Consider the following 576,716-nt stretch of genomic DNA (forward strand, 5'->3'; position numbering starts at 1 on the left):
TCTATGCCGTCAATATGGAAGCATTCATTGTTAAAATTAAACGCAATAAAAAGATATCAAAATTTCAGATGCATTAAAAAGCAAACTATCATGGACCAGCTAGAAAATAAGCATGGGAAATATCAGTGAAGAGCATTTATACATTTCAATATCATGACCTTCTCTTAGAAAATTACCATTTTCCCAGGACAGAAGTTTTCAAAGGAAAATTCTAACATTCATTACCCTTTAATTCAGTGCCCTCATTCCAGTAAGGAATTTCTGCTTTACTATCAAAACCAAGTTGGCCACAGGAGCCGCTTTTCTATAAAAGAAAGGTTACCTCCTGGTAAGAGCCTTGGTCAGGAAAGCTCACAAGTACACTCCTTACTATTCTCACCAGAAACAGAATTGAAACATTTTACCTCATGAGACAACACATCTTCTGATAGGAACAGATACAGTTGCAAACTTAGAGACAAAGACAAAAAATAGCCTGTCAGGAAGTACAAATCAAACCACATTCACTGCATTCTTCTATTAAAAAATTAGCATTTAAAAGGAATTTTTGTGTAAAAATATACTTTTTAAAATCTTTTCTACAGGCATCCCCCCAAAAATTGGTAAACATCAGTAATTATAGTCTGGAAAACAAGTAATATGGCCTATTTATCAAATTAATTATTTTTCAGAATCAAAGTGAAACATGATTAATAATATTTTAAGTTAAAGTTTCTAGAGCATTAAGAAGATCATAGCTAAAGATGTCAGCCAAGTTGTCGTCAGTTGTTGTGGTGTATTTTTGGGTTTTACCAGTTTCTGTATGCATCTGTTCTTTGGTTTTCAAATGGTTTGTCCTATACCCCCATGTTAAACCATTCTTGGTTTCTCCCAAGTGGTTGTCAGGTGTCAATCACAATTATGGGTCCTGTCCATCACTTTACAGCCTAGCCCCGATGTCTAGAAGATTCTAGTGAGGATGTTGAGTGATTGCCAGGTTTCCTGATTCTCCTCTCCCTTGACTGATTGGTTCCATTGACTGTCATTTATGTTCTGAGCCACTTCTCTCATCTTTTGGATTGGTTCCAAACTGTCCCCTTCCCATTTCCCCACCCCCATACTCAAGGTGCTGTACAGAGAGGAAACCCAACTTTGGCGGGCTGACTCTCTGCTGTGAAAAGGTCCCACGTGGACTTAATAAAAACCAGCTGAAGTCCCCTACCAAAGTCCTTCCTTTTCTTCCTTCACCATTATTCATGCTTCTGCCAAAGGCAAGAACCCACAGGATCGGGGACGTATCTTGTCATACAGAACCGTACCTTTCACTGTGGCTCTGGTGCCTGGCTGGCCAGGCAATGTGGACAGGGGTCCTGAGACACACCAGGCCACCACAGTCAGTGATTTCATCTCCAGGGCACAGTCCAGAACACCAGAGTCAAAAGAAGTTCAGTCTGGAACAAATTAGACTCCCTCTTGTTATCCAGTGCTTCAAATTCTGTTCCTCAGGCACTCTTTCATCATTGAGGGGAAGGGCAGAGAGGAGTCAAGGAAAAGATTTCCAAGTTATTCCTTTACATTTTCCCAGAAAAGCAGCCATTGTTTATGTCAAAACAGTCTCTGATCTCTGCAGAATGGTGAATACTGTATATGGGTCAAGGGATGTCATATGCAAGTTCTTCACGCACATATCAGTGAAATCCCATTGACTTTAGCCAAGGTGCTGCATTTGAAGCAGAAGGATGTTTCAAGTCATTCAATAGGCACACAGCATATGTTGGTATTTCTGATCACCTCCAGGAGGAATATTTTCCTTTTTTAGTGTAGCTGCACAGCACGAAATAAGCCTTGTCTGCACTGCTCTGCAGAGGTGCAGCACTTCCAGCTTACATAAACCAGGACTTCTTGTACTCTTGACTGTTGTGCTCTAACAGCCTTTCATGTCTAAGGTTGAAGTACTGAAAGAGCAAGGTAGGTATGGTTGTTTGAAAATGAGAGGATGTTCAGTTATTTAAAAATTACAGACCGTGTACTTATGTTACAAAATAATTAATTACTTCATTTAATGAGTTTTACAGCACTTCTGTTTGCAGTGTAGGTCAAAGTCTTTACTTTTTTTCCCCCAAACCACCCCATATTTTTCCTCGTTCTTCTATTCTCAAATGCACATGAAAGAATCTTTTCTTTTTCTCTTCTTCCATTGAAAAACAAAAGTGTGAGAGGATGAAAGACAAAGAACACTGCACCAACTATTTTGTTTCTACAGTCATAAAAGTGATCTTTTTTTGAGAATTTGGCTTAGAAGTTTTCACCCTAAAATTGCTACCCATTCTGGTTGCTACCCAGAAGTTATGCGACACAATTTTTAAAGTGACACTGGAATGTCCTCACAGATGAAAACTTCACCTTGCCATTTCACTATTTATAAAAGATTACAGTCCAGCCTATTATATAATTATTTGATAAATAACTGAACTATCTGGACATTTTTGGACACTTGAAGATAAAGTGGGTTTATCCACATCCAATTTATGATGCCTGTGTGTAACAGCTACCACCTTTTCACAAGATTCTGTAAGTTACAAACATTTACAGAATATCCAGTTCACTTAAGAAAATCAGTTGGGCAAATAATTATTCCCTTCTGTTCTCACTAGCCTTTTTGGTGTTACATTAAAAAAAAAAATTAATTAACACAAAAGCTAAGCTTTCATACTTAAAGTGTTAGGTATTATTAGTCAATAATCTAAGAATCTCTGATGATTATAGCAGTGGTATTATGACACCAAATAAAGTATAACTACTAATTCAATCCCTATCATATTCACAAAATTATACAGCCCTCAACATGAAGGATTTACAAAGGTGTATTAAACTATGTATAAATCTGTCCACATTCAGAAACATTCCTACCCTTCTGTAAAGTACTGGTCCATATTCTTTGCTTATTTTAAGTTTAACAAGTCTATCAGAGGGTACAGATATTGCTCCTTTGTGTCTTTTTCACTATGTCTTTCTATCAGGAATAAAAATAGAAAAGAAGAAGAAAGCACACCAAAAAACAATCAAACAAAAGGCTTGTACATTCCAGGAATAAGCAAAACCACTAGATAACACTATCTTTTATACAAAAGGATTCCTTGAGGGTTTGTAACATCAAGAAAACATCAGCTACTCTTCTAGTCAAATGACTGAATGTTCATCCTGGTAACAATCACATTCTATTACAAAGTGAGCAGCATATGGTAAATATTTATACAAAATATTCGGCCAGATGTGCACCAACATTCACAAATAAAAGCTAAATTAACACAGCATCTGCTGAGAATTTTTCCCAGCATGCCAGGATTTTCCAGGCAGAATCTGAGGTGGTACTGTAGAATCTGAGCTAATCTACCATCTACTCACCAATGCATCGTTCCCAGATTTCAAAACAGTACTAAGCTGAAACTGCAAATACAACCAAGGATCAGAGAGCAGCTGAAAAGCTCCCAAGGTCTGTTATCACAGACAAAAACATATTTAAGGTGCAAATTTGCACTAGCAAAGCAGCTAGAACCAGGGCATGGCCTAGCTCATTGTAAAAGTTATTTTCCTCCTACAGGGAAAATGTTAGTAATTGTGCTTGACTAAGTATTTCAAAATTTCTATCACGAAAACCTATGCAAAAAATTCAAAAATGTTAAAAGAAGTTTGATAAGCATTTTTTTAAATGAAAGACAGGAACAATGCACTTTAAATACCAACAGCCTCAGAAAAAAATCACTTAATTAAAGACAGTAAACATAGTGCTTTGGCCTATAGTGATATTTTTACCAACAGTTTTGTGTAAAATATCTAAACCATAAATTATTTCTTTACTTCATAAATATGTCCTACAACATCATCTCTGCTACAGAGATGAGTGCATCCATCTTTCTGGTTTTTATATTCAGGACTTGTACAAACTTGTATGCACTATTTAAATTTATGACTTAAACCTTTCTCTGTTGCTCTGCTATTCACTTGTTCTCTTCCGACTTCAAGGAAAACCATACAATCACAAGATATCACAGATTGGAAGGAACCACAAGAAGTCTGTAGCTCAACAACTTACTCAAGGCAGGGACAGCTATGGGATTGAATTAGGATGCTCAGGACCTTATCTAGTCTGTTCTTGAAAATCTCCAGGAATGGAGGTGGCACAAACTCTCTGGGTACTTGATTCACTAAGGGAAGATCCTAACTCCATCTTCTTGATAACCTCTCCATGTGTATCTCCTCTCTGAGCAGAGGGTCCCCATCTCTCAGCCTCTTTTCACTGGGCAGATGTTCATATCCTCATCTATTCCAGTAGCCCCTTGCTGAAATAGCTCCCATTTCACATCTCTTATACTGTAGAGCCCCAAACTGGCTGCAGTATGTTCTAAGGAGCAGCACCAAAAGGGAGTTATCCCTTCCCTTTGCATGCTTGCCATGCCCCTTCTTATGCAACCCAGGAGGTTTCTGGCTTTCTCTGAGGCCAGAGCAGGTGCAGGCTCACATTCAGTCCCTGCACACAAGGACCACAGTGTTTCTGCAAGCAGCACCTCCCCAGCATGGCAGTTCTCAACCTGTACCACTGCAAAGGGCTTTTCTTTAACAGACATTGGACTTTTGCATCTGCCCTTGTTGAATTTCATCAGGTTACTGTTGGGCTGTCCTAGGTCCTTCTGGATGATAGCATTGCCCATGGTTATATCAACTACCAGCCCCTGTTCACTGCTATCTGCAGATTTCATGTGTGCACAACAATACTTCCTTCATTCATTAATAGAGATGTTAAATCGATCATATAATACTAAAAACCCATTCAGTATTCATCTCCAGAGAGTGCAACTTGTTTATCACCACACTGTGAGTCCAGTCATCCAGAATTTTATCCCCCTGACTGACTATACATCATTCACCTATAAAGACCATAACTTCCTAACATATGTACAAGAATATTGCAGAAGACAGTATCAAAAACCTTGGTGAAGATGAGGTAAATGATATTCAATGGTTTCCCTTCATTTATGAAGCCAGCCATTTTAACCTATAGGTCAACAAGACTGGTCAGGCATTGTGTACCCTTAGTTTTCATAGCATCAATTCTTATACCCCTATATAGACAAGGTTTGTAAATTCCTCCTCTGTAGCATCTACCTACCTCCTTTGTACTGCTGTTTAGTCGCAAAGATATCCTGATAAATCCAACTTGTTTGCTTCAGTATCAGGATGGAATTGTTCTTGAGCCTGAAGAAAACTGCCTTGAGAGGTCCCCGATATTTTTCTAAATTCTTTGCTTTTCAGAAATGACTTCCATGGGATACCACCTATTAGGTCCTTGATTAAAGTCTGTTTCTCCCAAAAGCTGGGGCAAGTACTTTGCTACCCTCCTACATCATTCCCCTCAGGATCTTTTACTCCACTATTTCATGGTCAATACAGCCAAGGCTATCATTGATTAGCACACCCCCAACAGGTTCTTCCTTATTAGTGAATACAACCTCAAGATATGCATCAGCTCGGATTGGTGCAGGGGGTGGCAAGAGCAGAGATGCCCCAGCAGCATCCCTTGGTCCCCTGTGTGTTCCCCACCCTGTAGACCAGTCTGTGAATTGCCAAATACCTTCTTGCAGGGCATACTCATACATCTTTAGGTTCTGGCAGCTGTTTGCCCAGGCAAAGAGCAAACAGAAGCCACACATAGGTTTAATTCCTTCTTGAAAGCCTACAGTCCCGTCAGAGTTCTTTCCAAGAATGAGTGACTTAGCTCAGGGACATAGTCTACTTCCCATTCACAACAAGACCGCTTCACTGAAATACAGGAGGAGTCTGTGCCACCACTTTCGGGAGAAAGGCTTTGAAGATTGCAAGACCATTCTTAGTAGATGTCACAGTTGACTTCCCAGAAGCACCAGTCTGGATTTTCTACACATAGATTAGCTTGACATTGTAAAAACTGCATCCTTGTAAAATCAAATCTAAAAGAACAGAAGTATATGTACCATTCTATTTCTTGTGTTTGGGCAGTGCAGATCACTTTTTGAGAAGGGGTCAAGAGAAATCAAGTAAATGGCCAGTACCTATCTAGTTATCTGTCCAAGGTTATAACAATGGGTACAGCTTCCAGCTCTTTGCCAAATTCAGTTGAGTAATAAAAATAAGTGATTTAAGACTGTTACCACAATCTTGAATATCTTGTAGTCTGAAGATATCTTGCTGTCCCACTGCTGACTCTATTTCTTTAGGGAGGTACCTTCATGGGCTGTGCTTTTGAGGAGATATATGAGTTTTGTTTCCATTAACTAGCTCCTACATTTCCCAAAACACACACTTTCCTCTTCCAAATGTTCCTTGTTTTCCTGAGTATTAATCCTCTGTGGCTTCACTCAAAGAAAGTAGTCACAAACTTACCACCACATCTAACTAAAGTCCCAGTTTGCATGCTAATTTTGCAGATAGACACCACAGAGCTCTGTTCTACACACATTTAAAATTTTTTTGAGGTTTCCAAGTATCTGCATTCCTGTTCACCAAATAAATAAAAAAGATATATAATTTTCAGAATCTTCAAGGATTAGAAAAAGAATGATAATATTTTTTCCCCAGGGAAGGAGAAAATACTCAGTTTTAAAAGAGGAATAATGTGAAAAATGTAATAGATGTTTTGTTTTAAGAAATTACATAGGGGTAAGATAAAGTGATTGAAGAATGAAAGACTTGAAATTTGAATTTCAATTGCTAACTTCTATTGTATACATTATAATTTTAGTTAAAAAAAGAAGGCATATGAAGCCATGAGAAATTTGAGCAGACATGACTGAAGTCTCATTTCTTACTATAGAAGTTAAACTCTGTACAGCGTATTCGAAATTCAGCCATTTTACAGCAGTGGTAAATGGCAGATCAAAGCCATGCTGATAAATTCAGTGCTTTGGGATATGATCTAATTTACAGCAAATTGGTTGATTCAATAGAAATTGCAATAGATATTCAGGTAAAAGAAACAATAATTATGAAGTATCACAGCAACCTATGTTATAAAGTTTGGATTCTGCTATGGATAAAAATACACAAAACTGTACTTGGATCACAAACAGAAAGGCAGAACAGTCCCATTTAATTCACTAACAGAAATAATAAATTGAGAAAAACTCCAAAAACCTGCAAGTAACTCTCTATTGAGTTATCCCCAAAGCAGCAAAAAAATCCATTATTGACGATGCTTTCTGGGAATAATGTCTCTTGGCTCTACAAAATGCCTGAGAAATTCTTTGCCAGGAAGGACACAGGGTTCCGTAATCTCTCTGGGTTCTGCTGCTGGAGAAACAGTACCTTAATATGGAGCTTTCTGTCTGAAAAAGAACGGTTTTTTATAAAATTCTGTAGGAAAAGATTTGGGTCATTCCTGAGAAACTTGTTGTCTGGGGAAAGCAAGCGAACTATCTAAGTCTTGTCTGGTAAGAAAAAGAAAAATTTATTTCATGAAGACTCCATCTCTCTCAACTAAATAAATACCTTGTACTACTAAGTGCTGTACTACTCTTTCCTGTTCAAAAATAAAAGAAGATATAATCATGTTCTGAACAACATCTGTTGGGGTTTTTTTATATTAAACTTTCAATTATTGTAATCTCATGAACAGTTTTTAGAAATTTTCTGGTTAGCATTACATTTTTCTATTCTCAATGTAAACTACTTATTGCCGTACTTGCCTACACTGTACATTTTTTATTTTGGTGAAAAATGAATAATTAAAGAACTTATCTGAATGTTTTTAAAGCACTTACTGAAATTTTCTCTTTATATTACCAAAGAGAAAGTGAATCAGTCTGATGGAATTAATGCAGTAACTAAAGATACAGATCAACTATAATTTCCACTTTTATGCCCTTTACCATTCAAATTACTATAGAAAAAATATGGTATTTTTTTACAATGGCTATTATCACATCAGAAGAGCCAAGACCTTTACAAAAATTTATATGGAATAAAAATAGATGTAGAAAAATAAACAGCTTCTGACTCCAGTATCCTTCAAAATTATTTCTATGTAACAATCTACTCACTGGAAGTCTCTGAGTTGACAAGAAACAGTGAAACACATCCAATACATGCCTGTGACTCCCTTCAGGGTGAGGATAGTCAGAGAACAGAAAACTAATCAAGCTGGTTGGTTGATGCTGAATGGAAACAGATGAAAACCTGCACACACAGTTTAGTCATGCAGGACTCTTCTCCCAGCATTTTCAACCCTTTCTCTATTAATAATCTGTCCAATGTTTCACTCTTTTTCCAGCATAGGATTGAGAACTGAAGTTCAATATCCTACTTTCACATATAAAGAGGTAATTTAATTTCTTGTGGTCATTTATATAAGACTGATACGAAGTAAGAAAAAATGCAATCTGAATGTTGAAGAAGCTCAGTTCCAAAAATCATGGCTTCCTACTTCCAGAAGCCTTTTTTCTTTCATCTTGTTCAAGATCAAAAATAAAGCAAGGTTCTCACCTCACAATAAAATTAATACAAAAATATACTGTACTGGGTCTGGGTCAGATGGAGATAATTTTCCAGTGTGGTTCTGTGGTTTGGGATTGTGACTAGAGAGTGTTGGTAACACTCGGGCATTTTGACCGCTGCTGAGCAGGTCTTGTGCCCATGATACATTCAAAAAAAATCCTCAGACACTGACAGAAGCCTTTAGGCTCATGACCCAAAACATCCTGTGATATCTCAAGACAACTAGTATGCTTTTATAAAATACAGTGATATCTGTAACAAATATTCTCCTTTAGACACATCCTGAAATCATTCAGACAGAATGCTGGTTGCATTACCAGTTCATTCCTCAGATGACAAAATGATACTGTCTTCATATATTAAAGCAGAAGCAAGGGAAAAGAAAACCTGAACAGATTGCATATTAATTCAGGATTTCTCTTTCAATCAAGTAGTAAAGATTAATCAGCTTATTCTTTGTGCATTTGTATTCTCATGAATAATTATTAAGTATTTGATATTGTGAATCACACATTAAAAAAGGATGTAGAAATTACTGGAATATTTTTATATTTGAAAATTTATCAAGTAATTATATGTCTTTCCCAAAACTATGCTTTATCAGAAAGTTTTTTTCAAGTTTGTTGAAAGGTTTTCTTCAGGTTTTCAACTTCTTTGAAACATCATAGCTTTAAAGAAACAAGAGATTTAGTTCTCTCCTTTTAAAATAACTTCATTAAGGAAATTATTTGTGAGGAGGTCAGTATTATCTGACCTAATGAAATCACAAACTTGACTAACACAATAAATTACACAGAAGGAAGGACTTCAGATGCTATAAAAAATTTCAACTCCCACAAGAAAATGTTCTCTTTGAATTTACCTAGAACTCTTATCCCTTTTTCTCCTACCTAATTCAAATAATTATGTACTTTGCAGTGCATTATCTAACAGCTGTTTTCAGAATTTTTGCTGATTTTACTGTCTAACCCATACAATTTATCATACTGTGCATTTGGAGTATCGATTTTCTGCACTGTTTGAGACATGAAACAGAATAGAAGATGCAACTTGTATCAGCTGAAATACAAATACCAAAGTAGTTCTCTTGTCAGTTACTTTAAGAAAATTATCAAGAAAAAAATAGAGGGTGTAGAATAGTTATCTCTGTCACAATTACTGACTTAACTATTACAAGTTAGTCTTGATAAAATTAAATATTCCTTTCTGTGCCTAAGCACTTTGGAAATATCTGAGGGGAAAAAGAGTAAAGAGCAAGAATGGGTATCAAAATACATCACTTTTATATCTGTATTTCTCATTTCTCATGTACCCTGCTTAACAAGTACTTAACCTACAAATCCATGGCTTTAGAGGACTTTACTATCAGGTTACTTATTTTCCATTTTCACGATTTGTATGGAAAACAACAGTTAGATGCAATGGAGTCTTTCTTTTTCTGCAGTATATTCTTGTGGTTGCATTGCAGCAATCAGAGAGGAGAGAACATGACATGAGAAGAAGGTGGCACAACCAACACTGTCTCATCCTGAAGACAATAAAATTAACTACAAGATATTTTTTACACTTCAATATATCACATATCAAAGGATGCAAAAAAAATAAAACATTCCTCTATTAACCACACCTAAAGCAATGATTTTGGCAGTTTTGCTACAATTACATTGGCCAACAAATCTAATGTTTAGGTCTTTTGGTGAAGTTTAACTTAGTTTTAGGGAAACATTTTGCAGCATTGCTTAAGTTAAACTTGTCTTAGTTCACTGATCTGCCCTATATGCTCATTTAACTTTCTCGTAATCTTCACAACACAATCTTCAGGGATTTCTTTCCTCAAAAGAGATAACAGCACCTTTTTATTCTTGACTTTGAACCAGCTAGAAATTTGCTTGATATGTCAGTTCTAAAAAGTAAATAAATATATCTTAACTGCAAACTGTACAGGAGCTGCTGAAATGGTGCACTATTTTTTATATAGATAGATAGATGAAAACTAAATTATGCAATTTTAATGACAGCCCAGGGAGCTTCTTTACTTGCCTGAACATCCAGACGTCTGCTAACTGTTGCTATCAAGACTCTGGATGGCTCTAAGAAAGGTGTTAGTGGATGAAATTTTATTACTCTTGTTCTAAAGAAGGTTAGAATCAGAGAATCAGGAAGGTCAGTTCCTAATTTAAACATTTATGAAGACAGAAAAAATTCTTTCATTTCATGCACTTTTATGTGCCTCTGCTGACCAGAGATTGGATACAAAAGGATAAGGATATCTCTGTTCTGTCAGTAGAGCAGATAAGTCATTCTTATGCACCAATAATATCCTTTAAATTGGCCTAATGATAAGCAGATAAGACCTTAATGCAAAACCAAAAAAGTAGTCACATACAAACAAAATCCTCGTCTCTTCGTGTTTTTTTTCCTCCTAGAGCATAATAAAAAGACCACGATACAGACCTTTGGGCCAAAATACACATAATACAGCAGTTTCATGAAATGTGTAAAACTTTAAACAAGGGTGGGGCAGAGTGGTGTCTATGAAATATTAAAATAATTTTCTTAGGAGACTGGTCTACAGAGGATGATTCTACAGAACATAGGCTTCTAAGTTTATCTAAAAATTTAGCTGAAAAGTGCTAAAGTACCTTTTCTTGTTAGGTAACAGCTATGTCTCCGACAAATTTTTATTTTTAAAATGCAAATCAAAACATGAGATAAAAGACACAAAACATGAGATCAGTTACTTTTATATTTCAATTAATCCCATTCAACACAATCTTCTGTTACAAAGCAGAATGTGTAGTGTTCACTTAACTAATTTGCCTACAAATCAGCTTTTATTCAAAGGAAAGGATGGAGTAGAGAATGGAGGTGATAGTAAAGATATAAGTGTAGTTAAGTGCAAGATTCAAAAAGCCATGTAATTAGATGATGTCTCCGGCCTTCTATAAAAAACTTGGTTCCTTTTAAAAAAAACATGATAATCTAATAAATGATCTAATGGACGATCTTATCAATTATTAGGAGCAGTAAAATTTCTTAGGAAGCCTTCTCTTTTCATGACATTTTCATACTTTCAGAGCCATCAGAGTAATTCAGTGTTTTCCACTCAAATACATCCAGGAGTAATTAATTCAAATCCAGCCATAACAATGATTTACTTTATCAGCTAATCCAATATGATTGTTTGTATCTAAGTATTGTCTTTTCTTCAGAGAAAATACTGAACTACATTAATTTACTTTTATGGAGTAGAGGAATTCCAACCATCACATTTGAATTACTTTCTGAATAAGAGTCCTAAGTCTTCATTCCTGTTTTGATCTAATGATAGTGTTTCCAAAGTTAGCAAAGATAAACATGAATAACAGTGAATAAAATAATGAAGCCATTTAATTAAATATTTAAACAGTACCAAACCAGTGAGGATAATTAAAAGTTCTTTTGATATTTTTAAGTGGTTATTGGACTCTTAAATAAATACCAGACTTGGTGTGAGGTGGCTCTGTGAACCTGAAAGACGACTGCTGTTATAAAGCAACAAATTTTAATGTTTTTATTTTTGAATTTTTTCAAGGCAAAATTTTTTGAGACACAATACTTTAGCATGCAAATCTGAGTGCTCTTGATTTCTGCCTCAGCTAAAACCCAGACTCTGCAAGCAGAAAATGCATAGTTATATAAAGGAAGACATTGATTATGAGTTTTTAATTCTAAAATACTTTTATGCTTCACATAACTTTTGCTTCCAATCATCACCATACAACAGGAGCTTAATACGATAAAACTAAAATTACATCACAACACAGAAATATATAGATTGCCTCACTGTTGTGGTGTGCATTTGAGTTTTCTGAAGTTCTGTATGCTTTTTGTTGTGTTTTGTTATCTGTTTAAAATTGTTTATTCCTAACACCCCCTTTCCCAAACCCCCAGATGGTCTCTTCCCTGTGGGACCCTGTCAATCACTTGTTAGATCTGGAATCTTCTGGGAAGAAAGCCCTGGGATTCAGTCTGGGTGAGGGGGCAACACCTTTTTCCTTTGTTCTGTTAAGTTCCCCTGTTCTGGGTCACCCCCTCTCTCCCCTGCTGTTGGTTTTGGGTTCTCCCCTCCTGGGGGACACTCTTCGAGTTCTTAACGGGAACCCAAAGCCCGGAGCCTTGGACTTGCCCGTGGGCAGGTCCCGGGACAGGAATAAAGCCTGGTGAATCCCAAGCAAGTGTCCACTCTTTCTTCCACTGCTGGAGCCAATCACGCTCCATCCTGGGGTCCAGACCTGCCAAAACCTCCTTCATATCGTGGCCAGGGCGAGGCAGCCGGTGGACGGCTCTGAAGTTGTGATACCTCACCACAGGCAAACTCCTCAAATTATTATGCATACATCCTAGAAGTATCTCTTGGCAATGAAGTTGAATGAAAATAGATTTTGTCACCAAAAAAAGTTCAGCTGATAAACGTGTCCACTTACAAAATCATATTATGACCTATTGAGATATAATACAAAAAGAAGTACAAAGGGACAATGTAGGACTTATAATGAGTTTAACTGCCAGCTAAGTTGTTGAGCTGCAAAGCACAGAAATAGAAAATTTGGGAGGTTTGTGTCTGTGGTCTTCCAATAAAAAATGTTAAAATCTTTTCATTTGGATATAGTTTCACATATAATTAATGTTAGCTACCAGTGTAGCAAAAGAGATGCCCGCATTTATTTTACAAATAGAAAAACTAAACAAAATACAAGGAAAGAAAGTAGAAGACACAACCATGACTGGCCTAAAGTTCAGAACTTACAGGGCATCTGAATTAACTCAACAGCACTCAGATTAACTGGATTAGCTCAGGATAAATGTCTATTTTTACTAAAATTACAAAAGAACTAAGTGAATGATGGGTAAGGGAAGATGCCTGAGTTTGTTCACCAAACTTAAGCTATCCAAAAGTTTTGGTTTACATAAAGCTAATATAGTTGCTAGGATTCCCTCTGCTGCCATTCCCTCTGCTGCCAGGCAACCCCAAAGTCAAATTCACCTCATCTTGTCCAGTTGTTACAAAAATCTGTAAAGGTATGAACACATCTGTTTGTTTTTAAAGTAACTTAAGATAAATGTCATCTTATGAGGTAGCAGTAGAAAATTTTGGAATATTGGTTAAAAAGTAATAAATTTTTGCTTGCATAATTCAATTTCTTGCTATAAGCACCTGCTATAGACAGATAGAGAACCAAAGCAAAATAAATTATACAAAGCCAGAACAATAAGCAGTCATTCATTCAGTATGACACATTTCAAGAATGGCCAGTATGTCTTGAACTTGGCTTCACATAATCCTATGTTGTACTTCAAAGCAGGGTTCTAAAGCACTAAGATTACTCGTCTGAATTGTGATAGGGTGTGATGTTGAGTAAAAAAAATCTATGTCTGTGTCATATTTATAGAGAAAAATAAGTAAGTTTCCATCTCTTTGTTGTGGTAACATGGGATTTGTTAGGCATTTCAACAAGAAAAAATGTTTATCTCTAGGGTTCAGAAAAAGAAATTAGAACTAGAATAATTTACCTTTTTTTTTTGTCCTCCTTAACTAGAAGGCAAGTTGTTGACTCAAGTCCCGGAGGCTAGGAGCAACTTCAAACATTACTTAATTAAAGAAAGTCTGATGCAAAGACATTTGAAAAATATAAAGGAATATAAAAATGCACTTTATAAAGTGTTTTGACTACTGAGCAATAATATATTACAAAGGTAATGAGTTGACTTACTGAGCATTTGTTGGTGTTCCATTACTATACCAAAACTATGATGAGACACAAACATATTGCAATTGGAAATTGAAATGCAATGTCCAGGGCACTTCATTTACAGCGATGATGTTGCTTTTTCCTTTGAAATCTGTCTGGTCACATCATTCACCCCATTAATCACTTAGACTATTTTCAAGAATGGTTTTTCACATTTGTTAACTTTTCTTGCTGTGACATTAATGTTAAAATTGATCAAATGACAAGACTATTTTCCCAAAACATTTACTTTAAAGGAAATTGTAGGCAGTTGTGAAAAATACAACAAAATTTTCATATGCAAAGTAATCAGATTTGAGAATAATTCACTGTCAGTGGTCATTTAAACTAATAAGATATTTTGTCTTTGAAAAGTCATGAAGATCAGGGAGACATCCCAAAAGACTGGAAGAAGGCTAGTATCACGCCTATCCACAAGTAAAAGGCAACAAAAATTAAAAAAGTACTGGGAAGCCTGCCCATGTGGGGAAAGGATGAGAGAACTGTGTTTGTCCAGCTTGGAGAAAAGAGGCTTAAAGGACACCTTATCATGTTCCAGCATGTAAAGGGTGTCTACAAAGAAGATGGAAACTTGTTTTTTCAAGAAGTCATATGGAAAAGGCAACGGGTTATAGGTACAAGTTCCTCCTGAGGAGATTTTGTTTGAACGTAAAGAAAATTTTCACAGCAAGAGCAGTCATTTGAATAATCTTTCCATTGAGGAATGTGGATTCCCCAAAGTTGGCCACTTTTTAGATTCAGCTGGACAGGGTGCTGGGTTGTCTTGCCAATACTGTGGTTTGCCAGCAAAGGTTGGGCCAGATGTTAAATGAGGTCCCTTCAGCCTAGGGATTCTATGATAGTATAATTCCATGATTCATTGAAACCAATTAAAAATACTGTTTGAGTCTTTTGTGTGTAGGGGCAAAAATGATCACTACTTCATACTTTGGACTGCAACTGACAATTATATAGGTAAAGCAACAAGAAAACATCTATTGCCACATAGAAACACATTTATGTGGAGTCTTCCACATTGTTCCCCAAACTTTATTCTATAGTTGAAGAAATTAATTTACAAATTTACTGGCTTGCTGAGTTTTACAAAATGTTTTCAGTGTATGAAACACAAGTAAGCTTAAAAACTAATATGGGATGATATTTGCAACAGAAAGATAACTCTAGGTTCTTTTGTCCCATGTAGGTTTAACAAGTCTACACACTGAAAAAATGAGCTGAGTGAGAAAGATTTGACATCTGTGATCCCCAGCAATGCTGCCTAGCCTATGTCTCACTGGTCTTTGAAAACTCCATATTTACCACTTTTGTTATGATCCTCCTGTCAGTTTTCTGCTAAATATAATCCATTTTTTCTTCTCCATTGGCTTTTTTATGATCAGTTTGTAAAACTGAAGATGACACAGACTGTTTTGATGGACCTTCTCTTGAGTTGACAAAATTCAAATAATAAGGCTTGAGATGAAGAGGAAGTCATTCATGAGGGAACAGGTACCTGATATAAATATGAAAAGAAGCTATATCCCACCCTAACAAGGTATTTGATTTGAAAGCATCATATTGGCATAGTCCTCGCATCCTGGGAGTGAGAATTTCCATCTGTGATGGTAGTGGGCTTACGAAAAATACAAGACCCTGTTCAAGCAGAAAATAACAACTCTTTACAGGCATCATAAAATCTAGACAATCTAAAAGGAGTCTGATACATGACTTAGTCTGCTGGGAGAAGAGAGAAGAAAAGAGAAAAGGAGGTAGAAATAAACCATTGGCTGTTTCTAGCCGTGGCACCAAGGGAGAGTGGAAATATCTGTTTCCAATCTTGCCTGACTTGCCTCACTCCTTCCTGAAGGACATGGATGAAAACACAAGACTTAATTTCCCACATCCCACTCTTTCATGTATTTCTGGCATTTCTCATTCCCTGCCCATTTGGATGGCCCTCCTCCTTCAAGCATTTTCTTGCATGAAGCCAGGTTTTCTTTCTCCCCAAGGTCATCTCATCTCCTCTCATCTAGTCTCAGCTGCTCTAGGACCATGAGTTGGTTTTCTGCTTCTAACAGAAGCAAAATTTTTTACAGTCCCCACCTGTGACATATTTTTTCCAGCCTGTCCCAGACTTCCCTTTACTGCTGTTCCTAACTCTAGTCGGGAATTTTTTTGTGTTAGTATCTCCCTGCACCTCCATGCACATGGCTATTGCACCTCCTTCTTCCCTACACAGGCAACCCTAGACCATGGGAGTGATTTGTCCTGGTTTTTTCCACGTTTATTACCGACAAATTTTGTGCCTATTTCTGTTCCAAAGAACTTCACAGCAGTGTAGCTTTGGTCTTCTCTGACCTACAGTCAGGCAGTTTCTTTCTGCCTTCTCTGTGCCTGTTTTCTCTCCTGATGTTCCAGTGCAGCACAGCCCTTGGATTGAAGCATGTTCAGTCTCTCTTCAAAGCTGGCCCATGTCTGATGTTCAAGAGGCATCCAGGATAGTGATGAACTAGTGCAGACACTGAGGAATGGCTCTTCAGAGATACCAGCTACTAAACCCACTGCAGATTGTATACAAACCATGGTAATTTGAAAGCAAATTTTGTAAATGATTGCACAGGAAGAGGTAAATGCCTTTCCCCAACACAAAAGACTGTGTGAAAAAATTCAATCCATGTACTTGAAGTCTGACAGAATTAAAAGCTTGTTAAACAGGGCCATAAAATGGGAAATTTCAGATTTACGAGGTAGGACAGGGGAGAAAGGGGGAAAGGAAAAAGCAGCATCAGCCCTGTCTGTGGTATCTAGAGCTTGAACTTCAGTGTCTATTAACTGTGAACCTACAAGGAAATATCATTGTATAAAATACAATAAGCCTGTGAAGCAGTCAAGAGGTTTCAGGTTTCCCTACTGCTTTAAACTAGGCTTACTCTGACTCTCCTCTGAGCCCAGAGAAGTCTTTGTAGTGTGTGTCTGCTTCAGCAGGGAAGGCAGTAAGTTATTCTGGTTGCTCCAGTTTCAAATAACATCAGATGTTCTGCAGAGAAGGACAGTGGTTTAAGTTTCCTCAGGTGGAGAAAGCAGAGCAGAGACCTCCCACATTTTGGAGGAATGTGCCTTTACAGAAAAGCATGCCTGCATGCTGCTCCTTTGGACACTCTCTGAAAAACATTAATTTTCTCTGAAGAAAGAGATCTGGTTACACTGTGCCAGACACCAAACCCTGCAAACATGAGCCAACCATATCAATTCTCTAAACAACTCTTTCACCTTCAAATTCCCCACCAGCTTAGTCCAGGTGGCTCCTCTACTGTGCCAATCATTCTGGTAGGCAACAATAAGTTTTAGGTTTCATTCTTCTAAGAGGAAGATAAAATACCAGATATTGCAAATGTTCTTAAGTCTCACTGAATACCATATGCAGCAGTGAAGATAGAACTGAAATAGATTTGCTTAGTGATTGCCTGAAGATCGTATTCATCTAACCTACATTACACAGGCATGCCTGTGCCAAGGGACAGGCTGCAAGCATCAGACAGATTTATCCATTGAGCAAAACTGGGCTAAAAGATTTAGCAGGAATGATATGAACATGATTTTCAGTACTTTTGGTCAAAAAGAACATTGTATAATTATCATACTATAATCATCATTCTTATTAAAAAAATCTAACAAAAAGCAGGTATTTTAAAGATCTGCTGTAACTAATTTCTATAAAATCTAACTCCTTTTTATACAACATATATTTTTCTGTTGCTTGAAAACTATTCCACCTTTGCCCTGATTATGTGCCCTTTGAAAATGAAAAAGTATCTTTTATCTGACCCAGTAGATCAGTTAAACTTTCTATCTATTTATTTGACCTTATTTTCTTAGACTAGCCTTGAATTTACATTTTCCTTTTTTGCAATACTAATATATAGAGAATATCAAGTCATCTAACATGCCATTAATGTATTTCAATGCTATACCAATACACTCCCTTTGGATTAATTAAGAAAGAAACAGGAATTTTCCATTGTATAGAAACTATCCAAAACCTTGTCTTTTAGATGAAGACAGATAAAATTGTTGATCCAATAATTTTTGCAATTCTTTGATAAAGTTAAATATAACTGAGCAAGGTGGCATTGTTTTCCTACAAAATTTATATTAAGGTGTCAGGCTGCAAGGACTTAATAAAATAAACACCAGGGACTTTGCCAGACTGAATCCCACTAGTCAATTAAGGTTAAGAAAGAAAAAGATAAAGGCTTCATCTAAAATCAAATGTAATTTGATTAGAAGCAGGCAAATTACAGCATAGCCATATCTGAATACTGAAGAGTTTAATGAATACTAATTCAAGTCTTTGTTCTTCTCTTCCATGGCACAGTATTCATCTTTTTGAATAGTCCATACAGAATCACAGAATATTCTGAGCTGGAAGGGATCCACAAGTATCATTGGGTCTAACTCCTGGCCCTGCACAGCACTATTCCCAAAAGTCACACCATATGCCCAAGAATGTTGTTCAAATTCTTCTTGAGCTCTGTCAGGTTTGGTGCCATGACCACCTCACTGAGGAACCTGTCCAGTGCCCAGACACCCTCTGGGTGAAAAACGTTTTTCTAATATCCATCCTAAACATCCCCTGACACAACTTCAGGCCATTCCCTTGGGTCCTGTCACTGGTCACCACAGAAACCAGTGGCTCCCCCTCCTCTTCCCCTCATGAGGAAGTTGAGACCACACTGAGGTCTCCCCTCAGTCTCCTCCAGGATTAACAGACCAAGTGACCTCAGTTGCTCCTCATACAGCTTCCCCTCAAGGCTCTTCATTATCCTCACGGCCCTCCTTTGGACACTCTCTAGTAGATAAATGTCTTTTCTATATTGCTATGACCAAAACTTCCTCCAGCACTGGAGGTGAGGCCGCCCCAGCTCAGAGCAGAGGGGACAATCCCTCCCTTGCCCGGCTGGTGATACTGTGCCTGGTGCACCCCAGGACACGGTTGGCCCTCCCTGGCTGCCAGGGCACTGCTGACTCATGTTCAGCATGTCACTCTCCAGGACCCCCAGGTCCCATTTCACAGTGCTGCTCTCTAGCATTTCATTCCCCAGTCTGTCTGTACATCCAGGGTTGCCCCATCCCAGGTGCAGAATCCAGCACTTTGCCTTGTTAACCTTTGTTTGGCTGGTGATTACCCAATCCTCTAATTTACCAAGGTGTCCCTCCCTTTGAGGAAGTCAACAGGTCCTTCCAGTCTTGTATCATCTGAACTTGCACTGTGTCCCTTCCAGTCCTGTGTCCAAGTCATCAATGAAGGTGGATCCTTGAGAAGCCCCACTAGTGACAGATCTCCTTTTTGATGTCACCACATTCACTGTAACCCTTTGTGCATGACCTGTGAGCCAGTTCCTCACACACTGCATGATGTGTTTATCCAGATGTGTGCTGGACACTGTCCAGAAAAATCCTGTGAGAGACAGTATTGAAAGCTTTACTGAAATCCAAAAGGATTGCATCAGCTGGCTTCCCTTGATCAGCTGGTGGGTTACCTTGCCATAAAAGAACTGGCCATCTTCAATGACCAGTTTTGACAGATCTCTAGTCTTAATATCTTTCCCCTATTACATTGTTCCACTAAAAAAAATACTATACTATTGATTATAATCAAAGAACAAAATAAAGAACATCTAAATACAATTGTTAGGGGTTTCTTTTATAAAAGGATCAAAGCATAAAAAATCTTGCCTTTTCAATTTAAGAAATACTTTATAGAGGATTTGAAAGAAAGCAGAACTAATTGTTCTATAGTGTACCCACTACTTGCAGTGGGTAGCACAACTTGCATGGTAAATATGCAGGGGCTGAATACAAGAAAATCAACAACATACAGATAATTTCAAATTCCAGTATAGGACCCTGGATATTATCTTATAGTTAAGTTCATTTCTAATCTGTACCTAGATTTTTACTTAAAGCACAAATTAAAAGTTAGATACATATTCTTCAGTTTGTTTTCAACAAAAAAAAATATTCTTGACCTGCTGCACTCATCTCAGAAATAATTTGTTATTAAATTGAACAGAGTTCCAAAAGATACTTGGCTGCACTGCTCATATTTTGCCCCCTTAACAATATTACTCTATGCAGTAAAAGATTGAATCTTACTGCATATGTATAATCAGATTGAAATACAGTTCATATGCCAAGTCAGGTCTTGGTTTTCTTGATCTTACTGCTTATGAGTACAATCTTAGCATCATGTTAATACTACAGTCACATAAAAACTGTAGTATTACACATAAACATAAAAAATTCTAAAATTGCAAAGTCAGAGATTAAAATCCTAGGAAAAGACAGAGAGAGCTATGCAAATTAAAAAATACATTATGGAATTGTGCCACACTATTTAAAAAAAATATTAAATTTTTAAAATCAATTAAATGAAAGGAAATTAAATTAAAATGAAAGGGAAAAAGGAAGTTAGAAAATGCCCATACAAGGAAGTTAAGAGTACACTGACATTTCCATTTTGTCACCTGGACATGCTGATGACTATGACTGAGTGAATTTGCATTAAAATATAAAAGCCATAGATCAAATCAAGGGCACACATTCTAATTAACTACAGTACATCAGGGAGATGAAATTAAGAGTTACATTGTGCCCAGCTGTTATAAGGAATGCATGAAGTTCAAAATGGGCTTCTGCCATTCATACAATTATCGAGAACTACCACAGCCTCCTTTGCCCAGGGGAATGCAGGAACTACTTGATTCGATTATTCACTTTCCTGAAGAGCAGAAGCACAGAAAGTATTACAGCCTCTGATGCTGATACGAGAGCTCAGTGACCTGGGAAACTGAGGTACAAGGATGTAACACAGGAACATACTGAAAAGAACATTGTCTGCTAAGCTTCAAATTAGTTCCAGGGAGAACCTAGCTGCTCTTGCAAAAGAATGGTATTTAAATGTATGGATCTGTGTCAGGAATTTATTAGCTAATAAGACAAGGTCTTTTGAGGGAAAGGGGATGGAGTCATAGAAAAAGGAAAACAAGAGAAAAATTATTTGGTGGCAGAGGAATATGTGAAAATGTGAAAGAAACTTGGAGGAAGGCTGCAGAGGAGAAAAGATTTTTCAGAGGGAAGAACTCTAACACCCAGCTTGGTATCACCTCTTGAGTCCAAAAGATTTCTGCCTGAATTGCCTCAGGTCCTGAGTGGCTCAGCTATGAAAGAAGAGAATGCTCACCTGTCTTGTCTTTTTGGAAACCCACCACTTTTGTAGGATTCCCACAAGTTTCTGCAGCCCTATACAGGGTGGAAAGTTCCCAGGAAGTTTTAAGGTTATGATTTCAGCACAGAGATCCTGTAATGTTTTTTCAATGAAAGCATATTAAAGCCACTCAGAAAAGTTTAGAACATGACACTTGCATAAATCTGTTCATCCAGAGGAAAGACATAACATGCAGATAATGTTAAGTTAGAAGACCAAGCAAACCAAAATTCAGATATTGGATTCATCTTCTTGTCATACGTGACTAGATATGGATACTATAGAAATTCATTAATCAAGTTACCAGGATGTAGGACAAGGATTAAAGACAAAACAACATAGAAGTCCAGTTAAAACCACTTTTAAAAAAACTTTAAAATATGCTAAAGTATTTTTTGTCCAGTATTTCACTAGTTTTTAGCTAAAAACTCTGTGAAGAGAAAGAAAGGCAGAAGAGAGATGGAATTTGAACATTCACAAGGAAAGACCTCAGTTTCCTCCACATCTTCAACATCAGCCTGTCCAGGAAACCTGCCTATCAGTGCTGACTTGAGCATGAAGACACATTTTGACAGAACAGCTAAATTGATGCTGCCTTCAATATCAGGTTCTAGCCTTTTTCTGACAGTTCCCTTTCCCAAAGCAGAGACAGCAGAAAGAGTAAGGTATCTGCTTTTGAACTGCCACAGCCAAGATCCAAACATATGAATATAATCTGAAATCAGTCATCCAACCAGTTTCAGCTTGGCTATAGAAACTAACAAGATTAAGCAGAATTCAATCCTCTGATAATAGACCATCAGTGCTCAGATTCCAATTATCTGGTATGTCTGCCTGTACTGCCCCCCATAAACCAGTCCATGATATAGTCCTTCCGTTGTTTGAAAACAAATATGAGCATACAATATCCCAGATTTCTAGACAAGTTTTCTTTTTCTGAAACCCTCTTGCAGACTGAATCTCGCTCTTTAATTTTTCATCTAGCCCAGGTCAAAGGCAGCTGCACATGAAAATCTTGTAGTCACAGCTGCATGGCTGGACATTGCCTTGGAGCCTGTGACAGTGAGTGATGAAATCCTTACTGAAGCCTTTCTCAGAGCACACTTTGACCCAGCTTTCCTTCCCACATAAAATTGGCCATGGAAGATCACTGGTGTGTCACAGTGATCTTCATCCCAGCATAGGATTAGGAAGTAACCGAGGCATACACTCAGGTTCTGGGTCCTCCCATATTTCTGACATATCCTTAAGCATCCTGTTTGCTCTTTAAGTGAAACATAAAAATATTAAGCTGCTTTAAAAGTTATAGAAGAATGCAAAATTTGACTCAAGTGTGGGAATAAAAAAATATTTTTTTCTTCCTGATACATCACCAGAGCTTCCACTGGATGTCGATTAGGAGTAAAAAATAAGTCATATTTAATTTTGTTTTGTTGAATTGCTAGCAAATATTTAAAAACATATACTGAAAATATTAAATATTTTTGACTGTTAGAAAAAGAAATTAAATAATCAAGCTTATTTTAATTGAAATAAATGTTGATTTTCCTTATCTTGTACATTATTGCTAAGATAATAAAGTTCAATCTTTTTAGTTTAATGAGTTTTATTTGTCATGCTAGCAAGCACTAGTTAACCAAGAAATTGATTTTCTATGGTATAATTAGGTCATAGCCAAACACTCTCAGTGTATTTAATTTTCTGCCCCTATTGAAACTGAGCTGTGAAGCTTTCAAAAATACATACACTGTGTTTGTACCCTCTGCAAGCAAGACAGGTGCAATAATTATTGCCCTTTCCTAATTTGCTCTGTGTAACAAAAAGGTGAAGACTTTTTTGCTCTGTTTTTATGAGGTGAACCTGCTATGTTCTCTATGGCCTTAGAAACTAGCTCTTCCCTACATTGTTCTAAATAAAGGCCATGTAAGTGGGTGACCAGAACTATAAAAAGTAGTCTAGTGTTGTTCTACTCCTTGTCATGTTTAACTCCAGCTGGCAACTTAGTCCCACACATCTGCTCACTTATCCTACCCTCATTCTGTTATGATAGAGAGAAAAATCAGGGAAAAAAAAAAAAAGAACAAACACAACAACCTTATCTCTGGATTGAGAGAAGAATAATTTAATAATAGAAAAATATAAATCATAATAAAATAATAATATTTTGCTATCATAATAATAATTAAATCAAATGAGAGACAACAAAGAGAGAGAGGAATGAAACCCAAAAAAAAGAAGTTATTCGTGGTACAAATGCTTCCCTCTCACTGACCAACACCCAGCCAATTCTGAGCCACCACTGGCATCTCCCATCCAACTCCCCCTAGTTTATGTCCTGAGCATGACATTCCATGGTATGGAATATCCCTTTGGCCAGTTCAGGTCAGCTCTCCTGGCCATTCTCCCTCACAGCTTTTTGTGCACTTCCTCACTGGCAGAGCCTGGGACACTGAAAAATCCTTGACCTGGGGTAAGAATTGCTTGGCAACAACCAAACGTTGGTGTGTTATCAACATCATTCTCATATTGAATCCAAACCACAGCCCCACACCAGCTACCAGGGAACAAATTAACTACATCCCAGCTGAAACCAGGACACTGCTATCACAAACACACTGACAATTGTCATTACAGCTGAATTACACAAACATGAAAAATAGAAAGCCTAAATATTTTACTTGACCATCAGAAGTATGGGGTATTTGAAAGTGTGGCTAATAAAAAACTAAATTACTAAATCTAAATAATTATATTTATTGTGTGTCTAGCCCATAAAAGGACTGATAAAAGTCTGGCAGACAAAACTGACTCAAAATGCTATTTAAATCCATGCTTACAAATTTATGTGTTATAGAAAAAGTCTTAAAGTACTCTAACTACAAAGCACACATGTTTTATTCATTTATAAACTAATAAAAGGCATGAACTTCTGCGTCTGAAAATGAAGTTAAATACCATTGTTCCAAGCCCGATTTGAATTATTTATTCAAAAGGAAATTTATATTTGTATTCCACTAAGTCCCTGTGTGAATCATTTGTGGTAATGAAGAAGCTTCAGAAATTTGTTTGATGCTAAACGTCAATGACCAGTTCTGTAAAGTGCAAGAATTGTAAAAGACAAAATTTCTGTCAGAAATTCCCTCTCTTGTGTCTTTTCTTCCCTCTCAAACACTGACAACAGCAAGACTCTGAAGAGAAGCTTAATCCTTGGAGCAAAAAGAAGTGCTTCCCATCACTTCCATGACTACACAGGTTTGTGTACATGCACACAGACTCAAATGGAAAAGATGAAGTGTAACTCTCAAAACTAAAACCTGAAATTAATTGTAACATTTTTACCATTGAAAAATTATTAATAATGTGTCAGAAAATTACATTATTCACTCTGAGGTTTTATCACTCCTTCAGAAACTATTTTTTAAAAGACCAATTACAGAAATGAGCCAATATTGGTTATAATATTGATTATGATGTTCAGACAAAAGTTCTCCAACTGCCATTTGTTTTATTGAACCAGCAATGTAATGTTTTATCTTTTGACTTTTTATGCAGGGGTTTTGGATTATATGAATAGCTGAGAGGTGATAAGTATAAAATGATTCATAAGGAGAATTATTAATGCTGGTAAATTGGATAGCACTCCATAGGATATGACAAAGCAATTACTTTCTCAAGCACTCCCTGCTCTTCTCAATATGCACTGAGAGTATGGTCTGTACATTTATTTATGAAGTTTAGGCTATAATGTATAGATGCTTCAGATTTTTCAAATAAAGGTACCATCCTGTATAAACGTCCCATTTTCCTTCCTATGTAGAAATGTATTTTTCCTACTTCACTGACTTCAAAGATCTATAAATAAATAAGAAGATGAAACAACATTTACAAATGAGTGTGGAGATCTCTCCTCTGTGTGTCAATAAACATGAGATCAGGCATCTCACAGTGGAAGCAGTGGATGGTTTGGCAGTTGGCTGCCAAGGATGAAAATGGTGCAGATCTGAGGTAGGTCATAGATGCACAGGCTGTAAACACTGCTGGCTTATCTGTTGCATACTTTTTGTTTACCTCTCTTCCTTTATTACTCATTATTATCTTAAATTGTATTGTCTTTCTAATTCTTATTTTCCTTGAGACCTGATTCTCCCATTAACTATCTGTAGAGTATGCTTAGATGTTCAACAAGCTATATGTTCTGTGGTTCATGTTTTACTGACAAAAAATACATCTCATAATGCCAGAATTTCCTAGGTGCTATTGGAAAATACAATGCATAATATATTATAATTCTGAAAAAACCTGCAGGTAAAAAAGAACTTCAATTTTGTGGAAAAAAAAGTATTTTTTTCAGCTTTATTTTTCTAATTTCCTTCTTCCACGTTGGACATAGCTTACATTACAAGGAATACTAAGGCTAACTGAAAAATTCTGCAAAAATATATTTGATTGTTAACATTTTTGAAGGTAGATTAGACGCACAGAAGCAATGAAATGGAATTAAAGTGAGAAAAATTTCCTGATTTTGAAGTCTGAACATGCTCAAGGTCTTAATGTATACAAGGTGTTTCAAACCTCAAACAGCAACAAGAAGAAATTAACTTAAAAATCAGTGCAAGAGTCACTAGAGTCCATGCATTCCAGAGATTAATTGTTTATTGTGAGAGATAAGAACTCACAGCTAAGAAAATTATAGAAGTTTAGAATATTGAGTTTAGAATATTTTCTGGGCATATTGGATACAAATGGAAAGAGTAGCTCCTTTGCTCAGATTTTGCATATAGAGGAACTGAGACAAAGGGGGGAAAGAAGTTTCTGTCTTAGCTGATCTATCATTTCAGCAGAAAATAAAGAATCTGTAATTTGAGAGCTCTGAGGTTTAATGCAGACACAAGAGAGACTCTGCTCTAGGTACATACAGTGTGCTATCATTAAAGAAGTGCATTTTGAATTTAGAGTTTAAGACTACTGGTTTAGGGACCAAACAGGTCTCCAATGCTTTCAGATATGCTGATAAAAAAGTAAAGTGAAATTGTATTTAAAAAAAAAATAGATATGGCAATATTCATAGGCTAACCTATAGTTCAACTAAAAATGTTAATTGGGCCCTAAAGGAAGCACATGTGCCCTCAGAAGAGAAGAAATACCCACACATAAATATCAAAAGATAAACAGCAAATCAAGTTTTACAGAAAATACAAAAGGCAAAACTAAAATATATCCAAACAGACATAAATAAGATGCACCAGCGCAGCTGCTTGTGTGAGGACCAATTCTGGCTGTTTGGTAAAAGCACCAGACAATAAGGAACAAAAAAATTAAATAACAGGTGCTGGCATTTAATGCATCACCTCATAAATGTTTTAACTTCCAAATCTAAGAGAATGTCTATAACATTTAAGAAAAAGCAAACCCCATAACAAAATATTCTCAAATATTCTAAACCTGACATACAAAAAACACACAGTGCTATACGCAAAAGTTGCAAAGTGGTCTGAGCAGGGCAAAGAGCCCTTTGATACTTCAAGCATAGGTGAAACTGAAATCTTAATATGTAGGCAAACTGCCAGCCAGAGATGACTAGGAATAACTACTGAGATACAAAGAAAAACAGCAGGAGAAGAGGTAGGAACAGAGGTAATTTGGATGGAAAGTGCTGGGTCTTGGCAAGAGATAATTCCTCCAGTAACGCAACAATGGCTCAGTATGGCAAAAAAAGACTATTTAGAATTTAATTTAAAATTAATTAAATTTTAAACATTTGCAAGGGGAAGCTTTTCGCTGATTTTTTTTTTCTTTTTTTTCTCCTCAGATGGTGTTTCAGTAGAAAATAAGGGGGATTTTTCCATTTTTAAGATTTTCTCTCTCATCAGCATTTTCCATAGTCTCCCTTCATCCAAGACACACTCTTTGGGTAAAAAACTAGGGGACAGGTAAAGAAAAAAGGAAAGGAGAAAAAAAATCAGAATTATTGACAACATAAAGAGAAATTAAAAAAAAAAAAAAAAAAGTGGCATATTTTTACTTTTTAAAGATATGCTTATTTCATAATAAAACAGAGAAAAATCAACCCTTCTAAAACCAAAATACAATCTGTGAAAGTTGTTCAGTTCTTAACCTAAAACTTTGCTTAAAAAACTGAATCTTAAGGCAAGCAGAGGAGCCCGTTAGATAAGTAGTAAGGAGTGGGCAGGATACTGCTGGTATTAGCTACGTTTTTTACATAATTCCAGATTATAGTTTCTTAATTAACTTAAAAAATACAATGAACAAAAAGCATCGTAGGGTAAATTCGCAGCTGAACAAAAATAATTTGGAGGACCAATTAAACGTAATTTATTGTCAGAGTGGATTAAGTTTTTCAAAAGGAGTCCTAAGTTCTACCCTGGTTTGACTCCACTCAATTTTTTTTTTAGAGGTTTGAATGATGGAACAGCAGAAGGCTTGCAAATTATTTGTCACAGATTTCAAGACAATAAGGAAGGATATATGACAGCAGCAAATCAAACTCCAGCAATTGTTGTAGAAAGGGCTAAAGATTGCAGTATTTTAGCCAGACCAAGTCAATTCTGTTTCAAAACATTGCTACAGCATTTTTAAAAGAGAAGTTATCGGACTGTTCCAATATTGACTTGAAGTCAAGTCCTGAACAACAAAACAACCAAGCCATCCTAAATGAAAAATGACTGTAGAAGCTGCTGTTAATAGGTTTCAGAAGATCATGAGAACTGCAGCTTCAGCATGGGAGGATAACTACTCCCACCTGTCCCTTGCAGGGACTAGCTCAAACCTGAAGCCCTGGCTGCCACACACACTGGCCTCAGCATGAAGCTGCTGAACACTGAAAAACTCTGGATATTGCCCACGGAGCAGGACAAAAGGCTGTCCTTTTAAGAAAAGCAGGTCAGAGGGGTCTTTGACCCAGTCAGGTTGTTACTTTATTTAATAATACAGAATGAAACCCTGGCATTTAAGAGGACAAGTTGAAGTTGGAAACGATGCATTGTCCCAGCCCGTGTTGCACTATGTGACTGACACACCAGTTCCTGACTCACACACACACAGACTCACAGAAGCAAACAGCAGACTCAGGGACTCACAGCTGAGGGAAGTACCACCAACACTTCATGACTTCCATCTTATGTAAGAAAAATACCTCTACCATTCCAATACAGAAACTGAAAAGGGCAAGAGGGTCTGCACCATACAAATGGACCATACAAAGATTATAAGGGCAGAATTTAAAAGAGGTCATAACAGCACACAGCTGTATTATTTGCACTGCTTCTCTAATCCAATGCTATTTTGGAACAAGAAAGGCCAGCCTTGCTACAAAGTCTGCAGAAGGTCACTGAGATCAACAAGGACACACTTAGCTGAATTCTGCTGATGTTTAAGCCCCTCAGGTAAAGCCTCCAAAGATTTTCCTCTTTGAAGTCCCCCCTTGCATTAGTCTAGGAGCCATAGGTAGCAACAAAAACACATTCTGGCAGAGAGTCTTCAAGCATACATAATTCACTAGATACACTTTACAGGTTCTAACAGCTTTTTGCAGGACTTTTCCCTGAGCCAGTCAGGCTCATCAGCTAGCTCTGCAGAGGGGGACTGGGTTAATTAAAGCAATTACAGAATGCATTCTACTTATACTCTCATAATGGCTATTTTTGTCATTAAAACTTAAATCCAAAGCTCACAGAGATTAATGATGAGTTCATTTCCATTTCAATAGAGTTATCATGACTGTAGCTGTTGACAATTTGTAGTGTTACTTTCTTCACAGAAAACAAAGTCCTATTGAAAATGTCCTGTCCTTCCACTTACTTGCAAGAAAAACTTTCTCTTTCTTTCAGTCTTAAAAAAAAACAACCCTAAGTTGATGTTTTTAAGTAATACCTGGTTAGACCCCAGTTCCCAAAAACTAGATAAATATGCATTGTTCCAGCAACATTTGTATTATTTCAGTGCTGTGAATGAAGCCTTGTACATACATTGTAATCAGTAAAACACTTGAAAGTCAAATTCTCAGGAACAATCTTTTGCACCAAGTATAGTTCTCACTCCCTCTCCTCACAGCTGCTACAGTCAATAGCCCTCCCAGCAGAATGAACAAAATTTTTCTGTAACTCGGTGTTGCTCTTGTTGAACAGGAGCTTCTGCAAGACACCAGGCTGAAGACACATGATCCTTGAGTGCACGTGCTCGGCGTGTGGATGGAAATAACCCACCCCACTTACACAAGAGAAAGCAAAGGCAGGGGTGCATACAGAACAAAAATGGAATAAACAAGAGTCAGAGAGAAGTCAAAGAAAAGAAAGAAGCAAGTTCCTCATTATAACAACCCCTTGAGTATAAGCTACTTAAGACACTTACTTTGAACCAGGAGACCTGTGATCCCACATTTCTCCATATCCAAATAAAAAACTGTAACTTGAGTCTAAAGCATACACTTGTGTATGTCAGAAGGAATGCATAGGTCTGGAACAAACCGAACCAAACCAAAAACAAAGAAGCAAACAAACAGACAAAAAACAAACTACACAAAAAAAAAAAAAAAAAAATTAAAAAAAAAAAAAATTCAAGGAGAAACCCAAAGAGAAGAAAAATATACAATCTCCAATGCACCTCAAAAGACCTTAAGCAGACAGTGCTGGCTGCTGAGATAAATTCTTCAGATGTCCTGGCAACAAGGGAGCAGAAGGAGGCGGTAAGTCTCATTCACTGCCATGTGAGTTCATGTTGCTGGCATTGCAGGTGGAAAATTCGCTAAGAAACATCTGTAGCTTTGTGAAACCATGTTAGGCTTTGAAAGGAGCAGCATGTGTAGGAGGAAGAGCAGGCAAGTCTTCTCTATAATAGTTCAGAAAAAATCTGTGCAGACAGTTCTACTCTGCAGCAGCACCCCACAGGCCACTAAATATAGGACTCTACTTTGGAAAAGAAAAACATTTCTTGACAATTTGAGCAGAATTATATCACTAATATTTACAGAAATTCCCTAAATACAGGATATTCTATACCCATAAGAGGTCAGAAAGCAGCTTAATGTCCTTGAGAATACAGAGTGCAAGCTTCTACAGTGGCCAATACATCTCAAGTGGCCAAGCAGAGCAATTTCAATTTAATCCCTTTTCCAAAATTTATAAGGGAACTCCACTGATGATACTTTCTCCATCTCTCTGCATTTCCTATATTCCAATCATCCCTAGTCCTCAGTGTCCATAACTTTGCACATTCCCTAAGAGCAATATGATTGAGAAATGTGAAATAATGAACAGTATGAAGGAGGTGAATGGGGAAAAACTTTAATATTTCTTACAATGTGAGAACTGGAAATAATCAGATGAAATCTGTATTTCTGCATACAGAAATAGATGGACCTTGGTGCTACAGGATGCTGTGAGGGCTAAAAGAATTTTTAAAAAGGCTCAAAAAACCCACACCAAAGCCAACGTTTAGAGGAAAATAAATCCTCTAAGAACAAAACACGCTTGTGGATACAGCCTCACAATCATGACCCTCACAGATGGTCAGAGGATGGATAACGTTCAAGGGACGAAGTGCTGTAATCTTGTCCAAAGGACCCGTTACTACACACACATCTACATGCAGAGCAAAGACAAGCTACCTGGCTAAACTGATCAGTGTTTTCATGTAATACAATAATCCTTTATATGCCACTGTCTCCTCCCTTCTCCCATTTACCAACACACTTTCCTTCAGCTCTGGCTGTACCAGCCAGGTCTAACTCTGTGGAGGGACACATTCCCAGGTGGGAGCCAGTGATAGGAATGCTACAGCATGAAGATGGCCAGTGTGGTATTTGAAAGCATCAATTCTTCAAAGCCCATTCCAAACAACCTTGCAACAAATGCACAGCCCTGCTAAACTCTGTAGAAAGCAGATGATAATAATATAAATCTGCACTACCTGAACTTATTCACCACTATTTCTGCCAGGTCAGGATGTTTATTAACTCATCATTTCAGAATAAAATGGAGGAGAGAGAAATAGTTTCATCTACGAAATTAGAAAAATAAAATCTAGTAATTCCCAAGAAGTCCAGTATGCAGCACTGTAGCGCTCCTGTGTCTGACAAGTAACATTAGATTAGCTCTGACACCAAGCTTCACTTTGTTGTCACAGCTGTACACGTCTGCACAGAGCACTCTGAGGCTAAAAGACAGGTTTGTGGCTGTCTTCAGTAGTTGAAGGAACAGAACTTTTCCTTCTCTCACTGTTTCCAAAATGTCCCTATAAATTAATCATTCTTTAGAAACCAAGCAACAAGAAGCAGCAACTTAAGCTGTAAAGAAGAAGTGGGATCTTCCTGAAAAGTGACTATAAATGAGCAACATCTGAAAGCTGTTACTGAGAAGGCTGTTTATATTTTTATTTCTTGTTTACTGGGAATACACAAATGGTAATGGTAATTGGTAAATTACAATTGGTAAATGGTAATTTGTGTTTGCTGGGAATACACAAATACAAAATGGTAAAACTTACAGCTTTGCATTTCGTAACTGCTAATAGAAGGGCATACATAACATATTATCTATTTAGTTCCAGAGTATAGTAGACATTAAATTAGTGTTATTAAATTCCTCTTTTTGTCTTAGGTCATGCAGTAAAGTAATTTCTGCACAGAAACACATCTATGCATGATCTAAGCAATGTTCATGCTTCTATAAATTCAGAAGTGGATTACTGATAATCAAATGTATCAGATTAAACTATATCCAGACTAGTTTTCATTGAAAACAGATTGCAGTAAAAATGTTTGGTTTGATGGAAATCTACAGATTGGCAAGTGCAAATGTCATCCTATCCTTAAGCAACCTTGTACAAGAATAGTATTTCTAATGATAAAATACACTCCCTGCTGTCCAAATCAGCACAGAATATATCGCTTTCCTTTCATAATACAAAACTTAGGGAAAGCTGCCCTCATTGCGGTTGCCTAACTCCATCTAGTGACCAGGAGAGGGACATAAACTAACTCTATAACAATAATTAATTGTTTGCCACAGATGAATAAAACTTATACATCCCAAAAGTCTGTTACCATTAATTTTCAAGTGGTGAAGGAAGTTTACGGATTCAAAAAAAAACCCCAGAACAGATTGCCTCTAGCACACTGGAAGATATGTTAGTGCATTTGAGCAAGGCTGGTAGGAGGTGCATCTCATACAGAAACCTGGACAGGCTGGAAGGGTGGGATGCCAAGAACAGAATGAAGTTTAACAAGAAGTGCAAGGTCCTGCACCTGGCACAAAATAATCAAAGAGCCCAGTATAGGCTAAGATCTGTGGGCTGAGGTGCAGCTTTGTTGAAAAGGACCCAGAGATCCTGGTGGAACATGAGTCAAGTGAGCACCACTACAGCAATGAAGGCAAATCAGATCCGGGACTGCAGCCACAGGGGGATTACTATCAGTGGGAGAGGCATGATCATTCTGCTCTCTCCAGACTGCACCTGGAGCACTGTTTCCTGTTCTGGTCCCTACAGTTCAAATAAGACAGAGAGGGTCTACAGAAGGGCTATGAAAATTACCAAAAGTCTGGAGAACTTGCACGGTAAGAACAGACTGAAGGAGTAAGGCCTTTCTGGAGAAAAGAAGACTCAAGGAGGATCTCATCACAATGTTCCATTACTAAGTGGGTGGCTACAAGAAGAACAGAGCCACAAAAAGAGGCCAAGGGACAAAGGGTGCAAACTGCATCATAAACAAATTTATCTTGATATGTGAATTTTTTTTTCTTTTTACAATAAGATCACTGGAACAACCTCTCCAGGAACATATTGGAGTCCCCACCACTGAAGGTTTTCAAGACATGACTGGAGACAGAATGCTAGGTGATATCATCTAGGCTCTCTTTTTTGGTAATGGTTGGACCAGATTCCTTTCTGTGGAAACCAGTGACACTCTGCCAAGAAGGCACTGGCAGAATTCAGTATTCTGCAGCTCTGCAGTCAGCAAAAAGGATATGTAGGAGAGTGAGGAAAAAAAAAAAAAAAAAAAAAAAGCATATGAACTAAATTAATAACATGAGTACTATTTCAAAGGAAAGAAGAAAAAAAAAAAAAAAAACCACAAAAAAAAAAAAAAAAAAAAAAAAAAAAAAAAAAAAAAAAAAAAACACCTGCTCCTTAGGAGCCAAGTATAGCATTCTAAAAATAGGCAATCATTTCAGAACCCAAAATGTTACAGGAAACTTCTTGGTTTACACAGACTGTAAATGATTGTCACAAATGTCATCAGTGGTCAGCAATAAGCCTTCCTGAAAAGGAATACTCTTCTCTTGTTGGGGACATGGACCATGAATATTCAATATTCAGAGCAGCATCTATGATATAGCCTTTACCCACAGCAAAACAAAAGCACAAATACTACTCAAGACTCAAAGCCTTTAACAGAGTAGGATTTTATGCGTATTTCTCCTAAATATTTTTTCTATGTATAACCAATAACACTAGAAGACTTTTGATCCACAGCTCAAACATGACAGGCTCAGAAATCTATCTACTAACTCTTCTACAATAAAATTTTATTTCAATGGTAGTTTGAATTTAATTTTCTTTGGATAATATTTAGAGATTCTGCATAAGTTATAATTTACTCACATCTTTCCTTTTTACTCCCTTCTGCATCTAGAAATACTGTTAAGTTTCTTTAGCATCCATTCATCTCTTTAGCAGAGCTACAGAAAGACCATTAAGGCACAGAAAAATGTTTGAGAAGTGTTTCCTTGGGGAAAAAAGGAAAAGGAAGAGGAAGAGGAAAAGATAACAAGTAAGAGAAGGAAAAGAAAGGAAAACAGAAAGGATGTGAAGAAAGAAAGATATCATCAGCTCTTACTTTGTTTGTATCCATAAGCCAAAATCACCCTTTAAACATTCTGTCTGAGTGGGCATGCAGGCAGTCTTTCAGAGAGAAAAATTTGCTCCATTTGCACAGCATGGATTGGCAACAGACCCATTTCACTACTGCTACAGCATCTGAGGGGTTAGAGTAGCTCCCTGTTAGCTCCCTGTGCTAGTTATCAAAGCAAAAAGACATCCCCCTACAAACTATGTCCCAAAGCTTGTGTAGCACACATCATGCAAGAAAAGGCCCAAGGCTAATAACAGTGTTCTATATTTATCCCTGTGGTCTTATGCTTTGCTCTGTCACCCTAAGAAAACCATGTAAAGCCCTGTGACTCAGATATAGCTGGCTGATAAAGCTCCTTGTTGTTATCTCTCACTTCTAGAAGCATACTGTTTATTTGGTTATAGTAGTCCTGGCTACACAAGGCAGACTTCCATGAACAGAACAAAATCTACAGGCTTCTACCCTTCTCCATCATTTGCCATGGCACTCACAATCTGCTTTCAGAGCAGCATCTCTGCAATAAAGAGAAGTGAGTAATTAAATCCAGCTAAAATGTTCATTTGGAAATTATTGCCTCTGGTGCCCATGAACGGTCACATAAATCTACTTTCAGACCAGGCCCTTGGGTAAAATCTGTGCCTGGAGATCCTGACTGATCCCCTAACAAGAAGGTATGGTTTGTTACTGGATTAAGTTTTTTTTTTAAATGACAAGGAATTTAAAAAGGTACTTTATTTTCCCTACAGGAACTCAGATAAATGTCCCTCTCCATAAATTTCATTCCTTTAAGAAAACAATATGTGTGACACACATGCATCAGTCACTGTCTTGCATGTAATACAAAGTTTTTATAGAAAGCCATGGCAATCAGACAGTTCTGCAAGTTTTAGCACCAAGGTGAATTCCTGGCCTGCTTCAGGTAGAGTATAAATCCTTACCAGCCTCACTTAAGCAAAGGTAATACCAGATCAAGGAAAGAGAGTGAATATTTTTCTTAAACCCTTTAATGTTCTCTGTAACACCTCAAAACATGATTGAATGGGCAGACAGACAACAAATACCAGAACCACATATCTTAGCAGCAAGGACCTCTTTAATAGTGTCCATTCAGCACGTCTGCTGATCAAACCTACCCACAATACAAAAAAAAGGACATCAACAAGCACCTAAACTCTGTTAGTTACAGCAACAGCTTTTCCTTTTTCTTTAGAACAACTAGATATTTGTCTCAAGGTACATGCTTTTTTTTGTCATGTAAAAGTTCTTTTTAATCAACATTCTCAACAAAATTCTCAGTACCTTACTGCTCACTTATGCAACAAAAGCCACTTAATCATTTAATTCCACAATGAGCTGGTCCTTCTGCATGTTGGCCGGATTATTCCTGTGAGACGAGTTTCTGTTTACACACACTTCCCCATGCAATTTTTCCTAAGTTCAGGTCACTGCTGACCTCCTCCATGATGATTGCCCAGTGCCAAAATCCTTACAACCAAGCTGCAGCTTTGGGCATCATGCACTGATGGTCTCCTTATCTCACACCTCATCACCATTTTCACAGGTAATTTTGGAGTAGTAACTGTGTTTATGGCACCTTAGCTCACTGAACTCAGGAGTTTCTAGAAGTCTGGCACCTTTTTTCAGAAGTATGAGATTTCAGATCTAGATGTTGATCTCTGAAATTTCACACTACAGATTTTATGTTAAGATAAATGAAGATAAGAATGAAGTTGTATATTGGCACTGCATATCAAGGTTCTAAAAAATAGGAACTGGTAAAGGCGAGACTGAACAGGCCAAATACCAGGTATCTCTGGTGTCTAAGGTTCAGCTTTGAAGTGCCTGTGTTACCTTAGGTCTGTTGTGGCCCAGGGCTAGTGGTAATGCTCATTAGGAGAGGTGCAGCAGAATGCCTTCAATAGAATGAGTGCTGTAAACAAAAACACTGGTTTTAAAACAAATTTTATGGGCACTAATTTATACACTTAAAGAGTATGACACTAGTTGAAGCACTGCAATCTTGGGTTAAATTTTACTATCTGATACAAAAAATGACAATTTCTTGAAGCTGCTGCATTTTCCATAAATTTCAAATTAACATATGATTAATGTCAATGAATCCTAGCACTTAAACTTTTACTATTTATAATGTCTTAAGTGAATTAATCACAGTTATATTGATCTACCCAATCACTGAATTATGCCAGTAAGTATAATCTTTATTTGAATAGTCTCTGTTACTGGAACAGGTTTGTGTTTCAATCACATATGACTCTCATGGAGGGAGCCTTTAACAATAGATTTAAAATTTTTCACCTTACTTACATTATTTTTCTTCAAAATTTGTTGTGTGTAATTAATTTTCCTCCTATTTCTGCCAGTTTATTTGTTGTGATATTAAAAATAGAGAATTTTAAAAGCAATTAGAACTACGTATTTTCGTCCTCTTCTTCTAATCAAGTGATCTTTTAAATTCATAATTTAAAAAACAAAACCAAAACAAAACAAATAACCCACAACAGGCAACACAGACAATTTCTGGTGGAAAAATACAAGATTTAAACTATTTTACTATTAATTAAAATCAGCTTATTCTGCTCTTGCCTATACTGCACATTATTTCTCAGATTCCCCTTAAAATCTATGATATAGATGTCTTAATTGAATTCAATGTTAACAACAAGATCATAATCCACCCACATGGAAATTAATCCACCCGCATGGATATTTTAAAAGTTAATGGAGAATTATCTTCCAAAATGGAAAAAAAATTCAAGTGATTAGTAGTCTTAACTGCTGAAAAACACATCCTTTAGTATTCTGAATTGCTATGTACCTGTAGGTCCCCTTTGATGGAAAAAGAAACCCTAAAACAATTCAGACTACATTGGTAACCAAATTTCTGTTAGAGTGACCACAAGGTTGGTCATACTCATAAAGACTTGCAGACGTCCCAAAAAGGACAAACTGTAGAGTGGCAGGATTCTTAAGACCCTACATTTTAGCCACAAAACACAAAATTATGTTTGAGATCTGCCGAACAGGTCAGACGTTGCAAAACCCACGGAGATCAATATCTGGAGGCCCATGATTAACACAGCTAAAGTCTTAATCCTCCAAACCAACAAGTCATGTTGAGCTCTTTCCATCAAGGTGCTAAGGTATTTCATCAAGCAGTCACAAATGTCACTCATTAAACTTGCATGTCAAATTACTTCCAAATAATCAATCTCAACTTAGATTTCACTACCATCTGCATTTACAATGGCCATGTCCTGCCCCAGACAGGTTGCTACATTTCCTTTCCTTCTCCATAGCTTGCCAGGGCCTTGCATTTCAGCTGCTATTTCTAGCTACAAGTTCTCTCTTCTCCTTAAGGAAGCTGCAAGTTCTTCGATAGTTAATGAAAATCAATCAGACAATCAGACTGTTACCTCTTTCATGTACATAGAAAGCAGTTCTTCAGCTAAAAAAGTAAAAAAAAAAAAAGGGGGGGGGAAAAACAATCTGTCAGCTCTCAAAACACATTTCCTAGAAAAATCAAATTCTAATTATAATTTAACCTCCTTCCAAAGTATAAAAGTAGCTGCTTCAAAGCACCAACCCCTTAGTAAAGAGTTTCTACAAAAAATACAGTACACACACTGAAATTTGTTCTTGCTCCTAATTTCAAATTTAAAGCAGGATTAGGCTGTGGTATATTACTGGGGCTGATTATGGCAGGTTTTGACATCGCTTCATCATAAGATGAACATAGGAAATTTGTATATTTTCCTATTCCTTCTTCAAGATTTTGGACTTGAGGCATTCCTCTTCCTAAGGTTTGTTTGCCCTCCAAGGAATAACTGATTCAGGACCTCACAGTTCAAAAATACTAAACAGCTAGAGAAAGGACTTAGAAGAAAAATCCCAAAGTTAGTTAGCCACAAACACAAACACAATGTATTAGTGCCTGATGACTGCCTCATTCCATGTGTCTGTCTCACTCTCATCTAGACACTGAAATGACTGAGCATGATAATGCATTAAAAGCAGAAGACACAATTGAGTTAGCCAAATAAAGTTTAGTGTATTTCTTCACACTACTTATTTCTCTGGAATTTTCTATATGGCAGCATTACCTATGAGGACAGAGCCTCTCAAGTTTTCTGGCCATTTTCTGCCTAGTGCTGCATATTAAGAAAGGGGAAAGAGGCAAGGGGATGTGTGATTAAAATCAAAATACTTTTATTCACCTCAGAAATATTGCCATTTCTTTCTTTTGATGCCTCAGTTTAAAGGAAGGAAAAAGACAAGTGGGTGCCTGCTGTTGCACTGCTTTTGTTATCACCACAGTAGCTGCCATAATTGCACTTTCAACGTCTGTGTCTGTCTCCACCGCTGAGACTGTTACTAAAATAATTATAGCAGCATTGACTTTTCTAGCCTTTTTCTAAGCCTTGCCTGTGACATGCATTTAAAGTGTTTTACTCTACCTGCTTTCAGGCAAGACCAGGCACTTTCCTTGCAGGGGAGTAACAGGCCCAAGAGAGCTCTTGATTCCTACGCAACATTTCCAGCTTGAGTGAGGAGCAAGGCAGGGCACAGCCATTACCTATGCACTTGTCTTCTTCACTGCTTGCAAACTGGGCAGGGCACGGCTGAGTCAACACATTCAGTCCCCAGTCACTGCTGGTGGCATCAGAGAAACCCCTCTGAGCAAGGGAGAGCTAAGAGATTAGTCTTGGGTACATCATTAGGTATGTGATGAATTGCTGGGTGGAACTCCATGCTATCTCTTGCCACTCAGGTTACGTAATGCAAAAGGTCTGTTTGGGCCCTGAATGTGCAGAAATGCTAATTTCTGTAGTTAATGATAAAGTGGGAAATTAAAACACTGGAAACATCTCCAGCTTTCTCTGGTTCCTCAACACATGAATGATTTTATCTGTGTACCAGACTGCAGTAGCCTTGGGTATATGTCCTAAGAAAAGTTTGAAATTGCATTTAACTCTGCAATAAGAAATCCCTAATCATCTGTTAGGAACTTTCATTAAACAAAGATGCAAAACTCCCATTTAGAATAGAAGTTATATTTGCTCTTCCAAAATTCACATGCCTTAGACTTCTACTTTTTCCAGCATGTGTAGATGTGGAACTTTAAGTACTTGGTTTAGTGGTGGACTTGCCTTGAATCAATGATCTTAATGGCCTTTTCCAACCTAAGTGATGCTATGTTTCTATGGTCCTCTGAATGAATTAACAAGAGAGAGTTAACTGTCAAAAAGTGATAATTTTCTGTTTTGCCTTAATTAAATAATCCATGAAAGAGAACAGCTTTTTTGATATTATCCCATAAAGGGATAATCATAATTTTGTGCCATTTTATTGTCCAGAGGTAACAGCCGATGAATTGAGAAAATCAAAGAAATTGACGGTTTGATCTGAAAATAAATGAAAAAGCCTACTAATTTGTTAATGTTCTGATGCTTGCTTAGAATGAAAATAGAATTACACAAGTAATTTTGGAAACTAAAGCTTTTTCACTTGGTATTTGAAAGAGTAATGGATCGATAACATGAATATACTTCAATATTTCTATATGTCAGTTTTTAACTCAGACCACAAAACTAGTCATGTAATTCTGAGATTGGGACACTAGTTTGACTCTTGTAATGAAGAGACCACAGGGTTTGCCTGGTTGGCTGGTTTTTGGCAAATCAGGTTAAGCAGAGCATTTTCTTTTCCCTAGAAAATGGAAATAAAGAGCATGCCATGAAATGGATTACATGTCAACGGCACACAAAAAATCTACCTACTGAGAGAGCCATACATCTGTAGAGGTCATCATATACAGTTGATATATGCTAAGAAGCAATAATCTTTGTAAGTGATGTTACTTTGGAGACTATTTATTCTCTTTTACATAAGAACAGCTAGTAATAAGGACATGTAACCAGTTTGCTGCTCCAACTCTTCAGGCACAAGCTCTTTTACAAACCTGCTCCAATAGGGAGTGAATAATTGTTCAGATTGAGGGATTCACAAGTCATGGTACATTTGGGTTTAGGGGTTCCTAGCATAATATTTGAATATATGGATATTTATAGAAAAGAACATAAAGTACAGTGGGAAATGACATCTTATTCCAAACTTCTTTGTACATTTTACTTCCTTTTCTTTTTTGCCCAGGAATTACAAGTACCTATTAAGAATTTGATATACCTCCTTTCTTTTAGAGCTACCCAGGATTTTTAAAAGACACCTCATTACTCATCGATTGCTGGAACATGAACACTCACTTGATCAATGTCAAATAATAAAGGTTGCCATAGTTCTGTCTTAGCTGACATGAAAATAACTAATGATTTCATTAACAAAATAGATTAAAAGCAGTGATAATCAGTGACAGCTTATTCTGTAGTGGCATCTGTATTGATGCATCTGTGGCACCTGAACCACTATACAATTTTGTTTTATTAAATGGAGTTTAAAGAGATTGACATTATCCTGTTTCCTTTAGACACCTTCCAGGGAGCTCCTTCTAACACTGTTAGTAGCATGTCAAGCCCAATACTGTTCTCATAATGAAATGTTATTAACACTATGCATTTCAGTGGTAGATTATCATGAGGTGTCTGAAGGGCTGTTTCTTTTAGATTCAATTTCATTTTCCATTTATAATATTAATATGAAACATATCTGGAAGCTTTTCTTTATCTTGAAACTGATTACATCATTTGCACCTGTTAAGTATGAAATCATACATTTTCACTTCTGAGAGAAGCACAGCTGTGTGTCAGGTGCAGAGCTTTGGGATGTGACTAAGAGTCACACATATACTGGGACCTACGTGAAAATGAAATTAATCTGTGGAAATTAGTTCAAATGGTGCCTAGACATTTGGAATGTCTAAGGTTAAGAGTAGCAAATGCACAGGTTAAGATCCCAGCATTGAATGAGAAACTCACATAGATCACAATATTCTGATTCTAATATATTGCAGCCTTGGATCTGACCTGCTTCAGCCATCATGAGCATGAGTCAGTGGATTGCCTGGGCACAGGCTAGGACTTCTGCCATACAGCACTGCAATATTAAACAGATTTCTCTTGGCTGCTCTTCAGAAATAAATGAAAATTTGAGATGTAATATAACTTGGAAAAAAGAGTCAATTTAATAATGATAAGGACTGTTCCCTTCTGTTAACTGAGTGTCAGACTAAAAAAAGAGAGCAAGTCATCTTGCAATCAGTTTTTAGATATTTTTTGCTATTTTAAAGACTATGACATCCAGAACAACACTTACAGAGGCATATATACATATAATGCACTACATAATACAATAATAGAATCCAATCCCCTGCAATTTTACTAATTCAGGGTCATCTATTTAGGTATGGATGGTGACACACATTATTATAGTGATATCCACTGGACCCAAAACATTTTAAATTGTCATAAGTTCTCAGGTACAATAGTCTTTGACAGAAGTCCAGTACTTGATGTTTAATATTCAGTATAGCAGAAATAGTCCAATGTATCTAGCAATGTATCTAAATTGTGGCTAGTTATAGCACACTTTGGTAGATATACGTTTGTTAATTGTTGGCAACAATCGGCTAAATGCAATTTTAAAAAATATGAGTCTTTGAACATTTGTCTTTTAACTTACTACAAGTCAGTCAAGACACATGCACTTAATTTTCATACGTGCCTGCTGTTATCAATGCAGCAGAATGATGCAGCAGAGGAAAGGCTAGCAGAGAGGCTATGGGCAACCTAAAACAGCTGAGAACATTTTCCAGTTTCTGATCAGAGCAGAAAGTGAGGAGCAGCCCCAGGTCTGCATCAGAACCATGTACTCTGCAAACCTTATCTTTGACATTAGCAGGAGAAAGCACCCAGCACACTGTGACTCAGTCTGAGCTGGCTGAGGCTTGTTTTAACAGCTGTACAGGGGTCAGTGGCCACTGCCCAACCTGTTTTAGTTTGACTAATGGAAACAGTATGTGTTTAAGACCTGAGAGCCCCTGGAGATCAGTGTGCAATGAACAACAGTCATCTGGGGCAAGATAGCTGGAAGAGGCCGGGGGCAACTTTCAAACATCAGCCAGAAAGCAACAAGAAAAAAGCAAACTGTCTTAAGAAAATGTATAAAAATAACTCCTCTTGGACCATAAAACCAGGAGAAAGATGGTCCATGCCGATGGTCATCATAGGCCCAGAGAAGGCCCTGAAATGTCCTTGTTTTACTGAAAGAAAATCTAGGTGTGATTCAGATGCAACTGTTTTCTCCCCAGAGATATCAGATGAAATAAGGGAGAGCCATTCAGAGCATCAGGATTACAGGATGCAGCACTGCAGGATATGCACATCAAGAGATAAACCTAAAAACAACCAGACTGGCTGAAAGAAAGAATTCACTCCACATAGAGCGATACCTGCCCTTATTAGATAACTTTTTTGAAAAAAAGCTCCCTTTAATTAAATTGAAAGAGGTATTCAGATAGGTCTCTCTTTCTCTACTATGCAACAGCATAAACAGTTTGTTCAAGGTCACATAGAAAGGATGAATTGAACCCACCTCTTTCAAGCTCTATATAACCACATATCATTTGATGAACTTACCAGTCATGACACCACTATTCATCTTGCACTGATGCTACAGCTGCAGTACAGAGGTGCTAGTTATCACCTTTTTAAAATTTCCCACATCGTTTCCCTCCTTTAGTTGAATACCACTCTGGCAGTAAAACTCATCTAGGCATGTAGTAACAGGATGAGGGAGAATGGCTTCAAACTGAGAATAAATTCAGATTATATATCAATAAGAAATTACTTACTGTGAGGGTGATGTGGCACTGGCACAGGTTGCCCAGAGAGGTTGTGGATACTCCATGTCTAGAAGTGTTCAAGGCCAGGTTGGAGGGGGCTCTCAGCAACTTGGTCTAGTGGAGGGTGTCCCTGATCATGGAAAAGGGGGGAAGAATGAGATAAGTTTTAAGGTCCTTTCCAACCCAAGCCATTCTATGATGCTTTGACAGGTTGGACCTACAGGATTTAATCGAGACTGTTATCTCTTCATATAACTAAAATAAACTTAGTTTTACTTAAGGGTTATATTGGAAATCTCTGATGCATATGGAAGAACCATGATCATTTCAAAAAGTGACAGAAGACACAGCATGAAGGATACTGAGGACAGGAAACCCCTCAAAATTTGCATTGCTCTAGCTTGTTATCGCTGTTCCTTGTCAATCACTTTACAATACAGGAAGACCCGAGAGTAACCTTGTAATGGATCCTGCCCCTGGTGTTATGCAGCTATATTGTATCACTTGCTTTTCTAAAAATGAGATATTCAATCCAGCATCCTGAGAGATGCTCTTTGGCGTGAGAAAAAGGTTTCTGAGTAGTTTAAACTTTAACACATCTCTAAGAGACAGCTGACTTTACCTCATCTTGTGAAGTCTGCACAGGTAATGGGTCCTCTTCTACAGTATAACTCATTATTAGCTTTTGTGAGCCAGGATGGGCTATAAGGTCTTCCAAACAATTTGGGCTGAGATTATTTATCAAAATACCCTTTGCTCACATTTCTGGCAATGGCAGTTCCTGAAACAAGAGAACTTTTAAGCAAAAGTCACTGAGCAATGTGAGCTTTTGAAGTGTTCTGCAAAGGCCAGAAACAAATTTCCGCCTCTTTTCAGGAGTGGATGTACTCGAACTCACGGTAGCATTGGCATGTTCCTGACTCCTGAGTCTGCCCCTTCTAAGGTGAAAATTCCCCCACTCACCAAAGCTGTAGTGAATTGTACACATCAAGAACACATGGCATGCAAACTGAGGTCAGGGGAGAGAGATGAATAAAGACTGAAGTTTGATTGTTGGCATTAATGTATAAATATAGGTCATAGAGTGAGAAAGTGTCAGTATATCACAAACTGTCTTTTATTTCCCTGGCTATTAGAGCCACAGTCACAAGAAATCATAGTAATCATAAACCAAATATAGGGGGAGAAGCTGACAACTTTCTATGATGTTTTAGAGACAAAATGCTTCTCTGTATGAAACAAAGATTCAAGAAAAAATGCAAATCATTGAGAATATTAACACTGAATTAAAATCTGTATGAAAAGTTTTTTCAGATGGGTATGCATCATCACATGGGGATTCTGGATGTAGTCAGGACTTTTAAGTCACGTACAGTCTTTTTCTAGTAAAGTAAAAATTGGATGTAGCTACATAAATACTTTTCACACCTACCCAGATAACAAGTTTCACATATTGTCTCTACCACACATATAACCCCACTCAGCATCAAGAATGAAAATAGAGTGAAGAGAATTAAATGAGAACATTGTGTCAAAAGGGGACTGCAGTAAAAGTTAGTAATTTCCTTTGGAATTCACACCTACTTGAATGTGTAATTTTACACAGATGGAAATTCACTGAAGTTTTATAAAGAACAGCTCCATAGCAGTGATCTCATGAGGAACAAAAGAAACACAGTGTGATTTACATGTACAGAAATTAAATCACTAAAATACTGAGCAATAAAAATTTGCATAAGCATTGGGGTAGTATAGATATTTTGCCATTCCTTAGTCTTTTTCATGCTATTTGCAATTCTCTAATGTTTCTCATTTAAACAGGACATGCACCAATGAGAAGAAGTGCACTGTAGAGCAGAGGACTTGGTTGTCTTTGTCCTTAGTTCATGAAGTGACAGTCCTGTATTCTTAAGTTCATACCTGATTCATTCTGATCAGCATTTAATAATGCATTTAGCTTTAAGCATATGCTTGAGTAATACCGAATTTTTAAAATTTAATTTCCATGGTCCTAAACAGAGATGATTTCCCAGATCTAGTCCCCGGTCTCTAAAGTAAGAAACAGCTCACAGAAGTCTGTCCATGCCTAAGCCATGCAATGCTCATACCACAAAGCTCAAATGCACAGTATTGTAGAAATACAAGTTCATATTCCGTATGGAGCAATTAATTTTTTACTTGCCATTTTATCACTAGTACCTAAAACTGACTGAACTTACCTAAGGCTTTGTAAAGTCAACCTTCTACAGACTATCCCCCTCTCATGTTCTCTTTCAACATCCTCATACTGCAGTTTGATTACTAGAAACAAGAAACCATAGATAAAATTGCCCAAAGTGTGTCTTGGATACTATGTTTCAATTATTCTTCCATACTGTTTTTTCAGAAAGCATTTGGGAAATTTCACCTTTAGATGATGTGCTTTCATCCTAAAAAGAAGAGAGGCAAGCAATGAATGACAAAAAAATAATTGTATTTTAAATATGCAATTCCAACTATGAAATCAATATAGAGGACATTAACATAACGAAAAAAAAAAAATCTATTCTTCCTGAAGTAGTTCCTGAAGGTACGATATTCAGTTCTTGTTGCACAAAAAATGTCATTCCTTCAGACCTGATTCCCTCCACTTACTTATATATTTGTTTTAGATTCTTCCAAGCCCTGCATGTTCATGTATGTTGCTATGCTACCAGTGTAATACATATGGTTACCAAGGCAACAGGTAATAGCCCTGTGTTTATGTGTACCATGTCAATAATATCAATACTCTGAGGATAGTATTAATATATAAACTATTTGCTTACCTGAAAAAATTCTAGCTTTAGACTACCATTCAGTTTTTCAAGTGTCAAATACTTCATGTTCAGATATTTTGGTAATCCCTTGACAATGAATTATTTAATTCCACAACTTTGCCATTGAAAATTGTCTGTGCCATTTTTGGGCTATAACTAGATATGTTTCAGTAAGTTCTGGTCTCAGTACTAGAAAACCAAGACAACAGTTTACAGTGCAAAGTATTCATGGAAGTGCTGAGTAAGGAGCAGTTTATGTATTAACCAGTTATTTATGGCATCCCTTGAAGGATTCTTAATCTCTGTAATCCACATTTTGGAGAGAAGAAAGCAAGTTATTAGTTTCATTATTATCTCTCGGAGCCATTACAGTGTTCTGAACAAACCTCTTCTAAAAGAAATTTCAAAGAGACCTGTCAGGTACCCATCAAAGCCACTCGATCAGACGCCTCCTCAACTGGACAAGGGAGAGAAAATACAACAAAAGGTTCATGGGTTGGTATAAGGGCAGGGAGGGATCACCCATTGATTATGGTTTTGGGCAAAATAGGCTTCATTACCAATCAAATTAGAGTAGAATAATGATAAACAAGCCCAAATCTTAACAACCTGTCTCCCTACCTCTTCCTTCTTCCCAGGCAAAATATCTACCCCTCTCTGTCAGTGGCACAGGGGTTAGGGAAATTACTACAGTGCCCTTTTGACATAATCTTGTCATCTTGATCATCTAGTCCAACCTCACTAAACATATTTTTCCAGATATATAAAAACATGTCATGCACAGCAACAACCAGCTCTTGTACAATTTTGGTTTGCATTCCTGGAATGAACAGCTCAAAATAATAGCAAAGTTCTGAGCCTTGAAAAAGTAGAAGTATAGGAGTGACATAACACTGTGAACATGTGATTCTGTGCATGCATCTTTATCTCCTGTGGAATAATGAACTTCTTTTCCATGGTTAAGAAAGAAAGGTCAACTGTCAACTTTGTACAACTACAAAATGACTGCCTGAGTCTCCAGGGAGATTCAGCAAATATGGGACAATCAGGAGTGAGAGAACAGTGTGAAAACACCTTCGTTCTCAAGGCAAACACACAAGGAGAGGCTTGTGAGGGTCATCAATTTGGCAGGCTCTCACTACAAGAAGTTTTAATGACCAGGGAATTATTGGCAGATTTTTCAGAACTGCAGAATGAAACAGGAACGGAGAAAGAATTTGTTGACAATATGGAAAAACCAAATCTATACATGTTCTAAACCAGATGTTCATTCATTTGCAGAAGGGGCACCCTTCCCACTCCCTCAATGAAAGCTTATTTATTACCAGTCTATTTAGTGGTATTTTTGAAAAGAGGAAAGGTATCTGACTAGATCATAAGTGTCTCCAAGAAGTGACTTTTATTTGTCACTGCTGATTTGAGTTATTTACACATTTCATTACATACTGAAGATAAAGAATACACTACCAGGACAGAATTGTGGTGAAAATGGCTGTTTGGAAAAACAGCAATTCCAGGGAGAATTATAAATACTCAGGATATCTCTGAATGATGAACTACGTGTTCAATTCTTAATTATACTGAAAAATGTTTGAAAACTCATCTCACTTGTATCTATAAATTTCATGATTGCCTTCAAAAATTTTTCCCAGGCTCCAAAATATTCCCTTTGACAAAGGCATTAAATAAATCACCATCTAGAATTTGGTTCTTGATCCATCTGCTCTAGGAACACAGCCTGAGACAGCTGCAAATTCTGCTCATAGATGATCTTGTTTCTGGGACTGGTTTCCACATACCTGAGAAACATGCAGATGTCTAATGGATAGCAAAAGTAGCAGATCAACAGAAAAAGGCTGTTGTCAGCTCCATCTGACAGAAATTACTCCAAATTTGGAAGATTTGAGACTCTGTCTGGCAGAAGCGTAAGTGAATAATTCACTCATTAGCACTACATTCATTAAGTAATTTAAATGCCACAGGTGGGCTCAGTGTTTTCAATGCATACATGAAAAATCAGTAAGTCTCCACAGAAACAAGCAAGCATTAGACCAAGCAATTTTGCCCTCCAGATCAATTTCTGGATGTTTTATATAAATAGAAGGAAAGGAAGCTCTTTACAATGGTGAAGTAAAGCGATTATTATAATCAACATATCCAGTAGATGTGACATTAGCAAGAAGAATATCTTAGAGAGTTTGTTTATAATTTAAGCAAATCCAGTGTTGCTTTAAATTAACCAGGTGGCAATCTTCAAGCTGTGCTGCAGACACCATAGAATTCACAACAAAAACAAGGATGTGTTTCAGATACAATTCCCAGCTTTGGATCCCATTTCAGTTCAGCAAGAAGAGAATGATTTCAGAATGAATTAGTAGTGCCTGCACGCATTCTTCAGTTAAAAAAAGGAAATTACCAGGAGGACAGGGTTTTAACAGCTTTATGCAGGTTGACAGTCACCACTGAATTTCTGGAGCAAATTGCTGCAATTTCCATTTAGTTCTGTTGATTTGCTATTCCATGGGCTTCTAACTTTTACAGACTTTCTCTGCTAAAAGGATACAGGTAGTGAAGCCCAAAATGCTCCATCTTATGAAAGAGATCATTAGCTTTTGAGCAGTGAGTGAACACACACATAACTGTAATTAATTTTAACTGTAAAGTTAAAAATTCAACTAAGCTGTAGGTTGAACTAGGTGAAAATATGTTAAGCCTTCCACCGTTTAATTAATTCTAAAGTAACTGAAGGAAAAGACGGAGAACCAAAAAGCCTATTTTTGCATTAACAAAAGTGCATCAAGTTTTAAATTCCCCTTTGCATTGCCTTACTCCCCCTGCCTTTAAACTCCTCTTGAAGGTTCAGAAACCCCTCTTGAAACAATAGATGTGCTTCCAGCTCTTCTAAGGTAGTATTTTTCTATTCTCTCCACCAAGGCATAAAATATGAAAATAATTTTATTTCAATTTACCTAGAAGCTGTCCTGCTGGGTTGTTTGTTGTTTTTTTTCCAAAAGCCATGCTGTCCTTCACAATACAGAGGACATAAGCAGGAACAATTAAATACTATTTTTTATTGTTTATACCAGTAGCTCAGACACAAAGTTACACTGACACCACTATCTTTGTAATAGTATATTAAACAGCATCAAGACATTTGGCCACAATTACCCACATCATTTAATTATTAACATACTCTTTGGCATAATTTTGGCCCATGACAATGTTTTGGCAGGGTTCAAGGAAAAGCAGTCTGGTGGTTCTTACCAATACCCAATTTGACTCAGCTATCCTATTTTGAAGAAGGGAGAAAAAATAGTGGTAATTACCTGCAGAGCTAAGGAACAGTCTCTCCTCAAAATTAGTTACTAAACTTACATGCCTTGATATAAAAATCCAGTCTTCACTACAGCACAAGTCTCAGTTGACTGAGACTGTCTCTCAGGAGACAATCAAGACAAGGAAAAGAACTGCAAAATTTACGACATCTTATAGCAGCCTCCAATTCGTTAAAAAAATTATATAAAATCAAATCCCTATCACCTAGTGACTGGAAAGACAACTTGGGGGGCTCTTTGTGTCCTGCAAGAGCAGCCAGGAGATCCTGGAGCCCTGGGAGGTAAAAAGACCAATGAGTAAAAAGGAACATCTGCCCTTGGACAGGATCTCTGATTCCCCTCAAACCTCCTCTTAGGAAAATAAGCAAATCCCTACAAATTATTCAAGTAAAGGAGGTTTTTCTTTAAGGCCATACTACCACAAAAAGAATACCAAAAGGTCATTGGGAAAAGAAATGTGAGTCTAACACAGAATTCCAGTTTTCGGGGCATTTGGCTGGGAGAAAGCAATCCCAAAATCGAGGCTCTGCTGCCTGGACAGCTGATCAGTTACATTCAAAGGAAGCAGTCCCTGTGCAAGGCAATTTTCTGTCACTACCACTCAGGTGAAACTTGAGAAGTCCCCTGACTGCCTCAATCTGGATGACTCCGACACACAAGTTCCTTTCTTCCTCCTGTTCTTTTGACCAGAAACATTAAAATACCATTTCAGAAAAGTGAAAGAGACATCACTTCTGTCAAGCAAAGGGGGAATTAGGCACGAGGGTACTGTCTCCAAAAGCACCAACACACCCGCCTTGGTGGCAGTTTCCAAGAGCACAAAGCTGACCCTCACAAGAGTTCTCCAGGCTGCACACACAGCCTTTCCTTCTCTACCCTAACAGCCTAAGAGGGTAGGGAAGAGAGGCATAAGAGAGGCACAACTGAGCAAAGTGGTACAGCTGTTTATCTGCCTCATGGGGCTGCCCACCACCAAGAGATGGCTCCCAAGTGGCTCCATGAGCAAAATCCAGATTTGTTTCAAACTCATCCCTTTCATTCCTTCCTTTACTCTTCTGCTCTTCAGGGATTTGCAAGCTGTTCACATGATCAATCCATTTCATGGCTTTTGTTTGCCTTCAGGAACAGTGCAACTGTCTTGCCTTGCACCCCTCTCAGCACATCTCTGTTCTTCATCCCTCATTTTAGGCAGTCTCCCAAAGTTGTAGGAAATCAAAGTATTCCCATGAGGAAGTGGGGTGGGATGGGATGGGATGGCAGGTGCCCTGGACCACAGCATGTTGGGTTCGATTACCTAGGGTGGTGAAACATGGACAAAGCCTGTTGGTGCAGTGAGGACCCAAGCTGTGCCTTCAAATCCCTAAAACTCTGATGCCTAGGTCTCCCTCCTCCATTTCATGGTCTTGCATAGGAGCACCATCAGCAATAAGTAGTATCTGACCTTGCTGGCAGCGCAAACAACAAACAGAGCAGATGAAACAGTTCCATATTTTCACCTCTTGAATGGTTTGTTAAGGTAGTGACAAAAGCTCCCTGGAGGATGAAGAAGAACCACTTCAGTGAAAAACTGTATTTTCAAGGTCAGTGATGAAGTTCCAGAATATTATATTATGAAAACAAAGTGAAAAAGATGTAGCAATATGCACAGTTCACCCTGTGTCAACAAGGACGAAACTCTATTGAAATCTGTAACAAGAGCGTTAATAAGCTCTACAAAATGCTACATACTTTTCAGCTAAATGCACCATTTGGAAGCTTCAGGGTGAAATATCTTCCTGGAAGATGTTCCTGAAAAATTCCCCAAAGCAAGGAAAAAAATACTCTCTATCACTTATTTGTTGCTTGGCTTGAACTGCCGCAACCATCATGTTTTCTTAAGCATTGCCCAGCCAAGCACTGCGCAAGTCTGTGTGCTAGTCGTTGTAGTTCTACATGGCACTTGGGCTCAACCTTATTTTGGATCCAGAGATCCAGAGAAAAAAAAAATCAGTAAGTCACTTCTATGGTGCTATAGATAAGCTTTGATTAGTTTGTCTGTAGGCAACCACCACAAATTGCATAATACAAGCATGACAGTGGTGAACCAGACAAACCATACGTGTTTACATCATGGTGCCAAACTTTCATTTTTGTAGAGCATTTCAAAACATCCTAAGTATGATGCTTAAGAATACACCATTTTTTTCTTAGTGACTTTTTATAGTTGTTCAAAATACAATAATCAGAGAACATTCAGAGATGTTTGAGAACTGCTCCCACCTTCTGAGCCAGAACTATGTAATTTGCTTTTCAACGTACTCTGATCGGATTTCTGAGTTCAGTTCATGGGAAACAATAACAGCAAAGCAAATACTGTAGCTATTTGCTTTTCTGAAAGGGGTTTAAGGTTGCACTGGAGATTGTAAGAAACACAATGAAGAAGAGAAAGAAAATAGTCTGTGTTTTAAAATAAACCAAGAATGGTCACAGAGCAATAAATGGCACAAAAAGCAATATGTCAAAAAGGGGACTGAAAAAAATGCCAACAGAACCACACTTACACTAAATGTCCCCTTAGCACAAAGATAAAAAGCAAAGGCTGAACTTGACAAGGATGAAAATAAGTTTGACAGCCTTAGACAAGGAATGTTAGATGACCTTGGCTACACTGATTTGAGTAAGCAGACGTAAACAGATGGCCAAAAGAAAAATATCTGAGTACTTTCAAGTATGAAATATTCCTGGGACTGTAGAGACAATCTTGCTGTTTATAAATGGGGTCTGAAGAGTCAAACTAGATGTCACAATGGAAAAAATGCCAAACATTATATTCAGGAACAATCTAAAATATCACAGTGTAAAACAAAAAATATCTGGCACTGGGTAGAACATATCAAACCATAATAACAGCAATTCAGATAAAACAAGAAGTAATAAAACTCTTGCTCCTTGGCTTTCCTTGGTACAATAGTAAAGAGGATATATTTGGATGGCAGTGGAAATTTTCTCGTGTATCTCTTTCTGCTATTGAATTAATGCAGAAAAATCACTTAATATCATCGAAAATCATTATATATTAAATTTTAGGAAAAAAAATGTTTCAGAATAAAGTAGATTAATTGCTAGAAATTTACAGAGAAGGGAAAGGGTGTGACTCTTGGATCTCTGTTCTAGGCATCCTCAGCTACAAGGTACATGAACTGTTTTGTCAAATCTCTCCATAAAATTTACCTAGGCCTCACCTTGCAATGATTTCACTCAATGGTTTTCCTAAGCAACACTGTAAGCTAAGCTGTGGTGTTTTTTTTTTTTTGAAACTGCAGGTGCACTCAAGTGTTTCCTCTGTGTATGATTCCCTGCTATACCAGTAACACACTCATCACCAAGTCTGTTTGGGTGTCAAACACCTTCAGCGGCAGAGCTTTCATGTACCCCAGGTTTTCTGCAGTTAGATCAGCTTCAAGATAGATGGAGGTACAAACATTATCACACTGCCCAGAGGTGTGCAGACTTCAAATAAATTTGAAATCATGACTTCTGTTTTTCTTCTGTCTGCCAAGAACTGCAGAGGGCTTTTTGTGCTGAAGAAATATTTCACTTATGGCTTTCAATTATTAATTAGAAATCTGCAAAAATGGAAGGATAAGTTTTGATATTTTGGTTTGCAGAACTTCCCTCTACAGTAGTGAGCCTGTACAATTGATCATTCATTATACTCTGCTCATTCAGAGTCTGTGGATGATGTGCCATTATAGTTAAGGTTTTTTTCCTCAAGAGTGACTTGCATTGCTAAAAATATGCAGGAGGGAAAAAAATAAATTGATATTTCATCCTGTATGTTATGTTTGTTCATTTGGAAAAAAAAATAATGACTGCAGAAGTTGCATAGTGTGCAAGTATTTTAAACTTAATAAAAGCCCAACTGCATCTCAAAAATAATTTTGTTTTTTCTGTCTTAAAAACATCTGAGAATTAGTTTCAGGTTCCCCAAAAAAATCAAACTACTTTTCAGCAGAAAATCATAACTGACTTTTAGGTCAAGCTTCCTATGATCTACATCCAAGGCGACTTTGCATCATTCATATGTATCAAATATATTATCAGCCCACTGTTTTATCTCTACAGTTCTGAATTAAAACTTCTTTCAATATGTTTTCCATTAAAAAAGCTAATTTTTGTGGTCTAAGTAACCCTTCAAATGTACTTTGCATTATATATAATTCTAGAACTATACATTAATCATTGTTGAAATTATTATGGCCAACTACAGTTTTCTAATTGTAAGTGCTGTTCATAACCTGCATAAGACTAAAAGAAAATAATGTCTTCAAATGCCAAACTGATGAAGGGTTCTTGCCAACATCCTTCACAACCCTACCAGATGGTATGTTTTAATTTCTATCACAGAAAGATGCCATTAAGAACTTTAAAGCACCTGGGTAAGGATTGCTAGGATGTAGTAATGGTAACATGGTAAATGACCCTTGCTTTTCCCATAGCTTTTAAGACTGTGGAAAATTAACTGGGGTACAAATGCACGCCTGCACCAGCAAACGGTGAGGGTGAGGGCTAATGGTAGTTAGAACATTAACAGAGATAGACAAACACCAGCCACAGAGCCTATTCCAAAAAATAATGAAGTTAAAAGAGAAAATTCTGTCGTTTGCTGCAGGTTTGTCATCTAATTCTGGTGACAAGATACATGATGATACCATATAAATATTCTGACTGAAATATCACAAACCTGAGTTTCTGCTCTATTTTTCTTTTCAGGGGAATGAGGAGAAGAAGCAATGGAGAATGGGAGAAAACAGCTACAATTTCAGCTCCATATCTGGAACACCAAAACATAAAAAATAGTCTATACTGATCTGAACATAATATTTGCAGACTAAGAGGAACAGTAGCAACAATAGAAGTCAAAAACAATGCCACACACCTGTAAGTCACATTGAATATTACTGCTGTTAATTATGAATATATCTCTTGTATGTATGTTGAAAACTAAAAATAAAAATCAAATTTCAGTGTTCTGGCAAACTGTCAAGCTTCCTAGAGCAAAGACTGTGAGGATTGGAAGCAGTCTGTTTCTTGATTCTCAACAGAGAATAAGGAGTTCTGCTTCTTAGGTCCAAAAGCTCTCCCCAAAACTCTTGGTTTTTATATATTTTACATTTATATGTTGATGAAAATGTGTGTATTTTAAAAAATCTTGTCATAATTTTGCTATTTCTTTTTATTTGTTTCATCCACAACCAGGACTTGCAAATAAATATACTCGTGCTTTGCATTCATAGGTTAGAACCTTGGTACTGCTCATTTTGAATCTCTGTTGCTAGTACATTTGAAATAGCTTCTACTTTAGAGAGGAGCCCTTTCTATAGATCAAAAACCTGAGGAAATTTGCAAGTTATTTCAGATGCAACAATCTCCTACCCAGCTGCCATTCTCACTCTTCTGCATTTTTGTTAGCAAACCAAGTTCAAAATACATCCAATATTATCAATTTCTCAAAACACATAGCTGTTTCTTGAAGGCATCTGAACATAAAAATTGAATGCTGTAATGAATGGCACAGGGTGAATGATACTACAGTGAAACTCCCAACCTGTCTGTGACTTATATTTCTAATGATTGGGCCAATTTCTCTCTGACAAGAAGTATGAATGATCACTGTCTGTTACACATTTTTCATCTAAGAGGAAAAAAATAACTTCCTTGCATCTCATAAAATAGATTTTCAAAGCATAAAAGTTATTTTGGTCATGCTTTGTTTTAAGGTCAGACTTCGATATGGTGAATGGTTTTGTCTGGCACGAAAATCACAAAAAAAAAAATTACCTGTTAAAACCAATTATTGTTATCTAATACAAAACATCACTCTTCAGGGCATGAGTCAACCAAGTCACTTTAAATAGCAATAAATGATCACTATCATATTTCTGTTTTCTTCAGCTAAAAATCCAGATCATACTCTTTGCTCAAGAGAGTGTATCCAATGGAGACATCATGTGTAAACACCTGTCTCTTAGGCAAATGTGTGGTTGGTTTGTCAAAATTCATGTGCTTACTTTGGATTAGCTGCTTTCTAGCATAATTGAGGCAATAAAATCTGGACAGGAATTAACTTGTGTATTTATATGTATTTAATCGTCACTTCTTTACTGAATTGATGTTGCATTTTTTAATGAGAATGAGACTAAGGTCACCTGAAATATCTCCTTTATAGAACTCATACTTTTGTAACAATCCAGATCTAAATTAGAAAAGCACAGCTATGTTAAATTTTACTGTTACATCAACAAAACAATTGAAAATTTATGCTTTGCTGACCACATTAATTCTGTGCTCCATGATACTGCATGAAAGCAATAAATAGTGCTCTTCATGTCTTTGTAGGTCCTGCGGGGCCACTTTTACCTAAGTGGATCCTCTTTTGATCTGCTTGAGGGGAGAAATGGGACACTCCATGTAGATAATTATATATAGAACTTCTGGATAAAATAACAAAAATATTACATAAACATATACATTTAAAATAATGACCACGTGTATTTATTTACATACATCTTGATGCAGGCATGCCTCAAAATATATTGTATATATATATATAGGTACTTAGAAAGCAGTAAGAATTTGCTTGTTGAAAGTCAATTAAATTTTTTAACAATTATTAAAATTGTTACACCTCTAGCAGGATTAAAAATCACAGTAAGTAAGTAAATGGTGTATACTTACACTGAGAAAACTGAGCTGTTGAAAAAATTAATTTTGTAGTGAATATTTACAACTTAAAATAGGGGCAGGGAGAGTTTTCTTAAGAATTGGACTGACCCCATTTGCACCATCAGAGGCTTTACAATCAATCTCCTGTTTCTTAAGGTTTTCTTTTCATTTTGCAAACCTCTGAACAGACCAGGGTGTAACATTTATTTGAAACACCTAAGTGACTCTTCAATGACTCATTCTGCAAATTACTTTTTCCTTCAGCCCTCTAGGATACAGAGCCCTAAGTTCCAGAAGTGAAATACGAGGGAATAATCATCTGCATTTTCCACCATTATGATGCTGACCTTCACTGCACTTTCAAAGAAAGGTCTGATTCAGGGATTCCAGATCTGTTTTACTGAGCATTCACCCAGTGCAATATGCTAAAATGTATTTCCTCTCACAGGAAATTATTCCATTTTTCTTGTTTTCCATTCCAAAGTTATATAGTATTCATTTGCTTGTTTTAGCACTTAACACTAGAACAAAGAGAAAATGAACCTTACAGTGCTACCGAGGACCAAAGTATCTCCTTCCACTCAGGAGGTGCAGTAGATGTACTCTATTCTCATCCTTTGCCTTATAGGACATATCCTCACTTATTCATTCACCAGAATTAAGGCCTATTAATACTTATTTTTTTCTTTTTATCTTCTGTATCTTACTAGATAAAAAGTATTGTTTTGAACACAGAATAAATTTTCCTCTCTGTGGACAGAACCATGCAAGTCTGTATACTCAATATCTAAATTCTTAGTCATGCTCATTTTAATTCTCCAGAAAAGAAGATAAACATCTGTAATATTAATATCTGTTATTCACCTTTAAAACAAAAAATTATCATTGATTATATCCATAGAAACACAGACTGTAAAAGAAGATTCATTTTAAAAAAAAGTTTACAGAAACAGTATTTTCTAGTGAATTCTTTTCTAATACAAAAGATTTTCTATTTCCCCAATAAGCACCTACAAAACCCACCCCAACTTTCTTCTCATTTTTATATTTATCTGTTCATCTTCCTAGCCTTTTCTCTTTGTCTTCTACTCTTTTGGGATAAATTTTACTGATCAGATTCTGCTTTGATTTAAACTTTGAGTGGCCTTGCCACATTTTAATCAGGATAGAGAGAACATGAGAACATGATCGTCACTATTCCAAAAATTCTGCTGGGAACAGTCTGCAGTGCAAAGTGACTTGCCCTGAATAAATTCCAGCTGCTGGAGAAGTGAAAGGTTGCAAAAATCACCTTCTTTATTTTTTCTTCACACAGCAATAGTAGATTTTACACTGAAAATCAGCAGCAAATATCTCATGTCCTTTGGACTGGATGCAGCAATCATTCAGACATCTGCTTAACCTTAAGCACACGGTTATTCATCAGAGCACTTTACCTAAATTGATTCCTCCCTGTCCTACTCTTGCATAAATATTCTTAGCTACTTGAGATGAATTCCAAGTGCATGTACCAGTACCGCCTGTGATTCCATGTACTTAACTTTTTGGGAGCCCTCATTACTTACCTCACTCTAATAGCAAAATTACAAAATGGAACAACTTGCCATTTTATATTGCCACCTATGAATTAATACACTTTAATTGTTGTTGCTTTAGGGCTTTTAATCATTCAAGTCAGCATGTACAGTCTTAATTGTTACACACATTTTGCATATTTCATTTATTGATGGTTAAATTTAGTACTAAGATAAAGCCTTCTTCAGTACTTTATGAATTTCAGAGTATTCATAGCAGACATGACCTAAAGTGCTAAATGTGTCATTGTCAAATCCTTTGTGCCTTCATGCATTGTGTCTATAACTGATAAAACAGCATGAAGCTTCTTTATGGAGGAGGTTTCAGTCAATTCTCATGCAGGAAAAAGAGGCAGCACCATAACACTTTCCATTCTTTTTCTCTCTGATGTGGGGACAGAAAAAGTCCTGGCTAGAAAGTAATGGGTTCTGCCAGTTTTTGTCAGCATTGGATTACATGCTGAAAATACTTTTATCTTCACAGCAAAATATCACCTTTGGTTTCCTCCCTAATATCCAGCAAGAAGCACTCTGGCCACATATTGATCAAATCAAGAAGCGTCTTTTTCCAGAAAGTCAACTAAAGGTGGTCTTAGACCATGCAAAGCTTAAAAATAGTCAGATAAAACAAGAATTTAAAAATGTCAAGCCTAATGTTTCTCTTGATCCTGGCCTTATATCAGCTTTGTCAGCTAGACCCTGTACCTTTTGTTGCAAATCCTTCCATTTCTTTTGATCCTCACCTCTCTCTATCCAGCTGGAAATCAGAGATTCATTTTGACCTGGTGTTACAGTGAACAAGTCAACAAAAAGAACTCTGTTTCCCCAGATAAAGTCCTGAGTCAAAATCCCTTCTCTGGTAGAAGGTAGGATTACACCTCCAGCATGATTATCTTTCCCTTGTCACAGAAGAAATCCTGTAAACTGTGGTTCCACATCTTCAAGTACTTCCTAATACTTCAAACTATGTACAAGCATACTTCTATTATTACCTTTTGCGTAACATTATTTCCAGTAAGTGACCAGCAATCCAGATGTACTCAATATGCAATTTTGCATTATTTAACATAAATTTTACTAACAGAGAATAGTAGCACAATGATGTCCTCAAAGGTTAAGGCTCTCTCCTCTCTATTTCAAAGTTGAGAGTGTAGTAGCAAGGAATAAAATAGAGCAGAAAGCTTCTGAATCCAAAGTCTTAGAGAGTAGGTGAGAGCAAGTATCTGATGCAACAAGGAAAAGGTCAGAGACCTTTGGGCTTTGAGCTGTGCAGTTCCCAAAGTCTAAGCTGCACTCACTTTGAAACTGAACTGTGTGGTCAGTCCTGAAAGCAACTGGACTAAAAAGTGTGAGGGTAGTCTAGACAATTTTAGATTTGCTAGGCTGAGTGGCTAAGAGTCCTAACATCCATTTTTCCTAAAACCTCCAGCTTATGGCTTCTCTAGACTTCTAAAGTAAAAGCTGTGAGATTCTCTTTTTCCTCTGTTTTGCTATGCCATGAGAAAATTAAATATGCAACGAGAATCCGATACTCCAGCTAAAATCCAATAAAAGAGATAATGAATGTTTTAACATTCCCCTTTCCTGTCCAAAAAAGCTTTACTGTAAAACTAGTATTATAAGCCCCTCTCAAAAATAGAGCAGTTCTTTATCCACACTACTGCATTTACTTAAGAAAATTTCTTATTTACACAGTCCCAACACAGGCAGCTCAAGTAGCAGCCACTTTGCATCCCTGGTGTAGCAGCTGAGACAGGCTGAGTCCAAATGAGTAAGATGGTAGTTCCTCTGCTCTTAACACTTCAGTTGTGCCTGTGAGGTATGAAATAAATCTGAAGCCTTTTCAGCAGACTAAGAACAGAATCAGGATTTTGTGAATTACCACAAGATTGTTTTTTTTTCCAACAGACCAAATGAAAATTTCTTTTTAAAAATTAAATGCTTTCTTTCTGTTCAAATATTAAGTAAAGATTTCACATATTAAAAACCTTGCTATTATACTGAGTGCATGATTCCCATGGAATTTAAACAGATCATAAAAGAGATCTGAAGAAGACGACACAGTTTAAGGTGAATGCATTCATAAAACTTGCAAAAAATAGAACCATATTTCCTTCACTTCAGGAAAATACTGAAAAATAATAATTTGAGACTGTTAGAACAAGGTTCTCTCAATTTCATTAGAACTTATAAATTCTACAGATTTATGTGTTTAAATGCCTGTAGAAATGATTGTAAGTTTATTAATACTGAACTTGAAAGCAAGCAGGAATACCATAAGCCATATACACCATAAGATAAAAAAAATCTTACCATAAATTCCTCCCGTTTATTGTCAATACCTCTCTAAGCTTAATTCACTAGAATAGGACACTTGCACAAAAGCCAGTGGGGGATGACGTAACAAAATATCTGAGTGCCCTGTTGTTATCGATTCAAGCTCAGCGACAAGAACATAAAATGCATAGAAGGTCAGGCCACAAGCGAGAGCCTTAATCAAGTTTTCCAGCTCTTCTCTGTAATATGCTTTTTTTAGGTAGCATATGCTTGAGGTGACAGAGGCAGCCCTACTCAGATAATTGTCTAATGATATGGGAGCACTTCCAAGAAGACCAGATCTCTGCTCCTCTTTGCTCTGTGAAAGGTCAGCAGCTTTTCTCAGCAACTTATCTTTTTGGCTCCCTTATTTAGTGAAAAATGGACAACATGAAAATGAAACATATTTGATTCACCAAATAGACTTGCTTTAAAGTTTGACCTGAATAATCTTGCAAGTTTGGTTCATCTGCCAAGGGATAAAACAATTATTCATACAGCTTCACTTTTGTCACCCTAATGCATGACTAACTTTCCAAAAATAAAAAATCAAGTATTTTTCCCTCAGTTCTGAAGACCTGACATAACCTCCACATTTCATGAGAAGCATGCATGTCTTTGGATCCTGAAGAGTTCCCAGGATAATAAGTTACATCTGTTTTACACAGTGACTAAGCCTTATAAATAACAGAGTTTCAGCCCAGTGAAGCAACCAAAGTGTCAGTTACCAGAACAGTCTTCTGACAATAGTCACCACTAATGATAAAAGCTCTTGTGCTGAGAAAAACAGCCTATAACCACTGAGGAACGTAGAAAGACACCAGGTGAAGTTCCTGCTTACTTATGCAGGTAGTAGAGAATGTTCTGCTTTGTAGGCATCTGAGCAGGATAATTTAGCACCATGAATAAGTACCCCAATGCCAAACAAGAACAAAAAACAAAAAGAGCAAGAACACTTTTGCACCAGGACTATGCTGAATCCAGGCTAATTAGCCTTGCTATGAGCAGAGCTAATTTGCTCTGGAAGAACACTAAATTGCTTCTGGAGCCCACTGGAGCTTTTGCAGCACTCTTGGCAGCACACGGCACCACCAGGACATGCCAGTTCATACAGATCCTGGTGCAGGGATCACTTACAGGAACACAGCTCTCAGTCCTCTCCTGTGATACAGCAGAGCTTTTATAAGTCATTCTGTTAACACCACTTTATGGCCCTGAAGGTAGACTAGAGGAAACACAGGATGATATCCTGCAGAGAAAAGCTCTGGCCTCACGAAAGGGAGAGGTGAACACTCTCCAACTTGAATAGGGCCAGCATTTCCCTTTCCTTGGTGTGAGTCCTGAGCTGTTCTACTAAGCATCAGCTACTTTTATAATCATAAGACTTTACCTCTGAGTTCACTCCAGATGGAATTTTTTGCTTAATGTGTATGGATCATCTCATCTATGTCTGAAGTGCTCTGACCCTCGGGGTTAAGAGTCCATGACATCCATTTCATTTTTGCAACATAGCAAGGCTGGTTTTGAGACATGAAAGAAAAGAATAATTCTTCAAAGAAACTGCAAGTCAAAGGTAGATGAGGAGAATGTAAATGTTGCCCTGGCTGAAATATAGCTGGGACAATTTGATCTGGAATCTTTTTCAAAAAAGTGCCGGAATAAACACAAACAGTGTAATCTTTACTGTGCCTCCTTCAGACTTAGAACATTCATCAGGAAACTATCATTTGTAATGCTACTCTTTAATTTTCTTTCTGTATTCTATATTAATATATATTACCTTATAGTGCTGATGGACAGAATGGCCCTTTTAATTTCCTCTATTTTTTATGGTTGTGTGTTTTTTTATGGTTTTGTGTTTATGGAATGAAGTCCAAAAGCTAAGAATACTTAATTTTCTCCTCTTGCTTGCTTTATTATATATTTGCATGCTTCAACTGTCAAAGTATATTTACCTCTCCCAGCCTATATCTATTTTTTTCTCATAAGTATTTTTTTTTATAAGGTCTTTCATCAATCTTCCCCTGAGTCATAAACTTTAGTCTTTTTCTATGGTTTAAAATTGCTAGGGAAGGTCCAGCCTTTGTACTTGTACTACTTAACACCAGCACATACTCCAGTTTCTTCTAACTCCTTCTCTGATGCCAGAAGACTCCTGACCTCCCATTTTATCTTCAAATGACAATTATTCCAGCAGATAATTAATCATCTTACACAAAGATTTTTGCTAGGATGTTTGCTTTCATTGTAGATTTACACTGTAGGAGGAAAGCAATTTAGCCCTTCTGATATAAAGAACATTTTTGAAATCACAAAAAATGGTCTTTGAGTTGAGGGTGCTGGTGTCAGGAGAAGTACTGATAAATAAAGTAGGCAAAATCAAAAGGTTATTTAATGTCGTCATTTAGTCTTGTATTTTTAAATACGCACACAATATATAGTGAAGGGAATTCATCAGAGAACACAATGGCTTAAGAATCCTATTTACCAAATAAAAAATTGAGACCTGATGGACACACTTAGAACCTGACTTTCCACATACATTATGCAAGTGTGGTGTGAAGATTTTTCCTTTTTGTACAAGTCAGCTGCCAATAGCATCACCACGTGCACCTTGGCTGAGAGCTGTTCTCATGGGCTGTGGGATAACCAGCAAGCTTAACCCCTCATTGGCTAGCTGCTTCAAGGTGTGGCCTCCAGAATTTATTGGCATTTAAATCAGATATGTTGTGATTGAAAATTCAGGATTTCTTGTTACTGCTTAGAAGTCTCATGTGTCTGCCAGATGTGCTCACCTGAGCTTGCTGGGAGAATGACTTTTTACGTGGGCAGAACAGTGAGAGCACAAGGAGAAACAGTTCTAAACTTATAGACGAGAGATGTATACTAGATATTAGGAAGAAATTCTTTACAAAGAGAGCAGTGAAGCACGGGTTGCCCAGAAAAGTTGTGGATGCCCCATCCCTGGAAGTGTTCAAGCCCAGGCTGGATCGCGTTTGAGCAATGTGAGCTGGGGGAAGGTGCCCGGGCACATTGCACTGGGATCGGACAAGATGATCTTTAAGGTTCCTTCCAAAAAAACCCATTCTATAGTTTTATGATTACAGATGCAAACAGAGAAATGAACATTCGAGTGATCCTGGAAACTTGCCAATGTGGATTTGGAGCAAGATCTGGATGGCATTTTCAAAATGTCAAGTGTTTCCTACATTAGAAGGTACAAAAACAAGTGGTCTAGAAAATTCAGTCAGGGGTTCCTTTCTTTTAACTTAGAGTCTTTGTACAAGTGCAATTGCGTTTAATCATGATGAATTAATAAATGCCATCAAAATTTTCAAAAACATTTAATTTGTTAATTTGTTAAAAAATATCATAACGATTTTTTAATGGTTTGATTTGCTCAGGGGCCTAAAAAAATAAAACTGAGCTGAAATGTTAGGAAAACTAACTTCATGCTATACCTAATGAAAACATTATAAACTTCATGAGAAACGTTTTCAGTCTAAAAATAAAGAACATCTGAAAATCCACTTTGTTTTATGTTCTTTTGCTTTCTTTCTTGCTGGCCTAATTGCAGAACACAGTAGCAAAAGCTCTTTAATACAATGTCTGGAAGAGATACCAGGTACCCTAATGTGACTAAAATATCTCTGGATAGTCCTGGAGATTTTTTTTCTTTGAATTCCTCATGTGCTTATAAATTTAATAAGTAGCCTCCCAACAAAACAAATTTATCTGTAGCTGTTAAAGTGTCTAAGATAAGAGTCCCTTCTGCAGACTGCCATAAACCCTTATGCTGTCTCTACCACACTTAAAAAAAACTTCCTGGAGAACTTCTCATGCAATGAACATTAATGAAAGGGAAAATGGAATTATCCAAACCAATCAAACATTTTCTTTTGACAGAACATTAGAAAGAAGATGCATAAGCAACTCTAAACAAAACAGTAGATCTATTACTTACAGAAATTATAATATCTGAAACACAGATTTCAGCAAAGTGACAACAACTGATTTTAGTATTGATAGCTTATTGTGCATGCTTATCATATATTTTTCTTCTGTTTCCTAAAAATAAAAAAGACTAGTTATTTCATTTTCTGAAAAGGAAACCAATAGATGTGTGCACATGAATAACCTGTTCATTTATGAACTATATTCATCTGTCACTTCCATCTCATCTACATACAAATAATTCATTTTAGCATAGAATTGCCCAGGTACCATTGTCTAGAAACTTGTGTTGTTTTTCCCTGCAATCTTCCTTAAGGAAACGTAATTGCATCTCTATGTAAACTGTAATTTTTATCTCATGAAAAGCATTTCTCCCCATCCAGCTGGCCTTAAAATATTTTGCTATGCTGTAACTAGAGATGAATGAAACAAGAATCAAGGTGGTAAGAATAGTGAAGTGACCTCAACTCATGGAGACCCCAAGTCAGACATAAATTACTTTAGATATGAAGGAGTGTCTCTGATACGAGCTCAAGTCAAACAGATTAGCTGAGTCCATTTATAATGAGTAATTATCCTGTAGCACTTAATGCTACTAGAGAATTTTTGTTCTTAGCAACATACTTGTTCAATCCTTCCCATTAAATTCATAGGAAACAATCTAGAATTTTACTTGAAAAAATGAAACATCATGTGTTAGATGTTTTGCAGATAAACCTTTTGCACTGCATCAAAACCTACACCCAGAAATAGGCTGCTTTGATGCCACATACACCTGTGAGTAATAAGGTACTGAAAGCAATTCATTGAAAATTAGGTGTCTCACTATCAGGCAGACTTGAGTCATTCTGCTCTGGGTATTCCTTGCATTCAAACAATGCATTTAGAAAACATGGGTTATCTCTCTATAACCTTGTCTGCCCCAAAATATTGTAGGTGATCATCACAGCATCGTAAGTGCACCCATCAAACACTGCAGCTGGGAGTCTCCCCATAAATCCAAGCACAGGTATAGCAGCTAAAAATATTGCTGTCATGGTTTAAGCCTCACTGGAAATTAAGCCCCATGCAGCCTCTACCCTTCCCCCAGTCCCCTCCAGTGAGAAAGACAAAAGGCAGAGATTACAGGTTAAGACAACAATTTACTGGAAAAGCAATAAGATAATGAACAGTAACATCAAAAATACTAATTACAAAAGTATACCAAAAGGGGGTGATTTCCATGCAAAAAATGCTCACCAAGTTCACTGTAATGTGACCTTAGCCAGTGCCTCCTCACTATTCCCTCCACCACATTTTTTTCCCAAGCCTGAGAAAATGAAAAGCAATGATGAGAAAGCCATGTGGTTGGGACCAGTGCCAGCCCACTTGCCACTTGCTACCCTGGAAAAGGACAAAAAGGACCCCCTCTGCTGTGGGGGGTCTGCATGTCCCCTTTCTTTCCACCTGAAGCTTCCTTCCTTCTCAGGAATCATAATCCCTTACTTCCACACACACCAGTGATTGGCAGTATAGAAGAAAAACCTACACTAGAATAACAAATATGGCTCCAGGCTCCACACCCTCATGGCTACCTCTAGAAAACTAACTCTGGACTGGCCAAAACGAGGACAATTTCCTAATGATGAAACAATTGTAGCAGCAGTAATAGTACTATTTACTTCAAAAATTTCCACAGGTCATGCCAAAGTATGGAAGTGCAGAGAGGGATCATACCTGATAATTTTGAAAAGACAATAGTAAGTGACGGGCTCCAAATAAACAGCTCTATCAAATCCCAGTTTCAACTACAAGATTACCCTACCTATCTCATTTCCAAATGTGCTTCTCCCAGGACAGTTTTATCTATATCTGTAGATCTGGGTAATGTTGATATAGACCTCACTTCTGGAATGGAAAAGTAGCACCAAGTTTTGGCTGTCAGGTTTGGAGTGTGTCAGCATTGTCCATTGACCTTCAAGGAACCAATGACAACAATCCAAATATCTTTTAAAAGTCTGTACTATAGATAAAAGGAAATGCAAGAAGTTCAGTTCAGATTTTCTGTATTGAAGTTCTAGCAGAACATTTGCCCTACATTTTTAGTTCAGGAGATTTACCTTTCATCCTGTCTGGAGGTTTACATGGTATCGCCAGACCACACATGTGACAGCTGTGAGTCAGATTTTCGAAAATAATGAAAAAACTTTAATATCAGGAGGATTTTTGTTCAGAAAAACTGCTTACAAATACTAATGGGATCTTGTAAGCCTCTAGAATGGCCACAGGTTATGTTTTTCAGCTTTTTTCCCCTGCTACCACATGAGACAGAAATTTATTTTCTATGATAAATGTGATCTTCCCACAGTCCTATGAACCTCATTGCTGTAGCTTTAAAGGAATATCAAATAGAGAACACTGTAGAAATTAAAAAATAATCACTACTGAGTACAAAGTCTTTATATGTCAGTATCGCCTGTATTTATGAGGACACTATAAGTTATTTATTTTACCAGTGTTTTCTCATTAGGTAGTGCCTGGAGGCTAACCAAGATGAGCTTCTGTTGTATTATGCAGAGTAATACAAGAGTTCAGAAGCAACAGAAAGAGTTGGAAAAGGAGTGGTTTTCTTGTTTTCCACTCAACAGATGACAATACTTCCAACTGAAGTTCTGCTACTGCCTTAAGAGGGTTTTCTACTCTTCCCTTGAATGCCTCCATAGCCTGAAGTAAATCCCTGTTTACTTTATGTTCCACCGAAAAAGCCTTCATTTGGGCAAAAGGCAATGCACCACACATGGAGGTCCAAAATATATTGCCAGTCCAGCTAATGGTTTAATAGCTTAATTATCCATATTGTCCAGTTAACACAGAAAACCTCCATTAATAATATAGGGAAAAAATTCTTTAGAAGAAAATAGCCCTTCCAACTACATATCCTTTTTCTCTAGTGCATGCTTGGCCTTCTTATGCTCCCTTGCATCCAGAGGCTGATGTTTTCAGGCTTCTCTGTGAGGTTTCTGCTGGATGGAGGGATATTGTACATACAGCAACTATCACATCCTCAATCCTTCACTGAGAGAAGTATGATGTTGTTACTGGGTACCCCAAAGATCCTCTTGAAATTATCTTTTTATGCGTTTTATCATGGTGTATTTCCCCTTGCTTCTGAGTCAAGTTAGAAGCCCTGATACCCCAGCATGCTGCTTGTTTCACTGTGGTTCTCCTCGGCCTTTACTATACACAGGTTCTCATCACTCCAGCCAAAACCAGGTCAGGCAGCAGTCACTGACCACTACAGAGGGTTAAACCAAGCCCCAACAGCTCAGGCTAGTGCTGGGTCCCTGCACAACCTGGTCAGCACAAAGCCTGGTGTTTTCTCATGCTAATGGCAAAATCACATTGAACAGTACAGCACAATTAACTCATATCTTTATATTAGTAATGTTTAGGCCTATTTTATCTTTTCATTTGCCTTCATTCCTTTCCCTTTATTATGATTTTATATGGACTTGAATCTTCTAAACAAAAACAGCTTCTCTTGAAGCAGGGAAGAAAACTAAGTCCATAATAAAAATTCTGGGTTTTTGCAGAAGAATGAAAGGACTGAACCAGTTTAAGAATGGGCATGCAAAATAAATAGACAAATATTCAAAAATACACATGTATTATAGAAAAAAAGCCAAACCCCATGATTTTATAATGCTGTTCATGGTCATGGGCAGCAGCTGGAAGGTCCAGTCTACCACATGTGGAAAGCAGGGCCGGTTACACCATGGTGTAACCCAGCCCTAAGTACTTCCAGTGATGGAAGTTCCCCAACATCCTCCACTGCCCCCTACCCACTGCTTCCTTCTCTTTACTCCAAACAGGATTTTTCAGCATCCTTTTTGGTGCAAGTTGAAGTCACATGTTCTTTAATCCACAATAATAACAATAAATCTAAATCTTTGGCTTGCTCACTGATGCACAGAAAGAACATCTCTTTCCTCCTGCCTGAGTGGTCTAAGTTTTACTAATATCAACAGCCACTTTCAAATGATAGTGCTGTAGTAGAAGAGCAAGATATTATTTATTCTTCTGCACGAGGACCTGTAGTACCTGGGACACTGTTCCGCATGGTTCCCTCTGGTTGTGTTCAGAGGTGATGCTGGAGACTAATAATTCAGATTACCATCTCTTCCCAATACTGAGCAGTTCATCCATTTCAGACAATCTCGCCAAAGGTTTTTTAAGATATGAAAATCTGGAATTTTCATATCTGGAAAAAGGAATTTTTAACAGATGGGTATGACTTTGGCAGTAAGAACAATTCATATATTATTAAAGAACAGACTAAATTTGTTTTAAGCTTATAAGGCACAGTAGTGAGGGCTAGGCTCACACATAGCTCCCCGAGCCAGTTCCCCCAACTCTGTCTCCCAGGCTCCCTGATTCAGGGACAGACAAACGCACAGTGCCCCAGCTGCCCTCAAGCCAAGCCCCCCAGAGAGAGCAGAAGTGCTCAGAACCCCGGCTGTGTCTTTCAGTGGTTTTATGCCTGTTTGTTAACATGTGAAATACTGTGGGCTTCCACAAGCAGGGAGCTTTGGGCAAATGGCTTTTGTTGAACTTGATTTGGTCAGCTTTCATGTCCTACAGACTTTTAATCTTCCTGTGCCATGAAGAAATGTGGAGCTAAACATACCTGCTGCCTTTACTTTCCACAGGTTCTACAAATGAAGATGGAAGTTTATTTTTTTATTGTTACTTATGAGCGATAGAAATAAAAATATCCTTTTAGATGTTCATTTTCTCGTCATAGCCATCGAACGCGGGACAAATTAAAGCTAAAGTGCCACCTAGTGACAAGCTATTGAAAGTTATTTTAGGATACATAAAAAAGCGTCTTTTTTTCCCTAAAATTTTAATTAAAGCTAAAGAAATCAGAGGTTTACTGAGAGCCATAAAAACCTTTTTGGTAATAAGCACAATATATTTACTGTAAATAAATATGAAACCACTTTATTCCATTTCTTTTCCATATTACAGTAATTCTACTGCTCACACCAGTCCATTCTGCCAATCTTTAAAGTTTTAGACTCTTTGAAGTCCAAAGTTTTGGATTGTGTGGACTCATTCAATATTAATCCTATAAGTAATTTTTTATTAAATGTTCAGCCCAGTTCTTCCAACAAATAGAGCTCAGAAAATTAATTGCATTCAGACAGTATTACAGCATCAAGTCATCTGCCAAAACAGCCAAATCCCAGGAAGCCCAGAAGAGAGGAGCAGCTCCTTTGTCCTTCTCCTTCTACACTTTCAGTCTGTCCCCAGTGGGATGATACTGCTCCTCCCTTCTTCCCCAGTGACACTGAGTGACATGTGGAGTATGACTTGTTCTTTACTCAACATGTTGGGCATAAGGTCAAAACCAAAATGCTCATGCCTAAAGGTCTTCCATAGTGAACCATGAACAAAAAAATGGAATCACAGCACTGAAACATAGAAGCTTCAGACATGTTATGGAGGTGTTTCCTTAAAAAGCACCTTTCCCTTAGCAGCACTCAACTGACAGGAATCATTCAAAAAATTATGCTGTACTAGGGATGAGCAACACGGTAAACTTCAGGAGGGCTTCATCACCCAATAACACCCCAGAACAGATATTTATTTAGATCTCTTGTGATGATTAAAACCGTGCCGTTCTCCAAATCCCTGTACATTACTTCAGGGACAACAACAGGTAAAGAGTTTATTGGGAGACAAAATCTACCAGATGGTTCAGTCCGTGGAAGTACAGATATGAGCCTGACAATTGTATCTGGTACCTCAATGCAGAGCAGCAAATCACAGCAGAGTTGTGTGAAAATAAGCTCAGGTCAGAGCACAGCACGGTCATGTTAGGGCAATGCTGCACTTCAGATGATTCCACGACTTCCTAGCACAGAAAGACTTCCTATATCATACACGGAAATATGTTAATTTTCCAGTCCTGGGGTACAGTTTTGTGGACCTGGAAAGGATGTCTAGGTGTTCCAACATATTTTCAGTTCCATGTGCCCAGATGCATATCTATTGTTTAGGCTGGTCTTTCTTCAAGTTGCACGGATTTTTGGGTTTTTGTTCCTACTCACTTTAACTTTGCTTTAGTTCCTACCAACTTCCCTCAAACTCTTGCATGCCCTGAACGTGCAGTCCTGTTCCCTCGGTATTATTGTTCCTCCACAAATAAACCAGCAAACAAAAATACAGGAACCAACTCAGTATTTGCTAACATCACAGTGTGATGGGGAAAGAATATCAGAAATTTAAAGAGTAACTGCAGAAAATTAATGAAAAACAAACAAACCCCACCAAAACCACAAAACCACCCAACAGACCAAGCAAAAACAAAACAAAACCAAAATCCATCACAATACCAAGGAAACTCAAAACTCCACTGCATAAGACATGAAAAAAAAATCTTTTGTAACATGAAACAATCCACAGTAATTCTAACACATCTATACATATCTGTAATGTGATTTACAACACAAAGACCACAGGAAAAACAATCAATTTACTACTCCAGGAAATCCTTCACTATAAATAGATAGTATTTCATATCTGCTATAATTGCTCAGAGGCAAAGTAATATTGCCTCCTTTTTGAAGTAGAAATCCAATTTGAATGTATTTTAATGCAGATATTTCACTTTAAAAAAAAGCACCTAGCAGTATTTTTTTAAAGAATCCTCCATACCTACAGGAAATTAGGCAGAGAATTAGAATTCACAGTTCTCCTTTTATGAGGAATGCCATTGTGAATTATTTTAATTCCATACAGTTTGCTATTTTTCAGCATCAGAGATTCATTTTTCATTACAGCAGAATAATAATTTTTCACAGAAAAAATTAAACTTACACTAAGAGCTTATACCAAACTGTTCCACTCCCCTCTGCTGGGAAAGCAGAGGAAATGGATTTACTAGGTGATCTCTCTAGAACTTCACTGCAAGGATTTTGAGTTCTCTGAGCAAGAAGAAATGAGATGCCTTCTTGTTCACAGCTCAGGTCACTTTCAAGAAGTCATACTTCAAACTCAAACATGAGGCAAAGCACCAGCAATGGTAGGAAACACTGGTTTAATACTAGTTTAATGGGAAACTGGTTTTTTTTTTCTTTCAATTCTATTAAAATTATTACAGAGAAAGCTATTACAAATTAAAATTTAAGTCCACTAGAGCAGCAAAAGAATATGCCTTTACTTTATGATCAACTAATTGTTCTCCAGACTTTCACAGAACATATGAACTGTTTCATCTGTACCTGAACAAACCTGAAAATTTCTGGGATCAGGGATCTTGTATATTGAAAGAAATTAGGCCAGACTAATGCAGCTATTCAATACATCAACAATGGCACTTGCCCCTATCAAAATTTCTACATCTCTAAGTAAGATTATCAGATCCATTGATGTTCAGGACAACCAGAGACACTTGCCATTAATCAAAATAACAACTAAAGCACTGATGTTTATCCTCTGTTCCGACATGAACAGAGAAAGATTTAAACTATAAGACCAGACTTTTCTTTAATAAGATTGAGATAGGATTTTTTGGTTGCTAGCTTTTTAAAAATTACTTGTCCCCAGGGTCGTAGATTAGAAGGGAGAATAAAGGTATAAAGGTCATAAACTGCCTCTCATTCAGTGCAAGTCACCTATTGATACCAGAAAGCCCAAGCAACACAACACTGAATAACACCAATGTACTTCCATCTATGAGTCTAAAGGTCTGAATGAATTACATATCACACTGATGTATAAACCCACAAAAAGATCAGACATTCCCTCATGTAGCTCATCTTAAACAACGTCAAAAGGACTTCATATAGTCACCATGAACTCCAGCATTCTCCACACACCTATTCCTGACCCACACTTTAAGCCATCGGGAATTTATTAGAGGAACCAACAATTAATGCAAAATATCATTAAAGGACATCTGCTCTAGATGAAAATACATTGCAATATGGTATTTTATCTGTTCAACAGCCACTCATGAAGGATGTCTGCAGTCGTTGAGATCACTTATCCTTTCCACCCGAACAGCTGAATTTCCTTTGGCATATTGCCATCACCTGGAATACCTCTGAGAGGAAAAACATGGAGCTCCATAGGGTTACAGAGCACTGTTGACTGCCATTCCTCCTTGTTACTGCAATACTTACAACCTGAAAAGTTGTAGCAGAAAAACAAACAACCAAACAAAAGAGAAGGAAGGAAAAAAAGAAAATAAAAAACCCAGAACACATATTTTGTGCATTTGAAAAAGCTGATGGCAGCATTATTATGTGGAAGTATTAAAGGTTTTCAGATTGACATTGCATATACTCTTTAGCCTACAGAGTTTGAATATCAGCAGACAAGTGTTTTGGATGGTCTCCTGATGATTCTTACTTAGAGAGTTTCAACCTCTGTTTTTCTACTGAAGCAATTCCCTTTTTTCCTCCAGCAACTCTTTTCCAGCTGTCTTCATTCCTTCCCCATGAGGACAGAACCACACTTGAATGCCAAGAATCTTTCTTCTTTTTTTTTTTCACCCTCTGTTTTCTATTTTTTCTTTCTCAGTCCCTTATTTAAGTCTCTAGCTTTTTGACAGCATGTCTGAGGTTTGCTGTTATTTTAAACCAGCTGAGGATTAAACAGAGCATGAAAAGACATCAGCCCCCACCCCTATCTCCTGTTCTGCTTCTGCAGTGTTGGCAAAAATCCCAGCACAGTGATGTGCCTTCCCTCTCACCCTTGATCCAATTCCCCCAGCGCACCCCAGACTTTTCCTGTTGGCTCTCTGAACAGCCCTGCAGTCAGGGCTCCCAGTGCATGAAACCTTCAGCACTGTGCACCCCCAGTGACTCAAGCCCCTGTCACCCGGAGCCCACTATGGGGCAGAGGAAAGGCAGCACTTCTCTTTCCCCAGATGCATCTGCAACTGCAGCATTACCTCTCCTCTCCTGTTCAGTTTGGATTGTTTTCATCCCTTCTCTGAATTCCAATTCTTTAAAAATAAACAAACAAACTAAATCAACTCCCCAACCTTTGAGTACAGCTTTGGGACTTCAGATTTGTTGACTGCAGTCAGCTTAGCACTGCACACACAGACTCCAGACACAGATAGGAGTTTAAGCCTGTAGTGTGGAATCACATTTTTTACCCCCAGTATTATTTACAAATAAAACACAAAATTATTAAAGACAAAAGTAATTTTCAGCAGCTTGATTATTTTCTCCCATAAATTTGATGTTTAATTCTTAAGTTTCATGACCTCATTTAGTTGCAGAGCCGCTCCTGCTGTTTACCTCCCAGCGTGGTGGAGGGCAATTATGAGTAGCACTCTGGAACATATTTTCAGCAATTATGGTAATGTAGATGATTAGGAAACAAGCTCATAAAGTTTGGCAAAGACAGTGATGGTACTCTGCTCTCCTTTTTGATGCAGTGTGAAATCCTGATTCTTACTATGGGAAAGTAATTAATTTTTGGCTCCTGCTTCTCACACTAGTATTAATTTTAGCCACGAGATACGTTTGCTACCTGACACAATGTAACAAGAAATGATGAAAGGAAATAAGGAGAAATAGGAACAAGATAAAGTTGTTTCTTTAATTACAGTGAGTTAGGTATTTGGGAAATAAAAATATATACTGGGAGGGGATCCTTTCATTGATTTTCTGGATATTCTTCCTCAAGAGAAGTAGACACTCATTATTCTTCTCATCACAAAATTATCCACAGAAATTAGAATAATGTAAGTGACAGCTCCTTGGGAGCAATGGGTTAAAAATGGAAGACTGGTGGGGACTGTAAACACATTCAAGTGACCTTGCAACTGGGAACGCAAAAAGTCTGGAGAGTAGCAATGTATAAAAATATGTATTTTGTATTTTATGCCTTCCGCTGTTTGCCATTCTGGGTGCCTTGAGAACATCTGTGTATAGATCACATAGGTGTTTGGAAACCCTAAGGGACAGGCTTGAGTCCTTGGTCCTGAGAAGATCAAAGCCCAGTGAAGATCACAGCACAATGGTAAACCACAGTTGTGCAAACCCTTGGCGGAACAGCAGGGAACAGCAGGATGGGATTTTCCAGCATGAACTGGGCTTGGTGGTGTCTGCATCCAGATGTGTCCCTCTGCCAAGACTTTTGGGTTTGTTTTCTTGGTTAGTACTGACAGTTTTTTTGGTTAATTCCCAACTTATTCAACTGTGTAGGCATCTCCATGCCTCAGCTTCCCTTCCCCCAGCCTTTTAGTAAGCTTGAAAGTGGTTTGCCCATTTTAACGACATTCAGACAAGGGAGGGAAATTTCTTTTTGCTGTATCACAACCTCCTAAGACAGAAGTAGTTCCCAGCTCCAAGGTCCATACATGTCCTGCAACCTCATCCATTCCTGCTTTATGCTAGCAAGGACAGAATAAGTCCATGGCTCAACCATATTTTTTATGCCAAATCAGTGATCACAGAGTATATTGTTATTACTGTTTTTTATTTAGTAATAGGAAAATTCATTCATTCATTCATTCATTCATTCATTCATTCATTCATTCATTCATTCCTGCTCTTCTGTATTTTAAAACAAGTATATTGCACTCCAGGCTAAGATTAAAACACCATTGAAAAAGCACCAATACACTTTATCCCATTGCTCTGAGGGTTGTTATTCCACAGCAACACTTTGAATGAGTCAGTAATGCTCATACTATGTAGTAGTTTTTTCCAGAATCCAGTCTGAATAGTCGGCAACTTTGGTATAGACTCCCGGCTGCCTGGGGCGGGCGCACCCTTCGCCCCAGCTGGTGATGCCCACCAGGTACCACACCTCCTCGTGCCTGCAGGACAGGGGCCCTCCTGAATCTCCCTGTGCCACAGGAGAAAAAGAGAGAGCATGCAAGGAAGAGGCCTCATCAATATTCCTATCACAAAGAAAGCCTTCAATAAAATGAGCATCATTCAATGTTACCACCAGCACAGCAGCCTAAATTTCAATCACTTCCACTTACAACTAATTAAGAGTTTAGTAAATTGGTTTCTAAATAGTCATTGGGAACAATTTCTTCTTCCCGTGAAGGTTCAAAACTACTGGGTTTTATTATTTTCTTTTTATTATTTTTATTAACTTATCTACATACAGTTATTTAAAACTCAATGAAAAAGCTATATATGCAAGTAAGAAAAACAGCCAATTTGGCAGTATTTTTTCTTATGACCATATTTTTTAGTATCTCAGTTCTCTACATGCCTTATCTTGTTTGAGTGACTCCACCCCACTCAGGATAAAACACCTTTGTGTTTTCTTTTCCTATTCCTTTCTGAGCATAAGGTTCCTTAGAGAAGCTGTTATTCGTTGTTAGGACAACAGCAAGGGTGTTATTTTTTAAAAGAATATCTCCATGTATCAGACACTGTATCAGTTAAAGAAAGCTTAATTGGCATAGAGGAAAAATTACTTCCCAGCTCCAAGTATTTTTATTTCTAACTAATCATAGCAATAGTAACATTTCACCATAGAATTATTAAGTGTTAAATGTTTGCAGTGGAAACTGTATTTGGTAGAGAATTTAATATTAATAAGCAGACTATTTTGTTCTTGCAGAAATTAACTCAGAATATTTAAAGTGGCAAAAGTGCGTGAGTTTACTCTTGAGCAGAGAATTTGGCTTGCAGAACTCATGCTATTATGACATTTTCAACTCTAATTATGAACAGAGCAATTTTGACAGTTTGTTTTTAGCCTTCTATTCTCCATGCATTTTAATAGCATTGCTAGCATCCTCCCTTCTGGTTTAACACAGTGAATACTTTAAAACAAGATTTTATGTACTGTATTTCCTACCAATAAATTAAAAATAAATAATAAAAAAACCTAGGAAATCTGTTCTTATTGGAGAAATGCTTGAAGGTACTATACTTGTGCGCTCTGGATTTCTGATAGTCTGAAGGAACACCATTTTATGCCCCAGATGGATATCTAGATATCTACACTCAGAGTTTTCTATCTATGGAATCAATCTCTAAAGATTCTAATGTTGTACAGGAAGTATTTTCCATATACCTTGGTTTTCAGTGCTTTTGACAACCAAAAGTGACAAGTTAATCAAGAGCTCTATTGGTAATCATACTTTTCTAATAACAAAAATAATTGTAGTATTCATTTATATATTCAAACATATGGGGAGAATATAGAACTACCCACTACCATTTGTCATTACCTTACAAGCATCCCTTCCTCCTTCATCATAGCCAGCACAGATCACTTTGTCACCTATTCTGCGCCTGCGGTACCTTGCCTGGCATTCCTCTTTTGACATGAATGGAACAGGAGCCTTTTGAAGAATATCTTGTACCCGACCTATATGGAAGGAAACGTGAGCAGAGAAATGTTTGGTTCTAGCAAAATGAAGGGTAAAATTCAACTCTAGAAATCCCCATATACTGATATTACAAAGTGGGAGGTCACTGCTTCTAGAATGTAAATAGATGTTCATGACACTCATTTTCCTTTCTTTGTGTTAGCAAACAATTTGAATTGTCTTCTAATTTAAATGCTTTTATGATACCATCTTCTTTCTCATGACTGGAAAAGTTTCAAAATTCCTTTGTGTTGTGCAACGAATCCTCACATGTGAATGGCTCTCAGGACATTGGGCCTTGGAGCATTGCTGTTAGCATTGCTTTGTAAACTATTAGCAACCATTATTTCTTAGTAAAGTTTTGCAATAAGTTTGGAATCTCCCAGTTGCCAAATCTATGCTACTTCCTCTCCTAGTAGTTTTTAAGATGGAAAAATTTGCCCGGAGATTAAACAAGACTATTTAAAAGCAGTCTTTTCTCTAGTAATTAACAGAAGAAATTTTTCTATATAGTAACTGCCTAAATTTGTTAGATTTCACAGTGAACTATAACTTTCAGATAGGCACATGTATAAAGGAAAAGGTACATTTGAACAGGCGTATATACATCTATAGAAACAAATAATAATTACTCATAAAAATATAAATAAATAAATAGATGTAAAACCACAGCTTGATAATGAAGAGCTTTTAGGCCCACCTCCATATAAAATTAGAGGAGTTCAAATCTCATCTACTATCAAAACACAAGTCATTGGCACGGTCTATAATCAATCTTCAGAATAAGAAAAGCAACATACTTCAATCTCCAATTTCTAAAGTCATATGAATACAATCACATTAAAAAAAAATGTGGGTTATGTGCAGACTGTACTTCAAAATAGTTCAGTGGTAAATTGATTGCCTTTTCTTTCAGCTAGGAAAAAACAGAAAAGAGTGTGCAAAGCCCAGGTATGTACTGGGGTTTAGCAGTAGATTAAGCTAGAATCTAAGGAAGGGCATATGAGTGTTGTAGATTCATTTAAGACTGAATTCTCAGATATTTTAAACTATTGAACCAATTTATAAAATGAACTACTGTATCAGAACATGGAGCTATTTAATGATAATTTCCTACATCTTTCATTTATGTTTTATGGTGTCTTAATAGAAATCAATTCTGATAAAAAATTATATTAAAGTACTGTCTAGAAGGAGTAGTGGCAGCTAAGAACAGATCAGAATTCTCCTTTTTTTACAGAAGGGGAGATTTTTTGGTCAAACACATTAATTTTAAAAATTCAAAAATTCACCGTTTAAAGTATTTCTCTGTACCTTTTTCTTTTCTGTAACCCCATCCAGTTACCCAACAGTCAGTATAAAAGACATCAGTGTCTTCTTTTGATGGCAAGCAGATAGGTAGTTGAAGATCTAAAGTACAAGAGAAAACACTAGTTTATCCAGCAGAGACAACTGCAATAGTAAGGTTTGTTGGGTACCTACATGCCCCTTAAAAACAGCTTCCATGGTATGCTTTGTCCTTTTTTTTTTTTTTTTTTTTTTTAAGCCAACAAAATAGATTCTCCTCAAACCCCAGTAACTGCATACTGCATATTGAAGGAAGCCAGCCCAGGTGTCATGCACTGCCATAGCAATGCCAGTCCTGCGTCTTCCTGCACTTTTTCACAATTTCTATGCAATACACTACATACCAGTAAAATTCATAGGCTTAGCAAGTTTCATTAGAGCAATGTCATATCCGATATGTGCGTGTTTATACTGAGAGTGAACAATAATCTCTTCCACTTTGAAGAAGGGTGTATCTTCATTTATTTCCGATTGTCTTAAAATACCAGCATAAATACGCCAAATGTTGGGATTCTCTAGACTGAGGGAAAAAGACAAACAGTCAGTCTGTGACTAAATAGCCTAATGCAGTATTACAATAAGAAAAAACTCATATCTCATGAGAATGTCTAGGGTTCTGTCAGTATTTGTTGTCTGCTTTAGAATTTCTCCTTCTAGATTCATTAAAATAATTTAGCATCAGCAGTACAACACCATGATTGAAAGGAACAAAGCATGGAGTTCCTGTTACATTAAGAAATGGAATATCTACCTGAAAACGTCACCTTTTGGTTACATTAAAGCAGTTCATCTATTTCTAGTTCTCATCGCTATTATCCTGACAGGTAGATGTCAATTTATCTTTCATGCTGGGTTAATCTTTGGGGCTAATTTGTGCATGTACATTTTGGCCTCACCTTGTGACACAGTGAGCAGCTGTGAGAATCCACTGGTTGCTGATGATGGAGCCCCCACACAGGTGTCTCTGGCGAGACAACTTGGCATGCAAGCTCACCTGCCACGGCCACTCCCCAGGGGAAGAGTCTGTCCCACCAACAATCCTAATTGTTCTTGCAGAATGCTGCATACACACTACAGAAATAATTTAAAAGTGAACTTAAAGACAACTTGCATTCACCAATGAAAAATGAAAATGAGACTACTGCTGATCACTGAATAGGCACCACCTATTGCGAAGAAGGTGATATCTGACACATTTTTCATGGTTTATAGTCATAAAGTCTATTAAAACCAAATTCACAGCACTGTTCTGGTGTTTACTATGTGAAGATCTGACTGACTTCACTTTTCCAGAACACTCTACAAGATAACCCAGTGGGACACTGGGTTTTACAGTGCAACCACTTTAAAAAATATGGTTCGACCTCCTACGCTGAAATCAGGGAAGCACTGTCTATTTTTCATAAAAGAAGCTTTACTTACCAGTACTGGCTTTTTTTTTGCATAATCTTAGTGAGTATCCCGAGATACTTCCTGGTCCATGTACTATTTTCACTGGAGATCCATTTGAGGACATTCTTAGGTGACATTTGCACTTTCTGCCAATGAATTAATGCAAACATTTAGTTTGTATGTTTTTCACTGAACAACACATACATCATTCCCTCGCCACATCTCTGGAATGATTATTTCAGCAATCTTTGAACATTTAAAAAATATATATCTCACCCTTCTTCACTGCATGAATCTTGGAGGAGAGAATAGGAAAAAAATTGGCAGCGGATCATATCTGTGCAAACCTGCTGACAGGCTCTGTGTCCTTTAGTATAAGTGACATTAAGTTCATCTCCCAAAAAATCCATATGCACGTAAGTGCGAGAATTGCAGGCTGTAAGAATGATTGCATCAGAAAAGTTATTAATTCAAAGCATCAAAAAGTTATTAATTTGATTAATTCAAATTTTGTATATTTGTTTAATTTATTGCTTACCAGGCAAAGATCTTCTGCAATTTAGGAGGCCAAAACCTGATACAGCGTTTTCTTGTGCTATGAGTGCCTCTGGAATTCCACTCAATGATGTCTTCAGAAGGCAAAGATTTCTAAAATGAAATATTTTTTCACAATAGCTAAATGTATTCTCACATCCTAAAAATAATTGTTTAGGTACTGGTAAAAGAAGGTTATTTCCTAAATACATTCTTTTGTCCCAAGTCTCAATCTGTAGAAGTATTTCATATGAAAATGTATTCACTAAGTTCACTAGTTCACACTAAATTGAGGCAATCTTTGTAGTGCTGTGAAATGCCTTACAACTATGCTACTAAAAGTGGTACAGTATTTATACATCCATAGAAGAGGTGACTTTAGATGATGCATGCCATCTCAGCTTTGCTTCTCCCTGAAAATCCTTTGAAGCTTTATTTTTTTGATTTGTGTGGAATGTTGCTTTTTAACTATTCTCACTACTAAGTATGAAAGAGAAAGCCAAATTTAAATATTTTTAAAGCCCTTAACTTAAATTGAAAAATCTTTTCAAGTAAATAAGTTTGCCCTGCCAGGACACCAGACGGCTCTTTTGATAATGTCATAAAATTCAGCTTTAAGTCTTTAAAACAGTCTGGAGGGTCACTGTATTTTTGACATGTACAATTCTTTTCAGATTAAGACCAGACACACAACCACAATACAAAAACCCCAATCACATTGAAGAACAGTTGGAATGTCCCTAGGAAATTATGAATTTATTAACAAAACCCATAAAAAGCTGTTTTTTCCTGAAAATAGCCTTTCCACATACATTTACATACATATAAGAAATTAGTGTTTTAAAAAAGACTGTGTGTTTTTAAAAAATAAATTTTAAATAATCCACATAGATAATATCATTTAACTGTCATATTCACCTTTGAGATTCTATTTGCCTGTTCCTGGTAAAAAATGTAAAGAACAAGCACATTGGAAAATATGAACAAGTAGTTTGGCAGACAGAAATATCAGGAGTGAAAAAACTTGTAATATTAATTCCTGAAAATTCTTGATCTTCAAAAATGTCCATTTGACAATCTGTATAAAACAAGAACAAAATATCAAAATTCTGAAAACTTTTGTATTTCATCAGAATATTGAGATTTACAGATTATTCCTTTCTATCTTTATTCCCATTTTCCTTCTGTGATTGATAAGCTCAAAAGGTAACACAACATTTTTAACCAAAAACTATTTCTGAAGAATATTTTGGATATGTAAAGTCATGGAGAGGACTACAAGGATAAGGTTCATGTAGAGGAAAAGAGATTACATGTTACAATAGAGATTTGCTAATCTAATAATCTTTAAATAAAGATTTAAATTAATTTTAAATGAGTGTATCAGGTTTATGAGAAGACTAGAAAAAAAAAAAGGCGATGATCTTCTTAACTCTTCTTTTACTATTTGAAAAGTACGTAGAGTAAGTAGGAGTGCTGCCCTCTGACTTGGCCAAAATAACACAACAGAGACTTGGCAGGATAGTTCACACAGCCAGACCATGGATATGGATGTCATGGGAAATACTAGCATGTTTAAAAAGAGATTAATGAGTATCCTTCTCCAAAGGTATACTTGAAGTCTCAGCTAGAATCCTAGTGCAAGAGTTTAAAGAGAAAAAATGGAAACATCAGCACAGAGGATGTTTCTTGAACCTATCAAGCTGCAGAGTTAATAAAAATAGTGAAATGATCCAGAAGACAGGATTTGGTGGCAGCAGAGAACTTGAGCTGTTGAGGAAGTACAGCAGTCAAGTCAATACTGCTGAATGCTTTATAGAAACATATTGGGAACATTTTACTACAGAAAGGGAAACTAAAAAGAGGCAGAGCTTACTGTGAATGCTGTTAATTTGGTGAGGTTTTCAAAAAACGTAGGCAAGAAAGGACAACAATACTGGGCAGTAATTGAAAAATAAGAACAGTAAAACAATATAATCAGAAATGTGGAAAATTAGTCAATTAACTCTCGCAATTAGTAGGTAAGATCTGATGTTAGGAGGGAATAGCATTCAGAAGGATAGATAGTTTCAAAAGTAACTATATTTAAAGCAAAAATGTGGATCTGAAACTTCAGGGAAGCTAACTCATTATCTCAAGCATCACATTCAGTGATCATTTGCTCAATATTCAGTGATCTCCAAGAAGACACTTTGCAAAGGGCAGAAAACAGACAAATTGCTATGCATGTGTAATAACATGCATTATGTGCATGAGGGTGCTTATTCTTATAAGGTCAGAGAGGTAAAGGCACAAAATGAAAGGCCACATAAAAAGGAATAAACTAAATGAAGTCAGAAAAAATCCTCGAAACAAATATTAAAATAAACCCATTTCAGATATTGACAAAACAACATTTAAAATGACATTATCAAGGTTTTATGACTACATTCTAAAAAATCTCTGTCTGGGCAGAGATTATAGATGATCTGTCTGAGATTAGGACATATGACCTCCTTTAGATGACCTTTCGATCCACTACGGCTGTCCAGGCTTCTATGATCACACAATTTATTTCTTCTCTCTGTTGCCTGCTCTTGCCTCTCTCACAAGACACAGAAAGTAGGGAAAGACAGGCAGGAACAAGACTGATTTTCATAGGATGTCATGGTTTTACCCCAGCTAACACCCAAGCCCCATTCAGCCACTCACTCCCTCATCAGTAAGATCAGGGAGAGAATTAGAAGGGTAAAAGCAAGAGAATTTGTGGTTTCAGGTAAAGAATACTTTATAGGAAAAGTCCTAATTGGGCACCAGAAAGGACTTTGGTGGGTTGACCGTGGCTGGATGCCAGGTGCCCAGAAACTGTCTATCATTCCCCTTTCCCAGCTGGACAGGTGAGGGAAAACGAGATGGAAAATGACTCACAGGTTGAAATAAGGCAGTTTACTAAAGAAAAAGTTTGCACACACACAAGCAAAGACGAAAAACCCAATAATTTTATTTTCTACTTCCCATCAGCAAGTGATATCCAACCACTTCCAGGGAAGCAGGGCCTCAGCACACATAGTGGTTGCTCCAGAAGGCAAACACTGTAAATTATAAATGCCTGCCCTTCCTCCTCCTTTCCTTAGATTTTAAAGTTGAGCTGACATCATATTATATGGAATGTCCCTGTGGGTAATTTGGATCAGTTGACCTAGATATATTCCCTCACAGGATCTTGCCCACCCCCAGACTATTGATGGAAGGAATTTTGGGGAGAGGGTTCTGATGCTGTGCCAGTGCTACCCAACAGTACACCAAGCACTGATTTTAGAAATAAATATATTGAAACAGTCTCTGCAAAATGCGATTATACAGGAAAACTAGATTATCTGTGAGATAAAATAAGGCTATTTTTAAGAAGGGAAAGTATCACATAGTAAGACAAAGTGGAGATAGAATTAAAAAGAAAAAGAAAAAAATAGAAAAAAGTGAAAGATGTTTCAATTGAGAATAAGAAGGTTTGATACACACTGTTTTATTTTAGACTCTTGAGAATTTTGTCTGAGTAATGATTGCAGGAACAAGCACAGACTTTTTGCTTTCATCACAAATCACCAACAAAACACATAATATATTCTCTCCTATTAGCCAGCTGTATTAGAGAGCTGCAGATCTTCATTTAAATTTTTCAAATGCATACACATTATACAAACAGAATGTAGAAAGCTTTGTATTTTCCCCTGATCTTTGAATCTGATGGAGTTTTATTTTTCCTTTTTGTATCCATGATATAAAGATAACATACAATTTCATCAAAGTGATTTTATGAAAGAATTCTTTAGATCTTTAAAGAAGGGAACTGTTTCTGTAAGATAAATGATAACATGAAAAAATTAAAGAGATTTATCCTCCCTTGTCTCTGAGTGTACTAACTGTATTTTAAGAATAAGATTATATTAGAATTATTCTGTGTAATGAGACATTTCTACATGTCAGTGATAGATTGCATTTCAGAATACATGACCCTTAAAACTAAACAGAATCAGAGACATTTCAATAGTTACCTAATTCAGAAAGCTGGCATGGCTTTAGAGAGAATCCAGACACAACCTCATCAAGCACCTTTATGTTGGTTGGAGTTCCTACACTGGTATGTTTCAAGAAGCATTTTTTACTGAATGACAAAGATTAAAGAAAATTATAAGAAAACAGGTCTTCTTCCATGAACTAAACCATCCTCCTGGACCCACAATTCCTACCATTGTGCATGGTCTGCCCATGGCCCAGAACAATCTCCAACCTCCAGAAAAGACTTCAAATTATGAGCAGAGCTAGCTGAACAATGTTTAACTTGAAAAATTCAGCAGACTAAGAGCTCAAAAATAGGTCTCATTAAAATGAAATAATTGCTACGGATGCTGTGATGATGCTATTTCCAGAACAATAAGCAGAGCAAGATTGAACAGAGCACAACGCAGCACAGCTATCAACCAAATTTTCATTTCAGTATTTTCAGAGGATTTTACGTTTTTTTCAGGGCTGTAATAATCAAAGAAAGCTTGCCTTTCTCACCAATGGACAAAAGAAAGCCAATTCACTATTGATATTTTCCTACTTGTAAGTGTGAACAAACATTGCAAGAAGGAATAAATTGAATACTCTTGAGTAAATTCTTTCACCTTAGAGTGCTCTGAGATTTAATCTACTTAGGCACAGGGCTGTCCAGGGGAATGAATCCAACCTGTATTTACCAAAAGCTTGCATTGTGAAATGTTTCAGAGGCATATGTAAAAAAATGACAACGGTTGTCATTGGTACATTGTTTTTGACACTCTCGATAGCTGTCAGCTGTAGTAGTATCAAAAATATTTCCTTCCATATCCAATCCTACATGGACATCTGGGCTGCAAGCTGTGAAGAAAGAGAGACCAAGTTCTGAAAATGTACTTCTATTATTTTCCCCACCTCGTGCCCCAGATTGCCCAAAAGATAGCAGTTTGTACGACACAGCCCTCATATTCCAGATGCCACATCCTACGCTCACTTCAGTTACATCATACTTCATACATAGATCTAGCACTAAAGCAAAAATGTAGGTTTAGTGTAATATCTCATGGCAAGGGGAAAAACTGGCAGACTTTGACAGTGCCTCTGCCTACGTGAGAGAGGGGCTTTAACCACTGTGGCTGACTGAGACCAAGATGACATTCACCAAAGCAAGAACTCAGAATCAATATTAAAATATATTTTCCCAGTTCCAAATTCATACAGCAGTTTAAATGGCAAATTCTGTCCTCATAAGCAACAGACATTTCCCACTTGAGTCAGAATATTATATTTACAGTCCACAGAGGGAAGATTGCAGCCTGTGGGGTTTCAGATGGTCAGTCCACAGAACAAGAGTCAGCCAATGATTGGAGGCATTTTTAAACATGTATGGATATATTTTCATTTTATTCTGATTCTAGAGTAATTCCAGTGATATTAATTAGTCTAAATAGCATAAAGAATAACATCCCACTGAAATCTCTTTTTCTAGTCCGAGATACTCAGAAATACAAACATGAAGGGTTATTGGCAGGAAAGAGCTTTTAAGAGGCCTGACTGCTCTGAAGTGGCAATCAAGAGCAAGCACAACTTATTGATAATAGCTACAGTGGAGAACTTGTATAAAACCCCACTTAGTCCTGCCATATTGAGATGCTATATCAATGCAACTAAAGAACTGGCCTGACATCTGTAAACACTATTTATCCTCAAAGGCAGGAAGTGAATAACTATATTCTTCCTCATTCTGTTTTTCTAAAGTAACATGCTATGCTTAATCTCCTTTTAATGATATCATTATGACGGTGCAAATTTAAAACATACATAAAATAACACATTTAATAGGCTTTTAATATGCCTGGTGATAACTTGCAGGTATGGCATGCTGACATTAAGTCTTCATGTGAAGCACATATAACCTAAAAGATGCAGCTGCTAAAAATTATTACACAGGATCACAAAAGTACTAGCACCACTTTGTGATGGTGCACTTTTGCTTTGCTGAGCATATAAAGCAGGGTCACACACACCATATGAGCCACTTTCTGGAGTGGAATTGTAGTAGTAAATTAATCTTTAGAACTGTAATCAGCAGTTAAAGCATAGGCTGCTATCTGCTTCTAGCAAATGAAACAGTGACTGCAGGAGAATGATTTCCCTGTTACCTCATATGGGGAGCCTGGGTGGTGGATAGGTGGGCCTGAAGAGTAAAACTAGTGTTTTTTGTCATTTGTGTTTGAAAGTGGTCTGGCAAATATCACACAAATCACTACTTGGCTGCTTCCCTGATTCTACTCCTCTTCCCAAAATGCTAATTTTTTTACAGCTGCTATGCAATGCAGAGCATAAAATACATGCATATCTTACCACTAATTTGGTTACATTGTTTTAAGGAATGTCCAGAGATAGCTCCTTCCATATCCACTTTTGGCAGAATTTCTGTATCGCTGTCTTTTAAATAGCAGGAGAACCTGTGTTTTAAAATGCAGCAATTCACAGCTTTTACAGTACAACACAGACTTTCATAACTGTTTCTCAGGTGAAATGCAGTCTGTCCAATGTCCCTCAACATGAAAATTTTGACAAGTGCAATTGGAAGAAAAATAGGGTCAAGCCTTACACACTTTGTTGGCACTGGTGGCAAATGAGAATATTTTGTATTTGCGGGGACTCCAAGAGGTCTGAATAAAATGAGAAGCAGAGCTCAGGGTTTGGAGAACATTAATGCACCAGGCATGGAGAGAAGACAACCTCATTCTCTCAGGCTACTGAAATTCTTAATTGTGAGAAAAAGATGCTAAATAGAAAGGATGGGGAACAGCACAGGGGATCATTGGAGATGTGAAATCATTCACATTGTCCCTCAACAATGGCCTAGAGGAGGGAGTGCAGAGTCAGTTCTCTTTCCTTGAAAGGGCTGGTGTGCGACTGTGAAAAATTGGGCATTGTCAAATTTAACCTTTTGAATTCTAGCAATTACTCTTAGATCACCGGTTTTAGAGATACATGACATAATTTTCCATGGCAACCCTGCACCTTTCCCTGCATGCCTCTGTTCTGTCAAAATGTTACCAGGTTTCTAAACTATCACAGGAGACCAGCAAAAAACATAAGCACATGAAAATTCTACCTTTTTGCAGGATCTTTAGTCCATGTGGCTGGCAAGTAGGTGAAGAGCAGACAGGTAGGATGGTAAGTACACACTATTTGGCAGTAATTGGCAGTTGGTGTAAAAACTGTAGTGAGGTCTCCTCCGTGGAAGACTGTATTTTCGTAGGTCTGAGTCACACATTCTAACACAGAATAACAAAAAGTGTCAATTATTAGAGATGGGAACACCCAGTTCATCAGGAGAGGGTGAAGCCACTACTCCTCTTTGTCATCAATCTTGCTGTTATAACAGGCTTTTGTCAAGAGAAGTGGGTAAAGGGGGGTGAGTAGTACAGTTCCTCTGAGAGTCTCATCTTTTCACTGCAGCAGAAATAATACTGTCTAGGGTGTCTCCCTCTCTTCCCTGCCTCATACCCAATGCTGGAGCAGGGCAGCTTGAGCCCAGGTAGAAACCCAAGAAACTGGATGGCAGATGGTGTATATACCTTCTCACGGCAAATCTCGAAAATAGCAGAAGCCTCTCCTGAGACCAATGCAGAACATCATTATGAGGAAAAGCAGGAAGAGGAAGTGCAGAGACAAAAAGGAGTTAGCAAGTTTTATGTAAAGACAATCCTACTTTTTAGAGATCCTCTGAGGTCAGAGTCACAGGTGGTGCCACTGTGTGCAGCCTCAATGGCTCCCAGCATTTCATGGACTTTCAGCTCTCTTACACTCCACCCTGAACCCCCCAAACTTTCTTCACAGTGAAGAAAATACTGTTACAGGAATAATGTCTCAGGAACAGTCTAGAATAAAAATGAGCTGTACTACTGTCTTGCATCTGCAGGACTTATTAACTCTGAATGCCATACTGAACTCTGTAATGGCACCCACTCATGCCGCAGAGCACCGCAGCAAAGGTACCTAAGCAGCAACCTGCTCCCATTTTTCAAAATGAAGGCACTTGTAAGACCACAGAATCACAGAGTATACTGAGTTGGAAGGGATCATTGAGACCCTCTCCTGTCCCTACACACGACCAGGAGTTACACCACATGCCCAAGAATGTTTTTCAAACATTTTTTGAACTCTGCGAAGTTTGGTGCTGTGACCTCTTCCCTGGGGAGCTGTTCCAGTGTCCAAACACCCTCTGGGTGAAGACCCTTTTCCTGATATCCAACCTCAACCTCCCCTGACACAGCATCAGGCCATTCCCTCTGGTCCTGTCAGTCTCAAGACTCTTGGGGGTCTTGAATGTCCACTCTAGTGGAGAAGCAGAGTGGTTTGTCCAAGGGGTCGAAGAACACACAAGAGAGCTGTCTTTGCACAAGAAACCACTCTCTTTTTGAATTTGCCCTCCAAAAGGAATAGCAAACCAATAAAATGGTGATTTTTATTCCCTCATCTACTTAAGAGCTTTTTCTTAGATAAAAGATAAAGAGAAAATAGTGTGTTTTTACAAACCAGGGGGAAACCTAACTGAAAACGTTTTATCTAGTGGCTTAATCTGTTACTATAGAGTAATCATATTGTGTCAGGTGATATTTAAAATTAAAACAAAAGGTAATATCATATCAGATATGGCAGTTTTAAATGACTATGAGTGGATTTTATTTGTTAATGTGATTATAAACTATACTTTGGCAATTCACTGTTTCCTGCACTCAGGTATAATGCATATTTTTAAAAAAAAGGAATAAATAAGGATTATTATTAGACATATGTGCTAGATGTGCTAATAAGGTTAAATCTTTATAAGAAAGAAATTAGACTTTTTAAACATCCAAGTTCTCTGGTGTCTATATATGCTTTCAAGCTCTTTCTATAAAAAATAGTATTTATAATTCTCAGCAGCATTTCTTTATCTAACTTTGTCACTAACAGAAAAACATTTTCAATTCTTGGAATACACCAAGTGAATTCTAAAGCTAAAAGAAAAAAACATTGCAATTATTTACTGTATCAGATATTTTGGATTCTATTTATCTTCTTCTAGCATAAATTAACACAAAAAATTATTTATTCTGAAAACTATGCTACATGTAAAACTGTGCCAGTTCTGAACACTTTAATTTAATTAAAATGTTTTCTAGGTCTCAGAAATTTTCCAAGATTTTAGTTTTGCTGAGACTTAAAGCCAGGTAAAATAGTTTCTTAAATAATACTTCATTTATCTATTAGATTTTGCTAAAGAGCTGCTACCTACTTGCTGTGTGAGAAAACAGTTAATACATTACTGAACTTATACCCATGTTAAGCTTTAGTTATAATTTATCAGGAAAGGGAATTTCAGAGAAGTGCAATGCTGTTTTTGTAGTTTAACTTTTGCTAATGGAACAAAGTAAATCATTAACACAGAATGAAAGATGCTTCCTACACCTCCAAAGGGCCTCCTTCCCCAGCTGCTGCTTAGGCTGCTAACCTTGCCTTTGGGCACAGAACATGGAGCATCACACCAATTTCAATTACAGTGTGGCTCCAGTCTCAGTCCTTTATACAAAACTTCCTGTGGCATGGTCCCATGTGTGCTGGGGGAGGTGACAGCATAGGAGTTGGCAAGACAGTGCCATTAAAGCTCTATTAGAAAGTTCTGTGTCAGAAAATAGGCTGACAAATGTCAGTTACAGAAACTTAACTAAGATCAATCCAGCAGAATAAACAGCTCTCTCAAGAGCAGACTGCAGTTACTAATCTTTTCCCCTTCCACAAGAGTCACTTTACTCTGTGTACAAATTTCAGTAATTATGTATTAACTTACCACTGTAAACGGAAGCAAGTAAGAAAATGAAATAAAAAGTCCGATAAATCCAATTCATCCTAAAAACCACAAAATCATTCTTTAGGGTATGTTCAGTAAAGGGTGTATAATTAGTTTTATAAAGCAGTGCTAAGCCTAACACTGATTTACACTTGCATTGTCTCACCATTAATTCAAAATTACATTGAAAATTACAATTGCAGCTGTGACATGCTGTTTTGGCAGACCTTTTAACAGTAGAATATTCATTCTGGCTTAGACTGGGAACAGTATTCCACTGAAATGACATTACTAATGCAGACTCACCAGACAGTTTAGTAAATACCATTATCAAGGTAGCAAACAAATGACTCACACTGCTGCATATGCTATAAGAATTCTAAACTTTTTTTCACATGCAACAACTTTAGCTATGAAATAAATTAACCCAAAAACACAAGCCATAAATACTCCCAGCTTACACTGTCTTCTTGCTATGAAAACCTTTCACTGAACACCATTTGCAATGATGATTACATACCTGAACACATAGTAAGTCTGGATGCATGGATCAGGTTTGCACTCTACTGAAAAAAAAAAAAAAAAAAAAAAGTCAACACTTTGTGTTAAATATTACTACCTGCAATGCTAACTTTGAACTGGAACTCTTTTTGTCAATATTGTTACTGACCTTGGGACGTATTTTCAGAACATCTATCTTCCACATAGCACTGGAATTGATCCTGTAAAACCACATGTATGCAACAGTTTTTCTTTTCTCCCCTATAAAATGATAACATTTTAAACCCCTGGAAAAATTCTCTCTATATCAAATTATTGAATTTTCATTGTCCCTGGAAGCAATCACAAAATCTATCTGTATTTGAATATTTACAGACAAAGTAAGCTGAACTTGCCATTTTTTTGTATTGCTCAACAGATATTAGTATTCAAATAATTATTTTGCCTTTGTGTGTGTGTGTTCATTTCAATTGGCGGCGCAGATTGGAAACAGATTGGAACTTTTATCCAAAAACTTAGTTTCTTCACTTCTCATTTCTTGTCTGGACTTTCCATTTCATATACTGGGCAGTCATTCCAGTTTGTTACTGTTTTAATAAAAACACAAGCAAAAAAAAACAAAACAAAAGAAAACCTCCAAAAATCTCCAATCATACACTTTTGGAAAAATAAGGTAAACCATTCAAAAAAGCAGAAAAACAGAGCAGATTGAGCATAAATTTTATCGAGACCATGTGTGTCATTCATGCAACATGTTGTCATACACACATTCATCAGAAGTTTCTGTAAGATTTCATTTCTATAATCCATTGTCTATATTTTAGAATTTTGTCTGAGGAAGGGGCATCTTTTGGTGATGGCTGTTTGTTTCAGAAGCAAACTACTAAGGAAAAAAAAAAAAGAATAATAAAAAAAATATTTCCTTAAAGTAGCAGTTCTCAAATTTAGGTATCACTCTTTCTAAAACCAAACATCATTTTAATTACATGTGAAAGGGCATCAGTTGGATTTGATGGTGAAGCTCAAAAATAAGGCAGAAATGCTATTCAAAGAAAATCATAATGAGCATGCCCACTTTGGAAAATAAATGCATTTTTTTTCACTGGGCCTGCTACTCATATGACATGTTCCCATTAACAGTGCTGTGCTGTTGCTCAAGCCAACAAAGTTATACTTCTGTACAGAGAAAAAATGTATTATGGACTCTATATTGATGAGTGAGTTATTGTTTATTGTAGGGCATATTTATTATAAGACAAATTACAAAATATGCTGAGACAAATTCTCAGGTGGTATAAGTTTCCTGAGCCTTTCTGAAATCCAGAGATTATATGATTTAAATTAGGAGAAGAGTTAGAAATTTAAAGTGCATAGAATGCCAAAACCTCTAATATTCCTTAGGCTCATAAGGGCTTGATATATAAATTTACTGTTGGTCTTAATTCCCTCATTGTATCAATTTAGCTATCAATATTCTAAATATTAGCTACATCAGGATGTTGCATTTACGGTTCAGTAATTCAGATAGCAGAAATAAAAGAAGAGCTCAGCAAAAGATTTTATAAATGGAAACATTTTTGATGATCCAAGCTAAAAATTTATTTGAATAATCTAAAATACAATGAAGAGTTTTCTTCTGTTTGACTCTGTTTCATGTTGACTTGGTAGTTAAAAAAACCAAAACCTGCTTCAGCCTAAGCATGTTCTTTAAGATGACATCTCCCTGGCAATGCAATTGACTACTCACTTAATACTGCTTTCTGCTGATTTCCAGTGTGATCCATGCACAAATCACATTCACCTGCAAAGGTGGCAGGAATTAGGGAACTGTTTCACCTCAGGAAATAAATTACTGGATTCTAGGCTGATTTAGCTCTAATTCTGTCTGGCAGAACCAAATCCCACATTTCTTATGGCAGTCCTGTTCAAAAAACAGCTTCAACATGGAAGGGGATGTACTCTCTGTGATGAGACAACACCGACTGGTTGTGATGTGGAGCAAGAGGAGAAGTTTCTCAGAGGAAATGAGGGAAGGAAAGCACCAGTATGGTGGGAACAACCTACCATAAATAAAATATCATATGCTGCTAAAACAAACTCCAAATCGAAATCTTGATCTTTTCTTGCAATCAACAGTCTAGAACTTTTTCATGTGAGTCAGGATGCCATTATCTGAGTGAAAACTCCACTGTCTCACTAAGGCAGAATCTTCTGGTTTACTTGATACAGCCTAAAATGCCTGCAAAAAGATGGATAGAATAATTACTGATTTGTGAATAGTGAAGAGCTGTGTATTGTATCAAAATAAAAGCAGTTTAGTAGTTCCGTATCCTGAAACTACATGTCAACAATAGTCTTCCAGGAAATAGAGCCTAGAAAAAGCTGCAAATCAGATATCGAATAAAAAATCAATGCAAACAAAATTCAGGATCATATTATAGAAGAGAGTTGCAAATATTAAACCACAAATAGCATCTGGGTTTGTTATTTCAGAGGTTTTTTTGGATTTTTTTTCTTATAATCAGATTTACCATCTTTTCTATAAATGGAAAATCACATTACTGTCTGAGGCCTTACTTTTTGGAGCTAAAACATCTGATGCTGGTTATTGTTAGATATTAGAGAAGGCAGAATGTTTCAACATACACTGAAGGGTCCCAGTATCTTGATCAAGGCCTGTAAACTGTCAAACAGTAACTCTTCAGGAAGTTCTATGTGCCCCTCAATTACTAGCCTGGGACAAGGTCATTTGGGCATAGGCCAAATGCTGAGTCTTTTGCTAACTGATAACTTTTGCCTTTCCTTGATCAAAATATTTTACAATTTCAAGGAACACCTAATATCTCCACAAGTTACACTTCAAGCATCAAATAGAAAAGTCCATTTGTTGAAAAAAAAGGTAAGTTAGAGTTATAGCAAAGTGTAACTAAGAGACTCTCATTTTCAGAAGAATCCCAGATTTTTTTTTTATTTAGAAAGTGAGTTAATTTAGTTTTTAATCTTTTAATCCATGCAGACCATGAAGGTCATCTTCTAAATATGACCTGACTATAAACTGAGGTACTTTGATACTGGGAGTTTTGCCAGGGCATGGCACCAATACTCTTTTAGGAAGAAACCTGGGGTAGGATTCTCCAAAGGCTATGACTCTTTTAGCTGCTGGAAGAGGAGATGACATGTGAGATCAAACACAGCAAAATGATTTGTTTGTAGCAGTGTAGTAACATTTATATATGAGGTTTTATCTTTTACAGCATGAAGATTAAATTCAGGAAGGCAGGTGGGTATCCAGTATGCACCACTATTCCACCTCCTGCATGTGTCCAAAACAGGCAGCTTTCAGAGGCCAAAAAGCAGTTTGTGTCAAGGTGGCTGGAAACTTCTACTGCCTCTGAGGTACCTGCAGGTGCTCTCAAGCAAAACCTCCCAAAAGAGGGAGGTCACACATCGTATGTTGTTGGAGTTCCTTGTAACAGCTGTACACACACGCCATGTCTGTCATCCCGGTAAGAAAGCTGTGTCCTTTCTGACACCACACAGAAGGGATCTTATAGAAGGTGTAATATTTTGGTTTAGAGATAACTGCTGCCTTAAAAACAGAGCAGATACCTGGAACTCTGGAAAAAGACTACAAACAGCTACTATGCACATGCAGTTTTTATAACACAGTATTTTATTGCCCCATTATTTTTTTAGGAAACCTGGCAATGCTATGCTGCATTCTGCAATCCTACAGTAAACAAACAATCCCACACACAATAAACCCCAAACAAACAAACAAAATCCCACACAAAACTAACAAACCCCCCCACCTAGAGGGTTACTGCTGACCATTACCAACAATCACACATCCCATGATTTAACCTAATCAAGGCACACAACACAATGCAAGGTATTTAACATCTACCCAGCAGACATGAAGTTACCTGTATGTTCAGTACTGTTTTCCTCAATATTTATCTCTTTAACAGCATCAGATTGCTTCAGAATCAATTTTCACAACAGAAAATAAGAGATCACTGCCATTTCAGAAGAGCTCAGAACACAAAGATTATAGGATTACATCAGTGCTTATCTTGGCAAAGACACTTTGTGCATCACTAAATGATGCACATTTTTCACATTGGCATCCTCATGCCAGCATTTGAATCCATGCAATTTTCATAATGAGTGTCTTATAACTTTATCCAGTTTTTGTCTCAATTATTTTCTTGTCCATTTTGGAGAGTATAAGGAAATTATATGAGATATACACACATTATATGAGAAGAGCATGGTAGAAAAGCAAAGGGCAAGAAAGAAATATTTGTCAGTGTAGACAGAAGTGAATATCTTATGGAAAAAATGGTTATAATTTGGTCTATCTTACAAATTGTTTACATGAAACAGATCCCACAGACGAAAAGGAAGTTTATTAGTTATTGAAATACTAGTTTTCATTTGTCTTGCATGTCCTCAACTTAAGCACATAGCTTAGGATATGAGGTACCTCTCCAGGTTTCAACTACATGCCAAATCTCCTGAGAAAACATACTCTGGATGCTAATCTTATCTACCTTGAAAGTTCACACTGTCAAGTACCCAAAAGCATGAAATAATTCCTTAATTTAGTCTCTTTAGAAAACATGTGTCATGTGTATTATATGCATTAACATATGAAGGTAGTCTCAAACATTATCTCATTATAAAAAAGACAATGTTTAGATTCAGCCCTGGAAACTGAAATTCTTGTTATTATATAGCAATGAACTTCATTTGAAAAAGAAGGCTAAGGATGCAAGTATAACTATTGTTAAAGACTTTTTTGTCTTAATGGTAAATAAAAGGTAGTGATTATAGACTATTTGTCAAGATCTGTGATTTTATTTATGTAAACTAATCATTAAACACTTTCTTTTTAGAAGATCCTCAGAAAATGGTAAAAACAAGGTTTATCAGATTATAAAGAATTTAGCAGGTTCAAGGAAACCTCTAATTAATTTGGAACAAATATAAATTATTTTGTCTCTATTATGATATTCTGCAAAGTACAGCAGTATGCCAGGTATTAAATGACTAAGTGTTGTTAAAAGGACACATGGAAACAAACGAGAAAAAGTCTGTAAATGTCAACAAAATGAGTAAGAACAGATTACTCCTTTCTTATTTTGTAGCACAATAATCATTAGAGTGGACCAGTCCATATTAGTCCATACAGCCCAAGGGCAAACTAAAGGCAACAATACACCAAAAGCCCTCCCTGACAAGTGGCAGGAATAACCAAAGAGTGTGATTGTTGTTGGACACCCCTCTTTGTACAGCATCAGGCATGGTGCTGGGGCAACACACGCCAGCCAAAAGAAACCCCAAAGCACAGGGCACAAGTAAAGCCAAACCAGCTATAGGATCTCAGCTTGCTTTAGCATCAGCTTTTTCTTCAGAGCTTACAAAAATCATGGAGAGTCCATTCTCCAGCTGTATGGCCTCCTGTAGCAGATTTTGACTCATCCTGAAGGTACAATCAGAAACTTTCACAGGCACTTCATTCCATCACTGTAATTCCTCTTCAACATCAATTAGTAAAAACTCTGTATGCTCCCTTCAGGGCACTAGAAGGTAAGAGCACACTGGCTCATTGTTTCAGCTTTGACTAGCACAATAAAATCTAGTTGATTGATCACCCTAGAGAAACTGATGCTAAGAAATTATTATTCATCAGCAATTTACCTGCACATAGGCATGCAATTTCAACAGATACAATTTCAGTCCACATTGAGGCATAGTAGAAGTTTATTTTCAAAGTTTGAAATAATACATTGTTTCTGTCATTATGTGTGTAATTTGCATACTGTCTAGTTCCTGCTATGGTTATACAGATCAATGGTTTTGACACAGTTTGTTAAAAATAATTCAGAGCATTCCCTTCTTAGAAACTACTGTAAATGCTTACCAAGGATGAGTGAAGCTATCAGAGATTTTTGCTTAGTCTTTACAGAGGCAGTCATAACCAAAAAAAAAAAGTAAAATTTGGCCAAGAAGGTATATCACTTGTATTTTTCAGAATCCAAGAAACCTGAAAACCTTACAAATACTTGAGACTTCCAGTTACTTGGAAAATGCCATGGCATGTAAGCTGATTACTCCATCAGAGGCATTGCTGTTGTTATTACCATAGTTAAAATTTTTGTGGCACTGTGGCAAGAGAACAGTTTCATCTGAGCAGATAAGGCACTAAAATTTAAGGTTTAAAGACTTGCATTTGAAAGATCAACATCAGTTTACAACCACTATAAATGTAGAGCAACTAGGGCTTACTACATCTTTTTTAATAAAACAGTAACAACTAGTTTTAACAAATTGCTGAACTGACATCAAAATACTTGTTTTTAAAATATGTCTCAGCCTAAATAGATTGAAAACTTTTGGAATTAAACTCTTGAAATTCCTTTCATTCTGATCCAGCATTTGGTCTCCTCTTCAGTTTAATCCAGATGCCTTTATTTGGACGAAGAATCAATTCTCCACACAAACCAAGCTCTTCTGGCTTGTGACATGATTCCACCCAAAAGCGTCGCAGAATGAGGGCTAGAAGAGTTTTCTCCTCCATTTGTGCAAATCGCTGACCTATGAGTTACAGGGCAGAGAAAAAAATAGTTATTGTCAGGTTGCATCAACAGCTGCTGCACCTGCATGCTCACAGGACTTAAGAACTAGCTTTAGGCCAAAATCAAGTTCATATGGCTACAACCAACACCAGCAATTTTCTCTACATGAAAACTCTGGCCTTCTCGGGATAATCCACAGTATGTTCTCCTTCCCATAATACATAGAACAAAAACAGCAACACAGAAACAGTCAACCCTTTATATGGAGCTACTACAAAACGCAGCCTTGTCTTGGATGAACAAGGCAGGGGGGATGGATAGCAGACCAGAATAGAAGATGCAGCACAGGGACTGTGGGGAGAGAAAAACCTCATGGTTCCGTAAGTGTGGAGAGGGGCAAAGGAGATGCAACTGCAATGGAATGTCATACAGACCTTCCTTCAGTGACCATTAAGCCTCATATATACTGATGATTTGGTAGCACAGAGGGAAAAGTTCAATTTACAATTCAGAGACAGGTGAAGGAGGAAACATGAGAACAGAGAAATGTGAGGGAAACCAAATCAACTGCCACAATCCAGGCAGTTCACAAAAACTAAAAAATGGAGACAGGACACAAAATACAGTGCTGAGAACTTCTTATGTTCTCCCCTCTGTATTATATACAAATAGAAGTCTGTACATACGTACTCACAATGCACTTCTGCAATGATACTAATGAACCACCTCTCCTTCACATGTTCCTGCTCAGGAACTAGCTAAACACATTGTAATAAATTAGATTTCTCTTTGGAACAAGGAAAGACCTGGTTTACTGCTCTTAGGGAAAAGGGCATCTACTACCAATGAGACAAATCAAAACAAATCAATAGCAACCCCCAAAAACAGAAACCAAAAAAAAAACAAGCAAAACTGAAAAAACCCAAAGAAGTAATATTTCTCATTAACACAAATGGCATGAGAACTGTTAGGTGTTCCCCATCTGCACTTAAAATCAGTGCGGGGAACAGTCTTTTCACATGTTTACAATATAAACAACACTGCCTCTACTTGAAGCACATATCAAGTGTCTCAGTGGCATCTCAAAGTCCAGGGATGACAGAGAAAGCACCCAACCAACTACAGTGTCAGAAATAGGGAAAGAATACATTGGATGCAGATTGCATGCTTTGGACATTCAGCTCAGAACCTGAGACATATGAGGTGTTTCCACAGCAAAACAGGTGCAGGACATGTGTCCTCTCTCATTCTGTGTTGCTGACACTGAGGATCAGAAATTTGGAAACAATCATGTCATAACACAGGAGCCCAATAACATGCTGCCAGGCTGCACAGCAGTGAGGAAGAAACATCAGCATTATAGACACTGATCCCTAGAAAGAAAGGAAATCCCTCGGAAGATACAAATGGGGCAGCTCAAATACTAAGCTTGCAGGGAACACAGTGCCCAGAATTCAGGGGTGAAGAGTGAGAAGAACACTATACAAACAGTACTCGTTGCTGTCTCAGCTACCACATTCAAAAGCAGAAAAAGTTACATTACATGGGCTTCCTCTTCATATACATACCAATGCAGTTCCTGGGACCAGCTGAGAAAGGCACATAAGCGTATGGGTGCCTTCCCTTAGAATTTTCAGGCAAGAATCGCTCAGGCCTGAACTCCTCTGGGTCAGGGAAGACCTCAGGGTCTCTATGCAGGGCATAAGTTAAAACAAGTATATTTGCACCTCTTGGTATCTGATATCCCTCTAAAGAGAAGAGAGAAAGGGAGAAGAAGAGTCAAAACAACAGCAAACAAGTGATTTCCTACACACGACAGAACAGTAAAAATGAAACAATGCTGCCCTTTAATTGGGAAATGTCTCCACTGCAGAAATGCTAACATAAGGGAAAGTGGCAAGCACAGAACACCACTTACTAATACAACAATCCTCTCTCAAGGTACGGGCAAACATGGGAACTGAAGGGTAGAGACGAAGAGCTTCTTTCACAACACATTCAAGGTACCGAAGATTCTTCAAATCATCCGTCGTAACAGAACGTTCTGTGTTGTCTGTCCAAAAACAAATAGAGGGATGACCAAGACCAAAACTCCCCATCTTTGGCTAAACAAACTCATCCTGGATCTCCCCAGAAACTCTCATCATGCACCAAGACTACATACAAGAATGTGTTACAAATATATTGAACATGCATATCTTGCCTCAAAGACATGAGGTTGGTTGTGCACCCCTACAGACCTTCCTGCACCCATCCCAACCACCTCTAGTTGCTGAAAGCTCCAGAAGGGCCACAAGGCATGCTCTAAAGTCCCCTTCTACTTCTAGGCCTTTAACATATTTCCACTCATAAATGCAGCAAAACCCCAACAAAGGGGAAATGGAAACTCACCAAACACCTCATCCAATTCCCTGTGAACCTTCTTCTGAACTTCTGGATTTCGTCCAAGCAAGTACAAGACCCAGTTTATGGCAGCTGCTGTTGTATCATGGCCCTACAGGTCCAGATTTACAAAGGCATTTACTTCAACTCTATTCCCATGCACCACTGGGCTTTGTAAATACTTAGGTGTGCAGTTAGTATGAAAAGTGAGACTTATTAGTCCCATGACCACAATAAAAACAAGAACCAAGAGCAAATAACTGTTTACAACATACTATCAAGATACTTAGTGAGGTAACCCATGAAAGGTAATCCACAATTGTGCTGACAAAAGAGGAAAGTACTGAAATAACCCAAGCAAAATCCCTCTCTTCTGATTCTCGGGAGCTGTGTGAACTATCCATATCTACACAATATCAGATGTATATTCATCTTTTTGGTTACTGTCCAGTCAGCATCTGGGGAGGGGGGGGACAACGACAGTGACTATCACAGGAGAGATGCAATGGACATAACTTGTAACCTTTACAAAACTATCTAAAAATGGTCTAATGAGACACAGTACAGTAGCCATAGGGGAAAACACTTGGTTTTCTATGAGAAGCGAATCAACTACTAGTTCCTAGCACTGTGGGAAGGAGAGGAAAGGAAAGAAGAGACAAAAAGTTGAACCAATGAAAGGAAAAAAAAAAAAAAAAAAACCAACAAAAAACCAAAACATTAAGAAAGGGAGAAACATAAAAGGGAAAAGTTGACCCAAAAAGGATTTTGATACTAAAAAGCACATTTGTGGTGAAGTTCAGGATGCTGCTGTAGTACAGAAATGGCAAGATAAGAGTTTTTCTAGGTTACAAGAGTATTAATATGATTCTATGAATTAAGCTCTTCTGAGAGAATTCAGGTCCATCTAATGGAAGTGTGGGGAAAACTCATGAAAATCTTCTTCAGATCCTCCCTTAGGGAATCAGCAAGAAGAAGGGCCTCAAACATGATCAGAGGGATGGGATACCTCTCCTATGAAGACAGGCTGAGAGAGTTGGGGTTGTTCAGCCTGGAGAAGAGAAGGCTCTGGGAAGACCTGATTGTGGCCTTTCATTACTTAGAGAGGACTCATTAAAAAAAAAAAAGAGAGTGTGACATTTTACCTGAGCAGATAGTTATAGGACAAGAGGGAACGATTTTCAATGAAAAGAGAAGAGATTGAGATTAGATGTTAGGAAGAATTTTTTTACTCAGACAGTAGTGAGGAACGTGTTACCTAGAGAAGTTTTGAATGTCCTGTCTCTCAAGGTGTCCAGGGCCAAGTGGGATGGGGCCCTGGCAACCTAATCTAGTTGATGACATCCCTGCCCACAGCAGGAGGGTTGTAACTAATAATGTTAAATAATGAATCTTTAAGACAATCCTTTCCAACCCAAGCCATTCCATGACAAGTTTCTACAAGAAGATGATGCACTGATGCACAGTGGACAACAGGACCAGAAGATTGTAGCCAATGTAGCTAGGGAAAAATGTGAGGAGACATGACAAAATGCAAGTCAAAACAGAGAAATTATTTAGAGCTCTCTTCAGTGTTAATGAAGTTTGCAACAAAAGGTAAAAACCCATGGTCCATGTCAGCCACTAGGCTTTCATTTCTCACCTGCTTTCATGAGTAGACTCTGCTCACACAAGCAGGGCCCACCACACATGGATTATTCAAAATTTTTCCAGGGCATACCAATGCTTCTATCCTACCTCTGTAGGACAGAAACATTGAGATTTTCTCTTAGGCTTCCAGGGCTTCTATAACACCATGCTAAAAGCAACCTCCTGAACCAAGACAAGAGTCATCACCTGCTAATTCTGAATCTTGGGTTTGGAGATAAAAACAAACAAACAAACAAACAAAAAACTCCAGCACACAAACCCATCCAAAACAACAAAAAAATTAATAATATACCAATGAGTTCTTTGGTTACCTCAAACATAAAAGTATCCACTTCCTCACGAATGTCCCTATAGCTCAATTTTTTCCCTTCATCATCTGTTGCATTCAGTAGCATGTCCAGGAATGCTTTTCTCTTTTTGGAACCATTTTCTTCACAGTTGCCATCATTATCATGTTTCTTTTGCTTGGTGCTTTTAAGTTCTTCAGCTTTTTCTGCAATGACCTGAGATTAGAACCATTACATCAGATATGATGAATTCAGAACAAGTGCACTGTCTACCTCATACAGTTTTGTCTTAACTTATGAAAACAACAACATCATCTGTAGCAGTCTACATGAGCTAGTTGGCACAGTTGTTAGGATTAGGTCATGAAATTTAACTGACTTTTTGTATTAGTGGTGAATTATGACCAACCCCACTTGCCCCAAGCAAGAGAATAAACCTTGAACAGCCTTTGTGTGGTTAAGAAAATAGATAGCTAAACTACATAAACAACTTGGGGGTCATCAAGTAGTGTACGCATACCCAGAATATCTGGAACATGTCAATCATGAATGCCAACAAAGGCAACAGCACATTCACTGCAGTGTGAACATGTTAATCACCAATAAGATCTTCTCTATTCCATCTGAGAACTAAGGAAAGATCTCACTTCCAGCTCCAAAAAACTCAGGAAACTGAAGAGAAGCCAGGGCACCCCAGAACCCTGTGTCAAGGTACATGCATCACTGAACCCGCCACACTAAAGCTTCCCAAATTTTCTCTAGTATGAGAGCAATGGCTTTCAATGGAATTTCCCTTTTTTAGGTCAAAGCTCAGACCTAGTAACGCATAAATTTCTTACTGTTGCTACTGTTGTTACAAAGCCAAAACAGAACCCTTCAATAAAATGGCACTGCTCTTAAAAACAACAAATTAATTTAAAAGGGTGTAGAGTATGCAATTCTGTTTGGAGGAATCACTGAATGGAAGAAAAAAATACAGTTCCATACACACACATTGTTTTCCTCACTGAACATGCACACGTGTCACATATTGACCCATCCTTCACCTCAGTGTTTGCTGTCAGCACCTACACCTGGTGCAATTATTATTTACAGTCCTTTGTCATCTTCCAAGATTTGGCTTCTTATTCAGTGCACCAGTCCAGCATAGGAAGAGTGCAAATGTTACCTTAGGTCCTCTTAAGAGCCTCTTTCATGACTCACTGCTACAACTTCAAATAAAAGGAACTATAAAAAAATCCACTGAGTCAATGTGGCTCATTATATGTAGCCAAAGTTCAAAGATTATTTCCTTTGTCATAGACATTGATACAAAGACATCGTGGGGCACATGCATAGGGATAGCAGACTCTCTATAACATCCGAATAGTAGATAGGGGAGGGCAAACTTTGCAAGAATAACATAGGAGTTATTTGGTGAGAGAAAGGGCTTCCACAGTCTAACAAGGTGAGAGTTCACTTTATTTTATGCCGAATGAGTGATGCATGCCTAATGATTTCTGCATCAAAGTTCCTTACTACTGATGCAGGGACCTGCATATGTTTGTGCCTCTCAGCAGCTCTGTTCTGAATAGGGGAAAATGAATACAGGCTTCAGTTTCTGAGGGTTGAACCCAGTGGCACTACCATGCAGAGCCCTATGTTTACTGCTCCAAACTTGGCAGTGAGCTGTTGGAGATGATCCACATGTGCAGCTTATGGGGCAGAACAAGATTTCAATGAATTTCTGTTGTTTGTTTCAGTTGTCAAGGACCTGCAAGTTCTGGCATCCCCTTGGAGTAGTCTACTTCCTCATTTAAATTCAACAAAGATCCTGAAGGAAAGTCAGCTCTTGTTTTCTTTTCAGGGCATTCCTCAATATCCCAATAGAGCGACAGCATAGCAAGGAGGCTGAACCTCATCCCCATTTGGAAGATCTGAGTGCAAAACTTTGAACCAACAATGAAAATTATCATTATAAATAATATTTTTTTAAAGACTCTATACTGTATCTGTAAAATTGTGAAGGATGTTGAGGCTCCTCTTGTGCTCTCTTCCTTGTTTGAAGAATATATACAAAAAGTCAGGCCAAAGCCAAGGGCTCAACTGTCGCCGTTGGATTAGATCACTCATCCTAGGGACAAAACAATTATACCATGTAACATTACTTGACAAAAACACCAAATTATAGCACATTTCAAGAACAACAATAGGAAAAAAAAAAACCTTCTATGTACCCTAACAAAGTAGAACTTAACATATTGTAAAGGTTTAAACCCATTATTTGAAAGGAAGGACACATTTGTGTCTTGATTTTGCACCATCTCAAAATTTCTGTTACTTATCCCACCATCACCATGTTTTATATCTTTAAGTATTGATCTCTGAGATGGACAGCATATTCTCATTTAGTTGGAATCCTCTTGAAACAGTCCTGTTAAGTCTTCCAGTCCAGCCACACTCCACTTTAGCAAAGCACTGACAGTGTTTTAAAGACTACTCATGACAGGCTCCCAAAATCTGCCCCAAGAACTCAGTCTCTGAAAACATTGCATTCTTTTGAATGTTCAGATACCAGACCACAGGTAAAAGTACTTAAAAATGCATTTAAAATGAACAATATGAGACTTCAAGCATGCTCAAACAGAACTGGAGTACATTTGGAAGGGCTGATTGTCATTGCTATTCAGCTCCTGCACATGCTTCAGCTGCAGGAGTAATGATTACCAACTTCAACGATACTTGTGGTACAATTTGAAAAAGGCCAAGGAACTGATGATAATCAAACTCTTCAGATCTACTCTTGTTTTTGTATCATACCTGTCTCAACAAGCTCCATCAAAAGTTAGGAGTGAGATCATAGAATCACAGATGCATTTAGGTTGGAAAAGACCTTTTAGATCATTGAGTCCAACTGTTAACCTAGTGTTAACCCAGCCCATTGCCACATCATGACTCTAAGTGCCATAGGAACATGTCTTTCAAACACCTCCAGGGTATTTAGTGACTCAGGGTTAGTCTGTTCCAATGCTTTACATCCCTCCCTCTCTAATTCCCAGGCCTTCCTTCCTGACACCAGCAGCATTAATTCCAGCTCAACTACAAAAGTAACTAAGGAAAATGTGCATTTACCTGTAGATAGCAGAAACATAGTCAGAATCCTTATTCTTCTGAGCACCCACATTCTTGCCCATTGCTGTTTCTAGGAGGAAAACATCAACATTTCACAAGTGCAAAGTGAAATGCAGTGTACACAGTAAGTTACTACTGCTCCCAGCTTCTGACTATCATCACACCATCCCTTCAACAAGTGAATAAACATATCCCTCCGCAGGAAATGAGCTTTCTTTGTATTTCCATGCCCAGGAATCCTGCTCCTCAAGACAACCTCACTTCAGACTGCTACCTCTGTCCTGCCAGTCCCACAAACTCAGCTGCTCAGATGCATGTAGTAAACCCTGGGAAAAAGCTTGGGAAGAATGGAAATGTATTTAGAAAATATGCAGGGACATTCCTCTTCAATCATCTTACATAAACTGGCACAGCTAAGCTCATGATCTTCTGCATCATTCACAGTTCTACCACAATAACTGAACAGGACTTACCACAAATTATATCAAGGGCACACAGAGTGATATCCATAAAGACATCAAATGGCTCCTTGTCAACATGTTTCTCAAGTTTCTTGACCAAAATATTTCCTTGTTCATTCATGACCTCTAGAAAGTCATTCAAGATTGCGAAGTGGAATGTGGGAGTTATCATCTTCCTCCGTGACCGCCACTTGTCTCCAGTACTGTAAAATTAATAGGGAGAAGGAAGGCTAAAAAACTCATAGTCAAAAATAATATCCTCACCATTACAGAAGTACACAGTGAATACTGCAGCCTGCAAGAGGTGGACACACTGTAGATGTTTCTTTGAGTTGTTTATAGCACTCCACAGAAGCAGCAAATGGAAATATTTCTTGCTCCAGGTCTCTTGGAAGCAGAAGCCATCATTTCTCCAGCTGATCTCAACAAACAGAAATGCTAAAAAGCCTCCAGACAATACATCCTTGTTAGTCAGTGCACAGGTTCAGAGGGACCAAGCAGAAGCCAGCCAGAGCCAAACCAGCTATTCAGCATCAAGGCCTCAACTCATCCCACCATCTCTCTGAATCAGTAGTTGTGCTTGCCTTCATCCACTGATCATGAAATGAGGCCTGCAGAGAACTAGGACCTAGGGACATTCTGAAAATGACTGCCTCAAGGCCTGGCTACAGTCTACTTCCTTGGAGACAGCTAACCACTTCCCACTTCTAAATGACAAGCATGGAGCCACAGTGAGTGTCACCAGCTTCCTGGGGGTCCTTGTTCCCTTTTTCTAAATCACACGCCCTACAGGCACACAGCTGGCACTTCAGCTTACAGGGTAAAACTATCACACCACTGCCTCTGTTAACTTGCTATTGGGGCAATCCACAGGCCAGCATATCTGCTTGCTGTCTGCCTCTGCTGCCCCTAATCAGCAGAAACTGGAACATTCTCTTCTTCCACATTTTTGCAAGCACAAGGAAGTCAAAATACCTCTGTATGTCTCTGGAAGACAAAACAACCAGTAAGGAAGAACAGTGAGGATACACCATGCCTGATGCCCATGGACCTCACCTCTGCACATTGCTATTGATTACTTACTGCCTTCCTAAAGGCCATGAACAAAACTCGGGATAAAATGCATGCCTCATCCTCTCACATGAACTTGCACTCCCCACACCACATAAGCACAGCTGGCTTTTTCAATACCATGGTCCCATCATAAAGCATGAGGAGTCCACCTCTGAGGGCTTCAAACAAGCAACAAAGTTAACCATTTACATGGGGACTTTGACCTTTCCTCAAAAACTCAGAAGAGGCTCAAAGATACCAAAGCCACTCTATACTTACCTTGCTCTGACTCTTGAATATCTGCATCATCCAGACCAATCCTTCCTTTGCCCTACCATGACTGGAGGACACCAAACCGTTATACCTCTATTCCTCCCTCTCTCCCCTCCTGATTTATGCTCCTACCCTGGCTTACTTCTTATGACCCACTAATTTACGAATGAAATGAAGAAAAGCATGCAGATAGTCCCCAATCCCTAAAGCATGAGCAATCTCAGGCCTATCCTACTGTTCTGCAGTATGACCAGCTGAGATAAGCAATGCACACAATCTTTGTTCAGAAATACACACAGTGTCCCTGCCACCAAGATCTCTTCTTATCATATACCCTGCAAACTGCAAAAAGACAGCAGTGCACCTGCATTTCACTATACATTATACCTTGTCAGAAGTCCAGTGCCCAGCCATGGATGCAGGAATTTATACAGGTATGATTTTTCTATATGTTTTGAACTATTCAGAATAACCTGTCAGAAAAATGAATGGAGAGGAAAAAAATACTATATGTCAGATGGAGAGAGATTTCTTCACTATTTCTTCAATAAACACTCCAACAGAGAAAGGTCAAGGACAATTACTATTGGACATAAAATGACTACATTTTATGGCATCAAAACAGACCCACCAAGTCTTAATGCAGAAGTCTGTCCAAGAGACACAAGCATTGCAACCTGAATTTTATAATGTTCCATCCTTATTTAAATAGCCCCGTCTTCCCCACTATCTGCTTCTTTGTTCTGATCTTGGGACCAGAAGCTTTCACATATGTGAAAACAAAGCTAAAGGAGATGCTTCTTTGGTGCTTCCATTTGCTGGTCACCTTCACTGTTGCCCCCAATCCCCTTCGACTAGGTCTTTCTATATTCCTTCACTTCACACCTCTGTTTAGCACTAAATCAGAGGACTATACCAAAGCAAATCAGTCCAAGCTCTTTTTAACAAAAATTTCATTGAGATAATAGACACTAACAGGCTGGACACTGCTCTGCATGACAGTAGAATAGACAGGAGACCAGCACACTCACCTCCACACTGTCAGGGTGATACAAAACCATGACAGGCACTGGTCCTATCCAAAGTTTGAACAGAGGCCAACTTCTGAATTCTTCAGTATAAAACTGTAACTGTTTAAAAAAATCTGGAAGAGAAAATTAGAGTAGAGCCTTAACAAGGGGGATTTACAAAATAAGTAAGACTTCTGTAATGAACTCTTTTGTACCACACGCCCTGCAATTTTGATTTTGTTTTAGTTTTAACCTATGTGTGACTAAGCAGCATATTTTGCACACGTGGATTTTTGCAATTCAGGTATCCTAATCTCTTCGTGTACAGACTCACAACATCATTTATGCCACAGATCAACCTGAGGAATACCACTGCTGTCCAGCTGCCAGCTGGACTTCACACCAGTGAGCTCAGTAACCCAGCGAATTTACCTCACACATTATTATGCAATTATCCCGTCCATATCTTGTCAATTCAGCTATACAGAAAGCGTGGGAGACAGCTGAATCTGTTGGCATGGGAAAAGATGTTTGGTTTGACTCAAAAAGATCTTTGACACTACCTCATCACAGAGGACAATCAGGTTCATTCAGTAGTACTACAGGTGGAGGCCCCAGTGTTCAAGGATTAAACACTTATTTGTTAGTTTCCTAACAGATGCCCAAATACAGCTTTCCCTAGTCTTACAAAATGTTCTAATGATACCTCATCTAACACGATTCAGAGTGTTGAACTATTTTGCTATTTTAAAAATATTTTTCCTAATATTGCCGTGATTAAAATAACACATTTTCAAGCAATTGTCTAGTCATACCAATTAAAACATCCTCATCATATGAAAAGTTATATTCCTTTCTGCTATAGAACTTTACCCTTTTAAAAGGTTTTTTTTGTCATATTTTTAATGAAAAAGATTGTAAACCACAAACTTCACACATTTTTGCATAAATAAACAAGAACAAAAATGGCTGAACATGAGAGCTATGTGATTCCTGCTCACAAATGAGATTAGGGACTACATAGAACACTAGAGTTCACATCAAATTGCTTTCTGGAGATAGAAGTAATGTTCTAGCTTGGTTTGGTCTAAGAAGATTTTTTTAAAAGAGGATAAGAAAAAAAAAAAAAAAAATTATCTCTCAGTCCAGCTCATATAAAGATTCTATGATCCTCCTACTGCTCGCCCAAAGTCAGCTGTGGAAATTGGCCTGCCTTCACATCCACCACAGATCCCTCATATTTGTGCTTAGATACAAGACTGGATCCAGAGGAAAGACATGACAGTGTGCCTTGTGAACAGAAGGACCATGTCTCAGCATGAGTCAGCACTGGGCAATTCGTGTTCCAATGCTGTACTCACACTTGACTTCACCATGCTCCCACAACCCATTAGTCTCTCTTTGGCAGCATCCACAGCTGCACAGCCAGCAATACATGTGCACAGGGCAGAACTGGCATACACAGACATCACAAACTCACAAAGAGGAGTGTGGGCCACTGGCAGCAGATTCAGCAGTGCTTTCATACCACAAATGCCTTAAGAAATATGTTCCTGTTAAAAAATTAATACCAAATGGAGAAGGGAACATCTAGCACATTAGTGCTCTCTCATGCACCTGGCAAAAAGAAGGTCCCATCAATCAGTACAAGAACAAAAAGATTTGCTTTTGAGGAATGTATTATAAATGCTCAGCAAGTTCTTTTGCATCTTTCACATAAATTCAAGTCACAGATGATTCTGGAACTAAGCCCAGATGAAAGCAATTTGGCATGCTAAAGTCCCTTGCACATGCTCGCTTGGGGAAAGTAACTGTTTCAAGTTTTGTTTGGATCACAGCAAAAAGTCATGACAACATAGTGTTCAACTTTGTGAAACAGTACTTCCTGCAAATGTCTCCCTCTCACCAAAACACATTCCACAGCATTCACGGCATTCAGCCCTACCAACAACTTAATGGTCTAAGCCCAGCAGCAGCAGCTGTCAGATTTAACCTCTAGTTAGCCTTTGAGACCAATAATTATGCCACATTTATGCAGTTCCTCTCCTTTCCTCTTCACTACCCAGTCCTCACACTGTTCCCCTCTGCAGATTGCCCAGAGAGACGTAAAGGCAGCAGCACATCCTCTGATTCCCCACTCCCCTTCCCCTGCCAGCCACAGCTCAGCCACACAAGCACCACACCACCACTGGCTCCTCCAGCAAACCCCAGGCAGTGCAGGGAAGTCACTGTTAGGCTACGGTGTGAGCTGTCATTACCTTCTCCTTTCCGCTCTAAGAGCAGGGCATTTCCCAGCACAGGATAGCAGGGGCTGACACCCGGGACTGAGTTCAGCATCCACCATCGCCTCCAGTATTCCATCAGGGAGGGCAGGGAGCACACAGTCACAACTGTCAAAAGCAGAGCGATGACCCCAGCTCCCCAGGGCAGCTGCTGGAGTTTCCCCGAGAATTCTTCCACGACCTCCATTATCACCTCTCAGCCTCCTGCTCTGAGCCTGGATCCCTGCTGTGAAACTGCCACTGCCTGTACCCGGCACTGCAGTTGTAGTGAGCCAAATGAGCGGAAAAGTTGGCTGAAGGAGCAGGAGGAGGAGCCACAACACAAGCCAAGGGCGTAGCTTCTTGCCAGGAAAATAAACAGTTTAAAAACACTCATATGGAGAGGCTGCTAGCTGAATGCCTGCTAGCATTTCCTGGTGGCAGGCAAGACAGAGGGAACAGTTCCCTGCCCTCCCTTGGCTCAAGACAAGCGAGGAGTGAGAACCTTCTTTTCAGGCTCATGCGATACCTCAGAAGGAAAAAACAAACCATCACCAAGAGAAAAAACACCTTTTTGCTGATTTGGGATAGATGAGTTGTCTTAATATCATCTTTCTTAATCTGTTCTCAGGTGCTCAACACCATTTTGCCATAGAGAACTGCTCCAGTGCTGTCCAACACGATGACTAAAGGGCCAAATCGAGAATACCTTTCTTCAGCTGGATTGATGGCTTCAAGGGGTTACAAAAACCAAAGCCCATAGAGACCAGTGATCAACAGCAGCACTGCAAAGCACACTGATGCTTGTCAGCTCAAATGGCCTTTACTGATCTCACTGTTGAATGCTCAGGTACAGGCTAAAACGTGCCAATAAAACAACTGGCAGCACCAGAACCTGTGCCCAACTTGCAAAGTGCCTGGGTAGACACAGTACCAAACCCACCATATACACTGCCACCCCTCCTGCCACAGGAAAATCCAGGATCTCTTCTCACTGCTGCAGGGCTACTGAGCATCTGCTTCTCAAAGCAGGTGCTAAGAAATCTTTTGGTCAAAAAGAATGTTTTGGTAGAGGCAGTATGGTTCATAGCCAATTCACAAAACTTTGCCCCTCCCAAAAAGCACAAATGGTATTTATGGCCATAGTCACATTTATCCTCTTTGCTTTCTACCAAAAATGACTGCAGTGATTGCATAAGCATTTTTAGCAAATCAACAAACAGCATAAACAAAACAACTAAAATGAAAAACACAAACAGAAAGCTCAGAAAATCAGAAGTTAAGTAAGGTTTTTGTGACTCTTGGCATCAGAGGGGAGGTTAATTTTGGCACTTTGTTCTTGCAATCTCCTAGCAGAGACTTTATCATAAATGCTGACCATTATATCTTTCTGCACAGTAAACAGCTGGAAATGAACTTTGCTACTCTTGCTGTTGTTTGCAATGGCTCGTGACAGAAAGCAGCAGATACATACCCAGTCCTGAAAACACATAGGCAAGTTACACAATCATCAGTCCCCTCTTTTGTTCAGATGACATCCTAGAAAGGAAGCAAGCACACAGGATGAAGAGACTCACCTTTCGTCTGTTTGACATGGAAATCAGCTGAATAATTATACTCCTACATTTACAAAAAGTGTTGCAGTTTGTTGCCTTCATTGAACCAATAATTAGATGAAGTGACTATTTGTGATTCTGAGTCAAAAATCTGTACTTCTAACTGCTGATTACTCCTCCAGGAAAAAAATAAAACACACAACAACAACAACAGCAACAAAAAACAACAAGAACAACAAAAACCACCCAAAGCTGTGAAACAGCAAGGAGAAGGTGGAAAGGCGTTGGGAAAGCAGTAGGGAACACTGCAAAACAAACATTGCAACACCCTGCCAGCAGCTAACAATGATGTTAATGGTGATGATGTTAATAAAAGGAAGAAACGCTGGGATGAGACATAAAATATATATACCCAAGAAACAAGAAATGAGAGGTCCAGCATCTTGGAGGCCTAATTAGATCACCAAGACTTGGATTCATAACAAAACTTGGAGGATGTTACATACGAAATTAGTTTTCTACCAGATTGTGATCAGCATTTCCTTTTTAGTGAGAGACTTATTTGTTCAGTATTGGATTTCTGTGAGCACCCCATGGTTAGCAAATCTTTGCTCTTATTAATGCTTGTAACAGTGCAAACCTGCTCTTATTCAGCCTCTTGCCTAAGTGGAAGCCTGTCTACCTGTGCTGACAGACGACAAGCAACCTGCTAAGCAGCTGAGTCAGCCAAGAGACACAGTGACAGCACAGGCTTCTGCTGTTCCCTAGAATGCAGTCTGGATTCTTCAATAAGAAAAAATAATAAAATCATCATTAACAGCATGAAAACAAAATAAAAACATAGCAAAGCAAATCTAAAGCAGATCTGATACATCAGAGGGACAATAGAGAAGTACACAATTCATTCTGAAAAACTGGGGTTTTTTTAAGAAAGGCTTTCTTAGCAAGAGCTTCTCTCTTTCTAAACATACACCATCGCAATATGATTAACCTTTATACAGAAAGCTACCCTGAAGTAAACAGGCTATTTGTAGTCCACAACAGCCATCACCCAGACAAAGAAAATATAACACAATATGTCTCCATTTCAAACTATGTCATCAGCTGGACAGCTGGAGAGCTCAGAGATCTCCCCACTCCTCAGAGAGGAATTTTAGGGCTTGATACTAAATTTCATGCCCACACTAGCCTACTACAGCTTCATACCCAAAATCTAGGCTTCCAAGAACAAATCCTGAGGAAGAATCCAGCTTCAAATCCTTCTGTGGACCCTTTCTCACACAGGTAAAAGAGATTAACAGCATTTGTGAGACAGAGACCATAGCTATTTTTAAGAGACAGACCAATTGCTTTGATGCCATCTCCATCAGGCATACCTTGCTTGGTTTCTTCAGCCTAGTGCTCACTGTACAGCAGTAACTGCTTTGTTCCATAGCCATCACTTGAGATGCTTCACTACAAGGCATTTTGCATGAATGAATTATCCCACCAGAATATAAAAGCCTGCCTCCTAAGAAACCATAATCTTCCCTACCAGGATAACAACATGATTTACAATAATGGAGACCACCAGTCACACCCCAGATCACAGACTACTGTTGTAAAGCAGTTCTGATAAAGTGTCAGTGATGTTGGCATAACTAACAGACAATTAATACACAGTAGCTACCGAAGCACCACACCTATATATATTCATCAATGAGTCAGAGAAAGTGCACACCCCCAAGCTGGATGATCACAACTCATCCAAGGTCACAAGTGAATATTCCACCCACATTTCTGTGATTTGGCTAGATTGTACAGAGCCTCCTCCTTGCTAAACTCCAGCAAGTTTAAAGAAAGCATTTAGCAGCATGCAACACAATACATGAAGTGAGCCAGAGGTCATGATGGATGAACAAACAGGGCAGTTTAAGACCAGGAAAAGCTTGTGGGTGACAGAAGCACAGCTCCGCAAATCTGCTACTTGCATTCTTGCAGCATGGAAGATTTGATATTGGTAATTTTTGATAAGATTTGCTCTAGGAAGTTCTTTGTCCACATTTGATGTGCCTGCAGATAACACAGTCATAGCTGTACAGCCTCTTAGAAGCTGTGGTGGGTTAGCCTTGGCCAGCAGTCAGACCATTCACTCCCCTCCCTCAACAGGATGCAAAAGCTTATGGGCCAAAATAGACTGGAAGATTACTTATTGGTTAGCATCATGGGCAAAACAGACCTAACTTCAGAAATTGTATTTAATTTATAGACAATTAGAAACAGATAACGAGGAAGTTAGAAACAAAGACATAAGTCCCTCTCTGCTGCTTCCTGCTTACTCTTTTCCCCTGCTCCATCATGGTTTCTCCACATGCCATGAAGGAATCTCTGCTCTGGAGCCTGGAGCACTGCCTCCTTCTTCAATGACTTTGGTGTTTGCACTGCTGTTTCCCTCTCTTTTCCCTCCCCATACTCCTCTGTTTAGCATTTTTTGTACATTTATAAGTACTCTTTCACAGAGGTGCCACTGGCTTGGCTGCTGAGTTCAGCTATGTCCTGCAGTGGCTCTAGAGTGGAGCCAGTAGGAATTGTGTTCTCTTCTCTAGCCTTTTTTCAGAGAGGCCACCCCAGTAGCAGCCCTGCTACTGATACCATGACACCTACACTGAGCTGAAAAGCCTGCCATGAAACGGAAAAGGAATAGCTGAAAAGCCTGCTGTAAGACTGAAAGGGAAAATAGGGGTGAAATCCCCCTAGTGAGACCAGAAATGTCCATTACAAAGTGACGGACACACATGAACTATCAACATTAAATATTTGGAAACCATACAGGTGTTTTTCCTTACAATCTTCAGAGAAGACTTGCTCAGCACTAAACTCCTCCAGATCAGGGAAAATCTCAGTAGGGCACAAATTATAACAAGAGTATTTGTGCCATTCAACACCTGACATCCTCCAGAGGAGAAAAGTAAAAGATCAAAACAACAACAAACAGGTGGGTATCTATAACTGTTTTACCATCAAAAAAGAAAAAAGAGAAAACCTCTACTATTTACTTGGGAAACCTCAGTACTGTCTCTTGCAAATATTCTAGCACCCATCCCAGCCACCTCTAACTACTTAAAATCCTAGAATGGCCTCATGGGGCACTCCTATCTCAGTTTCTTCAATCTTGATAAAGGAGGAATGGGAAACTTACCAAACACCTTTTCCAGTTCTCTGTGAACCTTCTTCTGGGCTTCAGGATTATGTCCAAGTAACCACGAGGGCATTGTGTGGGTGTGCAGAGATGCAGTTAGAAAAGCAAAACCTCAGCTCAAAAGGAAATTTGTCAGAGATGTCAAAAACTACAAGAATTCTTCAGGTACTATCATGGCTTAAACCACGACTAAGTACCATGCAAACACCTCACCCAAGTGGAAGAAACAGTATCAGAACAAAGATAAAACCCATGCATTGAGATAAGAAAAGTTTAATGATTGAAATATATTAAAATAAAATGAAGAAAAAAAAAAAGAAGAGAGAGAAACACAAGCAATTACACAAAACAATTCACTGATCACCCCCATGCAGCAATAGCTCCCTCCCAGCTGCCCACCTTCCAGTTCATGTACTGAGCAGGGCCTTCTGTGGTATGGCATATCTCTTTGACCAGTTGGGATCAGTTGCCCTGGCCATGCTCCCTTACAGCTTCTTGTGCACTTTCTCAATGGCAGAGTATCAGATACTGAAAAGTCTTTGATGTAGGGCAAACACAGCTTAACAAGAACTAAAACATTAGGGTGTAACCAATATTATCTTCATACCAATTAAAAGACAGCACTGTCCCAGCTACTAGGATGAAAATAAATTCTATGCCAGCTGAAACCAGGACAGGTATGTAAACAAGAGACAGAAGCATTTGCGTGCTGTTTAACAAGAAAGATTAATTAATCACTGACAAGGCTGAAAAGGCAGAGCTACTCAACACTTTCTTCACGCATGTCCTTTCACCAGCACCAGGCCTTGGGAAAGAAAAAAAAAAACTGAGCTGATGCACACAGACCCACTGTCTCTGAAGGAAGGCTGGGTATGTGAACTATTACAGGAGCTTGACCTCTACACACTGATGCACTCTGACACGGAAAGCTGGCCAATACAGGTGCAAGGCCACTCTCCATAATCTTCGAGTTGTGGAACTTGGGGGACATAGGAGAAGACTAAAAGAAGGCTAATGCCACTCCTATCTACAAGAAGAATTTCAGAGAGGATCCAGAAAAATACAGGCCCATCTGTATTACTTCAGTCCCTGGGAAACCTATAGAACAAATTTTTGTGGAGGCTGTTACAAGTCAAATGAAGCCCATGATTAGCAAAAGCCAGCACAGATTGACCAAGGACAAATAGGCTTGACAAACTTGATTGCCTCTTACAACAAATGAACCTGTTTGGTTGATGTGGGGCCAGCAGTGAACGTTGTCTACCTGGATGTCTCCAAGGCTTTTGATATGGTTTCCCACGGCCTCCTCCTACAGAAATGTGGATGAGATGGTGTGGATGTGTGATCCATGTGGGGGGTGGGAAATTGGCTGACCAGCCACACCCACAGGGTGCTGGTAAATTGCTCCATTTCACATTGGCAATCTGCACAAATGGAGTCCGCCAAGGAATGATACCTGCCCCAGCACTGTTTTGTATCTTCATCAGTTGTTTAGATTATGGGATCAAGTGTACCTGGATGAAGTTTGTCAGTGATACCAAACTGTGTGAGGCAGTGGACACTTTGGAAGGGAGAGCCACCCTGCAGGAACACTTGGACAGGCTGAAAAATTAGGCTAACAAGAACCTTATGAATAAGGACAATATAAGGTCCAATAAGGACAAATATAAGGTCCTGCACATGGAAAAATATAATCCAGGAGAGCAGCACAGGCTGGGGATCTGCATGTCTAGGGAACAGCTCTATGGAAAGGGACCTGGGGGTCCTGGTGGACAAGCAGCTCACTGTGAATGAACAGTTTCTCTCGCTGCAGCAAAGAAAGCCAATACAAGACCTGGCTGCATCAACACCAGGAGAGATGAAGTAACTACCCTACTCAGTTCTGGTCAGGCCACACCTGGAATATTGTCTTCAGTTTTGGTCCCTGCTATACATGAAAGATGTGGGCAGGATGGAGAAGGTACAGTTAAAGGGCAACAATGACCAAATTACTGGGTAGCCTGTTACATGAGGAAAGGCTGAGAAAACTTCATCACTGTGTTCCTGTATTTAAAGAGTGGCTACTAAGATGGAGATTCCCTTTTCACAAGGAGTCTTATGGAAAAGTGAGGAGTGATGCGTGCAAATTATGCCTGGGAAGATTCCAACTGGACACAGGAGGAAAACTTTTCACAATGAGAATAATTAGCCATTGGAGTAATCTCTCCATTATGCGGGAAGCGGTGGATTCCCCAACACTGAACACTACGATTCAGCTCGCCAGGGTGATGCGCCATCTCATCCAGACTGTGCTTTTGCCAGCAAACATTGGACCAGAGGATCCTTGAGGTCCCTTCCAACCTGGAATGAGTCTATAATGATTATCAGGATGTAAGATGACCAGTGATTGGCAGCTGCCCAAAAACTGACAAAAAGAGAGAAGCGTTAAAATACTTCTGGTAGACAGCAAAAATCCCTCTTTCTCTCTCTTGCCACCTGAGAGCAATTAATTGTTGCTCTAGTCATTAATAAATCTTTCTTTTTAAGCTGCAGAAGCAGGTGCTTGTTGTTCTGCTCTTCTCTTCATTTGTACAAGAAATCTCAAAAAGTGGGAATGGTCTTATAGATCTGCCAGTATGTGGTTCAATTGCTCAACATCTATAAACATGTTTGGCTTGGCAGGGAAAACATTACTTGCTGTAAACAAAGTTTATCCCAGCAGTTCTCATAGTTACTGATGATTAGAACAGCAATAAATGAGATTTCAAAAGGAAGAAGAAAAGGTTGGTACAGATAATATTTGTAAGAGATCAAATATTATAATAATATAAAAACAAGCAGACAGATTGAAAAATGAAGAAATGTTAAAATAGTAGTTAAAGAGGAAGTACTGCAGATTCCTGTTTAAAAGTACAAATTTTACATATGACTAATATTTATATAGACTAGAACATCTTTAAGAAAACAAAAAGTGGGAACAGCACTTTATGTTCTAAATGTATCTTGTTTGATAGGTAGAAAAGCAAATCCCTAGGAAAGGTATAAAAAGGAGGAGTGCCTGAGAAGAAAGTGCAACCAAAGTCTCTTGATAAAGGCAACCAGAGCAGACACCTCAACCATTTATTTCATTTTGCTCTAATTTTTAATCTAACCCCTGGTCAAATAATTTTAAAAGAAGGTAATGCAGCCATCCTGAAGATGGCTCAGCACACACCAGCATATGCACACCTTCTTTGTTATACAAGATACTAAGTGGCAAATTTAGTGCTTCAGTCTTTCATTCAGTGCAGAGGGTTTCTGTTTCTTCCTAAAACAGGTTAAGAGGCAATCTGAAATCTTTTCCTTGAGGTTGGAGGATTTCTCTGAAAGGATCTGGAGTAATTCTGTGAACCTGGAAAATATAAAACCTTGTTAACTGTAGTTTCCAAAATACACTCCAAGATTATATATGAGTTACTTCCACCAATGTGCTCAGATCAATATTGGCTAATCTGGCCTTATTCTTACATCACCTGTTATATAAACTCAAGGAAATTCAAGGAGCTTCCAAACAAGTAAAGGTTACTTATAAGGACTCAAATACACCAGAAACTAGCTAGTCAATTTTATTGTAAAAATGGAACAAACTGAGCCACATAGGGTTGCTCTCTTTTTTGTGGTTGTAAATTCAAGACAGAGCTGCAAATCAGTATTTTTTTTTTAATGAGAGCTTTATATTTTTGTTAAAAATACACATTTTAAAATCTACTTTTTCTTCATACAAAAAGTTCATTTATTTCAGACCTAAAATAAAACTTGGCATGAGCAGTTCACAAGCATGCAACAGTGTTACTGCTCTAGCGGCTCTAAAAATACGTAGCCTGTATACTACATACTCTTGCTATAGTTGTAAGTATGTCGAAATACAAAAAATAAAAATAAAAAAAAAAAAAAAAGAAAAAAAATAAATAAAAGAAAAAAAATAAAAAACACCACCAAAAAAGATGAGATTGAGATGAGATGAGATGAGATGAGATGAGATGAGATGAGATGAGATGAGATGAGATGAGATGGAATCCTTTCCCCCCATGTCGTAACAAGAAAAAGAAGCTTCACAGACTTTTTACCCATAAGAGTTAGGAATACCTCAGAACAAGTGAGAAGAAACTTCAAAACCAAACTCTAAAGATCCTGCCAAGAAAACCTGTTATTTTATGCTGAGATGGCTCTCCCTAAGCACTACACTTTCTTGACAGTATGGATGGGTCAATAAGTTTTGTTGGCCTTTTACGTTCCAAGTCATTCTTATTTGCCTACCTGTTATCAAAAATCCTTGACCAGTCCTTCTGTGGTTACCAAAATCCACGGGAGTCAGTGACTTCTTCTGAGGTGTGTCTCTCTGTAAAAAAGAAAGATATACTCTTAGTTAGTGTGATCCACTTATCTACAGGAAGGGTTTGATTATGGCTTTTATGATCTAGTCCAGCAGACTGGATCCTACCAAAGTGCAAAGCTCTTGCTTGCACAGCACTAAAACTGCACACTTCTACACACACCCTTAAAACCTGAAAAAAAATTCTTCCTCATACAACAGTCCCACACCCACCCCCCCCACCCCCCCCCAAGACTTTTAGCATCCTCCTCTCTACAGGTAGCAGGAATCCCTGTACATCAGACGTCAGGGGAGACCTAGAAATGAGACCTTCTGTAAACCCACAGTGGGCATGAAAGAAAACCTAGAAAACCTCTTCCCTTTTCCCATGTCTCCACCTACACTGTAACATACCCTGAATGTATGAGTTGTGTTGGGTCTTGAAAACTGATTAACAGTAACAGTTCTTTCTCTGAGTGGCTGTTGCTCTGTCCTGCCAGCTACTGCACTTGACACTCTGCTATGAGCATATCGTCCTTGATGCTGAGAGAACGAAAAAAGGCATTAAGAGAATGCAGTAATTGAGTAAGTTAAAGTAGAAGTTAAAGTTTGTATGTCAACTTTCTGTTGACATAGAAAAGTTCACAAGAAGAAAAATATCTTTTCAATAACCAAAAGCACCAATTTAAGTGTTTGCCTGTTTTTTAAACAGATGCAAGACTATTTCTATGTTGGCACGTTGATATTTCAACATGGTAATTTACTTTCATTCTGGTGATTTATTCCAACTTTCAAAAATAGGCTAATATAAGATCTGGTTTTTTTCAGTTGTTATCCTTTTCTACTTTAGTCAGCATAATTTTCTAGTTCTTATAACCTAACATTAGTGAATAAAACACTGAAAAGAGTTATTTAAATTCAGATGCATAGAAGAGCAAGGTTACTATCTTCTTATTATGCTGGTTGGTTCTTTTTAGCTTTTTTTTTTTAAACCAGGTTTTTCTGTTGTCAGAGGAGTCTTTCCACTATGATCTACCTGTGACCTAAGGTTTTAAAAACTGCCTTCTCTTGCATTATAATTGCACCACAATGTAACACACATTAGCATGTTAAAACTATGAACTAAATACAAACCAACACAAGCTGTAAAATTACTCATTTCAACCAGAGACATAGCATAGTTTATTTCTAAATAGCTTGAAGTTCTTCACCAGTAAAAAAATGAAGACAACTTACAGAGCTCTGCTGCACTCGAGGTACTGAAACATGTTGTTCAGCAGCCTCAGAGTTTATTGGTGGTAACTTGTTCCAGGTTGCAGATGCATGAGCAGAAGATAAACGATCCCCGCTGCCAACCCTACAGAATTTTAAGAGTTTCCCTTTTAGGACCATTCACAGGACAGACTTCTTCTTTGTGATAAAATGAAATTATTAAGCAGTACATTTCTTTATAAAGCTCAGCTACAGAAAGTAATTGCTCCTAATACAGCAATAAAGAAGTAAAACAAATTCCTCAAAAAATCACGGCTCTGCTTGCTTTCTTCTTCCCTCTGAATTCTACAGTTAATAATAAATTACAAGTTAGTCCTCAAGTATTTTGCAAAATCCCTCATTGGTGAAATTTCAGTAAAGTTCTGGGAAAAGAATAAAATGAAAAACTCACAATTTCTTCCCTTTACGGATTTCATTATTGTGCGAATTAGGAACTTCTGAGTAGGGTCGGTCAGAAGTGAGAGAAGGTAACCTTGGTAGTTTCCTAGAAGATGCCAGCAGAGCTGGAGATGATGAGAGAACACTGTTATCAGAAATTCTCCCCAACCTAGCATGTGCTGAATTTGGAGTGCTGGAGGTAATGCTACGCTGTTTGTCTTCTTGCTCATTCCTACGGAAAGAGAAAGAAATAAGGAAACAAGGATCAAGAAAAACAAGGATTTAACAGTGCATCATTTCCATCTCTGCAAATTGCTATCATATCAGTGATATGATAGTAAATATCACTGCCGTTTAATAGTTTTTTTATTATTTATTTAATGGCAAGACATTTTTTTATATATTGTGAATTATGTCATATTTTTAAAATGCCAATGTCACCTACTGTATTTTTTCTGCTGTGGCAGTATGCCTCTGTTGCAGTGGTTTTGCTTGGATTGTCATCACACCATTCAGATCGTTATAGAACTTGCTGGAGAAACGGTGAATCTATTAAAAGCAGGAACTATGTGTTAACCTTCACTTTTCTATCCCAAAAAGCACATAGTTAAGAGGTATTTTACTTGTTTCTTACAAAAGTTCCTTTTAAGATTTTTCAGTAGAATTCTCAGGAGTAGATGGGGCAGCTATGTTTTTTTTCTTTTACTTACCTTAAAACAGATTTTTATAAACACAACTTGTGTAATTTAGTTACTGAATTGTAACTCAATTTAGAATATAAATTTCAGTCGAAGCCAGAGTCTGATTTTTCAAATTTCCCATTTTCCCTCAGCTCAGTGCATGATTTATCAAAGCATTTACTTCTCCTGGCTGCTGGGGCCACTACAGAATAATGTACACCTATGAGGAGAATCAAGATTGCTGTGCTGTCTTTCCTGTGTTCCTTATCTCACTGTTTAGCAAGCATGGAAAAAGAGCTGATGCAAGAAAATGAAGTCACTCAAACTCAACAGAGAGAGACAGAAGAGAAAAAACCAAATAAAAGCAGTGGCTGAAAAAAGAAACAAAAGTGTAAAACATGAATCAGGAGATGGAGGAGGATAGGACAAAATATAACATTTTAATCAATATAAGCATGAGCTTCCATAAAGACAGTAAGGCCTAGTGCCACCATGCTGGTGGATGTACTTTAGAATCGCCTTCCACAAGAAGCAAAGAAAAAGAGAAGGAATGGGAGAGTCTGAAACCCGCAGTGTTGTGAGAAAAGTACTTCAAGTTCCAACTTTACATGCCAGTTTGTCTTCTTAATTCTACCATGGAGAAATTAATGTATCGCAATAAAAGCGGAATTAGTTTTTAAGGACAGAATAGAATTTAACATCTCTTGCAAATCAATGACAGCAATATCTTAGTGGTAAATTGTACCTTTATGGACCAGCAAAAAAAACCAAGCGACAATAAACAAAAAATGAATATTGAATTAAACTTCATTTCTAATTAGATTACTTTAAGTACACCTAATCGGTATAAAGAAAAAAAAAAAGAGGAAATAAAGAAAAAGAGCTTTTTCAAGTTTCTATCAAGACTGTCCAAGTTTTGAAGAACAAAATAATATCTGACAGAAATATCTGATTTATTTTTACCTGTGATGAAACAGAATGAGCCCCAAAAGATACATTTCGTGCTTCAGAGCCCCTGGAAAGAGGAATGGTCCCAGCATCTGCTGTAACATGAACAACTGGAAAATGTGGCAGTTTTGCTGTAACAGTTTTCAGTTTTTCTATTTGTTGGTCACACTCTGCACAACAGCAAAAAAAGTGGAGGGAGTAAGAAGTATTTTCTATGTTTACCAGCCATTATTTCTTGTGGTTCAAACAATATTACACTACATAGTAAATAAAGACTTTCACATAGCTTTACGTTTCCTTGCTATTTAAAAATCTAACATAAATTACGGGGTTTTGAAATCATTTCCATTTGTCTATGCTTTCTCTGACACTGACATGCAAGCTGGCCTATACAGGTAGATTTGGAGGTGGTTGTTTAAAAAAATACATCTAAGACCACTGAAAGGCTGTCTAAAAATCCCCAGAGCTTTTCCTTATTAAGTAGTGAAAAAGAAAATTGAATATATATTAAATAAAAAGTCTATTGATACTAGCCTTGACTGACAGCTATACACTGTTCATTTTGGGTATATGCTACCATCTTATTTCTATTATAAACCCAAATTCTTTTCCTTCCTAGTTGAAATACTAGCTATTTGCTAGTATTAGCAATACTAGCATAATCAGTTTATGACCTCCAAAAATATATAAGGGCAAATCTATCATGATCCTCCTAAATGATCCTCCCTAAACTATAATACTGAGAGCTAAACAATCCACATGTAGTGACAAAAGAACTTTTAAATATACAGAAAAATCTGGAATGTTAATTTCTGATGCTGCAAACATTCAGAGAAATTTTGCCATTTCTTACTTTGTTGTATTCTTATATTTGAGGTTGAGTGTACCTTACATTAGAGGCAACTTCCAAGACCCACACAGGTATTCTTCCGTTACTTCTGTCCTTTCAAAATACATTGAAAGAACTGAAAATTCCCTCAGCTTCCAAAGACAACATTTGCACACTAAATAGATTTTCACTTTTACTTAATTTTCCTAGCTTTTCATTTTCCTCACTACAGTCTGTTAGAATATGGAAACATAAAATAAAATTACAGGTGTCGCCTTTTCTTCATCTGTGGTGCTATAGTGGGCTCATAAACTGCACATCAGCAAGCCTGTCTATCTTGCTTAAACATTCTGACTACCCAAGGGTTCCTTTTATTAATAAAGCTTAAACAATGAGGACTAGGAGACTCTGATTCCTAGATTCCAGATCCAGATCACATTGTCAGTGATTCCCTGATTAATAATGACTAACAGCATCAATTTGCATCTTCAAGCCAATGATTAATATTTTTATATTTTTTAAACACGTTCTCTTACAATGAAGCTATTTCAGTCAGTATTTTTCTTTTTACACCTCTCATCCAAAACTCCCTGAAAATTAGGAAGGAAGTTTTATTTTAGGTGTATGTGTGTGCACACATTTTCACGGCAAGGCATTACATGTTACAGTTTTACAGCACTGGTTATCTTAACTAAAGCTTAGAAAAATTGCTTAATTTAAGAGGATAGGGAAGGATAGATAGATTGCTGAAATAGTTTCAACAAATACCATATTTTCAAATGAAAATATCAAATACCTGGGATACTAGTTTCCCAATTTTTTTTAATCAGTTCCTCCAATATTCCAATGACATTGCTCCAGATATCATCAAATACTTCAGAGGCCACAGCATCTCTGATACAGGCATTGGGAGAAACAGGGGGAATGCCACGCTTACACCTCTTCTCAGAAAGACGCTTTTTCTTTTGTTCCCAAATCTCATCCTCACTAATAAAGGAAACAAATTCAAAAGAATTCCCATGGGAATTGACTTCCCCTCCACTTCCTTCAATAGAGAAACATACATATGGAAGAAAAGGCAGTCAGGTGAAGATAACAAAAAAATTCAAACTCAAATTCACCTAAGGGAAGAGATCCTATCAAATACATATAGTGATTTCTCTTTCATTTGCTTTCTATTAAAAATTTAAAAATCCCACTAGGGCATTACAACAGAAAGATCTACAAATCTAGGAGAAAGTTTTATATGTGGCACATAGTCATTTGAGACTAAATCCTATGATTTTTACAGTAACATAGACAACAATATCTGTTGTATTTGTCAAGAGGACTCTCACACAGAAAATTTCTTTTCAGCATGACCTGTGTAACTGCACACATCTGCAATTTTCCACCTCTGTTCATAGATGAAACAACTTTAAAGGATTTCTGCAATATGACAAGAACAGTAGAGCTCATAGCCTTACATATACCTTCTTCCTCTACACTACAGTAAGGACAGTTACGCTTTTTAATTTATTTTCTGTTTCCTCTCTATCTAGGGAAGCATATTTTAGCAACATTTCCTAACTCGGTCTTCTAATACACGCTGTCAGGAAGGGAATGTTTTTGGGGATTTTTTTGAGATCAAAAAGATGATTCCAAATTCCTCAAATTCCTACTGGTTCTTACTACCTCCCTTCCTCTTCTCTGTCACTTCTTCACTTCTTCCTCAAACCTCACTGTGTAATTCTTAACTGCACATGAGATGTGGCTCAGTGATCCAACTCACAAAAGTGACCAAGCTGTTCTCTCATCAGGCTCTTTAACACCTACTATTTTAGTTATGGAGAACAAGGTATTTCAGAATTGAAGGAAACAAGAAGAATATGCAGGAGAAAAAAGACTGAAACATACCTTCAGACAAGTCTCTCTCCCAAATTACATTTGCTTACTTAGTAAAACAAAGAGAGAAGACTACTGAGAGTATTCTTAAACCTAAACACTTCCTAAAAAGGCAGCAGCCTTCTCTTTCAAAAAAAGCACTGAAAGGGTCTCTGTCTAGTTCCTCAAGTTTTCAGAACAACCATGCCTTTGTTCTGAGTGTGCATAAAGCCTCAGCACAAAAAGCTGTGCTTTGTGCACAATGAGTCCTACCAAAGTTTTCCCCTTTTAGAGGCCTTTTAGAAAACAGCACATGATGATCTTTCATCCACCCAGCAGCCTAGCTGCTGGAACATTCAACTGGCTCTCAGGAAATCTAGGCTGCACTGTCAAGAAGGTGACTGCATGACTTGTCACTCACAAGAGTGCTCTAAATGCAGGCTGTAACCTGCAGCTCTCCTCACAAACCTGTTCTACTCTGCACAGAAAGAATTTAAGAGTCATTAGGACAGACAATAACAGCACAAACAATGTAATGACACTAAACAACCTGATGCTCAAGGCATTTACCTGGGGAGAAGAGATCTCTTCATTCTACTCCATCTCAAAGTTAAATAGTCATTTTATTGAATCTCTATGCATCAAAACAACTAGTGGTTAAGACTCATTCCTCTGAAATGGGAGATGTGACCTTCAAACTACTAGGAGGACAACATACCTAATATTTGACATGCCCAGTGAGTTCTGACCACTGTGTTACTGAACATAGGAAGGAACTGTATCTTACAGAAGAGAAACACAGTTTATGAACCCTGACTCAGTTCAATGATAACTTTTCACTACAGTCTTCAAAAATACATATATCTGTTATTTACAGTTCCTTGTTGTCAAAGGCAAGATATTCCTCTATTTTTCCATCCTCATCATAAATTTCTTCTTCCAGGAAGGAATACATGGCTGAATCTGAAGCAGAAATCCTAGTGGAACTTGAATCCAGTGATGTATGCATTGGAGATGCTGCAGGGATCAGTTTAGAGCCTGAGATGCAAAGCCTGAAAAAAAATCAAGAAAATGAGAATTAAACATTCAAAGAAAGGAGAAAATGCATTTTTAATTATATTGACATGTTCCAGTAATACAAAAGTAATATTTGTACATGCTTCTGAAAGGAGACAGCCAAAACAAAAACTTTAAAAAAGTAACATACTCTTTTGTATGACCAGTACATTCAAGGAGGCCAGGCACAAATTTAGTATCTACATGGGCATCATTTCTGCTCTGAAAATGCTGAAAGCCTTCATCCTTTGGCAGTAGGAGCTGCTTTCCTAGAACCCTGAATAAAAAGGAGAGAACAAGCAGTATAATAGATGGAAACCTTAGCCATATTCAAATATCCAGAATACAAACATCTGCAACAGTAAGCAATGCAAAAGCACAACTTACATCTGCTTTGAGGGGGCAGAGCCCTGTGTATCACTTTAATACTGCCTAGCATTTAAGTCATTAAAGTTAAGCTGAATTACACAAGATGAGATTTTAGTTTTCTAAGACTAGATAAGATTAATTTTTTTAAGATAAATTTTAAGATCAAAGAGTAAAATTCATTAGGTTGTTCTAAAGGCAGACAAAAGTAAATATACTTCCTTTCTTATCAAAAAATCTCTGTAAGATACATTTAAAAATGGATGCAGAAGACAAAAAACATCTCATCTGTTGTGACTTCATATATCCAACTCCATTATCCATCACTGTGAGTAAAAGTGCTAATCAAAATGTTTACATCTAAAGTTAAAGCTACAGTAAAGTTCAGAAAACATGCAAACTCCAACATGCATAATATAGAGAGGAATAGAGAAAAAGGTGAAAGTAACTCTAATAAATATACACTAAATTATACGATAAAATAATTTCTGAACAACTTTGCCTGTAATCATTTTATTAATCAAAATAAAGGGTATCAGTTGCTAAACCACTACTGCCCAGATTTACTGAGCAACTATGGCACAGCTCAGTCCCAGAGATACAGATTTGAATGCACTAGTGTTGCTGATGCCCAAACCATAAGAGGGTACCTCCCCAAAAATTCAAATGAGAACGATAACTGATTAAAACTACTGCTAGCAAGAATTTCCTTACCTTATATGAGGAAATTGTTCAACCCAATCTGCACACTCTGCCTGCAGGTTCTCTGTTTGGGAGGTCACTTTTCCTTCAAACAGCATTTCATCAATCTCCCAAAATAACTGATGCACTCTCTCTGTGTTGGCTTTATCAAATTCCTATATATTATAAAGTTAATAGTTGTTAGCAAATATGCATGTATACTAAAATTTCCATGATATTTAAGAACAGAACAACATGAATCAACTTGGCTGAGCATGTCAGAATGCATGTTCAGATTTATATTTTGGACACAATTTTTATACTACAATAAAAAAAAAAAATACCACCAACAAAAAATCACATACAGCTGGCCTGAAGAACTACAACACTGCATTTCTTTGCTATCAATGCATAACATACAGTTGCCTAGAATTAGCCTACATTAAAAAATACAACCCCACCCCCAGTTATAAGTTGTTTGGACTCCCAGCTTGTTCCCTGTGCCAACGTGAAGCACACACACTGCATCTCTGGCACCCAGGGCACCAACACTCCCTGCTCCTTCAAGTGCTCTTCTTCTTCTTCCTTTCTAAGCACAGCAGCTAAGACGGCAAAGAGGGGGCACCTTACACCTGTGTAACCTATCTAGTGCTTAGGAAACAGCTGTCAGTGTGAGAAATGCCCTTCCATACTTCTTCACTGAACTTATAACTCAGTGCAACTAGAGACTAGGTTAACACAGAGGCAAATGAAAACAGTAGACAAGTGCCTGATTTTATCCAGTGATGTGGAGACAAGCACTTGGCTCAGGGCTCCTCAGCTGGGGCACTGTTTGTGATGACATTTGCCACTTACATTAGATACTTTGATACAATAAAAACACTGCTAATATTCAAGGCCTAAATCATGCTTGGTCTCTTCCAGCTGAATGCCTCAAAGCATTTCAGACTACAGAAGGGATCACACTGAAAAGAAATGAGAAAATAACTCTCACACAGGTTACTGTAATACCCAGAGTCAGGCTTTCTCCTGAAGGGCTGGCAGTGACAGATGGGGTCAGTATCCTAAAGGTTTGGGCATTAGGCAAAACGAATGGCAAGAACTAGAAGTTACAGAAGGCTTTCTGAAATGAAAGTGGCAGCAAGTGCAATGCTTTTGGATTTATTGAACACTGCCAGCACGCACCAGGTATGCCCCAGAGGTCAGCCTTTGTAACAGACACAACCTCTCTCTGCGTCATCTACATAAAATAACTGAGTTTATGTCAGAGCTAAATACCTACCAAGACTGGGAAATTCATATGCATGTTCATGAATGTGCTTTACAACTAAAAACATTGAGAACAGCTGAATTTAGACATTGCCTGCACTATACAGTGTTTGAAACAACGTGTTCTATCATTCACTTGGACTCAGAAACCTAAGCCTACCTTCTTCAGTAAAACGGCTTTGTTTTCCCCAAACTTCATAATTTATCATTTTATTATATCTTCCTTTGTTACACATTAGCTGCAACAATACCAACTTGCAACCAAAATTATTTCTTAAAATATTCAATTAATACACTTATTCATTAGGCTATTATGGACGAGGTGCTGCATGTCCAACATCAGTAAAAACAAGTATTTTCTACAATATTTAGAAAAAAGGTACTGTATAAGTTTCTGTGACATACATCATCCCTCCAGGAGTAAATGGAACTTCTTTCAGTAGACAAACTAGTAGTGTAGCTGTTTATTCCAGACCAAGAATTACTCAACGCCACGGGTGTTGTACAACCACTAGATGAGAGTGATGAAAGTGTCTCACTGAAAAGAAGACAAATTAAAGTGAAGAATACAGAAATTATTATCTGTATAAACATCTTTTAAATAAAGCAACTAATCAAGTAAATGGTGCAAGGGGATATTTTAAAGTAGAATGAATACATGCTCCTGTTAGTCTCATTTACTGCCTTAAAGGCAATTCCTCCTACGCTATTATGTTTTTGCATATATATACATCATTGCAACTCTCTGGCACTCTAACACATGCATATGTAAGTATTTGAATATAATTATATGCATGTATCTATATTTCCAGCTCAAACAATTATTTTGATTTATCGACATGAGCTAGTGATCATATGAAAAACACACGAAAGATAACATAAGCTTTCTTTAACTTTCACATTCATAGTGACCACAAGAAAACTTTTGCAAAACTAAGCCCAGTATCTCTACAAATGTTTCAAATAGCACTGAGTTACATGTCTCTATGCAGTGTTTCTTATGTTGCTAAATCTGGTGCACTTTAAAATTTGAGTGGCAGCAAGTCAAGCCCTCAAAGTTCTAGCTGGTTCCTGCCAGCTACCGCCCACCCCAGGATGTGAGGAAAGCAGTAGCAATTGGATGTGCAGGCTAGGCAAATCCTAACCAGTGTCATCTGGAATTAAACTTCTTGAAAGTTTTTAACTAACCTGCAACATTGGTGAGCACAATTTCAACTTAACCATGAATTCGGACTTCCCTTCCAGACCTAATCAGTAGCCTCTACTACAGAGGGTAAAATACCCAAATCCATATCACAAACCAGGAATAAAGTTCAAACCCTTTAAACAGCAGATTAGGTCAATTTGAATCCTGCATTATATTGTGCAATAGTTATTATGCATGAGAATGACTGGAAGAATGATTATAAAAATTAATTCCAATCTGGAAATGTCTAAGTCAAAGTTGACTTAATTAAGTATTATTTCAGAAGTACATGCATACCAGGTATAACCGTCAATGGCTTCTTGCACATTTCTTGCAAAAACTGATGGAAGAGACACTCCAGTATTTCCAGAGAGACAACGATTTGGGGAACCCCTGGACAGTCCTTTCCTATAAACACAGAAATATAATATTCTATAGTTTTAAATAAAGTTAATTCACATCTCCACTGGAAGGGGCGGGGGGGGGGGGGGGTGAGAAGGGGAGAGGAAAGGAGGAGAGGAGGAAGACAACTACTCTGTTGAATTTTTCAATTGTTCAATCCTATCCATCAAGACAAACATTTGCTTGAAACAAACTACCTTGTTTTAAAATAGGTTTTATTTGTCTTACTTACAAAGGTATGTTTCAAAAAAAAAGTACTTTTACTTTGAGACTTGTTTCACTCCACTGGCATCCTCCTGGGATTTTGCAGTTCAAACTTTGCAAGAAGCACACACATTATTGCAACAGCAGAGCAAATTCACAAACCAGTAATTGCCCATATAGCAATTTAATGAAGGAATGTTTTTTTCCTTTGCTTGGGGGGGGGTGGGGCTTCTTATTGGGGTGGTTCTTGTTTGGGTTTTTTTTGATGGAAACTGTTTATAATTACATAGTTGTTCACAATTACATATTACATTCGATGCACGAAGTTGGGTCATTAATATGCTAAACCCACCTCTTCAGAACATACATGCAGTGAAAGTGTTAGTTGGAAACACAACAACAGATTGCTTCACCTGTTTTCATGCCATAAAACCCTCACAGCAGCATGATTGCATCTAAGTACATTCGTGAATGAGTAACTACAAGAAAACAGCCCACATCTCAAGAATTTTCTTTATTTCATTAGACAAGAACTGTGGATTGGCCCTGCAACTGTTTACTCCGTCATCTTTCTATCCCTTGTGATATTCACCTTGCCATTACATATTACACATATAACAAATATGTTAAAATCTAACTGCCCACTCAACTACGTAACACACCCTACTGCTAAGTCTCAGTTAAGCAAACACCAAAACCCTACCATAAGTTTGAACTTCTCATCTGACCTTAAATTTTAAATTCTTGGAGGCTGGTACAACAGCAGTGGAAGGCATTTCCATGTGTTTGCACTTCATATTCTGTCTCTTCCCTGGGTATCTGCTTTTCACCAGTAAGCACCAGGAGGCTCTATAAATATTCATAAAGTCCAGTCCCATGACTTGAGTCTCATTCTGTCCTAACAGTAAGATCTATCTCCCAGGAAGTAACTCACAGTCCATCTTCTACATGGAATGCTGCTTCCTTCTGTTCCTGTACGTCCCTCTCTGCCTAACATTTGCCATGTTATTGCTCAGGCAGCCTTATAAGGTTTATCAATTCTTTTCATAGCTGACCCTTGTTCTTAGTATTTTTCCACAACTTAATACCATCACCAAGGTTTCACACTTCATTGCTCTTTACCTGCTCACACTGCCCGGGTCAGATTCCCATGAAACACCACTGGAGGAGGGAACCATTTACTGTTACCTTCTGTTTACCAATATCCAAGCTAAACCTCCCCTGGCACAACTTCAGGCTGTGTCCTCTTGTCTTGATGCGAGCTGGAGCAAAGTAGTGTTCCTGCCACATTTTTTCCCTGCATGTTGTAGTACTACATCTCCCGGCTCCTTGGACCACATGCCATTAGACGTGACAGGAAATTATCGCAATAAAATCAAACGAAAGGAAAAACTCCTCCCAGCACATATAGAGCATCACTCCCCCTGCGCTGGCAAGCAAACACCAGAAGCTGGAGCAGCTCACCGAAAGCTCCGCAGCGACGGGCATTAAATGGAGACAACAACACCGGTGTCTGCCCACATCGCGGCAGCGCTCCCGCCGCCCCGGCAGGACCGCAGCCGGGCTGGGGACACCGCCCCGCCCCGGACCGCAGCCCCCGGCCCCGCCGCCACACTCAACTCACCCCGGACCGGCAGCCACAGTCACTCACCCCAGGACGAGCAGCCCCCGCCCGCAGTGGCCCGGCGGGCCGGCACGCCGCGCCCTGCGCATGGGGGCGCCCCTGGCACGGCCCCGGCGGCGGCAGCGCGGCGATCCCGCACCGCCCGCACCGCCCCGGGCTCCCCGCACCGCCCGCACCGCCCCGGGCTCCCCGCACCGCCCGCACCGCCCCGGGCTCCCCGCACCGCCCTGGGCTCCCCGCACCGCCCGCACCGCCCCGGGCTCCCCGCGCCCCGCCCCGCCCCGCGGCAAGGGCCTCGCACCCCCCCGGGCCTCCTCAGAAAAAGCTAAAGCCGTGCGATCTCCCCATCTCTCGCCTCGCAACACGCAGCCAAGGTGGTCTCTCTGACCAGAGAAGGTTTCCCCCGCCTTAGCAGATGAACAGTGGTGATGCGACGCTGGCCGACTACATAAGGATTTTTCCTTGTTAGTTGTGTTCTCCTCCGAACTACCCCTGTGCATGTCACCGATCTTCCTCCTCCCCAGCACGGGGGCCAGGGCAGAGCACAGGCTGTCAGCTGCAGATTTATACCAGCGCCAGTAACCCACTAGCCCCAGCACATAAAAACTCTGGCGTCCACATACTGTGCAGAAAGCCTCTCTTAAAGGAGGAAGCAGATCTGTTCATAAGCAAGAAGAAAATACAAGAAAGAGAAAATAAAAGAGAAAGGCAACATTAAATACGCTGAAAATTAGGAGTGAAAAAGCAAGGAATATGAAGCCTCGGCTTACAGGACAACAAACATCAGCATTTAAATGACATTTAAAGTTTCATAACCAAACAAAATATTACTCACTAAGAAAGGTGTATAGAAAATGCCTAGCATTTGTTCTCTGATTATATATATTTCATTTTTTAACCTGTTTGTTAAGAAAAGTTCCGCATTCTTCAAAGCCCCATTCTTCTGTGTCACTAAATCATTAAGAAACTGCATGTGTAGTAACAACTTTCCTTGTCCTTAACACTCTTCTATAGGAGCAGGTTTGTCCAACATCTCAGACATACACACAGACACAGACACACAGACACACACACACAGAGTAATAGTCCTTTGTCAAGAAAAACTTATCCAAGCAGATGAAATCTAGAATAGCAAAGTATGTCCTGGTTAAAAAAAATAGAATTTTAACCTTCCACTTTGTCCTACATCGCCTCAGTGCAGAGACTAAGAGCAAAAGTTAAATTCTGTGCAACCCTTTTGGAAGGCTTTTTTGTCATTGCAACAAGATTCAGCCATTGGTCACCCCCATACCTTACCACCATAAAACCCCACAATATCATCTGCATTTTTGTAAACCAAGGCCTTTCTTCCTTTCCAACCAACAACGATAATTAGATAGATAAATAAAATTGTGAAGGAGTATATTATTAGTATTAATATTATTTCCGTCATTCTAATTTGGAACTGGAGAGAACTATCAAAGGACATGCCAAAAGGCATTCAACCAGAGGACTTTTCTAAAGTCAATTAACAAAGAAAAATGCTAACTTTATTATGTCATACATGCCAGGAGACCTCTTTAACAGATGATCCAAAGTCTATTTTGTAGCCACAGCCCCTGATAGAAAATATTCATTATACATTGCTCCCATGCCAACAATGTATAATATCCTATTGTCTGGAATAAAGTGGCTGCCTTGTCTAAAATAATTAGTTTTCTCAAATGTTCCATCTTTACATGTTCTTTACTATTTTGGAAGCATTATTTGTTACAAACATAAACATACTAACCACACCATGCTCTCATGACAAGATATGTTTTCTCTTTTAAACTACCATTTACAGCTGAGGCCGTTAAACTTGGAGAAAAAGAAGCCTAAGGAGGGACTTTATCACTCTCTGCAACTACCTGAAAGGAGTTTGTAGCCAGGTAGGTGATGTTCTCTCCTCCCAAGTAGTGAGTGGCAGGATGAGCAGAAATAGCCAAGTTGTGACAGAGGAGGTTTAGATTGGATATTAGGAAAAAAAATCTTCACTTAAAGGGTGGCCAAGCATTGCAATAGGCTGCCTAGGAAAGTGATGCAATCACTAACCCTGGAAGTCTAAGCATGGCACTTGGGGACACGGTTTAATGGTGAACACATCAGTGCTTGATTAATGCTTGGATATCATGATTTAGAGGTCTTTTCCAACTTTAATGATTCTCTTTATTCATTTCAGTCATATTCTCACTTTCTGCTTGTTTGTCTATCCCACACTTGGTTTGTAAAACCAAGAGATTATTATTTGTATCCCAGATTTCTATAAGACTTCGACATGAGAGTACAAAAAAAATCAAACTATAATCTCTCTCTAAAATAAATGTGGAAATATATCTGTGGGGAAAAAACAGATTTTGAAATAACTCCAACCTTTCTTAAACTGCTGTAGGACAATTACCATGGAAGTCTATTTCCTGTTCTTCTTCGAAGTGACACAGTGAACAGAAGCTGCAACTCCACAAAGCCAGCCTGCTCAAATACTCCTCTGTAAAGGGTCACTCTCAACACAGCACCCACCTGTCGCAGGCATTTTCTTGGAAGTGAATAGACACTTCTGGTCAGTATCTGGTTCACTGAGCAGAATGTACAAACTTTGTTGCAAACAACACTGAGAAACTCACTGCACAAAACTGTCCTTCCACAAGTTCACCAGCTAATGCTGCGTCATCTTTGGAGCAAGCAAGAAACAGACATGACATGACTACTTTCCACATCAATAATATACAACATTCCAGGCATGCATCTTAGTATTGTAGCTGAATATTTATATCACAGAAAATACTAAATTAGTAAGAAATACACACATTCTTTCCCATCTAGGTCAGGTAGTCATCTGTCCAACTTGGTTGCAGTTAGCCATGGTAAGCTCTCTCTATTGCTTGACAAAACACATCTTTTTCAAGACTGAGAGGATGTTTAGGAAGAGCACTTTCACTCTCATAACAACTTCAGTGACCACAAACTGCCAGGTGTAACAGACAGTACTGAACACCATAGGCAGATTCCAGAGGAGGTTATACTATCTGAAGGCTGCTGTAACAACTGTGCCAGGGCTGAGCATTCTTACACTTGGTTAATACAGCAGCACCAAATTGTTCCTTCAGGAGTCTGGACCTTTTATCAGACATATCCAGTGACTTTCATAGCCCATGAAAGCAGTCAGTTTGGCTCAGCATTTAATCACTTATTGCAGCAATACAGAGAAAATCCAGGTAGATGACAACAATGCCTGTCCCTGCTTACAAACCCTATGCCTCAGCTTTCTCACAGTCAGGCTTATTGTGATAGATCTTGACAAAGCATCCCTGGAAGAGTTTAGCTGAGGTAACTTCAGAAGGTGCATGTAAATGAAATAGAATCATGAGAAATTTAATAGAACATTCATCAAGCTTTCTGCGGAAATTTTAAGGCAACTATGTTTGGCTTGTTTGTTTAGAAATGACATGGCTTATTAAGTAGAAGGAAAAGGAAACTTGCCTTGAAAGGTAATATAGTAAATGTTGACCTTCTTAGCTTCCAGCAACACATCTTTTGCCATTACTGTTACTGAACATGCCAGAAGCTTGACAGCTAGCAAAAATACACTGCAAAAATTACAGCACATCTCCATTGGTGTCATTCCAGGCTTGGAGATAATTTTCATTTTGCTCTCATCTCTATTAATGAGCACTGCCAGAAATGTTTCAGTGCTTTCAGTCATCTGGTTGTTAGTCAATGAATGAAGTACTGACTATATCTGAAGTATGAAAATACAAATCTTTATCAGAGTTTTTCCACTGATAATGTTTAATCATATAACCTGATTGTCCCTTTCCTTTTACAGAAATGTCACTCACTGTCTTTGAAGCTATGTGTGGGTTACTGATGCTTTAATGATCAAACTACCCTGGGAGCATTCATACAGTTGAACTCTGGGTGACTATTTTTTTGATCTGACCAAATTACCGTAATTTGCCACAATGCCAATTTTCTTCATATGTTGCTAAATTCTATTAATAAATAAACATACAAGCTTTACTTGGTTCAAAAAGTAGGTAGCATTGGAATGAAGGCATGAAGGTTTCTCTGTGCTTGCCTGCATCACCAACTACAGTTTGCCAGTCCTCTGTGGCAGCTTCCTGCACAGAGCACTCACTAGGTGTACTCAAAATCCCCTCTTCTACCCAAGATCTGCCTCCCTTAGGTCACTTGTTATTGCATCTGGAAAGAAGAAAAATAATAAAGAAGTGAATGCAATTATTTTCTTGAATCACTAACACTAAAAGCAGGGCATCATTTTTAATACAATCTCAATCTGTGTGCATACAACACAGTATCTCAGGCAGCTATATGTAGTACAAAAACTTAAGTGAAATGTCTCCTATTAGACATTTTCATATTAAATCCTGAGACAGATTTAAGGCTTTTCCAACCATGTTCTGTGTTGAGTTCTGTTCCTATCTTTATAAAACAAAGTAAGAATAAACTGCTCCAATTTTAAAGACAGACTTATTTGGATATAGTAATTTTATTCTTCTGCAAACTTTAGAGACTTTCTAATTTTGAAATGCATTCAAGATGGCATAAGCTTGCAAAGTATTATATATATAATTTTAAATCCATTTGTAATTTTGATTCACTGTAAAAATGTAACTGCAAGTATAATTCTTGGTTATAGAAAATATAAACAATTTCTGAGTGCAAGATACTATAGAAGAAAAACTGACTTTTTAATATAGATTATGAATCAACATTGAGAAAAATTCTATCATCTTAATTAACTGCAATAATAAAGAATGCTAATTAGTGTCTTAGAGAAGGTGTTTTATTTCTTTGGATCTGATAGGAGGCATTTACTGCTGCAGGATCAAGTGTCTGAACAGAAACAGAGGGAGTAGCATCCTAACAAAACACTTGGAAGTGATCCACAAGACTTTCCCTGTGTATTCTTTTTATGTAAATTTGGAAACCCAGTAATTTATTTTTTTAAATCAGACTTCTTTCAGCAGCTTAACATCATAGAGATTGGAACACATTGTCCCTTCTGTTCATTGATCTCTGAAGAAAATTGCACATATAATGAATCATTGAGAACAGGTGCAGAACTTTATCCTCTCAGATTAAATAAAATAAAAAAAAGTCTGAAATATTGCGTGGCGACAGTTCTACAGCACAGAGTGAAGCAATGCAACTGTGGGGAGACCTTAGTCTGCATATGCTCAGGCTTACTAAATACTTTTCTCCTTCCTCTATAACCCTAAACACCCCTGGCTTGAGATGTCAAGATATGTCATATTGCTAAAATATGATATAGCCAAAGAGATTTGAGGACCTGAAAGTTTTTCTCTACTCTTGCTGTACTGTGACTTCCACGGTAGTATACTGGAAGAAAGGTGCTACTAAAAACAAAGTAACGACCCTTTATTTATCCCACAACCACAACTCCTCCCTAAAAACCAGAGAGAGAGAAAAACGGAGAGAGATAAAATACAAATAAAAACCAAGCCATTGAAGCTCACCACCTGTGTGGAATATCCCTTTGGCCAGTTCAGGTCAGCTCTCCTGGCCGTGCTCCCTCACAGTGTTTTATGCATTCCTCCCTGGCAGAGGCTGGGACACTGAAAAGTCCTTGACTTGGGGTAACAGTGCTTGGCAACAACCAAATATCAGTGTGTTATCAACATCATTCTCACACTGAATTAAAAACACAGCATCTACTCAGGAAACAGAAGCAGATTAAGGATGTAAAAACTATCACGTGCCAACTTCTGAACATTATGAACATAATGAACATATGTTTTCAAGTGAAGGACTCAAATCAGCACAGAAATCCCCACACTTGTTGTCCATATAGTGTACATACATGCACTAGTACACATTCACATCACATCGAAACTTTCCCAACAAGACTGTAGCAACAGTCAGAAAAGACTGATTGATTCAGTCCCAAGCATTTTGTCAGACAAGAAATCTCTAATTCCTTTAGCATTTGACAAAACTGACAGGAATGTTCTCACCACTGAAAAGACCACAATTTTTCACCAAACTACTGCAGTATTCAACAATCTTCTTCCTTAACAAAAATATTGATGAAGAAAAAAAAAATGCCCATTATGAGCCCAAATCTTAACCAAAAGTGTGACCCCCATGAACAATGCATGCTGAACTCTACATTAACAAATAATTAAAAAGAAATAGTCCTGTAACTTACAAAATTTTAGAGGAGTTCATGACAGTTAAGAGTAACAACATAGAATGAGGGCCCTTCCTCTTCTTTTCATGGTTGACTTAATAATCCTGTTTATTGAGCACTGGATCAGAAATAAAATGCCTGGTTGTAAACATATCATTTTATTTCCAACAAACAACACAAGTCTTCTGCACCTAAGAACAATTAAAGGACTTAGAGCTAAAATGAGATCCTTTGGGTTTAGGGGCTTTGTAGTTCCAAGAGGGTTTTTTTGTGTTGTTTTTGGTTGTTTTTTTGGTTTTTTGTTTTTTTTTTTACATTTATTCTCTAGCTGATTAGCTTGTACTGCATCTAGCTCTTGGACCCCCAGCACAAGAAGGATGTCAGCCTCTTTGAGCAATCCCAGAGGAAGGCCATGAAGATGATCAGAGAGCTGGAACACCTCTCCTATGAGGACAGGCTGAGAGTGCAGGGATTGTTCAGCCTGGAGAAGAAAAGCAGAGACCTTAGAGAAGGCTTCTATTACCTAAAAAGGGCCTGCAGGACAACTGAAGAGGGACTTTTTATAAAGACATTTAGTGGTAGGCCAAGGGAGAAAGGCTTTAAACTGAAAGAGGGCAAGTTTAGATTAGATACTGGGAAGAAATTCTTTACTGTGAGGGTGGTGAGGCAGTGGAACAGGTTGCCCAGAGAAGTTATGGATTCACCATCCCTGGAAGTGTTCCAGGCCAGGCTGGATGGGGCTGTGAATAATCTGGTCTAGCAGAAGGTGTCCCTGCCCATGGCAAGGGGGGTAGAACTAAATGATCTGTAAGGTCCCTTGCAACCCAAACAATTATTGGAAGACCATAACATTTTCCAAAACCTGAGGTTTATGTACAGTATTTCTAAATGTTATTATTTTTAGTTGCGTCCATCTAGAGAGTGTAGATGAATGTGTAGTACCATGTGAAATTAAATTTACTTCTGAGTTCTTGTACATGTAATTGCAATGAAGAAATAGACCATGGCAAACCACCACATTACTATATTTATTCTTTTAGATCAATACAATAAGGGAATTGACCAGCTTAGTAACTCTATAATGTCCTATCTAGGTTAGTATGCATTACAGTGTGAAGAGATCTATTGCTTTTAGTGGGTAAAACAGGAGACAGGGAATCAGAGTTTCCACCCTCTTCTGCAGGTCATCAGGTTACTTATACCCACAATTTCAAAGTTAGTAATTTTGAAATCCAAAGCTTGGGCCTTGAGAAATAAAAATTTACAAAAGATCATGATATTTTTACATCACAGATAAAGCTACACTTCTCATACCAAGTTCACAAACATTTTGTTCCATGTGTCAGAACCATCCTGAAAATAGGGAGCAGTAAAATTAGTTTCTACAAAATATTACCCATGCCTAAACAACATAACTTAAGTTTTGCCCAATTTATCTTTAGACTAGGTAGGGGTTGTTATCTCACCAACTATTGCAACATGTTGGGATAGCAATAATAATGGTTCTTTAAAAAGGTATCATGTATCTTGGTACATTAATATATTGTTGTAAGTGTAGCATAGAGCGTCTTCTTATCCTCTCAAGAAATGTCATGGTCTTTTAAAGTAGAATATATTTTTTTCTTTCAAATAAGAGTGAAAAACTGACTTTTTTTTCTCCATTATGAAGAAAAGGATTTATTCATTATAAATCCTCCTTCAATTTGGTTAAATGAACATGAAACTGCTATGCAAAAATAGTAAATGTAAAATCTCACAAAGTTCTGCCATAGTTTAAGCTTATACAGTATTAGGACAATTTGTTGGTAGTTGTGTAAATTAGAAAATTCAGCATATCTGGGAAAGATAGAAAGAAATTAGTGCCAGATTTTCACTATTTTGCACTCTCCATGTACTGTCATTGGTATCAACTTCTCCGTACTTAAGAAAAAATACTAAGACGTAAAATGGATCCTTTCCTATATTAACCAATTATTCACAGTTAGATTGCTATCAATGAAAATACATTGGCCATTGATGTCTTCTATATCATTTTAAACAGCAATAAAACTTGTCATGAAGGAGTTTTATCTAGATAAGAAAAAGATTCCTGTGTATAACGATCAATAATATATTATCATATTCTGTAACTCACAAAATCTAATCTCAACTCTAAGCAAGGAATACTAAGGTTTTCAATATTTAATTAAGATGCTTCTTCTAAAAGCTTAAGTGAAACCATCTAATTAAAAAAATGCTAATGTGGAGGTATAGACTTTCCTTGTCAAAGTGATGTATCTTATTCCTTTTTCTACCTCTTTCTGGTTTGGTTTTGGTTTTTTGAAGATAGACAATACCTTATCAGTATAACCTTTACTGCTATGAATAAAATATTTGAAATGCCACCATGCATACAAAAGTATAAGTTAGAGATAATTAAGTGATATCAATTAGAAGTGGTTCAATAGTAAGTCAAAATGAGTATTTTGCTGGACAAAATCAATTTTAAAGTAATAGGGTTTATTCCTCATCCCAATACAATCAGATTGCTTTAAGAGTGAATTCCATTCTTTAATTTTTTTAATGATAGAAGTCATAGACGTTTTACCTGGCTTTATTTTGGTACTGAAAAAGAAGAAGCTAGGGGGAAATTCCAGGGACATAACACTGATTTGTTCTGACATTATTTATATAAAGCACCAAACATCTTACAAACATAATTCTGTTGCTACACATAAAACGAGATTAACCTTCCTATTCACAAGAGGCTACTATTTTACACAAATACAGTAAAAGTTAAAGCCTGAAAGAGCTTACAATATATTCTGAAACAAAATAAAAAGCCCCAGATTGGAGTAGTGGGAAATAAAAGAAGTACCTTAGGGAGGATTTGTGCTCCTACTTTAAATATTATGCTACATGGAAACTGAACTTAAAGCAGAGCTTCCAAAACCCATCTGAAAATTTAAGTGTACTAAAAGAGATTTCAGTCCTATAGACTTAAAAACTTAAATACACATTCATTCCTATCAGCACCTAACAAAACATTACTGTTGTTCTGGTTGCCAATAATAAAGATCAACATTTTAGTACTGGAGAAGCAGCAATTATAGATGTCCATGAAATATATACAGTAGGTTCCCTTTTTTTGAAATAGTATAAAAAATTCCTCCAATACAGTAATGCAACTGTTGCTCACTTTTATAAGGTCTTCTATTTTAAATACACTAAGAAACCACTTCAGTATACCTTTGCTGTAGCAAAATACCACCAAAGGGAAGCACACACATTTAACAGGCTTCTTTTATCCGCAGCAAACCCTAAACGTTTCAAGGCGAGACTTGAAAATTAACCACAGAAGCATCCAAACCAAGTATCACACCTGTTACTGACACCTTGGAACCTCACTGGGCAGCGACAGAAATGTCTGCTTTGATGTGCAGCAGCGACTTCGGGACAGAACCTGATACAACCCACACACCTACGGGAGAGACCTTCACGGTGTCTACCCAAGGTCACCATCCCCTGCGCGCCCTCTGGACCTCGGCTCCTCTCCCTGAGCGTTCCCAGGTGGGGACGGGACAATTTTCCGGGCTCTGACTGTCGCCCCCTTCCAGGCGGAACCCCGAGCGTGTTCCAGCCCTTCGCCACTGCCCGCCAAGGTGCGCTCCCCTGCCCCGGCACACGGCCGGGAGAAGGAAAACCCTGCCCACGGAGGTGTTCGGCACCTCTCAGGACACCCAGGGGCAGGAAAAGCGGGGTGGGAGGAAGGCACAGGAGTGAGGGGCGCACACCCCCCGTACCCCGCAGGTGTGCGGGGCTCACTCACGCGGGGCTCCGTGCGGTGCCGGCCGCCTCCTCGCCCTCGGCCGCCGCCTCCTCGCCGATGTCGGGCAGGGTGACGAGCAGCGCTCTGGCCGCCCCCCGCTCCCCGGGCTCCGTGTCCGCGGCGCGGCCGGGCGGGGGTCGCGGGCCGGGGGCGGGCGGGGGGCGGCGCAGGCGGGAGAGGAGAGCGCCCGCCCCCGGGCCCGCCGCCTTCATGGCAGGAGGGGCGGGAGCCGTGCCCGGTGCCGCCAGCCCTGCCGAGGGAGCTGCCCGCGGCCCGGCGGGCGTTGCTAAGCGAAACAAACCCCGCGGGCGGGCACACCGCGCCCTGCAAGGCCCCAGGGCAGCGCCCGCTGCGGGCGGAGGGACCGGCACAGCGGGGAGTGCCCCTGCGGATAGAATCCCAGCTAATATGGAGGGGCAACAACGAAGCCCACCTGCCCTCTTCACACATCGTGCGTAGGAAGGGCTTTACAGAAGTGAGGAATGGAGCGACCCAAACCAGCAGATCCTCATCACCGCGCCAGGCAGATGCAGAAAGGAGCTGTGGGGAAGTAACAACTCAGTGCTTTTAAACGCGCTCCCAGCCGTGCTGGGCAGTTTGGAGAGCAGCAGAGGGTGTCAGTGGCACAACCAGACCGCTGAGGGCACACCAGTGGGGAATCATTAACTCTACCCCGGCTCTCCTACACTGGGCTGTCTGCAGGGGTGAGGAGAAATGTGACCACACCAGCAGCAGTTTGAGAACACTGGGATGGTATCATGGGAAAGGGAACATTGTGCCAGCTCAGAACACGAGAGGTCACCTTGGAGTGCCCAAAAGAACAGCACAGGCTGAAGGTTGGCCCAGTTGCTTTATACATATGAGCCCCAGGCTCATACATCAAGCCACTGGTTGTACTATCGATTTCAAGTTGGCAGCTGCTGGTACACAACAACCAAGGGTACAAAGTGAGGAATTTTATCCCTGCTTTGTCTTCCTAGCACATCAAGGAGTGCAATGAGCTGGCAGAGAGAGCACACAGAACATCAAGTAGAGGACTGAGTTTTGAAACTGGGATATTCCTGGCCTTTGTTCTTACAAACTGGAAAAAATATGTTCTAACAAAACCTTATGGAAAGGTGCACTTAAATCTGAAAGCAGCACAATCTGAATTTATTCCCAACATGATAAAAAAGCCCTGACTGAGCTACAGTGAAAGTAGCATAACCAAGCTCATTGATGGGTAGTACATTTATCTCAGCTGTGTATATGAACATCACTGTCTTTAACTTGTTCATTACTCCCTGTGTCCTGGTTCTAGCCAGGACAGGGTTAATGCTTGCAGTACCAAGGAGGGAATAACCCTGAGGTTATTCTGTATCACCTCACTTCCAGCACAAAGGGCAGTGATCCTTTCTGGTCTATTCAATGTGGCAAGAACTAACATGTTAATCGTTCACCTCTCTTGTACGTGGTGTTATTGATATTGTTCATGTTACTGTCCGGTTTTTGTTTCATTGCTTTTTCAAGTAAATTTTTCTTCTCTCAACCCATGATCTTTACCTTTTGTGCTTCCACATCTGCTCTCCAGCCTGCCAGGGGAGGAGGAGTGGTTCGATTCCCCAGTTTAGTGGTTCTAAACCATGTGTGGCAGTCCATGATTTATAACACCAAACTAGGGAATACTATTCCTAAACTATGCCACCCTCTCATTCAAGATATGCAGAAACAGTCAGATTCCACTCCTAATCTCCAGACTTGAGCATTCTGCTTCACTCAAGTCCTTTATATATTTTGCTTTCAATACAAATGGCTCCTCTTTAGTCCTATGTAATATCTTTTGATATTGCAAGTTTGGAACTACTTTTGATTTATTTGGTGTTCAACTCAGCAGCAAATCAGCATAATATAATCTGATGCTGCCCACTGCAAAGAGACTGCCCAGCTCAGACATAGACTGTGAACCCTGAAAGCACTTGCAACTCTCAGTCATGGTAAGCCCATTTATTTACTCTCAATAAAATTGTCAAACAAATCTACAGGAGCAGAACAGAAGTAGGTAACTTTCAGAAAAACAGGGAAAATGTATAGGGAAATTTTAGGTCTGGTATAACTGATGATTACCACTGACCCTGTGATTATTACTTTTGTGCCTTTTTAATACAGTAATTTATTCTCATTGTGAATCTCTATAATGTCTTTTACTGTGGTAAATTATTTTAAACTGAATCTGGGTGCTAAAATAACTGTCTAGAATGTATTCATCATATTTGTACAATTTAAAGGGATTTTTCACTCATTACCAAGTACTTCTTGTTTGTATTCCTAACTGTGTTACAAAACTAAGCATTCATAACATTTTTTTCACTGTTCTGAAACCAATTTTGAGGGCTTCTGTAATAACTAGAAAAATCTTTAGGAATTTAGACATGCTGTCATTTGTCAGGCTCTGAGGGTCAGAAAAGACCATTTGATCTTCTTGATCTTGATCTTCTAGTCTGACCTCTTGTATCACATTTCTCCATGCATTCTCTTCATCTTTCTGTCATTTTTAATATCCATGTGAACTACTAGCATTTTCTAAACAATTTATATTGATGTGGAAAGAGAAATTCTGCTGCTATGTGTCATTGCAGATTTAGGATAAGAGCCCTGTCACACGTTAGTCTTTAAATAAGAGAAAGAACAACTGACATGGTGCATACCTGGCACACCATAATTACCAACTTGTCTCCTCAACTTTCATGGCCTAAGCATGAAGAAAGAATTTGTCACTTCACCTGAATAGGTCAGAAAGATGAGATGAAAGCATCACAATGGGGATAATCCTATTACTGTAATTAGGGAATCATCATCTATCACTTCAGCTGTAAACAAAGCCTGTTTTCATTCAGGACTTCCTGAGGAAGTGAAGACGTCTGCATACCCTTCACTATTCCAGTGCATGAAAAAAAATCTTATTTCACTAATTATTTGTCTTGTTTAGGTTTTTATCATCATGGGACATAGCAAACCTATTAAACCCCAATGTTTTTCATCTATACATATAGCAAATAATGAGAAAAGCTGTTTAAAATGTTAAGTATAGAACTGTTTTCTAAAGCAGTAAAACGGCATTCTTGTAGCAATACTTGTGTTGAAGTTGATGAGTGGAAAAAGCAATTTAAAAATATTCCTGAGCTATTGAAGTATTACATACCTACTAAAAGCTGAGAAAGTTTTAAAAGGGTCCTTGAAGCAGCAATTAAATATTATACAAATGACTGCCTTGTGTCTAATTTACAACTTGTGCTCAGATTCACCATAACATTTTAGCCAGTGTTAAACATTATAAACAGCCTTGCAAAGCACATTTTTCTCAGTTTCAGCTCTCTTTCCAGGTCAAGCTGCTAGCCCATATGTTTGAACCTTAATACCCTGGCAATCGCCATCTAGCCCACATTTCTGTAAAATATGTTCAGGAAAAAATCAAACTAGATTAATGTGCAAGAAATTAAACCACAGAATTCTATCTGATTTCTTTACAGTTTTCCTTTTAACTATCAAAGGCAAAACTGTGTATAAAAGGAAACAAAAAAATTGAAATTAATTTTGTTTTGAATTTTTCCCACACTACTTCTAACTGTAGTCACAATAATGTTTCTGATACTATTTAAAACTATTTCTTTGGTTTTGTTATTGTTTCACCAGTAACAAAATTTTTGGGTAATGAAATTGCAGTAGCACCACTTTCTCCACAAAGTTGTCTTCTGGTTATATTATAAAAATATCTGTGCCTTTTATTCATTTCATACAGGTGCAGCAGCAGCTGTGCCTTGGCCGTGCTTTACATTGATTTCAAGTTCTATGTACAGGCCCACATACAGTTTTGTGTGCATTCTAAAAATCAAGATGACATCTCTCAGTATGCCAGCGCTCTGAATTTCACTAGAGAAGAGCAAAAAAAAAATTTGCCTGATACCAAATTTATTAAATTAGTTGACTCATCAGCCTGATAGTCACTCTTTGAGAGCAACCAGTATTTTAGCTCCCCCAGAAGGCATAATGACAAAGGTTTTAAAACTCACTTCGAAACTGCTTTATTCTTGATTTGAATTACAGGAGTGATATCCTGTGTTACTGTGTTTCACAAGGAAAACTTTCCTGTTTGAGGCACTGAGTCCCCCTTGTTTCAAAAGCAGTAAGTAGTGTCCACTCTACCTTCTACAAAGAATTTGCTGTTTTATCATTAGTGCATTTTCTTTTCTATATCCCCTTAGAGAGTCTATGCCTTTTCTACCCTACATCATTTCCTAGAACATCAGTGATTCTAACTTCAGTGCAGCTGAATTAAAATATCAGCAAAAACATGAATATAAACAAATGCATTTAAATTATAGTGACTCTTACATACATTTACAGGATGACAAACTTTTTCAGACCTTCATTAAGGCTTGCTAGATTTCCAGTGGTAGAAAATATACAATAAAATGACCCCATAATTCAAATCTGTAGTTCAAAAATCAGCGCACTTTACTTTTAGATTTAAGTGCCATCACTAATTGCTGATGAAATGCACAGACTCGTTCTCTCTGGGCTGGCCAGTTCAAGATGCAGCGAGATCTGAACATTCCTCTTCTCAGGTGAAGTGCATGATACAATTTGTAATCTTGGATATCATCAAGAAAGATCAGTATGATGGAGTCCCGACTTTGTTCAATAGCTTGCTGAAGAGCATGATATACCTTGAAACTGAAGCAAAAATAAGACAAAAATCAATGTTTTCTGTGACAGAAAAAGACCAACAATGCTTAACAGGGGTCTTAATGTCTATTTTGTGATAGACAATGGTTATTACTTTTCTTAAATTAGTTGCCTCTAACTAAAAAATAAATCAATGCTCTAAAAATATAACCTAAGTCTAGTGTCTTGTTATAGCCTTGTTTAGCAAAATCCCTTTCTTTATGAGACCACTATATAAGAATGGTAAAAAGACTAAAGTCATCTTTCAATGCTATTGGTTTCACTCATTGTTGCTCTTCTTCAAATGTGTGATTTTAAGGAAAGCAATCTGCAAAGGTGGTAGCCTGATTTTTGGAAAAAAAATCCAACCAAACAAAACAAAAGACCCTGCACAAAAAAAAAAAAAAAAAAAAAAAAAAAAAAAAAAAAAAAAAAAAAAAAACACCCAAAACAAAAGGAAAATCAACAAACCAAACAAGCAAAAAAAAACACCAAAAAATCCCAACAAAAACAAACAAAAAACCCAAACAATCAAATCAAACAAACAAACCACAAAAAACACCCAAGAAAATGCCTAAAACATTGACATAGATATTCAATGTACACTACCATATGTGTGAAACAATTAACTTAATTAACTAAGTAATTATCTGAAGTTACAATATATTAGGTAAATATATTGAAGTAGATTTTGCGTGGGTATTTTTCATTAAATGTTATTTTTTATTAAGTTACAATAAAAATATTTTGTTAAAATATCTCATAAGAATTTTTTTTCCCTTACAGATCAAATTTTACATCATACTCACTTTTTACACCAGGGATCCTGTAAGAGGTGTTCCGTCACAACAAAAATAATCTTCCTGCTCATTTTTATGCTGTTAATTGTGGCTTCAAATTCAGATACACCTGCTTCAAAGTCTCGTTCTTCTAAACAAAACTTAATTTCAAAGTGGTTAATTTTTTCCAGAGACATGAAATTTTTAGACACCCAATTCTTGTCCTCACTTGCATGAATCACATAGGCATCATAATAATACTGTTCTTGTTGTCTTTCAAATTCTTTAAAACCAAGCATTCGATTAACTAAAATATTCCAGTAGAAAGCTATTCTCCACCCTTCAAAATGGATGGTAAAGACAATAAAAATGAGTAGCATCACAGTAGTGGCAGAGATCACAAAAAAGAGTTTAAATGGAGCACTGTCTTTGCAGGCTGAACTATCAAAATACAAAACCAGACTACCATGATATTTGGGTGGGGTGTTGCAAATGTACTGGGACCTCAATCCAGGTATATCTACTTGGGTCTTATTAAGCCAATCAGCAAACCAAGCAATGCTTTCACAGGTACAATCAAAGGGATTGGAATCCATCTCTAGTCTTCTCAAGCTTCTGAAAGGTGGGCCAAATACATTTTCTTCAACTGAAGTTATCAGATTTTTCTGAAGGTTCAATGAATTCAGAGAGGCTTGGTCATCAAACAGAGTTGCTGGAAGCAAATTCAAATTATTCGATCCTAAATCCAAGTGTTTTAATTGAAACAGACCCTTGAAAACCTCAACTGGAATTTCATCAAGCCCATTTGATTTTAAATTAAGAATTTGCAAATTGGGAAGATCTTTTAAAAAAAGAACAGGGCCACCCGGATTTGCATGTTTCCAAAGCCGGGCTAAATTATTGTGCTGTAAATCCAGGATGCCAAGTTTGTCAAGTCCATGAAACAAGTCTTCTTTTATGTTTGCTATGTTGTTATTGCTGATATCCAGAATAGTCAGGTTGCGTAGAGGATGAAAGGGTGAAGGAGAAAGTGCCAGATTACTGCAGCCTACCTTCCTCAGCATCAGTTTTCTAAGGCTTGGGACAAAAATGAATGATTCACTTTGCAAAGTCAAGTTTTTATTATAGGAAAGATAAATATGTTGTATGTTATTGAGACCTTTAAACTCATGACCTGTAAGCTGTTGACTAATTTCATTGAGACCAAGATCAAGAATTTTCAGGTGTCCCAGGGAAGAAAATGCCCCACTGTCTATTGTAGAAATCCTGGTTTTTGTGAGGTTGAGAAACTGTAAGCTAGAATTAGCAAGTGATGAAAATGTTTTATTAGTTATTCTTTGTAAGTTTATGTTGCAGTTGCAGAGACTCAGATATTTCAGATTGTTCAGACCTGTGAACATATTAGCAGTAATTGCTGGGAAATTGTTATTATCCATTATAAGGTACTCCAGGTGGTACAGCCAATGAAAAGAAAAATCTTCAATTTTCCCAGTAAGTGCGTTTATGAGATTCAAATGTTTAAGGCTGGATAATCCATAAAATAAACGCGAAGATACATGAATATTATTAAGCTTCAGGTTTAAGTATTGTAAACTTGAAAGCCACTGAAATGAGTCATTTTCTATGGCAGAGAGAGAATTTTGGGAAAGGTTTAAAATTGTAAGATTTGTTCCTTGCAGTCCCTGGAAAGTTGTGTTGCCAATGTAGGAAAGTTTCACATGGCTCAGCGAGAGGTTTCGAATTGCTGTGTTTGATAATTCTGTGCAAAGTTTCTTTGTGCTATTTTCACCAAGTTCAACATTGTTCAGTATGAGGCCAAACAGATTTCCAATTGTATGGAAACATCCCGTATGAAACTGAAAAGACAAGAAAAAAAACTGTCTTGACCTAAACAAGGGGATTATGTAAAAAAGTTGACCAATAAAATGAAAACATGGAAAGGTTTTCAAATGAGATTTTAAAGCAGAATAGAACTTCTACATCCAGACTGCTTCACAGCCAAGTTCAGACAATCACTTTTTTGGAGTTTACACCTTTTATGATAATAGTTCTATCATTTATAATATGATTCTCATAAATCTGAGTAGTGTTATTTTAGAAGAGATAGAAAGCAGCTTAGTGAGATGCAAGTTTGTATCCAAGACTGAAACTCCTCTAGAAGTATCTTAAAATTTTTGATATCTTTCTTCAGCTTTCTTTTATTGGTATCTGCTAGATATATTAATTTACTAGTTATTAGGTCTGCAGACAGACAAGAAGTAACCCCATTTCTCTGTGCAAGCAGAAGCTACAATGAAATCTAATACTAGACTAGGCTTTCACAATATGGATCGCAAGCTTTTACCATAGTGCTCACCCCTCACCTTGATTAAGATATCAGTTGAGGGATTTAAATACTCCATTTGTCAGAATGATTCAAATGCATACGGCTGCTTTTTAGATAGCAACACTGTAAAACCAGAGCAGCTGAAAGTGGCACAAAGTAGCAGTGCCCAAGAAAGGAGTAGTGCCATTTACTATCCACACCCTGTACCCTTGTGCCAGAATAGCAACCAAGCCAAAACAGCTGTAGAGTTTCCCCAGTGATCCAGTGCATTGGCCTCATAAAAGCTGGTATCAGAAAAATGGGAGGGATGAAGCAGCCAAGCAAAAGAGGATGGTGAGGTTCACTCTTAGCAGTGATACAAACTTATACCACCTTAAAATATTCTTGTAGGTTCAATGTACATATTTTTAGAGATCAAACAACTGGGAAACAAAGAAAAAGAAGCAAACAAAAAATCAAATGAACCAAGGCAAGTCCATGCATATTCCGTATTTGTATGCTGAGAGTCAACCAGTTTAGAATTTCCACACAGCATCACTCTTCAAAGAATTGTAACACTGAGAGCAGGTCAGAGAGCACACTGAGTAGATGGAAGACAAAGTACCCATGTGGGGTTTTTTTAAAGGAGTGAGCATATCTTTCTGGAATAAATATTTCTCTGGGGTTCTCATAGCCACAAGTGAACACTCTCTTTGATTAACTGGGAAGTGAAATCTAGATTGTATAACCAGGCTTGCAGAGTACCACACTTTCTACCCACTTAGAAAGTATGTCAGCCCTTCATCTTCAGCACATGCAAAAAGAGTTCTGCACGGAAAATACCTAGTAAGGTATTTAGAGCACCTTGATTTAGGTCTTGCTTGGGACTTCTGATCTACATGGAACCAGCCTGTATGAAACCACCCTGTGCTGATTTCAGTGGAAAAACAGTAATTCTGTTAATCACTGCTGGAGGTCAGGACTAGTGCTGTATAAAATAGAATGGGTTTTGTACCTCAGCAGATCAAATGTAAATGCCATAAAACCATAAAGGGTAAATCAGGATAGTTCCATTTTATGCTTACACCTGTTGAATTTCTGTTGAAATGCTTCCTACCTCTTTTAGTGGATTTGATGACAAATCAAGACTATTCAATGAGGCATTGCTAAGAAAACTGAAGTCTTCTTTTTTCAACTCAGTGATTTGGTTGCCACCCAACATGAGGTCATGGAGTTTCTCCAACTGTTGCTCCAGTCCTAAATTGGCTGACTTCAAAGAATTATGAGATAGGTCCAAAATAGTCAAGTTCTGGAGAGAAGATGCAAAAAAAAAAAAAAAAAAAAAAAAAAAAAAAAAAAAAAATTATGTAATACAACAAAAAATTTAGAAATATTTCTTTTGAGTATAAATGATTAGAAATTAGTTGCATTGCTACACTTAAAATAAATTTGTAATAGAGAAATGGCAGCTTTCAGAAGAAGTATTCTGTATCTTTCACACCAGCAACTTCCATGGTATTAATGGTATTAACCTGCTAAAGTAACTACTGCCAACCAAAGTAGACTTAATTAAAGTTCCTTAATTCACTGAAGGCCCTCCTGCCTCAGAGAAAGTGATAAATGCAAAAAAGCCAACAGCTGACTGCAGCTACAACTATTGCAGTGTTAAACATTGCATTCCATGCTTTTTAAGCATGGCCCAGCCCCCTAAATGGAACAAGGAAGGTGAAATTCCCAGCATGGAAGCTGGCTGCGCCCACTTGTGCTCAGTTGTGTCAGCAGTCTTACAATGCAACTGAAATGGAATACTGACTTTAGCAGAAAAGTTAAGACCTACTCAAAACCACATGCACACTCATTAGAATACTGAGTGACAATTAATATCTACACCCTGTCTTTACTTTTTTTGTCCTTAGGCTCTTCCTTTTGCATGATTCCTGCCTGATGCAAAGACAGTTAAATAGTCCTTTCCTGCTTTCTGTGGTGGTTCCCCAGTCTCTGCTACAGACAAGAATATTTAACTACACGTAAACTACCAGGTATAGCAAAGGTACAATAAAAACATTTTTACTCTTTCTCAATTCTTAAAGTCCTGAGAGAATTACATTCAGCCTAAGCACTGGCCTTCCTGGTTTGAATACTTAAACCTCAACCTTGAGAATTTAGGCAAGAAACCAGGCAGCTCAGATTTCACACCATCCACCTCGCTGCTATTCTCATCATCAGCTGCTGCTATTCACTCAGCACATATCCTGCATGGAGAGGTGCTTCAAAGGGATGCAATACAGAAAAAGGAATGGAAAGCTTTGACTCACAGAGATCACTGAGACTCCAATGTGCTACAACAGAAGAAGCCACAAGGCCTCTTCTTCAGCAATAGTCAGTGAAAGATTATATGTTGGGTACTTTGAGATACCAAGGCAGCAGTTCTGTATACACACTGGAAAAAACAGTAAATTCACCCTCTGCACTTTATTTATGGAAAAGGTGCACGTCTAACTCTTACCTTCAGGGTGTTGAAAGGACCATTTTTTATATTTACTTTGTTGTATCCTAGACTGAGCTCCATCAGGTTGGTGCAGGAAGCAAAGACTCTGTCAGGAAGCTTAGACAATTGATTATGTTCTAACTTCAGAATCTGCAACAGGGGCACATTTTGGCACAATTCTGGTTGCAGTTTAGAGATGGTGTTGTAGCCTGCATTCAAGTAAACCAGCTGACTGTACTTGGTCAGATTTGCAGGACCTAGCTGTTTTAGCTGATTATGAGAAATGTCCAATCCTGTTATATTGTTTGGAAGATCAGAGGGAATTTGACTCAGCTTTAGGTGACTGCAGTCAGCCATTTCATTTTGGATATGACATTGCTTTCCAGCTGATGCACACACCCAGAAGACAAACATCAGTCTGAAGTATAAGCTGCTCCACCAAAGAATAGCATTTTGCATCATTCTATCTGCAAAGGCAAAATGAACACTGCAAATTACAATCGTTTTGACACAACTTGCATTTTCAACTGAATACTAAGCAAGCAAGGCTTAAAAAAATGTGATTTCATAGTGAGCAAACAGTCAGTGTTTTTAACCGATGAATTTTTTTCTGCACTCATTTCTGCAGAAAAGTTAATCTAATAATCTCTCCAAATACTTTTATTTAAAAGCAATAATATTGTCTTACATTAAAAAGATATGTTCAAAAAGCTACCAACTTTATCTATTATCAATGAAAATTTCCAATAGCTTTCTCTTTTCTGATTAATTTTGCATTGCTTTAACATTCATAAAATACAATATGACAAATTGTACATAAGCCTCTCAATGTTAGTAATTAATCTCTGAAGTTAATTACATGTAAAATATTTATAGTTATATGCAGTAAAAATACATAATATACCACATTTCTTTTACTTCTCTTGCCAATTTTTATTTTACAAGTCAATCATACAAAATTCTAACTGTTATTCCATCTTATAAAGAAGAAATACCAGGCTATAGGAACATAGACGAGAAACTAAGAACACACAAAATAAATCAATACCAACATAATCAGAGAAAGAAATGGAGAAGAGCCAAGATGTAGAGGAGACAGTGCCCATACATTTAGCATATTTATCCAAATACTTTCAGGAAAACTCATACATTTAAGAATTTATATACTCCACCCCATTAGTTTTCATCATTTAGATTAGGATACCAAAATTGAAACTCTAATTTTCAATTGTTCTGTTTTGTCATTTGTAATTTCTAATGAATCTTAGGCTTTTTCATACTTGTTCATTTTCCATTTAGTATCCATTAGATTTAAATTCACCTGGTGAATTTAATCTTCATCACCTGGTAATGAAACTTTACTGCACAAGGAAGAAAATAATTTCATATAAATTCTGACCAGAAGAGAGCTGTAAGAGCTCAGAAGGGTTTGAGTAACCTTTTGAGCCATATACCTTGTCTAATTAAATGACATTTCTTCTAATCAAAAGAAGAGTTCTCTGTATTTTCCACATTATTCTCTCCAGAAATAACCTTTAGTAGAGGGAGAACCTTGTGAGTGCTTGCCAGATCTCTTTTTTCATGCTTTAGCAGAGGACAATAAGCTTAAGTTCCTGTCTTCAATTTTTTCTTTTTTAAAAAATAGAAAGCTTATACTTTCAACCCTCTGATACTTAAAGTGTCTCACCAGTCTTGATACACACATGTCTGCATGGCCTTCTGCCAAAAAACTTGGAACCTTCCTACCAACCTCAATTTACCAAGGAGTTCAGTCTCAGCAGGATGGGCTCCCAGGCAGAGAAGGCTATTATTGCCCCCATACAGAACAGCCTATAGATGGGAATAAACCTGCCTACACTTTACAAGAAGGTTGAAGAGTTTCTCAAAAGACTAACTCATGGGATATATGAGCTTTCTTACTTCTACAGCTCCCATTTTCCTTTGCTAGGAACCTGTGTTTAATTAATATGATCCAGATTTGAGCACATTAGAATATTGCACTTTAGCGAACAGTGAAACAAGAAATGAGAAGAGAAATTAAATCAGCACATTTGTATAGAAAAAAAGAAAAAGATCTTCATAACTGATGTTTTCTAAAGAGACAAATTTCCATTAACATAACAAAAACACTCTAAGGAATTGACACCGCAACCTGCAGCCAAACAGGAGCTTGGCAGGTGAAACCCCAGCAGAGTTTGACTCTATGGCTGACCTGCCTTTTCAGAGGGCATGCATTAGGACTCCTCCAGTGAAAAAAGTCACATTATAGTAGCCAGAGGGCAACCTCATGGCTGCCTTTTTGGGAGCAACCTGGCCATCTAAGGAAAGACATTGTTATAATCCAGTAGGAATGGGGATACAAGCAAGGGATAGACAAACATAAAACATGTCCCTCTAAACACACAAAACACACAAAGGACTACAAAAGATGGTTTAAAATAAACTTTAATGAAAAAACAATTCCCTGCTGGGGACTGCATGTCAGGCTAACCCACATCCTGCAGCACTCATAGCCTGGCTCTCCACTCCTCTGCCACTGGTTAATGGGGAAGAGGAGGGGATAACAAACTTGGTCTTGCAAAAAGCCTGGCCCACTACGGCTGCTGCCAAACACGGCACCATGTAGCTGAGGAAAATAAAGGACCACTTGTTCTACCTCTTTCCTCTGCACCCCAAATACTGGAAGCACTAAGGAAAACAAAAGGGAAGCTTATCTGTGACAGAATCTTGCATCCTGGTCTGCATCATTCTCAGTGTTTGCTTTAGAGTGATCAGGCAGCTGCTGGGTTCTGCAGCAATTGTTGCCAGCTCACCTTGAAGTTGGAAAGGCGGAAGAAATGTATTGCACAATCACAAAACAGGTTCTTTAACTGCCTTCCAGCAAGGCCCAATGGGCTGCCTTTTCCTGTTTCTTCACTGCAAGAAATCTGGAATCAGTTTTAGGAGTTTTAGCTTTGTCTGGGGGTCCAGTGAAGAAAGCACACACCCATTATCAAACTTCAGGGACAGCATTTCAGATGGGCAAAAGAAAGAAATACGGTTTTAACATTATGAGCAAGAACTTTAAAAAGTGCCACTGACTTGGCTAACCTGCAAGTTAAGAGAAATCCAGGATCAAAGAAATGACCCAAACCCCTGAGCAGCACTTTGCCTTTGCACTTCGACATTCACATTTATTACTATGAAGTGAAGAATTTTACCAACTCACCTCTGCGGGCTTTATCCCCTCCGCTCTGGAAGCATCCCAGCTCTGCACTAGTTCCTCAGCACACGAAAACCGGGAGGAGACACTGCCCGGAGCCGGGAGAAGTGAAAGCGAAAGCGGGGCGGGGGAAGCGGCGCAGCGGCGGGACCGGGACCAGCATCCATCCCCAGCAGCCCCAGGCCGGGTCCCCATCCGCAGCCAACCCTCTGAGATAAAGGGTTTCAGAGGCGCTGGGCTGGAGATATCCCCTAACCTCACAGCTGGGCTGCTGCTTGTGCTTCCTGACCACAAGTAAACCGGTGGAAACACACAGATGTGTCACAAATGGGCAGCAGAATCACACGATCCTATTTAAAACTCAGCTACAATTTATTCCTGGCTATTTCCATTGTCTCTGAAAATTCTCAAGGGCATATCCCAAAAGTTGATATCCTGACTGACAGATTACTGACATAGGAATATTAGTTTTTAAAGTAGAAACAGCAACTATGTTTCCTACAGAGCCATGTACAGTATTCCTTTTAAAAGGGAATTTAATTATGTAATATAGTAATAGATTTAACTTTTTGTATTTTAAACCAAAAAAACCAACAAATTGCTTTTAAAAGTTTGAGTTAAAGTTTCAGGTACCTCTTTCAGATGTATGTCCTCTTCATACTGTTTGTAGATCTGTGTGTCCCTGCTTTCCAGAGAAGCTGATCACCAGTATTCTGGTGGGGACTTTCTCAGTACCAGCTTCTTGACATGATAAAAAGTGCTATTGCTTCAACAGCATTGGCATTCATGAATATTCTGCAGAACTGATACATCTCTATGTAGAACTCACCAACAGCTGAGGTCACCTGGCATTTTTAAGTAATTGTGTGGTCCCTTCTTAAGTGAGGAGTGAGTAGCTACAGACAAACCCCAAAAATAATAAAGTTGGGCTTTAATTCTTTATTGGAAGCATTTGAAATTATAACCTGCAGCAATGTGTTAACTGCCTGCCCATCTGGAGCTCCGGGGAGAGAGGGATCTTGTGCTGGTTTCTACCCTAAATCTGGGACTACCAACAAATTTACTGGCTGGGAGACAGGCTGGGTAACAAAGAGGTCGAGGCCTTCACTTCCTACTTCTGTTCTCTGAATTCTTTTAGCAATTTTTATTCTTGGAGTTGGGACACAAACTGAGACCAGAATCACAATCCTGTGGAGCTGAAAGGCTCTAAAGCCTTTCATTCCACTTCACAGTTAAAGATCTTAACTTGATCCTCTCTTTCTTCTTGGTGTGGGAAGAGTAAATTTCTCTTTCATGCTGTCCAGTATGCTTGTGTAAAGATAAGGTCATTTGATCAGAGGCACAGCCAGCTGAAGTCACATTAAGTTAATCTTAGAGAAGGATTTTCACTTTGTGTGTTGTAATTCTGCTGCTTTAGAACATAGATCACATTGATGGTAAAAAACATAATAATTAACAGCCTTTTCAGATCACTATTCCAGCATAACAATACTGTCTGTTACTTTATCTCTCCCTACACCATACTCATAACTATAGATAAAATGTGCTTTTTGATCTCACCTCACAATTTATTGCTTCGCAAACCTTTCTTCCCTATATACAGAGAAGACTATTAGGAAGCTACAGTTTTCCCAGGCACAGTGGAGAAAACCCATCTGATGTTGGTGAAGCTGTTAATTTTTTCACTAAGGCCTTTTCAACACTCTAGCCTCATGAAAATATCAGTGGCTCAGGGAGACACAGCCCATGGGTGGTCAAAAGCTCCACTCTTTTGGAGCTCTTGCACTAGGGGTAAGAACATTTCTTTTAGTACAGAAAAATTCAAAACAACGAAGCTCTTGTAAACATTTTGCAGTGTGATTTACAAGAGTCAGCAATAGGACTGTGCAAGATACACTTTAGGGCATACGGAGCCAGTGCAGATTCAACAAGTATGGTTGGTAGTTCTGAGGTGGGCAACACAGTGGGTACATTTGTGCTCACCTCAAGTGGTGTGCAATCTCATCAGGTTCCCAAGCTGACATAACACCCCTGTAGCCTACTTTACTCTATACTTATGTTTTCAAGTTCTGGAAAGAACATGACAGCACATAACGGAGGGCATAGTCGAGCAATCCACATGTCCAGAGAAAAATTTAGAAAAAAAGTAGTACAAAAATTAGGCAAGGCTCTCACATTGTGGACAGGGTAAACTTGAGTGAGGTGGTTCTGAAAGGTGACAAAACACAGTCAGGCAAAATACTGGAGATGTAGTCATTTCACTTACATGTTTAAGAGCAGAGTAACCACCTGCTGCACAGACCCAGCTTAAGCTTATCTGGTTCACAAACACAGAAGGGTGGGGATGTACATTCTCACAGAACACTCCCAGAGCTAACATGCCACCAAAACTGAGCCCAGAAAAAAAGTCTACCGATCTTACCTGATCTTCAGATACAAAAATGTATTATCTTAGCACATGGCTAATGGGACTTCAGTGTTTTTGTGAACTGCAAGTCATGCTGCAAGCATCGGGGGAAAGACCTGAAATGAGAAAACACATGCAGACACTTCAATGACTATCAGCCACTCAAAGGTGAAAGCACCGTTTTCTGTGGTTGGATTCAGACATCCTATGCAGCAATGGACGGGTTCATGGAAACAGAATTTAAAGATGTCTGGAAGTGAGCACAGCTACCAGGAAAAAAAAAAAGCAGGAAAGAGCAGACCTGAACACTAGAGATCTGAGTCAAGTCTTGACAGGAAACTCCTGCAACATCAAGGCAGCTGGAAGGGAGGACAATGTGGCAGACAGAGTTAGCTTGGATCTGCCTGCTGAGACAAGAATAGATGTTTCTTTTCTTGTTACTACATGAATTTGGCTAAGTTTAACTTATTCTTGAAGCATCTAGCAGGTCACTTGACTTTGGGATGCAATAGTTCCTCTAAGGCTGCTCAGTCAATACTGCTCATTTACAAGTTGTAAAAATTACATTGCATTTGCTTTTTGTTGACAAAAAAGTGGAAAAGAGTATGCAATGAATCACGGGCAGAATATGTTGATTAGCATCCTCCCAAACTTCAAAAGCAAAGGAATTTGCTTCCATGGATTTCTTTGTTTAATTCCTCTTGTGAAAAAAAAAAAAAAAAAAAAAAAAAAAAAAAAAAAAAAAAAAAAAAAGTTTGTGAATAAAACCTGGGAACATGACCTGGGCAGGTAGCTAAGAACTCCACACATTTTTGAGGATTTAAGCTATCTAGTAGCCAGCCAAGAGCAGTGGCTCTGACTAAAGCGTTTGTCACCTGGAAGTAACATTCAAAATGCAGAGATAAAGTGCAGCATTGACTCATCAGCTTTGACACTGTGGTGTACACTTTTCTGATGTGTTGCACTGACTGTAAAGATCAACCACAACTGTAGAATAGGCCACATTACCTGAGCAGAACAGGTATCTGAAATATTCTGGCCTGTAAGGACATTCACAAAAGCTCATTTCACTACAGTTAGGTTGCTTTACTTAACTTAGTCAGGAGGCAAATTAGAGAACTGAGAATTCAGCTCTAGGATGGATTCCTGTTCAAACAATACCTCTCCTCTCTTTATTGGGACAGGCAGCCTTTACAACCCTTTTCACTGCATCTTTCACTGCTCCAGCAAAGATGCATCAATATTAGCACATATATTATGTCAATGCCTTTACTTTTCATCTAGGGAATTATAGTCCCAGTGAGAGAACCCTGGAGCCAGACAAAGGAGAAGTGAGTAACTTTTAAATTAACCTTTTAGACAGGGTTAGGGAAAGTCAAAATGTTTCACTTCATTATGCCACCAATGTTTAGGTTTGCAGCACTGGATTCATGTATATATAACTATTGCTCTTAAATGTTTTATCCTTTTTTGTAAGGAAGTAGTAAAAAAGCTAGAATTTAGGACTTAGATACTCTTGTGTTGTGGAAATATTTTTGTACCTCCAAGAACTCTCCCCAAAAGGTGACAGCCTTCCTAAAATCTTGTTCTTATCCAGATTTCTAAATTAAACATGCATATTAAACATTTTTGATTAGAAATAGTTTCTATTTAAGAGCATCTTCCCACAGTATTTATTTGTCTGGTTTCAGAATCCCTTCCTTTTTTGTTCTTCCCCCTTTTTCTGCAACATTGACACACATGTTTTCACAGTAGATTTCCAACAGGAAATCCATATCCCAGTGTAGGTCACATACAGTGGCTCCCATGTCAAGTGGTTTCACTCTGATCACAGCAAACTTTATTATTAAAGTAGAAATTTCATCATCTGATTTATGCTCATGCTTGCAACACAAAGAGCAAACATTAGGACAAGTCTGCCACTTTTAGAAATATTTTCCCACTGTGCTTTGAAGGCAATATAATCTCTGGCTTCTGAAGGTAACCTGTATTTAAAAGATCCACAGCTGCATTTTAGCTTTCCATTTACTGAAATCTCTGTCCAATATTTTTTCCATTGATGTTTTTCCTGAGGCATCACTGTGGCCTCAAAGCCCTGAATGCTCAGATTCCCTTTGAGCTCACAGAAGGTAAAATGCACAGAAGTAAATAGCTGTGAAAACACGGCCAGGTAGTCCACACTTTCTAATTCCTCATCCCCAAGAAGTATTTGGCAGTACTGACAACTGACTTCAAATCCAAAATTTCTTCTTTACAATGGCCCAAGCACATGTCTTTTCCACATTTATTTTCTAATGTCTCTCATGAAAATATGGAAACAGTAGCAAGTTATTCTTTAGGTTGTTTTTTCCTCATGAAAATAAATGTATTTTAAACCCTATCAAATTTCAGTACAATGGAAGGAGACAATCTTGGCTGCCAGGTATTAAAAAGTTTCTAAGGTGCATCACAACAGCCATATATATACAGGAGTTGCTGTATCTAACCTGCCTCACAAGGTAGTAAGAAAATCATAAGCATGCTTTTAAATGCAGTGAATATTGATTGGGAGCATTCTGGAAAGATCAGTTTACATGGACTCCAAACAGATGATCCTTCTGTGCATTCTACCTAACTGTGTGGGATTTTTGGCAATGCTCTGTTTTATTGTGAAGAATTCAAGGATATTCGCACATTGCTCCCAATACAACTTTCTTCAATTTGCCTTCAATTAACTACTAAAATCAACATAATACCATTTTAGTTACAGGTTTGAGGTTGCTGGGCAGGATAACCAAAGAAATTGTAACAGTCCTTATAAACCAGATTCTGGTATCTGGGGAACAACTACTTGGACAAAGTTTTTGAAGAAGAAATACCAAATAATTTCAACTTCCTCAATAAATTTTGACATGTTAGAACTTATTTTAGTAGTGGTAAATGTAACATATGTAACCTTAAATGTAACAAATATAACACAAATTATGAACTCAGTAAAAGTATAGGACAAAGTAACATGATTCAATGTTCTTAAAACAAACTTTGGTTCTACAGGTGTTTAAAATTTCTATTTTTCATTCTGAATCCAAGTGAACACAGCAGCTATTTGAATCCCATCAATAGCTCTTTTAGGTCCATTGTCTACAGTGTCATTGTAGCCCTCTATTTGCAGGACAGAGTTAGAAAATTATTGACAGAGAAGAAAAAAAGAAAAGTCAATCATAACTGCTAGCAAAAATATCAGGCTTTAACTATAATCTTGTTAGATTGAAATATGAGGACCTGCATGTTAGATTATTACCAAATTTGTCTGCAGACCGTAAACATCTGTTGCTTTTCTAAGATTAAGAATGTGAAAACTTTTATCTATAAATAAAGCATGGAACAATATCTTTCAATTCCTTTTCCTAGTCAGAACAAAGGCACAAAAAATAGAGAAGTGCTTCTTATTGTAACTGGCTAAATAAAACACCTGTTTTAACAGTTGATACACATTTACAATTTCATTTAATTAGTATGTCAAGTTTTATGTAAGTAGTGGAAATATTAGTATTATAGACAGAAATTTGTCTATTAAAATCTGTGAAATTCAAGAAAACATTTTAAAAATGAATTGTAAATCACTGGGCCTGATTCAGTGTCTTGCAGCTAGAGACTATTACAGGTTTTTTACTGTATTGCACAAAATGCATTCCTTGAGGTCAGTTTCTTCTTGCCTACAGCTTATTGCTTTGAGTATACAAAATAAATTTGGAAACAACTGTTTGTAAATACAAATAGGCATTTGCATATAAATATGTTCCCCTGCATGGTAATAGCTCTGCTGTTCTCCATTAGCCATCCTGATAAGTGGATTTAATTACCTAATGCACCAGTCACTTGGCTGTAATTTTGACCCAGTGGGGAATTTAATGGAATAACAGCATAACATTCAGACTGATTTGCATTAGGGAAAGTAAAACTGCAGAACAATGTTAAGAAAGTGTGACTCACCTCTCTGTTTAGCACAACTGAAACAACATGTCTGTAATATTGGAAATGGGTTATCTGTAGGGTTTCCATTTTCTAAAGTATCAGGGGGTGCTTGATAATAATATAAATGGGCAGTAAAGACAAGAAGAAATCCTGCAGTGTGTTGTGCATCTATGCAAACAACAGAAAATGAGATATAGAGTTTGTGCACTTAAAATATGGGTCCTTGCTGCAGTAGTGAGACCACCCCAGGCACACAGAAACTTAAGAAGCATAAGGCCCAGGGATGAGAAGAGAGCACATAGAAAAAATTACATCTAAGACTGGCGTCTTGCTCCACAGCAGGTTACATTGGGTGAATTCTGACTTAATTTACCAGAAGTAAGGATTTATCCTTCACTACTAGTAACACAGGAAATATGCTAGATAACCTGACAACTGAAGGTCACCACAGAAACTACTTAAATCTGCCCAATGAATTTTTAATATCTGTTTGAAATCTTGCATTATGCAAACAATTGCTGATCATTGTTAATTAAAAAAAAAAAAAAAAAAAAAAGATACTGAGAGCTAGAAACATTCTGCAAGAGATGATTTTACATTCTGCAGAAAATCTTGCCATTAGGAATTTCTTATTAATTTCTTGCCAAGCAACATGGCCAAATAAAACCTGTAGGTGACGGTCCATGTAATTGGGATCTGCTTCCTGCTTTTACAGACAGTCTGCATCAGGAGGATCTGCCAAACATCTGCACAGGCCACTGTCACAGACCATGAGACACTATGTACAATGTAAGGAACCACAAACCTGCACTACAAATTGAGAAGCAAAGAGAATATTGCACAGGAAAAGTACAGGATAGAGGACATACATTGACAATGGTAGCATCCCACAATAAGAAAATCTGTTATAGACCTGTCTATAATATGTACAGGGCAAAGAATTATTAGAAAAATTGTGACATGAAGCAAGATATTGCCTCTTGTTCATTTATAGCGTGCTTGTGGTTTACAGATATTATACCACACACTCATCTGAATTGCTGGGTTGCTCAGCAATACAGAAATTAAGGCATTACTTTTTCAGGAACTTGAAGCTATTTTTAACAGAAGAATGTGGGATTTTAGAATCCCTGTATTTTATTTCTCCAAAATGAAAATGCAAACTTAACATGTTAATCTATTGGTTGTAATCATGTCATTCACATTATGCACAGTAAAAAACTGTGTTTTAAAGACAAGTTTATAGGCTTCTTGTCATTTGATCAGTAGATATCAAGTGAAAATTAGCACTCCGATATTTTTCTGGATGTGAAGATAGCCTGAAAAAAATTCACAGTTCTAGTTTATTATTTTTGTTAAGGTTTCAATTCTGTCATCTGCTTATTGGATGATGAAAGCAGAACTGCTCATTTGGAAGTTGCTTAAGAAGAAAGCGAGTGTAAAGAGACAGACAGAAACAGGAAATTATAAGAAGAGCATTAAAAAGTTCTGTGAAGAACAGTTACAGTAATGTTACAGCATTACAGTCTATGGAAGCAACACACACTGGAAAAGAAAAAGGGACAACTTGCCAAGCAGCGTTTTTTGGACTGTCTAGAAGCCTTCTGAAGCAGCAGTTTCTGCATGTGTCTTGCATGCTGAAAGATTTGAGAAAGTTTTGGTTGGCTTCACCAGCCTGCAGCTCATTGCCCTGACATCACTACTGAAGATGAGGAAAGTAAACCCAGAATATGTATTATGCCAAAACACCATGCCTATGTTCTAGCTTCCTTGGAGCCTTTCCCTTTAGAATATTGCCTTTTTTGATTGCTTCAGCCTTAGTGCAAATTCTTTACCATGTTGAGTTTCCATGTTTATACTGTTTCTCATCATGTACACATGTGAAAATAGGATTTGCACACAAAGATCATTGACAGTTTAAATTTACAATATAGATTGACCTTCTGAAGGTCATGTTTTAGGTAGTAGGAGCATCTTACATCCTTGCCCTAATGCTGGCCAAGTGAATAAACAAAACCCATCAGGAATTTCTTATTAATTGTCCAAAGATTGAATCTACAATTATAATTCAGCCATTGTCTTCATCTGTCTAGTTAATACCTCCAACATTTTTGATTTCCTGGTATTTAGGTGAGAAATGAAATCTCAATATATGTAAGTAACCTACTTCAGTTCAGCGTGCATGGCTATAGCAAACATAAAGTATAATCCATATTGGGGAAATAAAGCACCTGGGCTGTATTGTCTAAAAGGGACTTCACATCAGTTTTTCCTTTTAATTACACCACACAAGTTAGGTGCTGTATTATGTTCTTCATGGCAACACTTCGTAAAATCAGGGTCTTCTGTCTACATAAACATGACCATAAATTAAATTAATTTCTCTTCAATTGAAGTTCAGCATCTTAAATCTATATACCTAGTATCTGTACCTGTAATGAAAACAAATGCATGTGTATATTGCACCAGCCAGAGTGTCTCAGAGTATCCTCCAAACTACATAATTGAAGTTTCTCTAACTGCTAAGAATCGACTTTGGAAGATCTCCCTTACTGTACTCTAGAAACAGACAATGGGTACTACGCATCTCTTCTGATTTGAATTCCTTGTGTAAACAGTATCGGGAAAAAAAGCCAAACAAACAAAAACATGAGGTTTCCATTTGGAGAAACCATAGCAGATAGTAAAGACAGCAGATTTGATACCATATAGTACTACCTGGCCAAATACATAAGCAAATACTGAATAGGTTTCTTGAAATTCCTTGAGATTTTTAGACCTGAAACTATTAGTCACTGCTTTACTATGGCCAGTATTTGAATAGAAGTAGGTTGCTACAAACATAATGGATTCAGAATACTCTTTTTGCACTTCATTATTTAGCAACTGGAACTATGAGAAATATTTTATTTTAGGTACTTTTATTATAAGAAAGTTAGGAGAAATGTGTTGAATCACTTTTTCTGTATAAGAAAGTAAAATAATTTCAAAAGCATAGAGCTGCCATTGGTGCTATTGGCTCTATGTTTATAACAAGAAATGTTGCATTTTGTTATTTTGAAAAGGCAGCATAGAAGTATCAGGTTAGCAGTTGCACTTAGTCATGGTGTCAAATTTGCCAGGGTTTAGTACTCTCAAAGAATGCCACTAGATGTCAGGAGTAACTTTCTGCAAAATGCTGACCAGCCGGTTAGTATCTGTTAAGAAATCAGTACAAACCTCAGAAGTAGCTCATGAAGTCCAAAGTTCGTTACGGAAAACGAGTAATTGATCCTTCAACTGCTTCAGAATCAGGGATGCTGCACAATTTTTTAAATTCAATTTAAAATTACAAGAAATTCCGCAGTCTTATCCCTAGTAACTGAACATTTAATACACATAGAATGAATCATTTTATTCAACTGAAAAAAAAAAAAAAAAAGGCCAGGACCACAGCATATAGAATCTGGTATATGTATTGCAATCACTGCTCCTAAGCTGCCTGCTGCTGCTACTGAATTTGCCAGAATTTTATCCAAATAGCATAAGGAGTAACATATGGACAGAACTGCACTTTAACAGTTTTATAACAGACCACATCCTGTAAAATTCAGAGATGCGTCATTATGACAATGCTGAGATACCTAAAATACAAGGCTTATTATTCCTAAGATATGAGCCTTAACCTTCTCCAAGACTGCCCACAAACTATTCATAGGATTTTCTGGTGGAGGATTAATTACAAGTATGAAAAAAACAAACAAACAAACAAACAAACAGCAAAACACCAAACCAGAAAGCTGCAAGCACTCAGAAGATTTTTTGGCAACAGACAGAGCACCTGAGAGTTCTCTTCTGATTCAACTAAGTGTCTCTTCTGTTAGCTAACTTTACTTCCTGTCATGAGAATATATGCCTTACTAAAATGCCTTTGACCTGTTTTTTCTTTCTGAGTTCTTGTTCTAATTTGTAGAAGCAAGCAGATCTGAACACAAAGTGTGAAAGTTTACAATGTAGGAACACTTGGTTTTGGAATCTAGACTTTTGCACAGCTCATCAAAGCTAGCTATGAAATCTATTCATATCCAGTAATGATAAGTTATTTTGAATTGGCAGCATAGGTAGTGGAATAGTCTTGTACTTAAATTTCAGTACTGGTTACTGTATCTAAAAAGACATGAATTGAAGGCATAAGTGATGAATAATTTTGATTTAATATTTTGTTCCAAACAATGCCAGTAGAAAGTCATGTTATTAGTTTTGTTTCAGATATGGGTAAGGGCAAAGTGTGTTGCAAATAGTATGCAGATGATAAGAAATTCTGTCCTTTGATGTTTTCCAACAGTGTAAGCCTGGGCTGGCTGTTTTACTACCCTTTTATCATTTTCTCTATCCTATAGGTGGAGATGAAATTAGGTTTCAATTTCTAGAGCAAACATGGGCACCTGCGGATAGAATATACCGCATATTATCAGCTTTTATGTGTGTGCAGCCAGGAATGAACAGCCTACAACTGAACTGGTTTTCCAAATCAGTTCCTTCCATGAGATTTTTCCCACCTGTATTTAAAGTGAACTGATCATGAAATCCGAGGCCTCAACAGCTTCCTGAAGGTGATTATTGTATTGCTATTTTCTCCATTCTCTCCTGTTCCATTGGAATGATTCTTACAGGCAGTTGGGTATTGAGTGAATTAAGTTTTAAGTCCTTTAGCAGATAGAGACCTGAATTTATAGAGCCTGACAGCCTTAAATTCTGGACATTACCATAGTGTTAGTGCTGGTTGAAAGATTCAATTTTAGTGCTGGTAGTGCTGGTTGAAAGATTCAATTTTGAAATGTCAAAAAAATCTGCAAAAGAGCCACAGGGCAAGTTTTACAGTCCTTGCAAGTTCTATAGTCCAGGAACACTTCTGGGTGCGCAACAGCATTGAGCTGTCTTACCTAAGTCACAACGTCTGGACATACCTAAGCACACAGCAAAACTGTCTGAGTCAAACAGCTTCCTTGAGCTGTACTGTTTAACTTCCAAATCATTTCTGCTACCAAGACCATTACAGTAGGTACTCAGGAAAAAATAGGTAAGAGACAGCAAATACTTCTAATTGCAAATAAAATCACTTCTCTCAAGAAGCAAGATAGTTCACAGCACAGTTGTCTAGTTTGTCTACTTTGCAGACAAGTGCAGAGGTGAACTGCAAAAAAAAAAAAAAAAAAAAAAAAATTATGCAGGGAGACAAAATATTTACAAATTTAAAAATAAAGGGGTTCAAATCTTATTTTAATTGTCTTATTACTTTACCTGGATAAATTTTTGGCTACAAACAGTTATTAGGAGAAAAAAAATAAAATAATAAATTTCACAGAACCCAGGATCTTAAACCTAAAATTAGTGTCATGTCTTGAAAAAATGTCTTTTCAATAAGCAATATTTGCTTTAAGTAAAAAAGTAAAGAGAGGAATCATGTGCAGACCAGCAAATCTCACCAATATTGTCAACTGGAACCATAACACGCACAGAATTTAGATTCTCAGAAAAACTCTGCTTGGCTTGAAATTGACCTTACATCAGGAGTAAAACTTTGGGCTAAGAAAGCCTTATTTTGCATGTTAGTCCAGTTAAGTCGACAGCTGGAAGCTCTTACATAAATATGACGGCTAATGAATAACCTTCCCTCCAAACAAGCTGAGATTGTTTTGTTTTGTTTTAAAGAATTATTATTAAAATTATAGCTTTAAACACAAAACAGTGAGACAAGCAAGAAAGCTGTGGATCAGGAACACCAAATGTACAGAAAATTTTTGTATGTTCTTTCTATGCTTTAGAAATTCTCATGATATTTTTAACTTATCCCTCCTTGTTACAAAGATATTTGTTTGCACATTCTCAGAGCAACTATTCAAAAGAAATTTCTCTCCATCTGAAGCCATGCCCTTCACAATATTGACAAGGTCAGTGAGGTCCACAGGAAGTCATTTGCTGAGTAAGTGCTAGTCATGCAATTTACAGCTGCTTGGATGAGCTGTTTTAATTTACAGCACAGTTTTTCAACTTGTCAACCTGTGTTAAAGAAAAACACCTAAATTATTATCATCAGTGTTGTTGTATTCTCTCCACAAGTGAGAATGTTATCCAGATTTTTAATGTCACGTATAAGTAGGATTATAGTTTTATGTATACCAGGAACTGGAATTGGAAGAAGAGCCCACTTTATTTTACAGCCACTTTTCATTCCTGTCACATGTAATATGAGATAGAGAAATAAGATATCAGAGCTCTGGAAGCAGTTCAGGGACATAATTGAAGGAGTGATTAATGCTATTGCATAGACAGGCTATCCTTAATCATTTGGGTACAGAATAGATTGTGACTCTTCAAAAATACTTATAGCAGACATTAGAACACTGTTCTCTGCCAGTTACCCTGCTTTGTTTCACAGAAGTTTTACATCAACAACTTGAAAAGTTGAAAAGAAGGACTGGGGGGAAGGTCAAAGGATATCAAAAAAAATGATTAGTTCTCTTAAGCAAATAAAACACTGTGTTCATAAATACATTCCTGAACAGTGCCTGGAAACACATCACAGAAGGGTCCTCTAATAAAGTAATCATATTATTCATTAACATTTAAAAACTATTCCAGCACATTGCTCTCTGGTATGTTCTCAGCCTGCTTTGCTGCAGTTAAGAAAAAGGTCCAGGGTTCATAGGGGAGGGCTTGTAAGCAGCTCACAAACAACGTGCTTGAAATTCCTTCCTTTTGTAGCAGGAGTGCAAACCTACAGTTGAATAATCAAGCTATTGAACTAGGATTTATGCCAAAAAGACTAATTTGTAAGCTGTGTCCAAAGTGTCTGGGTTTGAAGTGATTTGCATATTTCTTCCTCTGTTATTCTAGGAATGCTATGGGAAACTTGCTACCCCAGGTCTCAGCAGTAGGTTTCTCATGCATACCTTTCCAAACTTGTCTTTTGAAACATGAAAGCAATGAATGTGACAAGCATCAATGTTATATTCGTGTAGCTTATGAATGCAGGTATTCATGAAACAGGATTCTAACCTGAAATTCCTTACAATGTACAATCAGATTCTGTTTATCTAGGTCACATTAAAAACCAATCATAATGATTTATGCAAAAGCATAAGGGCTGTGATAAACATAAATTATGAAAGTCTGCCAAATGTTTATGTGCAAAGATAAAAGGCAGTATTATAGCTGTGAAATAGGAAATAGAGATGACATTGCATCGAATTCTGGGCAGCCCTGGGCATTCTCCAACACAAACTTATTGTTCAGTACTCTTCTACAAAGCCTGCTCTTGTAACTGGAACTGAGCAAAAGTAGAAGTTTTCTGTGACACTTCAGTATTTACATTATGGTCCTTATTTCACTGCATAATAAATTTGCTGTTTTAGTCATGGGAATTCATTAGGCTACCAACTTAAGTCACTCATCCCTTTGAAATTGTTTTCAAATGCTACTTTAAAGGATAGACAAAAATTATGGCAGAAGTGTTCACTTTGCTCCAGTCAAATTATATTGAATGGGGAAGCTAATGCTCGGCAGTGGATATTCAGTTTCAGTAAAAGAAACAAGTAAGAAAGCTAGGCACTAAAGGCACAGTTGGATATAGGTCTTTTTTGATTACTTCAACCCACACATACAGATGCATCTTCTTCCAGGGTTTGACATTTTACCAGGATGTTTTGCTTTTGACGTACTTTACTTCTTGTCTGAGCTATTGTGTTTGTATCTCCTATGCAGACTGAAGCAGAATCCTTTGGAAAGAGCATGGAAGATGTGCTGAGGTTCCTGTGCTGAAGGATAAGTGAGCATGCCTAATGGAAAGAAGGTTCAGGACACTGCAGAGAGGGCTGCCTCACTGCAGAGAGTGCTGCCTCACTGCACTGACCTGCCGAGCACCAGGGGCAGGGAGGCTTTCTAGTGCTGAGTGTGGTGGGGAATGTATTCAGTCATCCTTGGCAAGCCACTGAGATGCTAAAAGATAACTTGTCACCACCTCTTTTCCCTATCGACCTTGTTGTGCTGTGAAGAACCTTTCTATAACCACAGTCCATTAAGGGGGTGGAGTTACAGACCCTTAACTTCAAAGCACAGCAACTTTAAGTTCATCCTCTGAAAAATCATCCTAATAAAAACTTTTGCTGTAAAGACAGCCTCCTGCTGTTTACTTGTAATTAAATTAAATATACCCATTAACTGGTTAAAAATGCAAAAGCTTCTTCCTCTGCATCTAAATTGGTGTTTGAACATTTCAATTTTCTTGGTGCCATTGTTATTTAGAATGTCTCAAAAAGATGCTTTCACAGAGGTTTGATACCACATTTATCTGCAGAAGACAGAGCAATATAACAGTCAAATTCTTTGCAGCTTGTACAGTATTTTATGAATTTTTTTACTGCATTTTTTTGTTGATCAGCAAGTTTTTCCACAGCTTTGGTGTTTAACGAAACTTATCATCCTTTTGTCAATGTGTAATGAATTGAAATTAATTTAAGGCTGTAAGATAAGCACAATCATCTAGTTTCTTGATAGCAATGAAACCATATTAAGTCTTTCCATGTTAGAACTCTGGAAGCTGACAGTTTTGGGCTTTCCAGGCTGCTTCATTAACTACTTCCCCAACTACTCAAGATCCTTGTTGCAAATCTGTTGTTGCAACAAATACATACATTGTGGCAAATGCAATCTAGCTGGCTTTTAAGCTCTTTAGCTTTCATTTTGATGCTTGAAATGGTTTTGCAATGACATGCAGCAAAGAAAGCTTTCACTTATGACTATATTACTACCCTGGATCAAGCATTAGTAAAAGGAAAAATATTTTTATAGATGCATATGCACATGTAGCCAGCAAGGATAGGAGAACAGTGACATTACAACTAATCACTCAGACTGGCAGCATAGCCTAAGCTCACTACCAGCAGCTGCATGAAAAAACTAAACCATCACAAGAAGCTGATTTTAGATATCCTAAACAGGACATTTAAGGTTTTTGGACTGAATTTTAAGGGTGGTTTTGGATAAACATAACCTTTGCAGATGCCAAAAACCAGTCATGTGGTTTGGAAAGAAGTATTCAAAGATCATTGCTTGAATGGATTTTGGCAGGGTCAAGGCAAAATTCCACCAGTGCCACCCACTTGCAGCACTGCACAAATCATTGTAGAAAACAAAATCTTGAAGAGGCACTTCGTACAAAACTACCAGCCCTCACTTGCAAACTGCATTTTCTAGGAGGTATTAGGGAAATACATTGTGGAATTAGGATAAAGTGACTGTCTATATAAACTCATTTTACATCTGTACTTACCCAAAAGTTTTGATTTAAGGTTGCAGTATTTAGACCTGGCAAGGTCATGATTTGTTTTTCTGATTCCTGTAGTCCCGCCCAAACCCAAACCATTTTGCTATTGAAGCTTTATGTAATATCTAAGAAAAACAGAATCTTTCAGTAGAAATACTTTTTAAGGCTAATCTTGATAATCCAAGGGATGTGCAAAAATCCTTCACCTGAGGAGAAATAATCCCAAGTACCCAAGCACACAGGGATCCATTTGAATGGGAAGTGGCATGGTATCATAAAACCTGGAGATCTTCGTGGAAAATGAGTTGAGCCCAATCTGTGCAGAAAAACATGCCAACATGTTGAGTTGCATTAGCCAGCAGGCTGATGGAGACAGTTCTCTCTCTCTGCTCAGCACTGCTGACACCACTCCCTGGGTACAAGACAGACATAGATATACCAGAGCAGTAAAAGCAATTAAAGGATTGCAGCGTTTTTCATGACAGTTTGAAAGGACTATGAATGTTCAGCCTGGAGAGGTATCTGATGGGAGCATGTGGATTCTGTACCAGACTCTTCCTAGCAGTGGCCAGAGAAAGGATGGAAATACTGGGAATTGTTTAAACAAAAAAGTTTTTACTTAGGGTGATGAAACACTGGAACAGGTTTCAGAGGTGATAAAGTCTCCATTCTTGGAGATATTCAAGACCAGACTGGACACAGCTAATACCAAGCTGCTCTACATGTCCTTCCTTTTCACAGAGCTTTGACTAAATAATCTTCAGAGGTCCTTCCTGCATCTTCAACTATGACTTCAAGGATCCATTCCAAAGAGACCAGGCCAACTTAGTTTCCTTTTAATGTGTTTTCACTTGGTCACGTCTGAGTTCGATTAAAGGAAAGCACCAAATGTACCACTTACAATGAAAGCAAATTTCAGGCTCCCCTTTATTTTATATGTGATTGAGGAAAATATTTTCTGATAATATTGTTAGAAAGCCATGAGCTTTAACTGAGATCTTTACATGATACTGATGAGAAACCAAACCAGTCAATGCAAATGCATTTATTTACACACTTAAGCATTATTAAGCATGCAATTAAACAGAGAAAGTGTAGACTATGCAATACTGCAGCAAACTCAAATGAATTGGTGCACAGTGGTAGTCTACCTCTCTATTTAGATTTTAAATGTAGTTTTGTTCCACCAGGAACAGGGTATAGCAATTCATTTGAAATGTGGGATTAACATCTGCTCCAACAGAGTCTGGAATTTTTGCTGTAAACCATTTGTACTGCACTGGTAGCCTAGGGTGGAGAAATAAATACCTCTTTCAATGTCTGGCAGTAGGTAAGAATTAGAAATGTGACCTAAGGCATGGTATTTTCAGCTCTGCAGGCCTCTATATAATCTAGAAGAGGGAATAAGTTATATAGTACTTCAATTTAAGTAGCCAAAACTGTTAATACTCTTATTGTCCTGAAATGAGAGCTTCTGTTGACTGTTCTCTCTGACAGAAGTGCTGGATCCAAGATAACTTTGCCTTGAACACCTTCCGATCAGCTCTGTGTACAAATGCCAAGACTCACTAACATTCTTTGTCTTGTAGTGTCCCTCATGTAGAGGTCTTCAGAGTCATCACTGAAGAAATTAAATTAAATATTCAAGAACATACAAGTTAGCATCAGTAAAAGAAAATATCTAATGCCATTTTCTTGCTGCAAATACATGTGCACTAGAAAAAGGTGAGGGGGCAAGAAGGTTTCCTCTACTGTAATTTTAGCTTTCAACTAAAATACAGGGGAAATAATACTAAATAATATGTAGAAAACCCATAAAATTATGTAAATCAATAATACAGCATTAGAAGACTCTTGGATTTTTATTACTTATATGTCGGTGAAAATAAAAAAAAAATTAAAAAATTAAGTAGAAAATATATTCAAATTAATTATAAGTGACATGTTCAATTTTGACACTCTTCTGAATATACCCATTGTATATCCCAAATGGGAAAAATATGATCATGTAATAAATTTCTGTATATTGGCAAAGCCAAAATAATTACTGAGCTTTAAACACTTGATTTTTCATTAGAAGCAAACATATCTTTACATCCTTTTATTCCTTCTAAAGAAACTGATAATGTACCTCCTTCACTGGTGTCTTCTTTATCAACAGCAAATTTTTAACTCTGACCATTCTACCACACAGCAGTAAGCAGCCAACATATGCATAAGAAATCTAATACTTGTTTTGTCTTCAGTCCTAGAGCCGAACCTCTCCTGTTTCAACTCTTCTGAGATGATATTAGCTATTGACTCTTCATGCTGGACCTGGGAGTAAAAGTACAGAAAATAGAGCTTTTCTCAGGGTCCTGGTGCTCTAGAACTTCATAGATGCTCCAGTAAATGAAGAACCTCATTTCAGTGACTGGTCGTACTGACTAGGCTGACAATCCTTACTGAGCAGAGGAAAACTAAAATTATTTCATTCATTCAGCAGCATTTGCTGAAGTCTGCTACAAGGAGTTCTATAGGGCCTCAAGAGAAAACTTTGCAAGACTTCTTCTCAACAAAATCTGATTGTGAGATGGTAACAGCTTTCTACCCAGTACCTTATTGTATTGTAAAGGCTCAACACAGCCCTGTTGGAATCAATGGAAGTTATACCCATTTGCATCAGCAAAGGAGCTGGCTGCAACTATTAGTGATCAACAGCAGCTCAAGTATATTCCAAAGAACTTGTTTGTTTTGCATTCTCTCGACTTTGAAAACCATTCAGTTCATGTATAAAAACTTGCACTGTTCAGGAACATGGATCTATTTGCAAGAGGTGACTCATGCTTTTGCTGGAGACAGAATTAAAAGTAAAACAAACTAACTTAAGTTCGAAAGGAAATAAATACACTGGCAGACAGAACTAAAAAGCTCACTGATGTCACCCTATTAATGTCATCCTAGAAAATTACTCTATCAGTCTGCTGCCTGAGCCTAGGATTCTTTCCTTTCTTCTTAATCTTACTTTCTGGACATTATCCAGCTTACTTGATTCACCTCTCAACTTGTAGCCTCTGTCAATCTTTAGAAAAAGAAGCCCTTTGGATTTTTTTCCCCCCTTTCTTCTTGTTGCCAAGGTTTCTGTTTAAAAAGCATGCTTGCTTGACTTTCAGGAATTTCCACCAATATAGAATAGTGATGAGTTACAGCATGTTCAAGAAATGCTCACACTTCCAAGCACAGAAAGAATTGATGACCAACAAGGCAGCTACAGTATTATGGTGCATATATTGCACCATTTTCTTCTTATCAGCAAGAAGCTTCATAAATATTTAGTTGGATTTGTTTGACACTAACAACCAAGATCCTAACATGCCTGACAAACATTTCAGTATGTGTTATCAAGTAAAATGTTACGAGCCGGGTGGACATGAAAAGTATGTCTGGAAAGTTAACAAACTCCTGCTTAAAAACAATACTGCAAAGGATTTCAGTAGAAGTAATTTTTCATTATAATCCTCAAAGTAATTGGGCATGCTGTCAAACATTAACTTTCAAGGTCATGTCTATGTATTTTATATTCCAGAATTTCTCACTAAGCTCAAGCATAAATCAGACTTTCTGTCTTTAAGGGAAAGGAGGTCTAAACCAGAAGAGACAGACAGAGAAGCAGCCTTCCCTCCATTTTTTACATCACCTAGGACAGCAACCTGCGCCTTCCACAAAGTGGGATTATCCTGTGCAGCTCACTTGACTAGGGTTTGTCCTCGTGTCTTTTCCTGGAACTATCTTTCCCTGTGGAAAGTAACTAAAAATTTCCAGCAGCAATTCTTGGTCCTGAACAACTCAGATACCTGGACACAGCTTGAAATTAAATTAATATCCTCATCAGCCATTATTTTATTTCTGACTGAAATGCTCTTAGACTTTTTATCTTGACATCCAAATACTCCCTGAAGAACAAAAATTTTTAAAAACCCATTCACTTTGTTTTGTTTTTTTTTAAAGTTTGCATTTTCTGCTGGAAATTCTCACCAAACAAACTACCCGCTTCATATTTTAAATATTCACTTTCATGCCATGTGGAAAAATGCTGCTACAAGATATCAGAGGAAGTGTGTTTTTCAATGCACCATTTCTCCAGTAACTGCAATATATGAACAACATCATCCAGTGTAAATTTCACTAACACCCCTTTGGTTAATGCTCACTGCTGTCTGGCCTTTGGCCTCTAGATATGTTCAACAGCACATGCTCAGTGCATGGACTTTGGTGAAAGGCAGTGGCAACTTCCTTGGCCCTAAAGCTTCTTGTCATCCTCATTAACACAACTTCCCTTTCCCTGGCATCTATCTTTTTACAAACCTGATTAATAATAATGTTTTAATCTTATGGTGCAATTCAGACCCTGATAGTCAAATGGATTTCTGTTGGGTTAGAAGCAGATTAAAAATCTGGTTCAGAATAACATTCTAGTCAAAATAGAAATTTTTTAATATTAGTTATTTCACTGTCAGATGTGTATAATTTCCCCACACCCTTCTCACCTCAAGAGTTCTGTGCAGGTAGCTTCCTTTATTGTGAACACAGCTTTAATGCAATAAAAAGGAATCCGCCTTCCTGCTAAAATTGCCAGTTATGGAGATTGGAATAATATACCCCAGTTTTTCTCCTATCATATCACAAACTGTGTACAGTACAGAACATTTACAGAACACATTCAGAAGAGATATGTTTACTGCACAGATTGCAACATTTTGCTACCTCAATTTGGTCTTTGGCAGGGAAAGAAGGTCAAGACTGTCAAATAAGCAGCTACCATCAGAATATGGCTTTGGCCTGTGGCTCATTCCCTTGCCAGGACAAGAAATTCTTGGATGGTCAAAAGCAGGGTGCAAGCCAGGTAAATTACCTTGGCAGCCTGGGATATGGTCCATAGACTATTACATCACTATATTTATCTAAGTGTAAAGTTATGCAGGGAGTACAAGCAAACACCTGGGCATAGATAAAGCCTGCTAAAAGCTAACAAGATTTTTCCCTTTTTGCTGGACTCAGAGCTTTCATATTTTTCCATTGTCCAAATTATATAAAGTATTACAGATTTCAGTACTACAGGTTATGAAAATCTTGTTCTTTTCCATTACTCTTAAGGAATTTCAATTTTTCCTTCTAAATGGAATCTACTATATTAAGTGTTGTGCAGAAAAAACCACTCAAATATAAAACTCTTTCCTATCCAAAATACATGAACATGAGTTTACTTCATTGTCATATTTCACTTGCTACTTCTGTCCTTGAATATGGCCACATTTCATTCAGAATTTCAGTCAGGCTGCTTGATGTCAGATAAAATCTTGCCCAGGAAGGGTTTCATGGAAACAAATTGCTCATGCATAAAAATGCACATTACAGGGTATCTCAGCCTACCAGAATTTTACTTGCTCTGCGTTTTGGGGTATTAAACGACATCCAGAAGTCCTACAAACTGTTTTATTTTATGTGTGACAGAGTGGTTCAGCTCCACCTTTCAGGTGAGCAGGTGCCTGCACTGCCTTCCTAACTGGGGTTAAACCACAACACTTGGCTTTAAAAACAAGACACAACACACTGAAAAAAATCAAAACAACTTTGAAGAAACCCACTGTGAACAACACTTAATCTTGTTTTGCTCTGTGCCAACAATCACTCTGGAAAATATTTTGAGGCTAATAAGCCCAGCTGCGAATTAGACAATAATTTAGGACACTCTTTTCAAATTGTATTGTGAGTTATGAGGACATGTTTCACAGAATTGAAGGAGTCGAATATGGAAGTCCCACTAGGTTTTCTGTAGAAAGAAAGTGAAGCTGATAAATTGAATCAAGATGGACAAATGGAAAAATTATAACGTAACTATTCACAAGAAAGTCTCTAATTATTCTCTAGTGGGACATTTTCAAGACACAATTTAAGATTAATCCATCATCAATAGAAAAGTTTTATGCAGAGAAGTGCTTGTAGCAAAATCACTTTTATCTTTAACAGTGAGAAGGCCAATTGTCTTCAAATATGTGGCCACCAGTCACTGTTTTTAGTAGTGTAAAAATATCTGATCCTTGTTGCCAAGCACCATTTTTAGATACACCTCAGCAAACACAGCACTCCATCTGTTAAGCAAACATTATGATATCTGTTTTAGAGTCTTTAAAAAGCAGTGAAAAACAAAAGGAATCCTGGTAAAGAAGTGGGACAACAACATAAAGGTAAATTTGGTGTGTGTTTTACACACATTTTTCCTCCTTGTGTACTCTTATCTCTGCTGTTCCTGTTCACATTATGTTGCAGCTACTAGCAAAGGCAAGAGAAGTAATCTGAAGATGTAGGCAGAGTCCTTTGCTTTCTAAACATGTAACTGAACATATTCTAGAGATTTGAACTGTAATTATAACACATCACTGAATCTTTCCTTTCTGTTATGAAATTTAGACCAAAATATTATTTAATTGCAATGTAAATACCTTTAATCAAGCACAAACAATTGTAACTATGAACACCAAATTTTGTCCCTCAGTTGGTGTTTCTATTGGCTACTGCAATCTTTTACATGCTGAAATGTCAGGCTGGCAAAAACTTTGTTACAGTGCTATAAGAGTTATTGCTCTTTAGAAGGGTCACTACTTGTAGTATGAAAAATTCAAGCTGAAAGTGATATATTTGAGGACAACTTTCCTTTTCATCCAGCCATTACTAAAAGATTAAGCAGGACAGAACACAATAGACTCTTCAGTTAAAATAGGAGATGCCCAAATGCAACTTTTTATGGAAGGTTTACTACTGCAAAGTAAAGAATCTCTAGATCTACATTACCCAACTCAGAAAGAATTGGTTTAAACTTCTTTGGCAACAATTTAAAATTCTTAAATTTATTCAGTATCGCCAAAAGCAAAACAGCTACTGGAAAAACAACAGAGAGCCTACTTTCTTACCAAAAATAAAGTAAAAATGGTAGCAAAACATAAGTATGAAAACGTTCTGTTTTGAGAAGGGAAGACACCCTTAAAAGGTAGCACCAATTTCTAAATTGCCTCAAACATGTTTAAAAGGTGCTCTCTGTAATTTATGCTTCATCCTAGCCCAGGAAAGATGTAAAAGTTTCCATATTTTTTATGCTGGGCTACGAAGAAGGAGTGTTTGTGGTAAATCATTGATTGCTATAGGAAGGCATCTGGGTGTCTCAGGCACCACACAGTTACCTCACTTCTGAACCATTCACCAAGACAGGACGGCTGATGGCAGCAATATATCCTTTTCATAAGCTTTGCTTTGCCATGGTTCCAACTGAGTCATTCATAGACTGCTGTCTTCCTAACGGGCAAGAATAGACCTCCAGTGCTGGCTTACAGCTTTCTACCTCCTCCAGTGATGTAGGCAACAGATTGTTCACTCGGGTCCTTTTCAGATAAAAAACTCTGGATGATGAAAGCAATCTGTTCCAATTTAAAAAATCCATGTTAAAACCATTGCAACTCTTCCTACTGACTGCGATGTCATCAACTATCTCTGCAGCCACTGAAGTTGCCTGAGTGTAGGTGTATTCACAAACCTACTGTATGAACAGCATTACCATAGCAATCACAGCTCCCAGCAGCACTACCTTGAGGCATTTAAAGCTAAACCTGGTTTTGATGGAATTAAAATTTAGCAGTACATGTCAAGTTCACAGCAGTACAGAGTGCACCACAACAGGCAGAATCAAGCTTAACACCTCACAGGGCACTTCTCTGTTTCAATAAACTGGGTCAGTATCTGCATTTCACAATCTAGATCTACAAACACAGCATAGGTGAGTAACAGCCCAGCAAAAAGAGGTCTTCAAAATATTGCTGTCAAGACAAGAACAATGAAACTTAAAAATCAGTGATTGCAACAGGTGACAGATCCCATCTTTACCTGTTGCTGCAGCCAAGCACCATCTTAATTATGCCTAAGAAAATTCTAAATAGCCATAAAAAATAATGTAAAACAATATTCTCTTTTAACTCCTATGACAGCACACACGCAGTATCTCTCAAAACCAATAAATCCATACAGTCATGAATTGCTACATTCAGCATGAAGACACTTTATAATAATTCCTCCAGTGCTATTACTTTTGGTAGGTTTTTAGAAGGATAAACCTATAACCTGCATCTCAAGTAAGCACTATTTAGGTGTTAGAGTACCATACTCACTTGTCAAATTTTCCTCCTCCTCTTCATTTCAACTTTTGCCCACCACCTCTTTCCTCTACAGCAAACAAAAAAAATTTGGACATTATCAGTCACCTTTACCCTGTCTCTGAACACCCCAGGTATAACAGTGTGCTTGGCACAGCCAGCAGTATCTGTAATGAAAGTAGTTTCATACCAATCAAGTTAAATTATAACCCATACTAGCCTCAGTCCAAATTCTAAAAAGACCACCAGCATTAGACAGAAAAACGTCAGTGATTCCTAACCTGGGAACTTTACCCATCTGTAGCACACCAGTAGAGCCTTCCAGGCATCACAAGTATTACAGCTTCAGAGAATCACCTTGCAAAACCTAACTGCACTGCCTTATCCTTCCAGTTCCATCTGGATTGTGCATTAAGACAACAGCAAACAAAAATCACTGCTGAATTGAGGTGACCGGAAACAGGTAGGTGCTGAGAGGGGATGTGAGCTGGCTGGGCGTTGGGTAGCTTCTATATCTGCTAGTCAATAATAAAGTTGAGAAGGATGGGAAAGATACAAATTAAAGTGTAATAGTCCAAAAAGCATGTGTTCTAAAGCAGGGAGTCAGAAGAGAATAGTCAGAGTAGAAGCTGAAATCTGAATTGGACTAGAGCAGCTTTCTGTGAATTTGTCTTAAAGTGGATCTCAAGTCTTTCCAGAGAAAGGTGGTCAGTTTAAGTATTAAGGAGGTAACTAATAAAAGCAGCACTAAAAAATCCACAGATGGTAAGATAACACATGATTTTTAACTTTTTCTAAGGTTGTGTTTTGCTTTGCTTCTCCCTCTAGATAAACCTAAAATGTGGGGAAGGGAGGTGGGTAGTTAACTAAGAAAATCATGCACAGAAGTTAAAGTCATCCCTCATGCAGCTTGTCCTTGTTGCAGGCACCTGCCACTCAGAGGCACCCATCCCCACTTGCTGGAATGGCTTTTTTCCAAGTTGAGGCTTCCTCAAACATAAATCACTGCACTCATCACACTGTTGCTGCCTACAAGGCCCACACAGCAAATGGAAGTTGCGCAAAATTAGTGGTCAGTCCAGGACAAGGCTTTCTCCTTACCCCAGAGAACATACCTTTTTGCATAGCTACAAGCCTGCCCTAACAGGATTCACTTTGCTCACAATCACCACAGCAAGCTTTTGCCCACCATGTCTTGCCTCACAATCCCATCACCCCTGGACAAGGCTCCTCCCTACATATCCTCAGTCTTTTCTTGAGACCTTCTGTCCCACTCAGTGGTGGCTTCTGCTTTCCAAACAACCACTTTTCACAAGACTGGAAGCCTGCTCTAAACACGAGGCACTCTGCACATGGGTAAGGTCCCCCCCACATAACAAGTCCTCTCTTGGAAGACAAGCCCACCAAAACATGAGGCATTGAGCCCATGAATAGCATCAGTGTGCTCTCCTGCCACCCCCACCACCTTCACACCATATGGAAGCTGCACACATGCATGTGCAAGCCTTTCAGAAGGCTGTCCTTCCTCCAACAGCTCCCTGCTCACAGGCCCACAAGCTTTCCTCAATCCCTTAGCCTATGGACCCATGCTGCCACAGCACACTTTACCCTGCCACTTTTAAAGGCATTTTCTCCTTCTGGACAAATCAATTTGTCTGTTCCCAGCCATCTCCCCAGCCCTGATCCCTTTTCCATAGACTGCAAGCTCACCCAAATGCTTATAAAAGGCCCTTTGCTGGTGAGCACCATCTGGTGTGTGCCCTTCCTGTGGAAGGCATATACTGCTCTGCAGTTTCCTGTGGAAACCTTTCCTGACATCATCCAGAGAGTACTTTCTCCACAAGCCCAAAAATCTGCTTCAGAGGAGACCTTCAGCCTCTGAACACTACAATAGCCTCAGTCCTAGTGGTCCCACAGCAGGAAGACACTTCTCACAAGAATGTGTCACTCTGGGGTGAAGTTGCACTGCTCACTGGCTATTCATTTCTCACAAGAGTGCAAGCCTGGCCAAAAGCTATCTCCTCACTTCAGGAATACCACCATAGGATCTTCCCGCCCGTGACACCCACACAAGCATCTGCCAATCCTTCAGAAGGCTTGTGCCCAGCCCTGCAGGACATACCCACCTCTCCTGCACAAGGCCTTCTTTCTCTATTCCATATTCTTCCTTCTCTAACTCCACAATTTACTTCAATTGTGAATGCAATTGTGAGCAACACAGGATTGTTGTTTCTATGTGTGCAGTGGCAAAATAGTTGTCATTACATAAAGCATGAGAAGTGATACAAATGTTTATTCTTGGCTTTTCTTGGGCTGCTAATGATTAATTCTTAATGTTTCACAGTTCCCCCTTAAAATTTTAATACAAGGCTGATAACTAGAGTGGAATGAGTAGGTCTTTGATAACTATTACTAGTTATGATAATAGCTATAAAAAACAATCAAGTTCCAATGCTGCTTTGTTTTATATCCTTTTTCCTCTAGTCAACTTTCTGACAGTTTCTTTAGCAGTAATGTGCCAAAAGTAAAGAATTGGTTTCTGCTAGAAAGCAATCGTTTTCTAATCTTTTATGGGTTTTTTTTTTTTAAGTTTTAATCTAGTAGTTATATGGGAGGCTAAGATTGTGAGACAACTATACAGAAAGATAGCACACAGATATTATTTGAGATAAAGAGCCACACCAATTCCTGTAATCTAACCGTATCCTTTACTTTCTGCAAGATGAGGGAAGTGAGTTTTGGTATTTTTAAGGAACAGTTGAAGACCTTAAACCCTAGAGAAACTGAATTTCTCAGTGAGAACTTACTGGATGTTGCTATAGTGTCAAAATAAAAAAACCTGTTATAGTCTACCAGAAAGCAGAGCATTTAACTTTGCAATATTTGTTCTTTGTGGAAATGACTCCAACTGTTTGCTGTAATATCTACCCAATGGCACACAAGCTTTGGAGCACCAATAGCTATGAAATCTTGCTTTCAAACTACAAAAGCTTTGGACCTTGGGGCTGAATTGTAGGCATGATAGAAAAATCTTGTTCTTCCTAAAAGTTAATTCTGTGGTGTGAATGAGGCAGGCTTGTTTCTGTACAGTTCCCTCCTGTTTTAAGATTTTTCAAATTATGTGGGTGTGTGATTTTTACCTTGATTCTTTTTACCACACCTCCTTAAAGACATTGCTTATGGGATTAAATAGAGTCTTATTTTTTTTCTTAAAAGGAGAAAAATTTTATGCATGAAATTTAAATATCTACCATACTAAGTTTTTAGTTTGCTGGCCCTGGTAGGTTGTCACTTATTCAACTTTCATATATTTTATTTAAGTCATTCATTGAGAAACTATTTCTGTGAGATTTAATTTTGGTACTGAATGGCTTAATGATAGAAGCCTTGAGTTGGTTGAGAATGGTCAAGATGTCTTTTCTTTAAAAATACCAACAAAAGAAATGTGTTCTATGCTTACTGATGAGAAGAACAGCTCCAGTATCTCTCCTAGTCTTTTTCCAAGCCTTTAATTGCTTTCATAATATTGGATTAAGGAAAGCAGGGTCAACTAAAATAACATGAATTGTATGCTTACCAAAATACAGTAATTCAAATTTAAAAAAACATATTGCACAGAACATGACCAGGCTTCACACTAATAAAAACTTAGTGTAGACAAAATCACTGGAATATGTCAAGAAATAGTGAAAGTTAGAATAAGAACTACGTTGTCTTCACCCTGGATAAAGCATCTGTAGATGGAGTTTCATTTTGCTACTATGAACTTCTTGTGTTTTCTATGGCAAATGTGTTTTAAGAACTAAGTCATTAATGATGATAGAGGGATTTTTGGTGCCTGTGGCTCCTGAGCTTTTGAGAGAAGTAAGAGAGAACTATCAGAGCACTAACTTGTTTTGCTGTGGCAAGATTGTGAAAACTCAAACTCTGCTTGGCTTATAAATTAAGGTAGAAGTTCGCCACACAATTGATCTCAGTGTAACCCCCTTTCCTAGTGCTGCTGGGCAGGGCACAAGAATTAGAGTGTAACCCATTTATTATGAAGCAGCTGAATCCTTGTGGAGGGGAATATGAGCTAGAATTATTTGCACAGTTTTATTGGTGCAAGGCTAGAGGGGAGTTTGCTTTTCATGAAAACTGTATCAACTTTGGCAGAGGAACAGAACTTAAGTTTCTTCAGAGTCTTACATCTTTAATATTTTCATTTCTGAGGAAACAGTGAACTGTTTCATTGAAGATTTTGAAGTGTAATGTATGTGTAAAAATAACAAGCCTACCAAATACCAGCAAGATGCCAAAATAAATGATAATTACAACTGCATTTACTACAAGGAATATAAAAGTGACCTTTCAAAAACCAACTGATAAGTGAAAAGACTCTGTAATAGCATAGAGTCAGAGTAGGTATTTTCAGATTTTCCTGCATGTGTGTGGCTTAACTGAAGATTCACTAACTCTTCACTGAGACTGCCATTACAGTCATATTTCTGTGACAAAGTTAGCTGTCTCCTTTGCATTTGTTAGGGGTATCATCTTGGAAGTTACATTGTCTGGGTACAATCAACAGTTTAAAACTACAGTGGTAAAAGATTTTGTCGTTAGACAGGATAGGATAAAATATTACTTTTAAGTTTTGGAATCTGCCATTTACTGACAGGTAAAGACAAAGCACAGTTTGCAGTCCTGGTTGCCTCAGGTAGTCCACCTCTGTTTAACAGTATAACTAAATAGTAGAAATAATTACATCTTTTATACTGCTTTCATTTATTCCCTTTTAACATCACCTGTCTCCTAGGAACTTTCAATTTAAGACATTGCACCTGATCTTAACTTAGGAAATACAGTTCTGAATGGAGAAAATTACAAGTGTCTACTGTAATATAAATGGTATTTCAACACAACTGGCCACAAACCTCAGCTAATTTTCTGCCGATATATTCTTAACCTGGGTGAAATGCTATAAGTAGTCTTATCTGCTATTCCTGTAGTTGCCCATTCGGCTGTTGCATTCCTGGTTAACTCCAGGGCATTTTTATCTAGATTGATATCAGTGATAAGGAAAACCCATAGAGCAGAAGCCAGGCTGGGAGGAGAGGAAGTGTCAGGTGTCGGGCTTCTGCCATGTGAGTTGTGAATTGAGAGGTAAAGACGCTTCTGTTTTTCTGTTTACACAGTTTTACTATTGTGTAATGTTCTGTTCCAAACTCTTTTCTCCTTTTTTTCTCAGAGACAAGTTTGCAAGTGCTTCCAAGACTCTGCCAAGTTTGAAGTAGGCAGTGAAGACTGATGCTATTTCTGCCCTAGACAGCTGCTTGCCCTCTGCCTTCCAGTACTGAGCTGTGACTAATAGTAAGTGGGGGATATAATGAACAACTGGAAGCTTGCACAATAATGTTATTCAAAGTACTGTGTGCCATTGTCAATATAAACTCAAACATATTGAATGCTATCATATTAACCTAGCAGCCTTCCAAATTGCCTGGTAGACTCTGAAAGCCTTCCTTAATTGAGACTTGGTAAAATCCTGGCAGATTATATTAAATAACTGGATGTTGTGCTCTTAAGCTTTTCTAATGGAGATTAAAATCTTTGTCAGTTCTGCTTTCTACAGTGTAACCTTACATAGGCCCATATGTTGTACTTGAATGTGCTAAAGAGTCTCACTGAGATTGGAGAAAATGCCAATCCCCTGAGGATGTGACCACCCTCTAGGTTTTTTCTTAAATCTCATAGCTGTACTTTTTTTATTCATTCTTTGAAGCAGCTGCTCTTTTTTCTGACATTTTTCATTTCAACACATAGGATATAACACTGACTTCTGGTCAAGGCTTTGCATTCCAGCAGTGTTGAAATCTGGCTGCTAGTACATCATGTACTTTGAGGCTGGGTCCTGTGGTTAATATACAGAAATAGTGTATTTAGTAGCAGGGTGCTAGTTCCACTAGCTATTTACCTTTTTGAATAGTAAGTGCTATGAAAATAAGTGAGAATTGTTTAGAAGAACTTGCCATTTAAGAACTACACATCCTGGGATTTGGTAGCCCAAGGGTACAGATCAAATTTATTTGTGGAAATGAGTTTGCAGGTGATGGCTACCACAGAGAAAAGAGCCAACAAATTCTCCATTAGTTGCAGATAAATCTGTCTGTGCTTTCTTGAAGCCCAACTGCCTCTGTCCCTTGAAGTTCTGGGAGTGCCCCAGATTTGTAAACAGGGCTTGTTCTATGCAGAATTGAGTTTGCTGTAGGACTAATGCCTCAGATAACAGCAGCATGTCTGTATTGGTAGGTTTTAACCTGTTAACACACTAACTGGTATTTTTCAAGTGTCCTTCAAGTAGCACACAACATTTTTCAAGGAAAAATAGAGGAATATTAACTCTGTTGAATATTTGTAACATTTACTTGATTAGTGATTGTTTCAGCTCAGTAACCTGCTAACTTTTGATAAATCTTGCTTTCACTGGAAGCAATTAGCTTTTTTAACAGTCAGAGCTTTTGGACTCATATAACACTTGGCTTTCTATCTTAAAAAAGAGTTTCTAGTTCATGGAAACATAAACCAAAGTGCACTGTAAAGGTGGTGCAAAGACTGGGATTATTTCACACTCATTAGTAACTTGACCTATTTGGCAAAGGTAAGTGGCTGATCTTTGTTTTTAATGTTGAGATTTTTATTTAATAATGCAAGAAAATTAAATTGTGGCACACAGGGGAGTTTTGTTTCTGTAATGCTTTTCTTGTGACTTGAGACACATTTCCTGTGTTCTTCCAAGATCTGTTATGATTACAGCATTGACTTCATTATGATTACAGCATTGACTTCATTTCTTCATGCTGTCCTCCAAAATATTGCTTAAAAAAAAACAAAGCCACTTTACATGAAACCTTTTAGATTCATTTTCTCAAGACACATTTAAGAAAAGACACTGTTCTTGTTTAAGGGAACTTCATGAGGAATTCTGGTATAACTTGCCAGAAGTAACTTAGAAATCAGTTTAAGGTATTTTCAAATATGTATCTGTCATGCCTAAAGAATACCTGTGCCAAAACTTCTGATACTGCTTGAAAAACACCTTTAAGTAGAATAGTGAAAATAGCAGTGTACTGAGATTAATATACTAGCTCTTTCTATATTAAGGTTTATTGGAGGGCTTTTATAAAGCTCTTCTTTTGCCTTGATGTTTGATCTCCTTATGGAAACTAATGAGTCTAAATTTTCTTCTGGTTCTATAGATGCTGATGTTATCTGAGTGATGCATTTTAATTTCATGTAATAGACTTGCCTTGAAATTATGCATTTTGTCACTTGCAAAAATTTCACTTCATATTCTCCACTGCAACTTTCTCTACTGAATGGAAATGAAAGTGTATATGTGATTTACAAACACAGATTTAGAATGCTAACTCTAATCCCATTTCCTTCTGAGTGCTGATTGAATTTAGTCTTAGTGAATTATACTGCTGTTAGACATCAGTTCAGTTACTTTAAGTCCTGGTGGATGGCTAGAATGTGCTCATATAGATATTGTTAGTGCCCTGCAGCTGGGAAAATGTAGCCGAACATTTCAATAGGTGATGGTTGACCTAGCATAGCTCTGTTGTACATAAATGCACAAGGAAAACTTCAATTATGTGAACTTCTTTAAATATTTGAATGCAATTTGTAGCTGAATAAAAGGCTTTGTTTAATCTTAAAAAGGCCATAAAGTAGACCGGTTGATTCCTGATTACTTTGCATTTTCTGGTGCAACAAAAATGTCAACATTATTAGCAAATTATATATTAAAAAAATGTGTTGGGTCATTTACTTTCAAAAATGGAGACATTGAAAATTTTGAAAATCCTCACCCACACTCTCAAAATTTAAAGTTTACAGTGGAAGAACTTTAGATGTTAGGTACTCTGACTGGATTAAACTGTCCATGTACATTTGACCTTGAAAATAATTTTCAAGCTGGTTGCAAAATGGGATTTACTTCAATATAGGCATCCAAATTCAGAAAAGTGATTCTGGAAGCCAGTGCTGTTTCCTAATCTTCAGTTAACCTTGGGAACTGGGATTTGTTAGTCTGGGGATTGTAAAGATGGGGGCAGGGAAGGTTTGAAAAGGATATTTTATGGCTTTTGCACATACATAGCATTGAGATAGCACTGTAGCTTTGACAAGTCTCAGCATATTAACACCTATTCATACCAAAACCCAAACAGGATTCATAAATCCTTTCTCTGCCTGAGAGCTGGTTCTGGCACCTCTCATCAGAAAGTGTGTTTAGCACGACTTCTGGTTGGTTTTCTGAGCAGCCTGTTGTCTCCCACAACAAGGGGAAGGTGCATAAAGGTGCCTTTACAGGGTGGCTTGGTGCTAACAATTTACCTCATACATGTGAATTGAAGTTTTTCTCCCTCTGATGTGAGCAGGCCCTTAACCATGTTTCCAACTTCATTTGTATATAACTGGAAGGCTTTAAGCTTTGGCTGTTTATTGAAAGCTCTATACTGAGCTGAAGAATATTTCACAGGAAGAAGACATGGGACTGGTACAGGAGTGTACCAGTGAGATTCCCAATCCTCTTGTGTGCACCAAACAACGAGGTATCACAGACATTTTTATCATAGCTATAGTAGCAAGAACAAGCCCTTAAAAGACATGCTAATAGCTGCTGCATGTATGAAGACAAGATTTGTATTACACTCTTTGTACAGGTGACAATACCAATGTTCTGTAAGTTTTAAAGGTCTGGAGAGGTTTGGGGTTTTGTTTAAAAGAACATCTGAGAAGATTGTATCACAATATTTGAATATTTGAATATTTGAAGGTTTTAATGGTAGAATTCTCATTCTCCCTAGATAGATACAATATGCTGATTTTTAATATGCTGATATATTGTCCTCACTGGTGAGCATTCACTATGCACTGCAACATCAGGAGAATTATCACCTTCATTGTTAAAAGATCTGTATGAAAGCCTTTCAATATCAGGAAACATCCTGTTTTTTCACTCAAAAACTGAGAGTAGTCGGCATATATTATGTGCTTGCCATTGGTTACTTTGTGTTGGTAGTTTCATTTAGTCTTGTAAAATCAAAAATAGATACAAGAATGCTATTCTTGTTTAAGTGATGCAATTCATAATACCCTTCTAAGATGGATTAGGTAACCTTATTTAACTCTATCCTTTAGAAGTCTTTAATAACCTTAACATATCTGTCATTCCCATCTGTTTTAATTTAAGGCTGATTATGCTAACATGCTTTAAAACTGCAAGCCACCTTGTTTTCAATATTGTTTTAAGCAGATAGAGCTTACAGTATTTTCAGAATATAAACACAAAGCTTGCTATTGTGAAGCAATTAATTTTATTAGGCTTGTCCTTGTTTAGTCTACATGTAAGCTTGGAAAGCTATAAACCTTTTTTGAGAAGCTTTTCTTGGTTTGGAATTTCCCCTCCCCCAGGCAAGCTCTGCTAACCTGCTACTGTTTCTGTAACTGTCAGTTTTCTGAATGTGTCTCCTGGGAAATAAATGAGCCCAGCTGAAGGTTAAGGTGTGAATAGTGAGCTCAGCAGCCATCCTGTCAGATGGGCAAGGAGGTAAAGGTTTGATGCTTCCTAACAAGTAACAGATCTGATTGTGCTTCTTCACTGTGTGTGAATGCAACACATATGTTGTAAATGCCTTGTGGGGTAGTAAAGGCTGCCATGCAGGACAGAGAAGAAAGGGCAACACTGGAAGGGTACAGGCATATGCTGTGTTGTAACCCTGCACACTGTCTGGCAAGCAGGCTGCAAATATTTTTGCTAGAGTGTTCTCATTTCAAGGTATTCATATTTTCATTGTAATTGAATGTTTCCTTCAAAATAGAAGATTTTTTTGGGACTGCTAGACTATTGATGCATTAGGTTAAAGGATATATTTCAAGAAAGCACTTTTTAAATGTAAATTATTATTTTTTAAAGTGATTAAATTGCATTTATTGGTAATTGATCTCCATTGAATATTTTATGTTTTTAAGTTTTAACTAAGCTGGAAAAGATGGCTAATTACAAAAGCCTTTTTCTGCTTCTATAAATTTGTTTTGTGTATTGCTGTGAAACAAATGGCACTTAAATATGTAGTCAGAATGGAAAAGAAACTGCTGCTGGGGTGACAAGGTATATCTTATTAATGATCTACATGTCCATATTTAAGGAATGGTGAAAGGAGACTAACCTGCAGACTAATAACTGAGTCAGACTATGGCTATGCAGTGGATTACACTAGTGGAAATGGAAGTTTGGTGGAAGTGGATTGCTTGAAATATGCTCAATGGTAACGCTGAGTAGTGACATGGGGGCTATCATAGTAATGTTGTCAAGAGTTGTAAAAAAGCTGGTATTAGTATGTTGAACACTTTTGTTCATCTCAGGGAAATTTAAAAGACAGTTCAATAAGCTGAAGCTAAAGATATAGAGAAATTTAATTGACCAGAAACTCTACAGGGTGTGAATGTCATCTTTTGTCTTCTGTCTATAGCATCCATCTATCAGCACAGATAGGTGTAGTGTATGTGAATAAATACAATACTTCTAAACAGAGGCTATCTTATAAATAGAGCTATCTTATTCTGATAGCTCTATTGTTTGTTTCAATACTGGAAAGTAGCAACAATTGTATTTAAGTGTTTGTAATGAAATGTGACATATGCCAAGTCAGTCCATGTGTGCAGCATGTTAGTAGTGTGTATAAGTGTAATACAGAAACTGATGGCATGTTCTGAAATTATAGGGCCAAATCAGAGTTCTGATCTTTGTTATCTTGCTAGGATTGCATCTTCAAAGTTCGTTTAAGTTTAAATCTTGATTTGATATGCAGGAACAAATTGATTAGCTGCTTATGTCTATAATTTTCTCAACTCAAACTAGTTCATATTCTTACCAAAGCACTGGCAGGTCTGAACTTCAGTGGATGCAGGTTATATCTTGTATTATTGGTCAAATACTTAATATGTGAAAAGCTCACCAATCATTATGATAGATTTTCCGTTCCAGATGCCATACTTTCTTTTAAATGCTTCCAAATTAACTAAATGTTACCCTCTAATATAGCTGTACAGTCTACAGATAATGTATTCTCAGATGAACTGCTAAACACAGGCAATTTTATTTATTTCCCTGTCAATATTCCGATCACACACTTTTGTTACCCTGCTTCACTTTAGCTGCCTATCCATTTCCTCATGTTTAAATACTTTATGCTTTGCACATATTTTGATTTCTGGATTCTCTACAGAGAAAAACAACAACAACAAGAACAACAAAACTTATCATTATAGCAATTAAAAGTCATGAAGAGTTAGATATAGACAGAACTTCAAATAGCTTATATCTAAAATAATCTAATAGTAAATCTAAATAGTAAAACCTGGTTGTTCAATTCTTTTCCTTCAGACAGCTTTAAGTGAAAAGAAGGAAAAAAAGGTCTCTGTGTTTTTCCAGCTGTTCTGTGGCACTTTGGAGTATTTCTGTTTCATGTATAGGAATATAACTCTATATATGAGTGTATATACATATATATATTCGGATAACAGGAGAACTGGGCAAGTACTCAGTGGGGTGTTTTTGTGCCAAATTAAAAAAGTCATCAATGATTTACACTTCATAAAAGCAGTGCTTGGAGGAAAATTTCTTGGGGTTAAGTAACTTTGAACTGTATATTTCTGTGAAGAAAAAGAAAAAAAGCGTTTGCTTTAGATTTTGATTTTTTTTTTAGTGTTCAACTTTTTCTAAGGATCACATGCCTTTGGCACTGGAGAAGGGAAAACCTGATCTTAAATAAACATTAAGAAAAGGTGTGTATGAGCCTGAAAACTGATTTCCTGGGGTGAATGGGGTAAGGGTGAAGATGAGTTCTTTAAAAGAACAAACGGGAGAAAATAATCAAGAGTAACAGTACCATTTACAAAAGTTAATGCACTTAATTTTTGTAATTGTATTTATCTTCCAACTTTTTTTCTTTGCAAGGGGACAAGGTTCATGGGAAGTTAGTTACAGAAAAGTTGCAAAGACTAATGGACTAAAGGTCACCTTAGGCACTAAGTTTTACTAGTTTCATGGAGGAGACTCCATAGTAAGTGATTATTTCACAGCCATCTTATGAGTGTGTCTTTCTAGATACAGCTTCTTCAGCTCATAGGTTGTTTCAGTGTGATAACTGGGCACCAAAAAGGACTCCTTTTCCTACAGATCTACAAGAAGATAGAAAACCATAATACTGCAGTCATAGACTGGGAGGCAGGAAGCATGGGAATATCTTTATTAAAGCCTTATTAAGAGACTGCATTAGAAAAGAAAGTCAAGGAAGTTGTTCCTATTTCATCTGTAGATACTAAGACCAACAATGTTTCTTAATAGTTCTAGTTAATATCAATGCAAATTTAAGGTCCCTCTATTAATGGCACAAAAAAAAAAAATCATTTATGGAGGACCTTCAGGTGTTTCCATTAACAAATAATGTAGTTAGGCAAGATGAATCTGTAAAATATGTGATGCCATGGATCTGTTATCCACTCTGCACTTAGGGTGGAAATGCTTCACAAGATCATGCTAGAATTAGCCCAGACTGAGTGAACCAAGATGGTATATCTACCACAAAAAACGCATGTAATTTGTGTTCTTGGGAGGTATTTGTCAATATAGCTAATAAAAGACAAAACTTAGACTTCAGAGCACATCATATATTAGGTAATCAGAGTTCTGTAAAGTTAGGCTTTTTAGATTTCCATGTTTTCTTATTTGTGTAGGCCTTCAAATTTATTGTTACTCATACCTTGATATATACACATCTAAACTGATGTATCAGAGATTAAAGTCAGTTTATAATGTCAATTACTTAAAGTTAACAAATTAGAATACCACTTAAAAGAAATACTCAAAAGTCTCTGCGCAATCAAATTCAAAATAGCTAATTAAGAACCACCAGATAGTTATTTTGTTCTCTTAATATTTACTGGATTTTAGCTGTCTGAGTAGGCACCTATTGGACAGACCATTTCCATTAAATGCCTTCCTTGAAAATATATAGTCTTTGAGTAATTTAACTATTACTGGTAAGGAAAGAAAGGTCAATCTTTATATAGAGCAGTGAAGGATAAATTGACATAATCATCAATGCCTCAGGGCTATAAGAGCAATCTGTTTCCTCAGATAAAGTAAAGCCAGCCTTTTATAATATCTGCATTTTAATTTGTTTTGCTCGCTAGACTTAAAAACAGGCAATGGTTTTTTATAGACGTATAGGCATTTTGTGTATACTTATTTGGATATTGAACACATGTTCTCTTTCTGTAGAAATGTGTTTTCTTGCAAGCCTGACGGGTATGGCATACAAGATATGCCAAGCTGGTTTTATACAAAGGTAGTGCTTGCAACTGTGCTATAAAAGCTTGAAAACTGGGCCCTGTGTTTCTCAGCAGCAGACATGGGGAAGCAGAGGTTTGAAGCCTTCGCCAGAAAGTCTGTGAAACACACCAAATACTTCATAAAACTATTGGAATAATATTTATATAGACTTAGAGTTCTAGTGCTTCAGGGAGTCATTTCATAAAATCCTGTTTGCATTTAGCTGTAGTGACTCTGTAGTGCTGTGGGTATCAAAAGAGCATTTAAATATCAAGGAATTAATCTTCAATATTAGTTAATAGAATAAATATTAGGAATAATGTAGAAATGTTAATATCACTATCCACTGTACAGATGAAAACTTAGATGAATTGTGACAATTTAGATGTGATAATCTGAAATCTAGAAAGCCAAAAATGCTTTAATAATCTATGCAATTGATGTCTTCTATGTTCTATGAGGAATCTTGCCAGTATGGGTCAGAAAATTATCTGTCTAGGGATTTAAGAAATATTTCTCAATTCTTGGATCACTTAGCTCAGTCAGAGTAGTTAGGTAAAAGTGTATTTGGGAGGACCAGTGAATGAATGGTGTAGCAGTGCTTTCAATTTTCCCATATGAAAAGTGATGAGTTTATTCCGAGCTATAGGTGATATGGAGAATGGCTCAAGTGTAAAATGAGGTGCTGTTGATGAAAAAAAAACAAACCTGCTGCTTATACTAGATTTCAGTGACTGAGGGGGAAGGGGTGGTGGGGAAGAAGGTGTGTAGTCTCTCTGTATACACCTCACTGCTCTGCAACAAGAAAATTCTTGCCAATCTCCACTAAAATGAGGAAACATCATTCATGTTAGCTTGCTTTATTAGCTCATGCTCTTGAAACAACTGAAATGTGTTTCACTGAAGTAGCCACAATCCTTGCAGTATTGCTGAGAAAAGGTAAAATAGACTGAATCAATACCATATAATTATATCACTTTTTATAGTTCATTTGCAATAAAATGAATATAATCACATCTTGTCAAATTAATAGTAAATGCTTTTCTGAAGTATTCTAATAACCAAATTTTTTATTGATAATTTTATATTTCCCCACCCAGAAGATATTTTTTATTTTTCGTTTCTCCAGAAGACATTTTTTCCTTACGGAATGTTCAAAAATATAAAAATCATTTGCGTCTGAGGGCTGCTGCTTACCAGTTGCTGTGAAGTACAGGCTGATAAAATTAAATAGCAATGTCCTGTCTTCTTAGCCATATTGTTACATATAACAATATCAGAATGATGCAGTGTGGTATTCATAGATGTGGAGATCATACATACACATTTTATATAGAGTGCCATAGTCATATGCAGGCTGTGCACAATCACTAGAATTTTAAGTTCTTTCCCTTTCATGATGTCAGCATGGCTTTAGGTATATAGTGGTTTTTGCACTTGAAGATCTTGTTTGATGTGTTCAGGATAACGATTGTATGTCTTCCGTGAAGAATTTGGCCAAGACGCTAAAGCAGAAAATAAAGGAAGTAGAATATGCATTGTAGATGTGCAGTGATTTAACTAGAATTTGCTATTTTTGCTTAGAAAATATAGTTAAAAACAAATTAGTATGGATGTAATGCTCAGTTTTTCTGATGGAAGAAGAAATGCATGTTAGCCAGTTACCCCAAACTACTTACTCAATGATCCTGTGAGATCACATCAGAGGACAGATTTGACTGGAATAATGCTGTAGAAGAACAAAGAGCTCAGTTCTACCTCCACCAAAGAATTTTGGACCTAAAACTATTTAGAACTAAAATTCTACTGTGGCCTTTGTTACTTAGAACTGAACACCCTAGTCTTTGCTCTAATGCCATTACATTTAGTACACTATGCTTGGTCTTAATTCAGTGTCTAAAGGAGAATTTGGGCCCTCAGAACAAAAATTAGAAAACACCTTGAGCTGGTACTTGGAACTATTAGTTAAGTGTTTCCTAGGATGATAGGAGGATATCTTGACCCATGAAGCAAAACTTGCTTACAATTACGGGAAATAAACAGGGAGGAACCTCTGTTGAAGGCCTAATAGAAATGGTTTTACCTATAATAAATAATTTTTGCATCCTGCAAGTGAGTTGATGTAAACACACCCTAAATTCCCTGTGAAACTAATTAGGTTTACAATTAGCTGTTGCTCTGAGATTTTTTTGCACACCTAAAAATTTTACACTTACCTTTTATAATTAGTTGTAATGACTATAATTTTCTATGGTATTTTACCTTAAAAGATTTGACAGAAATAATATTTTGCAGTTTCCTTTTAAATGAGAAAGGTCATATTGGAAAGCTGAGGCTGAAAAGAATTTGCTGCTTTCAATTCTTTGTGAATTGGTGGATTCAGATTACTTTAAATAGCTATGTAATATGTTGCAAAGGTGGAGAGCTAATGAATACACAGATCCCAGAATAGAAGATACTGTGTGCTGAAGTAAACTGATATTCTTGAGCTTCTATTAAACTATTCCCTTGAACAGAACTGAGCTAACATCAGAAATTGTGGGAACTGGCTTGCCTTCAGGATTCTGTTTTGGTCTATTCATATTTTGTGAAAAGGAGTGGATTGGGAGAAAAGCTTTTATATGCAGTGTAATGGTTTACTCAGAAGGTATGAAAACATGAATAAAGATTTTTTTTTTAATTGAGATGATTGAATGAAAATACCCATGCTTTTGAGACTGATGGTCACAAGCTTCTTCTAGCCTTATGTCTGCATTCAGATGCACTCAGACAACTGATTTAGCTTCACACAGGCTAACACAGAGCTAGAAGCACTTAAACAGAATTTATGCTGCATTTGAGTCCAATGAGTCTTTTTTACATATTACACTATGTCCAGTCCCCAAACATCTAACCTCCAAGAACCAGTTTATTATGCTTTGGGTATTTCTAATGATATTTTTCTGCATTGCACTTTTTAAATGCAGCATTCTTAAGACATGAAATTGTTTCAATCCAATGAATAATTCACTTACAGTAAGGCCAGTGACATCCTGGTCTGTATCAGCAATAGTGTGGCCAGCAGAATCACAAAAGGGATCTTTAATGATACTGTATTCTAGTCATACTGACATTTTTCATGTACAACTGCATGTTGAAATACAGTTGTTATTGGATCCTACAGAAATTCTCATAATGGTGTCCCATAGGTGAAGAGTTGCAGCACAGTAATATCTCTTTAAGCATGGTCTCTGTGCAGAGGGCTTGATAGAAGCACCATATCAGCTATATATCAATGTCATAGAAACTAATTCAAACACTGTATAGCTTGGCCTAACTCCTAAGCTATTCATGGAGCTGGATGAGCAAGATACTTTTCATGGAAATAGCTACTTTTCAGGATTCAGGTTATAATGTTTGATGGTATGTAAAATTTCTGCAGTTTTTAAAGATCTTTAAATACCTAGTGTCTAATCCTGGGCTGCTGAAGTTGGACATAGAAAGTTTAGTTATACACAGTAATTTCAGCATTTACTACAGGCATCTGGACAGGTGAGCCAGGAGTTCTGTATGTCCCTCCATGATTAAAGTAAGTGAGAACACTACAGAAATAGTCATATCAATATCACTTCAGTCTGAGTATCATATTCCTGAGCTGTAAAAAAAAAGCGTGTGCATATTTTTTGGTCAGCCTATATAATCTGAAATAGTGTCACAAACTCAGATGTGGAGTTGCTTTAGACAGAGATCTGCCTGAAAAGCAGGAAGGGCTTAAAGATTTGATTCAAACTGAACAGTACTTTGAAATGTAGTTTATGCAGAGCACTGTATGTGCTATCTGAGCAGCTAAACTTGCTCTGTAATGCATGGACTGACATAAACTGGTGATGCCACCGTTATACAAGGGTAGTGTGAATTGGATTGGGTGAGAAGGTTCTTCGTGTGTGACACTGAGCCTGTGAAGGACTTTCTGCACTGGCTCCTCTAGCCACTATTCAAGTCTGCAGAACCTAGCCCCTATGCCTGAGAAAATCCTGTCTGCCTGATGTCCTTCTCAAACTAGAGAACTTGCAAAGGCCTGTATGTAGCCTGCCCAACTGGTACTTGTCTTTGCTGTTATTTGAAAAAACTTGGCAGTCTGCAAAATGAATCAGTCTGCTTAATATGACATTTATGTCTTCAATAGAACACAAGGAAACTGCAGAAGATACTTAGTTCCCATCTGTTCCAGAAGTATGGCAGGCTTCAAGACAGCTTTAGCTTAATATGCTGCTTGCTTAGGATGTATATTGAAGGGTTAAAGATATTGAGGGTCCCTTTCTCAAATAGTAGTATCTCTTAGAAGTCAGGTGAATAACTTTGGAGATATTGAGTTATCTGCTGCTTTTCTTTAAGATCCAGCATCAATCAGATCAAACCCAACTATTTTCCTCCTACTTAGAGTGGGAAATAATTTGAGGTTTTACTTGCTGATGACTACTAGAAGTAGTCACTGTAGCTGACTAATAGTCTTTAAATTTGGAGTATGACCAACTTCCAAATACTTTAGGAAGTGAGCCATTTTTTTATAAAAAGAAACTTTAGAAAATATGTTTCAAAGCCTACTTGTATGAATTCATTAAAATTATTTAAACCAACAGATCAAATTGTGTATGTGTAAAAACAAAGAGTATAGTGCTCAGTCTGCTGTCTCCAGCAGACCTTTGTTTACATGTGATGGATTTGTTTTGATGAGTCAGATTTCTGTGCAAGGGAGAAATCTTCAGAATTGTCTTTGGATAGAGAAGCTGAGGCATTGCATTTTGGTCTCTATCAACATCACTATTTAGAAATTTTACTCTCACTGTAAAGGTGCTTGTGTCAGGAACTTATCATCAGAGTTAGGATATCACTGTAGGAAAGGTGTATTTACCATGGGATTTATTGGTGTGAGTCATGTGCTCGAATGTTGACTATTTTGTAATTTCATATGTAATACACCTGGCAAATCTGTTCAGTAGCTTTTTCTTAGCTTAATATCAGCAATACTAATTAGCTTCGTATTGCAGCAGCCACCTGTTTCCAGGTTTTTGAATAATATCACTGTACTGAATTAAGTGCAGTATCACACCTCAGTACCAAAATACAGCACACCCTAATTTCATCTATAATTAAGTCTTACCTAAGCATTAACATTTAAAACAAAAGTGGCATCTCTACTGTTGTTTATCTTCAGAGCACAAAGGAATAGAACATATATTGATGTAAGTTACAATACTGTAAATCATTACAGAATTTTAACATCAGGTGTGTCACAAAGAAAGTCGTGATTTATAAGGCAGTCTACAAAAAAATACTCTACTTTTCTAGTTTTTCTACTTTTCAATTTCAAGGACATGTACCTTCATAATTACACTCAAAAGTTGAAACTAGTGGAAGCTAAATCAGAATTCTTCAGCATTAATTAGGAGGAATAGGCTTTAAAGAAAGCTGGGATCAATGGCATCATGAGATTTATTTCCCCTGGGTGCACTCTCCCAAATGGTTACTTGATTGTGAGGATGATCCTGAAAATTCCTACTTGAAAAATGTATCTATTAAGGATAGAGTGAGCTCTAATGCTCTTAGTAACTTATTTCAGGATCAACTTATTTCAGGATCAGTGTCAGCTGCTGACATTGGTGGTAATGAAAATACAGCAGAATCTGTGAAAACAAATAGACAGTGGCAGCCACCTGCACAGCCTTTCCCCTCTCAATAAATTTTCACACAGTGATTTCAATATAAGGTAAATTCCTAGTGAAAAGTGGGAAAGTTGTACAAATTTTAACACAAGTTGTCAGGCAAAAAGTTGAAAGTCTGTTCCTCAGTTCAAGAGTTTCCTAATTAGTTAAAATGTTCCCCATTTTTCTACTGTTAACTAATCCCAGAGCACAAAGTCTGGGAAAGTTGAGAACATGGAACTGTTGAGGAAGAGGGAAGGGGCTTTATTTTTTTTTTTGTATAACTTGCACTCTTTCAACAAATTTACAACTTCTTTTTTATCTTTCATAGCAGCAAGCAAACTGGGATCTATAAATATTTTTAAAATAAAATGTCTCATCAATAGTACATTATTTCAGTTTTTAACTTACTGATAATTATAACTAAGCAGGTGTCCTTCTCTTGAATCTTCAAATTTATCATCAGCTTCTATCTCATGTTTTTTGTTGGTTTTTAATATTTTCATTACTGTGTTCCATCTTTGCTTTCTGTCTTCTGTGACCTTGGTTATCCTTGGATGATCTGAATGTTCATGAACCCATCTTGCTTAACAGGAAGCATGTCCTTTATGTCTGTCAGTTTTCTTTGACCTCATCTTAGTAATGTCTGAAAGATTTTCCTGCTGTATTTTTGCACAACTAATAAAGCAGCTTCAATTGTTTCTGCTATTGCTAACTCACCTGTAGCTTTTTGTGCCTTCATCAGTGTGCCTTTAGGAGAAAAGTCTGTCCTGTCTCTGATGTGACTACCTTTCCTGAAATGAAGCTTCTTTGCTTATTATCTGATTGTCCTAAGCTTGACTGAGACCTGTTTCCACTTGAATAAATTATCTTAAGTGTTCCCAATTCAAAACAAAGGGCTAAATTCACATTGTTCTCAAAAAGCACAATATTTTATTTTAATTTTTAATATTTTATATGAGAGAAAACAAAGCTCTTCTTTCCCAGAATAGCAATGAACCATATTGGGACTTGCTAAACAAAATGACAAGAAGCCCTAAAAAATTATGAACTTGAAGCCCTAAATCTAAGCTCCCAATTTACCAGGTTCTCAGCTATGTGTGGTTAGGAGCTTAAAGGTTCATCTGGAGCCTCTTCTTCCAGATGAGCAGAATGCAATCTCTCATGCTGATTGGAGTGACTGGAAATCTGCATTCCATGGCTGCTGGTAAAGGCATAGACAGATTTCTTTAATCTGAGAAAGTCCATCAAAATCAAAATATTGCCAAATATTGAGGCATCTATTTTTTTTTTTAGTAAGAAACTATGTTGGAAAAACTTTGAGCCACTCTCGTTTCATAAAATCTGTTTATAAAAAGTTATTTAAAGGGATCCTTGGGTGCAAGTGTGTTGTATATATGTACTGACATTTGTATTTCTGGGAGTTTACATGTTGCTTTATATAGTACTTACTCTAGAAAGCTTATCCCTGAGTTGGAGAACTGTTGGACAACTGCTAGTTACTCATCTTTGTAAATTAACTCATCTCTAGCATAACAGTGGACTTAAAACAAATATTTTTCCTGTGATCTCTTTATTGTACAGTGACTATTAACTTTTTATAATTTGGCCAGAACTTAATTTCATATTGATAATCATGTAGAATTTTTAATGTAACTCCATTTACTTCTGTGCAGAAAATCAGCTTATGACTTTCTGCTGCAATTTTGACTAATTATTCAAATGAGTTTCATTTCAGCACCACTGGATGCATCTGAAATTAGAACTCAGTTATATGTTGAGAAAAAGACTTAATATTTCCCCTCTGTTGCTCTCAGAACTGAGGTCTGTTAATCATAAGGTCTTGATGGCTTTATAGGTGAAACGAGGTCTCACTATAAGTATTTCTGCCTGCATTATCCCATGTCTTCATTTATTTTCCTTGAATAGAAATTTAATATATGGTTACATTATGGTTACATTCTAGATTATGAAAGCTACCTAACAGTTCAGAGTTCATTTCATATAAAAGGCAGTTTGACAGCTAAAAATGGTCTAAACCAAAGCAATTGTTAGAGCAGCTAGCCCACTTGATTTGATTTTTTTTTTTTTTTTTTTTGGTGGATTGGTGGGGTTTTTTTGGTTCATTGGTTGGTTGTTTTGTTTTGTTTTTTAGTCTCCATCACCACCACCAAGCAATCATTATATTTATTGGTGTAGGTAAGCTTCTGAGACAGTTAACTAAACCTCTTGCATGGATGGAAAAGTTCAGCTTTTTTTTAGAATCTTTGAAAATGCTTTTATTAAACTATGGATTTCTTTTATTTTTTTTAGTATTGAAAATTAAACATTCATAACTAGAAAAAAATTGACACAGATTTCTATATCTCTGTTACTATAGAATTGTAATCCATAGTAGAAATAGTAGAAGCTTTCAAAAGCTGTGTGTTTAGGGCACCATTTCATTAACCTAAAATACGAAGCTGAAAGGACTATTTTCCAGCTTCAATTAAATTGTTTGCTTCCTTCATATGCACTAAACTTGGCAGCTTTTCTTATAATCAGTGGGTCAAAGTATATTCTTGGCTATGTTGACCCAGCTGTATACTGTCACAGCTTGTGTGGAAATTGGAAGGAGGAAAATAATCCTATCAAATAGCTTATGGAAACAGTCCATTTCAAGCAAGATGACTAAATTGCAAATGCATGATTCTTTGCAAGGTAGATCACAGTTCTCAGTAAAGGAAGGAACAGTGCTTAAAAAAGGGAAACTGCTGCTGAGGGGCAGAGATGTCCTCTGTTACTACCACTGCCAATTGCCTGCATTTTTCTTCTGAGCAATTAGCTGTTTGTGAAGCATATGGTAAGCAGTTTTATTTTCAGTATACTTGAGGAAATTTTTTCTTAACAAATGAACAAAAAGCTTTGCCCAGTTAGGAGTAGTGAATTGGTTACTGAAAGTAACTCCTATATAAAAACACGTCAAGGAAGCAGTTACACCAATGTAGGACTGTTCACCAAGTGTTGCTGTGTGGATTTGGTACAAGGAGCTTTTGGGAGTCTGGGAGCAAGAAAGGATCACAAGGCTAGTAAGAAAAATTGCCAGGTAGGCAGGAAGTTTCGTATGGAACACTGACTGATTGACCAGGCTGGAAGTTTGATGCATTTGCCTTTCCTATGTTTGAGCAAGTGAGGACAGATCCATGAAACAGCTCTAGTAGGTATGGTAGTTCGATAGTAGGATTACTACATATTCTCATTCAATAGTGAGGAAACCTTTCTGTAGTGTAAGAAATGGCTGGGAAATGACATTAAGGACTGAAAATCTATATCACAAACCAGTAATTTACAAAACATATTTACCTTTAAACACAAAAAAAATCAACAGCATTGGGCTGTCAGCTCTGTGAACAGTGGGAATTTCTTTATAGAATCTGTTGATTTTACCATCCATTTACCTGCTAGCCTACCTTGAAGACACGGTTGAAGCTGTGTTGTGAGGAAGCTTGTCAAACATTCTTACTATGGGTATTTTACAGCCCTTTGGTCACCCAAATATACCCTCCCTTTCCAGAACATGAAATCCTTATCTGTATCTGTGAGTGGGACCAGATGACCTCCAGCAGTACCTTCCAGCCAGAATTTTACTTGGGGTTTTTGGTAGTTTCTTTCATTGCTGAATCGAGGGATGCAAAAAAATGCTGGTGAAAAAATCCACCAGCACTTCTCTGTCATAGAAAACTGGGCATGCAAATAACCAGACAGCCTGAACAATACTTTCAGCTGGTTATTATTGAGTAATTTGGGAAGGCTGTGAGAGTAACAAGGATATTAAAATAGATGATGTGTAAATGTTCGATTAGACAGGCAGATAAGGACTGATGTCCAGTGTGCAAAATGTTCAGGACTCTATCTTACAATGTAGTTCAGTTGGGTTTTGCACTAGATTCTCCTGGAGCACTTGGCTTAAAAGTTGTTGCCCTTCAAGCAAAACTTTTTGTAATGAGCTTGAACACTGCTCCTGCAGACAAAAATACAGAATACATCAGTCTTGGTTTTTTGATACTGAAGACTTCTGCTGCACTTCAGTTAGTTGTTTGTTCTGAATGCTTTTTTTTATGTGTGAGGTGGAAGGCAGTGCACTATTTCAGGCTCACAAAATATCACCATTTTTTAAAGACTTAAAGGAATTCTGCTCACTCTCCATGTTGAGTTTCGTTTATTTGCATATCTATTGAAAGCTGGAAAGCATGTAACATTTGTACTGAATATAAACACTTTGCAGAATGGGAAATCTACCTAAGTTTAATCAAGTTCAAAAACTGGGAAAATTTCTAGCAGTAATTTCATTTAGCTTCTTAATTTTAGTACTTTCCATTTTTGCATGTTGCACATTGACTTTTTCAATGCAAACAAATGAACTTTTCAGCTGCTACATATAAGAACCAATCTAATTATGAATATCTAGGCACCACTGCTCATGTTACTATTTGTCCATGAGCATTTTTTTTAGCAAGAAAATAGATAAAAGCTCTCAACGTTCCACTTTACATACAAGAAATTGTTAAAATGAAGTGGCTATTTGTTGCAGTATGCATTTTGGGTTTTCCAAAGTTCTGTATGTTTTTGTTATTAAGTTTCTGTAATGATTTATCCCTAAAAACCTCTTTTACCAAATCCCTATAGTTTCCCCTTACAATAGCCTCTCCCAGTTCATTGGAATCCTTCCCTGTTAAGACCCATTACCACACCCTAAGGCTTGAGTGCTCTGGCAAAAGCTGGTGACTCAGCCAGGCTTCAGTTTTCCCCACTCCCCTTTTCACCCCTAAATGGCCATGCCAATGCCCCCTGTTCCTAAGTCACTCCCCTTCATTCTCAAACGTAACGCCCCCTGTACTGAAGGGCATGTAAGCCCTAGAAATCTTCACTTGCACTTGGGCCGCAGCCTGAATAAAACTTTCCTGGTCCCGAAGTGTGAGTCTGCTCCTTCTCCCAGCTGGGAACATGTCTCTGTCTGGGATTTGGACCCACACAAATAACTCATTTATATGGTTATCTGAAGAGCAGGCTGGCCAGAAAACAGCTCAGAAGTAACCATAGCTATTAATGCAAATGAAATAATTGTGGAAATACAAATTGTTCTTCTATCAAAATAAGACTCACAGATATTTTATTCAAGCAGGTATTCAAAATTTTTACATGCAAATGTTGCATCAACTCTGTCACCATACAGACATGGGTTGAACACCATTACTATCGCATTGCATTCCTACTGTGTTTCTAAGTTTCCTAGTTTTGTTTAAGGTCATTGTGGTGTTTTTAATTGGAAAAGACAGTTTTACCAAGCCCAAGTACTTCTGAGAAATATGGATCCACAAGATGAAAAGGGAGGGCTCTTGCCTTATCATCAAAACATTCAGGAGACAAGATGATTTTTCAAAAATATTGCCAGCATTGTGCATGTAGCTCAGTATTGTAGATCTCAGTTCAAGTGTAGGTGGCCTCAGTTCAAGTGTGGGTATAAGTAGGTTCATTCCACCCCTTTGATATGGGGATACATGTGTAGTCTTTTTGAGGACAGCATCATAATTAATGATGTGTGTTTTGGGTGTATTCCAAAAGCCATTCTGTAAAAAAACACTACTTGAATTTTAAACGTCATGAGATGCAACGAGAAGGAAATTAAAATTACACCCAAAAACTTGCAGCGGCTGTGTTTCCCTGAAATGTGCTCTCAAGGCTTATTGTTCAAAAGATGGGTGACCTTAGATAATTCACTTTTTTGCTTTATGCAAAGCACACCCACGTTGCTAAAGCAGACGTTGTATTGATGGTATATTAAAGAACTAGTAATATTAGCAATTTCTGACAATTTGTGCTTAGCAGTATAAATGTGTTTTCTTTTGCACCACAATGCTAGGGTCACTTAAACTGCAGTATATAATTCTAGAGTTCAGCATTCTGAACATGTAGTAACTTAAAATTCATTATGAGCAGCATTATAAAGAAATGGATTTTTTCTTTCAACTAGAATTACTTCATAGCATGATCTGAAATTGCTATTCCACAGCTAAAAATCTGCTTGTTTTCTGTAATATTACTTTCTGCAGGAAAATAATTCAGGTACTTTGGATTTGGAATCTTTCAGTTAACTCTGTGCTGTAATGTCATAATTATTCAGGTCAGACTAATGTGTTCCCTTTGCCCAGCAAGGAATTAGTACTTAATTAGAATTAGACAATTTAGATAACATGCTTTGGCTGATGAAAAATATAAATGTAGGAAACATGAAGCTGTAGATCCTGCCCTGGGAGAGTAGGGCAGGAGGGTTTACTAGCCAAGGATTTACCTAAAAGTCAAGTGGATGGAGGAAAGTGGCTGGAAGATTAAGCAGTGCTGGCTGAATAATAAACGCTGAGCTCATTCTAAACTGGGAGAAAGTCTTTTGAAAGGACATTTTATGGTGAGAAATTCTGGATATTGTTGCTGTCTTTATCCAAAATATCTCCTCTTTCACTGAGAAGTGTGATTAAAGTTTTGAGGGATGGGAATGGTACTGGTTGGGTTAATATGTATGATGAAGTATAGTTGATTAATATAACAAAGAGAGAAGAAGATTATATGCATCAATAACTGGAAAAAGTACTGGAATGTAGAATGTATATTAAAGTATTCTTTTATTAATTCTTCATAAATTGTTATATTAAGCATGACTCTTGTCCTTTTTATCATGCCACATGCTTGACTACCCTGAATTTCAATTAGCTAGTTGCAGTACAAGCTTTAACTTCACAGTTTGCCCCAATTTTCTTTCTAAAGAACTAATTCTGTGTGTTTGCTAAACTTTGCAAAGTTACACTTTGTTCTTTATCATAAGTCAAACATCTCTGCTTCTGGCACTGTGTAGCTCTTTTATTCCAGCCTGAATGGTCTATGTACTCTCTCCTTCAATTTATTTAAATAAATGGGAAAGCTTTCTTTTCATCTGTGGTTTCTACCCTCCTATAATATTCCCTTTGGCTTTTTTAATTAACTTCAGAAGGCTAAACTTTTATCCACCAGTTCTTTGGCTATCATTTTTTTTTTCTTATTTGTCCTTATATCTCTGAGAAAGCAGTACAAAAGCTGCACTACTGGTATTTAAGTAAAATATTTGGTCACTGTCCTTTTTCCTAGTGCTGATTTGACTTTCATAAATTGTACAGTTAGTCAACAGTTTTTTAAAGCTAGTATAGGTGGTCAACATGGAAGCTTCAGTTGCTGATGATTTTTATAGTGGTGAAGGCTTTTGAAACTTCATGTAAAATTTTATCTATAGCTTCTGAAAATCTGAGTTACTCTTGAAGAAAAGCAATAATACTTACAGGGCATATACAGTTGTAATAGTCTCCAGCTATGGCATACTTATGCTTTGCATCATATATATGCCTATAGTTGAACAAAATTATGAGAGTTCACATAGCAGAGTAGTAGAATAATTCATAACATCAAGAATACAGTCTAGTTTCTGAAAAACTATGGAGGTGGACTTTGATCTGCAGCTATTTTAGTGTGTGAACACATGGGCTGAGATATTCTTGTCTAATCGTACTGGAGGCGATTTTCCAAGGGCGGTCACAAAGTATTTCAGATAGTTCTTAGCTAGAATGGACAGATCCTAGAAAAGATAGAGCATAAAAGGTAGTAGCAAAACTTTTGTCTCAGAGGTGGGGATCATAGTACCCAAGACCAGAGGTCACATTCTGATTGGAGAATTATTCTTTCTTGATAAGGCTGATTCTTATTAGTGGCTCAGCTCTTTAAAAAAATCCCAGAAAACAGTGGGAACCAGAGCACTGTTGAAAAATTGATTTGGAGGTACTCTGCCAAGTATAGCAAATATACTACAAAGAAAACCAAAAGTCACAACAGAAGGCTCCCATTTATTAATCCAGTTCTTTTTGTTAAAAAGACCTTTAAAAACAAAATCATCTAAACCCACAAAGATACAAATATGGAAAATATTGATCTTTTTATCCTACTTACAATTATAAAGCACCAGCTTTTGTAGCTTCTCCATGAGTATCGAGAAGGGTGGAGTTTTCTTAACATAGCACTGAACTTCTTTTTGACAGATTTAATTAAGCCAGTAGGGTAGACTGATTCTCAATAGTCCACTTTAATGTAGACTGAAGTTTTGTGATTGAAAGACAAACAAAACCTCTAGCCTTTGTAGAAATCTACATACATGCAGTATTTGACCAGCTCACATCCCTGTAGTTATGATGCTGACAGCAAGGGGAATGAAGCTGGTGAAGAGTGTAAAGTGAGTCATATGGGAAGGGGCTGAGGGAGCTGGGGGCTTTTAGCCTGGAGAAAAGAAGAAGACCTTATTGTTTACCACAACTACCTGAAAGGAGGTTGTAGCCAGATGGTAGTTAGCCTCTTCTCCCAGACAAGTGACAAGAGGTCTCCAGCTGCACTTTGGGAGGTTTAGATTAGACATCAGGAAGAATTCCATTGCAGAAGGAGTTTTAATGCATTGGAATGGGCCACCCAGGAGGGTGCTGGAGTCACCTACCCTGGAAGTGTTCAAGAAACAGCTGGGTGTGACAGTGCTAAAGCCTAGCAGACAAGGTGGTGATTGTTCCAAGGTTGGACTTGATGATCTTGGAGATCTATTTCAACTTGAATGATTCTATTATTCTATACATAATTTAATTTACATTTTTGATGGTCATATTGCCTGTGATTATATAAAACAGTTTAGTTTGGCTGCATCGTTAAGTTACAAGGTATTTGTGTGCTGTTTGCTGTGGTTTCTGCAAAATTAACAATTACGTGCCTGAAACACAAATATTCAATAAATCCAGATTACATGTATTTATATATGTATTTTATGATATCACAGCCCTGTGCTTTTAGTTATACAGGAAGAAACAGAAAACCTTCTGTATATTGAATGTAAGAATTCAATTTATTTGAATCTCATCCTGATAGTACTCAAGAGGAGAGTACTTCTCTCATAAAATGAGGGTGAGTTCAATGATGTTCTAATCCATCCAAATCAAAAATTCAAATTAAGAGGAAAAATTGAAAAACCATCAAGAAAAATATTCGCTTGACAGGTTGACTAGAAAGTGGATCAGGGCTTTTGATGAATAATTGATGAATGATGGCCAGAACATGAACTCCCTGGATAATGTTGTGGTTAAAAGCTTCATCTCCTTTTAAGTTTTGATAACAGCAGATGGGTTCATTTCTATGTGTTGCAAAGACCTACATTTTTATGAAAGAAATTAAGTGTGAAGAAGTAACTTTAAAAACAAAGATTTCCCTCCAAGAGGATTTTTAAGTCTACTGCTAAACTGGGAAATAAGATAAACCTCTGTCTTATCCAGAGCCTGTTATATAAATCTAGGCTCAGGGAATTTGTATGCATATATGGGTTCTGAACCTATATACATACCAAAATAATATGAAAATACCTGATAGTGGCCTTGTCAAAAATGCAGATATCAAATTGTCTATCATGAAGAAAGTGTTAAGTCATGTTTAAATGTCTTTGTTAGTAGCTGTGGACCAGTTGCTTTTGTTGCTGGCAAGAGGAAACGTAATCTCAAGACTAAATTATGACTTCTTTAAATGTTTACAAGCTCTTGTCATAGCAACGATTCCTGTTTTATATCACATTTATAATGAGATAATGCAAAAATTCAGTGAATTGAAGGTTATATTCCCCTTTTGAAATATTTTGGCAGCAAGCACCTCTGCTTCCTTTCTTCTGACATAGATTTGTAAGTGAAACAGTCAGTAAAACGGTGGGATGTCTTAATCCTTCCTTTGTAGCTATTAGAAATGTAACCTTAGTGTCAAACATAATGAAACTTGAAGGTGGCTATAATTTGCAAAATTTTGCTTCCATTTACTTTTGTTTGCAATTGATAACTGAAAGAAAAAAACTAATAGCTGCTTATAAAAGTATTATCTAGAGAATTTTATTAGATGAAAACAGGCCAAACATGCATATATTTGACTGCTTTTCTATACTTATCTACATATACCTCCTACTGGATATAATGTGCTATATAATTGAGAAAGTTTACATAAAGATAGAACGATATTTAAAATATCTTCCACATGGGCAGATCAGAAGAGAAAATTATTTTTATTGTGCTTTAAATTTTAAATATTAATTTTTTAAAAAAATTAAAATGTATGTAGTCATAGTAGTTTCATGAGACTTTTGTAACATCACCATATTGCTTGACATCTCCATACTGCTTTTTCTAGTACACGTAGCAGTTTAGAATTGTGGTTCTGTGAATCCATGACCTTAAAATTCCCTTGACAGTTTGTAACTGAAAAGGTCAGTTAAATTTTGCCTATTTGATCAGTCAATTAGACATACTTGATTGAATCAAACTTGATCTTGATGTTGTTATTTGTTCTTCGCACTATTATGGAATAGAGTAAATGATGCACACAAAAATTTTCTTTGTCTTATCAATACTGTAATTTCAGAAATCCCACCAATGTAACAACCATTTTTCAAATTTTATTATAACTTTTCTAGTTCAGTGCCTGTTCAAGAATACTGAATATATAAGACTATAACCTGAAGAAGGATGTAAATCAGGCCTTTTCTTGAAGCCATGATTTCTCTAATAAAGCACTGTTTTTTCTACACTGCTACAAAGAATCACTTGCCAAACCCTCTGGTCATAGACGTAGCAATCTTAATTCCCAGGATAAACTGGATTTTATTAAGGCAAGTTCTTTCTTCTGTATAGAGATCAATATGATTATCTACACAAGGAGAATAGTCTTTCTAGGTCAGTTTTTACTCCACAGAGTCAATAATAGAAGCATTTGCTGTGTCTTTGTTCTATCCAGGCACAAGGAAAAGACAGTCTTTCCTTAGCTTGTAATACAAATGAGGTGCATCAGGAGGGTGAGCAAAACAAGACAGACCTTCAAAGCCAGACAGTATGACTTAACTCTTTCTAAGCACATACTGAAGTCAATTCTACAGCATGTGCTAGAATAGATACCAGGCAAAGAATCATGTCGTTTTCTTCAATGAGGAAGTTCTACCCAAGGGACAACACTGAGGGTGTGACCGTATTTGATTCCTTCTGAGCAGGGAAAAATTCCATGCTTGTAACACAGGTTTTTCTGGTACTGGTCATTTAACTAATTTCAGTCGAATAATAGAACTTTTCCTTTTTGTATAGCAGCATGATAAAATTACAGAAAATTAAAGAACTTGACTTGGTCTCCCCTTGCCATCAGTTTTAGTTCCCTGTTTTGTCTTACAGAATACTGTAATTGTTGTATTTTGACTTCTGCAAGACAAGTTCTCTTTTCTGTGCTTAGGAAAATGTCCCTTCATGTTTCCACAGGCCAGTGAAGGAGCAAGAGTGAGGGTACCTACCTGGAAAGGTCAGTCCCAGGTTTGAATCTGATTGAAGGGCTATTTCTATTGTAGTCATGAATACTTGAGGGAATGCCCATGCTAAGCAGGAGTGTCACAGAGCCTATGTCTGAGCTGTTCTGTATGTTCTGTAGTCTGACATCTCAGAAGGCTGTGCTACCGTGCTGCGCTTTGGGACTCAAATATCTGTGTATATCAGAGTAAGCCAACTGTCTCTAGCCCCAAGCTGATATGCATGTAATTCTGTCTGAACACAAGAAAACTTATGTAATGAGAGTGATTAAACAGTGGAAAAGACATGCCAGTCTAGAGGCTGAAAATCTCCATCTTTGTAACTGTTAGACCCAACTGGCACAGATCAGAAAAACCTGCTCTAGCTGATCCCACTTGAGCAGGCTACTGCTCTGGATAAGCTCCTGAAGTCCCTTCCAACCTCACTGTTGTTGTGATTATGTGAATATGTTATAGAGATCTTTGGTGCTGAAGAAAGAGTGCAAAACAACTAAAAATAGTGTAATGCATTAAAGAAGTGCAGTTCTTTCATCTAGTGGCTCCCGTAGTTACTTTTGCTCAAAATCTTTGTAGTAGTGGAAACAAAATTAGTACAGCTGATGTGAGAATAAAGCAAACACTCCAAAATCTTCATCTGGGGATTAATTTTCTGGTAATATTTGACACTTGTAACCACAAAACATCACTTTATCTACAATACTCCTAGGCATTGCAGGAAAGTTTCTACACTGACTTTTCATATTATGTTGGAATTTTACAACTTAAAGATATCAAATTCAATCCTTAAAACATTAGGGAATGTAATGTACTTTTTGAGTTGTAATAGGAGAGTATGCTCCTGGCTCTTTTTTTTTTCAGCTCAAACAAGTTGTGGGCTTACTGAGGGAGTATTCCATAGCAAAACTGTTGCTATTGAATAGAAAATTATTTTAATCACTCTTCAGTACTTTAGTCCTTTGAGCTCATGTTTTCAAATCATCTTGTCTAGCTTTTTCTAGCTATTTCAGTGCATATGGTTGTCAAGCAGATGCTGTCTGCATTTTCTCCAGTTTCCAAAAGCAATTATGGAATTTTTGCAACAAATTTTAAAATGCAGCACTAATATGTATTTTTGACAACATGTTTGATATATTGTGTTAGTACTTCTAAATAGCACTGTCTGCTTCTTGGGGAAGGCACAAATCATTTGTTTTGTACAATAACAAGCATATTCTTAGTACTTGGTTATCTGAATTAACCAAAAGTTAAATAGACTTTAAGGATTCTTGTATAGAACAAGTTGGCAAGAGCATTATGTTCAAGCTTAAATGATTTTAGAGCACTTGAGAGGATAGAAATAATTTGAATTCCCCTTGTGTACAGAAAACAGGCTTAGCACAACAACTGTACCCTTTCAGTAGTTCATAGTTTTACAAAGTACAATTTTAAAGATATTTATATGTTGAAAAACATAGTTGCGATGTCTCCAAGGTGGCCCTGCTCCTATACTTAGGAAATGCTTTCTCTGGGAAATATAGTCTAGATTTCTCATTTCTGCTACTGAGTAATTATGCTTAATTACTTCAACTCCCAACAGTTTTTCTTGCCTAGTCTATCCTTAAAAGTATAGCATTTCCCAGTTCCCAAAAGATGAAGTGTAAAAGCTTGCATACAAGCAGTAATTCCTGTGTGGATTCTTAGGTTTCTGTAACAGCTAGGAAGGAAATGCTGATGTGTGAAAAACAGAGGGACATAAGTATTCTCATGCCTTCCAGGTTTTTTCTGTCACCACTTTTTTCTCTTGGGCTGGCATCTCCTAATATATGAGGCCTGATTATATTGCTTGGCTGTGACAACTTTAAAAGTATAAAAATGAAAACTGGTCTAACTGTGATAATTTTCCAAAACCTATAAATAAAATAGAAACATACCACATATCATCTATATTCCTGCTCCTAATGAGATAAAAACAGCTCTTCAGGATTTACCGGAAGTGGGATTTTCTGTACTTGTCGTCTGAACAAATATAGTTATAGACTGAAAAATTCAATAGTACCATGTGTGTTCCTTCTAGGAAAGCTCTGATTCTAGTTCATGAATCCTAAATGCTTTTAGCAAGGATATAATAGGCTTTGAAAATGTAATTATCAAATGTTTCTGTTTGAGAGTGGTTGAGATGGTTTAGCCACTCTTGTGAGGTAACTATTTCTATAGTGCTTGCTCGTATTCCTGCACAGATTGCCTTCAGTCTCTTGCACACACTTGCACACTCAAGTGAGAATATTGACTGCGTGTACTCTACCCTCCATAGCCTGGGAGTAGGCAGGTGCTTGTTCAAACCCAGTACTTCCCCTGAGGTGCTTCTTTACAGTCATTTGTCTGAAGTAGCAGCTTTATTTCTACAGTTCAGAGCATTCAGAGAATCGTTCACTGCTACTGTTCGTGCTGGTTAGTGTAGCTAATTGAAATTTGTGTTAGTTGACTTGAGCTTATTTTTCACAAAAAATAAATAAATCTTGTCCTCAGTTCATTTATCGGTTATGTCAATTTAATGTTTTCAGTTTTGAACTCAAAAGCGCCAAAGCTTCTGTAATAAATACTTGTAGTCTAATAATAGCATTTTTGTAGGAAGATTTTTTTTTTTCATTTCCGTGCTTTGTGATGAATCTTAAACTGAGACCTAGAAAATCTGACAAAATCCTAAGAGACAAGTTACTTGTAAAACTGAGTTTTGAGCTCCTCAGCTAGACTTATGGGTAGTAAAATTACTTCCAAGGTTATATTTCCTTTTTGCTGTATTTTGTTCTAATTCAAAGGAACTGAATAGTAAAACATACCAGATACGTACTGAAACCTTTTAACTGCTTTAAGGTTTGCCTATTCTCTGTGGAGAACTGACAGTTGCTTGGTCTTAAGTGCATCACTCCCTCTGGTACATAGATCACAGGCTGGAATGAACTTTGTGCTGCTTCTGGTAGGGATTCCTTAGAGAGCACCTATTTTCAGGCTCACTGTCACTCTGCAGTGTACTTAACATAGGAACTGAGTTTATGTGCAGTTTTATGTTATTAAGCTGTTGAGTGAAATCATCCAGTTATCCAATGTCTTGTATTTCAGTTCAATATATCTTTTTTCACAAACTTGTGATGAATCCCAAAATGTGCTCTTCAGGAATGATACAAATATAAGCTTCCAGTACAAGCTAAAGGATGTCTTTTAGGATCAGTGAGATAAGCAGATTAATCTCTAGCCTGACCAAGTAAAACTTACAGACACTGAACCTGGTGAACTTAGGTTCAGACCATGCTAGTACCAAGGCACTTTTTTCATAACCTTGATTCACGCTGGTTTGCAGTATGTAATTTAAACATCTTTTCTCTACTGACTGGGGAGTGGAGGCAACTGGTAGCCCCAAAGAATATCAGGATTTTTCTCAAGATCATGGTTGTGATTATATTGGTATGAGTTTACAGTTGGACTAGATAATTTCCAAAGTTTCTTCCAAACTTAATTCAGTGATTCTGTGTGATGTCTCTGGTACCAGACTACCCTGTTTTAAGGTGCCTTATTTGGCCTGCATATTTTATAAGACAGGTGAACTGCAAACTGATTCTAGAACATTAAGACCATGTTGAAATTTCCCACTGTTTGCTTGAATCTAGGAGATCAGGAGGGGGGGGAAAAAAGCAAGAAAAATAAATCTGAAGTTGAAAATCAAAATCGTTTTTACATTTTAGTCATATTCTTCAGTTCTGTGGAAACTCAACATAGTGAAAACAAACTATTCAAGTTCCCTTAGGGAAAAAAAAAAACAACCTGTGTCTGGTTTCTAGAATTCAGACATCCTCTTGTTTCACTCTCTGCTTTTTCTTCCTCAATTGGGTTAAGATATCCATACCAAATCTTCTGTTGAGGTATGTGGTTGATTTCTATCGTGACAGTACAGGAAGGGTGTAAATTATGAAAGTGCTCCAAGTGCCCTAATCCTGCACTTAGGAATCACTTATCATGGGGACACTACTATTAATGTGGATTCCTGGTGAATAGTAATGGACATTTTATCAGTTTCCAGAAGCATTTGAGCATACCACATGAGTATGAATAAAAGAATATTTTCACATTTTAAACACTTATTAAGATTGTGCTCAGAAGTTAAAGGACCTAATTAACAGTTTATATCTGAACTGGCATATATTCCTGTAATGAAGAATCTTCTACTGTGTAAATTCCTATGGTTTTTGTAATTGTACTGGGTGTCCATTAGCCTGAAAGGTGGCCTTGACTGTGGTTACTTAAATGCGCTGAACACCTCTTCCCATATATGCACCTAAAACTCAGTCAGTACAAATTTATCTGTCTTCCCTGGTGACCTTTATCTACAACTCTCAGTTTAACTGCTTAATGCTGCACTGAGGAAAATCTGTCTGTGGAATATTAAAGGCAGTCTCACCTTTCCTAGATTACTTCCGTGCAATATATGCTTGGTTAACCAACTAAGATAAACACCTGTAAATCACAAATGTTTCCAACAGATGTAGTAAATCTAGGTTTTGTCTTGGTTTACTATTAGTTTGGTTAAACTGCTGTCTGCTGCTTTAAATATAAGGGCATGTCTTCTGCCACATCTCAAAACAGTTGTCTTGAAATACTTAACTCTAAATAATGCAGCAGTGGTATACTCATGTTTTGGAAGTTCAGGACTTCCTTTCGAGTGTTTAATAGGTTCTGTTTCTTTTGCTTCTCATAGAAGATAGGTCTTGAACTTTATTATTTACTTATTTCTTAAAGGAAATGTTGAAATTGTTTTTAATTATTATTATTATTTCTGTCAAAAACATATAGACTCTCTGCTTTTTCTCAGGCCTTGTCTGACCTCACACTGGCTCAGAAAATAAGGCAGTCCCATGGAGCTGTTTCTGTTGGGAGGACACCAGTGATTCAGGGTTTTCCAGGGCGGTGGGCATTCCATACAGCTTGATCAGTAAAGTACAAGCCAAAGTAAATTTAGTGTGTGTTCTCACAATGCTCCAATTGCCTAACCTGGTGAATTACAAGATTGCAACATAACTGCTGTTTAAAAAGACTTAGGGAGATTGTCTAGTCCAATCCACTCTGCTCGAATCTGGATAAGCTGCAGCAAGTTGCTCAGAACAATGTCCAGACAGATCTCCAAGACTGGAGATTCCACAACCTCATTGGGCAACTTTCTCCAGTGTCCTGTCACAGTAAAGTTTTAAAATGGATGTTTTGTTTCAATTTGTGCCTTTTGCTCCATTGTTCTTTCACTGGAGGCCACTAAGACAAGGGAAAGGAACAGTGCAACCATATACTTAGTGAGGTTAGACTTGTTGTTTTTCAAAACCACACATGTTATATTTATGTATTTTAATGGTCACTTACACAATAAATACTTCAAGTGCAGTGCTTTCTGTCTTGCTGACCATTTTATATCAGTGACACAGGCTCCCTCTTTATGACACAATACTTCAAATCTGGCTCTAGGAGGTAGATACTTTTGCATGTCGTGAATCTCCATTCTCATGGTATGATCCTGAATTGTGAGTTCTTTACAGTTTTCAAGATTACAATGCTTGTCTCCAAAGAGCTATGGGTACAATATGTTTAGAGATTACTCACTGCATAAAAATGACAGCCAAAACCTAGAAGCAAACAGAAAACTTGTATCACTGCAGTAAACCTCAGAGATGGACCTGACAGACCATAAAATGGGTGTGCTGGTGTATTCATATATTTTGTCCCTGCAATCTGACTTACTGTTATAGTATAAGTGAATGCTGTTGAAACGACCAAGTATTCTTACTTTTTGACAAATGCAGTCCACTGCATCCTCTGTTATTCAAACTACCTTTGTTCAGTTTCTCACATTATCATTGAGGCAATTGCACACAGAAATACACCCGGGGTATTTCAGTTCTGAGTGGTGTTTTCAGGATTGGGAGTAGAGATGTGGAGTTGCTGCCGTGCCACTGACCACCTGCTGTGAAACTTGGCATGCATTCAGCTTCATCCTTGGAACCGCTTCTGTAAAAGCTGTGCTTCTAAGAATGGTTGGAATGAGCTGCTCAGCCAGGAATGCTGATTTGCCCAGCATAGTGATATACTCCCAAGAAAAGCTTCTTTTGTGTTTAAGGGACGCAGATTAAGACAGATAAGAATTTGTAGTAAGCCATCTGATACCAGTTGTCAGTGACTTAATAAACATTTACCACATGAAAACACAACACACTTAGAAGTCAAAATAAAGCAGTGTAAAGTAGCTGCTCTGTCAAAAGGCTGGATATAATTATGGACCTTTGGATTCTACAGGTTTAAATTTCAGTCCTACAAAGTTACTGTATCTATCTCTATATGTGCTGTCTTCCTGCCATTCATTGTAATTTTACTAGGTATAAAGGATATTTATCTTACCTCAAATATTCACATAGCCTGGTTCTACTTAAGACAAAATAGGAACTCTGCGTTCATGTATGTGACTGCTTGCACATAAGCAAACGGATTTTAGTGCACTTAATATTTGCATTTCAGTGTTCTGAAATGTCCATATTCTTTTAAAAATATGTTTTGAATGGTACAATGTCATTGTGTGATAATGATTACTGAAAGCCTTCAGGTTGCGTAATTTCCATGTGCATTGCTCACCACTGGAAGTTTGCTGAGGCTGAAGCTTCCTAGTGAGTGTAAATGTTTACTAATGAGATTAACTTAAAAATAGCAGTTATGGTTTACTAGAAAATGCTTCTCAAAGCATTGCTTCTTAAACAAAGCTCTTAAAATATCAGTATGAGTGAAGGAGGACCACAAGGTTCCATCTTGAATAAGGAAACTGCCAAACATCTGCTATGTTAGTATTCCAGTTTATGGTGATAAGCCATAAACAAAGGACTCTTGGCCATGATTTATGATAATTACTGGCTAGAGCTACCTGTCAGAAATTATGCCTTCAGTAATCCAATTACATGAGTGAAGATAAGAATCCATGGTCAGGGCAGTTTCCAGCATAGGAAAGGCTCTTTCAATTTTTATGGCATTTGCCAATAAAAATTATTCATGAAAAATCATAAGTAAACAGCTTTGTGATGGATTGTACCAGTGTGGCTGTATCTGTAATCATAATCGTGGGAATCCTGTAGTAAGGCCTCAAGCCAGTAGAAGATGGAGGTTTCTTCTCATGGGAGTGGACATGTTGTTGCTGCTTTACTTTACATTGGAAAGACAGAAGTCTGGAGGAGAGTTCCCTCTTAGCAGGACTACGTGTAGTTGCACACTTGAGGGTTTTTCTAGTGATGTTTTACATGTATTTTTTGAGCTTAGATTCAAGACTAACTAGGTTGAAATAATCAGTGAAGGGGTGAATTACCTTTATGCTTAAAGTTTTTCAAAGAGGAGAGAGGATTTTGCTAATCTTTCCCAGACATATCCTGTTTCCTGGAGCAGAGAGAGGTACAGTGCATACAAAAGAAAAGCTATATATTAATGTTGTTAGGTAACCTATTTGCTGTGCTAGAAATCATCATAGTAAAATCTTTGTGGCATCTTAGTTTTCTGACCCTTAACAGCTGATGTACTACTTGAAAAAAAAAAAAAAAAAAAAAAAAAAAAAAAAGAATTATAGTTCAAATTCTCAGTAATTTCATAGAGCTAAAAGTATTTCTCTTCTCTTAAGGTTTGGGAAATCTCCTCCTGAGAGGAGCAGGGAAGCAAGAAAACTAGTTAATTGCTTTAAAGAGAATAATTAAATTCAGAGCTGAAGTTTATTAATTATTTTCATCTCATTCTAAGCATGCAAGTTTTCCCAAAAATGAAGTATTGATGCTTTATGCAGCAGATCGGGGATGAAAAATACAAATCTAAATTCACTCACTGATTTAAAGTGATTCATTTATCTGTTTTTGTGATGTTTCAGTAAATGTAATCATTGCTTTATAATACATTTAGATTTATTTTTTTCAGATCTAATATATTCATACACTGTTTTTGTACAATAAATACTTAATATGCAATTGTTATAGAGATCAAATACTCTCCACATTTTACAATTCTTATTGAGCTACAAATGTTGTGAGGGAATGAATTTTTTCTGCATCTTAGATCAACTGATTCATTTGAATTCAGTAATACCTAGACCAACTTCACTACTTAAAATTGTACCTCTCATTACTCACAACTGAAAAAAAGAGTAAATGCACTGGCTAAGGGAAGTGAATTTGCACAGAAGGGACCTGGGATGGTATTGGGCCTAAAGGATGTTTTCTAGGATCATGTGAATCTGGGTGATTATGATTGTAGTATCAAATCTCATTGTGAAATGAGACCTAGCATTTTAGCAAAGAAATTTACTGGTAAAATGTGGAAGTCATCAGAAAAACAAAAACAAAAAAAAAAAAAAAAAAAAAAAAAAAAAAAAAAAAAAAAAAAAAAAAACAAAAAAACTTTACAATGCTATTTTTGTATGCTCTTTAAAACTCCTACCCTTATGAAGGTTGGATATCCAATGCTTGTTTTTCATTGTATTAACAATCCAGATATTTTAAAATAAAACTATAATAGTTTCAAATGTGTATGTAGTGATATTTGAGAGAATTAAATTATCTATTTGGAAAAAGACAAACTTCTTTCTAAGTTTATTTTAGGATTGCATCAGCTTTCAGTTATGCCACAGCTTTTTATAGCTTGGCTAATGCTAATGATCTCATCCTCTTAACCTGATAATAAAAATAATGGAATACCTTGATTAACTTGAATGGCAGCTCATGTTTGATATGGTGGTTATAATTAACCACACTGCAACAAGTTGCCACCCTGTGCTTTGTCTTACCTTATACAACCAAATAACTAGAATAGGATGATGGTCTGATTAAAAACAAATAAACAAAAAATGAATCAGAGATTGTCATAATAGTGTATAATTTCTTTAGAAAAAAATCTGCCTTCTTTGTTTTTCAGAACGTTTAAAAATAAATGAGACCCATCCAAGACAGACAACGTGGCCAAAAATACCATCAGTATTTTCACATCTCTCTACAGACCATATATAGTACAGGCAAGAGAAGCATTGCTGCTTTCAAGGATATCAGAACTCCTCTGAGAGGGAGAAGACTGGGCAAATTTTTCTGTAAAGGCAAATTTTTAAATGAGTACACTGAGATGTGGATACCCCTTTAAAACAGATAAGTAGCTTTAGAGTTCTTAGAGCTCCATTCTGTTTGGCTGCCTTTAGCTTAGTTTGACATAGGTTGAGAAATGTCAGTGCCCTCTTACCAGTTCTTCAGGTCAACTGCTTGCTCTGACATCTGTTCCCTCCTGTTTCATGCCCGAACCCAACCAAAACAAACAGGCAAGGCTTGTCAGATTGGTAAGATACCTGCTTATGTTTCTGTATCTGCTGCAAGCTTTGAAATGCTGGAAATGTAAGTGTGTGAATACAAACGTATACAGTTTGTTACGGCGGAACCAAATTCTCATTGAATAGAAAAGATACTACGAGAAAATATTATGGCTAAGCTTCTTTTTAAAATGCCTTTCTGCACCTAAGTTTCATTTTTACCATCAGTTCACTGCAGGATGATGCCATTCAGAAGTGCAGACTCTTCAATAGCTTCTAGTAACTAGCAGAATGAATCTTAACTACATCATCAGCTGTTTAACTACACTTTGAGTATCCTTATAATGATATGTAAATCAGCATGAAATTTTAAAAGACAAATATGATGGTACGCTTTTAGAGTATCTGGAAAACTTGCAGTAAAGTGTAAAAGGAGACGCTGATTACTCTTGATGAAAGTGGAAATTTGTGAGCTCTTAATGATGAACATGGGTTAATACAATTCTGAAGTGTGTGAAACTTGAGGCTACTCAAACTAGCACAAGCCTTGCAGAAATTCAGAACAGGTTCCTTTGAGTTCAGCATATCAAACACTAACTTCTCATCATACAGTTTTCTATACACTGAGTTAGCTACTTACACAGTTAGGGCTCCTACCTACCACTTAACCAAATGTTAGTGCTAATTCTGGCATCTCCTGTAGGTGGGAGCCCAGGCAGTAGAAGAGGCTCAGGTTTTTTTCTGTTCTCTTCTAAAGTATGCTCTTAGCAAGCCAGTCTTTTGACACACTATATATAAATTAAGCTGATGAGTCTCAGAAATGTACATATGACTCTGTTTATCGACCTTGAATGAATGCTAATTCATTGAAAAAGTGTGAAAGTATAGCTTTTCAGCTAAAGAGACTAGGTGTCAGCTCATTTGTTTGGAATGTACAGTATGTGATTATGTAACTTCCTGAACTGGTGACATCACTGAAGACCAATCAAAATCTATACTTCTGACTATGATTTCTATTTGTAATATTCTAAATATCAAAGATGAGACTAAGTATTTGGTTTAGCACTTTTTGGGTAAATATAAGCAAAAACTGCTTTAACATTTTTGAATATTTTAGTTGCTGATTCAAAAATGCTATAAATTTTGAAACTAAATTCTGACTGCACTGGGCTGTCAGGAGGAAAAGGTAGGAAACTATTTAAAGAAGTAGCCATTCCCTAGAGTCCAAGTGCTTGAAAGCAGGGACATATTTTAGGTCTGCTGATGTAATGGACACATATTCCTCAGGATGTGGCTAGTAATGAATAGATGTTTTTCATAAGTAGCTAGTGTTCTAAAATAACATCAAGCTACAGCAAGAGATAAGAAAATAAAGTATTCAGTTAAGTTAGCCCTTCAGAAGATTGGAATTTTACTTTAGACTTTGGCTTCCCTGGAAAATCCTTATGCTTATCACTAGATTTAACACTACTGTAATTTCAACACTAGAGCTTTGCATTTATTCAGACTACAGTAATAGATTTAGAGTTCCTTACAAGGAAGGCATACAGTATGACTCAAATTATATTTCCTCATGGTAGAATGCCTGTTGTAGTCCTAGAGACAAGAAACTAGCACTGAATATTTTCCAGTTCTCAGTGGAAGTGTTGGAAGGGCAGCTGAGTGCTGTGTTCCCACAAGTTCTTGGCTCTTAGCAGTCTTCTCAAAGTGTATTCATCACTGCAGTGTAAATCTTCAATTTCACAAAGCAGGTTCTTGTAGGCAGGCTTGGTCACTGGGGCCCTGTTGGTGGCACCAAGGTCACAATTTTGTTATTGGTAGAATATGAAAAAGAGAGATGGGATAGGTGTATCCACACTACATACATTTGGTGCAGGGTCTGATGCTAGCTGTTCCTCTTCAGGAAATAAGGAGGAAAGAGCACATGTTAGGAAATACAGTGACTTCCCTGGCCTTCCTATGAGTGCATCCAATGAAAAGATTTATCTCTTTCCAGCATCATTTATCTTCTTGTTTCGTGTGAGATCTTTCTCATGTCATTTATCTGTCCTAAGGGATAGGATATTGCTAATCCATAGACAGTAAACCATTTTGTTGTGGCCTTATCCAAAACAACTTACATGCTTCAGAATAGTCGTGAAAGCTGTCTGATAATTCACTGTGGTACAATTGCCTAGACTATCCCCTGGCAAAGGCAGTTAACTCTCTTGTAAACTTGTTTTCAAATGCTGCACAAGAGAGAAGTTCAAGTTCTCTCTTTTTTGAAAATTGTCTTGCATCAGTATGGAACAGTAGGCTGAGTTTTATTTGGAGCCTGGGAATACACATACACCCACTCAGTACTCCCCTGAAAGGTGTTAACTGTGCAGAATTAGAATAACTGCTCAGTTCAGAGTTGTTATCAGTAATTCCATTGTAGCCCCTTAGTTACAACTAACAGTTTTTATCAAGAGCTATGAAAGTTCACATAGCTACTCTTGTTGGACAGAGTTCACACTTATATTACTCTAGGAACACAAATCCTGATATCTTATGAAAATATCTAGATCTTGATATTTATTTTTAATACTTTCATCAGATATGACAATCAGTGTAAATTCTGTGCATCACTTCACCTATTTCTGCTGCTGGCTCTGATTAATAAAGATATATAAAATATAAAAGTATGTAAAATGTAAAGGCAAATATAAAAATGAGAGAAGAATCCTAAAATTGATGACCTCTTCTGCATTTTTTTTTTACATGATACCTTATAGTGACACAAGCACGTTCGTCTCTTCATTTACCAACAGTAGAAAATATTGGAATATTGGAAAATAAATGTCTGTAAGCAGTAAAAGAGTTTATTGCTTAAAATTTACCAATGTGAATTCTGAATGCTCTACTGGGGTTTCTTGGAACTTTGTAAAAAACTGGTCAGGAAATCAAATTATTAGTACTTAATAAATTTAATGAAAAATTTAGGAAAGCAAAAAGAAACCAAAACAAAAAGAATACAAGACAAGCCTGTCTAATTATTTACAAAGGTGTACCCTTTAAATATTTTGCAACTTGAAATTTTTATTATAGTAGGAAAACTTAGTTAAATTAAGAACCTGAGAACAATCCACAGCTTTAGAATCTTTTTTCCCCCGCTCACATCTCTGCCTAAATTCTAAATCTGAAAGAAGGAAGTCTTCAGCCTTATCCAGTGAACCTCTACCTCCCTCAGGCTCTTGGAAATTGCTTTTCTCATAGTGAAATAAAAGACACCATACTATAACTTTGAATATTCTTTATGCTGTGAATCACGCTTTTCAGATCCTTTTAGTAACAAAGAATTATTTTTTCTTTCAATAAAAATAATTAGTTCCACCTACATTTTCTTCGGGGACTCCATGATTACTGTCAGAACAGAAGCCTCAAGTGTACCTCAAAGCACACCTCAAAAACTTGTTTAAAAAAATTCTATCAGTAACTAGCTGTAAGTAAAGTTCCAGTGCAGGAGCACTGCAAACAATTGGCTGTGAAAAATGTTTTTCATCACAATCTACAAAACTATATTGAATGGATGAAATTGATTTTTTTTTAATGTTGTAAGACTGACTCAGTGCCACATCTTTTCTTGATACTACAGGTCTTAAAAGGAACTGTCTGAAGAGAAAGTGTGTAAATTGACTCCTTAGATTTGTCCTTATTCAAATCCCATGACTCATTCCATAGGCAACAAAATTTTCAATGTTCTTGAATTAAATTTTATAATATATTTGCATCCTTCATCATTCATAGTATTAATTATGAGGTCTTATTTTTCCAGTTGTGCACTAAGTTTTTCTTAGCAGGGATACTAGATATTGAGGAACAGTTCAACTTTCACCGCTATGTCTTTATTCTGACAGAGCTATGGCCACTCTGCACCAAAAAGATTATGTGATGTTTTTTAAAAGCAGGGGAGTTTTTAACTTTTTCTAAATTCTCATAGCTCATTTTCCATGGTTGAAACTAAATCTTTAAATTTGTAAATAAGTTCTGGATGAACTCAGACAAATAACATAATCTTACATGTCAGCATAACTGTTCTGTAAAAAGTTATTTTTTTTAACCAGATCATCTAGTCTGGCCTGGACCAATTTAGTAGATAAGAATTTAATAAGTGGGAAGAGGATAATAAACCCGAGTAGGAAATGTGCACCCTCACTTCTAGACTGCTTTCTTCCAGTGTGGCTCTGGCTGTGGTTCTCAACCTGTGGGGCTTTCCTGGCCTAACAGTAAATGGCCTGGAGCTGTAAAGCTGTGCTTCAGGTCCTAAAGTTGTGATCTAGCAGAGGTACTGTTAACTTGCCTTTGCAAGGAAAAAGTGGCAGGGTGACAGAGTACTGTCATGTGATTTATTGCTGCCACTGACAGAAGACTCAGTATTTGAGATTGGAACAGGCTTCCAAATTTGGGGTAAGCAGTTACAGTATGATGCCTCTCTCCCTCCTTCTTCTAGAATGCTGAAATAGGGTGGACAAAATAAATGTTTTGTATTTTCTGTGGAAAGGACTTGTACAGGCTAGAGGTGGACAGAGAGCATGCCCTATATTTTTTCTTCTGTATCCTTGAATTTAGAGCCTGAACCTAGTAGTGTGAGGATTTGCACTGTGGAGTTGGAACTAAGATTGCACCTTACAGTCAGCTGAGCAAATGCAAGTAGGTTATGTGCTCCTAACTGGGAAATGGAATTCTGTTTCATTTTGGACTGGTACACTAGAAATACCAGTTCTGGCTCCTCACATATTTTCAAAACTCTGGGCTCTTTTTTCACTCAGAAGCTTGAACATTTCCTCAATTTTGACCTTGACCAATGAAAAAAAATAACCCAGCTTGGTACTCATAAATATAATAGTGTATTCAGAGTTTCTCTAATTAAAATAAATTTCACTGGAGAAGGTGATGCATCATTAAGTTTTCTGATAACACATTAGAAAGCAGGAATGTATTTGGAATTCTTCTTCACACCAAAATGCAATAAGATTTCCCCTGTCTGTTCCTGACTACTTGCTTTAGTCATGTCAAATATAAAGTCAAGATTATTGACTGTATATCAAAGTTTTCAAGCAGGAAGTTAAAATTCAAAAAGCTGCCACTGGAAGCAGTGGTGGATTTAGAGGAAACCAACTGAGCCAATTGTTTAAGGCCTTGACCAGGACTTAAAGGCAGTGACAGTGCAAATCATGTATCTTACCACATGGACTGATGGAGGAACCTGAGGCTGGCGCTGGTGTGATGTCAGATCACAGGGTACATCTGGGAAGCTGGAGAGAAAAATAGTGAAAAAAGCAGGAAGGTGAAAATTCCTGATGTTTCAGCCTTTGGCCCATTAGATGATCTGGGGCAACTTGCTTGTCCATGCTTGCTTACCTACCTCAAAAGTGACAGTATTTTTGTCTTTGAAGAGCTTCTTCATTGTTCTAACACTGTTCAGATTTTCTTCAGCTTCAGGCATTCTGAAGTCACTTCAGAAAATATTTAGCTCTAGAAAAGTTGAAATGTTTTAATATTAGCTAGATTAAAAAAAAAAAAAAATTTAATGAATATCAAAAATGTTGTGGGTACATACATTTTCACATCTAGTGAAACCCTTACAGAGGATTGGTAAATTGAATATTACTAAGATTAGCCTGACTCTGTGAATTGCATGAAAAACAGCTGGCTTTACAAATCCAGAGATGTTATAGAAACCTTGCACCCTCATCCTGATTGTCGTCTCTCAGTTTTAAGTCAGGTTTTTCTATTAATTTTTAGCACTGAGACATCTTTCTATTCCTAAATAAAAGATTAACTAGTCAGAAAGGATACCAGGATTTTCATATTTCTTGTCTGGTTTTGTCACTCCTTGAGGAGAGAAAACATAATAACATCCTCCTTGTTCAGACACATTCAGTAGAAACCAGATGAAAACATGACATTTGCAATGAGTTATGGGCAAAGTTACAGGCCTATCACAAAACAGCAGTGTCGTGCTGCCCCACTGCCCTATTGTCAGCCAGAAAGATTTGTTAACCCTTCTGCCTTTAAGCTTTGGTGTTGTTGCACTAGAATAAAAAGTAGTTACTTTACCTGATGGGCATGAGAGTGCTGTGGCTTACACTAAGCAAAGTGCTGTCAGCTAAAGGTGGTCAGTTTATAAATTAAAAGCAGGATAGCCTCTTGCAGTTATTGACACTTGTGGTTCAAAATGGTTTTGGAATGATTCATAAATATCCTTGTGTCTCTGCTGAGGAGAACTAAGAAAAGTTTTGGTGTTTCCCTTGGGGGGTATCATGTTGCAAACTACTGCTCACTAACTTCTGGGAAACCGGGAGCCAGGGTTCAGTGTGCTTTGTGAAGCTTGAACAGCACAATTCTGCAGTGTACTTGGGCAAGAAAGGAAGGAAAGCTGACAACTGCTGTGCACCAGAAATACTAGTCTGCATAAATATTTTTCTCCCTGTTTTTCTAGTCTAAATTCTTACTAATCAAAACTACCCGTATCTGGAGAGCCCAAGTGATTGATTTCTTTCCTTATCAAAATTCATTTTTAGAAACATGACCCTGAAACATTTGAGGAAATCAGAATTTTTCCCCAGAACTTCTGCTTTGGCATGAAATTTTGTAGTATTACTTAAAGAATTTCAGAGAGTAGAAATGCCCAGATGGGTATTATAATCCCCCAGACATATCATTCCTCAGCATCAAAAAGAGTAGTGGTGTCAGGATTCTCCACTGCAGTCTTTCAGCATTGTTTGACTACTGAATGTGTGTATATGTAGGCAAAAGCTGGTGCTGATAGCATTTAAACTGGCTGCTGCAGAACTGCATAACATAACTGTAAATGAACTCTCTCTACACCAAAAAGAAATTAATTTTGTACATAACCTTAATTATGGACTGGTAATCACTGAAGAGCAAGGGCTTTTTGCTGTTATTTCCAAAATTGTACACAGTGAAGTCTCACTGAATTTGTTACACTGTTTCATTTAGGGATTTTGTTTGGAAAAGCTAGCTTGTGAAGTAGGAGTACATGGGCATGTGGATTTCTTCCATTCTCATAGTTCTGAGTTTGAAATTTGAGGCAATGCTGCTTGGAAATGAGCTGCCTCATCCCTGTAAACTTTATGAAAAGCCAGTAAAAGGATCTCAGTGGTGCAATTTTGATTTCACTTAATGCACAGTAAACTTCTCCAGGGACATACTAAATAACAAACAGCTTTTTTTTTCTTGGAGCACTGAGTATCCCATTAACAAATCAGTTATCAAACAATATGTATCAGATCTCTGGTTGAATTTTTCAGCAACAATAATAATTATAATATGGTATGATAATTTTGAAGTCTTAGAGCAGTAAGACCCTGAGAAAAAAATCCCTAATTTTTGAGGTACTATAAATTTTTAAACTACCCAATCTAGTCTTTATTTTCCAGATATCTTGACATAGCCATCTGTCTTACACTTTTATGTGCAGTTTTTGTTCAAAATGCTGTTAATGTATCCAATAAATTGAAGTACATGTTCTGTAGAAACTGAAGACTTTCTGAGGGAGTTCAAAACTGAGTTGGAATTTTCTGATATAGTTGTTCTTTTTAGCTCTTCAAATGCTGAGAAGCTCACACTGCCAAGTCACCTATTAAGTGCTTAAGTAGTAGCCTTTATCGACGTTTTTCAGCATTACACTATCTAGTGCCCTACAATTTACCTATTTTAAAAAGACATCTGCTGTGCTGTGTTGTTGAACGCTGCCAAGTTTGATTGCTAGCCAAGGCCTGTTTGTCCTTTAGTCACTGACAAATGCGTGACTGTGTTCCAGAGATGTGACAGATAATCAGCTGCCTCGCAGTGTTGGTAAAAGGTAACCCTGACCTTTCCTACAAATAATTAGTGTCAATTATAGTCCCCACCTACATCCTTTTCACCACTGTGGTGGAAAAAAAAATCAGGCCTTTTCCTTATTTTGTTCTAATAACAATTTATTAGTAAGTTTTAGCAATCCAGTGACAGAATTTTCTGCATAATTTGAATATTGAAATATATCAATCTGGGAAATATATCAATCTGGGAAATATATCAATATTAGGTATATTAGAAATATATCAATATATCTATATTTTGAAGTATATCAAACTGGCAAACTCTGGAATCTGGTAGATTTTGTTTGGTTATGTATTCTGCCTCTTGTATGGATGTTTGGACACTGATTTCTAAAAAGATAAGGAACTCGAAAAAAATTTCACATGAGGAACAAATCAACTGAAGTGGTCTTGGACAGATGTTGACTTTACCTGTTCATAATTGGCAGAACACTTGAAAATTATTATTATACCAAACCAAATATTTGAAAATCGTACACTGAACTCATTTTGTTTCACAGACATTAATTGCATAGCTCTGAAGATCCTAAGAGTGCTGTTAGCACCCTCCTGAAACTTTGCTTAGACTGATCTTTCCATGACGTTCCCTTTTTATGATAAGCAAGAATGTCTTTGCAATCCTACTCCTGAAAAGTCAGTTACAAAGGGTAGGAGTCTGGCATTTGTGATTCGGAATTTCTTTGGTTCGTGTCCCTAGACATGTGTAATGATGAGACTGCGTACAGCTATGCTATGTGGCTAATTAGCTTGAAATTGGATTTTGCCTCCCAAGTAACTTTTATGTGGTTGAAAAATCTGAAGCTTTGCTATGTATCAGATGTAGCCTGATGTGGTATAGAAATATACAGTTCATAAGGCTCTTCTGCCATTGGTGCAAAAGCCATTTAGTGAGCATAGACAGCACTTAAATTACAAGTTTATGCTATTTTATTTCTCAGAAATGGTGATAATTGGAAGAACTGTATACCAGGCTTTACTCTTTCAGGAGTCTTATGCCTTCTGTTAGCATTTGCAGCAAAAGAGACCAGTTAACGGCTCAATCCAACAGAATTATAGTTCCACCTTTTCCCACTACTGCAAATTATTTCTAGAACTGACATTGTCTTCCTTTGTCTTCCCTAAGTCCAAAAAGTATAAATTCTCCTCTTTGCTTGTATTTTTTTAATGAAAAGAGTAATTCTATGAATGCCATCAACTGCATGGGCAAGAAACTATAAAAACATAAGCATTGCAAAACAATTGAGTCATCTGATTCAGCTTAGTGCGATGTACGCTTCTTCTTGTCTACTTTATCCTGTCTTTCCTTGGAATCACATAGGTCATTTATTCTGACTAATGGGAGACATAATGTTGGACACTGCCTTTGACAGTGAGTGGTGAGTGCCCAAAGCACAACTGCATTAACTGGTAGTGTATTGTTCATCTTGGTTTTAGCCTGCTAAAGAGTTGGAAGATAGGCTGTCAAGTACCAGGGGTGTTTCACTGTGCTGTTTTTATTCTTTCAGTCTTATTTTGTTAGTAGGGTAGTTTTGTTGGATCTTGACTCCCTTAACAAGTGATACTTGTTATAAACTGCGCAATTTCATCAGTCCAAACTCAGATTATCGGTGGGTGGGCAGTATCTGCTTTTAATCTGTATGTGATGCTGTCCTTTAAAATCCTCACCCTGTTTTTTCCCTGCTTTCAAGTATATTAGTTGCTATGGAAACAACATCAGTGTTGTGAGCTTCTAAATCCTGAATACATTTGAGTCTCTTGTTTTCTTTCATCTTGTTTATATACAGTGGTTCTTTTCCTCCCACACTAAATCTGCAGCTTATTTCAGAAAGTGATGCTGAGCAAGCTCTCCACTGCTGCTTCCTTAAAGTTAAATGCTAGGAGTCTGTAAGATCCAACCATCCTTATATCAGAGATTCTGACAATACTTTTTGTGTTTCTGCTGATCTGAGTCTGACTCTATTTAAAGAAATCAAAGATCTAAAGTTTTGTGCCATAGGGTCATAAATATCTATAGTAATTGAAAAACAAAAACTTAGACAATTGTTTTTTCTTGTATCACAGAATGGTTGAGGTTGGAAGGGACGTCTGGAGATTGTCTGGCCCAATCCGTCTGCTTTAGCAAGACCATCTAGAGTCAGTTGTCCAGGATGATGTCAGAAGGCTTTTGAATGTCTTCTATAACACAGACGCAACATGCACTGGCCAACCTGTGGCACTGCTCAGTCACCCTCACATTAAATAGTGTTTCCTGATGTTCACAGACTTTTCTGTGCTTCAGTTTGTGCCCATTGTCTCTGATCCTGAATACCACTGCATGCAACCTGCAGTCAGTGCACACAGCCTCCCTTCAGGGGTGTGCAGGTAGATGAGATACTGACCCCTTCCCCTCACCAACCTTTCCCCAGCTTTCAGTGGGCTAAACAGTCCCAGGTCTCTCAGCTGTTCCTGCTAGGAGGGATGGCTCTCTTAGTCCACTGTGTGTCCCTTTGCTGGAGTCTCCAGTGTGTCAATGGTTCCTTGTACAGGGAAGCCCAGAACCAGACACAGTGCTGCAGCCCTACATGGGTGGCCTCACCAGCACTGAATAGAGAAAGATCACATTCCTGTTTGAGCATTTCACCTTTCCCGTACCTAGTGTGAAGTCTAGATGAAGATTCTATGATAAACTCAATGTAAGTGAGGTACCTGATGGAAAACTGGCAGTAGACCTTTTAATATAGTCATGTTTCATAATTTTATATCTATTGCTTAAACACTCTTCAAGACCAAAACTTAAGACAGAGTTGAAAGTCACTTCAGGCTAAAAGGAAGTGAATATTAAATAAAGTTTTAGAAGCCAAACCATGGCCAAACCAGAAGCCAAACGAGAAGACAATTTTAATCTAGAAGTACTGTAACAAAAAAGCTGATTCACTTCCTAGAATAAAGGATACATCTGGCAGGTGGTCTGCTAAAGTTCCTAATGTGTTATGTTATGCTATACTCTAGAGAAAATAAATAAGCTACCAAAAAAGTACAAATTGTTAATATTTAAGTGGAAGTAGATGCTGCTATTTGCTTAAACAATTCTGGAATGCTTTGGCATTGCTTCATTTCCTAGCACAAAAGAAGAAATGACCTCTTCATGAAAAGAATTCTGTGGATAAGCTGGTTGCTACCTTATCAACTCTGCTATTGTAGTTATGCCAGCCAGACATGTTAGTGTGACTTAGATATACCCTGCTATGGTATTTATACTTTGTCAGAAGTGTTTTGAGATTGATTTGTGACCTCATCTGGCATAGAGAAATGCTGCCAAGTTCTCAGAAATGATAAAATTTAAGTCCCCTTTCCAAGTTTATTTAAAACCTCCTGTCTTCAAAAAACTTGGAAAAATATGATGGTTTGCCACCTTTATCATACTTACTTGCTGCTGATGTTCCCATTTATCTGCTCTTTCCAAATCTTATTGCTTCTAACAAACGATGATCTGAAATACCACAGCTACTGGCATTTCTTTCTGATACTTTTGAGCTTAGGTTTTTAATAGTAATTTTCCCAGGGGACTGTGAAAAAAATCTATATTCAGGGTGTGTGGAGTCTAACTGTAACGAAGGGCAGATCTTTAAATGTTGTCTGGTTAGCTCTGAAGAGAGTCAGAGACAGATTGGACTAGCCCAACATACTCTCTATCACTTAATAGGCCAATCTAATCAGGCAAGAACAACTCTTTTGAGATGAGAGCCACAAGTATGGTCATGTCTAGGGAAGTGCTCTCTATTTTTAGTAAGCTGATTCTCAGCATTGTGCAAGGTTGAAAGTAATGGGTGGAGGAGCTGGAAAGAGATCATTTGGAGTTGATTTTGTTACTTAATTTCTTCTTTGTCTTTCCTATTGAACAAAATTAGGTTGGTCAGAGGTATATTAAGAAACATACCTACTGTACACTAGGTAGTAGTGCAAGGGGTAGAAAAATACAACAAAATGCAGGTGGCTGAAAGAAACTGAGGCTAAAGGGAATTTTTCTTTTTTTAAGAGTAATAACCCCCATCCTAATTATTAGCAATGACTCAGCTATCTCCAGATAGTTCAAGTTGTGCAGAAATAGAACAGTTTTAATTGATTCTTGTTGGTTTAGATCTTTATGCCAAGCAGGCCTGAAGTAGAATTCATGAGGAGGTCTAAGTCAGTTGTAAACTCTCTTGCAAAGCATTTGCAAGAATTGTGGGCAACATGTGAAAATCAATGTTCCTGCCTCATTTTTCCACTAACAAATTCTTCTTCCTGTCATTTTTTTTCCATTTCTCACAATTTATATTGTATAAATGTAGTGATTAGGTGTTAAGAATTGTTTCACAATATTTTGTGAAATTATTCCTGGGGACGAGGAATGCATATCCTAATTACTAGAGTATGAAAGAACAGCCCATGAAGTGGTGTGGAGCAAGCTTTTGAAATAAAGGGACAGCAAATTGGGAATACAAGGGTCTGAGATTTTCTGGCAGCTGCTCTCAAGGAGTTACAAAGCTGAAGCAGTGATTTAAGGAAGAGGAAGTGGTGCCAGTGGAGAAGGTGCAGTTCTGCGGGACAGTGGCAATAGCCCAGGGATGTGGCTTTAAGTTTTAGGTAAGGAGAAGGCAATGAAGGATAACGATAGAGAAGAAGGTAAAAGTTTCAGATTTATGTATCATAAATGGAGGAAAGAAGAGGCTTGGAGGCTGACAGGTTATCTTCCTAAATAGCTAAAAGTGATGTTTGAGAAATACTCAGAAATTTTCAGCATAGAGGAGTTGGCTGTTGGGGTCTGAGCAGGGGGAATAACCTTCGTCCTGGATATTTGTTCATTATGCTTCCTCTATAAATTGCAATATGTGAGGAACCTCTTATTGAGAAGTTAATAAAAATTTTGCTTAAGAATTCTGTTTGTCCTAGTCTCGGAGAAAAGATGGGAAAACAGTTTCTTTTCATTATGTAACTATCAACTTTTCTACACAAGTGTAGACTATGCAATAAGACTTCATAATATATGCTGCCAAGTTTGGTTTTCCAATACAGTGGGAAGCAAAAATTTCTAGCACTGTCAGCAATTCAGGCCTCTGTGCTGAGACTGGTATTTGATGTTCACAGGAACTCAGGCTCGTAGGAATCTCCAGTTCATAAGGGAGGCAAAACTTGGTTTTTTAGGGTTCTGGGAGCTGGGTGGCCTGAGGTGTTCTTCAGAATTTAATCTGAACTCTTGCTTAGGGCTACGAATTAATGTAGTTATTTAATGGAACTGTCAGTACGTCACACAATCAGGACTGGAAAACTTTCAAGTACAAATTGACCAGATAAACTATTAATTGTCTTGACAATATCCTTGGCATTCTCTGAAAGCACAGTGCATTTCAGTAGCAGTTTCTCATTCTTCTGTTTTGCTTTAAGTCACAGTTGACTTCTTGGTGATATTTCTAAAATTCTGAGGATAACTTTAAGACCCTTCCTTTCTACGTGTTAGTTTTGTTTTTAAGCTTTGCTATTTTCTCTTAAAACTGCATGTTTAAGCATTAGTTTTTGGGAGAACCATGAATAGTATCTTTTTGAGCTCAAGTTCACATTTCTTCTCCGAATTACCATCTTAAAGATCTGAAAATTAAATATTTATCCATTCTGTAGTTCTCCTGGTTTAAAATCTACTCAATACACCATAAAATTTGAGATGTTTTCTTGGGATAAGTGAAAACAAAGTTATATATGTGTTATAGTGTGTATACATATATATGTATAGCTTTTTAACTTACATAATGAATTAAATAATCCAGTTTCATAGCCAAGCAAATAGAAAAGAAAAATAATGAGTCTACTTTAGATTCTTTTTTGTCTTACTTAAAATGCAGCAGAAATTTATCCATAACTGTATGCCTGAACAGCTAAAAAACAGCTTAATTTAATTTTTGCAATATTTTGTATTTGAGGTGGTTATACTTTCACTGTTGCCTTTTTACTAAATTATATCAGAAAGTAAAATACTAACTGTAGAATAGGAAATAGTGTGGAAATTGCTCCAGGAATTCAGCAGCATTTTTAACCCTGGTATAAAACATGAGGGATCTAGTCTTATTAGGTTAAGACTCTTTCATCTTTAATTAATTAAAAAATGGCTTCAGGGTTTCCTTTTAAAACCTTTAAATATTTGTTTTTAAGAAAATTAAAGTTACTTCTCTCTTCTCTTCTGTTTTATAGCTGTACTCATGTGATGAGGAATGTGTCTCAAAGGGCAACTGTGAGAAAAGAATATATTTCCTGTGATAAGAGTTTCCTGAATACAGTCAAAAATGTCTTTCTGCAATGCTCTTGTGATTGTTTTATTTAAATGCATGACACACCTTAAATACTTAAATCAACTCATTGCTTTATTCAATTTAGATGGAATTCTCTGTCAGCATCTTTGCCAAGTGTCTGACTGAATCCACAGTACAGAAAATTCATCAAAGTTGTTATTGATGAGAACTTGAAAATACAAAGCCAATAACTAGAGTTGCACTCCATGTTCAGTAGCTGGAGGAGCTACAAACAGATTTGACCCTGGATAAAATTAACAGGTAATGTCTGAATTCCGGTTCACTCGTCTACAAGTTGTGTCTCAGGCAGTTAATTATAGTAATGTCTTGGGAACTGAATATCAGTTCTCTTCTTCATAGGCTTGTCATCACTGGAACTTTGGAAAAACAATGTCAATTACTCTGTACTTCAGCATACCCACCTACAGGTATTCATTATGTTTATCTACTGCTTTGCATTCAGCAAGTTGACCAAACAATATTAAAAAAAAAAAAAATCAGTCTTTTTAAATTTGAGACCTTTGATAGATGATGGTTTCTTTATTATTATAACAGTCCAATTTGCCTTCCTAAGTCTTTTTCATTTCAATATATCATCAAGTGATTACAGAAATTGAATGAGGGTCAGAAAGATCAGTAATTGTTAATGATATTCAGGATGGCTCAGCACTAGGTGTTTTCCTACTTGGATAGTTAATATTCGTAGGAATATTTTCAATGCCATGCAATAAATAAAATGCTGATTTTAATACAGCAATTGCTTCTTAACTTAGGATCTGTCCTTTTGACATTTCCTGTCCAAGAGTGACAATGCCTTTTCAAATTTGTTATTGTTCATGCTTTTAAAACAATGTTAGAATGCAAATTAATTATTCATAAAACAATGCATTTTAATACACTGTATGTAAATCCAGTTCTTGAGTTGATTTAAGAATTAACTGTTGCATTAATAGAGATATATGTTTTATATTGCATGGAGCTGGTTTGATACAGCTGGAATCCAGTTTGTGAAGAAAAACAGCAGGACAGGCTAAACTACAGTGGTGAATGATATGCTGATACAAGTATTTATAGACAAGACTGAGAATAATATTATTTCTGTCCCAAAACTGAAGACTGTTAGCAATTTTCTGGTGAAGAATTGGTGAATACTAGTTTTCTTTCAGCTCTGATTGCTCTGAGTAACTGTTCTCCAGGTACTACAAGTGAGATCAGGAAGCTCATTTGAATTAACGTGGGAGTAGGATTTGAGCAAAGGTATCAAATGATGTGTGCTATTTTCAACTCTGTTCTAATACAGCAGGCAAGTGGTTATCTTTAAGCACTTAAATACTCATTGTAGGGTCAGTATGACTCTACGCCTTGCACTTGCATTTTTATGTAAGAGGAGCATGCCAGCAGCCACTATTTCAGCTGCCTGGTTCTGGAGCTTTCCTAGAAACACTGACATACCAGTGTACCTGAGCCTTGGGGGGCTACCAGAGGTTGTTCAGTCTCACAGCTTCACTGTTGGCCCCGTTCACATCCTTTGACATTATGATTTTAGCGGGTTTTGCCAGAAGAGATTTTATGACTGTGCAGAGCATGCATCAGAAACTTTATAGGACTTCTGTGGAGCTTTTAGGTAAACTCAGGTTAGCTTCTCACAATTTGTGTTTTAATTGCTTGCTGAATTGGAGCCATAATCTCCACTTGGTTTAAGCTTCTTCTAATTTCTGCCCAATCACTTATGAAACTGGAGAGAAGGAAAGGTTGCATGTACAGGTATATTGTAAAGTCCTATGAGATACTGCAGGAAAAAGTTCCATCAGACTTTTCTGGATAAAAATGTGCCTGCATCACAGAGTTCTAGATCCCTAAATATTGAATTATGAACTTGAAATCTTAAACCAGGTTTTTACTTTTAAAAAAATCAAAAACATTTTAATCAATATACTTCCACTGTACTTTCAGGTGCCTGCATATGTATAGATACAGAGATATGGACAAACATCCTGAAACTTTTCCAAGCAGCAACATATTGTTTTAAAACTCATGACCTCTATGTTTCCAAAAGCTGTTTTAGCCTGTCGAGACTATGTGGTTACGATAGTAACCACACTTAATGCAAAAAAGTGATGGAAAACCTATTTGTGTCTTTCCTTACTGAAGAGCATTTTAATTTTTTTTTAAAGTCAGTGGCTGTATCAATGCATTAAAAAGAAAGAGGCTGGATGTGCAGTCTCTCTCATGTTGCTTATTAACAAAAAAAGTTAGTGAAGCAATCATGGTGAAATGGTGTTCTTTTAATGCAGCCTGGTTTCGTTTTAATACTTAGTATGTAAATAATTACTTCAGTAGTTTAATGTTTTCCAGGCAAAAGCTTCAGAATTGGGTTGCCAAATCAGCAGACATCCCTTTTTGATAAAAAAGCACTGCTGCACAGTAGTCATGGTATCAAAAGTATGTGTTTGAGTCACAGGAGCAGGGAGTACTTTCACTGGATGCTAGAACAGACCCTTACTCCCAGTTGCAGTTTGGGAGATGTGGACATCCACCCATCTTTTTTAAGAGTGCTAAGAGTCAAAGAAACAAGATTATATTAGCATTCGTGTTGAAGCACCTGTTTAAATATACTGGAACGTTTCCTGGAATGAACTCCAACACCTCAGAGATCTAAACAGAATTTAGTTACTTGTTTCCTTGTGGGCCCCTCCCAGGTCACTTTCGCAGAGCTCTGTAGTCAGTTTCGGAGAAACTTAGACAAGGAAAAGAGGGTAAAGATGCTGAGTGAAGAAATGTATGAAATCCACCCAAGTGGACCTTAGTTCTCTGCCCAGGAATCCACTTTGACTCCACTGCCTTTGGATCCTGAGAGCAACGAGTTCACTTGGAGTGGTGGAACAGCAGAGCTTTGTCTACAAGTTGTATTCAGAGGCAAAGCATCTGCTGTAGCCCTAGAAAAGTAAAACTAAACAAGGAAATGCAATTATTTCATATATGTATTAAGTCAATCCCTGCTAATAACCGGGAAATTCTGACCAATACTCTGAACTCTTGTGTATGAAATGCAGTATGTTTGCTTAGATACATTTGATGCTTCTAAATGACTTTTTGAGAGCTTTAGGTGCTGCTTGTGCTTTCTAGCTTATATTCCTTACTCCTTAGGCAGTTGAGATATGAGTTCGTGACAGGTCTTGAAGAGTGGAAATTTTTATGAGCAGTTTTAAATTGCTCACAAATATCTCCTTTTCTTCCTACTTCTAACTGGGAAAAAAAAAAAAAAAGTTATTCTAAATAGAATAAAATTGGTTTACACGGTGATTGCAATGTATAATCTTTGGAAGTCGCCTAAAAAGCAGCCACCTTTAACCCTTTAAGATCAACCAATGTGCTTATGGACAGTGGAAATTGTGATGTCAGGGGTCAGCTTATTGTGAACGAGTGGGGGCTTCGGCTTTATTGTTGGAAAACCAGCTGACTGCTGTATAATGGTTATCCCTACCGGTTATTTCCTAAGGAAGGACAATTATTTACCCTCATGCTGTCAGTTTTGGCGCTCGGTTTGGTGCCCAGAGCGCTTTCCCGGCGGCGCTCACAGGTAGCCGGCGGCGCGGGGCCGGGCCGGGGCGGGCCGCCGTTGGCTGTTGCCATGGCTCCGGCAAGCCGGGCGAGCCCAATGAGCGCCCCGCCGACGGCACCAGCCATTTTGCTTATGGAAAACAATGTGACATATTATGCTGTGCCGTACCGGGCAATAAACAAAAAAATCCCGTCGGGGGACGCAGAAGAAGCGGGCACCTCAGTGAGTAATCCCGGCGGCAGAGCTGCCATTTTGACAGGCTGGCGGCTGCCGCTCCCGCCGCCGCCCGGGGGAGGTGGAATGCGGGGCGATAGCGCGGCATATCTGCTGTCAGGCAGCGGAGCGGGGGCTTGGCGTGTGAAGGCAGGGCTCCTCCGCAGTGCTGTCTCGGCAGCGGGCTGGCCGCGCTGGGAAAGAGCCGGAGCCAGGGGAAGCGGAGGCAGTCGCGGCTGGCACCGGGCGCTGTCAGGAGCAGGTGTGCAGCCCGGCCCGGCCCGGCCCCGCTGCGGCCCCGGCGCTCCCGCCGGCAGAGCTGTCGCTGCTGGACCCGCCACGACAGGGAGGGAGCCGTGTGCGCCTCGGCCGCTGCGGGAGAGGTACCGGGGCACGGGCTGGCGGCTCTGTGCCACAGCTGGGCACAACTCGGTGCGAGGAACAGGCTTCTCCGGGTGTCTGTGCCTCGGCGGGTTGGCTCTGGTGGGTGGCTGTTGTAGAGTGGCTGCTGAATTCACTGACCGGACTGCGCTGTCCTTAAACAACGATGTGAGTGCTGTACCATATGGCTGCTGCTTCAGAAGGATGCTTCCAATAGATGATAAATTTTTAGCAGATAATTCTACTAAAAGGCAAGGACATCTTTTTTGTTTGGATTGTCACTGTGGTTTTTTATTATCAGGATAGCGTGGGTGAAATAAAATATTATAGACCTCGTGAGCATGTTTGCCTTACATCACGGAGTTCATCACTAGTGGATTCCGTGCATTGTGTTCAGCCTCGGCGTTAGATTTAAATTGTCCGACTGCTGCTGTGCAGTATGTAGGTCATAATAAAAAGCAGCTTTTTCACCAGCTTTCAATGGGCTGCGTGGCCCAGTGCTGTGGTTGATTAGTTTGTGGCACTTGTGCTGTTCAGAGTGGTGGTATTAAAGCCAGCTCACACCTCCTTTTTAAAGATATCGCACGTTCCGTGCTAGACGGAGCACAACACACCCATTGTGTCCCGCCGTTTGGCCTTCAATAAAAGGAAGGAAACGAGCACTCCACATGGAGCACCAGCACATTAATAGCGCAAGACGGTTAAACTTTTATTGAACAATCCCAGTGGTTCTGAGATAATCTATTGTAGGTGGAGACAATAAAAACATAGCCGTGTATAAGGAACTAATTGGAATGGGAGAGGTATTCTGATAGGGACTATGTGTTAATGCTATAGATTTTCAGTGAAAATGAATTGTTCTGAATAGTTATCAATCACAACACATTTGTTGTATTTAAACCTAGGTCAATAAAACCTCAATCCCTCTGAATTCACTTATAATGAAATGTATTAAATTATTCTGACAACTGATCCAAATATTCTGATACACTTTGCATCTATGGAAAATAAGATGACATTTTGGTCTTAACCCTTCTTTAATAATTAGGTGGATTTAAATCCCACTGAGATGAGCCATTTGTTTGGACAGTTGAGTGGGCATGAAATCAAGAATTTGAGGTCTGGTATCTTTATAGTTAAATTAGTAACCAGCACTCTGTAACTAGGAGCCAAATTCCAATGTTGTTTCTGTATATATCCTGTAAAGGCATTTGAGCAAGCATGTTCAGCAGCTATACCCCAAGTGAGGCATTGCATTTGGAAACAGCAGTATATAATTGAGTTGCTACTATGTGTTCTCCGCATTAGAAAAGCTCCATCTTACTTCGACCATTTCAGGATTTATTTTTTTTTTTCTGTGAATGCATAGATGCTGGTTTATTTCTCTATACCTCTGTGTAAGGGTCACACAGCAAGTGGTTCAGAGAACTGTCTTTCACCTGTGATCTAGAAAGTGGCATGTGCCTTTACAGTGTGGTACTGCATGAATATTTATGATTGAGTCTGTAATTACGATCAAAATTATAAACAAGCCGAGCTAGTATTTAAGATGTTGGTAGGTCTAACAAAGAGGAAGCTTTTGTTATAATAGGAAACATGGGTATAGAAGTATACAAAGTAAAGGATCTTGCAGTTCAAGATTAATTGATTCTCACTGTGGATGCTTCTCACAATGAAGAATTTATGGTTTGAGGAAAACAGGTGAAGACTAGCAATGACTAATCACTAAACAGCGTGCATCCGTTAGGTGCTGATAGATGAACCTTATTAGTCAGTATTATTTAAACCAATATTCTGTGCTCTTTCCATTCTGCTTTTCTCCTTTTGTTATTTTTCTCATATCGATTCCCAGCTTCTCTCTGCTTCCTTACTGTCTCTTTGGCAATATCTGATCCCATCAGAACTATTTGTAAATCAAATCGGTGACTTTCAGTAGTGGTCATGGAGGTGCTGCAATAGAAGCTGATGTGGAGGAGGAATTTAAATGAGGTAGAGGTAAGAAACAGCAACCAAGTAATGAGCGTATCCAGTGTGAACTAATTCCACATCATGTAAGTTTTAAAGGCCTAGAATTGGGCCAGTGATGTAGAAAGGGCATGCATGGAGAGGGACATTTTTCCTCTCATGATGAATTGAAGTGTATTTATAAACAGGTTTACAAGAAGACCTTGACAATAATATGATACAGGACAAATTTGAAAGTTTTTTATTAGAAATGGTAGCGTAGAGTTCTAGTTGAAGTCTAGAAGTTTCTCAGGTTTCAGTGGAGCCATGGTTTTTATCAAGAGGTGATTATGCATTATTGGAAAGCCTCTAGGTTATCCAAAGTCAAGCTCTCTCTTGGTCAGCAGAGATGTAAATAACATCAGCTGTCATGCTTTAACATTACAGTCGCTTCAAAAATTTTTTAGACAGATGATCTTAGAAGGTGACTCTGGGTCCATGTGTAGCTCTTAAACAGAATACCAACAAAGTAAAAGCAGGCAGATTAATCCTGAAATGCAGTGTCATAGTAGCAAGTGCAAATAGTAATAGAAATAAGAGACCAGGATGACCGAAGGAGGTAAAATGAAGTGGTGTAACAGCTTATTTGGTATGCTGTTTGTTTAAAATAATCAGGTTTGGACAAACAGTGATAAGCATCAACCAATCCTGGGATATGTGGAGCACAATAACCTTATAAGAGCTAGTGTGGAAATGTGTTGTCTACCCTCAGCCTGTGGACTCTTCTCAGTGTACTTATATACATGACCGACCTCGTGTATTGTGAGGAGCAGTACAGATGGGATGTGCCCAGGGAAGACACTCAGGTATCAAGTGAGGGTATGTTGTATGATGTTACACTCTGGAATGGCTGAATGTCACTTCTGCACCGGAAGAATCAGGTGTTGAATGTAATTTGTCAATTATGAGGTTGTGTCTGGAGTGCACAACCTCCATCAGATGTGACCTTGGAACAGTATTTCTGCTCTGGTGAGGCTGTCTGCACAAAAATAGAAACACAACTTGTCAATTTCTACTTGTTTGTAAACCAGAATTGTACAAATGTATGCTTTGTTGTTGTGTCCTATTATTCTGATACCAGTCCTTTTTCATGTCATTATTTCCTATTGGATTAAACATGTTACTGTTGCCAGTCTGAATTTTCTTTCTGCACTGTTGTATGTAGCACGTAGCTTCCTATTTGGGAGAAGACTCTGCCAAAGATGCTCTGTGTTCATTTTTATTCAAATAGTCTGGTATCTTTTCATGAAAGTGTTTTGACAAAAGCTGACCATCTGAAATTATGAAGCTTCTTAACATTTAAAAGCTAAAACAAAAGCTAAAAAGACTTTCAAAGGCACTGATGTAATGGAAAAGTTCATGTATGAGAGGGAAAAGGGAGAGAAGTAAGTACTTAAAAGGGCAGCATGTGTCTTTGAGTAAAGGCATGCTAGATGACAACACTTTAGGACTCCTACTTTCAGTGGTTTTGAACCATGTAATGTATTTTTCTGTTGAGATGTATTGTTCCATAACAGTGATACATCATAGCTAATGCTGCTGTAAAGTAGGAAATTCCAAAGGCAAACTCTTTTCTTCTGTTATTTCTAACTTCTTTCCCTAAATAGGTTGATTTTTTTTTTTGTCTTTCTGTACTGAATACATATAGTGTTCTGACTCATCCACCCTTAAAAACCTCACCAACCACCGTCAGGGGGTTGAATAGCACAGATGTGATTCTGTGTTCTTAAGTAACCTGAGTAACATATTGCATTTTTGAAGAGGTGATGCTCCAGGTCCTGAGACTCAAAGAATAGTGAGAAAAACACTCTAAAAGGAAAAGCAAACATTCTTCCAACATTCTTCCTCTCAATCATTACTATGATCAAACTGTACACCAAACTTTTTCATTAGCCTTTTCATAAAACAGTTGTTAAATAATGCTGAGAGTTAGAACAATGAAGGTTTTACTTCTCTGAAGGGTACTTGTCTTGCATTTTATGTACAAGTATTAAAGCAGTGCACTACTCAACTACTTGACAGGTACCTAAAGCTGTCCTGAGTTTAGCAGTAGTGGGTTATCAACTAATTTTGTCCACAAACATAGTGGCTTTATTTTTTTGCTTTTTCAGAACCCAAAAGAATATGGAGGAATGCATGATAAAACCAAATGGAAATGGAATCAGTAACTGCGGTTCTCACAGCTAAAAATCAGATTCATTGAAGTTTATAAAAACAGTAAAATGCATAGATTTCTAAGGGTTGTGTTTGGTTGTAGGATCATGGGTTATGCTAGTGAGAAATCAGTAGTTGTGACTGAAGGTCAAAATAGGTGGAGGGGTCTTTGTGTTTTTTCAAACAGTTTAAAAGCAAACATGTGTGGTTCCTTAATGTATATTGTTTTTCTGGTGATTTTATTTTTTTATTGGGGGAGGAGCTTGTTTGGTTGTTGGGGGTTTTGTGGGGTTTTTTGTTGTTGTGTTTGTTTGTTTGTTTGTTTGTTTTGTTGGGGTTTTGTTGTTGTTGTTGTTGGTTTTTGTGGGGTTTTTTTGGTTTGGTTATTTTGGGGGTTTTTTTAGGGTTTTTTTAGTTTTTTATTTGTTTGGGGTTTTGTGTGGGTTTTTTTCTTTTTTGATTTTTTTGGTTTTGTTTTCTGAGCAGCGCCAATAGGTGAAATCCCAGTTCAACTGCAGCAAGGCTGAAAGGTGACTGTAACCCCTCGTAAGAGGCTTAGGGCTGGATGGTGTAGCCTGTGATTAGAAGGGGTAGGGACTGTGTCAAGAGCAGGACAGTCAGAGAGTGTTCTTGTCAGCGTGATGCCATGTTGTCTGAGGACTCCTGATTAACCATAGCCTGAATGTAATGCTTCATCACCATAATGTGCCTTGAGTGCTATCATGTTTAATAAAGCCACATATCTCTCAGTGGGATTAACTTGCTAAAAACTAATACTTTGTCAAAGTTTAGTTTTAGCAAATGGTGGGGGAGGGGAGGTTGTTCAAGATTCAGTTACCTGGATCAATTCTGGTGTCTGAAAAATGAATGAACTAGAAATTACATATTACTACAGAGGGTCTCTGTGCATATGAACAGTATTTTCACTATTTGAAGTGACTACCAGTGAAAAGTAGTGATTCAGGCAATAGAACAAAGCATGGGTTAGATAAATTGGGTGTTTTGACTGTTGTTTTTCTTTTAATGTTCATTTTTTCTTATTAAAAAATAAGACACAATTGTAAAATAAAAATTTTTCATTTTTTGAACATAAACATGTATTAACATTTATGTAAACATAAATATAATCTGACATGTTGGCATCAAGCAGGTGCAAAATTACATTTGTAAGGTGCTAAATGTCTGTTTCTCACTGAATTTTGTGTTCATTTGAGAATTTCAAATTCTCTTATGTGTTGATATGAGAGCTTTTCTAGTACATTGGACTATGATAGATAAGGAAGAGTAAATGATTGGTATGAGGCAATTATTGATTGGTGAGAATTAAAAAACTTGTATTTCAGGAAGATTAATTAGTAAATCTCTAGCACAGGATGTTTTTCTCTCTCCGATAAAGCAGCCATCATGGACTGTCATAAGGAGTGGGTTAATGGATTAGATGGTCCAAGTTTGTCTTGGTATTTCAACTGCTGTTTGTAAACATCATGTGAATTTTGAATTTCAGAGTGTTTCAGTTTTTGAGAAAATCGTAAATTTTAGAGATTGGCCTAGGTGAAGTATACAAGAAATATTTCCCTTTTGGACATACAGGACACACTACTGACTTTTGTGTATTTTATGCTTTGTACTTGTTAAAATCTTACACAGTTATTGCCTGATTTAGGCATCAACCTTGAATTTCCTTTCTTCCCACTAACAGTAAAGATTTTAAAGAAAAGCAAGCAGTAGCAATCCAAAGGGGTGCTAGTGTAAAACACTGGTTATGTTTAATTTAATTCATGTATTGATCAGGTACGTCACACTGCTCCTTCTAGCCAGTTACGCAGTTACACATTTTAATAAGCAAATTCTGACAGAAGACAGCAGTTGCCAGCACAAATTTAATTTAATTTAGTTCCTAGTGAATTTCTAATGAACAGGGAACTCTAAGCAGTGACATTTTCCAGATAATCAAATTCATGGTAATTGCAGTTTTTCTTCTGGAGAAATCTGTATTTGTTAGGAATCTGAAGGAAATAATTATTTCAGTGTGACTGATGCAATCAAATAGTTTACTTTGAATAAGTAAAATATAAAAGAGGCTAATCAAATGAAGTGCTACTGTATGAGAGCAAAACGAAAGGGTGACAGGTTTGACAGTAGAATAAAGACCAAATCAAAGGCTTTGTTTTGACATACATGCAGATAATCAGGCAAATTCAAATCTTTAAGAGACCTCTTCTATAAGGGTCACTTTACAGATACGGATCATGTAATCTGAGCCTTGCAGATTATCATTCTACTTTTAAACAAGTACAAGAGAGAGGTTTTTAATTCCTTATTTGCATAGTTGTAGATTGACACATTCACATGTTTTTGCCATTGGCATTTGATTCACAGATGACTGATTTATGGTCTTGAGCAAAGGCCCAATTCAGGACACACTTTTAACTACAAACTCTACAAAGATTGTTTGAAAGGCAGCACTTGTTGTAATTAATACATACAAAGCAGTAGGAGGATGCCTTCCAGCTTGAAGAAATACTCCTCTTATGAGCAAGGCAATAATAATTCCAGAGATCATATGCTAAAATAATTCAGGTGTGAATTTGGTTTTTGTTATATTTAATGGTGTAATTATCTTAAACACAATTCTCTGAAGTCAGTCAGTGCTTAGATAAAGAACAGAAATGAAAACAAACATGTCAGCAAGAGCTGCAGAAAGTACACCGGGGTCAAGGTCTCTTTGCAATAGGTGCTGAACATAAACGATGGAACGGGCTTGATGCAAAGGTAAACTGAAAAGCAGGTTCATTGACAGGTGGCTTTCACCACTGCTTGACTACAGTACCAGTGGTTTCTTGATTTCCTGTAGCAGAAATGAAAATGTAAAAGGTGTCTGAGGAAGAAGAAAATAGTAGCTTTGTAGATGAACTTGGGAAGTGTTCTTATGATAAAAGATGTTCTTATGAATGGATGAAATGTATGTGGGAAAATTTGATACTGTAAAGAGATTTTTGGGAGTTGCAAGAGGAGACAGGAAGAGAATTACAAAGTGCTTGAAAGAGAAAAGGAGAAAGGTAGATATAATTGCTGCAGTGACAAGACATTGAGCCATCTATATGTGCCCTCTGTTCTGGGGCAAGGACAGCTACAGTGGCTTCAAAGAAAAAAAAATTAGACTGCTCTCATGGGGCACATTTTGTATAGATCAGAACGTGTTACTTAAAACCATGGGTTCAGGTACTGTAGTTAAATTGTGTGTTGACAGGAGGCGTAAACAATAGCATTCCTCATGGGGGACCAAAAAAAAAAATTAGAAATCAGATTTCAAAAGTGCTGTGGAGAAATCAGTCCTCTCAGGAAAAGCTACAATTCATGCTTAGAGTGAAGGGGAAACAGGTGTGAAGAAACATGGGCCAGTTCCTTGAGGAGTTCACATACTTGAGCATTCAAGGTTTTGGTGGGTTTTATTTAAAAAAAAAAACCCAAAAAGTCGTGTTTGCATTCTAGTCAAATTTCCAACCTATGTACCACAACACAGTGTACCAGGTCAGGCTATAGATTTAATTTTTTAATTGTTTTTTAGTCTTCATATGCACACATAGTAATTCCAATTGAAATTTTCAGATTTAAAAACAAATTGATCTCCTTCTGTGGTTTTATTCTTTATGTTGCATTTTATTCTTGGGAGTCCCAAATAGTCAAGTCCTGTCCCTTCACAAGCACTTTAGATAAAGCTTTAGAATTCTACATTTTCAATGTGATTACCCATAATGAAAATAAGATTCTCTCTAGCTGTCCTGCACAGCAATGGAATAATGCAGTTCTGAGGGTGAGATCAGGTGGTAAGGAGCTCTAATTTCTGTCCCTTGGTTTTGCACCAAATTGTTTTAACTGGGACAAATTCTGTTAGAATGTTGGTGGGATATTTAATGTGTTTTGCTTTATACACAAGTGTATAAGGGCTTCAAATTTCTTTAAGGAAAATGTCCATTTCTCAGTGTATTAGTTGGCTTTAAAATTATGAGCTGAGCTGGAGCTTGGAGGTGGCTTGAGTTCAAGCATGGCTTGAAAGAATAATTATATTGCAAGCTTTCTTGTGTGTAGTCCTGTCAAATCTATGTAATTCTACTGGCATCTTCAGTATTGTATATATTGTAGTTAGACTTCTATGGACATTATCTTCCAGTATGTTTAGGAACAGCTTCTCTTTATATTCATTAAAAATGGGTTTTTTTCTGAACTAATTGTAGATAATGCTGGGAAAATTTCACATTCAATACCTAAAATTGTCAAAACAAGCTATTAATAAATGTAATTTAAATCTTCATAAAATAAACCACTTCTTTTGAATTCTGGACTTATTTTCTCTAGTGGATAGTTTTACTAAGCACTTCCTTAAAAAGCTAAAAGGATTTTTAGTTTTTCTTTGCCCAGAAGCAGGTAATTTTTTAATTAACTTTTTTAAGGAGAGGTTTGGAACTATACTCTGAGGCTTCCACCCTTTTTTGGTGGGTACAATAAACAATTGTAGAATTTTTACCCTTACATTTGCAAAACAGAAATCTAACTTCTTGTTTTTCATAACCCTAAATTAATATCTTAAGCTGTTAAGTGCCGAAATGATGATTCAAGTTTGGCCTTGTAAGAATCCAGTCTGAATAATATTTTTAAAAGCAAGGGCATGACTTCAAGGCAATTGTTTTTCTGTGACTTACCTCAAGCCTGGGTGTTTTCTTCACCAAGACACATTCTAAACAAGGAACTTGGAATTTATTTAAAGGTTCGTTGGAAGAGGGCAGAGAAGAATTTAGCAAAATAACACTTACAAATTAAATGATAGACTTTGATATTTTTGAAAGCTCTTATTGATGTTTTCTTTCTTCAAATGCAATGGTAGGAATCCTCCCTGAATTAATTAAAAGTAGTTATAGTAAATCTGTGTGCTTTTAAAACACCATTTAAAAGGCCTTAGCATCCAGCTTTTTGCTAGTCTAGCCTTAGGTTCAGCCCAAAGTGACTGTAAATTTCTTTTGAAGAATAGAGGAAAGATTTAGATAAAAGATTGCACTTGTATTCGTTTGTGTCCCTTGATAGAATGATTTTCTGATTGTCATTACTTACATAGGCATTTAAGTGTTACTATCATTAGTAAGATCTGGCCTGAAAAGGTTGGCACCATCTTGAATGAATCTGCTAACTTTATTTACAGTGTATTTATTACTGGAAATAGCTTCACCTGTTTATATGCACAAATTTTAACATATTTTGGGGATGTTCTGTTAGACAAATAGTCCTGCCTCTTAAAATTTGCTGAACATAAGAAGTTATGTTCAAATTATGCTGTGCATTTCAGCTTGGAATCCTGCAAATGCTAACCACATTTGCCAACTGAGGTCAGTGCAATTGTGATGTTTTTTCATCTTGAACTTTCTGTGCTGTCTATATCAGACACACCTGTGGGTTTGAAATGTCACCATCAAAATCTGGGCGAGCAGTCGTTAGCTTCATGAGGAGGAATCAGGAAATAGAGATGTCTTTGTGTTGTCATTTCAAAAACAGCAATGTTTCAATACAGCATCATAAAAAGGTTTTGTGTGTTGACTTTTTAGGTGTGGATCACATAAAAGTTAGCATAGAGGTTCAATTTTTTTTTTTTTTACATATATATTTCAATGCTATCTCTCTTTTTAAAGTACTATTAAAATGATTTGAACTACTCAACTTATGGACAGTTTAGACTTTGATCTTAACTCACGTGTTTCTAGTTCATGCCACCCATCTATCGTAAGCTGATTTTGTTATAAATAACCAAAAGCTGTACAGACACTATGTAAAACTATTAGTGATTTCCCCCCTCTGTTGTTGCCCTCTGGTTTCAAACTCTAGTCTTCAGATAACTGTCAATCACATGTAATTTTTTTTCACCTTGCTGATCAGAATGTAAAGGCTGAAGGAAATAACATCAAATACTTTTCTAATGTTCTCCTTATGAGCAATTTGTTTAATTGCCATTGGAATCAAATGTGCCTGAGCTTAAACTTTAAGTCAATGGGTTCAAAGCAGAAGGCAACAGAACACAAGCAGTTTAATATGGTTTTGGACACATTACTTCTCGTTAAGCTTCTGCTAAGATATGTCTGCTGTCTATTTTTGATGTCTTCATATACAAGGCTGTAATTTGACAAATTTTTTATCTGTATTTTCTCTTTTTGGGAAGTAAGATAGAAAACCACGTGATTAGCTATTCTGTATAAATTTTGTTGAGAAAATTTACCTTTCAGCTTCTCAATTTTGTTTTTCCATTTTTGTAAAGCTTTCAAGCCACTTTAGAAGTAGCGGATACCACAAGTCAATGACTTCATCCTTCACGTTTTTTAAGTGCAAATGCTATTACCCTATTGTTGCTTGTAGTGATCATTGTCTAAGGGTTAAAATTGAAATTTTCTGTTTTGAACAGTCGATGACTAATTGTCATTTCATCAAGCTGATGAACAGTAAACAGCCTTGAGGGGACTGAAGGGTCTTTTGAGCTGTTATTTCTAATTGGCAAATGAATTTGAAAAACAGAGGATGTTAAAGTTCTGAGGAAGTAAACAATTTCTAGGAAAGGAAATCCACCTTCCCATGTGTTTATTTTTCAAAGAGAGGAAACTACCTAATAGCTGTAAAACTTCATGGATACAAAATAGGATATCTACTTCAGATTATGTTACCTTTGAATTCCAGTTCTCACGTATCTTAAGAACCCCTCTTCCAGCCCTCTTTTGTGCAACTTCAACCACCTTAGATTTATGGTGTGACATAGGTGCTCCTTCCTCTACCCAATGTGCAAAATATAATAGTTATATTGTTCCAGCTTTCACTTTGTTAGTATTTAAGAATATTTTTAAAGATCTTTTCTCTCCAACTTTCTGTGTGGCACTGGCCTTTGTCAAATGAATTGGTATCTCTTTAATGGCATAATTTTCCTAAGGAACCTACATTGCATCTCATTAAATGTGTAGTCGTACTGGCTACTAAAAACAGAGATAGCAAACTCTTGTTTTAAAGTGGTGTCTGTAGACTGTCTTCCCTGTGGAAGAAATTTTCCATTCAGGGAGAAAGTTTGCAGTGGAAAATATGGCTGCAGTTTTGCTTTCTTTATTACTGCTGTTCACTGATCAGCAGTGAAAGTGTACTGGTGGAGAAGAATTAGGTAATTTCTAAAAATCCTTGAAGTAATGTCACCCATGGTGACTATGCTCTTCTCATCTGATATTTGCCACTTAAATGAGGGTCAAATTCTGTTAGCTGAAAAATTAGTTCTGACTAATTACAGATAATTTAACACAGAGCAGTTAACTGGCAGCACAACTGTAACATCCTGCATTACCTTGGGTACAGCAAACATCAAATTGTCTTTCCTCAGCTAGAAAAAGCATGAGTATAGCTCAAACAAATGTTTCAAACTAATAGTCTGTTCTGCAATTAACAGTCCTGTAAAGAACACAAACAGCAAACAAAAACTGTGAAAGACCTCTCATTTTCACTTAGCTGAAGCAATACATGATAGATGACTACATAATAATGTGCCTCTGTTAACAAGACAAAACAAACACAAGCTCAGCAGCGATTTCCTGAGCCATTCTCCCAGCGGGCTAGGACTAAGTGGGGTATAGAGTATCCACTGGGAGGTGTTGGTATCGTGCTGCAACTTCACCTTTGGGAGCTGTAAAACTTCCTGGAAACCTTTCCTGGAGTTCCTTTCTCTCCAAGCTACTAGTATGGGGACTTGTCAGATCTTTGGGGAAATTATGACCTTCAGGAACAAAGAGATTTGAACAGGAAGGGATCAGTTTTCTGTTTTAGGTGCTTCCTGTTGAGTGTGCCATATCATACTGCAGAAAGGAGGTTTCTTTGTAGGGAGCAGGAGCAAGCTTGGTAGGCTCAGGCATTTTGGCAGCACCTTTTCTTGCTGATAAGCAACCTGAAGGTGGACAAAGGTGGAGGTAGTGTAGCTGCAAGTAGGTTCAGTCTGCTGGTGTCATGTACCTGAGCTCTTGAAATAACTACCTTCTTTGCAGCCTGAAGCACTGATAATTGTCATGATTATGTGAAACTCTGAGTAGCAAGGAAAGAGTTTGCCAAAACAATTGTGTGTTGGTGAGATTTGTCTGACTTTAGTTTCTATAACGTCAATATCCTATGTTGCCATTAGAGGTAGGAAACATAAATACAAATGTGTTGCTGAAAACCAGATACTGCCTTTGAAATCAGACTAATGGGGGAAATAAAGAAAGAAATATAAGAAAAATACTAGAGTCTGGTAGTACTACCTTGTGTTCTAAAATGCTGAAGAGTTACCTCTTTTGGTTGTGTTTTCAGTTGATGGATCATGGTAGTAAAATGAATAAACTGACTAAAGGAACACTGATGGAAAGATGGTTCTCTACACTGTTGTTTGACTTGCTCTGAGAAGTTCTGTACTCATTTTAGGCGACAAGTGTTCACCCTAGGGTTTAGCGCAGTGCCTGAAAGCTTCTGTTGCAGTAGCTCGGCTGTTTCCTACCTTCTATGCTATGAGTAACAGAAAACATTAAAGTTACTTAATTGGTAAAGCTAAGGACTGTTTTTCATATAGGTCCCTTATTTTTTCATTACTAGCCTGCCAGCTTAGCAAATTGGCAGAAAACCATTGTGTTAATTATTGAGAAGCCTAAATTCCTTTGTGGATTTAGTCATGGTAATTGGAATAGAAGCTCAGTACAGAGTGCGGAGGTGTAAAGCTGGCCTAGCCATAATCTGGTGGTTTAAGAAAAAACAGAATGGCGTCAAGCCTTTGGTGCTCTGTAACATAAGTCTTTCTGAAGCGGAAGGAAGGATTTGGGACTTCTGTTACTTCTTGGATTTCTTTTTCCTTACGTGAACCAACAGCTTGAGAGCACAGTTTTATGCATAGATAACTCTGGGAAGGTGTTAATGTTTCAGAGTATATTGTTCGGGTGTAAATATTTCAGAGTAACTGAAGGCAGTTGCTCAAACTTTCCTTTCTCCTAGGTAAGTTTTTTCTTCCTTAAGCTTGCATGAGAGAGAGTCCAGTTCTTCCTCTGTGAGCCACATGAAGTATGTGATTACTCTATGAAAGAAGGCCAGTGTCCTCAAAAGGCCAGACAATAGCATGATGCTTGGTATTGTGCCACGGAAGTGGGAGATATGACTGTAAATCCTGCTGGAAGTTTAATCCAGGTTTTCCATATCCGGGGCAGATGTTTTAATGTCCATCAGTACAGTATTTTTAAAAATAATGGGGTAGCATAACATCATCTTCCATGGTTCTGATAAAGAGTGGAAAAAACCCGAGAACATCTTCTGGATGTTTGTGCCTCAGATTTAAGATTGATAAAACACAAGGCAGTACAGGACAGCTGTCACCAAAGTAGTTTCCTTGAGGCAAGGCATTGCTTGATTGGTTCAGGAGGAGGATTTTATCTAACAGACATTTTAGCTAAAAGACATACAGATGCATAGAAATTTGGGTATATATATACAGTGGGTATTTTAAAAATTGCCACTTTTCATTTGGGCTCAAAAAGATCCTGTTACTTGCATTGGTAAGTCATAGGTTGAGAGTCCTAGCCTGTTTACATTTCTGATGTTTAGGTTTTTAGGAAAACCTTTAATGCCCTCAGCATCCTCCCAAAAAACAACCGCAGTCTTACACAGGAGTTAAGCACATTTTAGCAGAAAACAGGCCTGAACGACAAATAACTTTGTACCCAGTTCTTGAAACAATGGCCTAGCAATGTATATTAAGAGTGAGATTAACAATAAGCTTCTGTTCCTCATTTCCTGAAAAGGCTTTTTCATATTTATTTTTCTGCTCATTTTTAACTGTTTACTCTTGGAACAGAGGAAGTTAGTTTTATCAGAAAAATAGGCAGGCATATTATCCTGTTGGGCCAGTTTCAGAATGATAGCTGCAGTGGCTGTAGTCATTTTTCACATCATTATGAGAGCAGTTTGCACCCAGTTATATGGAATTGGCCAAAGTATTGGAATTGGTTCTAACAGGTGACTAAGAGGCTTTAAATATTTAGGTAATATGCTTTCAATAGTTGGAGGGGTTTAAATGCCTGTGATTTCATTTCAAAGTTGAGAGTATCCTTATGTTATACAATAGTTATTTGGTGCTGATTTAAAGGTATAATAATTTTTAATGGATTCTATATTATATAATTGGGTTTTTAAACAGTAAAATTTATAGCCATTTATTATAACTGTAAAATATCTAACAAATAAATGGCTAAGGGTTTCAGTCTAACATAAATCTAAAGTCAAAAATGAGAACTCAACATAGGCTAAAGAGATTTCAGGTCTTCTGAAGAGAATGCAGATCTGTTGTTCTGCAGAACATCAGAGTCAAGTCTTCATCAAACATGTGCCATTTTGCAGACCAGTTCATGTTAATAGTGTGAGAGTGTGATTCTTTGTACTTGTTGTCTTGATCCATGTCTTTCAAATGCATGAGTTATCTGTAGAACTCTTCTATGACAAATTCAGACAGCTGCTTTGATACTTTGTTTGAGTAAAGGCATCTCTGGCACTAAATTAATTTAACATATGTTCATGCATTTTTACTTATGTTACATTATATAGGATTAACCACAAATAATGTTGTATATGACCTATGTGTAGCAAAGTATTCCATCCTGTCCAGGAGCATGGCCACCCTTCTTCATAGTTCCATTGCTTCTCAGCAGTGGAGGCTACTGAAAACACACTGACATTGAAAAAAAAAGTTTTATTTGTAAGATCCATCAAGTTCATATATGTCTAAAACACTTCTGAGAATAGGTGAAGTCCAAGACAAAGCATGTGATCCATAGCTTTCCCTCTGTAAATTTTTTTTCCTGCACTCTAAAATATACTAATTTCAGAGATTGAGATGGTCAGATCTATAAATGAACACTCTCAAGGGAGACTTCTGAAAACAAAGTACGTCCATTTTGCTTCCATTCTCTAGCATTAAAGTCATTTAATGTTACCTGTCGTAGTTCAGATGAAATTCAAGAAATGTGGTTGTTTGGAAAACAAAAAATGAAAGAAATCATATCCATACTCTTCATGAGGCAGGTAACATGCAATTCATTTAGCCATACTATCATACTCCTCTAAGGTATTGCATTAATATTAAAGTATATTATTGGAATCATGTATAGAATAATACAAGGAAAAGGAGTCATTACACCTGGATGTGCAGTGTTCACCTGCATACCTTGAAAGGTACAGGGACACTTCTTAAAAGTATTCTCCTTCAGCCATTCCATGTGAAGCTTCAGTGCCTCAACTGTGTTTGAAAGGCTAAGCTTAGAAAAATCATGGCTTCCTTTATATGAATCTGTGCAGTTAAACAGGTATGCAAATTTTGTCTCTCAGTATTTTGAACAACCTTCTGTATCTCTTACCAATCAAAATTCTTTCCTCTGGTTTATGACAATCTCTATAGTGCCTGTCCTGTAGTGTCTGGCCACAGAGCTCCTTGCACCAAGTACCTACATCAGCAATGTGGACTGTATACTTCTTGGTTATGTTTGAATTCCTTGATACTAAGAAATCATTAAATCACACTGGAGTGGATCACTAAAGAAATTATATTCTTAATTTTCATATTGCTGATAGCCATAAAGTGAGAGAGATTATTGTCAGTCTCTGAAAAGCATAAGTTGACAGTCTTGGTAGTAGTGACATATTTGTTTTACTAATAAGCATACATATACATTTATCTTTGAGACCTAGATGATATATGTGACATTTCTGATGTCTCATGTTTTCTGTGAATAAATATGATCTGATTTGTATGCAGTACCTAAAGCGCCTGAGTATATATCGAAACAGTGCTTATGTCCTGTTTAGTAAATGCTATAAATACTAATAGGTAAAGTGTCATTTACTAACACAAATACAGTTGCAGAGAGTGTGTGAAGAAACAAGGTACTAAAATGGTTTAAGTGCTGATGGTGACTCAAGCTAATGGTAGATCTGTCTTCTGAGAAAATGCCTCTGAAAAGAAATGCTGAGCTGCAAAGTATAGTGTGTTAAATTATGCCAGTAGTAAATTTATACTGCTAATAAGGACTTTAACACATATTTCTAGTTTTGTGTTTGTGTAGTATTAGTATTTAGCATGTGGATATTTATTGATTTAGCTTGCAACCATCAGATGAAAGCATTATGGATGGCAAGGTAATGTAGAATCTGACACTTGTGGTCTGGTAGATACAGGTCTTGTATTTATTTACAAACTATACTGCATGTTCCACCTGACCATTACATCTCTCAAGCTGGTTATAACTCACACATTATCTGAAATTTAGGCTATTGGAGTCCTTAAATATCTTTGTTCATGAATCTCAAATTTAACTCAGCTTTTTATCTTTGCTGAACTAGTTTTGTGGTATAATGATGGTCTTAAACTAGACATCAGGAATGAAGTAGCAATAATGATTAATTTAACAGGTTGGTATTTAGAGTTTGTGGATTTTGTTGTAGCTTCTTTTAACTGCTGTAACACTAAATATAGCTGAGATCAAATGGAAAGGATGCTTTTGAGCTAACACAGAAAGAATTTGAGCTACATTTAGCAGTTTTTTCATTAAGTGTTCTATAGCTAATTATTTTTATGCAAGTTTTCAGAAGAAAATGTGCCTTTTATGTTTGTTTATAATAATGAGCACTGCTTTACTCTTTTAACAGTTTACTAAATAGCCCATATCTGGCATCCTGTTTCATGTGTCCATATAACTTCCAAACAGCTACTATTCACAAATCAGAAATTAACATGTCCCATGGTGTTCTAAAATGTTATCAAATGAATGTGCTTAAGTTGATGTGACTGGAAATTTAGCAAATACTGAAACATCTTGCAGTCTTACCACACAAGCCTGTTTTAGGTTTTGAGCTGTGAGAGTAACTTTAAATCTCATAACTTTTCCATGAAAAAAGTAACAAAATTTTTGTTGATTTGTTTGAGGAGGTTTTCTGAGGAAGCAAAACCAATTGCTGAGATATATAGAGGAAAGTTATAGAGAGGGATATGTTGGAAGCTTTCTGCTCTACCAGAAGAAGCTGCAAAAAATTAAGCAGTGGTAATTTTTCATTGATTCAGTTTATCTGTGTTTTCTTAAACTTCAAAGCTTGTCTGTATACCCATCAGGATGTTTGGGGTCTTTTCCTAGAGTCATTAATTTATATTGATACTTTCTGTTTCCCAGTATTTTTACATTATGAGAAGATAAGTTGGTTGGTTGGCAATGTGACAGCAGAGGACAGGGAGATATTTATCATGGTGCTGAATGACCCTGGTCAAAAAAAAAATGGAGTGCCAACAGCTTCAGGTCACTAGGCTTCCAAAATAATACTGTTGCTGAAACTGGAAACTTGAGATGCAAGCTAGAAACAAACTAGAGATAACCAAACTCAAAAAGTGTCCTTCGCATTAAAAAATATCCATGATGGTTCATTGTCTGAGCTAAAAGTTATAATCTTCAAAGTCCCTGATTTCCTTTTAACAATAGTTTAGTTTGGCTTTTTTCATCAACAGTGGTTGTACCCTGCTCCTTCTGTTTCTTTAAATAAAAAATTGGACAAAGAACAAAGTTTTTTTGCTATGGATTTCCTGATTTTTTTTAGCTTGGGTTGGGAGGCTGCTTGTACTGCATTACATTTTCACTTTGATAGTAGGCAAGCCCATTACTACTGAAAATAGCTCAAAAAGTTCTTAGAAAAAAAAAGTCAGCTGCTTAGACACTTTCTCTTTTTCTTTTGCAGACTCCTGCATGTGAGTTAAATTAATTTCTTGAGAAAAACCTTCATAAAGGGCTAAATAAACAAGGTCTACATATACAGAAATTTCTTCTGCTGCATTTGAGACACAGCTAAACTCCTCTGTCTGGTAAGTCATACTTTTCTTAAGGATTTGTTTTTCTTCCTGCCTTTATGACTTGCATTTTTAAGTTTCTAATTAGTGTTCAGAGAAAACCAGCTTTGTCTTGCTGGTAGTTCTGGTGCATTCTGTGTATGAAGTACAAAGACTTATCTCCAAAGGCATTGTTGTGCTGCTTTTACAAACTTCAGAATAGTATCTGTGATTATGTATGGTACTTTGGTATACATGGGGTTTAATAATTTATCTATCTTTGCTCTCAATATTTTAAAGCAAAAGCTGTGATTTTTCTGGCTTGGATTTACCTGTTTGAATGTTCTGTGTTTAGTAAATTAACTTAAGAATGTGTATTGCAAAGTATATTCGGTGTCAAATCAGAGTTTAAAAATAAACTTCCCCAACATTCATTCATGTCTCATTGATTTTTGGTTTCACCTCTTCTAGATAAGATAGGTTGATGCTATTAAATACAATGCTTTATTTTTCTTGGTGATGTGCTTATTTCATGGCACAGTAAGCATACTTATCAGTAGTCTTTAATTGATCATGAAATTCTATAACAGTTCTATTAAAGGTATTTATGTCTTACAGTTTTTGGGGTTATGATTGTACAGCTTGAAGGTTTGTTTTTTTTTCTTTAATTATGATGTAATCACTGAGTTTGACCCAAACAAAACCAATTTTGTCCTCTACCTTCTATTTTTATTCTTTATTGTGATAAAAGAAAGGTGGTCTTGGAAGAACATAAAATGTTTTGCTCCATGCTGAGGTTTTTCTAAGCAGTTGGCTGGCATTAGATGGCACCATATATATACCCAGTCCATCTAATCACTTCTGCTGTGATGCTTTCATTGGCACAGTTACTGTGTATTTACATACTGCACACCCTATTTCTGCACAGTATATTTTGCAGGCCTTGCTATAGCCCTAACATGAGTTTATTTCAAAAAATAGGTCAAAAACCCAGTGGCATATTTAAAATAAGTGTTATATTTAATGTAAAGCAATAGTTACCTTTTCATAAAAAAATCCAAACAAAACAGATCAACACCTTACATAAAAGCTGTTGAGAGGCTTTCCAATTAATTTAAGTTTTAGTAAGAAGCTTTCCATCTTATTTTTGGATAAAAATAAAAAAACTGAAATGGATTTCATAAAAAATATTTTACTTTTCTTACACTGATGGTTTTCATGTAATAAGAGTTTGTCACCTCAGAATTACTTCTCAAAAACCTGAAGCTTCTGAAGGAAATTAAGACACCTCAGAAGTCACACTGCAATTACTGTTTGAGCAATTTAGAAATATGTGACCCCTTAACATGTCCAAAAACATAGCTGGAGGAGAAATTACACATAAATAGGTTGTATAATAGACAAAAAAATCTTTACCAATTATTTTCAATTAAAAACAGTGCTTGAATTGTTCAAAGTAAGGGCCAGTGATGGTCTAGTAATGGTCATTTTTTAATTCATGTAAGTTTGAATTTACCATATATTTTGCACTTAATTTTTCAGTGAATAGCAGGGCTGACTTTGAGGAACTTGTATCTGGCATCCTAACACCACCCAAACTTTAGCTGAGTGAACTTGGCACAAAATTCAGCTTAAGAGACGAAATCTCAGGAGAGCAGTGGAATTCCTCTCCTTGAATAAGTATACCTCAGCATTCATGGGGAACAAATGGTAACATTTTGTGCAAGTTTCTGCTTTTGACAGTGTGTCTTTGTTCACTTCCCAAAAGGGGTGTCAAATACATTGGAAAAAAAAAAAAAACAAAACCACACAAAAAACTTTTTTATTTGAATTTTTCATTTTACTTAATTATATGGTCCCAAGGAGCCCATTAAATCTGGGATGGCCTAACACTGTTGTTTATAACTCTTTGTGTGTGTAGAAAAAAGGCTCAGTTAGAACCGTTTTGTTACACAACTGTGTTCCTTCCTTACTGTCTTTGTGAGCTCAAATAGAAGGGTAGGAGGCAGGTGTATCTATAAACTTTTTATGATGGATATTCTTTATCAAAGTGTCTCAGAAAATGTTTTCTTTTTGCCAATACAAGTGTTATCCAAACAAAATATGATATTACTGAACTGTTCCCTTGAGAAACAAAAGATCATTATAATTTAGATTTCTTGTTAAAAGCTTTGTGCTAAGAAACACCTTAACTTAATGTGCTGTTTAGTAATGATGTTCCTTCCATGGTGTGGTCTTTTGTTCATTTACTGATAACAGTGGAGTTTTATTGGAACTGTTCTGTATGGGGTTCTCATCTGTGATCTAAGCATATCAGCAGATCATAGTAATATGGTGAAACTGCATGTATTTAATATGTGGCAATATGCTGGAGAAGAAAAAGGTGTTTTAAAAACTTGAAATCAAGACCTGGTGATAGAGGAAGTTAACCTGAGTAAAAAGCCATCATGCAGCCATCTCTTCCTCACATTAACCACAGACTGGGGATATACTAAAATGGACATGCTGAGAACATTCATATGTGAGACCTATCAGCTGTGTCTGCACTACTCTACCTGTCCATGTGGTATTTTCACATGGCAATACATAGCTCTGGAAAAAACCTGTGTTGGGTTTCTGTATGTAACCAGCTGCTTTAGTCATTTGCAATTTTTATGGCATCCTGGTTATCTCATGTCTGCAGTAGTGCAAAATTGCAATGCCTCTTTGTTTGCTTTGGAGCTTAGGCTGTGCATAACCTTTCGATTGATCCAAATGAAACAGGAACTGGCAGGATTCCCAGCTTCTCACAGTAGCCTCTGCTCATCATCATTTATCTGTGGTTTGGGGGAAGAGATTAAAATTAATCAATTTATTAATACTCAAGTACAGCAGTCAGCATCTTTTGTCAGAATTAATAATTTTAACTATAATGTTTAAGCTTTTGGTTGCTTAACTTTTTTAAGAAAACCACTTTCTTTTAGATAAACATTTTCCGTGTTCAGCAACTTCAAAAGTATTCATTTTCCATCTTAAAAATAAAAGTAATAGTTGCTAGTCAAAAGCAGGTACTTTTGCATATGAAACAATTAATAATTTTCACTTCTGCTCTAAGCCTTGAGTTTCATTTGATTCTAATTTGTGTATAAGTTTGAAAAGTACCGATTCGGGAATAAATTTGCATGATACATGGCAGAGAATTCACATTTTCAGCCACAGGACCACAGAATGGATAGGGTTGGAAGGAAGCACAGTGAGGTCATCTGGTCCAACATCTCTCAACTTGTGTGCTTGTACTTTATTGAGAAAAGCATGCTAAAAGCACTTTCTCTTCCTAAGTAATCTTTCGAGGCGGCTCATGTAAGACATTATCTGTTTATACTTGTAAGACTGCATTTGTCTCCATAACATTAGTATCTTAAGAATTGGTATGCTTCCTTAGTGACTTATGTCCCTAATTTTTTTTTTTTTTTTTTTTTTTTTTTTTTTTTTTTTTTTTTTTTTTGCTGTTAGAATGTTCAATGCTGTGTCATCTTTAGTTCTGGACATGACTTGAGCACCTAGGCTCCTTCCACACTTGAGACTGCTAGTGACTTGTTTCCCAGAAATGTTCACTTTAAGTCATTTAGTACAAATGCATTTAGAAAGGAACTGTCCTGGTGCAAATGAGACTTTTAGCATGTGTATCTTCCCTAGTCTGTGTAAAAACAACAGGTGAAAAATGTAGTAGCAGCTCCAGCCTTTTGAAGATGAAAGTCCAAGCTCCAAGTTCCTGTGTGCAAGTAGCCTCTCAACTTTGAAAGTGCTCCTTGAGGCACCTGCAGAGGATCCTTGCACTTCTCTCACTTGTGTGATTTATCTTGATAGATCAAGTGAGCTGAGACGTAAGGTGCAGCTAAATGCAGCAGAACTGTATGTGTGACCCTGAATCTCTGTGAGGCCTCTGGACCTTCTGGAAAGCAGTGGATTTCTTCTCAAAAATCAAAAAATGTTGAAATAATAACAACAAGATAAACAGTTTATATATCTAATAATGTTCTAGAGTCTTATTTAATTCCTGGGAGGGAAAGAAGCAGAGGAGGTGCAAATGGAAAGGTAATGGATGTCACTAATATAAAGGGATGATTGATTTGGAGAATGAGTCCTCTGTCTTGATAAGATTGAGTCTTTCAGAACAATCAAGTTCTGACCAGTAGATGGAATTTTTAAAGAGTTTTCATAGCCTTCAATATACAGAATTAGCTAGTTAATCTTTCCACAGTGATGGCTAGTCAAATAAAGGCACTTGGAACTTGCTGGTAGAGGTCTGTTGGATCTCCAAATGTGTAAAATCACCTTTTGGTTCCTACTTCCCTTCTGGGTCCTCCACAGAGCTTTCCAGTGATGCTAAGGGAAGCTAATGCCTGATTTTAGGAATGTTACAGCTCAGGCCTGAAGCAATAGCTTAAAAGTGAGAATAAAACTCATGTAAGACTTGGTTAAAAACAAGGATATAAAATTTGTGTGCATCTAACAAGAAATTTAGATGTTATGGCTAAAAGTCTGGGGACATTCCAAGGTACTAAAAGATTCTGCTTTTTCCTGTGACAAAAACAGTACTTAAAAATTATCTTAGATGTCTGTAAGCAGAATTAAGCTAGTGTTGAAAGTTTTGAAAAATCTTCCTTAAAGTGTGTTTCGACTTTATCTGCAGGCAGGTTCTTAAAAGCCAACCTGTAATGCAACAGCTGAATGTTAAAGCTTCTTAATGATACCTCAATAATATATTCACACAAAACATTTTTGCAGTAATGGCTTTGCATTAAAGAAAGATTCTTTATTAAAATTGTGCAGATGTACAGTTTTAATCTACTGTTTGAAAGGGAATTCAATTTTGACTTGAGGGCGAAATTTCTGAAAAGCCCAAAAAGTATTATCAGATACCTTTTTTCAAAACAAAACCAAGCCCAACTAACCAAACAAAACCTCAAAACTTTGGAATTAATAGGCTGAAACACAACTAGGCAAACTTCTGAATTCCTAAAAGGCACATAGATGTATTGCAAATGGGATATCTGAATTACCTTGAACTTTGAAGTCCTGCGTAGTTTGTATATGCTGATGCAAAGGTTTCTATATACTGACCTCTCCACACCTGTCTGGATTTCCCTCCTTTATGTAAATAGAATAAGCATAAGTCCACTCACTTGGAAATAATTGTACAGTTTCTTGCTTTGTAGCAGATGACTGCATGGTGGTTTTCTAGCAAAACACTTAAGTGACAGGCGGCAGGTCAGCATGGTGTTGATCTGTCTTCCTGGGATCTAGGAAGCCTCATCCAAATGACTTAGAGTGCTTAGATTTCTGTAGCGAGATGTGCCAAGTGTTAGGTTGCAAAACCAAATTATTCATCAAGAAAATTTACATTTTTCTAGATAGGTATTAAAATACATATATTAATAGTAAGGAATGGGTAGAACTGCTGAAATCAACAGAGTGCTGACTTCTAATCAAAATTCAAACAAAACCATTCAACTTACTTCAGACTGAAAATACCATTATGTGACATAGGTAAGGAGCATGCTTTTGTTAAATTTTCAGATCTTTGAGTTCTTTGGGGCCAGGTAGAATGAAAAGCAATAGTGCAACAGTGCTCTAATATTTGCAGTCTGTTCTGCTCTTAGCAATAATATTTAAGTGCTTGACCAGAATATTTGTTTAGAGTTGGAGAGCTGTTTCCAGTTGAAATCTGGGCTCCTTTGAGGAAGTCATTTACAGGCCAGCAAACACAACAGAGCAAGTTTCAAAGACCTTTGAGTCAGCTAGTTGAACTACTTATTACAAAATTTTTTTTCATTGAGTTTACTAACTTGTCTGTCAATTATCTGACAAACCAGAGTGGCCTGGACAAAGGTTGTTCATAATCTTAAGGCTTTAAAAAAATTGTGTATGCATCTGAGCCTTTTGAACTGTCACAAACAGCTCTGCACTTGCAGAATACTTGACTATTCAATGCTACAAGCTCTGCCTGCCTATCTGTGCTAAAACTCCATGCCAAGATTGCTGGTGTAACCAGCAAATCACTGTCCTGCTGTGGGCAAGTGAATTGAAGAAAACAACCTCAAAGTTCAGTATTAGTTAAGACCATGGTAGTTGGTTTGGCCCTTCCGATATAGTTGAGCTACTGACATGAGCTGTGACACGTCAAACCTCAGGCTCTCAGGCGCTTCTTTGACAGCTACTTCATTTTATGCTGTTATTGGCAAAGTGTCATTTCCTTTCACACTGCCATCAATAAAAGTCACTGTGATTACTTTCTGTATAGCATTTGCATGTTGTATTCACAGATGGTTTTCAATCACAGCAATTTGGTCTATGTGAAGTCAGTGAAATGCTTTAGTCCATTTGACACAGGCAATTCTCTGCTGGCAAAGCAGTATCTCCTGAGATGAGACCTCATATGTTCCCGTCTGGCCTGGCATCTTCTGTGTCTGGAATGAGCAAGACATTTAAACTGCTCTATCTATCTGTCACTACAGGGTCAGCCCAAGATATATTTATCAATTGATGCTAGGATGGTTTTGTTTTTCACTTCATTCCAAACATTTTTTGTGGAATAAGTACTGGTTGGTTTGTTTTGTTTTTTTCTAGGCAATATATGAGGCATAATTACATTTCAGAATTCAAGTGCATATTTCAAGAAATGTGTTTGACTAATTGTGACTAGGTAAAACTTCACACTAGATTAGCACTCAATTGGAAGATGCTCAGGTACAGTTAGAATATAAAGAATTAAGCTGATGTGTCATACTTCAAAGTCTGTGTTACAAAAGATCTCCTTTTGAACCAGATGTCTTTGGGCTTTTTTAACTATGCTTATTTCTGACCATAATGACCTGCCTGAGAATTATCTGTTTTCTGAATTATATCACCGACTTAGCCATGGATATGAATTTATGGGAAGAGAAAAGAACAACAAGCTACAACAATAACAAAAATCTTTTTTCTCTGTAATGGACTTAACACTTAATTCAGATTGCTTATCAAATTTTGTCTTTTTGGAATAATTCTACCTTGATGACTGTGATAGATATAATACTGGATTTGTTTGTTTGTTTTTCTTGCTTTCTAATGGGTTTAAGAACTTGATGACCTTTTCTGAAAATAACTTGACCAGCTGGAGCCATAACAAGACACAACTTTGTGAGTGCACGTGGTAAAGGCTCAGCTGTTTGGATGGTATTTATCATTCCACAGATAGACTAGCTAAAGAAATAGAGGAAATAGAAAATCAGTCATAAGGGTGAAATATAAAACTTAAAAATTTTCCTAAATTATTTTTTATAACTAATTATGAACTTGAGCAATGTTTTCACTATTAAAATATTGTTACTCAAATGCATGTTGTGTTTTCTCATCTGTATTGGAGATGCATATTGGAACTTTTATACTTTGTCTGTGCTCATGCTGAGGGGCTGTGATGGGTCAAAATAGATCTATACATTTTCCAGCCTAGAGGCAAGTCAGAATGCCCTGACTTTAGTGATGACTTCATGATATTCTCTCAGCATTATTGCTGAATATTCAGTGACAATTTCAGTCTTTGGGTTGCAATTACATTGCTTTTTGCAATTCAGCTGGAAGTGAGGACATAGTCTTTTGATCCTTTTGAAGGTTTTCTTCATTTTCCTATTTGCTATGCCTGTCTACTAAGAGTCCAGTAAAAAAGTTTTCTTGGAACCAAGAAAAATATACTGCTTTAATAAATAATTTTACCAGAAATGTTACTGCTAGCTTTTTTAAAATGTGATAGACCAAGATCATGGTACAGTCAAACATTCTGCTCATTAGTTGCCAGGATGCAATTTCAGTGCTTGAAAGGGTGGAGAAATTCAAAAGCTTCATTAAGACCTCTGGTACAGTCATCTGTTTTTCTCTGCTGATGTTTTCTGCCTGTGAGCTTAAAAGCTTCAGAGTGGCTTTCCAGAGCTGTGTCTTGGAGACCACTGGGACGCTACAAGCTGCTCTGCAAAGGTGAGGGAAGAAGGGCAGCTCCCTCAGTGGCTGTGCTGTGGCAGCTGCTGCTGTGCCTCAGGATACAGGTGTATCCTCACACATAACCTTGTAGCAATACCAATAGACATTCCTTTAAATCCATCACTAGGTGTAAAGGGTAAACTTTGTTATGCGTGAGGAAAGCCTAGTTGAAGGAAAGGAAGGAAGCAGGAAGTTGTCTTAATTTTTTTTAATGTTGCAAATAGTTCAGTGATTGTCAAATGGGCATTTAACTCTATATGAACACAAGCCTAAGCCAGCTTCAGTCTTGTTCGAATTTACTTTTCGGAAACTAAGGGAATTTCAGGCTTGTGATCTGAAGGAATTTGTCATATGCTTCAGGGATGCTTGAGTGAATAGAGATGCTGTTGCAAAGTAGATTTTGTCAGTGTAAGCTTTCAATTGCTTGCTTCTTGCAGGTGCAGCATTCCCATTTTCTGCCTGGCCCTCTATTACAATATTTTTTTTCAACAGTATTCCCTTTCACACTGACAGTTGCTTAATACTGGGAATTAAAATAGTATTTGTGAGAAATTAGTTCTGTTTAGACCAGGCAGCTTTCATGAACTCATTCTGTACTGCTAACACTGCAACTAAATTTCAAATTATCTTTTAAATTGGCTAACTTATTATTTTTTTCTGTTACTGTATTTTAGAGATTGGGAGTAGCTTTATTGCAACAATGACACATTTTAAGTCAATACTAATGGTGAGAAAGGTTTTTAAAACTTGTTACTCTATTGGGCTTTGCCCTTTTGATACAAAGCCTAGCGTTTGTTACAAATGGACAGACAATTCTTTGGAAATGACATTTTCTTCTGAATATGATTGAGTAAGGTTTTTTTTCCTATTTCTAATGTCAGAATTTATTTAAATACCATCATTCAACTTTGTGGCCATTTCTTAATCTTCTCCTTTTGCTGTTACATAGTAGTAGTAATATTATCGATGTCAGTGTCTAGAGCAATGCAAAGGTTATATACCTAAACGCTTTTTTTACTGTTTGTTTGAAGCTGCAAGTAGCAGAGCATTATAATTTAAAAAAAAAAAATAGAATATTCTGGCAGAAAATAGTATAAGTACAAATATTAAGACAAACTGTCTTTCAGAATTATTCAGTGCTAGATCACTGTGTAATGCAACTAATGTGGTTAATCAGTTGTCATTCCTCAGCTTCCTCAGTGTGCTGACTCTTTGGAATGATGAAGTCCATCTGGCCTAGACAGAGGTACTAGTTACGCAGCTGATACCAAGGTCTCAGATAAGCTTGTCTGACTAGTTGCTTGTTTTCAATGGTACAATTAAGGACATTAGAACTGTTAATCTGAACCACCTTGCATATGAAGTCCATATGAACTGCAGGCCAACTATGCTCACATTTTCAAAATAGTGTTTAAATCATTATAACTTACCTAACTGAAAGTGTATATGCAAAAGCAGGCATTAGTTTTTGTTCCTAGTTGCAGGATTAGTTCGTATTTATCCCACATCAAGTGATTCATAGATCTAACATGGGGAAAGCAGAAATGACAGGGAAAGGAGATACATCTTTCCTGGTGAAGGCAGGGTCCCAGATTGGGCTGAACCAACTTTTGAACTGTATAACTTGTCTTTGGTAGCCTTTGTGTGAAATGGAGAAAAATGACTGGTTTGTACACAACCTTCAAATGTAATATATCCTAGTAGTCTCAGATCAGTAGTCTTATCTTTGAATATAACATTGAGTAGACATGTTTATTTTAAGATTCCCCCGAGATGTACAATTTAACAGAATCTGCTTCCTGAGTAATAAAAATGACATTCCAGTAGTATTTTTAAATAAGTCATGCCATTAACTTTTAGAACAGAAGATAATGGTGGTATTAACAAATGACAACTCTAGCTTTCTTGGGCCATTCGCTGTGATTGCTTTAGTGCGTGACAGAACAATGTTGTCAAAGGGCCAGGCAGGTTCAGATACTTGCCTGTCATTGCCTTCTGAAGAAAGCTTTGTTGGTCTTTTTCAATAGACAGGGATGAAACATGGGGAAATAAGCTGTCATCACTAGAAGTTAGCCTGAGTTACTTTACCTTCATGCCACTTCATGGCCCATACACAGCATTTTTTTCCCCTTTACCTCTGAAAGAACAGATGACTTGAAAATTCAAAGATACCACTGTTACATAGTATATACTACCATGACTGCCATGCAGAAAATACAAGGTTTGCCTGGATCCAAGCCACCATATAAAGTTAAAATATGTAATATGACACCCCCTCCCCCCCCCTCCCCCCCTCCCCTTGCATGTACACAATAGTTTTCTTGTATATTTTACTAACTGGACATCTTCAGTCTAAGTGATTTTTTCTACACTGTGGGGCATAGTACTGCAGGAAGTGCTTCATATCTGGCACATGGGTTTGCAGCCATAGTGGTGGTACCATGCCTTGTTCCTCCACTTGCACATGTCTGAATGACCTGGGGCTTGGAGCATTGCATAGAGAATGTGTGTGGTGCTGTAGAGACACTAACTTGGAGGCCAGGCTCTTCACTCTCCTTGAGCTGTGGAATTCCTCTTATCTGAAGTCATTAATGACTTCCAATTAGTCCCAGGGTATTTGGTTTGGTTTGGGTTTTCTTTTCAATAAAGGCTGGAGCATGTCTCCTGTGAACACAGGCTTCAAGAGTTAGGGTTGTTCATCCTGGAGGAGAGGAGGCTTCAACATGGCATTATAGCCCCTTCCAGTACTTAAAGGGGGATTACAGGAAGGCTGAAGATGGACTTTTCATGAGGCTATGTAGTGACAGGATAAGGGGGAGTTGTCTTAAGCTGAAAGAGAGTAGATTTACGTTAGATATCGTGGAGAAATTCTTTATTCTGAGGGTGGTGAGACACTGAAGCAGGTTTCCCAGAGGGGCTGTTGTTGTTAAGGAGGACTTCCCATCCCTGGAGGTGGTGGTTCAAGACCAGACTGAATAGGGCTCTGAGTAACCTGGCCTAGTGGAAGGTTCCCAGCCCATGGAAGTAGATTATCATTAAAGTCCCTTCCAACCCTAACCATTCAATGACTCTGTGAAAAAAAGTTTTAAAAGCCTGTTCCAAGGCTATGTTTAATTTTTCTCTTTTGCCAAAACTGTATTTAAATCTTCCCCTTTCCTCTATATTTTTCGCTTGTTTCAAAAGTAATCATTCTTAATGTTAGCATTTATCAGGTTGGTTTTGCACAGGGTAACTGCTTGTGCAGTTCTTTGAATGAAGCTCGTTTCAGGGGTAAGTTTATACCTGATTTCATAAAAAGTTATGTTACACCAGTTAGGGAGGTGATGAACTCTAGAAGTGGATAGAAGTGACTGGAAAGGCATACACCACTGCAGTAGTTTTTGTGCCAAAACAAGTTCATTATTTAACTGTATCTTTCTTTTTTCCTGCTGGAAAGATTTTTTTCCCCAAAGGACTGTAGCTAACATATACAGTAAGTTGGTTTCATATAGAGTGCCTTTATTCCTTTGTTGTTTTCAGGTAAGATCTGGTTGGGTGTTGATGACTTCTACTGCTTGACCTACATATAAATAAAATTGCCAGCACAACTCCTTTCTCTGTCTCAGTACAAGCAGCACCAAAGCATTTGTGAGGTATAGGATTACAGAAAGTCAAAAAAAGAACACTGAAGTAAAGAAATCTCTTGAATAAACTATATCTTCCCACACTCTTGAGGTCCCCTGTTTTTAATTCTCTAATTGTATCTAAAGAGTGATCAAAGTGATTGTGTTTAATATGAATTGCCTTTTTTAAGCTGCGCAGGTGAACTCTGGGTGAACTAATATGATGGAAGAAAACCTGGTCTAGACAGTCATCTTACATCAGTGCACTTGAAAAATTAGTAGACATGTGGTAAGCAATGGGGTATTCATCACAGCAGGTAGCAGATGATTGTCAGCTTTCCCAGTCCCCTGAGCAGAGATAAGTATCCATTTATGCTTCTGTCAAGGCAACCATACACTACCTCATATACTAGGTTATTTAAAAGGCTTTTGTTTAATCAGAAATGTGACTGTGCTGCCTCCTTAACAACAAAACTTTAGCTGGATTTTGGATAAAATCCTGAAATACTTATGCGAAAACAGTCTTTAGCTGTATAGTTTCTTGATATGTAGCTCATTAACACAATAGAAGGCTAGCCATTACTTTCTTAAAAAAAATTCAGCCCCATGTCTTCTACTACCCTAAAAACCAGCATCAGTTAAATATGAGCTTAAAACCACAGAGCTAGTAGTGCATTTCAAATCCCAAATTAAATTTTACTCTACAGCAAAAACTGTGGAACAAACAGATGCAAATTACTGTTTTGATAATTTTGCAGTGGAATTTTAAAAATCGAGAGTGTTCCCAGAATATAAAATATTTATAGCTTATATGGAATTTTCATAACCTCTTACAGTGGGTACATCTCAAGTTTTACTGTACTTTGCCTTGTTCATTAAACATTAAAGTATCTTAATATATTTACTTCACACATCATCTTTAATGTCAGATACTGATAATCAGAACTTCTAAAACTTGTACAATTGGGTTATTGATATCTATCATAGTAGTTGCTGCAGACTTAAATTCTGGGGAGTATAGAAACTTTGGATGCAATAAGTATGAAATCTGTCAGGTCCTGCAAGCAGGTGAAAGACTTAAGATGATGGCAGTATTGATAACATTAAATCATAATACAGTACAAAAGACTGGATATTGGGAAAAAATTCTTTGCAGAAAGGGTGGGCAGCATTGGAACAGGCTACGCAGGAAAGTGTTAGAATCACTATCCCCAGAAGTATTCAAAAAATGTGTCAATGTGTCCCTTGCAGTCATGGTTTAGTGATGAACACAGTGGTGCAAGGCTGGGCTCAACAGTCTCAGAGGTCTTTTCCAAACATAATGGTTCTATGATCATAAAGATTCTAAGATACAGGAATTCTTCCACTGTTTCTCTAGCTTGTTCCTTGAATTCTTCATAGAACAGCCTCCATGATGATTTGTATGACATCAGGATCTTAGCTGTATCTAGCAAGAGGGAATAGACTAAGATTTCACTGTAGAGTCTGTACATTAGTAGTTGTTTTGGAGGGATTTTTGTGTAGTGAAAAATAGCTTTAATTTTTAATTTTGTGGAGAAAAACTGGAACTCTGAAGCATAGCCACCTTGTGAATATCCTAGGGGCAAGACCTGTTTTTATGTGTTCTGGCCTATGAACACTTAGTTTATTGTCCAAGAGATGGTCTCAGCCATTCTTTTAGAAGAAGTCTCACAAAATTAGATTAAACTTTTGATAGTTCCTGTGTCTTAATGGCTAAAAATTAATTACATTCTTCCCTTCTTCATATTGGTTTTGTAAGTACAAATAACTTTGTCATTAATTTCAATACCTCATTTCATGTGTCAACAGCAGCATGTTGTTACTGATGTTGTAATAGCTTCTACTTTATGAATTCCTTTTTATTAGTGAATACATTTTCAGATTGTTTCCATTTATTAGCAAAATACCTTCCTCTATGAATTTATGTGGTTATGTTTTTTGTTCTGAGCTCTTGTTCTTAACAGAATTCACAATTCTGAAAGCTATACTATATCTTTCTTGTGTACTTCTGTTGCAGTTGAGCTGCTTAGGGACAAAATTACCTTATTCCCTGTGCACAAAGAGGCAAATTCATCTGGATTCTCCTATGCAATGCAGGCTAGCCTAACAGTTATCCCTGTCCAGCATTTCTGTCAGAAGATTATCAGCAAAACCAACAATGTAGTTATTTTGATTATTATTTAAAAAAAAAAACAAAAAAAAAAAAAAAAACAACACTCTGTCCAGGAAAGTGAAATAGGGAGGTAGATGGTGCCATGAAATCTTTTTTTTACCATTAGAAAGGTGCAAATGTTCAGGGAGAGTTAAGGTGAAGACTTGAAATTCTGCAGCTGGAAACCTGGCAGTACTCAAGTGATGTAGAAACGTGAAACTTGTTGTATTAACTCTTTAAAGAAATGTAAACTCTTCAAGAATCAGATCATAATGATAATATGCTTTGGGCTTGGGGCAGATGTACAGTAGAACTTCCAAGGCATTAATACCTGTAACTCAAACCATTACAATAAGCAAAGATGCTCCTTAGAAAGGGATTGAAAGTCCTGTGAAGTAACATTTTAAAAATTATAGACCTGAAATTCGGTATTTCCAAAAGACATGAGTTGGACCCACTGAACTTTAGGCTCTTCACTAATGTGCCAGAACTGGAATTCCATATGGAGTCAACAGCAGCTCAGTCAGAAGGAAATTTGATATGGAATAGGTTTAATCACTCCTTGAAAGTACTCATATGGTTTGCTCGTGTAACTAGGAGTTCCAAAAGAAATTATTCAGCTTTAAATAAATGCAGTGATTCTAGCCCTTTAGTCTCTCTTGCCATCACTTCTCACTTTATGCACAAGTGTTTGTGTGTCATGAAGTCTCACTTATGTATCTCCTAAAAATTTCAACTTTGATTAAATTTAAAATATTTACCCAAAGCTTGAAAAGACATTCTAGTTGTCACTAAATCAGAAAGTAGGTTAGCTCCAGGTAGAGAGAATGAAGTATTTCATTTTAATTCCTTATAAAATTTCTATTTTTAAGTTTTTAACTGCCTTGGCCTAATATCTGATGTTGTCAATACTGCTGAAATGTAGTGTTTCTGCAACTGCTAAATTGCATGCATTAAAATAAATCAGGATTCTTGCAGGTGTCTGATGAAACAATTTAGAATGTTTAGTTTAAACTAGTTCTGAGCACCCACTCCTGCCAGTATTACTTTACATAAGTAATTTAGAGTCTAATTTTAATTTATGGGCTCAGCTTGAGGGAGGAATGCTTGTCTCTGCTTATGTTGGTGTCCTGAGCTGCTTTACTGTCCAGCTTGCTCTCTGACCAGCATATAAGGAAGGTTTGGTGGGTTTGAACCTCAGGCTGGAGTGTGATCGACGGTGTGGAAGAAAAGAGTGGACTCTTCACGTGCGTTTCACTAGGCTTTATCCCACCCAGGAGCTGCCCAGGTGCAGAAGTGAGCTCTGGCCCTCTGCTCTCACCTTAGATACCTGGGGGCGTACCCTGAGCAGGGGAGAACCCAAGGGAAACTTAACAGAACAATGAAGAAAGGTGGTACCTGAGTCCCTTGCCGAATCACAGGGCATTTTCACTAGAATCTTCCAGATCTTACAAGGTGATTGACAAGGTCTGTCATCAGGGAAAGACCACCGGGGGGTTTGAGGATGGGACTGTCAGAACAAACCATTATAAACCGATAACAAAAACATACAGAATTATTGAAAACCCAGAATGTACACTGCAACATCTGCCATTCTTCCTTACATGGCTGGAGGAAAACCTGTGAAATACATCCTCTTGGAAGAGACTGAGTCCCCAAAAATAAAAGTTTTCTTGGGCAGCACCAGCATTCACAGAGGCATATGCTGCATTTCTCTTGGCGTGACACAACTATGGAGCATATCTCAGGGGAGACTTTCTGTCTAGGCAAGCATGCAAATCCCTTCTGTGCTGAGGCCATCAATTAGTGCCAAATAAGGTGGTAATTCTGTTTTCTGGTAACTAGTAAATAAACTATGCACAGACAAATCCATTCCACACCTTGAAAAATTGTGAATACTTTTAAGTGAGGAAGGTAACAGTTGCTCAAAATGAAAAGTTCTGAGCCTGAGTGTGAGGTGTAAAATAACAACAAAGGAAATACTGAGAAATAAGGTTTTAATACATGACAGAATACTTTGTTTGGAATATATTTGACTTCAGGGTGCCAGTGCCATCCATGGGAGATTTTCAAAACAATATCTTTAAGATTTCTTTTGACCAAATAAATAGCTTTAGGCCTTGGAATTCTTTTCCCCAGTGCTGGCCACCCTAAATCCTGTGTGCATGGCTTGGCTGAATGAGCTGTGTCTTCCTAATGGTAATCTTCCTACACCTGAGGGATAACAGGTGAATTTTGACAAAGCTGGAACAAGGTTTTTAATTTAAAAAACAAACAAGCAAACAAAAAAAAGTTGCAGAATGTGCTGGTTTTAAATAAAGTTCGGAAATTCTTTTTGAAAACTCCCTAATATCCAGATAAAACAGCACACTGAAAACTGCAAGTGAACACAAAAATAAACATGCAAACTCCAAGTTTTGTTCTTTATTTAAAGGAAACAAACTGGCAAAACACCTTAAAATGACAAGCTATCTCTTAAGTTGTAAATGTATAATCAAGTATAAAATATGTTGAGAGTGACTCTGGAGTCCTGAGTGGCTTTTCATTATCAGCAGTTTTTTGGTGACAGGAATGTATCTAATTTAGTCATCTGGGAAGCAACACAGTTTGAATAACCAAATTTTGCATTTAGAATCTCTTGATAGAGAGACAATTTTTCCATGTTAACTCATCTTTGAACAGAATTCACACCAGGTTGTCAGAATTTTGCTTTTAAATCAAGTATTGTGCTAAAAAAAGTTCATCTGCAGCACCATCTCAGAAGCAGAGAAAATCATTAGGTTTAATTAGGATCAAATATTTGTTAAGCACTGGTAGATGAATTGAGTCTATTCAGTAATAGAGAAATTGTTTTTGGGTAATTTGCTGTAGTAGTAACAGATGAGGCATGCATGATTGAATAAATTTGAAAAGAGATCTTTTTTCATGTGAGTTGTTTTTCATTTAAAGCAGCAGTTTTATTTACATAGTGTATGATTTTTCCATCATTCTTAGATATCTGAATGAAAATTTATTTTGAAGCCTCCCTTTTTAAATTGATAGGTTGATGTTCCTAAAGGTGTTGTATCTCCTTATACATTCTTAGTATCATTTTTCACTTGTAGCAAATGCAAGTATGGGGAGATTGGTAAGTGAGATGATGAGAAACCCATGAAGAGTTTGTGCAATGCTTTTTTAGTGTGTGAGTATCATATTCTGTGATAATGTAACAAACAAGAACCCAGGTAAGAAAGCTGAATATTGAATTACAACCTAGGCTTTTTGTATTACAGCCTGTAGGCTAAATTCTAGGTCTGTCAGTGAGATGTATTTCTTGTTTATTTACTTGAAATCAGACACTATTGAGAATAATAAACTTCATTCTGTAGCTTCAAGGTGCAACCTTGAATGTTTACAACAAATATTCTTACTAAGGACCTTCTTACTGAGGTCTGCAATTATGACTCAGGTTCAGAGTTGTCGCATTTTGAAGCTGCTTTATTTTGTGAAGGTGCTTTATTTTGTCTTTAGTAGAGACAAATAGGTAAAACCAAGTGTAAATGCACAAGGTGGTCTGGGATAACCTGAATGGAGGAAATAATTCAGCCAGCAGTGGTCTGGACTTATTTATCAGCTGTATGACCTCTAGGTGGATGCTAAGGCTTTACCTATGTTACAGGATTTCACAAGGAAGAATTCCAATCAATTTTTTGTTGAGTCCCAATGCAAGAATAGTTTATAAAGATTCGTAACTGTAAGTAGTGATTGTAGGGTAATCTGGCTTGTTTTTAGAAAGAAGTTTTAAAATTAGGGCTGACCTTTTCCAAAACCGAAGAGGCACTCCTCAAAGGGAGTTCATTTCTGCACTTAGTCTCTAAACCCCAAAGAAATTATCTTTGCAAACTAACGAAGGTAAAATTAAGCACTGTAGCCTGTGGCACCTCCTTCAAAGCTTTGAATGTAAGGGTAGGAATTAGGTCAACCATTTTCTGGATATATTTTTCTAATAGTGCTTAGTACTCAGTACTTTCTACTGAAACTGTAGAAAGCAGTAGTTTCTACCTCTCTAAAATTGTCAAGGAGCAGTGGAAGGAAAAGCTTATTTGAGAGTGGCCTTGGCTTGAGTGCAGCATGTTGATGGCATTTCAGTTTCCTGTCTCTTAGTTGTCATTAAAAAATGTGATGGAGTAGTTTTATCCCTGCTAATAAAGTGATGAATTTGAAAATGGAGGCATCCACACATGAAAAACACCAAAGTGCTGGGCTAAGATCTCTGGGTAACATCTTTGTTTGTCAACAGCCCATAGCGGTCAATGGTGATCCCAGAAGTAGCCAGCCATCTTCAGCATTTAAGTAACAAGTGAGGAAAGACTGCAGTTTCTCAGGTTTAATAAGGGCACTGTAATGTAATTATTGTCTTTGGATGGACTAACGCACACAAACCCTGAGATCATTCTGACTGGGGAAATGCCTTGTGCAGTTTGTGACAGTAACCAAGCTCTTTGCTCTCAGATCCCTCAAATGGTCTGGCAACTGATTCAGCACAGGGACAGGCATACTACTTGCTGAAGGTGATTGTAAACAAGCCACAAAAAAAGTGCTTGGCAGTGTAAAGCCACTGAGGATTCTTTTTTAATTGGGTGTTCCCAAATGGTCAAGAAACCCCAACCCAAGTTTTTGTGTAGTGCCTTTTGTCCCGTTGTCTCCAATTCCTGAGTGCTTTCCAGTTAATTGTATTAACTTTCTCCTACTCAGATGAGCATGGTCAGTTAGAGAACACCAAAGTTGTGGCTTCAATGCCCATAGGGGCCATTCATTTAGGAGTTGGAGTTGATGATTCTTCTAGGTCTCTTCTAACTCAGAATATTCTGTAAACTTCTGTTGGTGTCATGAAGATGTCCTCAGAACTAAACCTGGTCAAATAAAGTACTTATTTAAAAAAAAAAAAAAAAAAAAAAAAAAAAAAGGCTTTTTTTGGTGGCTGTTGAAGAAAAGGTATTTCCATAAAGTGTTCTGTCACAGGATGGAAATGTTTGTATTAAGTTTTATACAAATATTATTCTACTATGCAAACTACCTGAGATAACATCAGATGTATACTTTGCAACTTAGCTGTGATGCCACTCAAAACAGGGTTTGTGAGTTTCTCTAGGAGACAAAATCAGAAAATGCAGAAGCTGCATGAGTTCTGCTAATAAGGGCAGATATTTGTGTTTGGGGATAGCATTTGGGTAACACAAACCAGCAGTTACTCTGAAGCTTACCATCTCTTCCAAGCCTAGACAAATATTTCATGGTTCCTGGTGTCATACTCAGGATTTACTTTTACAGACAAAATGTATATATGTGTGTAAAAACAGGAATTTATTGTTAGTCTGTCACTGTTATAAATTCATTCAAAACAGACCAGTATAAAATCTTTTCATTTTTGGCTTTAATGGCAAGGGTTCAATTTACTGGCCTGTTCTGGACCTGGCAACAGAAGCATAGAAGTTTGAAGTTTCCTGTGGCCTGTCTGCCGTCTTTGGTTTTGGAATGAAGGTGATGCCTCAAATCTTAGAATTTTTTGCGTGTGCATCTGGAATCTTCTCCTGTTGGGGTTGTTGGCTGCCCAGTGCTACTTATAACTAGATTTACCTTCCATTTCATGTTTACCGGAGTGAGTCTGATAACAGTTTTTCTATATCATTAATGTTGGTTAGCAGTTTTCTAATTTCTTCTAGTGAAGACTTGGGTTATGAGGCGTCCAATTCTCTAGTCAGTGGTTTTGGAAATAGTTTATTAAGCTTTGAATTGAAATGTATTCTCTTTGTAGCAGAGTTGCAATTGCAGTGATCAGAGGGATGATCTCTAGGACAGCAATTCAGAAAGACGTTTAGTTACAACTTACACACGTACTATACAGCATCCTATAATTAGATTTAATTGTATTGACCTTTAAAGAGAATGTGAGTAATCTTCAGTTTTCACCAAGGAGAAAAAAATCACAAAATAGTGTTAGAAAAGTACTTGAGTACTTTTAAGTAGAATTATATACAGGTAGCACTGAGACTCTTATTACAGTTAAAGTGCCCCTTAGTAGATAATAGTAATAAGTATTTTTTAACCATTAAAAGAATAAAAATTTTATACTGGAACTGTACAGTCTGTCAAACAAATACTATATGCCCATTTAAAATTAAGAGGAAATACTCTTTTCTATGTTTATGAATATATTTTTCTGCTTTCTTTGTGCATTAAAGTTTCTGGCATTACATTTCTGACATTACAGTTTCTGGCATTGCAGCTCTAGTACCAGAAAAATGTGAGAACAAAGACTTCTGTAAAACCAAAAGCAGATGTATCAATTTTATCCTGCAAGAATGGCTTGTCCATTAGAAATATGGACTTAATATCATGACTACCCAACAGCTGCTGTTTAAAAACTCCACTCTGCAGACAGCAGCTGAACCACTCACTCTGTAGACTGGACTGGAATAAGCATGGCTGATGAGCATCTGAGAATGATAGCTGGAAGGCAACACTCATGACAGCTGGACCAGTGAATATAGACACTCATGCTCAGTGTTGTGAAAGACCAGCACTTGAGGTCCTGGTGAGTAGATAGGGAGCGTGGGAGGGTACAGATGACACAGGATGCATTTTCAAATGTGGTCTGTAATTATATGCACCGTTTCATGTATGTGATACTAATTGCATACATAATTTCTGGCATGCCGATCCTCGTGTTTACCCAACTATGGAATTTACATGTGACTTTTCTTTGTGCATATGCAAATTTTATCACTTATTTTCACATGCAGTCATCTGAAAAGATGAGGACATACTGCTGTATGCACCAGGGTGTATTAATCTGTGAGCTGAGTCAGGGCTGTCCCAAAATCATACCCAACACTTCCAGTCGAAAGAGAATTTGTGTTTCGGTTATGAAAGAAATTATTGGGCAAAATATTTAATGCAATCAATCTCAGGTTTCTAAATTATTGTGTTTTCTCGGCTCTTTTGTATTCCAGACAGAGTATATCAGATGCTGCATTGATTTAAAGCAGATTGTTCATCTAGGTATTAGTAATGTTCTGTACAATTCAATGTGGCTAATGAAGCACTGCATGCTACCTTCAGGGCTATAACTATGGCTTGGAATAAAAATATGACCTTGACATTCTTTGAGCTGCACAATAAACTGGTCGTTAGGAAATGACTACAGTGTGTTATCCTATGTAGTCACAGAGTAAACACTCATTGTGTTCCTGAACAAAAGGAGAAGTAAAAGCTGAGGAGGAATGTGGCTTACCACTCTTAATGTGTCCAAGAATTCTGTACGTTTCCATTTCCTATTGTACAAAACACCCTTTGTTGACAAGCTATATTTACATTGAAGTGATTGGACACCCTTTTCATGTGATTAGTGGAACAGATACAATCGTACAGTAGGTATTCTAGTAAGACATGATTCTGACAAGATACAGTTCATTGAAATGCCTTTTATCTTTGTGGGATAACTTCCTGGCCATCTCAAAGAAGGCTGCTTCAAATTTGGGGGAAAAAAGGTAACTTTGATGTTAAAAATTGAGGCTTGTATCTGTCATGCTTATGTTCATAACTATAGTAAACAATAGGAACAAATCTGGAGTAGTGCATTAACTTTTCTATTTTTCACGAGAAATTGCTGACTCATTGTAAAACTTTAAATCTGAAATTGTGTTTTTCCAAGTTCAGTTCCAAGATACTCTTGCAAATTATATGGATAGTTTTAAAATAAAATATATTGATCTTCTTAAGTATGCCTCTGTTCCCAGAATGACAAGGATTTAATACATTAATTCTGATGGAAATATGTAATTTTAAATAAAATTCTTGACATCACACTACAGTTTATAGCTGAAATAACATTAAACTCTTAGCAGTCAAAAATTACGTAGTTCAAGAAGTTACAAACAACAAAATTTTTCTAAAAAACCCCCTTGCCTCCATTTATATGTCTCCCTTCACTTTGTGTCAGTGACTTTGATTCTTATCTCCTTTTCAATCTAGATCAGTCAAAAAAAAAAAAAAAATCCAGCCGTTTTTTTTCTCTATGTATTTCTTGTTCCCATTTTCAGAATTGGATGTGTACTTTGACCTTAGCTATGCTGTTGAGATCGTGGAGCTTGTTACAGTTATAGGTAATGTCTGTTGGGTTTGTTGCTGTATTTTTTTATTGCTATTATTATTTTGCTTTTTTTTTTTTATTTCTCATTGCCTTCTGGGTATAAGCTTTAGGTCTGTACTTTTCCATGGCATATATTGGCTTTAACTCTTCTGCCTAGTTGGATGCACCTGAGGAGTGCTCAGGGATGACTGTTGAGCATATTTAGACTTCCATCATTTTCCCAGAGAGTCCTACTGCAGCAGAGCTCTACCTAGACTTTTATTATGCTACTCTTTGTACATCTTTGTTTCATTATATGAAGTGAAGCTCTTAAATGTTTCCTCATCTCAGTAGAGTGCAGAGGTAGCCCAAAAATATACTAATCAGGCCAAAATGTCTGCAGGCCTGGCATCTTCATCAGCTCTTTCCTCAGTCATCTTTTTGTCTTAAGGCTTCATTGCCCTTTTCTAGCTATCTGTCTGTTCAAGTTGCTGATTTCTTTTATTCTCCAGCAAACATTTTACTCCTACTTCTATTCATCTTTCTGAGCTCACATTTTCTGAAAAAGGCAATGAAAACTGAATCGCACTCTTTTCACCAGTTCTTTAGGTGATTGGTAACTTTCACATTATTCATCACTCTCAGCATTTTAGAGGCAAAGTGAAGTTAGTCCTGGGTTTAACCATACCAGGAGATTTGAATGCTGTTGTGTAAGTGGAAGCCATCAGGTGGTAGTGATTGTGTGTTGTTCCTGCTCTGGAAGAGATGGAACATGTCAATTCATTCTGTACTGTAAAAGTGTTAAAAGCTAATTTAGAGTTCATAATTGTATCCAGAGATTTCCTGAAGGAAACTGAAGAGTTTAATTTCTTTACTCCAATACTGTGGTACATGTCTTCTTTGTCTCCTGAACACCAGATATATTGTAGCAGGTAAATCTTGACCTTGGTCTTGGTCTTGATCTTTCTGGCTAGTCTGATGTTGGTATGCTGTGTATCGAATTACTGTACTCTTTATATACACATTTCTTTTGTAAAATGTTTATAAATGTTTTATATACTTGTAGTTGCAGGGTGCATGTAGAGGAAATAGTCACATAGTTAACTACTGTGAATATTGCATATAGTTAAACACAAACTGGTTTCATTTATACTTTCAAAGAAGGTCAAATTAAAGAATGTAAGATGAGATCTTGCTATTACAAATCCATGGAATCATCCAACAGGGTTTGTTTACATTGTCACACATTTTGGTGTTTCTACTTTATGCAGGGAGATGTGTAATTTTTGCTTGCTTCAAGAAGTCACGTAGTGTGAGGAGATGAATGAGCTGTTTCATTGTTTTAGAAACACTTGTCCAAGTTCATAGCTTCGCCTTTGATGCTACAAGCTTAATAGAGAATTTGGCTAGATGTTGAACATCTGCATCATTAGGCTTAACAAAAAATGTAAATGAAGAGAAAAAGGAGCTCTACAATTTAGCTGTGACGCATTTGCATGCTTTCTCTTCTTAGGTTGCTCTGACTGTTTAGGGTACAGAGACACTCTTTCCTGAATGACATAGGACAAACTGCTTCCAAAACATCATACACCAGGGTCCAAGCTAGAATTCACTTCAGTTTAGAAATTCAGACTGTATTCTATAGGGAATATAGATAGGACAGTTAACTTGAAATCTCTGGAATTCCTTCAGGGCCTGTGGAAGAAAAGCATATGTGCAATGAGGATTTAGAGAACCCAAACAAGCTGTGCAGAATTGTGCTAGTTCTAGAACAGACACATAAATGTGGCACCATACCTGAGCTAGTAAGATGTGTGTGGGAAAATGCTGGACCCATGCTACCCTTGGGATTAAATTATCTTTTGTGCCATACTATGCCTTAGAGGACCTGGGAGTTTGGAATGATGCCAGCTTGGAATCTTGAAGCGATGGCAATTGAATTTTATAAACATAGGCTTAGAAAGGTGGCTATGCTAAACTCAGTAGTATGATTATTTTGATTATTTGAGTTCTTCAGTTGGCTTGGTATCTCAATTTAAAGATTGTATCCTAATTCTGTGTTTCTGCATTTACATGCAGGGCCTCCCTGGGAATTCTGCAAGAAATTGGATAGGTGTTGGCAGTCACACATACATCTCTTGTGAAGAATTTACTTCTGCATGCTCTGTCTCATTAACAGATAGCACTGTACCTCTGTTACTATTAGTAAAAGTTTAGTGAAATATTTGTCTGTTTAGTCTTGTTGGCAGTTGTGTTCTGAATTTGATTTTACTCAGCAAGAGAATTGCAGTGGTCTGTGTATTTGTTCTCCTTGGTTTCTCACTCAGGCCTACCTGCTATTCATGACATTTATCAGTTATAGAAGGCAGCACCAAAAGAAGGTACATAAAAGCTCAAGTCACACATCCCATTGTTTTAAAAGCTGACACACAAGAAAATGTTCATTTCTTACCTTAATAGGTATTTGTCCTTTTTTAAAATTAATAATAATTTTCAGTTTAATTTCTCTTCTTTGAGCCGCTAGTGAAATACTTGTTTGCAGTATAAAAATACTAAATATATAGAATGAGCTTTGTTTATGTGCATTGTTCCTACAAATATATGATGCCTTCCTCTTGTTTTCTCAAGGGCTGAGTTTTCCATCATCTATATTTTATTAGTGTTGTTACTTAACCCATTGCAGAGGGTGAAGAGGGGGATGGGAAGGTATCTGTTCTTGTAGCCATCAAGATGCTTTCTCCTCTCATGAAATGTTCACTGCTAACATTTTGTAATTTGAAATAGCAGTCAACATACAGTTAATGGCATTTAAACGTATAATGAGCAATTTTTATGTGTAGGATAGGAAGGACAAATTAAGAGGCTGGATTAAAGATTGTATCAGCAAAATCTGGCATTTAGAATTTATCAAAGGCAGAGAATATTAAATCCTAGCAAACCATGCCTGCTCAGCCTTAAGGTTCTGTCACCTTGTCACTGATGTGAGTTTCTTGCTATTGCAGATACTTTGTGTGTGAAATAAGGTGGGGGTAGGTTCTGAAGAAAATGATTGGGGTTTTTTTTTGTCAGCTCTTCAAGTGAGCTATGTACCCTTATCTAGACCTGCTGTCATCTTTTCCTATTACCATAAATACAACCTTTCATATACTTCATAATGCAAAAGTGAGGCAAAACCATGCAAACCAGTAACAAAGGGCTTTGTGTTTGAGAGGTGCTAGGAAAAGTACACTAATAAAGGAGTCTACACAACATTCAGAATAATTTTTTTATTTCACTGTGTATGGTAAATGATTAATTTCTAAAACTACTACTAGTAGTTTTTTTATAGTAGTTTGTTTGTCAGTAGAGAATTACTTTAAACACATAAATAATCTGGTTTCAGAAACCATTTATTAGGCTGTTCCTTATCTCAAATGTTTGATAGCATTAAAGTAAATAAATAAACATTTTTTTAATGCGTAACTTTTTATTATTCTGAGAGAAAGACTTGTACCCTTCTGAATTCAGAGGTGAATAGATTTGGCTTAGGTTTTTTAGTTGCTCGATTTTGCAGTAGGTACAATTTTTTCAATAATTTAACATAATTTAATCTTTACTGTAAGGCATGATCAGTAATGCAGTATCAAATGGTGACTGTCAGCTTCTTAAATTTTTCATATTAGAATTCAATTTGACAGCTAATTTACAAACCCCCTCCCCCCATCACATGTGATGCTGTAACTTTTAGTATGGATGAATCCTGTGACTCCAGCTGGAAATGCAAATTTAACGCAGTATGATCAGGATTCTTTTACATGAGACCCCCATATTCATTATATTAGAGGCCAAAGATATGCATGACTTGTCATTTAATGCAAGCAGGAAAAATAGAGAAAAGAAGCAAAAGATAAATAAGATTGTGGTTTCCACTGGAAATTTCCGTAAGTACGACCAATCAGGTAGGTAGGGAAATCTGACTTTATAGGTTACCACCTAATAGGGCTGCCCCTTTGTAACCACATACCACACAAGAAGGCTTTGGATGCTTTTACTATATAAAGATATGTTCACATCAAGGACTTTGACTGACAGTTTTGTAAACTGAAGTATTGTGTATTCTTAGAAAAGAAACAACATCTTGTGTCTAGATATGGAAAAAATATTTGGAGGGGACATTTTTGGAATTAATTAAAGAAAAGAAATAGTCTATAAAAAGTTTGACAAAGCAGAAAGCATAAAAATATCCCTGAACTTGCTGCATTGCAAAACTGCAGAGTTAAAGCTGCTTTTGTAGTTCTTATGGTAGCCAAAAAATCGTTTAGGCTGATTTTAATAAAAACTAACTGAGCTCATTTAACTGTGTACAAGTAGAAAATGTATGGTCTCTAGTATGCAAAATCAGTGCTAAAAATCTGTTTCATGTGAGTTTTTTTTTTTCTCTGAGGCCTAAATCCAGCAGATTTCTACAGTGCATGGTTAGTTGTAGCTTGGGAATAATCCCATCCTTAGACAGAAAAGCCTGTTTTTAGATCTTAAAGAAGACTATGGATTCTATGAGCATATATTAAAGACTTTGATTCAGAGCTCTAATTTTTTTAAATGGGAAAGCTAAGAGTGGAATCCTGCTACAAGCCTGGTATTAGCCATAATTACAGCTTCAGATATTCTAATCAGAAAGCTTAATTTCTCCACAGTATGCACAGATTCGTGTCTATGAAGTACGGCATAGCAATGTCTGTTACAGGGAATATATCAACACTGTTGTCAGGAGAAAAAAAAATAATCTGATGACAGCAGTTTTCCTTTCCCTTGATTTCCATAATTTCTCAGCTTGCAGATTGTCTCATGTCAGAAAACTCTTGTATCATATAGAATAATGCTATTATTCAAGGCTAAAATTGATAAGCAGGCAGTTCTTGGGCTGCTGATTCTATTTAACACATTGAGAGTGGAGTTCACCCTTGGCCTTTCTTTTCTGTGTGCAAATTCCACATATTGTTCCTGAACAATTGGCATCTGCAGTGGGACCAAAACACCAAACAGAGGGTGTGCAATGCCCAAGACCTCTGTTGCTCTTGTTTCCCAGCTGATGCATCCTCAGTGCTGTAGTGATACTGTAATTTTGTGGCATCATAATTTATCATAGCAGCATGACACAGTATTAGTACAAAGCCTTGAAGCTAGTGTCCTCATTTGAGAACCTGTGAAAATCTAAGGTTATTTTTGGACCTTTGCTTCCTTCAGGTATGGTTTATGAGATGTGTAACAGCCTCATCTGTCTTAAGACAGCAGAGGAAACTTGCTTCAGGCTTTTCTATCATCCAGCTCTCAAAGTACCCTCTTTGCGTGCCTATCCTATTAGGGAAGGTTGGATTTTCAGCCAAGATGACTGAAGAGAGAGCAGTAAGATCAGCTGAGACTTCCATGCCTTTGACAGGAGCTAAGCTGCTTGAGCCAAGCCAAGGCTGGAGGAAAGGCAGGAGTAGGGTGTGGCTGTCTTTCCCTGAAGCTCACCTATCTTTGGCCAGCGTGTCCGAAAGCATTGCACTGCTTGGTCAGTACTCGTGTAGGGAAAATGTCTGGTGGAGCCATTGTATGCCATGAAACAGAAAGGCCTGGAAATTCTACATTAGTTGTCATTTATTCCATTATTTGAGGCAAGGTCAGGTATCACTGCATAGTTTCTGTAGGACTTGGAATTCAATACCTTTTCTGTGATTCAGTATTTACTCTGGGAAGAAAAACAAGTTATAAAATATGACTACATACCTTATCATGGCTACTAATCTTGCTTCTGGTGCCTTGTTACCTTCCCCTACGTTGATTTAGTTTCTTCTTTTATGAGAAAGTAAAAATTCAAAATACACTTCCCTGCTTTTTATTTTAAATGAACTGTTAATGTTATGTAGGGCTTGTACTTTCTGATACACATTTCTTGAGTATGAACTGAACATTCCCTCTTAGTGCAAGCAGAATAAAAAAATTTTAATGAATGGGTTTAATGAATCTCATTAAACAATTGTTTATATACAAAAAGCTATTTTCACATATATGAGCTGGGCATGTTTCTAAATAGGACCCACAGTCCTAATTAGACACGCATGGTGTTAGTAGGCATTTTCCCTCCTGAAATTTTCCATTAAAAAGATAATTGCATGGCACAAAGTCTTTTTAAAAACCTTGCTTAAATTTTTTCCTGTTTTCAATTAGGTTCTGAGATCTAGACCTAAATAGACTGAAAATAGAAAAAGGATTTACTTTTGTAGGTAGTAAAATTAATCATGTCAGCAGTGGCTATGGAGTTATGAAAGATTCAAAACAGATTGTTTTTCTTATAGTTTTATGTTCGCATGATCCTGGTAGAATTGAGTGTTTGGGGTATATACAGATAAATTATTTCATATTTTGCATGCATTATGACAGATTGCATCTGGTTAGTTAATAACTAGAGTACTTAGGTGTGTGCTACCACTACCAGGAGGGTCCAAATGTTATTTTTTCTCAAGATGATATTTCTAAGAGTTTTTATTCTCCACCATCATCCTATTGGATTCAACTGTGTGAAAAGTTGATGAAGGCAGAGCACACCAGGCCACTCTGCTATGCCCCTTAACAGGAAATGATAAAAAAACAAGGCCTGGTTTGTGTGTTAGGTGGGAGTAATGTGCTTTCTTTAAAATAAAAAAAGTGTAAAAACCCAGCACAGACTAACCATCAGTTACTGTGAAAAATGCTGTTGAATTAATTAAAAGTTGTTTTCACTGGTAACACTACTGTGAGTTACTAAAACTGGATAAATAGGTAAAGAGGCATTTGCAGATTTTCAGTCAGAATTGGAGAGCAACCAACAGTGATTACTGGGGTACTTTTACCATGAAATTTAGATGGAACCTAAAAGAAGTATGGTAAATTTCAGCTAAGTCAGAGGGGCTCAGTGGAGGGGCTGCAGGCTACATTGAAATAATCTGTTGTTCTTGGTGAGCAGAAGGAAGAGGTGTAAAGTCTTAGCTGTAGCCTAGTTATGAAGGAATGAGAGAAAGTGAGCACAGATGAAAGTGTTTGGTTGCATCTCACATGTTGTGAGGTGATGCTTGCAGTGTGTAATAACATCATGAAGAAGGAAGAAGTTTTAAAGAATGGTATTAAATATGTTTGAGCTCTTTACATTGTCTTTCTGCTTAGTATACTAATGTAATTTTTAATGGGCACCTCCAGATTGAGGAATGACAATGGATCTCAAAGAATGTTCAGCAAAATCGTAGGATGGAAACTAAATCTGCTTCTCAAGGCTTTAGCAAGGGCTGGAAGAGAAAAACAAATACACATCTTGTGGTTTGTAGAAGTTCTCAGTCAAATGGTTATTGCAGGTTGGACCTAGCAAAAACACATGATGCTCAAATCTCTGGCCAGTACAAGAATGGCAAGCTACAGACTAATATTGTACTCCTTGGGCTGGGTTTGGGGAATTGTAAGAATGGTGTCTGGACCTGAGAAGTCCTGGTCCTTTCCCAGGGAATAGCTGACAGCTGATGATTTCTGCCACGTGCACATTCTTGCACAAAAGTTAGTGCACTCATGTCAAGCACGAGTTTGTGCTTGTTAGGAAGACCAATTGAGAAGACACCCCAAGAACAGAATAAAACTTTTGAGAATTATGATAGTCGTCTGTGCTATGTTTGCAATTTCACAAAGGTTTATTCTGAAATGTTGTAAATGCGCAGGGACTACTGTTTCAAGATCTGTAATTAGCTGAAGAGTCATATAATCACACAACAGGATGTCTTAAGGATGACTGTCCTAGCTGCCATTCATGTCAATTTTCATGAGCTTTAGAGAATTCTAGGAGGGTATCTGTATAGCCTTTACACCACAAGAAGCAAATTAATGTACCTGTGTGTAATTTTTACTTCTTAGAATGTAGGTCCTTGCAATTGTGGGCTCTTCCACCAATTTTTACATAGCAAAATATATATGAGGGAGATTCAGCATGGCCTTTGGATGCTAATTTTTCTTTCAGAAAAGCAACAGTCACAGCGGCAGAACACAAATGTAAAGACTGAACACACAGCAGCAAATAGGTCCCATAAAAACTCCAAATTAGGTCAAACATTGATGCAAAAACTGATCCTAGCTGGGGGATGCAGAACTGTGAGTTAAAGCATTGAAGAATTCTACTGAGGGAAAGTAAAAATAGGTAAGCTACCTATTTTTGTCTTTGATGCTTTCAAATGTATGCAATAACCTCTGGTGTCTTTTTTTGGAACATTGATTTTACAGGTTGGAAAAATGTTATGTACACGCATCTGCCATAAAAAGTAGGCTTTTTCAAAAGAGAGACAAAATTTACTTAATAATTAATAAGTGCTTTAGATGTGTTTATGGGAATGAAAAAAAACCTCTTCAGGACTGTGCTTTAGCCATGTTTTGCCTTGACTCAAGCCTTGTATCAGTTTTCAGCTACCAGTTTGTGGTTAGGTGGTGGGGTTTCTTTACAAGTTATTTTAAGAAAATGTTTAAAGGGTCACCACAAAATATCAACCGAACTTCTTTCATCACAAATGCCTTGTGAAAATGGATAGTGAAAAGGTAGCTGATACAGTTGTCATATCCTTGGCCATTTGCCTCTCTGTGTTACTTTTTGCATTGTTAGTTGTTTACATTATGATTTGGCAGGTAATAAATTAGCCATAGCTGTTGAACATGACTCTCAAAAGCTCTTTGCCAATGTGTTAACATGGCCAATGCATTTATGTTTCTTTAAAGGGTAAAATGAGAATATTTTTGAATTTACTCTGAGTAATAGATATGTTATGTGTATACATCTGTATAAGCTTTCTGCTAAAAAGCTAAAATATGAAATTCCTATAATACTTAGACTGGTCCAGGTGGCAGAGGCCAGAAATAATTTATCAAAAAGTTAGCCTGTACTTACAGATCTTGAGTCTTTTGTGTAATGATTTTTCATTGACACCTCTTTAGGAACTTTTTCGTGGATGTCTCTTTAGGAACTAAAGGTGTTGTTGGCTAATGCAAAAACAACTCTTAAAAAAATCACCATTTTGCCTCATGCTTGTACCAAAAATGAGCTTGTGCATAATAAAATTTTGTCAACACACTACAAATAGAAACCTGTACAGTTTATTGTAGATTAAGCATGTACATTTCTTATTCTAAAGCTGAGCTACAGAAAATACAGTTCTCCCTTACCTCTGCAATGTTCACTCACTTGACTGATGATACACAGTGTGCAGTTGTTCAAGATGCACTCTAGAGAACAGCTAAAACCATTCTTCTTCCCAGGCTTGTTTATTTCTGACCATCATTTTCTTGGTGAGATCATCAAGGTTATTTTATGTCATTTCCTCCTATACTGCCATCTGTTGACTTTTTTAGTTGGTTTATTTTTTTGTTTGTTTTGGTTTGTTTTCTTTTCTACAAGGCAAAAAGAACCCCTTTTCACCTCTGCATGTTTTTGCCTGATATGCAAAGTAATGGCATTCAAACTCAAAACTCTTGAACTGCTTGAGTTTAGACAGACTGTCCACTGCTATATCCAAAGCACAAAAATAGAATGTGTGGAAGCATTAAAATGGGGCTGCAGAGCCAACCTGTAACTAGCTCTGACATACCTGTGATACTCTTGCTAGTGTAGCTCCTGTGCAGGCAGCTGTCACTGCTCTAAAGGCATGCAATCCACTTCTGTTCCTCTAGAGAGGTTCACAGGTTCTGTTTTGCAGAGCTGCTCCTTGGACTGTAAGTGCTGCCTGGAGTTATTTCATCCTTGATGCAGGACTGGTGAATTTCATGAGTTTCCTATCAGCCTGTTCCTCCAGCATTTGGGGGATCCCTCCATTGTAACAGAAACTTCCCAAGGCTGGTGATCTCCATGAACTTGAATTTGATTGGTACTAATAACCCGTAAAAGAACAGTGACACTGTTCCAATGAATGTTTACTTTTTAAATAAGGAGCCAAACTTACAAGTCTTGTAACCTGTCTCTTTGTGCCAAACGTACATGAAATTCCAGAAAGTTCAATACAAAAATTCCTGGCAGGCATTTTTTTCTTGCTCTTTCACAGAATATTTTGTTTCATTTATTTAACAAAATGATACTGCCAGAGTTCATATTGATTCTTTGTACTCACGTGGAGAAATGAGTTCGCGTACCCTGAGGTGCAGTCCAGTACCTAAAACCATATGGTTAATTTACTCTGAGATCATTTACAGATTATTTGTTTAAAGGAAGTGAACATAGCAGAAAGTTCATTAGTATGTGCTCCACAGTGTCCGTTGTGGCTACTGGGAGTTAGTTCATGTCTCATGCTCCCAGGAAGAATTCTTCAGGCTCCTCTCAAATGCCTTTTAACAAGGCTTGTCAAAAGCAGTGCAGAGAAAATTACTCTTACAAAACCACTGCCTGCTTTCTCTGTTATTAAACTCTTCCCATGTCTGCTTGCCTGGAAGCAGCTACAGGAGCCCCAAAGATGAGACAAACATACAATGGGGTAGCACTGCTCAGCCAGTGGGACTCTGTGACAGCTCTGACCTCTGAGTGACTTGCTAACTCTACATCCAGTGGAAGCTCAAAACAATTACAGCCTGTCCAGCTACACCCACATTTGTTTCCTGCTGTCATACTTCAAGGAAGTCTGTGTGGGACAGGGGCCCAACAGTAACCGAACAGTAGCAGCTGAAAACAACACAACTGATTGGTGTTAATACCCATCATCTTCATGTGTGAGCCATATATGCAAAACTCTGAAATAAAATAGTTGCTAAACATAATTAGCTGAGATGTGTTGGAGTGTGGCAGTAATTTAGGTTTATGTTTCACTTAGAGTAGCATTCTTGGAGAAAGAAGCGAATGGTTTGATAACCTTCTGGACACCATGGCAATGAATTACAAACTAAAGTCCTGCGCTGAATAATTTCTTATCAGACAAATTTCAAAAGTATGATTTTAGTAAAGGCAGGACTGTTTTTCTGTGAATCTCAACGTCTCTAGTATCTAGGTTGATAGTGTGTGGCTTTTTGACAGCAACTTTCTTGAATAACATATCAGCTCATGTACAGTAAAAATTTCTCAGATGAAAAACTGAGAGCACTGGACAGGAGGGCTTATCATCCTCCTGTGTCTTGGAAACAAGGCTTGGGAAAAAAAGTGCTTTTTACTCATGTGTGTGGTGATATTTATGTAACAGGTTACAGTATTGATCTTGGTTACTTCTATAAAATAATGTTTGTACTGATGAAGTCCTCAAGACCTGATTCAAATATGCTGGTAATGATTAACCTGTAAAAGGAAACAATTTATATTTTAAACATTAAGATGAAGTTCTTAACATAAGCTGCTATGGTCATGTTTTCAAAGCACAGAAGTTGATGGAGTACAGCAATGCAGGAATCTTGCTCATTTGCTTCAAGTACCTATTTCTACAACAGTGTTCACTGTGTGTGCCCTTTTAGAATATAAATCTTTAGTTGTGTAATTATATATTTCATGGGGAAAAAGGAGTGACAGATTTTGTTCCTTTGAGATAGCACAAACAAAAATGTTTTGCCCCTGAATCAGGCTGTCTTAATGCTGTGAAGTCAGGATGCCATGAGATGTCCTTGGTAGTATGGAAATAGGACTTCTATAATGGAAAAAGATAATACCAGCATAAGGAATTTTCGTTGATTTAATAATCATTAATATGTACAATGAATTTTGCTCTTGTAGCTATAGTAAAAACTGAAGTGATGCATAGGGGAGAAAATGTGACAGAGTTGCTTCTTGATAGTTGTTGATAGTTACACCGTTTTTGACAAAGGTCATTTGAATTTCATAGTAAGGTGATACTTTGGAGACTCTTGGATGGAGTTATTATAGAGCTTGTATTAAAACAGAGCACGAATTGTGTATGAGGATTTTAGACAAATGCTGTTTCCTTGTGAGTGTATGTATCACAAAATAAAAATTGTGAATTATCTGAAATGAAAAAGCCCAAAAATTACTTTAGAGCCACTGAACAGATCTGCTTTGTGGTGCTTCTGCAAGCAATTCCTCATATGGCAGCATTCCAAATATCACATGTACATTCTGTATCTGCTTTCTAGAGGCAAAACATAAAATTTTTGTAGTGTAGTAGTCATTCTGTCCCCTTCTATTTGCTGTGTGGTAATACAGCAATATATATTGTTTTCCATTAATGTTGACAGGCCACTACAAATTGTGATTTATTGAACATTAAGTATAGCAATGTAGTGGTTACTTGTGGGTGACTTATTAATGCATAGTAGTAGTTTGTTATCTACATAGTCTCTAAATTAAAAACAACAAACCAAGAAAGCCTGTGTTGTGTTTGATGTCGCAAGTGGTGGAAGACATTCCATAATCTGTAATGTCTGTTTACATAGAACTTCCTTGTATGAAGCAGATTTTAGTAAATGTGAGATAATTAAGGGGTTGGATACTAAACTAGAGTAAAAGGGCACCATTGACCTCGGTTGAACTTCACTGGTTTATAACAGCTGAGGAAATAGCAGGAAGTATTTGCATTCTTCACTATTTCTAAGAGTGGAAGACAGAGAAAAGAAGTGACCAGAGAGCAAACAGAAAAAAATATGGAGTGTTACAGAAAATTATACATTTTACTTTGGAGTAGGACTCTCTTTTATTGCTAATATTCTGCAAATAGGTATATATTAACTTTGGTGACTTACTTTTTGCTTTCAGTTAATTGAAGTTGTGATTTGGTATCATTTAAATGAAGCTGATACCCTACTCATGCAAAACTTTAGAGGTCATCAACTTTAAGCACAGTTTCCTTGCTTTTAGCTGAAAACGAGAGGAATGCATGCTTATACTAAGTGCAAGGTTTCTTCTTGGGGGGATATGACATACAGCATCTATTTTTGTATGCTTATGGAAATGAAGAGGCTGTATGTGGGCAGCTTTTGTACAAGTTCAAGTGTTTGGAAGACTTTTACCTGATACCCACTAGAAATGGGGTGCATTAGAGCAGCTGTCTACAGTCACTGAATTGAGGTACAGGATATGACTGAGGAATTCATGTCTTTCTTGCTCTTTAACTCAGGCCATAGCTTCATCTGGTATCACTGTTTCTGAGATCTACTAAACTGAAGGAAATTATCCAGTCTAAAAATGCTGGGTAGAGTGGAAGGATGGATTGTATTTGCCAGCCAGCACAGAGGCCACGAGAGACAATGGAACATTCAATATAAAGTAAGGGTACCAAGGACACAAGGGAACAGTTAATCATTTTTGAAACCTACAGTTCTGGTTCACTTAATATTCAGAACCATTTGTTGTTTCAGAATTTCTGCACTTCATAAAAATTCAGTGGTTTTTGGATGCCATGGCCTTAGTTACTAATTCACTGCTGATACATTCATAGGGCCTTGTCTTCTACTCTAAATTTTGTTTATGCTGGTGTCTCTCAGCTGAAGACAGGGCAGCACAGTCCTGCACTAGAGCACAGATGCAGCTTGTATCTTTCTTTAGACATCCACAAAGCCTGTAATCACATCTGTTGCTATGTCTAGTAATACAGTTTTTCACATAGTTATTCTCTCAGTAAGATAGCCTGCAATTCTCAAACAAAACTCATATTCAAGAACCCTCTGTTGCTAGGCACTGATTGTACAGTATAGTTCTTTACCACCATAATAACTTATTGAACAATTGCTAAGTGTTTGTTTCTCTTTATTTGCTACATATTCTACTGGCTTTGATAAGATAGAATAAATGTTTTAGAATACAAAGGCTTCACACCACATTAAGAATTTTGTGCGACAGTGTGGATTGCTTTTACTAATGGATGAAATTTGATGGCTGTTGTCAAAGCAAACTAAAACTGCATGTCATGGTTTGCCCCAGGCAGCAGCCAAGCCCCACACAGCTGCTCCCTCACTCTCCCACCAGCAGGACTGGGGAGAGGATTGGAAAGGAGAAGGTAGAAGACTTGTGGGTTGAGATGAAGAAGGCAATTTAACAGGGAAATCAAAAGCCACACACACAAACAGAGTTAAACAAGGAATGGTTTCACTGCTTCCCATGGGCAGGCAGGTGTTCAGCCATGCCCAGGAGAGCAGGGTAACAATGTAACAGTGACTTGGGAAGACAGAATCACAGAACCAGTGAGTAACAGTATTGATTTTCAAAATGCTCAATGTTTTTTGGTATTAGCATTGACTTATCATGTGATATGAACATGTCTAGCAAGAGTGATTTATCTGTTGTACAATCTTTCATTGTAGTGATTGTGTTGAAACTGCCAGTTTTGTAAAGTAGTGAGAACATGTGTTCTTTAGTAAGAAATAATAAAATAATTATACTGAAAAACAGTGTGACAGACACTTAGAAATGAGTTGGAACGTACATATAAGCGGACATCTCTTACCTAAGCAAATAATGAGTTATATTAGATTACTCTGCTATATCAAAAAATCAATGAAATTAATTCTAAACAATGTATCGCAGGTAGGAGGAGTAGTATAGAAGGTTTTTAAAGAGGAAGTGTGAGCATGATAACATAAGGCAGCTGGTTTCAAGGAGTACTGAAAGAAGGAAAGTAGAGAATTTCAGCAAGACTGTTGAATAGAAAGAAAAATTAGATGTGCATCAGCAATAATACAGGTAATTTATTCTCTAAAACTGTTAGTTTCTCAGAAATATATAATTTTTAATTATTTGAAGTAGAAATCAGAACACTTAATCTGTCTTGGTCAAAAATTTCCTTTCAAAGGCAAATTGATTCCTACATACATTCCTTTGTTCATGCGTGGACTTTCAGAATTAGCTCATTTTTTGATTGGAAGTACTCGAATACCATTTCATTTAGATGGGAGAAAGAACATCTTACTGCTTCCAATGTTACTGATTTTCAGGGGAAGTATTTACATCTCCTGGGGCCAATTTAAGGTGATGATTTTGTGATATTAAACTAGCTTTTAACATTTTAAAAATTATTCCTTCTTTTAGGCTTCTGTTTTCTTGTACACTGTGTTTTGTTAGCAGCACCAGTAACTGCTGTAAGGAATGAAAAAGCAATTGTGTTTTCAGTTCATTGACTTTATTAATTTGACAGCTTTTCACAGATAGCCATTTCATTACTTCAGGAAATTTCAAGACTAGTTAGCATAACTTTTTTGTTGGACAAGAAAGATGCATGTTTAAAAATGCAGTGTGAGTTTAAACCTTCTTCCTTTTCATCCAGAAAATTCAGGTGAAATAACCATAATTTAAGTCACTCTAAATTTCTTAGATCAGATTTAATGTTGGTCCTTTAAGTGTTGAATCCTTTAAAAAATGAGACACTTATTCTCTACCCATCTGCCTCTCTTACTGTTTCATGTGACTAATTATACATTTTTGGATCTGAATGATTGTGAAATAACACATTCTAAATAATACTGCTATAAGCCAGACTATTAAATATAAAAATCCTTACAAAGCAGGTATTGATGAATTCCACAGCTAGTATGTTCTCACCCTATACCCTAATGATTTTTTAAAGATTTAAAAATTTTACCAATCTCCCATGTAAGACTGCAATCTGTGAGAAATTAAGATTTACTAGTTGCCTCTGCACACTCTTCTGTCTGCAGAAAAATCTGGAAATGGTAACTTTAAAGATGCTGTACTCCATTGCGAGGATTGCTGGGCTGCTGCCCAGTAGCTTGTAAGTAACTTATGAGTGCTGAGAAACTTCCCAGAAAGCTGCTGAGAAAACCAAGAACTGACAGAGCATCCTGACACTTCTTCCTGACAAGAATCTTATGGGTTTTCATATGGCTAAGCTGAAAGGAGAAGGTGACAGGCTGCCATGACCGTATTGGAGCATACACTGTTCCCATCACTGTTCAGTATAAGGTCCGAATCCTGTTTAAAGTTTTAAGTTTTCACACAGAGGTGGGTAAAAGTAATAGGTAACAGGTTTATTCATATTTTCTGTCTAGTTTGTTGATAGTAAGATAATTTCCATTGCTATTCCACACTATTTTAAATAGCTCTTCTGAGGAAAAATTACTGTATGTTGTTATGCCACTTAACAATCGGTGTCATGTACTAATTAAAATCATAAAATGCATTTACCTTAATGATATTTTCTTCTTTTGAACACTCCTAAACAAAATCAGTGTTAACTTGTACACATTCATGTGAAATACAGTGCACTGGAGTTGAAACCTGTGTCTTGGTTATGTGCATGGGGGTTGGCATAGAGTTGAAATCAGTTGTGCTCTACAGAGCAGGGGAATTTAATGAGCAAGGAACAGTGGCTTTCAAAATGACACACTGGTGCAGTGCACTGTATGGTAGGTGGCTGTGGTTCTAAAACTATAATTAAGAGTGTGGGAACTGAGAACATCTGCTAAGTGAATGGTACCTACTGGTGCCAATTTAAAATAAATAAATACATGAAAGTGCCTAGTGCTGTAAAACTGACATTAAGATACTGGATACACCAGATGAAGCTGAGGATATATTTTTAATAATTATATTAAATAATCTGGGGGGTAATACATGAAGGAAGATATTCTGTCATGCTGCATTATGTCATCTATCCCCCTTTTTGTTATTCATACCACAGTTGATGAGGTTGAACAGCTGGTATTACAGCAAGGCATGTAACTGATCTATGTGTTTTCCTGAAACAGATACCATCCTATGTGCAGGCACTCCATGAGTTAGTTGAGTGACACTTACCAAGCAGAACAATGAGCCCTAAATAGCACTTGTGGTGGCGTCAGAACTGGGGCTGCTGCAGGTACATTTGAACTAATCTGATAACCTCAATGTAACACGCTGCATTTGGAACCAGTGCTGAACCCACTCAATCCTGCTGGCATCGGTGCTCCTGGGAACATACCCTTGGCAAAATGTCTCTGGGTGATTAGAAAGCAGAACAGGCTTTATGTACTATCATATGTCATTGTAACAATGAAACAAACCTTGTCTTAAAATTAAAATATTCAATCATTTTGTTTAGAACTGCACTGTTAGCCTCTGCTAACTAGCTGCAGTAGACCCATTATCTGGTTAACTATTATCATAATTTGCTCATTTAAGATTCTGTTTTAAGTTTCTTGTCAAAAGCTAGAGGTCATGATTCTACAATATAATGATTTTGTTTACATTAAAAATTCTTGTCACCTATAATTTAGCTAAATTTGGACTCGCTGGCTGGAATACAGTGAAAAACTTTATCAAAGCTTTAATAGGAATGTGACTTCTCCCTCTCATTACAAAAATTCACAAAAAAATCAGTTTGCAGGTGCTCAGTAGAGATTTGGCAAAAGCAGAATCTGAAAACCTATTCCCATTGCACATGAATGGAAAATTAGAATTGAGTACTTGAATGCCACTAAGTGCCAGGGCTAGTATAGGGAATGAGTGGGACTATTCACGTAGTTGGTACTGCAATGAATGCTAGAGCAATCTGAAAATGAGGTGCTGGTGTTTGCAATTCTTTCAGACCCACTATAGACCAATCTTCGTGGAGGAAAAGGCTGCCTGGATTGAAGACTGAGGGAATAAGAGCAGTAGACTGTGACAAATTGCCTTTGGCAGAGGAAGGAGGAGTTTGGTTGGTAGAGTAGTGGCAACAAAACTGGGAATTAAGTGAGTTAAGAGAGATAAGACTGGCTAGGAAGGGATCTGGGGCTGAGAGCTTAGATGGCAGACGTTTGTCTGATGGCTCTAGAAAAGTGATTTGGGCATCCCTATGGTGCCAGATAATGAGACTTCTGTATTTCCCCTTCCTTTCAGAAAGAAAGGCAATCTAGAAGGTGGTGGGCAAAGGAATTACCTTAGCATTGTGAAGGCTGTGATAGGAAATGCCAGCCAATGCTACCTCTACTCTTCAGCTTGTTCCCTCTGTGTGGATGTAGTTACTGCAATAGTTTTATAACCCCTTGTTTCTGCAAATCTGTGGCCTTATCCAGAACACAAACTGAATTCCTCATGGGATGTGGGAGTAGGTTTGGGTAAGGAATGGAGTCAGTAGTAGAATATTGAGGGCACTTCTTCCATTTGCTTTGGTGATAGGGAACTGAGAGTGAAAACTCATCCTGATTTGTGCTCTTCCCTCTTCATTCCCATGGTAGTGGGTCTTGTACCTTAGTGTGGAAGAGCACAAAGAGCTCTGGCCTGTGGGTGGCTGGCAGGCAGATTCCAGTGCACTGCACAGCCACACAGTGCTGTACAGACACCTCTCGAGTGATCCCTAACCTTGTCCCATGTTTGCTGCAAGCCTGCCACAAACCTCTGATGTTTTCTTTCATCATTTCAGTGGAGACTGAACCTCTTTTGTGTGCCATCTCACAATCGTTCCAGTACCATTCTGCTTAATCTTTGTGAGTTTTAGCTTTAGATGGTGTCTGATTGGCTCTAGAATGATTAAGGATGTGCTCATTAGCAGAAATCTTAAATGTGCTGGTGAAGAATTAGATAGTGAGAGGGTGAGAGAAGGATAAGCATACAATCTGAAAATTATCAAATGTCTAGAACTTTTGAAATTCAGCTAGCATGTACAGGTAGTTAGTATTAACACTCCTTATTTACATGAGTTAAGTATGCTCCCAACCATAGTGGTTAGTAATTCTTTCTTTGGCTATTTGTGTTAGGAAGAATAGTAGCTTTTTTTGTTGTTGTTCTATATAGCTTTGAAGCATACTGGATTTCATGAGGTCTGAAATCAGCTGCCAGTACAGTGCACATACTTGTGTTGTAAACACTAGTAGTGGCATTATTTTGATGTCTATTATCTGGAGGACAGAAACTTTGTGAAATGAAAATTGGTGATTGTGCCCTATGGGAAAAGACAAAATACAGTATCAGCAAAACATTCAAATTCAAGCTTGCAAGGCTGATTATTCTGGTTTTCATGTGTTGTACATAAGGAATTTTCCTTTGTTTTGAGAGCACATAGTATTGGTGCTGCTAAATATCTTCTTTCCTGTAAACAGTTAAGTCTCTAATGGGACTACAGCTATGCAAAGCACTGCTATGATTCTTGAGAAATTACAAAATGTGCTAGGAGTTAATAAGATACACTGCATGGTATAAGGTGTTATAGCAGGGATAGAAGTTTATAGCATTTGACTTGCTGTCACTGATGAGTCATTTAGGTATTGAGGCATTATGATGTAAGTCAGCATGAAGATTGAAAGGCCAGAAGTATTTCTTGGGCAGCAGAACTGAAGAAACCATATGTCTGTTTAGACCAACAGTGAATAAATCTACTCTAGGTTTTGCTTCACAACTCCTTAATCTAAACTTGCATCTTATGATCTTTCCCCCATTTTATTCCTCTTTAGTTCTTGTTTTGGGTTCACAGAGTAGATCTGCAGATGTACCAACAAACCTAAATTGGAGGATGTGGCTCAAGGAAGGAGCTCAAATGCTTCCTGTGCCAGGAGGTCACTGAAGTAGGTGTGTCAGTAGTATTCCAGTCTGCAGGGCCAGAGTAGAGCTGATCTGAAGTCAAGCCCCTGTGTGGAGGTCAGGCTTTGACACTTACTCTTTTGCTGGAGAAAGTTACTTCTAGTTGCAAAGGCTGAAACACCCTTTGGAATTGAATCACACCAAGGCAGTTCAGTGAGTTCCAACTGCATTAGTCATCAATCCGTGCAGAGCTTGGAATGAATGTAATGGAAAAAGCTTGGGTTCAACTCTTCACCTTTTTAGACAGCAGAAATGTTTTGGTTGTTTTTGTTGTCTTCCTCCTGCCTAACAAGGCAAATTAAACTGGATGCAGTGTGGGAGGGAGTTTTGTGGCTGGGTTTATGAGGTCCATGCATTTATCCATATACAGCTCCTAAGTCTTCCTTCCTGTATGAATTCACTTTTATCTAACAATGCTAGAGTATATTCCCCACTTGGCTCTGGTAAGGTCTGTATTCTCTATGAGAATTCGTTATGACACTTGTAAGCCTTCAATGTTTCCAAGACCTCTGCATCTCTGTCAAACTTAGCCAAAATTGGTCACAGGTTTTAAGTACTCAGTAGGGGTACTGAAAGTTTTCCTGTACAGTCTCTTCAAATTAATAACTTAGAAAATAATAAGGATTAAAATATTTCACTTGGTATCTTCTTAGTTAGTCTTTTAAGTTCAGCTCTGTGGTTTTATGCATTTGTTACAAAAAGATTAAAGCAAAATGCTACTCATTTAGCATACTTAAATGTATATATTAAGGATTGTTATATCACCTCACCAATTGGTCCAACTCTGTTAGCTATATGTGACATTACCCAGTAGTTCAGGGAAGCATATTTTATATTTAAGACAAAACCAATACAAGGAAACAGAAATAGACTTTTTTTCATGAATTAGCACTATTCCCACTGATTCTATAGGGAGTGGTATTGAATTTTGGTGGGGAAAAGCCCTGTTTGAAAGAGTTCTAATTTAGGTGGAGATTTATGCATGTTTAGTCTGACATTGATGCATACTACATACCTAATAGAAAAGACTAAGAATGCATTGTTTGCCATACTGTACAGAAACAGAAAATTAGACAATACTTGAAGTATTCAAGTGACCAGTAATTTGAAAAGTTCTGGAAATGAAACTAAAACTGTCTTATGTTCCTGATAACTTTGGTAGTTACTGCAATCTAAAGAATCCAGATTTAACCCTTTAATGATTACTTTTTGACAGGAACATAGTTCTAATGATATTTGTCTTAAGAAAGGTTGAGAAATAGTTGGATATTCTAGGAATATTTGGATCTTCTTGGAAATGAAACTTTCAAATAAAATTCTAAAGAATGTCTAAAAGATTTAACAGGTGAATTCTGGGTATCATTGTTTAAAAATTGTATTGCCTAAAAGACAAACACTTCATAATGATAAAATGAAAACTTTCAGAAGTACTAAGAACATGCAGAATGCCTTTAAGACACTCTCTCTTACGGTGGAGTATTTTGTAATTATATCTGTGCACAGCAATCCACTGTGTATTTACTTCAGTGACATGCTCCCATACAGTAATCTTAAATAATCTCCAGCCTGTGGAATGAGTCCATTTGAACATATACAGTTCCTGTAAAACAACAGCAAAGGTGGAAAGCAAAGGAAGGGAAGAAAAATAACCACCACTAAAGGCTAGAAATTTAAAATTTGGTAGTATTAAAAACAGCAGTAGATGCTTGAATAAAAGGGTAAGAAATGTGAATTGGAGTCAGCAAGTTAATGGAACTTTTATCTTTTATTCAGTTAATGGAACTTTTCCCCTTTTTTATTTATATTGAAGTAATAAAAAAAAAATCACAAACACCACAAGCATGACTGGAATCATTAATAAAATTTTCTCTAGTGGTGGAGGAGGAGATGCAGAATGTAAGAGCAGCAGTTTGTCCTCCTTGTTCCTTTTGCAGCTGTAAAAATAACCAGTAAAATGTACAGAATGTTGTGGGCTTGAATAACTTTCCTGGTATCCTCTTATACTTGCAGTATCATTTTAGGGAAATGTTCCTCTACTGAAGTGTTTGAGAAGTATTTTGACATGACAGCAAGTACCTATTTAGAGCCAAGTGAAGAAATTTTGTTTGTTTTTCACTACATACCAAGTCAAAATAAGTATCTAGTAAAAAGCATGCTACAAACAGGCAAAATGTTATGCTTCATGTATTTTTTCTAGAGAAAGAGACTTACATTGATACCAATTTAAATGCAAGTGTTTGAACTTTTTCTACTGATGTTATGTGCAAGAACAAAGATTGCTATTAAAATCCTGCAGTTTAGAAACATGTGGTCTTTGCTCTTCCTATCAGACAATTAGTAAATTTTCTATGTTTCATGAAGAAACATGGGAAATGATGATACCAGTTTCTCTTAATCTTGCATTTATAGCATTCTCAGAGAAATTACATTAGGATAAGTGTCTGGAAAGAAGTTCCTGTGTCATCAGATATTTTCCCCGCATTCAGACAGTCACATTTTTCTCATACACTAGTCAAGTTCAGAGTCTTAAGTCTGACCACAGCACTCCTGGCAAGTGCTTCAGACCTTAATGAGTCTCATGAATAGAAATTACCTTATGATTTTCAGCTCACATTTAAGATACATGAAATGGTTAATAGTACTTTTATTTCCTCTGCCTGCATCCAATCCCTTGATGTGCTTATAGAGAATGATCAGCCATAGACTCCTGTGGTGGATTTTCCTGTATCTGATACTCTTTGAACATTTGTATCTGGGAGCTAGAACCACTTGCGAATTTCCAACACAAAGTCTTAGCAGTACACTGAATAACAGTGTTAGTATTGTATTTGCTGAGGAAATAGGCTCAAATATCTGATCTGCTGTAAGTTAGATATCAGCCTAAGATAGTTTGTTTGTAGTACTGTGGATGATCCAGGAAACAGAGCTTTTGTGTGTAGAGATTTCCCTGGTCATGCACTTAAATGCTGAATACAATGTGACTTGTCTATTGTGTTCTCGTAGAAATTTATGACCATGTACAAATTATTCACCATCCCAATTGTTTCATGACCTGATCAGTGCATTTCCAGATAATGTGCATGAGTAATATGTGTACAATGGCACTGCACTTAGAGTGAGAATCTCTTCTTTTCTTTCAAGAAAAACTTACAAGTTAAAATTACAGAACTGTGATGTCAATTGTCTGCCTGTTTTTCTCTTTGATTATCTATCTGAAAACACTTTAATTAGAACTAAAGTTCTAGCTTCTGAATATTCAGATCCTTATAGAGTGAGGCAGTGTGATCTGGGGCGAACAGTATTTATGCTTGTATTTAACATAAAAACCTAGAAGTAGTTCTGTGGGGCTTTCATAAAGCATATGCTCAGCATATGCCTTGCTCTGTTGGATCTTTACTAAGATCCCCTTCTATTTTGGAGATTTCTTGTTGGATGTTAGTAAAACTGAAACATGGGAGAACCATTTTCATTATAAGCATCATCTACCTGTGCTCCATCAAACATTTTTTCATACAAACAATGTATTTGCATATAAGCTTTCTCCCTGCTTGTAGGCACAGCAGGAGAGACTTCTTCTAGCAAGGAAGTTTCAGGACAGTTGTTTCTTTGTGCGAGTGTTGTCACAATCTAAACATTTGGAGTTTATCAAGTTTTCATTGCATTCTCATTGCCATAGTTTTCCTGCTAACAGAAAACATCTGAAAGAACTTTTTTTAAATAGAGAGAGAAATAAAATAGTCAGCTTCACTGTACTTTCAGAACTAATGTTTCATACTTTTTTTACCCTCCATCACTGAATGTATGAGTGGCATTTGAAGTCTATTAACTTGTTGCAGGAGAGCAGGAATGCTCTGCAGAGTCTTAATGATGTGCATTAAAAGAATATACTGCCACATGTAAAATAGGATCCTGCCTGGTAATAAATGGATGTTTGTAGATCACCTGCAGTGTTTAAATTGACTGAATCCTTGTAGTAAACTCACCACTGATTTGGTTTCTTAACTTTTCAAATATTTTCTCGAGTAGATTACTCTCACAAGCTGAGACTATGAAACTGGCAAACATTAATGAAAGTGTGACACACCTTCTCATGCAAGTGAGGAAAGCCCCTGTCCTCTGCAAATATTTGGGAACTGCTCTCTACCTAAGAAAATGAAAATCTGTAATTTTCCAGCCAGACACACATACCTATCCTGCTGTTGATCCATCTGCACTCTGTGTTTTAAATCAGTTGCTCCTCTCACCGAAGGTCCTTGAAGTAGAATTCAATACAAACTATAAAGAGCACATGCTAGAATTAGATTTAGAATTAATATAAACACTCTATCAGAAAATTATGTTTAACATCTGCTTTTTATAATATCACTTGTGAAAATGGCAAAGAATGAACAACAGGTAACTTAGAATCACAGAATTGGTAAGGTTGAAAGGGACCACATTGGGTTACCTGGTCCAACCTTCCTTGATTCAGGCGAGGTCATCTGGGAGCACAGTGCACAGAACTGTGTTGAAATTGTTCTTCTGCCTTAATGTCTGTAGGTGACTGAAGATCTGATAAATAATGGAATTAAACCCCTAACAGTAAAGTCATGCATTTTGATTCACGAATAAACTGAGGGTGGGGAAACCTTCCTTGACTTCTCACTAACCCTTTTTATAGCTCCATATGAATGTGGAACAGAAGGGGTGACAGAATGTTTTCCTTCAGCACCCCACACTTTAGAACTTACCAGGAACAGAAGTAATTAGAAGTACATATCAGGGTCTCTTGGAGAAAATAGAGCAGATGTCAGTGAGATTCCCACAAGTCTTTTCAGTAACCTCTCGCAATACAAAGAATTTCTGTGCTGTTAATCACTGTAGTATTATCAACGATATGTATTTAGTGAAACTAAATGTAGCAAAGGTTAACTGCATGCATCCCAACAGACCCATTTTTATGCATTAGCACAGTCATTCATTTCCCCCTGCATTAGCTCATCCAGATGTAGCCAACTATAGAAGAATGTCATGAAGAATAATCCAGGATTTCCCTCTGCAAAAATTAGGCCTGCTAAAACTTAAACTTAGTGTTCTTTTACCTCAGCATCAGAGATCAGGTCTGAGCTGAGTGGAAGACTTGCCTGATGTAGGTGGCTGATTTTGAAGACTCATGCATTGCAGTGGCGCTTTGTGTTCACAGGATCCTTGCGGGCCTTTGTTCTGTCACAGCACTAGCTGTCTGAGAGCTGAGTATCTCAGCTGATCATTGGTGTACGTTTTGGCACTAAAGTGTCTGATGCTTCCAGTGGAACATTCATCTCGCCTCTGTCAGGGGCAAACCCATTCCCAAAGAATGATTTTCAGGAGGAAATTAAAAAGGAACAGAAGTAAAAAACAAAACCAGCCCTTTGCTCCCTATTCCTCCCCCCCACCACTTCCTTCTTGAAGCAAGGGTCTTAAAGACTGATTAAAACAATCTTGAATAAAATAATTTCAGGCATATGGCATTTAATTTCATTGCATTCATTTGGCTTGTACCCCAGTATCATTAAGTATTTGAATGGTGCTTTAGCTCCTTAGAAGCAGAGAATTCAAAATAGTTTTAGTATTAAATACAATGCCTGCTGTTTGCATGCGTCAGATTTGGATTGCCTTATTTGCATGCCTATCTTCTAGGCATGCAAGACTAAATTGTTTTTCAGCAAAATAAGATTAATGTGGCAACATTAGTGATTTGTATGATGTTTATCAGTGAGTGTCAGCAATGTAGCCTAAACTGTTGATAGAAGTTGTTAGGAGTACAAAGCTGTAGTGCTGAAACTGAGTTTTGTCTGTTAAAACTTGAGTAAGAGTTAAGCATGCTTTGGGTAAATATATCGAAGCCACCTGCTAAAAATCATTTTGGCTCTGCAATGTTCCAAGAGTCCTGTACTTGCTGGGTCTGAAAATAAATATCATGTTGCATTTTGTATCTTATATGTGATACGGTCAGCGATTCAGTTCCAAGCTAAAAGAAGGCTTGGAAATGGTGTCTCCGCTAGCAGTCTGAAAATGCAGTGGGAATTTGAGGCTGTAAGAACATTCTGTAGCAGTTAAAGAAATGCAAAATTTCAGTCAGAGACCATATATATATATTTAAAAGTGCTTTAATTTTTATAAGATCTTTTAAAAATTCGCAGCAGTAGTTTGCTGATAGCTGCGGCATAAAAATAATATTAGAAAACTTCATTCACTGCAGTTATTTATTTCCATAGTTCTCAAGAAATTTAGCATATGTCTTTTATTTTGTCACAAGACTGATTGAATAATAGCAGCAGAGATCAGATGGTCTCTGAAAAACAGTAATTTTTTGAGTGGTGGAATGTCTGGCCTTGTTATGAATAGAAAGGAATACAGCAATATTCATGTTACCTCAGAGGTACAGTTAATTCAGGGTTCCTGTTGGGTTGAACTGAAACTGCAATTCTGTTTTGATATTTACTTGTTTTAATTAGTACGTTTAGTCTCCCATCATAAAAATGATCCCTCATACCTACTTTCCAACTTATTCCAACCTAGCCAGGCAGTTTATATTTTTAATTTATTTTTGAAGCTGTATTACATTATGAAATCTGATTATTCCATTTGTTTTATCTTGGACTTGATGTGGGAATAATGGAGGGAGAATGATTTTTTTTTTTTTCTCAGTGTTTTGGCTTCTAGTGTGTCTATCCATTTGTAAAGTAGATTATATTGGACAGTGTATATGTAACAATACAGCTAAGACTGACTTGTATGCAGATGCCATTTTATCCTGAGATAAAGCTGTGACATAAACTGGCAGTAGGTGGAAAATAGTGTCTGCTTTGTCCCATGACATCAGGAGGTTAAAGGTGGCTGTTAATATGGCATGTTACAAGTTTTCTGCAGTTGTAGTTTGGCTTGTGTTTTACTATTTTTTTGTTTGTAAGTATTGTATAGAGATTCAACCTTTGTGTGGACTTTACATTATTTTTTTGCAAATTATTATCTTTAAAAAGTGCATTGGTGTACAGTGACCTGATTCACTACCTAGTGATTCCATTAGGAGTTTGATAAGGATTCCTGTGAGTGCCAAGACACATGTCCTAATTCTGTGCATAGAAATGCACCAAGCAACATTAAAAACGTCCATGTTTTCTGGGGAGACATTAAACCACTGGATGAAAACAACCACATCCGCTTACAAAACGTTGAAAAAGACTTTGTAACTTTGGCTGTGTAGAAAATATTTGGAGAGGCTTACTCTTTACATCTTTTAGTTTGCGCAAAGGAGTGAATAAACCTTATAAGCAGCTTTTAGAACTATTTCTACATTCCTGTATGGAAAATATTTTTGGTTTATAGTTTCAAGACCAGAAGTTAATCACTAGGTTTTTTATCCTAGAGCAAATATTTATATGAAAGCTACTAAACACTTAAAGATAGGGTGACTTATAATGGAAGTGACAGCTCATCTTTAACTTTGGAAGGACAAGCAATACCAATTTAATTAAAGCAGTGTTAAAATAGGACTGCCATTTCTATCACAGTGATTCTCCACCCCTCCAAAAAGCCCTGCTGCCATCTTGTACCACACATTCTTGTCCTGTGCAAATTAATAGATCGTTTTATTTTCCACAGGAAATCTGAAGACTTTTATAGCAAATCCTCCAGTGTCAAAATGAACACAGGTATGCTGCATCTGTGAGATTTAAAATTTTTTTATGTGTTGTTTTGTGAGCAGAGAAGATCCCAAATTTACTAGAAATTTCATAAACAAATTGTACTTGAGTTGGTGCTAAACTCAAAATAAGCAAGATATTCTAACAGTATGCCTGCTCATATGCATTTGTATCCCATATATAAAATTTACATACATATTTTTCTATGTATGTACATATATGGATACACAAAATAAAAGTGCATGTTTAGCCTTCTCTGCTTAATTTAATAGTATCAGTTTTGTGCGTGTGTATGTTTTATGTGAAAATACATAGTATGAGGATGTAACAGTGATGGAAAAATATTATTAAAGCATCGCATTTTCCTAAGAAAATGCACATGCTTTAAAATCCTTTAGTTCCGTTCTGTGTTGTCACTTAATTAAGGGGCATTTGAACACTGCCCTGTATTATAAGCTGCACTTGCATATCAGCTGAGGTTAATCTTGAGGATATGTTGTACTTAGACAGTGCTTTGTATTTTCTCTCAAGTTGCTGTAACAGATGTATTGACCAAATTAAGTACTGTATAGAAAGTTATCTTCATGGTCTATGACAGTGTACTAATATTTGCTCCTGAACATCTGAAGCCAATAAGCCAGTGCTGCTCTTTGTGCTGGAAGAGGGAATAGGCGTCTTGAAAGCAGACTACTGAAATCCTGGCCTCTATCAGCTGTAAATTTTCAGTTGCAGTCAGCTCTTTTAGACTCCATAGGTGAACTGTCTGGTTTGCAGATTCACTGTGCTGCAAGGATAGACCTATCCATCCTTTCCAAACCAGTGGCTTTATCATTGACCATAGTGCTTCACCATGACATGATATGTGGGACCTGAGGACCAGAACTGCCTTTGAAGTCTGAATTTCTGCAGCATGCTCTAAATCAAAGGGATTAGCTTTTCTGTGGTATAGGTGCCATTATCTAGATCACTGTATTAATCCAGCTTCATGGCTTCCTGTTGTCTCAGACAACTGGAACTCAGTAGGACCTGCTTTTTTGAGCATATCTTTTAATACAAAGTTAAAATATATTGGATGACTTGAAACCAATGCATTTGTAAAATAGAATAAGCAGGAGAAATTAACTTTCTCATTTGAGAGTGTACTTTTGTTGCCCAAAGTTTGGATTTTTTTAAATTGTTTTTCAAATGCTAACCAAGATGGTGTGTTTTTCATTTATAAAAATACTATTTGAAATTTGTCCCATCCTCTCTCATTTTTAGTGGATTTCTTTCCTAAACATATCAGTCTGCATAATTAAGGTAGTACTAAAATATGACTTGTTTCATAGAACTGTAATTTCAGACGTAACTTTGCTAATCATCATACTATAATTACATTGTGCATTGCCGTCATATGAGTCAAAATCATATGACAGAGATGATTTTATATCTTCTACTTCAAAAAATGTGAATAAAGAGGTAAATGGCCAGTTTGTGCTACTGCCTCCCTGAAGTATGATTTTGTTCAATGTTGTACTAAGATTTTTGATGTCGGTTATGAATTCTCAAGAGAAAAGACATAAGATTTAAATAATCTGTGGCTGAATTACTTCTCTGTGGGATTGGGAATCTTCTGATCAGAGGAGCCTTAAAAACAGACCTTAATCATCTGAACACACCTGAAATCCTCTCCAGTTACTTAGAGATACCATGATTTTAGGTCGAACTTTAATATACTCTGCACTTGGACAGTGAAAACATGTTTTCCATCTTCTATTTGCTTGACATTAATGTGCATGTTATCAGCTGCACTGAAAGGAAGATATTGACAGAAAATGTGGCATTTCTTATCAGTTCTATTGATGTGGATTGTTTTCCGACTCTAAAAAAAATTAAAAACCTGTGAGTAGGGTGTAAGAGTGGACATCTTGCATCTGTCCCTGCACCCATCTAAAGCATTACTTCATTAAGAAAGAGAGTGACTCAGGTGGAAGCTGTTCTGTGTGCTCTTCTGGTCTAGCTATTTCCTTTTTTTTTCTTTTTTATTTTCCTTTTGTTTTTTTTCTTTTTTTTCTTTCTACACTACACTGTCTTTTGAACATGAGTGTTACACGTTTGGTTTGGGGTTAGTGGTCTTTTTATTTCACTGCTTTATAACAGGAATTTGTGCATGGTGCAGTTGAAAGTTATCAGATGCTATTGATTTGCCACTAGTTTGTTTTAAAAATATATGTTTCATTAATGACTCCTGCAGATAAATGAGCTCTCTAGTTTGATGCCAGTAAGTGGTTGAGTGGCAAAGCTAATGTATATGCAGCTTAAAAAATAAAAAGTAAATCTACTGCTTAGACTGGGCTCCTCTAATCCCGTGTTCCCTGTGGCTGCAGACTTGGCAGTCTGTCTCAGCAAACCCTCCGGAAGATATTTTTGTCTACAGAGAAAATGTTTTGAAGAGCTTTGGTTTGCAATACTCTACCATATATGGGAGGGATTTTTTACCATTTGATGTTAATTCTGTAGCACATGTTAGGAAGGGATATTCAGCAGCATAAGGCAATGAAACATTTTTGCAAAAGCAAAGAAGCAGAGGTAAGATACAGAGGAGGTTTTTCAGAAGTATTAAGGGTACTTTGGCTCATGCTTCCTTTTGGAGTTCAAATGTCATAATTTTAAAATAGTAGTCTCATAGAGTGTGTGTGTGTTTTTAAACCCAGACTAAGCAATCATCAACAGAATAATATTTTAAGCTATATTTAGGAGGTTTCTTCAATAAGTCTTCAAGTATTTTACAGATTGATGAACATCATTAAGTTCGTTGCTTGATTAACTAACTCACAGAAAACATGAGCTGCCCCTGAAACTCACATCAGATTAAAACACAGGATAAATGTCCTTATTGTTCATTATACATATGTGCATATATAGCTCATGTTGGAGGACAGGTAATTGCATTGAGGGATAATAAATGGAAGTTAATAGTTAAAGCAGATTTTTAGTGCCTATCTGTAAATATTTTGGTTGAATTTCACACAGATCATTCTTGATAAATGTGTCTAATTTTAAAGTTATTAAACAAGTAAGCTGTTTGCATTAGATGAAGCCATAAAGAACAGCCAAGAGGGAAAAGTATGCAGTTCTGGAAGACTGCAAATATTATCTGTTTGTTAAAATTATTAATGGAAGTCATTACATGGACTGTTCTCTTACATTTTGTCTGGAAGACAAGAACAGAATTTCTCAGGTCCATGCAGAGTTCCTGAACAGATGGTTAAGCCACTTTTAGATCACTGAAGTAAATTAGGTGGGCTTCAGTTCCAGGCATTCTACAAAGAATTTACTTCTTAGCAGCATGAAAGAACCAAATAATAGGTTTTCCTGTCAATGTAGATTATGTGGTAGAAAACTTGTGAGCACATCCAAAAAGGAATGCAGAGAAGGAGTGGAAGGAGAGGAAGCCCAAGTAATAGCCTGCCCTGCCAGGATACTCCCAGGGCCATCATAGGAGCCATCAAAGGCCTGTCTATCTCTGTAAGCCTGGAAGAGCACAGGGACACAAGGACAGGCAAGAACACAAGTCAAGGACACCCAAGGAACAAAGGGTCTCCCTCATCCAGGGCCCTCCCAGGGCTGTCACAGGAGAGCCAGGCATGGAATGGGTGGCAGAGTCAACGTTTGAGCCCAGTTGCTGGAAGGATTCGCTCTGTCCACTTGTGCCATTCTCCCTAATGGACCTTCAGCCACTGCTTTCACTGATTCTCTGAAACAGTCTTTTTAAGAAACCCAGCCCTTGTTCTTAAAGGAAATGGTGATGTTTTGAGTCATCTCCATCTGGCTTTGGGGCAGGACCCAACCAGTAGACTATTTGTCAAATAGAGATACAGCTCACTTAGGGTGATTCTGTCTCTAGTAGGAGCAGTTCTTGGGGTATGAATTTAGCAGAAAGGGTTAAAAGTGGAAACAATAAAGAGAGGGAGAGAAAAAGAAGCTGGAATTGTGTTTTAGGCAGCTGTTTTGTTTGTGAGTTATTGCCCGACTTCATATTCTAGCACTGCCACAGACCTTAGCTGATTTGTGTCTCCTTTTCCTCAATGTTAAAATAATTCCTAATGAGACAGGACTGCTTCCTGAAGAATTGTTCAGGTCAAAGGAATTGTGAGTGTGTGTATATCTATTTGTGCACATATTTTTTATATATGCAAGCATTTTGTATCAATTGTTTCATATAACCACATTTGTTCCTTAAGTAACAGCTGTGGAATATTAATTGCTTGTAGTTTGCAAGTGAAATGAGCAGAAGATCATTAATTCAGTCTCCCTTACAGTTTCTTAATACTCCACACTCCACTTAATGGGAGCCTGGCCTGAACATAGATGAGAGAATAAGATCCATCATGCATCAATATATGCTTACCCACACACGTTCCTGTTCTACTAGAAATTTTGCACAACTCAGTGTTATATAAATGTGAGGTTATGTCTTAACTGAATGCTAATTATATTTCATTATTTTGTACAGATACTGATAAGTAATGCAGGTACAGACTTGTGAATATGTATAAATTATATATATATGGGTAAATACTGTATGTAGTCAGTTACAATCTATTTTATTTCTCTTGTATGAAGCCAAAACACTTTGCTAGATTGTGGGTCCATGAAGTATAAAACTCTGACTCAGCTGACTTACATTAAAAACTAAATTGAAGCAGAATTTCCTGAGTTTAATTATTTAAGTTAAAATAATTAAATGTTTGTAGCCAGTTTCTCGTTGTCTTCATTTTCTCTATCATGAAATTCAAGAAGGTAACTTGAAAAATTACAAATAAATTACCATTTTTTTTGCATAAGGGCTGTGACAGTATAACAAAATCTTTACCTGTTAGCTTATATTAAATGTAGTATGCTTTCAAAGTCTGCCAATATTCAGATTAGAACAGAACTTCAGTATCAACACATCATCAAATCTCGTTGGAATTACCTCTGATGTATGTCAATGGTGAAAGAAAAGGAATACAAGAATGAAAAAATGTAATTTGAATTACCATTTCCATTCCATATTTATGTAAGCAAACTAAAATACATGCACAGATTTGATAGCCACTGCCTTTATTTCACATGTACAATGCCAATAATTAATGGCAGGTAATGTGTTGCTTTCAGCTACTGCTGGCTGAAATAATTTGGCCTTTTGCCTTGAGCCTTGGAATTGGCAATGAGTCTTTGGTACCACTTACCTCTAAGGCAGTGGCTCTGATGTTTGCCAGTGTTAACAACTACTTAATGCATATCCTGCAGGGCTTGTGGCCAGGGGAATATTGGAAATATTGAAGTAGCAGGGGAATATTGGAATAAGCAAAGAAATACCAGGAGATCACTTCTCTTGCAGACCTGGGTTAAAGATGACTCTGTGGCTCAAATTACTACTATACGAATACTTTCTGCAAATATGTTGCAGGTCTTCATTAAGACCTTAATTTTGTAAAACTCCATGTCATAGGTTACAGAAATAAAAAGGCATTTATTGTACTTGTAGTTTTTGACTTCATTGAAGCACTAAATAAAATTTCAGTAGTATCAAATATTAAAATAATTATTTTAGTGAAGAGTAGAATAATATTCTAGTTAAATATAATTGGTAAGAATATTTATTACCTTTCTTTTACAACTATGCTAGAGTTGCTAAAAACGCTAAGTTGTGGAAAAGCTGCCTTCTAATAATAAGACATTATTGATAAAACATAATGGCAGCTCCAGTAAGAGAGGAATATAATAAAGAAAGGAGCTGGGCAAGATCCAGAAGGGAGGTTTTTTTCTATACCTCATTTTAAAATTATTTTAGATTTCCATTCATTTCCTCAGAATGTTATTCAGTTTCAGATATACATTTCTTTTATTTTTTTTTTAACATAGATAAAAAAGGGGAAGAGGGACAGCCAGTTTGTTCCGTCAAAATGAAAAAAATATTATGCCTTCACTGGTAATTTTGTTTCTTGAGCATAAAGGATCAAAAAGACTGAACAAAAGTACTTTGTCAGCTGATCAAACATGAGCTTAGTTTATGAATGGTGTCTTTTTAATGCATGCAATGGAATTATTTTACAGTGCAGATTATTGATTAATATTATTCTGGAATGCTTAAGCCTTTATCTTGATTACTTGTTTGCTTTTACTAATTAGCTATAATTAAGCAGTCTTTCAGGTAACAGAGTGTATATATTTCCCTAGTGGATTAAGTATTAAATGCAGCTTTCTTCACTTATTCTCTGTGAGGTTTATTGTTCTTATAAGCCTGTGAAATTTTATGTATTCTGCTAATCTGCCAAACCTGCAAATTCACCATTTCTGCAGCAGTTCCCTAACTGCATGCTTATTTTCATTTATGTTTGGCATATCTCACACTGTGATATGTTGCATGTGCTTGCTCCCTTTGTCTGGGGCTGCTGTCTGTATTGTTTTGTGCTTCCAGATAGCGGCGGGTGTGCTCGCAAACGTGCTGCAATGTCTGTCACATTAACAGCTGTGAAGAGAGTTCAGAGTTCTCCAAACCTATTGGCCTCAGGTATAAGCACTAACCACTGATACACAACTTCTGAATGGCCTTTTTACAGTGTTATGCATTCCTGCATGAAGGAGAAGGGTAGCACTATTTTCTATTACGCTGACAGATGTATTACTTCTACAATGCTTTTTAAAAAGTGGTGTTAATTTTTCTCTGTCTATGTTTAGTAGCCATTCATGAAAAAAATCACGAATACTTTAGGAAAAAAGAATTCTATTTGTAAATTAATAAATTAGTAAATTAATTTTGCCCTTGATATTTGTTTTGCTTCTCACATCCCCTGTATTTTTTTCAAGATAACAAAGCATGAAAAAGAGGTATTGTTTATTACAAACTTTGTATTGAAACTTGATTTAAAAACTCATCTTCAGGAAAGGCTTCTGAGTGTTGTTGTAAAATTATTGTCAGAAGCCAGATTAACTTTAAAAAATCATTTATGAAGATTTTTTACCTAAAAATATTCATAACAATTAAAACACACTGAATATTCATTAGTCAGGCAGAACTGCTTCTTATCAATACTCCTGTGTATTTTTTGCAAAATAAATTTATTTTTAACACAAATTTATAATGGATATTTCTTTTTCAGGGTCTGATTCTCAGTCTCCAGATTCAGGTAAATAAAACACTGTATTATTTATGTATCAGTGTAATACCATGTAGGTGGATGAATTACAACAATCTTCTATTTATTTTATTTCATTACTCCATCCTTCCTCATTCTTCAAGGAAAACACCATTTAAATTGTAATCATAATTGTAATCCTAATTGTTAATGGTTAAGACCTCAAATTCAGGTCTCATTTGAAAGCAGTTATTTCCTGTAACACAGAATATGTTGTCAGAAAAATGAATTGTGTGGGAAAAACCAGGCTGCTAATTTGCCACCTTTAGCTTCATCACTGTGGCACCATTCAGTGGCACTTGCTATTTCCTTTTTAGTGCCTTACTGAGGATTGCAAGTTCTGCCCACCTTCACTTAGCAGCCTGCTCACATAATGTGTTACTTTTCCCAGCCTCTTACAGTGTTCAACATATCCCTCTATGTTTGGCCAACGCTTTGAGGGCATTCCAGGTCTGAGGATAGAGAAAAAAAACATGGTTGGTTGGTTGGAAAATAGAGGTGTCATTCAGATTTGGCAATAAGATACACGATTGGAACAACTAATTGGGTACTATGGTGAAATTTTGTGAAACTGCCATGACCGGCTAACTTTACATGAGCTGAGATGTTTTTCAAAATCCAACACAGCCATGAAGTCCAAGAATGTAATCTGAAAGTGAAAAAACGTTTTATACAGGGCCTGATTTATACAGGGGCCAAAACACCAGCATATTTTAACCAGCAAAGGTTAAAAGACTCTCAAGGTTAAAATCCACAGTCTCTATGAAGATTGTTGGAAGATGTCTAACAGTCCAATATCCAGACCGTTGTCAATGCTTCAATTTTCTAAATTTTAAAAATTAATATTTTGCAGAGTGGCAGCTTTAGCCATGTTCTTATAACTTCCGTGGTAAAACAGCATCATTGCCAGTTGTGTGGTTTGTTTAGTAGCTGGGTTGCTATTTTTGAGAGCAATATAGATGTACTAATCACACCAAAAAATGGTTTCATTCTTTTTCATTTACAAAAGCTTGGCGATCTTACAATAATGGCAGTAGAGAGACACTGAATGGAGACGCTAGCAGTTCATCTCTTTCAGCAAAAGGTTTTAGGAGCGTGCGGCCAAATCTACAGGATAAAAAATCACCAACTCAGGTAAAACTGGGCACACCGCATTTAATGTTATGCCATTGCTGGGGGTGCTAGCACGTGTAGATGGGACACCTCTATGAAACATTGTCGATGTCTTGCAGATAGTGTGAATCACCTGCTCATATGGGTCACTACAGACTGGTTTGCTGCATAGATGAAGCGTACTCCACACAGGCTGTATGCCCCCAGGTTAATTAGCAGAAATTGCTTTCAATGAGCAAGGCGGACAGCTAAATAAAACTAGGTCATACAAAAGTAAAAGCTTTCTAGGAGTGTTCTCAGACTTCAAAGAGTATTTATTAATAGTTTACACTTGGAAAAATGCACCAGTCATCAAAATATCTGAGAATTAAAATGTATTAATTATATAGTAGAAAATACTTCTGCCTGTTTTGCAGAACAATGTAATTAGAGCACACTAAAAACAGAAGAAAACAACAACAAATCAAGCAAAAAAACCCACAACATAAACAAAGAAATGACTCCCACACTTGGAAACATCTTTATCTGTCCAAAAAATATCAACATACCAACTTTATTACTCTCTCTGTTACTCTTTTAATTCAAAAATTTAAGAGGCTCTGTTTTTTTATATGTGTCTTACCTGTGAATAATTGCTTGCTATCTAAAATCATGAGGTACTTACATACCTGAATGCTTTCACAGCAATAATTTTTTTCAGTGTAATAATTATTTTTTAAAGAAAACAAATGATAGTGGGCTCCCTTTTGATCCTTTCTGATCCCACTTTGGTCTGAGTAAATGGAACATCTGGCTTTTTAAACAGAAGTTGCACAGGAAATAGTGGTGGGAACCTGACCAATTTAGTTGTCCATTGAATTTAGCAATGTTGAGATGAAGCCCTTTAATTTGCTAGTTCCTTTATTTAAATATAAAAGCAAAATTGAACTGTATCTCCTACTAACATATACTTTCTTTCTGTTTCTTCTTCAATGTTATTTTGCTGTGTGTGGATGCTTTTGGCAAATAAGGCACCTCTGCCACCTCCTAGAAAAGAAAGCTTTCGGAAAGCAGGAGTAACTAATCACGAGAACGAAATTAATCTCCAGGCAGTTACTGCTGGTCCAGCTAAACACCACCCCACAGATACTGCCTATTACACTAGTGAGACGTCTGTTCAGGAGACAATGTCTTCTCAAATATCTAACACAAGTGTGTCCTATGCACAAAAAATCATTAAACCACTGACCTCAGTCTCCAGTGCAGACGCAAGCGCAGCAGCTGGCATTAGTACTACTCTCCATCAAGGCCAAAGGCAACAGTCTCAAAAACGTAAGATATCTACCCTGAAATTAACCCGGAGACATGACCCAGCAAGCAGCATTCCTTGTAATTCACAGCAACAGCTCAAGCCTGTTGAAGAGCCAGTATTTTCACAAGGGCCTGTCTCACCTGCCTGTAACCCCATGCCTGAGATACACACAGCATCTCTTTCCGTTCAAATAGTTCCCACCCCTGACAATAAAGCAGAGCCTGAAATCCAAGATCATCCACCTAGTATTTCTCCAGACACTTCAAAGATGTCTTCAAAGGATTTGGGACAAAAGTCTACAGTTCTTCCTTCTTCACAGGCTGCAGAATGCCATGTGGTATATTTAATTTTTCCATCTTTTATTTTAGATCTTCATGAATCACTTAATAACCATCTGTTTAGTTATACTTACATTACCAAAGTTAGATCTTTCATTTTCTGGGTAAAACTACCTGTCACATGGATCAAACCAAAAAATGAACAAAAACTGAAGGTTTTGGAAGGTTATTGAAAAAAAAAAACTTATTTAGCTGAGATGGAAGGCAGACTTTTTTGTTACTCTGTGAGCACTTTATGGGGTGCAAATGCACCATAGGATGTTAGTATACTGTGGATGATACATCTGCTCAAGTAGTTTGTCATAGAGAGGATTGCATTAGAGGGTTGTGCTGCCATAGATGCTGGAAGGATCAAGTATGGCTAGTAAGATTAGGTTGGATTGGGTTGGGTTGGAGGGGCTTAAATGCAGCTCTGCCAGTTTTCTAGGGCTACAAAAAGTACATTTTTTCAGTCAGTGCTTTCTGCAAGGCTGGGCACTGCTGTCTCCTGTGTCCTGTGCAACAGAGCTTTTAAAAGAAAATGGGTTCATAAATTCTTTGTCAACAACCTCTATATGAAACATGATGGGGCACTGAACTTCTAGTTCCCTCTGTTTCCCCTATACTCTATGCCTACTGAAATGAAAATTCTTTAACTATACTAATCTCACCTGGGAGAAACAGGAGTATCAGACACACTATAGGACCAGAGGAGTCTGAGCAGGGTTTGTCACCATTCAAAAACTCACTGAGTCAAATAAAATAAGCCTGGGCACAAGAAAGTGACAGTGTAGGCAAAAGGAGAGCCCTGAATAGACTTTGTAATTTCTATTCTGCTTTACCTAGCCACAATTGGATTTTTCTATTTTAAAAGATAATTATTCTAGTATATCTACCAGTATAACAGCTTATCTGTGTTAGAAACAGATATACAGATTGCTGTTGGTCTGGACATGTCCGCCTCAAAGCTTTGTCTGAGTGAAAATCCCATCATGGCATATTTGTGTTCATCTAGTTCTGCTGGAATCATTGAGGCTGCTCTGAAGTAGATACAGCACTGTCTTGTAAATTAAAATGTCCATTGACAGCCCTCTTGTCAACAGTAGCAACACATCTGCTTTTCCAGACTGAGGTTTTTTCAGAGCATCACATTCAACCAGGTCTCTACTCTGGAAAACCTAAGTATCTGCATTAAAAGCAGGATAGTTTTAAAGTTGTAATATGTCTGTCTCCTCCTTCAAATCCCAAGTAAAATTTTTGATCAGAACAAAGCTCCGTGAAATTATAGGGCAACAATCTACAATGCTCTTTTTGAATTCTCTCCATTAAAAAATAGGAGCACAGAAGGATTAATCACATTTGTCCTCCTCAAGACTAGACACAAAACTGTCATCTTAAATCCTTCTTTTGGGCTGCATAAAATTTAGAATGTTTTGAGAAAAACAGGTTGCTTTACCCTTTAGAAGAACCAGTCTGCTACTCAGTGATTTTTGTCAGGTAAGACAAGACAATTCAAGCAAGAGCCATAGTAAAGAATCTGTGTCAAAAACAGTAGGGAAAGCTGAGCAACAGCTTTTTCTGGTAGATAGGGTAAATCTGAAGATATTACAAGTCATAAATATGGACATCAAAGGATGATGTCGAACAGCAGAACAGTGTAGGTGTATAGGTGTGGCCAGTACAACTTTTGCATCTGTTATTGTTTCACTTAAAAATAGTTGCTCAGCCCGTTAGAATATGATGCGTTCTATATGAACAAATAAATCTCTCAAACAGCCTGATAGTTAACAAGGATTAGGGGAAAACCTTTTTATGATCAAGAGTAATACTCAAAGTCTAATCAGAAGAACTAACAATAATTCATCTTCTAGCTGCTTTTTTTAGAATTTTAAAAGTCAAAATGCATTTTGCATTTTCTTTTTAATTTAGGATCTTGTTTAGTTTCACTTAAAGCTGAAAAAAATCAGAAAAGTATCTGTGGCTTATTTGGCAATTCTGCACTTAGTTTTCTGCCTTCTTGGTCTCAGTATGTGGGAAGCACTATCAGAAATTTGGTGACTAGTTTGCTCTGAATAAAATGAGAAAAAATTTAGTGAATCACAGAGGTCATTAAGGCATGTAGCCATCTTTTCAGGCTGTATCCCTTTATGGATCTCTTATCTGCAAAATTCAGCTGACATTTTCTGTGATTTTCAACTTTGACATAAATTCTGATGAAGGCGTTTATTTGGCAGCACAATTGAGTTGTGGAGCCAGTGGGTTTTCTAGCTCCTTGTTAAAATACATACCTAAAACTAGAGTAAAAATCAGCATGAGATGGTGTAAAATTCTGCATCAGGTGAGTTCCCAAAATAAAGATGCCATGAGCTAAAATTAGAAAAAAAAGGCTGCAGCTATATGTTTAAAAATATTCATTTCTGACTCAGATCTCAGTGTAAAACCTTGAAACTGTTCCAGCTAATGCCAAATATTATGGTCCCTTTAGTGTTATATATCATAGCATTTGCAAAGTTCACTATTTCTCTCACATAGAAAATTCACTTTCAGTACACTATGCGGGATAGTATTTTCATTTTTAAAGTTGTTTTAGATCTGCAGACTCTACAGGACTTTTTATAGGAGTCGAAATATTTTGTATATGTAGCTTATAGGCTGTATGTCAAGCTGTGTCCTCAAAGGATGCTCTCAGACTGTAAATTAGGCTTTCCAGAAGTGTTTAAAGCTGCCACAGAAACTTAAAAAACCCAATATATTTAAAAAGGTACAACTCTCCCTCTGCATCTGTGTTTATGGATGTGAAGGAGAATGAGGTAAGATCAGGTAATCATCACTACTTAAGAGGTAATAAAAAAGAAATACTGTGCAGGTATCTGTGTCTAGCCAACATGTACAACTGTATTATGTGACAAAGTATGGAAATACACAGCCCAGAGGGAGCTTGTGTGGTCCAAGTTAATGTATCTTGCTATGTTTGTGCTCCTATTTGCACTTAATTTCAATGCTTATCTGTTGAAACTTTAGGAGCAAGCAGAAGTGTGTTATGACTCATTAAGTGACATTTTGTAAACACTCCTACTCAGAGAAAGGTTAAACCTCTTAAAAATATATATGAAAATAGAAGCCTTCAGGTTACTCAGTATTAGGGGGTTTTACATTATTACAGTCTGGAGAGATGCTGCTTCTTTGTACCACACTGCAGATACAGGAGAAATAACTGTATCTATTTCAAAGGAGAAATTTGTGTTTGCTACTATGAAACAAATGGATGTAAATTTTCTTGTCCAAGTTTCTTATAAAAAGTTATAAAATTATGAAGAATTCTGAACTGCATCTTCAGAAATAATCACCTGATTTTTTTTCTTTTTATTATTTTGTTCCTGGGTTCCTAAGTGTCCTGTTGTTCTAGATATCAGACTCTGAAACTGAGGTTGCAAAGTATTTGTTCTGATACTGGAATTCCTCAGATGAACTGAACACTTGGTTTAGTCCTGATGTCCCAGAGGAGTAAAACATCTGTAGCAGATGTTTATGAAAGTGTTTCTTTGGACAGCCTTATACCTGTAGAAATGTACATCAAGGAAAATAAACCTGGAATTTAAAAAAACATTCTAAATCAATTAATCTAGTACATTTCCGAGTTTTAGGTGCTGACAATATGTAGAGTGATATGGAAGAAAGAGAAAACCAGTTTCAGCATTCTGGGGACAGATGTGAAGCAAAGAAAATTGAGCATGTATTTCTCATTTTACGTTCTGCATCGCTACTATTGCTTTAGACAAGGGCTGAACTCCACCTCCTTACCAGTTTAGAATCAGAGGGCTAGGTATAAAAATGAGCATGGGAATAAAATTTGCAGCATTAGTTTGGACATTTTGAAATCAGCTTTTAATAATTAAAAATAGAGGTATTTTTACCCATTTATGCAGATGTATGGGTGTAATTTGATTGTTGATTACTAAACTCTGCTATGTATTAACACAATGAATTTATTCACTTATCTCTGAGTCTCCTTATCTGTGTCTTGACTGTTGAAGCAAGGCCAGTACTCTGGTGTAATTAGTAATCTCACATCACTCCCCACATATCTTGAATTAAAACCATAGATGACTGATTTTGAAACCCATACTAGGGTCACCTGTCTACTTTGTATGAATTGGATACCAACTGTGTTCTTCAGGCCTGACATTTTACTGTTTGATGGAAGAGAAGCATTTCAAATGACCAGAAGAAAGCTGCAGCAGAAGGCTGCACTTCAGGCCTTCAATTCACATCAAGACTGATGACATTTATCTGTCTCTCAAGTGTTACTCCACAACCCAAGGCAGCCACGTAGTCCAGCTAGTTTTTCATCAATCTAATTTATTAAGTACTTCTTTGGCATTTAATCTGCCTGACTTCTGCTAGCATTTCTTGTGTTATATCACTAGCAAACCTAATCTGAAGCATGCTGAATGGGACCAATTTTTCTGGAATGCATTCAGCCTTGTCTTTTTCATATTTTTCACAGTGGAAAAGATAATAAAATATGATTCATATATGAAATTACATACACTGTAAAAAATATGGATTAGTAGTAGCCAGCTGTATGTGTTTGAGATTACCAACATTCCATGTTTCTTAAGTGGTGTAAATCAGTTTTCAAACATAGTGCTCTTTTAAATCACAATTTCAGCCAATCTTTCCCAGAGAGATGATTATATATACGAAAGTATTTTAGAGCCAGGCAGTATATAAGTTTTCCTCTACAAAGACAAGAAGCTTCATGATGGGAATCAGTACCTAAAACTGCTGCATCCCCTCTGTGTTGTAAGAATAAAAACTTTATATTCTTTTTAAGAATTGGCTTGACAAAATCAGCTACTATTTGCCAAAACCAATGAATTAATTCTTTAAAATCTCAGTTTCGTTGGCTCTCTGGATGCACCCTGAATATCTGTCCTTGTGTTTCCCATTCCTTCTTTTCTCAAGCATGCAAGAAAACTTCTCAGTTCAGAGCCAGAAAGTTTACTAGGTTTCTCAACTTCCCAAAATTTCCTGTTATTTTAATGATATAGAGATTAATTTACAGATTTTTGGCTCAGTCATATGTAACTTTTCTTCTGGGGATGCTGAGAGGGTAAGTGGCCTCAAGGATTTCAGAGCTTCTTTTTCACTCTGCCTCAGAATTACAGCATGATCTCCTGGTTCGTCTTTTTCTGGAGATCTTGATATGATGATTTGATGACATAGATGATGAAAATCATCATGAATGATGATTCTGTCTTCCCTTTATGTACCTGTGAAAAGAAATTACAGTTTCTTATATGTGTACATAAATACACACATCTTAAATCCCTGATATAATATGCTGTATAATAATCCTAATTTTTCATGACATTATTTTTAATAGTATTCCATTGTTCTTTTGAAGTTTCCATTGGCAAATTAGTTCTCTATGAAAATACTGTCCTTTTACAGTCATACACTCAGTTATTGATTATTTTAATTAAGAGATAATCTGTTCAGATTTCCTCTATGAAAAGATTAAGTTGGGGAAGTGTTCAATTTTAGATTTGAAACATTTCTGTTAGTAAGATTTGGATTTTAAGCTGTTTGACTAAATTTCTTCACTGTTTTAGCTGCAGATTTTAACAGTAGATTGCCTATTTTTATCTACCCTAGAGATCCAGTGATGCCAAAGATTTATTTTGAATCAATGGGAACAAGTAACAGATATCTGCTCACATACTTAAGATTCTTTTCTGTAATGCTTATTCATAGGGATGGTCCCATTGACCTCAGTAAGGTTATTTGTGTAAATTCTAGTTGATCTCAACAAGAATTATGCAACTGGAACCCCAGTGACCTCTTGTAAGTAGCATAATCTGGGTTGTGTTCCAAGTCTTCCATAAGGGCTTTAGAAGATATTTTCAGATTTTGGATTAAAATGCCAAAATGGCATTTTAATCTGATGGCTTGAAACATTTTTTGAATGATTAAAGACATCTGCCTAGTCTAAGCCTAGGAAATAACCATATTACTGATAACAATGTGATATGTATGACTGAATGTTACTTTTTAAAGTAGTATTTACTACATATAGTGTCTTACTGTCCTCTGTTTGACATAAATTTTAAATCCCAAACATTGTTTCCCAGTAGCTATTCCAGATGTCCTCAGCCCTATCAACAGTGAAACCATTAGTGCTGAAGTAGGCAGAGTAAGGCAGTATTTTGAATAGTTAGGAATTGATGGAAAGCTTGTGGTTAATATGCAGTATAGAAGGATTTGTGCAGCTATTTAACAAATAATAGATGCCAGCATGCTTTAGTTCAAAAAGAAGCTGCGGATACAAAAAGCCAGTTGCAGGATTAGTTTAAACTGAGTGCCCTGTGACTGATTTGAAATGGCAGAACATAAAGCTCATACATGGTGTGGCAGTTTTCAGAAGCATCCTCATGAGACTGTTCCCTTCTACTTTTAAGGAACTGGGCTGAATCCAAATAACTGGCATGTTTAGTTTCAGTATGTCCTGTTCTTGTGCTCCCGATCTTTGTTCCCCAGATTCATACCAGTTACCCTAACAATCCCTATGTCCTCTAATATTGAAAAGACTTCTATGCATACACCTTATAGAGTAGGTTGACAGGGTGCTTCCAGGGTGCTTGGAAATTCTAAGATCATCCAAATATTTTTATTAGAGAGGCAGTGGAGAAGATGTATTCAGTCACAAGAGGCAAAAAATTCCATCACCTATTACTTGCAGATCATATGAACATTCATTAATAGTGTTTCTGTATAGCTGGAAGTCCTACTCATCTTTGTATTGCAGTTAATTTCAAAATCATACCTGTCCTTGACAAAAAAAAAAGTGTAACATTTACAAAGATCAGACTTGCAGATAGATTTTTGTTTTGAGAACTACATGGACATGACATTCTCTAGCCTCATATTTATGTGAAGTATAAAATAGTGTGAACCCTCTTAATGTACAATGGAGATCATTTATATATGCTGTACATTATGAATATTCATCCTCAGCACACTATGGTTTCTGGCATTGCTTCCACTAGTATTTTATGCATTCATTTCTTTCTTGTTGTCCTACTCTAATATAGAGCATGGTTGATTTATTTCCTAATCTTTGTGAATGTGAACTTCCTCGGGTGGCTGAATAACTTACACTTCTGTAATTCCCCTACACCCAGCAAGAGGCAAAGGGAAAAGTTCTTTATTCAATAAGTAATCTGTTTCTTTTCTTATTTTTTTTTCCTCAAATCTCAGCTTGGAAACCAGAAAGTAACTGCCCCTGTGATGGAGGTAAATGCTTCACAGACACACAGACAAACAGCAACAGAAGCTTCTCCACTGCCTCTTCCTTCTCCTGTGGTACCAGTTAACAGAGCCTCTTTATCACCAGACAGTGGCACCCATCTAGTACCATATTCTTTGCCAACGCTTGATGATTTTTTGCCTTCACGCTTTTATAAATCCCCAGCCCTCTCACAGTTTCCATATAATTGCCCGTACCTAGCTCCTGACAGTGTTGTCCACAGGAACGAAACAGCCTCTGTGAGCACAGACTCTGCCATGAGCGAGTGCTCCTCCCGCACAGTGAGTGAGTCCTCCACAGCCATTCTAGATGAGCTGCAGACTTGTAGCTATGATACTACTGACTGCTCTGAAACACCTTCCCCAACCTTGAGCCAGATGTCTGCTGTGTCAGATGGCACCACCTTAACCAACACTGCTGCCACTTCTCATGTAATTATGCTTCCTTTTCTCCTCCTCCATTTTGTTCAAACAGGTTGTCAAAGAGGAACAGAATTCGACCTTGTCTGTTATCCCATTACACAGACAAGTATTTTGTTAATAATTTTCCATGGTCACAGTCTGACAGTGTTTTGTAACAGTTGTTTAAAAAAAATCATTGACATAGCAGATTTGGGAGTAGGAAATGATTGTTGTGCAGTTGTGTGGTCACCTAAGGTGTATCAAACACTTCGCTTAAAAGAAAGTAAATTCAAGAAATACTTGTTCCAAATGTGTTAAAAGCAAGCATTCCATGGAGTTTGAAGAGATTTATTTAAAATATTGTTAATAGTTTACAGGTTTTTGGAGTCCGGACTACCATCATTTTTGAGGCAGATTTCAACAATGTAATTTGTAAATTGATAGTAAATGTTGGCAGTATTTAATGCAATTTTTTCTCCAGCCATGACAACTGACTGCACAAAATTGGTTTTCTCTCCTCTAATTAATCTTTTCCTCTTCTAAGCACAGTTTCTTATAGGACTGAACTGCATAAATAATCTTGAACTATTCAAATGTCCTGACATTTTTCTCTTGATTAAGTTAAGGAAAAACCAGAATGCAGTTAAACACTTTATACATACATCCATTTTCCTGTACCTTAGGATACTTATATATGGGGAGAAAGAAGGTATGGAATCTGGGTCAAACCCAGATCACTTCTGATTTCTTTTGAGATTATCCACATGATTAAAATGAGTCAGAACAAAGCCTTCATTTAAATTGAGTAATTCATTGCTGAATTGCAAAACAGAGAGATGTTCTGAATCCAAAGTTTTACTGGGTCACAGCACTGTTCAAACTTTGTACAAAAACTTTAGCATACAATAATTTCGAAGCCTGAAAAGAACAAACAGTGTATATATATATATATATATATATATATTTGTTTATATATTTTTAAGTAATAATTTATAAACAGTATTTTGAGTCCAACCTTGTACATAGTCACATGGAAAGCCAGTGATTGGTTGTCGTTGCTCTGGATGCTGCTAAAAAATAATACTAATAGCAGGCATGTAAAAGCTGTAATTTTAAATTTCCGTAACACAGCTCTGAAAACTTTTTTTTTTTTTTTAAGAATCATTACTATAAATCTGTATACAAGACAGTATTTATTGCCAAAGATACCATAATCAGTATAGATTGGTCAGAGTCACTACGTGACCATTTACTAGCTATGGGAAGCATGGAATATTTATATTTTCTTGTAGGCTATTTCTAAAATTGTCAGCTAACTGTATCTGTTTTCTTTGGGCACCATTTTTTGCAAGCTAAAGTGAACAGTTGGTTCTTCTTTCCTTTTTTGGGTTAGTTTCCCAGTAGAAGGCTCTATAATAGTCAAATCTGACCACCACTTTCTCTTTTAGACATAGCAGGGATGAGCCTAACATTTGTTCACCATTAATGGACAAACTAAAATGAAGAGACACTAACCCAAGGGCAAAAATCCCCAAGCAGTCCTAAAAGACCCACAGAAATTAAGCTCCTAGCAAAACTCAACTCTACAGCATAGAAAAGTCATCATCTCCCACTCTCTGTAGAGAAGTTCCAGATAGCTAAGAATGCATCCATGAAATGACAAAATGATGGGGAAACTGATGGCACACACACATGTGTTATTAGTGGCTCTAATCCTGGAATGATCTTCATTCTCAGATTGCTGTTGATTTTGTAGGTGAAAACCACTGTGAGAGTGATAAAAGTAATATAGGATTGGGCCATCCACCACTCCACCTGCATAAGATATAACCATGCTTTAAAGACTTTATGTCCGCATTGGGGATGTTTGTTTAATTTTGAGTTTCTTAATGAGACTAGACAAAGAAGTTGTAAAACAACTTCTAAGAAGAAGCATCAGGAAGAGCTGAGTCAACAAAATTGACAAATATTCAAGGCAAAAGGCAGAGCTAAAGGTAAAACTGTGGTCAATTTTCTTTACCTTTAGTCACAGATTACAGGTTCTTTGAAAACCTGAAGTATGAGAGTTTCAATTCTTATTTGTGGCTATGCTTAGAATTGGAGTTAAAATTAGAGAACAGCTGCTTTTAAAAACTGGTTTTTCCAATTGTATTCCAAATATGAACATTTCCCCTATAAAATAATTTCTGTGGGTTCTTTTTTATGTACTTTGAAACTATGGAATCTAATGGAAACTTGGAAATGGAAGTGCACATTAGATTTTTGCTTTTTCCCAAGTTTTATGACTGTCTTGAACTTCAATTGATTCTAAGTATTTTCATCTAATTCAGTGTTTTGAGGTCAGGTGTGTGCTGTGCAGCATTCTTGCAAAGAACTGCTCAGACATCCATAGTGGGACTTCTTCTCCTTGTCTCAGCAGAGATAAAGTTAAAAAGCAGCTCCAGTCCCAGATGGATGTCTTCTGTTCTGATTTGGAAATCCAGAGAGCTACTCTTTCTTGATGCTCAGGCAAATTAGAGGAATTTTAAACCTGATACCTCGTAGGAATTTTTACAAGATCTTGATTATCTTGCTGCAGAAGTAGGTGGCTTTACTTGCAGTGGAGGACAGGTTAGGTATACTGGAGAAAAAAAAATTGATTGCGGTTGCTAGGGAAAGGAACATCATGAAAAAATATTATTTTCCCAGTAAGTTGGAAAATAGGTGCATTTTGGTTGAACAGGGTTGGTTTGTTTTTTTTTTTTCCATATTGTCTTTTTTTTCCCACAAAAAATTACCTAGGAAAGCAAAATGTCTAATTCGTGACTAGACATCTTAAAGGATTTTCATTTCCTCGTAAAATCTGGGAATAAACTGTCACCTGGACCTAAAGTGTCATATTCTCAGATTGAAATGTCAGTAACTACAAATGATTTCAAGGGAAGAAAAGACCTTTGAAACTTCATAAAACTATCTTTTATAACAAGCCCTGTAAACTGTGCAAGATGCATCAGATGAACAAATGAAGTGGCCACCTTCACAGACATTTTCCTCAAAGAGAAAATCATTAGAAAGTAATAAATTTATAACTGAGCTGAGATCCTCTCTAAGACATTCAGAAGCAAACCCAAAAATGTCCTATATGAACATGCCACATACACATTTATGATTGATGTCCTTCAACTATTTGTGTGGGTCCTATTTTCATGATATTTTGTACTACTCCATGTGAAGTGCCTTACTGTCTACCTGAGCTATTAGGTAAAGTCCTTCTCAGAAATATCACAATTTTTTATTCCAGAAATTCATAGTCTGCATTCCAGTCTGCAAAGAACTCACACCAGTTCTGCTCAAAACAAAAGCTGTAGTAAATGAGTAAGAAGGTGTAAGGCTCGTCACATAGTTGCACCTTGCCTTCTCTAGAAACAAGCTTTCCCACAAAGACAGTGTGTAGCAAAAGAGAATAGGTGAATACCTGAAGCAGAGGAGATGACTGGCCTAATTTTGAAATCTTATTTGAAAACATTCCTTCATATTTCTTGAAATGCTGTACTTGAGTTTATGTAGCTTTTCTACTCTTATATCTCCAAAGCTGGGGTTTTTTTGTGGTTTTTTTTGAAGATGAGGATCACATAAGAAAAGCCAACTTACTTTTGATTCTAGAGTTTACTAAGAGGGAGACATTTAAACACAAAACTTCCAATGGAAACATCACTGCAACAGAAACTTTTCAGCTCACTTCTGAAAACAGGTGTCCTTAAAATGAGAAACCCCTGAATGCGTCTAGGAGTTCACATGATATCTGCAGAGGACCTAGAGATTGTTTTTCTCTCTTAGCTGTGGGAGACAAAGATGTTAAAAATTTAAAATCAATATGCATGCAGAAGGTCATGAATCATTTAATTTTTATTTGTAAAAATAATATGCATTTTAAAATGGTTTTATTTATGCTTTGCTGCTTCAGATAGTCTCTTGTTTACATCTACAGCGTGTTTTAGTTCATTTGTTATATAAAGTTGAGCAAAATTTGTAGTTCTTCTAATTCAGATTTAAAGAACAGTTCTGCATTTAAAGAGATGTTGCAGAGAGCTTCCCTTGCTTTTCTGCTGAAATATTCACTACCCTCTTATTTCATTCAATGCTTTTTCAGTATCTTAGTTTTGATTCTTTCAATACTCCCTGTAAAAGTGATACAGCCCCAGTGCAGGTATTCTAAATCTAGGGGCAGATAGTTTCCTCTTGTGAAGTACCTCTAGTGACTAAAGCATAAATGGCTTTAGATGCTTGCTGCTTAATTGCCAGTGTGCTTAGCTCTCCCATTTTTGATTTTGTTCTGTCATTTTCTGGTTGTGGGTTGTTGGCTCTTTAATTGGTACTATTTATTTTTATTGTGATATATTACATATCAGCATCCCACAGTCACTCCATCTGGCTTCCATTTTTAAAAGAAATTTTTATCACTCTTTTCAGCTACTCCTAATGAGACTTCTCCCTTCAGTCTGCACAGAAGTTCCCATTTATATCCATAGTGCTTGTACATGTGCACTAAAGGAATATGTCTCCTGGTGTGAGGGATCTGTGGCAGACAGCCTTTGTCATACAGTGTTGGGAGCTTTTACTGCCATCTTCATTTTATATTGCTGTCAGACATTTGCAAACTTTGTTTGTGCCATCTTCATTGCCTTGACTGTGCTCTGTCACCTTCCCATGGCAGCATGCATCACAGACAGCACACATAGGGAGAGAAGAGGAGAGGTACAAGGTACATAAGGAACACTGCTCTGCTCCCTTTGTGATATGTTTTGTTTTTCAGTGAATGCAGATGCCATCATGGCTGTGTACCTGACAACTGGTAATTGTTGCGTGGATGACAGTCTTGCATCACTCTTTCTTTGGGATAGCAGTTGGAGAGCTTTGTGTGTAGTTTAATGGGATATTGTTTTGTCTCTCTCAGGCTCAGATCACAGTGAATGGGAATTCTGGCACTGCTGCCAGCCCAGTGAGTCACTTTCAAAGGCCTTTTTCCCCTTCTTCAGCTTACCCTCCACCAGCTTCACTCAATTCCAACATTGTTATCATGCAGCATGGCAGGATGATGGGTAAGCCTCACATGGAATTTTTGCATTGTACATTACACAACATATTGTGATTCATGTGGCAAAGACTGCAAACAATTGCAAAGTGCATCACGTCCATAATGAAGGTATTGTCTATTCATCTACCTTGGGAAGTAAATGCAAAACAAATAGCATTTATTATTAGGTACAGTAGTGATCCTGAACTGGAGTTATGATCAAGTTTTATAACCTAGGTTTGTGAGCAAACCTCTTGACAATTTTCTACTAGCTTTACCAAGGAAAGGGCATCTATCAAAATAGCTCAACTGTCCATTTGCTCCTCCCCACAACTTCTGTAATTCTTCAGCAAAAATACTGTCAACAAAGGGAGAAGCTCTGGGCTTTTAAAAACCTAAAGCCACATCAATCTAAAATTTGTTCACGGATTTTTTTAGGGCATCTTTAATTTAAAAATTAAACACAAACCAAATACCATCAAATACTTAGGCTCTTCGCCAATATAATCCCGTTTTGCCAAGAGAATAATTTACTTGCTGCTTTTTCTACCAGTGTTATGCATATTTAGAAAAGATTATACATGCAAAATAACTTGAATGTGATCCCACAGTTTACATTTTTGTTGTGCTTGCAGGGAAATTAGGGGGCAGTTCTTGCTCTGAGACATCTTAGACAAATGCTGCTGTCATCATAGTGATAAACACAAAAAGCACATATATGGGTTACTCCACATCCCAGACTTCCAGGTTTTTTGATTGCTTCTGGTTTGCTGATCTAAAGATCTGTCAATACTGGTTTGGATATACCTAAAATATGTATTTTTCCATGACTTTCACTCCTGTATAATACTGAAGTTAAGTGTTCCACAGTAACAGCCTGATTTAATTCTCTTTGCTCATGTAGAAATCCCCCTAATGCCCTCAGTTTGAGGCCTATGAAGGATGAAGGATCAAATCCAAAATGTTTTCTAAATTTAACATCATGCATTTTGGGAAAAAGTTCCAAATATTCAGATGTTTGCCACACCGAGATGCCTCTCACCATATATGTGTAGCACTGAATTTTTTACAGGATTTCAGACTTGAGTAAACAGCTGAAACAGCCATGCCAAATCCAGTGCTGCAATGGGAGTGAGCAGAAATACCCAAATTAAAATTAGAGCTTTCAGTCACTGGAACTCTTTTTGCAGGCTCATATTACAACTCATATTTTTCTTCAGAATAATCAGTGGATGTTAATGCCACAGGAAAGTCAATTTTAATTGTCACCATTAGTGTCAGAACATGTATTTTTACTCCCTGCATTCGTTTATCCTGCAGTGGAACTGTTTCACTGTGCCTGCACTTGCAATATAGAGACTTTGTAATAGCAGCCCACTAATTTGCTGAAACCTACTGCCTGAAAGAGTAGGACTCTTTTTCCTATATACAGGAAAGAGTGTATTTTCTGCAGAAGTACAAATTTTCATGTCACATCCCAGCACAGAGGTATTTTTTGTTAAGTAAAATACTCTGCATTTTAGAAGGAAATGGTAATAATGATGTATTAATTTGTTATAAAGGAAGATTTGAGGGGAAAGGGTAGAAATATCTCAAGTTGCTACAAAACACTAGCATCTTGTACACTTCACCTGAGTTACTGTAGGTGGATCATCAGATTGCTCTACAGGTGCCAGGTTAGCAAAAACCATTTTTATGGATTATACATGGAGTCACATAAACATATCAACACGTCTTAAGGGAAGAACACTGTATGTCAGAATTTGTCTCTTAAAAATATTCATGCATCTAAACTTCATGTTTCTTAGCACATATCACGTAAGTTTTTTGTGCAAGGCTATTTGCTGTGCTTACAGAACAGCTATTTTCTATACTTTGCTAGACTTGGTGGGTGGAAGTTTTGAAATTATGTCACTGGTTTCCAAGGAACGGGTAGAAAATGTGCAAAAGTTTGATTTATAGGAGAAAGGCTGCTGCACCTTTCTCAATAGATTTTGCAATGTTTCTGGGGGGTTTTCTCTTTTTAGTAAGCAAGGTGTTGTGAAAAAGTACTTCTACTCTAAGTTTAATAGCTTGTCTGGTTCTTAAATAAGTTTATAATTCTGTTAATGTAACACTAAGTAGGGCAAATCCCTACTTAAGATGATATTTCTTTAAAATAATGTACATGTATGTGATTAAGATTGTCAGCCTTTGTACAGCGTACTGAAATGGGGAAGTGTTTTTTTAACTGCCAAGTATGATTATTGTGTCATTACACATTTTTCTGTCATGTTATCTTTACAGAGTCCACAGAGACATACTCACAGCATGTTCAGAATATTGGCAGCACCACCACCACCAGTACAATACCAATCTGTAGATCCTCAGAAGAAGAAAAAAAAATTACAGTAATTAAAGCTCCACATTATGCAGGGATTGGCCCGGTAGATGAATCTGGAATCCCTACAGCAATTAGAACGGTAGGAAATTCTGGGAAATCTGTGTATGAACTCATACAATGAAGTGATTGTTGGTAATGGGTTTTTCACATTCTTCTACTCTTATATAATTTGGAATAGGGCGTGCGTAATCAGTGGCTTTGTGAATATAATATTGTGTGTTGACGAAAAGGAGAATGCTGATGGGAGCATAATTGGGCAACCTCATGTTTCTAGTTTTAATTAGAAGTAGCCAAAATTTTGTGTCTTTCTTGTGTCTCTTGTAGTTCTTGCCTTTTGGAAATGCACGGTAATTGCATTTGGTTTATTTCTAAAATAAAGTTTATGCATACTATATATATATGTATATATGTGTATGTGTGTGCAAATATTCATATATACATCTGTGTGTGTGTATATGTAATAATCTCGTACTTCTGCATTACTTGGGGCAGTGTCCTCATGTCATCAGGGCAGTATAGAAATGCATAGTTTTGTTCTGATGGCAATCTAAGGGAGTAGCATTTTCATGGCAGTGCAGCAAATAATCACTGTGCCCTTGAGTGACACGTAAGCGAATAGCTGGGGAGCCCTTTCTTTGTGACCAGCCCAGTTTTGATCATCTGCCGCTGGTCACTGCTTGAGTGGTCCCAGGATGTCAAACTGAAGAGTTTTGTTTTCACTATGCTGAAGCATTCTTTCCACTCTGCTGTCAGGGCAGCCTCTTCTGGCTGCTGCAGAGAGCACAGAGGCAGCAGCACTAGGTCTGTAAAGGCAGCACTTACTGGCCTTCCCAGCCAGAGAAGAACTGCTGTGCTGGACGGAGAAAGTGAGAAGAGTGGGAGCCAGGATGAAAGCGGCAGAGCCCTTGCAGGTGAAGTCTTAGTGAGGTGCAGGGATGTAGCAGCTGTTGGATATATCCTGTCTGCCAATATTTACATATGGGGCTATGTTGTATTGCCAAGAATTGCTTCAAGGGACTGAAAAAGTAGGGGGGAAACCAGGAATTAACAGAAAAAATCAATAGGAAAAAATAAGGATGAATAGTAAGATGGGGACAATTTTTATAAGAATGGGGGAAGAAACTCTGGCATTTCTTGCTTTATTTTTGATGTAAAAAAGTAATACAATCAGAATCTCTTAAAAATGTAGACATTTCTTTGCAGCAATGCTCTAGCTTCCTGTCCTCTTTTAAAGTAAGTAGTCCCTTTGCTTTATATTGGATGTAGTAATCGGTTTTGTGCTTTTTTAGTAGCAGATTGTTCTAATAGGGTGCATATCAGTTATATAAAATTATAACAGAAATCCCCCTTAAGTGTGCCTAATGAAGCTGGCAATCTGCCAAACTATATTTAACTTTCAGGTTGTATGATCTGAGTCTTTCAGATTTTCTCCTGAAAATATAATTCAGTTTGAATTAGGACATTTTCAGGCTGGTTTTGCTCTGGTTTTTTGTTGTGTTTCAATTTTAAGAAATCTTATAGCCTGTAATCTTAGTATTACAGAAATAACTCTCACAATGAGATATAAGTTGAAACTTTATGCTAGCATGTATATGTGTAAGAGTGTGTCCTTTGTATCCTTATTCTGCTTCCTTAAGACATAGCTGGTAGTAAAAATGTTTTCAAGATACTTAGAGATTAATTTATAATTGTGCACAAGTATATTTGAGCCCTGTGTACCCCAGCTGAGCAAGAACAAAGTTGGTATAGTTGTCAGCAAAAGACTCAAATATGCTGCACCTTGAAAAAGTGCTAAAAGTGCATTTTCCATTAATAGTAGAAGGTAGGGTGTATCACCTTCCCTTTCTCCAAGGTCAGTAAGCAATCCAAATAGGAATCTTCTCCCAGAAGGTTCAGCCTCAGTCCATCGGAAGAGAGAAGTTTTCAAATTAGTTCAATTTATCATTGCATGTAAAATTTAGAAGTTTCTTATTCTTCCATCCTTGTGAAAATGGTTAGAGTCTATCAAAAAAAGCAGTTAATGAAGATTCAGGGGTGATAGGTAATACACACTGTGTTCCTAAATGCTGTGCCGCTGAAAGTTTAGCATGTCATTAAGAACTCAGGAGTATCTGTGTTCCACATTTTGAGTGCTTCTCAGGAGTAAAGAGGTTTTGCAAGATGTGATAGTCTCCTCCAAGTCTGTCTTTACTCTCAGAACATGGTTTGTGACAGCTGTTTAGCCAAGGAAAACAGAAAGAGGTTCTCTTCTTTCTATTCCTGCTAACCCATTCTGTCTCAGGCTTCTGAGAAGGGAAGGACTCCTGTAAAGCTTTTTCTTCACTCAGAACCCCCATCCCATGTTATCTTTCTTCTGTGCCACTTTAGCTCCTTCTAGCTCTGGGAAATGCAAGTTTGAAAATTCAGATTGCCATTAGGTTCTGCCTTTGTGCCAAGCCCTGCCCCAAAGATGGTAAAATTCCAAGACACTAAAAATGAAGTCTCTGAAAAAGAGAGGGTAAAATACTGTTCACTCAGAAAAGTGTTCAGTCAAATATAGCACCATTTACCACCAACAGGGACCTGGGAAAGGAAAAGCCAGGTTCATGGAAAGCAGTAAGGCTGCACTGTATTACTCTATCCAAAATGATTGCTTTATATCTAATTATCAAAATTAATCTGTAGACTGAAAAGGCCTCTACTTAGTAAGAGTGAAAAAAAAATCAAATCCCACTAGGTTTCTTTTCCATAGTTAATGATTTAATATTTAATGAAAAAAAATAAGAAACAAAGGCCAAAAACCCAGAGGTCCACTAAAAGTCTCAGTATATTCTCAGTTGGAAGGGACCCACAAGGACCATCAAGTCCAGCTCTTCAATGAATAGCCCATATGGGGATCCAAGCATTATTAGCGCACTGTTTCCACCAGCTGAGCTAATCTCAGGATCAGAGAGGACTCCTTTAATTGCATGCTTCCTTATGGATGATTACAATACTGCAGTGATTATGGACTCTCCTAAGAAGCAGTTGCAGTTACTTCTTATGTCCTTTATGTGCTATTTGGCTGATCGTTTTGGCGTTTTTTTCACATACAATGATACCATGTTCCAACATTTAACTGCATCAGCTACAATATATGCAAATCAGGATGGCATGCGAATGGTTTTGTGCATTGTGAATACTATTAATCCCTCAAACAATGTTGGTGTGTGGGACCAGTGAATATAAATTGAGAAAATGTATTTCAAAATCAATGTATTCTGTTTCTTATCCTATCTTGTTTATAACTTATAGCCAAGTAATTGGCTGAGGCTTGAAACCTCTAGAAGGGTGTTGCTGGGGAGATGATGAGCGAGAGGAACATTCAAATGTCCAGAAAGATGTTGGGAAACCTTCTCTACTCATGTGGGAGCTTCTCCATACCTGATCTCTATGTGGGAGCCTCCTTTGACTTTGTGGAGGACCAGACAATGCTTGACAAACAGCAGAGACATAGCGGTAGTATTTATGCATTATTTGCAATTTGTTCACCTACCACTGGTTGGAAGACTCTTCTTGGTTCAATACAGAACCAAGAAAGGCAGTCACAATATAATGGGACTGTTGCTGTGGGAATTGAGGAGGAGCAGGGAGGTTCTGCTCATCACTGTGAATTCCTTCAGACCTCCTGGAATTGTAGACTTTTGAGCATATATGATCCTGGAGCACCAAACAGCATACTTGTTTCAAGTCCAGCTAAATTATTGTGACCAGAGTTCCACTAGTATAGATATTTAATACCTTTAGGGAAACAATATTAAAATGACCCAAATCTGCTTCTGAATAACTTACACTTGGCAGAATTCAGCAGTATTGGTAGGTGGGGGAAGGGACCTACATTATCTTGAGACAAAACTGAATCTCCCTTATCTCTGTCTTGCAAGCAGGCCTACATGAAAAGCATGACTCTGCTTAATTTTTTTCTTACCCAGGAGGATCCCCAAGTTCTTCAACTGACTTTCAGCTCTTATTTTAAAAATTGTTCTAATATTATTTAGTAGCAGTTTGATGAGAACTCAGTGAGTCCTCTAAATACAGTAGCATTTCTGCCTAGTCCCTTCTAGTAAGAGCTCCCCATTGTAAACAAAACATATTTGTTATGATAACAAGTAATCATGGCAAGGGTGTGATTTAGTAAAGATGGCAGTGAGGAACACATGCAAATCTATCCAGTATTCTGTAGGGAAGAATTTGTAGATTTTCACTTTTTCTTGTAAAGAAGAGTGAGGAAAGTGATTGCAAATTTGGTATTAGCTAGTGCAAGATAATGCACTTCAAGTGCAGCCCTTTGAATTTTCTCTGTGTACCATGAAGTTTGAACACAATGGGGTTTTTGTTTGGCCAGAGAAGCTGTGAATGCCCCATCCCTGGAGGTATTCAAGGCCACACTGGATGGAGCTCAGAGCAACCTGGACTAGTGAAAGCTGTCCCTGTCCATGGGAGGGGATGTTAGAACTTGATGATCTTGAACCCAGGCCATTCTATGATTCCATGATTCTTTGCATTACAACTTCTGTTTTTCTGACTACTTGGAATAAGTAAAATTTTAGCAGCTAAGAAGGATAATACTGAAAACATGTTTGCCTTTGTGTTAATCCTTTCCTGAAATATTATCACCCTACCTCAAAGAAAATTGCAGCAAAAGAGAAAATTCAGAAGGTGTAAGAGATGAAAAAGAAGCACAAGCATGTGTCGATATGAGCAGAGTTTGAGAATCTGGGGATTGCTTAGTTTGCAAAAGTAAGGATAAGTATAATTCAATAAGTGATTATTGAGTAAGTTAAAATTAAGTTGTCTGGAAAGGGCTTTTAAAATTGGTAAAAGGAATACTGTTCGTTTACAATCCAAACATTAACTCTGAAATATAGTGTGATCTTAGTTCTTTTCTCGGTAGTGTTGCAGAGTTTTTCTGCATTATTTAATAATTACATTTTGAAAGTAATTTAAGCCAGAAATTGCCAAGAGGTCAAAAGAAGCTCTTCTTACATGCTTGTAATCATGACTTCTGTGATGTTTCTATTTTGCTGTAAAGAATCTAGCATTCATTGTTGTCAGATATCAGGCACTATGATGATGAACTGTTGATCTCACAATAATTCCTATGTTCTGAACCATTATACCCTCCCAAGATCAGAGTCCAAGACTAACTCAATCTTCAGTGTCTTCCAGAAGCTGTTACAGGAACTCCTCAATAAAATGCATAAATACACTCAAAATACATGAAAAATATTATTTTAAATAGGGAATAACATATAATATTCCTGTCCAAAATAACATTGAATGTCTGATCCGATCTGTACACATAGTATTTTTATTTTGTCATTAATTGTTAAAACTGTATTTTTTTAGACAGTTGACAGGCCAAAGGATTGGTACAAGACCATGTTCAAGCAAATCCATATGGTCCATAAGCCTGGTGAGTATGTTCTTGTCTTTGTATCCTCATGTCCAGTTTGATGGGATGAGAAAATTGTCTACTGTAAATCTCCTACCATCTGTACTGCTTTTCTTTTGGAGAACTCCAGTGTTAGAACAGCGTGAGCTAGTAAACAGGCTGGTTTAGGGATAAATTTTGTGCCTGAATTTAATTGTTGTCATAGAATATCTTACTTGGTTTTGCTGAAAAGGAGCTTTGGTGACACTGCTAGCCTTAATGTCCTTTATGACTTGCCGCAAGGATGTCAGGGAACTGTATAAATGGCAATTACGCTCATTACACCTCCAGAACAAAAGAGAATTTATTCATCTGAGGTAGAGCTAACATTCTTCAGTATGGTCATACAGAATGTTAGTGGGAGAATGAAAAAATGTAGGTAGGAGAATGTTGGCTTACAAGCTCTATTTTGAACACTAGTCACATAGTAGATATTTAGAATTGCTTTTATGATAGGAACAACTTAACAGTCTGTAGCAGAGGAAAGCTGACAAAAGGAAGGAATCAGCTTGGGGAGGGGAAAAGGACAAAAAGTAATTTGCAGTTCAGTGCTAACTTAGTAAGTATGCAATATGAGTGACATGACCAGAAGATAAAATATAATAAGATGGAAAAACAGCCTAAGTATAATGGGAAGACAGAGTCTTCCAAAAGCACCTATGACACAAGGAAAAGAAATACAGTGCTTGATTGCCTACCAATCTTCTATTTGTATTTCCAAAAACAAAGCTCAGTTTCTGTGATGAACTGGCATGTATGGCACTACTGTAACATATGCATTTCTTTTTGTAGATGACGACACAGACTTGTATAATACTGCATATGCATACAATACTGGTAGGAATTGTTCCATATTCAAAATGATGCTTTTGTTAATGTCAGCAAGTAATGGTGTAGTTAACTCATCACGCTTGCTTTTATAATGCTTGTAGACACACTTTTTATTGTCTTGTTGAATCTCAGTTGTTCGTGCCTTTTTCCCCCAAATGAAACAAGTTTAATTTTAGTTTCATTCTTACTACAGAAATTAATTGCAGCTGTGGAACTCTTACTGTAGAGGGATACACTTAACACTGTGGTTTCTTGATTACATTGCATTTATTTTCACTGGTGATTGTTAGTAATGCAGCCTTTTCTTATAGAAATAGGAAGGGAACTACTGTGTGAAATTAAAAATACTAATTACTGACATGGAAAGACAAAAAGAATGTACTGAATACACTTTAAAAATATGCAGCAAGAATGCCTAATAAAAATTATTGTTTTACAAATTTGTCCATTTTTTCTATAGGCATTCATGTTGATTTTATTTAGCCACAAAAAAAGACATATTCATCTAAGATATATAATTATTGTTTCTTAAGAAGATTATACCCATATGGTAAAATTATTTCAAAAAAAAAACAAAATGAAAGCATGAATAGACTATGTGCAAAAAGGCCATAGTGCCTTCTGCAAAAACACCATTCAAAAATTTTTCATTTTAGTTTTTGTTGCATTAAACACGCTCTCGATAGTGCCTTTTTCTGTGCTGTTCAGATTTGTTGTGGGTCAGTGGTTTGGCATCTCTTTGTACTCTTGTGATCCTTGTCAAGATATGCTATTGCCTCATCATCACAAACAAACTAGTTATTAAAACAATGAAAAAAGGTGTGTTTCCTGCCTCTTCTCTGTCTTCTGAACATGGAGCAACTGAGGAACAGGATGAGCCTGGAGATTCATTACAGGCTGTCATTAACAGATGTGATGTATGTACACACCCATTAACTTCTGCATCAAATTAATTTAACTATACTGCACATTATCTGTTTGTAATTTTGTGTAAAAATATATAAGAAGTTTTCTAATAAGCTGCAAAATACACAGCAATCTACTTTTAAAACTCATTTACACATTTTTGTAATCTTGCCGTTTTATTGAGTTACTGTAGGTTCTTGTAGCATTCCATGTTGTGTTTTTTTAAGACTTACTCTCATGCTGGTTTTGTTTTATATTAGGTAGCTACAGTCCATCCTTCTCCGCTCAGGCACACCCAGCTGCAAAGACACAGACATACAGACCACTGTCCAAAAGCGCTTCTGACAGTGGCTCCGATGCCTTTAAAGTCTCGTCCCCTTTGCCACCCCACGTGCCACCACCAGTACCACCACATCGTATGAGGCAACGGTCTACACCAGAAAAGTAAGTTAGTGCATTTTCAAAAGGTGTTCTTGCTAAGTACAGTATTCCAGTTGAAGAATATAACAAAGGATAAAATAGCAGCTCCCGAATAATATGACTTCTAGGGCTTTATTCAAGGGCCAGTCAGGTGATGAGGGGTGATCTTTGCCAGGAGTCTGGGAGTCATGCACGGTGCTGTCTTTAGTGTGCTAAGGAAGTGTTCACTCTCATTCATGATGCAACCATGAGCATTAAGGATTTTTATTCTCATTAGTGGTGTTGTCCTGCTTGTGTTTCAGAACAGTCTGTGCTCTAGGAACTGTCTTCAATAGTTAGTCTCTGAGTAGGAAAGGCCATTTATTGTATCCAGCATCAAAGAGAAAGGATCAAAAAGATGATGTAATTCAAAATTCAAGGGAGGGCAAAACTGTACAAGAGTGTAGCAGTCAACTCACATTTCCCCACAGCTTAGAAGTGCTTTATACCCCCAGTTTTTTCAATTTCCATTTTGGTAGACCAAGACAGTGTTTACAGATTAAAGAGGCATTTCAGATATCTCATGGTTTTCTATCCAAATTCTCTGCACAAAACCAGGTACCATTGGTTAGAGTCCAGTCTGGAAAAATTTAGTAATGAATAAATCAGGAAAGAAGTCCTTATCCTTTTGATAAAACCATGCAAGAGACCTGAACACAAATCCTGTTGACTTCAGCATATCTGTAGGTACTAGCTCAAACAAAAAATATTTTTTTTAGTGTTTACATTAATTAATACATATTAATATAATATTATGCTATTATAAATGTATATGTGTGTAGCTATATATTATATATTATATAGGTAATATTTTTCCTCTCATCTGTGCTTCCAAGCTCCCCTCTCTTGGTTACACTCAAGTAACAAAAGAAAATTTGACCATTTTTGTCAGCTTGGACAGTGTAAATATATTTATATGTAGAAATTGAATTATATTAAACATTTTCAAGTAATTAGCAGTTAGAATAAATATTATGAGGAAAGACCACGCAAAATGTTTAAGATTAAGACACGACTATGGCTTTTTGAAAAATTTGTAGGTAGTGGCAATCCAAAATGTCATTCAGTAGATACACATACTGTGGAGGAAGATGAGATTGCTTGATGATTACTGATTTTGGCTTCCCTGTTACCAAGGGCAGATTGTCAGGAGGAAATGCTAAAAGTTTGAGTTGGGCTGCCTCACAGAGGCCATGAGGCTTGAAGTTCATTAGCAGGTCATACAGAAGTGCAGATTATTTAGCAAGACACCAAAATGTGGTACTGTTTAGCTTTGATCTCTGAAGTTGTGTGAGTTGGTAGGCCAAATGCTTCCATCACAAAAACAGGCCTGTTGCAATTCCTTTTGTCAAGCTTGGAAAGAACTGCTCAGCACTGAATTTGGCTATTTAACCTCCCCTTTTAAATCTCCTGCATGATACGAAAGGCAGTGGAAACGTGTGTTCTCCAGGCCAAGGAATGCCAAATGTGTTAGTTATGCTTTGCCCACTGCTGAAAGCTATAGCTTGTCAATCTTTTCCTGCCATTGGGAGGTTCTTTTTTTAATTGCCTATAAAGCCGGAGTATTTAAAATTTTATGTAAGAGGCTTAGGTCCACATATATCACGTTTCATAGCTGAGAGGCAAGATATGGTTTGCATTAGCAGTTGAGCTCAAAATATAGTCCATACAAGATAAAGGGTTTAAACTGCAAATTTGTTGAACTGAGTGTGAATCAGAATTTCAGTAGCATCCTTTTTTTCTTCAGTGGCTTCCAGTATAATGCAGCTTCATCAGAATATTTCCGTTTTCCTGTTCATTCTCAAAAAATGCAACCTTTTCTGCTCTGAAAATAATTTTTCCTTGGTGAAAATAAACAATAAAGCCATGTAGAACTACTTCCCTTGAAATGTAGGGCATTTTATAAATAGAGATAAATAGAGATGTCTGTGTCCCTGAAATGCACTTGGAAGCATACTATAAACAAAAGCTACCCCATAGATTTTTTTTAAGGCAGATGAGATGTGCATTATGATGTCAGGTCACATCAAACCAAGTCACACCGGAAAGACTAATAGAACTAATAGAACTAATAAAATTTAATCTGCGTGTGCTCTTTCTTATAAAAACAGACAATAGCTGGTAGTATTTCCCATTCCCTTTCATCCAACCTTTGAGTCACTAGTGGGTCATTTTACACAAAGTTAAGTAAAAATATGTATGAACTACAATTTTCCAGGTACAATGAAGTTAGGTACTACAAGAACTGCAATGAAAAGGTAGCTCTCACTGTAACTAGCTAAGTATTCCCCCAAAACACATAGGTAGCTAGTAATATGACATAGTAAATGACTGAAAAAATAGTAGCATGTGTCCTTTTTATTCTTTACATAGCATTATTAAATGGAAAGCAAATTTTAATTGTAGAGAAAATGAATACATTTCTATTCCATCAACAGCCAAATTCTTCTGCTTGTTTATCTATTCAAGAGAGAGAAACAATATGCTGCTTACAAGGATATTTGGAAGCAATTCTACTACAGATTAGTATAATGACCATCACACTGTCTTTTAAAATAATTCCTCATTTTTTGCCTGAGAAGACTTTATAACTTTTTCAATATGGCCTTATCATCGTATCATGTGATGACAAAAATATCTACCACTTGCCTATATTAGTAGAGCGCACAAAACATGTAGAGTTATTTGCAATGGTTTGCATGTTTTTTGACATGATATGCCAGGGTAGTTTTTAAACTGATCTACTAGTTAAAAGAAAAACATGAGTGATTACAGGCTGGACATCTCTAGCATTTTCCTGCTGTACTGGGCATTTCTGCTGTAAATAGGTCAGGATGATACAGTAAAACACTGGGAGGCCAGGCTAGATGTTCCACAGCTGAGATCTGGAAAGATTAGCTGTTCTGAACATCATTTGGCTTTGTGGGTTTCCATTGTACAGCTGTAAAGCACAAGGTGATGACAGTAAATTAGCTGAGTTGCTTGTATTTGTTGTTTAGGAATGACTGGGATCCTCCTGACAGAAAGGTAGATACTCGCAAGTTCCGTTCTGAACCAAGGAGTATTTTTGAATATGAGCCGGGAAAGTCATCAATCCTTGAACACGAAAGACCGGTAAGACACATAAATGAAATGAGTAATACAGTAAGAGATTTGGTAAGAGGTTAGCTTTTTATTATTTACTATTATTAATAACTACTTACAGGAATATTGAAGATTCATTTTCAAATACAATTTTGCAACAATTTGTCTTTGCTCTTGTCTGATGGTTATATTGAAAAACTGAGTTTGGCTTATTTGCTCAACTTACATCTTCCAGTGTTTCCAAGAAATCACTACCGTGCAAACCTCATGGATGAGAGGCAGAACAGATGCAAACTGCTTTTTCTAATTAGTGTGCATCTACAGCACTTATTTTCAGTAGTATTAACAGCATATATAATATCTGACTAATTAATGCAGAAAAAAAAAATTGCATTTTAAGGATGTGCTGAATTGCATATCTAAGGAGATTTTGGTCAAATACTGGCCAAGGTTGCCCAGACAGGACTTGTCTGAACACAGCCCTGAGCAACCTGATATGATTAGACCTATCTTTAACAGAAGGTTGGGCTAGATGACCTTTGGGGGTACTGTCCAGCCTCAAATACTCTGTGATTTGAGTGAGTGTACATTATGAATGTACGTTACCATGTAACTAGAAGTCTTTATTCCTGCTTTCTGAATAATGACTGCAAATGTGGAATAAAGCTATGCTTAATGCTTGCAAAATGACAATTAACAGAAGTTTTCATTTGCCGAAAGATATTCACACAGCCCTTCTAATTTAGCTTTGTGCTGTCTTAACACTTTCTTATTTTAGGAAAGCTGTTACATATCAATGGCAATATTTTCTTTTCTTGGCCTTTTACTTTGAGGTTGCAGTGTTTGAGGAAGTCCAGTTTTAAAGATAATGTTTATGAAATCAGTATTGGATTATTATTTCCTTCTGTATAACATGCTTGTTCACAGAATTTATTTTGCCAATTTAAAGCAAATTAACAAAATTACTGAATTTCTGAATACGCAGTATATCAACAGTGTGAAATACCTGAACCAAGCACCTTTTCCTTTGTTTTTGTGGTCTTTGCAGGAATCTAATTTTTGTTATCTAGAAAACACAAAACTCTTTTTCTGTGAAATTGAGTTCTTGCCGAACTGATGTGTTTTTTCAAGAGGAAATTGGCATTTCTGTAGGAACTGGTAATGAATCAATATAATTAGTATCTGAGTATCTGAGATGAATTTAACAAATAATTTATTTAAAAGGCAGTGTCATTTGTCCTGAACACTTTTTGAGTGTTGTGGTTGCATTATAAACACTGAGGTAATTTTCCAATTACCAATTTCCTTCCTAATGCCAAAGAGTAATAGCAGATTCAAATTAAAAATAAGAAAAGTACATGGATTTCAGTGTATTCAAAGAGTGGTCTCACTTTTCTAATAAATTACGTTTTCCCCTAATGTAATGTGAACAAAAGTAATTCATATAGCAATTGCAGTGCTGATGAATGTTGTCAGAACTACATTTTTTCAATTCTAGCAAACTAATGAAATAAAAAAGTGAGGTTTTATGACTATCCCTGAATCCTTTTTCCCATTTACTTATGCATTTTACTTTTCTAATCTAAATCAAGAGATGGAATTTTGAGCTTTGTTTGGTCCTTAAAATATTTTCATGCAGAAAGCTTTAGTCATGTTGTACCTACTAAGCAATATCCATCAAGGTAAGGTCATATTTTGTCATCCAAAGTGTAAACTAAAAGTTTAGGCTTAGCTGACTTTCATACAAGGAACCATCTCACTGCATAAGAAATTTTTAAAGCTGAGAAGAGTATATTCATGTACGGAATAGAGAGGTTTTTTTGTTTATGTATGATTCAGAGCTGTAAAAAATTGGAAATTAATGTAAGATGAAAGTTGTGCTGACACCAGTGTAACATAGTTGAAAAAATAGGGAACTATCACAGTTTCATCAGTCTGGAATATCTACTGTTGATAAAGATGCTATTTACCTTTATGTAATTAAGATACTTCCTTTTGAACCATGTTATTAACAGAAAATCAATTGGTTTCACCGAAGTATTTGCTTTCCTAGTATTCATTGAATGGGATATAGAAAATAAAACTAACTTCTTAAAGGATAATCAGCAAAGCAAGTCAAAAGCTCTTTTCATTGTGCGTAGGAAAAGCTGACATCTAAAAATAATGTATTGGTTCCAAAATCAGACAAAAACTCCAAATTCTCAAATGTGTCAGTAATGCGTGAATTAAATCTTCCATCTTGATGATCTCAAAATGTCTGAAAAATTGTTTTGATGATACTGAAGGAAAGTATTAATAATAATGTGGAATATAAAACAAATGCAGTTAATTAATATTGCAAAAGATGGACTTTTATTGTGTCTGAACTAGAGAGTCATACTTTATTAGTTTTATCAAAACCAAAAAAGTCAAAGAGTTTTTCTAACACTCCAAATCCCCTTTTTTTTTTTTAAATTAAATAGTTTCCATGTCTACAAGATTGTAGTTATGCTGGCAAAGTAAACTGTTAAAAATACAAAATATTTACAGCTACCTTGTATAAGCAGGACAAGTCAGACATGACAGATCAGCATTCCCTTTATTGGTGTAGGTAGTAGATTGGAATCAGTTGTGATTAATGTGGAGATGCAAACATGGGAAGAATAAAAGAAACTGAGATTCAGTATAAAGCTAACATTTAGTGGGAAATACTGTTCAGCAGATCCTCACTGATCAAAAGAAGATCTGCATTAATCAAAACAATGGGAGAAATAATATCCTAAAACTTTGACCTAGTAACAAACATTAAATGGATAGATTGGTTAGGGATAACTGATTATCTTTGTTATAGATGCAGAAGGATGAGCATAGTTTGAAACTGCTGGATCATGTAGTAGCCGCTTCCATCAAACAGGAAATTAATGTATTTTCTTCCATAATTTGAATTTGTAAGAGTATAAAACATCAGCATAACAGAGAGACTTGGGATTAGTATTTTGAGATTACAGTAAAAGTTTGTGATATTAAGACATTAAATAGTCTTACAAGACATGGTGAGGCAGCTCCATTTTTTCCTATTTCAAGAACCCACTGATAGGGTGGTACATAGGTTGTTTTGATCTATGTTTCCATCTCCGGTGTCTGCAATTCAACTAAATATTCCTCTTTTTCTCTCCAAACAATGGACTTGTTTCCTAAAATGGATGTTTACTTTCCACTAATAAGACAATGGCAATATAACAAGTTAATCTTACTCATGTGTAAATGGAATTAAATTTTATTATTTACTATTTTCTACCATGTATATATGAGAAGCAATTATTCCATACATGTACATGTATCTATTTCTACCATAGAGTATGTATGAAAAAATCTCAGGGTTACTGTAAAAAAAGGCTTCATAAAATTGGTACAAGCACTGTCTCTGTTTTCATTAGTTGTTTTATTCTAAGCATACACCTACTAGTCAAATAAAACTGTGAGGGTAAATTTTAGTTCTAGATTTTTTAATCTCTGTTCAGCATACGAATTTCCTACTGAGTTTATATGCAAGAGAAATTCATAATTAGAATATTTCTTTTAATTATGACATCTTCTTTTGTCAAATACTAGAAATAGACTGGGCTTGTTCCATGATGTACATCTGTTGTTTTTCATTTGGTTTGGTTTTTAGTGTAGTGAAAATTTTGAAATTTTCTTTAGAACATGCACATTTTCTTTAGAACATGCACAGATGCTTTTGACATCTCAATCTGGTTATCTGAATATTCTGCTTGGTATGGTTAATATTCCATTTAAAAATATTTCTTTTCATAAAGAAATAGACTAAGTCCATCTGGTAGTAGACTTGGAGTTACCACAGCTATTTAAAAGTAGTCCAAAAGAAAAAAAAAAAAAAAAAAAAAAAAAAAAGGAGAGAAAAAGAAAAGCAAAAGAAAAGAGGAAAAGAGAAAATTCTTTAATTCTAATTCCTTAGAGGTAATAAAATGCCAAAGCCAAATTTACAACAGGCATCTCAGCCCACTATTCTAGACAGGCTTCAGTTTGGTGTCTGAACTTACAAATGCAAAATACTGATCTACATGTAAGAACCATTTAACTCATGGGTTCAAATGCAGAGTTTTGATTATTAGCTGTGGATGTCTGTGTATCAAACCAAGAACAGGCAAAGCTACATGTAATACTACAATGTAATTTTTTTCACTGTCCATGTTCTGTACTTGAGTATGCTGATGTAGTATTCTGTTGACCATCTGGTGCATAAGGCAAAAAGAAGTGAAGTTAATTTATGGTCTTGAGTAGTATATTTTCAACAAATAATCAAAATATTAATAAATTTCTAGATGAAGGATAGATTGTAGGATAGATTATTTGACTGACAAGTCATAATAAGGGATTTTCCTTTATTGCTTTTACTTTCTGTTCCAGTAGTTTGTGAGACTAAGTGCAGCTTTTAAGTCAAACTGATGCATTAATTTTAAGTCTCTTAGAAGGGAGATAATAGAAAAAGGTCTGTCAGCAAAACTATAGCAAAAAAGCCCAGCAAAATCAATTGCCTGTGTATTGATCTTGGAAGAACAGGGGATGCAGTCCTCTCCAGAACTGCCAGGAAACAGGGAATTTGCACCTTTAGTGGTCAGTTTCTTTTTGTTTGCTGCCCTCTGCGGTTGAAGCTGTAAATTAAGGTGGATTTGGTTGCATGGAGTTAGCTTCACATACTTTGTAATATCTCATTTTATTTGCAACTACTACACCAGAAGAAATGAAAACTTAGAAACTAGATAAAATACATTATTTCTAGCTTTTTCTTTACCAGCAGAAACACAAGGGTTTTTAATTTTGTAGCTAATTGCAAGAGTATTTGAAGTTGAAAAGGGAGGCAACTCCCATTCTCAATTTTATCTCCTTGGCTGGCTTGGGGGAACCCAGCTGATCTGTCCCTGTGTTCTGTCTCCCTGTAAGGAGGGACATGGTTCCCTCACTGTGCAGGTGTGGGGCTTCTTCTCCTCAGGGCACCTTGAGGCTCACAGGGAAATGTCAGTAGGCTGGGACTTATACGGCCAAAAGCTCCCCAGTTCCAACTCTACATACATTTAAAATTATTTATTTGTTTATTTATTTATTTAATGTAAATACATCTGTTTGTTGATACCAACACTTCTGTGAAAAATAATTTTTGGTAAAATGTAAAGGTAAAAACATGCAATATTTCAACATACAGTATCTTAGTTTGGAGAAAAGATGGAAAAGAATTGTTTAGTAATGTCTTCTCAGATTATCCAGATGCAATTTGTGGAATTTTTTTTAAGGTAAGAAAAAAACCCTTTAAATATGGCAAGCATTCTCTGTAATGGGAACCAAGTTGTTACACGGCAAAGTGATCTTCTGCATTTTGCATCTGTCAGTTTTTGCCCTTATGCCTTCATATCCTGTAGAAGAGAATCTTGTGGTTTTTTCTTAAATTAGTCATTATCTCTTTTAAATTCACACATTTTTAGTAGTCAAATCGTGGAATTAATTTTAGTAGTGTTTCTCTACAAAAGACTTGGGTGTCTATAGTTGAGTTCGAGCACTTGTCATTAGTACTGCTGAGATATGCCTGTGGATGGTGGAAATGTAAGGGCAAAACTCCAGAGGAGGTTCACTTCCTAACCCTTCTGTGGAACATAGCAAGTTTTTCATCAGTGACGTTCACTTCCCTCTGCATTCACAGGAGTACTACTTCCCTTACTTGAAAGGGCATTGTGAAGATGAGTGTATAAAACAACAGCTGGGGTCCAGATATTGCATGAACAGCTCATGGATATGTGAGCACCAAGGTAGTTCTGAAGGGTTGTTGACCTTTCAATAGAGCAGAGTTGGCTGTCCCAGTAACATCAAAAGCAGCAAGAAAAGTGCTGTAAGATGTTTAATTACCTGAAATAGTCAAGAGCACAATGTTATCTCTTGCAGAAAACAGAAATAGCTGTATGTGATTGCTCTGGTCTACTGTCTACGGTGACCCTTTGGCTCCAGAGGAAAAAGTGTTACATATTTGATCTCCAGTGTTGTTCTTTATGCAGGACCCTGTCTTCTTTGATGATTTCTCTCTTGGACACGCCATAATTAGTGTCTAGGTTCTGATAATTACAGTTATGGAGAAGCAAATTTTAAATTCAGAAATGTCTTTAACAAGAGGATTTCTCTGTTTCAGAGATCTTTAAGCCCAACAGTTCACTGTAATTCTGTGCTGCATGAAAGCCTACATCAGATGCTACAAAGAAACTGAAGCTATTTAGAAAGTAATTAATGCAGCCAAGTTTACAGTTGATTAGATATCCCATTGAGAGCTGTACTGTTTTGCACCGTCATGTTTTCATGCTACTTGAATAAATCTGTCAATTATTCTTCTGTTCACTGGAGAAGTTCCTTAATACTGTCTTCAATTGCTACTTTATCCCTTGGCTGTGAGAATTTCCAGATGAAAACAATGTATTTCACTGTTGAAGAAAATGCTTCATTATGTCAACAAGGCTATGCGAGAGAAAGCAATTCACAGTACTGCTGCAACAAATATTATGGAATGCATAATTTTTTATGTTTGACCATAGGATTTAAAATACACCAGTTCCTTTTCATATGCTGAAGTGGCTTTTTAACATAGTGATGCTTGCATGATGCATATTCCTTATCTCTGCTCAGTGCTTGCTTCGAGACATCAAGATTCAGAATTAACATGATTTTTGAGAAGACAAGGAATGACTGAACGCAATACAGATAAAATTGTGTCTTTATTGCTGATCAGATGGGCAATTTCTTGCCTATGCTGGAGAAGACAATCATTTAAACCATCTTCCTAGCAAGGAATCTTTAGCAGCATTAAATGTAATTAACTAATGCAGTGATGTTAAAGAAAAGGTCAGAGCCCCCTTAGCTTTAAAAGTGTAATTTTAAAAGGCTTAACATCTTCCAGTCCTTGGAAGAACATCAACAGAAAGAAAAGTACTAAAGCTACCAGTGAATGACAGCTCTTGAACACAAATATTCTCTATCTTAAATACCATCTTCATTCTTTGATTTTATTCCGTTTCTTTCCCTGTATTTGTGTTGTCTGTGTGTTTGTTGTTAAAGTGACATAGCATTTCTAGCACTTTGCTCAGTGTGTGCCTTTTCCTTCCCTTTTCCTTCACAACTGCTCCAGACTGATCGCATAACCCCAGATGACATAGATTTAGAAAACGAACCCTGGTATAAATTCTTTTCAGAGCTGGAGTTTGGACGTCCGGTAAGTGAGGACAGAATATTGACATTTACTCTTTAGGAAAAAATTTTTTTTAGAATGAGGAATTTAAATTACCAAATTCAGTGAGTATATGCCAGTAAAATTAATATAAGGGGTATTTTTTGAGGAAGGGCAGTAAAGGCCCATGAATATAAGTATTTTGTTCAAATAAAATCTTAAGTTGCTAGAGTAGTTATAGTAATAGCTTTAATAAGGAGTACATACTAGACATATAGTAGTGTGTAAGTATTTAATAACAAGACAAATTCCATGATAAACAGAGATGATTGCTAGTTTTCCTAAATTTTTTGCATTTGGCTGCATTATTTTTGAACAATCTTCTAGGACTGAAAAACATGACAGTTTGCATTAGGGATGCTAAGTTACAGATCATATATTTTACTTAAAGGACTATACCTAAATTTAAATGTATGAAGCCATAAACAATTTTCTTATAGCAGGAACTACTGAGATGTTTTTTCCCTTTTTTTAATCTCTTATATGCATACATGCAGAATACTTTATTTTGTACCTGAACACAGAGATATATGGGTTTGCTCTGTTTTCCAGCTGGACACCTGTTTGAATGGACAGACTTCAGTTCTGATCCAATTCTCACAAATAGCCGTTACCCCAAAAAAGGGCTCTGGCAAACAGCTGCTGTTTTAGACCTGCCACAAGCACTTATATTTAAAATTACAAACCCGAAGAGTTCCATCTGACCAAAACACCTAAAAATCAGAAATATCTCAATTTTTCACCTTTGATTTCTTAAGTACTTGCAGTTCTTCTGCAAATGCCATAGGTTTAATTGTATCTGAGTACTTAAGGCTGTTTCACCATTTTTTACAATGGTAAAACAGTAATATTGTCCTTGAGGCAAGACTGAGAACTAGTTTTCACTTCCTTCCTGCACAATGCCTTAACAACTAGGTTGGAGATGCACCTGCTCTTGCTTTTGCTCACTCCCTCTCTGGCTCCACAGAGCTCAAATTCTTTCCTGTACACTCTAACATCTTTAGGAAAAAGGATAGCAAGTGTCTTCATCAGAGAAAAGTGTCTGAGAGGATAGCTGGAATATCCAGACAGGTGGAAAATTAAAAGTTAAAATCCCCTTAGAAAAAGAAGGGGAGTAAACCCAAGCATTCCCTCAGTCTTTTTAAGCATTCTCATCGCTCCCCAGGATCCTCCCCAAGATTTTTTTGAATTTAAAAGGCAGAAGCCACAAGCCACAGACAGGAAGTCTGAAGTAGACGTAAGTTTGAGAGTATCAGGATTTAAAATATCCCCATTCTTTTCTTTTCCTCTCAGCCAACAATTCTCTGGAGGCCTATCAGAATTTTAATTAGTGACATGCCAGGCTAGATGAGGAGCTTGAGCAGTTGACACAGGGCCTTGGAGGACACCTTGGAACCAGGCACTTTAGTCCCTTTCTGTAGCTAGCCATAAACCAAAATCAGAACTCCTTGCTACTTCAGGGAGAGCAGAAGAGAAAGCAAATAATATACACTCTTTTAAAATCTTAACGGTTTAATCAGAGCATTTTAAAAAATTACCCATTGAATATTAATACCCTCTGGGGAAAAAATAGGTAAATATATCTGAGTTTAATTTGTTTTGCAATGGTCTATAATGTTATCACATTGTCATGGATTACTTCTATCTCCATTATCCTGCCATTCAAGTAGTTTTGTCATTTCTCCCTCTAGGTGGGTAGAAACAGTATGGATAAATTCTTCTGATGAACCATATCTCAACAATATTTTACTGATAACAATAACTTTTAAGATAAAATATATTGAAATTCCTCCAAGAGAGCATAACTATGATGCTTCACACTTTTCTCTCTCAGTATTAAAAACTGCCGGTATTTATTCAACCATTCCAGTTGTAATTTTTACCACCTGAAGTTACTAACATTTTATTAAGATATTTTAAAAATAACATATTTATCCTTCCATTCTACCCATGTGTGTCACTCTTTGTATCTGGCACTGTCAACACTTAATTTCTAACTGTGTCACCTTTTCCACATGTTTCATTCCTTGCTGCCATTGATTCTACTCCATTTCATCTCTACACTTCTGCTTTTATGATGCAGCCACCTAAAAAGCTTTTGGACTATGTTCAAGACAGTTCTTCTGGTGTTTCCAATGAGGTAAATGAATGGTTCTTTTTCAGATGATTCTCTTGGGAAGAAGGGTTGGAATGCTCACCATTTATGTCTTAGGTTTGTTAAAATTTAGTGGTTTCCTTCTGATAGCTATGAGACATTTCTAATGCACAATCATTGTATCTTTGTCTTCATATCTTTCCAGATCACTAGTACATTTGGATGTTGATCTTATTATCCTAGGAACTGTGAGTCCTTATCCCCAAAACTTCTCAGAGATTAACACCCAGAATTACACAACACTCCATACGTCTCTAACTCTTTGACAAATTCCCACTTTTCAGAGTTGGGCAAGTGCATTGCACAATCAATCCATCAGCACAGTGTATTTTTAAATTAAAATATCTGACTGCAAATTCTACGTGTCAAGTGAAAGTCTTTGTGGCTAAGTTGCCATTTCTCCAATTAAGTATTTATGACTAAGGTTGCTCATCAGGTAAAACAGCAGTTAATAGTACTGTTGTAATTTATAACTCAGGATTGACAGTTGCTGTCAGTACCCCAAATAAAATTCATCAAGATTGGGTACAGGGCTAACATTGCCCTTCTCTGAGTGGGAGAGATTCAGCCTTTCATTCCTTCTCCACTCCCTTACCATTTTTACAGCTTTAGGGCAAAATTCAGTGAATCTTTTACTGACAACTTTGCTTCATATGGTGGCTTTACTTCATTCATATTTGTGATTCACTGTCATCTTCTGTAGTTTCTCCAAAAGTTAAACTCAAATTGTGGTCTTAAATTGTTAATTGTTTAAAATTTATTCTAATTTGGTTTTAAGCTCTCTATATATCTAGAAAAACCTCATAATTATGATATTTGGGCCCAGCTGTCTGATAGAAAAAGTTTCTTGTCCTTTTGTAATTCCTGTTGGTTTTCAATATATCAAGGAAGACAATTTAAATGCCCTAACATGACTTTGAAATATTCCCATGTTCAGTAGGTCTGAGTAAAATGGCTATTAAATAACACTGGTTTTCTCTTTGATTAGTTTACAAAGAGTCCTGTCTTTAATTTTGAAATTTTAGTAATCTTTAAATATGATAAATCATGTTCAAGAACTACAGCAACTTAATATTTCTCTGGAGGGGGAGACTATTCAAAATAACTTGGTAAAGTATTATAAACATCATGCAAACAAACCTATTTGTTATTTACCTTTTGCTTTTGCCTCCTTTGCCTAGCTCCATTTTTAGAAAACATTAAAGCCTTGATGAATGAAAACAGCTAAAATACAGGCTTAATTTTAAATATATATCTCATTTTTTTAGTAAACCAAAGTATTCAAAGAAGACTGTATTTGGTAGTTTGGAGTTGTCATCTCCAGGTTTATTTTCTTTTTTCCAAGTGGTCTTTATTCATATAGAGCAGTGTTGAATATTGTGGAAGATGGCTAATTATCTTTAGAGCTGGTAGAGATGAGCTCAGTTGGGCCTTCTAAAAGTAGGTAAATAAACGCCCAAGAGCTGACCTGACAGGACAGCTGCAAACAGTAAAACAAACAGTAAAAACCAGCCATGCACAGTGTTTACTTTAACCTTTCCTCTTCATGTCACATCAATGAAGCTCTACCTGTGGAGAGAAGGTATAAACTCCACACATTCTATAAACAATAACATATGCCTATAGCAAAAATTAATGTTGTAGAATGGACAACATACAGGATCTATCATATAGAAAAACCTTCAAAGCCAGCATCAAATAAAGGATAAAAGGACAAGTTACATACAAGGCGATAAGAGAGTCTGAAAGGATGAAAAGCGAAAGCCACATAGTAACCCAGCAGTCAGTTTTGGCATGATACACACTTCTAGCCATCTTAGGCTGATCACTGACACACTGTGTATGGCCTGAGGAATGCTGTGGATAAGGAAGATCCTTTTGGTGTGATTTCCATTGTGTGGTTTACCCATAGCCTTCCATAGGAGAGACTCCTTTGGGAGTGACATTATGGTCTGTACAGCCGTGGAACTACTACAAGTGGTGGGAAGCAATCATTGCCTTGGGGCCATTTGGCCACTGTAACCTCACAGATGGTCAGTTGTTGCTGGTGGAAGTGGTTGGCATCTGCACAAAAGACTCCATAATGACAATTTATCTGCAGTGTTTGTACCACCTTGTGCAACAATTCTGAGCAATCACCTGTGGTCCTTGAGTTTCCTTCCTGGGTGGTTCCAGACCATGGCAGTGACTGGACAAGAGAAGGAAGATGGTTGTGGCCAGTTTTGAAATGACACTTGGATGTTTTCCAGGACAGGCTGAATGTGTGTTTTATGGACAGTGTAGGGAAGCACACAGACCTGAGACGTTTGCTTACTGTAGTTATACTGGCTGTTGGTGTGAGCAGCACTGCTTCTGGCTTCTATAGTTTTATTGCAGACAAACCTCATAGTATTGGATATATATCTTAAAATCATTGAATTTGGAGAGTGATGTGGGAATTGTCACAAAGTACTTTTAAGCCTTCAGAAGGTGTAAAGAAAAACTTGAAAATATGAACTATGTGAACATTTGGAATTATCTTAGCTCAAGTTTTAGATAAGATTTGTTTCATATTGTGGCATGTTTGTGTGGCTCTCCCTGTCCCATAGTCCTACAAAATCTGTTCCCAAATATTCTAGGACTACTGGTGACTTGTGGAAGTGTACCTAAGTGTCAGTTAAATCTGGGTGAACTTCTCTTCATGAACTTGCAGACCAAATCACATCACTGGGGGAAAGAAATCTAACAAAAGAAAGGACTTATACAGGCCAGAAGTGCCTTTTCTTTGGCAGTCCTTCAGGAAGAAGATTTTTTCATGCAGGGAAAAGCCAAGAAGACTCTCTATAAAGGGGAAAAATACTTCCTGCACCTTAGAAATCAATATGATAGTTCTATTTTCAGTCCACTGGGTTATGGAAAGCTGAAATGACATGCCAGGAACTTGAAAGAAGTTTAATTGTTGAACCTGACTGCTTTGTACGCATGAAGAAATACCCCAGCAACCATGCAATTCATTCTAGATTCATACCTGGTTACCAGAATCATAATATTACTTAATTCTGACTGAAGGCATGAAATGGTTGATTTAAAATCAGTAGTCATTCAAGGTTGATTTTGTGTTAATAATACAATTATGGAAGTTACATCTCCCAGTGTTCATGCAGTAGCTACATCTGTAACTCCATAAGCAATGACTAATGTTTTGTGATGAGAACTGTTCTTACCAGGATTACAAGGTATATAAGGCCAGTTGTTGACCACAACAACATGGGATTGACAAAAGTTTTTGGCTATTATTGACTGTGGGATTTTGGTGAGTAACTGAGGGATGAGGAGAAGCTTTCCAGACCTCACATGTACATGAAGGAATAATTTTAGATTTTTATGTTTTTATAGTAAAGATTTGTTTCAGCTGTTCTGTGTCTGGTTTTGAAAAGTGTAAAGAAAAGCATGATTTGGAATCCTTATTTAGCAGTGCTTCAAAGGAAAAAATATTACTTAAGTAGAATAGAAAATGAAGTCTAGCATTGCTTTTTAAAAGCTGCATCATTTATTCTCATGAAATGTTGCTGTGTCTGTGACAGAGTGCCCAGGATGTTAATCATCATGGGCTGTTGTTACAGGATTTGCCGCAGAGTAACAAAGAGTTATCAAACATTATAAACAAAAATTGTCAATCTTTTTTCAAATACATACATAACAATCCATGTGGGTTTTTTTTCACAGGCTTCCTTATATCATCACTATTCAACAGACAGAGGCCTGGACAGGCCCTCCAGGTAAGAAATAATGTCTATTACTTCAGCAGACACAGATTATCCAGTCTGAGGGTCTTCTTTGGAACCTGAAATCAGCAGATTTTGTGAAGAAGCAGATTTTAACATTCAGCTTGTGAGCTACTGGCAAATTACATGCTTGGAGAGAGTGTTGATTCTGATACCGATGTGTAGATTTTATTTTAGTTTTCCAAGGACTTAGTGTTTACATTCAAATTAACCATACTGTGTTCTAGGTCTTTCCACTAACATCCCTGAGCTTCTCTCTCAGCAGCAGTGATTTATTCTTTACCCTTACTGCCTGCAGCATATGCAGTGCTGTTTTCCTAAGCATGATGCCTTAACTGTTCTCGGTCTCTGTCTTTTTCCTATCTTTGTACTTAAAGTCTAGTTCCAAAAAGTAGTCTAAAATAACTCAATGCATTTATTTCAAAGAAAATGTCATAGTAATGTTGTGTAAAACTTTAAAACAACCAGGTTAAGAACAAATTAATCTTTTTACTGGGAAATAGGCTGTAAGATGTGTGAGACCAGTGCTTCTTCCCTTTACGTGTTTTTTTTTCATGTATTTATTTTGGTATCTTTTAATCTATAAGCCAGTAATATAATTATGACCTTACTTCTTAAATTCCTGAATTCTGAGGTCAGAATCAGGCTGCTACTGATACACTTTTTTCTATAGTTCTGCGAGTACTGCAAGTGACTACAGAAAGCGAAGGAAGTCAGAACCTGCTGTAAGTCATCAGAGGGCACCCAGTGATCAGAATGCCAACAGACCTAACCTGGGCCGTACAGACACACAGGGCCCAAGCACCACCCTTAGGAAGCCTTTAACTAGCTCATCTCCTTCTTCTCCATCAAGAGCAAAAGGTAAGAGTGGACCACATTTGTTAGCAGAAGACTACTGATGATGTGTCGTACTATATATTATATACTATATACTATACATTGGTAGCAACTGCCTCTTGTCTCTTGGTGCATTGCCCCAGGGAATGTGATGTGAAGCAACAGCTTTGGCCTTTTCATGAAAGACTGACTCGTTTATGGGTATAATTTTAAGCTGAAAAGCTGGATTTGTAACAAGGATTTTCCAGCTTCAACTGCTTGTTCTAACAAAAGAGAATTGAATACTTAAAAGAAGACTGAATTCTACCATCATATATAAACCCTAACATTTTTATTAGCTCTACTACCCTCTTACTAGATTATTGTGATTTTAAAACAAGTGTTATTATATTGAGAAAGTAAATTGAGACAAATAACCTGTAAGATTAAAGATGTGTTTCCAGGATAGACCTTTTCAATCCATAGCTGATGTCTTAGACATTGTCAGTTATCAGGACTTAATGTAATCAAGCAAATATCCATAGTTATCAGGACCTAATTTAATCAAAAGAGCGTCCATAGTCTGATATTTTACTTTCTAAATCCTTGGAAATACTTAGTACAGCTGATGCAATCTAATTAGCTTATTTTTGGCAAGTAACTCACCATCCTGTTACTGTTTTCCACTTCACTCCAGGAGAGATCACAGAGTCGGTTGTTCATTTGGGTTAGGAGGTTTGGATGGCTTTTTCTAGAAAGACAAAAAGCTTCCAGTAAAACATAAAATAGAAGTAATATGTAGAATAATACTGCATACAATATGTCTTCTTCTGTTCAAATTAGTATTATTACTATTCTCTTAATTGCTATATTTTGCAGCTATATTAACCAGTAAATGTCTGTAAAAGTAAATTCTCGGTGAAAATAACATAATATCTAGACTGCAACAGAATGTGTCAAAGAAAAACCATGAGGAATATTGAGAGTGAGGTGATTAAAAAGCAAATGTATTTTAAACATTCAAAATATTAAAGTGTTATAGCAGTAATTTTAAAAGTGGGTTAACTCATCCATTTGGTTTACCAGGCCAGGCAGTAAAAGGTTGATAGATTCCACTTGCCTGCACATGCCTTTGACTCCATCACCAATAACAAGCACTAAGCATGACTTCAACACTTCTGTGTTTGAAAATCCTTCTATTAAGAGTATCTTCCACAGCAAATTAGCTTTCAGGTGACACTGCTCTCTCCCAGCATTATGACCCCTGTAGAATGTTAATTATTCTTGAAATTAACCAATTTGTTAAAGAAGGAGCACATTATAAACTGATCAGCATGAGTTTTGAACTCAAGTGTTTCAGTTTCAGATCTAGATTCAATTTTTTCTAGAAAGCAGACTGAGCTGTTTGAAGCAATCTTCCTGAACTGAATGTTGCCACTTGAGACCATTTTTTGAAAGCTCAGTACAATTATGAAAGACCACAATTACAAATTAGTCTCATAGTGTCTTCTAGATCTACCATGCACATAAAAATATGTCTTAAAGCTTGAAAACTCAGGCCTTTGTTATGGAAGTCAGTCTAAGGGTTATTTTTACTTCTGCATTGTGGTCAGTTTCAGTAAACTGATACACCTTCCTTTACACTTGCATAACACTTCTTGAGCTGCCTTGTTCTGCCCTGCATAAGTGGTACAAAACACTGCTCCTGTCAGTGCTACCACTGGGAAGGAGCAGGCTACCTGTGAATGTCTTGGAGAAATTTCCTATTTGATCTGCTACAAAGGTTAATCTTTATTTTAACTATCTTAGAATATGTGGATGCTTTGAACTGTGAGCATTATGCAGGTTAAAAATCCTAAACAATGTTTTCAGAATGCCCAAGGGGAAAAGTTGGTATTACCCTGAGGTCTAGATTTAAAGGCTGCATCTTTAAATCCTTTGCAGCTTTTATTGTCTGTTGACCTGCTTAAAAATGCCAGTTAATCCCCAATTAATGCCTGGTTTCTTATGTTGCTTTAATGGCAGGGGTTGTGGAGGAGAGAACATCTCTATAATTAATAAGGAATTCTTTTTGTTGTTCAAATTATCATGCCTGCATTTTTGCAGCTGGAAAATAACTTCATTATTAGCTCTGCTGTCCTAGGCTGTAACAAACTACATACTGACCTAAGTTGATAGATGCACTAATTGCTGTCTCTTTTCTAGTCTTTCTAATACTTACTGATGCTAATTCCAACTTTCTGAATCTTTTAATTTCTGGCAATGTCTCTTTTTTACCATGCTGCTCTATGGATTATAAAGGTGGGGATATTAGCAAAGTATATCCATCCCTTTTAAGTTACTCGGTGCACAACCACAACACCTCAAATGAATTAGATTACTGTAGCACTTACAGACAACATTTAGCTGTTCCAAATGATTCAAGAAGGGCAACCAGCTACAAGAATGGCTGGCAAATGACTCGCCAAAATGCAGAAGTCTGGAGTAGCACAGAGGAAGCTGCTTCTCCAAAGAGGAAATCCCGTAGCTGTGATGACCTGTTAACAGATGATCACGACAGCTATCCTGATGCGCAGGCCAAGGCTGAAAGCATGGGCTCTCTTTTATGTGAGGAGGACTCCAAAGAAATTTGCTCAATGAACTGGAACGCTCCGTATGTTGAGGGCCGTGGTAGTGGTAGGTCAAGGGTTCGTCACAGATCTGCACATGATGCTCCAGGTTTCCTGAAGATGTACAAAAAGATGCACCGCATCAATCGCAAGGACTTGATGAATTCTGAGATGATTTGTTCTGTAAAGTCCAGAATACTGCAATATGAAAAAGAACAGCACAAAGGTATTCTTCAAGGCTGGAGAGAGTCTTCTACTGAGGAGGTGCCCAGAGACATGGTGCCAACCAGAATATCTGAATTTGAAAAGTTAATTCAGAAGTCAAAATCGATGCCGAACCTTGGTGATGACATGTTGTCAGCAGTTACATTAGAGCCTCCTAAAAATGGCTTATGTCCAAAGAGGCGATTTTCTATTGAATCCCTGCTGGAAGAAGAAACTCCAGTCAGACATCCCTCTCAGGTACAACAGAGCTACAAGTCTAAAACCCTGGTGCCAATTCATATTGAAGTAACCAGTGATGAGCCACAACGATCACATATAGATTTTTCAGACAGCGATCAAGACGGAGTGGTTTCTGATCTCAGTGACTTTATCCAGATAGAGGGTTCATCCTTTTGTAGTGAAAGTGACTTTGATCACTTTTCCTTCACTTCATCTGAAAGCTTTTATGGATCTGGCCATCACCACCACCACCATCACCACCACCACAGGCATCTCATCAGCTCTTGCAAAGGACGATGTCCAGCATCCTACACCCGCTTCACCACCATGCTAAAACATGAAAGGGCTAAGCAAGAAACCACTGAAGATCCAAGGAGACAGGAAGCAGAATCTGGCCTGTCTAAGATAGCATTCCTCGTCAGTCCAGTGCCTTTCCGGAGGAAAAAAAGTGCAGCTCCTAAAAAACAAACTGAAAAGAAAAAATGCAAGTCATCTGTATTTGAAGCACTAGATTCTGCACTTAAAGACATCTGTGACCAAATAAAAGCCGAAAAAAGGCGGGGAAGCTTGCCCGACAACAGTATATTACACAGACTTATTACTGAGCTGCTTCCAGACATTCCAGAAAGGAATTCATCTCTTAAAGCTCTGAAAAAGAGTCCCACGCACCAGCCTTTTCATCCACTGCCTCAAGATGGTGCTATCCATTGTCCACTGTACCAGAATGATTGTGGAAGATTACCTCTTAGTGCCTCTTTCCCAGACATGGATGCAACTAACAACAATGATAGTGCACTGTGTTTCCAAGGTGGATTAACTTTCTTCCTCTATCCTTGTGACTGACTTAACCAACCTTACTCCCTGTGTTTCCCACCCTTTCTCATTCCACTTTCTGTTGTCTATAAGAATCTTTCATCCCACAAAATTCTTAGTGAAGGACATCATTTTCACATAGGTGTTGAGGATAGATAAATTTGCTGTCTATTCACAAAATACAGTAATCCAACTGAAGTAGCAGTGCATTTCAACTAATTGAAACTAAATTATTTCTATAAATTATAAAGATGTTATTAAGCAGTGAATTCATGCATCATAAGGTGCTGGTCAAACTGAAAACAATGTGCAGATAACCCTTTCTTTATCACTGAAGTAAAAAGAATCAGAATCTAAAATATGTTTTACTATATAATTTTGTTAAATGTAAGTGATAAAAATGCTGTTAATTCTGCCACTATCGTAGAAAGTTGATTCTGTTTTCTTATGAATCCACTGCTTTGTGTTACTTTTTGTGAATAGATGTCGAAGGTCATTTTAGGAAGTTTCCATTTCCACTGTTCAAACTATACAATTTCCAATTTCTGTGGCAGCAAAACTGATTCTTTCCATAGAATTTCAAAATGTCTATGAAATTTTGAGAAATTTCCTGTCCTCTTAGAAGAGAATTTCTCAATAATCAAAACATGAATGAAATTGTCAGGGTAAGTATCACCAATCTGTTTCTAAAGTTACTGCTTTGAGTTGTTTGTTGCTCTGCTTCTTTTTTGCCTTTTTTCTTTTATTTTAATCAAAAAAGAAACCATTACTTGAAAGATATTATTGAAATCTCAAATGGTTGTAAGAGATAATATCTTTAATATAGAAATTATGCAATATTTGGTCACACCCATCTTATCCTTATTCTCACATATTTTTGTTTCACTTTTGCAAGAAGCACAATAATAAATATGTATTTCAAGAGAAATCAGAATTGAAGGTATTACCATCTTTTCTTAACTAGTTGTAATAGACATTATTTAGAATAGAAAATTTGGTAAAAAAACAGCTATGAAACACAGTTCAGAATTGATTTAGTCATACTTGAGGCCTGATCATGATTAACCCTGGCAGACAGTACTACACAATGAGACTGAAATTGTTAAATGTTCTGGTCACATATTATAGTCTCTAAATGAGAATTTTCCAGTATGTGAAAATAAGGAAATCCATATTGCAAAGTAAATGTGGATTTCTAATAGCCTTTGCAGCTCTGAAGGAGCCTGGCATGAGGAAAGCAATAAACTCTGTCGACATTAATGCCCCTAAAATAGCATGGAGAATGAGTAAAGTAGAATATTCCGTTAGTTTCCATCAGCAGCAGTCACAGTTGATCTCTGCCTCTAATCAAGCTTCATGTTTTGTTGGATCTGTGTGCATCTCTTACAGGCACACAGAGGCCTGAAGGTCAATAGCAGATGACTGAAAACTACCAATATTGACTGCATAAGGAGCTGTAGTGAAAAAAAGGAAATTGTTTGTCCTAAAGCTTCTGCATTTTCACTCCTTTCCAATATCCTTCTCTTACTGCTAGAAATTAGGGGAAAAAAAAATTTGGAGTCATTGTATCTTTAGGTTTATGCAGTAGGTGTACATCCTCATTCAGAAACACATGCCATAGCAAAAAAGTTGTCCAGAGGCAATGAATATACTTACTGGGAATGACATACTTACAACCAATGGCATAAATAATAAAATTATCTCTTTACCTCCATTGTATTGATCAATAGCCTCAAGCTTTTCCAGTTAGAATGGATGAGATGCTTTCAGTTCTTTTCTTTGTTCCACCTGTATTTCTTTAGAAATGTATGAGCTTGATAACAGCAGATTGTGGGAATGAAGCCAAAGGAAGACAAACGTAAATCACATATCCAGCAGGAAGTATCACTGTGGTAGTAGGAGACTAAAACAGTACTTCTCAGAAGTTAAGAGGCAGTTCATTAAATAGTTCTGTTTTCATTTTACATTGGCAACCTGCAGAGCTATAGAGTGTATAAGATTTTTGTTTTATCCTCATTAAAACATTAGAAAATATTAACCATCCTGTAATAAACATTGGTAAAGTGTGTTTTAGAAAAGTCTGCCACATAGATTGGTGAGTAATATGACTTGTATTCCATCTCTTAAAAAAGAGTTGTTTTTATGAAGTAACATCCTTTCAAATTCCCTTGTGCTGCCTAACATGTGCCCCTGGTAAAGTAGAAATGTATCTTAGATCACTTAGGAGGAAACAATGTTTCTTCACATTTTCTCATCGAAGCATGCTTGAATCATGTGTTGTGCATGTAGTTATGTGTTTACATTGTTGGTATTCCAAAACAATGTCATGCAACCTGATGAAGTTCGAGCACTGCTGTCATGTCTTCCAATTGGCCCAGCAGGGGAGCATCCTTTTTCACAGTGAGGCATAAATATGCTCTCTCGATCCTCTGTCATATTTTCTATCTTCTTCTGCTCTGGATCAGAGGACAAGCTTAGCCTTTGCTTAAATTAGGGGGTTTTTGTTCCCTTTAAAGGCGTTCTTAACTGTCACATCATGTGCTTTTCTTTCTATTAAATGTAAAATAATAGATTTCAATATCTTTTCACACCCCTAAATGAACGCAAGCAGCATCACAGATTTGAATGGTTTTGTTTATCATCGTTTCACATCATTTCTGTTTTCAGTAGACCAGGAGTCTCCTGGAAGCTATTCTTCTGCTTTCACTGATGTGGGACGATGTACTCCAAGGGAGAGAAGAGGAACTACAGACAAAGAGGTAGTAAAACAACAATGAATAATGCAGCAATATCTATATGGAAAACTGGTAACATATTTGAGACAAGATTCGTGTTGGTTTTAAGACACTATAATGATGTAGACCAAAGGAACGGCATCTTCCTTTTTAATTAAGGAGATTGGTACTTCAAGAAATTTAAATAATATCAAGCTTTGTAGGATAAGCTGTATTCTTCTGTTTATTATTAAACAGATATGGATGTAAATTCACTAGTTATTGATCAGCTCTGTGAAAGCTGATTGGAATGTGTGTTTGGAACAGAGGAAAATAACAGATGTGACTGGGGAAAGGCTCTTGAGGAACCCAAAGTATTACACACAAAGAAACTGGCTTGGTAGTTTCAAAACTGATAGAAAACGTGTATTTCACTGTTATTTTTGTTTGGAAAGCAAATCACCGCTGTTAGTGGATTAGACAAAACCAGTTATCCTAAGAGGAGTCTCTAAGATCTGTAGCAGTGAGTGATTGTAATTAGATAGTGATTGCTTGTAGTAATGCTTTGGAAGAGGAAATGGAAGCAGGCATACCACCTTTAAAGTAACACAAAACATCACTGAAAAGTACATATTGAAAAATAAAGTATATTATTCTGTATCTTAAGAATGCTAATAGATTTAGAACTATAAATTCTCTACAAACAATGTAAAAGCTTACTATATTTTAATTGTTGATGCATAAGATTTTGCTGTGGCTTATATACCTTGATAAATGGTGGTATGGTTAGAACTGAATTCAGATCTATTTATACCCCACTGAAATCTTTATATTGCTGCAATTTGATTAAAAGTTTGATTTTTTTTTTTAAAAAAAAAGACTTCTCATCACAAACTGCAGGCTAAAAAAGCTGCAGGAGCCATACTGTGTGTTCGTTTTAAAGAATCTTGTGATATGGAAAGTCGTCTTTCACTTTGAAAATATGTAAAATGCTTAAATTACAATCCATTTTTAAGATCACTTAAAAGGTTTAAAAATATGCAAGAGGAAAGGCATCTCTATATCCAGTATGTTTTGTACATTTCAAAGTATTTTGTATTTAAATAGCTCCACTGTTCTTTTAATATCCACTTTTTCTGTTACTTGCTTTAGTAGATACAATACCAGCTGAACCAAAATCAGGCAATACTGAATAGGGCTTAGCTAGAGTTGATATGAATCATATGTTGATATGAATATCACCTCCTGTCTAAAGACTGTTTTTAACAACAACAAGGAACAGAAAAATGCTTTTAAATTTAGGCTATCTTATTTGAAGGAGATCTGTAATGGAAAATTGTATTAGTATTGCAAAATTCAAGTTGACAGGATCCCTATAATAACTTCAGGGACTTCTTATTATAGTGAAGACAATTCTGTAGGTGTGTTAAATTTGCTAGTCTTAAAATGACATGAAGGGAGTGAACCAAGTCAGGAACACCTGGCCTGGAATAAAGGTAAAATGCAAAATTTACAAGTGTCTCTTTTTATTTCTGTCATAAGATGTGCACCTTTAAATCATGACAAATAGTATCTCTCAGAAATAGTATAGTCAGCTCATTCTAGTCACTAGTACATCCTAGAGAAGCATTTTTTAGAATGGAGGAATCTTATCTGTGCAAGTACTTGCAGAGAAAGACTAAAACACTTTAACAAATGCCTTCATGTGGTTTCTTGTCACTTCCTCTGAAGTATCTGGTGCCGGGTACTTGTCAGATGCACACATTCCATGAATGAAGCTGTTGGGTCAGATCACAGTTCATATTTTCATTACAGCTTTGAAAACAGTGAAAGTGTGTCAGCCATGCAGGTGAGGAGAGTTAGGGCTGTTTTAGGCAGGTTTTTTTTCAAACAATATTGAGCTTACATGTACTTGGTGACAAACTTGATAAGTGTATCAAAGAAATGTTATAATGTGATTGCCTGTGATAGCAAGAGAGCTGCACAGATGACTCAGATCACCTCCAGTCCTGTGGTTTCTTACAGCATGAATGAATGTAATTATAGAAATTAAAAATATTCCAACCATTTCCAGCTGTCAGAGTGTAGATATGTATAAAAATGTAATGCATCATTTGCAATTGAAATTAGCCTACAGATAAAAAGTTTAACATTAAAAGGCACCTAAAATACTACGGAATATTAAGTATCTGTATTTATGTTATACCTAGAGATCTAGTTGACTATGAGTCACATTGACATAGTTAACTTTTTTATTTACTTTGGCGCTTCTCTTAAACATCGAGTTGCAAAGTAGTCTGCATTAATATTGGTTTTAGAACAAACACCTAACTGCCTTAAAAAAGAAAGACATGTATTTAATTGCCTATTTTTTCAAGAACCATTTAAAGCTCATCCTGTTCTTTTTGGGTTTTGGTCACCTTTTAAAAATTGAAACATATTTATCATATAGTAATACTACCTGAATGTATTAATCACTTTGCCTGTTTTTCAGAAACTGCCAGCTAGAGCTGTATATGACTTTAAAGCTCAAACTTCTAAGTAAGTACTAGACTTCTGTGCATTTAAGAATTTGTAATTCAAGCAAACTCTTTCTACCACCTAAGTGTTTTTTGAGCCAGTTTCAACAGTGAATGCCACAGACACCAGGACCCTGCTTGCTGTCACAGTAGTCCCTGCATTAGCAAACTGTGTGAGAACTTATTTTGTAATAAAATTATCTAAAATTACTATATTCACCATTGTATCTTTTTGAACAAATGAACAGTTGTGCATCTTTAGCCTTCTGGAGCAAAGGTTGTGAGGGACACATATTGAATGCTCTTTATTTGTTGTGAATTACATTTAGGTGACAGAGGGTAAATTGTTTAAGCTACTGTCATAGATAGTGAGTTTATCAAAAGTCTGTATAATGCTTCAGCCTCTTCCTGTCTGTCTTAACATACACAGGCTTTCTGTGGGTTGTGACGTGCCACATACCAACTCAAAAAGCAGTGGTCCATTACAAAATATTGGGAACCACTGATTTAGGGTATGAGAGAGTCAAAGTAGAATGTCTACAATTCATTTCCACTGTTGTTCCAATGATCCAAGACATTTAAACAAACTTTAGATATGACAAAACATTGATGCTAGAATTACATTAGCTGTGTCAGGACAAAACTCAAAACTGAAATTACCAGAGCAGCACGTTAGCTCTTGAAAAACCAAATGGATGATACAGCAAAGATCTCCCAAGCCAGGATCTGAAAATATTCTTAATGATTTTTAGAAGTCCCTTTCTAGGTATCCAACATTTAACATATCACAGTCTCTGAGTATTGAGAAATGGTGAGAACATAATCCTGTGTTCTTCATGCTTCTTAATAGCTGTTATGAAAAAAAAAATGTGTAGAGCAGAAGCTATTATGCTGCAGAAAGATAGTGACAGGCCATAAAGATATGAAATACACTCTGTGGTTTCCCTAGTGAATTCATGAAGAACACCAAGTACCCCTCTGATGCTTGTCATAAAAGCAGTACTTAAACAGGTGATCCAAAAGACACCATATTTGCATGCAGACATCATACAAAGTTCTCTGGTGGTAACTAGCAATACTTCTTTGGAATCACAATGTAAAACAGGCCTTTGTAACCTATAGATATTGCATGGGATTCATAAATGTGAGTCATTTGGTTTTATATGGTATGATCAATTGGTAAATGTACCACAGCTGTGACGTTTTTCTTCAAATGTTTAGTTGTTACATTCTGTTTCAGTTTCAAACTGTAAAGATCTCAGGAACCATGCAGAGAGAAGAGTCAAATGTAAAGCTATAAACATCTGATATAAATAAATTTGTTACAGAGAGCTGTCCTTTAAGAAAGGAGATACTGTCTATATCCTCAGGAAAATTGATCAAAACTGGTATGAGGGTGAGCACCATGGAAGAGTTGGAATATTCCCAATTTCTTATGTTGAGGTTTGTTCTTTGTTTTAATTCCTTTAATTAATTTGAGTAACAGGTCCACAAACCACATGAGAATGATGAAAATCTGGTTTTTCTTTTTCCTTAGAAACTTTCTCCCCCAGAAAAAGCACAGCCTGCCAGGCCACCTCCCCCTGCACAGATTGGAGAGATTGGAGAAGCTGTTGCCAAATATAATTTCAGTGCAGACACAAATGTGGAGTTATCACTTAGAAAGGTACAGTTGAGAACTATCTTCCCTCAAAATATCATTATAATGTCTCCAGAACACATAATGAATATATAGGTAAAGATGTGCTTTGTGCACTCTGCACTCAAGATTTGCAATGCACAAAGTAATGCCATGGTAGGAAACTCTAACATAACAGCTTGTTGGCTTGCAGTCTGTCTCAGCTACCTGCAAATACTGTAAATGTGTTGTGCCTTTAATTTGGACCATGGCAGAGTAGCATATGCAATCATCTGCTAACTGCCAAGCTAAAATTTGAGTTTTCACTTCAATTATCTATTCCTTTTTTAAATTATTATTCCTGGATATCACAGTTATTATAGTAGGGATTTTAATGCAGAATAAAGAGAAAATTACAGAAGATAAAAGATAATGGAAAAAAAAAAGCCTCAGATATTTTTGTGAATGTAAATATTTTATTTAATAACAGTTCTCTGTTTATAATGTTCTATTATCTTTCCTATGCATATCCTGGTAGCTATACTGAATTGCACATGAGCTATATAACTGTTTCATTTCTAAAGTTTGTTAGACTGGAATATTAATACTGTAGAGAAATTTTATTATTGCAGATATTACATACTTAGTTGTGAGAAGCATGTACTTCTCATCCACTGGGAAGTTCTGCCCCTTACCTTTTTTTTTTTTTTTAAGAAGTAGAGTTCATAGAAGCTTTTCAGTGGTTTGTTTTTCTTTTGAACAAAACAGTAAGGATAGAGATGTTTGTTGCTGACCTAGAGCCCAGTCCAGCACTAGTGAAAATAATGGATGTTTTTAACTCATTTGAAATTTGTAAAAGTCAGAGAGGTTTAAAAAAAAAAAAAAAACAGGAATAGGAACTTGGAGAAATTACGGCTTGGGGTAATTTAATGTTTTATTGCTTTCTAAAATTAGCTTTTTTGTTTATGGTGGTGATCATAATCTTGACAGCCCAATTTTGGTTTGTTTGAAAAGTTGATTTGCACTGGTTTTCCTTTGTTCCATCTCACTAAAGACAATTGTAGTGAACTCCACATGCCAACTACAGAAACAAAATCAAAGAAACCCAAAAGAATGCAAAACTAATAGGCAAGGATTTTTTTTCAGAAAGAAATGGTGAAAGGAACATCATGTAAACCAAAGAAGGATGTAGCTCATGAAGTAATAGGTTTGAATATAAAGTCAATGTTTTCAATTTCAATTTCTACAGTCTCTAACAATGAGACCCTGCCAATTTTACATAGGAAAAGCACTTCTTTCTCTCATATTTTCAACAGATTCACAAATTTTAGTTTTCTACCTTCACTTATTCCAATTTTACTGATAACAAAGCCCTTGCATGGATTTAATTAACTTTTATCCCTCTTAAGAAAAAATGGGCATAGCAGTCACTGTTGCATGCAGTAGTTGGGGCATTAGCTAGTAGTTTGGCCAACAATTAAAACAGGTTATGTTCCAAAGAAAAGTGTTAATATTAATCTCCCAAGCAAGAGAAGAGGACTACTTGAGAGTCCCTTGGATAAAAGAACAGTATTTTCAGTCCATATATAACTCCCCATTTTACTGGGTTGGTAGTTTTATATATGGCTATTATCAATGGGAGGAAAAAAGGGAAAATGGAGATGATGCTCAAGACTGATGGGAAGCAGCACTGTAAAGAAGATACTATTACGTGTTAAAATAATACCTGTTATGTAAAAAACTAACTTTCAGTGTATGTGCTGATAACTCATTTTCATAATGCCTTTCAGGGAGACAAAATAATTCTTCTTAAGCGAGTTGATCAAAACTGGTATGAAGGTAAAATACCAGGAACCAACAAGCAAGGCATCTTCCCTGTTTCCTATGTAGAAGTCATCAAAAAGAATCCATCAAAAAGTGTTGATGACTATCCTGACCCTCCAATACCCCAAAGCTATTCTAGTGACAGAATACATCATTTAAGTTCAAATAAGGTAAGGATTTTCTGATGTTAGCTGCCACCCCTAGAGTGGGTTTAGAAGGACTTGTAATTCTTTTGTTAACATTATACATAACTTAGGCATTAAGTACATGTTTTCTCTCTTTCCAGGTAGAATTGCATTACCATGTTGTTAATAAATTATTTTTAATAGACAAGTGTATCTCATATTCTGCCAGCATTTATGCTCTTTTCTTTGTTGGCTGTTACATTATTTTTAGTAGAGACAGGCCGAATTTGGGCAGAAAAGTCAGAGTTAAATTTTTCTCAACAGAGAAAAATTTATTTGGGAATCTCAGCAAGACTTTGAGGGTTATGGGTATGTCTAGCAGATTTCCAATAGTACAATGTGAAGACATTCCCATAACACAGCTGTCCTAAAAGCCTACAGTTCCATAAGCATGCAGGACACAGCTTGCCAAGATCAGTTCTGTACCTTTTGAAGTAAAGGAGAACAGCCAGTGATTCTGTACCAAAACCTTCCTCCTTTTGCCATTCACAGTCTAGCAGGAGGCTGTTTGTACATTCTTTAGAGTGGTTCAGACTGACAGTATTGTTTTATTTAGGAGTGAGATGATTGTTATCACATTTTCAATAAACTTGGATTCAGACTTTTTGGTTGTATATTTTTCACACCAAATGTGTATCATAAGTTCTGAATTCCTTCCTAGTCTAGATAACCACAATAAATCATAATACAGGATGCTGCAGAAAGATTCCTGCATCCTAGTTTGCCTGACTTGTGAGGCTTTGCACTCACCTGTGCAGGGAACATAACAGTTTTGGTAGTGATAGAAACTAAGGAAGTTCCTGCATACAAATTGTGCTTATAATTAACATGTTATCAATTATTTTGAACACTTAAGATGGAAACTTTCTAGATCTTCCTCTTTTCCTTTGATGTTTATCTCTTCAGCGTGGACAGTGGGGTTCGTGTGTAATTATAAACTTCTTTATCCTGCTATCAATCTATGTTTCATTTGGTTTTGTCTCCTTTTCTACTTATATCTACTTCCATACTTGGTGCATTCACATGCTTTGACTTGGGAAGTCGAAAGTTCCATATTTTCTTATTACTTTGGCATTGTAAAAAGCTACCAAAAGATGTAATTTATAGGCACTAGTAGCCTCTGAAAATATTTCTTATTACCAAGTATTAGTTGGTTTGTGACAGTTGCTAGAACAGGTCTTGTCTGGTTTTCTAGAATGTGTCACAACAGAGAACTAGATCCTATCTCTTCTATTCCCACAAAACTGTTTAAGTAACATCAAATGCTGTAGCTGCCCACTGAGGTATTCATAAGCGAGGTCCCCTTATTGTTACAGGGATCCAGAGGTTTCTGAAGGCAAGTCAAGACTATGAGGCAGCTTAAGTGCTCCATATTCCAGAGATGCCTCCCTGTTTTCTATGGGGCAGGCTTCTCTCTAAGGTATCCTGCTAAAGCTCCATAGCCCTTGTTGAGCATAGGTGCTGCTCCAGAGCATTTATTTTTTACATCCATATTACAAAACTATCCTCCCACTACTATTAAGTTAGTTACTACTAAATTAGTCCATGAGGGAAGGAAACTGGTAGAAGCCTTCTTTTTAACATAGGATACTTCTGCAATAATCAAGTTTTTTTAAAAAAACCAAAGCCACCTTCCACTTAGACTCTTAAACAGGCATCTTTTTTCTGGATTCAGCTGTATTCAGAAATGGCAGTACCATGAAGAAGACAAATTGTCCCTGGCTACCTAGAAGAATTTCATCAGTCCTGAAGGTGTTCTAGAGTTTACTACACTTTCTGACACCACTTACCCTATTCCTTTGGAGTTTTTTACCACATATTGCTCTTTGTTGCTAAACAATTGCACTAAACTTCCCTGGCTTAATGGCAATAAAATAATTAAGCAATACAAGTTCTGAGCAAGTTTTGCTCTCCATAACTTGGCCTAATCCATCTATATCCTTAGATCTAGTACAGCTTATAGCCATGGGAAAGTAGAAATGGTGAAGTCTCAGCAGTATTATTGACCTTAAAACCACAGGTTAGAGGCCCTTGCTTAAGAGGAATGATGAGGGAAAGAGACTGAGTATTTCTGTAACAGCCTAGCTCTGCTTTAGCAGACTGCATTGTATCGATCTATAATGTTTACTTTGGTACAGAAGACTCTGTAACAAAGGTTTGTCTAACTATAATATAAAACTGTTTGCCTCAAGAAAACCCAAGGAGAAGGTAAGTAAACTAACCTCCCTATTCTGCAACATTAATGTAGACTTTTGAAATTATTTTTCTCTACTACATTAATATTAAAGTCTGTAGTAGTCCAGATAACTTAGAGGTGTACATCTAATTATTTTGGATGGTTGTAATGATGAGATCAAAATATTTTTGCTCAATTTAATTTTGAGGATTAATAGTAACAAAAATGCATTTTCAGTATTTACTGAAGCAATGGATATCTACTGATGCTGTGTACGTATGATTCACCAGTCTCTCATTCTTAGAAAAGGACGTTTCTTTTACCAGAAGGATACTTCAATCAATATTGTGTAACGGTACTCAAAGCATACTGTCGTGTACTGTGCTATCACTATTTAAGAACATTGTTGACTGCCTGTGTCCAGTTTCAACTGAATGTACCTTTCACAAATGTTGACATCATTTTGAACCATACAGGATTAATTTTGAAAAACAAATTCATTCTGCAGCTGCTCATGCCTTAATAAAAGTATGCGATGTATTAAAGATGTTTCTTAAACATTTACTCAGAAGTACTAAGAAAAAGTAGAAGTATTAACACTTTAGTAGTTAGAAATTACCTCAGTTGTTATACTTGAAAAGAAGTATTTAATGACACCTGAAGGGTACTTCTGAAAATGCTATTCTCCAAATAAGAGTAATGGTTTGGGAAATTTTCATTAATATTAATTGTATGATTTAATAACCTGTGACAGGCTCACTAACAGAGCACCATAAGTAACATAACTTCAGCAGATCAAATGCAGTTGCCTTCATGAATGTAATGATTCAGATCTCTCTTAATGTTTGACATTTATGCCCTAAGCCAGAACCTGATGGTTTCATGTTTCAAATGTCTTTCCTGCTGTTCTGATTCATGTAGTAGTGATTTCAGACACCCATGGTCACTGAAATTGTATCCTGTAATCCAGATGATGGTACAGACGTTTTTCTTTTCCAGTTTTTCATATCCTAATTCTCTGTCATGCTTATCTATTTCAATTCCCATGTTTTTCTTTTTGAAGTTGCCTTCCCAAGCACTGACCCCACTTTCCAGACAACTTTCCTCATCTTGGTCACACATTGATCAAAAGATTCTCCAGGCTGATTCTAGTGACTTGTTCTCAAGGACTGTTGGGTTTTCACCTTCAGGCATGTGCAACTTAACTTCTCCATCAGTTCCAGACAGTTTTCTTTGTGACTTAGAAGAACTCAATTTTTTGGCATTAGCAACTTCCCAAACTGCTTCCCAAGCACTCTCCCCAGGTAATAGCATTCACAACGTTAAGGATGATCACTTTATGCCAAATACAGAGGGGTTTCTCAGCTCTCCTACAGCTCCTCCTCTGTCCTTTCTTATATCTCCCTCTGTCTCATGTTCAGCCAGCTCATCTCATGACATAGCATATAACCATGTCACCAACAATACCAAGTCAGGAAAAGATAAAGATTTAGAAGGCATTATTGACCCTTTAGTTATTGAAGTACCTAGAGATTTGTCAGATATTACAAGAGAAGGTGAACATGGCACTACCCATAACATCCCTTCACCCTATGAAGAAGGTCCCTTGTCCAGTGTGCTAGCTGCAAGTGCTGAAAACGAAGAGGAAATCTGTACTGCAGAACTGTCACTTAACAGAGGGGATCAGTCAGAACCTCAAGAATCAGATTTCTCTGGAGAAGCTCAAGACACAACAGAAGAACTGACTAGACTGTATATAGAGGAGGATCTGGTACATGACAATTTAGAATTCCCTATAGCAAGTGGAGAAGATTCTGTGGATTATTATGAAGGATATACTTCACCAAATATTCATAAGGTATTTTAATTTCTGACAACCCTGACTTCTGTGTTCAGATAACTTAGTATAATTATTCTCTGCCTTGTATTTACATGTTTGTGTTGTGCACAGGCACACTTTTACATAATTGCATTTGATAAAATTGAGCTCTGAGCAAGCTTGTTTAAAAAGAAAGGTGTCTCTGGCCTTGGCAGAGAGGTTGGAACTAGATGATCTTTAAGGTCCCTTCCCACCCAAACCATTCTATGAGTCTGTGATTAAAAATTGTCAGCATTAGTGGACAGTCCCTTCTCAGAAGCAGGCATATGCATCATTGTAAATTCTATGATGTATCAATTGTGTTGGTGCTTTCCCTCCTGTCCTTGTTTGCCAAGGAGCTTCTGATGTGAAAAGCCAGTGAACCTCACCAGCCCATTTTGCGCTGCCCCTTTTGAGAGAGAGGCCCCAGCAAGCAAATGCTGTCAACAGCCTCCAGAGGGAGGAACACGTGTCTCCTGAAGAGCCTCTGTGGTTTGTGCTTCGCATATGTCACTTCACCATCTGATGTATTTATAGGAGGCTCTGTTATGAGGATCTGACTAACAGTAACAGATCAGATTATGTTTGGCAGTTAGACAAATGCTTCCTCCTGGAGCCCTCCCCAGTTCCTCTTTGGGACAGTACATCACTGAACTATCCCAAATGTGTGCTGACCATTAAATGCCACAATATAACTATACAGTTTGTGTGATTTCCAGGCATAGATCTTTTTTCTGCCCAGCACTTACTTCAACAGACTATTCAGATAGTTGCTTTGACTGTCAACATGCAAGTCAGGTGCTTAGGACAGTATGTTTTAGGCCAAATGTTAAACTATTTAATTACATTTTGCAGGCTACCTCTACCCTTAAATGACTTGAAAAAACTTAAGAATAGAGGTGAAATCCATGGCCACAAATGGCAACTTTTTAATGCCTTCTGAGGCAAGAAATTTCTTCCAGAAAAGTAGATGACTAATAATAAGACTAGCATGAGATTTGTGATTTTTTGCCTTAGTTATATGTCTCCTTACTGAGCATTCTACATCCTTCAGCTTATTTTGTAATATGGTGTTATAGCACAGCTACTTCTCGTAGTTCCTAAACCTTTGAACCAGCTCTGCTTTCTGCTGGGACATCAGGAGACTGATCCTCTTTTCCATCTTTCTTCTGCTCTTCCATTTCCCTCTGCCAAGGCACCTACTTCCCACTCCGTTCCTCCAATGTCCCTGTCTACTGCTTCCCTCTCACCTCCTCTCCTCTCTAAACCCTTACATCAGCAGGAGAAAGACTCACTACAATTAAAGGTAACTGCACCTCTTGGATATGGATTGTTGTAAATCTTCGTGTCTATTAAATAACTGCAAGGCTAACACTGAGTTTGATCTTCTCAGCTGTACTGCTTTCTCTACTAATATTAAATAACATAAGAAATGGAGGATTGAATGGCCTTTTTCAAATGAAACACAAGGTAAAACTATAACCATTATGATACAATTAAATAGTTGAAGCAGACACCAATGATAGGAAAGCAGAAAGCCTTCAACTCAATTTCAGGTCTATACCGGGAGAGCAATGTAACTGAGTTAATTGAATGAAACTGAACTCTATTCAACTATGCAGAAACTAGATAAGATTTGTGTTTCTGTTTCCAATTTCAGTCCAAAGCCTGGGAGAAAAGTCATAAATTTCACAGAAAAGCACTACTGCAGAGGGTCATGTTCTAAATATCAGTTCTGTTAGTCAAGAACTGGACAAAGATCATTCCCTCTTCAGGACTACAGTTTGTGTCAGCATTGAAGCTCTGTGGCAAAAAAATTAAAACTTGCTCTAGAAAGACAAAGTCAATTTGCAGTGCTAACTTCCAGAAAATTCATCTGCTCATGAAAAGGAGAAAAAGTCATGTAAAGAGAAATTATCCTAGAAAAGTGATCATTGCATCATTACATCTGTGTCATAAATACCCTCCTTCTTTTTTTTTTTTTCTTCTTTTTTTTTTCTTAAGATCACCCCATTTTACAGTGTGCATCCATAGAAAACACAGACATAATGCACTTAAAGAAGTCTTAAGATCAACAGATCTGCTGGCTTTTTTCTGAAGTAGGGAAGACACATAAGGCTTCTTTCCAAGGCATAAATCTGTCATGAGCTTAGGTTTGTTCCACCTCAAAGAAGGGGTAAAACAGAGTACTGCACATGTTGCTGCAACTTTTAATAAGTTAGCAGTCAGCAGAGTGCTTTTGGTGCTTTTGCTTAGCCTAACCAGAAAAATTAAGAACATTCCTCATCTACACTGAAATTCTTTTCAGGTGACCTTTATATTCTTTGCTCTTCTTTGAGCAAAAGGAGAAAATAAAAGCTGAAAATAAATAGAAGGAATATATGTTCTTGAAACTGTATACTTCAGTAACTTTTGTTAATTTAACAATACATACATACGTATGTATACATATATATATATGTGACATATATATATATATGTGTGTGTGATATGTGGCTTGAAACTAAATGGAATACAAGGAGCTATTGGGTGGGAAGTGTCACTTTGCACTCTGTTGGTGGGAGGGATATGTCCTCCAAAAGAAGTCTGAAGACACATCCTGAGGACAGATGCTGGCATTTTTCTGCCTCCTTGGCCTCTCTTGGTATCTCTTTTTGTTCTTCTTATTCACCCCTCTCCCAAGAGGGGGCTGGTTTTTTGTTTAGTCACGTTCTACTGACAGTCACAAATACCTAAGGAAAGGTTTCCAGTATAGCACTCTACTCTCCTCATATTCCACCCCAACTCACCCCTGCCCATGAGATTTCACATTTGCTGCACACATACCCCTTAAGGACTGAATTCTGACAAACATGAAGCTGATTTGTAGTGATGTTAAGAAATTGAGGATATTTTCATGAAGTACTTAACACCAAGTATTTACCTGCTTTCTAAATGCAAATCTAATTGGTGTGTTCTGTTTAACAACAAGGAATTACATTTTCCATAGGTATTTCTAAGGTAGCATTTCTGCTCTTGAGCTCTTCTGTGTTATTATCTGAGCTACTTCAGGGGGTATACATGCAATGACTGTTACAACTGCATATACTATACATGATTCATCTTTTAATTGTAACATGTAAGGGCATGTACCAAGGAGGAAACCCTTGGAAAAAAAAGATACAGTGGTAGCAAGGAAAATACTGTATACTAATAGTACCCTGCCTTCTACCTGTAACAGCTGCTTTTTGTTATCAGGAAAAGCATGTCTGATTTGCATGTATAAATGAAGCAACAAAAATCCCACGATGCTTCATTCTTAAACTCTCACTTGACAAAGTTTTTGTGGTTCTTCTAGGCTAATTTAAAGAGGGAGATATTTGTTATGGGTAAACCTCCTCGTAGCCCAGTGATGACTACGAGATCCTGCAGCTCACCTGTCAGAGGTCACAGCTATTCACACAGGGTATGGTACTGGATGCCCAGTGTGCAATAACAGCTTTTCCATGGACAAGGAGCTCAGTGTCTAGTCTTTCAGTATTTTGCTTTTACCCAAGTGTCTCAATACTGTTGGTATGCTGTGTTTTCTTCCTGTTGTGCTTCTGTGCCATGACTGAGCAAAGGCAACGGATCTGAGTGTGCCTGAACTTTTTATATAAATCCATTAGTGTACTGTATCTCTGCAGTACTGCATGGTATTTCCAGTGCTACAAGGTGTTTATATTTAGTCTATTTCTTTATAGTTAATCTAGTTTTATTAAAATTACTCCTCTCTTTCAAAGCATTTTTAGTTTATTAAAATTACAGCTTCTAAGAGTGAAAAAATTATTCTCCACTACATGTATACAGGCTTTTGCATGTATACAGACTGAATTTTTGCTTTTGAATCCATGTTCTTCTTTTCAAAATGTTTCACTTCTTCTGTATTTTTTCACTCAATACTGTCCTGTTTATCCAAGCATTCCAGATTTTAATACTCTTTAACCTTTCACTTCTTATCTGTAACATAACCATAACACAATTCTAATATTTTTCACCCAGCCAGAAAGTCAGGTTATTTAGTGTTTGCATGGATTTTGCTGGAAAAGGTAATCTACATTATGAAAAAGGGAAAAAAAAAAGTCAAACAAACACAAAAACTCAAACTGTATGAGAATGAGAATTTCTGGCTTATGTTTTACTTTCAGTTTAATTGTCGTTTGCATTGGTTTCTTAACATTTAGGTCTTAAAACTGGTAATGGGATTAATTGTTTTCCATGCTGTTGCTGCTGATTTTAGATGATTTTCTTTATGATGTCTCCTTTTTTAAAATCTGAATCTTAGCTTAAGATATGCAGTGTCATGTAACTTGAAAAGTCTTAGCTTTTTGGCAGGCCTCTGTTTCCAGGTATTGTGGGGACAGTGCTTTCCTCATTAATGAAGAAAGACAGTTCAGTCCTAGGAGGGGCCAGGATTCTTGTAGTATCAGACAAACACCATCTCACAGACAGTCCGACTAGGAATGACAGCTGTAAAAAGGGGATTAACCTCTACTTTAATTTTGCATATTACTCCAAATGAATGACATGTAACCAGTATATTAAGAGGAGTATATTGGTTAATGTGTAGTGCATTTATGACTTTATTCCAAAAGGATAAGAGCACATACCATGCACCTAATTTGCATGCTCAGGACTCTACGGAACTTTTATATGCAAGTGCAATATCAACCATGCATGAAAATCAGGCATACAACTGGGACCATTGACTTGACTGTACACTCCTTAAATGTTCTTGGGATTAGGTCCTGCAATATTTCCCAGGAAATATGATAGTCTAATAAACTGAAGTGCAGTTGAAGACTAGGAATCTTTGTAACAGTCCCCTGTCTAGCCTATGCAACTGTATGTAGGAATGAGAGCTTAGGGAAAGAAAACAGGGAGAAAGCTTTTGGATGTCAGCTGGGGTATTATTGTGGAATGCATCCAAATAGAGAGCAATCAACAAGGTCCCCCTGTTCAGACATACCACCAATAACTTCATCCTATTTCTCCAAGGTTTTAATTTTGTCACAAGACTGTTTTCTCTGCAGCAATAACATAGAGTTGAAAATCATAAGTCACTTTGATTCTTGTCTATTTCTACAGTATTTAATTAGCAATATAACCTTTTATGAAGCATATGCAGAAAAAGAAGGTAATACTAACCTACCCATTTTTTTTTTCCTGGCTTGGTATTATGTTCAAGGCATTAAATCATTTGTAGCATTGTTTAGTACTTTTACTTCCATTGTTTATAGGAGAAGTCCTTAACCTCAGTTGAGTTCTTTTGCATCTCTGACTATCTTTGGCATTCAGCTCAGTTACAGACCTGATGAAAGATTAGCAGCAAATCAGGTCAGATTCCAGTCTAAATACAAAGCATTATGACTATTCTCCTCTTCCTTGACAAGCCAGCCTTTGAAGGAGGTTTACTGAGAACTTTGTAATTTGCAATCTTTACTGTTTATTCTTTGGTAAAAATTATCCATCTTTCTTGTACACTGGTAGAGGAGAGTTAAGTGAGGGAAAGAAGACAGTAATGAGTATAAACTTTTTTTTTTTTTTTTTTAACTTTGAAAATCTCTTTCCCACCTAGAATTCAATAATATGAATTTTTAAAAAAAGTCTGTGATCTACCTGCCTGCATATTTAGGCACCTTTTAGAAGTTATACTCTATAGACTGTAAAGTACAGACTGTTGACAATATTTTCTCCACATATACATAAAAACTGCTGAAAATAAATTTAATTAATTTCATCTGGAGATGCTGAGAGAGAAAAGAGGAGGGGGAAACCTAAAAAACTGTATCCTGTGTTTTTTCATTCAATTTTTGCCATCAGCCTGTGGATTGTTTACTGCTGCTTTCTCTCTTTGAAGACTTCAAGAATGATAAAAGACTGACTGAAATAGTCAAACCAAGAGAGAACCAAGAGAAGGGCAATAAGACAAAATCCATGGTTTAAGATCAGGTTGCAGTTTACTCAATTCGTGAAAGAAAGTGCTTTGAGCAGTATTTGATATCCACACTCACAATACAGATATGGTTCCCAGACTTGTCTCTACAGCTGACCAGAGGGCATCCTGATTCAACAGAGAATATGATCCCTGCTCATATCAAGAGCTTTCCCAAGCAGCTGCTCCTGCACTTTCTGGCCCCAGCCAGATTCTAATCAGTATAAGTCACTGACTTTCTAAACAGGATATAGTTTCTCTAGAAAGTTAGTATTTTTCATTTCCATTGCATCCAGATATATTGAATATTATTGCTCAGTAATGCTCCATTAAGAAGGAACATAGTTCCTTTCAAAAAGCTTTGCACTGGAAATACAGACTACTTTTTTTCTGTTGAAGTGCTGTTATATTCACACAATTAAATGTATTCTTTCAATAAATGTTTCTGCTCTTTGCCTCCCAACAGCCCGCATGGCTTGAGATGAAACAGAATTAGTTAAAGCATAGCATGTTATGCCTGCCAAGTTAGCACTCTGTATGTGTAATGTAAATTGGTATGTTATTCGTCTGTGGATATTCTAGATTCTGCCATTATGTATAGGAGATTTTATTTCTGCTTATCTAAAAATATATTTCATCCAAAGAATGTATGATATTCATCAGTTGCATCTGATTTTTCTAATGTTATTTCTGTTTCACAGTGAAGAGGCAGCAGGGTTCTACTCCAGCTTTGTACTGTAATATAAATAGAATGGACTGTTAATGAAGTTCACAGTTTTGTTTAGTTTTTATTATGGCCTCCAAAAATCAGGTCTTTAAATGTGCCAAGATTCAGTTGTTTGTCATGTCTCTTAAGAATTTATTCTGAGTTGCAAGGGGGGCAGAATGGGCCATGCTTTTACACAAGGTAGAATATGAACTCTTAGCAACTATGTGTTACACCCCTATCCAACTATCTATTTGGACCTTAAACTGCAAATCTTTATTACATTTCAAATCATTTCATTTCAGCCACAGCGCCCTGTGCTTTCTCATGAAAATATACACAGTGGGGGGGAACCGTAAGTATCATTCTTGTCTACTAAACCAAAACCTAACATTGAAGCAACAGCCAGCACACCATCAGATAATTTTTTAACTTGCCAAGTGCAATTATGAAGAGATTTCACAGATTTATAGATAACTGCATGATGTAGGAAGATATCCAAGAAAGTCCCAGAGGACAAAGCCTTATTTGTTTAATTTTACATTCAGTGCAGCCAGACATGGCAACTTAACAGTTCTCCATTGTCTGTACTTACAGAAGAGATTTTGACTATTTTTATTCTCTCCATTTTTACATCTCAGCAAAATGACAAATACAGATTCAACATTGATGCAACTGATCTGCTTTACTGACTTGATATAATTATTCAGAAACAGTTCTGGATGTGAATAGAGAGAAGAAAAGTACCTTGATAATGTTGATCACAGAAACACAGACTCACACTTTTTGTTGTGATTTACAAGTGCAATTCAAATACGAGATACAAGAAAAGCTTTTCTGAAAACTGGAGAAGAACCTAGAACTCAAGTCTTATTCTGAGAAACATTTTAAGTGCTTGGGATATTTCAGTACTGACTGTTAAAATGCAAGTTCAGAGCAAGATTGTCTTGAGATTCCCCCCCCCCCAACCCCTGGCCCTGCACTCGGATCCTACTTCAGTGATCACTGAAACCAGCAGCCATTCCTCCTTTAGCATCAGAGCGCTTCAGCATATGCCCTATTACATCATTTTTCATTAAATGCACCTAAGGGTTATTGTGTAAAAATATTTGTAAGTTTTTCTTAGTCATTTCAAGATTGAGAAGAGAGGCAAAAAGTTACCAAATAGCTATACCACAGATATATAATTAGATTTGGATATTTAATCTCACTAAAACCACAACTACCTGTTGGTATTGTTGAGCATACTGGAGCACCTAACTCAGTTTTGAAAGCAATAGTTGTCTAATTCATTTTGTTCAATATAGCATAAGTAGTTCATGACTAAAGCTATTGATTCCTAAAATTAAAAATAGAAATATATTTAAATTGCCAACTAACCATTCTTTCTCTTGAATATGTTTTCTGTCAGTATTGTAAATGCTATCAGAGTTTTCATACTTATGAAAGTCTTAGATTAGCATAGGGAGAATGAAATTACTACAAAGGAGTTTTTTAAATGGATTATCTAGAAATTACTAAGATTCAATTTCTAAAGTTCGAAGAGAGCTCATTGGGAAGTTGCTGTTACTGTACTTGAGTAAGTAACTGGTTTGAATCCTATTCATTCCACATTGCATCTGCAAATCCTATCCCCTTGGAAGCTGCATTTAATTATTTTTTGGAATATCACCATAGCTCTGCTTTCCTGGAATGATGATAAGCATAACCGAAAATATTATTGCCACTTAGTTTTTTGCACAGATTGTTCTTACTCCTGCTACACAAATTACCAAAGGTAATTGCTTAAAAAGACAGTCTCTTTCCATTTTGTTAGTGTAATTAAAATATAAAAAGAGACTTTTGGGGCTTGGGAAGATGACTACCAGTGTTGAAAAATTAAGTGATTTTTTTTTTCTGAGACCATTTTCTTCTTTTCTAATCTCTGAACCAGCAATGTGAAAAATAACTGTAGTTTACTCAAAATAATCATCATCAAACTAAACCTAGTGTTAGTTTCTATATAGGATTTTCAAATTGGACTTTCAGGAGCAGGAATTTTTTACTAAAGTAAATATCTTATTTAAGCCACGAAAACTTAGCCAGAATGATAAACATATCAAAGAGCAAGCTATCTTGTTTGTACTGGGGAAAGTATAATAATGGTATTAGAGTTTAAAACTCAGTGAACTTTTTTAAGAGAAGAGAATGGATACAATTATGTTTTGCTTCAGTAATCTGAAATTAAAATTATATCCTTTTCCCAATTTCTGCAGTTGTACCCTGCAGGACTCACAGGCTTGTGCAACAATCTTCCTGTGGGCTTCACTTCCCCTTGTGAGAGTTTATTTTTTCGATTCAAAAAACTTTAATTAAAGGCTGGCAAGGAATGAAATACAGTGCATTTAGTAATTACACACCTCTTGCCATTTATCCACCTTACATCCTGCAATCTGCAGCCCTGGCCAGGTGTAGAAGCACAGCTCAGGGTTTGAATATTGTTTGAGTTTCCATCTGCATATCCTCTGATTTGATTCAGGCCTCTCCCTCACTCTCAGGGATAGATGGCTTACCTGTGTAGTCACTGAAGAGCCCAGGGAGCTGCCCCAGCCAGTGACAATGCCTGAGAGCTGCTGTTCTGGGTGCCCTCTCTTGTGCTGTTACTGCCTTCTCAGAGCTGAAAGGCAGAACCACCGTGTTAGGTGCTGATCATGGAAGGTTACAGGGCTAGCACATCTAGACTCTCCTTTAGAAATCCTGTTTGGTGACTAAACCATAAAATAACACTAAAATGTAAAAAAGAAAATCTGTTTCTGAAACAACTGGTTGAGGAGCTATCAGGCTTGCCTTTAAACCCAGTCTTTAGTGTTTCATGAGTTACCTTTCTAATGAAGGTTTTATTTGCTATAAATTCCTAACTCTCAAATCCACCAAGCAAAAAAAAAAAAGTTTTTCCCCTCTATTTGCAAGAAGTGCTTCTTCTTAATGTTTAAATCAGATCCTTAACATGAACAAAAGTGCAAGGAACTCTTACTTCTTTTTAAAATGCATCATTTGTCCTATTTAAGGTTTCAGGCTCTATATAACTATACTCCTAGGAATGAAGATGAATTGGAGCTCAGAGAGGGAGATGTCATTGATGTGATGGAAAAATGTGATGATGGATGGTTTGTGGGTATGTTTTAATTTGGTTGCTTTCTTCTTTTTTTTCCCCCTGACCTGAGCTGCCCTTTTTGTGTAGTGTCTTTTAAACACCTTGATTTTTTGGCATTTGGTGTAATAAGCTTGAACCTGGCTTTATCAGGAGAAATCCCAAACCAAATCCACTAAATTTAGCAGGTGGTTTTGCACTCTTGTCTTTTAAAAATGATAGATGCAAATTGACACACACCTCTGGATTGTTGTACAGCATTGCTGTCATTTGTGACACAGAATGGACTATGTATTATTTCTCTCTTTATAAATGCCAGGTAACTTAAAACCTTCTCACATGAATACATCTACAGTGTTGACCACTTGTGAATCCCAAGTATTACTGAACAAATGGCAATTTCATAACCAGGCCTAGATACAGTGGCTTAATCATTTCATAAACCCTCATGCACACAGCAGCTAACTAAATCATCTGACAAATCATTAATATTTTTAAAATTCACATTATTTAGACATTATGTTGTTGAAGTTAATTTATTTCTATGTACCAAGAATTCTAGCACAGCTTTTAATCAAGCCCTACAATTTAATCAAAGATGCCTCTTCATTTGTATTTTTCTTCATGCAGTTACATTTTGTTAAACCTCACAAATAAACTTATATAGCATAAGGAACTGTAGATCATTCTGTTTGTGCAATATTAAACATAAAAATTTTAAGGCCATGCTTACATAGTGATTTTCTGTTGTTATTCCCATCTTTCATCTATTGCTTCTAATTTCAGGAACCTCAAGAAGAACCAAATTCTTTGGTACTTTCCCTGGAAACTATGTCAAGAGGCTGTGAAATTTTTTTTCTACTTATTTATGCTGCATCTCTGCAACACATCTGCATAAAGTTGCTAGAAAACATGCTACGCTGGCCTTCTGTTTTCTTGCTTGCAGTCTCAAATAGAGGCCATCTAGTTCATCCTCATCCCATCCACCCGCCAAACCGTTCCAGCAGTGTTACAGCAACGACCACAGTGTGAATAACTAAGCTTTCCTGAGACAACAGGAATCATTTCAAGGTTTAAATACTCCCTGCTTTAAAGTCTTTTCATGTGAAACACAATAGGAAAAGCCTGATCACAGGTACACAGATGAGTTGCCGTGGGGGGTGAGGGGAAAGGGGGAAAAAATTATTCTTGGTTTGAACATTAGTGGTACTACCATAAAGTCTGGAGGGATTGTTTTAGCATGCATGTAATTCAGAGGAAAGTTGCTGTTTACTATCTTTTAAAAAATTTATTTTACACATTCTTATTAGCTTGGCAGCATTTGTTGCTTCCACATTGTTGTGTCACGGGTTTGCCTATTGTACTGGTTTACAATGTATGACAAACTTTAATATAGATTTTTTTTGCCTGCACTTGTATGCTGCAACAAATGCACAGTGATTGTAAAATCTCAAGCAAGCAAGGTGAAAAATGGAAGAACTGCAAGCATTCTGAACGGGTGCAATGGTATTGGCTAAATCTTTTTTCTTTTTTTCCCTAATGAGAAACTGTAGTGAACCTGTAGTGTTTTCTGTTAAAAGGTAAGAAGTGCAAAAGACACAAAGACTTGGGAAAGAGGATTTAAGGACGAGCAAGACAATGCTGTAAGCATAGACAATAGTAACCTGCTATTGATGTCTGATATTAAATGGTTGTAATCAAAATGTTGTAATAGTAAGCAACATGAAGTGTAAAGAGGTTAGTGTTTTTACTTATCAGGAAATTAAAGAAGCAGGAAAGTAAACAGTGTTAGTGCAAAGGGTTGTTGGGTTTTGTTTTTTTTCTTTCCTAACATAGCCACCTGAAAAATATTCACAAGCATCATGTACTGATTTATTTCACTATATATGTGTATGTATGTTAATGAAACCCAAGTTACACATTCTTTTTAGGAATTTAGACAGAAAAAAAGTCACAAGTATTAAAACCAATATATTTTAGAGGTGTTGGGTTTTGGTTTTATGTCTGAATGAACAAGTGTTTGAAAACACATTTTCTGTCAGCAAAGGTAAGCATAAATAGCAAATGAAATTAAGGCACAGGATGATGATGACTACGTCTTTATAAAAATAAAAATTTGGATTTGGTTTCTTTGGCACCTTATAGATGGCAAAAGCTTCTGTTGCATTTTTCATGGGTAAAGGATCAAAATTATCAAAATGTATGTAGTCTCTGTAGCATTTTGTACATAATTTTGCTTTTTTGTACAGAGCCATTTGGTTGTTGATTTTTAAAAAATTAAGTTTCTTTTTTTGCCCTCTTCACATACGGAACATTTCAATGTGTTTTTCTTTTCTTGCTGTTTACCATAAGCACATCTGGATAGTGCAATTCTGTAAGATAGCATTTTATGCAAAATTTTATTAATTAAAATATGGTTTACCAGCCAAATCTAAATGTACATATGTCTTTATTACTGAGAAAGGTCATTAAGGCAAAGGTAAAGAAACATCTTTGTGCAGCATACCTTTATTATTGCAGATTTCATGGCAAAAGCTTTATATTCAAAGGCTTTCAATTTTAAACTAGATCTGCATGCAGCTTTGCTGTGAGATTAATACTATCTTTGATGCCATTTATGATTGAGGACTTAAATATCTGTTGCCTGTGATATTTAAAAAGTACTGTTTCTACTCTGTATCTGATTTTAGAAAAATGCAGGTTTTTCATACCTGGCTTTCAGGTAACTGACTTTGAATTCCTACAAGCAAAAGGTCTCTGTGGTTTTTTTTCTTGAATAGACTTCTAATAAATTTTGCTTGGAGTACAAAACTGTTTCCCCCATCATTTCTCCAAATACAAGGAACTTACCACTTAAGTATTGCAAAGTACTTAACTCTTCATGCTTATATGCAAATAGTTACACTTTGTACTTACACACACACCCCCTCCACACCCTCCCATCAAGCCTACACATATATGGGCCACTAGCATTGCCCACAGCTCTCACTTGGTCCCTTCTGTGTCATGCCTGAAACACCTGAATGCAAAAGCAACATTATGGACTTTCTGTATAGAGTGTGCCAATTTGAGATGATTCTTCTCTTGCCAGAACCACCCTTCACACAGAAACTCAAAGGTAAAACACACAATGTATAAACCCTTTATACATGTCAAACGTTCCTACATCCTAGTCTTTTAACAAAAGCAAAATGAGAACTCTCACATTAAATGACAGCATAGGAACAAGAATTAAGGAAAACACTGGTTTCTGGGGAACATTTTACACTTGGGACATCTCTGCCTGGCAAGAAACAACTGTCAAAAAAAACCATCTACAAGAAGCAAAGCAGGTTCTAGATTTTGGGCAGGGGGGTGTGTTTTGTTTTTTGTTGAATTTTTTTTCACTGCCTGGTAGCACAGATACTACTGGCACCTCAAAGTAGCTCTTTGATCCTTCTTCACCATGCCACCCTGGCCATTCCTGCCAGGCTGCTTCTTCCCAAATGCTGTGCATGGTATGCTTCTACCACTAAAGAATCCAGTACAACAGCAACCTGCATTTGGATAGGAATAATCCATTTCCTCAAGTCTGATTTATGCTGTTTCATCTTCACAATCACTGGGCTGGAAAATGCAAACCCACCAACATCTTTAAATAAATTAAGAACATGTAGCTGAAAGTGGTATCTGTCTACAGGGAGGTTAAGACCAGGGACTGCTGTTAAAACTTCAGCAGAAACTCCTTTGTCAATATAAGCACTGTAAGTGCTGGGAGTGCTTTCAGTCTGGACAAGGCCTAATTTTAGTCAGTATGACTGAAGCAACCATTCCCTTCCTCTGCTGATTTAGCTTAAACCCACCACATGTGTATCTTCTCACAGCCCAAAAACCAAATGCTGGCATATGCAGTCAAACATTGTGTGGTTTCCCCTTTCTGTTTGCTGGGTGACCCAGCTGGGTGGGATTCAGGACATCACTGAAGTACTGCTTTATGCCAGAAACCTGTGAGAACTGTCAGAAACAGGTAGTACTTTAGTGCTTTAACAGTCTTCTATAAAAATTAGCCTAATAACACCAGCTGGGTAGTGCAGTCTCACTAATATAAAGAAACTCGAGATAGTTAAGGGTCTGAGTGGTTAAGGGGTGAAACAGTATCCTCTGCTAATTGCAGAGTGAATGAAAAAGGGGAAAATATTTGCCATTGTAATGAGAATAGTAAGCCATTGACACTGCAGGAGAAGATGGTAGTCTTAATGTTTTAGTCAAAAAGTAGAGAAATATTTAAGTATATCCAGGTAACATATTCAATTCTGCTAAGTCTGCTGAAATCCCAAATATACTATTTAAGGAACAATCTAAAGAATTTTTTGAGTTTCCTTGGATAGGCCCCTATAAAACCACGAGGGACAACCCACACGAGTAGGTGATGTTTTGTCCTAAAATCCAGAGCAAGAGAGATCTGGTAAATTAGAGGCCAGCCAGTTTAATATCTAGGAGAAGATGAGAACAGATCAATTAAAAGCCTCAGGTATTCACTAATTTTTCTGGGAAATTGTGTATCAAACCAAATTCCTTTTCTCTTGTCAGCGTATGCAGCATGCTTCTTGATTTCTGTCAGGATTTGCTTTTAATGCTATGAGTTGGCAGCTGGATTTGCAGACTAAGTCAGTGCCAGTGCAATAAAATCAAGTCTGTTGCAGAGTTGCACTACATTACAGACAAACAGGTAACATAACCACAGCATCCCTAAAAACCAGTTGATCTCAGTCCCTACCCTGCAGCGAGTATATTTGCTGTCAAGGCAAAGGCTTCCTAAAGCAAGAAAGGCCATAACACACCAACAAGCCAGGGAGACTAATGCATAAGCAGTTCAGGGTAGTGATCTATATCCCAAACTAAGCAAAGGGTCACCCTAGCAGGTCTCACATTCTGTCACCCATGCCAAAGCAAAGCATGGTGTCATTCTGCAATGCCTGGTATTTACTAGTTGCCTTTTAAATGCTGATATACAGAACCCGGACAGGAACACGAGGTGCTTCCTGTGCATTTGAAAAAGCAGTACATGAGCCCATGGGAAGCTGGAAATATGAAGTCAGTAGCTCTAGAAAGACCTTGGGTCATTGCTAATTATAGTCCCTTACAACACTAATAGTTAGAGGGTGAAACCCTGTCTTTGCTCCTGTTAACAGCTAACTCCTTTGAAGTCAACAGATCCCACATTACTGGTAATAATTTCTGTGTTAACATGAAACTAAAATTGCACAAGAAAGAAGCACTAGAACAACTGAATGTCCAGTTTGGGTTGGTTTTATTACATTGAAAAGTATGAGTGTACACAGAGACAAGAATCCACTTCTTTAACTGTTCCTCCAACACAGCAGAGCAGATAGTTCTCTTTTTTAAGTACTTAACTGACCATTTAGCTTAAAAAACAATTCTTTTATCCATCAGAATCCCTCGTTACAACCAGCAAATACCAATCAGACCAATACCTGAATCCATCTGTTTCACAGGGCAGGGAACTGCCAGACCAACACAATGGAAATGGGTACCTTACCCATATACAGTAAATAGGGATGCTGAATTTAATAACACTTTCTTCTGCAACTTTGTTGATAATCAATCAAAATCATGCCATTTACTTAACCAAATTCAAAAATTGCCAATTTACTTTTAAACTGCCTGTTATGGCCAGATAATTAAGTTCCCAAGTCCTAGCTAAAGATTCCCTAATAAAATCTAATGTTCTCATCCACATAGTGAAGTCATGTTCCTTTGAAAATTAAAAATACAGATGCAGAGTATCTATGCAGAATATGGCAGAAATCCACTGAAACAAAATAGTGAATGAATTCCTGTTTGCACTTCCCTGAGTCAGAAACTAATTAGGCCAAAGAAAGTAATACTGGTGACTGCTAGGCTCTCATTTATGGGTTTTGTATCACCTCTGAAACATTAAAAAAAAAAAAAAAAAAAAAAAAAAAAAAAAAAAAAACCTAACACTTTTAGTTAACATGTGATGATGAAACCAGGGAAGAACCTGAACAATGCTGCAGGTGCAACTTCGAGTGCAAATGTGCTGTAAATAGTTACACTGTGCAGCTGCACCGAGGATTCCCAGCTCCTGTTTCATTTGCATCAGTGAGAATCCCATATATAATGTATTAAGAAATATGCCTTTTGATATTTAGATTTTGTTTCCTCAGGGGTCACAAAGGAGCAAAGTTTTGTAGTAACAGATTGTTTTATACCACAAAAAAGTAGAAAGCATTGTTACTAAAATAGCTTTAATGCCTATAACAACTATCCCATACCAATTTTTTGAGCCACCTTTGTATTATGATGTCACATCTAATTACAAATCAGGAGCACAGAGGGTTCTACTGTATCAGAATGGCATTACATCACAAGTGACATGAGGGCAGGGAGGGGGGGAAGTGTTGACTGACAGCACGAAATGTGTTGCTATCCTCAGTACAGACACTCACATCTCAACAATTCATGTTTCTTGCTGCCAACACAAATAAAAATCTTGGAAGCCATTATTTCATCACCCACATAAACAAATAGCAAAATAATCCTCCTACATTTTCCATCCATCAGATAAATCAGTAAACCACTTTAAAAACATCCCAAGAATAATGTAATTATTTATGTCTACAAATGAAGCATTACCAGAGAGTTACAAGCAGTGCCTCTTGATATGTCTCTCCAAAAGGAGGGGTTTCACTTCTCTCTCACAAGCCAGTGTTTCCTTTTGCAAGAGAGGGCGTAGTGTTCACCTGTGTCCACTTTTGGGAGCTGAGCTCTTAGCTCCAAGTGACTGAAAGACTAATTTGCTATTTAAGTATCTTAAAGGATCTGGTCCTTTAAGATTGTTTAGGCCATCTTACATTAGTATAAAATGGAGACCTTCTACAAGTGCCACTTAAGGACCAAAATAAAAAACTGCTCTATTAAAATAATCAAGCCTTCAGCCATTTGCACTGAGATTCTTTCCCTCACCCCTGAGTTAAGTATACAAGTGAAACCAGCACTGCAGATGGGGAACACTGAGGAGCCTGAACATGTCGTTCTAAGTGGGTCATCGCACTGCTTCTGTCACTGTGATTTGCTAGATAAACCCCAAGCATGCAACGACCCAACTCATGCTTCCCTGGGTTGGTGCTCCGAGCTGTAATGTGAAACATGTACAAATACCAACTGGTTTAATACCCACCAGAGGCTTTTCTTACACTACCACAGATTCATCTGTTATAGATAGGGGGGTTTTTCACATGTAACTGGAAGTATTTGAACAGGTGAGAATGAGCCCTTCCCTCCTTACGCCATAAAAGAGGACAAATGAATGTGCCCAGTACGTCTGGGGTAGTAGAGAGCAATATTTATATGCCATGGAAGAGTTCAAGGACCTATTTATAGATTCATTTCAACTGCTCCTGCAGCCAACTCTGAGGTACAAGACATAAAGCAGCACCACACGAGACAATCTGAAGCAGAAAGTATGAAAGTCATATGCCATCAAAACCAAAGGGAAACTCCCAGGATACACAAAAACCCCCTCTGCTAGCCACCATAGTCACATTCTGAAACAAGCATACTGCTACATAGCCATGCAAAATTTTTGTACCTACCATTTCAGTCAAAAGGAGTTTTAAAGAAGAGTGGTCAAAGAAAGAAATTGGCCCAAACCTACAGCAACATCAGATAACAATTTCAGACCATCACAGCTTTAATTACAAAACTTCTGAGGTTTAAGCTGTTACAGAAAATTGACTTTTCATTCAGTTGCACACAAATTCTGTGCACAGGATCCTGAAATTACTGCTAACTATCCAAACTTTCTCCATTCTTGGCAACACACACTTCCTTTGTTTATCTGTATCATTGCAGGGTCACAAACAATGAGACAAGAATCCTCAAGGCAGAAAACCTGCAACTTATTTGTACAGCATTCATGCTAACATGTCCTTGGTCCTCTAAGGTCTTAACCATTAGGTCTTAATGCAGGGGGGAAAGTACCACTAAACTAAAATAAATTGTGTCACTTATAGACATACATTCACAGGTACATCCTGTACCTCAGATACAGAAATACTAGATGCTTCAACCTCCTCCTCCTCCTCCAACAAACAAACAAACAAAACAAACAAACAAACGAACAAACAAAAAAACCCACCAAAATCAGAGAGATGGGGTGGCTACTAGTGAAGAAAGAGCAATGTAATTGGGACATCAGAGGCAGACAAAACCAGGGAGAGCTGTTTCAGCCCCTAGAAACAGGATACCTGGCCACGTTATGGAGCCAGCCTTAACAGCCTTCTTCCTTCACTACACACATCCTGTGCTTCCATGAATGATAGTTCCCCAGGAAAGTCTTAGAAAGGTAACTATTACAGTCAAACCAGACTAAAAAGAGACAGGGGAAGGTAAAAACAGCTACAGCAAGCCCAAAGAAATCCTTCAGCCTCTATGGGCCTGCCCACCCTCAAGGGTGTGGTTTTAAGTCCAGCTGGAAATTTGACTGTCCTGGTTTTAAGCCCAGCTGGAAATTTGACTGTCCTGGTTTTAAGCCCAGCTGGAAAGTAAGCACACCATGCAGCTGCTCACTCAACCCTCCCTATGCCAGTGACCCACCCTACTTTTCCCTCCTATTCTACCACTCCTCCTCTTCCTGTCAGCTCCAGAGGCAAAAGTACTATTGAGGGAATGGCAGACACCCATGGAATATGGAACATTTTACTACTGAAAATTACTGCAGTTCTGTTAAGATCCATTCAAGCTCTCACACTCTGGCTCTAGCCTTATCCAGAGGTCTACAGCATCCTGATATCATTGCTGAAACCCAGAACTTCCAAAGATGAGAAGGTCTGCATCAGGCCATAAAACTGACGTTAGCTAACAGCTCCTAACAGCACATGGACTGGAGGTGGTTAGAAGATCCTGACTTTAAACATTCTGGCATTCCCTTAAGTGAGAGGACTTTAGCAAGTTACTTTTAAGCTCTGAGAAGTGCTGAACAAGAAATTGCTGAAATGTAAGGGACAGGCAAGAGGGGATAAGAAATCAGTCTTAGGGAGACCTTTTTTTGCATTTCTGAGAAGTTTTTTTAGTTTTCAGTGGTTTTGGTGTTCAGTTTGTTGAGTGGGGATATTTTTTAGCTGGAGGGAGTCAGTGGTGAGGATTGCAAGCAAAACCATTTCCAGCTCTTTATTTCCAGACAGATTTTTGTCAGGAGAGTTTTCTCACATTTCAAAGCACTACCTGTAAATACCATGATTTACTTCACATTGCAGAATGAGGATTACCCTTTGAAAAGCCAGGGAGGAATAACACTCAGATTCTGGCCTGGATTTCCACAGTACCAGGAACTTCAAAAATTCCCAGCTATTGTATGAACTACATTAACTCCCCACATCCTGGAGTATAGCAATAGTGGATATATGAATATCAGTTTTAAAACTCTTTCTGGATGAGCATATCTGACAGTTTTCACATCTACAATTTCATATACGGTTATTGCATGTTGATAAAATGTGATGTTTGTCCTGCTTAAGTTTCTGCTGTTTTATCCTTGCTGCAGTTCATCATTTTGCACAATACAGCCAGCTTTTGCAAATGTTTTCTCAATTCTGTGCACTTATCCCTACATTCACTGAAAAGAATCAAGCAAAAAGTCCAGTCAGGGCAAAGTGTGAAATACATAATTAATTACTTTCATTTGGTATTTTCTTTTACTGATAAGAAACTAATTCATAGACATGAGCAAGCTGCCAGTGTCCTTTAGACAAGCAGAAAGAGATTAATCAAGATAGTAATGGGGAAAATATTTACAGTCTCTAGCTACATTTAAGCATTCTGCTTGAGTAACTGGAGTGTGCGTCAGGACCCGAGGATCCAGCTTTGTGGCTAGCTATATTCTGAAGCTGCTAATCTCTGGCTCAGGGCCCACCTTATACTTAAAACAGAATACAATATTTGTCTTTCAGCTGTTGCCGTTTGTCATGACCCAATAAACATGGCTAACTCTTCCATAGCAACTGCTGTTATAATGCTAACGCCAAGCCACAAAGTGAAAGACAAATAGATGCTGAATACAGTACTTTATGGAACGTAAGATAAAAATGGTATATTAAAAGGCACTCTGATGCCTGTTTCTAAGAGAAAAATACTCAGAAGTTTTGGCACTTGGACTACAAGTGACTATGACCCAACATATGATCTCACATGTGATCTCATCATTTGTTTGTGTATGGAGTCTTATCTCTTGGGAAACCGTAAAATAGGTCAAGGTATTGATCTAGAGGTTTGACACATGCTCTGAAGAAACACTTGACTGCTCTGTAGTCTAGAAAAAAAAAAAAATAAAGCATATATTTTTTCAGGCTTAAGGCAGAATGAACTTTTGTTTTCCCTTCTTCCTAAGCTTCCCAGATAGAGGTCTTGGGTCAGTAGACTAACACAGAAGAACTGTAACCAGAACCTGTTACCAAGGATATCCTTCTCTCACGGACACAAATGCACACAAGCTCAGAGATAGGGGTTAACAGAAAAACCTGTCAAGTACAGCAATACAGAATGAGCCACCATGGACCATGGTTCAAATCCTTATGTTCTCTCATTGCCTACACGCCTCCAAAAAGCTGTAGTCAGCCCCAGGGAAACACCAGACACTCCCAATGACAGTTGAAGTACAGTTGCATATAAGCACTTTGCTCTGCTATATTTGAAGAGCCCTATGCAAAAGCAGTGTTTTACAGCCAAGGATAAAGTTGTGGTTAAAAAAAAAATGCTTAGAATGAAAACTAGGAGAAACTTCAGAAGAAGATCCAAACAGGATGAGTGGCTTGCCTCTCACTTTATGTCTGTCTTTCAAAAAGGTATTTTGTAGATACTCATAGCATTCCCAGACTTTTATCTGTTAGGTATAATGTAAGATATTCCCAATAAGTCAAAAGATAATAATTTTAAAATTATAGATGGACAAAAATTTAAAATCTTAGGCAGGAATAAAGTACAAATCACAATCATACAGGGATAAGCATTTTGTTTTTAACCAAGAAATCACTGTTTCTTTATACTTCAGATCTTTTTCCAGATATAACTTTCACTGACAATAATATACTAGAAGAAAGGAGAAAACATACATACACACAAGTGTTTCCATGGATAGGGACATACACTATAGACAGGATCAAGCTGTCTCTTGTCATCTAGTAATTTTTAGACAAAATGCTATTCAAAAAGCACTGCTGCTGCCTCCTGCCTGATGGGTTCCTCTAGTCACACAAGCTATACTAGGGATCTATTCTTAGTCTTGAGTTTTGCAAAATTCTCTGAATTTTTTGTTACACCTAGTGCTACTGAATAGAACCAGCTCCTTCCCCAGTAGCAGCATATGTATTCTCAATACATTCACTTGCCTATAACCTTTTGTCTTGATTAGTTAAGGAGCAGAAAAAGGTTAATTATAACTAAAATAGAAGGGAGCAGCACTTTGTGCCAGTTTCAGCCTATGAATAGTGTGGATACAGTGATCTATATCCCATGAATGACACTTGAATTGCAATTACAAAATACATGTCTGAAAAGAAAGGATGCAATGTCTAAGCAAGATATTCACAGGAGAAGCTGACTGGGTCATGTCTGAAACATGGTTGGCTTACAGTTTCTAAGTATCTAAAATTACTGCTATCTGCTAAATTACAATTCACCATACCCCTTTGGAAGGCCTCATGTTACCTCCATTGCTTCCACTGCCTGTTTCCCTGGTCCTAATCACCTTATTTCTTCCAGTCTCTTCTTTTCTGGGCCCTGCCAATACTTGACTTGTATCATGCAATCCAGCACAAGAAAAGATGTATGGTTAGCTACCACTGGCATACTAACAGCATCCAGACATGTATTTTGGCCTACACAAGCAATAATAATCTAGTGGTAAATGTTCACCTTTTACACCTAAGGTTTGGAAAGAACAACAGATCAGTGTCTTGATGCCACCTGATCTCTTCACTATCCCTTTAGTAAATATAAGCTTTTCTTTTGAAAAGACACAAAGTTTCACATAGCAATAAAAGATTACATAGCTAAATGCATAAAATCATACACATGAAATCAAGAAATAGGACTGATTCCTGTAGAAACAAAAAGTGAGGCTTTTCCTTTAATAGAGGCAGTGCTGAGTATCTGAAGAGATGTGTTATCATTCCTGTAGGTACATGTCATTGCACACCTAATGAAGTGTTTGGACTGTGTCCTGAATGCTGCTCTATAATACGCCTCATGAAAGAGGTTCTATAAATCTAACAACTGCTGTGCATTATTTTTACAGGTAATGTCAAATGGCAAACACATCAGAGAATTGTGTAACAGCCAACTTATGTTGTTCAAAAAATTATGTAAGTGCCAGCATGTTAATTTATGAAGCATACTGGACTTATCTGCTGGCACAGAGCCTTGCTAACTTCATTCCAACTTCAGTCCTTTGAAATGAGCTTATCTCATTTCCAATGCCAAAATGGGCTTTAACTTTAAACAAAAAAAGGCATCAGCTTGCCAAATTTGGACATGACGTTTGACTGCAGCTATTAAAGGGAGCAGAACTACTGATGAGTGAATTAGCTGAAAAGAAAAACAACTGCTTTCTCAGTCAGCTTTAGAATTCTCCATAGGAACTAAAATTCTCCACAGAACTGAAGGACAAACCCTTTTCCATACACAACAGGAACATTCAGCCTCTCAGAAAACATTCAACTCCCATAAAATTATTTGTGAAATTTGAGAAATGCAGCAGCTAAGCACAAAATTTGAGAAATGCTTTGCAATTTTTTTGCCAGGAGCCATAATTATAAAATGAGGTGACATTACGCCAGGCTCACAACAAAACCAGTGAAGCACAACAAATTTCTTTCCTAGTCATAACTATATCTAACCCCCTGCAAAACAGGCAAAATTGAAATAATGTGACAGAAGCAACACTTCAGAAAACCAGCGCAATAATCAGAATCTTAGCAACACAAATTGAAAGTCAATGCAAGCATAGGTCAGTTTGCAAACACAGAGCTGCAAATATAGGGTATAGACCTCAGTTTTCAAAATTAAGGTAAGTAGTACTTCAGTACCTTAATGTGACATCAACATCTCATTCCATTCAATAAACTCTTTAGATGTTTTTTAAATACTTGTCATTATTTTAAGGAGTCCCCAACTCCTTCTTTACATTTCTTAAAAATTAAAAAGAAAACAAAGTATTAAAAATCAGTGCACAAATATCAGTTAAGATGAAAACCAAGCATATCTGTAATTACAACTTTTGGAAATAAAATATTTTAATTTCTATTTTCGATTTGCCTAAAATTTTATGAGGCTCTAAGAAACCTACTCCTCACTTGGTAAGTAGGAAGCTTCTTGAAAAAAATTGAGGTTTAAGTATTCTGTTTCTGCAGTATTCGTGGAACAAATTTACCACCTTTGAAAGTTAATTAATATGGAAAAAAAAAAGAAATTCAAGACATTCCTGGTTTCCCAAATCTGCATACAAAAAAATTTAAGAAAATGTTTATGAGTTTCAGTTTGCTACTCAGAATCTAAACAGCAGATAAAAGTACCAGAGTTATGTAAAAATTATAAACAAAAGTTTAAAATGAAAGGTCAGTTGACCTAAATCACTGATTCAAAGCATCTACAAAGCTGGGGCAGGTAGGGAGGAGTTGTAGGAATGTCCTTCTGCATCTCGCATGTATTTGGAGTCTAGGAATTTCTGATGCCTGGGAGAGGGGTAAAGGGCAAGAGCTCTACTCCTCCCTTCTTTGCCAGATTCATGAGAAGAATAACAAAGGTGCTTGTCATACCATGTAGGAAAAGGAAGAGGATTTCTCCCTTGCCAGGGAAAACTAAAGGTACTGTTAATTTGTCAGACATCGACTAACCAAAAGCTGATAAGGGAAGTTCACCAGGATCCAAATTATAAATCATTCCTGTTCCCTAACAATGGAATTAAGAAAAAACTACTTATTGCTTTGGGAAATCTTTTTAAATAAGCAGTATTTATTATTAAAAGATTTCCCATATACCCATGAGTTTTGAAATAGAAAACAGAGTGCGCAGTTTGGAACACTCTGACCTTTCACCTCTGAACAGCAGTTTCAGTACATGCTGTTCCACATGTGCAAGTGATTTTCAGGCTTCATTTAGCATCTTAGACTGTTACTATCTAAACTTCACAGTGAAGTCCAATACAGTTTATTATGATATAGAGTAAGCTCTGAAGTAAGACAGGAGGTCTATGACTTAAAATGCGGACTGTGAAGTGTTTGGGGGTTTTTTTGTTTGTTTTTGACTGTAACAGGGTTTATTCTGGTTCTGCAGCCTGAAACAGAGCACTCCATGAGATAACAGAAGGAAGAATTGGTTTTAAACATTTGCTCCGTAAAACTGTTTTCTTCAACTCTCAGTCTGCCAAGTTGCCAGGAAAATAACATTTTCTTCCATCAAGGCAGGGACATACTGGGAGAAAAAATAAGAAAATGACATCCAAAAACATCCTGATGTGAGGTAAGAAGCTTGCCCTTTGCTAGCAACATGGAAAACAATGCCATGGGCACAGGAGTTCGATTGTCCAAAGCTAGAGAGGTATGCAATAATGGATTTGTGTACCATGAGACCAATCCAATGCCTAATTTGTGGCCCCAGCTCTCAAATCTCAAAAAGTTGAGTGACACAAAGGAATTTGACACAGTTTCCCCCACCTTCAATTTTTGGGGGAGGAGGCAGTTGGAAAACGGTGGTTGTACTTTTTCAGATTACATTGGATAGAAAATAACATTTGGCACAAAAATCAAATTAAATATCAACCTGAAAAGCAAGTTTGTTTGAAGTCTGCTTCAAACATTTGGGTAGTCATACTATAAATTAAAAGTACATTATTATTGTGAGGAGGCTAGTTTATACATAAATTCATAGCACAGCCATTAAATTCAGAAGATGTATATTTGCAGGTTAAAAAAGTTGTAACACCAATGAGCCTATGGTACAAAACAAGATATTCTATTAAAATATTTGTTTTCTTATATGGAAGCTTAAATGACACAAGGAAAAAAGAGGAAATAGCACACTTTCATATTTAAAAAATCTATTTTCATAGTTACATCTATTATGAAAGAAAATATGATGTCCTAAAACCAGACAAAAAAAAAAAAAAGAAAATGTTTGCTGCTTTACTGAAAGGAATATACCTTTGTCAATTGGATAAAATGCTCTGCCTTCAATTCAGCTCAGCTGGTGATTTTGGTCTAGTATATAAAAACAGAGGTGCTCTAGGTAGATAAACCAAAAAAGTGCACATATACTATGTAAATGGGTGAAGGACTTTCTTAAAAGCAGTCATTGAAAAGGAAGTATGAAACAGCCTTATGTGACAAGCATCAGGTCAGTGTCGCCTTTCAAAGCTTTTATTTTTCTTTCTCCTCTCTATTAAAAAGAATAATAATAATTTAAAAAAAGTTTAATCTGGGAAACATCAATAAAACTGGATCTAGCAATTGCTTTCCAGAGCAACAGCACCTTGGAGAGCAAGTCACTCTCCCAGTAAACCAGGCAGAAAAAAAATTATTCTTTGAGCAAGACCTCAGTTTCATATATGCATATGATCTCCACTGAAACTGAGAGCAATCACTTGGGTAGAAAAAGGTTCAACCTGCGCTGCCCTTACACATAACTAGCAGGATTAGAAGGGACATATGAGCAAATTTCAGTATAGTATAGAAACATGAACAAACTTTACAGGTTCTTAGGCAACCCCAAACCTGGGCTTCATTAAAAAACCAAACAACAACTAAATAAAAAAACCCCACACCCAAAAAGTAAACCTGCACATCAAGATATAAATCAGTAACTTAAGGATGGGAATTTAGGAGGAATCTCTCCAGTGAACAAGTTATTATACAAGCATATTTTTTGACACCAGAAACTCAGAGCGTGATTATACTGTTTGACCTGATACTGAAATTCTTATATTTCAAAATAATTTCCTACTGAAGTGCATTGCAGGATTTGCAACCTCAATATTTGAGATTGCCAGTGTTCAGAGAAAAAGAAAATGCAAATTGCAAAGGAAAGAACTCTTTAAATGAATACATCTAATACGTTATTCATTTCCAACTACAAATCAGAATACGCTACAGGATTCACTAGGAGGAGTGAAAAAAAAAGAGTACCAAATATGCAAGGTGTTTTCACTCAAAACAGATAATCATGGAAGAGGAGAAAAGGTAAGAAACTGAAGTTCTACTTGGTGATAAGTTCTGACTTTGAACACACACAGTGTACACTGTCAGAATGAACTATATAGTGGCAATATATTGAAGGCAGATCCTGAACCAATCTCAGAACGTTAGGACATACCAGAGTATATACACCACTCAAAAGGAATGAGAGGATTTTTTTCCTCAACTTCAAAATACTCAAAAGTATTTGGGATATCAGGACTGATACACCACTGACCTAAACAGCTGCCTTATTTCTTTAAATGTGCCTCTCTTCCTTCACATTCCTAATGTAAGCTGTGCGCCCACCAGCTGACTGTCACCCTACAAGCTCTTTGTGATACAGATACTCTTTTCTGACAGTTTCCTTTCAAAGAGGCACTACTATGTGTTTCATTCCAATCAGCATGTGAATTATACTTTAATAATAGAGGGTATTTTTGAAATATTCTTGACAAGAACACAGTTACAAAAACCTCTGATGAACACTACTATCTGCTAGCAAGCCACAAGTAAAGGACAATTACCTTTCAAAAGCTAAGATTTCTACAAAGGAAAAAAGACATCATCACCTAACACCGCATTTCTCTTCCACAGTATGAGAAATATGTATGACATCAGTCCAGATTTTTCAAGGCATTAGGACTGGTGCATGCCATGGTCTCAAGTGACTATCTAAAAAATGCAGCTGAAGGGCTGGAAGGACTTTTTAATTCAATGAACTATTACATTATGAATAAGACAAGATGTGAAACAAGACTTTGAGAGGGAAATCTCCTTATTAGTATTTCTGTTTACATGTAGCAGAGTCATGTACAAAGTCAAAGCACAGCATTTCATAGCTGAATCCAACACCAGTAACATAAACAGCGTGATATCAAGTGAGCTACAGGGTTGCTTTAAGAAACCAGAAGGACGCTGCATCCTGTAGTTAACTGATTAGCAGGCTGAGAGGGACATTAAAGCAGCAGATAAAGTTGATGCATTTGTTGTAAAGTTTCCAGCATTCAAGCTTTATTTGTCCGAGTTTGATACTCCCCTCTGTGGGTGGAGAAGCCGAGGGACTGGCTGACGTCACCCTAAGAGTAGAGATAAAGTGCAGTGCCCACAGCTTTGGAATGAGTAAAACTTCTCAGGAGGTATAAAAGGTCGGCTGCCCTGTCTGGCAGGTGCTCTGCTGACAGCAACCTTCCTCCTATAGCTCAACTCCTCACACGGACCCAAGGAAAAAAGAACAGTAACCAAGGAAAATCTGTCCACAATGCCACAAAATGTTATTCTCCAAGGACCGTCACCCTGGGGATTCAGGCTCTCAGGAGGAATAGATTTTAATCAGCCCTTAATCATAACCAGGGTATGTATTCTTTCCATTTTCTTTCTATTTATTCCATTTAATAGTTGCTGTAGATTTTTGTCTTTTACTTTTCTGGAGTTCAGAGATACAGATAAAGCTGTGAGCAGATTAAAAAGTAGCTGCTAGTTCTGAGGAGAGCCAGCTGAATAGGAAGTTTTTACAAGTTTTCTGTAACATGTTTCTGTGATTGGTCTAAGAGACATTAACTGGACTTGTACTTAGATCTCAAAATTAAATTCAAGTCCCTTGGCAGCAGAAAAAAATCTGGCATGATTTCCCAGGCTTCCAAAATTACATTTAAACCTACTAAAAGCAAGACCTCATTTTTATGCTTTCTACAACTAGCCTCTCTGATCACTGGGGGAGAAGACTGCTTGGCAGCAGTTCCTCATGCCTGGGAGTTTGTGCTTTGCAGATTAATCTGACTCTTATTTAATTAAAACAAGTTCTCTTTATTGACAGCAAAAACACCTATTTTTACATATCTAAAAGTTTTCACCTTTATGAATGTTAAATGAGTGAGTTATTAGAAAGTTATCCAGTCCTGCATATGAAAGAAATAGTTATTTGGTGGGTTTTGCCATATTTAGAAACTAAAAATTTACCTTACCCTCCCTCCCCCAGTAAACATCAAGAATTTGAGCTTTCCTTCTTTTTCACGGATTTTGAGATATTAGTTGCAAATTAAGATACCAGCAACTCAATCAATGTAGCATACAACACACTGCCAGCTGCCCTACATCCACAGATGTGGATCTGCTCAAAAGACAGGATACATATTTTGAGAATTTCTATATTTTGAAAATTTTCCAATGCACATCAGGCTAGAATTCATTCTCCTTATATTTCTGCTGCTTCTCAGGACCTTAGACACATCAAATATGTGTTCCACGAGCCTTCAAATTGCTATGGCTTTTTTTGCCTTGTTTTTTCTTTTCTTTTTGAAAAAGCCCTCCAATATGACTCACTGTATACACTATGCCTGATATTGAGTAAACGTCAAAAGCCTTGAAGGATGGATACCACTAGTGATGTCTCACAGCAAATATGCTTCCAAACAAGAATCAATAGAAAGTTTAAGGACCATCTTTTGACATATTAACTAGTAAAAATTAATTCAGCCATCCATTCCAGATTTATAAAAGCATTAAAAAATTACGAGTTTTAAAAAGAAGTAAATCAAAATACTGTTATTTGACTGAATGCAGTTACATAACAAACACTCATAGAATATAGCAAAGCCTTTGGAGAAAAAGGAGACAGAAACATTGAATTAAAAAAAAAAAAAAAAATCCCTGGATGTTTTGGGGCCTTCATTGCCTTTTATGGGCCTCTAAAAGAAAAATAGTTTCCATTATCTCTAATGAAAAATATTTTAGTGGTGTCTGGTTTGTATTTTCTTTGTGTTTAGATTAAGTGCAATGAAGTTTAAAACTGCAATAACAAAGGATGTTACTATAAATATAACTTTCTAAAGAATAAATTGCTTTGCAGTTGACTCATACCTATCAAATGCCTCACAAGACATAAGCCATTGGTTCCTGGCATATTACAGAAATGCTCAAAATCACATTTTAAGTAGTACAATGAAAAAATACATATATATATATATATATATATATATATATATATGAAAAAAAGGTTACATTTGCTTAGGTCAGGCTTAAGAATATTAACAAATTGTAAATTTGTTTAAAGTTAGTATTTTTGTTGCTACTGCATACATTTAGAAGAGTCCCTCGGTCAGTATTCATGCAATACCCCTTAAGAAACAGAACATATTAAAAGACTCACAAGCCTTGCCTCTTAAGGCCTAGGTATTTCTTTTTTAAAAGTTATCATAAACAGCCATATCACACTGGGTTTAACTGTCCTAACAAGAAAAAAACCTAAATAAATATAAATTACTTTAAAATATATTCTGAATAAAATAATTGAATGGATGTTAGGATTTCTTGGCTATGTCCTTGTTCAACAAGAGACAGCTTTTATCAGGACTTGTCAAGAGAGACAGACGACCTAAGAGATCATTATCCACCTGTCTAAAGAACAGATGTCACTTCAAAAGCTCATGTGAAAATCGTTTTGTTGTTTTGACTGTTTCATACAAATGCAAAAACTACAGATCGCGATCACGGGGAGAAAGGAAAAACAGGAGGGGAGTAAAAATCAACATATTCAACTACTATTATACAGTCAGAAACAACAAATTAACTACAAAGACTGAAAACATTAACATCCTTGGAACTTTGCATAGATGCAAAGAAATTGCATTAATGAAACTGATTACATGAACAATTGAAACTTGTGCAGTTTGGAGAGAATGCTAATGTATTATCAATTCTAGATTTAAGTTCTATTTTATTTTATAGACCTTTACCAATCGCTATGCAAGTATTCATATTAACTCAATTTTATGTTTAGCCACTCTGTCTCCAGAAATTCATGGCTCTCTTCAGAAAACACAGAGCCTGAAATATTTATGATAGTGTAATGTGATAAGCTTTATAAGTCTATTATCAGATGCAGAGAGGTTTTCTTCAAAGTTTCATTGGAGACATTTGACCCTCATGTGGTTAGAGAGTTAGTCTGTGACAACATCTGAATGTTCAACACATATTTTTGCATTTATCCAAATCCAAGGTACAGGAGTAACAGACATACTATGCAGACATGGCCTGAAGAGTAAGACAAAAATTTTCCCAAAGCAAAACTAGAATTTACCTCATGAGGCCAGGGTGAGCAAACAACATGCTACAGTCATAACACAATTCCAGGTGTTCAAAAGTACACAGTTAATACGTCACTAATAAGTCCTTAAGAAACAGTACCACTTACATTATTGAAGTATCCACAATATCAATATCATACTCATGATACTGTTGTGCACTGCACAATGTGGTCCTTTTCTATAAAATGTAGTCTGCAGGGCAGGTGCCTGCTCTGCACCCTAGCAGGCCTGGGCACGTAGAGCTCAGCACCTCCATCAAGGTGTTAAGGCCCAAGAGACACAACTCAGAAGCTTGGCAATGATCAGTTCAGCCAAGGCATAGGAAATACAGATTCCTGCCCCTTTCTCTCCTTGTTCCCATCAAATGATGGTAACCCCATTCAAACCCCATTTATATGATATACTGCAGCTGCTGACAACTTATAAAACCCAAGGGATTTAGCAGCAACACAGAGCAGGGCATGTTCTGCTAGCAGTACAGCTGCAGGGGAGTTGCACTGCTAGGCAGATACGCTACTTTATAAGGCAGGATCATTATCTCAGGGCTTTGCTGCAGTATGTCATAGGTACAACAGATGATTTGTTGTGGCATGTAAAAACATAATCTGCAGAGTGATCTCCATAAGGGTTATACAAGCTAACTTACTCTTGAGAGGGAACCAAGAATGGTTGGTTTGCCCAGTTAGGTATTAAAGCATCAACAGTCTCATTGGAGCACGAGGAATTCTGCTGCAGTTTGTCATTGCAGACACATTCACAACATGCTAAGCCAAATCAGGAGCAATTCCACGTTGAAGGGAGAAGAATGATCATACCCCTAACCCCTGTCTTATTATAGCAGCCTAAGTGGTCTCAGTGTTGAAGTTTGAGAAGCAGACAATTTTAGAGATTTCAGACTTAGAATTTATAAACTTCCTTGATTCATAGGCACCTGAACACGTTGTTAAGCACAGAATACACTAGTCCATTCTTTCAAAGGGTGAGGATGTAAAAGTCTGCAGCTGGCCACAAGCACCTTTGGAAAGTTTGCCTGACTTGACAATAACACATGTATTGTAGTTTGTTACAGTGATATCAAAAATAAGTTTATATGCAGGAATGCAGAAAAAGAGCTCACAAAACAATCTCTTTGCTCATTCGGACTCACCTAATGGAGATGGAAAGAGGAGAGAACTACTCCCCTTCACTGATTTTTGCCATTATTTCAATTCTAATACAGTGCAACTCATATAAAGAAGAATTTCTATTTGGCTTTTATGTTGACAGTAGCGTCCCCTCCAGAGATAAGTCTGCCAGCTTCACCAAAGCTGGAGATCAGAACATGCTGGAAGTACACTGGGCAGCTTACTCTCTTCCTTTGCTGGAAAACTGAAACACCAGACTTGAGTGTCTCCACAGCATGTTTTCCGGTCAAGATAACACATGCTTTTGCTGTAGCAGAACCTATAGTGAGAAAAATTCTCTCCAATAGCTTTTTCATTTAATATATGCCAGAGATAAAAGAGCAGGTTTTGGAAATAAGACTACAATGACATTTTTTTCCTTCACAATGGGATTCAGTTACTTACAAATAGGCAGCTAATGTTACTTTGCATGGCCCAACTTGTCCCTTCTGCTGTTCAAGAGCTGAATTTCAGAAGCTTTTGTGCTATATGCATCAATTTCATGCTGCTGTCTAGGTAATCAAGAGTTGCCTAAAATGGCAACACACACGTAAGAGATGGAAATCCCACTCAGTGACCTAAGACCTGTTGTGTATGTGGCATGTGCAAGTGTTGTGGTGGCAGAAGTCACCTCTTGCAAAGAGAGGCCTGTAATTCTAGAACAAGCTTCAGTAACATCAAAGGCTACTGAAGGCCTCTCTATAATAGTTATTTTAAAGCAAAATTATGTTTCATTTCAATTATTTTCACAACTATATGGAAGTTTGTCAACTAGACAAAAAAAAAAAAAAATACCATAGAAAGATAAGCTTAGGGCTATTTCTGTGACTGCCACAAATGGTCCATGTACATAAGGTATGAATTGCACCACACAGACCACCATAAAGGATCAGGGCCACTGTTACTGAAATACCATGAGACTTAAACCTAAGCACTTTAAGAAGTTCAGTAACACAATTTCTTAACAGTCCTTTTCTACTGCTGGTGTTGTTAAGGGGAAAACATAATTTTTTTTCAAGCAAATTATATGTGTAATGGCAGTGGAGAAAGATATAAAGATGAGTTATGGTCATTACAGAAATCAAAGTGGAAATGAATACAAAAATGTGAAGATAATTTCCATGTAATTTGGAGTAATGATGAATAAAACATTCATATGTTTTTTTTGACAATAAAACTACAGAGCCTTTGGCAAAATACCTCCCCCATCCAACAGGAAATAGGGGAATGTGATGAAGTTTATTTTCTCCATCAATTTGCAAGCATGCATGGTGATTAAGCAGTTACATTTTGGTCTTTTCAGATTACACCTGGAAGCAAGGCTTCAGCTGCCAACCTGTGCCCTGGTGATGTTATTATAGCTATTGATGGTCTAGGCACAGAGAACATGACACATAATGATGCCCAGGAGAGAATTAAAGCAGCCACACATCAGCTTTGTTTGAAAATAGAGAGGTACGTGTACACATCTGCCTATTTCTGAAAGAAGATACTACTCAATCAACAGTACAATTATTATATGGTGTAACTATTTAAAATAGTTTGAGGAAGTTCCCAAGACCTTTAAAATTGCAAGCAACCAGATCTACCTCCTAAACTCCAGATCAAGCAAGACTCCCCAGTACTCATCTTTGTAGGCACAAAAAGAACAGCTTCCGTCAGGTTATTCACACTGTAATTCTGTGACTGCACAAGTCCTCTATTTACTGTCAGTAAATAAGCAGTTCTTCATGTTTTGGGGAAATAATAAAATCCTCATCTAGTGTCAGTTGCCCAGTGATCTCTCTGCAATAACATTCCCCTCAGCCACAGGCGCTTGTCACTGCCTCCTTTTCCCAACCACACATAAACCTGCAACTGTATCATCCCAGTTAGGGAAAGCAACAGCATGTCACACTTTCATAGGGGGTGAAAAAGGAGTGAGTCAATCCCTTTGGCCACAAAAAGAGATTTCAGTCCTAATAAAGGATTCTCAAAGCAATTTCAAAAGAAAAAAAAAAACACTGTCTTACCTAAACTGCAGTAATCTAGAAACGTTTGTGTTCACTTCTCTCTATTGGAGCCAGGAAAATAAACAACCTGCAGCTTCATATCTCCAGCTGAGTTTGCTCAGCCTGAAATCAGAATCACTTGACACACTCTTTCAGCTGTCTCCAAAACTAAGACAGGACTGATTAACCTGAGGCTCTCAAGGAGGCGCAGCTCTTTATTGTAGCTGACTACAGTATTTCTTTTGAAATACAAAAGTGTTTCTTTTTTTTAAGGAGAGTTGTTGAATTACTAGAGCACACATCATAGTTAAAAATTCCTTCCATTAATTCAAGGTTCTGCTACAGATTGATACACGCCATTTAGCAACTTACCTTGGGAAGCTAGTCTCAAGACGGGATAAATGTATATATAACAAGCAGCACCAGATTGATATTTAACATATCTATTATGCTACTTTTAAATTAGCTACTATATTTCACTTTGTCAAGGAAAACAGAACTTAACTGATATTTTTGTGTTTCTTACTTCTGCCTACATGACTGAAAGAATCATCTTTACAACTTCAATTTTCCCTTGCACATACTCTGCATACTTAGATTGCACTTCAACCTTGAAAAGCAGGCTTGACATGGAAATTATGGTCTTTAAAGAAAATGAAGTTGATGTTTAGGATTATTACTAATATATTCAATTATTTATATAAAATATTCTGAGGACCCAACATTTATTCTAGCAACAACTAAAAAAATAAAACTAAAAGGTTTGGTCAGCTCAGGTCAGAAAGGCACTGATTTCCCTTTCCTTTTGTGTTTGGTAACTGTTAACAACCTATTTCCCATTGTTAATAGCATACTTTTTTTTTTAAGTAAATACGTTATATGTATATTGGTTGCATATCATTGATGTATTTTCATGTCAAAACACTAAAAAAGCACAGAAAAAACCTGCAGATTTACGAGCTGCATTATAATTTATGGGGACATACACAACTCTGTAGAAATTCAAATTATCTAAATTCTTTCTTTCTAGGGCAGGAACTAAATTATGGTCCCCACAAGTTTCAGAAGATGGCAGAGCACATCCCTTCAAGATAAATTTGGAAGCTGAACCTCAGGTATGAACTGTGAAAAGTTACCTGAACATTTCCATTTGCCTTTTTAAACTCCAAATAATCTCTCTTGTGGTCATTAAAATTCTTTAACTAATTCTTCATCCATAGTTGGCCAGTTTAAGCTCATATGAACCACCATGATTATGACATCCAGGGACACCATTTTATCTGACTCAATGTTTTTGATTTTTCAGCTATAAGCAAAACCAAAACATTAAGAAGCTACAACAAATTCTCATTTTCCTTTAAGAGTATACATAGCATCTTAGTTTTATTATGGAAATATATTATGTCCTCTTATTCTGATACAGTTTAAGTTGCTTTAACTCTTGTAAAGATTCTTCATCATATGAGGATGTTCTTCAGTCAGGAATAAATATCAAGTACCTAAGTGATGAACTCATGAGATCACAAAATTCATTTTGATGTAGTCAGTTAAACAGAGAGATCCATAAATGCTGGATATCTTTACCTCCATACATTTTTATACTATGCCACAGAACTGAAGTTTACATATTCCCACAAGATCCATGTAGTGGTCAAAAAGCAAATCACTCACCACTTCCCACTACGAAAGTCTTAATCATTGTGTATGACCAAAGCAAATCAAATGAATCAACAGCCATCTCTCTTTTCAAACTCAAACTCAAAAAAAAAGCTACTATGAGTTAAATTCTTAGTATTGCTAATAGCAAATTAGCTAGCTAGTGCTTACAAGTAGTCCTTTATTTCTTTGTAATTCCTCTTCAACCTACATAAACATTTGCTGTTATCTCAAGAGCAGGGAGGGAAGAATATTCTGCTAATCCTGGAAGGCCAGGTTCAAAGCAAATACATCAAAGTATTTATTCTATGATATCCTAGAAAAAATATATAAGTCCAGATTCCATTTCAATAAACCCTGTGCAATAAATACTTCCACCAATTCTGTTGTCACGGAGATGCTCCCAAACATGAATACGGCATTTCAGTATCACATTCCTCTCTCTTCTTTCTGATATAAAAGTTGCATTAAGTGACACAGCAACCTCCATTAGAAATAATACAGCCTCTTCAGCATCAAGAAGATGCTGAAGAAGAAACAGTGAAGAAACAAAAATATTTCAAATGCATATTCTTGTGGAAGAGCTAGGATACACATTAAATGACTAGCAATGGAACAAATTCACTTATAAAGCTACAGACAAAAAAAACATGCAGGCATGCATGACACAAGAGAAATCCCTCTGCATGAAAGCTGCATTCCTAAAAAGGACAGTTCCTTAAAAATAGATCAGAAGATTTCACTAAGTGCTATTTGGGAGATTATTGAAAAGCAGCCTCCATTGGGCAATCAGAAAAAACTGTTTCTCCTAGATTAAACAGCCAGCCTTTTCATTTAGTAAATCTCTTTTTCATTCCTAAGAAATTCAGGAGTATTGAGTGTATTTAATAAATAGTAGGCACCAGAAAAGTAGCAATGCTTGCAAACAAATATACTGAACCATTCCTGGAATGTTTTACATTTTAGATTAAATTCTTCTATTTGAGTATCCATCACTCTCTGTGGAATAAAAAATACATATAGCCTATTTTTCTACAATTACTGGGATTTAAAATTAAAATTTACAGCATATTTAGTCATAACATGAGATGTAGCAGCATGTGTACCAGTAGAGAAAACAGTAAAAGTTTCTTGAATCTCAGATGACAATTTTTTGCTCAACTACAACCTGTACTGTCCAAGTCTTATAAGAGTTTGCTGAATTCTAATAAATACAGGCACTGCAGCCAAGATGAATGAAGAAAGATGCAAAAGCAGTAACGTATTACTTCAAATGTGAAACTCTCTTATCCAAAAGTATTTACTTTTGGATAGTAATACATTTAATGGTGTGCAGAAATGGAAAACCACTAAGTTCTATTTATATAATAACCAAGATTACTCAAAAGGTCATAGATCTTATAAATGTATCAGATTTTTTTCACTCTCATCAAATAGACATTTTAAAATTCACTAAGTTAAGAAAAGTTAGTTATTTAAAATACATTATAAGCCAACTAAATAACAATAACAAACAAAAACTTACACAATCCTCTTAATAAGTATCTAATTCAAGTTTGTAAGCTAATAAAAGATAGTTACAAATGAATGGAAACCTTATTTTAAATTGTTAAGTAATGTGGCCAAATATTTGGCCAAAGAATGCTTACTTTAGCTTCAACGAATAAAAATTATTCTACAGATGCATGGAGATGGCTATGTGAAACCTTTTAAACAATTAAATACTGTGCCTATGTACAGCTGTGGAACAAGGAACCTTCACACTGTAGCAAACTTCTAAATCAGGCTGAGAATCTCCCAAGAGCCATTTGGAGACTGGTACAGGCAACTGTCAGAGCACAATGAAAGCTCACACTATTTTTAAATCTGGGAAGAGGAAACTGAGGCAACAAATCTAATTTACAGCAATAAGTGGCTGACTGAGAGTCACTCTTGAAAGCTACACATTCCCATATAAAAAACAGCCACCCTGATTTTGATATTTGGAGCAACCTATAGTGTGATGGATAAATAATAGGAAATAGCAGGTCATTTGAAGAATTACTAATACAATCACATTGTATTCTGAATAAAAGCAATTTAGAATATAAGGTTTTCTCAACAAATATAAGCAGAAAGAGAAAACAAAATCATCTAAATGGCAAATTGTATAATAAAATTATTTTTATATGCTTTATGCTATATTGTCAGTGTAAAACAATATGACTCATAAATGTTTTCTGTTGCAATCCCTTTAACCTCATTGAAAATAATTTTGTATTCATTACCACAGTTTCTTGAATCGTTTTTATTTGAACTTTTCTTTCTTACTTCTATCTTTGCCTTTGAACGTTTTGTTCAGTCAGACTAAGCTTTTGACCGTGAAGGAGATTATACATTCCTGGGAGATATATTATGCACATAGATAAGTATTAAAAAACTAAGAAAAACACAACCCATTGTTCTAAGAAGTAATTTTATAGTCTATTTCCATTTATAATCAACTTTGGAAACAATATAATTGTGCTGGGCTAGTTTGGAGGACCTACCCCCCTTTATAACAGCATTCAAGGATAAAGATATCTTAGTCCCGTTACCTCCAAAATGTAACGGGACACATTTGTGTCCTATCACAGCAATTATGCCAAGGAATGCCATCATATAAGCTGAGATGGATGTATTTCTATGGGCTTTCGGTGCTACATTGTTTCTATTCCTGATACCTGTATCAAGGCAAAAATGTAGCTAACCCTGAGGAAAAAAAAAATCAGTCAGCTGGGAAAAAAATTATAAATTAAGTACTGCAATTCTCCAATATTCCCAATTAGAAATTTCAACAACTTCCAGTTCTCATTTATATTTTTAACTAAGAGAGATCTTTTCACAGATTCAATGATATCAAATAAACACAAGAGCTGGACTATTTTTGCTGCTGTATGTTCTGTCATTTACATTTTATATTAATAAATAAGTTATAAAGAAAGCAAAATTTAAGTCTCACTAACAGCAAATACTTGTTTCACAACTGTTACATTGTAAACATGCTGTTATGGTGCTACATCTTCTGTTCATTTCTCTATGAGAAATGAAATATGAGGATGAAATTACAATGTTCTCAGTTGGTTTTGTTTGTTTTGTATCATACATGGATTTGAATGAATTTTAAACACTTTGACATTAATATCTTTCATTAAGTAGCCATGATCCTAAACTATTAGATTGTTTCCATTTACTAATACATTTTGTTAACTGCAACTCCATTCTATCAGACAGAAAAAAGAAATTGCAAGTAAAACATACGTGCTCATTTTTTGATTACTGCTTTCAGTAGCCTCTCAAGGTGCAATGCTGCTAAACATTTTCATTTAATAAAACTGCTTTTTACTGTTTGCATTTTCTGGTTGCATATTCTATAGATCCATGACTTTTCTTTAGTCTGATCCTAAATATATTTTGGAAACTGTTGTGTAACAATTGTACTCAAAACCAAACCCAAATTGAAGAACTGGAAACGATTTCTATGAAAATTGATGGTAATGACCTGTGCTATCTTAACACTGCAAGTTCAAGTCTCTAATGAAAAGACCAATTCAGGTTATAGAAACATATTTGTTCGAAACAAAAACTTTTTATTCCATATGGATGGAATTTCAAATGCTCTCACAGCACTGTTTCCAAAGAGTGCCATATGCCATCAGGACAAGGTGACAGACTGCAGCAATTAATGTTCTTTACCCAGTAGTGTAAAAGAAAAAAACCCGCTGCAGATGACATTATTTTTTTTTTTAAAGTCTCTGTTTCTGAGGCTTAGGAGTGGACCTGAGCTGGAAGGGTCTCAAAGGACACTGTAATAAATATACAGAATACAAATAAGTGAATTTTCATGCAGTCAGAAGTCTTTATCAATCCTGGCCAACAATGACAGAAGGACATTTTAAGGTATCTGAAAAAACATCAGAGATTTTATTTGCAGACCTTATCCTTTTGAACTCCACAAACTGAGGAAATTATCTTTGTCAATGACAAAAAAAAAGTATGTCAGAATATGGGCACATAGGCCCATTTACCATTTCTGGGTTTTACTTATTCATGATGACTTCACAATAAATTATAGAGCAGTGCAACTTTTGATGCACAGATATGCTTTAAAAATTAAATACATTCAGAAGAATGTCCTCAATCTGATGTATGTTCAAGATTTTATTTCAGTTAAGAGAAGCATTAAAAATTATCTGTTTTCTAGGTAAGATGTTTACAATAAAATCAAACTTTTCAAAGTCCCTTTATCATGATGAAAATGAAGAAGCTAGAGATTAGCACTAAAACAAAGAAATTAAGATAAGCATACATGAAATGTTTTAAAATAATAATGTAAGCAGTGTCAAATCTAGTGACCAATATAAAAAGTCACTATAATATTCATCCCTCCCATTTCTTCTAAGCCTTCTTCTTGCCTGGAGGTGGGAAATTAATGTTTATGGCTCAAGTAATATATACAAAATTCATGGAAAAATATAATATGCTTGCACCAGTTAAAAAATAACAGAGTTGCAAAAGTAAAAATGCAGTTATTAACAATACTGGTGTTGTCAGATTTACTCATTTACTAGCTTTGGTGTGCATTGTAGCTCTGTGTGTTTTGTCTGCCTATCATGTACAGGAATTCAAGCCTATTGGTACAGCTCACAACAGAAGGGCCCAGCCTTTTGTTGCAGCAGCAAATATTGATGACAAAAGACAGGTAGTGAGCTCCTCCTATAATTCTCCAATTGGGCTTTATTCATCTGGCAATATTCAAGACGCACTTCATGGACAACTGAGGGGTCTTATTCCTAACTCATCGCAAAAGTGAGTATTAGTATTTACTTATGGTACATGGTCATTTGTGGTATATCATTATCTGTTCTGTTTTCAATTTAAAAGTCCAGCTCTTGCTGTTTTTTTTCTGAGAATCAGGAGAATCAGGAGACATTCATTATCCAAATAAAAAGGTTATCAAGAAAACACTTTTTTTTCCAACACCAAGAGTTATCCATTCAGCTTTCCAGTAGCAATGCTGCAGGTAGCTAAAATTCTCCCTCTAAGGTGGGCTGCAACACTACCTTTTCTCCTGTAACTGCACTTTACTCCGAATGTTTCTGAACACTACAGTGATTTTGAGCACCAGGAATAAACAAATTAAACATGGTTACCTCATGGTTAAAATTTGTAAACATTTTTAGCTACGTTTAAACTAGAAATCATTATGAATGAATGAACATTTGTAGGCCAAAGAAAGCTATTTTATCTCTTTTTTCTTTACAGGATATCAACTACTTTGAACACAAGCATAATATTCGGCCCAAACCTTTCATAATCTCAGGCCGAAGCAGGTTATAAACTTTGAGTGCTGTGCTGGATTTGATGCATGGTGTTATTTTTTAATGGATGGATACTCACCATTGACATTAATTAAGTTTTCTGAAGAATTTAAAATTTACTTATGGTGCTGAAGAGCCTAATGCTGAAATTAAAAGCAAACAAACAAAAAAAAATAATCGAGTGGTTGACTTTCAGAGTTCAGGCTTGAAATTCAAATTTCTACTTCCAAAAGAAAGTAGACCTACACTCCCATCTCAGTTATACTGATCAGAATCTGAAGTCACTGCAGCCAGGATTCAGTTTGCAGTGCAGCATTGGATCTTGTACACTCACAGATCTTTGGCACTGTGAATTACTTCTCACCAAACACAGTGTAATTTGTTAAGGTGCTAAATAAAAGATAGCTACATAGTACATATGTATTAAATATTATATATAAATAAAAGATAGCCTACATATAAATAAACAATAGCTAAAGAGAGAGAGTTGTAATCTAGGCCATTCAGAGATTTCCAATGTGCATTTCAGCAGAACTCTTTCCAGAGGGCAATCTACTGCTGAGCTAAAAGTAGAAAAACTGATGCCAGAGATTTGAAAAGTTCCAATGCAGAAAATCTTATATATATTTGCATCTATCATCTTTAGTGTAATAAACCTCTATCTTTACTGGTGATGAAATTCCTCCTGTTTTCATTATTACAGAGGGGACAAAAGCAATGCAAACTCTGTGGCTAAAAACATAAGGAAGCTCAAAAGGGCCTGAGGGGTGAAATATATTGTGATGTGATCCTTTATCCTTTATAGCAGTAGCAGTTTGTGGGATCACTAGGTAGCAAACAAAGCTGGCTTTGGGACCACTAGGTACCACTTTAAAAGTGCCTACTAGAATTATGGAGAGTCAAATGAGTGTCAAAAGCCTAATCTCACAATTAAGAAATGAAAATTACAGTATTTTCCATGAAAATGTTGAAGTAAATGGCCATTTACCAGCATATAAGATGAAGAAAATAAACTGCAAAAACTACCCTGACAGCAATGCAGTAAGTTTAAGAACTTCATCTGGGCAAGGTCTGTCTGGAGTTCTAGTACTGGAGAGGTCTGCAATGGCAAACTGCAGAATCTCTGACACAGGGTGTTACATTTACGAAACCTTGGCTGTCACAGTTTTTCTACTACTTTTTCACCATTTGACTAATCCACTGCTAAACACAGCAAAAAACAAACCACCACCTCAGCTCTAAATATCCCTTTAGGACAGACAGGAGAGGCTAAATAGGACTTTGACTAGAAGACATGATTGTGGACTATGGGTTTGAGCTGGACAAAATTTTGGACTTGACTCTGGTGCAACTAACTGGAAATTGTATTTAGTATATAACTGTATGTTATTTATTTTTTACCTATAGTTTATTCTGGTTTATTATTATTTTGGCTTCACGTAGCAAGAGTGAGAGTTTTGCTTTTTCTAGTCTTTTCCTGCTACATTCTGTTTACTAACACTATTAGCACTGACAAAACTTATTCTACTGCAAGATCTAAAGGTGGTAGTGTTTCTGCTAAAAGAAAATACTGCAAATATGTGTGCTGCCCTGTGTGAATTTTTTGGCAGGCTTAAGCTTGGTGATGATGCACAACTATGTCTGCATTAAGGCTTGCCTACCATTTCAGGAATGCTTTTGTTTGACATGTCTTTGATGAAAAAATGTATATTTCCCTTTAAAACTTTGAGAAAGTGGTCCTGCACAAATTCTGCTTTGAATCAAAGGGAGAACTTTGGGTTTTCTACTCCACCCGAAAGTAACTACTGGGCAGAGTTCTGTACTATCAAACTGGATACAGTTTGATATGTGGAAACATCATTGTCCCAGGTTTACACAGCTTGGAAAGAACTACCCACAACTGTGATACCAGGCTGGAGGACAGATATGAAGCATTTATTGTCCCACAGCTCAGAATATCACTACATATAAAATGGTAACCAACGATTTGGTTAGAAAGATTTGGTAGAAAGATTTGGTTACGTGTTGTTACACAGTAACAGCAAAGAAATATCCCATAACAAAAAAAAAAAGGTACTATGAGGTACTATGCAGACAAGATTGAAGTGTTCAATACTGAGAAAAGACTTCAGGTCTAATGTTCACATTCTTTGCTAATCTTTTTCCAGGTATGTTGAATTGGTGTACAGTTACTGCAATAACATCAAGCAACACTAACATTTTTTAAAAGCGTACATCTTATTTTTGTATATAAATATGTAAAGTGTACTTACAAAAGCAGTAAAATTAATTCTCTGAATATGTACCCATTGTTCTTGTGAAGGACCACTTTACATTCTACTGGAAACACTGTAATTTCAAAAAGCAAAAGTAAGCCTGGATGTTTTAGTAACTTTTCTTCTTTGCAATGATCAATAAATATTTTTTTTAAATTGTTAAACTAGTTTTAAAAGATTAATAAATATCTAAGAAATGTCACATTCATTATTTTACACTACTTCATAGTAGTTTTTCAGCAGTGTAGTGAGATAATTGTGAGGTACAGAACTGGAATGATGTGTCTAGGATCCTTCCAGTGCTGCAGGTGTTTATTCTGTCTCTGACATGGACAACTCACATAAACTTTGTCTGCTACCCTTTTTATAGATGATAAGAATTACTCAGAACAAAGAATGTTAGGGAGGCTTAATTATTCCTCAATTAAACCTAGCATTAAAAATCTAAAATAGCATTATATACTGAGTTATTTCATCTATCAAAGGATTTTTACTATCTTTAAAGAAAATGCATGCCAGAATTTTAAGGACTGCTTTATAACTGGCCTTGATACTTTTAATAGGAAAACTATCATCAATGACTACACGTACTTTTGCTTTTCTCTACTTTCTGTACTTTTGCTCTTTGGAGCTTGTTCCATTTATGCTTTTCAGCCCTGTTAACATCACCATATCACTGTCCTTTTGTCTTCGTTCTCTGCAATGCAATGCACACTGCACCCTCTCCTGCACTCTGGCCATTAACCCAGTGGATGCAGCACTCCTTCGGGGCTGGACTGTGGCAGTGGGCGCAGCACCCCCTCCTCCATTAGCACGGTCAGCTCCATCTGCCCCACCGAGCTGAAAGCAGTGTCTAAGATGGCCCCTAATGTCCCCCTGGAAATGGAGCTTCCCGGTGTCAAGATCGTACACGCTCAGTTTAACACACCTATGCAGTTGTACTCAGATGACAATATCATGGAAACACTGCAAGGCCAAGTTTCTACAGCTCTGGGGGAAACACCTGCCATAAGGTAATTAGAACAGCATCTATAATGTTTATGAATACACAAATTTAAAATATACCTAAAAACAGTATCATCGGTATCATACTGTTTCTATGGAAAAGGGGAAAAGGGTTAGAGAGAAACCTATTAATTTAAAAACATCCAATATTTTCAATAAAATATTAGTAATTTTTGGGTTTTAACCCAAAGTATTAAAGGAGTCCTTCAGAAAATACAAATAAATATTCCATAGGTCATAATCTTAGAATTGCAGCTAAGAAATAAAAAACTGATACCACCTGAACTGTTACCTGAATGACCACTCCAAATCAAGACTCTCCCTCCAAAATTTAAAACTTTTTATTACTATTATATTTATCTAATAATGATTTTATAATTTCCTCTTATTAAAAAATCTTAAAATAATAATAAATAAAATTTATTTCCACTGTTAAAATTCAGGTTATGAAGATTAGAAATACTATAAATGGTTATAGTGTTCTAGATACTTAAGTCCCATTGTAGACAACTCATTCAGTACAACTAGCTCTGGTACAAAAAGAGGCAGAATTTACTGTAAGCCTACAAATCCATGTCTGACTTATGAATTTATTCAGTGAACGACTAAAATAAGGTAGGAACCTTATGCATAAAAACTATGATTATACAATAAAAAGTTTCAAAGCACTATTCATTTTTTTTCAGGAGACAATTCACCATTTAGGTTGCTTTATCTTTACTTTTGCGTAATGGTAATGTATTTTCCTGTTTTACAACAGTACTTAAGTTAATAATTCATAATATGTATGGTGTAAACTAAAGCTAATCACTAATATTTTAAATAAGCAATAGTCACTGGCACTAATGAGCCTTCCTCAGCACCTTGCAGAATTTGGATGTTACTAACAAAAAACCCCATATTTATATAAAAGTATTTAGGTTCATCCTATCTGATGAAAACTATAGTTCATGAAGCGTTTTTAGAGTGAAATTACTCTTTTGCTTGAATATTTATGCTCAGTCAGAACAATTAGAGAAACAATAAAAGAAAAATTTGCTGCTTCATTATTGGGAAATAATGGATTAAGCCCAAAGTAATCAGATTTCACGCTGCCTGTGACATTGCCAGTTTGAGAACCTACTCTCTCTACACAGGTCTGAAATGTCTCTTGCTGTGGGATGGTTTTCACCATGTATGCATTAAGAAATCTAAGATGACACATTTGTGTCTGGGGTTTTTGCCTTCTGTATGTAATTGCATAATCATTTGCTTTATATTTAGAAATATTTTAGTAAGGAGGAGAGAATTCAGGGGTTTAAGCATTGCCAAGGACTGTAAAAACTACGCTACTTCTATTAAAAGCTTCTGACAAGACAGGAAACTGATAGTTTTTCACCAGCTTAAGATGGCTCAAAGAAATCTACTGATTGATGAAGATCAAAAAATTCACATAAGCAACAAGGGTCACTGTTTAACTGCTGCTGCTCTTACTGGGCCATTGGCAGCTTGGATGCTACTCCGGAAAACAAATCAAATCATTTAAATCAAAACCCAGTCTAATTCTCTACAGAAGAGAGCCAGTTGCAAGAGGAAATTTAAACTGGACATCTGTGTGTAGATAACAGACTTCATCAAAGTAAATTTGGATGTTTCTGATTACACCCAGTAAGTGCATGAAATTTACAAATGCCACATATTCAGCCTAATTCCTGTCAGTGCATATAGTCCTCTACTCTTCCTCTTGACTACTTAGGATGCCATTTATCATGAACAATTTAAAATATTCAGCAGAGTTTAAAATGCCATGAAATATTCTCAGTAAAATCTTTGTCTCATAGGTCTTTTGAGATTCAACCATCAACTGCTGTTTGGACAATAAATCACATTATACTTTTAGCATAACATTGCCATTGCAAAAGAAAGCTTTGCCTTATTTTTATTAAATTAAGAAACAGAACTTCCATTTTTCAGTATTCACCTTACAATGTTTCCTTTTTTGCAATACTTATTTAACTCCTTTTTGTAACCTCTGTAATTTTAATAAATAACAATTATCTTAGCCAAATAATCACTATATTACCTAATGATCAAGCTAACTTAGAAGTTATATTCTCCCAAAAGATTTGACTGGTCAGGTTTTGGCTGGCCTTATGTAAAGGCATGAGCTGTGATATTAACAACATTCTTGAGGGCAGCTGCTGCAAAAAGGGAATTTCTAGATACCATAGCAAAGAGCACCTGGTAATACAACAGATGACTACAGGAATGAAACTACTTTGAGATTAAATGGCCTATTCTGAAATGCCAGTAGAGCCAAAACAGTAATTATGGAAATACGTTAATGGGTTTCTAGATTTACTTTTGTAACAATTGCACTGACTTAATTTTTTTCAGCACTTTTTAGATCCAAAGGAGGCTATATAAAGCAATGCTACCTGGAAGAAAGTTTCTCAATAGTTGTAGGAACACATTGGTTTTTTCCTGAATCATACTCTATGCCTGGTAGAGATATTGCTTTAGAGTTATGTTTGATAAACTGTTTTTATCTGCTCTTCCTCCCTTTAATACAGTGACCCATCTCCCAACTCAGTGTGTCAGTCTGACGTGTACAAGATGCTGCACGCCAACCAGGAGGAGCCCAGTCAGCCGCGCCAGTCTGGCTCCTTTAAGGTGCTCCAGAATTTAGTCTCCGAGGAAGGTGGTTAATAACAACATATTCTACCTGTTCAAATAATTGTAAAATGTTTGTGGGAGGGGGGAATCCATGAAGAAAATAAGAAAGATTAGAGATACAAGGATTTCTGAAAGCCCAAATCATTCCAGATATTATGCCCAAATCATTCCGGACCTTACAGCTACCACACCAGTCTCCTGCCATTTCCCCCCCTCGCTTGTATAGCCAGGAGTCTCCTCTGTGAATACAATGTGGATGCTGTTCACATTTTCCAGAATCTCCTCTTAGATTTTAAGATCTTTAATGTTAAAAGTTGATTTTTTAACTGAATAACAAAATTTTATCTGTGAGTCTTTTTGGGACAAGCTGCTTATGATGCCAAGAAAGAAAACTCTTCCACATCCAGGAAAAGAGGAATTTAAACCAACTCCTGAAATCCCATTAAAACCTATTTCCTCTTCATTCTAAATAAAAACTGAAGAGGACAATATAATTTACAGTCATATTTCCTTCAAATGAAAAAGTTTTGAAAATAAAATTTTTAAAGGCTGCAAGTTTGTTATATTTACAGTAAGCATAAAGAGCAAAATACAACCAAAATTAACCTAAAAGGTAATATATTATATTTTAATGTTTATACATCAATATTTACTAGGGAAGGAATAAAGACATCTAATTGTCTACATATATACCATTGTGGGATTTTACTTAGCACTTTCTTGTATTTTGCTATTATGTTGTATTCATATCATGTTACAAATGTTTCCAGTTTGTTGTACAGTTAGTTATATAAATAAGAAGATTTCTGACAATAAGTCTTGATTATGTTAGGTTTCTATGTCAAAGCCCAATCCTCCTCCCTCACTGCTATATCCAAGGCCTACTCCCAGAGAATTAGGTGATGTCCATGAGGCAGAGAGCACTGCATATGCAATCTTTTTTGTACTTGCTTTTGGCTACAGCTTATACAATATTTCTCCTGATTCCAAAGAGGTGGAATCTGGCCCACTAAACTTTTCTAGTGAGACTGAATTGTTTGTTCATGTAAGTGAAAGTCTGTTAATACATCCAGAAGTGTATGTACAGTACAGAAAGTGCTGTGTACAGTACAGTGCAGAAAAGTGCTTAACTGCATTAGATGCTTTTATATTAGCCCATACATAACAGGATTGTTTTGTTTCACAGATGGGCGCCCTGTGGGAACAAGAAGTGTGAAAGCACCAGTAACAAAGACACCTAGTGCCATGCCTGGTGTCCAGAAAGTGCCTCTGTGTGACAAATGTGGGAGTGGGATTCTGTAAGTTGATTCTTTTAGTTTTAGAAATTCCCAGCTCAAGCCCACACCATCCTCAGACACCACTGCAAACTACAGAAGTGTATTCTCATAATGCTTCTAGAGAACAGACATATAAAATATATATATAAATGTATAAAAATAATAATAATACATAAAAATATATATAAAATATAAAAAAATATTGTTCTAAATGTCAAATTATAGCCCATACCTTCAAGAATTTCAATACAGATTATGTAAGTTTTGACAAAATACCATTAAGGTTTTAATTGAGATTTCTCAGGACCTTTTGCAAGTCAATGCTTAACAAATATGTAATGAAATCAGCAGTTATCCTTGCTGTGCTCTGTCAAGCTGTGAATTCTCAAAAATTTCTTGTTAATGCAAAGCATCCTTCTCCCAACCCAGTGGGAATATCCAGAAAGCTCTGTAGACCTATTTTAAAACTATCCGATTTCTACCTTATTGACATCACTAACTCCAGCAAAGAACACAAATAATGTGAGAAAACACAGACATGAAGAAAAAGCAATGTGGTTTTGAAAGTAATTTTGTCACCCTTTTGACAGGTTAGGCTATGCTTTCTGTCCTGTAACCAAACTAACACATTTCTTCAAACTCTTCATTTTCCAGTGCTAAGTGAATTATGCCATCAACTCTACAGCATTATAAGTCGCCTACTCAAACTCAGCATCCAACCTCAAATTATACAGTAGTTTCTAAAAAGACAAGATGCTCAACTGTAAAGCCTTAAAATAAATACCTAGAACACATTTTGTATCATAGAAGCATAGAATGATTTGAGTTGGGAGGGACATTAAAGATTATCTAGTTCCAACCCCCCTGCCATGGGTACAGACACCTTCTAACAGACCGACTGGGTTGCTGAAGTTTCTTTTCTCATTTTAAATTCATATTAATTAATTGGGGCTTTTTCTTTTCATTGTTTCCATATAGAGGGACAGTGGTGAAGGCACGTGATAAGTACCGGCATCCAGAATGCTTCGTGTGCTCTGACTGCGATCTCAACCTGAAACAAAAAGGTTATTTCTTCGTGGAGGGCCAGCTGTACTGTGAAGCTCACGCACGTGCCCGCATGAGGCCACCGGAGGGATACGAAACAGTCACGGTTTACCCAAAGTGCTAGTCTTGGGTTTACATACCAATATATGCATGCACACAAAAAGCCTTTACCAGCTTAGAACTGCAGTACGAGTGTCAGGACTTCTGCCTAAATCCAAAGTAGCAGCTTTTAAACCTTCCCTTGTGGTATTCTGGGAGAGGTGGAAGTCCTTATTAGCCAGCAATAGCATATTATACCAGCAAAATTCTGCTAAAATATTGTTTTTGAAACTGTCAATATAACTCAAGGAAGTATAAACTAAAACAGCTCTCCTGGAATACAGAAAGTGAAACAGCTGAGGTATTACATGAATGCTACTGCATTATGTACATATATACATATATATCTCTAATATACATCAGTGCTGTAAGCAAGATTTTAAACATAAATTAAGTATTTGTGCAAACACCAACAGCATCAAAGTCTTACAGGCCGGGCCACTATAAATGTAGAAACTTGACAGATCGTTAGAAAAGCAGCTATTTTACGTGTTTAGTACAAAACAAGCAGCTGTTCATGTCTGCTACTATTCAACCAGCATTAATGTACACCCCAAACATGTTTTGCTTACTTTGCTCTGAATTTGGGGTTACATTGCCTTAATTTCCTGATGCAGCAACTGTGATAAAAAATAAATGTCAAGTCACAATATCAAATAGTTAGTATAATAAAGACTGGTTAGTACGAAGCAAAGCAAGATATCTACATCATCTTAATGATTTTGAAATTATATCAACTTTCACATCACTTTGCAGAAAATTGTTCTGAGGCATGCAGACACATAAATTGATTTTTTGGAAGAAGAACCTCACACTCTAATAGGAATTTATTGTGAACTGAGAATGAAAGCAAATTTTAAAACTTTTCTGCAGAAAATGATACTTGATTTTTGTATCTCCATCTTTCAAGTTCCGTAATAGAAACAATGGGGAAATATCACAATATCTTTATTGTTGGTAAATTAAAGCTTGGACGACTTTAAATATGCAAAGGCAAAGTCTTTTATTAAAAACCCTGATGAAGTCCTAAGGAATAAAAAACCAAAAAGCTGAAAGAATATGGGTTTGTAATCAGTTTCTGAAACTTTTCAAGGGCTACATTGCTTTCTGGTAGGTGCCAGCCGCATAAACACACCTAATGGGCAAACCATACTTAGCACTTTCAGACAATATCAAAACAAGTCATAAATTCTTTAATGGGGTATTTTGAACCTGCTCAAAAGTAGAAAAATCTACAAATTTTTATATCAAATCCACAAGACTAGCAAAAATGTAACAACCCAGTGACCATCATATGTACTTTTCCCCTTCTGTAATGTAAGAAGCCTACAATGCAAGTAGAATATAGAATCAAAATAAATTATGCATACTTTTTAAAAATTCACAAGTCCCAAAGATTTAAATTCAATGTCCACATATTCAAAGACTTTTCAAAATGTCTGAAAGTATTATTTCAGAACTCAAAAGTTTTAAAAATGTGTGTGTCACTGCATTTATTACTTACATTTCCATATCAAAAGCAGAGATTAGGAAAAAAAAAAACTGTTGCACCCTTTTCAAGGTTAGTTCTTGAATTATTTTTGGGCACAAAACATAATTCTGCTCCTCAGGTATCATGGACGAAATGTGCAGTATTAATATTTTTCCATTGATAAAGCCCATAAATTTGAAAATCCTTTTGAAAAGAAGACTGTGCATAATGTCTATTTTTACAAACTTAAAATGTCATTGGTGTTTTAAAATGTTTGTTTAATGTTTATGTCTTTGTGGAGTAACTAAAGTAAAAATAAATACTATATCTACTATATATGATAAATATTCTGTGTTTCTTTTCATCTGACATGGAAAATGAGGAAGTACAAGTGTCAAGTGACTTGACAATAACAGAGGTTTGGATTTCAGTCTGAGAGAGCAGTATGCTTCAGACTGATCAAATCCCTGGCAAGAATGAAAGACAATTTTTATATTAGACATTTGATTACACATCCAGGGCTTTCTAAAACAGAATGAGATCATGTGCTTTCCAAACTAAAGACTCAAAACTTCTCTCTTTAACACACCAAACATACCAATTGTAAACGTGGGGAAACTCTAGGAAATGCAGCTACAGGAAGTGTTAGGAAGTCATAGAACATGACCTGATGCTAAAACTCTGGGGTAAATTCAGTGGTATTGCATCATCATGTAATGCTATTTTGGGAGGTTTGAAGTTGGATGTGGCTTTGATAGAATCAGAAGGTAAGTCTACTTTACATGAAAACCTGTACAATATAACATCAATTAAACCACAATTTTGGTTAATGCAGATCCTGATAGAAGAGAAAAATAGGAAATCTCATCCCACAGTCACTTCAGTCTGGGAGAACTGAATATAGTTTTAAATGTGAGAGGAAGATACACCAATTCTCTCTCTTGCATTCTCAAGGTTGAATTCTTTATCTCAGTAGGGTGTCATTGGTTCCTGGCACAAAGGTGTCCACCTAAAGGTCTACCCACTTTATCTTCTGGCTTCAGAATAGTGTAGCCAGTCAATCATGATAGTAGCCTAATGCTGCTATGCCTCTCAGCTGTGCCTAGACTCTGACATACATTACAAGCCAAAGGCAGGCATGGCATTTATTTTTAGCTGGAGAAAAAGGTAGGAAGTGTGACCTCACATGCTTTTCATCTCAGCTCTTCAGATATTGATCAGCAGTGTGAAAAGCTTTCCCTAGCTATGCTACTGCTGCATAAACAGCAGGGCTGTTCTGGGAGATGTTAAAAAATTTATAAGAAACTGCAATACTCCAAATGAGGAAGCCAAGAATTACTTCTGAAAATACATAGATCAATTCATGTGTTACATTTGGATCAATTCTTCCAAGACAAATGCTTTTGGTCCTTTAAGTAATGTAGTTTTACCAAAAATCTGAAATCTTAGAAAGTACTCTAAAGATGATAAAAGAAACTGTGTTGTCTCCATCAACTAAATAGCTTCCTTCATTTTTTCAACTACATTTCATCATCTAAAACATTCGACAAGCACTTTTGTTCAGATCAGAAGTGGGCTATTGAATGTAAACCCACCACTGTTCCCACTGATAGCATTTTGGTTCACATCACATAACTTCAGAGTGCACAAACAAACATTTCAGGACAAAATTCGACCAGAAGTTGTGATCTGGGAGCACTACTAATGCGCACCAACCACTAATGGGAACCCAATCCATAGAATCAAACTAGAACTGAATAGACCATGCCTGAAATGTATTAAGATAGATGCCTCAATACCAACTGATCTGCTCCTACTGCATCTAGCTACCTTTTAAAACACATCTAGTTTTAAGAACTGTTTGCAACTTTCATAGGGGAAAGGCTTCTTAACAGAAATTAAATTATTGACTGCTTATGCAGTCTCAGAAATTGGACTTGATTTCAGATGTATCAAAGCTTAGAGCTGTTTGATCAAGTTTTCTGGTTCTAATTTCTATAAACCATATCAAACAGAATAACTGTGCAGCTGGGTATAGATCTGACTGACTTGTAAAAGAGATGTACTTGATTTAAACTCTGTTTTAGGGGTCTTTTTCGCAAGGACAAGACCATTATTTTCTTAGTGGGTTCATATATTTATAAATTAAATGGTGGGGAATAAAACATGTTTGCTGGCATGTACCCAGCAAATTTTCTCTCTGAAGGAAACCATACTCTCCAGATTTACCCATTTCTGTTTCTCTTTTTTCCTCTTGTCATCCAAGCAAGCTATTCCGATAGCTTCTTTGAAACTGTTAACAAGAAATCTCCACAAGCAGATTATTCTTTTTTCCCAAGAGCATGAAGTTTTGAAATAAAATGCGAATCTTCAGTTTATGGTCAGTGCCATCAACTTAAGTCTTTGCCTACATAGCATATGCTGAATAAAAAGTTTTATCTACACAATGAGTTCACAAAGGATTTTGTTTCTATATATGGTAAGGCACACGTTTGTTTTAGCATTCTCAGTGAGTGTTTTTAGTTACATGCACTCTACCTAATCCTCCCTCTCTGCACACCAGAGCATGATCCAAAGACCAGTAAAACTTTTAGGAGAGTCTTGAAAGATTGTATATTATATTACTATGAAAAAAAAAAAAAAAAGCTGATTTGGCACAGGAGAGGACAGTTGTCCAAAATAAACCTTTAAACAAATACAGTTTTACACAGGGTAGACAAAATTATAGCTGTGTTAGAGTGACAAATCACAAAGCACATAAACTATAGAATAGTTAAAGATTAATACTTTTATTCCAAAACAAAACATTCCGTAAATACCAACAGGATTCTGAGAGGAAAAATCTCTTGCAAGGTCATCATAAATTTCTTTTCATGTTTCTTTTCATGTTACCTCAAAACCAGATTTATATAGATTTATATAAGATGACTCATTCTCTGTATAAGTATTTTAAAAAATAGTATATTCTTGATTTGAGAAGTTTTTAATTATCCTGTAAAAACAGGAGTTTATAAAAGTTAAATATTAATTAGACCATATATCCAAGGAGATATTACTGGAATAATAGATTCAATGGAAAAAAAATGAATGCTATTTAATAATCATATTACTGAATGAAATTTCTCTATTGTAATTGGCAGTGTCACAAATAATTCTCTCCTCTGCTTTACTTTGTGTAGTTTGAACTTCTAACATTTTTACTTACACATCTTGCACATTTAAGAATGTTGGGAATATCTCCAGATATGAGACACTTAACTAAGACACTTTTATTCTGGCTTTCTAGTATTTTCCAAGAATTGCATTTCTTTTTGCTGTTGCAAATTTCCTCAATTTCATTTTAATTTCACTGCAAGAATATCCCTATATTCCAAATCATAGTCATATTTACAGAGAGCTTCTGTTCACTGCTCCAGATCTCTTGCACCTCTTTCAGCAAGCCAGTTCAAAACTACACACAAGAGGAATGTAGGAAGTTAGAACTCTACTTGTTTCAAAATTAAATTATTCCACTATCTACCTTATCTCATCCAACAAGAAAAGTGTATATTACAAGATCACTCAGAAGTAGAGATGATCCAACTGTATCAGCCACTGTATTGAGAATTAAAAATAATTGGTAGCTCACTGTTTGAAATTCAGGCTAAGCAGACAAGGTAGGTACAGTATGGAAACAAAAAATGGCATGATGACTTATAAACATTTTTTCACAAAAGGTTAGTGGACTGTGAAGTGAGAAAAATGCACTCAGCACAAAGGAAGAACACACAGAGAGTGAAAACTAGCCATACACCAAGACAACAGCAAGATCTTTTATCAGCTGATCCAAATACTGTCTGGCTCATAACAATTTCTCTCTTCCCTAAGCAAAAACTAATTGGAAAAAAGAGAAGCCAGGTAAGGATCCTGCATTGTATTAACAGAAGTAGTTCTTTAAACTTCTGCTTGAGTATAAATTAATGTATGGATACACAATCTCAGGAACTTCAGAAGATTCCTTAATCCTAATACCAGAGTATAATTCTAAAAATAATTTACTTGTTATTTCTCTGACTCATCTTTCATCTAACCATTTCCATTCTGGCTTGTTATGAGATTCTTCTCATGCACCACATGGCTCTGGTAATGGCCTTCCCTACGTATTTCCTCTTCATTGCTTATTAACAATGAATAGTAGCTCTGAATCCAGAGCTACTCCCACCCTTGACAGAATATGAAAGTGTAGTGCTTCAGGATTTACACACTGACACACAGTGCTGTTTTTCCTTACAGGTCCACAGAAATGCCAGCCAGGTAAGGGAACTTACCTTGTTGTGTGAAGTTTTAATGACCCCATGATACTTTTCTTTGAAAAACACACCTAAACACAGATGGGGCTTTTGATGTCTCTGTTAGCAAAAATCGCAGTTATTGTCCTGCTCTAGGCAGAAGTAAGGACTGAGTAAAATATGCTTTATACTGGTAATATCTGGGCAAATAACAAGCTGTCAAATCAATCATGGGTCTACTATGGCACATAAGGAAAAAAAAGGGAAAACCTTTGAGGCATTCAGTGTTGCACTGGATCTCACTGCTGTTTGCCAAAAGGCTTTTCATGGCAATTAAATTTCCTGGAAACAAAGCCTCCTCCTGAATGCTGAAAGGGCTCAAATTCATGTTCTCACCACAATATAAGATATAATACAGAAAAGTAGGACAATCTCTTTTTTTCTCAAAATTCCAAGGTCAGATGTTGTGTCTGATTTTATATATAATTTACCAATAACAGAGGATGTTGGATACATGGTACAAAATAATTAGTAGAGCAGAACAGTGTAACTATGAATAATTACACTCACACAGATTCCTATATGAAAATGGGCAAGTTTGCCAACAGTAGTGATACCAGAATCCTCTTTTGAATTTATCTCTTAAATGACTGCCCTTGATACTTCAGACATTGCTGGAGAGGTCGATTTACATAAACAGCTCTGACTCATACAGTGCCTCTCAAGCTAGAGAATCAAACTGACATTTCCAAGTATTTAATGGATTTTGTCTCTCTGATCACCCGGTCAGATCCCAATGCCTCACATACTTGTATATTCACTCCTATCATGTTTCAATAAACCTGTCAAGCTTGCACCTGTTCCAAGGTTGGTGGAACATGTTTACTGATCGTCTCACAATAATCAACAAGTGACAGCTGTGCCTGCAGCTGATTCTAACATTTCTATCATAATGAGGGACATAGACAAATTTCATTAGCTGTTCATATTTAGCCCATATTTCCTTAAGAAGATTCATGAGGTTATAAAGACCTGAGTCATGCACTCTCAAGACAGATTGGCATCTGATACTGCAAGTTATGAGAACAATGGACTGCTTCTGAATATGTCCCTCATTTTTTCTTTCTTTTTCCTTTTTTTATTAAAACCAGTCAGCAAATAATGGTTACTAATTTTTTTTCTGGGAAAGCTTTCTTTCGGGAACAGACAATCAATGTCAAACACCAATTAAGGAAAATAGGAGTCATCCTTGGTGCTTCATGAAGTTGAAGCATTTTGTAAAATAAATCATACCTAAGAAGTATTTTAAGGGTTCAGAAAGTATTCAACAGTTTTTAAGAATATACCTGTTCTGATTTTATTAAAACTATTAGGCTCTAATCATACCTGCTTATTGGAATTGTCATAAAGAGAAGAAGGAAGGAAGGAAGGAAGGAAGGAAGGAAGGAAGGAAGGAAGGAAGGAAGGAAGGAAGGAAGGAAGGAAGGAAGGAAGGAAGGAAGGAAGGAAGGAAGGAAGGAAGGAAGGAAGGAAGGAAGGAAGGAAGGAAGGAAGGAAGGAAGGAAGGAAGGAAGGAAGGAAGGAAGGAAGGGACAATTCTCCTCACATCTTTGAGAAAGAACAATTCACCTTCATCTTCAGAAAATGTCTCTTCCACCTTAAAATTACTACCTTTAAAAAAGTAAGATAAAGCCTTAACATATAGACTTACCCCTAGAAAAAGAAATTTGGAAACTGATCTTTGTCCTTTATTGGAATTTGTTCTACAGATTATATATTCTTCCTGAGGCCAGGAATAGATACTCTTAATAAAGAAAAAATAAAAATAAAGGTTTACTTCGTCATCTTTTCAAGATCAGGTTTTACCTCCACATCCAATTCACTTATCCAGAAAGCAGAAATTATTTTCTCCTAAGTAAGCAAGCAATTACTAACTTTCTTTCCTTAACTTTTTTTTCACCAAAACCTTTAACCTTTAGGTTTCACACCAATCTGCTGCAGCAATTCCCAGTTTAAAAGTGATCCAGTCAGCTGCCCACAGCTCTGAAGGCAAGCAGTGGGGAATGAAATGAGTGAGCCACTCTTGTTACCACATGAGCACAATAGCATTTACACGGTCCCATTCAGAAACTGGTGTTAAAAACATCTTCTGGGCCACATAGGGGATCTCCACCATTTGTACACAAAGCCTGGGACTGTGCCATCAGGGCTCTGCAGAGAGATTTCTCTGCAGAGGGTCTCATGGGTCAATATCTGGTTGTGTGCTTATAGAAAATGAAGCACACAATGTAGTTTATTTCTAAACAAAGCAATGTACTGGTCTTGTTTCAGATAAGATGAATCTTTATCTGAAATATTCATCTGAATTTTGTTTTCAAGCCAAGACTTCCATTATGTTTTCAGGTCAAGACCTCCATACTCATTCCCTTTTTGTCTCAAATTTGGGACTAAACACTTTTCTCTATTTAGAAAGCTGTTGTATTTTCAAACAGCTCATCTTGTTTATTTACAGCAAATAGCAGCTGACAATTCCAGAAGGCTTTTTTTGTTGTCTCTCCTGGTCTTATTGACTTTTTAGGCATCCAGGAAGATCACAACACAGATAGGCTAAGAACAGTCTCCACTGCACACAAACCCCATAAAGGCACAAATAGGCAGCAAAATACCATAAAGAAATTTCCATGTAAATGTTCTCTTTCAGGGTAGATCTATAATTTCATTATTTAGAACCCTTATTTGGTCTGTAAACTGATTGTATACTGCAGGATTAACTCTCCCCCTGGCTGAGATTTACACACATATTTCTGGTAATGCCAACTTGATCTGTATGTCAATTCCTGCTACATATAGTGGCAGAATTCACTGTTCTTAATGGTTGTATCCTCATAAATAAAGAAGACGCAACATTCTGAGAATATTCCACAATTTGGATGCCTTGTATTGGGAGTTGATAAATTAATTTAACATTTATTCAATTCAAATGGAGAATTATTCTTGCATCACTAGTTCATCCTTCTTGCTCTTGCATTCCTTGGAAAAAAAATGCTTTCTGCTGTCCCCCAGACCTTTTATGGCATAGTATGTTTTCTTACAATTTAACAAACATTTTGTAAGTTACCTTTGAATAAACAGCCCAAAATACAAACAACAACAAAAATAATCCTACTTGATTTGCTAGCATAGCTTCAGGACAAGCTGAAATGCCTGACTCAACGATCAAGACCAGTAACCATTAAAAGCCATTACAGAAACTTTAAGGGCAAATTTCTCTATCAGCAACTCCCAGTAAAAGGTTCTAATTCCACTGAACAGAAGAGCATTGAAGAAACACACCTAGAGACAACTTTGTCACTAATCTTAGAATAGGATCCATAAAATTCTCCAAAACTGTACGCAAGGGACAGATATTAGAGACAGAGTTTGCTCTGTATTAATTATGGATTAATATGCACACATAAATCAAAATTTGTTTTTTCTCCTTGTGATGCCACAAAAATTAAAAACAAAAATAAATTATTTCTCAGTTGGTAAGTAGCTAAACACAAGATATATGTTCGTTGCTGTTGTGTAATACTGCTGGCCAATTCCAGACTCTAAACTCCTCAGCTGTCCCTCAACAGGTGTAAAGTGGTTTCACTACTTTGTACTTCTGCAAAAACACATTAGAACTATTTGGAGACTCTGAAAACCCTGAGTATTAGCATTCTTAATGACTGAGAGTCATGACCCCACCTTGATCTCTTACCTACCTAACTGCAACTACCCATCCAAAAGGATGCTCAAATGGACAACTATCAATGTCTCTGTCAGTCTGCAGAACTGTGATCCTCTGATGCTATAAACAGGTGTAAACTTCTAGCATCAGCGCTGAATGACAAGTCCCATGACTGAATATTAAAAAGCCCAAATTTCTTCGGTGGTGCCCAAAGTCCTCCGAGGTTCTTGTTTTGGCAGGTTTGCTTGGCCTCTTTCCAAGATCCCTCCTGAGGGGAGCCCCGGCTGCCCCCCGGGAGCCCTGCCAGCACTAATGCTCCTGTGGATGGTCCTGCCCTGGCTCAGACACCCAGAGCAGGAGAAAGGTGCGATTATGTCCTTCCTCAGGCTGAACAGCAAGGCTTAATAGCTTAGAAAGATAAAAAAAGAAAAAAAATATTTGCATATCTACCTATATATATATGCAGCGTGTACAACAAATCTCTTCTAGCATTGCACTGTTTGTTGTTCGGAGTTAATTTTGAGCGCCATAGGCCAAAAGCTTCAAAGGCTTAAATAACGAATACTGTGTCTGCCAGCAGAGGGAGCCAATTTTAGTCCATAGACATAGGGGAAAAACATTTTTTAACAGGAATATTCCTTGTCTTTTTACATTTATCAAGTCAGAAAAAAATAAAATATAATAACTTTTCAGTGCCATCTGTATAGCATGATTTTGAAGGTCTCTGTGACCCATTTAGCCTAATCATTTGAATTTCAGAAGAGAGTAGGAATAGATTTTGAAAGCCAAGTCTTGTGGCATCACATACATTTCTTCTCCCTTTTTAAATAATTCATTTATTCAATTATTTTAGACAGTAATAAACAACTGTGCTAATCACTTTTGATAGCATATGCAAAACAAGAAATCAGAGCAGCTTACTTTTTCACATTAAAGTTGTTATTATGCTTGTAACGGGTCTGCTTTTTGGTCCAGGATGATGATGGAAAATCAGTCGTTCTTTATTATTTATAACATACTTGGATTTTTTAATTATACTTTAATTACACGTGGGTCAGCAGAATGCCTTGAGTAAAGATCAAATGTGCCTCCTTTCATACTACCTAACTGAAAAAAAGACCTTCTCCAAGTGCCAATTTCCAATATAACTGAGTTAATGAAAATACTTTTCATTTTTATTTTCAGAAGCAAGTAATGATATTGAACTGCATCATATTTTTATGTGTCTGCATATATATACACACACGGGGGTATAGATATACATATAAAACCCTCAAATATTCCTTAAATTTCCAATGGAAATGTTAAGGAAAAATTTAGTTATTATTTTAGGAATTCTTAGTTTTAAAATGTTCTTTCATAAGTCTTTATTTTGTGGAAAGGATCTTAAAAATGTGGCAGAAAAAGTAAAAATCTAACCCTAAAACTACTTGTATTGTGGCAAAAATTAAGGAAATTCCTATGTCACTTGCAGGTAATAGTGATGAACTCCAAGCCCAGTACTGGTGTAGGGATTGTTATAGACAGCAGAGCTCGGGTATTATTGTCAATAATCTTTCTAACATATAGGATTGAATACAGCATTGGCTTTTCCTGAAACATTATGTCGACCAATACTGCAAGAGAGACAAAATTTAGTTAAAAAACATTGAGAGATCTGACTAGTTCTTTGTAATCTCCAAGCAAGCTAAACCCCAGTCTGCTGAGGCTACATTCATAAGAAGTGCAGCTGCAGGCAGTTTAATCAAAAATAAAGATATTTTTTTCCTGTAATAATTTATATAGCAGAGAGGGAAAATGTTCAGTAGCTTAGGAAGTACATGTAACCTAAACGTTCAGGAAAAGCATTTACAGTGTGAAGGACAGGGAGCCTGGAGCTTCCCATGAGAACCATGGGATCACCAGCACTGTCAGCCTGAAAAAGCCTGACTTTCTAGCAGTATTCTTTTCTGTAGCAGTAACTTTTCTGAATAGATTTCCCTCCTGAAAGATCTCAGGTGCTTCATCTATGAGGCAAACCACCCAGCCCTGTAATAACTGTGTAAGCATTTTTACTTTCTCTTTTGGAATAGTTACATTTTCCTTGCTCTCACCATCTTCCTCAGATGAATCAATGCCAGTCAAATAAGTCAAGGGCAAAGAACATAATAAAAGGAAAATAATGGTTAGCAGAGCACATTACCAAATGAGTGACGACAGAGCTCCAAACTGAAGAGCTGGAAAGTGACAGATTAAGAGGTGTTATTGTATTAGTTATCTGGAGCCACTGAATAGATATTTATCCATCATAAACCCATTTCAAAGTGAAATTAAAGTTTAGTCTAAAGAGAATGGCATAAATTTAGCATCTTAAAAAAAAACTGTATCAAGGTGAAATGCTCTGTGGAATGCAATATTATCCATTTTGATTTTAAGAAATAATGACATTAATCAACTAATTAAGTGTGTTCTTAGATATTCCTCATACAAGCTTCAGGCTTTATTTCTTATGCCCTCTAAGCCCTTCACAGATATTTATTCCCATCTGTTTCATCCTTTTCCTCCTTTTTTTCCTTTTTTTTTTTTTCTCTTTCCCAGTGGAAACTATCTCAGCTCCTTCTTTTATCTGTTTTCATTTTCTGCACTGAATGCTTAGCTTTGACTCTGAATTTGTCTCAACTACAGGCAGCTTAATTATTTCTTCTAATCTTTTTCTTACCCTAGACCAAAAATGTCCTCTGGCTGCCATTTTTCACTACATATGGTGAAAATATACAGGATAAATAAACCCAGTGCAAGCAAATTTACAAGTTTTCTTAGATTTATGAACTTACACGAGAAAAGGAACAATGGGGATTTTATATAGCATCTAGGATAATGTGGTCCCATTCTTCTGACAACATAAATGTATTACTGTGCTTTCAGCTGGAACTGTTTGGTCACAATTGCATTCTTGCTTAAGATTGCCAAATAAAAAATGAAGGTCAAATCCTGAGTGGTAGAATTTGTGTGGGATACTGCCAGATGTCTCAAAAAAACAGCCCAAACCAGTAGATGAACCATATCTACATAGCCAAGCATTTTTCTGTGTTTGGGACTGCCACACTGGAGAGCAGACTGGGGGAGACACAGGCAGGACAGGCGGCCCCAACTGACCAAAGGGATATTCCATGTGACATCATGCTCAGTATGTAAAGTGGGGGATGTTTGGAGTGATGGCTTTGTCCTCCCTAGTCACTGTTACTGTGTGATGGGGCACTGCTCTCTTGGGGATGGCTCAACACCTGCCTGCCCATGGGAAGCAGTGAAATCATTCCTTGTTTTGCTTTTTTTTGTGTGTGTGGCTTTTGATTTCTCTGTTAAACTGTCTTTATCTCAACCCATGAGTTTTCTGGCTTTTACCCTTCTGATTCTCTCCCCAGTCCTGCTGGTGGGGGACTGAGCAGGCAGTTGCAGGGGCTTGGCTGCTGCCTTGGGTGAAACTGCCACGATTTCCAACAGAAAGCTCTGAGAGATGGATATCACACCTTAGCCCTGTCTGGCATGTGGATGCAGAATAGAAAAGCTGCAGCAGCGCAGCACTGGAAAGATATCTAATTAAATAGATTTTATACATTTTATTATACAAAGCATATGTATGCTGGAACACTGTGTACAATGGAAGGGTGAGCCGTATTTTACTTGCTCATAGCATGTGGAGCAGACAGTATACTTAAGTTTTAAAAAGCTCGCAATTTTTTGGTTGTTTTGGGGGAGGGGTTTTGCAACATGTGTTTGTTCACACTGTGTGAAATGCACCATCTCCTCATCAGGCAACCTCGGTGCTGTTCTTCAACTGTTGGGAGATCTTGACATCGGGTAATGAACCAAAGGGCAGGTGACAAGAAAGGAGCAACCCCAGATGACAGAAAACTGACCCTTGGGAACAGCTTTAAGCGTTCGCTGTTTAAAGCTAGTCAGCATTATTTCTGCGGACAGAAATAATTAATCAGAAATAAACAGACATGGAGTCAAATTCTACATCTTAACACGCAGAGCATTTCTCAAGGGATTAATGGGGACGACTTTGGGACCTCAGCATGGCGATGTTCCTGAGGAAGTGCGAGGTGGATGTGGCCGACCCTGGCCTGGCCTGTAAGGAGCAGCAACGTGAGGCAGCAGTCGGGCCAGCGGGATTCCGGAGCGCCTCCCAATGGATTTGTAGAAATGAGGAGGAAATTGTACCACTGCTTGGCAGCAGGGCACTGATCCCACACACACCAGGGTGAGGGCAGCCCCGGCCCACGAGAGACCGCTCAGCCCCCCACACTCCCGGAGGGGAGGGGAGGGGAGGGGAGGGGAGGGGGAGGCGGGGCCCGCCGGCAGCACAGGCCGCTCCCCCCCGGCCCGGCGGCAGTGCGCGTGCGCAGCAGGGCTCGGCCCGGCCCCGCCCCCCGGCGGCGCTGACGGACGTGGCGAGGCCGCCCCTGCCGTGCCCGGCCCCTGTGCCGTCCTCGGGAATGGATGCGTGGGTGGAAGACTAGGTGGGTAGGTAGGTGGCCGGATGTCCTTCCTCAGCGGGGAGGGGAGCGCTCGGGCAGAGCTAGCGGCGGGGCGGTCCCTGCTGCCGGCTGGTGCTCGGCCGTGGCCTTTGGGCCTCCAGCCCCGCCGCTACCTCGGGGCTGATTCCCTTGATTCCCTTTCCGTAGGGCCCAGGTAGTGTCACACGGGGGGCAGCGGCGCCTCCCTCCCGTACTGACGCCTTTCTATATCCCCTGCATTCTCCATTTGCCCCTAGGGGACTCAGCTCGCCTGGCTGTAGTCGGGGATTGTTTGGAAGAGGCCATCATAATGGTGCGAGGCTCTTCTTGGTGGTGCCGAGCAATAGCACAGGAGGCAACGGGCAGAACGTGATGCCCGGGAACTGTCACCTGAGCACGAAAAGAGCTTCTTTACTGTGCAGTGACAGCAGTGGGACAGATTGTCCGGAGGGGCTGTGGGGTCTCCCTCAGTGGAGATGCTCAGGAGCTGTCTGGACACGATCCTGTGCAGTGTGTTCTAGGCTGACCCTGCCTGAGCAAGGAGGCTGGACCACATCACCATAACACAAGGCTCTGGGTTTGATCCCCATTTCGGGCCATTCACTTAAGTGTTGCACTCGTTGTCCTTGTGGTTTCCTTCCAACTCAGAATGATTCTGTGATTCTGTTGACCCACTGTGGTCCTTTCCAGCTTCACCCGTGCTGTGATTCTGTGATGTCCATGATGACCCACTATCAAAAGTGGCTCCTTTTGCAGAGCTGTTCTTCTTATTCATAAGCTTTATTCTTGCATAGTAATAATTCAAATAAAAAAACATCTTTTACGTCAACCCGGGCAAACATTTTTTCACATTCTGGCTGGCACTTTTGTGAGTCCCACACTCCAAGACCCTATTAATGCAGATAACTGTGTTATCTAAAATACTTCAGGATTATGCTTCAAGAACCAAACTTGGCACTCCAGATTCACTGAATCATGAAAATTCTTCACCAGCAGATAAACTATAGTAGATGATTATATTTTAACAGTCATGCATTTTTGCATCTTTAGAATGCTTTTGATGGAAAGAAAATTAGTCCTATGTTTTGGGTTTATTTCAGGAGTAGCAATGGCATTGCACATGGAAGTGTCTCATACTTTGTAGGCAAACAGTTGTGCAATAAGTCTTTACAAAGGGTCCTAGTATAATTACTTTTACAGGTGCTAGGTGGTTTTTTGGAGCAGTTAGAGCTGTTAATCATTCTTTCTGTTACATGTTACATTCTTTCTGTTACATTCTGACTGTTACACTGAGCAATACCCACACTCATCAGTCACCTTTTGTTCCTCTCTGTACTGCCACGGCTGTTTTTGTCTGGTACATTGAACTTAATTGGGGATTGATCTGTCTGAAAAAGGCTTTCTAAATAGATGTGTGTTTTTCCATCTGCATGAGATCTCTGGTGAAGTTCATGTTAAAATGTCTGCAGTGAGCAAACCTTGTAACAACAAGGACACAGAGCAGGGCCTTTGGAAGGGGGAAGAACAGCTGGCTGGTCTCTGTGGTGGCATAAGCAGCTCACCTGTCAAATGTGAAACTCAGCCTGAGTTCTAGAGGTTGTGTATGTCACACACACCACCCCCTCTTTCTTTTTTCTCATTTCCCTGAAACCATGATTTCCTAACTAATGAATGCATACTTACAGATGTGCCTAATTTTGGCTCAGTTCTGTCCTTGCTTCACTTGAGCTGGAAGAACATATATTTTAGATTTAGATTTAGATGGATAAATATATATATGTGAATGTATATTATGGGAAACAAGACATTTGGATCGAAACAGCAATAAACAATGGCATTTTACCTAAAGTATTTCTGTATAGTAGAAGTACAGAATTACAGGGTTTTTTGTCAAGGTAGGAAATGTGTTCCAAGGTGTACCTGAGGTGCTGGTTGTGGTGACTGTGCACTGCTGCACCGCTCACTTCCCTGTTTATTCACTGGCCTTCTGAAAGCTGAGCAGCTGCAGTAATTGCTGCTGTGCTTGCACAGTGATGTAACAGCAGTCACTTGTGGCTTCAGAAAAGGCATGTTGAAATGGCTGTTCATTTTTGTTGCTTCTTTTTTCTCCTTAGGTAATTCCAGGAGCTATGGATATACTCTTCAGAATAAGAGGAGGCTTGGATCTTGCATTTCAGCTTGCAACTACTGATGGTGTGTCTATAAGACTAATAGATTTCTTAATACTTATATGAACTTCTATTAAGAAACTATTTATTATATTTATTTTGTGGAATTTTACCAGGTGTTAAGTGCTTCTTCACAAACCTGTAAAGATAATTCTTTATCTCCATAAATTTTCTGACACTTTTTCCATCGTATGTTTTTTGTTTTAATTTGAAATAAACTTTACATTGACATTTTTAACTAATTTCATTTGCATATATTATTGGCATCATTTTCCTGCTTGAAGCCAAAGTTGACCCTGAAATTCTAAGCAGAGAATAACTTTAAGGCAATGAATTTTGTTATAATGGGACTGCATTAATAATACAATTTTGAGACTCTGGTCCAGTCTTTCCAGAGAAATAGAGAAAGAGAACAAGCTAACAAGTCATTACTGAATTTAGGCAGGACTGGCTACTGCAGTTCCATGTGATAGCAAGAGACTAGTCCATAAGGCATTAAGGGGCTCCTGTAGTCCCCCATTGTTACAGTAAAGTGACATTCTCCTCAGAAGGCCTGCTCAGGGCTGTCAGTGGCCACAGAGCTGTCATAGGGCAGAATGGGGAAGGAGGCTGTTTTTAGCTCAGCTCTTGCTCATTCTGCATTTTAAAGGATGTGTCTCTAGCAGAAACACTGAATTCCATCTAGTGAACCTTGACAAGGAACTTGGCCGTATATGAGTTCATGAGCAGAATTGTTGAACAGATTGACCAAATACAAAGCAGCATTTTGTGGGTTGCATCCTCACAGAAGGGTTATTTATTTGATTTTGTTTATGGTGTAGTGAATTGTAACCACAGTGAAGCAGTGGTGTTTGAATTGTCCAGGTTCCTGGTATTCACATCTGTTAGTGGGTAAATATGGCACACTGTTCCTTTTGAAGGGCAGTGAGCCTTTCTTTTGGAGCAATTTTTCTTTGACTTTTCTAATAATGTAGTTTGTATAATTTCTAGTACAAAAGTTATCTAATAGAGACCAAATTTAAGTTAATGCATCAGAGAGATACAGCATATACTTTGATAACGTTTTTGGCTTTTTTAACTTACTGTATTCAAAGTAATGTTTTTTAACCTTCACAGTAAGGAAAAAAAATGTGGCTAATGTGCCAAAGTTGCTGTTTCCTATCCAATAGTGTCATATCTGTCATTGGTTGAGGTTGTGAGGTGTGGGTAAAACACCTTACAAGCTCTGAAAAACAACTGTACATACAGTAATAAAGTTTCAGGCAAATGAGACTATGGCGTACAGGCTTATGTTGGCCAAAATTTGGTCCTCAGCTGGAATGTAGGCCCTGCTTTTCCAAAGACTCAGTCTGGTTTTGGTTTGTATTTCTGAACAATGATATGAGGTCAGAAACATGACTCAGATTGAATATTTTCAGGATTTTTTCAAAAGCCTAAATATACATACCAGTTTGTCTGTACACAGAAGTTTGTTTGCAGCTGTGGGTTTGGTGAAGACATATTAGACATGGTAAGTGACAGCAGAGTAGATTATTCTTCTGTAAGTTTGACAGCATCGAAGAGAAACAGTAAGCATTTGTTCAGGGAGGTGATAGTGAATGTTTGAGACCTGCTAAGTGAAATGTTACCTCAGTTTTGTTTACCCAGTCATTTTTCTGCTCATAACAACACTTGCATTTTTATTCCAAGTCAAAACAAATTTATTAAATGTATGCCCAGCAGCTATAAAAAAATGGTGAGGGAATTTTCTAGGCTAATTATATCCTTACTGTGTTTCAGAGGCATCAACAAAAAAGGCATTAGGATATGTTTTCAGTGATCTTGAAAACAAACTGTCCTCAGAGGTTCTTGTATTCAGAATTTGCCACAGTTCAGTCTATGTGTGGCCTAACAATGGTATGACCACAGTTCCAGAGCTGACTGATGAGTCTGCATGTAAGGAGATAAGACGATTTATACAGTAAGTATATTTTAAAACGGGAGGGGATGGTTAACAGATTAATTTCATATTATAGAAATTTCTCTTTCTGTTGATAATTCAGATTTGATCAAGATGATGAGACCAAACGAAAGCTTGGCAAAAAAAAGGATAAAAAGTTACAGGATACGGTATGTTCCTAATATATAAGACAAATTATCATTTAAACATTTTTAGACTTGCCCTCCCTAGGCTTTTCTGTACACAAATAGGCATTGACATGACTTGAAAAAATGCTTTTAAAGTCATTAAGACTCAACATGAACCAGAAATCCACCTATGGTAGATGAACACATAGGGGTTTGTCTTTAACATTACCAGCTGTTTTTTTAACCCAAGTATTTCATTACTGAGTTTGGTACCAAATATCTGCCATCTTACTTTTGCCTTCTTGGTTCATGTGTAGTTGGAGATGTAATATTGGTGTCTTTATTCTCTGTAGCCACAGATAATCAATGTAGACCTCATGTTGGAAATGACATCTTCATTAGCTGCTTTGGCTCCAGTCATTGAAAGGGAAAAGAAGGAACATCACTACATAAATATGACATTACCAGTTGATGTTGTTGTATCTGTTTCTCCAGAAGAACCATGGGGAAAGTAAGTGTTATCCTAAACTTGCAATTTTTCAGCTTAATTTCTGTTTTTTCTGAAAACGATGAAGTAAAACTATATCATTCATCAGTTTAATGAAAAGTATATAGAATTTTTGTGATGTAATTTTAACTCTGTAAATCACAAAAGCTCATGTAGACAGCTGTTAACTTCAATAATATTGAGACATCCTTTTGCTGTCTATAAAAAATTCAGTTTATCAATGTCTGACAGATTTGATAACTCATAACCATTGCTTAGCAAGGAATTGAGAAAGTCAGGAAAATGTTCTAGAAATTTTTGTTTGTGAGGTGTATAAAAGTGAGAGTTGGGGTGTATTTGATGAGTCTTTGTAATCTCAGCCTTTCATTTGGGGCTGCAGCTGGGTAGGTACAGATGAAAAACATTTGAGTTTGCCTATGTATTTTTTCCTTCCATTTTTTCCGTAGGATTTGACTCTGAATGACACTAAATGGGGTGGATAAAATGCAGAAAAAAAATCATTTAGTCATATATTTAATTTTTATTTTGGAAATGCTCATACTGATTGCATTTCTGATATGAGGGAGGGTAGCACATTTGAGAGGACTGAATCACTAGGGACTCGTTCCTGTGTGCAGGCAAGCTTTGAGTAAGGCACAGCTGGGCTCTGCCTTTCCCTGTGAGAGCAGAAGCATTGAAGTAGTGCAGTCATCTGACCAGGTCAGACATGCATTTAGGTATTGTATAACTCACAGCTGTGAGAAAAAATGATTCACAATCACTGCTCTACTTTGGAAACACTCTCCCTTGTACTTTGCAGTGTACAAAATCTCCTACTGAAAGCAATTCATGGGCAATTAACTGACATGGAAAGATGTATCATGAAATACGTGAAAGGAACATCAATTGTGGTACCAGAACAATTTCATTTCATGTTACCAGGAAAAAATCACCTCGTAACAGTCTCATATCCTACGGGTATTTCAGATGATCAGCTGGAAAGTTACAGAAAGGTAAAGCCAACAAACCGTAACAGAACCTGATGTTTTAATTTTAATTACTGTAATTGAAGCAATGGTAAGGCTTTCTATTTAGTCAGTGTAGAATAAGTACTAGCAGACACTGCTGGTTTTTAGATTTTTTTTTTTTTAATTATAACCACAGCAGTATACTGGAAGTGGAAACTTGATTTATAAGAGGTTTTTTATAGAATGTGCCAGATCTCATTTTTGTAAGGGAACAACAGAAACTTTAAAAGTACATAAAATTTGGTTGATAAATATTTTCTCTAAATTATATTTCTAGTATAGTATTCTTTGAATTTCTCCCTTTTTTTGTTCTTCTGTGGTAGAACATCAGTTTACTTTTGGTGTGTTACTACATTCAGGTTTTAACATGTCCTGAAAGGGTTAGTATTGAGGGTTTTGTTTGTTTTGGTTTCTTTCTTGGGGTTTTGTGGCATTGTGGGGTGTTTGTCTGTTTGGAGGGGGCTGCTTTTTGTAGCTCACAGCTGACCAGGCTTAGCTAGTTTTTGGCTTGTTTTTGGCTTCGAGTTGGCACATCTAGAAAAAAGAATGTTGACATGTGGCAGTCCTTTCAGATTGAGACTGATACCAGTCTAGGTCACATAATTTCATGTACTGAGAGCAGGGAAAGAATACTCTGCAGCTTACAGGTGTAGAAGCAGTAGAGACTTTTTCTGTGTGAAGCATTACTGGGTGTATAAAACCCAATCTAGCCTTGTGTTTGCAGAGGCCTCAGGCACTGGTGGCACTGCCTGTGTTTCCTGCTCTCTGTCTGCTGTTCACTCTTAACTCACTGTTGGGAAGTGTTACTGCAGCTCCTGTAGCTGGGTTCAGTGCTGGGTCATCTGCCTAAAATGTATTACCTGTGTTACACACATTATCCTAGATGATCTCATCATGCCTTTCACTCTTAAGCCCTGAAATAAGACAATATATCTCTTTAAATGTGGCTGCTGTGTGGCAAACAGAGCTTAAGAGATTTTAAAATAGACTGAATCTGCTTGAACCAGAATCCAAATGTCTTTGTCTCAGTACATGTTGTTTGTATGCTCCAGTGTCAGTTAAGATTATAATTTGTTGTGTGTATCTATGTTACTGTGTAGATAAAACTGTAATTCTTTTCTATGATGGTGTATTTTATCATGCTTTCGTAACAAACCTGTTACTCATGGTATTTTCAGTGGGGCCCCAGCAGCAGGTGTTATGTAACAGGAGTGCATAAAGTAGTGGGCCCTTTAGAAGGGAGGTAAGCCTGCATGAGCTTCCCTGGAGAGGTGAGGTCTAGTAATAAACATACCTGCTGAATGTTTAATTAAGCCTGTTTTAATAATTTGCTAAACTGTGCTGTAAAAATTGTATCTTCACTGCTGATTACAATGTGGTCTTTCTTTTAATCCAAAATTTGAATTGTGTTTCTTATTTTTATTTGAACTTGCATGTAGGAATTGCATGGGTTATACAATCTGCCTTGTGACAGACCATATTTCAAGAGAGCAAATGCTTATCATTTTCCAGATGAACCATATAAAGATGGATATCTCAGAAATCCACATTTACATCTTAGTTCACCTGGTATGGAATCTGGTATGGTAAGTTTAAATTGAAACATTTTGCAGAAAGTACCTTTTTATTTAAATTGAGTTTTTTTATTGAAAGAAGTAATAATTTAGATAGTCAATGTGCAGTTGAGAAAGTGAAATAATTGGCTTGACCTTTTAAGCAAAAGGACTCCTCTGCACAAAATGGCATTGCTTTAATTTGCTGTATTTGTCCCAAGGAAATTGGATTTTCTTGGGAAAATAATGTCCATGTTTTTAGCACGTATTCTAAAATCTTTCTCAGAACCAGGACAAGAAACTAAGTCTATCAACAGAATAGTTTATGAGACAGAACCAGGTGGAGCAATCATGTGTGAATAATGACCCTTTAAATCTTCCAAAGATTTGCAGTCCCCAACTGAAAACTTTCCAGTGCAAGTGACAGGTGATATGACTTCTCTGAAAACTGAACCAAGTGTGATCAGCTGCCTGTGTGTTCTCCCCCGTGCAGGTTCATTTAGTACAAGGTGTGTACAGTTACCACCACTACATGCAGGACCGCATGGATGACAGTGGCTGGGGCTGTGCCTATCGGTCTTTGCAGACTATCTGCTCTTGGTTCAAGCACCAAGGTTACATGGATAGACCTATACCAACACACAAGGAAATTCAACAGGTACAGAACTTTAAAGGAGATTATATTATGCATATTTGTCTAGAAAGGCTGGTGTAGATTATTTTTTAAATATCAAATTCATATATTTTGGAAGATATCTTTTGTCCCTTAAATTAGACATGTGGTTCCAAATTACCTGTGTTGGGTGACATCTGTACAAATAAGATATATTAAAATAATCTTTCAAATGTTTCCTTGGATTAATGTTTTATTAGAAGTTGTGATATGACATTTTCAGTGTTTTTGTCAAATGAAAAGAACAAAGAACCCAATGTGTCATGCTAAAATCAGTTTTAAAACTGGCTGTCATATTCAGTGACAGCTGGATTTGTTCCCAGATGCTACAGAGGAATTTACTGACATTTTCTGCAACTTTGCCTTTGATGGTAGTGCACTTTTCCTGATTTTTGAACTTTCCTTCACTTCTTTTTCTATTGTGGATTTAAATGCATACCTGAATATGGTTCATTTCTGTTAACAGCACTGAAGTAAAACTGTAGGCTTGTAGCTAATACCCATACTTAGGTGTGCCCATCAAGGAATACTGCAGTTACCTTCAGTCTTCTAAATATAAGTCTTCATCTTACATGTATTTACTGAACATTTTTAGTAAAGTTTAATTCATTCCATGAAAAAACATGTATAATACGTAGCAGGGATGTGAACACTAAAGGTAAAACCTCATTTCCTGAACATTCCTTAATCCACACCTGAATGCTATTGAAATCTGTGCACTGCTGTAGTATTTTTAGGCATCTAAAAGAGGGCAGTAGCTTGCAGGAGACCTTTGGGCTTTGTGTCCTGAGCAGAAAAGGCCCCTCTCAAGTGCTGAATGTAACATGTAAGCCTCAGAGTGAAGAAGAGTATAAAATAAACCATAATCTTTGACACTGATCAGTAGCCTCTTCCTCAGAGCACCATTTTATGGATCCTTTCCTGAGTGCTTTGAATAGAGATCCAAGCCTTTCAGTCTGTGAAGTGGCTTCTGCAGTGTACAGATTATGCACTCCATTATTAAAGAGCTCAGTGGTCACCCTCCCAGCCTGAAGTCTGCCTGTGGACCTGGGGTTGTAGTCTCTCCTCATGGACACAGTTCTGTATCACTGCTCAAAGGGACATTTCCAAAACAGAACCACAGTGAAGGAATTCAACATTCATTGGTCTGCTTTTGACCAGCTAGGTTCAAAACACGCGCCCATATATATATAAACCACCTTTATTCACAAAAAGTGATGGAATTCCCTACTATATGTTGTTGATATTTGGGTTTCTTCCTCATTATGATGTTACAAAGGCGCTGGTTGATGCTGGAGACAAGCCTGCAGCATTTGTTGGGTCACGGCAATGGATTGGTTCAATTGAGGTACAGCTTGTTTTGAATCAGCTTTTTGGAATAACATCCAAAATATTATTTGTCAGGTAAGAATCACTATCTGTTTAGTAGCTTGGTAATTGCCAAAAATACTGAATGCCTTAAAATGCAGATCATGATTACAGTACATGGGAGAAGAGGTATAATTAAAGAGATAATAAATCTTTTAAGGGTTCCTTGTTCATTAACCCTCTATTTCTACTTTTAGTTGTGCTAAATGCTTACAGGTGAAGGCAGTGTTAAATATCCTGGGAGTTTGGAGTTCCAGTTTCCAGTTGCTATAAATTGCTTAATAATATGCAAATTGCCCAGTTTTATAAAGCTATGATCTAATGCTTCCACAAGAAATGTGGCTCCCATTGTGTGTGCTTAATCTGTAAATTGCTTCATGATATGCAAATTGATATGGAATTCAGCCTATTCCTTTGTGCCACAATTTTTGAAGCAGGCACAGAGGCTGATGTCCACAGAGAACTGAATGTACACTGACAAATAAAATATTACTGCAGCCACAGACCTAACTTGTGACTTTAGGATTGAGGCAAGTTGTTGAGAAGTTTGGAAAATAATGTTCTCCTTTATGTGTTTGTGTGAGAAATAAAGCAAGGAATTTGTTTCCATTCTGAGAATCTGATGCTCTCATACACAATTGTCTGACAACAGTGAAGGACTCTTCACAAAAAAGACATTTGAGACAAAAAGAATAGTCTTTAGCATTTATCAGAAGAAAAATTACTGTATTCTTTATCATTTAGGCAGCACTAAGACAGCACTATGCAGACTAATAAAACCCTGAACCTTTAGTAAATACAATCATGAAATGAAGAACATACACTAACAGTGTGTATGAAAATACAATCAAAATACTTCTCATGCGTTATGTTTATTTAGAGTAAATTCACATTGTAGGTATTCTAAAAGAGCATGGTGATGGGGATCCTTAATGTTAGGAAAATAGTTCAGGTCTTCAATATTTTAATCTTTTCTTTTTTCCAGAGCTTGTACTTGGAGATGATCCACCTATTATTTATAGCAGCTATGACAGGCCCTGCCAGTAGGAAGATTCTTATTCCTGCATATGAGAATATAGAATGTACTCCTTTCTGAACTGGGTAGAATTGCTCATAGTGCTGCTACAAGAGAGCACCAGTTATTTTCAGTGTTATAAAAAACCAACATCATTACCATGCCAGGAAGAAGAAACAATCATGAAGCTTTTTCAGCTGGTCACTGGCAGTGGATAGCATTTTTGTCTTGGGCTTATTTCCAGCTAGCATCTCTAATTCTTCATGGAAATAAGACTTCACAGCTCCACCAGCAACACTGGTACTGGATCCATTATTATAAATGTACCATTTCCCAGTTTTATATTCTGTCTGCATTTAATCCATTCTCTCTGCTTGGGAAGTAGGCACACAGACTTTCACTAGGTTTTAAAAAGATTAGCCACTATATAAAGAAATATAAAGACAAGATACTAAAAACATCCGTATTAATTTCCTTGCCTAGTAAATAGACCTTGGGTTAGAAAATGTTTTTCAGATTTTCTTGGGAAGTTTACACAGGAATAATCCAAGTAACTTTCTAATCAGTTATCTATGCAGTGAATGAGTATAATGGCTAATTAGAGAAGTGACTCTAGTGAGAATGACAAATCTGTTACGCTTTTTCTTACCTAGCCAGGGTTCCGAACTAGCATTGCAGGGAAGAGAGCTTGCTAATCATTTCGAGACTGAGGGAACTCCAATTATGATTGGTAAGTAGATGCTAATGCAAGTGCACGACCTCCCTATGCTGAATTTCATTTCAATTAGAACCCATTTAATTTACTGTACAAGAGTTAATCAAAACTGCAGGTGAATTAAAAATTACGGTTTTCCCAAGGCAGCCTCAAGAAAGATACAGTTTTGTCTGGTTGGTATCTTTTTATTCAGTATTTCTTTCAAACTCAGTATCAAACATGGTAACAAAAGTCAGTCTAAAGGGTGTTTTTATAAATTGCTGTTAATTCCAAACTTGAGCTGACTTCCTTTCTCTACAGGAGAGACATTCGTATAGTCCCACAAAACTTCCCCTCAGAGAAGAGTATTGTTTATCTGGCTTGGAAGAGAAGGGTATTATCCAAATTTGCATTCAGACCAGTTTTAATAATCTGAAATATTGGTATGATAAGAAATGCCATCTGTAAAAGTACTGTGACATTAATTGAACTACTTCTTCCATGCTGTGTTTTAGGAAATTAGTAATATTGATGATATTATTTTCAACCTTAATAACATTAATTTAAGCAGTTTTGCAGTCTGTATTTGTCATTCCATAATACAGTGTAACTTTCTCAGAACAGAGGTGCCAGAAGTCCAGACTTTGGTTAGATTACATATTAGGGAGAAATATTTCCCTGTGAGGTGGTGAGACACCAGAACAGGCTGCCCATTAAAGCTGTGGATGCCCCAAGGCCAGGGGATGGCCCAAGGCTCAAGGTCGGGTTCGATGGAGCTTTGAGTACCTGGTCTAGTGGGAGGTGACCTGCCCCCATGGCAGGGGGGCTAGAACTAGGTGATACTTTAAAGTCCCTTATAACCCAAACTACTCTATGATTCTATTAAATATTCTTGGCCTTTCAGCAGCCTTTTTGTTTGAATTTCAAGAATGTAGAATCCTATATTGAATAATCTTTTAGTCTGTAACCTATCCTTCCCTGTAATGCTCTCTTGTAGGTTGGTTTAATTTTTGTTGTCATTGGAGGGCTGGAGATGGGCTTTTTGGGGTTTGGAGATTGTTTTTGTTTTTCTTCTTCCATGGGTTTTGCAATCCCTACATTCTGTGTGGAGTTAACTATTACAATATTGTGGGAACATAAAGTATTGCATATTATCTGAAAGAAACATGCAGGAGTTGACCTGTGCCCATCAAAATATCCCCTTTTCCTGTTTGCAGGCTGGGAAAAGGGAAATCAGAATTTACTATTCTGCCCCTAATATTCATTGATGTAACTTAGTAGAAAACAGCAGATACCTCATCCAGGAATTCTGATTTCTCTTGTAATTTTAGTCCTTTTACAGCCAGGAAATTTTGCAAATTTCTTTCCTACAGTTAGGTTTCTTTAAAGAAAAAGTGCAGAAAGGATGTTTGAAATATTCTTGATTTCATCTGGTGGAAGTATTGAGGATTTAACCTGCCTGGCTGACTTGGAACAAATTTGGAAAATACATTCTCTACTTACTTGAGTTACTACAACTAACCTTTCTTAGATGTAGTAAAGATATGTTGTTTAATAATGTGAACAATCTCATGTCAGACACTTTCAGAATCATCTTGATACGAGCTAATCTGTTAATAAAAGGTGTCGATGTACTTTTATTTAACCCTTGCACATTAAGTCAATCCCAATGAAAAAAAAAATCAGCAATCTGTATTTGTCCTATTTCAGGTGGAGGTGTTTTGGCTCACACGATATTAGGAGTGGCTTGGAATGAGACTACAGGGCACATAAAATACTTGATTCTAGACCCACATTACACAGGAGGAGAAGATCTGCATGTTATTTTGGAAAAGGTGAGGCTTGATGCACATATATACTCAGATATTTATGAATATACATGTATTTTGACATTAAACAAATAATGTGCAGCCAAATACAAATTGATCATTCTGTGGCTTCCCAATTCCTTATGGAAGAAGCCTGGACCCTAGTTAACCTGCATACTACAATATGCTGAGTATTGTCAGTTTCTGAAATTTAGTGTCTTATGGAGATGTATCAGATCAGCAACTACATCAGGTTATTATACTATAAAGCAATGCTCTTTATTTTATGTTAATTCACCCATCTCCCCTTTCACCCAGGAGTATATATGATAAATGTGTTTTGTATTTTGAATAAAACAGAAAATTCTGTTCAGGCTATAAGATGCTCTAAATGAAGCAGAGAATTTATTTTAAATTTTAAAAGTTATTTTAAAAATCCAATACTAACCATTCTCCTATCAGGCCTTGAACAATGTTCAGAGAGTAAGTACTGAATTGTTTTGAAAATGTGGAAAATCTCCAAAGTGGTCAAGGGTATGTAATGTCATTTCCACATTTCAGGGCACTAAAAGGGATGACATAGCCCATTACAAGCCAGTAAATATGGTGTCAGAAATGTAAACTCTTAAAGAAGCTAAATCATCCTGTAAGAGCTAGGTAGTCAATGTCTTTTCTGGTTTTCATAGTAAGTTGCAAATAGTAACTTCTAATCTTTGATACCCTTGTGTGGGCCCGACAAAAAAACCCAACCAAACCAACCAAACAATAAAACAATCAACCAACCAAAAACAAACAAACAAAACCCACAAAAACCCAAAAACAAACAAAAGAGCTGTTTAAGAAACATTATGCTGCCCTATAATGATCAAAGCTTGAAATGAACATAAGAAGAAACAATTTCCAAAGAACATGTAGGACCAAAGGCTGAAGAATGGTTCAGTGGTCCAGGAGGATAAAATAGTGCAGAACCCACTTTGCTCATCAAAAGTGTCTAGGAAGGAAGTAAGGTGTAGTTTGTGTAGCTCTTTTCTTCAAAAACACCTCCAGTAATTATGTGGTACTCTGCAAACTTAAAAGCTTTTGTTAGACAGGTTGAACAGTTCAATTTCTGGTATTAGCAGCTCTGTTTGGGGGTGAAATACCAACTATTACCAAAGAAGGCAAGGATTCAGGATAAGAAAGGGAAACCACGAGAATGATGGAGTTTCAGAATAACATTAGCCTCTCAGGAGCAGCAGAATGTAGTGCAGAGGTGGGGATGGGGAGGAGATGATACTTTCTAAGAACTAAGCCAGGTAGGGAGGAGGGGGGAGAGAGTCTTTGTAATATGTTTTCCATTAATGTGTTTCCAGGCATGTAGAGAACTTTCTGAAAATTGTCATTGCATTCTACAGACATTTGAAAACAATGCATACGGCTTAGAGTAGTATGATTAGTAAAATAAGAATAGACTCTTTAGTTGTAGACAGGAAAAACAGAATTCAAAGTAGATTTAAAAAGCTGTCTTGCTTTTCCTTGGACAGGGCTGGTGTGGATGGAAAGGCCCGGAGTTCTGGAACAAGGACGCTTATTATAATCTCTGCCTACCTCAACGACCAAAAGCTATTTAAATTCACTCTTACACTGAATCCACCGAGACACAATAGGAGCCGATCTAGATAAAACTGTCCTGTTATTTATCAAAATAATGCTTCAAGTCAATCAAAACTCAGTTGAAAAAGAAATGTTGGTTGAATAACTTAAATTAAGAAACTATTTTTTTTTTAAATGAAACCTCTAGAAATAAGTTACCTTCTTTGAACTGTATTCCTTACAAATGCATTTATTAGGCAACAAATACTCTACTTTTCTGTAGCATAGCTTTAGGTTTATATAGTATTTTCTCTTCTGCTATAATCTTTATGGATTAAACGCCTAATCCTTTTGTTTTATGGAATTCTTTCATGACAAAAAGATAAACTGTCCTCTGCCTTTCAAGTTCCACTTAGCCAGCTGTCTTGTCCATTATAAATCTGTTTATAGGCCTTGTTTGTTGCTGGTATTCTTGATGACACATTTTGGGAGTGGGAAAAGAATGGCTACATTTACTGAATTTTAATAATTTTGCTCTCACATTTACACAGAAAAAAAAGCAAGAATATCAGTTTTTCCATGTCCATTTATTTATAGCTGAATGAATACAAGTATTCTGGGTAAGGGGGGAAACCTCACAACATTCTTCTGTAAGAAGTAACAATAAACAAGTTTTCCTCCTTCTCAGAAGGAGACAATGTCCCAGCACACACATCTGATTGCTCAGTGTATCATCCAGTCATGGTTCTTCAGACTTTGGATTCCCCTTATTTTATGTTGGGATTACAAGCTGTTTCTTCTGGCAACTAGGAGACAAGATCTGTCATAGAAACAAACAAAGTAAGTCTGTAGCTACTTCATCAGTACATCAGTAAGACTACCTATGATTTTTATTTTTTCTGTGTTAAAGTAGCTTCTTAAGTGGCATTCCACATGCAGTGTCCATTTCCAAGAAGACTCTAACCTTAAGTACCTATGCAAGTTCATCCTTACTAGGAGGCTTCTAAATCTAACTGTTCTGTGTATAACACACATTTGTTTTACTTAGATGCTAAAAACATTTTTTTAATATTCTGAATTGTATGAAACCAACACTATTACACACCATCTGATCTTCTCCTCTTCCTGTTCATGGATCTGCTGGTTTCACTTTCTTGTTTCTGTGCAGCTGGACCCTCTCTCCACAAGCCATGTCTGTCACTTAGCGAGTATCCAGACTGTCCTCTCAGTTTCATTGTCTGAGTGTGCTGAATTGTCCTGAGGAACTTGGCACATTCCAGAAAGCCATAATCCAGTGCGAGGTCGGCTGCTGTCTGTCCACTGTTGTTGCACAAGCTGAAATACAGAATTAACAATAACCAATTAAACTGGGAAAACGAACAAGCACTGATTAAGTGGTAATTTGCATAGTTGTATAAAAATAAGTATCAAGAATTAGTACCAAGAAGGTTTGTCAAGGACAGCATAGGGCTTATACAGGGGGCTGGTATTAAATACAAAAAGGAATTATTTTAAAATCATTTATCAGACTATTACTGGCTTAGCATATCAGAAAGGCAAGAAGAGGGTGAGATAAAGATCAGGAATAGTCTCTCAGCAGTTACTTCAGAGGTATATAGCTAAACAGCATCATGTGAGCATGTGATCTGTGCTCCTTTTGTGTTTATGTCAGTTTTTAATACTCCTATGGCTATAGTCAGGCTGTATTTGCAGCCTTTAGCACACATGTTCTGACCAAGTTAAATGTACTCTGTAAAATGCACATCCTTTGATGCTCTTACTGAAGTGACTAAATGTTGCTCAACTTACTCAATTTTAGCATCACCAGCAACAAGGAGAGCAAGACATTCCAAACTCCCAACTTTTGCTGCTTTATGTATCGGTGCTTCTCCAAGGCAATCCTAAAAACACAATTTATATATAACAGTCATTTGCAAGAAGAGGAGTAGGATAAAGCTGTCTGGTTCTCCAAAATAACTGTTTATGTATACCAGTCTGTTGTGAGCTGAGAGATTAAAGGAATATATAGCTGGTAAAGTGTACTTGGTAACTAGCATTAAATGTGTAATGTACTCATCACAAAGTAGAACTGCTGTCTCCTGCAGTACTCATTATCTTTGCCTTCTAAAAGATAACTTACACAGAAGACATGGATTAACAGCATCTCTTTGCACCATTTGGGGATTGCTGTGACCAATAGTTTGCTACCGGCTCAGCAGTATAAGGAATTAAACTAAGCAACTTGTGTAGGAATCCTTACATTTACTGGAAGTAGGGACAAACTTCCGGGGGAAAAATAAATACTCAGTAGTGTAAAAGAATTAAGTTGTTTGGACATCTGCATGCAGCACTGTAAGTGTGAAAATTAAATTATACATTGCAAGTGAAGTTGCTAATGCAATATAAACAGGATTTCTGGTTCATGCTAGAAATTATTCTAGAATAAGCAACCCCAGATTATCTCATGCAATAGAACTGAGCATTAAAAAAACTCTCTGTTAAAAGTGTGTAAATAATATTAAGTGGATGTATTGACATGCCCGATTAGAAGTGGAAGGAATAAAATGTGTTTTTTACCTGTTGGTTCAAATTTGCTCCTGTCTGCAGTTGCCAAAGTAGAAAAAAAGCTTCCCCACCACAAGCAGCCAAGTGAGCTGGAGACTGACCAGACGCATCTGCAGGTGCGTTCACACCGGTTCCTGTCTCAAATAGGTTGCTGAAACTACCAGACTGAAATTCATCAAAAGAATAAAAGGAAATGTTACTGCCAGTGTGAGCCAAGGCAGTTCTCAGAACACTGCATCACAGTAAAAAACATTCCCCTTGCAAATCATTGGACCTTCATATTCCTTGAGACTGCCTTTTACTCTTTTTTTTTTTTTTTTTTTTTTTTTTTTTTTTTTTTTTTTCCAAGAGTAGTGCAAGAAAGACTTTTTGGCTTTTAATCTCTTAACCAGAAATACCGATCGGCAGCGGCAGCGCCCCAACACTAACAGCAGCAGCTCCCGGCAAACTGCACCTCATTCACTTCCGCAGCTGGGCTCCGGTAAGACAAAACACAGACAGAGCTCCCAAACCTCACCTCTGAACTGCAGTCCAGCATCAGCATCGCTCCCGTTCCTGGGCGCCGTGGCTGCCGGGGCTCTCTGGGCTGTGGGGTCTGTCAGGGCTGTGGGGGCTGTGGGGGCCGGGGCCGGCTCGGTCCGTGCCCGCTCCCCGGGCGGTGGGAGCGGTGGGAGCTCGGGCCCGGCCCCGCCCCGGGCCGCACGTAGCAGCGGCAGGCGCCGCGCATTGGCCGCCCCGGGGGCAGCGCGGGGCCGCGGCCGGGCCGGGGCTGGCGGGGGGGCCGCCATGGGGCGCGGGGCCGCCCGGCACGTCCCGCACACACTCGCGGCCGCGGCAGCGCCCTTGGGAGCCCCGGGCAGCCCGGCACCGGGAGCGGCCTCGCGGGAAGCTCCGCTGCCGCCGGGCCCTGAGCGCGGCCCGGTGTTGGCTCGGCCGTCCTGCCAGGGCTGCCTCCGCAGTGCTGCTGCCAGAGGACCTTAACGCCTGTCTGGGAAGGATGGACCAAGGCAGACTTGGATGTAGGAAAGAAAACAAGAGAGAATTTATTGAGACACCGCCCCCCCCCCCCCCCCCCCCCCCGCCAAAGGAAATAAAAAGCTGAAGTCAGTAAAAAGAAATCGGTGCCATTGTCCTGCCCAAGATCTGCCACTAGGCCAGGGAGAGTGGGCAGACCTGCCACGCTGGAAACCAGCTCAGCCCTCCCCTTCAGCACACACAGCACATACAGCAGGTTCATCACCACTCTGAGCGGGATTAGAACTGCCAGTGGCGGATCTGGGCACAGGCACCTGTTAAATACATCTCTGCTCAAAATACATTCGCCAAAGCAGAACTTCGATTGACACTTAGATGAGCTTGAAGTATCCTAGAGAGGGTGAGTGTTCAAGGTGCACACTTCTGTTCCCTTAGCCTTACGGTATTTCCTTCTGTGTCAAATACCTACATGTTTGTTATGGAAGTTCCTCATAATCACTACCATCACTTTAAAAAATAATTGAATGTCGGGTGTTTGAAAAATAAATAATAATGGCATGGTTTTAATAAACAGAGATAGGCAAGAAGAAGCCTAACAATGTTCCTTTGGGGCATACATAGTTCTGAAATGAATTCACAAACATGATGAAATCACCTTCTGCTTCTCCTTCAGGAAAGCTAATATAAATTATTTTAGTGGAATATGAGCATACACAGTACAGTTTTTAAAGGCACAGAAGTCCAGGTAGATGAGCAGTGATCAGTTGAGCAGATTTATTTCAGTGACGGTTTTCACTTCTCTTATATATGGAAAGAAATACACTTGTGTAATTACAAAACGTTGTATTGGGTTTTCCCCTGAACAGCTAGTCAAGCAAATTAGTTAACAAGCAAATAAAATTCCTACACTTCTAATTATGCTTTGTTAGGGATGAAATACCTTTGCACAGATGCCAGAAATCTACAGTCATTGTTTATACAACTTTAAAGGCTCTTTTGAAAACACACATAGCCAGAATTAGCTTAAGACTAAATATTTTGCATTGCCCAAGAGGTTGTGTTTTGGGTTTTGCTGGGTTTTTTGTTGTTTTTGTTTGTTCTTGTTTTAGTGTTTTATTTTGGGTTTTGTTTTGAAGATCATCCCTCCCTACATTACCTCAGCAATTCCGAGGTTTCAAGCTGCACCGAGGAGTATCATCTTTGCAGCCTAGCTACCTTACACGTGCATCTGCATCTGGCCAGCCAAAACTCTTCAAATTCCTGCTACTAATTAGTTCTTGAGCTTCAGGTCACATTTTGCACACCTCATTAGTGCCTGTAAAACTCTTCTGCTTTTGAATAATCGGTACTTGTACTGGTATAAACACACAAGCAAGGATTCTCATCTGTTTTGTATGGGGCAGCCCCCAGTGCCAGGTAAGGACAAGGATTCCTGGCTACAGCTGTTCTGGAACATAACTTAGGAAAAAGTCCTCTGTGCTTTGTGTGTCAGATCACACCTCTTGCATAGGCATCGACAGAACTAAATTGGAAAAATGGTTTTAATAAATGTGTAAGCAGTTAGATAAACCAAGGTGTGCTGGTGAATCTCACACCCTTCTTCATCAAAGGCAGCCATGCAGCCCACTGTTAATTTGCTGAGGGGTATTGCTGCTTTCACAGACTGTTCTTTACTCTGCTTGTTAAATCAAGTAATCAATTTATTTAATTAATATTTTAAAAAGTTTATTTTCCTGCAGATTTCTTTGGTTGTATCATCTACACAAAATGAATCAGGATTAATTTTAGGAGTTTCCTGGTACTTAAAGTCACTTGGGACTGCTGGAAAACATCACGTTGAGCCCACAGCTTTAACCACACAAATCTGTAGTCATCACTCTCCTGTTTTGATTGTTGCCTCTGTCCCTGTTGCTATAGAGACAGATCACACTGCCAAAAATGGAAGGATGATAACCATCTGGAAAAACTGGGAACGCAGCTAAAGATTATTTTGAAAGCACTCTCACACATTTTGATGTTACTCCCTTTATGTAAGAGAGGCAGCCAGAAGCAATCAATGGAAGTGGAAGCAATGCTTTACATTCCAGGAGAAACTTCCAACAGCATTTCCCCTCAATTATCCTTTTAAGTTTTTTAATATCTATATGGGCAAAACAAACTACATCACAACAAACATGTTCTGATCATTGAAGTGGTGAAGGCCTGCTAGCCTGAAGTCATGGCCTGGTGCCTTTTGCTCTGAATTCCATTGGGAGTTTCTACTCCTTTTGCCTACAGTCGTGTTCTGCAGAGCATTTTGGGCATTTAATTCCCCACAGGAGGGGCGGCAGCAGAAGACCCGGTGTGTGCCCAGCCCTCACTCAGCCCGTGCTGTCGCTCACCGACACTGGGCACCGGGCAACGGCCGGGGCGGAGCGGGGCCCAGCGGGACATGCCGTCCGTGCATTCCCAGTGCTCCTCCTGCCAGGGCCCGGCCATGGAGTGCCGGGAGCCGGCACGGGCCGGGCACAGCGGCAGGGGCCCATCCCGGAGCTCGGCAGCAGCGAGGGCCGCGCTCCCTTGCGGCCGTCCCCGGGCCAGCCGGGCCCGCAGAGCCCGGGCCGAGCCGCCGTCGGGCGGGGGCCTGCCCGGGGACCTCGGCCGGCGCTGCTGGATGGCGCTGCGCTGCCAGCGCCTGCCGCGGGACGCTGCCCTGCCAGGTACCGCTGCCGTGCCGGGTACCGCTCCCCTGCCCGGTACCGCTGCCCTGCCCGGTACCGCTCCCGCCCGGCCCGGCTCCGGCCCGCAGGCCCCGCTTTGTGCAGGGCCGGGTTTCAGCTCTTGGCCTGCACAAGGGTCAGGCTCTCTTCACTGGACGTTTCCTTCGGGCTGTCTCACTCAACTTTTCCGTTTTATAATAGAGCCTTCTCTTTCATCTTAGTCTTTTGAAGAACATTTTTAAAAGGGGACCAGCCAGCTTCAGACTTTGACTGTGTTTACACAGGTGCCATCTCCTAGGGGACAAACCCAAACGTGTCTCTTTCTCAGCAGAGAGCCGCTCCCGTGAGTCGCTGTTGGCAAAGGAGACGCTGGTGGGTGAGACAGGTGGAGATCCTCCAGCACCTTTTCTGGATGGACAGCGATACTATGAACAGGTTGTGCTTTCCCTCCTTTAAGTAAATATTATAAAGCAGTTTTCAACACCATTTCATCGTGCCCTATGCCTGTGTTAATCCCATTAAATCACCAGGTGTTCCCCCTAAATAAGCTTTTCCTACGCTTTCCCCAAGCATCGAGAGAGGTCTTCCAGTTCTCTCACAGGTCTCCTAAGGACCAGATAAGTAAGCAGCAGCCTATCCTTATAGCTGACTTCCAAGCCAGGTTGGGTTTTTTGGCAGCTGACTGCCCAAATACAACACACTTTATTTTCAATTAAAGTGAGAGTGAGCCCTGACCAAGACACGGCTTTCAATCTTTGTTCCCCACCTAAGAACTAGAACTTGTTGAAACGTACTGTTTTCAAGATCCCTGTCCCTACCCACTTCAGCTAAAATTGGTCATGCAAGTCTTTGAAACTAGGGAACAGAGTTAGGACTGGCCAGCAGGTGAACTTAAACCTCAGCTGCCTGTGAAAACTAGAACTTAGTTCAGGAAGACAGAAAAGAATGTATTACAAACGCTGAGTCAGGTATTTTCCAGTGTGACGTGCACAGATTCAGTCCTGTTTACAGGGCAGCAGTGGTACAGTGCAAATCAGTCCCATGGTTTGTCAGAATGGCGTTTGCTTACCCAACTTTCTTGTGGTTGTTAACTTACTCTGTTTTCTGCCAGTTCTGTGCTTGCAATTTTTTGTTCTTCATTCATGAGAGAAATACTCCAGGTTGAAAAATAGTAAGGCTGTATATATCATAGAATTATTGTTTGTTTTCTATTTCCCAGGGCTTGTATGAAGAAGCATTAAAGCAATTTGAAAAAATCAAGGATACAGATTTTCAAGCAATGTATCAGCTTGGTGTAATGTATTATGATGGACTTGGCACTAAAAAAGACCCTGTGAGTAATTTAGCTGCACACTTTTTATTTTTCTCCTAATATTAGGTGATAATTACTAGGAGGTTCTTTTTCTGCATGATTATTTGGTTTAAAATTAACAGCTTTTTCATTTAGAGTTAGTTTCATAAAGTGCAGATGTTTACAGAGCATCATTAAAGAGCAAGGGCCCTGGGTTGAGGAAGTTCTCAAAATTATTATAATAAGATAGGAATAAAAAATACAGTAATTTCTATTTTAAAATTAACTTTCAAGGGCTTGGTTGGACTTCATGTGGAAGCTATGTTGAAAAATTGGTTTTATTTTTTAATTTTTTAATAAGCAATTAATGTAGATGAAAATAAAGTGAGTCAAAATAGAAATCAAACTATTGTATTTCAAAGCATAAGGTCTCTGACACAAAGATATTTTAAAGGTACTTTCTATTCTTTTAGCACAAATGCCAGAGATGATTGTGCTTCTGCCAATGGTTGCCAATAATATATTTAAATTAGATGTATGAAAATTACATTGCAAGAATTTGAAGAATTCAAACTGAAGAATTATATTACAAAAAAGGAAAAGAAAGGAATTATTTGCTACAATAAGGAGAGTTAATTTGTTGGTGAAGATCATCTTAAAATGGCATGAGGAAAGAATACAAGCAGTAGGAAAAAAAGGGTAGATTGTAAGACAGAAGGCAAAAAAAAAAAAAGAACCAAAGAGTATATTAACAAATGGGACTCCTGTCTGGTGCTTACAGCATTGCCAGCAGAACTGAAAACATTCTGATTGGATTTTAGAGGTGGTTTATTTTTTCTGCATGCCTGCATAATTTCCACATTTGTTTACTTGCAAATAAACATTCTAACAAAGTTTCTTTCTTGTGTATTAAAGTATGAAAGCTGAACAAAAGCAAAACCTTTTATATAGGACTGTTTCTAGTGTATTTAAACAGGATGTCCATGCTACATCTTAACAGTGTAAATCTTATTTCTAAAGTACCTCTGAGGACCAGTTGCTCATATGCAATGTTCTCCATCTGCTTATTTAACACCATTAGTTTTTGTCCTTTATGAGTCTAAGGTATTTTAAATGCAGGACTTGAAAGTGTACTACGTATCATTTTGCCTTCTTGTTAGGGTTGTTTTATGCTTTCAGATACATTATGCAATAACAAAAAGTTCTCAGAATTCTGAAATTGAAAATGTTACCAGTGTAGGATGTGATATTAATTTACGTAAGCACGATAATACTTTTGGGAAAATTTTTGTCAGTGAAGAAGAGTAATATATTATCAGATGAACATTTATGAGGAAACGTTTCACAATAAAAATATGCTGGGGTCAAAAACTGAGGGGCTGTCTAATAACCAAAGATCAGTTCTACTTTGGAATGACACTGTTTTCCAAGCTGTCCTGCCAGTATGCCTCAGACTTTCTTCCAAGGGGAAAAAATTACCTGTCCTGCAGAAGTTAGTGCATTCTCAGGTTATATATTTCATTCTCTTCACAGTCTGAACATAATAACTTAAATGGCTCAATTTTAGGAAAGGGGAGTGGAATACATGAATAAAATACTCAACTCTGATTCTCCAGAAGCAAGACACTTGAAGTTTGCAGCTGCATATAATCTTGGCAGGGCGTATTACGAAGGGTGTGGTGTTAAACATTCAACTGAAGAGGCTGAAAGGTAAGGGCAGTCTGTGATTTTCCTGGGAAATAAGATTGTGTGTTTCTTAAACTTTGTTGTCCCCATTTTCTTAGGTTGTGGCTTATTGCTGCGGACGATGGAAATCCAAAAGCAAGTGTAAAGGCCCAGAGTACTTTAGGAATGTTTTATTCTTTGCCAATTCTAAAAGATCTGAAGAAGGTAAAGTCCACTTGTACCTTTTGGAATAAAAATTAATCACAACTAATGTTTTATTTCAGAGAAATAGTACGGTGGTATATTTGACTCTGAAAGTTGTATTTTGAGTAGTTAAACACCATCATCCATTTAAGCCTGTGTGAACAGATGGCCCAAATTCCTCATTTTGATTTACTTGACACTGCTAGCTAAGATTTTATTTTTATTTTTTTTTTTTTAGTGAGAGTATAAGAAAGAATGATAAAATGGATTAAAGTTTTGTCAGCTTTGGTAACCTTCCTAATTCAAGCAGGTAACACTGATTGACAGCTCTGACAGTAAATGAAGCAGGTTTAAAAGCCTTAGAAGGATTCTTCTTTCCTTTATGTATAAGCACTTCTTACAGGATGGTTGGTGTAAAAGCTTTTATGGAAACAGTATACAAGAAAATCAGCTAGGTAAATATATACTCCAACTTTGTGCCTCCTTTTTAGGCCTTTTTCTGGCATTCAGAAGCATGTAACAATGGAAATCTGGAATCACAGGGAGCACTTGGTGTTATGTATCTCAATGGACAAGGTACACGTCAAAACACTGAAGCTGCTTTGGAGCATTTGAGAAAAGCAGCAGAACTTGGAAACATCTATGCTCAAGGTCATCTTGTGGAATACTATTACACTAGAAAATTTTACTCAAAAGCTGCTGCAGTAGCCAAAAGGTAATTTTTGTTTTATTTTTCATTAGGTTTCTTCATGCAAGACCACATAAAACAGATTTAAATTATTAATAAGATGATGATCTTGTCTTTTGAACTCAAGAAATGTTTGTGATAATGAATTGCAAAACATCTTTAACAACAGAATATCCAATGACAAAATTAATACTATAAGGTTCTCAATTATTCAATATAATTGAACTTTTCTATCTGATCCTATAAACCGAAACAGCCTTGAACTAGAATCCAAAGCAGAGGCCCATGTGCAATCCTGCCTCCCTTATCCACTGTCACCTCTAGGCTCCTGCCTTCTCCATTCCCTTTATCCCCTACAGCCATAGTGTCAAAGAACCCCCAGGCTGGAAGGGATCTGCAACCTTTCTTGGCAAAAGCACAGTCTAGACACAATGGTCCAGCACCCTGTCCAGATGAATCTTAAAAGTGTGCAAGGCCAGTGAATCCACCCTTTACCTGCTTTTCCATTATTGGTGTGCTTCTCCCTTGGTTTTGAGCAGGCTCAGAAACTTGGAGTTAAGCCAAGGGGGTCTCTTGCTCCACCTGCTTTCCTTCCCTTCAAAGGTGATGAACAAACAGTTCATTGTGCTTCCAGGAGAGCATTCTTGAAAATTTTCCAGCACTCACTAGCTCCTTTATTCTCCATGAAAGCTTCCTATGGAGACCCTCCCAACTGTGTTGTGAGCTGAAGTTTACTACTCTGAAACCTAATACCTTTGTGTTAGTACTGACCCTGAGAGTGCTCAGCAAGATCCCAGATCCTCAATATTGTGATCACTGCACCCAAGGCTATCACCCACTGAGATCCTACAAAGCAGATTTTCTTGATTTGCAAGTGTCAAGTCAAGCAGTGCCTCCCTCATTCCTGATTGGCACATCTGACATTTGGTTGAGGCAGCAGTACTCCACTGCTCTGTTCCAGGAGCTTCATGAATGTCCTGGGAGCTGCTGTATTCTTCTTGCATCTAATGCCTGGGTAGTTCAAGCACCAATACCTTTTCTGCTAAAATTTGTTCTTCTATGTTCATAGCAACTACATTTGTTACATTATATAAATACATAAAACATTATGTGACTACGTACAGTATAATCTTACCTAGTATTTGGAGACTACATCACCTACTGACACTTCACTTCAAATAATTTAGTTATCCTACACCGTTGCACTTACCAATTGCTATGGTATGTTCTTGAGGTCAGCTGTGCTGAAATAGAATTTTTTCCTGATTTGACTGGATATCATTATTTGCATCAGCATTCTGTAGATTATCTTTTGGAAAGGAAGGGGGAAATGTTATGTATCAGGAATAACAAGAGATAATATGTTACTGTTGTTTTATTTGAATGTTCTTGCTAACTAAGAACAGTTATGTTACTGTATTTGTTAATGGGACCAAATTAGGTGGATGAACATCATTCTCAACACATCCAAGTGATCTAGCAGGCACAGAGGGTGCAGAGGGTCATTGAGAACAATCTTTCATAAACACTGATTTATAGGAAGTAACTATTAACTGAAATTACCTGCACTTTTCCTTCTTCTGTCAAGTCTGCGACTTTGACACAGCTAAAATGATGTGTAAAGAAACATATAATTACTGTTTGGTACCTGGAAAGGATATGGAGCTTGAGGGTACTGTTTTAAGACAACAAACAAAAATCAATTCCCACTTAGGTATAGCATTCTCTAATATTATAGAGATTATACTAGATAATTATAGTCATAACAACATTCACTTTGTCCCTCTGATTCTTAAAATGGTTCTTAGCAAAAACATGCTGAAACTAAGATGACAGCCAGCATGCAGAAGAAAGGAAACACTTGAGCTGAGGCAGCGATAAGTGGTTTTCCTAACAGAGTTTTATAACCGGAGGCTCTCAATATGTCCAAAATTTTCAGATTACTGTGATTTGCCAATATCCTTGTAAGAACTGGAAATTTTAGAATCATAGAATCACAGAATGGTTTGGGTTGGCTCTTTAGAGATCATCTAGTTCAGCCTCTGTGCTATGGGCAGGGACATTTTCCACTATATGAGGTTGCTCATGTGGAGAAGTAAGATGAAATAAGTGCTGCATGAAATACTACCTGAAATAAGAACTTTGCCTTTCTTCCACATATAATTTCCATAAAATAATTTGATAGGAACAATTAGCACAAAATGTGTTGCCTTTTATAACTAGTATAACTACAGTGAAAGTGACTTCAAAACTTATATACTTGTTTGCTGTTCAATATCACAATATTCAAATAAGACTAACAAATTCAAATACAAAATAGAAGAATCCTCGTAAAATGCTGAATACATGTAAATTTCAGCTTATTTTGGATAATAATGTAGACAGAAAGGAGGCATTGTCAAAGTCATATATGGTCAACATTAATTATTGCTTGAACTAACTAGCATTATCTAACATAATGCTCTAAATTCCACAACAGGGCTACAGAAAATGATGACATCAACATGCTAGCCAAGATAACCGACTGTCATCCAACATATGTGGCCAAGGGGGCTGCTATGGCTGCTTTCTACTTGGCTAGATGCCTGCAGCTTGGCCGAGGCACAGAGAAAGACCAGCAGGCTTCTGAGAAATACTATTCTAAAGTAAGTTGATAAAGTCTTACAGACTAGTTTATGTCTTGTGAAATGGAGTCATACCTTGAATCTGAGTCTAGTCTAAACTTCCTCTTTCATTAAGGACTCCAACACTATGTTAAAAAAAGAAGTCTTTGCAGGAAAATGCAGAGTGATAGAAGTGTACTGAAAAGTACTAAAAACAGCCCTGAAAGGATGCTATCTGCCCACTTGCTTAAGCAAGCAATATAACCAACAACAACAACAAATCTATGGTAATCACCACAGCAAAGAGCTTGGTAACTTGCAAAATAAATTAGCTAAACAATTTGAATAATTTTATCCCAAAATTGTTTGTTTTCTGTCGTTCTCTCACAACTGAAAAATCACAACTTTTCCATATACTTTAGATTCTGTAACAATTACAACCTTTACTAATGATACTTAAATTTGCCATAAGTGGTTCTCATGCTTACTTTTATATTTACATTTTCTGTGATAGCTGAGGATCTGCTGCCTTTTCTGTTCAATATACACGTGGGGAAAAATATCAGTTACATTTTTTTCAAAGTTCTGAATTTGGAGTATGATTGATGAAAAATAAGCTTGAGAAAAAAATACTAATAATGGCCTCTAGAAAATTAATCTGTTGATTAAAAAAAATAAACCCAAGACTAACACTATAGTCTAGTATACTGCTTTTAAATACTAATTTTTTTATTATTATGTAGCATCAGAAAAAGGATTCAACTTCAAATATGTTAGCTCTTCAATACTTTAGTAAGTTGACTGCCTCAGATTTTTTGACACTTAAAGACTTATTAATGTTATCAATATAAAATACCATTTTATTGTAGCTATAAACTAGAACTCTGATATTCTTTGTTTTTAAAGGCATGCCATTTGGATCCTGCTGTTGCTTCTCACCTTGAATTGGCAGCTAATCTTGGGAGAATTTAATGTTTCTTTTAACTGTGCCTGCTGTATAAATATATTCCTTAAAATAAACCATCATTAATATCCCGCAATTATAGACTGTTCATCACTTACTGCTTACTTTTCAGTTTTCTATAAATTATTATTTAAAGCAATTCACTGATTCATTTTATCTAAAATAAAGAAAAATAAAAATCGTACACTCTCTTTAACTCAGATTAAGCCAAGACAGATTTTGTTAAAAATCATATTGAAGACTTAAAGGTTTATTAAGGACATTTCACTGGAACAGATGTATTTTCTTCATGTCATAATGCTACATAGCACATGAATCAAAACAAAACCAAATAAAGATGGTTGTTCCCTTTTTGCATATATAATATTTAAATTTTAATATTCCAAAAAGCTTGAACCCAAACTCGTTTCATTTTCACAGACAGCCCAATCACAGACCATGGCCATTTTTAAAGCTTGTTAGTGGTACTTGTACTTTCTTCCACATACTTTCTAAAGCATCTAGATTTACTTAAGAGTCTTTATACATTTTACTTTTGGATTGCAGAGACTCAAAGTTGGAAACTGTCCAGCAGAACACCAAGCTTTACAGTTCAAACCATACCACCTTCTAAAACTAATAAATACTACTTACAGAACTGTGGAAAAAAAGCCCCAAACATTAGTATGGAAATACTCAGTATACATCCTCAGGACAAGGCCTGTTTTCCTCAATCCTTCATATTGCATTCACACTGCCTCTGTATTAGAAATAGTTGGAAGTCTTTTGGCTAGGAGTATGTGTGTCTGAGCAATGTCAAGCTGGATCTTGTATCAAAAGATACTTGTATAAGCCACTAGGAAACTTACTGATTGCTATGGTACACTTGTATGTTCCTAAATGCCTGTTTACTCATGAAGCTTTGTAAATGCAGAATTTGCCTTCTTTCTTAGGACTGTGCCACGACTTGAAAACTTTTCTGAAACTGTTGGAAGAGAAGGCTAGATGTTACTAAAAATGTTGATTTAAACAGATCATACGGACTGTATGTGCCTTACAAGACAGCCAGTCATAACTGCAAGTAGTTTTTCTAAGAGCACAACTGTACCAAATTGAAAAGACAGTAATGAGTATCAGCTAGGGATTTTTGATGATGTTTAATTATTTAGATGTGCATTAACATCATATTTACATATTTTTACATAAATTTGAAAAAAGAAACAACAACTGAAGACAGTTTTCTTTCCTTGTATAAAATAAGGGAAAGATTTGAAGGTTATTTGAAATTGGGGCATTTGAATAAAACAGCCCTGAATAATATCAGGGAAGTTATCAGAATGGTTTAATTAAATGTCTACTTGATCATTCATAGAAGCAATTCATAAGCACTAATCTTTGAACTAACATTTAACACAGGCATTCTGTTAGGACATACCAGTTTACAATACATAATTTTGACACAGACTTCAAAGCAATGTAGATATTTCTTATGAAACTAGTGCTGTCAAACTCATTGATCCGTTGTCAGTACAGCCTCATTATCAAGTGCTGCAATCCAGTTGTGATATTTATTGCTTACAAATGCTTCAAACGACAGGAAATCTTTGGTAAAACCAAAATTGATAAAATTTTCACAATAGCTTTACATGTAGTATTGCACAACAAGGCTTTTTCAATACACAAGAAAAAAAAGGAATGCTCAGATCCTCAGTGAGGAGATTAGAACTGTACAACATTCATTAGTTTACCACTATAAGCAAAATTTCTTTCCATAAATGTTTAAAATATCTTCTGGTTTCTTTCGGCATATATGAACATTTATTTTTCAATCTATATTTGAAACAGAGGAGTAGTCAAATAGAACAATTTAAATAAAAATTGGCAGCTATACAGCATTTTTTTTGTCTACCCTACGACAGCATCAGATCTTTTCAAGTCGGTTTACTTCACAAAAAACTCAAGAGGAAAGAAAAATGCTAAAAATAATCATAGTCCTCAGCCCTCTATGGAAAAGAGGAAAATAAGTTTCATGTCTATTCTTGAACATAGACATTTCTCTAGTGGTCCAATTGTGCAGATTCAAACCTAAGTGGCATTAAGCTGCTCTAAATGAGCTCTCAGCTCAGGACACAGTTCAGTTAGCAGCAGTTCCAGCAAAACCTGAAAAACAGAAAAAAGTTAAGATGACGCAGGTGCCAAGCAAATGAGAATTTCTTCTTCCTTTCTGTCATTTTTAAATAATCACAAATAACAGAAGCACATAAGTTTGATTACATTCATCATTTGTGCAACTACTGCTTTTTCATCCCAAAGTTAGCACATGCCCTACAGATAAACATGGGGAATGTCTTAAGGCTGAAAGGAGGCAAGTGTTAAGGGCAGCTCCATTCAGATGGGGATATCCCACCCACTACAAACTGGTGCTGTTCTGTCAAAGACTCCATAGCATCATAAGCAAGCACTAGGGCACACACCTTCTCTCCAGTGCTGGGGCAGGATTGTGTGACAGGCTGCTGTCTGGAATGTGCCAGAAGAGACTGACTGACTGTGAAGGTGTTACACTTAGATCCAGCTGCATATTCCAACTAGTCCCAACAGTTGAGGAGTGGATCTTTTGGAGGGCTGTCACGTCCTAACTATGAGCCAGTGCTGGAGCTCTCCTTCTTTAGGATTCTCCAAGCTATGTTTATTTTTCTAAGCTGTATGAAGAAATTAGTTTGCACTTTATAAAGTCAGGGATATTGCATGTGGTAGAGGATCACTTTTTGACAAAAACAATGCTGCTGTTAAACAGTCTTTTGTTATTCAAACTTAGTCAAGTGATCAAACCTAGAGCATCTGACTTATTTTGATAATAAATAAATCTCTGAAAAAACATACCCACTAGGCTTTAATACTGAGTAACTCGGTAACTAACAAGAATGTGAAGTTAAGAAGCTGCTTTTCTGGTTACTCACATAAAGTAGATGCTTATTAGCCTTCCTCTCTTGCAATGCATTGAACACTTTCACTACACCATGACGGGCATTTTGTTGTCCAACAAGATTCTGCAGAGTATCTGCAACAAACATTACTTCAGTTTATGTTGTTTCACTCATGCTAGGCAAAGCCTCTAGCCAGAATCACAGAATCATCATTCTACTACCCAAAATCACAATCATCAAGGTTGGAAGAGACATTCAAGTTCATCTAGTTCAACCATAAAGACCCATAAAGGAAGGAAAACAGACACTGCACTTCATTGGCCTTTGGTACAAGATACACACAGTCCCTACTCACCAACCTTTTAAAAACAGAGCTTGAAAAGGTACCCTTATTCTCAAGTTACCCAATAGATAATAGTGTGTGCATCTCAGAACATTTTAAGTGTTCTAACATGATACATCGAGTGCCTTTTTAGTAGTTCACCTCACTGAGTCAAGTCTCATCTCATACATCATTAAACCATTCACTTAAACATGCCTTCAGCCACAAACACACAATTTCTACAACATTTATAATAAAGTTAGCACTTGAATTGCCTCTCAATCTTCACACAGAATACTTCCCACAAGAAGGCAATTAAGAGAATTCTAAGTCAATTATTTACATTTTGGATTAAATTAGAGAATAAATAGTGATTCAGTGCTCCATCATTAATCTAAGGCGCATTCAGCTATGTCCTGACATATGGCTCCAAGCTCAGAAACAAACAGAAAATCAAACAATACCACAAACCAACCATGGAAGGCTATTTAGGTAAATAGATGAGTATATAACATAGACAGTAAATGGAGGGTTGTTTACACATCAAGTGACAAATATTTTGCATGCATACCTACTCCTTTTTTTTCAGTAGAAGTTGATTAAACTACGTAATGTACTGGGGTATGAGATATCTAAGTGAAGCCATAAAATAGCTCATTCTCTTCAGATGGAGCAGAGAAAAAGCATTCAAGCTATGTTTTAAGTGCACTTCCAAGTGCTAAACGTAATGATTTTGATTCTTTTCAGTTAGGTGCCTTTGGGTTTACACGATCTCTGAGGAATCAAAAATATGTAACTGGATTTCCTGTCTTGGGAGTGGGACAGGATGGAGCACCTCAGAATGGTGCCTCAGGAACACACTGGCTGAAAAGGCAACTGCCCAGGCTTGGGAGATAAGGGTAGGTAAAGGGAAGTAGAGAAGAAACCACTCCATCTAGGATCATCTTCTGCCCAGGCTGCAGGTCACTCTAACATTCACTCTAACCCTGAGACCTCTTTTCAGAAAAAGACAACACACTACACTGACAGCATGGGTAGATCCCCCACTCTCCAACTTCAAAATATAAGAGGAAGAAGTAATCGGGGTGGTGCCACTCTCCCTGTTTGGCAAGTAATTCCACCAAGTAGCAGAGCCACAGTTTGTTCAAAGAGAACCAGCAGAGAGAGAATCAACTGACATTCCCTGGTGAATATTATGCATGGAAATACATTTTTGTATTTTGATCCAATTTTGATTTTGCATCCACCAATATAATCTGAATCCAGGCCATTTACGAGACAGGCAGGAGAGGCAAAGACTAAGACCAAAATCATCCTTACTTATGCAAATAACCATAATTCAGAACTGTACAGAAAAACAGTTTGATTAACCAGTTTCCTTACTAGTTATTAAATCAGTGATTAAGCAGAGTCAAAGTGATCTCACCTGGAATGTTTTCAAGTAGTTTTTGCTGTGCTCTCTGTTTTGTCTCCTGTTTTTGTTCATCGCTCTTGGCTCTCGGTGGTGGAGCTAACTTTCCGTTTGGCCAAAAAGCATCTCGAAACACACCAATGTAGTAAACAAGCATTGGTTCACTGAACATCCAGTGTACAGTGTCACGGATTTGCCTGTAAAAAAGTGAAGAAGGGAGCCCATCAGAGCTAGTCTTTCATGTTTTATCCAGATACATTCTTTTTAGTCCTCAAAGTAGCAGAAGAGATGTTCTTTTTCACGTAATTTTGCCAATATACCTGAGTTGATTTCATTGGCTTCACAGCAGGTCATACTCAGCTCTGGCTGCTCTAGGATCTAGGTCACTCCAGATACCTGATTTGGATCTGGAGAAGGCTGCTTTTCAATGTAGTCCACAAACACATGTTATAGATTACAAGTACTACATTGAAATACACATCAAAACTACATTTCAAGGATGGGCACAACAAAGGCTCCACCAGGAAAAGTCAGGGAAATCAGGTAACTAATTGTAGCAAACTCCAAACTAGTTGCCTGCAGAGATGTGCCTGCTAGGATAAAAACAGACAGTTTTGATAGAATCACAGTAAGTTCCTTCACACATAACAAAGCACATTACTGAAGGGATTACAAATGGAGACAGCAGCCTCCTCCTGTGGCTGCACCACTCACTATTGCCTTCAGCACCAGGAGTCTGAGGTAGAGAGCAGGCTCCAGTCAATACTGCTGCCATACAGCCAAATCCCTTAAAATCAATAAATATAAAGTCAACCTAAATGTAAAAAGCCACATAGGAGCTTTGCATGCAAGCTATGCTCACACATTCTCTCCCCCTCTGTCCTCCTTCAGGCATTTTCCAGTTATCAGCAGGGTATGAACAAAATGAACCAATCAATGTAAAACTCAGAGTGGATACTGTCTGAGACCAGTCCAATTCACTGCTACATAATATACACAAGAGGCTTTAAAAGCCACACTGGCATGTGCAAATTTAGTCACTGACTGGACAAAGAACAGCCTGCTGTGCTGGTAGAATACTTCTAAAATTTGTTTCTGACCAGGGATACAACTTTCCACACAAAGGTGTTTACAGACAGGTGTGCTCATAGCCTCAGGCAGGCCTCACCTGGCAACATAAAGGCAATTCACATATCTGTGTTTTCTCTAATAAACATAACATAGTTGTAGATTGAGCTGTGGAAAACAAATGCAGATGATCATATCCATCAGGATGTCCAGATTATTTTTTAACAGTTCTGCTGTCAGCCTTTTTTTCACAGATTGATGATAATTGTTCAGTTAAAGCAACAGCTACTTACTTGTTGATGGTTCTTCCAAAAGTGACTTGTACTAGTGCAATTAATGTTTTTCTGACCCACTTGAACACTAGAACAATGAAAAAAGGATAAAAAATAATGACCAAGTTAATATTATTACAGAACCCATGATCACATGCAAAACCTTCCCCATACCTCCCACCAAGCTCTAACAAACCACCCCTACAGTAAATGCAGTTATAACCCTTTCTAAGATTCCATTAATTGTAAAGAGGTTTCATTTTTCTTGATTGCATTCCTTGTACTGTTTGCTATATGGTTTTTAAATCTTGCAGATTATATAAGCATACACGACATGCATTCTAGGTTATACTATAAATTTTTATATGTAAGAATATTTCAAGTTTATTGAGCAATACAACTACTCAAAACCCTTTTTTCTACTACAAAAAAACCAAACGTCCTTGAACTTCCCACCCTTTCCACACCTATTAGTATAAAGTACACACAACAGCACCATTAAAATTCTGAAAACATTTTCACTCAAACCAAGCAGTCATCTTTCCATTACAAATAAAGGAAACAAAAGTGAGTGCTTCCTAGTAATTACTGGTTAATCTTTCTTTCATACTGTTCCCCATCACAATAAAGTCTATATTTGGAATATACATCTGCCATTTTTGGAAGGTGCCACATTTTGCAATAGTTACCCTGTAAATAATTTTATAGGGCATCGTGTGTGGCTGCACATTCAAATAGAAGCAAAAATAGTTTTCTTTATTACCATCATTCAGTTATGAAAAGGGGAGGAAAAATCCAGTATTTAAATATACCACAATTCTAGCATCATTTTTATAATAGAAATTGCAGAAACAAAATGCATGTATAATTCACTTAAAACAGATATTAAAATTATATTTCTTTGTCAGAGACATGTTCTATAATAAAGCCATCTTTCCTTCCTCAAGATCTCCTATAATCTAACAGCCAATTTGCAAAAAGCATGCTACTGTCCTTTTTTCCTAATTTTTTCATGAAAAATTTAAAAATATTAAGTGCCAATGCTCTCCCCTACCAGATACATTTTTATTGCCATTTTATATTGTAATTTCACTTTTGAATGAAAGCTCCAAAGTTATGAGCTACTGAAGAATAGCTTGGTTCCAAACTGGCCCTTATAGATTGCAAGAATGTTTCCACTTATTGAAACAGCAAAAAAATCCGAATTAGGAAGCGCCCTACAGAGCCAAGAGGTTCCATTAGCAATTGAGCAGGTTTACATCTTACTTCCTCGCAGTTCAAAAATCTCTCCAATCAGCATGAAACACGGCTCAGCAAGAGAGTCCTTCTTCCCATCCACCTCCTCTCCATAGTCTGATAGGTCACTGTCCTCTTCCGTTTCTTCCTAGGAAGAGAAGGACAGCATGGGTATGTGATGCAGTTCCTCAGTCTTCTTCCAGAATGGATTTTGTTACTGCCATGCTCTGGGGAAGGAGCACAGCCAGTCCTCTCAAAAAACAGCATTAGAGCCAAAAGCAGCTGTGGCAGGATCTGGCAAACAGGAACCTCACTAGGGGGAGTTGGAAAACTTCTCATTGGACTAAAGTGATGAGGAGACTGCACTGTTGGAATCATCATCACTGCTGTGTCTTCTGCTTGCAGCCTTGCCCCAGTAAGCACCTCAGTGCTGCTCAGATTTTCAGAATCTACTGCCTATATTGCCCCACTAACACAAGCTGGATAAAAGAAAGCAGGTGATGTGGGAGTCGTGTACAGCTCAGAAACAGGTGAGAGCTGCAAGCAGGAGATGGCACTCAACAGTGTTTGAGATTGCAAAGGCTCCTCTGACACAACACCCATTAAAAACATTCAGGATGAGGAGGTAGCCAGCTGGAGCTGTTTGCAATGCAAACAAGCTGGGAAAAAAAGCGGAAAATCTGGGTGTTGCACAGGGAGAAGCAGGTAGCTGGCTCCCCAGGAGAACAGTGCCTTCACAGCTGAAGCCACTCCGTGGGATCAGGCATTATTAAGCAGTTGTCCCTGAAGTAAGCTGGGGACCAAACCCAGCAGTGGAAAGGGAACTGGCCACTACACAGACAAGTACGGAAACACAGTACTGTGATAGTTAGTGACCTGAGCCTCAGGATACCCAAGCTCAGGGCACTAAAGGGAGAAGATTTAGACTCCCAGAAGATGACTGGGTTGAACCACCTCGATTCTGGCAGTACCATTCATTCAAGAATGAAGGGTAGATAGCAGGTTGTTTCTCACTGTCATGTGGATTGCTCCAGGATCAGGACTACAACACCTATCATTACTCATGGCAGCCAACACATCCCTTGCTTTTCTGAATCTTCCCCTGCCCACCTGTGCTTTGAGCAAAGCTAAAGAGAGGCAGACCTGACCTCCACTGAGGCTGGTGCAATGACCCACTCTCTGGATCAGGAATGGTCAGAATGATGTGCAAATTTTCTTCTTCAGCCTGGTTTTCAGAAATATTAATTATCTCTTCCTTTCATCCTCATCATTCAATCATCTAATACTGGTTTATTTTTCTGCTATTCAGTGTCATTTAGAAAATGCAACAAGAACTGTAAATTCTTACATTACAGTGCATTTTCTGTCCAGTAAATTTATAAACCTAAAAGCCCTTCTTTCCAAATGACATCAACTGCATTTTTGCTCTGATTTGGTTTTGTTCCAGAGAGTTAAGAAATACACTCTAGAGCTAACCCTGTCCAAGGAATTGTATATGTAAAGAAATTGCTGCAGTATCTAATCCTGGAAACAACACTCAAGAAGTAATATTATTGCTCTGTCATATATTTGAAAAATGTGAGATGAGATGTAAAGGCAAAGAGAGGTGAATGAGAGCATTCTCTACTACAAAGTCCAAAATACAAACTAAACCAGGAATTCTCAGTTACAAAAAAAGAACACAATTATACCATATTTACATGTGGTTTAACACAACTGACTTAATTTATGACTTTGTACTAAATGATTTAACCCCAGTTTAAGCATTTAGGAAAGTATCCGAGACGCTATCAACAGGGCAAGACTGAGCTGATCCAAAGTGCTTACTGGAAGACATGGGAGTCCAGGAAACAGCAGAGCTAATCCCAGACTGCTTCACAATCTGTCTCCCTCCATTTTATTTTATTATTTTCACTTCAGGACAGCTGTTTGACATACTCATTCAGAGGGTCTAACAGTTCCCACCATCTTTATTCTGTTACCTTCTCTAATGTGTAAGCTTAAGGAAAAGAAGGGAGAAGAGAGGGAAGAGAAATGTGAAGCAGGATGGTCTTTGTCTGCATTTGCACAGTGCCTGGCATAATACACTCTAGCCAAAATTAAGCTCCTAGTCCCACAAGTAATAAGTAGTATTAAATTTAAACTCAGGTAAGAAGTTATGTTCCTCTGTTGCCACACACTGTGGGCATTTTTTGCTCTTTTTTCAGTAACAGTTGCATAATTTCTGCTTTGTTTATTTGTTCTTTCTCCTCTCACACAGTAATATTAAAAATTCTCTTTCCTTCTCCTGTATTTCCTAACTATTTCCTCCTACACACTCGCATAATACAATATCTATGCAGTCTGGCTTTGTCTTGAGGAGGATTACAATTAAATAGCAAAATACAAATAGCTTCACACTTCAATGCTTTTATGCTACTTCTACCTAACAGTCATTTTAGTGAAAGCACTTTGGATTTTAAAACTCCAGTACTTCTACTATCAAAGTGTGAAACTAGCTTCTCGAACTTTCCTTATATTTAATACTCTGAAATGAGGCACATGCATTCAGCATCTAAATGCAAACACAGTATAATTTTGAAAGATATATATATATATAGGATTTTCTTATTTCTGAGATGTAAGACCACCTTTCTTCCTATTAAAAGGCTAGAACTGTACACACTCTCCAAACTCAAATTGCCCTGCATAAGACCCATCCACTCCAGATAACTACAGCACGTAAGAAATTAACTGTTTCATATGAATTTTGTATAACATGTAACTAAAAGGGTGAATAGAAACAGCTCCCTGAATGTTGCATTATCTGAACATGAACAACACAGAATAGAGTGCCATGGAATTATGGTCAATTCAGTCAATGAGCTAGTTTAGTCACTAATCTATTATTCATTGCATTTTGATAAACAATGGGATTTTATGGCTTAATAACAAATTCTCCAGCTGGTTTGCCCACATAGGCTCCTGCCTGCATTTGCAAATTCCCTCAGTAAGCCTGTACTGTTTTCCAACAGTTTTTTGTCAAAACTACCTCTGCTTCAGAAGTTGTCCTGAAATTATAAAGGATACACAGCTGTTCTTGCCAAGAGAATATTCCCAAGTGAGAATTATTTTTACCTGCCAAACCCCTCTGAAATATGCATGTCCAGAACTCGCAAAGTGGAAAATTGTGCTATAAGAAATAAACAATCCCACATGAACTGCAATTTGCTTATTTGTGATAATTTACACATTTTCATTTACATATAGATGCATGTACCAAAAGGCAGGAAACCTGTTTTATTAATAAACATCTTTTAAATTCATAGGCAGCTCTTACTTCTGACTCTTTGTTCACTTACAGTAAATTACAAATGACCTTTGGAAATACTGCCTGCCATTCAAATATTAATGACTCTCCCTGCTTACTTAGGATAAGTAATTAAATTTGGGAAGATTACTTTTCTACCACTTACCTCCTGATGAGAAAACAAATCACCAGGAAGTCGTTCTAGAAATGAGGAGAGTGAAAACGATGACTTCTTTCCTTGCACGTCAATAACTTTGAGGTGCTCTGGGGAGGGGCTCAAAAAGGCGTAAAGTGCTTCACTCTGGCAGAGTCTTTCATCAGAGAGTAATTTCTGTGAAATAAAAATAATGACACATCACAACACAGCAACACACCAATTAAATATTTCTTGTTAAGAGATAAGATGTGTTGAGGCATCCAATAAAACTGATTAAGACACAGTTCAGAGACAGTGTGAGAAAAAAAATCCCTATCTCACAAAGATGCTTTAAGAAGCCATTTCTAGAACTAGTAAGAATAAAGCTTTTAATCTTACAACTTTCTTGTTTTATAACAGTTTCTCATTTTTAAGTAATTTGTTGTGAAGAGTTTTAGCTGAAAGTGGTAATTAAAGGATTCATTATTTATAATTCCTTAATTAATCAAAGTTTAAATTAACTTACCACTAGAGGAATGTTTATTATCAGTTAAACTCATCTCAACTTCAGGCATTTTGGACAACTTTGATATTTATAGTGTCGAACATTTGACCTATTTGTTCTAGCTCTTTCTTTAGGCAATAGAGAGGGAGCAGCCTCTCAATTCTCCTGTTTAGATATCTGTTGGTTTTGTCTTTTTTTTCTTACCTGCAGAAAGTTATTAAGCTGGTTCTTGGATTTCTCCATGAATTTCTGGTCTACGGATTTGAAGGGCAGCTTGCTGAGAGAAGGCAACTGAACTTTCTTTAATGACGGAAAACACTGCGTAGGAGAAAGGAGAGCTCAATTAAGATGTATGCAGAGAAGAAGACAGGTGGTTCACAATGGAAATGAATGGAGACTCCTTTTTGCTCTAATCTCACTTCCACACCCCTCACAAGAAAACACCTTCCCCTTCCCATTTTGGGCTGACACATCTAAACCCCTCCCCTTTACAGCACCATTATCTATTCCTTATCAGACAAAAGTTAAAGCACTGTGAAAAAAAATCCCAACCTTCTCTCTCCCCAAAAGCTGTCATTTCTAATACTTTCCTAGAAGCCAGAGATAAAACCTCATTCTTATAGCAGGCTCTTGTATGACAATGCAGAGCATACACCATTTTGAAATTAGGTTAGCCCAGTAAAACATTATAAGTAAGTTTTATAAGTATCTGTCAGAGACCAGAAATATGCAGCTAGAAATCTAGCTCTAAAGGGCTAAAAGCCAAAAGGTTGGCATTAAAACTGGCAAGATTAAATTTTTATCATTCTGACAAATTTTGGCAGTTTGTATCTTTTCCCTCCCGTAGCCAGGGTTAGTACCTCACTGAGTTTGCGGTGTAGGTTCTGAAACTCATTGAGCTTCCTGGGAACAGTCCAGTTCTTGGTTTCAGCTCCACCAACTTCTTGTAAACTCACCATGACAGAGTAACAGGGCACTTGTTCTCCATTCTCTTCTAAAACCTTGTGGGGGAAGAAAAACCAGATAGGGTAATCTCTGTTGAAAGTAAACAGTGGAACATTTGAGCTGTCAGATGACTGGATTCCAAACTCAGACATCAGTCCCATGCTTCTCTTGACATTTGAAAGCTACATATGGAGCAATTCCCTTAATGAACTAACCTTCACCCAAAATGCTGTGCCAGTCCTGAATCAGTCCTCCAGCTAACCACTATTACACCTTACATACAGTTTTGCAAAGCAGTCCAACAGCAGTCAGGTCTCTCTGTGTATTTTTAAGTTTTTAAGGTACCTACCATGTAGCTTTGTGATTGCTCATCAATACTCCATCTCTCCTATCTGCATTTACCTGAGTGTTCTCCCTTTATTTCCACCTTCCCTTCCTCATGCTTCTGCTGAGGCTCACCCATATCAGGCACAGCAGCTCTGGCAGTGGGTCCTGCAACAGCCGCTGCTGTTCCAGAGCGACTTCTCTGCTCACTTGAGCTGCTCCCCTTGCACAGTGGTATCATCCATTGTGGTAACTATTTCTGAGGGACTCACAACTTTTCAAAAATACTAATGAAGCCAACAACAATCTTCAGCCAGAGGTAGGAGAAGCAATTAACCACACTGTGCAAATGGGAAAACTAAGCAAAGTTTAACAATTTTTCTTGAGACAATGGCAGCAGTGTGACCACACTGTTTCTTAATTTGATATAAGAATTGACGTAATAATTTCATCCTCATGTCCTATTGGTAGCAAATTTTTGTTGACTTATTTTAAGGAGACACACAAATTGATTGTGAAAGATAAATAAGGGAAATGCATAAAGTATTTCACTCTAGAATACTTGTTTTTATATACATGCAAATAACGAAAGGTAACTATAAAATACCACTCCCAGTCTTTCTGAGCAAAGTTATAACTTTAAAGCTTACTTAAAAGAATATTTAACTAATCTAATTAGGATAAGAATAAACATTAAAATTAATATAATTATGACACCTTTTCTAAGAAGCCTGTAGTGATCTTACAACACAATGCTACTGATGAATAATTTGACAAGCAACTACATCACCACTGTAAAAGCCATGTGGCTGAAATGTACCTTCAAATTTTTAAGCTATTCAGAGCTGTACATTGATAATATTCCCTGTGATGCATTCCTCATAAAGCTACACAAGGAGCACTGGGAAGCCAAGCCTGAGGCCCAGATTTCACAAATCTCTGTCAAAAAGCTGCAGCAGCACTCAGACAGAATACAAAGCACCAGCCTGAATGCCTGCAAATGTGCCTGGTTGTCAGCACAGCTATTTGGAGAAGTGCCTATCTCCTGCCAGACTACCGCAGAAATAGATGCTTGAACTGCCTCCAGGATGCAGGTCAGAGAGACACAGTGCAGAGCAACTGGGATCGTCTGGGACAGTCCCTGCCCTGTCTACCCTGAGCTAGATTGGATCTGTGTTTGTAAGGTGACTCACAAACACCTCCTGGCTGTCATTTTTCCATACTGGGAGATCAGTGCTGAAATTGTTGATTTGAGTCATGCCTATGATTCTCCATGCCAAATTTGTTCCCAGGGTAGGGATTTGCATGTGTAGGGTCATCTGAACTGTAATTGGCAGAAGAGAGTCATCCCTCTGAAAGCACATTTTCAAAATGGGAGGACTTAGTACTCCTGCTTCAAGTTAGGGTCATCATCTAAATTCCAATTACTGGATGCAGACACATTACAGCTATTTTTCAAGTTTCTTTTGTAAATAATCTTTTTTTCAAGTACCCTTATATAAATACTGAAAATGTCCGGGATCTTCTTAGGAATGCAAAATTTTTATCAACTTAGGTACTTGTGAATTTGTTTTTCCAAATCAATGAGTCAACTGGAAAACAGAAATGGAATGGTAGGAGATCTAAACCAGGAGATCTAGTCCTCTGCTGTTAGCAGGCACCATCTCATACAATTGCTATCGTGAATGAATTCAAACTAGAGAGCCCTGTTCCTCTGATTCTGCCTTTTGTAAAATTAAGCAAGCAAAAGTTCTTTCAGAACCACTTCTCACGGGAGAAGTTCCTCATTCAAATCAACCCTTCTCAAAGGACATAGCCCAGCACCTGCAAAGCCACAGTAACACTTCCCTCATCTTGAGTGGAAACTCCCCTCCTAATGTATTCAAGGGTTGCATTCACCCTTGACAGCCCTGCAGCCCACTGAAGCTGCACATCTGACAAGGCACCAGCATATCTCGTGTTTCCTGCCAAAAGGTGCTCCAAGGGTCAGAGCTGAGGCCCAGAGCTCCTGCTGAACACAAACCTTGCATGCCACACCGTGAGACTGCACTTCTAATACTCCTACCCAAAAAATCATCAAGCTTTTTCCCAACCTTCCTAACCCTTCTTCTATCCCTGTTTTCAGGTGCTGCCTGTACAGTGCAAGTACTGGAGGAAAATCACTTTCTTGTTCCTGCTGGCCACACTATTTCTGATACAGGCTAGGATGCATTTGGCCCCCTTGACCACCTGGGTACACTCACTCCTGGCTCTTGTTCAGACAGCTGTCAAACAGCAGCCTCAAGTTCTTGTCCACTGAGCAGATTTTCAGTCACCTCTTGTCCAGGTGTCTAGTGTGGTAACAACAAGAAACATGCAATTTTTTTCACCTTATTCAGATCGACAAACTCGATTTCTTACGAAAACAATAGATTTTTTTAAAAGATGTTAAGCTCTGAAACAGTCTTTCTTTAGACAAGGTAGACAGAATGTCTGTTACAATATTAAATGATACAAGGCCAAAACCATTAAAGCAAGCAGATCAAGTTAGGTTATTTAGCTCTAAGTTATATACCTGCAATGGGGAAGAGACTCACAGAATTACATGGGTAGTTATCACAGACTCCCTCATTCTGCATGGTCATACTGTATTTTTCAACCTCTACCAGTTAGCCAAAACACTGAGTCTCCAAAGCAAGTTTTAACAGAAATAAGAGCTACAAAAAGACATCTAGAGATTATATTATTTACATATATATATATTTCACACACATAGACTTAGTATATTTAAATGACTCAAACTATAAAGACTGAAAGATTCAAGATAAGAGATTACAAACAAGAGTTAGTTTGGACATAGTTTTTTCCAAGACTTAAGTAATTTATTTTTGTGCATTCTCTGTTAACTGATTTAGTAGATCAGTTTAAAAGGTCAATGACTGGCTATTATACTTTCAACTCAAGATCTATAGCAAAATTTACTAAGCTTTTCTGCTAAACGATAGGGCCAAGGTTTTCTCTCTCTAAAATCACTGAGCTATATTCTGGGATTGGCAACAATGTAATTTGCAGATGGAAAGACTATGTCACCTACTCATGCCCCCTGAAATCATCAAGTGCAGCTAGAAGGTTCCCAAACAATTAATTAGCATAGATAACTACAGCACCCATGTTTTCTCCAGCCTACCCTTTGAAGCATTGGAGCTGCAAACAGCATAATTAATGCAAGCCTATATTTAATTATCTAATCCAGTGCTACTCATAAATTATAACTAAGGCAGCAAGCAATTAAAAGCCTCTTCCAACCTCTCTCTAATTTAGCCAAACCAGTTTCTCCTCTGGTAATGACAGAGATGCTGGACAGTTGTATAGGGTTACATATATGCAGAAAACTGCCATTCTGCAGTTTTTGTGCACTCAGAGTTTACCAGATTTTAAGATCAGGCTTCAAAAGCTACAAATAACTCTTAAGACAACTTAAGAACTTTTCAGTTCTCAACAATGTCACCTGCAAACAGCATTAAAACAAAACCAAATCCAGATGTTTCCACATGGAGAATTTGGTTTTAAAACTGGCACCTTATATTTTTTGACCTGTTGGACTTCTTTCTTCTTTTACAATGACTTTAACTGTTGACAGACCTATCACTGGCTTGCAAGAGCTTAAGACACAACCAAATAAACCCTACAGCACATACTTTTTTCCTCCAACAAAGAGTTACCTCAAGAAAACTATATTCCTTTCAGGAACACTTTTTTAATGGCATACAAAGGTAATCAGTAGAGACCCAATTAATCTTTAGTTCTTTGTCGTGATACTGTCAAGATTACTTATGTACGTCAGCCTACATTTACTACATTAAGGCATTCACTGAATTCTTTTCATGGTAAGTGTTAATAGAGAGTCAGAAGATGATAATACTTTTTGTTTTCATTACAATTTTTTACATGCATTCTACAATTGTCTGCCTATACCCAAATGGAACAGCAGAACAAGACAAAAAAAAAAAAAAAAAAGTAACAGCTTCTTCAATTTACAGATATAAAACACTTTCTTTTGGGGCATTCAAGCCCCTTGAAACTGTACAGCCATTAAATACACTAACAGAAAACACAAAAAGCATGAGCATCTTTGTGACATAGTAGAGACACAACTGCACCCAAGTGCAATAGCATGGTAATATAGAAAGAGACAGTTCTCATGAAAAACAGTGCCCCTAAGATAGCAAATTACTTTACCCAGTGCCAAAACTTGTTTATGTACATGCAGGTAATTTTTATAACTCCATTACAACAGAGGAATAGAAACTCTGTGTATGCATTATAGTAGCCACTGGGGAAACAGAAGAGGAGTTCAGAAGAGGTTACAGTTCTTTCCCCCACAAGCAAATTTTAAATATAAACAGGTATAAGGAAAGTATCTACATATTTTTCTTCTGCTTTTCATACAAGTTTGAATAGACCCAGAAGACAAAAAGCCAGAAAAAAAATCTCCTACCTCTCCTGAGACAATGAAGGCTTTCCACATGCCAAGATTCTCACACCACCAATCTGTTCTTGCAATGTGCAGCTGAAGGTCACTGTGCTCTCTCTCCATCAGAGTAATTTCATCCTTCAACTTAGAAACAATCTGCAAAGAAAAATTTACTCATTGCAATTGGTAGGAAAAAGCTTGTGCAGCACACAAGCTTTATGTCTTTAGGGACACTTTTCCAAAAGAAGAAAAGGTACAAAAGCAGAGGGAGAACAATTCATGTGAATAATAAAAAAATCACAAGTGAGGGAATCAATGATGCCTCAAACTTCTATAGTACATAGCAATCTTAAAGGTCAACCTTCAAACTAAAATAAAAAACAAGTCAGAAGTACAACTACTAACACACTACCAGCACAAAAGACACTTGAGATAGGATTTTATATCACAACGGTTAGTTTTATAAGAATTTGAAATTGCCATTAATGGAATACACCTTACTGAAGACATCTTTATCATTTTCAAGTACATATCATGTGACTGAAGAACCTGGGAATAGATTTCATTTCTAGGAATTTAGCTATGTTAGAAATCACTCAAAAAGTTGTCACTTATTTCATTTTAAATTCAAGAAGGCAAGGTTTTTTTTATTGTGAAAAGCACAAAAAGTAGCCAAACATCCTTCCCGGAGACAGTATGACAAGAGAAGGTGAAAATATGCATAAGATTTGACATTAGAAATATGGCAAAAGCAGATTGCACTCTCATTTTTAAATATGATATAACACTTAGCCAAATTTATCAGTTCTATCACTTACACCACAAGTGGTACATTCCACAGAGCTACAGGAATTCTATCTTGTTCAGAATTTTTGTCTCATGTCAGATGTAAAATATTATCTATGTGACAGCTATATAACAATTTTCTAGCAAATACCTCACCTTCAGAATAATTTCATATTTTACTTTATTTGCTATCAATGCTGAATCTTCTCTACAATCCCCTTACATTGACTCCAGCAGCATCCAGGAACATTCAATAAATACAGAACAACTGGTAAGATTTTATCATAAGTAGACAGCTGTTACATTTACAAACCAAATACTGATACTATACAATAATACTGGATTGTACTATTCTGTTTCAGAAGTGTATCTATTTTCCAAGAAAAAGAATAATTTAGGAACAAAAATATATAGGGAAAAATCCACTACTTCAGCAGGGGTACAATCCCTGCCTCCCCAAGAGCCTGAATACAGAAAGAATATAACTATTACAGTTTCAAGAATGCAAAGGGAACATAGAACATTCATGTGAATGGAACACTGTATAAAGGTTTAGTTATACAGAATCATAGAAGGGCTTGGAAGGAGGGCACCCCATAACAGCTGCAAACATTTTCAGTTGTCTGCAGTAGCCTCTAGCCAAAGGAAGATGTAGAATGAAGCTAGCCAGGGTGGCCTCAAACTCTAGTGTCCACATCCTTCTCCTGCAGGTAACTGTGCCCAGAGCTGGGGCAGCACAGAATGAGTGGGGTGTCAACCCCTATTCAGACAATCATCTTAGCACTCACCCTGAGTGAAGGAAAAATGTATAAAGCCAGGTTTATAATAACCAGGTATAATACCGAGGTACATTTTTGTCATCCCTAGCAGGAGAATTTTATGAAAACACCTCAGCTACTTGTTTATCTTACCCACAATCTATCATCTGCAACCAAATCCCATTATACCTGACAAGACAAGCCCACCAGCATCTGAACAACAGGCCTGTAATATCATCACAAATAAGCTGGCCCAAGCCAGTTTGTCAAGCCCAAGCCACTTGATTCTCCTGAGTATATTCTCAGATTGCTTACCTGTTTCACTTTGCAAAGAGAAAAGGATATATTTTTGTTTGCCCTGGCCCAGAGATTTAAAGTTTCGTATCCTTCAGAATTTTTCCTTGCCACCAACAAAGCAGCAAGACCACGGGAGAGTGAGCGGTCGTTATTCCATGGCCAACAAAGCAATATATATCACATTTACAATTTTTACATATGGGAAAAAAAACAAAACAAAACAACTGAGTTCCAATTTCACCTTCTATTTAACAAGTTGACTGAAATAACCATCTGACCCATCCAAAATGTGACAACTGGATATTATACATATCCACACACTGGAACATGCACATATCCAAAAAAAAAAAAGAAAAAAAAAAAAAAAAAAAAAAAAAGAAAAAAAAGAAAAAAGAAAAAAGAAAAAAAAAACCACAAAAAACAACAACAACAACAACAACAAAACAAACTGAAGACACTAAAGGTACATACCTTTTTGTCGGGTTTTGGTGAATTACAAATAGAATTTAGAGCCTGTTTCTTATACTCAAGCTTGTCATTCAGCTGGCGAAGTTTATTTACAGCATAACTGGCCTGTTCATTAATTCTTGTGCTGCATTCCTCAGTAGCTTCTTCACAACCTTGGCTCTAGGAATAGATTATGGGGGTAATTGCTACATTAATATGAGAAAAGAGAGTTATTCATAGAATGACAGAATGGTTTGGGCTGGAAGGGACCTTAAAGATCACACGGTTCCAATGTCACTGTCATTGGCATGGGCACTTTCCACTAGACCAGACTGGTCAGAGCCCCATCCAGCCTGGCCTCGAACACTGCCAGGGATGGGGAAGGAGGTGGGTTATTGTTTGCTCCATTGGTTTTTTATATATAAGAACACTTCTTGATATAGATGAAAATTTAAGTATAACAGATATTCCAGCCATCAGATCCAATATGAAATGTCAGTCTGTTGTAAAAAACCAAACCAAAACCAAAAACCCCAAGAGAAAAAGCCTCATTACCTTTTCTACTACAGTACTTTAGCAACTCACGACAACTGTGTAACAATGACCTTCAAGCTAAAGGCTTTAGTGTAAATGAGAGGTAAAGTTTGTTTTAAAAGCAAAAGCAGCTTAGTAGTCAGGATCAATATTCAGAGCCAGAATAGAAAAAGCCATAGAAAAGCAAATACTTAGTGCTGAGCTGAAAGATAATGAGGATGGGGCAGCGGGGAGCAAAACCAAAAAAAACACTCCATATTTCTAACAAACAGTCCTGCCTCCCACAAACCTTCACAAAACAGATTTGTCATCCTGCAGAACAATCTAAACCAGGTCCTTTAACTTTCTACACAGATTTTACTGCTGTTTTTAGAAGTGTTAATAAAAATGTGTTAAAAGCACATATGCCTTATCCTAAATTCGTAAGTCATTTTCATATATTCATTCAGACAAACCAGTAGCTTTTTCCATCTTGTGTACTACAGGCATGCAAAAAATAGAAAACTTCACACCTTTCAGTGACATTCTCCTTAATATCTTCTGACGTATAGTTCAGCTTCCTCCTTCTTACTGTACATCCCCAAATAGACATGAGGACCTTGAGATCTAGCAAACAGCACTCAGCTTTTACTGCTGCTATGTTCAAAGATCTTTGAGGTCTGTTTGTGACTGAGTAGGTCTCAATTCATCTGTGGGAAGCTGAGTCTATTCTCATGAACAGGGGTTCCATGTTATTAAAGATATTCCAACTAAGTAAACTGTATCCTTATATCATGAAGAAAATGCTAACAGAAGGAACTCTCTTGTAAATTCTGTGAGTTTTAGAGGAGACAATCCTATTGTAAATTCCATAATATCTTATTAAAAAAAGAGTCAGAGAAGAGATAATAGTAGCAACAAAAACTAATCTCCTTAGCATGATCTTCAAACGTAATACAGAAGTTAGGAGTTCTAGGCTAAGAAATCCATGCCCTTTTCCAGCTCTGCATTTGTCTGCTATGTGGCTGAGTAAAAAGCCATTAGGCTCCACACCTTCTCCTTTCTTCTGTCTATTCTGCACGGACTATAAATTCCTAGGGTCAGAAACTTGCCTCCAAGCATGCATACAGACCTCACTTCAGAAATGTTGTCTTCTGGCACTACAATAACATAAATAATAATAATTAACAATATTGGGTGTTATGTAAAATGCAAATGTAAATAACATATAAAACCCCAAACTTTGCACTTGTTGGGAGGTGAAGAAGGAATAAAAAAATGCTATTTTCAACACAGAAGAATTAAAAGACTTACAAGATCTGTATGCAAAATATCAAATTTAACAAATAAACAACCAGTTCACTCAAAGCTGAGATCATAATAGATTGCTCTGTCTTCCTCTGATTGGTAAACTGATAATGGCTTCACATTTCTGTGAGTGACACAGAACACAGATGTCTGTCTTACTTTAGTGATCTGACACATGCAGCACCAATGCAATCACCAGATCCTCTCCTCAAAGTGCTGGATGCAAGCACTGCCTGCTTCTGTATTTCTCCCCTTGATGTTTGTCCAAGTAGAAATACTTGGAGGTTTGCGGAGGTTTGTCCCAGAAACAGAAAATGGTAACAGACTGGGAAGTAGAAAGCTTGTTCCTCTTGCAGCAGAACCAGCAGTTGGCCCTTTCCAGATTCCTATCTTGTGACTTGACTTTCTCACATTTAATCAGGACTCATCCTTTTGTCCTCATCTCCACGAGCGCATGAGATGGCTTTTTATCTATTCAGCTGTAGCAGGGAAATTTATAGAAAATGCAGCTGATGCCCACAGTACCCCAGGAAGTGAGAACATAGACCCAAAACCCAAACTAAACCAAAACCAACCTGTTTGCTAACAATATGTATCCCTCCAGAAACATCCAATTTCTAAGCTGTCCTTTCTGATATGTGGGGAGGAAAAAAACCCACAAACTTGTTAGCCAGTGCCGCATTTTCACCAAAATTTGAAAGAATATAGGAAGCTTCAGAAAGACTCTTATAATTTGTTTTCACCTCAAAGACCCTGAAGTATGGCAGAGCACCATTAGAACTGCTCTATTCAAGAAATACTCAAGCAGTGCATACAACTTAATTTGTAGTTAAAAATAAAAAAATAAAAATAAATAAAAAAACCAAAACAAACTACTCTGAATGTTGTAAGCAGACTTGACTATATATTAATCTTTAAGACTTCAATGCAGACTTCATATCTGGCCCATACATATCCAAGGACTCAGAGGAAGGACAGATGATGCACATGTCAAAAATCTAACTTTTTGGCAGCTACAGTAGATGTTATCAGACAGAGTACAGCTAGCCCTAAAGTGTTGTGTCAGTTTTCTTAGAGAAATCATTATCTGTGTTAAACTTTGAATAAAGCATATGAAGAAATCAGAAAGCACAACATTTAATGCTTCAGGAAGTTCTGGACAAAACTGTTAAGAGCCATTGTGCAAAGTCTCAATGATTGCAAGCACAAGGACAGAAAAATCTTTGAAGTACCTACCACCATCAACACAAAGCTGAGTTAGCACTGAGAAAGCTAGAAAACACATCTTGAATATTTTATCAAGGAAAGGAATACAGGGAAAAACAAACACTGAAAAGTTTCATCAAGTTCTAAAAGCACACATTGCAAGTAATTTACTTATAACTATTCATCTCTGCAGATTTGCTGATCCGTAAACTACAAAGTCTAGTACAACTCACCTACAGAAATTGAAGTCATTTGAGCAGTAAATACAAAAGCATCAGGTTCTGGAAAAACAGTTTCTAAATAGCAGAATGTAGATCAGCACTTCTGGATTGTGCTTATTTGTTTATTTAGATCTGGTTTTAGACAAACTGTTACATTTCATTGAGCAAGTTCACATGTAAAATGAAGACATCGACGCTGATCTGAAGCAGCAGCCTGACTGAAAGAAGCACTCAATAGTCTGAGACGTGCTCTTGTCAAAATGTTCTTGGATAAACCCAACAAAAGTTCCCCTGACATGACTGATTTAGACAACCTAAGGAAAAAACCTGCCCCAAGAAGAGTTGCCACTGGCTTATTGCTTACGACATTTTGAATGCTCTGTTTTGGTAGAGTTCTTGTGCTAGATTTATCTTCCAACATGGCCTATTAATTTATTCAATTAATCAATAAAACTCACTAAGATTATATCTTACATTGCTTTTTCTTCTCCTTTGTGCAACTTTTAATACCTATTTAGTACCTAGGAAATGCATGGGAGACAGGGACAATGTCTAGGCAGAAACCTGATGTTTCAGTGAGAATGTTTTCACTCAAAAGCAGAGCAGCTGAGTTTATATTAAGTATGTTTTGCATTCTTTGTTTCTGAAGAGCATAATGAAAGATGTGAAACACAGAAGGCTTAGGAACCTGAGATATCTACTTCAAGTAAATTAAAATTTAAGAAGTCTGTCATTTTGTACCATTTTATTTCAAAGAGCACCAAAATAAACAAGTTTCACCAGAGGAAACTACAAGAGTGATAATATTGACAAATAAATGAAGGGAGAAAAAAAAAAAAAAAAAAGAAGAGTAGTCCAAAGCTCAAGGACAGAAGATTCTACTACATGCTTTTCTCAAGACAGTCTCTCAGATCCCTTTAAATAACAGTGAAAGTAATGGTCTGTGTCACTCACCACTTCATCTTTGTCCTCAGGAGTTAGCTGAGCAGAACTTCTTTCTTCCTCATTCTTGACTGATCTCTCATACAGATCACTGACAATGAATGAAGGGTAGTATCTGTCCTTTAGAGTTTCATAAACATCCGCCTGAATTCTGTAGAATACTTCAATGCCTTTATTTCCCACAAGACTTTGCTGTATTTCCTTATAAAGGGATTTTTCCACAGGTATTTCTCTGCTTTCCACAAAAAAATTCTGGTAAATTTCACTCACCAGTTGAGGTATTTCAGCCTAGGAAGCAAGGGAGAGGGAGGGAGAAAAGAATAACAAACATGCATTAAAAATATCAAAATGACTCAGGACCCAGGTGCACAATTTGAAAGATAATCAAGCTAATTTCCTTTCCAAATGTATGAGAAGACATCTGTAAGCCTCTTACTGAGATCAAGTATGCTGCCTGCCTGTGCACCTCTGCTAAGCAACCAGTTTTACAAGTATGGATATTTGTTAAGTGAACAAACAGCTGTGCCCTAAAATTGCCAGAGCTTCTGCACCCACTCTTTTAAGTCTACATTCCAAAAGCTGGCATTAAAAGGAAGAAAAGTGCTAGAACAGCAGTGTGGTCACCATTTTAAATTCAGATGGTAAAGCTCAGCTGTATCAGCTCTCCTGTCTTCCGCTGAATAGAATCAATTCACTTTATACTGATTATAATTAATTTGTGGGGGAAAAGGGAAAAAAAATGAAACAAGAAGAGGAAAAAAGCACAACTGAAGAGACTTTCACCCATACTGGGTATTTTAGTGAGCACAGTAAAGTGCACAGGATGGAACGCAGCATTAATGAACAGGAAAGAGAGAAAGTAATGCCATACAGCCCATGATCAACTCCCTGAATTAGCATCTCCCTAAAGTGGACAGAATTAAAAAGGGTTTATGCACTCCCTCAGTATGCCACAATGCTCTCATCTGCCTCATCTGACAATACCACAGCCACACGACTGCAGGACACTGTCTTTTTGTAAGCTGCCCCTGTAGTGGCAGATATATCCACTTCCATATGTACATACATATTGTTTTGAACAGGATGAGAAAAATCACAGCTGAGAGGTCACAAAATTATTTATAGTACCTTTTCCAATCATGAGCAGTTTGCAAATCAAAATTGATTTACAGAACTCTCTTCACAGTGCCTGACAAACCATTTTTATCAACACTCTCTAGCTTGAGCTGGTTGGTAGTCATTTCTTCAGATTGTTTTAACGGTTCACTACTCATACTCTACAATTTGTCTCTCTGTTTACAGGATGTTTTCCACTTGACTGGAATAAGAACTATAAAATTATGGTGAACAAAAAATAAACTGATAATCAATAATGAAAGCTGTATTTCATGCTCGCGTGAATCCTGAAAGTTTAATTGCTTCCCCCTAAAAATCCACCACACTGGTCACAAACAGCAAATTTGTCCTCTAAAAATTCTTCCTCTGCACAATTGCTTTAGGGTACTTGTTGCAACTTTAAGTGATATTCCCTATCCTTGTTTCAGGGTTCTAATTCCTACTTTATTTTAGCCAAGATTACAATATAGCATTATTTCTTCCCTCTATCAGCAGTGTGGCATTCCTGGAGAAACTTAGCTGCTACAGATTAGGGAGAGGTCTTTTAAGGCAACACCTCTCTCCCAAAAAGATTTTAAGAACATATATATACATACAATTTCATTGGTTTGGATTGAATGGGCTACCTGTAATTGGCAAGATGTGAAGCTCATGTACAGACTATCCAGTTGGAATGTGCCTCTAAGTTTCATGTGAACTGATACAACTAAAGCCTGCATGTTTTTTCTCTGGTGGAGAGGGAAATAATTCTGCTATTTTTGCATATTAAGTATTCCTTTTAACAGATGTTGTTACACCAACCAACAAAATATCATCATCACAACAGCCCACAACTTTTAATTGCAAAATTATCCTCAAATATTGACAGGAGGCAGTTTAAAAAAAAAAATCCAAATTGCTTAGAAGCCATCCTATGCTATTGATATTTTAAAAACATAAAGACATTCCCTAACATCAAGATCACAATGAACAGTGCCATCAATGTACAAAGCCATATAAGGTTTGCAACTTCTTCCACCTTGTTAGCACTCTTCAGATTCTCCACAGACTCCCAAAGGCCGATCAAAGCCATCTTGTCCATCCTCTCCATGTAGATCCGGAAGTGCTCTCGGTATGAAGGGTTGGCCAAAATTTCTTCAAACTGAAGAATCTGAAGAAGGGAGAACTAAGAATAAAAACTGGGAAAATGCCTAATTCTAACTCCTTTCCTACAGGGAAAATCTTTTCACTATGCATTCCACAAACATGTCCTACATTCAATTACATAGGCCTCCTATATAATAGTTTTGCTTCATTAAAAAAAGAAGTTTCAAGCCCTTAGAAGATAAATTCATCTATGCTTCTCTCAGATAGTAAATACCTTCACATCTTTCTGATCAGGATACATTTGAAAGGACTAAGATGACATTTCAAGTCACTCATGAAATGCTATTGTCAAAAATTTAACTTCCAGTGTTCCTGCAAAGCAGAGGAGCCAAGCTGAAAGCTAAATGATCTGTTCTTTACTTGTTTCAACACCAGCAGTCTCCATACCACAGCCCACAGAGCTTTGAGATGCATCTCAATTATTCCCAGAGACAGAGAGATGGAATACCTTGGCTGCTATGGCGTTTGGTGGCCAGTTCCCACTGTTATTGAAAAACATCTATCAGAAACACAGTCAGGAATGAGTATGTTCTGTGATATAATGTTCAGGACTTCTCCTGAGTGAGGAGGGCATACATCAGGCAGCAAAGGAAATGAAACACAGCCTTCCCGTACCCATGCAGATACTGCAGCCATTAAGAAGTTGCATTAAAAAGCCATTATCACTTCCTTATCCTCTACTATTTTTGTGAATCCAGGCATTTTCTTGAGACAAACACCTGAAAACAAAATACTTTCCTGACAAAATGATCAAAACTTCCCATACTGAACAAAATTAATAACTTGGACTTTCTCTGAAAAATAGGACCAATTTTCCAAATACCTCATCAAAACCAAGCAACCTTTTCTCCAACCCCCCCAGTCTTACAGCTGAACCAGTTTTCATGTCATCTAATATGTGTTTTCTGATACCTAACAATAATACAATTCTAGTCAGCATCAGAATACCTCCCTCTCTAGGAAGACCACTTGTTTTCCTAAACCTAGTACCTGTGGAACTCTACAACCAAGTCACGTCAGGAAAAACAGTTTCTTTTTCTCAAGCTACACATGAGGAAACCACTTGCATGGGCACATACACAATTACTGGGGCAAAATCAGTGCCTTAACAAACCAAGCTAAATGCAGTTCTTTAACAACTGCAGTCATCTGTGTTTTGTCTGAAACAGGTCCCTGCAGTTTTGGGCAGTGTTTAAGTAAATTATATTTGTCTCATATGAAATGCTCATTTGCACCTTTGAAGTTCCCCTGTGACAATCATGTGCCATTCTTGTCTTTATCCTTTACTACACCAATATCTTCTGGACATGACTTTGCTCATAGCTCTAAAACTATTTAGATAAATGAACATCTGCCTTTAAAAGCTCACTCTATAAACCTCACTCATAAAAAAGCAGGGAGTACCTTGTTCAAGCTAAGCTTGATACAGAAATGGTGATCAGGCTGTCAAAAAGAACAACACAGACATGGCAATTTAAAGGCCAGTCTGATTTAGTCTCGTTACTGTGCATCGTCATATTTTGTATTTGATCATTTTACCAAGGACAGCGATTTAACATACAAGTGCAACAGGGTCTTCCAGCCCCTTGAACAGATGTTTTCCTCATCTCAAGGAATGTCAGCTCTGTAAATAATGGCAGAGTTAGTAAATCACAACATGAGGCATGTGCTGTTACTTCTTGAGTGAGAGGTCACCTTGGTCTCTATGCTTCTATTATCCAAGCTATACCCACTCCGGCTGCCAGCAAAGAGTGTAACTAATAAACAAACTCCTCTCAGAAATAACTGGAGGTAAATGCTGCTGCAGAGAGCAAGGCAAGTGCAATCATGTCTCCCACCTAACAAAGGGCCCACTGCACCAGTGCCCCATGGTAATCAAAGCAGTGGTACCTACCAACAGTGTTACACGAGTTTCTTGCAAACTAAAACACTTAAATAAACAAATGGGCAGAAGAGCTTACTCTCTTGCAGAAATGAGACCTCTCAGATGTTTTCTTGATTTTTCTTAAAGTCTGGACTATCCTGGAATTACTAAATATGTTACCAGTGCTATACTAAAAACATTATGTTACAGCTGCAATGCCAATAATGATAGACACAAGAGGGTTTTCGTTTTGAGGTGAAAAGTCATAAAATGAATGTGAGCTGGTTTTGGCTGGGGTAAAGTTAATTTTCTTAAGAGGCTGGCAGGGGCTAAGTTTTAGATTTGTACTAAACACAAGGCTAATAACATAGAGATGCTTTTGCTATTGCTAAGCAGAGCTTACACAGAGCCAAGGTCTTTTTTGCTTTTGGTACTGCCACACTGGAGAGCAGACTGAGGGTGTACGGGAGAGTGGGAAGAGGCACAGCTGGGACAGGTGACCCTAGCTGACCAAAGGGATATTGCAGACCATGTGACATCATGCTCAGTACATAAAGTGGAGGGAAGAAAAAGGAAGGGGAGACATGATGGCTTTGTCCCCACAAGTTACTGTTAAGTGTAATGGGGCCCTGCTCTCCTGGGGATGGCTGAACACCTGCCTGCTCATGGGAAGCAGTGAAACCATTCCTTGTTTTGCTTTGCTTGCGTGTGTGGCTTTTGATTTCCCTATTAAACTGCCTTAATCTCACCCCTCGAGCTATCTGGCTTTTACCCTTCTGATTCTCTCCCCAGTCCTGCTGGTGGAGGACTGAGCAAGTGGCTCTGTGGGACTTGGCTGCTGCCTAGGGTAAAACAACAACAGTCCTTTTTGGCACACAACTATTATGTGGATCTTCCTTCCTTTTATGATTTAAAGAAGAAGTTCTGCAGTAATTTGTAATCCTCAGCAAAAGATCATTTTATGATTCAGTATCACCATGGATTAGAGCAAAAAACTAAGCTATGTTGGCACATACACAGGCATTAGGGCATGTGTACACCCTCAAATCTAATATCCAGTTAGCAGACATAATCTTAGAATTATTAGCCTCCACAGCAACCCTTCAAATCCTGTTAACTCAAGAGCAGCTTCCGGGTTTGGAAAAAACAGAAGCTTTAGTGTTGCCACATCAATTCCCAGCTTCAACAGGAATGTAATTTATATATTACAGCTGGTCACAGGCTCTTGCCTAAGACTAGGAAAGGGTTATGTTTTTTCTATTTTTTTTTTTTTAAGTGGAGTGCTTTAACCAGCATCCCTAACATGTGCCCACAGAAGAGACTTGTCCCTGGCCCTACAGAGCAGAGACTTGGTCTTGTTAAACCCCTAAAGATAGTGACAACCTCTCTCTGAACAGGAACATAGAACAACTAGGTAATTTAAGTCTGAACAGGCACAGGCATGCACTAGATACACTGTACTGTATTTCTTCGCAACACACCAGATTCCCATTCACTACAACCACATTGACCTATAATGAATAGCCCATATAAAGCCAGTAACAGTGCTGCAGATGGTTGGGATGAACAGCATTTGGGTCACTAGACAAAGTTTTCTGCTGGGATAATAGCATACAGTCAGACTACAGAACTTCTGCTTGCTACTTTGGATTTTTTCCTTTTTTTATTTCTGGAAGCCAGGAATACGTGGAATGTAAAAAGCAACACTGATAAATATCTTTTTCCAAGCTGCATTTTAAAAAACCCTTAACTAATGTTTTTTTCCATGTATTGACTAAAATTAAAGCCTGTATTTATCTTATGGTTTAAAAAGAGGCAAGTCATCAGAGGACTGTCTCTGTCACATACAGCAATGTGAACTAGATGCAATGATTATTTAAGTATCAAGAAGTATATACTAACCACATAAGGCACCTGACTCCTTTACTGCACATACATTAATGTAAAAGTCCCTGCCTTGAGACTCACATGTTCATAAACATACTTCTGTCATAAGAAAACCCATCGCCAGGCAATAGGGTGACAACAATTGAAGCTTGTTTTTTTAATGTTCCCAAATTCTGTACCGTGATATATCCTGACATAACGTGAACTTACAATCTGAAGCTCAAAATCACTGTGGAAATCTGGTAAGTCACCAGTTAAATCAACATCCATCCACAGATGCAGTGGAAGTCAGATTTTCTGCAGAAGTTTCATCTTAGTCCTCATCAGATGGATTATAAACATGAGCTCATTCCACTTCAAAATACACTCAGACTGTTTCTTTGCTATTGCACAGCTAGTTAAGGGTCAGATCCCCAGACCCCCTCCTAGAACCCACAATCCACAAAACAGCTCCACTGAGAAGATGCTGTGACTCCATATGTCATATCACAGACAAGGTGGTGTGGCTGTTGTGCTCAGCACAACAGAGGAAAAAAATCATTCATTGAATAAACACAGACAACAAGAACTCAATTACTGCAGTACTGTGTAGGCACAGTTTCTAAGAAAAAGGACTAAATAGTGTTGTAATTTTCTAGGGAAATAGTGTTTTTTTCTTGACTCCCTGGAGTCTTTTACTACTTAGAGTGACCCTCACTTTTTTCTTTGACCCCATTGGCTGTGGTCCAGCTCTCTCTTCTCTGACCGGGAGGCTATAAATTGTCTTCCCTTCCTTTGTTCAACCTCCTTCCCCCCTGGAATTTCAAAGAATAAACGCCTGGGACAAAGGTCCCGGGGAAAGGGCCTCTTCTGAGATATCTCACCTCGTCCTTGGTATAATTCTCTCCAAATCCTCCTAATAACTGAGCCAGCTAAAGCCCCCAGGAGGAGGGCAGGAGAGTGAATTTATACAAAACAGTACTGACTACAAAGAGATGTTTTATATATTACACTTACTCAAACTGCGTTTTCTCCGAAAACAAATCTAACACCATGGGCAGAGATTATATCAGGATCAGAGGTAATGACAGAATTCAGACTCAGAATAGCTGGGGTTTGTTTGTTTGTAAGCATTTGATTATAATTCACATACTTAGGATTTCCCTAGAGAACCTGAATTAGGTTCTGAAGGAAAATTAGGTGAGTGAAACATGTACAAAGTCAAATTAACAAAAATCACAAGACTGCATAATCAAACAAAACACTTCAGCTTCAAATAAGCCACCTCCATATATAAGCCTCCATAATCAGAACATGCTTAAAACACTTTTTACCAGCAATACCATTACTCCCCTACTACTGCAGTCAAGGACGAGCTTTCTATAGGATGCATAAATGAAATCAAAATACAAGTTTAATTCACTAATCAACTCTTTGTTCAACTAGTACCAAAAATTCCCCAAAGGTAATAATGTATTCAAGCTTCTGTACTACACTTACATAAAATAATAATTAAACACCATAAATAAATGGTGTTGTGTAATAAAAGCCCATTTCTGACCTATTTCATGCAAGTTGAAAAAAGGAAGGCAAACATACAGTTTCTTCTGCAAAAGCTAGTTCTGCAATTTAGATGCTACCTTAACAGAAAAGCTGGCACAACCACACTCTAAGGAGTCTAAGGGCCACCAGCTGCAACATACCAAGATATCTTATCTACTAAATCCCAAACAATGCCTTTTCCTTTTGCTTAGAAAAGAGCCCAAGTGTTCAGTCAATACTGCCCAAATAGGAGGGGCCAACATCCAAAATAACATCAGCTGCCTTGATATAAAAACCCAGACTGCAGCTACCAGAGTGTTAGAAAAGGATTGGAAGAAGCAACACTGAAGATAGACTGCTTCTTCAGCTAAGCCTTGGGCATTTTTCTGTGCTCAAAAGGGGACAGCATGGCCACCATCTCTCAAACAGCCTCCTGCAGATCCTTTCCTGGCAATGAAGAATCAGGGACAAGAGAAGGAAAAAGAAAGTTTTCCTGTTTTCTACACTGACATGACTTTACAGGACTTCTAGGGCTTCATCACAGGAAACATCAAAAGCTTAGAAGCAAAACAGCCTCAGATCCCACTGTTTACACCATCACCACAACAAATGCCTGTGCAAGAAGTCGGTATTGCTATTAGCAGTATCATTAACTCAATATTGAGCTGCTCATTAGTACATTTGCAGGATATAACCCCAGGTCAGCAACTCCCAATAAAAAACCCCACTGATTTATGAAACATGCAATGTCAATGCCAGGAATTCCTTTGATTTTAATTATAATATTATATTTTATTATATTCCTGACCAACCCCTGCCCCTATCAAGGGGATCTTCACTACTAGACTCCATTCTTGAACAATTTTATGTCCCCATGTATCTATTCAGAAAAGTTCATAACATCTCAGCAGGCATCAAAAGTGGCATCATTGGCTCATGCAGTGTTGCCACATGCTCCCATCTCTTTTGTTCCTTGGCACCACTTGCTATACCCAGCTTCAGGAAAGAGATCAGGACTATCTTGGCACAATCTATGACACACCATCTGAAACCATACTTTAAGAACAAGTGGGGAGTAGGGAGTCATTGTGTTTCAGACCTTACTCAAGAAAAACGAAATATAAAAGTAGGAAATATTTCTCCATTATTCTACTTTTTCTAACATGCTACTAAGTCACAATTATTATAAAGACATAATAAAAATTAAAAATCTCTGCATGAAGAGATAAGCTATCTCCTACCTACATGAAAAACATAAAATCTTTTCACATTTTAATGCATCAGCTACTGTGCTTTGCCCAAAGGGAACAGAGTAGATTACAAAAGAAGTCACTAAAATTTTTAAAGATTTGCAAGGCTAAGCAGTCGTTTTATTTTTGTAGATGCTGGCCAACACAACAATAGTTACTTCTAATTCCAGACTACAGTGATATTGAAAACCAGCATTCAGTCACAACAGCTTTACCAGAGTTTTTCTGCAACAACTGCCCTGAGTTTTGTCAATTGCATTCTGTAAATGTTTACTTTTGAATAATTTGATCTTTTCAAAAACTACACATATTTCCTAAAGTAGATATAATGAGGGCCAAAGACATATTACACATATGTTGGCAGTCTTATTTGAAAGCAAGATGCTACTTCCACAAAAGCTGTAACCATGTCCTTATTAACTCCCTACAGGTGGTATGTCTGAAAAATCGCACGTGCTTACAAGACACTCAATCCTTTATGAAGTTTCATATTGCAATATTCCAAGCTGAAGCAATCAATGTGTTTTTTCAGGTACTTCAGTAATCTTTTCCCAAGGTAAATAAACCATGCAGCAATTAATTTGTACTTGACTTCTGGGGGAAGGGAGGGATTAACAATAGTGAGGTAACATGATCCAGTGGTAACACATTTAGAAAGGCCTTCGGACAATGCGATTTATACCTTCTGACTTGGAGGGCCATCGCCTTCATCAGAAATGCCATCTTCCTGCTGATCATAAGCAGGCCCTCCCAGGAGCCTTATTCTTTTCTCACATTGCTTCTTTGCCACTGTCAGCTGATTAATATACCTCTTCACATTGCGAGCCCTTAGTAGGTCAGCTTTCATTGCTGCAGTTTCTTTTCCTTTTGAATCTAAGAATAAAGCAAATCAGAGACAGTATTTTACGACATGAAAATATTGTACCACTGCTTCTGTGACCTGTCTGATCAAAGTATCTCATTCATGAATCAACTACGTTCATCAGTACAGATACTGGCATGTTTGTATTTGAAAGAGAATGATGATTTTGAAACATTCTGCAATGATAATTCAATGGTTCACACAATAGAGTTGAGAAAAAAAAAATCCTTATTCAAATGCATAGCAAAACCTAACATCTCTAGCTCTCTTTTTATAGTTTGTTGGAAGACACAGCCCAAGACCTCTACTACAGGATGTACATTTATCAGATGGCATTAAGGAAATTACCTACAGCCATGGCACATGGTAACACATGGAGCTGCTGGCCTATAAATCTTCCTGAACGCAGCATTGACTGCCTGGAGTCACGAGGGACTGGGCTCTCTTCCCCTCCAGCCCAGCATGACACATTCCCACACATCTTATTTGCAAACCCAAACTTCTTGTGCCTGATGTGAACAGCATATCACACAATAATATCCCCTCCAGACAACTGACCAAAGTTCACTTAAAATGGCCCGATGACTAAGAAAAAAATCTTGTAATGCCACATCAAGACTGCACAGTACTGATAAAAAGTGATGTGAAGATGACAGTCAGCTGAATAAGACTTAGTAATAGCCAGTGTAATGTTTGTGCATTCTACATTCCATCCTCTTCAGCTAATTATCAGGGTCTAAAAAAGGGAGCAGCAGATAAAGCAGATATAAAACCCTATTGTGTGGAAATCACATTTAGTATCTGCAGATTCACATTTATACACTGTTTTTTTTCCTCTTGCTCAATAACACTCATACTTTTTTGGGCTGCAGCAAAGTACTTAGTAGCAAAGTACTTGGGTTTTACTTGGCTCTAGATTATCTGATTGCTCAGGAATAAATAGTAAAGATCTATTCTACTGTTTTCAATATATTAAATGCTAGCAAAATCGTGTAGATAAAAACAGCATTCAATTTTCACAGAATGTCCTGTTAAGAAACAACATAGGTTTGTAAATGCGTACACAGCAGAGAAGAAATCTCAGAAATTATTTAAAATCCCTATTTTAAACAACTTTCTAATACATTATGGCAACTTCTTCTTTTACTCTTTTTACCCTTGTAGTTCCCCCTCAAAGCCACATGTAAGTACTGCATGCAACTTCAAGTTTTGTCATTTATATACTGAAGTACATGGAGCTCCCTGAAGTTCTACACATAATTGAGTCCAGATATTCCCCCATTATTTTTGCCCATATTTTTAGTCTCACTTGATTTACTTCATGTATTTATGTTGGTAGGGATGCTTCGTGATACAAATACTCTTAGTATTTTAATGGATGAGTATCATTTGCATCTCAGCTGCCATATAATAGTGAACTAAAGAGATGATATTCACTGAAGTAAATGATAAAATTACTACCAAAAAAAAAAAAAAAAAAGCCATCTGTTTTTCTGGCATGTTATCTCCACAGGGAACTCAACGGAGCATTTAATTTAGTGTTTCAGTTCCCTAAACAGAGGTACCAGTATTAATGAGAGAAAAGGAAAGGAAAAGACCTTAAGGACAGAACAATGCTCTCCCCCAAATCAAAACATTTACAGCTATTACAAATACAGGAACAGAAGTTTAAAGTGAAGATTAAAGTCCAACCTTTTCCCTGCTGCACTTGACTCTAAGATGATTTTTCAGAAGTTATCAATTCTTTCAATAGTTTAAATGCTTTGGGCTCAAAATGCATACTTGAAATCCCACACTTCTGAAATCCCACAAAGACTACAATGCAATGATCATTCAGCCTTCTTAAAACAAAAGTACCCTTCTTGATGGCAACAAGGCATTCTTGAAGGGTTTTCAAAGTACACATGTCTACTTTACCTGAAATCTTATCATCCTGTGACTGCAGCAGGCCTCCAGGAGAGATTAATGATATAAATAATCATTTCCAGTGATTATTTCCTGTCTTAACAGAGATCCTTCAAAAACATTTACCTCAGCTCTTCATATCCAAAAGGAGCCACTCCCAAGCATCACTCAGGGCAGTTATACAGATCATGCTGCCAGCCTGTTTCTGCTCCATGGATAAACAGGACTAGTCACCGTGAAAGCCTGGCAGTGACGTCCTTCACAAATAAACAAGAGGCTGATGACGAGCAGAGCAGCAGAGAATGTGGCTAATGTGCTACAGTGCAGGAAATACAGCATGGAACTGTGGACTGACACTAACACTTCTCTCTTCCAAATTATGAAAGATAAACTAGCAGAAACCAGGAGGAGCATTTTCAGCTCAACTGGAGAAGGTTAGGTGCATCACTGGTTTTCTCCAAACCCTAATCTGCCTTTGAGATTTTAAAGATTTTCAGATCTAAACTGCTCTGCTTTTGTCATATTAAGCACTACTGAAACAATATTTTAAGTTACAAAGACTTCTATTTTTATTTTAAGTTACAGACTTCTATTTTTAATCTATTCTTGTCCGATTCCACAATCACCAAAACACCGAGACAGAATTAAGAGTGATTTTTCCCATTTTTGAATATCAGGAAAGATGATATTCATTACATTCAGGTATCACTGCATAAACCAAATAAAACCAGAAAGGCACAAAAGGAAAGGCTTGCATGTATTCACGTACCCTCCAGCAAGCTTCAATAAATGGAAAAGAAGTAGATACATGCTAGTAAGACACTGTTTCATCAAAATGCAAGGGGAAAAAAAGCATCCTTTCAGTAATTTTTTTTTTTAACTAGCAACATCTTCGCAGTTTGGGTATTTTTATAAAAAAAATATTCCTAAAAACAAACAAAAATCACTCCTCATCAGCAAGATAAGAAATATGCTACTTTGGGATTTCCTCCCCACAAGCTGCATACACCTTTACCAGCAGCAACCAAGCAGAGCCTCCATCTCCAAAGGAGCAAAGTGTCTTTTACTAACTTCCTCCAAAATAATTCACTTCATTTGGGGAAATTTTGACAGGACATGCACTGCCATGGAGGAACTTCAAATCCCAAAAGGGTACTGTGCACCTCTTCCGAAGGCAACCAAAAGCAATTAGTACTAAAAGCAGAAACTTCAAACTCTGCTTATCAATTTGCAGTTGTAGATAATTTAATTTGCACCAAACAACATTAAAATAGAAATGGTCCAAATGAGCTCAAACTTACCAAGTAATCAAAGCTATGCTACCTGTGCAAATTGTTTTATTCTATGCAATTTTTCACATCTGCAGTAATTTCTGACAAAGCTTCCACATTTGAAATTACTCAGCTATTCTGATTTGAGCTAAGCTAGAAGTATATCCCCAGAAGCATATCCTAGAGCCCACCAAAACAATTTCTGAAAAGTGATTTCTCATACCTAATTTTCTTTCCTCTTTTTTTTTCCTATTGCAGCTTTGCTACTTGAGCAGGTTTATATCTATTAAATACATCAAACCAAAGTACATGTTCATATAATCCATTTTTAAGTTAGAATATGGGGCCCTAAAAATTGTCATGCCAAAAAAAGTCACACAAACTTTATTACCCTTAAACAGACTGAAGGATAAAAAAAACCCAAAAAAACAAACAAACAAACAAAAAAAAAAACCAATGTAGATTTCCTTAAAGCGGAAACTTTACTATTTTAGACCTGCATGATCCCTGTCTCCTCTCTCTTAGCAGTACCAGCAGGAGGCAGAGGTTTGTCATTTTACCTTCAAAATTATATATGGCAAAAGCATGAATAAAACAGAAAATACAAGTTCTTGTTCCTTTATAGCTCCAGTAACTACAGATCCATGACACCTGGCAGAGTGTACAATAGCACTGACCAACCCAACCTGTCACTGAAGGAGCAACACATACGCTCCCCATCACAAGCCTTTTTGCAAGATTTTTTCCAAGACTCAGGTTAAGCACACACAGGGCCTCTTAAATGCTGTGCTTAGTATTTAACTAGTGAACATCTATTTAACATTTTTGTGTTAGCAGTAACTGGAACCTTATATATAACTTACAAGTTTTACAGACCTCCTCCAAATCTTAGAAACCTTGAATTACAAGTTTTAAAAGCCTACACTGGCCTGGAAAAGCTCTTACTCAATTCTGTGACAGCAGGAGAACCTTCTGGTTCTTCTACTGCCCAAGGTCCAAGAAAACAGAAAACTAGTCTGACAAGAGATTGAGTAAAAAAGTGTTAAATCCCAAACGTTTCTACAAACAGAAATGGGAAAAGGGACTTACAGGGAGACCATGGACAAGTTAGGCACTGATAATTAGCAATGTGTAGTACAACACAGCCTCCCAACTCACAGCCACAGCTGAGAAAAATAAAAAGTCAAATGGCAGTAAGGTAAATCTGAGTCTGGGAGTCAGTATTTACTATGCAGTAAAATAACATCCACCACAGACAGCCTCTCTCTGCAGGTCCTTGCATCCCCTTTGGTCACATCTATCTGATCAGTCAGGCCTCTTCCCTCCCTCTTCCACTTAGCAGCATCACTAGCAGACACAAAAGATCTCAGAAGCAGAAAGAAAAATTTTGTCTACAAGGCTGATTTGAATATCACAAATGAAAAAACAAATAAATGTACCACAGACTCTGAAGCCTTTACCCTCATCCACATGGATTCCCTCCACATTTACTGCTTGAGCATGATGTGCAGGCACAATGTCAGCTCTTTAAGCCTTGCCAGGAAACTGTGCAAAAATAATGACATATGAATGTTTATTCCTGTGTGGAGGATGCAGGTCAGGGGGAGGAATCATAATACAGTTTTGTCATAATTAAGTTACATGGCATCTGTAATCTGCTGGAACACACAAGTATCCATTTTACTTCACTTTAAATTATCATCTTGACAAAACCCACACATCACAACCCACATAACTAAGCTAACCTCAGTTTTGGGGTTTTTTAAGTCCTTTTTTACAGCTGAACATTCAAGCCTCTTTCAGAACCACAGCACCTGAGAGGCCTGCCCACAGACAGTTCTGTTTCTGTGCCACTTGTCAGCTTTGCTTATAAAAGCAAATATCTAGACACATAGTGGGAAGGCTCAGCAGGAGGAATCTTGTGCTGTGTTGCAGCAGACCTCTCCACACAGAAATGGCTGCTTATTCGATCTGTCTCGCAATCCTTGCTTGAAAACGAGCAGTTTTCTCAGCAGGGATGCTCTGGGGTCGATTACACTCTGGTGTCTGAAAAACAGTCACATCCAGCCATCCAAGGGTGTTTTCCAGTCATGCTGTGAAGTCATGTGTAAGGTAGAGGGCATAGAAAATTAAAAGACAAATCAAACAAATCCCTTTACAAAAAATCCTTTAAAAAAAATCTGTTGAGAGATTTGCTTTGTTTTAAAAAGCAGCTAGTAAGAGAGAACCTTGCTGAAATTCTGGTAGGATCCTATAAATACAATATCAATATGAGAAGAAACAAATGTCTCTGTTAAAATTAGAAACAGTATATTTAAGCAGCTTCCTATCAATGTTACAGCAAATATCAAGTTATTATAGCAAATTACTTTTGTTGCTATTTCCCATTTGGTGTTTTTGAAATCTTTTCTTTACAAAAATTAGGATTTACTCTTGCTTCTAGAAACTTGCGTATCATCTGTCATTCATGTTATAATGCCTAATCCAGGTACTTCTCCTCTTACAAACTGCTTTAATAGATCAAAATACAGTAAACATTTTCAGATAAGCATTTAGATTCCTTCAAAATCTTTAGCAGGTAACAGATTTTGTAAAAAAAAAAAAAAAAAAAAAAAACAACAAAAAAAAACCAAAAAAAAAAAAACACCACAACAAAAATACTTAAATTTTAGCTTAAATTTTAATTAGTTTGATATTTAGAATGAATGTGTATCAAAAGGTAAGATAAGGACCTGTTGGTTACAGTTAAAGGTGTAGAAAGATGTGATTCTTTAATCATAGCACATGTGACTGTAGAGAGGGGTACCATCTGAAAACACCAACAGGAAGATAAACCAAACACAAAATAAACAAACAAACAAAAAACAACAACAAAACTACCACCAAAACCAAGCTGCCTCCTACAGTGACCGCTTGAGTGACCACAACGATTTTGGAAGACACACAGGAAGACACTGTTGCAGAGGTGAAATAAGATACATGTACACACCAGATTCTGTGCTTTTGTGCCAGGGAAAATGAGGGAAGTACTGCAGTGTCAGCATACAAGGTAACAGCTTCTGTTTACAGTGGCTGCACTGCTCCAAAATAAACTATCCACGCCTCTGGAAACAATAATGCTGGGTTATGTTTCTTATTCAACTTTAGCAACGGCCAAAAGCAATTCCCGTGGCCACAGAGATTTTATCATCCACCCACAACTAGTATCATACTGCAAACCTCTCACATTACTTTGTGTCTCAACATTTTAGACCTTTGACTCTCTCAGGGAGTCAGATGTGAAACTTACTGCATAATGTGAATCAGATGCTTTTGTATGTTTTCATTTGCTCTCTTACGCTCACATACCAGAAGATTCAAGTGATAGAAATCTGAAAAGGAAAAAACCCTATAACGTGCTGTTTTTTTACTACAGAGGATTTAATACAATGATGTTTAGAAGTACTTTAAAGTTCTTTCTGATTTTATTAGCGTCCAACAGCTAAATATTTTGCCAATAGGTGGCGCCAGCACTAGTCAACAATTGTAAAGAATCCTGTTCTTACTGAGCAAGCCTTCCTCTCCCACCTTCCTGGGTACCAATATTAAATGTGTACTTTGGTAACACCAAATACAATAGTAAACAGGTCGGGTAACTGTAGCCCCTATGAGAAGTCATCAGTCTGAAATCTGGTCCTCAGGCTACTCATCCTTTAATAATAGACACCTAATCTTTTTAGAAAAAATAAATATTTTTGGTCAGTTTTAGAGACTTAGTTACATCTCCTTAACCAATACTAAAGGTTCACAATCCTGCTCAGGAATACTTATTGCTAGTCATGTGGTTTTACACCACTACTTTTGCTAAGAAAAGCATAAATAGTAGCTAAACACTCACTACTGCAGTTTTGACCACCTCTGCTACACTAACTGCTCCTCAGGTTTTTTGTTAGACCTTCTATTGAAAACACTGCCTCAGGAAGCTCCCACATTTCAAATTGATAGAGGCTGAGACAGCTCTCATGTGGGACACCAGCTGAGTACTGCATCCAGTTCTGGGGAGCTCAGCATAGGAAAGACATAGTCCTGTTGGAGCAGGTCTGGAGGAGGGCCATGAGGATAATCAGAGGGATGCAACACCTCTCCTAAGAAGAGAAGTTGTGAGAGCTGGGATTGTTCTGCCCAGAGACGAGATGGCTTTGGGGACACCCAACTGCAGCCCTTCAGTACTTAAAAGAGGCCTGTTAGAAAGATGGGGACAGACTTTTTTAGCAGGGCTTGTTACAACAGGACAAAGGGGCAATGGTTTTAAACCAAGAGGGACAATTTGGATTATATAAAAGGAATGTCTTGTACAAATGAGGGTGATGAAACACTGGAACAGGCTGCCCAGAGGGGTGGTACATGCCCCATCCCTGGAAACATCTTCAACTTAGCCGTCTAGCTGAAAATGTACCTGCTCATTGCACAGGGGTTGGAGTAGATCAATTTTAAAGGTCCCTTCCAATCCAAACCATTCTATGATTCTATATCCGCATACATAGTATCTACACTTGCTCTACTCTTACACTTTGAGAGTGCATGTCAGGCTCAACAGAATGCTGCCCAGCAGAGTTCAGCTGCTCTAATTGAACACCCAGGTACTAAAGAGGAAGTTACATTTTCAGGACCCAACATTGTCACAGGAAAAAGGCAATAGCTATCAGTAAGACCATCGCCAGGTTAGGGTCAAAGCTAAGAGATGCCCTTGACACAAAAGGCAAGAGCTCATCCAGCAGCAAAGAAGGGACTGCCATATACAGCCACCTGCCATGCTCACACATCACTGCAGGTATGCACCACGTGCTGGGGGGAAAGATTAAAAAGAGAAAGACAGAATGAGATTATGCGGACACTTTCATCATGTGTAAAGCTTACATTTAGTTATTCCCCACTAAAATCCAGGGGTAGCATTATGCTGTAGCATCCAGAAAAGGAAACATCAAAACATGATGCTAATGTGGTAGTCTGTTCTACAAGATTTCAACAATCTTTTTGTTAGCAGTGAGCTGTGCTAGGGTTTTTTTGTTGGCCTTCATTTGTTTTAAGAAGGGTACCACAGTTTTTCCTCTAACCTTTTATTTTTAAAATTCATATTAGATTCATTACAACATTAGGTAAAATACCTCCACCTCCTTTAGGAAAAATAAGGCACAAAACAGATTTTGAAGGCACAGAACTAGATTTTACCCCTCTACAGCTTTGACAGCCCTCTTAAGAGTTTATTGTACATACATAGAGCCTGAAAATTTTTGGTAGATTAAAACCTGAGTGGAATAACTGAAATGAAAAATCTGCCCCAAATTTGTTTGAACTATAAAAAGATTGTATTTGCATGCCTCTGTTATGCATACTGTTTCACATGTGTCAAGCAAAAAACCATCACCTCCTTCAGACAATGTGCAAAACCACTGGCTATTTAATAAACAAAAGTTACTCCAGTAGTCCCAATGGCTGAGAGAGTCAGTAGTGGTAATCAACCCTTAAATTATATACAAGGTTACCATAGGAATAAACCAAAAATAAAAGTCCACATCATAATACAAAACTTCAATGCATCAGCTAGTGAAATTTCTGTTAGTTTATTTTTTTTTTTTGGTACAGGTAGCAACCAAGAGCCCATAAAAATGCAGAACCAACTTTACCACATATCACCAGCTCTATAATATTTTTAATCTGTTCTGCAGTACCAGACAACTGTAGATTCAAAAAAACATCTGTTCAGAATTTAGAACCGTAGATATTTTAAACAGATAAACTCAAGTGAGATAGAGGAGAATTAATTAATAACTAAATAATTGTAGGACCTTAAACTGTGTAAAAATATTCCCCAAATCAATTATTGTCTCAAAATGTAACACAAATGGAAATACAGGCTTAGCAAGATTTGATTTTTTATAATGTTCTCCGAGTTAAATTCCCTGTTCTCATTTTACTTTATGAAACAGACTTTCTGTTCAATTACCTTTCATCTGTAAAATATTAATACTGTTTCTACAATGTACACTTGAATAAAAACCAATGCCTACTTCTCCTTTTATCTTTGATAAAGGTTTGATACAAGCAAGACATCCTACTGTAATGCACATTTAGCTCTATTTAAGAGTAAACAAAAAGCATTATCAGTGTTGACAACATTCTATCTTCCAAAACTTGAGCATGGACCTTAAGCTCTTCAGATTGCCCAAATTTTCCCCAACCCACAGCATGTTCAGTTTGTTTCTGTATTACACTTGAATTAGTTTTTAAAATTTTCTTTTCTGGTACAAGGAACTAGAAATTATTTTTTTTAACCTAGAGATAAAGATTACATGAGAACCTAAAATATTTTAGATTTATTTATAAAGAAATTATTTTACTATCTGTTGCCTTTTTATTATCATTGATGCAACTAAAGTATACCTGCCTAAGTAATGATTTGGTCTGTAATTTTGCCATTAATATCACCTCCTAAAGATATACCTCAGTTTTTACATATTTTGAGAACCATAAAAAGTAGAATACATAAGAAATTTAAGTACAACTGTATTATCCACGCTTTTAAAAAGGCAACCATTGCCAAATCATTGCAGAAAGATTTAAGAGCACTCATTATTGTAACTCAAAAACATAAAACATTGGAGAGTCAAAATAAAGTCTGACTGACAAATTATGCCGCATCATTCCTTCTTCTGGGTTTCAAAAAGAGAACTGAGATTCTGAAGAACAGATCGTATGAAAAAGAAAATGGAAATATGATTCTCAGCATATGAATTTGCAATGTCAGAAATCCCAGCTGCAGCAAGTTCTGAAAACAAATGTATCATAGATATGACCTTCCTCACGATCCATCAGCTTAGATGAAGATCGGGTGGGGGCATAATCATACCATGGGAGCTTCTGGAAGATTCAGACAAATGAAACAGAACCAAAACACTAAAGACACAGCATTCCTAAATCTGTCTAAAAAACCCACACATGCTGATTGCATATGTATGGCCAGAGTTCAAACAGCTTTTCAAAACAAAAAACAGCAGATGTGACTTAAAAATGGAATCTTACCTTTCTGTCTCTTCACTTGGGGAATATTGCTGATTGTGGTTGCCTGAACTATTTCCACTACAATTTGATACCTAATTTTAAAAACAGTAGGGAATAAGGGTGAAGAGAAGGAGGAGAAGAAGAAAAACATAGTATTAATTTTTTATAATGTGTTCTTCATTCAGCACACTTAAGAATTAATAAAAATCAAAATACTACTTCCTTCTCACCTGGAAACAGATTAAGCTCACAATATACCTGCAATTTAAGGAGCAGAGTGCACATGGAGCAGGGAAAACAGATTATCTTGAAACAAAAGGGAAACATTCAACCAACAATAACACTGCCCTCTTCTCTCAACTGATGGCATTGCACACACAGGTAATAATCAGCAAGCACAATATAAAGTCACACTCTAAATATTAAATACAGGTTTTCTGTAGGCAACCAGAATGGTAGTTCAGTTTAAAAGAAAAGAGATGTCTGTAAGGTTCTTCCAGCTAATCCATTCAATACATATATGGAGCATATATAAATCTGTAGAACAAACAAATTACACTAAAATATGTAAAGCATCAAAGTACTACACTCCAGGAATATTAAAATATGTTTATCACCTAAAATGATACTACACAATAGCAGACAGTTAATGCAGCTAGCAATTTAAGTAAATTTTAAGTAAAACTGATTTTGTAACTAGCAAATACTATGCACTCAGCAAAGAAAATGATTGCCAGTTAAGTCTTTCAAAATGTTGAAGTTCTGGTCATAACACTCAAATTCCTTTCAATGCACTTACTTTGCACTACTTATTATTAATATTGGTAAGAAAGCAAGTACTCCAGTGAATTTGCTATCTATCAAGTTAACTCTTAGATGAAAGCTGAAGCCTCCTGGAAAGGTTGCTATTTCTGTGACTACTTTTTCTCCATTTAAGAATGCATGGTCCTTAAAACATATTTCCCTTCTTCCATGTAATTTGTTTTTCACCAACATCACTCAATTCCCCTCTTTTCTCTTGCCTCCTGTAACTCTTTTAGGATTTTGATTGTCTCTGGCTCTTTGTATATGCAGTTTTATATACACAGCATACACTCACAACTACATTTCCATATTTTTTTTCTGCAGCAAATTCTTCAATTATAAAATTGAAACCTGAAAACCTGTAATTTTTGTATCACTACTTCCTTTTGCCATTACTGTATTTTGATTGTTTCTACCCACCACCACAGTTCTTGGCCAGTCCATCAGAGGAAGAGCAGCCCATAGTAAGGGTGGTGGTGTGATGTGTAGGAAGTCCCACACATAACTCCCCACTCAGAGAAAGACTTCCCAGATTATTCAGGGCAGTTCACTTACACTTTTGACATACTGATTATGTGATGTGTAAATGCACTGCAATGACCCTATTCACCCCATTCAGGTGTTGTAAGCTAACTGTGAAATCATGAACTTATCAAACAAGGTACCGACAACCAACTGCACATGGAAGGTAGTTCCCACTTATTTTGTAACTTTTTTCCTTCCAGATTTACTCCCATTTGTTCACATTCACAGTTTCACATGTTTTTATTACCAATACTCAACACACCTAAAATCTCTTTTTTCCTATTCTTTGAATTACATTACATATGGGAGATGCTTGGACTTACATGCTCAAAGATGTTTAGTCATGCTCAGACTGTTTAGTTTGTTCCTCCCAAGCACTGGGCTCTCAATGCAACTACTCAACGAGAGTGCAGTACAACACTGCCCCACAGAAACACCCCCTTGCTACACTGCCAGACCATGACCCTTTTCTCCCTGTAACTCTGTTCCAAATATTCTAGCTCCTAGATTCTGTGGTGTTGGTGAGTAAACACCTAAGGACATTTTAAAGGTGATATATTAATTTAACTTTGAAGAAGTGACTAAGCTTGATGAACTGGATCCTTCATAGCCTCACATACACATTACTACCTTCTTCCCCATTCTCTGTTATATTCATGTACTTCTCTCATTTCTTAGATAAAAGATGATACAGAGCCAGTAGTAATGGGTTTTCTTACCATGAATTGTGTTGTGACTTTTTGCTGCTGTAATAATAAATATCAGAAAAAATACAATCTTGATCCTGAGAGCAGAATAAAAAAACTATCCACCAGCTTATTTCCTTATCACAATCTTTTCTCAACTATGTTTTTAACTCAGCATGTCTTTCATCTTTAGTCTTCTTCTGACAGAGAAAGTAAATGTTTCACATCTGATGTGAAAGAATTCATCTTTTCTTCCTCATTTGTAGCAGAATTCCAGTTAATCTATGCTAACTTCTATCTGAGGGGAAATGAAGGTGAAATTTCAGTGTTTAACTTTTTCTTCTTGAAAGACATAGGGACAACATTCTTTGTGAAAATTCAGTAACACAGGAATAAAAGTATGCCTCCTTTCATGACAAGCATCAAAGAAATGAAACATTAGAAAGAGTGAGTTTGAAGGACATCCATGTATAACCATAAAATGGTCCCTCCTCTGAAAGCTTTGCTGGTTTGTTTTTCTCACTCCATTCCCTCAAACAAATTCAACTCTTCAGATGGTAAAGGTATGACAGGAAAACAAAAAAAAAAACCCCAAAATAACTCCCCAGAAATCAGCAAATTCCTTTTTATGAAAATATCAGCTCCGCCCATTTCCCTACAAAAATTAAAGGGATATTCCCACAAAAAAAAAAAATAGTTATGTTCCAAAAGATCAAGTGACTAAGTGTTAGATGTTCACATAGATACAAACAAACTATGAATCCTAAAGTTCTCCAAAATTAATATTTAGTTACTGTATCATTTAAATGCATTCCAAGAATAAAATCCATAAAAGCAATGCAGAAAATCCATACAATATTTCTTCTTAAGTTAGCACTTCTAAGCTAGGAGAGAAGCCAGATTTAGAAAATCCTAGCACCATTATCATCCTTTTCAGGGAGAGCTATTTGCATAGCAGAGAGCTTTACACTTGCTTACAAGGAGACCCACATAGCCTCGCTCTCTTTTCTTCCTGAATGAGAGCAACACACCCCTTTCACCCACAGGTTTCCTCTGAACCAGCCAGAGGTTTTTCCCTGCCTTCCCCACCACGAATACCTGGCTATAATCATAGGAAAGCCTAGCAAAACTCTGTTAATGAAATCAGTCTGGATGGGTGCCTTATCAGCCCTCCTTCCTGTCCTGTCGCGTGCCTACAGCAAGGAGCACTCAGGAGTCCATGCCTTCTCGACTGGTCAGTCAAGAGCCTGAGGAAATGTTTATCAGTGTCTCATGGCCTCTTGAACTTAGCAAGGTATTTTATCTTTATTTTATTAAATAGATAATAGTCAATCTGCAAAGATAAGAATGACAGGAATGTTTAATACAAAATAATGAGTTGCCAGCAATGGTAGTGCCTTAGGATAAATGTCCCTCAAAGATAAGCCTACACCAAAAATTGCTACTGCTTGAATGTGTTCTTTACCAAGACATTATGAGGCAACATTACAAGTAACAGGAGGAGGCTTAGAGTTCATGAATCCCATGCACTGGCTTAGAACAGATGCTGAAAAGTTATTTCCAAATAAGACCAAAAAAAGGAATTCTTGATGAGCATAATTACCCAGAATAGCATCTAACTGGGAAACTCTGTTTAAGTAAAACATGCCAGTAATTTATTTGTTGCAAGAGAACTGGAAGCATTTTCCCCACTCCCATCACTCCAACAGACTCCTTACTGTGCTCCTCAGTGATAAGTGCACAACAGCTTATTTGTTTCTTCCTCTTAAATTCCTTCTTTATAGATTTGCCCTGTGTTTCACTGTTGTGAATTACAGCTAAGTACCACCCTTTCTTTTTTTTTTTCCAATCCATATAGGGACCACTGTTTGGTTTTGTTAATGCAAATCTGCAAGCTTTCACTGGTTAATCACGAAAGTTTTGCCAAATAGACTACACAATTTGAGATGACTACAGGTTGGCCCATCTCTCTCTGGGTGCTCCCACAGTGTTGGAGCACAAAGGGAATGAGAATGCCTTCTCCCACAGGAAATGCTCTTTAACCACTACCCCAGAGACTGGCCCTGTACAGAGGAAGAAAGAACACTGCCTCCAAAATCAAATACTATTTCTCTTCAAAAAGAAGATATATTTTCTCAGACATTTTCCATTAAAATACTGATCAGGTCAGACTGATCAACAATTTGTAGCATGTAGAGGAACACATTTCAAGATGATGACAATTGGACTCCATGGACTAAAAAGGAAAAACCTAGGTGCAGCCAAAACCACATTATTTCATAAAGCAGATCTGCTCTCTGGTATTAAAGAACGCAATTTAAAGTGACCTATCAGCTAAAAAAAGAACACACTGAGCAATAATGTGCTTGAACAACAACAACAACATAAGAGTTGGGTTTCTTTTGAAACAAACAGATCCATTAGTGTGATTATGCTAATAAATATGTCAATTAGGTTTTAGGCAGAGTCTAATAGAGACTAATTTCTGCTCTCAGCAAAAGCACACTGTCCCAGAGTAAAGAGCAAATTTTACAGCAGATGAACAATAAGTAGCCAAGCAACAGAATCATTTCACCATCACTTAAATGTATTTTCCTATACCAGAAATGCAAGTGGTTTCAGAATCAAAGAAGAACAAGGGAAAGTATGATGTTATTTATGCAGCCTTCAGACTCCATCCCAGTGAGCCATCTCTTGGCCTGATCAGGCCAAGCCTAACACAAGTTCAGGGTCACAAGAGATGACAAAAAATTCACCAAATGTAATCAATATGCATATGTATTTCAGATGTAGCTGCAGCCATTTGAGAAGGGAAAAAGCTGGCCTGCAGCAGCAACAAAGGGGAGTTGGGAAGAGGAAAAACTACCAGTTCTGGCTGGTGGTAAGAGCTAAGGACAAACACTCCAGAAATGGTTTCAGGGGTCCTCCAAAGCTTTGCTCTGCTCAACAAAACCAATGCAAGGACATCTAGGGAGGTTCTACAACAGTAGTATCTCTGTTCCCTGCTTCCCAGTCAGTTGTTCCTTATCCTTTCACATAAATCAGAAATCAGAGGAGAAACAACTGTAAAGACAAGACAAACATAAACAACTGACTCTTGGCCAAGCAGGCTTAAGACGCAGACAAATATCTCATATTAAAAGGAGAGACATAAGGAAAAAGAGATAAGACAGGGAGTGAAATTAGTATGAAAATGAGTAGGTGCTATTTGCATTAGAAAACAGGAACATCAAACAAACTCATGATATGTAGGAGCTCAGTGATGTTTTCTCTGTTTTTAATAAACTCCGTAGAGTTCATTAACATTGTTAAGGATAAAATTGAGAAACACCTTCCCTGCAATAGTCCAGGAAAACCTCTCATCCAGTGGCAAAACATGAGGGAAACTCAAATCCCTTCTTTTCCATGCCACAGAATCACAACAAGCTGTTCTGAATTCTCAGTGTCCCTGAGGTCACTACAGTTCACAGTCACCAGACCACCATGGGCAGTCAAAATTCATGAAGATAATGAGGAGAAAACCATCCACGCTAACAGGAATTCAACATATTTCATCTAACTCCACAGAGGCAAGTTGCAGAGAAAAGCTCAGTATGCCTTTCATACATTTCAAGCACTTATCCCTTTCAACAGTACAATCATCTCCAGTATACTGCTAAGCAGAATTTTTATGCATTTTCTGCCACTGAGCTAAAATGCTGATTACATTAGAGATCTAACAAATTTTGTAGCTTATCATCCTTACTATCTATGCCTCAGCAAACAAAAAGAAATCTAAAAATTCAAAAAGAAATCAAATTTTAAAAGAAAAATCCTAATTCATTCAAATCTTAGTAATGGGCTGGAAAAGAAGCATTTTCAGTTTTGAATGAGCTGCAGTGGAATGCTAAATACCTCAGTTGTTTCAGGAACTCAACATCAGAGCTGCTGTTAATGAGTTTGATGAACTCCTCATAAGAAGGAGCATATGTGTAGTCTTTCTTCTGATGCTCATTCATCTGTTCTCTGTACTCCAGCTGGCTGAGTAGCATTCGGTTAATGTAATCTGGATCACTGAGCAGTTCCACCACTGGTTTCAGTACTGGAGAGGAAAAATATTTTAAAACAAAATCCTTATGTTGAATAATAACTTCTGTCTCGCAAATGAAAACTGCAGATAAAAGGCAAAAATAAATATCCAAGTTTATAAACATCAAAAAAAATCCAAAACCAGTCTTCTGGACCACACAGAGATTGCATATACCGTCTTGATAAAACTGGTTATTCTATTACAGAAATTGATGTACATTGACAAAGCTGAGCTCTATTTGGAAAATTCCAAGTGTTTTTTGTTCTTTATGCTGTGTGCTCTGCAGGCTATGACATTATAGCCAGTATAAATGAAAGTAAACTGAATTGCATAATATACTTGGGACTTCATAATTTCTGAATTTGACAGTGACATAAAAAATGTGTACTGTATTTATACAGTAAATAAAGTGTAGCTGATAAAAGCAAAATAGAAATCCCTCAAATTTAAAAAATACACTGGATAAATCAAAGTGCAAAATAATGAATTAAATATAATATAATGATTCAGTTATAGGATCCACAGATTTAAGGATGGGTTTATTCATTTGAATGAAATATAAAAAGCCAGAATTATTCATATAATCACTATAAATAATGCCAAGGAAAGCTGCAAAAGTATTCCTCTATGAAAAAATAGAGCACAAGAAAGGACAATTTGTGTTTTATCCTGAAAGGTGATAAACAGTCTGGCATCAAATCATGGCAGTTAAGTAAGCATATGCTTGATTTTGTGAATATAGTCTCTTGCTGGCTATCACAGAAATTAAATTTCAGAATATAAAAGCAGAGCATCAAGACTTAAACACAATAAACTTTGTAATTGCTAATATTGTACATGTACAAATGGGTAACCATCTCTTATCTTTGATCTACCTTTTGTTGCAAGTATTTCTGCAAGGACTATGCGCAAGCTGACAGACTGGACATCCTTTGAGGGTAGGAGACAATACACCAGAACTTGAGAACATTTTTGCAGAAATCTTACTTCTTCATCAGAGCTCCTCAAGCATGAGTGCAGCAAAAAAGGTCTTGGTGGATCTTCCTGCCTAGAGGGAGGAAAAAAAAAAAAAAAAAGAACTTACACACCACTTGTGTCAGAAGTCATCTATGATCATCAGTAGCTAATTGATAAAATGCTGCACTGGGTGGGTGAACATACACAGCAACATGCTGCTGAGTGAGTAAGCCCATGATGCACACTGTGTTGTTTGCAGACTCCTCACAAACAAGTTTTTGGATGACAGTTATGAAAAAAACAAGGGAGCAAAACTCCCTTACCTTCATTCTGTGCCCAATACTGCCTAATTTATCTCCTTGCAGGTGCCAATGGTTTTCTGGACTTTACTGAAAACATTTGACTGAGCTCCTTAGTGTAGGTCACAGCTGTACCTTTTCTTTATACAAAACAGGTGCAGAAGCAGAGACAAGGTGCCCTAGCAGTTCTTTTATGGTGACGTGCCTGATGTGCTCCACTCCATTTTAACAACAAGGTGACCAAGCCAGTGGTTCCAGTCAGACAGACACAGTGTCACCTGAGAGGCACCACAGTCATTTACAAAGGCAGTCAAGACTGGTCATCAGTAGAAGGCTCTAAGGTGCTACAAAAGCTTGTATCTGTCATGGCTCACAGCACTACCTCCTCCTATTTTCCATAACATCTGCTGCCTTCCCAGAGCTGGAGGCTGCCATCCTGGTTAGGTTAGGTTACTGTCCTAGTCAACTGACTGTTACACACAGAGCTACTCTAAGCCCATTGCCTCTGTTTGCGGAAAATGTGACCAAGAACCGTATACAGTCAAACCCAATGTTTTCAGTTGTCACTATAAACCCAAGTGACAGGCAGTATTGTATAGTAACTAATTTTTTGCTAGTCCGCTCAGGAGGATGAAAATATCTTGGAATAGTAACAATAACTCTGATTTTGTTCTAGTAATACAATTAGTTTTACAATAATTTTCAGAAAAACAAATGTAAAGATGACATTTGGGTTTGATTTGACTAACACCTTTAACTCAATCACAAATTAAATGTTTTGTTGGCAAACACGTATCATGAAAGGTATTTCACTTGTTATAGGTAAGACAAATTTCAAAACACATCCCTTGGAACATCTTCAATATAAATATTCTTTTCTGAAGAGTAGTGGTTGATGAAGATGATGTGTAATCCTCATTGTCAACCAGCCCAGGTGGTGCAGCTGACTAAGCTGTTTATCTTGTTCTGGTAGGATCTTTTCTCAGTGACAGCTGAATACATAGCTATTTTCCTCAGAGCATTTCTACTCCTCTTGCATACTCCAGACATACCCTGAAGCCTCCTCTACACCACATCAAACATTCCCTGTCATATTCTCCCTTAAAGGCATTCATTAGTTATCCAAACCCAGCCATGTCTGAGGCAGATTCCTGACAGAAAGTCTGGGTCATTTACCTACAGCCACCTCTTATTGTGGAAGTAAAGTCTTCCAGACAGGTTTGGTGCACCCAAAGTTAGCCACTTAGAAACACAGCCAGAAGCATATGCAAAATGCTGGCAAACAGGATGACTCATACTCAACATAGAATAACTAAGGTTGAAAAAGCCCTTTTGGATCATCAAGTCCACCACTTAACCATGTCCTCAAGTGTCACATCTACATGGATTTTTAACACTTCTCAGGACAGTAATTTCACCACTTCTCTGACAGCCTGTTCCATGCTTGACCATCCTTTCAGTGAAGAAACTTTTCCTAATGTAAACCTCCCTTGGCACAGCTTGAGGCCATTTCCTCTTATCCTGTTACTTGTTACCTGGGAAAGGATACAGACCCCCACCTGCCTACAGCCTACTTTCAGTCAGTTGTAGAGAGCAATTTAAGGTTTCCCCTGAGCCTCCTCTTCCCCAAACCAAACACCCCAGCTCCTTCAGCCACTCCTCATAAGGTTTGTCCTCCAGACCCTTTTTCCCAGCTTTGTTGCCCTCCTCCAGACATGCTCCAGCACTTCCATGCCTTTCGTGCAGTGAAGGGCCCAAAACTAAACCCAGGATTCAAGATACAGCCTCACCAGTGCCAAGTACAGGAATTATCACTAGAAATTATTCACGTGTATTAACAACCATGATACAGAGTTAGGACCAAAAGCAAATGGTGACTGCTTTTTGGCCTGTGAACAAACCCCATTTGGACACCTTATCTCTGGGACATCTTGCATAGTGATTAGATCAATATATACTTTCATAGCACGTGCAAAGCATAAAACAGAGCCACAATGCACAGAAAATTTCACTGAACTGAGCTTAGCCTTCTTTGTCTTCAATATCTACCTAGTCCTGAGGAATGCCAGTCTGTTTGGGACTGCAAACACACTGGAGCATTAACTGTATCTATAGTCTCACCCATGCAAGAGAAGTCTGCCTCCCTACTGTAAAAATTTATTCCCAGTTAAGAGCCAACACATACAGCTTTGCTGAGCTGAACCTATGCCAGGACTTTTCTGACACACAGTCAGGAGAACACAAATGGAAAATGGAACAGAATAAACAAGCACACAGGCAAATATTTGGTTCTTACTCTTCTAATTTGTCTAATTCTTCCTGCCTACAATGCAAGGAATGCAAGGGTGGAGCAGAGTTGCCTACTCTCCAGCTTACAGGCCGTTCAAGACAATCTTCATTTTTTCCTGCAGTTATCTCCATTACCTAAGAAGATAGAACTCTCTAGAACAGGTCTTCCTAGCCAAACTATATCTACATGTGATCTAAAAAGCAAAAGGGAAGATATTTACGAAAATAATTGAGAAACAAAGTCTTCAGGAAATTCAATTCTAAACAAGCCTTGCCTGTCAGTGCCAAACGTTTCTGTCAACAAATCCTGCAGTATTCATCACTGTTGGGCAAGAGAAATAAAAGGAAGACAAAGCAGGAGAGGAAGCTTGGGGAGAAGCTTAACAGCTACAGAATAAATCAATATGACAGTGATAAAACAGACAAGACAAAACATACTAGTTTATATTCTCCTTTGCATGTATACAGGAAGCATTACAGTTCTATTCGTCTCAATATTACCATTGACGAGCTTGCAGGGAAAAACTGTGTGTCAACAAAACATCTGGCCAGTAAACAGCAGCCCTTTTAACCCAGGCTTCCCCTCCACTGACACACATTAAAAAAAAAGAGCAGTGAGCAATCACAGAAGTATTAACACCACTGCTGCTAAACCATATCTGTTTACTGCCTTGGAGCAAGGCTAAGATGTCCTGATCAGGCATATTCTTAAGGCTTGATATAAAACCTAGATCTTCAATTCCATGAGAATGTGGTACTGTTCATTTTGCAGAGACCAACAGGAAAAACAAACTTAAGTGCAACCCACATACACGTACACACAGCAGAGCGCTTTTACATCTCTCCCGTGTCAATAGATACTAAGTAGTATTAAATAACCCAAATAGTAACACAGACATTATTTCTTTTCCTATCTAATTCTGAACATGTATTATTAGCACTGTGTGGTTGGATTTTCCAAATAAGCAGTCCCTTAGTAATCACAGAAAACTGAACTAAAACTGTGTACAGATATTTTTAGACAGAGCTTAAAAGCCCAGTCAATTAGCCACAAATTCTGAGCACAACTGTGTGCAGTGAACTAATATAAATGTGGCATTCTAGCAAACAGTTCCAAAACAGGCATGATACATGCTCGCTAAACCAGGCTCAATTTATCTCCTTTGGACAATATTCGAATAATGGCAAGTGGCAACTTAATTTATTTGTGTCTTCTTGAACAATTAAGACTGAAGTAATAGTGGCAATAGTCATCTGTCAAGATGCAGGTGACTTCAGTAATTTAAAACAGTAGATAGAACATATGTTCTTTATGGTATTCTTATAGATCATATCCATCTTCTCTCCCCCATGAGCTACAAAGCCAGCCTTAACCTTGCCCAAATTCCTTTTCAGTAATTTTATGAAAAGCCTTCTCTGAATTTTTAACACTATCCAATACTTTTATATAGTGTCAGAAAGCAAACAGATTTCCTTCAGTTGCCCCTCAGAGCACTGGAAGATTAAGCAGCAGAGTACAAATATAGATCCATAGAGATAGGACCTGCCAAAGTGAATTCCCTTGCACCAGTCTGTTCCAAGCTGCACTTTTCTTCGGGAACAAACTGACACCTACTGTAACTACCCTCTGCTCAGAGGCTGCTTGGTGCATTTACTGCCTGTGTATCCCACTGGGTGTCATCAGTGCTAGACTTTACCCCCAACTGCTGTGAGCCTACAGTTCATCCAGGGCTTTATAAAGGCAAGCAGAAGTCCAGATTCGCTGCTGTATTCCTGAAGAGAAGCAGTTAAAACATTACTGGGGTTATAGAAGTATCATCATTTCCTTCCTATACTACAAAGTAAGCAACTCTGAGCCAATATCAACACCTTTTTAACAACAATACCTCATTTCTCAGAAATGCAGGACCTATGGCCATTTCATAAGACTGGACACCTGAGCTTCCCAATACAGCAACCTCATGGAAATCTTTTTTTCCTGAGAATCTACTCTGGATATCCATATTTTTGACAAGGACCATCTAGTAACTGTTTGTATTATAAAAACTCAGGAGTATTGAATTTGGTATTTGTGGTTGGATGTATGCACCTGACCGAAAGCATCTTTGACAAACATAAGTCAGTTAGCTTTGAAATTAGGCAGTAAGTAGATATACACACACACTACACACACACTCTCCCCCCTAAAAAAAACCTAACCAAAAAAACCCCATGCCCCCCAAAAAACAGCCAACAAACAAACAAACAAACACACACAAATGCCTAAACAAACAAAAACAAAAAAAAACAAAACAAAAACAAAACAAACAAACAACAACAACAACAACAACAACAACAACAACAACAACAACAAAAAAAAAAAAAAAAAAAAAAAAAAAAAAAAAAAAAAAGGTCTGTAAAAAATTAACAATTCCTCTACAGGAAATTACTTAAGAGATAGATAGGTAGATAGATAACGAAATGTTTCCTTCAGCCTTGCTATTGCTTTATTTAGTCTTTCAAGAGACAGCCTTGCAGAGCTCTATTTAAGTCTCAATCAGTACAATTGTGAGCTGAAGTGCACACGCAACTCTAAATAAGTGACATCAGTATATTCAACATTCACCAAGCATTTTCCTTAAACCAACTCTGAGAACTACCAGAACCACAAGCAGGCTGCATCTCTTCACCTATATCACTCTCAGAGCTACAATCTTCTTGACAATGCAGCAAAGTAAAAACTGCTTGATCTATTTGAGTTTTCTAAGGCATAAAAGAAACAAAAATTTAGACCTTTACAAGCCAGTACAACAAATATACTAGAAAAAAAACTATGTACTAAAAAACCCCAAACAAATGAACAAATCACATAAACACCAGAAAGCACAATGAAAAATAGAAACAGTGAACAAAGCCAAACCCAAAATTTCCACAGCTGCTATTTTATCAAGATAAATCAGCAAGTTTTATAAATCATTTCAACTAATGTTTATGGTGCATAAAACCTGTCATTTATACATGCCACAGTTACCTCCTTCAGGAAAAAGCATTTGACATGTCACATTACTAACAGAGGCAAAGAACTTATGAAAGGCTTACAAACTGTGGTGTGACCATATCAGCACCAGGATGTCCTAATGCTTATAATGGTTTCAAGGTTATACTCAGTCATTAACAGGAAACCTAAATTTCCCACAATGAAGCTTGAAAACAAATGGTGAGCTTTAGATCTGGTGCTACCCATTGAATTTAATAACATGCTCACGCCTTGGTTCTACATGACTAATTTGCTCTCAGCACTTTCATACATAGCTGTTCCCATTGCAACAAATCTCTACAGCTTCATACTAATCCCCTTAAAACACCTTCCCAGAGGCTGACTGTGATAACCAGCTCTTAGTATTTCTGGTTTCTGGCAAATGGAATTATAAAAGAAAAACAACCTGTGGGAGGTATTTAGTTGCTATGCAGACGACTTGGACACATCTATAGAATTAACCAAGTTAAATCTCAAGTGTTAAAACTCCTGGACACATCTATAGAATTAACCAAGTTAAATCTCAAGTGTTAAAACTCCATTACCAGTCTGCTCTTGATCAGTTTGTGGTGGCATCACCTTTTATTTTTACTATCACAATATACACTGTAATCACAAAATTTGAAGTTATATACCCTATACATGCCAAGGTATTCACTTGGGCCAAGAAAACAAAAAGTTATTTTCTCTCCTGTCTGTAAAACACAGAAAACAAAGGGAACATGATCAAAACATGTATGATGCAAACTTTAATCCCCCAAACAGCTTACCATACTGATCACTCAAGCAGCAATTTCCCCACAACACTTTCCCCCTGCACATTTTCCAAGAGCATTGAGCTCTTAACCATAGGTTCTGAATCAGCATTGGTAGCAGCCCACAGACCACAAAATTCATTCTGCCAAGTCATAACTTATGCTGCAAGTCTGAGCACAAACACATAAAAACACTTCAGCATATCCCAACAGATGGTGTGTAGCAGACAACTGGTCAGAAGCAGCCTGAGATATCACATATTCATGTTTGCAGAAACCAATTCTTCCTCTATCTCTGGGGTCAAAGGCGCTCTAGCTGTAGGTTAAAGACAGAGAACACTCAAAACCAAAAGATACAGGGAAAAAAATTAAAATTAAAAAATTAAAATACTACTCCTAGTAAAAATAAAACCAATGTCAGTTGACCTCTTCTTGCTGGGGTTTGTTCCAAAAGCACTGCTTGTCAGGGGGTTCAAGACACAAGGATTAATTATCTTTCAATCCCCACACGCCTACTCTGCTGTTTTCTTCTGGGATTATTTTCTTCCCAATGGCTGGTATGGGGCAATATTTTGGATTTGCGCTGAACACAGATTGATAATATAGAGACAGTTTAGTTATTGCACTTGGACAGCATCAAGGCCCTTTTCTGCTTCCTGAATCACCCCATTGCTGGGAGTGCACAAGGAGTTGGGAAGAGACAGCTGGGACAGGTGACTCCAGCTGACAAAACGGATATTCCAGGCGATGTGGCATCATCACGCTCACTATATAAAGCTGGGGGAAGAAGGAGCAAGGGGGGGATGTTTGGAGTGATGGTGTTTGTCTTCCCAAGTCACTGTTACATGTGATGGGGCCTTGGTCTCCTGGAGATGATCGAACACCTGCCTGCCCATGGAAAGTAGTGAATGAATTACTTGTTTTCCTCTGTGTGCAGCTTTTGCTTTACCCATTAAATTGTCCTGACCTCAACCCACAAGTTTTCTCACTTTTAACCCACAAGTTCCTGCACTTAATTTTCCAGACCTCTCTGAGCATACTGGTGGGGCAGCGAGTGGTCTGTGCAGGGCTATTGCTAGCTTAAGTTAAACCATAAAATTTATCTAATTGCTGGCAAATCTTATTTTGCCTATGCTGCACCCAGCAAAAATAGGAGTTTATTTATCAAATATTAATAGTTCTGTAACTGTTTAGAGCAGCTATTCTTAGCCCAAAGAAAGGGCAAAGGAACTCCCTCTTCCTTTCCTGTGGACAGCTTCACAGAAAGACACTATTTGTCTGCATCTTGCTTAAGTCCTTCTGCTACTCACTGAGCATTTCATCCAGAATAGCTGCCTCTAGCTTTCAACAAACATATCGTGCTGCCAGAGGGAGACTATATTCCTGGGACCAGATAATTCCAGTCCCCAAAAAGCACACTGCCACCACAGACAACACTGTGCCCACATCCCAACATGAACATTTCCTCACTACACACCACCTTACTCAGCTCACAGTTCATCCTTGAGCATATAAAATGGTATTGCCAGTACTCAGCTTGCTTATATTCTAGTTAAAGTAAGCAGAGAAACTCTTGAACAAGAGATGAAGAAATGAAGGAATAAAAGGTGCTATGAAACATGAATGGCTGAATACTAACCTCTTTACCCTTGCAGGATGCACTTGGCTAATCCTGTTATAAATGTGCTCCTGATCCTGCACATATGGGAAAAGAGCAGTGGCTTCTAAAAATAAACCCAGGTCTGACTTTTCCTCCATATCTCAAATTCATAAACTAGCTAATGCTGGGCACAGGAAATTATCATATTCCATTTCTATACACCAAGCTAATCCTAGAAATTAAATGGTTTCCTATCTAAATCATTCAAAATGCCACAGATTTTCTCACTGAAAAGTGAGTTCCCTTTGAACCCCAAACTGAACCTCAAAGTACACCCCAGTGACACATATAAGATGAAAAATTTGGGAGCTGTCTTGCCTACAGCATTGCTCTATGTCACTCTGGTTTTGCCCACGGCTAGAAGTGCCTCTGCCCTTATTTCACTCACTAGATGTGTGTGGCATGCACAGGAAAGACAGCTGCTGTCAAAGAAAGCCAGGGGATAAAATAAAGAAATGGGAAACAGACCTAACACTACAGCATTCCTTTCTCCCAATGCCCTGTCTCTGACCAGTGGCCTCTCCTTTATCGAAGAACCATAGAATAGTTTGGGTTGGAAGAGGCTTAAGGGCATCTAGTTTCAACTCCATGCCATGGGCAGGGACACCTTCTACTAGACGAGGTAGCTCAAAGTCCCATCTAACCTGGCCTTAACACATGCTTTGAAGGGAGCCAAGGTCTCCCAGCATCTTTCCTCATTTCTGGCCTCTGCTGGCTATTTACCTTGAGCTGTTTATTACTAAGTGGATTTTTGAGATGGTTAAGATAAGCCAGAGGAAAAGCAGGAACAAAAGAAAGGACTGTAGCACCCTTCCTCATTCTGAAGGGTCTCAGCCTATTTTCATCCCTTCTGACATCCTGGTTAATCACAGACTGAAGTTAGTCAGTGAAAGCAGAAAAGTAAAGAAATTTGTGCGTCCAACATGCACCTAGTCACAAAACACATGAACTTCACTCTGAAAAAACAAAACATCCATCCTCCTGGGCATGGATGATTCCTTTCTGCTATGCTAGTGGACTACCTGTTTTCATATAGGAAAACCAAGACAAAGTGGCTCAGGTGGCACCCTCTCCAAACACTGCATCAGAGGCATTTAAAACTTCATAAGTGCCACACAACAGACAAAATGCCCTTTGTCATCATGCTGCAGTATAAACTCAGTGACAGAAATGAGGAGCACTCCAAGAGGTATCACAACAGGAAAGCTACCTCTGTCTAATTACAGCCTCTGTTCCACTATATTTATCATCCAAAACTAATTGGATTCATGATGAGACACAGAGGGAAATGTGAATGCCAATTTACATTTATTACTATCTTTAAAACATTAACAGAAAGCAAAGCAGATCAAGAAGATCCACATTCCCTGCCTTAGGAAGATGAATTTTTTTATGTTTGAACTGTGGCAATTCAACTGTGATTCAACCTAGTAGAGAGCTGTACATCACACATATCTTCACTCACTCCCTCACCCTCCCCCACAGTGGGATGAGAGAGAGAATAAGAAAAAAAGGTAAAATTCCTGACTTTGGGGTGACCTAATTGCAGCTTTCAGGTACTTGAAGGGAGCCAAAAAGAGAGGTGAAGAGAGACCAACCACAAGAGCCTGTAGTGACAGGACAAGGGGCAATGGCTTCAAACTGAAAGAGAGTAGGTTTATATTAGATATTAGGAAGAAATTCTTCACAGTGACGGTGGTGAGGCACTGGAACAGGTTTCCCAAACAAGTCGTGGATGCCCCATCCCTGGAACCGTTCAAGGCCAGGTTGGATGGAGCATTGAGCAATGTGCTCTAATGAAAGACAGCAGGGGTTTGGCACTAGATGACCTTTAAGGTCTCTTCCAACTCAAGCCATTCTATGACTTGAGACAGAAAGAGTTTATTAGAACAGAAAAGGAAGGGAAATTAATAATTATAATAATAGAATTAGAATATATAAAGCAGGTGATGCACAAATGCAAATGATCAACACCTGCTGGCTGATGCCCAGCCAGGTTCCGAGCAGCATCTTCCAGACAGCTTTTTGCCTAATTTATATACTGAACATAACATGGTATGGAATATCCCTTTTAGCCAGCTGGGGTCTGCAGTCTGCAAAAAAGTCATTGAGTCCAGTTCCAGGCTCTATAAATTGTTCTGTTAGAGCTGTTGGGTTGGTTTGTTTGGTTTTTTCCTAACCTGCTATTACACTAATTCTTGACAGGAATTTTTTCATTCCCATATTAATGTGGCCTGTCTTATCCAGAGTTAAGGTGCTTAACTACTTCCCAGTGCAAAAGTTAACCAGAAAATAACCAAAAGAATTTATTTTAGTTCTACATAATGGAAATAACAATCCAACAAAGACCTGATGAAGTAGTCATAATTCTCAGCAGATAAGAAACTTCACCAACAATCAGCATTAGTAATACTTAATTCTGCAATTCTAGATCCTGCATCCCCAGCTTCAAACAGAAAAACATTCAGATTTTTTAAAAAAGAAACAAACAAACAAACACACAACAACAAAAAATTAACTTCCTCATTCCTTTAACTGTTCAAATCAAATTCTTCCCAAAAGCAAGCACTTTATTCTGATAAAGGACAAGTGCAAGCATGATACTTAAAAATCAAAGAGCACACTTAGGAGTTTTATCTGACCAAGAGATTTCTCTCTCATTGCAGAGCTAAAAGGAAGTACTACCTAGGACCCACTGCAAGATCTACTGCAAAGTACATACACCTCAACTTCTCGTTTTCTTCAAAGTAACCACCCTTGAGTGTCTTTTCTTTTTCAACCCATTAGTTACATTAAAAATTAGCTAGGATCTACCCCAAATACATTAACCATGTATTCTAATACAGAAGAGAAAGAATTATCGATGGCAACAGATTGATCATTGACAGAACATAATTGTTCTTTTTTGTCATAAGAGGTGCCAAAAACACATGGATCTAACTGTAGGTAAAAACAACTTCACAGAATAAAATGTAGTCTAAATCTGAATGACCAAAGCATATTCCAATTAGAATAACCAAAACACAGGTAAGTGCAGATACAAGACCAAATTCCATGCACAATTAGACAAAATTGTGCATTCAGATTTGGGAACTGCATAGGCTAAGAGATCCCATTTGCAACTATAATTTGGGTGGAACTCTAGTGTTCAGGGGAAAGCTGGCTTTTTCAAGGATCTTTCAAAGAGATCTCTGCCAAAGAGGAAATTAATGAAACTAGCAAGATAACTTAACCAGAGAAAGAAAATACGGCAAACAATTTTTCCACTAGGAAAATCTTGTTACTGCAGGACAGGCCACCTACAGAAATCACAAGGCTTTGCCTCCCAGAGCTAGAAGAAATGGAAAAGTGAATGAATTACTCTTGGTGCTATTCTGGGAAAGGTGCAAATAACTATCTTCATGTCTGTTGACTGCACTGACACTGGCCCTTCTTTCTCTTGCACGTTCACAGTACTTTGCAAAAACTGCTCCTACTGTGAACAAAGGATTTATGGATTAAACTGAAAAGAGTAATGAATCCAAACTCTTAGAAAAAGGAGTCCAAGTGTTTTCCTTACAGATGTCCTGAAGCCTGCTTGATCTCTGAAACTGATTAATAAGCTTGAACTATTTTATCAGTTTCCTACAAAACCATTATACACAGTCTTCATCACTTTGATTTAGCACATCTGTAAGTAAAGAGAGAAGCAGAAAATTCCACTGAAATGCAGTTTTGTTTTACCTGGCATTGGCTCCTTTAAGGTCACAGAAGTGTGAGAGTAAAGCTTTCACCACATCATTGCAGACGACTTTAACTACATCAATGTGACTCAGCCTCTGTCGCAGCTGCTTGGCAATCTCCCAGAAGTCTTCAGAGAGCAGCTGGTACAGCTGCCCCTCATCTCTGCTGAGTTGCCCATACCAGGACAGGATGTAATCTCTATAGCTGTAGTCAAACACTGAAAAGAGAAACAAAACAATAAATAGCAAAAACTGCAAAAGGACAAGGCACACCAAGATAGGAAAAATGTTATCCTCCACCCTTCTCAGAATCTGTATGGGTAATAGGCTTCACATCTACTTCTTGCCAAAGAAAGTCAGGTTGGCAAGGTTACAGCAATCTGCACCTAACAGGTTACTGCAGGTCACTTTGCAAAGCAAAACCTTTAAGTGGATTTGCTCAGACAATCAGGTTACCAGCTACACACAAACCTCAGACTAATACCTGTCTGTCAGCATCAGCTTTGGTTATACGAACTATCATATAATCTGACTGTGTCTAAAATGTTGCAGACTGAAGCCAGCTTTCTTTACATAGAAACTGAATAGTCTCCATTCCAAAGTCATGGCTAAAAAAGGAGGTGGTAAGATTTTTGGATTTCCAAAGACATAGTCAACAAAGAAGACCATCACAGAAAGTACATTATAGGATCAGAAGAGCTAAGACAGAACAAGTGGATTAGTGAGACCACATGAACTCGAAAAATGACAAAGCACTCCAAACCATACCAATGGGCAATAACCAATATCACTGTCATTGCAAATCCCATGGCAACACTGTCTTCCATCATTCTGACTTTGCTTTTTGACATTTGTGTGTTACCAGTTTTACTGATGTCCCTGGAGGGCTAAGAGGGAGCAGGAGGTGTTCAGGGAGAACATATGAAGTATACAGCAGTTGCATCAACATGGGGGAAAAGCTGGGATTTTAAGAGTCAATTTGCATTTACCAGAGGGAAAACAAAGAGGGAGCAATAAAGTCATGTGCCTGGTAATTTGAGCAACTTCTTTACTAAACAAGCTGGTTTCAAACTTTCATATCAAACATCCATCTCATTTGTCAGTGTACGCCCATGGTGCAAAGAAATCATAAGACCACAATTTCTTACCTTCCACTTTGATAGAAGCTGTTTGTTTGGTAAATTATGTAAATTATGAAAATTATGAAAATCTCCCTGGCACTGGCAACAGTGAACTAATAGCATATTAATAGGACAACAACTTAAATATTTTCACCTGCCTTTTCAGGCAAAACTAGCAAATCTCAACCAACATAACCTTGATAAAAACATTTCCAGAGAAACAGCAAAAACTGATAAAAGTTTCTAGTCAAATGTTTCACAAACTAGCTTTCTCAAGTTTATAAAGAAACTGAGTCACTTCAATGAGTATGCTGAAATATATAGTTAAAAGCCTTTTGCTAAGTCATTTCAACACTTTTTAATTAATAATTCAGAAAAAAAAATCCACAGTTCTTTCAACAAATACGTAACAGGTTTGAAGATTTTTTTTCCAAATCCAGGAGAGAAAAAAGCATAGCAGGATAGGAACTTCCAAAATACTTTTCTAAAATAGATGAAATCTTTCACTGAAAACTCTCACCCACAAAGACAACAGTGATAAAAACAGTTATAAAAAAGAGTGGTCTTCTGATAAGCAAACAGAGGAATAATCTGTCAAGACACCACAGAACAGAGGGAATAGCATTTTAAAATCTGAAGTTTTATTACTTATCTCAAGTCTTCCAAAAATACACATTTTAAGCACCTATTTTTCCACAGCTGTCCCTATGTCCTTCTGCAGCCACCTTTTTCTTATAGCTTAATTACTCCCATCTGTTGCAAGGTCTGAAATGCTGTGGAAAGCTGATCACAGCACAGATTCTTCCTTTTCATGTAATCCATAAGAGACCAATAATTTCTCAAGAGCACTTAAAACACCCTGCATTGTGGTATTTTTTAATCAGCATCACGGGCAGGTAGTGACTTTTCAGATTTTCTCACAGACACCTCTCCATCCTTTGCAAGGGTGCAAAGTAGCTATTTCTTCAGCATCTTTTGCCCAAGAAGACACACCATGGTATGGAGTGGTGGCTCCTACAGAAGTCTATCCAACAGAACTCTACAAGGCAAGAGCACAAGAGCAGACCTTGCATCCCAATCCCTTAAGGATATATTGTCCTTCAGATAAAATCTATTTCTAATGACCATTAATTTATAACTATTTTTAAGCAACTCCACTCCAAAATGAGTTCAGTTTCCAGCACACTACATAACACATTATTTTTGATTCCTTTTAGCCACTCATGAATTCTGCCATATTCAATGTGAAAGAACCACAAAATCTATTGGCAATATCAAGCTAGAGACAAAAGATCATCAATCATCAGCAAAAATCAACCATGCAATTATGAAATACTTATGTTTAACTCTGCCAGTTACATACTTTCAGCACCTTAAAAGGATTACACTGCTTCAAACCCTCTTTTCCTGAACCTGTGTTTTACAGCTCTCTTCACTTGTCTTCTGTAGTTTTCTTGTCACCCTTCCTGCACAACAGTGCTGCTCTTTATAAAAGTCAGGGTTCTTTATAGCCCAGGATGTATGTCCAAGTGAGCAGTGAGACAGCTTTTTAAACAAATAAAATTTAAAAAGGACACCAGCCACACACACTAACAGCAGCCAGTTTAAGACTGGGTAAGACACTGCCTTGTGTCATCCTGGCCATGGTGTGCAGCTGCTGCTTTAGTTTCATGCCCAGTGATGCAGCTGGTGCCTTTTCAGCACTCTAAAGGAAAACAGAAAACAAATGTAACAATTTTATAGAGAGCAGCTTGCTCACTTCAGAGGAGAAATCTGCTCATGCATCTATTCTCATTATTTTTATACTACATGTTCTCTAAAACATTGAAAACAACAGTCAGAAGACAAGGAAGGAATAAAAAAGAAGTAGAACACATTCAGGACAGAATCTTAGTATCACTAACTCATCCACTACCAACATAAAACAAATTTCTTCTGATCAAATCAAATGCAGTAACCACAATGAGTCTGGTGCAAAACTGTAGAAATTTCTACTGGGTTTTCTAAATTAGTTCAGAAGATCCAAGTCCCAAGTTATTTCAATGTGGTTAAATAGCATTCCCATGTGAAATTGAAGTTGAGCCTGTTCCACTACTCTTTTGAAATACCCAAAGAGTCTTGGGAGTAGAGAGCCAGAAGCTTGTGTGGAGGTTTAGTGAGGATACTCCTCTAGACCCTTCCTTCACTCCTACTCCTACACAAGTCCTGGAGTAACTGCTATCCCTTTTTCTATATTCATTCATTCAGAGGTTCAGTGGCACCACCAGGGTCTGCAGGTCAGACTGGCTCAGATCTCTAATTTGCAGAGCTTCACGCTAGACAGTTTTTATATTGCTAAGATTCATTATCCAACTTCATTAAAAATAACAAAAATCTGAAGAACAAGGATTAAATGCCTACTCTTTTTCTCAAAGCAATATTAAAAAACAGCATAAATATTTTATGCAAATGCCATTATATTCTATGCAAATGCATAGAATGCATAAATATTTTTTGTACTTTCTATGCAAATACATAAATATTCTATGCAAATTCCAAGTTTCAACAAGAAGTAACTGCTCTTTCCTGAAAACCCTGCAGAAGCCACAATCACTACATTAATTTATTGTCAAATCCAAAACTGTCCTGTGACTGTATGAGCAAATGAAGAAAAGGTATAGCTATAACACTGCCTTGAGTTTTTCTAGGGCAACAAGTATTGCAACCTGTAAGAGAGAAATACAAGGGTAATGTGAATTCTGTTAGGATACTGCAGGAGGAAACCCCCATCAAAAAGCCAAGAATCATTACCAGAATTCTGTACTACAACAACACTAGATCTAACATGCATGATGGGGTTACAATAAGCTATACTTTTAAAAAATATTTTCAAGAAAAAAATAACAGAAAAAGATGACAGACTACACCACAGCTGCCAAAGTACCTGTGAAAGTACTGTTCTAGAGAGGTAAATGCTAAATGCTTTTTTACTTCTTACAGCCACTACCTTTTCCCCCTGCCAAAAGCCAGTTCAGACCAAAAAAATCCAAACAACAAAAAACAAAGACAACAAAAATGTGAAAGAAAATTCAAACCCCCTACATTAAAGAATGATTCCCAACAATTTTATTACATGGGCTGCAGCAAGACAAGAAGCTATATAAGACACAGGCAACTATTATCAGCCAGTGACCATCACAGGAAAACTATCTAAACACCTAATAGTTATTGAAATAAGACTGATGGTTGAAACAAACACAGATGATTCCTTCAGTTAAACCAAGGATATGAGCACTATCTGTCTTTCCAACTACATTAACAGACTATGATGGGAACATCAGGAAAAATGCAGTAAAACAAGTGGCAGCTTGAAGTGACACAACCTCAGGTGAACCACACTAACTGTGTGAGAGAAGTCCACACTGACTGGCTATAACACCAGCAAAAGCATGGCATGACTAACAGACAACAAGCAGTTCTGTAGGGGTGCAAGGTAGTTAGCAACTAACAGTAAACCCCAGGCAAACTTAATTACACGATGATGAAAAACAGCTGAAAAAATCAGAATTAACCAAAGAGCTGTCTCTTCATATCCAGCAACAGCATTTCTGAAATCAGATGACATTATCCATGCATCTCCAAGGTAATGTAATGAGAAGTAAAATCTGTTAAAAAACAAACAAACAAAAACCTCACACCCCAAATCTTCAAGAGGCACTAGGAGTCCAAACTGGTCCCCAAGATTAAAAGCCTTATTAAAACTGAATGACTCCTAGCTAAATTAATAAGGATTTCTAAAGTATTTTGTTGAGTAGCACAATACATCTAGACAGCAAAAATTTTTTAAAAATTCCTGGAATTTATAAACATTTTAACCCTAATCAGTGCAAGACTGGAAATACAAATACAGATGGTAATACAGTAATAAAGTTTTATTTAACCACAAAATTGTGGGGGAAACCCCCCCAATAAAACAAACAAACAAAACCCCAAAAACAAAACAAAAAAAAGAACCCAAACCAACCAACAAACAAACCTACAAAAACCCCACCAAAACAAACAAACAAAAAAACCCACCAAAACACCACTCACATCAAGACAACTACAAATTTCAGAACTGCCACAGGCAAGAAGTCCTGTCTGTTTTCACAGGGCTGCTCATCTTGTGCTAATAAAAAATAAACTACTGCTTTTGGGATTGCATTCAGTATTTCGAACTGACTGCAGTCAGTATCGCAAACTTAAGATGACTCAGGCACCTTTCAAACCCAAAACACTTTGTATGGGAGTGGGAAAAGTACAGTCTCATCTTTGTCAAACTGCAGAACAGAGAAATTGGCTTCATCACTTAGGCCTGGAAGAAATAAAACAAAATCTGACAAGTTTGTTTTCCAAAATTCAGCGTGAGAATGAAGAATAAAAGCTACTCTGAAAAAAAATTGCAGAAAGGCATGAGTTGTCACAGCATAAGGTACTTAACTCTGAAAAATGAATCATTTAAGTATTAGTAACTTTCTTTCAGTCTTACTGAGTAGGGATGGCCTCATACATCCAACTCAATGATGACATAGGTAGGCAGCATTCTAATTTTATAATTTTGCTACATATCCTGCTAATAGCTGTTCATAAAAATAACTTTAAAAACATAACCATACCAAATTGTCATAAGACAACAATCCATTTAAAGCAATGATAATTTTCAAAGATACTCTCCATTTATGAAAAAGGTAGGAAAAAGTGCTGCAAAGAAATCTTAAAGGAAAAAGTATTCAAAATTAGATAGAATATTTACAAAAGGCTGATATACTGTATCAGCCAGAAATAGAAATGTTGATTTTAGATTTAGTTTTAATGGCAAGAATTGCATTAAATGGGAAGACTGTATGCAAGAGTCTACAGGATTTCTCAATTTAGGAAAACCCAGCCAAGAACATTTAAAGGGTTACCCCCTTGCTTTGTGCATTGAGGACTGTATTTTAAAGTATTTCTGTAAAAAACCAGCCACTACAATGACAAGATATCAGCTGAATAGCAAAAATGACATCACATTTCTTACTACAGTGGATTTCTTGAGAAGACTAAGACCTTTCTGTTGTATTTTATATCATGGAAGAAACAAAAGTCATATTCTAAAGTCTTTGAACATTGTGCAGTTATGGTTTGCTAAAAGGATAAGAGATATTCAGATTCCAATGCACCTACAACTCACCTTCTTTCAGTGCTTTATCCATATTGTGAGAAATAACCACTCTCCTTGACTGGATTGAATCATGAGAGCTTCCAGACCAATTACTCTGAAATTCAAACAGAACATAAAACATAAGAGGAAGAAATAAACCAAAAGTTACAGAATGAATAAAACTGAAATTCAAGGCAATAGTACTGTATAATTTGGTCTTTATACAAATATTGTCACCTCATATGCTTAAAACAGAAGAATGTAAATTGTCTATGAAGTTATACATTGTTCATTAAGCACATGTTAAGATTTGTGTATCATATATTGTACAACTTGCAAAATTATCTTAAGTGAAGTTCTTTTGGTAGAAAGGAACTGTATTCATTTGCAAGACAGTGCACTGAGAATAGGACATGCATGTAACAAAACAACTGGAACTCTTTCATTTAGTATTTTCACAGAAAATACAACATTTTTATAGCCTACTGTGACAATGGACTTAATTTAGCCTCGTAAACTACTTTTTTTTAAAAAGAGAAGCCTTTAGATCTCCTACAGTAATTTTGGTTCACGTTCTTTGGGGCTTCTTTCTTCAAATACACTGCTGGCCTTCTGCATTTTAAGCTACTGTCCTATACAAATATTTGTCTTTATTGGAATATTCACTACCACAGTGTCCAAACAGGTGGGTGGATGGAAAAACATTTTTCAGGTTATAGACAAAGAACAGTGACTCATGATGTATTTATATAGAAAGAAGTATAATTCAAAACAGAAATAGAAACTGTTCCCACTGTCAATCAGCATGGAGCTCACTCTCCTTGGTAAGGAGAAAGCACTTCAGAAGCATCTCCATCCCTCCAACATTCACCACACAGAGAATAAGAAAGCAGTATAAATGTAAAAACACTGTTTAATGTTCTAAATAATTATATACCATTATTTCAGCCAATTTGCAGGCTAATACTCTGCATTTTGCTTTTCCTCTAGTTCAGATACATGCATGCAGAGTCTAACGAAGTTCATCTAATAGGACCTAGATAAAGGAGTCTATGCACTACTTTTAACAGCAAAATAAAGCTTTTTGGGCTCTCTCACACCTATAACAGACAGCAAAGTGATGGGTACTTTCCATGCCTTGAGTGCCCCCTGCCCACAGCTGATTTGTTCTACCTTTTGGATGAATATAGCAACACTCCCCAGACTTCTTCCAGTCACTATTCTGAAACCATGACTGGGGTCTTTCAGCTGATTTCCTCCCTTCTTCACAACATACCAATAGCAGGAGCAGCAAGACTTCAGCACATTTGCCTCCACCTGCAGTCCCCCCACTACCAAGACTGTAATTAATGAGATGTAAAAATAGAGTATTTAGTGAACCACTATAAATTTCCAAGCCCCTTTTTTACTTAAACACTGGTAAAAGCTCCAGCCATACCAGCTAAACAGCAGGAGAAAGTATTTTTTTCTCTTTGTAAGGACACCTAACACTATTTGTAAAGCTCTAATACATCATCTCTGGCTGCCAACGTCATCGCACTTCCTCAACACAAAGCTGCTAATGCCAGTCACACAATTACTTCAGGATTTTTCTGCTTTATTTGCAGCAGGGAACTGCATGATTTAAAAACCTAAAAAGAGAAGACTCACAGAGACATTAAACACCCCAAGTACCTTAGGGGAAGGGATTGAGAAAACCCAATTAAACAAACTCACTCAGGTCTGTGAAGAAAAGGCTCCTAAACATGAGCCCACAATCCTGGCTCAAGCTCCATGCTCAACACACTCCATCTTCCTTAACACTCATGCCAGCTTGGGTATCCCACAAGGTTAATCCTTCTGCTCAACTGAGTCCTACCTGCATGGCAGTCAGTGACCTCAAGCTAACCAAGGCATCAACAGTTGCATCACATACATTGCAGGACGTGTTTTTTATAGCCTAAAGCATCAATAAGTGCTCCAATGCAGGGCTCACCAAATCACTCCTTCCAAAACTAAAGTTACACAAGTTAACAAAGTTAAAGTTAAACACAAGTTTAAAAAAAAAAAAAAAACCTTCAGAGGGGATCTATAGTTGCAAGAAGGTAAGTAGCTTGTTCCACATTACCACATGATGATCCAATCTTTACAATTCCAAAGAGCAGGAACTGATCATTTTATGCCTCAAACTTGAACACTCATTTTAAGAGCAAGGCAGACTACTACTGCATCAGCAAAATGCTGCCTCTTGACCACCAGACACCAACTCGCATTTCAGCTTGCAAGAACACACTTCATTGAGAGCATCCTCTACAGCTGGCACATTTGACTTTTAAAAGGCACCATCTCTTCATGTTAAAAAAAAAAAAAAAAAGCTGTTCAAGACATGATAAATAATGTAAAAGGTAAAAATGAATACCAGCACTAGCAATAGTGATTCTGCTGCTGCATGAATGTAACTACTGAAGGGCAAAGGAAGATGCACAGTGTATTAGACTTTCTGAGAACTTTTCCATACACATATGGATACTGCATACAACCATGAACTGTGGAAAAGAATAGCAAAGAGCAAAAGAAACCACCTTGGTTTAAAACAAGGCTTCAATTTCATTAAAAAAAAAACAAATTTTCAAGAACAGCTGAGAATCTAACACTTGAATAAACAGGAATGTTCAAATGTATAGAGTGATCATATAATTGTCTAGGTTGGAAAATATCTCTAAGATCATTGAGTTCCACCATTAATCCATGATACTGGTTGAGTTAGTTCAGGTTTAAGAAAAAAACTTCAGGGACACCTTACTGCTGTCTCCAACTACTGAATGACAGGATACAGAGAAAAGGGAGCCAGACTCTTCTTGCAGATGCACAGGACATTAGGAAGCATTGCAACACAGGAAATTCCCATCACAAGGAAAACTATTTTAATCATGAGGCTTCTTGAGTATCAGGGGTGCTGACAGGCTGTGGAGTCTCCACCTCTCAATCTTCCTCACTCTGAGCAAAAGGGTGAACTAGATGCCCTCCAGATATTCCTTCCAACCTAAACTATTCATGATCCTTGATGATTCTTCAGAGAGCTGTTAATTTCATGATTGATTGATAATATATCAGATCTAAAGGTGCCTTGTCTAAAATAGCTGATCAAACTCATTTTTTCTTCCCATTTCATGAATTGCATTTCTTACATTTAGCAAAATCAAGACTTAAATCTTCTTAGTTTATGTTTCCTTTCAAAAAGTACTGTTTCTGTGACAATAATAATGATGAATTAATTAAATAAGCAAGCACTCCCAAGTTAGATGACATATGGCAACAAACACCTTAAAAACAACAGTTAACAACCTGGTAACACAGATAACCAACATCTGTGATAAGAGAAGGATTTCAGAAAATTCACAGTCCAAGCTCAGCTCTAACAGCTGAGATAATGAAAAAAACAGCATATTTCACTGAAAGATTTTCTTCCCACCCCTGACTCAAGTCAGATGGAGGGCATATGTAGAAAACAGGTTCAGCTAGAAAGCCTAGATTTGAATGCTTCACAATCTTCTTCACGTCATTTATTGAAAGAAAAATGGTGCTAGGTTTCATGAAATAGTTGGCATAACCCTGACTGTGCCAAAGACATTTGTAAATGGATTTAACACAGTCAAGGCTCTAACTTAGATGCTCTTTTATGCTGATTAAAACCTGGCATATTCCTCTAAGTCTTGACTTGCACTATCACAGCCCTTAATAATATATATATTTTTTAAATTAGTGTCAAGACAATTTGGTTCCAGTCTGTAGATTTTATTGGTAAATAATGACAGAAACCAGACTGAAACATAAATAAAACTTAACAAAAGGACTTGAAGGGGTAGGGGTGGAGCACATTTTGAAAGTACATGCTGAGAATGAGGTTGCTAACAAACTGGGAGGCCTGTTTCCTGCAGCAGTTCAAGTTTTCCTCATTTCTGACTTTGCTCACAGGCTGAAAAAAAAGGATGTGTGCATTTCCTGTAGACTTCCAAACAACACTTATTGTTTGATAGATACTTTTGAAAACTATTTAAGATGAAGAAAATAACAGTCTGAATGGAAAAAAAAAAAAAAAAAAAAAAAAAAAAAAGCCTGACATTGAACCTGAAATTTTGTCTTAGGTTCAGTCTCCTACAGATACAAAAATTAAGTAAATGTCATTTGTTGGTTTAAACTATATAAGTAATTTTAAATTAGCTCTGAAGACAACAATAAATGTTAAATAAATAATTAAGAAGGTATTTCAGCAACAACACTCAATAAATGGCAAAGCATAGAGAACATGGGAGTACCTTCCACTGTCAAGAAATTCATTTGCAACACTTTGCATCAAATGCAATTTTCAAAACACAGCAGCAGAAAGCCAGGCACCTGCTACAGGCACACCACATGCTGCTTTACTCTGCCATGGAACTAAGGCCAGAAGCAGAGAAAAATTTACAATTATTCCTATTACATTAACTCAATTACAACAAAACTAGAGCAGAGATCACAACAGATGCCACAATATGAATGGGCATTGTGGATGAGAGTTTAATCACTGATCTGAAAGGCAAAGCCTGCATCTAATTTAGCATACACAAACCAACCAGTTCTTCATAGTTACTTGTTCCTCTCACTGTTGCCCTATTAACTTTCCTCTTATCTTTGTAAAACATACATTTACATCAGACTGGACCTTGATAATAAAGGGTCACAGCCTGAAACAACACTTCACTGAACTCTCCATAAATTCATATTTAACAGATGTGGATAGATGTGTTCTTATCCACATATTACTTCATACCAATGTTCTTATCCAAACATTATTTCAACTAATGATGCAAAAATAAATTTCTATTCACAAGAGTTAATATTTTTTTAATTTTTACTTGTAGTCCCATTTAAGATTACAAGGCAAGTACATATGTGTCACATTCAGCATTAAGGGATAGCATAATTACCAATTTAAAGTCAACATACTTAATGCACATTAATCTTATTACCTTAAGCATTACTATCTCAATAATTATTTTATTATATCATATCATTATTTCTACTAATACAGTAGCTCCTGGAATGTGTAAACTGTGTTTATCAGACTGGGATTTTCCATCTTAACTGTACCATGCTTAAAACTGATAAAACTGTAGCAGTGTAAAAACTTTATAATCAGGGCAGAACTTTCTTCACTTGAGATTTCATAGAATACCAGACAGATAAGAATAAGAATATGAAAATTAAATATTTCTCAGGTATTACTTTCATTCTCATTAGTACAGCCAAGAAATAATTGTGAAGTTAGCATTCAAATTGCTGCTCAGCAAGAAATACAGCATTATCCTATGCTGGAATTTTTAATATTGCCATCAAAATAAAGTTTAAATGAATTCTCAAGGTACAGGCATAGCCCCAGTTTGCTGAACATTTCCACACTCTCCTTCTCTGTAAAAGAGACAAGAAGATGGTCTATACTTCAAGGCCAAATGAGCCATATGGCATGAAAACTAAACTGCTGGCAAGCCAGAAAAATCAGTACAAAATCACGCTTGTGCTGCAAAGTCTCAGCTTAGCAACGAGAGACAAACTCCTGCGAGGTCTATTGCTATACCCTCCCTGCACATGACTTTTCACCAAACACATTTTATAGGGTGTTGTTCTTTTCCAGAGTGACACAAAATATGCCAAATGAACCATTGTCATTCGTTTTATTACCATTAACTTGTTCTGTTTCACTGTGCATATTTAATAGGAGAAAATATGGTATAGAATGACTGGTCACAAAACCTCCCATAGACCCAACACAAACCTGTTCCCCTCATGACTACATAATTTCTTTATCTTCTTAACCACTTGAAGTAACAGCTTGGGAAAGGATACAGTATTCTATGTAACTGGTTCTTTCCTTGGGTAAATTCTGCTGCTCTCCTTTGCAGAGAGCAAGAAACCAAGACTTGGCAACACAAGAGAACTTTATGTGATTTTATTTTCAGAACGTTTCTGATACATGTCTATACTATTCTCAGTATCAAAGCGTACCTTGAATGCAGAATGTCTTCACTGTTGACCTTATTACAGAAATTTTATAGCCACCCTTAGAATTTCCCTGCAAGAGACTTGGACAGTAAGATCTCTATGAGCCCACCGCCCATCCTTACTGACTTAGCAGAGCTTGGTTATCAGGAGAAATGAACCAGCTCTCTAGTTATGTTTTCCATCATAAAACACTGTTCATGTGAGCAGCAGCCCCTAGGTGAAAGGTAAAAACGGCCCAATTCACAGCAAAACATGAGATGTCAATCTAACATAAATTGAGAAAATTAAAGAGCTCATAACACAGGATCCAAAGAAAGGAACCAGAAAGGACTGCACAACAAGACAAGAAATCTCTAAATATACATGATGATGAAAAAGGTGTGGAAAACTAACTCCGCTCACTTTCTAAAGAGTTATGGGACAAAAAAGTGAGAGACAGAGTCTGAAAAACATTTAATTTCCTGAAGTCAGTCTCCTGTAATAATGAAGTTATCACTTCAAAGTTACACCTGGAGGTAATCAACATATGCAGTCCTAACAAAGTTCCAATTCTGAAAAAGCCTATAAATCCCAAATTATAACAGATGTTCCACAGATCCCTAAAAATAAACTGTACCAGAAATGTCCAAACCACGGGCCCCTGCTGAACTATAGCAGAACACTTGCAATTCATGCAACGTTTCCTTAACATTTTAAAATAACCATGGAATTGGTAGAAATTGCTAAAATATTGTTTCATGATTTTAATTTCAGGACTTTCTTAGTGGTAAACTCAACCAGATCATCAAAGGCTCATTGTTGACCTGCCTATAAATGAGACAGAACTGAGAACAAACATGAGACTCTGAGTTCTGTTAAAAATGCACTAAACATATCTTCTCCTTTCAATCCAGAAGCAACCCATCAATTAAAAGACTGGCAGTAGAACATCTGCTTGCAAGCCCAAGACAGTCTAAAGCATGGCAAAATTACCACAACCAGAGACCATTATTGCTTTTACAAAAATCCTGCAATATCAGAGCTCTAAATAACCCCTGTGCAGACAAAGAATGGGATAGAACATGCTTGGCTTTAGGTTTAGAAAAATCCATAAATACTTTTGAAGTCCTACTAGGGCATAAAGATCAAAACTGGAAGGAGTTAGGAAGCTTCTCCTCTCCCTCACAGTTCTCCAAACTACCTATTACCTCAAGAACTCTTTTGCATCTCATTTGAAATTTATGTCCACAAATGGCAACCTTCCACTTTCCACTGCTGCTGGGGCTCCTGCAAGCTTACATTCACAAGCTTCATCTCATGGCAAAAGCCCAACACCGAAGGAAAACAAAACTCTGCTTAATTTCCTGAGGTCAGTCTCCTGTAATAATCTCTGATTCCTTTATGTTCTTCACACAGGGCAGAGCACTCAGCTTGGATACTGTGACAGATACCCAACCTCAGTAAAGTTGCCATTCCCTTTGAAACATTGGGACCATTTCCATTCCACTGCACATCCTCCTATGACTTGGATAAAAAGCAGTACTATGTTCCAGGATCCAGATATTTCAACGACAATTTGATCCAATGAAAAAAGGCTTTACTCATGCACCCTCCACTAATGACGAATTCACAAAAAAACACATTCAAGGATGGAACAAGCTTTTAGGAACATAAAACATGATCACGTGTAGTGTGATCTGGCTTCAGGGCCAGAAGGCAAGAGTAAACTAACACTAAAATTTGAGAGCTTTAAACTGTAGTAAACAATAGTGACTAAATATGTCAGGAGATGAGTTTTAAAGAAATACTAAAAATAATTGACAATTGCTAATTGTATGAAACTAAAGGTAGGATATGAGAATTTGTGTACCCTTTTCACTGGGAAAAAAGCAGATTTATTATCCTTCTGTTAGTGCTGCAGTCAGACTAGGTAGAGCCTTCTCTATACAGAATATCATCCACTTAATCTGAATTTAAAATGCAGCACTGAAATCTAACAAACTAATCATGGTGTTCTGCATTATTTAAATGAAGTTGATAACCCAACTCTGTTACTTGGAGCTTTTGCTTTGAATCAGAGTTAAAACATTATGCTAAAAAGTAAACCTCATCTCTGCCAGTTCTTTTGGCAGAGAAACAACTCACACAAACGTGGGAAAAAGTGTTTTGCTTCCCCTTCCCACTAACTTTGTTAACACAATTCTTCACATGAGTCAAAGCAATCTCCCTCTACAACCACACAAGGTAAAGGAGTTTTGAGAGCAAACTCAAATTTTAAAAGGTTACACATGTTCTAGCCCAGGGCTATCTTTGCTATGAGCAAGTCCACTGGTACTTGAGAAGTGAAAATCCCCTTTAAAACAGACATTCTCAGTAAAGTACAATTGGTTCATCGTGTCTTTTTGCTATCTTGTATTTTGCTGTTCTCCTCCACCACAAACAATCTTGTCCTAAAACAGCTCCTGAGAAGTGCTGAAAAATACCTGACAACAATATAATGTACAATTTCAAGGACTCATTCAACTCCTATTATTTCAATATCAATAGAAACTATTTACCAATATTATCTGTACTACCTGCAAGCACTTAAAGTATTAAGACATTATTGTAAGTTGCCAGTACACCTCTCTTCCAATGAAACACAGATCTTTGCGTGGAAGCCAGGAGATTGCCCAGATAGTTTCTGTGAACAGAGCTGTCACCTACAGAGAAACCACATTGAAAGCATGTGATTATCATGGGGATATAAATCATACAGCTTGCTTTGTAATTCTTAGCAGATTTCAAATGTTCTTGCTGAGGTACCTGACTTCAAGAGGAAGTCCTCACCTTTCAAATCCCAAAAGAGTTACACAGAAAATGGACAAAGCACAGCTTTATGTTCAAGAAGATGGCAACTTGTCGCCCTGAATTTTCTTACCTGTGAGGTTTTGAACCTTTGCAGCAGCTCTCTCATGCTGCTTCACATAAACAATATTGTATCTATGTGTTTACTCAGAACTTATTTGTGTGTTTACATATTTCTTCTCTAGGAGGAGGAATGTGACTGATGGTCAAGTCCACCAATGATATTCATAAGGTAGTGACCCTTTTGGCCAATCTTTGGCCTTCTGTACAAAGTGTATATAAAGATAGAGTCAGAAATTAAATTAGAACTTTTTGCTGCTTGACCTGCTGCTGCCTGCATGTCTTTTGTGTGTCCAAAATAGCGACAGCAACTCTGGTTGCAAGTTCAAGCAAAATGAAAAAAAGATCTGTACCTTGCTCTTCTGAAATCCAAACCTGCAATACTGCACTTCTTCACTCATATTCCTCACTTGCACGAACAGGTCCATGAAAATCAACAGCACTGAACTCTCACATGCTAAGTGGTTACTGAATTGAGAACGTACAAAAAACTCCCTTTATTCAGCACAGCACAAGGGACTCCATCCAACCTCCCTTTGAAGTTGGTCAAGAGTACTCCCACTAACTTTCCAAGAGCTGAGTCTGACTACTACTAGAGTAAATATTTATTCCTGAATACTTACTGTTTCCTCATTTGTTAACCCCAGTGCGAAAATTCACAAAAAGAATGAAAAGTGAATTATCTAAATTTTGTATATAAAACACATGAAGAGTGAGATGCCAGTCATAATAAGGTTTTTACCTTACATTTTTTCCCAATTATTAGGCTAACAGGTAGTTCTTCCTTATTCTTGAAGAAAAGAAAAAAGGAGGCTGAAAAAATTACAGCTTTACTGTCTTCCTACTACTGGCTCGCAGAAAAGACAAAAGGATCATAAAGCTTTATGAGAGCTCTCTACATGAGAGTAGCAACTGAATGATAAAAAAGCAGAGTAAATACGAAAGAATGTAAAATGAAAAGACCAACTAAAGCAGGAAGTTTTAGTGAATGGCCTACACTTCTATATGCTGCCTATCTAGATAATTTTACTTCCCTCACCTACATGTTGCTAAAGCCCCAATTAGAAAGTCTGCTACACATATACAAAATCATGTTCAGAAAAAACTCTTTAAGAAGCTTTGCAGTCCTGAAGCCACTTTGTACTAGAAATCTGTTGAAAGAAATCAACAAAGTTATAAATTGAATGTATGAGAAACCAAATTAAGATGCCTGGAATTACATCTTCAAAATAGGGTAAAATACTTCACTCCATTTTTGGACATCCCTTTCATGTAAGTAAACTTTTGGGAACAGTGCAAATAGGGAGGAAACAAAAAATTTAATGGAGTCAGGGAGATGGTAATGAAACAATCCTGGGAAAATGGTTTTAGCAGGTACTGCTGCCTTACTAGTGAATTTTAAATACCAAATTTCAATTCCCTTCTGAAAACAACAAAGACATCCCATAGAGCTACAATAAATGCAAGCACTACAAATTAGATCATGCAATGTAGCAGCAGGTGTGCACTATTTATATATACAAATCCAATGGATGGATACAACACAAGAACAACTTCAAGAGAAATGCACAGCAACACAATGCAAAAAGAAAGTGCAGATAGCATAGTAACAGAAGTGACTATTTGTCTCTGGACAGTTCTAGTTTCACTGCTGCTCAGTAAGCTCAAGTTTTTCATAAGCCTTACATTTTTCACAAAGGAGAAGACAAAGCAATAAATCTTTTTTTTTTTCCTTCAAATCTTGGGTTGCTAAATTAAATTGATTTTTATGGTTCAGCTGTTTCACAAATCTGAAAGTTTCTCCTCATTGAGGGAGCACGGAGATTTTGATTGCTAAGTTTATGTACGGATCTTTTTGGTACTACATAAAAGTGTGTTAACTCACCCAGATGTTCAGAGAAGTATACAAGTACCAAAATGCCACTGGAGCTATGGTATTAACACTGAAACACTTATTCTTGGAAATCTGAAAGCAACAGGAATTGTTGTTTTGATGATCAATTGATCCATTTACGTATTTTTGCTGTTTGGTGTAACATAGTTGTGTAGCCACAGTTGTATGGCTAAAAACAAAAGCACACAGTCCTTTACTAGAAGGTGCTTATGCACCTAACACACATTTGTTATCTAGGACTCCTATGACAAAAAACAGCTGAACAATCCCTAACTGTACCCACCTTTTCTTATCACTTTGTGCCTTACAGCTTCTTACTTCCCACCTTAATGCTCATACACATTACCTATTCTTCACTTCCTTCAAAAAGCTGAGTATGATGTTGAGTGTTCAAAGCAAAGAGGATGTTTTAAAAAAATTCTACCAATAAGATAAAATGAGTATCACACAGCGCCACACAGAGATCCTGACTTCACCTTTGTAAGTCGTATTATTCACTCAATTCAACAACCCCTGACCAAATGATCCCTACTGGCAACAGTGCTCTGCCAGCATCCATTAAAGGCAGACCAGGAAAAGCATATTGCTCCCAAACACAGGGTCCTTCAATCTCCGTGTCAAAGAATGAAGGAATAAATCATTACTACAAGTTGTTAGCAATTCGATAGAAAAGACAGAAAGACAACTGTATCAGGTAGTGATTTGCAATAGTTCTCTGCCCTGGCAGCATCCTCTGTGTTCTGCAAACTCAGCTGCATCGACTGCAGCCCCACAAACGAGTGACAGCGTCACTTACTTAAGGCCACCAAGGAGTGTATGTGTGCTAAATGTAACAAACTGTGTTACCAGAACAGCCAGGCTGCACACCCAGCTGACAAATTCCCTTCCTTTTTCTTCCTAGAGTGCTCTCAGGTATGCTGACACTACTGAAGGGAAATAACACTTGCACAGTACAGTCTATTTATTGCTGCAGCATTTCATGTGCTAACACACCTACAGCTCACCGTCAGGGGCCAAGGGCTCCTGGCTGGAGCCGCCAGCTCTAACATTAAACACCACACCCCTGTGACCCATGGCAAAGTAGGAGTGTGGGCAGATTTTCCATTTTCAGCATTAGTTTTAAGGCTCTCCTAGGAGCTCCCAAGCACTGGATGATGGGGAACAGGGCTCGGGATGTGAAGAAAGTTTCCAAATGCCTCAAACTAGCCTCAAACTCCAAATGCCTCAACTAGTCCCATTCAGTCTCGAAAAATACTAAGCTGTGAGTTACATAGAGCTCGTGAACTAGTACATTTTGACACATGTACAGAAAATGGAATTGCTTCACTTTTGCACAGAGCTCTGCAATGGCTTAAGTACAAAATGGCACTAAGATAACACTATCTGAGGCTGTCCAACTTCAGAGAACGCAGTAAAGTAAAATTAAGCTGCCTCTTGGACCAGGTGTCTCTCTTTTCCCAGTGATATTTCAATGGAAGGAGCAGAAAAGGATTTGAGACACAGCCACGGGGGAACGAAACACCGTGCGAGCACTCCCGCGATCCGGAGGTCTCTCTCGGGGCAAAGTATTGATTTTCTGTGTTGGAGGGTGCGCCTGCTACCCTCTAACACAACTTTAGCCGTTTAAAACCCGGTGGAGCGGCAGAGCGCGGCAGGAAAGCAGGACACGGTGCCCGGGTGGCGGCGTTCCCGGCGGAGCGAGCGAGGGCCGCGCCACCGCCGCCGGGCAGGGAGGGCCCGCCGCGGCCACCGCCCGCTTCCCTTCCCTCCCCTCCCGCTACTCACCCCCGCCACCGGCCGGGCCGGAGGGACGGCGGCGAAGTCCGGCGGCGGCAGGCGGCGGCGGCCGCGGCACACGAGGACGATCAGGGCGCCGAGCGCGGCGGCGGCGGCGGCGCAGCCCGCGTAGAGGGCGAGGCGGAGCAGCAGCAGCGCCAGGCACGGCGGCCCGCAGCCCCCCGCCTCGGCCCGCTCCTGCCCCAGGTGGACGACGGACACGGCCAGAAGCCCCAGTCCCGCCGCCAGCACGAAGCGGGATGAGCCGGGATCCTCGTCCTCCTCGTCTTCCGCCGCCTCCTCCTCTCCGCCGCCGACCGGAGCGGCGGCCGCCGGGGCGCTGCGGCGGCGCGTCTCCCCGCCGGGGCCGTGCGAGCCCAGCGGGCCGGGGGAGGCGGCCCCCGCCGCCTCGGGCTGCCCGGCCGTGCCGCTAGCGCTGTCAGCACCGGGGAACATGCTGCTCCTGGCGCCGCTGGGAGCAAGCGCATCTCCCGCCGCGGCAGCCCCCTGCGAAGGTCGCCGCTGCCGGGCCCCCCCCTCTCCTCCGCCGCCGCCGCCTCCTCCGCCGCCCGCCGCCGCCACTGGCACCGCTGCGGCCGCCGGGGGAGCCGGAGCTCATGCCCAGCGGCAGGAGGGTGCGCGGCGGCCGGGCCGCTCTCGGGCAGCAGCGCTGCCCCGCGCCGGGCGCCGGGAGCCGAGCACCGTGCAGCAGCCGGGGAGGGCCCGCCGCGCCGCTCCGTGTCCGGCCGGGGACGGGGCGGGGGCGGAGGCGGGGGCGGGGGCGGTGCCTGCGGGCGGGCGGGCCCGGGACATGTGCGCCCCCCGCACCGCCCACGGCCGGGCCGTGTTGCCCCGTGCCGTGTCGCGGGCGCTCCGGGGGGTGGGAGGCGTCCCCACGGGACAGGCCAGGAAACGGGCACGCACGGCCGAAGCGAGGGGAATCGCCGCCGGCTGCAGTGCGGAGCTCGGCTCCGCGGAAAGCTGCGGAACGCCGCTCTGCCGCGGGGCTGTGGCAGGGAAGGCGGCCAGGCTCAGGGCAACCCGGCAGGATCCGACTGGGTCATCGGGGCTCTGGCCAGAGCTTAGGGCAAAAGTCTTGGCGTGCGGCATCTCAGAGATCCGGAAACCCTCCTGAGTGTGGGCGGTATGCACCCCTCTGCCTGCTCCCCTCCGAGCAGCCAAAGCAAGCCATAAATAACGACTTCAGAAATAAAAAGTTGATAGAACAGCGATGAAAATGGTCCAACAGTGACTCTAAGAAAACACAGCCTCACCACCCCAATAGAAGCCGGCCAGGCCTCCTGTCACTACCTTCCCTCTGTTGTATATTTTATATCTGTTTGTATAGATCTAAGAACAAATTCCTGGAAGGGCACAAGGCTTGCCATATTTCAAATGTCCTTGGGACACATGTTCATCTTACCATAGGTGCAGCACAGCTACATCTCCACCAAATTTGTGAGCTCATAGCAGTGACTGAGCACAGCTGAACTGGGAGGCCTTGATCTCTTCAGAGTGTTGTCTACAAAAATCAGCTTCATTACCCAGCGTGCAACAAGTCAACAATTACACACTCAAGAGAGACATTGACTACTTATTTCAGAGTTGTGCAAGCCTGCGTGCTCAGTGGTATTCCACAAATCAAGCACACCGAATATCAAAACTTTTTACTATTTTAGTGTTTATTGTTTACAAGTTCCATAGTTCTCTTATTAATTAGTATTTTATCCTCTATTGGTTAATGTTTCTCTCGTTTCCCATCCTAATCAGTCTGCAGGCTCAGCCTTCTTTTGATTTGGTGGATTTCTTGGGTCAGTGGTCCTTAAGCCAATGATTGTGATCTCCCTCTGCTGGAATTACCTTTTATCGACTTGGAACTGATTTCAGCACAACTGCTGAATTGGGATTATTGGTTTCTTCCTTATCTTGGGAGTTCTGCCAAATGTCCTTGTGTCACATAAATTCTTCATTCTTTGTGTCCACCATCAGTGGTACATCCTTCTCCCCAAGCTTTGTTAACCTGCCCCCAGGTCTGAGATCACTGAAGCACACCAAGCCCTAAACATCAACAGTGCAACAAGTAATTTGTTTTTCCAACACATGGACATCACTTAGAGCTTACTTTTTAGCTACTATCTGTTTGAGGGATTACATCTCCCTTCTTGATTAGTCTTGAAAGTATACAAAGATCAAACATAAAAGAGCATCCTTTCTTAAGAGAATTTTTACATATGTCACATTTTGCAACCAGAGTAGGACTAAACAGCAATGCCTTTCCTTACAGAAGCCACACTATGCAAAAGTGGATTTACAAGCATTTACTCGCGGGCTTCATTTTAAGAACAGATACCTGTAAACTCTATAGAAGTATTTAGAGGTAGAAGTATATTGATAAGCAGCTGGTAAGATTGCCACTGCTCTGTCAGTTGAGGTGTAAAAAAAAAAAAAGGCCTGAATTTTACTTTTTAAATGCAGCCATTGTTGCAGAGGTTGGAGTAGTAATTTATTTATTCGTATTCTTCTGTCAAATGAACTCTATTAGCCAGATGAAGAGAAGAAACAAATACCAATGCTCTGATCTTGTGGATGCTTACATTGCTTTATAACTTCTAGAGTGCTGTAGAGCAGCATTTATAAAACCAGACACCAAACTTCCCTGAGCTTCTGTGATGCTAAGCAAACCAAGACACTGAGCATGAATAATGCAGGTGTCCAAAAGTCTGTTGTAGCCCTGGAAGAGCACTTGTAATAGGGAATTAATTGCATGTCAGTTCACAGTGCAGAACGGTAATGTAAATGGGCACAAAACAGCTTTGAGCTAGTCAGGATTCTGAGTTATAACAAATGTTTACTCCATCACAATATTTTCTAAGCTGTTTCTAACCTAACTCACAGTGTCTGATGGTCTGGTGTCCATATATACCTCCCTATGTGTATTAGAGGTTTGCATAACAATGTATTTCCTCTCAAAATCACAAGAAGTGGTTATGAAGTGATTTTAGGTCCCCTGTTGGTCTTTTTTCAAAGAAGACACTGCTCCTTAATCTGATCTAAAGTCCTCACAGTAACTTAGTTCTTAGTAAGATAAAATATATAATTCTATTACAGTTTGTTCTATTTAGTGGATATTAAATTGCACAAAATCCCTTTAATTGCTAGTTCAGGCCATTCACAGAGTATCCAAAATTGATTATTTAAGCAACATGTCTAATGTGATTAAAGGTAAAAATCATCATACCATAATAGTGAAAATACTATTGCAATGGCAGTCATTTCCCATGTGAATCACTGTGTGGTAAAACATCCCGATGATTCACTGAAGGGCTTTGGGACCAGGGCTTTTCCAATACATATCACCATTAAAACCAGCAGAGATTCTTGCAGAGTCTGAAAGCTTTTGGACAAGGCCCAACATGCCAAAAGGTTTCTTATAAAGTTATTTTATTCTCATCAGGTAGAAAATAGAGAGCAAATATCCATCTCCCAGCACACACTTTACTCATCAAAGATTTCAGAATATACAGAACTTTGGACTGAGTTCAAGATCTACTCTGGGATCTTTATTAAGATACACACAAGAAACCAGACAGAGACCTTCTACTGCAAATGCAGTCAGGAAACTGCCTGGGCCTCTGTCAAAACTACTTAAGGGAATTGAATTTTTAAATTAACCTGAAGCAGAGCATGTAATGTTGTTAGTCCTCTGTAAACAGAGACTATTTTCTTACCGTATTAATTCTCAGAAGTGGAGAGGAAGATAAAAAAACCAAATCTACCTACAATAACAATCTAGTCTTGCAGTGCCTATGCACAAAACCACTTCTTGTCTGAATAAATAATCCCACCTATCTTAGCTAGGATTTACACATCATACACCAAATTAGATATGTCTAAATCAACTCAAGTGTGTCTCTATAGAGCTAGAAGAAGATTTGATTCTTTTTTTTTTAACTCTTAGTAAGTTTCTATGACTTTTCAACCTGAGGTACAATTCCTAATATTTTAGTTTTTATCCTAGCTCCACTAAAGTTAATAGCAATTTTCAAGTTTACTCCCTTTTTATACTTTAAAAATTACTTTTCTATACAAAACAAAAGGACTTCAATGAGGCCAATTTTCTAAACTGGGGATTATTATAGGCTCTTTCTGTAGCTATTTAGTCAGTCATGGAACTAGTTTATGACAAAAGAAATTGAAATTCTACCTTATCCAAGCATCACAGCAAATATCTTTTCTACAGAGATAAGACAATCTCTGGATAAAACAAGTAGGACTTGACTCTGGCCAACTTAGACATGTTCAGTTGTATTAGTCAAGAGATTTGTTTCTTTTCTTGCAGTGTTCTGACACATTTGCTACATGTATTTTAAAAAATGTGTGTGTGTGCATGTGTGTATGCACACATACATCCATACATATGTGCCTGTGTGTGTGCCAAGTGAAACAGGACAATATACACAATAGTTGATTTGGCTGCACAGCCCTGATTTAATTTAAAATTCAGTACGCTCAGCAAAAAAATGTCATCATGTAATTAAGTCTCTTTCCTGATGAACAATGGGGCCAAAGTAAAGCTGAATTTTGTATTTTGAATATGTGGATCAGGAATCTGGAAGTCTTTCTTTTTACATAATTCTTTTCTCCGTTGTTAAAAAGTCACATTGCTATTATTAAGATATGATATTTCAAGTGGTCTCTTTGAAAGAGCTGTAACCTTTCCCATCCTTACACAGGAAACTACCTCTTCTCAGGGGCAGATCACCAGTAGGTAATCACCACTTACCTACTCAGTGCCAGAAGTAATGAAACTGCCTGAAAGTTTTAGCCATGTTTCTATAACAATTCTACTGAAATCCAAGGTAGCTTGGGGAGGGGTCCAGACCCAACCTCAAATATTTGGATGAGGCTTCCCTAAAAGTCCTCCAGATGAGTTGTCCCTTTCCATTTCCTCAGGATACATCACCTAGTGCTGCAACCCTGGCACTATAATATAGGGGCCCACCACATCGACCTCTGGTCCTGTTGCCTTAATATGGGACACCTTAAGGTGACTCACAATCACCTCAGCCTGGGGCACTGTTCACTCAGCCTGGGTGACTCTCCAGTCCTTATGGGCTGCCAGCACATCACCCAGGAATGCCATCATCCCAGCCTGAAGCACCACGATCTGGGGCACCATCAGCTTAATATGGGGCGCTGTTACCCCAGCGTGGAAAATGGTCACCTCAGCATGAAGCCTCACTGCCTTAAGCTGGGGCACCATAACCTCAGCCTGTGATTCTGTCCCTTTGCCCTGGAACCCCATGATCAAAATTTAGGGGCAAACACCTCAAGTAGGAGCAATGTTTCTTCAGCCTGGGGCCCCACTGCATCTCAGTCTGGAGACCATGACTTAAATTAGGAGCTCTATCACCTTGGGGCCCCTTTGCTTCCAGCCAGCATACCATTGTCTCAACCCAGAACCCCATTGCCTCAGCTTGAGGCACAATCCCCCGAGCACACAGCTCCATCACCTCAGCCTGGAGCAACATCACTGCAATATGGGGACCATCACCCCAGCCCGGGGCACAATCACCTCATCATGGCCTTGGTGAGAGTCCCAACTCTTTGCCCCACTCCCACAGAGCACAGAAGGGCAGGAAGGGACAGATGTCTGTGTCAGAAATAGCTGGCAGAAGGACTAGCAAAGTGAATCTTCCCCTGCATCCCTTACACTGGTAAGGCCACTACCTGAGAACTATGTCCAGTTCTGCATTTCTCAATTCAGGTAGGATATTGAAGCACTGGAGCAAGTTCAGAGAATGGAAATGAACCTGGTGAAAGGCCTGAAGCACAGATCTTAAGAAGAAGAGCTGAGGGAGCTGGGGTTGTTTAGCCTGGAAAAGAGGAGGTCCAGGGGAGCCCTTATCGCTCTCTACAATTGCCTGAAAGGAGGCTGTACCAGGCTGTATTGTCCTCTGCTCACAGGCAATCGGTGACAGGAGTGAGGGACACACTCTTAAGCTGAGCCAGGGGACGCTTAGGTTGGACATTAGGAGGAATTTCTTCACAGAAAGGGTGATCAGACACTGCAACAGGCTGCTCAGGGAGGTGGTGGAGCCACGGTCCCTGGAGGTGCTTGAGAAAAGACCGGATGTGGCACTTAGTGCTGTGGTGTTGGCTCAGGGGTTGGAGTCGCTTATTTCAGAGGTCTCTTCCAACCTCGTTTCCGTGATCCCGCAGAGAGCCACTGCCCGAGGGGCCGCTCCCCTGGGAGGTCCCGGCTCCCGGCTCTCCTCCCCTGGAGCTCCCCGCTCCCCTCCCCTGGAGCTCCCGGCCCCCTCCCGCCCCGCTGAGGCCCCTCTGAGGCGCCGCCTCTCCCCGCCGGGCGGCGCGCGGGGCTGCGCAGGCGCGGTGCGGCGGCGGGGGAGCGGCCCGGGCGCTGCGCGGCTCCCGCCTCCCGAGCCGTGAGTATCCGCCCTGCGCGGTGCCCGTGCGTTACCACAACACAGCCGGGGGAGCGGGGCCGGGGGGACGCGGCGCCGGCCGCTGCTTCTTGCCGGGGGTGCCGGCCGGGTGGCGGGGCCTGCGGTGCCTCCTCGCCACGGAAGGCGCCCGGAGGGGCGGTTGGGGGCGGTTGGGAACGGCGGGCACGTTCCTCCCCCGTCTGCGGCAGTTTTTTCCCGAAACGAGGTGGGGTACATGTTTTATTCGTGTGTACATACGCATTATTTCTTATCGTTATATAATTTTTTTAAAACGTTGTTTTAATTAGCTGTCTCCCTGCTGGCCCTGCCTGAGGGGCGCGCACGGAGGTGTCCCAGCGCTGCTGGCGGTGCTGCCGGCGGTGAGGGCCGGTTGGGTCACGCCGCCCCGGGACCTGTGTTCCGCCCACAGCCCTGCCCTGCCGCCCGCTCCCCTCCTCGGCGGGACTGCAAAAGAGGTGGGACACTCCGTGCTGAGACACCGGCCTTGCTTGTCGCCACAGTGGTCAGCTTTGGCAGAGAGTTCTGGTGCTGTGTGTGCTTTCCGTAAAGTTACCGGACTTGGAGAGACGCGTTGCGGTGATGCCCAGATAGAGTTCAGACGGGTGTTTTGGTTGGGCTTGATTGGTGTGAGTTAAGCCAGTGGGAAGGATCATGGCAAGCAGCTTGCCTCGAGCGCGTTAATCATCGCAGGAGTCACGTTTCCAGGCTTTCCCCAGGACACACGTGTGACTCCCCCTGCTCAGCACAGGGCTGTGCTCTGCAGTAATGCTTCCCAAAGTGGGGCTGCAGTTTTGAAAAATAACTAGCACCAAATCTCTTGGCTCCTCTGAATTAGGCTGGAAATGACAAATAAGGTAGTTCTGAAACCCTGGCTCCTGCAGCAGAGCAGAGTACTGAATTAATTTGAAAGAGACCCAGTGAGATGCTGCATCAAAATGCAATGTATGTTCTTTTTGTCAAACATAGGTTTGTTTGGTTTTTTTTGGAGTTTTCACAGAATTTTAATATATAATTCAGCATGGTTTATGGCACAACTTAAAGTCATATAATCTTTATGCCTGGCTGAAGTTTTTCCTTTCCAAACAGTTTTTTAAAAAACTAGTTTAATTATAATATGCGAATACTTGCACTTTTATATTCGTACTATATAACAGAAATAAAAAAATCTAGTGTTTTTACTTGGACGTGTACATGTTTTAAAATTGTGTGGTAAAAATTTCTGTGCAGCATTCATAAAAACAGCAGGCCAGCAATGTAGGATGGAATGAATGTAATAGAAATAGCAGTGCTAAATTTCTTTTGTATCCTTGCTTTTGTCTGTAATGATGTGCTCAATATAGCACATGGAATGGATTGTACACATTTTTGCTTCTTTGAAAAAATAGTTAGTCTCTCTTTTTTGGATAGAAAGTGATGGCTGGAATTGTCAGTGGAGGGAGAACAAAGTTCCACAAAGTTAAATTCTTCATTGGAGGTATTTGAAGACTAACATGAAGTTGTCATTGCTAAAAAATAAGTAAGCTTTATGAATAAGTAAGGTTCATGAAATAATTGACATTTAAAAATATAGTTGTCAGAGCTTTGGGTTCTGCTTCTGGAGTGCTTCAAGATCTTCCAACACTTCTTGCTTTTGTGTGTTTGTTTTTTGTTTTTTTTTTTTTTTTGGTGGTTTTTTTTTTTTTTTTTTTTTTTTTTTTTCTAGTGCATATGTTGTTCATTTGATTTTCTAAACCTAGATAAGACTTTAATGGCTTGGAATAGAAACCAGAGAAAAGAACAGGTAGTTTGGGGGTGTCTATTCCTTTTCTGGAACTTCAAGCTGTTATGACCTACTGAGATTTTTGTTCTGGTTTTGTGCTTGCCTGTGTTTAGAAGGGCATTCGGAGGGCTCTGTGTTTCTTTGTAAGACTTGGTAAGGACTCAGAAGGCCATTCGAATTGCTAAGCCCATGAAAACTTTGAATGCAATTAGCCAGTCCCTTGAAAGGCTCAGCTCAGGAACACATTAAAGTGCACATTTTGTAGGATGGGTGCCATATGGTGATGTGTGGCAGAGATGACAGGATCATCTACAACCTTTTTAAAGTCTGCCCTTTCCAATGACATAATACTACACCTGAAGCTTAGATCTAAGAGTCTGAAAGTGAGCTGGATCCTAGGGGAGCCTAGGTGCTCCCTAAATTCATGGGAGATAGGCAGACTGTTACCTTACTGCTTCCACCAGAGCTATTTCTTAAAGCTGTTTCATTCTTTGCTTCCTGATGTTATGTTTGACCAAGACTGATGATAGTAATGGTCTAAAACATGATCTGTGTTCCTTGGCTGAGTTATTTTCCATCCAGCAATTTCAACTGATGTTTAAGTCACAATTCAGTAATGAGTATTTGTCATTCTCGAAGTGTTTCACTGTAATAATAAACACTCCAGGAAACCCATATTATGAATTTATAGAGCCCTATGTTTCAACATCTTACCTGCTTTTCCATACTTGATATTTTCTCATCTGAAGAAAGGAACAAGTCACAAAAATACAGTGCAACAGATTATCTCAAGAGGCTTTTACCTCATTTGCCCCTTACACACATTCTGAGGAAACAGAAATATATTTAGACTCTTCCTGAGTGATATTTTTGAAGCTGCTCTTTGTAGACTGACTTGATGACTGAATTTCTATGCTTTCTCCTGCTCATCTCTACCAGGCAGTGCTTGTTCCTCTTATATAGAAATATATTCACTGAAAATTAAGAATTGCATCTTTTTTCAGTGTTTGTGGAGAATGTAATTGTTACATAAAACTGTATGTGTGTGTTTTAAACTGTGATAATAAGCACATCTTGTGATGGAGGGCCTTATGAAGGAAATCCACCCAGTAACTCTGTTTGTCTATTTGATGTGTGTTGAAGCACATCTCTGCAAACAGTTAAAGGAGATGCTGATGACACACCTATTTGTCTGGTAAGGTCACTAAGCACACTAAACTTGTGATGTTAGAAGTGTGAAAACACTTGTAGTTCAGTGGGCACTTCTGTTGTGGGTGACAGTTCATGTGTTGTGCCACTTGGTAGAGATGGCCTCATATCAGAAATATGCTGTGATTTATCTGCTGCTGGACTCCATTAGTGGATTGTGGTGTACTTGATTCCTTTATGGTCCTGCCATCTGTTTGAGGACTGGGAAATGTAAGTCCAGTCTTTACGTGGCAGATATGCTGAAACTTCGCTTTAGTAAGAGCAGTTTTCCTTTTTCTTGCATGCAGTTTTGAACTGCTGTGCCAGACTCTCACTCTTCAGTTGTGGATAGCCTGGTTGAATATATGTTGCCTTCAAATTTAGATCTTGGTACTGGACAGAAATACTCTTCACAGATATGTACCAGCATAGAAGGAGTGGGAAAACAAAGCTGGGCCTTTACTTTGCTCTTCACCATCGATACCTGGCAGTCTGTCCTCTTCTGGGGTTTTCATACCTGTTCTGTGTTATTCAAACACTGTGGCTATGGGTCACTTTAAGTAAAGATGAATACTAGTGACCACTTTTCCCCTAGCAGCTTGCTGCCTTTTAGCCTCTGAGGTAGCTGGTGTTGGGACTCTTCCAGGCAGTGAGAAATTGTATGTCAGCAGCCCATGAGACTTTAGTGTGGATGGTGTCACTTATGCTTGTAGAAGTGGAAGGCCTTCCAGAAGCTGCTGTTACTTTTATCAACCAACATATTGTCTTTATTTTTAATTGTAATTGTAAGCTACTTCTTTTCTTCCTGGGTTTAGGGGGTTTGTGAGTCATTTTCTTGGGCTTCTCAGCAATGAGTAAGTAGCCATTGTCTGTGTAGACAGACCTGCTGGCCATCATCACTGCCATCATTTAACCTCAGTATTCTCTGACCCAGCCTTTCTGCTCAAGAGGTCACAAGGTGATCTTTGCTGAAGAGCCTGAAGAACAAATATTGAGTGTGTTTCTATGAATGAAGTCCTGGAGCTACAGATGCACACCTCTCAGCATAATGTATTGCAGCTTTTCACAGTAGGGGAATGGCTTCTTTTTGGCTCAAGAGTAGTGCAGCGGCAGGCAGTGGTTTGAGCTGTGCAGGAGCTGTGGGGTGTTTGTTCTTGCCGTGTCCAGCCGGGGAGAATGTGGGTGTGGTCTCGTAGGTGGTCAGACTCTCAGTGTGTCAGCCCTCTGATGAGAAAGTGTGGGGCTCTAAAGCCGTGACAGTCAGACTGCAAATTCACCTTGGCTGCTTGGCCACTGCTTTCTGATCTTAAATGGGTCAAGGGATTAAAGAGTGGTATAAATTAGTTCTTCCTAAACTAGGAAGAGCTGCAGTGAGGTAGAGACAAAGGCAAAAGGGTGTGCTTGGTCATGGTAATGAGTTTTTGTTACAGTTGCAAGAAAAATGGGGTGAGAGGTAGAGAATTACATGGCAAGAAGAAATATTACAGTAAAAAAAGATCTGGCAAATAATTAATGGCCAGCCTGCTCTTTGGAGTTGATCATGCTTTTCTTAGAGGGTTTCATGGCAAAAAGCTTTTTTTTTTTGTAAATAAATACAACGGTCACTAAAATGAGCAGTTAATGGTAAGTATTTGACTGTAATGACAGGGGTTTTGGGGATTTCAGAGTATCACTTGTTGACTCTGTGTTTTAAAAACAGGCAACATAGCAGAATTCTGTATTTCTCCCAGAAGTAAAATTACACTCTGTGTTGTTTATAAATGGGTGTGACATTGTAAACAGAGCCAGTTTATTGATTCAGGCATGATTTATCAGCAAAATTACCTTTTCTGTATTGCATCATCTTGGCAAATTCCAGCTCTGTTGCAGATGCTCTCAATGCAGAAGTGGAATAGGATCCAAGAATACCATCTCTTTATTTCCTCTTGTTTGTTTTTAATGTAAATGACAGAATTAATTAATCTTTAGTTTGTGAATGATCGAGTGAGAGACATGGCATGTTGTTTTCCCATTAAGATGAAGGCTAAAGTTGTTAGGGACTTGTACCAGAAGAGTGGAGTATGCATTTGGCAGTGGAATGACTGCTGCTCCTTGGGCAGGGCCAAGCTGCTAAATGGTCTTTCCTGTACTGTTGGTCACTGTCTGTGAAGCAGTTACATCTCAGTCTTCCTAGGAAACAGCCCACAGGGAGGTGAGCTATTCCTGAATCATGCAGAGTGGGAAGATGTGTGCTCCCTGGCTGGCATTAATGGTGGAAAACTTGTTGCTGTCTTTTATTACCTTTTGCCAGCTCTACACTCCAGCCCTTTTGTCTGGAGTTAAATCCCATCCTCACTTCAGAGACCATGTTCAGAAGAGTCATTTGAGAAGCCGTGATGTGACTACACAATATAGCTGCTGAGATACTTTGCAGGTGTAGCATTACATAAACCAAAGATACATGGATGCAATTGCACTGAACAGAACGTTATATTTTAAGCTGTACTAAAGTTTTCAGCTGTATTAAGCTATCCTAGTTTGTCTGCATCCACCTGTAAACCTTTTTGCCTTAGCCTGTTATGCTTTTATGTATTCAAATCTGTGTTTGAAACAAGTGAAATACACCACATGCCTGCTTTTACCAATCAGTCATAATATTTCCAGTAATGAGCTGGAGAGATGCTAATTCCTTAAGTAATAATAGCTTCTGATCATGGAGAAGAATGGGTTTTATTTCAAACTCTTAGTTCCTGTATTAATTTTCTTCACAGAATTGGCTTTGTTCAAGTTGTACTTGCTAAATAAATAATTCATGGTCTATACTTTACAGGTTTTGTTCTGTTCTGGTTTAGATTACATGAGGTAGAAAATTAATTTTAAATTATGTGTTACTCTTCTGGTTATTTTTTCGTTTTCTATTGTGCATGCTTTTATATATTAAAATATATTATCCTTTTAGGAAGCTGCTCTAGAAAAACTTTGAGGAATTTACACAGTAGTTGCATATTGCAGGCTATGCAAGCTGCCTGAAGCCAGGTATCACCAGAGGTGACAGGAAGGGTGGAATCAGTAGCCCAGGTGAAGTGCATCTGCACCAATGCACACAAGATGGGTAAAAAGCAGGAGGGGCCAGAAGCCATGGTGTTGTGGGGAAACCTGATGCAGTCACCATCATGGAAACATGGTGGGATGATTGTCATGGCTGACAGTGGATGGTTATAAGCTCCTCAGAAGGGATATGCAAGGAAGGAGAGGGGGTGGGATGCCTCTCTACATTAGGGAGTATTTCAGCTGTGTAGAGCTCAAGGATAGTGATGATAAAGGCTGGGTGCCTGTGAGTAAGAACCAGGGACATGGCCAACAAGGCAGTCATCCTGAGGAGTGTCTCTTATGGACCACCCTGCCAGGACAAAGAGGCAGATGAAGTATTCTGTAAGCAGCAAGGTGATGTTTCACAATGGCTAGTGCCTGTTCTTGTGAGAGACTTTAACTTGCTGGATATCTGTGTTCCCAGAAGTGTTTTCCTCCTTTGTTTTGTTGCTCTTTGAAGAGCTAGGTGATTTAGAGAATTATCTTTGTGGTCCTGAAAATTAATCTCTGCTTCGTTGCTTAATAGTGTTTTCAGCTTTATACAACATCTAACCATAATAAGTCTCTTTTCAGTTCTTTGGCTTTGTAATTCTTAAAACCACAGGAGGTTCCAGACTTTGGGTTTATGTTGGGATTTGAGGAGCATATTTTCAATTCCTCTTAACTAGCATTATTTGAGAAGTGGCAGAATATCTAAGTGACCTTTAAAAATTCTGTGTTTCAAAGTCATTTTTAGCTAGAACCTTTTCTGGAAATTCCTTTTTTCCACCTTTGTTTGCCATGGCAACAAACTATACGTGGTTTAAGGGAGACCATCCATCTTGTAAAATATTCTTGTTCTCCAGCCTTGTATAGTTGCTTCTGCTGTCTTCATGTTTGGTTTCCTTGGGTCTAAAGAATGTTACATATTTTTTGATTGTGGCTTACTAAATTTATGTGAAATATGTTGTAAAGAATAGGAGAAGAGTGCCTCTGGCTAGATGGAACTGATAGTCTTTGGTACTGCCGAATTTTGTTTGGTTGTGATTTTTAGCCAGTGACAGTGTTTGACAAATTTGCTTAGAAATAGTAGTTTTGAAATTGTGATGGCTTGGCTTAAAGTAAAGCTTTCTGGTCTAACATATAAGCACTGTGCAATAAGGTGACACTAAATATTTTTACTGAGATCATTAGGGAATTGTGTCTAGCAACTTCATGTAATTAATTGCAAAATTATAAATTACTAGAGCTAAAACAGTGAAGAGCAAAGCTATTATACTCAAAGTGTACTTGGATTTGTTTTTACTCAAATCTTTGGAAATGTTTTCTGATGCTTGCAGGTGGCACTTTGTGTTTCATTATGGACCGTTTTGAAGACGTATCAGATGGTGAAGTGGATCACACCTTCTTTGACAGTGACTTTGAGGAAGAGAAAAAGAAAGCTCAAGAAAATGGTGAATATATAGAGAAAGGAAGTACAAAAGCAGCTCTTGCAGAGACTGATTTGATTTCTAATTCAAAGGATGAAAAGTGTTGTGAGGAGGAAGGTGAAGAAAAGCAGATAGATTTGAAAAAGGATCAATCTCTAGAAAATAGCAAAGGTCTTATTGAAGATGCTTCATCTTTGACGACTTCTTCAGTTGCAGAGAATGCAGGTACATCTGGAGCAACACATGCAGGAAATAGAGGAACAGAGGAGATTCTTCCTGCTGGAATTCCTAAAATAGTTAAAGAAGGTGAAGAAGATTACTATACAGATGAAGAAGATAGTAGTGATGATGGCAAAAAGCAGAAGGTTAGACCAAAGTCAGCTAAGCAACCAAACAACATAAAAAAGGCTAGCAAAAAATATACTCTCAGTTCCTCTTCCTCATCCTCCTCTTCCTCATCCTCCTCCTCATCATCATCCTCAAGCTCAGATACAGATGGTTCTGACACAGATTCTGATAGCTGTTTATCAGATTCATCTCATCCCTCCCCGAAAAGGAATGCTTGTAGAAATGCTCTTCTGTCTCCAAAACAAAAATTCAAGTCAGCGATGAAATTAGCAGAAGGAAAACCAAAGCTTGGTGATGACCTGGAAGAGTCTGAAGACACAGTGACTGATGTAACACCTCTGTCAACTCCAGACATCAGTCCTATCCAGTCTTTTGAATTTGTAGCATCAAATGATAAGAAACTAAAAGTAAAGAGACAGGAAAATGTGAACCAAGAATTATACGGTAAGTTTGAGAATTTAAGTACAACACTAAATGTGAAAACCTGTGGGGCTGGGAAATTCAATCCCGTGTCTGTATTTTTTTTCATTAGATTCTGAGTTTGATCGCAGATATAGTCGAAAAGTCTTGCATGATGCCATGGACCTGAATCAGCTTCTGAAAGGTGATTTTTAAATTTTCTTTTTACAAAATACAACATCTGCCAGTTGTTGAGAACAGATGTATTCTAATAGAGGAGAATGGGGTTTTCATTTGCCATGTGTATTTTTAAAACTGGTTGGTGCTTCAGTGGTGTTGATCTAATTCTTTGAATTCTCTATGTAATAGTACTGATTCTGCAATAGAGAAAAGAAGCATACGTTGGTTTGCATATACCTAGAAGTAAGATACACAGGGTGAATCTAAAGGAGATTTGATATAGGAATAAATTGAGTAATAAAACTGCAGATGTATTTTAAGGTGTACTGGACTATGGCACAATTTAATATCTAAATTAAAACATCAACCTTTCTGTTGAAAGGCTGAATTTCAACCTCCAAAACTGAAAGACAATCCAAAATTTCATTGAATTATAAATGATATTCATATGCTTACACTTTTAGTACCTTTTTTGATAATTAAACAGAAGTATTTGAATTTTTTTTCTGAACTAGGTGTCTGCCTACTAAAATACCATAAGTTGAGAACAGGTATTTTAAAAAGAAAAGTAGCAGATAGTCTTTACTAAAACTCAAGTTTCTGGCTAATAGACTTTAAATATCTTAATAACAAAGCCTAAGAAAGTTTGCAATCTCCTTCCCTGCATTCATTGCGCACCTTCATTATGTGGGGTGAGAATGCCCCGGATGACTTCATGTGCATATTTTAAGATTTTGCATTTGTTTTGATGGCCTAGAGTTTTCAGTACTAAAATCTGTGGAATAAAAAAGGCTTGATTCAACAAATCTGCTGATCTCAGGTGAGGAAAGCCTTTTGCAGTTTAAGTCTGGTACATTCCAAACCAGGTTTGCTGTGTTGAAGTAAGCCTGGCATGACTAAGAAACTGCATGCGTTGTGTTTCTTCACTTTGCACCTTGCCAGACTGTGCTTCTATTGAATAAGGATTTAGAATGCATTGTATACATGGTTTATCTTGCCTATAAGTAAAAAAATGAGGGGTTTATTTGTATGGAAATTCTTCTGGTGTTATGAAAAGCAACACAAGCCATCAAGAGAGGTAGAGCTTTTTCTCATCCCTGACAGTCCTTGTACTTCAGCCATTCTTTCACACTAGAAACCATTCCAATCAGTTGTCAAAACATGATGTCAGAAGAGTCGTTTCTAGGCAATTGAAATGATGATGTCCTATGTCCTTATTTGTTCCCTGTTAGCAAGAAACTGTTTAATAACTGGTGATTACCAATGGATTCATCTCATCCCTAAACAAATGGATATTACTGCTTGGAGTAGATATTCTCAGAGATGAATCTCTGTTGGGGAGAGGAACTTTTTTCTCAAAACTGAAAACTAATTCTAAATAACAATAATAAAGATAGTAATGAGAAGTAGAATTCATATGGTCTAGCAGCAAATGTTCTTGATTTATGTGTATATTACTCCCAAGCGCCTCTTTAAATCAGCAAGCACAACATTTTGAAGTTTAGATGGGGAAGAATTATTAATGGTGCAATGCAACTAGTCTGGGACAATAGGAGGTAATCTTATTCTGAGTTATTGCTTATAGATTTTTTTTTGTACACATTAGGGGGAAAAACATGCAAATAATTTTCCCCCACCCACCAGTCTCCATTAAATGTTCATCAGAATTGCATAGGCATAAACATTGCTTCAAGTGAGAAGACCACAAGCCCAGACCTGAGTGCACGAAAAAGTATTTAAATAATCATCACTTGTTTTTAAAGTATAATATTCTTCCAGTACTTTATACTGATGAAACATTTTATTTAAACTTTTTGTCAGATATGCTTGTAGTACAGCAGTTATACAAATTTAATTTCCCAAGGTTCCCAGACACTTGCAAAATTTCCATGTGATCTGTTGCTGTGTTGTTTCTATGGGACACACAGTAATTTTGTATGATTATTAACATTACCAGTGCATACATTTGGGAAGACTGGAATCTCTTGTATTAAAAAAGAATAGCAAGAACAAGGCAGCAAGGTGGTTAGTGTATCTTAAAGCAGAATTAATTTGAAGCATTTAGAAACTGTTGCAGTAAAATTTAAAAGTAATTGAAAAAGTTTTTCCTTTATATGTCATTTACCTATTTGTATTCAAATTGAAAGCTATTCATTTGTAAGCATTTTAAAAATTGTATTAGACAAAAATTTATTATGCCTTTAATGACTCCTAAAGCTATACTTGTTCTTGATAAAAGCCAAATTTTCCATTATGCATTTCTTAATAAGGTAAAATCTCACAAATAACATAGTTCTACTTGGAAATAGCATAGTGTCCCTGCTCTATATTGGACTTTGATTGTTTTTAGGTGGGTTGTGCTGATAGCAGGTGTGATTATAAATTTTCAGGTAGAAATACAGTTTCCCAGTTGTTTCATGGTGTTACATATAGATCTTTGTGTGTAATTGTTTTGTGATTCAATGATGTTTCCACTTTGCTATAAACCTTGAAGATATTTCAGAAAATTAATAACTGAAAGCAATATTCTAAACCCATACTAATAAAAAATATCAGAGTTATTTCTTCTGCTGTACTCTTGAGTAATCTAAACATAAAAAAGGGAATTAACTATGGCAATGCAAATAAATAGATTGTAAAAGATTGTTTTTGAAGGTAGTTTCATAAATCATCATGTTAGAAAGCTGGGAATAAAATAAATTGGAAAATTTTCTGATGCTATTTTGCTTGATCCTATGTCTTGGTTATTATGCAGATAAAGAGATGGATTAAGTGTAGATTGTGAACTAAGCACTCGTCTATCTCAACCCATTATGCTACAGATTTGCTGTCTTTAGACAAATCTCATGATTTCTGTAGTTCAGAACAGAGTTGTCTGCTAAAATTGCTCTGTGTCTCTTTATCTAAATTTGTTTGGTATCAGTACAGTGGGATAGCACAAGGTATATACAGTGCTAAAGAATTCAGTACTTTGTGGTTTCTTCTCTGTCAAACGGGGTTGATACCTGCTTATTTTACAGAAGTGTTTGTGAGAATTAGCCTGTAAATCCATGGTATTAGCTATTATTAACTTGAGGAGGTGGTGTGGTGGGGTAAGTAGGGCAATTGGCCACAGACTGAAGTTCTATCCTTGAAGCTCTCACTGACCTCTGTGCTGATAAATCTTTTTGCCTCTTCTCTGCCTTAGATATTTAAAATAGAGCTTCTCCTGTCAAAAGCTCTATAATATAAATATTATTATGAAAGTAAAATCTCTGTGTTTCTGAATAAAATCTGTTGTAAAAAATTAAATAGGAGCTTCAACTGAAGAAATCACTAACTTTTTTTTTCATGTTATTTGGCACTCAGGAGGTAGAACAAGTTTTTGATAACTGAAACTTTATTCTCTTTAGGGATACGTTAAATGTGTGCTCATTCATGGTGAACTAGTATATATGTAGAAAAGCTGCTAAGCCGTATCTAAATTTAAAGTAGACTCTACAGTATACACATAGACAAACTGTAGAGTGGAACTGAGCATATAGTGCTTTTCTGCAGCATTCCATTTAGTGTGTGTGTTTAGAGTTTGAGCTAATTTTCCATATGTATGTGTATTCATATGCTTGGCCTTTCATTTCACAGGCCTAGAAACTCGTGTTGAGGTAGAAGAGCAATTGCTAGCTTATTTTTATACTTTGAGTTTGAAAAGAGATTGAAAATCTGTGAGATTATGGAGAGATACCAGCTTCCCCAACATCCATGAGAAACTTTGTAATTATGGGGGGAAAAAGTCCAGTGCCTGTAAGATATCTTTCTCATGATATCAAGGGAGAACTAGCAGCCCTATTTAAGCATGTTTAAATTGGGAGAAATTTACCTGAAAAGGACATTCTCTTTTTCTTAAAAGAACCACCAAATCTTGAATTCTCCAAAATCTCTTTTAAAGAGCTCTGTGACCTGCAGTAATGGATGTTCTACAAAGTGTTTGTTTAGAGATACCACAGGGAAATAGTTTCACTCTTCAGCTACTGTATATTGATGAAGAACTGTGATTTATTTAATCCTCTTGTACTTTTCAAATGTGATACACGTGTGGTAGTGTAGCAGTATAAAATAAAGTATCAGTCAAGTGTAAGCATTGAAGCAGTTTATATTGGGATTACAAAAGATACAGTGAAACATGCATAATTTTGATTTCAGCCTTAATGTTGTTAGGACAGCTGTATCGTCCTGTCCTAATGCATTTGACTTGCTAATTGTAAGTCATATTTTATATGAGGTTTGGCCTTTCTCATTCTGCAAGGTTATTTCAATGCTTAGAAATTGAAAGCAATAAACAGCTTGTTTTTGGCTTAAAAAAAGTCAGGTGTCTTTCCATGGAAACCAGCTTCCATAGAAATCCTGTGAATCCTTGCACAGTGTGCAAGTCGTTACGCAAATGCTGCTGCTTATTTATCATCTACCCCAAATTATATTTAAGGTCTGACTGACAATGAAAGTAACTAGTGGTTTAATTAAGTTACTTGCTACCCACTGATAGAGTATGTGTATGATAGGTAAATCATATTTCATTGTTCCAAGACTTACAAACTCTTTAGAAACTTAAATCAGAACCTTAAATTGTAGTGTTATCTCACGTTGTCATGGTCACTGCAAAAATCGTCAGGTAAACCATTCAAATGCTTAGGCTTTGTGATTAAAGAGTAGTGTGGGTGCATTGATGCATAAATCATTGAAATAACTATGAAACTCAAACAACCTGAGTTATATAACATGAACTGTGCTACCAGTATTTAATAGCATTTGGAATTTTACTCTTTTTTTGCTTATTGATGGTGAATTGTCCCTGGTTTTCTGGCATGTGCTGGCCTCACTTAGACACCTGCTGTCTTTGCCATGAAAGCACCGTTGCCAGTGAGTGGTAGCATGCATTCAGTACATATTGGACACACGTTCCTATTTTCTGTCATAGCAAGTGTGTGGAGAATAGGAATATGATGCTGTATAAATGGTGCTTTACAGAGGCAGGCTGGACAGATTTTAGTCTGGTGACTGGAAGCAGTGGCAGCTGTTACTGCTGATCTGAAAGTCGGGGATCAGAAGTGTTTTTCTGAACCATGGAAAGAATGTCACCTCTGCTTCAGGAAGACCTAAAAAAGTTTTTCCCCAGTGCTTTCCAGATTGCCTCTGTGAGAATCATTTAAGGAGTGGTGATTTCTTCTGCTTATTTTGTTAGGAACATGCATGCTGTGGTATTACTAATGCTTTTCTGCTAAAATGACACAGTATGCATTGGTGTCTCTTTTTTCTACAAAATTTTAGACTCTCCTGTGACACAGTTCCTGTGGAGATCAGTGTTGCATTTTTGTGGTTTTAAAAGGACTATCTATGGGTAGGGTCCAGTAAGTTATGGTTTGCTTTGCTGTGGTGTTTGCAGATTAAATTCTTCCTGACTATAGATCTTAACCAAGTAAAACATAACTCCCAATTAACAACTTGAAGAGCAACAAACCAGGTACTTTTACTGTGTTGCCTGATCCAATGCTTTGGTGTGTTGCAGCAAAAATCTAGTTGTGAAATTTCAAATGGGTTCTTGGGTCATATAGAAGGTGAATAATAAAAACATAATTTGAGGAACTGAAGAGTTTTAGATTGGTATTTTCATTTACTCCCTTGAAAAAACACTTGCTGTTGCATGTATTGGGTTGTTGTATTGGGTCTGAACTTCTGATGCAAAATTAATGAGTCTTCTGTAATTCAGCCATCTATCAATAGGTTACTTACTAGGTTTTGGCAGTTGTCCACTAAGGCTTCACTCAGTAACTTCATCACAGAACCTTTGTGGTGTTCTTAATTCTTTCACTGTATTAGTATATTTCTCTTGAGTTGTGAAAAATTCAATATTATGACTGTTAGCAAGCTCTCAACCTCAAAAGTTGTCAGAAAGCTGTTGGCAGTAGTAAAATCAGTTTCTACATTAAGAATAAATAAATAATAATGAGGCTAAAAATGAGCAACATACTGAAGAAAGTGGGATGGAGTGTCTTTCTGCCTGATGCAATTGGGAAAGGCCATCTTTGTGGTAAGGTGATAAAAGGTGTGGATGGGGCACTGCAAAGTGATACATAATCAAAGGAAAAAGGCTAAGGAAAGAAGAAGAAGAAAGAAGAGATTAATGAAAAAAGAGAAGTCTGTGTGTTGAGAGGTATGTGACTGAAAAAGCTGGAAGATGAGAGTAAAGTTAGTAAAATTTTGTCCTTGCATATATAAGAAGTAGCATCCAGTAGAGCAATGCACGGATATGTACTCCACTCTAATTGCCTGAGAGCTTCTGGTAAAACAGGGAGTGTTTAATGCTACAGAAGTTGTATACCACTACCCCCGGGAGATCTGAATGACTAACTGAGGCAGTGCTTGTTGAGCTCTGTGTGTGGCAATCACTTCAGGGTTCCTTGAATCATTGTTTTGAGTTGCATTTACTGACCAATTTTGGGGTAAAAGGGAAAGACCTTTGTTCCATATCATTGCTCTGGTTTTATTTTTTCATCACGCCTAATAGTGGTTTACCAAAAAAGTCAGAAAATAGGTAGTAAGTAATTACCTTGAAGCATTTTTAATCTCTTTGCTGGCTATAATCAAAAGTATATACAGTCTCTGCCAAAGTATGGCCTGCTATTTTATAGTGAATTAAGAGTCATTGACCAGTGAAGGCATGAAACCTGTATTTCTAATTGAAAAAGTCTTTATGCAGAATGCAGTTGCTTTAAATTGATTTTGACTAGTTGGCACCTTCCACAGAGGCAAAAGAATTGCTGGAAATTTGTGCTGACAGTCATTCATAATTTTAAATGTCTCATCTTCGTAAATTTGAATGTCTCATCAATAGCATTGATGCCACAAGGCTAGGTCAAAACTCTAGTTTAACAACTGTTCTTTGTCACAAGCGGATTTCCACTTTTGCATATGGCGTACAGTCCTCTTTAACCCACGAGATGTTATGGATATAAGGCAAAAGGTAAAGTTACCTTTCATAGCTCCATAATAATACAATTATCAGTTATGTAACATGGTATGTTCTTCAGATAGTTGTTCAATTTATTTTCTTCTAGCAGTGCTGATTTTGATTGTTCCACTAAAGACATTCTGAAAAATTTTCTACTGATAGGTATGCTGCAGCTTCATGTGAATTGTGGGGCTCTAGTTATTTTTTTTGCATTTCTCTTTGTCCTTTGTAGGCTTATCCAGTTGAGTCTCATTCCAGGTTTGTCTCCTCCAATGGTGTTGATGGCTGTACTAGTTTTACCTTGAGAATAATTTACTAAACTGTAGAGATGTTTTTCGAGACATTTATATTGTATTAACCTGTTGGTTGGCACGCTTGATCTGCACTAGTTTGCATTGTGTCTTGATTTTGAGGTGATTTGCATCTTCTCTTGACAAACAAAAGCAGAATTTGCTAATGTGGGCAACCTCATGGTTAGAGCTGCCTGGGATCAGTTCTTGCCTATATTGGCTAGCATGATGATAGTGCAAGTTTACTAATTTCCAGATGAATGTTGAAATTCATGAAGTGTTTGGATTTTGCATTTTGAATGCTGTTCTTAAATTTCTCGAAGACAGTAGCAATATTTACTTGCATCAATTCTGAAATAAAATCAGTTGAGGTAATGCAAGAAAGATTTAATTTCATTTTGAAATAAGAAAATGCTCTTCATTCTTTGAGTTTTTTTCACTGCCAGGCTGCCTCAGATATCTCTTGCAAACAGATTGCTACTGTGAAAATGTTTGCTGAGGAAATATTACTGCCTCCTTGGGGTTCTTTTGTTCGGTTGGTTGGGGTTTTTTTCTTTCTGCTTTGGATGCCTGTTTTGCCTGTGTGGGACTTTTAGGAGTAAGAGTGGGGGATGTCTTCTGAAGGCACTGTGAAATTGGAGGACTGTGGGGAATTGCACAGGTAAGGCTTTTTTATCTGTCTCAGCTCTAAAAATCTAACCTAACTTGGTACTGCCTTTCCTGTAACACAGATAATGCAATGGTTTGGTGGGGTAGCACCATGACAGCAAAACTCTTTACTCAGCAGTTGCCAGAAGACCTGCTACAGAGCTTCAGAAAGCAAAGGCTTAGAAATAGGCCAACAGCAAAGCTCCAGTGGAACTGTAATAAATATAGCTGGCTCTGGCTAAGAGTGAACTTTTCCAGTTATCTTGGAATTGTGCATGTCAAGTTGCTGTGTATTTTTAAGCGTCCATTCTTTGTCTTGAAACCTTATTATCATGGTTTCATTGTTGTTTGCTTACTGTTTTAAATTTCCATGTCCCAGTAATTTTTCTTTGGTTATATGTGCTCACTCATTTATTTTCATCCATTAAATTTACTTTTCATCATTTCATTTGCATTCCTTCCACCAATATGATGTAGAGTTGCTTAGGAGTTAAGTATCCACAAAATCACTTAAGGAGGTATACTTTGTGTCTCTGAGTCAGGCTTCTCCAGTGTCAGTTTTCTGTCTGAAACATTGTTTCTGTTCTGCCTATCTGCTGAGATTGATACTTTAGATTAACTTGGGACCAAAGTTTAAATCTTTTTTTATGTGCAAACATCTAATTTATGTTTTCGTTCTTGGTTCTAGTTTATGTTTAGTATGGGGTTCCTGAAGCTGTTTTCTAATCTGCTTGTTTATTTCACTTTTTCCTATTTTAAAGCTTTCTTACAGTTGGATAAAAAAGAACAAAAACTAACCATCGATCAGCCATCTGGAGGAATAAGGAAAAATTACTCTTTCACGAATGAAGAAGTAAGACAGATTGATCGGGAAAACCAGAGGTTGCTAAAAGAACTGTCCAGACAGTCTGCAAGGCCAAGGAGAAGCAGCACGTTGAAGACGTCTGTGCCGCTGCCTAGATTGTACCACAGTGCCCTCAACAGGCAAAAAGAGCAGCAAAGAATTGAAAGAGAAAACCTGGTAAGTTTTGAGTGAGGATGTGGATCAGTAAATTGAGGACTATCTCTTGTCGGATGAGCTGTTGCTAAATACTTAGAAAATAGATGAGGCAGCATATGGACCTTTACTGCAGTAAGTTTTCAATGAATTTCCATTACTATGGTGTTGGCATAATTGTTCATACGGGTGAGTTCCTTGGACTTTTGGGAGAGAGGTAGGAATAATGATGGGGTTTTTTTTCAGATGGAAGTAGATTTAATTTACATGTGTTTTCTCTACTTTGGTAATGTTTAAGATGAACAACTGTTATTGTTAACACACTCAAAACACTGGATAGCAGTCTGACTCTTTTCATTCTGCTTCATGCATCATGACTTCTAGTCTCTCAAAAACAGGCTTGCATAAAGTAAAAAAATTAATATGGTAGCATTAAACCCATTATATTTGAACTACAGAGGATACAAAGTCAATGTCGGTTTTGGTTTTTGACTCATAACTATCTCTGTCTTGGAATATTTGTAGCACTCTGCCACTATGTAATGGCAATTACAATAGCTTACCTTACTGGAAAACAAAAATTCAGAGTCATTTGTAGGGATATTGCCAGAGTTCTCAAATAATAGAAATAAAACTGGTTTGAATAAGATACTTTTAGTAATTGAATTGCAATACATACATGTAATGATATTTTCATATCTCCTATGTATTTATCAGTGTGTTTGAAAAAACATACAATTATAGTTAAAATAATTGGAAAATGTATACTGGAATTAATTTATTACTTTTTACCTTCTGTGTAAGTATAGGTTGCAATTTCGTTTTCTGTACAGATTGAACATGGAGTAAATCTGGTTGCCTTATTTGGGAAAATCTGTTAGGCTTTCATTCTTCCAGCTTTCAGACATCTGGATTGTTAAAACTTTGCAAATTAGGAAGCTTTCTCCCCAGCTCCACTAGACTGCAGTTCACATTATACTTTAAAGTCTGAAAGAATTTAGTACAAGAATTTGTTATAGATGTGATACTTGTCATTGGCTGGGGAAGGAATGTTTTTAGGCTTTGGTGTGTTTAAGTAGGAGGATGTTGATGGTGTTTATTTCAGATGTTGCTGAACATCTGCTCTGCCATGGTCTTGCTCTACCACGTGAACCTTGTTAATAAGAATATATTCTTAGGTGATGGGGAGGAAGTGCTGTGCCACAGTGCCTCAGGGTGTAACAGTTATATGCTGTACTGCATAACAATTGATGATTACAGTAAATTAATATATAGGATATTTTAAAATACACTTCTGTTTGCTCAAAGCCACAACCCCTTTCTCATATGATACATTGCAGCGTTTGTTCCAGACTGTCTTGCCTTTGCAACTTTTGCATCAAAAATGCAGCAGACCTAAATACGTAGACTTGTTTCACATAGTGCTGCTTTAGTGCACATTAGAGATGAGTGGTGGTTGCATGAAGTCCAAGAAATAGTATTGTTCTTTTCCTGACTCATTCATAGTTTAGTTGTTGTCGTCAGCAATGTGGGTGGATATGTTCGATATGAGAGTTAACGTTAGGACATTATGCTAGTTTAGACTATAGAAGCATTTGGTTTATTCTTTTCCCAGAAGTCAGGATGATATATTCTGTTCTTTTTGGATTAGTGTTTCATCAGTGTAGCTCTTCCATTTTGTTTAACTTTGCTATCAGTTTTTAGCAATTTTGTTTATGTTTTTATTCTGTTTGAAGTGTATGTACACCTAGAGCATCACAGTTTTAACATACTGATTTTTGTAACACTACCTTTTGAGATTAGAGGTGTGACATACTTTTCTCTGAGACTGTAAAGGAAAGAGCAACCCTACCCTGCTCTCACTGATGGTGGTTTTTTTCTTTATTTTGATAGAAGTATGTGCTTTATGAACTTGTTTATTTCTGGTCAGCAGCTTTCCTTGCCTTCATAAATTTAAAGAGGTGGAATTCTGTGGAACTTTCTCATCAATTTTTCTTCTCTTACTTCTTGAGAATCTTTTTTTATACAAGGTCTGAGGGTACTGGATACAGGATATGGTGTTTGATACACGTTTGTGAAATGTTTGTTGGAGAAGGATGCAGAGTTTTGTAAATAATTCAAGACTAGGAATCTACAACAGTAGTCTCTGCAGGGGGGTTAAAGAGTTTTCATGCTGAGATTTTGTTTTGCTGGTGTTGGCACAGCTTTTATGAATTCTTGTCCTGAGGTTAACAACTTGTCTATGGAAAATGTTCATGTCTTCTATCAGAACATTATGGGAGTAGTCTGTACTTACTGTTATCAGTAAGTTTGATTTCTTTTGCAGGCCTGTAGTATCAGATGATGCAGCAAAGCAAGTAAAATTTTAGGAAATTAGAGAGGAATCTGACTGGTTCCATGCTCCCTAGCTTTTGTGAAAGGCTGCCAAGAGATACAGGAAAAATATGTTGTGTTAGACTGTGTTAGAAAGAGCAATGATGGAATAAAAAGATGCATTGCTCTGGTGAACAGTAGTTTTAAAATAGTGATTAGCAGTTTATGGAAAAAAGCACAATTAGCAAAACAGATGACTGATAAAATCAATGCCGGAATTTTGTACTTGCTGCTTTTGACTGTGCTTTCATAAATGGAACCTACTTCTGGTTGCTTTTCAGAGCTAGCAAGATCAGTGTGTCTCTCTTGCCAATAGAGGATGCTGTTGATTCAGAAAACATTTTACTCTTGTGTTTGAAAATAATTCCAATCCCTCTTCAGTGGAAAGGAACTTGAGCGTTACTGCTGTGTTACTTTGTTCCCATGTCTGCGTGTATTTGTGTCTATCTATATTGATACAGTAATCATTTTCACCAGTGTAAATAAGACCCCAAACTTCACAGACTATATGCCATTGATACTTTAATGGTTTATTGTGTAATGCCTGGCATATACAAGTAAGTGTTTGGGGTCCTTGAAATACTGATTTGCAGTCATCACATCATTCTTCAGTCTCTTCATCAGAACTCAGAAGAAATTCTTATCTCTGTGTTGTTTTCTAGTGGGTTTTGTCATCATTTTTATTAATTCTGACTAGGATTTAGGTGTTAGATGAGCTCAGTAAGCTAAGTGCTGTGTAAGTTCCTAGGGAATAGTGACCTTTTGAGTTCACATTGGAATTTCATTGGAAGATCTTAGCAGCTCTTCTCAGGGCAGTTCTAAACCTTAGCTCAGGGGGGAGATACGGGTGTTCCTTTTTTGTGGATATTTAGTCTTTCCATGCATTCTTGCTGTTATGGCTCACTGCATATAGGACTCCATGTTCTTCATTCTCTCACCTCTTATTCACACAAAATTTACCCTAAGCCCTTGTAGATTCAGCTCTGATCTCAATTCCGGTATACTGACCCTTCCACACAAATTTAAAAAAAAAAAAAAATCACTTACTGTGTTTCTCTGCAAAGGCTTTCTCTTTTCACTTACTTAATTTCCTGAGTCCTCTGTGCTGCAGATTCATTTTTGTTTCTGGCCACCACTTGCTGCAATCAGTGGCCTCTACCAGCACAAGGATTCTTCAGGGAGACTTTCCCTTCTTTTGCAGTCAGAGCTGGCTTTGTCCTGCTGGAAATCCTGAATCGCCTTTAGAAATGTATTTATTGTACTGCCATAAATGAATGTGTACTCATTTATCTCCATTTGATTTAATGATCCAGATGTGCTGTCATAGTTGCATGGGGAGTAAAGGACAAGGGAGGGATGGTGCTTTTGGCCATCCCCCTACCTGGCTGACACCATGAACAAAGAATATTCCTTTGATTCTGTGCTGCACCCTGCCTGCTAGGCCAACTGTGTCGTGCTGCAACAAGGCAAATAACTTCTTGGCAGGGAAAGAAGTAGGAGAAGGGCCACTGGTTCATCAGAGTTGCACCTGAGCACATTGTACTTTGGTCCCTAGAAGTATTCCATACTGCTTTTTCTCTGCCTTCCCTTTGTCCTGTCCCCAAGGACTAGCCCCAGAGTTAGAGAGCATCACCAGACTTTGGATACTGCACACTTAAGTGGTTGTGGAAAGAATACCAAGTTTGTTCAGTCTCACTGATCTCAATCTGGAGGAGAAAACTGTACAGAATGCATTTATAAAAGACAGTGTAATCTTATGTGTGTCTTAAGAACTCAGAAATACTCCTGTTGCATTGCTGGCTCCTCAGAAACTCAAGGACACAGAATTTTACATGATACTTTCACTTACTGAGTTCAAAGGTGGTGCATGCCAAGCCCAAAGACAAAATGTTGGTAGCTCCTGAGGCTAAAAAATGTAATGCCAAAAGGTTTCCATGGTCTTGTCATAATGGGAAGCTGTCAGGATGTGGGATTGGCGCACAGATGTGCATAGCTAAAATATTCTGGAGTGCAGTACAAATACAGTATCATATAATCCTGTGATATGTGATAGTATTTAGGCTATAGGCTCTTTGTGGTCAGATTTTTATGGTCTTAAGATTCCTGACCCAGACTTGAGATTACCATAGCACTGCACATAAATTTGGTAGCTGTTTAGTTAAAAAGACTTTCCTGTGCATTGAGGAAATTAACTCCTTTAAGAGTTTTTTGACTGTTAGAGTTTGTCAGGTTAGAGCTCGTTAATGCTCCTGGAAATTACAGAAAGTGACAGATACTTATATTGATAAGAACATAAAGTTGTCCTTGAATGCAGTTATCTGTTTCCCCCTAGACTCTGCAAAGGGACAGTGTGATCACTAACATCAGTGACATTAGAGGAGGCGTAATATAAATAAATTTGAACAGCTGTCAAGGCACACTAGTCAGCTGATTAGGATTCACAGGAGGTGAAACTGAAGCCTTCATACTTCTAAAAAGCAAAGTAAACCAAGGAAAGGTAAAATTTTTAACCTTCTCTCTGAACTCAGTTTAAGAGTACTTTTTTTAAAAAAACACCACATTTTCAGTGATTTTTTTCTTCATTTTTCAACATAGCTGAAGAAGAGTGTGTACTAATTATGCTTGGAGTTTTTGTTCTTTTTCTAAGAGAGAGCTTTTGAATTGCTTTCAGTGCTCTCCTAATGTGTCCAAAATTGAATTAGCAAGGAAGTTTTTTGGCCCACTGTATAACAGTGGTTTTTTGATTGTGTTGGGTTTCTTTCTTCTCAAATTGTTGGCATTTCTGACATTTCTGCCATTGACAATACATATTTTAGTATCTTTACAGATACTAATCTATGTCCAGATGCCTAGATTTATAAAGGATTATCCTATTCCTAGAAGGTAATCATACAGGAACACTTTGTGACTTTCCTTTTTTGAATATTCTACTTTTACTGTAAACTCAATATTAAAGTAAAAGAAGATGGGGGAAATATAATCCAGGGAAGTATTTTGCCAAGATGAGAGGTCATCAGTGATACGATACTATCTGTCTATGTTCTGAGCTTGAATCGAGACCTCTGAGCACCTACAATGTAATTTAGCGCAACTAATAACATTCCAGCCATTAGTCTCTGTTCCTCGTGGGTTTTTTATTCCTTAAAATTTGATTGGGAACATATATTTGCTTCTAAACACCTGAGTTATGTTCTGTAATCTTCTTTGAGTGTTGAGATCAAAGATGAAATTTCTATTTACTTCAGTGATGGAGGATTAAGGCTCCAGAGATTTAGTACTTCAGAAGAACAAGAAAGTGTCAGCTTTCTTCAGTTCATTTCTCAGAAGGTGAATATAAAGAATTAGTAGATTTGTATGTATGACTGAAAAACATTTGCTCGAGGTACTTGTACTATTGTAGCAGGTAGTTCCTCAGTTAAGGACCTCAAGACTGTAGGGTTGGTAATGGAACTGTAAGAATCAGATTAGTTCCGGGTTACAGATTTAGTAGGTCAGGACTGCCGACTGCCATTTCACTGTGTCGATGTGTTCATTTCTGCATGCAGCCGGCTGTTTTCCAAATGGCAAAATTCACGACTGAAAATAGCATGGACGTTAACGTGCCCTTGGTGCAAGCCACAGAAGAAGGCAAGGGAACCACAGGAGCTTTTTTCTCATTCTCTAGAAGAGCTTTCCTTTAGACACTGCTGCACTACAGAATCTGTGTCTGCTTTTTTTGTAGCTCTTCTTTTTTTTCCCCCTTCATTAATGGTGCCTTGATACTTTTCAAAATACAGGCATAAAAGCAAAAAAAGACAATTTTATTTAAACTAGAATGAAGTGGGCATATATATATGTAGGTATAAAAAGCCAGTATGTTCAGAATCAAGCTTGAAATGACTGCAGTGTTAAGGTATGCAAATTCTATGAGGCAATCTATGTTACAATTGAGTGCAGACTTGAAACATGCTAATCTCTTGCAGGAAAGTCACTTCTACAGTTTATCTGATCTGTTTGTGATGGAACTGAATGTATTGAGAGCTTCCATTTTTAATACTGAAGGTAAAATAAGTGATCTCTGCAAGCCTATAAACATAAAGTTGTATGCAGACATGTGGATGAAGTTGTGAGAAAAATGTCAACTATAACATTTAGAGACAAGTCTACCATTTCATGTTCTGTGATGGGCTTTAGTGAAGAGCTATTTCTAGCTGAAGTCCTTCCTTTGACTTTTGCTTACTTAGGTATTCCTGTTTGACGATGAAGTGGCTGGCACTTCATGCAAGCACTTGTGACATGTTACATCTGAGCCAAAGTGACTTGTCCTTTCTCTCTTGTGCACTCTGTGCAGGTTTCCAGTGCCCATGCATAAACTACCAAGAATTTGTAGATTCCTGTTATAGTGAGACAATGACAACTGACATCCTGTGAATACTATACTATTTCCTAAGTCACTTCTTGTAAATTTTTTTGTTCTTTAAAAAAAAACCAACAAAAAACAGTACATGATTAGGTGTGCAGTTTAATGGTGATACAGTTTCTTGACCATACAAGTAAATATCTAGACAGTGCATCTCATAAAGAGAGTTATCTTTAATACTTTGGAGACTTATTGTAAGCACAGTTTGCATTCTGTTGTTGATAGGATGCATGTCAGAACCCAGACCAGCAAAGGTTGTGTGATTGCCTAATGTTTGCACATCATCAAATGAATTGAAATTAGTTAGAAGAGGAAATAAATGGATCTATGCGAGACAACCACTAAAGGTGCAATATATTAAAAATGTGAAGTTGTTAATTGGAAGTTGCATGTAGCTGAGTATTTCCCAATTGTTCCTCTTATCAGGTTCTTTTTTTAGATTATTGAAGTGTCTTAAAACCAATAAATTCTGTTTCAAGTAGAAATAATCACACAGAATAGGAAATTGTATCTTTAAAATACTATGTAAGTAGTTACTCCAATATATCACTTGCCACATGATTTCCAGGGTGAATTTCAACAAGAGGAAATGATGTCTGTATCAATAATTTCAAATAGAATCTCTTAAAATTAGATTATGGATAAAATTAAGTCTCATAGATGTTTGTGCTTTCCTTTTGAAATTAGTTTCACAGAATTGTGTCAGTAATATTCTCTGGGCTTCATATAGGGCAATATAAAATGGTCTTTGTGTAAAGCAAAGATTTAAAAAAACCCCAAACTTCTCATTCTACTGAAAACTTAGAAGGGAGGACTAACCGAAGGTAGGATTAGAATAGTGGAACCCATTTCTTCACTGCCTTTGGTGATAGTCACCAAACAGACATATTATTTCAAATCACCATAAAGCACATAGAACTATGAGGTACTAAAGAAGTACTCAAATGTAGAACTGATGATGTGCAAGGAATAGTTACAATTTGTGTCATAACACTGGGAAAAGAACTGAACAGCAGAGTAGCCTATGCTGGTCACCAGTGGAGGAGTTCCTGTTGTGTACTGCTAAAAATTTTGAGGCGTTTTGCAGGACAAATAAAAATCAGTTTCTGATTGTTTGTTTTGCAGCATCTTGTTCATTCTTTGTCTTTCTTGATGACATTTTTCTTCAATATTAAGGCTTTCCTGAAAAAACTGGAAGCAGTGAAACCAACAGCTGGTATGAGGCGTTCTGAACAACTGAGGGACTATCATCGCCACATGAGCTACCTGAGTTCTTCTCCTTCTGTCAAAAGGGCTAAATCTCCTTTCAGCCAGCTTAGTCCTCCACGTGAGTACTTTGAAGTTGCAGATTATTGCATTTCTTTGCATATGTTTATCTTTTTATAATTCAGAATTGTGAAGCACTTACTTTTAAGAAAAACAAATATGTTCTTAGTCATGTTTTGATTGTTTATCAGATGGAAGTCATCAAAATGATTTTTTAGTCACTATATATGCACTGTTTTGTTGCCATCCTAAATTTCTAATAAATGATCTTGTCAATCATCTTCTCCAAGAAGAAAAAAATCCCTGTAGTAAAGTGTTTCTCATTTTGCCAGTAACCTTTATTGAAAGAACCCAACCAAAAACCCCAAAATAATGTCAGTGAATGTTCAAATTCTCATTCAGAAAATTTAGATCTACTGATAGTAACCTTGTTTTTCTCAGAAACTCTTTGTGTAAGATTTGGAAGAAGACAATGTGTCTCTATAGAACTATATGTGTCAGGTTAAAGAACCAAAGGCTTGAATTTTTTTTCACATTTGTAAACAACTCATAATCAACTCTTTTGGGGTTGTATTCAATCTACTGTGATTTGATTTGGTTTACTCTGAGAACTATGATAATGAGTGTTGCAGTACTAACATAGCATTAAGTTTTCTGTTGTGCTGAGCATAAACATTCTCCCTTTGTATATTAACAGGAGTAACTTCAAGACCATCCACTGTACAAAGTACACTGAGCCAGAGGAACGAAAAGCCCGTGTCTGATTCAGCCAGTGGGGCATTACAGAGACCTAAATCCACTAATGTTCATGCTGCTTGGTTATAAGTGTGTTCCTTGCCTCACATACTGAGATGATAGTCAAACTTCTATTTTTAGTGCTTTTGTAAATTCTATGTGCAAAAATATTTTCTGCATTGTTCAGTGATTAAAATGCATTGTATTTAGAGTAATTGCTTATAAAACGGTCTTAAAATGGTATAAAACACTTCTGTCAGTGTTTTCCATGACAGGAAGAACTTATGAAAGAGAAGGAGGTATTTAAATGGAGAAGTTAAATAGAAATTTAACTATTATTTTAGTCTCAGATCAGAAGTAGACTTTGTATCCATAACACGGAAGGACGGAATTGCCGCACTGCAGGTGCAAAATGTAAATAAAATTTTTAAAATATTAATAATACTTTAAAATAATACATTAAACTTATAAGCAGATGCTTAATTCCTGGATTGTCCTTGCTTTGCATCCTGGCTTTATGTAACAGCCTTCTGAATTTTGTAGGTCACGTTCTTGTGACTGAAAGAATCTTTACCAGCAGTATGAAGAGCAGATTGTATATTCCTCCATGGTGAGCTATAATACTGAGGTGCTGAAGATGATCTTTTGCCAGTGTTAAGCATTCAGCACCTGGTGGAGTGTGTTTTGTATGCAAGGCTGCGTCTCTTCCAGATCAAAAGGATTTTGGAAGTTACACTCGATTTTGGAACACGTACTGGGATCTTGGTGTAGGAAAGAAGCATCTGATAGTATCTGAACAACAATAAAGACTGAAGTAAACAGCAGTTTCAGACTTAGTGTAAACAAAAGTTCTGGTTGCTTCTCAAACTAGAGAATACTGTTAAGTAAAGGAAATAGTTCATGGCCCTGCTTTGCAGATACGTGCTCTTCTCAGTGGGGATATGTAAACTTGAGCTGCAGGAAACATCTTGAACATTGATTTTGGGTGACTGCTAACCAGGATTTAGGGGGGAAAAAAAGACAGTAGGAAACAAAGTTTTGTTGCTTTTCTTGAGTTGTTTTTAAATGTCACGTTTATATCTAATATTTGTAGTAATGTCAGACAAGCTCCAATAGCAACATCCATTTACAAGAGGAGTAGAATTTAATGGTATTGGTAATCTCAACAGTCGGTGGTGTCATTTATTTCTGTACAGAAAGGCAAACTTACAGTGAGCTTGTTTTGTAAGACTGTAGCCTTCTAAAGAGCAACAAATTGTGATGCCAGTATCTGTGGGTATTGCTGAAACTTTGCTTGTTTCCCCAGCTTTTTCCCAGCGAAGGAAATTGATGTATTACGGATAAAGAAAAACAAACACCTCTATTTGGTAATGCTGGGTCTTTGACATGAAAAGTGTATTACTCTTTGCTAGCGCTTGCATGAGGGCTTAGGCTTTCAGGTATTTGCATTGTAACACACTTTTTACTCGGTCCTTGTGATAGTTTGGCAGAGCTTCTTCACTTGGTGACTCGCAGATCAAATTTAACTGTTTGACAATACTTGGAACTTTTAACTTTAGGCAGCATAGTGGAAAACAGATTTGTATTGCAGTTATTATTCATGGTTAGGAACTGTTAATGATTTCTTTGTATAGTGCTGCTGTATTTATTTCTGTTATTGTGCTAATTGAAATTATTCTCTATTTAAAGATTTTTGTCCTTGAATGTGACTGTCAGAGTAACAGTTTAAATACTTCTGGATATTCATAATTTTTTTCTGTGAAGAAACGATTACTTTTAAATGCTTCATCTTATTTAACTTTGGTATGAAAGAGTGTCAATTTTGTATGTCATTTGTAAATCATAAGAAATAAAATATTTAACATTAATTGTCATTGCAGTCGCTTTTTACAGATTTTTACAATTGGTATTAAGGTGCAAAGAAGGTTGAATAGCTGGTGATAGAAAAACAGAAAAAATGCAAGTTTTCCATTGTTCAAATGTTAAATATAAGGGAGTAATGGTTTTGTCACTGGCTTTAGTTTGCCTGTGATCACCTCTTGCAAAGGTACAAAAGTAGCATCAATTGCCCGTGACAGTGGGAGTTCCAGTAGCAATTGCACACCATTTGCAAAGTCTTCTAATCTCCAACCTCTCAGAGCTGATGGCTGCATTGTAGTTACACTTTCAGCAAGTGTTATGCTGAGTGCCACAGACTGAGGGCAGAGCTGCTGTCAGAAGAATGGTTAATTCATTGACAGTTTTGAACTCCAACCACAGGTATCTTTATGGAGAACACTGCCTGCAATCTCCCACGCTGTGTGCATTGGCTTTTAAGCAGAAACGAACCATTGACCTGTTTTCTATATGCTTTATTTCATGTACTTTCTCTTAGCCCAGTGGCATTTTCCTGCATTGACACTCCTTACTTTCCTTTTGAATAGTCCTTAGTCTCTCTATTTTGCCTTCTCTGGAATGTAACTTCTTTCATTTACACTTATTTGAAGTTTCTTTGCTTCTTCTTAATTATCTTATTCAGATATACATTTCCCCCAAGGTTTTGTACCTCTGCCTATAACAGTGTCTCTTTGTAGCCAACTTAGATCTTCCCTAGCACATCCAAATGCCACTTGCAGCCTTATCAGTGAGCTAAATGAGAATGGATAGCTGGATTGTGTGAGCAAGCTTCTCATAAGGAACCATTAGGCAAGGGCAGAGGAAGGAGAAAAAGAAGAGAAGGAGCAGAAACTGGCAGAGTTTTTAAGGAAAATTAATACACTTTGAAAACCAGTAGAAATGTCTTCATAAACTTATGGTTTGATAGATTGCAACCCTGGTTATTTACTATGGGAAAAACCAGGTATCTAAAAAAAAAAATTTAAAAAAATCTGTATTTGGTTAATTTTAAAAACATGTAAGTTTTTGGACCAGTATTTTCCAAATGCTTCTTTTTGTCAAGTGGATAGATGTTGCTTCCAGAC

General features: G+C 37.4%; 12 protein-coding genes and 1 long non-coding RNA gene across 36 annotated transcripts in view; 7 read left to right on the forward strand and 6 right to left on the reverse strand.

Moving 5' to 3' along the window:
- Positions 1 to 74,314: 74,314 nt before the first annotated feature.
- On the reverse strand, positions 74,315 to 90,081 carry KLKB1 (kallikrein B1). Its single transcript, XM_083861152.1, has 15 exons — positions 89,916 to 90,081; positions 89,396 to 89,454; positions 86,675 to 86,837; positions 85,912 to 86,015; positions 84,249 to 84,408; positions 83,562 to 83,671; positions 80,449 to 80,608; positions 79,535 to 79,644; positions 79,273 to 79,432; positions 79,027 to 79,142; positions 78,501 to 78,675; positions 77,949 to 78,124; positions 77,572 to 77,667; positions 76,117 to 76,256; positions 74,315 to 74,765 (listed from the first exon to the last, which is right to left on the reverse strand). The coding sequence occupies exons 2-15, from the start codon at positions 89,451 to 89,453 to the stop codon at positions 74,607 to 74,609; spliced, it is 1,887 nt and encodes a 628-aa protein (XP_083717278.1). The 5' UTR covers position 89,454; positions 89,916 to 90,081; the 3' UTR covers positions 74,315 to 74,606.
- Positions 90,082 to 95,647: 5,566 nt separating this feature from the next.
- Positions 95,648 to 109,863, reverse strand: CYP4V2 (cytochrome P450 family 4 subfamily V member 2). The gene is made up of 11 exons (XM_083860968.1): positions 108,966 to 109,863; positions 106,729 to 106,841; positions 106,085 to 106,170; positions 104,384 to 104,574; positions 103,911 to 103,980; positions 102,786 to 102,912; positions 100,824 to 101,015; positions 98,872 to 98,974; positions 98,399 to 98,533; positions 98,049 to 98,228; positions 95,648 to 96,499 (listed from the first exon to the last, which is right to left on the reverse strand). The coding sequence occupies exons 1-11, from the start codon at positions 109,174 to 109,176 to the stop codon at positions 96,324 to 96,326; spliced, it is 1,584 nt and encodes a 527-aa protein (XP_083717094.1). The 5' UTR covers positions 109,177 to 109,863; the 3' UTR covers positions 95,648 to 96,323.
- Positions 109,864 to 116,800: 6,937 nt separating this feature from the next.
- FAM149A (family with sequence similarity 149 member A) lies at positions 116,801 to 141,362 on the reverse strand (the record flags this gene model as incomplete). Of its 3 annotated transcripts, none has more annotated exons than XM_083860967.1 (14): positions 116,801 to 117,072; positions 117,978 to 118,059; positions 118,447 to 118,575; positions 119,269 to 119,389; positions 119,696 to 119,914; positions 120,128 to 120,231; positions 121,326 to 121,480; positions 122,936 to 123,126; positions 124,878 to 125,054; positions 125,210 to 125,335; positions 126,139 to 126,281; positions 127,780 to 127,912; positions 128,858 to 128,968; positions 141,225 to 141,362. In XM_083860967.1, 14 exons carry the CDS (start codon positions 141,239 to 141,241, stop codon positions 116,999 to 117,001), a joined length of 1,782 nt encoding a protein of 593 aa, XP_083717093.1. In that variant the 3' UTR covers positions 116,801 to 116,998. The 3 variants fall into 3 exon arrangements, with proteins under 3 accessions (XP_083717093.1, XP_083717091.1, XP_083717092.1); XM_083860965.1 differs by lacking the exon at positions 141,225 to 141,362 and adding an exon at positions 140,792 to 141,003; XM_083860966.1 differs by lacking the exon at positions 141,225 to 141,362 and adding an exon at positions 130,818 to 130,886.
- An 89-nt stretch (positions 141,363 to 141,451) lies between these two features.
- Positions 141,452 to 168,768, forward strand: LOC310909295. 3 transcript variants are annotated; one of them, XR_014590057.1, is made up of 5 exons: positions 141,452 to 142,764; positions 144,872 to 144,950; positions 150,493 to 150,615; positions 157,958 to 158,004; positions 168,371 to 168,768. It is a non-coding gene; the product is annotated as an uncharacterized lncRNA (long non-coding RNA). The 3 variants fall into 3 exon arrangements; XR_014590056.1 differs by lacking the exon at positions 157,958 to 158,004 and having other exon boundaries at positions 150,493 to 150,626; XR_014590058.1 differs by lacking the exon at positions 157,958 to 158,004.
- TLR3 (toll like receptor 3) lies at positions 144,825 to 178,256 on the reverse strand. 5 transcript variants are annotated; one of them, XM_083860962.1, is made up of 7 exons: positions 155,513 to 155,615; positions 154,900 to 155,061; positions 153,878 to 153,980; positions 151,083 to 151,531; positions 149,694 to 149,885; positions 146,302 to 148,127; positions 144,825 to 145,501 (listed from the first exon to the last, which is right to left on the reverse strand). In XM_083860962.1, exons 4-7 carry the CDS (start codon positions 151,524 to 151,526, stop codon positions 145,273 to 145,275), a joined length of 2,691 nt encoding a protein of 896 aa, XP_083717088.1. In that variant the 5' UTR covers positions 151,527 to 151,531; positions 153,878 to 153,980; positions 154,900 to 155,061; positions 155,513 to 155,615; the 3' UTR covers positions 144,825 to 145,272. The 5 variants fall into 5 exon arrangements, with proteins under 5 accessions (XP_083717088.1, XP_083717090.1, XP_083717087.1 ...); XM_083860964.1 differs by lacking the exons at positions 153,878 to 153,980; positions 154,900 to 155,061; positions 155,513 to 155,615 and adding exons at positions 156,689 to 156,789; positions 178,124 to 178,256; XM_083860961.1 differs by lacking the exon at positions 153,878 to 153,980.
- Positions 178,257 to 178,363: 107 nt separating this feature from the next.
- On the forward strand, positions 178,364 to 382,347 carry SORBS2 (sorbin and SH3 domain containing 2). Of its 8 annotated transcripts, XM_083860950.1 has the most exons (28): positions 178,364 to 178,571; positions 183,336 to 183,457; positions 254,169 to 254,292; positions 303,189 to 303,238; positions 309,675 to 309,767; positions 310,357 to 310,383; positions 311,402 to 311,526; positions 312,516 to 313,133; positions 320,377 to 320,856; positions 325,760 to 325,904; positions 328,166 to 328,341; positions 333,630 to 333,696; positions 334,507 to 334,551; positions 335,712 to 335,895; positions 338,910 to 339,024; positions 346,154 to 346,237; positions 348,336 to 348,392; positions 352,113 to 352,165; positions 352,845 to 353,032; positions 355,289 to 356,848; positions 359,524 to 359,612; positions 362,062 to 362,108; positions 363,415 to 363,529; positions 363,624 to 363,752; positions 365,495 to 365,698; positions 376,712 to 376,761; positions 379,454 to 379,560; positions 380,323 to 382,347. In XM_083860950.1, exons 4-28 carry the CDS (start codon positions 303,229 to 303,231, stop codon positions 380,382 to 380,384), a joined length of 4,830 nt encoding a protein of 1,609 aa, XP_083717076.1. In that variant the 5' UTR covers positions 178,364 to 178,571; positions 183,336 to 183,457; positions 254,169 to 254,292; positions 303,189 to 303,228; the 3' UTR covers positions 380,385 to 382,347. The 8 variants fall into 8 exon arrangements, with proteins under 8 accessions (XP_083717076.1, XP_083717077.1, XP_083717078.1 ...); XM_083860951.1 differs by lacking the exons at positions 178,364 to 178,571; positions 183,336 to 183,457; positions 355,289 to 356,848 and adding an exon at positions 235,675 to 235,847 and having other exon boundaries at positions 359,521 to 359,612; XM_083860952.1 differs by lacking the exons at positions 178,364 to 178,571; positions 183,336 to 183,457; positions 355,289 to 356,848 and adding an exon at positions 235,675 to 235,847.
- LOC310909294 (uncharacterized protein) lies at positions 368,631 to 372,147 on the forward strand. Its single transcript, XM_083860969.1, has 2 exons — positions 368,631 to 369,747; positions 370,943 to 372,147. Exons 1-2 carry the CDS (start codon positions 368,731 to 368,733, stop codon positions 371,084 to 371,086), a joined length of 1,161 nt encoding a protein of 386 aa, XP_083717095.1. The 5' UTR covers positions 368,631 to 368,730; the 3' UTR covers positions 371,087 to 372,147.
- A 14,397-nt stretch (positions 382,348 to 396,744) lies between the features above and the next one.
- On the forward strand, positions 396,745 to 420,158 carry PDLIM3 (PDZ and LIM domain 3). 4 transcript variants are annotated; one of them, XM_083861601.1, is made up of 8 exons: positions 396,745 to 397,134; positions 402,332 to 402,483; positions 404,050 to 404,134; positions 409,315 to 409,502; positions 413,040 to 413,303; positions 415,848 to 415,975; positions 417,137 to 417,248; positions 418,206 to 420,158. In XM_083861601.1, exons 1-8 carry the CDS (start codon positions 397,042 to 397,044, stop codon positions 418,393 to 418,395), a joined length of 1,212 nt encoding a protein of 403 aa, XP_083717727.1. In that variant the 5' UTR covers positions 396,745 to 397,041; the 3' UTR covers positions 418,396 to 420,158. The 4 variants fall into 4 exon arrangements, with proteins under 4 accessions (XP_083717727.1, XP_083717724.1, XP_083717725.1 ...); XM_083861598.1 differs by lacking the exon at positions 409,315 to 409,502 and adding an exon at positions 409,959 to 410,026 and having other exon boundaries at positions 396,746 to 397,134; XM_083861599.1 differs by lacking the exon at positions 413,040 to 413,303 and having other exon boundaries at positions 396,750 to 397,134.
- A 12,051-nt stretch (positions 420,159 to 432,209) lies between these two features.
- Positions 432,210 to 447,855, forward strand: UFSP2 (UFM1 specific peptidase 2). Of its 3 annotated transcripts, none has more exons than XM_083862246.1 (12): positions 432,210 to 432,326; positions 434,438 to 434,516; positions 436,271 to 436,451; positions 436,534 to 436,600; positions 436,912 to 437,069; positions 437,866 to 438,058; positions 439,513 to 439,659; positions 440,120 to 440,284; positions 441,579 to 441,703; positions 443,336 to 443,412; positions 445,087 to 445,211; positions 446,708 to 447,855. In XM_083862246.1, the coding sequence occupies exons 2-12, from the start codon at positions 434,453 to 434,455 to the stop codon at positions 446,792 to 446,794; spliced, it is 1,389 nt and encodes a 462-aa protein (XP_083718372.1). In that variant the 5' UTR covers positions 432,210 to 432,326; positions 434,438 to 434,452; the 3' UTR covers positions 446,795 to 447,855. The 3 variants fall into 3 exon arrangements, with proteins under 3 accessions (XP_083718372.1, XP_083718371.1, XP_083718370.1); XM_083862245.1 differs by having other exon boundaries at positions 432,218 to 432,334; XM_083862244.1 differs by having other exon boundaries at positions 432,221 to 432,330.
- On the reverse strand, positions 447,325 to 449,969 carry ANKRD37 (ankyrin repeat domain 37). The gene is made up of 5 exons (XM_083862247.1): positions 449,839 to 449,969; positions 449,334 to 449,486; positions 448,566 to 448,657; positions 447,862 to 448,091; positions 447,325 to 447,576 (listed from the first exon to the last, which is right to left on the reverse strand). The coding sequence occupies exons 1-5, from the start codon at positions 449,863 to 449,865 to the stop codon at positions 447,563 to 447,565; spliced, it is 516 nt and encodes a 171-aa protein (XP_083718373.1). The 5' UTR covers positions 449,866 to 449,969; the 3' UTR covers positions 447,325 to 447,562.
- A 624-nt stretch (positions 449,970 to 450,593) lies between these two features.
- LRP2BP (LRP2 binding protein) lies at positions 450,594 to 460,508 on the forward strand. 2 transcript variants are annotated; one of them, XM_083862202.1, is made up of 8 exons: positions 452,989 to 453,013; positions 453,327 to 453,430; positions 454,215 to 454,328; positions 455,854 to 455,996; positions 456,071 to 456,176; positions 456,647 to 456,870; positions 459,323 to 459,488; positions 460,353 to 460,508. In XM_083862202.1, the coding sequence occupies exons 3-8, from the start codon at positions 454,275 to 454,277 to the stop codon at positions 460,416 to 460,418; spliced, it is 759 nt and encodes a 252-aa protein (XP_083718328.1). In that variant the 5' UTR covers positions 452,989 to 453,013; positions 453,327 to 453,430; positions 454,215 to 454,274; the 3' UTR covers positions 460,419 to 460,508. The 2 variants fall into 2 exon arrangements, with proteins under 2 accessions (XP_083718327.1, XP_083718328.1); XM_083862201.1 differs by lacking the exons at positions 452,989 to 453,013; positions 453,327 to 453,430 and adding an exon at positions 450,594 to 450,696.
- Positions 460,509 to 460,633: 125 nt separating this feature from the next.
- On the reverse strand, positions 460,634 to 541,291 carry SNX25 (sorting nexin 25). The gene is made up of 19 exons (XM_083861822.1): positions 541,257 to 541,291; positions 528,704 to 528,788; positions 522,396 to 522,612; positions 510,572 to 510,744; positions 509,522 to 509,708; positions 503,634 to 503,704; positions 493,219 to 493,409; positions 485,887 to 486,018; positions 483,765 to 484,040; positions 479,587 to 479,742; positions 477,299 to 477,430; positions 472,413 to 472,553; positions 471,757 to 471,870; positions 471,078 to 471,242; positions 467,653 to 467,770; positions 466,408 to 466,474; positions 465,062 to 465,243; positions 463,347 to 463,447; positions 460,634 to 462,549 (listed from the first exon to the last, which is right to left on the reverse strand). The coding sequence occupies exons 2-19, from the start codon at positions 528,723 to 528,725 to the stop codon at positions 462,475 to 462,477; spliced, it is 2,520 nt and encodes an 839-aa protein (XP_083717948.1). The 5' UTR covers positions 528,726 to 528,788; positions 541,257 to 541,291; the 3' UTR covers positions 460,634 to 462,474.
- Positions 541,292 to 547,649: 6,358 nt separating this feature from the next.
- The window catches only part of CFAP97 (cilia and flagella associated protein 97), a gene marked incomplete at its 5' end in the record, with an annotated part of 29,956 nt that continues 889 nt past the window's right edge, over positions 547,650 to 576,716 (forward strand). The window contains 6 exons of one of the 3 annotated variants that reach the window (XM_083861929.1): positions 547,650 to 547,693; positions 555,050 to 555,931; positions 556,020 to 556,091; positions 564,748 to 565,007; positions 572,932 to 573,082; positions 573,719 to 576,716. The exon at positions 573,719 to 576,716 is cut by the window's right edge and continues 889 nt beyond it. In XM_083861929.1, the coding sequence (XP_083718055.1) occupies positions 555,070 to 555,931; positions 556,020 to 556,091; positions 564,748 to 565,007; positions 572,932 to 573,082; positions 573,719 to 573,846 (1,473 nt within the window). In that variant the 3' untranslated portion in view covers positions 573,847 to 576,716. Of the gene's footprint in view, positions 547,694 to 547,861; positions 547,920 to 555,039; positions 555,932 to 556,019; positions 556,092 to 564,747; positions 565,008 to 572,931; positions 573,083 to 573,718 lie in introns of those variants that run through there. The other 2 variants (XM_083861930.1, XM_083861928.1) reach the window with 2 other exon arrangements.

Source organism: Zosterops lateralis (genome assembly GCF_965231275.1).
Source record: "Zosterops lateralis genome assembly, chromosome: 5".
NCBI classification, from domain to species: domain Eukaryota; kingdom Metazoa; phylum Chordata; class Aves; order Passeriformes; family Zosteropidae; genus Zosterops; species Zosterops lateralis.

Bases quoted from the DNA above. Each gene is read 5' to 3' on its own strand.
- UFSP2 (XM_083862244.1), top strand. From the start codon at position 432,307: ATGCGTGGGTGGAAGACTAGGTGG. The intron at 432,331-434,437 runs GTAGGTAGGTGG...TTTTCTCCTTAG, and splicing joins GTGGGTGGAAGACTAGGTGG to GTAATTCCAGGAGCTATGGA. The intron at 434,517-436,270 runs GTGTGTCTATAA...ACTGTGTTTCAG, and splicing joins TCAGCTTGCAACTACTGATG to AGGCATCAACAAAAAAGGCA.
- SORBS2 (XM_083860950.1), top strand. The intron at 311,527-312,515 runs GTAAAACTGGGC...TTGGCAAATAAG, and splicing joins ATAAAAAATCACCAACTCAG to GCACCTCTGCCACCTCCTAG. The intron at 334,552-335,711 runs GTAGGAATTGTT...GTTTTATATTAG, and splicing joins TGCATATGCATACAATACTG to GTAGCTACAGTCCATCCTTC.
- LRP2BP (XM_083862201.1), top strand. From the start codon at position 454,275: ATGTATCAGCTTGGTGTAATGTATTATGATGGACTTGGCACTAAAAAA. The intron at 455,997-456,070 runs GTAAGGGCAGTC...CCATTTTCTTAG, and splicing joins TCAACTGAAGAGGCTGAAAG to GTTGTGGCTTATTGCTGCGG. The intron at 459,489-460,352 runs GTAAGTTGATAA...TTGTTTTTAAAG, and splicing joins CTGAGAAATACTATTCTAAA to GCATGCCATTTGGATCCTGC.
- SNX25 (XM_083861822.1), bottom strand. From the start codon at position 528,725: ATGGATAAAGCACTGAAAGAAG. The intron at 493,410-503,633 runs GTAAGATTCCAT...CTTTATTCTTAG, and splicing joins CCAAGTGAAGAGACAGAAAG to ATTCAAAAGGAAAAGAAACT. The intron at 477,431-479,586 runs GTATGTACCTTT...TTTTCTTTGCAG, and splicing joins CACCAAAACCCGACAAAAAG to ATTGTTTCTAAGTTGAAGGA.
- LOC310909294 (XM_083860969.1), top strand. From the start codon at position 368,731: ATGTTTGACATTTATGCCCTAAGCCAGAACCTGATGGTTTCATGTTTC. The intron at 369,748-370,942 runs GTATTTTAATTT...CCCTCTGCCAAG, and splicing joins CTTCACCAAATATTCATAAG to GCACCTACTTCCCACTCCGT.
- PDLIM3 (XM_083861601.1), top strand. From the start codon at position 397,042: ATGCCACAAAATGTTATTCTCCAAGGACCGTCACCCTGGGGATTCAGG. The intron at 409,503-413,039 runs GTGAGTATTAGT...CCATTAACCCAG, and splicing joins ATTCCTAACTCATCGCAAAA to TGGATGCAGCACTCCTTCGG. The intron at 415,976-417,136 runs GTGGTTAATAAC...TTTGTTTCACAG, and splicing joins GAATTTAGTCTCCGAGGAAG to ATGGGCGCCCTGTGGGAACA.
- ANKRD37 (XM_083862247.1), bottom strand. From the start codon at position 449,865: ATGCTGATGCTGGACTGCAGTTCAGAG. The intron at 449,487-449,838 runs GTGAGGTTTGGG...GATGAATTTCAG, and splicing joins TGCTGGACTGCAGTTCAGAG to TCTGGTAGTTTCAGCAACCT. The intron at 448,658-449,333 runs GTAAAAAACACA...TTGTGTTTTTAG, and splicing joins GAGCAAATTTGAACCAACAG to GATTGCCTTGGAGAAGCACC.
- TLR3 (XM_083860964.1), bottom strand. From the start codon at position 151,526: ATGATGCAAAATGCTATTCTTTGGTGGAGCAGCTTATACTTCAGACTG. The intron at 149,886-151,082 runs GTAAGAGTTAGA...TCTTCTCTCCAG, and splicing joins GTCCTTTCAACACCCTGAAG to AACTTGACTATTTTGGACCT. The intron at 145,502-146,301 runs GTGAGTATGATG...TTTTTGCTTCAG, and splicing joins CAGGATCCCTGGTGTAAAAA to TTTCAAGGTATATCATGCTC.
- KLKB1 (XM_083861152.1), bottom strand. From the start codon at position 89,453: ATGAATTGGATTTATCGGACTTTTTATTTCATTTTCTTACTTGCTTCC. The intron at 83,672-84,248 runs GTAAATACAGGT...TTTGTCATTCAG, and splicing joins TTTCACAATGCAAGCTTTTG to TAAAAAATGCTTCTTGAAAC. The intron at 79,433-79,534 runs GTAAGCAATAAA...TCATTCTTACAG, and splicing joins TTGCAGAAGATCTTTGCCTG to CCTGCAATTCTCGCACTTAC.
- CYP4V2 (XM_083860968.1), bottom strand. From the start codon at position 109,176: ATGGAGGTCGTGGAAGAATTCTCGGGGAAACTCCAGCAGCTGCCCTGG. The intron at 101,016-102,785 runs GTATAGAGTCTT...TTCTAATCTCAG, and splicing joins TTCACAATTTTACAGATACA to GTCATTGCAGAAAAAGCTGA. The intron at 98,975-100,823 runs GTAACCAAAGAA...CTGGACCTGTAG, and splicing joins TGGATACTTTTATGTTTGAG to GGCCATGATACAACAGCAGC.